Source organism: Schistocerca serialis, chromosome 3 (genome assembly GCF_023864345.2).
Source record: "Schistocerca serialis cubense isolate TAMUIC-IGC-003099 chromosome 3, iqSchSeri2.2, whole genome shotgun sequence".
Lineage (NCBI taxonomy): Eukaryota > Metazoa > Arthropoda > Insecta > Orthoptera > Acrididae > Schistocerca > Schistocerca serialis.
Window position 1 is genome coordinate 863,394,665 of NC_064640.1, and position 576,716 is coordinate 863,971,380.

At 42.2% G+C, this 576,716-nt stretch overlaps 1 protein-coding gene and 1 pseudogene across 1 annotated transcript; both read right to left on the reverse strand.

Annotated features, from left to right (window-relative positions):
• Positions 1-172,823: 172,823 nt before the first annotated feature.
• Positions 172,824-404,639, reverse strand: LOC126471275 (Down syndrome cell adhesion molecule-like protein Dscam2). Its single transcript, XM_050099393.1, has 24 exons — positions 404,602-404,639; positions 404,133-404,284; positions 374,824-374,934; positions 374,056-374,217; positions 368,730-369,008; positions 350,372-350,491; positions 329,366-329,542; positions 321,266-321,413; positions 314,489-314,637; positions 310,133-310,264; positions 308,821-309,118; positions 303,171-303,349; positions 302,901-303,050; positions 281,238-281,393; positions 269,016-269,312; positions 254,342-254,608; positions 243,956-244,390; positions 229,355-229,498; positions 199,294-199,437; positions 198,739-198,873; positions 182,126-182,256; positions 180,666-180,837; positions 178,637-178,745; positions 172,824-173,726 (listed from the first exon to the last, which is right to left on the reverse strand). The coding sequence occupies exons 1-24, from the start codon at positions 404,637-404,639 to the stop codon at positions 173,501-173,503; spliced, it is 4,311 nt and encodes a 1,436-aa protein (XP_049955350.1). The 3' UTR covers positions 172,824-173,500.
• An 89,765-nt stretch (positions 404,640-494,404) lies between these two features.
• Positions 494,405-494,522, reverse strand: LOC126471825 (5S ribosomal RNA; annotated as a pseudogene).
• Between the last annotated feature and the right edge of the window lie 82,194 nt (positions 494,523-576,716).

Below are 576,716 nucleotides of genomic sequence, written 5' to 3' on the forward strand. Positions count from 1 at the left end.
AGCAATTCAGCACTGCAACTGATGAGAGGGGTGGAACGTTAGGTAAAGCAAGAAAACGTACATTGCATTAGTTCTTTTGGAGAAGACCTTTGATAATGTGTAGTGGGACAAAATGGTTTCCATTCTCAAGCAGTGTAGTATCAACCATAGGCATAGAGTGATAATTCATTCATTCACACGAAGCAGACTGAAGCAGTTTTTATTTTGAAGAGAAAATGAGGGAAGTAATGGACTGTCTCGATTTGGGTGTTGTTTGTCACGGACAGAAAATAAGCATCGTAGTGGTAGTATACAGGGTGGTCCTTTGATCATCACCGGGCCAAATATCTCACGAAATAAGCGTCAAACGAAAAAACTACAAAGAACGAAACTCGTCTAGCTTGAAGGGGGAAACCAGATGGCGCTATGTTTGGCCCGCTAGATGGCGCTGCCATAGGTCAAACGGATATCAACTGCAATTTTTTAAAAATAGGAACCCCAATTTTTATTACATATTCGTGTAGTACGTAAAGAAGTATGAATGTTTTAGTTGGACCACTTTTTTCGCTTTGTGATAGAATCTGAGCTGATGCTTTGAGATGAGCTTGCTGTCCTCCGGGAAATGTTCGAGCTTATAATATGCTCGAAGACTGTGCAACAATCGAACGACAGGAAGGTTAGGCTGTAATTCTGTGCACCTATTACTTTGCCCTTTTTATTAACGGATGTTATATGCACTGTTTACTGCTTAAAAATGTTATTCCCTGTAAGTCACATTAAGTCAAGAATTTCTTGAAATCCAGATACCTCGTTCGCTTTGAGCAGTGTAACTGTTAATCAGTGCAAGAAGTGCTTCCTTGATTTTCATCCATCTGTGAATTTCTGTGGTGATCAAACAGAGGTACGACAGTAGAATTCTCACACGTGAATGTGTTTTCAGTATATGAATTTAGTATTGCGTCTTTTTGTCTCTTCAGTTTTAAAACCATGCGATCCACTAGTGGATTGCTGGAAACTTTCAATCCGTTCATAGAATTTACATACTATTGCATAGCATGGTTTTTAGCTGGTTTAAGTAGATCGGATACAAGATTTCTGTTTCAGTACATGGAGAGATATAATTAAAACGAAGGATTACAGTTTTAAATTATGTCGTACTGCGTTATGTCAGTTCAAAGAGAGAGAGTAAAACAGAGACAAAACCGTAATGTAAGGTACACACTGCACAACTAGATAATTAATCTATTGAGTTTTCTAACAGATTTACTATACATACACAATCCGCCAGAAAGATGTATACACACTTTAGTATTACTTATGTGTTTATTTTAGATTTAATAATAGATCACACATATTGTACCACCTTCAGTTTAGCAAGTGGTTACTTTAAATGTTCAAAATGTTCACCGTTGGCGGCTATACACATAACAGAACGGCGAGCTGTCGCCGTAACTACGTCAGTCAGTGTTACAGTGGAGATCCCTGCACATGTCGCTGTAATCTGCTGGCGAAGTTCCTTCAGCGTGCATGGCTTACGTCGCTAGACATTATCTTTCACAGTTCCCCACAAGTAAAAGTCCAAAGGTGTCTGATCTGGCGACCGTGGAGGGAACTCAACCGGCCCTCTTCGTCCAATCCAATGCTCCGGAAAATTGTCATCCAGAAAAGCTCGTATGGCTAGGTGATAGTGTGGTGGCACACTGTCCTGTTGGTAGAAGAACTCTTCATCGGCTCCAAGAAGCGCATCTATACCTGGCAAAACTGATATGCGTAACATATCTAGGTACACTTCTCCCGTGACAGTGTCATCAAAGAAAAAGGGTCCTACTAAACCCCTAGAATTAGATGATAGTCCACCCAACACATGAACCCCTGGTAGACTGACCGCATTATCTACATCCACTCTACATGGATACTCTGCAAATCACATTTAAGTGCCTGGCGGACGGTTCATCGAACCACCTTCACAATTCTCTATTATTCCAATCTCGTATAGCGCACGGAAAGAATGAACACCTATATCTTTCTGTACGAGCTCTGCTTTCGCTTATTTTATCGTGGTGGTCGTTTCTCCTTATGTAGGTCGATGTCAACAAAATATTTTCGCATTCGAAGGAGAAAGTTGATGATTGGAATTTCGTGAGAAGATTCCGTCGCAACGAAAAACGCCTTTCTTTTAATGATGCCCAGCCCAAATCCTGTATCATTTCTGTGACACTCTCTCCCATATTTCGCGATAATACAAAAGGTGCTGCCTTCTTTGAACTTTTTCGATGTACTCCGTCAGGTCTATCTGGTAAGGATCCCACACCGCGCAGCAGTATTCTAACAGAGGATGGACAAGCTTAGTGTAGGCAGTCTCCTTAGTAGATCTGTTAATTTTTCAAGTGTCCTGCCAATAAAACGCAATCTTTGGTTATCCTTCCCCACAACATTTTCTATGTGTTCCTTCCAATTTAAGTTGTTCGTAATTGTAATACCTAGGTATTTAGTTGAATTTTCGACTTTTAGATTAGACTGCTTTATCGTGTAACCCAAGTTTAGCGAATTCATTTTAGCACTCTTGTGAGTGACCTCATACTATTCGTTATTTTGGGTCAACTGCCAATTTTCGCACCATTCAGATATCTTTCCTAAATCGTTTTGCAATTTGTTTTGATCTTCTGATGACTTTATTAGTCGTTAAACGGCAGCGTCATCTGCAAACAACCTAAGACGGCTGCTCACATTGTCTCCCAAATCGTTTATTTTGACAAGCAACAGCAAAGGGCCTATAACACTACCTTCGGGAATGCAAGAAATCACTTCTGTTTTACTCGATGACTTTCCGTCAATTACAACGAACTGTGACCTCTCTGACAGGAAATCACAAATCCAGTCACATAACTGAGACGATATTCCATATGCACGCAATTTCACTACAAGCCGCTTGTGTGGTACAGTGTCAAAAGCCTTCCAGAAATCCGGAAATACGGAATCGATCTGAAATCCCTTGTCAATAGCACTCAACACTTCATGTGAATAAAGAGCTAGTTGTGTTGCACAAGAACGATGTTTTCTAAACCCATGTTGACTGTGTGTCAAGAGACAGTTTTCTTCGAGATAATTCATAATGTTTGAACACAATATATGTTCCAAAATCCTGCTGCATATCCACGTTAACGATATGGGCCTGTAATTTAGTGGATTACTTCTACCATATTCCTTGAATATCTTGAATATTGTTGTGACCTGTGCAACTTTTCAGTGTTTGGGTACGGACCTTTCGTCGAGCGAACGTTTGTATATGATTGTTAAGTATGGAGCTAATGCAGTAGCATACTCCGAAAGGAACCTAATTGGTATACAGTCTGGAGCAGAAGACTTGCTTTTATTAAGTGATTTAAGTTAAGTTGCTTCACTACTCCGAGGATATTTACTTCTACGTTACTAATGTTGGCAGCTGTTCTCGATTCGAATTCTGGAATATTTACTTCGTCTTCTTTTGTGAAGGCATTTCGGAAGGCTGTGTTTAATAACTCTGCTTTGACAGCACTGTCTTCGATAGCATCTCCATTGCTATCGCGCAGAGAAGGCACTGATTGTTTATTGCCGCTAACATACTTCACATATGACCAGACTCTCTTTGGATTTTCTGCCAGGTGTCGAGACAAAGTTTCGTTGTGGAAACTGTTATAAGCGTCTCGCATCGAAGTCCGCGCTAAATTTCGAGCTTATGTAAAAGATCACCAATTTTGGGGATTTTGCGTCTGTTCAAATTTGGCATGTTTGTTTTGTTGTTTCTGCAAGAGTGTTCTAACCCGTTTTGTGTACCAAGGAGGATCAGCCCCGTCGTTTGTTAATTTATTTCGTATAAATCTCTCAATTGCTGCCGATACTATTTATTTGAATTCAAGCCACATCTGGTCTACACTTATATTATCAATTTGGAATGAGTGGAGACTTTCTCTCAGGAAGTCGTCGAGTGAATTTTTATCTGCTTTTTTGTATAGGTATATTTTTCGCTGATTTTTGGAATATTTGAGGATTACAATATTCAGTCTCGCTGCGACAACCCTGTGTTCACTAATTTCTGTATCGGTTTTGATGCTCGTTATTAGCTGCGGATTATTTGTTGCTAAGAGGTCAAGTGTGTTTTCACAACCGTTTACTATTCGCATGGGCTCATGAACTAACTGCTCGAAATAATTTTCAGAGAATGCGTTTAGCACAATTTTGGTTGATATTTTATGCGTTCTCCGGAATTAACATCTATTTTCGCCAACATATCGAGGGTAACATAAAGTCACCACCAACTATTATCGTATGAGTCGGGTTCGTGTTTGAAATCAAATTCAAGTTTTCTTTGAACCTTTCAGCAACTGCATCATCTGAATTGGGAGGTCGGTAAAAGGATCCTATAATTATTTTATTCCGGTTGTCAACAATGACCCCTGCCCATACTAACTCACAGGAAGTATCTACTTCAATTTCACGGCAAGTTAAACTACTTCTAACAGCAACAAACACGCCACCGCCAATCGTGTTTAGCCTATCCTTTCGGAACACCATTTAGTACTTCGCAAAAATTTCGGCTGAAAATTTCGGCTGACGTTATATCCGGATTTAGCCAGCTTTCAGTGCCTATAACGATTTGAGCATCAGTGCTTTCTGTTAGCGCTTGGAGCTCTGGTACTTTCCCAACACATCTACGACAATTTACAACTGTTATACCAATGGTTCCCGTATCTGCGTTCTTCCTGTGTTCGGCCTGCACCCTATGTGGCTGAAGCCCTTCTTGTGTTTTCCCGAGACCCTCTAACCTAAAAAACCGCCCAGTTCACTCCACACAGCCCCTGCTACCCGTGTAGCCGCCTCCTGCGTATAGTGGACACCTGACCTATTCAGCGGAACCCGAAGCCCAACCACCCTTTGGCGCAAGACGAAGAATCTGCAGTCTACACGGTCGCAGAACCGTCTGAGCCTGTGATTCAGACCCTCCACTCGGCTCTATACCAGATGTCCGCAATCGGTCCTGTCGACTATGCTGCAAATGGTCAGCTCTACTTTCATCTTGCAAGCAAGACTGGCAGCCTTTACCACTTCTGTTAGCCGCTCAAAACCAGAGAGAATCTCTTCTGATCCAAAGTGACACACATCATTGGTACCGACGTGAGCAACCACTTGCAGTTGGCTGCACCCTGTGCTCTTCATGGCATCCAGGAGGACCCTTTCCACCCAGTATGTACACGGAGTGCACATTGGTTTTCTTTCCCTTCTTGTCAGCCAAGTCCCTAAGGGGCCCCATAACGTGCCTAACGTTGGATTTTCCGGTGCCCATACACACTGTTATGCCGATTCACGGTTCCAATAAGTTTAAGTTGTGCCTCGTCACTCCACACTACTTTCAAAAAAATAGCTCTGAGCACTATGGGACTTAACATCTCAGGTCATCAGTCCCCTAGAACTTAGAACTACTTAAACCTAACTAACCTAAGGACATCACACACATCCATGCCCGAGGCAGGATTCGAACCTGCGACGAAGCGGTCGCGCGGTTCCAGACTGAAGCGCCCAGAACCGTTCGGCCACCAGCGGCCGGCACACTACTTTCGTCAGAAATTATTCGTCATCAGTACCGTTTGCTGATACCATTAGCAGAATTGCATTTGGCGCTCAGGACTGTCATCATTAACCGCGTGCAGTAGTCGTGGAATGTAAACTATCCACTTTGCAGATTTCAGAATTCTTCGTACACTTGTGCTGCTAACCCCCACTTCACGCGCACATTGCGTGGCAGACTTCTGTGGAGAATTGACAAATGAAACGTTTCCAACACGAAAACCGACGAAGCAGGACTTGTGGCTGATCTTCGTTCGGGATATCACAAATCGTTCCATGCAATTCAAACTTGTCAACGATGCATTTAATTGTTAGATGGGGGTGGCGGTTCTGTTTCAAACTCCCGCCTCCACTGACATTGCACCTCAACGGCAGTATCAAACTTGGAAAACCACTTCACAATACATTTTCGTTGCTCGAATATCAAGTATTCTACAGCCATCTTGTTTTCTCAGTACCGAGATAAAAGTACTAACATCTGTTGAGCCAAAGACCATACTTCAACAATTCGTAACTCAAATCGAACGACAATAGCGATATCTCGATAGAGCCCGACAAAAGTGTATACATTTTTCTGGCGAACTCTGTATACACTGAGGTGACAGAAGTCATGCAATAGCGATATACACACATACAGATGGCGGTAGTATCGTGTACACAGGGTATAGAAGGGCAGTGCATGGGCGGGGCTGTCAATCGTTCGAGCGTCTTTACGTCGAACTTGGTTTCCACTACTAGTTTATTTCCTTATCGCGTCTTTCCGTCTGTCTCGGAGCGAACTTCTTTCCTCAATTTGTCTATCATTTACCTAATTGTTTCCACCTCAACACCACGTGAGGGTGGTCAGTCCGCGGTCCCAAGGCAGGCCAGGACTACTACGGCAAAGCCAGGCAGTGCGCCCAAAAAGAGCGCTGTTAAACCGCTTAAGGTTGCACACTACTCACCGTTCAAGTAGGCGAAGTCTAAGCCCCCACGACGGAAATAGAAATTACGACTCACTGCTTCGCAGTCTGCTGCACAGGTCAGCCCATAAGAATCTGATCGTGACGATATTGACAGTCAACCGGGTCTCTATTTTCGACATGAGGCAACGTCGCCGAAACCGTTGTCCAACAACTACCAACCAGACAGTATACGATACCACGTGAAACATACCACCACCGGGAACAGGAACGCCCCTTCGACGTCGATGCCGTCCCTGATGACAACAATGAACTCAGGCTGATTGAAAATTTGGAACATGAAGATGCTGATATCACGAGTGACGCGCCGGCGCAGGAAACCGCCGACGTCGAAAGTTTCATTACGCTGCAACATAAGTGCCACATGATTCGAACCCTCGTAAAAGGCGAGTAGAGACACTAGAAACATCCAATCGCTTCCAGGCTTTCATGCAGCCGAGGGCCCAAGATATACAGAAAGATCAACAGGAGACCGCACCATCGCAACAGTAACCTGCGATGGCCGATGCCCCAAGACCATTGAAAAAAATGGTTCAAATGGCTCCGAGCACTATGGGACTTAACATCTATGGTCATCAGTCCCCTAGAACTTAGAACTACTTACACCTAACTAACCTAAGGACATCACACAACACCCAGTCATCACGAGGCAGAGAAAATCCCTGACCCCGCCGGGAATCGAACCCGGGAACCCGGGCGCGGGAAGCGAGAACGCTACCGCACGACCACGAGCTGCGGACAAGACCACTGAAGAAGGTACCACCTGTTACAATTCATTACATGGAAGAAAGTACCAATTTATTACACAGAAGAGTACCTCGAACTAAACGTGGCGCAAAAACGCAGAAAGCACAGTGAAGGTTTTATATCAAGGAAACAGGGTCAAGTACCACCTTGAAACTTACTCTGGCCAACAGAAACCCATCGCTTTCCTCCAACAGCATCAACTTTGCTTTTTAACACATCAGCTCCCTGAAGAAGAGCGGTTGAAAGTTTTTTTGAAGGGTCTTCCAGCTTAAGTCCCAGCGGACGAACTGACGAAGGAAAAGCTCCTTGAGCACACAGGGAATTACTGCCACCTCGGGCTGAGGTGGATTTGATGTGCAGGCTGCTATCACTATCGGGAATGGACACTGCCAAGAACGGAAAAAAGCTAAGTGCCGTAATTGTGAACAAGAGCACCCTCTCTCATAAAGGAGCTGCCCAAAGTACCAAAAGTTGCTCCAAGCCTACCAACGACGAGCTGTTGCCAGACCATAACCTCCTCGGCGCACAGCAGTCATCAGGCCGACCTCTCAGGACGTATACCAGTTTTCTGCTGACAGCCTGCAGCCACTTCATCCACTGCACCGGCCTCAACAACAACAACAACAACCTCAGCAACATCGACAACATCGACAACTGCTACGAATTACCTCTCCGACTCGACGACAGACTTATTCTCAAGCGGCCAGCCCTGAACGTCACCAGCAACAACCAGACGACTAGTTTACCTCCTCCATGGGACCTATCACGTCAGCCCTCACAGATATTAGGAAGTTGTTGACCATGCTGCAACAAAAACTCACGCGTATATAGTCCTTAAAGAAGGGTCTTATTAAAGCGTTGGTCTTGCCTTAAATTGGCCCCCAGGCAACAAACTACTCACCTCCGTTTTAGCATGAGGAACGCTAATGGCTTGAAGAACCGTGAGGTGGAACTTGAAGATATCATCACCACTCATCGACAAGACGTCGTCCTTATCTCAGAGACGCATTTAACAGCAACGACGCTGTTCAAACTTCGTAACATGCAAGGCTGTAGGACGGACATAGTAGGCTGCAGAGTAGTCTTCATCAAGAACGCCTTGGCTCACTCTGTGGAAGTTTTACCGCCCATGATGTCTTTGGAAGCGACGGCTGTCACAGTCAACAGGGCGGTTGGGAAAATGACTCTTGTCGTGGCATATCTCCCCCCAAACAAGGATCTTATCCCAGATGATCTCCGCCACATATTCCATACCTACGACAAGGTACTACTAGGGGCGATTTGAATGCCATGAATACGGCCTGGCATTCGCTTACCACCAACCCCAGGGGCAGCATCCTGTATGACCTGGAACTATAGTTGGATGCAGCTCTCTATGGTCCACTGCAGCCGATCAGGATACCCTATTTTCAGCACACAACGGCCGATGTACTGGATATCGCTATAGTCGAGAATCTTCATCCTTACTTACAGCTTGACACTACAAATGATCTTTCCTCATACCATCTGCATGTCGCAGGCGTCACTGAATGAGCAGGACTTCCTTCCCGACCTCTCATAACGAGAACACTCAACTGGGACCAGTTCAGTTTTTACCTTAACAATAACGTCCGGCCGACGATGACTCTGGACAACAAGGAACGCCTTGACAGCGCTATTCAAATGATAACCAATAATTCGGACGGCAACTCTTATATTAAAGAACTTCAGACTCTCCAGAACAAATGCCTTAAGTGGTGTTTGGGTATCCCATGGTGAACGAGTACACGAGAGATTCACACGACTCTTCACGAAAACCACCTTAGCGAAAAGATATGCGACCACGCAACTAACATCTTCCAACGGATAGACGCCTTGCGACATGTAGTCCGGCAACTTGAACACGTAGTCACGATCGAACCCCATCTGTGCCATAGATACAATGTCCCCCGACAACTGATGGACCGTTAACATAAGAATCTACCCTACGTTCACCAAGATATTCAGCTATGTTCAGCTTTAGTAGAGTTCAGTGTTCAACCCTTATACATTTACGATTCCCAAGGTGGAAAGGACCCACTTGAGTGCCCTCCCCCCTCTCAAAGTGTCAAATAAAGAGAAAATTTTCTTCTACCAACAACTCAAGAAGCAGAGACCGCAGACGGCGGTAAGACTTCAGTACTACCACACACAACAAAAAAAAAAAAAAAAAAACCGGAGCTGTTGTTTGTACTCCGATGATTCTTGTGAAACGTTTGAGAAGTGGTTATGGCTGCACGATGGGTATTAACAGACTTTGAACGCGGAATAACAGTTGGAACTAGATGCATGAGATATTCCATTTCGGAAATTGTAAGGGAATTTCATATTCCGAGATCCAAAGTGCCAAGAGTTTGTCGAGAATACCTAATTTCATACGTAACCTCTCACCACAAACAACGCGGTTGCCAACAGCCTCCACTTAACGACCGAGAGCAGCAGCGTTTGCATAGATTTTTCAGTACTAAGAGACAAGCAACACTGTGTGAAATTACCGCAAGAATCAATGTGGGACGTTTGTTAGGACAGTGCTACGAAATATGGCATTAACGGCCTATGGCAACAGACGACCAACGGTCGAAGCCGCCACTCTTGCGCACGTGGCCATATCGGTTCGACGCTAAACGACTGGAAAACCGTACCTGGTCTGATGAGTCCCGATTTCAGCTGGTAAGAGCTGACAGTGTTGGCGCAGACCCCACGAAGCCATGGACCTAGGTTGTCATCATGGCACTGTGCAAGCTGATGGTGGCTCCGTAGCGGTGTGGGCTGTGTTTACATAGAATCGAATGAGTCCTCTGGTCAAAACGAAACTACCATTGACTAGAAATGATTATGTTTGGCTACTTGGAGACCATTTGCAGGCATTCAAGGACTTCACGTTCCCGAACAGTGATGAAATTTTTACAAAGCTGTCACCGGGCCACGGTTGTTCGCGATTGGTTTGAAGAACATTCTGCACAGTCCGAGCGAGTGATTTGGCCACCCACATCGATATAACCGAAAGGTAAGTTCGTGCACAAAATCCTGTGCTGACAATACTTTCGCAATTATGGGCGGCTATACAGGCGGCATGGCTCAATATTTCTGAAGGGGTCTTCTAACGACTTGTTGAGTTAATGCCACGTCGAGATGCTGCACTACACTGAGAGGAAGGAGGTCCACACGACCTTAGGAGATATCCCATGACTTTTTTGACCACGCTGTACATGCATGGTGCATGGGTCCTAGATGAATCAGTTAAAATTACTGGATTAATTCGTGTAAATTAACGGACACATTAAAATTTGCAAGTTTCTTTTATCTCATTTTAACAGTCAAACATATTATTGCATATACCTATATTATATACCAGGTGGTTATAATTAAACTTTCCCTATTTAACACGTTATAACACGGGAGCTAATTACCGTACGAGTATCAAACTTGGTTGCATTAATGTCTAGAGTATGGGGTGCATGATGTTCATGTGTCACAGCGCCACCGTCCAGTTCCAACTATGACCACTAGGTGCCGTGATGAGTCATCGTGATTCATAGTCTCAAACACTTGACCAGTCGCAGTGCACTTGTTGACGTGTCAACATGAGCTTGGACAAAAGGAGCAGGGCATTACTGGTTAAGCTCTGTTATCAAAACAACATTAATGCTGCAGCTGCATTTCGAAAATATCACCGGTTGAAAGGATTACGGAAGGGTCCTCTTTCACCACCTGCCGTGCGGAGCACGATGAAGAAGTTCAAATGTACTGGAGATCTCGGCGTCGCTCGAGGAAGAGCCCGACGACCGGTTGCACCACAGGTGGTTGATGAAACCGCTTTTGCTATGGCAGACAACGCTGCGCGCAATTCCCGATCGTCAGGCAGTGCGCATGCTGTGTCACGGCAGTTGAACATACTGTGGTCCACTGTACGGAAGGTGCTTTGAATCATTCTCAAAGGGCATCCTACAAGATCCATATCGTACAGCAGCTTGCATCACAGGACGCACAACGACGTGTCGACTTCGCTCTCCACTTTCTCGCAAGGATTGAAGTTGACGAGGGCTGGCCCTGGACCATCCTATGGACAGACGAAGCTCATTTTTCTATGACGGGTGAAGTGAACACACAGAATTGCCGAGCGTGCGTTCTTCATCTCCAGTCACTGGGCATGAAGTTCCTCTGTATGATGAACGTGTCACCGTACGGTGTGGCTTCACGGCTACATTCATATTGACCAATTCTTTTTTTAACAGATTGGCGCTCAAGGGCCAAAGACGTGCAGCGTGACTGGCCAGAGTTACTGCGATATACTACGCCAGCATGTCATACCCGCCCTACAGGAGAGAGACGCACTGAACTCAACAGCCGGCCGGAGTGATCGCGCGGTTCTAGGCGCTACAGTCTGGAACCGCGCGACCGCTACTGCCGCAGGTTCAATCCTGCTTCGGGCATGGATGTGTGTGATGTCCTTAGGTTAGCTAGGTTAAAGTAGTTCTAAGTTCCAGGGGACTGATGACCTCAGAAGTTAAGTCCCATAGTGCTCAGAGTCATTTGAACCATTTGAACTCAACAGTTTTCATGCAAGATGGGGCCCCACTGCAGATCGCTCGTGAAGTTCACCTGCTGCTCCGAAACACATCGTTTCCAAACTCTTGGCGGGCACGGTAATCTGGTCTCACTCCCTGTGATGTCTGGTTGTGGGGCTACCTGAAGGGCAGGGTTTACCAGAGGAAGGCGGCCGGTGTGGCCGAGCGGTTCTAGACGCTTCAGCCTGGAACAGCGCGATAACTACGGTCGCAGGTTCGAATCCTGCCTCGGTCATGGATGTGTGTGATGTCCTTAGGTTAGTTAGGTTTAAGTAGTTCTAAGTTCTAGGGGACTGATGACCTCAGATGTTAAGTCCCATAGTGCTCAGAGCTATTTGAACCGTTTTACCAGGGGAACATTCACACATATGCTGATCTGAAGCGCAGCATATCAAGAGAGGTAGCCAGCACATCTACAGACATGCTTCGTTCTACTGTGCAGAATAAAATTCCGCTCTTTCAGACTCTTCTGGACACTGATGGCGACATATTGAGTCCCATTTGTAGCGATAATGGTACCGGTATGTAATTGTACGATGTACGGTAGCAGCACCTAAAAATGTGTTTCAATTGAACTGATTCTGCATTGTTTCTCTTCCCCATGTCCTTGACATTAATGCTACCAAGTTTGGTACTCGTACGGTAATTATTTTCCGTGTTACAACGTGTTAAATATGGAAAGTTTAATTATAACCACCCGGTATTTAATTTTTCAGTTCACAGGAACAGAAAGAGTTCCTTGTATAATCTGCAGACTCTTGTTCCAGAAGTTTTAGCGCAGATGTTATAAGCGAACATTTTAACGCCACCAGACCAAAGATCAATGTTACAGATTGTTGTCTTCGATTGTCGCAGCCAAAGAACAAGTGATTCACATCCGCAATGATTCGACATTCACAAAGCGGTGACTCAACAGCACAAATGCGGTGTAGGTGCCATGAGAAGCATGCATGAATGAATAATCCCTGTCATGCTGTGGTGGATACAAACTTTCTACGGTAACAGCTCTTCGTGCGCCATTGTTTGCATGGTATTACGGTTTCCCTCCTACCGATTGGCCGTTGGTTAAAAACCATGTGTGCGGGTTACCTATGTTGTTACTTTCGAAGAAATCTCGTCTTGAAACTTCCTGGCAGATTAAAACTGTGTGCCCGACCGAGACTCAAACTCGGGACCTTTGCCTTTCGCGGGCAAGTGCTCTACCAACTGAGCTACCGAAGCACGACTTACGCCCGGTACTCACAGCTTTACTTCTGCCAGTACCTCGTCTCCTACCTTCCAAACTTTACAGAAGCAGGAGAGCTTCTGTAAAGTTTGGAAGGTAGGAGACGAGGTACTGGCAGAAGTAAAGCTGTGAGTACCGGGCGTGAGTCGTGCTTCGGTAGCTCAGTTGGTAGAGCACTTGCCCGCGAAAGGCAAAGGTCCCGAGTTTGAGTCTCGGTCGGGCACACAGTTTTAATCTGCCAGGAAGTTTCATATCAGCGCACACTCCGCTGCAGAGTGAAAATCTCATTCTGGAAATCTCGTCTTGATTGATTGCGTCTCTCCGAGGAAGCGGAATGGGAACATTCTGCTATATGCACTGAACAAAAGGGGAGTAATTTAATATTCCGTGATCGTCACGTCAATTGTCTTAGCTGACGAATTTTTGTGGGGTCATTGCAGAGGGAGTCCGGGTGAACCGTTGAAGCTTCACCAAAATGTTTGTGCATCGCAATGGAAGATTCGCGTACTCTCTTCGCCCATTCGTCTTCCACATCTACAAGAAAACATTCATTTTTTTCTGTACCATCTTAATAGTGTAGCGAGAGCTCTCACAATATGTCGGTAGGTTTACATTTGAAATGAAGATGCTAATTAGGAACATGTTGACATGTTGCCTGTAAACTGGCTACAAATTAATTAATTTCTAAGTACTTCAAAGTATTGTATTTAGAAAAAATGACGTTGAGAAAATACATATTTTTCCGTTTGATTATATTTCCGAAGAGCGTTTTTCTTGCTGCAAACGTTGTTTGAGACGTAAAGGTTTGCAATAAAGCAATATAAACAAGTAACTCCGTTTTTTTACTGGCTCGTACTTCAGTCAGAGCGCTGAGTCACTTGGAAATAAATACTGCAGTCTCACTATTAAGGCTGCAGCCTTTACCTTGCGATGTTCCGTCGACGCTCTTACTTCTCTTTGAGATAGGACGTCATATTCTTCTTCTCTATTGAAAAGAAATGGAAGCTACGCGCTGAAAAGATAGCTACCTTGGAAAGCTATACTGATCAAAAAACATGTTACGTAAATGTAAACTTTGAATCAATTGTAATGTCATGCAACCTTGTGCGGACAAAAGTCAGGAATATGCATTCCCATATATTCCAAAGATGACACTCAGATAACTAGTGGCATCTAGCACTTCCTTTTACTACTGTTGCACCCTATCACTGTTGGAGAAAACCTTCCACTATGTTCTGTCACAACAGTAGCAGATTCATTATGGTGTACGTCTGGGTTTTCGGCACACTTGACTGCCACTTAGGTCTGGGCTTAAAGCATGTCAACACAAGGGATTCATTTGGTATTAATCGAAGGTATAATGGGTAGGTGAATTTAGGGTGATCTCTCAATACAGAAGAAATGTGCTGCCACTGTGAGGAGGCATATGACTGTCCAGTATGTTTTCATAAGTAATTATGTATACACTGATGAGCCAAAACATTATGACCAGTGCCCACCGCGACAATGGCTGCCGCCTGGTGGCGTTGCAGGCACGTGACATGGTAACAAAAGTACACTACTGACCATCAAAATTGCTACACCAAGAAGAAATGCAGATAAACGGGTATTCATTGGACAAATATATTATACTAGAAATGACAGGTGATTACATTTTCACGCAATTTGGGTGCATAGATCCTGAGAAATCGGTACCCAGAACAACCACCTCTAGCTGTAATAACGGCCTTGATACGCAAGGGCATTGACTCAAACAGAGCATGGATGGCGTGTACAGGTCCAGCTGCCCATGCAGCTTCAACACATACCACAGTTCATCAAGAGTAGTGATTGGCGTATTGTGACGAGCCAGTTGCTCGGCCACAATTGACCAGACGTTTTCAATTGGTGAGAGATCTAGGGAATGGGCTGGCCAGGGCAGCACTCGACATTTTCTGTACCCAGAAAGGCCCGTACAGGACCTGCAACATGCGGTCGTGCATTATCCTACCGAAATGTAGGGTTTCGCAGGGATCGAATCAAGGGTAGAGCCTCGGCTCGTAACACATCTGAAATGTAACGTCCACTGTTGAAAGTGCCGGCAATGCGAACAAGAGGTGACCAAGACGTGTAACCAATGGCACCCCATACCATTACGCCGGGTGATACACCAGTATGGCGATGACGAATACACGCTTCCAATGTGCGTTCACCGCCATGTCGCCAAACACAGATGCAACCATCATGATGCTGTAAACAGAACCTGGATTCATCCGAAAAAATGGCGTTTTGCCATTCGTTCACCCAGGTTCGTCGTTGAGTGCACCATCGCAGACGCTCCTGTCTGTGATGCAGCGTCAAGGGTAACCGCAGCCATGGTCTCCGAGCTGATAGTCCATGCTGCTGCAAACGTCATCGGACTGTTCGTGCAGATGGTTGTTGTCTTGCAAACGTCCCCATATGTTGACTCAAGGATCGAGACGTGGCTGCACGATCCGTTACAGCCATGCGAATAAGATGCCTGTCATCTCGACTGCTAGTGATACGAGGCCGTTGGGATCCAGCACGGCGTTCCGTATTACCCTCCTGAACCCACCGATTCCATATTCTGCTAACAGTCATTGGATCTCGACCAACGCGAGCAGCAATGTCGCGATACGATAAACCGCAATCGCGATAGGCTACAATCCGACCTTTATCAAAGTCTGAAACGTGATGGTACGCATTTCTCCTCTTTACAAGAGGCATCACAACAACTTTTCACCAGGCAACGTCGGTCAACTGCTGTTTGTGTACGAGAAATCGGTTGGAAACTTCCCTCATGTCAGCACGTTGTATGTGTCACCACCGGCGCCATCCTTGTGTAAATGCTCTGAAAAGCTAATCATTTGCATATCACAGCATGTTCTTCCTGTCGGTTAAATTTCGCATATGTAGGACGTCACCTTCGTGGTGTAGCAATTTTAATGGCCAGTAGTGTATGTAAGCGAAGCATACAGGGACTGGGGATCATTATAGCGAAGATACGGGTTGCAACTGAGGAAATCCGTTGAGATAAGCGACTTTGACAAAGGGCGGATTATTATTACGCAGAGCCTGTGACCGAGTATCTCGAAAACGGTGAAGCTGGTCGAATGTCACGTGCTACTGTGTGAGCATCTACGGAAAGAGGTAGAAGGACAGCGGAACGACCACTAGGCGCTAAATGTTTGGAAGTCAACGGCTCTCCACAGAACGTGGGTTCAAATGGTTCAATTGGCTCTAAACACTGTGGGACTTAACATCTGAGGTCATCAGTCCCCTAGACTTAGAACTACTTAAACCCAACTAACATAAGGACAGCACACACACCCATTCCCGAGGCAGGATTCGAACCTGCGACCGGAGCAGCAGCGCTGTTCCGGACTGAAGCACCTTGAACCACTCGGCCACATTCAGAACGTGGGGTGCAAAGGCTTGTCTGCTCGTAAAGTAGGATAGATGGTGATCTGTGGCATCTCTGTCGAAAGAGCACAATGCTGGTGCACGCACAAGTGTTTCGGAGCACACCGTTCATTGAACATGGAGCTCCGCGGCAGACCACTCCTATGTGTCACATGTCGATCCAACGCCATCGTCAATTACGATTGCAGTCGACACGAGACCATCGGGATTCGACTATCGATCAAAGGTAACGTGTCGGCTCTTTGAGTTAATCACATTTTTGCTACAGTAGGTCGATGGTCGTCTCCACAAACAGCGTCATCGAAGTGAACGGCGACTCGAAACGCGCAGCGGGCCAAGGACGCAGGCTGTTGGGAGCCGTATTATGCTATGGGAGACATTCTTCTTTCCTTGCATGGGATGCACGGGACCTGTGGTAGTAATCGAAGACACGCTGACAGCTGCGAATCACCTGCATCCATTCATGCTTAATGTCTTCCCCAACTGCGATGTCATCTTTCAGCTGTATAATTGACCGCTTCTCGGAGCCAGAACTGTGCTACTGTGGTTTGAGGAGCATTATAGTGAACTCACGTTGATGTCGAAATTCACCTTATGTAAATCCTATGGAACGCATCTAGTTCACTTTCGAGCGCCAACACCGCGTACAAAAATCGGCGGCCCGTTATTTACGCGAATCACATGACCTGTGCGTAGACATTTAATCCTACATACCTCCAAAAACCTACCAACAAGCCGTCGGATCGCTGATACGCAAAATCAGTGATGTATCTCGTTCCAGAGACGGACACACAAGCTATTAAGCAGGTCAGGTTACCTTTTATTAGGTACGTGGCTGCACTCAACGACTGTTTTATAACTTTCAAATGATAGAGCACAAAAATCAGTCATCCTTTTCTTGCAGGTTTTATTGGGCAAATCTAGATTTCGGCTAGTGCGTGGGCGTTGTCAATGCACCATTTCATAGTATCAATGCATGCTCTAGTACGTCAGTCCCAAACAACAGGGGACTGTTGTTGGCTCATCAATATATATTGTTCTATAATATACAAACATATCAACCAAAACTAATAGTACCGAGCGAGGTGGCGCAGTGGTTAGACACTGGACTCGCATTCGGGAGGACGACGGTTCAATCCCGCGTCTGGCCATCCTGATTGTGGTGTCACCGCCAGACACCACACTTGCTAGGTGGTAGATTAAATTGGCCGCGGTCCATTTAGTACATGTCGGACCCGCGTGTCGCCACTGTGTAATCGCAGACCTAGCGCCACCACAAGGCAGGTCTCATGATACGAACAAGCACTCGCCCCAGTTGGACGGACGACCTAGCTAGCGACTAGATGTACGAAGCCTTTCTCTCTCATTAGCCGAGAGACAGAATAGCCTTCAGCTAAGTTAATGGCTACGAACTAGCAAGGCGCCAGTAGCCTTACAGTGATTGTAATTAAAGTCTCCTGTGTATAGTCAAGAGCGATGTACCACAATGATTGATTAAAGATAAGTATTAATCCAGCTACGTACTTTTCTTGCTACCATTCAATAGTTATCCTGTTCCAGTACTTGACGCCCGTCGGCGCGTGTGTGTACGCGTGCCTTTCTTTCGGCTACCCGTCACTGTGGACTGGCTGCCTTGTCAGTCCACTTCATTGGCGACGAGTTAAAGTATTCTTTCTGATTGCTTACATTTACTTGTGTCATGGCTTCGCCAGATGTACTGTCCGAATTTTATCGCTTGCAGAATCAGCGTACGCAGGCGTTATTGGATGCCCTTGGACAGCTCGTCCAGGGTCAACGTGCCATTCAAACCGATGCGGCCGCCGCTTCACCGGTACCGCAGCCACAACCTGCCGTTGCACCACCATTTCGAAGTTTTGATGAAACCCAAGAGACTTGGCGGGAATGGTCCCGCCAGTTTCCCTTCCACCTTGCTGCCTACAGAATTCAAGGTAATGAGCGGCAGCCGTTTTTGCTTTCTTGTGTCGGTGTGTCCACCTACCGTGTGATAGTGAAATTGTTTCCCCGACGCGACGTAGCAACAGTGCAAGGACTTACTAGAGACTGTGCCTTTGACTGTGCCTGTGGCCTTTCTTATTCAGATACGGTGGTACGTGATGCAATTGCACAGAACGTTTCTGATGTTCGCATACGGGAGCACATTTTGAAACTCGTTAATCCCTCCCTTCAACAAGTGATAGACATATTGGATAGACAAGACACACTTGACTGTGCTCAGGAATCTTTTGAACCTTCGCCAGCAGTGTGTAACATTAACCGGCCCGCCGGGCGAGCTGCGCGGCCCGGTCAACTGCCCTCGCGCAAACAAACGCAGCTGCCGCCGCGCTTTAAGCCACGTGTGCCGTGCCAGCACACAAATGTAGTGAAATCATGCCCGCGGTGTGCTACTAGACATTCGAGTGAACATTGCCCGTCACGCCAAGCTATTTGCTTTTTCTGTAATAGGAAAGGACATGTTCAAAGTGTTTGCCAGAAAAAGCTCCGATCAGACAATCACAATCATTCCAGGGCCTTTGCTTCGCGCCGGAATCGAACCACGGACACTCAGGCTCGTGGACCTTCGCCCATGGACATTCATGTCGTTAATTCCGCTTCGTCCAGTGCCACTCTTTCTAACAGTGACTGTGTTCGTCCCACAAAAAGTGTGCGTCGACGTCGCCGGAAATCACGTCAATTAGCAAGTGCTTCTGTACCAGTGTCTGTTCAAATTGCATGAGACAGTCGCTCTTGTCGTCAGCAGGACAATAAACTTTTTGTAGATTTGGCCTTTAATGGCAAGGTCATACCATTCCAGCTCGAAAATTCCTGTGTTCGGACAGTGCAGCCTTCTTGCAACATACAAGGGACAAACAAAACTTGTGTCATTTTACGTTCTTCGTTCTTCTTCTGCAGTGAACTTGTTTGGCTTAGATTTATTTCAGTTGTTTAACATGTCTATTGTAAATCAGATCCTATCAGTCAATCAGACTGTGCCTTCAGACAGTGTTTCTCGCTTATGTGACGAATTTGCAGACATTTTTGCACCGGGCTTAGGTTGCGCTAAAAACTATGAAGCACATTTGGAACTGAGAGTCAACGCGCAACCGAAATTTTTCAGAGCGCGCAATGTTCCCCACGCATTGCGTGATGAGGTCGCAAGAACATTAAACGATCCAGAATCACAGGGTGTAATTGAACGTGTGCAAGCTTCTCTCTGGGCCTCACCCTTAGTAATTTTGCCAAAACCTTCCGGAAAATTGAGACTTTGCGTGGACTTCAAGGCCACAGTGAATCCACAACTAGTTACTGCTACTTTTCCTTTGCCCCGCCCGGAAGATCTTTTTGCTAAACTGTGCCCGGGAAAATATTTTTCAAAGTTGGATCTCGCCGATGCATACTTGCAAATACCGGTGGACGACGAATCCTGGCGCGTGTTGGTGGTTAACACGCATCTTGGATTGTACAGGTTCAAAAGACTGCCGTTCGGGTGTGCATCCGCCCCTGCCTTGTTTCAGCAGTATTTAGAAACTATTTGTGCGTCGGTCCCTACTGCAGCAAACTATCTGGGCGATATAGTGATCTCCGGACAGACAGAAGAAGATCATCTTGCGAACCTACGAACGTTATTCAGGTCTTGCGACACAATGGTCTTCGCTTGAGGAAGGACAAATGTGTATTTTTTGCTCGTGACTTACCATACCTGGGCCATGTCATCAATGCCCAAGGCATACATCCGAGACCAGAGCACCTCCGTGCCATACAAGATTTACCTTGCCCTCGCAATGTGAACCAGCTACAGAGTGTGTTGGGTAAAATTAACTATTATCACAAATATATGCGCAATGCCTCTTCCATTTCAGCTCCGCTTCATCGCTTACGCCGTAAAGGTGTTCCGTTCGTCTGGACGACGGAATGCGAACGCGCCTTTCGCCGGTTGAAATCGGCGTTGCTTTCTAATACTTGCCTCACGCCTTTCGATCCCCAGAAACCCCTTTTGTTGATGGTAGATGCATCGGATTTCGGGATCGGTGCTGTGCTTGCGCACAAAGTTGGCTCCCATGATCGCCCTATTGCCTTTGCGTCCAAATTGCTCTCGTCTGCGCAAAGAAATTACTCGCAGATAGAGAAAGAAGCTTTGGCTCTCGTGTTTGGTGTTACTAAGTTCCATGATTTCTTGTATGGTCGTCACTTCACCATCATCACAGACCACAAACCTTTGACATCGCTGTTTCATCCGAACAAGCCTGTCCCTCCGCGTACAGCGCAGAAATTCATTCGCTGGTCTATTTTCCTCTCGCAGTAGCGCTACGATATCTTGTATCGGTCCACTGCTAAGCACGGAAACGCCGATGCGTTGTCCCGTTTGCCGGTTGCTGAGGATACAGCATTCGATTCTTCCGAACTTGCTTGCCTGTTCATTGATTCGGAAACCGATGAAGTGGTCGAATCGTTTCCGATTGATTTTCGTCGTGTAGCTACAGCCACAGCTGCTGACCCTGTCCTTGCTACTGTTTTGCGTTTTGTTGCTACGCAATGGCCTTTGTCAAAGTCTCGGATCGAGGATCCGTTGGTTCGCCGATTTTTTGCTCACAGGGAGAGACTTTTTGTTCGACGTGGTGTTTTGTTGTTGCGTTCTGATAATGATCAGTCCCGAGTCGTGGTCCCACGTTCGTTACAGTCCTCTGTCTTACGGCTTCTTCACCAAGGACATTGGGGTATAGTGCGAACGAAACAACTTGCTCGTCAGCACTGTACTTGGTTTGGAATCGATGCTGCGATTACGAATATGTGTTCTTCTTGCATGGCGTGTGCCGAACAACAATGCGCACCGCCGCGGAAAGTCTTTGCATGGCCAAAAGCCACTTCCCCTTGGCAACGCTTGCACATTGATTTTGCTGGTCCATTCTGGAATGCTCGATGGTTGGTTCTGGTCGACGCCTTCAGTAATTTTCCTTTTGTTGTCCGGATGTCTTCCACGACGTCCTCCGCCACCATCCAAGCGTTGTCTGCTATCTTTTGTATTGAAGGTCTTCCGCAGACTATTGTTTCCGACAATGGCCCACAATTCATGTCCGCAGAATTTCAGTCATTCTGCCAGGCCAATGGTATTCAACATCTGACATCCGCGCCGTTTTCGCCTCAGTCAAACGGTGCCGCTGAACGATTGGTCCGGACTTTCAAGTCACAGATGTTGAAATTGAAAGAGTCGCATTCTCGGGAGGACGCATTGTTGCTCTTTTTGTCTTCGTATCGCTCTCAGCCCCGAGATGGTCGCTCACCGGCTGAGTTGCTCCATGGTCGTCCTCATCGCACCTTGCTGTCTTTGCTGCATCCGCCGCATCAGGTTCCTGTGCAGCGGCAGACTCCTGCTTTTGCTCCAGGCGACGTTGTATTTTATCGCCACTATCGAGGTTCACGGCGTTGGCTCGCAGGGCGCATTCTTCGCTGCCTCGGCCGCGCGATGTATTTGGTTTTGGGGGCCTCTGGTGAGGTGCGTCGGCATCTCAATCAGCTGCGCCTCTGTCGTCGCACGCGTTCTGCCGCTCCCCATCTGCTTTCAGCGACGGTGCCGTCCGGTCAGCGCCCTGGGGACCCATCTACTGGCTCGCCTCATCCCCAGGTGTTACCGACGATGCCTTCTATTTTGCCCCATGGCGACGCGCCGCCGCAGCCGCAGCCGCCGCCGCCGCCGCCGCCGCCGCCGCCTGTTCTCCCGCCGGCGCCGCCCGCATTAGACGCTTCGCTGCAGCCGCCACGCGCCTACCCGGGTCACGCGCCGCCGATCGCTTCCCGTGACCAGCTGTCATCCGCCATGGAACTCCCGCCCGCTCCGGACCACATGACGTCATCGCGCGTCGGCTACCCCGACGCAATGGAGGTCGACCCTTCGGCCCCTCCTGTTTCTTTACGGGCGCATACCCCGCATGTTGACGTGCACCCTGGACTAGGTTTTCAGGCGTTTCCTAGCTCCCCTCGGACCGAATGGCCGGGTGCGGGTGGCACAGCCTCGCCTGTTGTTAGGCTCCCCACCTCATCGCATACGTCACCATGGGGTCCTCCCCACGGCGGGCGGAAGCCTTATCACACGACCGTTCGCCGATTTGCGGGGGAGGAATGTGGTGTCACCGCCAGACACCACACTTGCTAGGTGGTAGATTAAATCGGCCGCGGTCCATTTAGTACATGTCGGACCCGCGTGTCGCCACTGTGTAATCGCAGACCTAGTGCCACCACAAGGCAGGTCTCGTGATACGAACAAGCACTCGCCCCAGTTGGACGGACGACCTAGCTAGCGACTAGATGTCTCTCATTAGCCGAGAGACAGAATAGCCTTCAGCTAAGTTAATGGCTATGAACTAGCAAGGCGCCAGTAGCCTTACAGTGATTGTAATTAAAGTCTCCTGTGTATAGTCAAGAGCGATGTACCACAATGATTGATTAAAGATAAGTATTAATCCAGCTACGTACTTTTCTTGCTACCATTCAATAGTTATCCTGTTCCAGTACTTGACGCCCGTCGGTGTGTGTGTGTACGCATGCCTTTCTTTCGGCTACCCGTCACTGTGGACTGGCTGCCTTGTCAGTCCACTTCACTGATTTAGGTTTTTCGTGATTTCCCTAAATCACTCCAGGCAAATGCCGGGATGGTTCCTCTGAAAGGGCACGGCCGACTTCCTTCCCCATCCTTCCCTAATCCGATGAGACCGATGACCTCGCTGTCTGGTCTCGCTGTCCCAACCCCCCAAAACTAATAGCCTGAGCCGAAACCATCAAAAACGGTTCTCAGACCATCACATCATCTACACGGACTTTTACTGTCAGCACAACATTCAGTCTGGGAAAACAGAGCGAGATGGTGCAGTGGTCAACTAACTGAACTCTCATTTGTGAGGCTGGAGATGAAGCTTGTAATCACCCACTGGCTCTTCGGATGTAGGTTTTCATGTTTTACATGAATCGCTTAAGGCAGATACCGGGATGGTTCCTTCGAGAGGAACACCGACGATTTTCCTCCCAATCAGAGCTTATGCTCCGTTTTTATTACCTCGTTGCCGACGAGGCCTTACATCCCAATCTTCCCTCTTCAAATAAGAAAATTCTGTTCGCCGAGTAGTCGTCAGCTTCACACACGCCGATCTGAGTGCCAGTGTACCTTGCTAGTTCATAAAATCTAATGTACATGACCAAAAGTAGTGTCGTTTGCACCAGTATAACCAACATCATACATTGGTTATTGTATTGTGGCTTCTTGTGAGAAGCATGGTAGCTAAAAGCCCTGTCGCCTCTTAGCGAATAGCTCTGTCACTGATCTCTTCACCTGGGCTGGAATAGAAGTACTCTGGAGTAGTTCACAAGAATAGCTGGCGACCGACTAGTAAAGAGCTCTTTAGAAGTCACGGATCTCCTAGTGGGCTGCTGGAGCTTAATGCCTGCCTAAAGTTTCTAGTTTGCTCTTGCATGGCCGACAGCTAACTGTTGCCAAGTCTGCAACAGATTGCCCGAACCTGTAGGGCCCTATGATAGTGCCTGCTTCTAGCTCATACAAAAGCCTGTGTCGACTCATTCTGACATAAAATACGTGTATGATACTGACACAGCCGATCGCTGTGGCCGAGCGGCTCTATTCACTTCAGTCCGGAACCGCGATGGTGCTACGGCCACAGGTTCGAATCCTGCCTCGGGCATGGGTGTGTGTGCTGCCCTTAGGTTAGTTAGGTTTAAGTAGTTCTAAGTCTAGGGGACTGATGACCTCAGATGTTAAGTCCCATAGTGCTTCGAGCCATTTGAACCATTTGATACTGACACATTTGTCTGTATTTGTACTGGATTCGTTCGGTTTCTTAGCCTCATGTCACACACAAAGATTTCAGCGAGTTACTTGAAGACGTTGGACTATGCATTTATTAGTCATTTCTTAAATATAGTAGAAAGCATAGGGACAAACAGTACAGGAACAAAATCGCAACAGTATGTTGAAAATGTAAGTTTCACAAAATTCAATCACATGAATGTATCACCGACTTCTCCTTCTGAAATGTAGAATTTTATACATTCTCCCAAAAATAAAGTCTCCCGGGTTTTCATGGTGTTTCCAATGGAGTGCTATAAATTTTTTCCCATGTAATAAGCCCAGTCTTATGTGAAACATGTAACGCATCATTAAGTCAAGACTTTTTCCAGAGAAAATGAAATACGCCATTGTTAAACTCCCCTTTAAGAAAGGTAACAAGAGAGATGTCAATAACTATCGACCTGTTTCACTGCTGTCATTCTCAAAAATTTTCGAGAAGATGATATAGTCTAGAATAATATCTCATCTTAGCAGCTATAGTATCCTTAGCGAATCACAGTTTGGGTTTCACTAGAGTTGCTCCACTGAGAATGCAATTTACATGGTCACTCATCAGATTTTACAAGCATTAAATAATAAAACAGCAGCGGCTGGTGTTTTCTGCGACCTCTCCAATGCATTTGACTATGTGACTCTCAGTTTTCTCCTAGACAAATCGACGTTTTATGGGACTGACGGTATATCCAACCAATGGATAATGTCATATCTAACCAAAATAATGTAGAAAGTTGTACTTAGTAATTCCAGCAATATAATCCACAGACGTAGTTCTGACTGGGGAGAAATGGCGTTCCCCAAGGTTCAATCTTAGGTCCACAACTGTTCCCATATATGTAAATGGTCATCCGTCTAGTATCCAACAAGCAGAATTAGTTCTTTTTGCAGATGACACCAGTATTGTAATCAGTCCAAGCATATGTACGGAAGCAGAAGAAATGGTAAACAAAGTTCTTAAAAGTATCATTGACTTGTTTTCTACAAATGGTCTCTCCCTCAATTTGAAAAAGGCATAACATATTCAGTTTTGCACATCTATATCTACTACACCAACGATAAGTGTAACACTTGGTGAGGAAATAACAAATAGACCGGAAACTTTAAAATTCTTAGGGGATCATATACATGATAATTTAAATTGGAAAAATATTTTGGAACTCAAAAAACAACTTAGTGCGGCCACGTTTGCCCTTGGAATCATTGCAAATCTTCAGGGGAGACAAAGCAGTAAGTTGACATATTTTGCATATTTCCATTCAATAATGTCATATGGAATAATGGTCTGGGGTAACTCATCTTCAAGAAAGTCTTCATTGCGCAGAAAGGTGCTGTAAGAATAATATGTGGTGCTCACCCACGATCATCTTATAGGCATCTCTTTAAGTAGTTTCGCATCCTGACTAGTGCTTCACAGTATATTTATTCCCTCATGGAGTTTGTTGCACATAAGCCTCTACAGGTCAAACGGAACAATGAAGTACATAATTACAATACCAGAAGGAAAATGACAATCATTATTCCACATTAAGGGTGTCTTTAGCACAAAAAGGACTGCATAGCGCTGCAAAAAAATTTTTTGGTCACTTACCCAGTGATATAAAATGTCTGACAGACAGCAAAGTAAAACTTGATGACAAAATAAGAAAGGAGAAAGTTTTTTATTTGACAGCTCCTTCTATTCCGTAAAAGAATTTTTATTACTGCAATGTGCAAAAGGCAGGCGGTGGATAGGGATTACTAACTCACATCTGTATATATTTTTCTCTTTTTGAAAAAAAAAACTTAAATATAGAATGTAACCGTATTAACAAATTATTTTGCGACGTGGATGTAAAATGACTAGTTTCACATCATTACAGTCTATCGTACAAAATTATCCGTAGAACATGTAACTAACTTCGATGTACAGGATAATGTACTGGAATACACAGTTACGGGTTTCCTGTAGTTCTTGATTACATGAATCGCTACAGGACGAAATAACTCTTTCACTGAATGAAGTATCTCAGGAACAAGAGGGAAAAATATAATTACTGCCCCATAATACAATACATGCGCTACAAGAACGCCTAACATTGCTTCGTATGTCAGTGGCACATATACAGTTGCGTTATTAATCAATTACAGATTGACATTTCTCCACAACTCAAGAACACCAACTTATGGAAGAGTCGTGAGAGATGCCGGTTTGTCTGTAATTCTGCAATTCGACTTTCAAGCGAATTCAAGAGAATTCATGTGCGAGGAGCGTTTGCTCGTTACATTTTACAGAACGACGGGAAAAAAACTGACATCGCACGCCACAGAGGAGTTGTACGCATATACGGATGTGTGTGTGTCTGTGTGTTTTTTTTTGTCGATTTAAACCTAAGTTCATACTGATCTAAATACAAATAATATCAGCGGTTTAAAGAGTCTGGATGTAGCCACCTAAATACGAAATACATTTCTTGACTGAGTAAGTTATTTGATGCGTTCCATATCGTTCTGAAATACAGTAAACAATGTGCATGTAACGCGCAAACGACAAAGTAACTAACTGTCGCCAACCAGTTCAGCTCTATGGAGTCGAGCGCTGATGTCCACAAGAAAAAAGCATTTTCAGTGTAAGCATAATTGCAGCAAGGAGAAATGACGGAAGATCTTGCTCCTATTTCTTCAGGCCATCATAAAATTTGTTTTCGTTAACGTAGAGAGCCACGACTCTGTTGGCTTCTGCCTGTACTAGTAGTCTATTACATTAATACTGGCATATTTCGTTCATATATTCTGTCTAATTTCGAGTTCCACACTCTCCAGTTTTTAAAATCATCAGTTATCGGACTCGAAATAAATCGTGAGCCGAAAGGTAGATGACTCCAGTCAGTGTAATTCCCTCCCTTCATCTTTAACATCACCACCACCTCCGCCATACCCACTCCAAGAAAATGTTCTACCTAATGACTTCGGACAGTACGGTGTCGTGACGTTGAAAGCGACAAAAGCAATACCCCTGCATTAGAGGCCGCATACGTGAAGATGTTTGCGAGAAATTGGGCTACTCTCTCCTGCGCAAGCTTCTTCATCTCCAAGTAACTACTGCAACCTACATCGTTCTGTATCTGCTTAGTATATTCATCTATTGGTCCCTCTCTACGCTTTTTACCCTCCACGCTGCCCTCCAATATTAAATTGATGATCCCTTGATGCCTCAGATCATGTCCTACCAACCAATCCCTTCCTCTAGTCAAGTTGTGCCACAAATTCGTCTTCTCGACAATTCTATTCAGTACCTTCGCATTAGTTACGAGATCTACCAATCTAATCTTCAGCATTCTTCTGTAGCACCACATTTCGAAAGCTTCTATTCTCTTCTTGTCTAAACTAGTTATTGTCCGTGTTTCACTTCCATACATGGCTACACTCCATACAAATACTTTCAGAAAAGACTTCCTGACACTTTAATCTATAATCGATGGTAACAAATTTCTCTTCTTCAAAAACGCTTTCCTTGACATTGCCAGTCTACATTTTGTATCCACTCTACTTCGATCATTATCAGTTATTTTGCTCCCCTAATAGCAAACTCATCTACTACTTTAAATGTCTAATTTCCTAGTGTAATTCCCTCAGCATCACCTGATTTTTAATTCGACTACATTCCTTTATCCTCGTTTTGCTTTTGTTGATGTTCATCTTATATCCTCCTTTCAAGACACTGGCCATCTCGTTCAACTGCTCTTCCAGGACCTTTGCTGTCCCTGACAGAATTTCAATTTCATCGGCAAACCGCAATTTTTATTATTCTTCATGGGTTTTAATTCCTACCCCTAATTTTCCTTTTGTTTTCTTAACTGTTTGCTCAATATACAGAGTGAATAACATTGGGGTTAGGCTACAACCCCCTTTCACTCCCTTCCCAACCACTGCTTCCCTTTCATGCCCCTCGTATCTTATAACTGCCATCTGGTTTCTGTACAAATTTTAATTAGCCTTTCGTTCCTTGTATTTGACCGCTGCCACCTTCAGAATTTGAAAGAGAGTATTCCAATCAACATTTCAAAAGCTTTCTCTAAGTCTACAAATGCTAGAAACGTAGGTTTGCCTTTCCTTAATCTTTCTTCTAAGATAAGTCGTAGGGTCAGTATTGCCTCACGTGTTGCAGCATTTCTACGGAATCCAAACTGATCCTCCCCGAGGTCGGCTTCTACCAGTTTTTCCATTCGTCTGTAAAGAATTCGTGTTAGTATTTTGCAACCCTGACTTATTAAACTGATACTTCGGTAATTTTCACACCTGTCAACATTTGCTTGCTTCTTCTTGAAGTCTGAGGGTATTTCGCCTGTCTCATACATCTTGCTCACCAAATGGTAGAGTTTTGTCAGAGCTGGCTCTCCCAAGGTTATCAGTAGTTCTAATGGAATGTTGTCTACTCCCGGGGTCTTGTTTCGACTTCGATCTTTCAGTGCTCTGTCAAACTCTTCTCGCAGTATCATATCTCCTATTTCATCTTCATCTACATTCTCTTCCATTTCTATAATATTGTCTTCAAGAACATCGCCCTTGTATAGATCCTCTATATACTCCTTCCACCTTTCTGTTTTCCCTTCTTTGCTTATAACTGGCTTTCCATCTGAGCTCTTGATATTCTTACAAGTGGTTCTCTTTTCTCCAAAGGTCTCTTTAATTTTCCTGTAGGCAGTATCTATCTTACCCCTAGTGACATATGCCTCTATATCCTTACGTTTGTCCTCTAGCCACCCCTACTTAGCCATTCTGCACTTCCTGTCAATCTCATTTTTGAGACGTTTGCATGCCTTTTTGCCTACTTCATTTACTGAATTTATATATTTTCTCCTTTCATCAATTAAGTTCAATATTTCTTCTGTTACCCAAGGATTTCTACTAGCCCCCGTCTTTTTACCTACTTGATCCTCTGCTGCCTTTAGCATTACATCTCTCAAAGCTACCCATTTTTCTTCTACTGTATTTCTTTCCCCCGTTCTTGTCAATCGTTGCCTAATGCTCTCTCTGAAACTCTCTACAAGTTCTGGTTCTTTCTGTTTATCCACATGCCATCTCCTTAATTTCCCAACTTTCCGCAGTTTCTTCAATTTTAGTCTACAGTTCGTAACCAATAGATTGTGCTTCGAGTCCACATCTGCCCCTGAAAATGTATAATATAATCTATTTGAAACATTCCTGTGTCTCGAGGCCTCTTCCACGTATACAGCCTTCTTTCATGATTTTTAAACCAAGTGTTAGCTATGGTTAAGTTATTCTTTGTGCAAAATTCTACCAGGCGGCTCCCTCTTTCATTCTTTACCCCCATTCCTTATTCACCTACAACTTTTCCTTCTCTTCCTTTTCCTACTGTCGAATTCCAGTTCCCCATGACTATAAAATCTTTGTCTCCCTTCACTATCTGAATAATTTCATTTATCTCATCATACATTTCTTCAATCTCTTCGTCGTCTGCAGAGCTAGTTGGCACATAAACTTGTACTACTGTGGTAGGCGTGGGCTTCGTGTCTGTCTTGGCTACATTAATGCGTTCACTATGCCGTTCGTAGTAGCTTACCCGCGCTCTTACTTCTTTATTCATTACTAAACCTACTCCTGCATTACCCATATTTGATTTTGTGTTTATAACCCTGTATTCACCTGACCAGAAGATAGGTTCCTCCTGCCACCAAAATTCACTAATTCCCACTATATCTAACTTTAACTATCCATTTCCCTTTTTAAATTTTCTATCCTACCTACCCGATTAAGGGATCTGACATTCCAAGCTCTGATCCGTAGAACGTCAGTTTTCTTTCTTCTGATAACGTCGCCCTCCTGAGTAGTCCGCGACCGGAGATCCGAATGCGGGAGTATTTTACCCAAGAGGATGTCATCATCATTTAACCACACAGTAAAGCTATATGCCCTCAGGAAAAATTACGGCTGTAGTTTCCACTTGCTTTCATCGGTTCGCAGTACGAGCACAGCAAGGCCGTTTTTGTTAATGTTGCAAGGCCAGATCAGTCAACCATCCTGACTGTTGCCCCTGCAACTGCTGAAAAGGCTGCTGCCCCTCTTCAGGAACCACACGTTTGTCTGGCCTCTCAACAGATACCCCTCCATTGTAGTTGCACCTACGGTGCGGCTTTCTGTATCGCTGAGGCACGCAACCCTCCCCACCAGCGGCAAGGTCCATTCCATGGTTCATGGGGGAGACTGGTGCCTTGATACTCTTCGAATACCTCAGATTGTCTGATATCAAATCTACAGATGTGAAATTACAGTTGAGGACATTTCAAATCTCTGTGACTAACCAACTTCCCTCCTGCTATTGCTAGTCATGCCACAGATGTGGGGGAACCAAACTCCCGAGACACTGTAACATGTATTGCCAGTCGCCGAACACACACGAATCATGTAGCTTATATAATTTTAGAGTATCCGAATTTTGACTTGTACGCACTCTAAGAAAAAAAAAACTCACCACGAATTATCTGAATGGGATGGAAATCGATAGATGTGATGTACACGTACGGGCAAACAAATAACTACAATTTCAGAAAAACTGGTAGATTTATTCAAGAGAAAACGTTTCACAAAGTGAGGAAGCCAACAATGCATTGGTCCAAATTCAAATAGCTCCAATCGCTATGGGACTTAACATCGGAGGTCATCAGTCCCCTAGACGAAGAACTACTTAAACCTAACTAACCTAAGCACATCACACACATCCATGCCCGAGCCAGGATTCGAACCTGCGACCGTAGCAGCAGCGCGGTTTCGGAATGAAGCGCCTAGAACCGCTCGGCCACAGCGGCTGGCTTCGTTGGTCCACCTCTTACTCTTGTGATAGCAGCTATTCGGCATGGCATTGATTGACAGAGTGTTTGGATATCCTCCTGAGAGATATCGTGCCAAATTCTGTCAGATTGGTGCAAAATCCCAAGATGGTTGGAGGGCCTGGTCTTTAATACTCCAAACGTTATCTGTTCAGGAGAGATCCGGTGACCTTACTGGCCAAGGTAGGGTTTGGCAAACGTAAACACAAACAATAAAAATTCTCGCCTTTTACAGGCGGGCATTATCTTGCTACAATGTAAGCCCAGGATGGCTTCCATGAGCCGGCCGGTGTGGCCGAGCGGTTCTAGGCGCTTCAGTCTGGAACCGCGCGACCGCTACGGTCGCAACTTCGAATCCTGCCTCGGGCATGGATGTGTGTGATGTCCTTAAGTTAGTTAGGTTTAAGTAGTTCTAAGTTCTAGGGGACTGATGACCTCATATGTTAAATCCCATAGTGCTCAGAGCCATTTGAACCATTTTTTTTTTTTTTTTGCTTCCATGAATGGCAACAAAACGGCGCGTGGAATATCGTCGATGTAGCGCTGTACTATCAGGGTGCCGCGGATGACAACTAAAGGGTTCTGTTGTGAAAATAAATGGCACCTCAAACCATCACTCCTGGTTGTCGAGCCGTATGGCGGGCGACAGACATGTTGGTACACAACTGCTGTCTGGGGCATCTCCAGACACGTCTTAGGCCTGGAACCTCATTGTCTTCAGTGATGAGTCTCGTTCAGAGCTGAGCCCCGATGACCAACGAAGAAATGTCAGGAGATCTCCCAGACAGCGGTGGGATACCAACCTGACACCCACAATACGGCCCGACGACCAGGAGTGATGGTCTGGGTTGCCTGGGCTGCTATTTCGTGTCGGCCGAAGTGGCCGTGCGGTTAAAGGCGCTGCAGTCTGGAACCGCAAGACCGTTACGGTCGCAGGTTCGAATCCTGCCTCGGGCATGGATGTTTGTGATGTCCTTAGGTTAGTTAGGTTTAACTAGTTCTAAGTTCTAGGGGACTAATGACCTCACAAGTTGAGTCCCATAGTGCTCAGAGCCATTTGAACCATTTTGCTATTTCGTTACATAACAGGACCCCTTCGGTTTTCATCTCCGGCACCTTTACAGCAGAGCGATACGTGACGATATTCTATTCTCCGTTTTGTTGCCCTTCATGGCATGCCATCGTAGAGTTACATTTCTACATCTACATTTATACTCCGCAAGCCACCCTTTCCTGTTCCAGCCGCGTATGGTTCGCGGGAAAAACGACTGCCGGAAACCCTACGTGCGCGTTCGAATCTCTCTAATTTTACATTCGTGATCTCCTCGGGAGGTATAAGTAGGGGGAAGCAATATATTCGATACCTCATCCAGAGACGTACCCTCTCGAAACCTGGACAGCAAGCTACACCACGATGCAGAGCGCCTCTCTTGCAGAGTCTACCACTTGAGTTTGCTAAACATCTCCGTAACGCTATCACGCGTACCAAATAACCCTGTGACAAAACGCGCCGCTCTTCTTTGGATCTTCTCTATCTCCTCCGTCAACCCGACCTGGTACGGATCCCACACTGGTAAGCAATACTCAAGTATAGGTCGAACGAGTGTTTTGTAAGCCACCTCCTTTGTTGATGGACTACATTTTCTAAGGACTCTCCCAATGAATCTTAACCTGGCACCCGCCTTACCAACAATTAATTTTATATGATCATTCCACTTCAGATCGTTCCGTACGCATACTCCCAGATATTTTACAGAAGTAACTGCTACCAGTGTTTGTTCCGCTATCATATAATCATACAATAAAGGTTCCTTCTTTCTATGTATTCGCAATACATTACATTTGTCTATGTTAAGGGTCAGTTGCCACTCCTGCGCCAAGTGCCTATCCGCTGCAGATCTTCCTGCATTTCGCTGCAATCCTCTAATGCTGCAACTTCTATGTATACTACAGCATCATCCGCGAAAAGTCGGATCGAACTTCCGACACTATCTACTAGGTCATTTATACATATTGTGAAAAGCAATGGTCCCATAACACACCCCTGTGGCACGCCAGAGGTTACAGCAAAATAATGCCCGCCCGCATACGGCGAGGGTTTCTGCCGCGTGTCTTCGTGTTTGCAGAACTGTACCTTGGCCAGCAAGGTCACCGGATCTCTCGCCATTTGAGAACGTTTGAGCATACAGTCAGGACCCTCCAACTAGATACGGATTTTGACGATCTAACGCGCAAGTTACACAGAATCCGGCACAATATCCCTCAAGAGGACATGCAACAACTTTACCACTCAACGTCAAGCCGAATAAGTGCATAAGGGCCAGAGGTGGACCAAAGCATTATTGACTTACTCAATTTTTGAAGCTCTTCTCTTTAATTAATCATACTATTTTTGTGAAATTGTAATCATTTGTTTGTCTGCACATGTGCATCACATATGCCGATTCCCGTCCCATTTGAATAATTCCTTCATCTGTGTCTTTTTTTTGTCTTAGAGTGTATTTAGTAGACATGTCTACAAAAGCCGTAGATTGCTGTTGGCTGTCTTAGCTGTCACGCCGTTTGAGGCATGACTTTTTTTTCCTTCTAGTACGGACCGACTTTAATGTCAGTGAGAAGAATTGTTTAGTCTGTATGGTTCCTATGAAAAAGACCCGTTCGATTTCCTTCCTCATCAATCCTCAGTTCCAACTTGCACTCCGTCTCTAATCACGTTTTCATCGCCTTGCCGTAATGGTAAAATGGCGGATCACCTTGCAACTATACCTTCAAACTAACAGAGAGTGGAGAGCCTTTCTAGTTGCTTTCATAAAACATGTTTGCGGCTTACCTGTTAACCAGTTCAAATCTATAACACTGTCTATTATACAGGGTGTACCAGCTATCTTGTCCACCCAAAATATCTCTGGAACAATAACAGCTATTGGAAGACGACTTTCACCGGTATCAATGTAGGGCTGGGGCCCATGAATGTACATATTTGGAAACATTCTAAATCGAAAGCATATGTGTTTTTAACACAAACTTACGTTTTTTTTTAAATGGACCTCCTATATTTTTTCTTCAGCAATCCATAGCATGACAAAGCACATACACAATGGCGTCGATTGAAACACTTCAAGCGTCAACTTCGCGTCTCAATATCTCGGGATGTAATGGGAATATTGCGATGCAATCAACGCCATTGTGTATGTGCTTTGTCATGCCATGGATTGCTGAAGAAAAAACATATGAGGTCGATTTAAAAAAACATAAGTTTTTGTGTTAAAAAACACATATGCTTTCGTTTTAGAATGTTTCCAAACATGTACATTCATGGGCCCCAGCTCTACATTGATACCGGTGAAAGTCGTTTTCCAATAGCTGTTATTGTTCCAGAGATATTTTGGGTGGACAAGATAGCTGATAGCTGGGACACCCTGTATAAGTGCCTGGTGACCACGAGAAAAAAAAAAAAAAACCTCCTGTGCACAAAGAGCTTCGGTACACTCCCAGCTCTGTGTGTTATGTCGCACTTTGATTGCCATTCATAGTCAATGAAACTGATAACGCTTTAGTGACTGCTGTTATTTTATGTGTGCTTTCTAATTTGCCACACTTTTTCCTTCAACCACTTTACAAAATATATTTATCTTGCTTTCAGATCAATAGAAATTCCGTCACTGGAATTGTTTTGTATACTGCTGCGAGACTCAGCAACACACGGCGTTACGTCCGTAGTAATTTCACTGCCACTGTCATGAGTCTCAGTCTATGCGCCCATATACTTGCCCCATTGCCACTTCTGATAAGAAGGTACTTAAAAATACTGGCAGTTTGGACTTGCTCCATTACCGCTTCTGATAAGAAGGTACTTAAGTATACTAGCAGTTTGAACCTGTTTATCAGTATACGTGTTATCTTATCCTTCGACCCGAAAATGAGATGTGTGAGAATTCCTAAGGGGCCAAACTGCTAAGGTCATCGGTCTCTAGACTAACACACTACTTAAACTAACTTATTGTAAGAACAACACACACTCCCATCCCCAAGAGAGGACTCGAACACCCGGCGGGAGGGGCTGTGCAATCCGTGACGTGGCGCCTTAAACCGCACGGCCACACCGCGCGACCCTCGCACCGAATACCTTCTTGCTGATGTGCTGTTTTCCGACACTGTTGTTTCTTTTCTCTTCGGGAAGTATGCCCAATGATCTTGCGATCTCGATCCACACCATCATCTTATTAACTACACTCCTGGAAATGGAAAAAAGAACACATTCACACCGGTGTGTCAGACCCACCATACTTGCTCCGGACATTGCGAGAGGGCTGTACAAGCAATGATCACACGCACGGCACAGCGGACACACCAGGAACCGCGGTGTTGGCCGTCGAATGGCGCTAGCTGCGTAGCATTTGTGCACCGCCGCCGTCAGTGTCAGCCAGTTTGCCGTGGCATACGGAGCTCCATCGCAGTCTTTAACACTGGTAGCATGCCGCGACAGCGTGGACGTGAACCGTATGTGCAGTTGACGGACTTTGAGCGAGGGCGTATAGTGGGCATGCGGGAGGCCGGGTGGACGTACCGCCGAATTGCTCAACACGTGGGACGTGAGGTCTCCACAGTACTTCGATGTTGTCGCCAGTGGTCGGCGGAAGGTGCACGTGCCCGTCGACCTGGGACCGGACCGCAGCGACGCACGGATGCACGCCAAGACCGTAGGATCCTACGCAGTGCCGTAGGGGACCGCACCGCCACTTCCCAGCAAATTAGGGACACTGTTGCTCCTGTGGTATCGGCGAGGACCATTCGCAACCGTCTCCATGAAGCTGGGCTACGGTCCCGCACACCGTTAGGCCGTCTTCGGCTCACGCCCCAACATCGTGCAGCCCGCCTCCAGTGGTGTCGCGACAGGCGTGAATGGAGGGACGAATGGAGACGTGTCGTCTTCAGCGATGAGAGTCGTTTCTGCCTTGGTGCCAATGATGGTCGTATGCGTGTTTGGCGCCGTGCAGGTGAGCGCCACAATCAGGACTGCATACGACCGAGGCACACAGGGCCAACACCCGGCATCATGGTGTGGGGAGCGATCTCCTACACTGGCCGTACACCACTGGTGATCGTCGAGGGGACACTGAATAGTGCACGGTACATCGAACCCATCGTTCTACCATTCCTAGAACGGCAAGGGAACTTGCTGTTCCAACAGGACAATGCACGTCCGCATGTATCCCGTGCCACCCAACGTGCTCTAGAAGGTGTAAGTCAACTACCCTGGCCAGCAAGATCTCCGGATCTGTCCCCCATTGAGCATGTTTGGGACTGGATGAAGCGTCGTCTCACGCGGTCTGCACGTCCAGCACGAACGCTGGTCCAACTGAGGCGCCAGGTGGAAATGGCATGGCAAGCCGTTCCACAGGACTACATCCAGCATCTCTACGATCGTTTCCATGGGAGAATAGCAGCCTGCATTGCTGCGAAAGGTGGATATACACTGTACTAGTGCCGACATTGTGCATGCTCTGTTGCCTGTGTCTATGTGCCTGTGGTTCTGTCAGTGTGATCATGTGATGTATCTGACCCCAGGAATGTGTCAATAAAGTTTCCCCTTCCTGGGACAATGAATTCACGGTGTTCTTATTTCAATTTCCAGGAGTGTATTTGAATGCTGGGCCTTCTTGTACAATTTAGAAACGTTTCGAGACGGCGAACGTTAATTTTTTTGTCTTTATTGTTACTGGGCCGGCAACGGTATGTTGCTGGTCTTTAGCCGAGTGCATTAATGAAAAATACACACATGCGTTATAAACAAATAAAAATATAAAATATGCAAATGTTTTTAAATTATTTAAACAGGTGACTATATGTTGAAGATTTTAAGTAAAATGTTGTTGTGTTCTTAAAATACAGTTACTAGGTGATAACCTTTATAAAAAACGGAGCGTTTCAGTTAACTGGAGTTAAAGGAAACGAGCTGCAGACGAGAGCGTAGTTGGAGGGTGAATATTTTCGAAAGGATGCAGGTTAGAAGATTTGGGGAAGACCGCGGAAGGAAGGATGGAAGATCAGGGTTTAATGTCCTGTCGACATCGAAGTCACTAAGGAAAGAGCACACCCTCGGAGTGTTTCAAGAATGAGGAAGGAAATCGACCAGGCCCTTTCAAAGGAACCATCCCGGCATTTTCATTCAGCGATTTAGGGAAATCGCGGAAAATATAAATCAGTATGGTCGGACGTGGATATTAACCGTCGTCATCCCAAATGTGACTCCATAGTGCTAATCACTGAGTGGAGAGGACTTCAAACCAAGCATTTTGGAAAGGAAAGGAAGAAACTGGGGAGGAGAAGGAATGTCGAGGGTAAGGGGGGGGGGGGGGGGCAGAGGAACCCTGACATCGAAAGGAACAGGAGCATAAACTTAAATCTGAAAGACTGAGTGCATCTCCGGATGGATTTCGTAGCCATGTAAGTGGAGGAAAGCGGTTAAAACTTCGTTGGGATAAGATGTGAAGAGTATGTAGGTGTAAATTGTAGGGATGAGCTGGTGCAAGCGCGACAGAGTAAGAGGTGTTAATAATTAGTGATGAAACGATAAGGCGGTTAGTGACAAGCTTGCATGAAGTGTAGGAAATCCGAAGGTGTCCGGAGAGGAAGAGGAGATAGGCGAAATCCGTAGCTTCATATGGGATCTGTGGTGTCACCGCCAGACACCACACTTGCTAGGTGGTAGCCTTTAAATCGGCCGCGGTCCGGTAGTATACGTCGGACCCGCGTGTCGCCACTATCGGTGATTGCAGACCGAGCTCCGCCACACGGCAGGTCTAGAGAGACGTCCTAGCACTCGCCCCAGTTGTACAGCCGACTTTGCTAGCGATGGTTCACTGACAAATTACGCTCTCATTTGCCGAGACGATAGTTAGCATAGCCTTCAGCTACGTCATTTGCTACGACCTAGCAAGGCGCCATTATCATTTGCTATTTATCTTGTGATGCATGTACCGTCAGACCGATGTTCACTAATTATGGATTAAAGTTAAGTATTCCAGCAGCTATGTACCTTTTTTGCTAGACTCAATTCCTTTACCTGTTCCAGACCTCACGCCAGCCTGCGTGAGCTTAAACGCGTGCCTTTCGGCTTCCTCTCCTAGTGGCTTGGCTGTCTTGCCAAGTCACAACAGGATCTTACTCAAGGATCGTGGACGGATACGGAAGGTGGGGCGGAGTGTACGGCGTTTGAAGATTTGGAGAAACTAATAAAGTTTTTGTGGAGGTGAAATTTTGGCGATATTGGCACACGAGATGTGTAGTCATCTGAAGCCTGTGTAAGTTTGGAGCATCGTGGAGGGACGCAATCTATGTGTTTAGTCGGGTAGTAACTTTGTAGCTTTAATCTACTGTGGACTTTTTGTTGAATAGTTAGTCGTGCGGTATCAGAATCTGGATGACAGACTAAAGGAAAACAGTGAATAAATACAACTGAGAGGTCTTCTGACAGAACGAGACGGTTTTTGTGGGATAGTGAGCGGTAGTCAGTCGGTGTTAATATGAACATTACCAGAAGCCTGTAATGATGGCAACGTCCGTTCATTGGAGGAATAGTAGTATATGTAGCTGGAGCATATGATGGTGTTGGTATAAGGTTCGTTCGAGTAATGGGGTTTCACGACCGAAAATGACCGTTTGCAAATTATCTCTACTGCACATGTGCAGTGTCCTGATCGTCATGACACATATGCTTTCTTTGCGTTACACTAACGCATATCTGTGTGTTTCGTTGTTTTGTCACCTGTAGTGCTAGCTGACAACGCAATGCAAAACCTGCTCGAACGCCATGTCGGATTTCATCGTTTCGTAGCTAAGGTATCGTATTTGGTAGTTAACGTATTATAATTTGCATGATAAGAAAATACCATGCTTAGCTGGACTGACATATAAAAGGTATATCAAACTCACGTCGTTTTTGGTGCAGCATGATGTAATAAAAACCGGGAAATGTCGCGTCGATGTACATAGCCCGCCAAAAAGACGTTCCGTATTTGGAGAGGCTGCAGTGTGAGTCATGGTTAGGTTGCTAATGTGGAGGACGTATTGGTCGACAGCAATGTACCTGCCATTTTCAGTAGGCGCAATGGCTTGGCTAAGTGAGTATCGTGCGTTTGTTGTGGAGGAACATGTTCGTAATGGTGGTTCTGTGATTATTGCTCAGCGAGCATTTTGCATCCGGGTCGAACTGGATCGACAAGATTTAGTTCCTGATAGAAAACTTATTGGAGTTTAGGTATCAAACTTCAGAGCATCACATTCTGTACTGGGAAGAAAATCAACTCGGACTGTAACAACACCGACGGAAGTCGCGCATGTGATAGCGTCCGTCCAGCAATCACCTAAGCGTCCAGCAATTAAACGTGCAGCGGCTCTGGGCTTGTCTGATAGGAGTGTAAGAAGAATCCTGCACAGAGATCTTCACATTCATCACTACAAAATGATGGTTACCCAATACTTGAGGGAGAGAGATTCTGAAAGTCGCAGAGCTGTATGTGTGAAGAGTTATTTAGAACATTCCCCCTGGCGCTGTTCTGATTTCTTCTGATGAGGATAACTTCCACTGCAAATAAACAAAATTTCCGCTGATGGGCAGCAGGGAACCCTCAGGAACATCACCAACGGCTACTTCACAGTCATCGTGTCAAATTGCTTCTGTCACATGAGAGAGACATAAATTAAACCAATTTGCTGGGGACTATGAAGAAGGAGAAGTCCGATTACAACAATACGGTACCACAGCTCACACTCCTCGGCGTTTTCTAGAAATTTTGAGAGGACTGTTTCCTGAGCGTTTTCTCTCTTCGTGAGGAGACGTCGCCTAGCCACTAAGATCACCCGATTTATCACCTTGTTACTCTTTTTTTCTTTGGGGACACTTAAAGGCTCAACTGGACAAACATCACCCCATAATCCTGAAAGCACGCGAGGATGCAATTATCCAGGAACAGGCTACTATTCTACCGGAAATGACCCAAGGAACTATGGACAACTTCCAGAAAAGGCTCCGTCAATGTGTTAACAATGGAGGATGCCATTTGCCTGACATAATTCTTACAGCCAACTAAAGTAAAACGGTATAGTTTTTGTTGTTCACAAATAAAATTATTGTCTACCATTCTTTGTTTGTTTGTAACTACATTTTCAAATAAGAGAGGTATTCTTGCCGGACCTTGTACAAACGTGTTACCGTCAATCTGTCTCTGTTTTCAGTTCCAAATTAAGATATTTTTAAGGTTGTAAGGCACAAATCCGATTTTTGATGTATATAATACCCATAAAATAGCTACAGAAAGTACGAACAACTATAACTCATTTTTAACTGGGCGGAAGAATGTTCAAATCACATGTTCCCTGTGTTGTTATTTCTCTTTTGGTTCTCCCAATCATTTTCCGAATAGATGTGCAGACTAGTGACCTCGTTGTCGACGGGTCATTAGATCCTAACCCGACAAAGGTATGTAGTTCTTGATGTACACAACTGGTGCATTAAGATATGACACATTGCATGGTAGATGGCAATGACTTGATGTTGGATAATAAATTCATATATACAGGGTACAGACAATATTTGACATATTGCGTAAAAGAGTTATCGATTGTACACATAAAAACACATTCAGTCACTTGAATTATCTTACTTAATTTATTCTTGGATTTGCTAATCACATATATCTTTCATTTTATATCCGAATGAAGATACGTTTTAAAAACAATTACCCAGCAAAAATGTATTAAGATTCCCACCAAAAAAGGAAAAGACAATATATCTGATTTATGTTCACAGCTTGTATTTCTGAGTTTGTTGTTAAAAATGGCTTTTTTTATTAAGGGCCGGCTGGAGTGGCCGAGCGGTTCTAGGCGCTACAGTCTGGAACCGCGCGACCGCTACGGTCGCAGGTTCGAATCCTGCCTCGGGCATAGATGTGTGTAACGTCCTTAGGTTAGTTAGGTTTAAGTAGTTCTACGTTATAGGGGACTGATGACCTCAGAAATTAAGTCCTATAGTGCTCAGGGCCATTATTAAGGTAAAGGTTTCTGTTGTATAAACATAAATATATATTTTATGTTTTTTACTGAACCATGGACATTCAATTTATTGCTATTATTTCTACAGATTTACGCTATCACAATGTGTAGACACTGCCAAGATGTGAAATACGTGATTATTGGAAGACAGGCCTTGTGTATATGTCTCTTGGCTTTTTACTGATCATTCCTCCCGTGGTGCTTCCCTAAGTGTGGTGCTGATTTCGATGACGAAACACTGTATGGTGCCAGTCCATAATTTACCAAAGAATGACATTTTGTAAATTTAAGACATAAACTCTGTAATTAAGCAGTAAAGTGTTGTCTGGAGAAGGGAACTCACAGATGTCGAAATATGGCTTGTGTTATCCGTGCCAAAAGTGGAAGTACTGGCTATTATGTAGGTGTCATAATGTTCTGGTTGATCAGTGTATATGTAACTCAATTGCAAACATATTGCTACCTACGCCACCTCCTCACTAAAGTGAACCAATTTAATGTGTGTATGTCATTTATAGCAATGGTTATTGCATGTGACCCACAATTGTCAACCCCTGTATAGGAGAGAAAAAAATTATTCATTTCGAAAGTGAAGTTAACAGAGGAGATTGAGATACTTTTGCTTTACATACTTCACGATTCATATACAAAATACATTTCTACTGAAAAATCCCTTAAGGGAACACAATTACACCAGTATGTATTAAATTCTCGTGAGGTTAGGTTGTACCTTCCCTTTAAAAGGCTAGCAGGAACTTAGTAGTTGTTTTCTTCGATGAGAAGGCTACAAGACAGAACACAGAAAGCTATGTGCAGACGTAGGCTTATCTGTTTGAAGGAAGGTTATTAAACGCTTTGGAATCGCCAAAAGAAAATCGTGTGACCAGTCATGACAATCCATTGACCAGTACTCGAACAGCTTTGGGCCTGTCGTGACCCACTGGAACTGGGAGACTGTCTCAACCGAACGCATTCACGTGGTCACGATTGCTTGTGATCGTTACTCGAATGAATATTGTGCAGATGCTCTCAGTGGTGTTAAAGAGAGCGTTGCTATGGTGGTGATAATGTTGGATGTCCATATGATGGTGAAAAAGGTGATGATGCACAATAATGCGAGATTTTAATGAGTGAAATTATGCAGGGGAAAACCAAAAAGGAAATGAGATTATAAGGAAAAGGATCATAAACTAGCTGTGTGAGCAGGAGATGAGATGGTGGTGTAGATAATGGTGGTTGTTTTGGGTTTTACTCCAGCACGACGTCTGAGCCCACAGGTGGTGCTTCCTGCCTTGGGTTGTGCCGTCTGCAGCACAGGTAGCAGAGTCAGTAACAGAAAGCAAAAAGCCGGTCTTCTTCGGCGATGACAGTGATAAGTTCTTGTACTCTCAGTCCGACAGTGGTGCAGATGGCGGTCATTGATAGTGGCTTCAACGGTGACCAGAGCAGGGAAGCTGACATCTTCGATGAAGATGCAGAAAAGAGAGCACCCCAGACGAATTTACTGGTAAGCAAGGGTCATCAACTCATACTTCTCAGGTTAACACATGCCTCAATACGCTTTAACTATGGTGGCTAACGAATACACCATCAGTGAAGATCGAGCCATTGGCCTGCAGCTCACCATGATACGTTTCTTTATTTCTTCTTCTACTACCTACGGAGTGACTGGCTCCGTCACTGCACTCACAAGGGAACATCCCCATCACACCCCCCTCAGATTTAGTTATAAGTTGGCACAGTGGATAGGCCTTGAAAAACTGAACACAGATCAATCGAGAACACAGGAAGAAGTTGTGTGGAACTATGAAAAAATAAGCAAAATATACAAACTGGGTCGTCCATGTGTAAGATAGGCAATATTAAGGGGAATGTGAGGCGAGGAGCGCCGTGGTCCCGTGGTTAGCGTGGACAGCTGCGGAACGAGAGGTCCTTGGTTGAAATCTGCCCTCGCCTGAAAATTCTGCTTTCTTTATTTTCGCAAAGTTATGATCTGTCCGTTCGTTCATTGACGTCTCTGTTCACTGTAATAAGTTTAGTGTCTGTGTTTTGCGACCGCACCGCAAAACCGTGTGATTAGTTGACGAAAGGACGTGCCTCTCCGATGGGAACCGAAAACATTTGATCGCAAGGTCATAGGTCAACCGATTCCTCCACAGGAAAACACGTCTGATATTTTGTATACGACACTGGTGACAGCATGTGCGTCACATGACAGGAATATGTTGTCGACCCACCTAACTAGTACACTTGGCGAATGGGTGAAAAGATTCTTCTACCTTGCCCGATTTAGGTTTTCTTGTGGATGTAATAATCACTCCAAAAAAAGTGATGAAAACATAAGAGTTTTTCACATAAACTGAAAATAAAAAGTTAAAATTTTCTGTCGAGGGAAGATTCGAACTGAAGTCCTCTCGTTCTGCAACTGTTCACGCTAACCACGGGACCACGGCGCTCCTAGTCTCATACTGCCCTTAATAGTGCCTATATTACACATGGACGACCCAGTTTGTATATTTTGCTTATTTTTTCATAGTTCCACATAACTTCTCCCTGTTTTCTCGATCGATCTGTGTTCAGTTTTTCAAGGCCTATCCACTGTGCCAACTTATAACTAAATCTGAGGGGGGTGCGATGGGGATGTTCCCTTGTCAGTTATTCATTGCTAATGCAGTGAAATTATAAGGTCGAGCATCAGATGATGATACTGTGTCTCGAAACTTCTGGAAAAAACAGATATAATTCCTAAGGAAATACATGCTTATGCAATATCAAACAAACACCCACCCACCAAGTGCAATGTGTGTGGAACAACAACAGTACATTTCTGAACTGCATTAGGTAAAATATGTACAGGATGAATCTTGTTCTTATTCCTCTGAATTCCCTTACTGAAATGTTCAAATGGCTCTGTGCACTATAGGACTTAACTTCTGAGGTCATCAGTCCCCTAGAACTTAGAACTAACTAACCTAAGGACATCACACACACACATGCCCGAGGCAGGATTCGAACCTGCGGCCGTAGCGGTCGCGCAGTTCCAGACTGTAGCGCCTAGAACCCTTCGGCCACCCCGGCCGGCTTACTGGAAAGGAAATAATGTTGTATTATTTATTTTGTAGAAGCGTATATGTTGTGTACCAACCAAGAGGTACACAACAAATACCACAGGAGGCAACCATCACACAGGCACCAGCAGTTGCCTGGTACCCCCTCCACTATATGCAGTAGCCTTCAGATAGTGCTCACAATCCCAGACTTCTTCCTGCTTTTGCGCCATTTCCTCGAGTCTGTCATATGCGTCCGCCAATAGTGTGGACATCCGCCATAGGGAGCGCTGTCGACCTCGAACTTCATTTATTCTACCTCTAACTGGCAGACATGGAAAGTCTTCTCCTGACAGGTACCAATACATGACATGTCACAGACTTTCACAGAGTTATGAACTATCAGATGGACAGCTAAGTTCAGTGCCTGCATCCCAGCCAGTTCAGTATCCTGAGGACTATCTTCCAACTTAGCAGTCAGTATTTATGGAGAACTAGGGCCAGTAACAGAGTGTCTGCGTAATTACTATCACTTGTAGGATTGTCAAGCGACAGCAAAGCTATTTATATATCTTGGTATTAGGTTAGGACATCAAGTATCGAAGTTAAGTACCATGCTCATAATGAAGGTTATTTCTTACTACGTTGCCAAATTTCTCTTATAGCGTGCCTTGTCATATAAGTGTAGAGTTATCAAGTGTCCAATTGATAACCATTGAGGAAATACAGCCACTGTGGACGTTTCACACGATGGCAAGGTCGTCACACCTCCTCTTATCCATCGGTTAACAACAGGACGACATTCTTGACAATCTTGGACATTGCTGATACCCACCAAATGATGCAACCCTGCTCTAAGAACATCGTTAGCCAGCAACCCCACTGAAGGTGATCGCAGCCCTTTGGAGTGCAGTGTGACCTCGGGTGTATAGGGTGGAACTATTAGGGACTACTCAAAACCATTCCATAAAATTTGAACGCAATCTGAAGCACTAAAGGATGCTTTTGCTTTTTCAGCTCCTCTGTTTTGTGCCTTCATGTGGCTTGATCATAGGGGGTGCGGCATTGACACATACGTCAATAAAACAGCAAAGGGGTCCCCATTCGGCAACATACTTTAAAAGTGTACCTGTACAGTGACAAATTGTGACAGGATGATAATTAAATCAAGACCTTAAGCTGTCGACAGGCGTTGATATAATGGTTGATCAAAAAGTCAGTATAAATTTGAAAACTGAATAAATGACGGAATAATGTAGATAGGGAGCTACAAATTGACACACATGCTTGGAATGACATGGGGTTTTATTAGAACCAAAAAATACAAAAGTTCACAAATTGTCCGACGGATGGCACTTCATCTGATCAGAATAGTAATAACTTAAAAGCAACAAAGCAAGACAAAGCAAAGATGATGTTCTTTACAGGAAATGCTCAATATGTCCACCATCATTCCTCAACAATAGCTGTAGTCGAGGAATAATGTTGCGAACAGCACTGTAAAGCATGTCCAGAGTTATGGTGAGCCATTGGCGTCGGATGTTATCTTTCAGCATCCCTAGAGATGTCTGTCGATCACGATACACTTGCGACTTCAGGTAACGCCAAAGCCAATAATCGCACGGACTGAGGTCTGGGGACCTGGGAGGCCAAGCATGACGAAAGTGGCGGTTGAGCACACCATCATCACCAAACGACGCGCGCATGAGATCTTTCACGCGTCTAGCAATACTTTTTTTTTTGGTTCTAATAAAACCCCATATCATTTCAAGCATGTGTGTCAATTTTTACCTCTCTATCTACATTATTCCGTGGTTTATTAAGTTTTCAAATTTATACTGACTTTTTGATCACCCGGTACATCAACGGGGACAGTTGAAAATGTTTAGCCCTACCACGACTCGAACCCAGACCCTCTATCCATCTGAGCCACTGACAGCACAGAGGACAGAGCGACTGCAGGGATTTATCCTTTGCACGCTCCCAGTGAGACCCACATTCCCAGCTTAATGTCCACACACTACATTCGTAGTGCCCCTGACCATTACACTCATTATTCGCGGCAGACAATCTTACCGAGTCCTGTAAGAGTTCGGGCAAAGCGTGTACATCTGCACAGAAGAAGGAGGTCAATGGCTGGTTATCCTTAACTATATTCATATAATTGTGACAGGAGTCCTAGACGCCTGCCGGCAGACTACACTGCTGCTCTTGCACCTGCTAGCAGGCTTGCAGAACCGCAGAGGTCTCAAGGGATTGCCTGCCTACAGGTACCAAGGACTCTCATCGCTGTTGGTCTCTGTACAGGTAAATTTTTAAAGTGCTCAACAAAGGTGGGCAGGCGGCACCAAGGGTGTTGCTGAAATGGTATATCTTAGAGGGATCGTTTTCCATTTTATTCATACATATGTCAGTGTCGTAACATCCACGATTACGTCACAGGAAGGTGCAAAACAGGAGGGCAGAAAAAGCATAAGCACAATTTGCTGCTTCATATCACATTCAAATTTCGTCGAATGGTTTTGAACAGTCTCAAGTGCTTCAATCCTGTACACCAGAGCAAAATCGATGATTGCACTCCACTCCAAAGGGATGCGATCACATTCAATGGGATAGCTAGCCCACGATGTCCTTGCAGAACAGATGCATCATCTGGGGTGTATCAACTGTGTCAACTGTTGTCGAGAACTGTGAACAGTCATTTTCGAAGGCGAAATATGTGGCAATCAACACCGCCCGGAAAAAGGGTGGGTTTATTGACGTCATTTATGCTATTCCATAAAGGCCTTTTCGTATCTGTTGTCAGATGCAGTGTGTGAAAAATGTTTTCCTCGGCCACCCATAAGAAAACCGCGCGATTTCAATGCTGGGCGTTGCGCTTTTGACCTCAATTGAGAAGTCAAAAGGAGGGGTGAAATTTGGGTAAGAAGCGGTGTGACACGTCCACAGTGGCGTTGGTCAGAATTGTGGTGAAATCTGGTGCTAATGTGGCATCATTAACCCACCTTACACCTTACCTGAACATCTGAGCTGTGGCCTTTTTTCGCATGTGTCGACACTTTGCTGTTTGAAGCGTCATTGAGGCGTAGGGTGACATCGCCGGGCGCCAAGCTTTTGCACCAGTACAGAGGAAGTTTGTAGGCGCCTTTGAGCCACGTTTCCAGCTTCTACACTGCAACTGAAGACAATTACGGAGTTTCGAAAAAGTGATCCAGTTTCTTGTGCACTGTAGAACAGCCTTTCCCATGAGAGGGTGGTAACTTCCAAAAGGAAAGGACAGGATTTCTTCCTCAAGTGTTTAGAATAACAGCATGATTACATAGTAAGGATTACTACATAATCGTACTGTCCTTCGAAATACGCCTACATGCAGCAGAGAGAAAATGATTCATATCTGAATCGAAATCGAATGTGCATAGCCTATGGTATGTTTCTATACGCAACGTTGTTTCATCTTGTAATACTGGCGACATCATCAATGGCTATTAAGACCAAACATATGGACATGATGAGTTTGCTAGGGTTTGAAACTACCATCTAACTCTTTATAGCTTCTGATGATTCCTCCAGCGTAGGAGAAGGAACAACGTTGGGCAGGAAAACGCGCCATAGAGCTTCAAACACCGCCTAATACGTATATAACAGTACCCACCAAGGATTTTATCATCAAATAAATTACAGTTAAATTAGCAATTGGAGCGTTTGTGTTTCAACAAAGAACGTGGTACATCCTTCTTAGCGGGAATACGTCGCCAGAAAAGAAAATGTTATTGAATCAGCCTCATGGGCGTGTGAATGGATCTTACTGTCCACGTTGTACAGACACAGATGACTTGTACTGAAAAACAAAACCGTCTGAACAGGCCTACAAGTTTTGAAGGCCCAACGGTACCGACTAGCCACCTTGTCATCCTCAGCCCTAAGACGTCGCCGGCCGTTGTGGCCGAGAGGTTCTAGGCGCTTCAGTCCAGAACCACGCGACTGCTGTGGTCGCAGGTTCGAATCCTCCCTCGGGCATGGACGTGTGTGATGTCCTTAGGTTAGTTGGGTTTACGTAGTACTAAGTCTAGGGGACTGATGACCTCAGATAATTAAATCCCATAGTGCTTAGAGCCATTTGAACCGTAAGACGTCACAGGATGTGGATATGCGGGAGCATGTGGTCAGAACACCACTCTCCTGGCCGTTGTCAGTTTTCTTGACCGGTGTCGCTATTTCTCAGTCAAGTAGCTCCTCAGTTGGTCTCACAAGAGCTGAGTGCACACCGATTGCCAACAGAACTCGGCAGACCCAGACGGTGACCCATCCAAATGCCACCCAAGACCTACAGCTCTTATCTCCGGTGATCTGACGGGAACCGGTCTTACCACTAAGGCAAGGCCGTAGGCGGTACTGGAAAAAGTAATACAAAAATCGCGCCAGAAATTAAAACTTAGAAATTTCTTTAAATATTTAACGGTTGGGTTGAGAAGTATGGTGCGGGTCTATTCTGCAGATGACATAGCGACAATGATAGAAGATTTTGAAACAGTAACCAAACAAATTAATGTACTGCAGAAAGTACACTATGTGATCAAAAGTTGCAGTACACCGCCAAAAACATGCGTCTTTCGTATTAGGTGCATTGTGCTGCCACCTACTGCCAGGTACTCCATATCAGCGACCTCAGTAGTCATTCAACATCGTGAGAGCAGGATGGGGCGCTCCGCTGAATTCACGGACATCGAACGTGATCAGCTGATTGGATGTCACTTGCGTCATACGTCTGTACGCGAGATTTCCACACTCCCTGAAATGGAAACGTGAAGGGACACGTACAGCACAAAAGCGTACAGGCCGACCTCGTCTGTTGACCGACAGAGACCGCCGACATTTGAAGAGGGTCGCAATGTGTAATAGGCAGACATCTATCCAGACCATCACATAGAATCCACTGCAAGTACTATGACAGTTAGGCGGGAGATAAGGAAACTTGGATTTCATGGTCGAGCGGCTGCTCATAAGCCACACATCACGCCAGTAAATGCCAAACGAAGGCTTGCTTGGTGAAAGAAGCATAAACTTTGGACGATTGAACAGTGGTAAAACGTTGTGTGGAGTGGCGAATCACGGTACACAATGTGGCGATCCGATAGCAAGGTGTGGCTATAGCGAATGCCCGGTTAACGTCATCTGCCAGCGTGTGTAGTGCTTACAGTAAAATTCAGAGACGGTGGTGTTGTGGTGGGGTCGTGTTTCTCATGGACGGGGCTTGTACACCTTGCTGTTTTGCGTGGCACTATCACAGCACAGGCCTACATCGATGTTTTAAGCACCTTCTTGCTTCCCACTGTTGAAGAGCAATTCGGGGATGGCGAGTGTATCTTCCAACACGATCGAGCATCTGTTCATAATGTAGGGCCTGTGGCGGAGTGGTTACACGACAGTAACATCCCTGTAATGAACTGGTCTGCACAGAGTCCTAACTTGAATCCTAGAGAACACCTTTAGCATGTTTTGGAACGCCGACTTCGTGCCGGGCCTCATCGACCGACATCGATATCTCTCCTCAGTGCAGCACTGCGTGAATAATGGGCTGCCACTCCCCAATAAATTTTCCAGCACCTAACTGAACTTTTTTATGCCTGCGAGAGTGGAAGCTGTCCTCAAGGCTAAGGGTGTGCCAACACCTTATTTCCAGCATTACCGATGGAGGACGCCACGAACTTGTAAGTCATTTTCAGCCAGGTGTCCGGAAACTTTTGATGACATATTGTTGCAGAACAAACTGTCTTGGAAATGTGTTTTCGAAACAAAAAACGAGAGAAACAGAAGTAATGTCAAAAATCAAAGACATTACAACTCAGTTAAACACCAGATACGGAGCAATAAAACCCGTGAATAACTTTAAATTCCTGCGCAAATGGTTTAAAGCCAACGGGCTAGATAAAGAAGGCTTAAAACCAAGAGCCACAAAAATGGAAATAGCTTCTCAAATTTCACAAAACATTTACAAAGAAAGTGCTTTTCCATAACTACCAAAATTCATCAAACTCAGTCGTACACTGAAGTTCCAAAAAAACTGGTATAGGCATGCGTGTTCAAATACAGAAATACTATATGTAAACAGAAAGAATACAACGCTGCGGTCGGCAACGCCTACACAATACAAGTGTCTGGCGCAGTTGTTAGATCGATAACTGCTACTATAATGGTAGCTTATCACTACTGAAATGAGTTTGAACGTGGTGTTATATTCAGCGCACGAGCGATGGGACACAGCATCTCCGAGGTAGTGATTAAGCGGGCATTTTCCTGTACGACCGTTTCACGAGCTTACCGTGAATATCAGGAATCCGGTAAAACACCAAATCTCCAACATCGCTATGGCCATAAAAAGATCCTGCAAGAACGGAACCAACGACGACTGAAGAGAATCGTTCAACGTCACATATGTGCAACCATTCCGAAAATTGCTGCAGATGTCAATGCCAGGCCATCAACAAGTATCAGCGTGGGAACCATTCAACGAAACTTAATCGATATGGGCTTTCAAAGACGAAGGCCCAAACGTGTACCCTTGATGACTGCACGACACAAAGCTTTACGCCTCATCTGGACCCGTCAACATCAGCATTGGTCTGTTGATGACTGGTAACATGTTGTCTGGTCGGAGGAATCTCGTTTCAAATTGTATCGAATGGATAGACGTGTACGGGTATGGAGACAACCTCATGAATCCATGGACCCAGCATGTCAGCAGGGGACTGTTCAAGCTGGTAGAGGCTCTGTAATAGTGTGGGGCGTGTGAAGTTGGAGTGATACGTCTAGATACGACTCTGACAAGTGACACGTACGTAAGCATCCTGTCTGATCACCTCCATCCATTCATGTCCATTGTGCATTCCGACGGACTTGGGCAGTTCCAGCAGGACAATGAGATACCACACACGTACAGAATTGCTACAGAGTGGCTCCAGGAATACTCTTCTGAGTTTAAACACTTCCGCTGTCCACCAAATTCCCCCGACGTGAACATTATTGAGCATATCTGGGATGCCTTGCAACGTATTGTTCAGAAGAGATCTCCACCCACTCGTACTATTAGGTATTTGTGGACAGCTCTGCAGGATTCATGGAGTCAGTTCCCTCCAGCACTTCTTCAGACATTAGTCAAGTCCATGCCACGTCGTACTGCGGCACTTCTGCGTGCTCTCGGGTGTACCAGTTTCATTGGCTCTTCAGTTTAAAAAAATGGCTCTGACCACTATGGGACTTAACATCTGAGGTCATCAATCCCGTAGAACTTAGAACTACTTAAACCTAACTAACCTAAGGACGACACACACATCCATGCCCGAGGTAGGATTCGAATCTGCGACCGTAGCGGTCGCGCGGTTCCAGACTGAAGCGCCTAGAACCGCACGGTCACCCCGGCCGGCTTCAGTTTAAAACCACTGTTTCTATACGGGGTGCAACAGAACGACGATTTACAAAACTTGGGAGGTTGTAGATGATGAAATTCGGAACGTCTTGATTTCTGGAACCTTTAGCCTGAAACGTGAAATACAGTTTCTACAGCCAACACTGGGCTGTTGAAAATCCACGCACTGCCGTTCGAGGAGTTACTAGGTGAAATTCTCAGTGAACTTTTGGGATGGAATTCTTCGAGATCGTCTTATTGGACCATACATCTTACCAGATCGTTTGAATGGTATGTGGTATTTGAACTTTCTGGAGAACTCCTTGCCTGAACTTCTGGAGGATGTTCCCTTGCAATTCCACGCTAGTTTGTGACCTTAGGACGATGGTGCCCCAGCGTACTTTGATCGTTGAGCCAGGGCATATCTCACAGACAACTTTGGACAGAGTGTAGCGGTAACTGGAAGGATGCCTTGTACCTTAGCTTGCTCGCTAATCTGACATGACCCCTCTTCAATTTGTCCTCTTGGGTGACGTAAAGTCCCTTTTGTACTCAACATCGGGACGAACAGTACCTGAGCTTACTGAGCACATTTTTTAGCATTTGATATCATCACCGGGGAATGCGGAATCTTACAGAGAATCAGGAGAAAAATTTATGTCAACAAGTGTTCGAAATGCACACCGTCTACAGCACAACATATGTCTGCAGTCGCTGTTGTAAGGATTTCTCGACAGATAGGAGAGATTCCTCCGACATCGTTGCATATGCGGCAACAATGAATTGTTTTAATTCCTGTTGGATCTTCAAAACTTGTGCTAAGCCTTCATCTTTGAGTTTACCGCAGAGAAAAAGGTCCAGTGACGTCAAATCAGGTGAACGTTCAGGCCAACTGATAACACCTTCAATTCCTATCCACAAACCGGGAAAGAGCTGGGTGAGGCAGTAGTGACCCGGGCACCCATGGTGCTGGTACCACACACATCTACGTACACCATGTGATCAAAAGTATCCGGACACCACCAAAAACATACGTTTTTCATATTAGGTGCATTGTGCTGCCACCTACTGCCAGGTACTCCATATCAGCGACCTCACTAGTTATTAGACATCGTGAGAGAGCAGAGTGGGGCGTTCCGTGTAACTCACGGACTTCGAGCGTGGTCAGGTGATTGGTTGTCATTTGTGTCACACGTATGTACGCGAGATTTCCACACTCCTGAACATCCCTGGGTCCCTTGTTTCCGATGTGATAGTGAAGAGGAAACGTGAAGGGGCATCTACAGCACAACAGCGTACAGGCCGACCTCGTCTGTTGACTGACAGAGACCGCCGACAGTTGAAGAGGGTCGTAATGTGTGATTCTGCTGTCTCACTATGTCTAATGACTACTGAGGTCGCTGATATGGAGTACCTGGCAGTAGGTGGCAGCACAATGCATCTAATACGAAAAATGTATGTTTTTGGAGGTGTCCGGATACTTTTGATCACAAAGTGTATAACTTCTCTCATTTAAATATCACTTCAGCGCATTTCATTAACTAAATCATTTAAACTCTTCAAGGCGCGTTTGTGCATTTTACAAATTACCAATAAACATTAAGTGCAACACTACTGCACTGTACAGTAAATGTATCTTGTTAGAGTACAGTACCGTATTACAGAACTTATGACACTGAGGAAGTAACACGGCTCTTTGTAGTAGCTTTTAATGTGATACTACCGTTTCTAGGCGCTACAGTCTGGAACCGAGTGATCGCTACGGTCGCAGGTTCGAATCCTTCCTCGGGCATGGATGTGTGTGATGTCCTTAGGTTAGTTAGGTTTAAGTAGTTCTAAGTTCTAGGCGACTGATGACCTCAGCAGTTGAGTCCCATAGTGCTCAGAGCCATTTGAACCATTTTTGAAGAGCGTTTACATGTTGTTGTTGTTGAGGTCTTCAGTCCTGAGACTGATTTGATGCAGCTCTCCATGCTACTCTATCCTGTGCAAGCTGCTTCATCTCCCAGTACCTACTGCAGCCTACATCCTTCTGAATCTGCTTTGTGTATTCATCTCTTGGTCTCCCTCTACGATTTTTACCCTCCACGCTGCCCTCCAATACTAAATTGGTCCTACCAACCGATCCCTTTCTCTAGTTAAGTTGTGCCGCAAACTCCTCTTCTCCCCAATTCTATTCAGTACCTCCTCATTAGTTATGTGATCCACCCATCTAATCTTCAGCATTCTTCTGTAGCAACACATTTCGAAAGCTTCTATTCTCTTCTTGTCAAAACTATTTATAGTCCATGTTTCACTTCCATACATACACTCCATACAAGTCCTTTCAGAAATGACTTCCTGAAACTTAAATCTATACTCGATGTTAACAAATTTCTCTTCTTCAGAAATGCTTTCCTTGTCATTGCCAGTCTACATTTTATATTCTCTCTACTTCGACCATCATCAGTTATTTTGCTCCCCAAATAGCAAAACTCCTTCACTACTTTAAGTGTATCATTTCCCAATCTAATTCCTTCAGCATCACTCGACTTAATTCGACTACATTCCATTATCCTCGTTTTGCTTTTGTTGATGTTCATCTTACATCCTCCTTTCAAGACACTGTCCATTCCGTTCAACTGCTCTTCCAAGTCCTTTGAAGTCTCTGACAGAATTACAATGTCATCGGCGAACCTCAAAGTTTTTATTTCTTCTCCATGGATTTTAATACCTACTCCGAATTTTTCTTTTGTTTCCTTTACTGCTTGCTCAATATACACATTGAATAACATCAGGGAGTGGCTACAACCCTATCTCACTCCCTTCCCAACCACTGCTTCCCTTTTATGCCCCTTGACTCATATAACTGCCATCTGGTTTCTGTAGAAATTGTAAATAGCCTTTCGCTCTCTGTATTTTATCCCTGCCGCCTTCAGAATTTGAAAGAGAGTATTCCAGTCAACATTGTCAAAAGCTTTCTCTAAGTCTACAAATGATAGAGACGTAGATTTGCCTTTTCTTAATCTATCTTCTAAGATAAGTCGTAGGGTCAGTATTGCCTCACGTGTTCCAATATTTCTACAGAATCCAAACTGGTCTTCCCCGAGGTCGGCTTCTACCAGTTTTTCCATTCGTCGGTAAAGAATTCGCGTTAGTACTTTGCAACCGTGACTTATTAAACTGATGGTTCGATAATTTTCACACCTGTCAACATTTGCTTTCTTTGGGATTGGAATAATTATATTCTTTTTGAAGTCTGAGGGTATTTCTCCTGTCTCATACATTTTGCCCACCAGACGGTAGAGTTTTGTCAGGACTGGCTCTCCCAAGGCTGTCAGTAGTTCTAATGGAATGTTGTCTACTCCCGGGGCCTTGTTTCGACTTAGGTCTTTCAGTGCTCTGTCAAACTCTTCACGCAGTATCATATCTCCCATTTCATCTTCATCTGCATCTTCTCCCATTTCCATAATATTGTCCTCAAGTACATCACCTTTGTATTGACCCTCTATATACTCCTTCCAGTTTTCTGCTTTCCCTTCTTTGCTTAGAACTGTGTTTCCATCTGAGCTCTTGATATTCATACAAGTGGTTCTCTTTTCTCCAAAGGTCTCTTTAATTTTCCTGTAGGCAGTATCTATCTTACCCCTAGTGAGATGAGCCTCTACATCCTTATATCTGTCCTCTAGCGATCCCTGCTTAGCTATTTTGCACTTCCTGTCGATTTCATTTTTGAGGCGCTTGTATTCCTTTTTGCCTGCTTCATTTACTGCATTTTTATATTTTCTCCTTTCATCAGTTGAATTCAATATTTCTTCTGTTACCCAAGGATTTCTAGTAGCCCTCATCTTTTTACCTACTTGATCCTCTGCTGCCTTCACTACTTCACCCCTAAAGGCTACCCATTCTTGTTCTACTGTATTTCTTTCCCCCATTCTTGTCAATTGTTCCCTTGTGCTCTCCCTGATACTCTGTACAACCTCTGGTTTAGTCAGTTTATCCAGGTCCCATCTCCTTAAATTCCCACCTTTTTGCAATTTCTTCAGTTTTAATCTACAGTTCATAACCAATAGATTGTGGTCAGAGTCCACATCTGCCCCTGGAAATGTCTTACAATTTAAAACCTGGTTCCTAAATCTCTGACTTCCCATTATATAATCTATCTGATACCTTCTAGTATCTCCAGGATTCTTCCATGTATACAACCTTCTTTCATGATTCTTGAACCAAGTGTTAGCTATGATTAAGTTATGTTCTGTGCAAAATTCTACCAGGCGGCTTCCACTTTCCTTTCTTACCCTCAGTCCATATTCACCTACTACGTTTCCTTCTGGCGTGGCTGTGATTGCATGAATCGAAAATCATAAACAAAGCCCACACATCTACAGCAGCACTACATTGGGTACGTATAAGTTATGTGAGTCATTTAGATAGTAAATTATAACATTCATCTTCAAGCATAAATTAGTTGGTAAAATTCTCCTATCGCTAACGTCCCCATGGAGACGAGTTTTTTTGTAGCAGTAAATGTTGTTGAGATATGGCAGTGAACATTTGCGCATACATGGTGGTATAGTTTCAAACAACAGTGAGTTACTGAGCGAGGGTAGCAGCCGTCACGAAGAGAGGAGGAGCACATAGAAAAGAATTTCCATCTTTCTCAAAGCTGACAACACATGCACGTTTGCCCCTTCGTAGGCCAATCCAAAAACTGCTAAGAGAGAAGTAACGAAGTAAGTTCAGTTTTTATGTCCCTTCGACAGCTAAGGTCATTATAGACTGAGTTTTGCTCGGATTTTTTATTATTGAAGGGGAAGGAAGCAGCGTGGCCTTTTCAAGAAACCATCTCGACATTCGCCTTGAGTTAACTGGCAAAACACGGACGACGGTAAACCCAAATCTGGAAGTCTAAATCTGGGGTTGAAACCGGAACTCCCAAATGTGAGCCTCTAGGCACTACGCCAACCCTCTCAGTGCTATGTAGAAATGACAGACGAAAATTGTAAGGTTTCGTGAAAGTGCAGAACAGTAACACTTAGATTCAAATGTGGCAATGTTAGACCGCTAACATTCACAGTGGCCGACTACTGCATTAAATCAACTATAGCTTGTAAAAGTTTTCTTGTCAGTCCTTCACCACCGCCCCCCTTTCTTTTCTCATCGGCACTCGTCCAAAAAAGTCGCCGTGGCGTTTGTGTTCTGTTTGAGGCTCGGCAAACGTTAGCAATTAGCTGAATAATTGTGTTAGAACAGGATTCATTTAATTACATCTTCATAACTTCAAATACGCACCACATTTGAATGTGAATGTATCTATAATGCGCTTACACGTAATACTGTTACTTCCTCGTCTTCCACGTTCCTTATTTCGTCGCCACAAAATGTGCAATATCTAGAATTGATGGAGAATTGTGGGAGAAAATTTGTGGAGCATTAAATGCGTTTTCAAAAAGTCAAAGAAAGTGTCAAAAAACCTAGTTGGTTATTAAATATCGTCGTTTATCAGTTTTACGGAAATCGTGTGGTTAATGACCTTCAACTTTTGCTTTGCATTCAATGTTCTTTTTCCCAACATTCACGATTGTTGTTTCATTCAATTACCAGTTAAGTCATCCACTTGATTTTGTTGTTCCGCTGTCGAAAACGTGTGCTTTCTGCCTTCTGCCTGGTCTGTTGTTGACCACTGCCAAACCTGTTAGTGAAGGAAGCATCAGTAGTCAACTAACTATTGTGTAGTTACGCTTGTCACTGGAGGTCATTGTGACATCTGAATATTTTATTTATGGTGAAAGGGCCATGGACGGGGTAAATCTCACACACTGAAGGAAGAAGACTTTCAAACGTCTGTTGAGAGGATTAAGGCGAGAATGGACGGTAAACATGTTGTTTTGGTGAACTGTACCGCTGTTTTTGTACAGGAAAAGTGCAGGGAATCTTACTGGAAGGGTCGTTATACTAGAACGGCTACAGTGGAAAATGAGTTGTACATATATCGATCATTTGCTCAAAATTTACTTTAAAACGTTGTTTATTTTGTGGGGAAGACATCACAGGATTAATTGAAAAACTAAGTAAAGTAACCGATAAATAAAAATATTTGTTCCTGACGTACGCAAGTAAAATTTCGAATAGCACACATCGAGGATCTTTATGTTGCTGAAGGTAGATATCACTGTAATTGTGCAAAAAGATTTTTCAAATCTGATTTTGCAATTCACTGCAGCGTTGGGCGATCAAAAGATGATGAGGAATCTGCTTGGCTGAATTTCACTTGTTAGCATTTGGAAGCAAATGAAGATGAATGACAAGTCGCAGTCTAAGACATTCTGAAGAATTATAATTGATACTACCCAAAAATCTGTAGGATACTGAAACAGCTCTTCTAAGAGTTCTTTGAAGATATATTATTCATCGGGAAAATAAATCAGCAGAAAACCATTATATGCTTTCGAGTTTACTTTACATCTTATTAGACATGACGTATGAGGTCTGACGCAAAGACTACCGGAAGGAACTCTTGTGAATTGTTGAAACTGCTGCTGTAATCCTGGAGGACATTAGATCACGAGTTTATGAAGTGGAGACGTATCTCCCTTCAAAAACATTCTTGAATAAGCGGAATCGCTGAAGTTACTGCTTAGAATATTCATTTGTCCAAAAATTAAAGGAATTGTTGAAATCTAAAGACGATAATCAAGTGCCTTTCACGTTCTGTTATTTCAGCTACAACACCGGGATCGTTGGTATCTAATACAGAACTAGGCTTTGAGAAAATAGAATATGAAAAAAAATGGATCAAGAGATCTTGCAGATGGCCTAGTAGCTTTATTATTAACCCTATAATGATATGAGACAGTTTGAAGTATCCATATGCCAAAAGCAGTAGAAATCTCAAAAGAGAATTCCTTTATCCAGTTTGTGTTCAACAAACTGAACCGTTTCCAAAGACTGGGAGGTCAGTACCTGCATTCAACATTATGCCTCCACACACCATTACAACTCATCATGGACCCTCTCTATTATGATGTAAAGTTATTTCCATAAGGACACCGTTACGGTGTAGCTAATTGATGTAAAGTAATCTGTAGAGATGATCATGAAGTCACGTATCTTGATTCTGCTGAATATCCGTTGTAGATGTGTCTTCGTTGTCTAGGCGATGATTGATTCCTTTGCTGCTGTGGATGAAAAAGGTGCGGGTTTTGACTATTACCAGACTACCGAAATCATGAAGCAGGATTCCACGATTTTTTGTGTAGAAAAAACACGTATTTATTGTCAGAACTTTGAACTCGAAAGTAATTTAGTAAATTTCACAATCTCGCACCACAAAAATAAAGTACCATGTGCATTGTGGACATCGCACTTCTATCAAGAAACACACATAAAACAACAAGTCTCGACCGCGGCCACAACACAAGTGGCCGAAATCAAGTTGCTGACCAAAGATCACAAAGTCATATCGACAATGAACTTACGATTTCTGTGTCGCTTATTGATACTGCTTTTTTAAGTTACATGAAATACCAAATAGCATAAAGGACAATTCAGTGACAATACTAATATGAGTGACAGAATTGTACATATAAATAATACAAGTCAAACTTTTAGAAATAATGTGTTGTTGTTGTGGTCTTCAGTCCTGAGACTGGTTTGATGCAGCTCTTCATGCTACTCTATCCTGTGCAAGCTTCTTCATCTCCCAGTACCTACTGCAACCTACATCCTTTTGAATCTGCTTAGTGTATTCATCTCTTGGTCTCCCTCTACGATTTCTACCCTCCACGCTGCCCTCCAATACTAAATTGGTGATCCCTTGATGCCTCAAAACATGTCCTACCAACCGATCCCTTCTTCTAGTCAAGTTGTGCCACAAACTTCTCTTCTCCCCAGTTCTATTCAATACCTCCTCATTAGTTATGTGATCTACCCATCTAATCTTCAGCATTCTTTTGTAGCACCACATTTCGAAAGCTTCTATTCTCTTCTTGTCCAAACTATTTATAGTCCATGTTTCACTTCCATACATGGCTACACTCCATATAAATACTTTCAGAAATGACGTCCTGACACTTAAATCTATAATCGATGTTAACAAATTTCTCTTCCTCAGAAACGCTTTCCTTGCCATTGCCAGTCTACATTTTATATCCTCTCTACTTCGACCATCATCAGTTATTTTGCTCCCCAAATAGCAGAACTCCTTTACTACTTTAAGTGTCTCATTTCCTAATCTAATTCCCTCAGCATCACCCGACTTAATTCGACTGCATTCCACTATCCTCGTTTTGCTTTTGTTGATGTTCATCTTACATCCTCCTTTCAAGACACTATCCGTTCCGTTCAACTGCTCTTCCAAGTCCTTTGCTGTCTCTGGCAGAATTACAATGTCATCAGCAAACCTCAAAGTTTTATTACTTCTCCAGGAAAGAATAAAAGTCGTAGTTTAAATATACATACTTCCAAATTTGCATTGATCGCAACACCTACCCTAACATCATACTAATCGAATACTTTTTCGAAAACAGTTTTCATTAGTGTGTAATATCTCATAACAAAATGGGCTCTATTGTCAGTTCCGTTACAAACTGGACCACCAAAACGATTATGTTCGTTAATGTTCCTGGGTGTATTACGTGTTCCCACCTCTCGCTGCATAAGGTTACCTCCAGCATTGCCGAACATGATCGTTTTGCTGGTCGAGATGTTCTGGTGTGGGGAAGCATAATTTCGCATTGGCGTACTTAACGCCAAATCTGCGATACTCATAGATCAATGTTATTGTGACATTGTACTTATTTCCGAAGTGTGTCTTTTCGGGCGTGTATTAGGCCCAAATTTCATTTTTATGGATGACAATGGGCGACTGCATCAAACAGCACAGGTGGAGCTCTTGGAACTAGAGAGTGTTCGGTGAATGGGATGGCCTGCCCATTCCTCTGATTTAAATCCCATCCAGCATGTATGGAATGCATTGGGGAGACGTGTCACAGCATGTCCACATGCACCGAAGACCTACCAGCAAACGTCAAACGCGCTGCTGGAGGAATGGAATACGCTACCACAAGAACTGATTTAGCGACCATGTGGCCAACACGAGATCACGTTGCACAGCATGCACTGCCGTCCGTGGTTATAAAACATCGTATTAGGAACCATGTTCCGCCTTTTGCAATGACCAGTGGACCATAATGAATCGCGGGTCACTTCGGTGTAATTATTGCGTTTGAATAAAATGGTTTGGTTCAAATGGCTCTGAGCACTATGGGACTTAACATCTGAAGTCATCAGTCCCTTAGAACTTAGAACTACTTAAACCTAACTAACCTAAGGACATCACACACATCCATGCCCGAGGCAGGATTCGAACCTGCGACCGTAGCAGCGGCGTGGTTCCGGACTGACGTGCCTAGAACCGCTCGATCACACCGGCAGGCTGCATTTGAATAAAAGGTGTCATTTATGTTCGCCTCATTGTGTATTTCTTTCAGTTACCTTCTGTACTATTCTGTTACAGTTCTTTTCTTATGATCCAAGTTTCATCCAGTTGTGTTACCTGGCAGTCACGCACCATGCGATAGTTACTTTCGTCCTTAAGTTTTGCACATCGGTGTATTATCTTGATGCACGCGAGTTCTATTAAACTGATAATTGGAGATATTCAATTGCAAACTAGTTTCTCATCACTTCCTTACACGTTTTGAAAACCCACATTGATTCTCTACAAGCTTCCTTGTATACAATTTTGCGTCAAATTAGTCAGTGCTCAGATATTCCACATGCACTATGTGATCAAAAGTATCCGGACACCCCCCAAAACATACGTTTTTCATATTAGGTGCATTGTGCTGCCATCTACTGCCAGGTACTCCATATCAGTGACCTCAGTAGTCATTAGACTTTTTGAGAGAGCGGAATGGGACGTTCCGCGGAACTCACGGATTTCGAACGCTGTCAGGTGATTGGGTGTCAGTTCTGTCATACGTCTGTACGCGAGGTTTCCACACTCCTAAACATCCCTAGGTCGCCTGTTTCTGATGTGATAGTGAAGCGGAAACGTGAAGGGACACGTACAGCACAAAAGCGTACAGGCCGACCTCGTCTGTTGACCGACAGAGACCTCCGACAGTTGAAAAGGGCCGTACTGTGTAATAGGCAGACTTCTATTCAGACCATCACACAGGAATTCCAACCTGCATCAGGATACACTGCAAGTATTATGACAGTTAGGTGGGAAGTGAGAAAACTTGGATTTCTTGGTCAAGTGGCTGCTCATAAGCCACACATCACGCCGGTAAATGCTGCCAAACGACGTCTCGCTTGGTGTAAGGAGCGTAAACATTGGACGATTGAACAGTGGAAAAACGTTGTGTGGAGTGACGAATCACGGTACACAATGTGGCGATCCGATAGCAGGGTGTGGGTATCGCGAATGCCCGGTGAACGTCATCTGCCAGCGTGTGTAGTGCCATCAGTAAAATTCGGAGGCGGTGGTGTTGTGGTGCGGTCGAGTTTTTCATGGAGGGGGCTTGCATGCCTTGTTGGTTTGCGTGGCACTATCACAACGCAGGCCTACATTGATGTTTTAAGCACCTTATTGCTTCCCACTGTTAAAGAGCAATTCGGGGATGGCGACTGCATCTTCCAACACGATCGAGCACCTGTTCATAATGCATGGCCTCTGGCGGAGTGGTTACACCACAGTAACATCCCTGTAATGGACTGGCCAGTACAGAGTCCTCATCTGAATCCTATATAACACCTTTGGGATGTTTTGGAACGCCGACTTCGTGCCAGGCGTCACCGGCCGACATCGATACCTTTCCTCAGTGCAGCACTCCGTGAAGAATGGGTTGCCATTCCCCAAGAAGCCTTCCAGCACCTGATTGAACGTATGCCTGCGAAAGTGGAAGCTGTCACCAAGGCCAAGGGTGGGCTAACACCATACGAGACTGCACTCCAGCATTACAGATGGAGGACCCACTAACTTGTAAGTCATTTTCGGCCAGGTGTCCGGATACTTTTGATCACATAGTGTATCATATAAATGCAGGAAACTAGACCCAAAAAACAGAGATTATCACATAAATACTTACGCCTAAAGTATTTACATTCTATCAGCACTGTCTTGTTAATTATACCGCCTAGAAATACACAGTGCGCAGTAACCGCTTCTCTCTCCTCCATGGCACTACTTAAAACAAACATTTAAAGAAATTACACGATATTAACAACAATTTTGTCAGTGTCTAGGAAGCACGACGACGACGGTAGTCCTAAGCTGCTGCCATGTGAAAGAATGTCGTCTCCCTGTGTCCAGTCTCAGTAACTGCTGCAATTAGGGTAGCCCTCACGCAGGGACAGCGTTACCTGGACTTTCCAGAACTCCAGCCAAACCAGATTCCTTTGAGGCTCAGTGCACACGTTGGTGTCAATTTGGTGGTCAACATTAGCTCGTCGCTGCCGTATTCCCCTCGCGCAATACACAATGTTGGTAATAGCCGCAGTTTGAAAATGCGGTACTTTTGAAATATAGATTACATTACAATCAATGTGAACATTTCGGTTGGGGGCGGGGGGTTCTACCGCCAAATCCTCCCTTTGTCTTCGTCTATAGTTCTATACATTGTAATTTCTCCGAAACTAGTAATCGAATTTTGTACAGTGGAACACCATTGCAATACTACCAGCAGAAATTACTCTAGTTTCACTTGAAAAAGTGAAGTTGTTTCTGATATCTCTGTAGTAAATCTACACACATCAGAAAAAGTTTTGCATCACCGCGGTTCCCACAACTCCTGAAAATAGACGGGATATTGTATCACAGACACACTCCGTTTGACTGTTCAGAAATGTCAATAAACCCGCCAAAAGATGTAAACAATCATGCATGAGCAGCGCCTATTTGACGGAGGGGGTCCGACAGCCGATCAGTTCCACTCATTCCACCAGGAAGGAGGTAACGGCTCGTGTTGTCTGTAGTTCAGCTTTGCCTAGACGCTCAATATCGCGCTTCTATCGCGTCCGCATTGTTACTTTGTACCAGGAAGGGCTCTCAACAAGGGAAGTGTCCAGGTGTCTCGGAGTGAACCAAAGCGATGTTGTTCGGACATCGGGGAGATACAGAGAGACAGGAACTGTCGATGACATGCCTAGCTCAAGCCGCCCAAGGGCACTACTGCAATGGATGACCGCTACCTACGGATTATGGCTCGGAGGAATCCTGACAGCAACGCCACCATGTCGAATAATGCTTTTCGTGCAGCCACAGGACATCGTGTTACGACTCAAACTGTGCGAAATAGGCTTCATGATGCGCAACTTCACTCCAGACAGCCATGGTGATGTCCATCTTTGCAACCACGACACCATGCAGCGCGGTACAGGTAGGCCCAACAACATGCCGAATGGATCGCTCAGGACTGGCATCACGGTCTCTTCAGCGATGAGTGTCGCATATGCTTTCAACCAGACAATCGTCGGAAACGTGTTTGAAGGCAACGCGGTCAGGCTGAACGCCTTAGACACACTGTCCAGCGAGTGCAGCAAGGTGGAGACTCCCTGATGTTATGGGGTGGCATTATGTGGAGTCGACGTACGCCGCTGGTGGTCATGGAAAGCGCCGTAACGGCTGTACGATACGTGTATGCCATTTTCCAACCAGTAGTGCAACCATATCGGCAGCATATTGGCGAGGCATTCGTCTTTATGGACGACAATTCGCGCCCCCATCGTGCACATCTTGTGAATGACTTCTTCAGGGTAACGACATCGCTCGACTAGAGTGGTCAGCATGTTCTCCAGACATGAACCCTATCGAACATGCCTGGGATAGACTGAAAAGGGCTGTTTATGGACGACGTGACCCACAAACCACTCTGAGGGATCTACGCCGTTGAGGAGTGGGACAATCTGGATCAACAATGCCTTGATGAACTTGTGGATAGTATGCCACGACGAAAATAGGCATGCATCAATGCATGAGAACGTGCTACTAGGTATTAGAGGTACCGGTGTGTACAGCAACCTGGACCACCACCTCTGAATGTCTCGCTGTTTGGTGGTACAACATGCAATGTGTAATTTTCATGAGCAATAATAAGGGCGGAAATGATGTTTATGTTGATCTCTATTCCAATTTTCTGTACAGGTTCCGGAACTCTCGGAACCAAGGTGATGCAAAACATTTTTGGATGTGTGTACATAAACACGCGGGGGCGTTCAATAAGTAATGCAACACTTTTTTTTCTCGGCCAATTTCGGTTGAAAATTTGCGGAATTTATTGCGGGACATCGTGGAATATTTCCGCTTCAGCCCCTATAGTTTGATAAAGTTGTGATAGGTGGTGGATCTATACGTAGCCTTCAAAATCGCATCTGCAACCGAGGTGCGTTCCAGGCACAGAGCTTTCATTGAGTTTCTTTTGGCGGAAAACCAGAACATTGCAGATATGCAAAGGCACTTGCAGAAGGGCTACGGAGACTTGTCAGAGAACAGAAACACAGTGAATCGTTGCGCAAGACGGTGTGTCATCATTGCAGCAAGGTCGCTCAAACCTGTCCGATCTCCCGCATACCGGCGGGCCACATACATCCGTGACTTGAATAGGGATGTAGAAATGGATTAATAATTGCTTGAACAATTGGAAAAATTGATTGGAAAGAATAGTTGTGAAAATTTTGAAGGTAATTTATGAATCTGTGCACAATCTTGGCTAAACTTTAACTGATACCAATATCAACAGACATTGAATATCACTTCATTCAAGATCAATAAACATAATTTACATTGCGTACTGCTGCTTCCAGTAGTGTGCGGTACCAAATAATCACTGCAACCATTGAAATTGTCGATCTGTCTATACGTTCCTAAACACACGAAGCAAAATATTTTTAGTTCAAGTAAACTAAGTTGAATAGGTTCCTATCAAGTCTGAGCCATTACCTTAACATTAATTCTATTGTGTTTAGTCTTGAGTGTGACAATGTCGATGCAGGAACGCTCCTCCAGATACGGCGTTAATTATTCTTGTCTGCACCGAACCTCTTAATGCAGGATCTCAGTGGCTAGTGAAATGATGAACAGATAGGAGTTGAACTTATAACCGTGCGAATAAATATTTCTTTTTAATAACTTTTATAATACTTTTAATGAACGGTTAAAGTACACATTTTTAACAATGCTGGTACGACAGGTCCAAGCATATGTCCGTACGCTACCACGTCCCGAAACAAGAGGATGAAGATACATGAATTAATAAACTGAAGAGCATATTTCTTATTTTGTTTCATATAGATATCTAACGAGGTATCAAAACGTTATCCTTGCCACAAAACAACTCGTTAATTTACTTTTGGCGGTGTCTTTGGTTTATAGCTAATTCGGTTTACATATACGAGCGTTGGAACTTTAATAATGGCAACTATTTACTTACAGATCGTACAAAATAGATACGTGTTTCATGGAAAAAACAAAACAAGGCATTCTTGTGTACACATTTTTTTTTTAAATGTAGGGTGTCTCAAAAGGTACCCTACAACTTCAGTGTGATACAGCATCCAAGTTAATTAATATATTCACACCATGTTGATAAAAGCTCTCAGGTTTCCAACAGCGACGTTTTGGTGAGTGACATACTCATCATCTTCTGGCGCCAGAAGATGATGATTATGTCACTCGTCGAAAGGTCGTGGTTTTATAATACTGCCACCCGGCCGGAAACCCGAGAGCTTTTCATCAGTTGTATATGCCGGGAAAGTCTACATTGATATATTCACACCATGTTTGGCTTATGTGACAGTCAAACTCACAAAGTTTTGTTTTTGTGTGTCCCAGGTTGTAGTGAGTGAAGCATAATGACAACGTCTCAAGAGAAGTCTCAGTGTGTGGAGTTTATTCAGACCAAATCGGACACCATGGTTCAAAGGAACTTCCAAACACAACTGGCTGACCTGTCGTCTCACAAGATGTTGCGCCGCCACAGTGAGTTCAGACGGTGCGACAAATTCTAGACCAGGTGTTTCCAGATCGCTGAATTGACAGGCATGGTCCAGTTTCGTGGCTTCCTCGTTCGCCTGAAGTTACAACGATTGACTTCTATTTAGTAAACGTCTGTCAACCCCATCAGTAACTTGAGTAACCGAATCGGAGATGTCATCGCCACAGTTGATGCGGATATGTTGCGCCGAGTCTGATTAGACCTTGAATACAGGCTGAATGTTGTACGTGCCACAAAAACCACACATATTGAAAATCATTGAATGGCATAAAAACTTTGAGAGATAGTGTGCCATATAATCCAAACATGGTGTGAATATCTTAGTTTCAATGCTATAACACGTTTAAGTTGTACCGTACCTTTTGACACATCCTGCATACGTAATGAGAAAGAATACGCATCAGAAAAATCATTTTTCTAATGGTTTTAATGCCCTACTTCGTAGTTAAAGACTGACTGCACCAAAGAAAACAAAACCGCGCGTATTCACAGCAGACGAAATACTGTTCATTATCGTTTACAAAAATATACAGGCTAAGTCCATATGAATGTTTTTTGTGTGTTCTATAACAATTTGAAGAAAATTTGTCAAGAGCTTTTTGAGATTATTGCTAACGACGTTTCCCTATTACATACTATGTATATATTTGTGTATTACATGTATTAAAAATATACATAGGCTATGTCCATCCGAACATTTATTAGAATAACGTGTAAAAATTTATGTTAATCGGTCAAGAACTTAACGACATTTTTGGCAACAACGTTTCCTCTTTCTGCATAAAACACAAGGTCTTATATAACGACCCTCCGGTAGGTCTATAAAAACACACTCCTATTCGAATGCAACATTGTGTCAAAATTTCAAAGCAATCGGTGAGAAACTTTCGGATATTTAAAATTTTGAACAAATGAACGTTTCCATTTTTACGAGGGGCGTTCAGTAAGTAATACAACACATTTTTTTGAAAGCAGGTTGATTTTATTCAGGACTCCAATACACCATATTATTCCTCACTTTTTTGGCTACAAAACCCTGTTTTTCAACATAATTTCCATTCAATGACACCACCTTACGCCACCTTACTATGAGGGCTTGTATACCCGCACAGTACCACTCTGCTACACTACTGGCCATTAAAATTGCTACACTACGAAAATGACGTGACTCAGACGAGAAATTTAACCGACAAGAATAAGATGCTGTGATATGCAAATGATTAGCTTTTCAGAGCATTCACACAAGGTTGCCGCCGGTGGCGACACCTACAACTTGCTGACATGAGGAAAGTTTCAAACCGATTCCTCATACACAAACAGTAGTTGACCGGTGTTGCCTGGTGAAACGCTGGGATGCCTCGTGTAAGGAGTAGAAATGCGTACCATCACGTTTCCGACTTTGATAAAGGTCGGATACTAAACTATCGCGATTGCGGTTTATCGTATCGCGACATTGCTGCTCGCTTTGGTCGAGATCCAATGACTGTTAGCAGAATATGGAATCGGTGGGTTCAGGAGGGTAATACGGAACGCCGTGCTGGATCCCAACGGCCTCGTATCACTAGCAGTCGAGATAACAGGCATCTTATCCGCATGGCTGTAACGGATCGTGCAGCCACGTCTCCATCCCTGAGTCAACAGATGGGGACGTTTGTATGACAACAACCATCTGCACGAACAGTTTGACGACGTTTGTAGCAGCATGGACTATCAGCTCGGAGACCATGGCTGCGGTTACCCTTGAGGCTGCATCACAGACAGGAGCGTCTGCGATGGTGTACTCAACTACGAACCTGGGTGCACGAATGGCAAAACGTCATTTTTTCGGATGACTCCAGGTTCTGTGTACAGCATCATGATGATTGCATCCGTGTTTGGCGACATCGCGGTGAACGCACGTTGGAAGCGTGTATGCGTCATCGCCATACTGACGTATCACCCGGCGTGATGGTATGGGGGGCCATTGGTTACACGTCTCTGTCACCTCTTGTTCGCATTGTGTTACGACCCGTGGCTCTACCCGTCATTCGATCCCTGCGGAACCCTACATTTCAGCAGGATAATGCGCGACCGCGTCTTGCAGGTCCTGTACCGGCCTTTCTGGATACAGAAAATGTTCGACTGCTGCCCTGGCCAGCACATCTCCCACCAATTGAAAACGTCTGGTCAATGGTGGCCGAGCAACTGGCTCGTCATAATACACCAGTCACTACTCTTGATGAACTGTGGTATCGTGTTGGAGCTGCATGGGCAGCTGCCCCTGTACACGCCATCCAAGCTCCGTTTGACTCAATGCCCAAGTGTATCAAGGCCGTTATTACGGCCAGAGATGGTTGTTCTGGGTACTAATTTCTCAGGATCTACGCACCCAAATTGCGTGAAAATGTAATCACATATCAGTTCTAGTATAATATATTTGTCCAATGAATACTCTTTTATCATCTGCATTTCTTCTTGATGTAGCAATTTTAATGGCCAGTAGTATAGTAGACGTTGGAGCCAAAGTAGTGCTGCATCAATAACCTCCCCATCAACCACGTATTGCTGCCGCGGAGTGCATCCTTCATTGTTCCAAACACATGGAAGTTTGAAGGTGCGAGATTCTGGCTGTAGGGTGGATGAGGAACGGTAGTGCAATGACGTATTGTGAGCTCCTGTCGGGTGCGCAACATTGTCAGACGTCCAGTTGAACAGCGATGACCTAGATTGAGAGCATCCTAAAGTTTCAACGTGGAAGTCTGTATTGAATCATATTATTTTTCTTTGTTTTCTTTTCCTTTCTTATGTATAAGGTACGAGGGTTGGAACATTAATAGTGGCAACTATTTATTTACAGCTCGTACAAAATAGATACGTGTTTCAAAGTTTTACTGACCTTCAAAGTAGTCACCAGCATTGTGTATACGCCGTTGCCTGCGATGTGGAAATCGTAGGATACTCTTATCAGTGCCAGTTGTGTTGACAGTTCTAGCGGCGCGGTCTATTGCCCGATGAATTTTTAACAGTTCTGAAGCGAATGCCTTGAAGTGTTTCCTTCAGTTTAGAAATCGAGTTGAACTCACGAGGGCTTAAGTCAGGGGAGCGCAGTAGGTGGTATAGCACTTAGCAACCCCATCAGTCAAAAAAATCAGTAACAGGTTGTGCTGTACATGCTTGAGCATTGTCCTGCAAAATGATGGTCAGGTACTGCAGAAGTGTCATCACTTCTGTCTCTAAGCTGGTCGTATGTTGTGTGTTCGTATATATATATGTATACACGTTATATATATATATATCCAAAAAATGAAAAGTTTCAAAAACAAAAAAGTTGTATTTAAGATTTAGCAGCTTATGGGTAGAATGTTATTACGGAATCTGAATATACAATGGCAATAACAAGGCTCAAGATCAGAGAAAGTGGCACGAGTAGATGGACGGAGAAGTGGAGAGGAAATGGTAATAGAGAGAGAGAGAGAGAAGGATGATATCGACAGATACAGGTAGAAGAGAGGACAGAGAGAGAGGAGAGAATGTGATGGACAAAGTGAGGGGGGAGGATGAGGAAATGGACAAAGAGATGAGGAGGAGGAGTCTGAAAGAAAGAGGGGGAGAAGGAGATTGGGACATATATCCAGTTCCCGTATATAGGGTGTTTCACAATTCATGTTACATTCTTCTAGAGATTGTAGAGGGGACTTAGCAGATCAAGTTTTACATAGGAACCCATGTCCGTAAACGTCATCCAACGATGTCTAAGTTATGGATCCCGGCGCCTGTAAATTTATGTATGTACAGGGTGATTCCGTGATGATGTTACAAACTTTCTAGGACGCTGGAGAAGGAGCATAAGAGCTATGAGCACTTGTTCAACAGGCAAGATGTGTTTCACATTACCGAAGATGAACAAGCGCTCATAGCTTCTCAGGTATGCATTTTAGAACCCATGTTTACTGGATTTCTTTCCTTGTTTTTGTCAATTCCACTGAAAGTTGTCTACCTTACATTCTTAGAAATAACAGTACCAAGACCTGTACTCGACTGTCAGAGGTATCAGAAAGGTTTTCGCTTACAACTTTCGACTCGTTCGTTTCCGGTGCAGGACCCTTACCTCAAGTTGATATGTTTAATCTTCTCCATCGTCCTAGAAAGCTTGTAACATCATCAAAGAATCAGCAGTTATATATACGAACATTACAGGCGCCGGCGCTTACAGCTTCGACGCTCTGTAGTGTCGTTGGCTGACATTTCCATACATGAGTGAGTACCTAAAACATGACCCAAGTCCCGTCTACAAACTTTATAAGTGTGCAACATGAACTGTGAAACAACCTGTGTATTTAACAACTGTGGGGCATTGTCGGGTTCGCTAGCACACCTATAAAAAGTAACTATACGTCGTTTAGTGTGGACTTCCTAAAACTTCACCTGGTTTAAAACAATATTACGATATTTCTAAAGGTTCAGGACATACCTGAGGTGAAAATCTTAGCTAACCACCTTCAAAACTCCGCAATTTTCTGTATAGTGTTTAGCGGAGGGTACATCACACTAATATTATTGATTCCTTCCCCATAATAATCACGCACTGAGTGAGGGAAAAATAATTGTGTGTATGTCTCTGTCAGTGCCCTAATCTTTCTTATCTTGTTATCATCCCTACGCGAGATATACGATGATGACAGCACAATGGTCACACGGTCTTCTACATCTCAATACATACTCTATACGCCGCCGTACGATGCGTGGCGAAGGGATAACCTATACTACTACTACTAATTTCCTTTCCTGTTCCACTCGCAAACAGAGCGAAAGAAAAACAACTGTCTAGATGCCTCCGTATGAACCGTAATATCTCGTATCTTGTCTTCGTGGTCCTTACGCAAAATGTACATTGGCGGCAGTATAATCGTTATTCAGTCAGCTTCGAATGCCGGTTCTCGTAATTTTTATTCCTCGAAACAAACGTAACCTAACCTCTAGGGATTCCCATTTGAGTTCCTGAAGCATCTCCGTAATACTTGCGCGTTGTTCGAAACCACCTGTAACAACTCTAGCAGGCTCGCCTCTGAATTGCTTCAATTTCTTCCCTTAATCCGACTTGGTGCAGATCGCAAACGCTCGAGCAATACTCAAGAATGGGTCACACTAGTATCCTATACGCGATCTCCTTTATAGATGAACCACATCTTGCTAAAATTCTCCCAACAAATCGAAGTCGACAATTCACCTTCCCAATTACATTCCTTACATATTCTTTCCATTTCATATGGCTTTGCAACGTTACGATTAGATAGTTAATCGAGGTGCCTGTGTCAAGCAGCACACTGCCAATGCTATATTCGATCATTACGGGTTTGTTTTTCATAAGTATCTACATTAACTTACATTTTTCTTCATTTGGAGCTAGCTGCTATTCACTGCACAAACTAGAAAATTTGACTAATTCATCTTGTATCCTCCTACAGTCACTCAATGACGACACCTTCCCGTACACCACAGCACGATCAGCAAACGGCCGCAGATTACTGCTCACCCTCTCCACCACATCATAAAAATAGCGTTGGTCCTATCACACTTTCCTGGGACACTCCTGAAGATACCCTTGTCTCTGATGTACACTGGCTGTCGAGGATAATGTACTTCTTCTTCGAGCCACTCATACATCTAGGAACTTATTCCTATGCTCGTACCTTCGGTAATAGTTTGCAGTGGGGCACCCTGTCATATGCTTTTCAGCAGTCCATGAATATGGAATCTACCTGTTGCTCTTCACCCATAGTTCGCTGTTTCGTGGACAGAAGTTTTTCCGTCTCATGAAAATCTATTTCATTCTAAGTGAATATATTTTCAAGAATTCTGCAGCAAAGCGATATTAAGGATACTGGTCTGTAATTTTGCGTGTACTTTCTTTTACCATTCTTATATACAGGAGTAACCTACGCCTTTTTCGAGCCCCTTAGGGTTTTGCACTGGGCGAGAGATTCGTTATAAATGCAAGCTACATAAAGCACCAGTGTTGTAGAGTACTCTCTGTAAAACCGAATTGAAATTCAATTCGACCATGTCGACTTATTTGTTTTTAACTCTTTCAGTTGTTTATTACTATGTCCTCCACACAGGAGTCTGTGCTACGGTGAATGGACGGTATTTTTCGAATGCATGTTATGTAAACTCACGCAACCGGTTTTCGCAAGAACTACGTCGCCTTTCTTTCAAGGTTTCCCCATTTAAGTTGTCCAAGCATTTCTGTTACACTTTAGTATCGGCTGTATGGACCTATTACGATACTAGCCACGTGTCTCCGTACGTGCTCGCCGTCTGTTCAAAATAAATGTGTGTGAATTCCTAAGGGACCAAACTGCTAAGGTCATCGGTCCCTAGACTTACACACTACTTAAACTAACTTAAACTAACTTGCGCTAAGAACAACACACACACCCATGCTCGAGGGAGGACTCGAACCTCTGGCGGGAGATCGCCGTCTGTTGTCATACCTACTTGATAAGGACTGCAAGCACTGAAACAGTAATCTAGAATTGTCACACAAGCGACCTGTAAGTGATTTCCTTTGCAGTTACCCCTGTCACCTACTTCATGCGCTGAAGTGAAACGCACGCAGCTGAGGACGAGGATTTATTTTCGAAGCGCATTGTGCTGAGGCGTCAAAACAGATTTGCCACAGATTTGGTACATGCCGGAGGCGCTGGGAAGAGCAAAGCAGGCCACAGCACTCAGCCGCGGCGGCTGATGACCTCTGGGACGTCGCACACGGGTTTCCCGGCGGATACGCGCACAGCCTCTACTTCCACACAAACCGGTTCTCGTACGCCATCTCAAATTGTCCGACCGTAGGATTCCACTGTCGTCGATACGAAGTAACATCTTCTGTAGCCTACACAACACACAAACAGCAGTATTTTCGACCTTATTAACTCTGCTCTATTTCAGTTTAGTCCGTCCAACGTTGTATTATGCCTAATACTACCAACACGGCAAACTATAGCTTCAGACAGAGTGACCGTCGATCCGCCCGTTAAAACGAGCGACAGAGATAGCGCTACGCAACAAAAAAAATTTGTTCCCTGCTACTAGGTTGAAAATACGTTCCTTATAGCAGTTCATGGAAACAACTTTTCTTCTTTTGGGTTTATTGTCTTCATCTTCTCCTGAGCTGTCAGTGATCTCCTGTTCATCGAGGGTTATTTCTTTGGAGAGTTGTGAGGACCCTCTAACAGGAGCACCCTTTATCAGTACATTGGCCACATTCAGTCTGAAGTTTATTAGGGACAGTCTGTTACACTTTGGTACTTCTTCTTTCACACAGGTTCTTTTGTACATAATCCAGCAATTAATGATAGCTAAATCAATAAAATGGTTAAATAGTCTGATTGTCCATTTTCTTGTTCTGGTATTTGACCTGCAGTAGGCCATGAATCTGTCACATAGGTCAATACCACCCATGTTACAATTGTAACTCTTCGCAATAGCTGGTTGTGGTACATCAATACTTCTGTTCTGTGCCTTTGACCATCGCTTACAAGTAACTTGCGGCTCACTCCCAACACAAGATGATACCAAAATGACAGCCTTGTTATCTTTTCATTTAAGTGCACACACCTTTTTGTCTTCCCTCACATATTCATCCCATTCACCTCTGTTTAGATCACAATCAGTTTTGAATTTTGAAGCCACATCAGAAATTCTGTTTTTCATTACAGTCCGTAGCTCGTGGTCTTCCTGCACACGGGGTCCCGGGTTCGATTCCCAGCGGGGTCAGGGATTTTTCCTGCCTCGAGATGACTGGGTGTTGTTGTGTCGTCATCATCATCATCATTCATCCCCATTACGGTTGGAGGAAGGCAATGGCAAACCACCTCCGCTGGGACCTTGCCTAGTACAGCGGTGCGGGTCTCCCTACGCTCTCCGGAGTATGGGACCTCATCATCATCATCATCATCATCAGTAGTTCATATGCGCTGAATACAGAACTGCAGTCGGATTTGCTCTGGCACGTAAGGAAAAAAGTTACGTACGTGTAAAGTTTATCAAGGATAATGCTGTTAACTATGTTGAACTACGAATGTGAGAAATTTTAGGGAAATTAATGTGCGTACTTTGGGATGAAATGGCTCAAATGGCTCTAAGCATTATGGGACTTAACATCTGAGGTCATCAGTCCCCTAGAACTTAGAACTACTTAAACCTAACTAACCTAAGGACAGCACACACAACCATGTCCGAGGCAGGATTAAGACCTGCGACCGCAGCAGCAGCACGGTTCCGGCCTGAAGAGCCTAGAACCGCTCGGCCACAGCGGCCGCCTTTGGGATGAAAACACTAAATATTATTCTATTTTGTCAAAAACTGACATATTGAGCCCGTAGCTGTCTACAAAATATACACTCCTGGAAATGGAAAAAAGAACACATTGACACCGGTGTGTCAGACCCACCATACTTGCTCCGGACACTGTGAGAGGGCTGTACAAGCAATGATCACACGCACGGCACAGCGGACACACCAGGAACCGCGTTGTTGGCCGTCGAATGGCGCTAGCTGCGCAGCATTTGTGCACCGCCGCCGTCAGTGTCAGCCAGTTTGCCGTGGCATACGGAGCTCCATCGCAGTCTTTAACACTGGTAGCATGCCGCGACAGCGTGGACGTGAACCGTATGTGCAGTTGACGGACTTTGAGCGAGGGCGTATAGTGGGCATGCGGGAGGCCGGGTGGACGTACCGCCGAATTGCTCAACATGTGGGGCGTGAGGTCTCCACAGTACATCGATGTTGTCGCCAGTGGTCGGCGGAAGGTGCACGTGCCCGTCGACCTGGGACCGGACCGCAGCGACGCACGGATGCACGCCAAGACCGTAGGATCCTACGCAGTGCCGTAGGGGACCGCACCGCCACTTCCCAGCAAATTAGGGACACGGTTGCTCCTGGGGTATCGGCGAGGACCATTCGCAACCGTCTCCATGAAGCTGGGCTACGGTCCCGCACACCGTTAGGCCGTCTTCCGCTCACGCCCCAACATCGTGCAGCCCGCCTCCAGTGGTGTCGCGACAGGCGTGAATGGAGGGACGAATGGAGACGTGTCGTCTTCAGCGATGAGAGTCGCTTCTGCCTTGGTGCCAATGATGGTCGTATGCGTGTTTGGCGCCGTGCAGGTGAGCGCCACAATCAGGACTGCATACGACCGAGGCACACAGGGCCAACACCCGGCATCATGGTGTGGGGAGCGATCTCCTACACTGGCCGTACACCACTGGTGATCGTCGAGGGGACACTGAATAGTGCACGGTACATCCAAACCGTCATCGAACCCATCGTTCTACCATTCCTAGACCGGCAAGGGAACTTGCTGTTCCAACAGGACAATGCACGTCCGCATGTATCCCGTGCCACCCAACGTGCTCTAGAAGGTGTAAGTCAACTACCCTGGCCAGCAAGATCTCCGGATCTGCCCCCCATTGAGCATGTTTGGGACTGGATGAAGCGTTGTCTCACGTGGTCTGCACGTCCAGCACGAACGCTGGTCCAACTGAGGCGCCAGGTGGAAATGGCATGGCAAGCCGTTCCACAGGACTACATCCAGCATCTCTACGATCGTCTCCATGGGAGAATAGCAGCCTGCATTGCTGCGAAAGGTGGATATACACTGTACTAGTGCCGACATTGTGCATGCTCTGTTGCCTGTGTCTATGTGTCTGTGGTTCTGTCAGTGTGATCATGTGATGTATCTGACCCCAGGAATGTGTCAATAAAGTTTCCCCTTCCTAGGACAATGAATTCACGGTGTTCTTATTTCAATTTCCAGGAGTGTAGATTGACTTTTATACAGAAGATTACAGCAACCAGCCACGTGGCTGAGCTTCTTGCTTTTCGTCTGTGAACATGTGTTGCTCTTTGCAAAATCCAGTGGTAATCCCCCATCATGATCGGTCTGAAGTGGCCTTGATATCTTGCTTCCGTGGCGAAGATCTCCTCGTGGTATCTCTCACAGTGCTCGTCTCTCGCGGCTCCCATATTTGACGGAAAGAAGGTGAGATGGGAATGCAAGAAATGCATCTTTAGTGTCACTCGGCAACCAAGGTACTGGAAACTGTTAGTAAGTTGCCCACAAAATCTGCATAGTTGTCTGCTCAGTGGTTCCCAAGAAAATCGTGCACTACAAGCCCAGATGCATCTCAAGTTGCTAGTTCTCGTTCCGTGAGCTCCAATCTGGATTGTGGATCTCGAATCAACTTCCGTATTTCTGGTCCAACGAAGATTCCCGCTTTCAGTTTTGTATTAGTTTTCATCTTTTCAAATTTGCGTTTTAGGTACTGAAAACCACGATTTGTCTTATGCATTACTGCAAGAAACTGTTTTCAAAAGACCCCGTTTAATATGGAGTGGAGGTAGGCAAATCTTATTACGATCCACAAAGGGTACATTTCGAGCGTTGTGCTGGCCGACAACAGGAAAAATTCCGGGTGGCCAATTTTTCACTATGTAGTGATTCTTGCCACCGCGACTATTCCACAGACAAAGAAAACACATTCTACCCAGTCTGCATTCCTAATAGAAGGGCTACAACCATCAAATCACCGCAAATATTCCAATTACGGTCAAAATACTTAATCAGCATCAAGAGAGTGTCCATTCTACATCTACATCTACATCTACATGGATACTCTGCAAATCATGTTTAAGTGCCTGATCGAGGGTTCATCGGACCACCTTCACAATTCTCTATTATTTCAATCTTGTATAGCGCACGGAAAGGACGAACACCTATATCTTTCCGTACGAGCTCTGATTTCCCTTATTTTATCGAGGTGATCGTTCCTCCCTATGTAGGTCGGTGTCAGCAAAATATTTTCGCATTCGGAGAAGAAAGTTTCGCCTTTCTTTTAATGATTTACAGCCCAAATCCTGTATCATTTCTGTGACACTCTCTTCCATATTTCGCGATAATACAAAACGTACTGCCCTTCTTTGAACTTTTTCGATGTACTCCGTCAGTTCGATCTGGTAAGGATCCCACACCGCGCAGCAGTATTCTAAAAGAGAACGGACAAGCGTAGAGTAGGCAGTCTCCTACCTTAACATTTTCTAAGTGTCCTGCCAGTAAAACGCAGTATTTGGTTAGCCTTCGCCACAACATTTTCTATGTTTTCTTTTCAATTTAAGTTGTTCGTAATTGTAATTCCTAGGTATTTAGTGGAATTTACGGCCTTCAGATTTGACTGATTTATCGTGTAACGAAGTTTAACGAATTCATTTCAGCACTCATGTGGATTACCTCATACTTTTCGTTATTTAGGGTCAACTGCCAATTTTCGCACCATTCAGATATCTTTTCTAAATCGTTTTGCAATTTGTTTTGATCTTCTGATGATTTTATTAGTCGATAAACGACAGCGTCATCTGCAAACAACCTAAAGTGGCTGCTCAAATTGTCTCCCAAATCGTTTATATAGATAAGGAACAGCAAAGGGACTATAACAATACCTTGGGGAACACCAGAAATCACTTCTGTTTTATTCGATGACTTTCCGTCAATTACTACGAACTGTGATCTCTCTGATAGGAAATCACAAATCCAGTCACATAACTGAGACGATATTCCATAAGCACGCAATGTCACTACAAGCCATTTGTGTCGTACAGTGTCAAAAGCCTTCCGGAAATCCAGAAATACATAATCCATCTGAAATCCCTTGTCAATAGCACTCAACACTTCATGCGATTAAAGAGCTAGTTGTGTTTCACAAGAATGATGTTTTCTAAATCCATGTTGACTGTGTGTCAATAGACCGTTTTCTTCGACGTAATTCATTATGTTTGAACACAATATATTGTCCAAAATCATGCTGCATATCGACGTTAACGATATGGGCCTGTGATTAAGTGGATTGTTCAAAAAATGGTTCAAATGGCTCTGAGCACTATGGGACTTAACTTCTGAGGTCATCAGTCCCCTAGAACTTAGAACTACTTAAACCTAACTAACCTAAGGACATCACACACATCCATGCCCGAGGCAGGATTCGAACCTGCGACCGTAGCAGTCGCGCGGTTCCCGACTGCGCGCCTAGAGCCGCTAGAAGTGGATTGTTCCTACTACCTTTCTTGAATATTGGGGTGACCTGCGCAACTTTCCAGTCTTTGGATAAGGATCTTCCGTCGAGCGAAAGGTTGTATATGGTTTTTGGAGCTAATGCATCAGTATACTCTGAAAGGAACTAACTAGTATATAGTCTGGACCAGAAGACTTGCTTTTATTAAGTGATTTAAGTGACTACTCCGAGGATATTTACTTGTACGTTACTCATGTTGGCAGCTGTTCTTGATCCGAATTCTGTAATATTTACTTCGTCTTCTTTTGTGAAGGTTTTTCGGAAGGCTGTGTTTAGTAACTCTGCTTTGACAGCACTGTCTTCGATAGTATTTCCATGGCTGTCGCGCAGAGACGTCATAGATTGTTTCTTGCCGTTAACATACGACCAGAATCTCTTTGGATTTTCTGCCGGTTTTGAGACAAAGTTTCGTTGTGGAAACTGTTATAAGCATCGTTTCGTAGGTTTCCTTCATTCCCACGGCATGATCAATAGGAATTGATAGTTTGTGGTTTCCACTGTGTAATAGTGCAGCTTTTAGACTGCTTGAGATGGGTCAATAAAAAGTCTCCACTCTTCTGCTATGTATTTGTTACCTAGTTCTTTTATGAGTCCTGTCATGACAGAAGCAAACACCGAGTTAAACATTATAGTATGCTATGAATTTCATGTGGCGATCTCGAAAATGCGAAACTGTAGCGCCTCTCTCGAGTAAGTTCCACTCCTTCAATTTGGAACTCAACAGTTCATATCTTTCTTTCGACAGGGACAAATCGCGAACCAGGTCGTCCAGTTCGGCTTGGCTTATCAAACGTGGCTTTTTAACATCATTGTTGGGATCATTCGTGTATTCCATAGCTCCAGCGTCACTGTCATTACGTTCAGTATTACTTTCTTCTTTGTTCATTGCATCGGATGAAGGAGGATTTGTTACTGGGTAATCTGTACCATGCACCACAGGCCTTAGAACAGACTGACAATCCGGATACACGATTTTTGACTTGCTCTTCTTGCTGTATCCGGATATGTTGATCAAGGAGGAATAGCAATCCGAATTTTGATCCTTCTGCTCCCGCCAAATCATGGGAACAGCAAAAGGGATTCGATTTCGCTTACTGTTTAACCACTGGGTTAGGGCGGCGTAACAGACGGTGCAACAGAGATGAGGAGCCCAGAATTTTCTTTCAGCTTCGATTTCACAGCCGAAGTAATGTTTATAAGCTATAGGTAGCTTTCTCGTCACGTTCTTGCGCTGGTCGGACGTTGTATACTAGCCAAAAATGTAGCAAAAGCAGTCCGGACATTTCACACAGCTGTGCCTATTCATCTTTCGTTTACTGAATCACCATATACCGAATTGCCAAATCGTCTTATACGAAATCACTTAAATGCATGTTACAGCGACTGTTCATTGATAAAACACAGAACCACACTAGCACGAACTTGTCTCTAGTCACCTCCGAATGAGACTGATGGACGAACAAGAGAAATTGCACGGGAACTAATTTTATAGAACATGTTGAAACTTGCCTGCATGCTGTAGTTCGCGGACAAGCTAGAACTTGTCCCAGACTAATTAGAAGTTATCCAAGTCTGCCTGTTTGTTTTTACTACTGCACACTTATCTTTCCACAGACGCAAAAGCCGAGTAACCTTGAGGACAAACACTCATACCCACACACTCACACAATCGTACATGAAACACGATTCATTGGTGCAGCTATAGGCTTTTAATATAATATGACTATTATGACTATTAATATAGCATGACTTTTAATATAAGATGACTTTCATCTATAACTTTAAATCCAGACGGCCTACAACATTTCTGATTGCAAAATCGGTATCAGCGCACCCTATTACATAACACTCCCGTTAACTTCACCCTGTAGCAAATTCATTGTTGCGTAGTGTAGTAGCTGAGTACACGCTGACATTTTTACATGTGGTAAGCAATCAACCCTGTAATATATAACAAAATTAAGCTTTTGTTCTACTGGCACACTGTGATTTTAATAGCAGTTATTCACAGTCTGAAACACATAAATCCATGTTTCAAAATGGTTCAAATGGCTCTGAGCACTATGGGACTTAACATCGGAGGTCATCAGTCCCCTAGACTTAGAAATACTTGAACCTAACTAACCTAAGGACATCACACACATCCATGCCCGAGGCAGGATTCGAACCTGCGACCGTAGCAGCCGCGTGGTTCCGGACTGAAGCGCCTAGAACCGCTCGGCTACAGCTGCCGACTCCTAAATCCATGTACCGCATACATAACCATCTCTTTGTTTGATTCCGAAGTCTTTATCACTTTGAAAAATTTAATATTGGACGTCCTCTTCCTACCGATGTTTTATCGTTCATACAGTCCGCTCCATTACCTGAGTGGCCAGCACGTCTGATGGCCATGCAGCGGGCGCGATTTCGATTCCCGCCCGGGTCGGAAATGTTCTCTGCTCGTAGATTGAGTGTTGCGTTGTTTTCTCATCATCTACATGCAAGTCGCCCAGTGTGGCACCAACTGAAAAGACTTGCAACATACAGTCCGCTCCATTACCTGAGTGGCCAGCACGTCTGATGGCCATGCAGCGGGCGCAGTTTCGATTCCCGCCCGGGTCGGAAATGTTCTCTGCTCGTAGATTGAGTGTTGCGTTGTTTTCTCATCATCTACATGCAAGTCGCCCAGTGTGGCACCAACTGAAAAGACTTGCAATTTGGCGGCCGAAATTCCGCAGGTACTGTGTAATCTGTATCATGCACCACAGGCTTTAGAACAGACTGATAATCCAGATACACGGCCGTCGCCGGCCAGGGTGGCCGAGCTGTTCTAGGCGCTACAGTCTGGAACCGCGCGACCGCTACTGTCGCAGGTTCGAATCCTGCCTCGGACGTGGATGTGTGTGATGTCCTTAGGTTAGTTAGGTTTAAGTAGTTTTAAGTTCTAGGGGACTGATGACCTCAGAAGTTAAGTCCCATAGTGCTCAGAGCCATTTGAACCATTTGAAACTCCCGGCCATCAATAACATTCGATCATTTCATTTTATCGTTCATATGTGATGAATCGTTTTGTTCGATACTGTAACTAACACACATCCCTGACTACTAACAAGGGAACCTCCCCATCGCACCCCCCTCAGATTTAGTTATAAGTTGGCACATTGGATAGGCCTTGAAAAAGTGAACACAGATCAATCGAGAAAACAGGAAGAAGTTGTGTGGAACTATGAAAAAAATTAGTAAAATATACAAACTCAGTAGTCCATGCGCAAGATAGGCAACATCAAGAAGTGTTGGAGTCAAGGAGCGCCGTGGTCCCGTGGTTAGCGTGCGTAGCTGCGGAACGAGAGGTCCTTGGTTCAAGTCTTACCCCCAAGTGAAAATTTTACTTTCTTTATTTTCTCAAAGCTATGATCTGTCCGTTCGTTCATTGACGTCTCTGTTCACTGCAGTAAGTTTAGTGTCTGTGTTTTGCGACCGCACCGCAAAACCGTGCGATTAGTAGACGAAAGGACGTGCCTCTCCAATGGGAACCGAAAACATTTGATCGCAAGGTCATAGGTCAACCGATTCCTCCACAGGAAAACACGTCTGATATATTCTATACGACACTGGTGTCGACCCACCTAACTTGTACATGGGTAAAAAGATTCTTCTACCTTGCCCGATTTAGATTTTCTTGTGGATGTGATAATCACTCGCAAAAAAGTGATGAAAACATAAGAGTTTGTAACATAAACTGAAAATAAAAAATTAAACTTTTCACTCGAGGGAAGACTTGAACCTAGCACCTTTCGTTCCGTAGCTGCTCTCGCTAACCACAGGACCACGGCGCTCCTAGACTCTCATTTTCCTTGATGTTGCATATCTTCGCATGGACTACTCAGTTTGTATATTTTACTTTTAATTTTTTTCATAGTTCCACACAACTTCTTCCTGTTTTCTCGATTGATCTGTGTTCAGTTTTTCAAGGCCTATCCACTGTGCCAACTTATAACTAAATCTGAGGGGGGTGCGATGGGGAGGTTCCCTTGTAAGCAAGATACAACCATACGGAGTATCTTCACAAATACGCGACTGGTTCTGGGAATATTTGTCTAATACACTCGTGTTCAGAAAAAAAACAGAAGACCTTGAACGACTACAGATAGGACGTTCATTATTCACAGGACATGTACATGCAGAAATGATTAGCATTTGAACCATGTAGGCCCTTGGGTTCAAGGTCAACATAGATATCGCGGCTCAACTCCACCTACCGGTAAAATGTTCCTGCGGCTCTCGTTGTCGATATAAATCGAAGGTGATGGATCAGTGTGACTAGACTGGACATGCAGGACGCCTCCCAGGTATATGCACGAACAGTACCGTCAAATGAATTAGTTCGCAAGAGGGCACATTACTGGCGTGAGAGAATGTGATGCATCCATCCGGGAAATTTCTGCTCGTGTCGGACGAAGTGTTTTGGCAGTGCAACGGGTTTGTGCAGAATGGTTCACGGAAGGACGTAGAACATGACGAGATGGGTCAGATCCCACCACACAGGCTACCCCCCCCCCCCCCCTCTCGCTCCTAAAAGATCAACACAGCATCCGAATGGCATTGCAGGAGAGATCTGCGTCCTCCTCGGCTCTGGCACAAAGGTGGAACAGTGTAACACATCGTACACTATCAAGAGTGACAGTCAGTTGCCGTTTATTACAGCGTGGGTTACGTGTGCGTCGTCCACTTCTCCGCCTACATTTGATGAATGTGCAGAAACATGCTACACGGCAGTGGCGTATGGAACGACAACATTGGGCACAGGAATGGCATCAGATAGTATTTTCGGACGAATCAAGGTTCTGGTTGTTTGAAAATGATGGCCGCATTTTAGTTCGCCACAGACAGGGTAGCGGCATCACACAAGACATACAGCGCCAACTCGAGGCCTTGTGTTGTGGAGCGCTATTGGGTACAATCACAGATGGTGTGTGTCCAGGGCACTGTGATGAGCGAGACCTACGTGAGTGACATCCTGCGACCCGTAGCCACATCCATTCTGCACAACACCCCAGGCGCCATTTTTCGCCAAGACAGTGCTCGGCCACATGTTGCTGCACGAACACGTGCGTTCTTGGTGTCACACGATTCAGCCTTTTGCCGTGACCCTTCAGATCACCAGACTTGTCACAATGGAAAATGTGTTGGATATGATGAAATGATGGGTGCAGCACTATGACCCAATGCCAACCACCACAGATGAACTTTGGAACCAGGAAAATGCAGCATGGATGGCTATATCACAGGACGCCATTCACGCCTTATATGGGTCGACGCCATCACACATGGAACAAGTTATTAGGGCCCATGGCGGACCCTGCGCCTACTAGGCAACAGGGCACATGCTGAACCGAGGGGACTTAAATGCTAATCATTTCTGCAGAGCACATTAATGTACATGCCCTATGAATATGAATGGCCTGTTCAATGTGCTCTGTTTTTTTCTGAATATGAGTGTAGAACACAGTACAAAGAATGTTCCGCTGAACCCAAGGGAGGGTAATAGGCTCTGTAACGTTGTCAATATACAGGGTGTTTCCGTGATGATGTTACAGACTCTCAGGGTTGATCGAGAAGGGTAAATGTATCAATTTGACGTAATGCGACCCTGGTCCAGAAAAGTCCGAGTTTAAGTTAGAAGCGAAAATCGTCCTGATACCTCTGACAGTGGAATATATGTACCGATACTGTTGTTGCTAAGATTGTAGGGAAGGTAATTTTCAGAGATAGTCGTATGGACCAAACGAAGAAAGAAATGTTCAGTAAACACGGGCTCTAAAGCGCATACTTTAAGAACTTTGAGCACTTGTTCATCTTCACTACTGTGAAACACGTCTCTGATGCTAAACAAGTGCCCATATTTAATGGACTTTTTTTGTTTTGGTCCATCCTACCTCCTTCAAAAATATGGAAACTAAGGAGCTTGCAGTAGAAGAGAATAATGTTGCAGTAAGGTTGTTCTGCCGTGTTTGCATTCTGCGTTCTCTACTCGAGTGTTGCGTGGCAAAGTTCCAGTTGTGTGCTTCGCTATTTGCAGCACCGGCTTTGCTTATGGGTTTGCATTCGGATTAAGACACTGCATTCCACCCTGTCTTTGGTTCGGCCCTGTGCTTGCTGGGGAAAAATTTTAAAAAAAATTTTCTTTTATCCATAATTCCATACTGTGATACAACATTCCCCTCCTCTTCAAAAAAATTCACCGCGCATTTTTCTCAGGCTATTATTAAAACAATCTCATTACACATATATTACATTGACTATTATACACTATAACGGTGTTATTATTTGGATGCTCAAGAGATCTGAAATACAAGTTTCTTGTTTTGTTTCTTAATCAAATGGTTCAAATGGCTCTGAGCACTATGGGACTCAACTGCAGTGGTCATAAGTCCCCTAGAACTTAGAACTACTTAAACCTAACTAACCTAAGGACATCACACAAATCCATGCCCGAGGCAGGATTCGAACCTGCGACCGTAGCGGTCGTGCGGTTCCAGACTATAGCGCCTTTAACCGCTCGGCCACTCCGGCCGGCGTTCCTTAATCCTGTGACACTACTTTCTATGTTTAGTTCATGGAACTCGTCTGGTTTAATCCTACGCTCTCTCTGTTTACTGATTATATGCTAATACAAATTCACAATTTCATCGCGTTACACTTTCTGATCCTTATTTATGCTAATAAGTCACCCCGAGGTATCTGCTGTACCGGTAACTCCTGGGGATGGACAGTTTTACGTTTAATGCAAAAGTAAACGAACTGCTATTAGAATCACAGCAATACTGGTAGTCGTAATACTTAGAGTCGTGATGTTATAATGTCGTTTATCTCGGTTTTGCTGGATATGCTGGAGCATTTATTCCGCGTAATTCGTCCTCTCTGCGATGCTATAAGTTCTTCCAATGAGTGTAAAACGTCGGGGTCAAACATGTTGTTTAGAAAGTTAGATTTTGCTCTGTTAACACTTTTAACGGTTTTTCCAGCGAATACAACACAAGGTGTGGTAACTTTATTGTAGTAGTATGAGTGATTGTAGCTGGAAGGCAAAAATGTGCTCCCGCTATATCACAAGTTGCACCATTTATCAATATACCACTGTTCTGCAACACTATTTTCGTCGTGCCCTTTAGTTTTCAGTTGTCGTAACATATCATGATTACTAGAGGGTTATTACAAATGATTGAAGCGATTTCACAGCTCTACAATAACTTTATTATTTGAGATATTTTCACAATGCTTTGCACACACATACAAAAACTCAAAAAGTCTTTTAGGCATTCACAAATGTTCGATATGTGACCCTTTAGTGATTCGGCAGACATCAAGCCGATAATCAAGTTCCTCCCACACTCGGCGCAGCATGTCCCCATCAATGAGTTCGAAAGCATCGTTGATGCGAGCTCGCAGTTCTGGCACGTTTCTTGGTAGAGGAGGTTTAAACACTGAATCTTTCACATAACCCCACAGAAAGGAATCGCATGGGGTTAAGTCGGGAGAGCGTGGAGGCCATGACATGAATCTCATGATCTCCACCACGACCGATCCATCGGTTTTCCAATCTCCTGTTTAAGAAATGCCGAACATCATGATGGAAGTGCGGTGGAGCACCATCCTGTTGAAAGATGAAGTCGGCGCTGTCGGCCTCCAGTTGTGGCATGAGCCAATTTTCCAGCATGTCCAGATACACGTGTGCTGTAACGTTTTTTTCGCAGAAAAAAAAGGGGCCTTAAACTTTAAACCGTGAGATTGCACAAAACATGTTAACTTTTGGTGAATTGCGAATCTGCTGCACGAATGCGTGAGGATTCTCTACCGCGCAGATTCGCACATTGTGTCTGTTCACTTCACCATTAAGAAAAAATGTTGCTTCATCACTGAAAACAAGTTTCGCACTGAACGCATCCTCTTCCATGAGCTGTTGCAACCGCGCCGAAAATTCAAAGCGTTTGACGTTGTCATCGGGTGTCAGGGCTTGTAGCAATTGTAAACGGTAAGGCTTCTGCTTTAGCCTTTTCCGTAAGATTTTCCAAACCGTCGGCTGTGGTACGTTTAGCTCCCTGCTTGCTTTATTCGTTGACTTCCGCGGGCTACGCGTGAAACTTGCCCGCACGCGTTCAACCGTTTCTTCGCTCACTGCAGGCCGACCCGTTGATTCCCCCTTACAGAGGTATCCAGAAGCTTTAAACTGCGCATACCATCGGCGAATGGAGTTAGCAGTTGGTGTATCTTTGTTGAACTTCGTCTTGAAGTGTCGTTGCACTGTTATGACTGACTGATGTGAGTGCATTTCAAGCACGACATACGCTTTCTCGGCTCCTGTCGCCATTTTGTCTCACTGCGCTCTCGAGCGCTCTGGCGGCAGAAACCTGAAGTGCGGCTTCAGCCGAACAAAACTTTATGAGTTTTTCTACGTATCTGTAGTGTGCCGTGACCATATGTCAATGAATGGAGCTACAGTGAATTTATGAAATCGCTTCAATCATTTGTAATAGCCCTGTATTTCTGGCGAGAAAACTGAATACATCCAGTGCGTTCCTACTCTCAGGAAGAGAGGTTGTGATGCTATTACTTCCCTTTGGTATTCTATCTCTTCCGTTTCTCCTAAGAACAATTGTACTTTACACACCTGTACCTTAGTCTGTCCCATTCTGGCTGTCTGGAGAACAATATTCCAGAATTTAGAGGTTGCTTCTGAACTGTATTCAGTACCCCTCCGCCGGCCGGAGTGGCCGAGCGGTTCTAGGCGCTACAGTCTGGAGCCAGGCGACCGCTACGGTCGCAGGTTCGAATCCTGCCTCGGGCATGGATGTGTGTGATGTCCTTAGGTTAGTTAGGTTTAATTAGTTCTAAGTTCTAGGCGACTGATGACCTCAGAAGCTAAGTCGCATAGTGCTCAGAGCCATTTGAACCATTTGAAGTACCCTTCCCCCACTTCATCGAAAAAAAAAATTTGAAAGAACAAAGTTCTAAAACCTATGATACATAGACAAAAATAAATCCATACTAATAGTTAACAAAATAAAGACAACGAATGTACGCAGTAACCCTAGAACAATAGCAAAACCTGATCACAAACTGTATATCCCGTGATCTGAGTGTGTGGCGGAATGGAAAGACCCTGGGTTCGCATTCGGGAAAGTGGTGGTTCAAATCTCAGGACAACCAATCAAACTTAAATCTTCCGCGGTTTCAAAAAATGTTCAAATGTGTGTGAATTCCTAAGGGACCAAACTGCTTAGGTCATCGGTCCCTAGACTTACACACTATGTAAACTAACTTAAAGTAACTTATGCTAAGAACAACACAAACACCCATGCTCGATGGAGGACACGAACCTCGGGCGGGAAGGACTGCACAGTCCGTGACATGATGCCTCTAACCGCGCGGCCACTCCGCGCGGCACCCAAGTCATGGTGAACATGGCAGACAACCTGTGGTGGCCCTCACTCTTCTTTCAGTTGAGGTACACTGTTTTCAGCATTACTAACAAGGGAACCTCCCCATCGCACCCCCCTCAGATTTAGTTATAACTTGGCACAGTGGATAGGCCTTGATAAACCGAACACAGATCAATTGAGAAAACAGGAAGAAGTTGTGTGAAACTGTGAAAAAATAAGTAAAATATACAAACTGAGTAGTCCATGGGCCACACAGGCAACATCAAGGAGCACGTGAGTTCAGGAACGCCGTGGTCTCGTGGTAACGTGAGCAGCTGCAGAAGGAGAGGTCCTTGTTTCAAGTATTCGCACAAGTGAAAATTTTACATTCTTTATTTTTGCATAGTTATTATCTGTCCGTTCGTTCATTGACGTCTCTGTTCACTGTAATAAGTTTAGTGTCTGTGTTTTGCGACCGCATCGCAAAACCGTGCGATTAGTAGACGAAAGGACGTGCCTCTCCAATCGGAACCGAAAACATTTGATCGAAAGGTCATAGGTCAACCGATTCCTCCACAGGAAAACACGTCTGATATATTCTATACGACACTGGTGACGGCATGTGCGTCACATGACAGGAATATGTTGTCGACCCACCTAACTAGTACACTTGGCGAATGGGTGAAAAGATTCTTCTACCTTGCCCGATTTAGGTTTTCTTGTGGATGTAATAATCACTCCAAAAAAAGCGATGAAAACATAAGAGTTTTTCACATAAACTGAAAATAAAAAATTAAAGTTTTTACTCGATGGAAGATTTGAACCAAGGACTTTTCGTTCCGCAGCTGCTCACGTTACCACGAGACCACGGCGCTCCTGCAATCCCAGTGTCCTTCATGTTGCCTATCTTCCCATAAACTACTCAGTTTGTGTATTTTGCTTATTTTTTCACAGTTCCACACAACTTCTTTCTGTTTTCTCAATTGATCTGTGTTCAGTTTTTCAAGGCCTATCCAATGTGCCAACTTATAACTAAATCTGAGGGGGGTGCGATGGGGAGGTTCCCTTGTAAGTGCAGTGGATGGTCGATGCGTGCACGTGCTCACTCTGTCGTCAAATGGTTGCGCACTCGTGTCCCTCTAGCGGCTCATTCCCGCTCACGCCGCGGAGAGTTACGCATAAGCTGATTGTCGCTGTTGCCACTCGAGATGTCGGGACGCGGAAGGGGACGCAAAGCTGCTGCCTTGGCGGAGTTGCTGCTCACGCTAGCAGGAACATCCGGCAAGAAGAAGACTACAGCGCAGTGCTTTCGCTGCCAAAAGCTTGGCCACGTCGCCAAGCACTGCAGCGGAGCAGTTGCGTGCTTGAAGTGTGCGCAAGCACACGACACACGTGACTACAAGAAGCAGAAGGACGCCCCTTGTACCTGCGCCAGCTGCGGCGGCGCACACGCGGCCAACGCCCGTTCCTGCGCCTACAGAAGAAATTGGCGCGGACTGGAGAAGAAGACGCAGAAGCAAGTGACCACACACGAAGAGGTGGTCACTTGCACCGAAGACGTCGTCACTAGGCGCCTTAACAACGCCGTCCAAGAAGCCATGTCCGCCTTCAAATCCGCCATGGTGGAAGAGAGGGCAGCCATGCTGGCGGAACTGGGCGAGGCTCGGCGTCAGATTGCTGAGCTGACGCAAGAGCTTCGCTCAGCCAAAGCAGCTTCCGCCACAACAGTCGACGCAGCCAACCAGGCGACTCCTCCTCGTGAGGAGCTCGCGACGGTGGCCACGCAGACCGACGTGCCTACCGAAGGGGAGGCAACACAGCTCATGACGGACACCGAAGCAGCAGCGCAAGAAGAAGAGTGGGAAGAAGTCACATTCCTCCCGCTTCCGGACATGTACAGCGCAAGCGCTGTAACAAAGAAGATTGCTGGCTCGCTTCGCGATGGTACATTCCCCCACCACGACAACCCTTATCCCTTCGTTCCACCTAACCATCCTAAACCCCAACTCCCTCATCACCCACATGGGTATCCAGAAGGCCTTATTGGTCTTTCTAGGGAGGAATTCAATCTAATTGATTCCTACCCTATCTTCAAACAGTTGCAAATGCGCTGCATCATCATCTCTCTGGTCAACGGAGAATATGATAAAGCAGGAATCCTTATGCACGGTATCCCAACCGAGGAAGAGCCCTCAGCAACAGCCAAGAAGAAGAAGAAAAATCGTCATACCGACAAGTACAGGAAATAGGTCATCGGCACTCCTTGCCAGTCCAGAAAAACCTACCAGTACAGACATGGCTCTGAGCACTATGGGACTTAACATCTATGGTCATCAGTCCCCTAGAGCGTAGAACTACCTAAACCGAACTAACCTAAGGACAGCACACAACACCCAGCCATCACGAGGCAGAGAAAATCCCTGACCCCGCAGGGAATCGAACCCGGGAACCCGGGCGTGGGAAGCGAGAACGCTACCGCACGACCACGAGATGCGGGCCCAGTACAGACAGAAGATTCGACAAGATTCCCAGGGGAGTGAAGGCCAAACGGCCACAAACTTCCAATAGAACATCCTCACAGTGAGGAAGTCACAAAAGGAGAGCAGGCAGGCTCTAGCGGCGAGTTTGGGGCCTCGGTCCTCTTGCAAGGACAACACCTTCTTCAGTTAAGCGCGCGATGCCGATGAGTGCGGACAACGGAACGCGCGCGTCCGAGCCAGCCGGCTGGGTCGCGCCGGGGCCGGTCGGTGGGGCCTGCCCCGCCGGCCGTCCCGGCGGCCGCTCCCTACAGGACGGATACAACGGCGACGACCCCTGCAACGACAACGGATTCTGACAGGCAACATAATGAGGACAGGACCACGACGAGCGCTATGCGAATGCAGAGCGGAGGACAACATACGTCAAACCCTATGACGAGCGACATCAGCTCACACAGAACGATCGGCAACAACGGGATCTAAGACGTGAAATAAAACACATGATTCTGCAAAGTCAGGAAGTATACGACAACCGCACTAGTACATTTCCTACTTCACAGCCTGAAGAACAAGTAGACGACGTGGAACAATTTTCTCCTCCAGAAGACGACGACGAAATGGAGGGAGTCTCCTCTGAAGAAGTTTGGACCATGCAGCCCACCGACGGAGAGGGCGATTTTACACTAGTTCGCCAAAGAAAACGACTCAACGCTTCTCCTAAGCAGAACAACTCTCGGAAGCGGCAACGTCCAGAAGAACTGAAAACTTCCAACCGTTATGCGGCTATTGCGACGGAAGATAATACGGATGCTCCAGAACGTATGGACCGGACGAGTGATGTCAATCTCGAAGCAGATAAAGAGGGGACAGATGGCTCTGGCCGGAACTTAGTTTGCAAAGTCCCGCCCGTTACTATTTACCATACCAAGAACTACATGGAACTCAACAAGGCGCTGAAAGAGAATACTGACGGCAGTCTTAAGGCCATCTACCAACGAGACAGGATCAAATATCACTTTGACTCCTATGATGATCAACGGCGGGCCATCAATTTCTTTGTGTCGAATGACATCCACATTTTTACACATCAGGCCGCAGAGGACAAGGACCTCAAAGTGGTTGTCAAACGTCTACCTGCCGAAGTTACGGAGGAAGTACTGAAAGCCACTCTGATAGAGAAGGGTTTCCCTGTCATCAACGTCAACCAGTTTAAAAATCGAGACGACCACACGAAGGAATTACGACCTCAAGATGCTTACTGTGTCACGTTGCCAGCCCAAAAGGAAAACTACAAGATTTACGACATCAAATACCTTCTATATACTAAAGTCGTTATTGAAACCTACAACAGACAAGAAGGACCTGTTCAATGTCGCCACTGCCAGCGATTCGAACACACGGCTAATTATTGCAGCTTGCCTGCTCGCTGCGTTCGATGTGGAGGGCAACACCGATCTTCAGCATGTCCTTATCCCCGAGGGGCTCCGCCGAAATGTGCTAATTGTGAAAAGGACCATCCTGCCACATGGCGTGGTTGCCAGAAATACCAGGAACTTCTCAGGAAATACACACAACGGTCTTCCCCGCAGCCCTCTCAACGGAGGACTCGTGTAATACGGAACTCCAACCTGACGCCACACCCTCCGCCCCACCGTCAGCAAACGCCACAAGAACAGCCGGCGGCGACACGGCAGCCAGTCACACAGCCTCCTCCCGAAGCACTTCCACCTCGATAGCACCGCCAGCATTATTCATACGCCCACGCAGCATCACCACGCCGACCGGAACCGAAACCTACGGCTCACCAGCTCATTTGATGGAATCTATAGCTCCAGCGCTCTCTGATGTCGCCAAACTTCTCACCGCCGTGCAGTAACAACTAGTGGGGATACTTTCTTTAATCGAAAGTGTATTGAAGGCCTTTGGAACACCTTAAGCTGGATCGCCCTGGGACCACGAGAAACCTGAAAATCTGTATATAGAACGCCAACGGAATGAAACACAAGAAACCAGAATTCACTGAATTCTTACAACGTCACAAAATCGACATCGCACTTGTATCGGAGACGCACCTTCGTCCAACAACTGAGCTCAGATTTCGTAACATGTACGTCTATAGAACGGACAGACAAGGCCAACGAGGTGGAAGGACCGCAGTTCTGCTTAAAAGGGAACTGCGGCACCATCATGAAACGCTACCACACCTCCAAAATCTGGAGGCAACAGCAGTAACGGTTCGATCGGCGGCAGGCAACATCACTTTCATTGCGGCGTACAACAGCCCCGGTAAAAACCTGGTGCCAGACGTCTTAAGGGGTATCTTCACCAATTTTGACAAAATCTTCCTAGGAGGTGACCTTAACAGCAAGCACGTCGCGTGGAATTCCCGGCGTACGAACCCTCGTGGACGAACTTTGATTGCCATGGAAGAAGAACTGGGCATCACAGTCCATGGCCCACGAGAGCCCACACGGATTCCTTACGTCGATCGGCAAGAATCAGGCGTCCTAGATATTGCTATCATCAAAAATATCGAGACGAACCTCCAGCTCCGCACCGTCGACGATCTTTCGTCTGACCACCGACCTGTTATCAGCATAGTGGAAAACGCAACGGCCAACCTTCCGCCCCCAATCTCACAAACTCTGAACTGGGGTTAATTTCGGACATATCTTGACAACAATATCTGCCCGACGCAGGACGTTTCCACACCAGAAGCCATCGACATCGCGGTAAACACTTTGACGCAGAAGATAAAGATAGCCAAACGGAGGGCAACTACTCACACGGTCTACCCTGTAGTAGCTTTCGACGAGTTCCCGCCTCTACTCCAAGAACTGAAGACACAGAGAAACAGGAGCAGGCGACGTTGGCTCCGCTATAGAAACCCGATCGATCGACGAGAAACACACGTCTTAACACGAGAACAGCACAGGAGAGTAGCCGAGTGGCGACAGCAGGTCTGGGAAGGTAAGATGGATGAATTCTTACTTCGAACCAAGAGCGAATGGCAGGTAGTCAAGAACATACGACACCAGCGGCCACCTAAACGAGCCATCAGAGGACCAGATGGCCTCCTCTATGACGAACTCGCCCAGGCGGAGCTGTATGCTACGACTTACCAAGAACAGATGTCTACACCAGCGGCACCCGTGAACGACGTTCGCCTGCAAGAACAGGAAGCCGTCGTTACAGCAGAATGGACTGCTTTTCGTACTGCGCCTGTGCAGATCCGCCCACAACTAACCACACCAGCAGAGATCCGTAAAATTATCCGGAAGACTCGGAATAATGCGCCGGGCAACGACTCCATAAGCAACATCGATTTGAAACAGTTGCCCAGGAAGCCAACTGTGCTCCTTACCCGAATTCTCAACAGCTGTCTTCTGCTGGGATATTTTCCTACGGCATGGAAGACGGCTCGAGTAGTTCCAATACCCAAGCCAAGTAAAGACCCAGCAGAACCCGACAGTTACCGGCCAATTAGCCTCTTGCCGACCCTTGGCAAGGTGCTCGGGAGAGTGCTGTTGAAGAGGCTCCATGACACGCTTACAGCGCATGATGTTATACGACCCGAACAATTCGGTTTCAAGGACAAGTTATCTGCCGAACTTCAACTTCTACGGATCACCGAACGGATACAAGACGGATACAACATGCAGCACTTCACGATTGGTGTCTTCCTTGACATCGCAAAAGCTTACGATAAGGTGTGGCGGCCCAATCTTATCGTCAAAATGCATCGCACTACCCCTATTGCGGATTGTTGTTTTAGACTCATAGACAGCTTTCTGCAGGACAGGAAACTGTATGTCCGAGTCGACGACAAAAACTCCGAAATGAAACTGATCTCCGCTGGAATTCCGCAGGGCTCTGTCATGTCGCCTCTGCTTTTCAACTTATATATAAATGACATCCCAACAGTCCCCCTTGTTACGGCGAGTTTTTATGCGGACGATACGGCCTTTCTGACAACTGGACGACACTTGGACCAGTTAATCGCTAGGATGCAACGGCAACTTGCTGTAATGGAACGCTGGGCGCTGCAAAATAAGATAACCATCAACCCGACGAAGACGGCAGCCGTTCTATTCACACGGAGGAAACCAGTTCTTAACGACAGACTCCAAATAGCTGACCAATTTATCCCATGGTCGCCGGGAGTGAAGTATCTCGGTGTTTACCTTGACGAACAATTACTCTTTACGCAGCATATTGACGACAAGAAGACGGCAGCCCAGAAGATGGCCAGGTCATTGATTCCGTTCCTGAAGAGTAAGGATCTCAACCCTAAGACTAAACTCCAATTGTATAAGGCAACGGTGGAACCCACAATGTTGTATGGCTCCACCTCGTGGGGAACTACGTGCGTCTCCAACTACAACAAACTCCAAGCGCTGCAAAACATTTGCTATCGATGGATCACAGGAGCTCCATGGTGGACAAGAAACGTCGACATCCGCACCGCACTCCACGAGACCACTATGCAAGAGAAGGTCCATGACAACGCTCTACGAGGTTTTGACAAAATCGGTGCCCTTAGCGACGAAGTTCGACAATTAGAATCGGTAGGAACGGTAAACCCTGCAAGATGGCACAAGTATAGAGTACCGAAGACAATAACGTTTCACCCCCCATAGGCAATCTGTCATAACACGAGGAAGCAGTCACAAATAACAGCCTTGACACATTTCACCCCCCACAGGAGATAGACATCACCAAAGACAACAGGCTAAAGGACTCATTGCGTGCCCAAGCCTAACTGAATGTGTAATAAATAAAGTGTTTTCCTTTTATCCTTACATCCCATCCTAGAAGAATAAGTCATCAAGGATGATCTCTTCAGTCCACACCACACACAAATAAAAAAAAAATTAAAAAAAATTCCACCTTCTTAAGGAGGAAATGGCATTACGCTCTCTTCAGCGGTTTACATTTTACCATCTCTGGCTCGTTTCTTTTTAAATGCACCTTATACTACTGTCCTACTACTGCCTCTGTGGGATCACTAGTCATCGCCAGAACCTGCCATCTGCCTGTCAGTCTCCAGTCTTCGGTACAGTTGATTCCCGGCGGGGTCAGGAATTTTCTCTGCCTCGTGATGACTGGGCGTTGTGTGCTGTCCTTAGGTTAGTTAGGTTTAAGTAGTTCTAAGTTCTAGGGGACCGACGACCATAGATGTTAAGTACCATAGTGCTCAGAGCCATTTTTCTTCGGTACAGTTGGACTCTAAGCAACGCTGCTATCTGCTATGTGTGATAAGATGTCACAGCTTCGTCCCATACCGCAGTGTGGCCGTCTGCACTGCTTTGACACTGCTGTCGACTCACATCCTGGCACGCCTGCGGAGCGCGCCGCCGTCTCTGCAGTGCATGACAGTGAAATGAACACCCTTACCTGCTTACAGGCGTTGGCATACGTCAACGGGGACAGATGAAAATGTGTGCCCCGACCGTGAATCGAACCCGGGATCTCCTGATTACATGGCAGTCGCTCTATCCATCTGAGCCACCGAGGACACAGAGCATAGCGCGACTGCAGGAATTTATCTCTGGCACGCCTCCCGCGAAACCCACATTCTCAACGTATTGTGCCACACTACATTCGTACTGCCCCCGCCCATTATACTCACTACTCGCGGCGCGTTGCCGATTCTCGTAAGAGTTCGGGCACTGCTTGTGCATTCGCACAGAAGAAGAAGATGGTCAAGTCGCCGGTGAGCCTTAACTATATATATATAGATATATTAAGATGGTATCGGACATGTCCGAAAGAACAGATACCATCTTAGTATAGCTGCAGTGCATGTTCACTGGGCACTGAGTCTACCACGCCTGCTGCTAAAACTTGGAACGATAAACCATGTCAGAGACAAGGGCGCACTCGGGTGATTGTTCAAATTGAATTAATTACACTACTGGCCATTAAAATTGCTACACCAAGAAGAAATGCAGATGATAAACGGGTATTCATTGGACAAATATATTATACTAGAACTGACATGTGATTACATTTTCAAGCAATTTGGGTGCATACATACTGAGAAATCAGTACCCAGAACAACCACCACTGGGCGTAATAACGGCCTTGATACGCCTGGGCATTGAGTCAAACAGAGCTTGGATGGCGTGTGCAGGTACAGCCGCCCATGCAGCTTCAACACGATACCACAGCTCATCAAGAGTAGTGAGAGATCTGGAGAATTTGCTGGCCAGGGCAGCAGTCGAACGTTTTCTGTATCCAGAAAGGCCCGTACAGAACCTGCAACATGCGGTCGTGCATTATCCTGCTGAAATGTAGGGTTTCGCAGGGATCGAATGAAGGGTAGAGACACGAGTCGTAACACATCTGAAATGTAAAGTCCACTGTTCAAAGTGCCGTCAATGCGAACAAGAGGTGACCGAGACGTGTAACCAGTGGCACCCCATACCATCACGCCGGGTGATATGCCAGATGGCTATGACAAATACACGCTTCCAACGTGCGATCACCGCGATGTCGCCAAACACGGATGCGATCATCATGGTGCTGTAAACAGAACCTGGTTTTATCCGAAAAAAATGACGTTTTGCCATTCATACACCCAGGTTCGTCGTTGAGCACACCATCGCAGGCGCTTCTGTCTGTGATGCAGCGTCAAGGGTAACCGCAGCCATGGTCTCCGAGCTGATAGTCCATGATGCTGCAAAAGTCGTCGAGCTGTTCGTGCAGATGGTTGTTGTCTTGCAAACGTCCCCATCTGTTGACTCAGGGATCGAGACGTGGCTGCACGATCCGTTACAGCCATGCGGATAAGATGCTGTCATCTCGTCTGCTAGTGATATGAGGCCGTTGGAATCCAGAACGGCGTTCCGTATTACGCTCCAGAACCCACCGATTCCATATTCTGCTAACAGTCATTGGATCTCGACCAACGCGAGCAGTAATGTCGCGATACGATAAACCGCAATCGCGATAGGCTACAATCCGACCTTTATCAAAGTCGGAAACGTGATGGTACGCATTTCTCTTCTTACACGAGACATCATAACAACGTTTCACCAGGCAACGCCGGTCATCTGCTGTTTGTGTATGAGAAATCGGTTGGAAACTTTCGTCATGTCAGCACGTTGTAGGTGTCGCCACCGGCGCGAACCTTGTGTGAATGCTCTGAAAAGCTAATCATTTGCATATCACAGCATCTTCTTCCTGTCGGTTTAATTTCGCGTCTGTAGCACGTCATCTTCGTGATGTAGCAATTTTAATGGCCAGTAGTGTAATAAACAACTGTTTATGTACACTGTTTGTTTCTCTGCAGATATGCTTCCCTTCAAGTCATGACGTAGGCTATTGCAATTCCCTGGCCACTTTATGAAGGAAGCAGCTGTCAGTCTCACACATAAAACATATTTTATAACTGGAATATTTCCAGCAGTGAGGCGTTATACTTAACATGCCGTCACCCTGGCATACAAACCCTAGCAAGGTTTTGCTGGAAATGGAGCAAAAAATTATTTCTTGTTCCAAACATGGATTAAATTCTTGCTAGTTAACGACCTGTTGCTTTGAGCCCCTAGGTTATTTTTAACCATTTGCCGTTTACTTTAGAAACAAATCAATTGCTTATATCTCATTCCAAAGATAGGACAAAGTCTCATTAATACACAAAGGAATTCCATACCTTGGCTGCGAGTTGGCATTGATTGAAATCAATAGGGAAAATTGAAAATTTGGCTGGGCTGGGATTCGAACCCACATCTCCTGCCTACTAGGCAGACGCTCTGACCGCTGAACTATCCACACACAGCAGCGATTGCAACTGCGTGGACTACCCTAGTATGTCTCCCGTCAAGGCAAAATTCTCAACTTACCCACACACTACAAATGTACTGACCCTTTCCCATAATCCTCATTAATCGCAGCGTTTTGCCGATTCCCGTAAGAGTTCCAGCTTGGTGTACATTTGCACTGAAGAGACCATTGGCCATCTAGCCTTAATTATACGCTATGTGATCAAAACTATCCTGATACCTGGCTGAAAATGACTTATAAGTTCGTGGCGCTCTCCATCGGTAATGCCGGCCGGGGTGGGCGAGCGGTTCTAGGCGCTACAGTCTGGAACCGCGCGACCGCTACGGTCGCAGGTTCGAATTCTGCCTCGGGCATGGCTGTGTGTGATGTCCTTAGGTTAGTTAGGTCTAAGTAGTTCTAAATTCTAGAGGACTGATGACCTCAGAAGTTGAGTCCCATAGTGCTCAGAGCCATTTGAACCATCGGTAATGCTGGAATTCGATATGGTGTTGGCCCACCCTTAGCCTCGAAGACAGCTTCCACTCTCGAAGGCATACCTTCAAACAGGTGCTGGAAGGTTTCTTGGGGAATGGCAGCCCATTCTTCACGAAGTGCTGCACTGAGGAGAGGTATCGGTGTCGGTTGGTGAGGCCTGGTGCGAAGTCGGCGTTCCAAAACACCCCAAAGGTGTTCTATAGGATCCAGGATTCAGGCCAGGACTCTGTGCAGGCCAGTCCAATACAGGGATGTTATTGTCGTGTAACCACTCCGCCACAGGCTGTGCATTATGAACAGGTGGTCGGTCGTGTTGAAAGATGCAATCGCCATCCACGAATTGCTCTTCAACAGGGGGGAGCAAGAAGGTGCTTAAAACAACAATGTATGCCTGTGCTGTGATAGTGCCACACAAAGCACCAAGGGGTGCAAGCCCCCTCCACGAAAAACACGACCACACCGTAACACCACCGCCTCTGAACTTTACTGTTGTCACTACACACACTGATAGATGCCATTCACCGAGCATTCGCCATACCCACACCCTCCCATCGGATCGCCATATTGTGTGCCGTGATTCGTCACTCCACACGACGTTTTTCCACTGGTGAATCATCCAATGTTTACGCTCCTTACACCAAGCGAGGCGTCGTTTGGCATTTACCAGCGTGATGTATGGCTTATGATCAGCAGTTCGACCATGAAATCCAAATTTTATCACCTCCCGCCTAACTGTCATAGTACTTGCAGTGGATCCTGATGCAGTTTTGAATCCTGTGTGATGGTCTGCATAGATGTCTGTCTATTACACATTACGATCCTCTTCAACTGTCAGCGGTTTCTGTCAGTCAACAGACGAGGTCGCCCTGTAGGCTTTTGTGATGTGCGTGTCCCTTCACGTTTCCACATCACTATCACATCGGAAACAGTGGACGCATGGATGTTTAGCAGTCTTTACATCTCACGTACGGATGTAAACTACTGGCCATTAAAATTGCTACACCAAGAAGAAATGCAGATGATTAACGGGTATTCATTGAACAAATATATTATACTAGAACTGACATGTGATTACATTTTCAAGCAATTTGGGTGCATAGATCCTGAGAAATCAGTACCCAGAACAACCACCTCTGGCCGTAATAACGGCCTTGATACGCCTGGGCATTGAGTCAAACAGAGCTTGGATGGCGTGTACAGGTACAGCTGCCCATGCAGCTAAACTCGATACCACAGTTCATCAAGAGTAGTGACTGGCGTATTGTGACGAACCAGTTACTCGGCCACCATTGACCAGACGTTTTCAATTGGTAGAAGCCTGAAGAATTTGGTGGCCAGGGCAGCACTCGAACATTTTCTGTATCCAGAAAGGCCCGTACAGGACCTGCAACATGCGGTCGTGCATTATCCTGCTGAAATGTAGGGTTTCGCAGGGATCGAATGAAGGGTAGAGCCACGGGTCGTAACACATCTGGAATGTAACGTCCATTGCCAAGTGCCGTCAATGCGAACAAGAGGTGACCGAGACATGTAACCAATGGCACCCCATACCATCACGCCGGGTGATACGCCAGTATGGCGATGACGAATACACGCTTCCAATGTGCGTTAACCGCGATGTCGCCAAACACGGATGAGACCATCATGATGCTGTAAACAGAATCTGGATTCATCCGAAAAAATGACATTTTGCCATTCGTGCACCCAGGTTCGTCGTTGAGTACACCATCGCAGGCGCTCCTGTCTGTGATGCAGTCTCAAGGGTAACCGCAGCCATGGTCTCCGAGCTGATAGTCCATGATGCTGCCAACGTCGTCGAACTGTTCGTGCAGATGGTTGTTGTCTTGCAAACGTTCCCATCTGTTGACTAAGGGATCGAGACGTGGCTGCACGATCCGTTATAGCCATGCGGATAAGATGCCTGTCATCTCGACTGCCACTGATACGATGCCGTTGATATCCAGCACGGCGTTCCGCATTACGCTCCAGAACCCACCGATTCCATATTCTGCTAACAGTCATTGGATCTCAACCAACGCGAGCAGCAATGTCGCGATACGATAAACCGAAATCGCGATAGGCTACAGTCCGACCTTTATCAATGTAGGAAACGTGATGGTACGCATTTCTCCCCCTTACACGAGGCATCACAAAAACGTTTTACCAGGCAACGCCGGTCAACTGCTGCTTGTGTATGAGAAATCGGTTGGAAACTTTCGTCATGTCAGCACGTTGTAGGTGTCGCCACCGGCGCGAACCTTGTGTGAATGCTCTGAAAAGCTAATCATTTGCATATCACAGCATCTTCTCCCTGTCGGTTAAATTTCCCGTCAGTAGCACATCATCTTCGTGGTGTAGCAATTTTAATAGCCAGTAGTGTAAATTTTTATACCATTTGTTGTCCGTCTGTTAAGCTCCCTTTTTTTCAGGAATGTGTAGAAATATCTCTTTGAAATTTATGTCAAATACTGAGCTCTACCGCTCCATGGCGGTGTAAAAAATTTGAACTTTTAAGTCAATTCAATTAAAAGTTATTCATACATATTACGCAAATGGAATGCCTAAGTCTGTAAGTTCCACATCTCCTAAACCAGTGGACCGAGTTGAACCAAACTTGGTACATGTATCACTTAACTGCCTGGAAAGAATCGCTGTGGGGTAGGAACCACATATACATCAAACGTGTGGCAGTCAAAAAGAAGTGAAGCTCATGTCACGTGAATGCCCAGATTTTATTCATCCAGTACTTTAATGAGTAGACATAGTAACTTCCAACAAAATTTACTCATACTTTAAAACCTTTTCGAAACTTTTTTTCGCTTAAACCCCCACAAAACGACGAAATGAAAAAGTGCTTTGCTTACTACATTTTAGCTGTTAATGCAGTAAAACTACTGCATCAGGCATAACTTCTAATTTATTACTTCTTTGCTACTAACTCTATTTGCAACACCTTTCGCAGATAGTATTCACGTATAGTACTGAACGTATCTACTAACTTACACTCAAGAGGCGAAGAAACTGGTACACCTGCGTAATATTGTGTAGCACCCTCGAGAGCACGCAGACGTCCCGCAACATGACGTGGCATTGAGTCGACTAATGTTTGAAGTAGTGCTGCAGGGAAATGACACCCTGAATCCTGCAGGGCTGTCCATAAATCCGTAACAGTACGAGGGGGTGGAGCTCTCTTCTGAACAGCACGATGCAAGGCATGCCAGATATGCTCAATAATGTTCTTGTCTGGGGACTGTAGTGGCCAGCGGAATTGTTTAAACTCAGAAGAGTGTTCCTAGAGCCATTTTGTAGCAATTCTGTATATTCACTACTGGCCATTAAAACTGCTACACCAAGAAGAAATGCAGATGATAAACGGGTATTCATTGGACAAATATATTATACCAGAACTGACATGTGATTACATTTTTCAAGCAATTTGGGTGTATACATCCTGAGAAATCAGTACCAAGAACAACCACATCTGGCCATAACAACGGCCTTGATACGCCTGGGCATTGAGTCAAACAGAGCTTGGATGGCGTGTACAGGTACAGCTGCCCATGGAGCTTCAACAAGATACCACAGTTCATCAAGAGTAGTGCCTGGCGTATTGTGACGAGCCAGTTGCTCGGCCACCATTGACCAGACGTTTTCAATTGGTAGAGGTCTGGAGAATTTGCTGGCCAGGCCAGCAGTCGAACATTTTCTGTATCTAGAAATGCCCGTATAGGTCCTGCAACATGTGGTCGTGCATTATCACGCTCAAATGTAGGGTTTCGCAGGGAGCGAATGAAGGGCAGAGCCACGGGTCGTAACACATCTGAAATGTAACGTCCACTGTTCAAAGTGCCGTCAATGCGAACAAGAGGTGACCGAGACGTGTAACCAGTGGCACCCCATACCATCACGCCGGGTGATACACCAGTATGGCGACGACGAATACACACTTCCAATGTGCGTTCACCGCGATGTCGCCAAACACGGATGCGACCATCAAATGGTTCAAATGGCTCTGAGCTTCTATGGGACTTAACTTCTGAGGTCATCGGTTCCCAAGAACTTAGAACTACTTAAACCTAATTAACCTAAGGATATCACACACATCCATGCCCGAGGCAGGATTCGAACCTGCGACCGTAGCGGTCGCGTGCATCCAGACTGTAGCGCCCAGAACCGCTCGGTCATTCCGGCCGGCGATGCGACCATCATGATGCTGTAAACAGAACCTGGATTCATCCGAACAAATGACGTTTTGCCATTCGTACACCCAGGTTCGTCGTTGAGTACACCATCGCAGGCGCTCCTGTCTGTGATGCAGCGTCAAGGATAACCGCAGCCATGATCTCCGAGCTGATAGTCCATGCTGCTGCAAACGTCGTCGAACTGTTCTTGCAGATGGTTGTTGTCTTGCAAACGTCCCCATCTGTTGACTCATGGATCCAGACGTGGCCGCACGATCCTTTACAGCCATGCGAATAAGATGCCTGTCATCTCGACTGCTAGTGATACGAGGCCGTTGGGATCCAGCACGGCGTTCCGTATTACCCTCCTGAACTCACCGATTCCATATTCTGATAACAGTCATTGGATCCCGACCAACGCGAGCAGCAATGTCATGATACGATAAACCGCAATCGCGATGGGCTACAATTCGACCTTTATCAAAGTCGGAAACGTGATGGTAAGCGTTTTTGCTCCTTACACGAGGCATCGCAACAACGTTTCACCAGGCAACGCCGGTCAACTGCTGTTTGTGTATGAGAAATCGGTTGGAAACTTTCGTCATGTCAGCACGTTGTAGGTGTCGCCACCGGCTCCAACCTTGTGTGAATGCTCTGAAAAGCTAATCATTTGCATATCACAGTATCTTCTTCCTGTCGGTTAAATTTCGCGTCTGTAGCACGTCATCTTCGTTGTAGTAGCAATTTTAATGGCCAGTAGTGTATGTTAGCGGCAGTATGATGGATATGCAGTCGGTCTCAAACGCTGGTTCTCTAAATTTCCCCAATAGCTGCTCGCGAAAAGAGCTTCGCCTTTCCTGCGGGGATCCCCATTTGAGTTCACAAATCATCGCCGTATTACTTGCGTGCTGATCGAGCCTACCGGTAACAAATTTAGCAGCATGCATCTGAATTGCTTCGATGTCTTTCTGTAATCCCTTAGCGAAGTTCCTGCGGATTCTCTAAGTCGGATAAGTGTTGCGTACTGTGGGCTGGATAGCTAGGCTGGTGTGTGTCGGCAACTGTTGCTCCAGCCGTGAACCGACTAACCGGCAGCGCCGATCAGCGAGAAGTTGCAGCAGAGAGTCAGAGGTGTGTGAAATCTTATGGGACTTAACTGCTAAGGGCATCAGTCCCTAAGCTTACACACTACATAACCTAAATTATCCTAAGGACAAACACACACACCCATGCCCGAGGGAGGACTCGAACCTCCGCCGGGACCAGCCGCACAGTCCATTACTGCAGTGCCTCAGACCGCTCGGCTAATCCCGCGCGGCAGAGAGTCAGAGGGCCGCCGCAGCCACATACTTCAGCTGTTCCCAAAAGCATACGACTCCGTCTAAAGGCTAAAGGAGAGCCCAGGTTCCTAAGATTGAAGCGCCAACATAACGAGCTAATGGAGAGTACCATAAACTAATTGTGAGGGATGGGCCGTAAAACAAAATCATTTAAGACGACATAGTCTCTTATGATCAACTAGAGACTGACCAGTGTATCTAAATAGGAGTTTAGTACGACAATCAATCGCAGAAATGTAATAATATTGAATAGAACCATTGGAGGAATGCCGTCTTGTGATAGACTGGTGCATCGTACGATGTGCTAGCCAAGATGGACACTCTGCAGTCGTACACGTTCACTTCCATGTTCGCAGCTAAATTCAGCGGAAGGACTTGCCGTGTAAGACGTGAATATTTCTATTGTCTATTGTCAAAGCACAATTTATGAAAGATGTTTATATTTTATTAATAGGATTAAGTAGGAATAATTAATATTTGTCATGTTGGAAATAATTGTGGTAGCAGGGAATGTCTGCACCAAAGTATTGTTGGCAGGAGAGACCGCACATTTATATAATTTTAAAAAGGGCGGGAGAGACCGCGTATGGATACATTTTAAGAAAAGAGCGGGAAAGACCGCGGATTGATACATTTTGTAATAGTATCACGGATTGTCTGCACCAGAAAGCATTGTTGGCGGGAGAGACCGCACTTTAGCGTTCGTCGGAAGTCAGTAGTAGTAAGCGAGATGTGAAGCGAGTCGGTAGCAGATCTGAAGCGAGAGGTTGAGAGGAGCGGTGTGCCTGCCAGCCACCAGCCATGATTTACAAGAGATTATAAACGGATGTACAGAGACATCAGCTAACTATTATCATAAGAGGAACTAATATTATTGAATTATTTTTTTGAGAAACTCAAGACTGCTGAAGGTATGTTTGCGCAATGCTAGTTGTAAGGTTATTGTAAAAAGTAAGTCCCATTTGAACGTTTGTAAAATCATTTCATTCAGAATATAATTAATTTTTGCCAGCAGTAATGCATTACTGTTTATAATCCATCAACGTAAAACTTTGCAAAATTTTATTGTTGTCAAGAATAAGTTTAACTATGAATTACGTAACTTCAGTCAAATTATTTAAAGAATAACGTCAGCTTTGCTATTAAACAATAACGTCAGCTTTGGTAATAAATACAGCCACTTATTATGACACCCCACCAGCAGCTAATAGAGTATAGTAAAACAGAGTAAGCATATAATGTCGCAGTTCGATGTACCAGTCAGATGGCGATCCTGCAACAGTAAAAAAGGTAAGGAACAATTCTGGGTTATTGCAGGTAACGACTGAGGGCCACGACGACGACACATTCTATATTTCGTCGAAATAATCAGAAAATCACTTTTAATAAGCAGCATTTAAATTTGTATGCGAAGATTAAGAAAGAGAATTAATTTCAAAGGGAAGATTTAATTTGTTATCATTAAGCAATAGATAAAAATCCTAAGGGAAGGTTTCATAGGTTATTGTAGAAGGGAAGGTTGCATAACAGAAGAGATATACAGGGTGTTACAAAAAGGTACGGCCAAACTTTCAGGAAACATTCCTCACACACAAAGAAAGAAAATATGTTATGTGCACATGTGTCCGGAAACGCTTACTTTCCATGTTAGAGCTCATTTTATTACTTCTCTTCAAATCACATTAATCATGGAATGGAAACACACAGCAACAGAACGTACCAGCGCGACTTGAAACACTTTGTTACAGGAAATGTTCAAAATGTCCTCCGTTAGCGAGGATATATGCATCCACCCTCCGTCGCATGGAACCCCTGATGCGCTGATGCAGCCCTGGAGAATGGCGTATTGTATCACAGCCGTCAACAATACGAGCACGAAGAGTCTCTACATTTGGCACCGGGGTAGCGTAGACAAGAGCTTTCAAATGCCCCCATAAATGAAAGTCAAGAGGGTTGAGGTCAGGAGAGCGTTGAGGCCACGGAATTGGTCCGCCTCTACCAATCCATCGGCCACCGAATCTGTTGTTGAGAAGCGTACGAACACTTCGACTGAAATGTGCAGGAGCTCCATCGTGCATGAACCACATGTTGTGTCGTACTTGTAAAGGCACATGTTCTAGCAGCTCAGGTAGAGTATCCCGTATGAAATCATGATAACGTGCCCCATTCAGCGTAGGTGGAAGAACGAAACTAAAATGAGCTCTGACATGGAAATTAAGCGTTTCCGGACACGTGTCCACATAACATCTTTTCGTTATTTGTGTGTGAGGAATGTTTCCTGAAAGTTTGGCCGTACCTTTTTGTAACACCCTGTAGAGGAGACGGGAAGGTTTCAGCCGGCACGGGTAAACTGGTCTCGATGTTAGAATTTCGTTCCAAGAGTACTGCATAATATTATATATCGTTCGGTCATTGGCATATAACTTACGTGCAATGATCAGCCACAACGTCATGACCACTTACCTAATAGCCGGTATGTCAATCTTTAGCACGGATAACAGCGACGACTCGTCGAGGCATGGAAACAATGACGCCATAGTAGGTCGCTGGAGGGAACTGATATCACATCTAAATTCCGGGGAGGGGGGCGTTGAGCTATAACGCCAAGTTCAATCACATCCCAGATGTCTTCGATCGGGTTCAGATCTGCCGAGTTGGGGGGCCAGCACATCAATTGGACCTCGCAACTGTGTTCCTCGAGCAACTTCCTCACACTCCTGACCTTGTGACATGGCGCATTTTCTTGTTGAAAAATGCCACTGCCGTAGGAAACATGATAGTCATGAAGGGATGTACGTTTTCTATAACCAGTGTACGATACGGCTTGGCCATCGTGGTGCCTTGCACGAGCTACACTGGACCCATGGATGTACACGTGAATGTTCCCCACAGCATAATGGAGACGCCGCCAGCTTGTCTCCGTTGTACAATACAAGTGTCAAGGACATATTCCCCTGGAATAGTCGTAGTTGCCGATGTATTGTTAACATTGGCACATGCACGGGCCGTCGACTGTACTCTACCCAGCATTAAAGTCTGCGCCACAGTTCCCCGCCTGCCATGTTTTACCATCTGCCCAGCCTACGACGTCCGACATTTTTAATGTCCGGAAATGGTTTCATTTTGGTTTCACCACGTGCTGAAGACACTCACCACAACTCTCCTCGAACACCCGAAAAGTTGTGCAATTTCCGAAATGCTCGTGCCGAGCTCCGGGACATCACAATCTGCCCTCGGTCAAACTCCGATAGATCGCGCGCCTTGCCCATTCTACACACGGACAGCACGCTCACTGATAGTGTAAGTAGGCTGTTTAGGTTTTTATGTTGGTAACGCCACGTAGCGCTCTGTATGAAATCACTGACTGTGCTGTGTGCAGTCTGTGGCTGGTTGGACTCATTGTTGGAATATTCGCTTGTGCAGTTTTGGGCAGCTGGATGTGAACAGCGCGTAGCGTTGTGAAGTTGAAGGTGAGCCGCCAGCGGTGGTGGATGTGGAGAGAGAGGTGCCAGAGTTTTGAGCGTCAGAAAAAGGAAATTTGTTTAATTGGATGTCACAAAATTATATATATGACTTTTGAACGCTATTAAGGTAAATACATTGTTTGTTCTTTATCAAAATCTTTCATTTGCTAACTATGCCTATCAGTAGTTAGCGCCTACAGTAGTTAGAATCTTTTATTTAGCTGGCAGTATTGGCGCTCGCTGTATTGCAGTAGTTCGAGTAACGAAGATTTTTGTGAGGTAAGTGATTCATGAAAGGTATAGGTTACTGTTAGTCAGGGCCATTCTTTTGTAGGGATTATTGAAAGTCAGATTGCGTTGCGCTTAAAAAAATATTGTGTGTCAGTTTAGTGATGATTAGAATAAGTAAAGAGAGAAATGTCTGAGTACGTTCAGTTTTGCTCAGCTGTTTGAAAATCAAATTACGTAGAAGTTTATCAGTACAATAATTCATAATTTGTTCTAAGGGGACGTTTCAATAATACAGGCACCGTGCCTGTGACTGACAAGCAGTCATTTCTCGCCAGTTGACGCTCCTGTCGCCTGGACGGGTTTATATCGGTAGTAGATCGGTGGTCATAATGTTCTAACTGATCAGTGTTTAGTGCAGGTCCGAACTCTGTTGCAGAGGCAACGGAAAAAGCATGCGAAGTTCAGAAGAACGCGAAATCCCGAAGATTGGCTAAAATTTACAGACGCGCGAAATTTGGCACGGACTTCAATGCGAGATGCCTTTAATAGGTTCCACAACGAAACATTGTCTCGAAATTTGGTAGAAAATCCGAAGAAATTCTGGTCGTATGTAAAGTACACAAGCGGCAAGACGCAGTCAATACCTTTGCTGCGCAGTGCCGATGGTACTGTTACCGACGACTGTGCCGCTAAAGCGGAGTTATTGAACGCAGGTTTCCGAAATTCCTTCACCAGGGAAGATGAATGGAATATTCCAGAATTTGAAACACGAACAGCTGCTAGCATGAGTTTCTTAGAAGTAGATACTTTAGGGGTTACGAAGCAACTCAAATCGCTTGATACGGGCAAGTCTTCAGGTCCAGATTGTATACCGATTAGGTTCCTTTCAGATTACGCTGATACAATAGCTCCCTACTTAGCAATCATATACAACCGCTCGCTCACCGATAGATCTGTACCTACAGATTGGAAAATTGCGCAGGTCGCACCAGTGTTTAAGAAGGGTAGTAGGAGTAATCCATCGAAGTACAGACCTATATCATTGACGTCTGTTTGCAGTAGGGTTTTGGAGCATATACTGTATTCAAACATTATGAATCACCTCTAAGGGAACGATCTATTGATACGTAATCAGCATGGTTTCAGAAAACATTGTTCTTGTGCAACGCAGCTAGCTCTTAATTCGCACGAAGTAATGGCCGCTATCGACAGGGGATCTCAAGTTGATTCGGTATTTCTAGATTTCCGGAAAGCTTTTGACACCGTTCCTCACAAGCGACTTGTAATCAAGCTGCGGGCCTATGGGATATCGTCTCAGTTGTGCGACTGGATTCGTGATTTCCTGTCAGGAAGGTCGCAGTTCGTAGTAATAGACGGCAAATCATCGAGTAAAACTGAAGTGATATCAGGTGTTCCCCAGGGAAGCGTCCTGGAACCTCTGCTGTTCCTGATCTATATAAATGACCTGGGTGACAATCTGAGCAGTTCTCTTAGGTTGTTCGCAAATGATGCTGTAATTTACCGTCTAGTAAGGTCATCCGAAGACCAGTGTCAGTTGCAAAGCGATTTAGAAAAGATTGCTGTATGATGTGGCAGGTGGCAGTTGACGCTAAATAATGAAAAGTGTGAGGTGATCCACATGAGTTCCAAAAGAAATCCGTTGGAATTCGATTACTCGATAAATAGTACAATTCTCAAGGCTGTCAATTCAACTAAGTACCTGGCTGTTAAAATTACGAACAACTTCAGTTGGAAAGACCACACAGATAATATTGTGGGGAAGGCGAGCCAAAGGTTGCGTTTCATTGGCAGGACACTTAGAAGATGCAACAAGTCCACTAAAGAGACAGCTTACACTACACTCGTTCGTCCTCTGTTGGAATATTGCTGCGTCGTGTGGGATCCTTACCAGGTGGGATTGACGGAGGACATCGAAAGGGTGCAAAAAAGGGCAGCTCGTTTTGTATTATCACGTAGTAGGGGAGAGAGTGTGGCAGATATGATACGCGAATTGGGATGGAAGTCATTACAGCAAAGACGTTTTTCGTCGTGGCGAGATCTATTTACGAAATTTCAGTCACCAACTTTCTCTTCCGAATGCGAAAATATTTTGTTGAGCCCAACCTACATAGGTAGGAATGATCATCAAAATAAAATAATAGAAATCAGAGCTCGAACAGAAAGGTTTAGGTGTTCGTTTTTCCCGCGCGCTGTTCGGGAGTGGAATGGTAGAGACATAGTATGATTGTGGTTCGACGAACCCTCTGCCAAGCACTTAAATGTGAATTGCACAGTAGTCATGTAGATGTAGATGTAGATGAAGTGTAATTATGTACTCATCTCGCTTCACCGATAGGGTTTTAACACCTTGAGTGACAAAATGTTTATCCAACATAACAATGAAATACATGTCAGTATGTGCTCTTTGGGAACATATATAAATAAAACTGCTCATTTTATTACATATTTCTAAGCCCACCATGAGTTGCAGGGTGGTAAATTCATACCAATGAGTCAGGAGCACAAAATCTGTGCTGAGAAAGTTTGAACGAATCTGCAGGTCATTAGCAATGTCAGCTTCAGTTAGTTCACATATGCCCTCAGGAGGCAGACATTTTCACAAAGGACTCGCGTTCACAATCAACTTTAGGCTATCCATACAAATCCACTTTGGCAGCCACTTCAGTATCAGAGCCAGTTTCACGACTTTCATAAACTATGTCTCTAAGTGTATCTGCTGCACCTGTACTGGACGTTTCGCCTACAAGTCCACGCAGACTGTCATCAGTTACCGGCCGGCCTATGTGGCCGACCGGTTCTAGCCGCTTCAGTCTGGAACCTCGCGACCGCTACGGTCGAAGGTTCGAATCCCGTCTCGGGCATGGATGTGTGTGATGTCCTAAGGTTAGTTAGGTTTAAGTAGTTCTAAGTTCTAGGGGACTGATGACCTCAGATGTTAAGTCCCATAGTGCTCAGAGCCATTTGAACCATCAGTTACTGCTGTAGAGTTTTAAACTGTAGCGGTGACTATGAAGAGAAGTAACTGCAAGGTGTAGCAAACTATTGCAAATAAAACATTTTTGATTTTCGCTGTGGTTTTCAATTTGCGACCGATCTGGCCTTACTTTCCGAATAGTCCTCATATTTGTTTGAGCTGTGACACTAAATGTTAACCCTTTAGTTGTTATTTATTTGAAGGTTAATGTTGCTGTGTTTGTAACTCCCTCTTCTCGGTATGGACCGTGAGAGAATGTGCATTGGCAAGACCTGGATTCGCATTCTAGAAGACAGCTGTTCAAGTCCCTGTCAGAGCAACCAGATTCGGTTTTCCGTGGTTTCCCCAAATCGCTTACTGTAGATGCCGGGATGGTTCCTTCGAAAGCGGATATGGCCGAATTCCTTCCTCAACCTTCTCCGATTGAAGTTCGCTCTCTTCTCTTATGACCTCGTTGTCAACGAGAGGTTAAACATTAATCTTTTTCTATCGTTCCTCCGTTGCTAAGCAAAAACCGTTGCATCAAGACCACGATCGATTTGTTCTCCGCCCCTGTCGAATAAGAGTCTATCAGCCATCTCTAATAACACAGACGTCGACGGAACAATCTCTAACTCACCTTCCTTCCTTCCACTGTTCCACGTAACCAATGTTCCCATGTAGGGCAGGGACAGAGAGAACTATGTTGTCAGAATGCACGAATGCAAGGTAACAAGTTCCCACCCTCTCACGAACCGATTTTGTGTTTTAGGTTGAATATGCACATAGTTTTCGACATTTAAGGTCAGGAGAATAAGCACAATGCTATAACACCAAATAGATTCAATTTGAAGGCTGATTCTCGAAGGTATGCAAATTCTTAAGTGAACTGAAAACGTTTTAGAGCCACGGATTTCTTTACATGTGAGGATAATTGGAAGTCATAGGGTGAAAACTCTGGTGAATAGCATGATTGTTCCATTATGCCAGACTTCAAATCCATCAGTTTCCCTATATCCAAAGCATATTTGAATTCAGGTGCAGTGCACTGAAACAGGATGGCTCCTTTTCTTTCGCAACGTAAGACTCATCTAGCGTATTTTCTCATCAATATGTTCCAAAAAACTTATCTAGTACGAAATGAATGTTTCAGTTCCCAAACTTTTTGTTTCACTGCCATTGCAAAATGTGAGTTTCACCACATGCAAAATTGGAAGTACATCTCATTATAGCAGAAGCAATTTCAGTACGAATAACGACTCTTAAATATTACGTCGGTGGTCCTCGTATTTTGTAACTGATAAACCAAACTCTTGTGTTTTCATACACCTGCTTTATTTGACGATATCCATCCAATCATAACTCTGACAAAGATCTTCATACGGAACCATAAAGACATTGTGTTGCAAAACTGAGCTGAAACTGGGACATGTGGCCACTGCCATGATACATTTTGTAATTTCCAGCAATTCATACATTTTACCTCTTTGCTGTACAGTCAGTTAGAATTAACTTTAGCTTTCAGATACAATTTTACACAAGTCTTCGTGAGACAATTGATTTAATATTTTCGCCTAAAGTTACGAACATTATAATTTTTGGTGAAACTTTCTCGTTTCTTAGGCAAAACAAGATATTTTTTATTCTTCGCTTTTTTTATGTATGACATGACAATTTGTTAACTTTTAAAAGAGCTCACATGTATTCATCAGTTTTTCAGTACAATCAGTCATGTTCAGTTTTTTCTACAAAAAGTCTAAATTTTATAGAGAAATTGATTATTTACGGTGTATATGCAATGAAGTATCCCAGCTCTGCATGTATTTTTCATTGGGTTGTTAACTTTCACATTTACAATAAATAATTTAGGAACAAAGCAAAAACCTCTATAGAGTATCCAAATATATAATCCCATTCCACAAAAGCTAATAAAAATACCAAAATCTTAAAAAAACAAGCTTTTGATCGAGAAATGTGCAGGGATCGTGTGCTTCACTAATCTATGGTATCGTATATTTTATTAATCTCTTGCCCAGTTACTTACGTTAAAAGTATTCATCAGTTTTTTTTTTTGTTACTTGATTTTAAAACGGGAGAACATGTTTAGAAATTTGATTTTGCACTTGTTTTCAGCCTCGCTCTGTTCCTTCTGGTATCAGTTATTTCATAAACCTTTAATCATTAATCATCTAATACCTTCCTGTACTCAGTCTCAATATTTTCATGCGTGTTTGCAGTGTTCGAAAGTCTTTCAAGTGGATCATCTACAAGATTAGTATGACCTCTTCTGAATTCAGTTAACCATTTTTTAAGTGTTGCAAATGAGTTAGTCTCCTTGCAAAGCTTCACTAGCGTAGGAATATTTTTTCATTGGTGATAAATGAACGAAATAATTTTATAACGGAACGATATTTCATTTAATCAGTTTCAAAGAAGCATATGCAAGACAATTACTTCGACAAAACTGTCTGAACAAAGGTGTTCCGCTGATGAAGTTGACAATTACCTTACATTATTGCGCGACATATATCACTATAACGGAAATAGAGTTTCATTGATGTGAACGAAATCTCGTGCCAGGCCAAGAATAATTCATCCTGCATAGTAATGCGGCCTGTGTATTTTCCCCTGTAGCTTCCATCTCTAGCACGTCGAACATTAACTGTGATATCTACCTATCTCTGTAAATGAAATATTTGTTTATCAACTACAGATAATGAAAATTCGCATTTGAAGCTAATGTCCTATCAACATATAACGACATATAATGGGACTCAAAATGGCTCTGAACACTATGGGACTTAAAATATGAGGTCCTCAGTCCCCTAGAACTTCGAACTACTTAAACCTAACTAATCTAACGACATCACACGCATCCATGCCCGAGGCAGGATTCGAACCTGCGGCCGAAGCGGTCACGCGGTTCCAGACTGAAGCGCCTAGAACCGCTCGGTCACAGCGGCCGGCTATAATGGAACTATCAGCAGAAGAGTGAAACAGTGGCGTGTCTATGGCTTCCCCTCTGTGTACCGGGAATTAACATTCATGAGCTGTAGTCGTCTTCTCTGAAGACGTTGGCTCATTACATGCACAATTTATTTTCAAATGAGGCATGAATTTGGAGATCCGAGATGTGAATCTGAAAATGGGACTCTGACGACCACAAGGATTTAGAAATATTGTTTGAATTATATGTAGGAATGCTTTGAGTGAGAAATGAAAGCCATAGCCTGGCCGTGTCTGACATCCTACATAAATCTGCAGAACTCCTCCGTCTTCGATAAAAACTGAAGCCTTTTGATAGCCCAAAGAAAGGTGCAAATAAGATTCGCAAGAAATAACACGAAATTGCGATTGTTGACTCATTGAAACTAGATAGTGCTCACTCGCATAGAAGACTGGGGATATCGTGGTCCTGTTTTGTTACTGTCAGAGCCAACGCGTCGCACAGAAGCGGAGAAACTCGTTTCTTCTAACACGGCAGCTTTCCATTGTCATTGCGGTAGCTCGTACTTGCTTATGTAACGTTACAGCCGGAGCCGCGAATAATTAAGGGAAGTGAAATGCCCTCTGCTGACCAAGGCTGCGTCACATCCGTATATAAATTGCACGAAGACGGTGCATGCCACGGTAGAAAACACCGGCACATTCCTATGTTTCGTGTTGTCTTACATACCACGTTGTCTAGTGGTAAAGCATGTGCCTGGAAACCGAGAGGTCGCGTGATCGAATCCTGATCGGGCCACGGAAATATTCAGTCGGCCTTTAATCCAGCCTTCCCCTTCTAATTACCTAAGGAGTCACTGGGAACGACACATGATTCGGATTCCACGATAAACTATAGCTCCCCTACCCCCAGTTGTATAACTGGGGAAGATTATATTAGGGACAGCCGGACGCCGAACTGGAGTCCAATTGAAAGACTTGCACTCGGCCATTGGGCCACATAAATTATTATACACCACGTTTATGTGGACACAGAAATATAGTTTTTCGTAAACTGATTTCCTAATACTGTTGTGGTTGGTCATGTAAACACTCCAGTATCAGGTTGGGCTGACGGAAATCAACATTTGTTATTCTCTCCATGTAAACACTCTGCCAGTTTGGTTCGCTATTTGGTCATCAGTCTTTTTAAACTGTTGATCAATGTGAATTAAATTATTTTGCGCAGAATTAAGGACAACAGAAGTAAGAAACGACAGTTCGGATTTGACGTCCCATCCTACATCGAGGTCATTAGAGACAGAGCACAAGATTGGAATGTTTCAAGGACAGGGAAGGGAATCGGCCGTGCCCTTTCAAATGAACCAGCCCCGCATTTGCCAGAAGCGACTTAAGGGAATCATGGAAAACCTAAATCTGGATGGACGGACGCGGATTCGAACCGTCGTCCTCTCGAAAGCGAGCCCAGTATTTTAACCAGTGCGCATGAAACGTCCCCTTTGAACAATTATACATGACTGTGCTTAAACTGACATAAAATATTTTTAGCGCAACGCAATCTGACTATCAAAGATCCCTGCAAAAGAATGGCCCTGACTAACATTAAACTATACCTTTCACAAATCACTTACCTCACAAAAATCTTCGCTGCTCAAGCTACTGCAATACAGCGAGCGCCACTACTGCCAGCTAAATAAAAGATTCAAACTATGGAAGGCACTAACTACTGATAGGGATAGTTAGCAAATGACAGATATTAATAGAGAACAAACAATGTATTTACCTTAATATCATCACAAGTCATAATATATATATCAGTTCATGACAAATTACAAACCTCCGCCATCTCTCTCCTCACATCCACCACTGCTGGCGGCTCACCTCCAACTGTGCAACGCTACGCGCTGTTAACAGCCCAGCTGCCGCTGCCCAACACTACAATGGCAGACAACAATGCAAACTAGCCACAGACTGCACACAGCACAGCCAGTGATTTTCATATTGAGCGCTACATAACGTTGCCAATAAGAAATCCTAAACAGCCTACTTACATAAGAACCTAAACAGCCTACTTACATAAAGAAAACATAAACAGCCTACTTACATAGCCCCCATGCTCCCCACAAAAAAATTTTTACAAATGGTGTTGGGCACTGGCCAATACAGATTTGACAAAAATTTTTCACAATTACAGTAACAAAGATATAAAATGCACACACTTATTGATACAATGTTGGTCAAAAGCTAAAAATTTCTCACAGTCCATAAAGACAGTCCACATCATTCATCACAGTGAAACTGCCGTTTCTTTTCTCAAAGTCTGAGCAGTAAAAGACAATGCACACAGAAGTAGTGGATTTCCATGCAGTCTTGAAGAAGTAGTGTTGTCCTTCCAACGGAAAGACAGTGCTGACTCTTGACATGCATACAGGTAATGGGCCACAATGGAGCAAACCCACAGCAGTGTCATTCGAAGTTTTGAAGAATATTGGTAGGTAGGTCATCACAGAGCAGACCCACTGGAGTCCTGGTAGAGATTGTGGTATTGGTGGGCCACCAGAGGTGCAGAACCACTGCAGTCCTTGTAGAGATAATGGTACTGGTGAGTCAGCAAAGGTGTAGACCCACTGTAGTCCTTGTAGAAATGGCCAGCAGCCATCTGTTGCGACTGTGCAGGTGCACAATCACCATCGAAGAGTCTTGCAGAGAATATAGCAAGTCCATAAACCATCACTTGTGCACTCACAAAGTTTTTGGAATTGTCCTCAGAACCAGCAATGCTGTTATCCAGTCCTTTGCTGAATTAGTAACACACGTGCAAACACGAACAGTCCCAACTTCTCACATATTGTCCATATACTATGACCAACAGAAATGTGTGCAGTGAAATGTAACTAACAAGTTAATAATATCATGAACTGGTGACAATTACAAATTTATAACATAAGAATACAATAACAAAGGTACAAAATACATCATTAAAGAACATAACAATACAGATAACATTTGTAGTACAGGCTTTACAACAGAATAGAAATAAACATATACATCAGTGGAATTATGACATGAGTACATACATAAAAGATCAGAATAACTTTTGAAACATCAACTTCACACATGAGCATTAACACAAAACAGAATAAATAATGTCTAAACATCTTTACAAAGTAAATAACATATTATTAATGCCAATTATATTCGAGGATAACAGTATTCCTCATCATAGTGAATGTAGCTTAATATTAAAAGAGAAAAAAGTTCTATGAAACAGTACACAGAGACAGGAAGAAAACAAATACACAAGGGTACACAAACATATAGTGGGATAACACCAATAGGAAAGGACAGGGTTCGTTTTCAGTGTAACATGTGGTACTGCAGTCCAACCCAAAACTTCATATATCTTTCCTCTTATTTCATCCTTTGTTTCCACCAAAAAATTCTATCTAAGCATGCTTTCTGTATTTATATGTTCACACATTTCTTACCTCAACATTTATTTCAAAGAAAATCCTACCTAAACCTGTTTTCTCAATGCATTTCTTCCAATTCATCGCAACTCATTCTCTTAGAGGCTACCCCCTCTTAAGCTAACTTAAATCTACTGAGCTCAGATGCTAAACTAAGGGACGAGGCAATGCAGCAGCACAAAATAAGTAACACAAACAGCAATGATAAAAAATACAAAAGGCAAAGCAAGCAGCATAAATTACAACTGATATAATGCAATGAGCAGCAAAAATAAAAATAAATCAATAGTAAAACTAGCTTAACAGAGTAATACAAAGTGAAATTTAGTAGCACTATGCCTGGCAAATAGCAGCAGAAATAACTTATATCTAAACATGACATAGCTCAAGCAGAAAAGATATTACAGTAAAAACAACAATGCAGATAAGGGAAGTGTATACTCACATCTTAATGTCTATGTAATTAAAGTGGTGCACCACAACAACTGATTGTAAAAGGAAATATTACCATGTACTTGAAAAGAAAATTATGTGTTACTGTTACTAGTTCCTTCTTATTGTTCTTTCCTTTCCAAGTGCTCCTTTTTTAAAGAATGTGGATCATAAAATAATTATTTAATAGATCTGTTGACAGAAAGTGTTCACATTAGCAAATGCATTTCATTTTATAAAAGCAATGCTGCAACACAGCTGGAAACCAGATATCAAATGAAATAAGCAATTACGCAAACCAAAGCATAAAAACATCATTCAATAGCTATGTGGCATTTCGTAAGTCAGTAGCTCTCAATTCTCGTAGAAAGACACTTGTCATTATCAGGTTTGCAGATGTAAGAATATTTCCGAGGATAATGGCCTCCCCTTTTTTTTTGTTCTACCTGTGCCGCTGAAAAGGGCTCGCAATAATGGCTTTTTCTCCAGGCGTCTGGCACAGCTGGGTGCCCGCGACGCATTACGTGCAGGTGGTCACTTAACTTTCGTACGGAAATATTTACGACAGCAGTTTCTGCTACCGTGGCAGTCTCATATAAAAATATTTCACAGGTCAAGAATTAGCGTTGCAAATCTGTAGAAACAAAATCCTATAAATATAAGTGTCCAAAAAAATATTCGTCAGCATTGTGATACAGTCACACATTTCATAACTCTTAAAGTACGTTTCTTGGTTTCCAACATCCTTTTCATAAATCAGAGTCCCTAAACACTACTCATTATTCCTTACCTCATTATACATATACATATTCGTCGACACTTCTTCAATATTTCATCATGAGAAATACATAGCATAATAAACATTCCTCAACAACATAATACACATCGTCGTCGTAATAATAACATCATAACACTTCAGTCAAATCTCAAAATCGTCGTAACTTCCTCCAATAATTTCTAAGCCTAAAAAAATTCTCTGCTCATGTCAAAAGTGTCAGCTGCCTCAAACGTACTTTAAAAATCATGATCTCATACCAAATACATCATTCAAAGCTCTCATAGTATCACAATGATTCCGAAAAAATATGAACAGTTTACAAAGTACAGACAAAATACAGTTTCATAAGTGTGAAGTTATCCAACTGTGTAATTGCGTAAACATGTGTCACTGATGTAGTAAAATAAATGTTTGTCTCTCTCAGTTAAATGATCAGATAGCTGTGTAATTTGTGTGTTAGAGAAATATGGTACCGATGTGTAAAGTTGTATAAGCAAATACCATATTAGCTAGGGTTCCTTGTGCTTGCCAAACACATGGTACACAAAGTAGGCGTGTACCCCCCTGAGGATTAATGTAATTATACCCTCAGGTGTTACAGATTACAGCAATGGAATGAAATGTATCACGGAAAACTTTCTTTGTAATTCAAAAATCTTTAAAAATAAATGTTTTAAGTACACAATTAATCACTCAAATACGTGTACTGTAGCGCTAAATGTGCGTCTTGTTGCAACATAATCTGTGTGGAGGTGTCGTAGTTATCGTCCTCCGAAAGCTAAGTTCTGCAGAAGTCAATGTACTTACCTCATAATACACAAAAGTGAAATGCTTTGCGTATAAATGTCTTAGTTATTACGCTTATTGCCGTGATGAGGAAAGTACTGTGCTGTAATGTATTGTTGTGCTACGGAAAAGGCAGTCTCATTGTAGCTATACCACAAAAGTTACTACTAAAACCTGTTTTACTTTCCAGAATAAAACAGAAAACTGTTCAGATATAAAACAGAAACACTGCAAAAGCAACATTGTAAATTGTCACTCATTAGTAGCGTCGTGATAAAATCGTGTAGCTGTCACATAAACTAACCTCTGTGTCATCTGGTATCTCTCAGAAAGTACTTTAAATCCAGAATGTATTTTCAAGTAAACCAAAATGTTGCATTAAAACCTCATTAGCAATACCAGTATGTGTCCTAAGTATGTAAGCCTAATAGTCGTTACGTAATCGTGCAACTAACAAGCAAGAATGTACAAATACAACACTGTGTCGTCTGTTCACTATAACAATGCATTCGTAATTTCTGTTTAAAAATGTTCCCTAGGTTCTAGACTGGATATTTAACTTCAAACATTGTTGCATGTTAACAGATTCTAAGTCTGACAAAGCATACTAGCAATGTAAAGTGAAAAGTTACATGGCAAAGACAAAGTTAAAAAGCAGATTATCTTTCAATAAACGGTTTTACATGTGAAATGTGGTACAATCTTTTACTCTTCAAAGTACTCAGAGTTTCAGCTTGAACGCAATTATCATGCAGTATACGTCGGTAAAGAATACTGGAATTTTTCTCAAGGTTAGCTTCTATGTTATTTTTCTCTGAGCCAGCCGGCGCACGTGGGTGCCTGCGGCGCGAGTCATTGTCTGTCTCTTTGTTGGCGCGCGTCGTTATTGGGATTAGAAGGCCTAACTTCCACAAATTCGCCTTGCCGAGAGGACCCAGCTCTGTTTAAAGCTCGCCAGTTCTGATGGAATTCAGGTCTGTCGTTTTGTCGGTAGTTTACACAGTTTCTTTCGTGTCGGTCATGTGGTGGAGAATTTCTCCCTGAATCGTAACTGCGCGCTGAACTGTTGCGTCTGAAATTATTCTGTCTCCCTTGATAATAATAGTTCTGATTACCATATTGTCTGTTTCTATGGTTATCTCTGTCATATTCATTACTACGGAAATGCGATCTTTCTCTGTAACTATTACTCTGCCAATGGTTGTCATATGGGTGTTGTCTGTTTTGGTCACGATTTGCGTTGTAAGAATAGACTTGTCGTGTCCAGTTATTGTTTCTGTCGTCACGGAATTGTGACGGATGTGACCTGTAGTGATTGTTTTCCTGTTTTCGCATCCTGCGACTGTCTGTGTCAATTTCTAATTCTTGTAACAGTCCCTGAAATGCTTCAATGTCGTCTTTGCAACGTCCTGCTAAAATAATATGTCATAAATGTTCAGGCAATTTGAGTAAGCAAATGCGGATGAGTTCTGAGGGGCTGTATGGGTTTGAAAGATATTGATTCTTATGCAACATGTCTTCAAAATATTTGACAAGACTGGAAAATTCAGATTGTTCGAAATGTTTCATCATTATTATACCATGTTTTACACGGTCTTGTGTGGCTTGAGACCAATATGCTGAGAGGAAGGCATGGTAAAACTCTCCTTCACTGTGGCAATCGTGAATTACCGATCGCATTCTTACAGCTGGTTCATTCTCCAAGTAGCCACACATAAATTCTAATCTGTGTTCTAACGACCAGTTGGGAGGAAAACAATGCGAGAATTGATGGAGCCATGCTTGTAGATGAATGTCGTTGCCAGAATTCTTAAATGTTTTGAATTTACGTGTAGTAATGAACAGCTTATAGTCAAAATCGTCATGTCGGCGAGTCGCATATCGGTCATTGTTAGGTCGTGTCGGCCGTTCCATCTCAAAATTCGGTGCACATTGCCAATTTCTTTCATAATTTCCGAAATGCCCTGTGTTATTATTTTGCGGCTTTTCCGTGTTTCTAAGTCCCTCTTCCCGTGTTGGAGCGCGAGTGTCCTCTGAAATACGTAATTCTTGTATTACCTGTGTCAGCTGATCTTGTACTTCCCGGATTTCTCTTTGGTGTTGTGTATTAATTTGATTCTGATTTTGTTTGAATTTTCTTATTTGTTCATACTCTTCTGTGTCAGTGAAGGCTACGGGTCTTGTGTCATTCAGATCATCATCTACCTTTGTAGATAAGTTAGTGACCTGATCCGAAAGTTCGGCTACTTTCTCCGATAGTGAACACATTTCCTCAGTGTGTTTTTCTGAACCAAGTTTCAGAGTGTCCATTTGTGCTGAAATCGAATCTACTGTGTCCTTTAAGTTTCCCTGAGTTTTTGCAAGTTGCGTAACCGAATCGGTAGATGCAACTGAGTCAATTTTAGCCCACAAGGTCTCATGATTTTCATGAACAATGGTTTGCAGTTCTTTTATGGCTGCTTCGTGATTCTGTAATGCATTTTCATGCCGCGAAAAAATAGGTTGAAAATGCTCACAAATTTGTGTTTTTACGTCATTACAGACTTTTTGACATTTCGATTCAATGTTATGTAACTCAGTAGTTAAATCTTCACGTGTTTGTTCAAGTGTGGTGTCTAACTTTTGAAGATTTTGTTCCATTGTGTCTAACTTCTTCAGATTTTGTTCCACTGTGTCTAACTTTTTAAGATTTTGTTCCACTGTATCTAACTTTCGAAGATTTTGTTCCATTGTGTCTAACTTTTGAAGCTTTTGCTGTGTTTGTCCCATTTGCTGTATTAATTGTAATAACAATGCACTGGTGTCTGGAACATGTTCCTCAGTGCTTTTCAGCAGTGAATTTGCACCGGAAACATTCACATTTTGACAAGCAGAAAATGTGTCTTGCCTTATTTGAGAAAACGGTGAGGATCCAAAACCTGAATCTACAGTATTTGCGAGATTGTTTCCGGTCATTTCGGATTCCTGAGGCGAGCTGTTGCCGACCGATCGATTGATAATGCTTCCCTGTTCTCTACATGTTTCAATGTCTACACCATTATTTGACGCCCGTTCCATTTCCCTATGCACAGTTACCAAATTACTACTTTGAATATTTGTTAATTCATTACATGGTGGCGTTAACACACTGCTTTCGTCTTCACTGTCATTTCTCAGTTTACTTTGGAGCCTAGTATTACGTTTTTCACACGCCATTATTGTCACAGTATTTCACACGACAACACAGAAAAACACAATTTGAAGATCAAAAATAAGAGAACACATTAACATAGCACTGAAAATAATATCTAGTTAATTACCAGCGCAGCTGCGAAATACTTGGTGCAAATCTACATGCATGCCACAACTGTTTTACAGTACAACAATGAAAGACTGCAACTACAAAGGAGATTCTCTCTACAATTACGCGCTAGCAATAAACAAAAGCTACACTAAATACACAAACTACAAGAAAAAATCAGAAGATTCCAGTGAGGTATCCTAGGCTAAGGGTCGACATATGCAACGTCCCCTTTGAACAATTTATATAAGACTGTGCTTAAACTGAGACACAATATTTTGTTAGCGCAACGCAATCTGACTTTCAAAATTCCCTACAAAAGAATGGCCCTGACTAACATTAAACTATACCTTTCACAAATCACTTACCTCACAAAAATCTTCGCTGCTCAAGCTACTGCAATACAGCGAGCGCCACTACTGCCAGCTAAATAAAAGATTCAAACTATGGAAGGCACTAACTACTGATAGGGATAGTTAGCAAATGAAAGATATTAATAGAGAACAAACAATGTATTTACCTTAATATCATCACAAGTCATAATATATATATCAGTTCATGACAAATTACAAACCTCCGCCATCTCTCTCCCCACATCCACCACTGCTGGCGGCTCACCTCCAACTGTGCAACGCTACGCGCTGTTAACAGCCCAGCTGCCGCTGCCCAACACTACAATGGCAGACAACAATGCAAACTAGCCACAGACTGCACACAGCACAGCCAGTGATTTTTATATTGAGCGCTACGTAACGTTGCCAATAAGAAATCCTAAACAGCCTACTTACATAAGAACCTAAACAGCCTACTTACATAAAGAAAACATAAACAGCCTACTTACACGCAAACTCGCTCGATCACAACAGAAGAGAGGTGTTTCACTTACCAGCAGTTTACCTCTTTCCCTCATGTAATTGAAGAGAAGTACATTTTATGTTTGTTAGATGAAAACAGAAGCAAAAGTACTGATATATTTGTCGATTTAAAAAAATATCAAACTGATTGGTAACAACCATATAATCTGCACAGCTGATTAATTTGTAAACTGCTATATTCACTAGCTTTTTTAGTGACGAAGCCTCTCGTTCACAATAAATTGCAGGTTACAAAACATTCGGCAATTGTGAGCACAGGTGCAGGATTGCGAGTCTACTCATTCTGAAGTTTTCTAGCCATTACGAGTCTAAAATTTTTGAGCGTAATAATGTTCGATAAGTAATCATTTTGTCCTTTTTCTACACTGTGCGTGATCTAGTTATAATAAAACTTTCGTACACATTAATGGGGTAGGATAAAACGTTTAATCTTTTTTTCTGCCCTACCTCCTCCTCCATACGAGTCCACTTATACCCATATGGAAATTTACTAAAAATTATTAGGAAGGTACTGAATAGCTCACATCGTCGTCCTGACAAAACTGAAACAGTTGATTTACGACCGGCTTTCATGGAAAGAAAGCAACTGACGTTCTGAAAACTGTTTGTTTGATCTAGGTAGCACGGTCTTTTCATATCTAACATATAAACACGATAGTGAAAATGTTTCCGAAGTACGATTTTCGTCTTAAGGGGTTTTTAGTGCCTATAAACGTAGAGATACTTGCCCTGACAGGTACTTATAAGGCCTCGAAACAGTTCTCGTACTAAAGGTGTAAGAGTGTGTTTTCGAGCCGAAAGCATATTTCGATGTAGTCCACTTTTAGGTCAATGCACATTCTACAAAGTTTTTGCAGCGAGAACATTCTGGCCGAGAAATTAGAATTTCGAAGTTCTTCAAAATATCCCTCTATGGTTACTAAAACCTCTTCACTGAAGCGAAAAAAATTCTTCAGCGAAAATTTTGCTTTAGAGGTGGCAATACATTGAAGTCGCAGAGTACCAAGACTGATGAACAGAGGATGTATTCCAACAGTTCGAACTTACAATCGCTCAGTTTTCACATTGGCGAGGCAACGGTGTCTGTAGGTACATAGACGAGTTTTTTCTCTTTTTTTTTTAATTTCATGCCTCTTCTCACGCGCTTTTCATCCAGCTGGACCAGAAGACATACGAAGAATACACCAGTTATTGTCCTTCTCTTTGCAATGTAATCAGTAATAAGGATTTCTTTTGTATTCCCAGAAAAGAACTGGGATAACTTTTCCAGTACATTAAATCGATTTTGCCTTTTAGGGTCAAGGATACCGATTTAGACTCAATGATTTGACTGATATTTCGTTTTTGGCGTGAAGTAGTCGACTCTCACTTTTTTCCAAAGTTTCGTTTTCACATTTGATTTTATTCATCATTCAGCAAATGCGGCACCCATGTTTCATAAAATCTATCAGAGTTAATTCGACATGCAAAATGTACCGTGAGATATCTTGGTATGTTTATCGCGTCAGTTATGTCATACAGTTTCAATCGCCGTTAGCCCAATACCTTATTGTAGATATCTTCGTTCGTTTTATCTGTGCTTGCAGTGTTTGGACGTCCTTCACGTGGATAATCTTCGTGAATAGAGCGGGCACGTTTCAGTCCAATCACCCATTTATTAATTATTCAAAATGAAGCCTCATACTCGTGATATACGATACAATTACTCTAAAAGAATCATATAAATAAAATAAATCCATCGATCACGCTGACACTTGGTTTACGTTGTTGCCCAACATGTACCAAAATAAGAGAACAAAATTTTATGGATACCAATGGCATAAATGTGCCTAGCCGACTTCTTTGCACAATGTCCTGATATTAAGAGTAGAGTAAGCAAAATAAGATATCGTATCGCTCCTGTTGATTTAGGAGCACGTTAACACCCACACAACATGATACAGCTATATTCAGGAGGTTTCGAATGATAGTTGACCTTCCTTGTGTTTTACATGGCTTTTCTGACTAGCTTCAGGCGATCAGAGGAATGGCCCTTCCACCAAGGCTATGGCCAGTTCATCCCCCACCTCAAAAGAAGTTAAAACTTTGTGTAAGACGGAAAATCGAATTTGGATTTTTAATTTTTACATGGTGTGCATAAGATGTTAAAATGGCTCTGAGCACAATGGGACTTAGCTTCTGCGGTCATCAGTCACCTAGAACTTAGAACTACTTAAACCTAGCTAACCTAAGGATATCACACACATCCATGCCCGAGGCAGGATTCGAACCTGCGACCGTAGCGGTCACGCGGTTCCAGACTGTAGCGCCTAGAACCGTTCGGCCACCACGGCCGGCGCAGAAGATGTTCCGTAGAGTCTTGAAGAGCAGTAAAACGATCTGAATCATTGATTCGTGGTGTGAGAACGCTAGGCACTGAGTTACAAAAAGGGATAAAAATGTAATTAAAAATTGGTTCAAATGGCTCTGAGAACTATGCGACTTAACATCTGAGGTCATCAGTCCCCTAGACTTAGAACTACTTTAACCTAACTAACCTAAGGACATCACACACATCCATGCCCGAGGCAGGATTCGAAGCTGCGACCGCAGCAGCGGCGCGGCTCCGGACTGAAGCGCCTAGAACCGCTCGGCCACAGCGGTCGGCTAAAAATGTAATATTTGCCAGTAATTTGTTGATTTTCGGGGACATAATTGGACATTGCCAGTAGTATGTACATGGGAATTCTGGCTCACTTTGCTCTTAAATGTAGTATTGAACCTTGCGACACCACTGACTTACAAGTGCAAATGATAGTGCGGGTTGCCTACATACAGGGGCAGTGAAATCACAATCCAAGATGGCGCCAAGCCCACCATCCATACCAATGACACCATTGTCACTACCACCACCACAGGGTAAGTCACACCCCCTCCCCTCCCCTTCTCTTCCCTCCCTCCACTTTTCTCACCTCCAGTCAGCACCAGTATTTTAACCATTATTAAAAAGAAACAGCCAGTCACAGAGTAGTATTTAAATGAGGCAGCCAATCATCATGTAGCTGTGAAATTGTGTAATCTTCCTTTCAGTTGGCATGAGATCCCAAGATATACAGTATTTCCGAAAAATTACGTACCCTTCACTTGCATAGATGCCAAGGTCAAAGATATTTGATCAAAACAGCATCATGTTTAAAGATATTTACCTGTAAATTGTGTACACACATATGCATACATACCTCTGTACTTCACCAGCGTAGTGTTAAAATGAGATATTCAGTCTGCATAAAATAATGTTAGGGCAATGATGGTCAATTGGTTGGATAATATTGAGTGGATTAATAACAGTTTATAGGGCATCCATCATTATCCGGCATGCTATTGGATGGGACAATGATAAGCAGTTTACACGTGACTGCCAACGATGATGATGGTATCTCTAGTGGTGCAGTAAAAATGACAAGCTACTGTAGTGAATCATCCCTGTAAGTGATACATTTATAAATACAGAATCTAATGTCATATTTCCAGTATAATTACTCGTAACAGCAGCGGGTAGAGGAGATGTTCTTGGTAGGCTAGCGTCACTCACTCTCAATGACATTTTGTTTAATCAGGCTGCCATTGTATAGAGTCACGATATGCATTGGTTGGACTGATGACAGTCAGAGCCCATATGCATTAATGAAACTGTAGCGCAAAGATAGATTATAGGACAGTGGCGGTCCTAGGAAACATGAGTCACGCATGTTGCAGCTCACGAAAGATAATAAACAGGAGGATCATCTAAGTATGAAATGAAGCACAGATGCACATGAACCCCTATTTGTTATAAAGTTCCCTGCTAAGATAAACATAAACAAGAAATAACCGCAGGGTTTATTTGATGTTGAAAAATCCAGAGGACACCAAAGCACTTAGATGACCTGGCAACCGTACTAATGAGTTATGGAAAAACAAACCTACTGTGGATGCACAGTAACTCCTGATTGTGCCAGTAGAATGAAAACCTACAACATGCAGATAATATCTCTGATCGAGTCATGAAACAGCCTTCAGGATAAGATTCACAGAACCTACGTGATCCTAAAAATGTGCCTACAAATGTTTCACGAGTCTCATACCCTGGTCGCCTGAACTGCAGTTTCTCACCATATTCTGCATTCAGAAGTGTAGAGAGTTGCAAGCCCGTGATCTGCTGCAGTCTGTAACACGCCAGCTGCCGATTATGGACACATCTCTCTTCAGAATACCGAGACCAAGTGCTCTATTTAGAATCTGCAGCCAAAATGTTCTCTCGAGAATCCGCAGATCTAGGGCTCTCTACAGAATCTGCAGCCAAAGTGTCCTCTCACAAAACAGATCTCTCCTGTCTACCAACCAGTCCATGCAGATCCCATGTGCCACTGAATAAGATCTATAAATGCTGGCCTGTGGTACAGTTGTTTAACCACATAACTAATTACCCACCAATCATAAGTTCTACAGTGTTAACCAACTGCCGAGCTCCCACAATTACAATTGTAAAACAATCGCGTGTTGTACTCCCAATCTGCATTTAAGTTGTTCCTTCTAGCCAATAGGCTAGTCACCATATCCGAATTTCTTGGAAACTGGTGCCCTGACTTCCCCTTCTCTGCTATTTTTTTTAAGATTAACCAATGAGGAACCCTCTTTCTACTCTTGAGACAAAAGGACGTTCGCCTCACGTAAAGCATCGTCAGAAAGTTGGCCCAACGCTTTACAAAGACAGAAAAGAATTCATGAATACAGTGCAGCTGTGTCGCTTCTCACAGGATGCAGAGATCGGTTTTTGTGGCATATTCCATCTCCAGAGCGTTCCAAGAAGGTGACCTGTCAGGGTTAAACAAAGTTCTTTCGAAATGCGTTTTGACCAGATGACATACTGTAAAAACCAAGATTCTGCACTAGCACAGGCGCTCGTCATGGTTTGTTGCACAGGGAATCCCACTCGAAAGAGGCCCCACAAACAAATATTTGCTTAAATTACTCTTAAGAGGCTCCGGAACGCCCTATACTTGCAATGTTAAAATAACGCTTATAAATTACATCTTTCCTCACAAAGTATTTGAGGTAGGAAGTTGAACTTTTTACAGATTAATTATTGGAATATGGGCTACAACTTAACACAGGGATTTTACAAAATTTTAGTTCAGTTATTAAAGATGATTTTTTTTCAATTGTAATGAAAATTCACAACATTTTTTTGCAATTTTTTATTTATATATTCAAAAATATACAGTTTTTTGGAAAAAGGCTGTGTTAAATTATGCAGAAGGTACTGTGTAACATTTACTGAAAGTTTGAAACAAATATGTTTGGAAGATCCTTAGAAAACATGTAATTAGGATGAGAAAATAAAAGTTTTGGGAATCGAGCGACAAAGATTGGATTAACTTTTTAGTGCATTCCAGGTCCATAGGATGGATTATCTTCAACCTCTGCAAACTCCTCCTCCAGCTTCCTCTTGTTCCTCCTCCTGTTTACTCTTGCTTGTATTTCTAGACTCTTTACAGCCCTGTCTGCAGCCCGAAGGCGTTCCTTGTCTAAAGCAAGCATCGCTCGTTGTTGTGTTCGTAGATTTTGCTACCATTTTCTTCAGTTGCAGTTACTGCAACACTGTTCCAAAAGGTGGTCGTGTATGAACACTTATCACATTTCAGTTGTATTTCACTAGCAAGTCCTACGTGCTTTATTATGGAGAGTTCCAGACCCACTTCACTACAATGAATACATCTTACACAGTTTGAAAAAATTCCTTTGAGAACCGACATATCAAATATTTCATTCACATCCGATTCGCCCATAAAACATTCATAGTTTTCACTCATTGAACCAAGCTTCTTCTGTGAAGTATTTTCTTTCCCACTTTGACTCCTATGGGCAGGTGTACTTGAGAGGTTAGGTTCACTCACTTGGTTATCGTCTTTATTGTTTACAGTAATAACACATACCTTTGGCTTTCCAACATTTCTCCTTTTCTTAAAGGCCTTCAGAGGATTTCTAATAACTTTACTTTTACTCATTATTATACTTCAACAAAGCAGAGACTCAAGAAACAGAATTAATTACGAATATTTTCGAGATAACGACAGAGTAAATAAATATGAAAGAATCGACAATCACACCAGCGATATATATTGAACCATCACAGGTTAGCCACAACACATACTTTATCTCACATCACTAAAATGTACCTGATGAACACGGACGTTAATAATAACACCATATGACAGCAGTTTAACAGCGCCACAGTGGGTCACGCCCATGTAGAACACATTTAAAAAAAAAATTAAAAATAGTTGTAGTCTTCGGAACTGAATAAATTGTATATCTATTAAAAGGTAATAGTCTGCAGATTCAGAAAACGCAAAAAAGTAAAAATTGAACTTTTCATGATTTTGAGCCTTTCCGGAGCCCCTTAAACGCTTTGTATAAAAATCAAGAAATGAAAGGAATATGTCATACCTTCTTCACGGGGAAATAAAAATAAATGAAGGTGAATTACAAGAGGTGCTGGAAGTAACGATCCTCGACTTGTAATCACAGTTGAACCGAATGCTGCAGATTCTCGAATGTTGCTGCCAGTAACCTGTGGTGTCACTGCCTGGATTTCACGGATGATATTTTCTCGTAAATCTTCCAAGTTGTGTGGATTGTTCCTGCAGACCTTGCCTTTTAGGCCACCCCAGAACAAAGTCAGGTAATGTTAAATCATGTGACCTTGGAAGCCGAAGTCCTTCTGAAATCACTCCATCAGGGAAAATGATTCGACCTTCTAACAACCCTGCCACAACAAAGGTAAAATTTAATTATGATTGTAATGTTGCTCACGCTGCTAAATATTGCATTTTCAGGCAACAACAAAGTTACGTTATGTGGCAGGTGCAATTAGAGCACAGTTAATAAAGTCATTTCATGAAATAATCGATAAACTAGGCACTCATCTTTTCGTGTTTCCCACGCTGGTCTCGTTGTGAACTCATGACTCAATCGTCGAAAATCTAGGTGATGATGATTCCAAGCTCGGATGCAAAGAGGCCTAGGTGTTATTCTGCGGCATTCAAAACTTTTATGGATGTGTTTCATAAACCATTCTTGAAGATTAAACTTTTGCAAGTTAGCACAATGGTGATGTAAAAAAGTAATCAGCACTCCGAATTTAAGTTACACTTCTTTTTTATTACTTTTGTTGCAATATCACGTAACTCACAAAACATCACTTCACAATATAAAACATACGTGAAAATATCTCCCTCACTGTTAAAGTTCACATTTTATAAACTGATTACAATTTGCGTCTTTTCAACATGACGACCAAGACTTGACTCTCCAATAACCGCTTACGCCCCCAAAATTCAGAGTTACAAGTACGACAAAGATCTTAGTGACAAAAGAAAGAATACACATAAGAATAATATCATTGCAGCATAAACATATCGATGTATCAAAGTACCTCTACATTGATTAAATCAAATCTGAATGTTGTCTCAGAAATATGTTAACTATTCTACAGAAACATAGTAGAATATTGCTGGTATCGAGAGGTTGAGGTGAGGTGCCGTAATGGTTACGTAATTCAAGTACCATTACAACCTCAGCCATCGTCAGTTGAGACGTGTGGCATTTGGCGCCATCCTGTTGGTACCAGCCGAGGGTAAGTTCTTCATCGTCCAGCTGGTTCATAAATTCCCGAAGCATTTCGATTTAAACTGCACTTGTCTTAGTAGACTCGTAAAAGCAAATTTGGTCTGATGATGCGACACTGTAATATTGCACCGACCACTCCAATCTTTTGTGAATGCAGGGGTTGCTCGACCAATACATGTGGATTTTCTTTACGCCACAAACATGTATTCTGAGAGTTTGCATAGCCAGAGAGGTGGAACCTAGCCTCATCACTGAACCATGTGTACAGCAATATTTCTTGCCTCTAAACAATAAATTTCTAAACCCAAGGTAAAATATAATGCGTTTGTCTTTGTCATGGACATTCAGTTCCTGAACAACTGACAACAGTAAATCTGTAAGGATACATGCCGGCTTTCTTCGCAGCTCTGTGAAATGTGCTCCATGATATTCTACATTCCTGAGATCAACGTTGAATAGACTATGCAGGAGAGTACAACAATCGTTGTTTCACGCCAGTCACTTTTTTCTGATGATGGCGTCTGTCCTCCGGCGTGAAGATCCAACACCGTTCCACTGCTCTCCATCTTGTTCACTAACTTTTGTATGCAGCATTTAGACAGTATATGCTGCTCACCAAATCGTTCAACAAACATTCGCTGAAATGTCTTAATGGAACCAGTAATCCAATATTGTTTCACAAGAAACACGTGCTCTTCGATACAGTAGCTATCCATTGCCACTAAACACTGAACACTGAGCTCCAGACACAGCGACGCACGGAAACACAGTTCCGTCAAACGATGTTGCACAGTGCAGTGTTGCCACGTCAAACGTCACAAATTACACTACTGGCCATTAAAATTGCTACACCTCGAAGATGACGTGCCACAGACGAGAAATTTAACCGACAGGAAGAAGATGCTGTGATATGCAAATGATTAGCTTTTCAGAGCATTCACACAAGGTTCGCGCCGGTGGCGACACCTACAACGTGCTGACATGAGGAAAGTTTCCAACCGATTTCTCATACACATACAGCAGTTGACCGGCGTTGCCTGGTGAAACGTTGTTGTGATGTCTCGTGTAAGAAGAGAAATGCGTACCATCACGTTTCCGACTTTGATAATGGTCGGATTGTAACCTATCGCGATTGCGGTTTATCGTATCGCGACATTACTGCTCGCGTTGGTCGAGATCCAATGACTGTTAGCAGAATATGGAATCGGTGGGTTCAGGAGGGTAATACGGAACGCCGTGCTGGATCCCAACGGTCCCGTATCACTAGCAGTCGAGATGAAAGGCATCTTATCCGCATGGCTGTAACGGATCGTGCAGCCACGTCTCGATCCCTGAGTCCACAGATGGGGACGTTTGCAAGACAACAACCATCTGCACGAACAGTTCGACGACGTTGGCAGCAGCATGGACTACCAGTTCGAAGACCACGGCTGCGGTTACCCTTGACGCTGCATCACAGACAGGAACGCCTGCGATGGTGTACTCAATGACGAACCTGGGTCCACGAATGGAAAAGCGTCATTTTTTCGGATGAAACCAGGTTCTGTTTACAGCATCATGATGGTCGCATCCATGTTTGGCGACATGGCGCTGAACGCACATTGGAAGCGTGTATTCGTCATCGCCATACTGGCATATCACCCGACGTGATGGTATGGGGTGCCATTGGTTACACGTCTCGGTCACCTCTTGTTCGCGTTGACGGCACTTTTAACAGTGGACGTTACATTTCAGATGTGTTACGACCCGCGGCTTTACCCTTCATTCGATCCCTGCAAAACCCTACATTTCAGCAGCATAATGCACGACCGCATGTTGCAGGTCTTGTACGAGCCTTTCTGAATATAGAAAATGTTCGACTGCTGCCCAGGCCAGCACATTCTCCAGATCTCTCACCAATTGAAAACGTCTGGTCAATGGTGGCTGAACAACTGGCTCGTCACAATATGCCAGTCACCAACGTTGATGAACTGTGGTATCGTGTTGAAGCTGCATGGGCGGCTGTACCTGTACACGCCATCCAAGCTCTCTGTCCGACTGAATTCCCAGGCGTATCAAGGCCGTTATTACTACCACAGGTGGTTGTTCTGGGTACTGATTTTTCAGGATCTATGCACCCAAATTGCGTGAAAATGTAATCACATGTCAGTTCTAGTATAATATATTTGTCCAATGAATACCCGTTTATCATCTGCATTTCTTCTTGGTGTAGCAATTTTAATGGCCAGTAGTGTATATGGTGCAAGTTCAGCGGAATTGCTACACATGTCTGTGGGGCCTCTTTCGAGTGGGACACCCTGTACAACTTCTTTGATTGGAGGCCTGGACACCATATTGCACAGGGCGCATTATGCGAAGAACTGCTGGAGTGTGACTACTAGTTGCCCAGGCCTAACAGTGTTTCGGCTGTTGCTGTGTACCTGCCGTGTAGACACTTTGCCTCATCCCCCTGATTTCTCCTCTGAAGGGCGAGCCACAACTCCCAGGGGGATCGACCAGACATCGAGTCCTGCCCTGGCCTTCTCTGCCCACTCTGGTTCATCGTGGAAGTAACTAAACTACAGAAAGTACCACATGCAAAAACTGACACCAATCTGTCAATAACTCAAGTTATCCAAAAAATGGTTCAAATGGCTCTGAGCACTATGGGACTTACCATCTGAAGTCATCAGTCCCCTAGACTTAGAACTACTTAAACCCAACTAACCTAAGGACATCACACACATCCATGACCGAGGCAGGATTCGGACCTGCGACCGTAGCAGTCGCGGCATTCCGGACTGAAGCGCCTAGAACCGCTTGGCTACCGCGGCCGGCGCAAGTTATTCGTTACACGCATTAGATATTTATTTACTGACAGGGATAGAAATCAGATTGTGATGAATTTGAATCACTTGTGAATGAAACATGAGATGTGCCTAGCCAGCAATGGACTGATGCGTATCACCATAACCAACAAGCCACAAGTTTCGAAGTATGTGCAGGAAGAATTGACACAAGAATGAAGGCTTCACTATTGTTGAGGGACAGTTATTGAAGGAAATCCTTCGAACTATAATTCCACCGACACTAGGACTGAAATTCACTATAAGTGGTTTCAGAACCAGTCACATGGTCCGAGGGGTCATCGCTGACCAATTAGAATGAGAGAGACAACTATGTAATTAAGGGACGAAGAAAACATATGAGGGCATGCTGAAAATTAATGCCTCCGAATTTTTTTATGTTTCAACTCTTAAAACATTTTAAATGAGACGAACTTCATTGACATTCTACATTTTTATTCTTTATTTCGACATACCTATTTCTCAGCCAAGTCACCCAAGCAACAAACACATTGCTCCCAATGAGTGATCAGTTTGTTCGTACCATCGGTGAGAATGTTGATGGAGCCACAACGTCACCTGTGCTTGTTCCACTTCAGCACTATCAAAGTGAAGTCCTCCAACGCGTGCATTAAACTATGGAAACAGATGAAATTCCGATGGCACTGAGTAGGGATTGTGTGGATGATGATTGATGACAGTGAACTCAAAGCGCTGTATTGTTCCAGATGTTCCATAACTCATGTGCGGTTTGGTTCAAATGGCTCTAAGCACTATGGGACTTAACATCTGAGGTCATCAGTCCCCTAGACGTAGAATTACTTAAACCTAACTAACCTAAGGACATCACACACTTCCATGCCCGAGGCAGGATTCGAATCTGCGACTGCAGCAGCAGCGCGGTTCCGGACTGAAGCGCCTAGAACCGCTCGGCCACAGCGGCCGGCTGTGGCGTTTGGCATTGGCATGCTGAAGGAGAGGGTGCTCCACGTGTGGACGAACAATTCGAATTCGTGCTTTCAGAAACTCGATTAAAGCACGCTGTTTCTCACTCACCGACATAGTTAAATTACATATTGCCATGTTACACACAAAAATTCGAAGCCTTCTAGCGGCAGAGGGTTGTAACTTGCACCAGCGAAGCGGGAGAGTCGACCTTGTAGTATGCCTGACACGTAAAACCACAAACGAAATTGAGAAGGGAGTAAAAGATACGGAGGCCTTACATTTCTCGTACTTCTGAATTACGAAAAAACGCGGATCGATCCTTCACGCTAATCGCATTCAGCAATAGATACAGAAATTGCGTCAATCATCTTGGCCCTAAAGATGCAGTGAAAAGTGCTAAAAGATACACTAGGGACCGATTGCTTGCCTATATTATTTACGCTATTGCCACAGAAATAGTTCCTACAATAATCTATCCCGTATATCGATGGAACATAAGGAAGCAAGACTGGAAAGCTTGTAATCTGATATCTGGATGAAAATACACTGCCTGACCAAAAAAGGTGAAACACCCAGAAGGGGAGGAGAAATAGAATGAAGCTTCATACATTTCGAGGGTAAATGAGTGCAAAATAGAGTCAAATTTACAAAGAACTTGACTGTGTGAGCCCACCTATCATTATGACGTTGCATCCCCTCTGGCGTGGGTGCATGCACTGATTCGGTTGAGAAGGACGTAATAAGGCCATTTTATTCTCTTTTGAGTCAAGCTGTCTCACAACTGCTGCAACTGGTTCATGATATCCTTGAATCTGACACTGGGATGGAGAAGACGTTCGAGGTTGTCTGACACAGGGACTGTTGGGGAGAAGTCTGGGGATATTGGTGGCCACGAGAGTATCTCATCATCACGCAGAGAGTTCATAGACACATGTGTCATGTGTGAAAAGGCATTGTCCCGTTGAAAAATGGCAACACAATACTGTCACGTGGGAGGTAACAGATGAGCTTCAGATGGTTCAAATTGCTCTGAGCACCATGGGACTCAACATCTGAGGTCATTAGTCCCCTAGAGCTTAGAACTACTTAAACCTAACTAACCTAAGGACATCACACACATCCATGCCCGAGGCAGGATTCGAACCTGCGACCATAGTGGTCACGCGGTTCCAGACTCAAGCGCCTAGAACTGCTCTGTCACAGCGGCCGGCAACAGATGAGGAAGTAGGATGTATGTGACATACTGGTGTGCCATCAGAGTCCCTCAACGACTATCAGTCGTGACCTGAGGTCATACTCAATGGCTCCCCGCATGATGATGCCAGGAGTAACAACACTGTGACTCTCCAAAATTTTGGAACAATGGGACATCTCCCCTGGTCGCCACCGCAGTCGCCGACGATGGCCATCCCGGGTAGTGCAGAACCGCGATTCATCGCTGAACTCAATGCGACGCCATTCATCAGCACTCCACGCTTCCCGGTCACGGAACCACTCCAAATGCAGCCTTTCGTGTTGTGGTGTTAACGGCAACCCACGCATGGGACGTTAATTCCCAAGGATGTCTGCTGCTGGTCTCTGTTCAAATATGCGGGATGACAAAAAATGTTGCAGGCTATCCATTACTTGTTCTCGAATGGCAGCCACAGATGTGAAAAGGTTACAATGTGCTTGGTACACAATATGGCGATCCTCCCTTGTGATGGTCTGACGTGATCGACTGGAACGTAAACGACGACTATGCCTGTTCTCACGTTCCTGTGCAGTCCTACATTGGGCCATGGTCACATCCGAATGCCCCAAAATCCTGGATATTGCACTATTTGACCAGCCTGCCAAATAAAACTTCCGTCCGAATAGGCCATGAAGGCCCAACGGTACCGACCGGCAGCCGTGTCATACTCAGCCTACAGGCGTCACTGGATGCAGATATGGAGGGTCGTGTGGTCAGCACACCGCTCTACCAGCCGTCAGTTTATGAGACCAGAGCCGTTACTTCTCAGTGAAGTAGCTGCTGCGTTTGTCTCACAAGTGCTGAGTGCACCCAGCTTGTCAACAGCACTCGGTAGACCGGATGGTCACCCATCCAAGTGCTAGCCCAGCCCGAAAGCGCTTAACTTTGGTAATCTGACGGGAACTGGTGTCACGACTGCAGAAAGGCCATTGGTCCCAACTAGCCAAATGGAGACTCACAATGAGGCTTCTTTCAAACTCTGTCAGGTGCTGGTACCACTGTCACAAGCGAATATGTGGCGTACCGTGTCCTGCACAGTGACCTCTAAACGTCTGACGCTGTTCACACCCTTTATATGCCCTACCAGGCCTGGTAACAGCACTAAACACGAATAACACTAATGTACCCCGATGATCTTTCTATATGTCACAGAGAATTGCAACTCTAATCATTTGCATATCCGCCGATGGTGAGTATGTCTTCTGGATACTTCAAACTTTTTTTGTCAGGCAACGTATATCACTGGCTGGAAATAGTGGTGACACAGAAGAAGACTATCACTTTCAGCTCAAAACCATCGGAAAAAGTTACTGAGACAGCAGTGACACAACAGAGAGCGCATGAGTTCAAAGGCGATAACCCCATATGTGGTGAGATATGAAACTTCAGCTGTTTGTTACGAGGCGCGAAAAAACTCACGGTAAATTTGCAAATTTGTGGTAAGGTCTTATGGGACCAAACTACTGAGGGCATCGGTCCCTAAGCCTATACGCTACTTAATCTAACTTAAACTAACTTACGCTATGGACAACACACACCCATGCCCGCGGGAGGACTCGAACCTTCGACTGGGGGGAGCCGCACGGACCGTGGCAAAACTCATGGAGCTATGAAGCTACGCAGGGTACACTTCTGCTCGAAATGAAACAATCTTGTGTTGCTGAATGAATATGGTTGAATATTAAATGATTCCACAATTTTTTTTTTAAGAAAAGCGAATAAAGTAGAGTGAGCAAAGTCACTACGTGAAGACCTGATTATCTTACAGGAACTAGTTCCACCTGCAGTAGAGCCAGGGCTACCGCATAGTCAAAGGAGTGACACCCAGAAAATACTGCGAACGCTCACTATGCCAGAGATGAAGAAGTCATCAGTACTGGGAAACCAAATGGGGCGACGAGAACGTGTATTGCAACATCTGCAAGCAAAGACTGTTTGACCTTTAATTTGCCAGTGGTTGCTTTATGAAATCACCTTTTTCAGGTCGACTACCTAGCTAACCAGTGGTGTGGTAAAGAAACCACCACTCGCCGTTGAACAGCAAACATTCCCGATTCTTCTGGGTTTTGGATTGCGTTGTAGCTCATGCTTCGAGTCTGCTTCCATGTCCAAGTCTTTTTTTCTTTTTTAAAGACAATAAAGAAGGGGCTCTGGAAACCCCTATCTTTCCAATAATAAAATAGCGCTTATAAATTACATGTTTTCTCAGAAAGTATTTGAGCTAAGAAGCTGGTATTTTTACAGGTTATTTATCGAAGTATTATTTACAACTTAACACAGGGATTTTTAAAAATTTGAATTCAGTTGTTCGTGATTAATTTTTTCTATTGTAATGAAAATCCACTACTTTTTGTGCCATTTTTTGTTTATAAATTCAACAATATAAATGTTTCTGGAAAAAGGCTGTGTTAAGTTACGCAGAAGAGACTGTGTAACATTACTTGAAAAATTGAAGCAAATTGGTTTGGTAGATCCCGAGAAAACATGTAATTTGTATGAAAAAATGAAACTTTTGGGAATCGAGCGACAAAGTTTGGATTACCTTTTTAGTGCATTCCACGTCCATGGGACGGATTTTCTTCGTATTCTGCACACTCCTTCTCCAGCTTCCTCTTCGTCCTCCTGTTTACTCTGGCTTGTACTTCTAGTCTATTTGCAGCCCTGTCAGCAGCCCAAAGACTTTCCTTGTGTAAAGCAAGCATCGTTCGTACCATGTCGAAACCTATCTTCATTCCCATATTTCAAAATACACTCCTGGAAATTGAAATAAGAACACCGTGAATTCATTATCCCAGGAAGGGGAAACTTTATTGACACATTCCTGGGGTCAGATACATCACATGATCACACTGACAGAACCACAGGCACATAGACACAGGCAACAGAGCATGCACAATGTCGGCACTAGTACAGTGTATATCCACCTTTCGCAGCAATGCAGGCTGCTATTCTCCCATGGAGACGATCGTAGAGATGCTGGATGTAGTCCTGTGGAACGGCTTGCCATGCCATTTCCACCTGGCGCCTCAGTTGGACCAGCGTTCGTGCTGGACGTGCAGACCGCGTGAGACGACGCTTCATCCAGTCCCAAACATGCTCAATGGGGGACAGATCCGGAGATCTTGCTGGCCAGGGTAGTTGACTTACACCTTCTAGAGCACGTTGGGTGGCACGGGATACACGCGGACGTGCATTGTCCTGTTGGAACAGCAAGTTCCCTTGCCGGTCTAGGAATGGTAGAACGATGGGTTCGATGACGGTTTGGATGTACCGTGCACTATTCAGTGTCCCCTCGACGATCACCAGTGGTGTACGGCCAGTGTAGGAGATCGCTCCCCACACCATGATGCCGGGTGTTGGCCCTGTGTGCCTCGGTCGTATGCAGTCCTGATTGTGGCGCTCACCTGCACGGCGCCAAACACGCATACGACCATCATTGGCACCAAGGCAGAAGCGACTCTCATCGCTGAAGACGACACGTCTCCATTCGTCCCTCCATTCACGTCTGTCGCGACACCACTGGAGGCGGGCTGCACGATGTTGGGGCGTGAGCGGAAGACGGCCTAACGGTGTGCTGGACCGTAGCCCAGCTTCATGGAGACGGTTGCGAATGGTCCTCGCCGATACCCCAGGAGCAACAGTGTCCCTAATTTGCTGGGAAGTGGCGGTGCGGTCCCCTGCGGCACTGCGTAGGATCCTACGGTCTTGGCGTGCATCCGTGCGTCGCTGCAGTCCGGTCCCAGGTCGACGGGCACGTGCACCTTCCGCCGACCACTGGCGACAACATCGATGTACTGTGGAGACCTTACGCCCCACGTGTTGAGCAATTCGGCGGTACGTCCACCCGGCCTCCCGCATGCCCACTATACGCCCTCGCTCAAAGTCCGTCAACTGCACATACGGTTCACGTCCACGCTGTCGCGGCATGCTACCAGTGTTAAAAGACTGCGATGGAGCTCCGTTTGCCACGGCAAACTGGCTGACACTGACGGCGGCGGTGCACAAATGCTGCGCAGCTAGCGCCATTCGACGGCCAACACCGCGGTTCCTGGTGTGTCCGCTGTGCCGTGCGTGTGATCATTGCTTGTACAGCCTTCTCGCAGTGTCCGGAGCAAGTATGGTGGGTCTGACACACCGGTGTCAATGTGTTCTTTTTTCCATTTCCAGGAGTGTATTTCGCGTCTTACAACGTTGCCATCATTGAAAGTAGCAACAGCATCATACATACGAAACTGAAGTGTTTCTATTCCAGCAAACATAGTCTTGGGGATTCTTGACCATATAACACTATTTACACTTTCATTGAGGTTTTGAGTTTTTCCATTAACACATTTTTTCAGCAGTTCAGATGATGCCAAGTCTCCGAAAATAGGTTTTATCACTTCCTTTGCCGCATCAGGCAGACTATGTTTATGATGTACACTTCACCAGTTAGTAATCCCTTGTTGTACTTACACCAACTCTTTTCTCCTTTTGGACACAAGTAATGATGGGGACTTCCAACGACTGAAAAAGTATGAAAAATAAGAGCCCAATAAGCCTTCTTCATTTCATCGACACTGTGTGTTTTGACTACTAGCCATTCCATAGCAGTTCTGTTTTTTTGTCAATTACACTGTCAGTTAATCTTCCCTTCCCATCTAACCCTTTGCCATCACTGAGTTTTTGTTTTTTTGTACGAAGTTTTCAGTCGCTGAAGTCTTGATCCCATTCGTCCAATACACTCTAATTTCTGAACTACAACATTGTTCTTGAATATGTTTGAAACTTTTGGAATCACTGTCACCAGTGTAATTCACATGTCGCACTTTATCACACGCAACAGAACGTTAAAATATACTAGCAACACTAGCCAATTCCATTCCTCCACTACTGCCACTATAGTTAGCTGTGCAATTATTTTCACATGTAGCTTTATTTTTGTGTGGACACCTGCAATATTTAGGTATTACTGCTAAATCTAAACTGTTAATTTGTGCCAGGAAGTACACAAGTACCCTAATCCTGTATCATTTCTGTGACACTCTCTCCCATATTTCGCGATAATACAAAATGTGCTGCATTTCTTTGAACCTTTTCGATGTACTCCGTCAGTCCTATCTGGTAAGGATCTCACACCGCGCAACAATATTCTAAAAGAGGACGGACAAGCGTAATTTAGGCAGTCTCCTTAGTAGATGTGTTACATTTTCTCAGTGTCCTGTCAATAAAACGCAGTCGGTTCGCCTTCCCCTCAACATTTTCTGTGTGTTCCTTCCAATTTAAGTTGTTCGTAATTGTAATACCTAGGTATTTAGTTGAATTTAAGGCTTTTAGATTAGACTGATTTATCGTGTAACCGAAGTTTAACGAATTCCTTTTAGCACTTATGTGGATGACCTCACACTTTTCGTTATTTAGGGCCAACTGCCGATTATCGCACCATTCAGATATCTTTTCTAAATCGTTTTGCAATTTGTTTTGATCTTCTGATGATTTAATTTGTCGATAAACGACAACATCGTCTGCAAACAACCTAAGACGGCTGCTCAGATTGTCTGCCAAATTTTTTATGTAGATAAGGAACAGCAGAGGGCCTATAACACTACCTTGAGGAACGCCAGAAACCACTTCTGTTTTACTCGATGACTTTCAGTCAATTACTACCAGCTGTGACCTCTCTGACAGGAAATCACAAATCCACTGACATAACTGAGACGACATTCCATAAGCACGCAATTTCACTACAAGCCGCTTGTGTGGTACTGTGTCAAAAGCCTTCCGGAAATTTAGAAATACGGAATCGATCTGAAATCCCTTATGAATAGCATTCAACACTTCATGTAAATAAAGAGCTAATTGTGTTTCACAGGAACGATGTTTTCTAAACCCCCGTTCATTGTGTGTCAATAGACAGTTTTCTTCGAGGTAATTGATAATGTTTGAATACAAGATGTGTTCCAAAATCCTGCTGCATATCGACGTTAGCGATATGGGCCTGTAATTTAGTGGGTCACTCCTACTACCTCTCTTAAATGTTGGTGTGACCTGTACGACTTTCCAGTCTTTGGGTACGGAGATTTCTTCGAGCGAACGATTGTATATGATTGTTAAGTATGGAGCTAATGCATCAGCATACTCCGAAAGGAACCTAATTGGTATACAGTCTGGACCAGAAGACTTCCTTTTATTAAGTGATTTAAGTTAAGCTGCTTTACTACTCCGAGGATATTTACTTCTACATTACTCATGTTGGAAGCTGTTCTCGATTCGAATTCTGGAATATTTACTTCGTCTTCTTTTGTGAAGGCATTTCGGAAGGCTGTGTTTAGTAACTATGCTTTGACAGCACTGTCTTTGATAGTATCTCCATTACTATCGCGCATTGATTGTTTCTTGCTGCTGACATACTTCACATACGACCAGAATCTCTTTGGATTTTCTGCCAGGTTTCGAGACAAAGTTTCGTTGTGGAAACTATTATAAGCATCTCGCATTGAAGTCCGCACTAAATTTCGAGGTTCTGTAAAAGATCGCCAGTCTTGGGGATTTTGCGTCTGTTTAAATTTGGTATATTTGTTTCGTTGTTTCTGCAACCGTGTCCTCGCCCGTTTTGCGTACCACACACAGGCATGTAGATCAAAGAAACAGGGCAACTAACATGGGAAAAAGGTCGTCTAATGACAACTGGAATCTTCCTTCCATCGAGAAGTGTTCCCATGAAATAAAAGTGCACTAAAAACGCATGCAGACCTGGATTGTCCACTGTTGGCTTGGTTAAACGGGAAACACTATATGAATTTTTTGGTGGATACAGGGGAACATTTATTAGTTGTCAGTCTGGATGTAGTGAGTTTGGTAGAAAAATTAGCAAGCAATGACATGTTGTATGAGCAACATTGTTTTTGACATAGGTGTGTAGCACGTACAAGGGAAATTAAGGGTCAAGTTATGGTGCCAGTGAGCCTGGATAATTTTAGGGAAGATGAAATTGGTCTTCCAGAGGGATTACTGATAGCCACATTAGAGATTATCAAAGAGGAAGATTCTGAGAGTTCTAGGGTACGAAACAGGACTGTGTGAACCGTCAACATATCTGCATAGCGAGAAAAAGTGAAGCATAATAAGGGTGAAGATAGATTGTTAATGGAATCACTTTTGATACGTTAAAAGGATTTGTTCAGTCCGCAAGGAGTGTTACCTGTTATACTGATCACACAGCACAGAATACCAATAGGCAACCATCTGCCAGTATTTAGAAGATAGTATCGGTTAACTAAGCATTTACAGCCTTTAATAGCGCAATTTGTAGACCAGCAGTTATCAGATAGTATTATAGAACGTAGTGACAATCCATGGTCAGGCGAAACAGTCACCAAATGGAACAAAGAAATATCCGTTTTGTTGTGAAAAATTGGTAACAGATGTGTACCGGATCGCTAATATTATTGACATATTAGATAATTTAGGTCTGTACAAGTTCTTTTCAACTTTAGATTTAAGAAGTGAATATCAACAAATTGAGGTACACCCTAAGACTTGACCTAAAACAACATTTGCCACACCTATGGGTCACTACCAATATTATACGATACCTTTTGGGTTGAAAGACGTGCCAGCTAGATTTCAGTGTTTATTAGATGGAGTCCTCAGAGGTTTAAAACGAAACAAATCCATGGTCTATTTAGATGACATAATTGTATTCACAAAAAATCTAAAAGAGTATGTTCAGCATTTGGAGATGGTTGAAAAAGGCTCGACTTATATTTAATATTGATGTGTCACAAGGAAACTATCTGGGGCATATAATTAGCCAAGATGAAATAAGGACAGATTCAAAACTCACATCAGCAGTACATGACTTTCTGGTCTCTCAGACAATTAAACAATTACCGTCTTTCCCTGGATTAGCAACTTATTACAGGAAACTAGTGAAGGAGTTTGCCAAAGTAGGACAACGACTAACAAAATTATTGCGAAAAGTTATTATGTTTAGTTAGACAACTGAGTGCCAGAGAGCATTTCATAATTTAAACATATGTATCTCAACTTCGGATCCAGTTTTGATTTTTCCAGGTTTCACAAAAGAACTCATATTGTCATGTGACACCAGTGTTACATCTCTCGGAACAGTTTTCAGCAAATCATTTCTGAGAAAGAACATCCGATCGTATATGCTTATAATCAACTTAATAAGTCCGAGCAAAATTATTGTACCACTGAAAAGGAGATGTTGGTATTAGTATACGGTATTTCTCATTTCAGATGTTATCTACGTGGGAATAAGTTCACAATGATTGCTGATCGTGCAGCTTTAAAATAGCTATTACGGTCGAAAGATCCTTCAAGATGTCTGCCAAGATGGACTTTGCAAGTAAGTGAGTTTCAATACGATATAATCCACAAACCAGATCTTAAACACGTACATGCTGACACACTTCGTCGGAAGATTGAGGTATTGTAAGTTTCTGGGTTTGATATCAAAGACCTGAAGAGAGTGCAAGTAAGTGATGAAGATCGTCAGGTGTATTTCAGTCACAGTCACAGTTTGGAACTTCCTGTCATACAAGATGGGATATTGTGTAGATCAACCAAGTGTCGACCACATGTCATAATTCAGTCATCTCTGCTTATAGAAGCATTATGGCAAGAATATGACCATATGTTATTGGGGCATGGAGGGTAAGAGAGCAACAGACAGAAGAGTAGCAGAAAAGTTCTGATGGATAACAAGATGTGCTGATGTTCAACAGAATGTCAAGAACTGTATTCCCTGTTCACAATGTGCTGATTTATGTCATCAAAAGATGCAATTACAAAGACTGCTGTAGTCTGCTTACCCGCTGTAAATGGCATGAGCTGATATTTGGGAGCGTTTCTCAGGAGTCAGTTGGGTAACACGTATATATTGACAATTATCAATTACATCTCAAGGTATTTAGTATTGGTAGCAGTACCTCAGCAGAAAGCAAGCACAGTAGGTCACACTACAGTAAATCATTGGATATTTAAATCTGCATACTGCAAAGAATTATTACGAACTACGGGACAAATTTCATGTCTGATCTCATTAACCAATTGTGTTTCTTACTTAAAGTTAAGAAATAAATTACATGCAATCCATTCCACCCACAGAAAAATGGTCATACAATGGAGTTCATGGGACTATATCGTAGAACTAAGCCATTATGGGAATTTTAACACCTAGATTGAGATGCATATTCAGATTTTGTGGTTAGTGCCTACAGTTCAAAAACACATAGGAGGTGCATTTGAAAAGTCCGTGCAAAAATCAAAACTAATTTCGTGTTTGGGGTAAACCTTTTATATTTTTCGACATAGTCTCCTTTTAGACTTACACACTTCGTTCAACGCTGTTCTAATTTGTTGATCCCTTCCGAATAATAGGAATTGTCCAAGTCTGCAAAATAGCTATTAGTTGCTGCAATCACCTCCTCGTTTGAATAAAATCTTTGTACTGCCAGCCATTTCTGCAAACTGGGGAACAAATAGTAGTCCGAGGGAGCCAAATCTGGAGAGTAGGGGGGATGTGAAACGATCTGGTATCCTATTTCCATTAATTCTGCGACCACAACTGCTGAGTTGTGTGCTGGTGCATTATCGTGATGGTAAACGACTTTTTTCCAGTCCAATCGCCGGCGTTTTTCTTGCAGTTCGGTTTTCAAACGGACCAATAACAATGAATAATATGCAACTGTAATAGTTTTAACTGTTTCCAGATAGTGAATGAGGATTATCCCTTGCGAATCCCAAAGGGCAGTCCCCATAACCTTTCTGGCCGAAGGATTGGTCTTCGCCATTTTTGTTGCAGATTCTCCCTTGGTAACCCATTGTTTAGATTTTTGTTTGGTCTCAGGAGTATAGTAATGTATCCATGTTTCATCCACAGTGACGAAACGACGCTTAAAGTCCTGCGGATTCTTCCTGAACAGCTGCAAGCCATCCTTGCAACACTTCACACAATTCCGTTTTTGGTCAAGTGTGAGCAATCAAGGAACCCATCTTGCGGAAAACTTTCTCACGTCCAAATGTTTATGCAAAATATTATGTACCCATTCATTCGAGATGCCCACAGCGCAAGAAATCTCAAGCAGCTTAACTCTTCTGTCATCCATCACCATATCGTGGATTTTATCAATGATTTCTGGAGTCTTAAACTCCACAGGGCATCCAGAACGTTCAGCATCACTTGTACCCATATGGCGGCTCTGAAAATTTTGAAACCACTCATAAACTGTTCTAATCGAAGGTGCAGAGTCACTGTAATGTTTATCAAGCTTCTCTTTAGTCTCCTGAGGCGTTTTGCCTTTCATAAAGTAATTTTTAATCACCACACGAAATTCTTCTTCGTCCATTTTTTGACAATCACTCGACTTCCTTGATTCACACAAATGCCAAACACAAAGAAATAGGCCAATATGGCTGAAACTTGGTGTGCGTTCTTTCCAACGATGCTAATAACTAAACATGACCTTGATACGCGTCGGTGGTGCCATCTCTCGGACTTTGGACGGACTTTTCAAACGCCCCTCGTACAGTAACAGGGTTATCACGTTACGAGGTTGTATATGGACACAAAACTCCATCTCCATTTGATAAGATGCAACCAAAGTTGGGAGAAGAAGGTGAACACGTTGAGGTATTTGCAAAAACTCTAATGGAAGTCTGACAAAAGGTAAAACAGGCCAACACAAAGCCACTAGAACATAAAGAGCATGTAGGGTTAAGTAAGAGGAATTGACCACAGTATCAGATAGATCACCTGGTATTACTACCAAACACTTACACTCCATAGGGTAAGACAAAAAAGCTTTTGATGACGTTGCAGGGTTCTTATCAGGTGGCTGAAGTAATGTCGCCTGTAAATGTAAAGTTGCAGTTACCAGGACGAACTTTAGTAGTTCATATCAGTAGAATTAAACCTTTTCAAGGGGCCATAGGATCCTTTCCTCAAGTGCAAGTGGAATTCCCATCTACTGAAATTAAGAAACGAAAGAGTAAAGAAATATGGTTTGAGGCCAAGGAATATGTACTCAGAGATGTAGAGAAACGTGGTTAATGGTAGGATTTTTTCTTCGTTTTTATCGGTTCATGTAATGTACTTAGGAATATAGTTATTTTTCTGTTATATTCCCGCCGGCCGGTGTGGCCAAGCGGTTCTAGGCGCTTCAGTCTGGAACGGCGCAAACGCTACGGTCGCAGGTTCGAATCCTGCCTCGGGCATGGATGTGTGTGATGTCCTTAGGTTAGTTAGGTTTAAGTAGTTCTAAGTTCTAGGGGACTGATGACCTCAGATGTTAAGTCCCATAGTACTCAGAGCCATCTGTTATATTCCAACTTTTTTCTAAGGAGAGAGGGAGTAGATGTAAACCATTTCCTCTAGGTGATGACGCTTAGATGGAGTTTATACAGGGTGTTACAAAAAGGTACGGCCAAACTTTCAGGAAACATTCCTCGCACACAAATAAAGAAAAGATGTTATGTGGACATGTGCCCAGAAACGGTTAATTTCCATGTTAGAGCTCATTTTAGTTTCGTCGTCCACCTACGCTCAATGGAGTATGTTATCATGATTTCATACGGGATACTCTACCTGTGCTGCTAGAACATGTGCCTTTACAAGTACGACACAACGTGTGGCTTATGCACGATGGAGCTCCTGCACATTTCAGACGAAGTGTTCGTACGCTTCTCAACAACAGATTCGGTGACCGATGGATTGGTAGAGGCGGACCAATTCCATGGCCTCCACGATCTCCTGACCTCAACCCTCTTGACTTTCATTTATGAGGGCATTTGAAAGCTCTTGTCTACGCAACCCCGGTACCAAATGTAGAGACTCTTCGTGCTCGTATTGTTGACGGCTGTGATACAATACGCCATTCTCCAGGGCTGCATCAGCGCATCAGGGATTCCATGCGACGGAGAGTGGATGCATGTATCCTCGCTAACGGAGGACATTTTGAACATTTCCTGTAACAAAGTGTTTGAAGTCACGCTGCTACGTTCTGTTGCTGTGTGTTTCCATTCCATGGTTAATGTGAGTTGAAGAGAAGTAATAAAATGAGCTCTAACATGGAAAGTAAGCGTTTCCAGACACATGTGCACATAACATATTTTCTTTCTTTGTGTGTGAGGAATGTTTCCTGAAAGTTTGGCCGTACCTTTTTGTAACACCCTGTAGAGTATTATGATCTTGTTCATCTTTGGAGTAGAGAGAATTGTCAGGTAGCCTTTGCGGAGTGGGATCTTGTTTGTGCAGCAACCGGATGTGGTCCTCATGAATCGCAGATGGGCATTGAGACTGACCTTCGACATATAGGAGCTAAGGAACGAAGTGGGAAGGTTGCAAGATATGTTGTTAGAAGTTCTAAAGGAAGCAAAACAAGGCAATACAACAGGGGATATACGGAGTGAATATTATGAACCTAAGTTTTCCTATAACAAACTGACAGAGCAGTTGCAGCAAGAAGGATGTACAATCCCATATTCTCTAGCACAGAGGAAGAAAGGATGGCTGAATGTGGATGGTAAACTACAAAAAAACATGTTTGGCACTGCAGATAATAATGATATTTCAAGTTTGAACGGTACAATAGGCCATGTGGAAGAAGTGGCATGATGTACCGAAACAATAGTGGATTGACATATGACGCAAATTATGCATATGGAGCAGGGATTCTTAAATATAACTAAAATGACGAATAAAATAACATTTCATTTACAGCAATATGCTAATGATACAATGATTAACATCAATAAGAATTGAGGGAAAATACAAAATCATCTGAAAACATTAGACAGCAATAGGCTAATGAGAGATTCAGCAGTTTAAGCAACCGACAACCATAGCACTGTCCGCCAACCGACAAACGGCAACAGGGCAATCCCACGGCCAATCGGAGCGCGTGGCGCCAAGTTTCCATAGTTCACAAATGGTGCGTTGTCGACCTACACAACATTAGTAATTTCGGTTGGCCAAAAAATACCTTCACCATTTTACCTATTCAGAATATTTCCTCCCTAAATTATATAGTAGATGCTACAGTGCTACAGTGCATACATAAATTAATTGATGCCAAAAATGGGCAAACTGTTGTCGATCAAATGTTAAGACATGTTAAAGTATGTTACTATGAATGACAGCGGAAAACGATTATCATTAGTCTAACAGACATAGTATAATCGTAGTACTAGCAGTCATTTGTGCAGTTTATCTTTTCCTAAGACGTAAAATAATGCAAGTCAAGTTCAAACCCACACACAAGATCCCTCTGGAACGTGGTGCACCAGAAAGAAAAACAGAAACTGTAACGTAGGCTTATGTGGTAAAGAATTTTGTAATTAGAGTAAGATTTTTATATTAAAGGTTAAGATTTTTTGTTTTTCCGAAAATTTGGGATCAATCTTTTTAGAGTAGAGGGCATCCGAACCTTGTACAATGCAACAAGTGGTTAAAATTTTCAAATGTCCAGAGCAACGCTACCTTGCTTACATTGCAGCAGTGTCAGCACGGGGGGAGGTATGAAGAATAACATTTCACCACCCAGAGTGGGTTAGGGGAAAACACAAAACTGGTGCTTGTGGCGAGACAAGCAGCGGGCCTCAGCAGAAATGTAGTGGGCAGAGTAGCTAGACAGTATCACATCACTATTGTTAATGCAATTACATGTTCCAAGAGCTTTTGCAAACCAATCCTATACTATAACACTCTCGTTAAGCAAGCAGATCAGAATGAGAACCGTTGATACCTTTATAACAGCAAGATGTATGCGGTCACGATAAGTGATGTCAGATAAACATTAACCATTACTTGGCTCCATAAATACCCCAGAATTTTAGCTTGTAAGGTAGTCGGTCAGACAGATCGATGGTGTACACAATGTCCACTCTTGATTCCCTAATTAAAGTAAAGTGATGTCTCGCACAAGTTTGTTGTAAATTTCTTGCATGCTACTCAGCAATGACAACCGCTACAGGGAGAGATGGCTACTACACCGTAATCACCAGTCGCAGAGTTTACCATCAGAGCCTGCTGCTTTCACAGTTGGGTGAACCCGGGGGTCTTCCCTGTCGTCCTAGGTCAGGACACCAGCGTTCCTCATACTTCGGCAGACAGACCACGGCCTACCTGCATGGTAGTCCAGGATTTTCATACTACTCTACTGACCATTAAAATTGCTCCACCACGAAGATGACGTGCCACAGACGCGAAATTTAACCGACAGGAAGAAGATGCTGTGATATGCAAATGATTAGCTTTTCAGAGCATTCACACAAGGTTGGCGCCGGTGGCGACACTTACAACGTGCTGATGTGAGCAAAGTTTCCAGCCGATTTCTCATACACGAACAGCAGTTGACCGGCGTTGCCTGGTGAAACGTTGTTGTGATGCCTCGTGTAAGGAGGAGAAATGCGTAGCATCACGTTTCCGACTTTGATAAAGGGCGGATTGTAGCCTATCGCGATTGTGGTTTATCGTATCGCGATATTGCTGCTCGTGTTGGTCGAGATCCGATGACTGTTAGCAGAATATGGAATCGGTGGGTTCAGGATGGTAATACGGAACGCCGTGCTGGATCCCAACGGCCTCGTATCACTAGCAGTCGTGATGACAGGCATCTTATCCGCATGGCTGTAACGGATCGTGCAGCCAGGTCTCGATCCCTGAGTCAAAAGATGGGGACGTTTGCAAGACAACAACCATCATCTGTCGACGACGTTTGCAGCAGCATGGACTATCAGCTCGGAGACCGAGGCTGCGGTTAACCTTGACGCTGCATCACAGACAGGAGCGCCTGCGATGGTGTACTCAACGACGAACCTGGGTGCACGAATGGCTAAACGTCATTTTTTCGGATGAATCCAGATTCTGTTTACAGCATCATGATGGTCGCATTCGCGATGGCGACATCGCGGTGAACGCACATTGGAAGCGTGTATTCGTCATCGCCATACTGGCGTATCACCCGGCGTGATGGTATGGGGTGCCACTGGTTACATGTCTCGGTCACCTCTTGTTCGCATTGACGGCACTTTGAACAGTGGACGCTACATTTCAGATGTGTTACGACCCGCGGCTCTACCCTCCATTCGATCCCTGCGAAACCCTACATTTCAGCAGGATAATGCACGACAGCATGTTGCAGGTCCTGTATGGGCCTTTCTGGATACAGAAAATGTTCGACTGCTGCCCTGGCCAGCACATTCTCCAGATCTCACACCAATTGAAAACGTCTGGTCAGTGGTGGCCGAGCAACTGGCTTGTCACAATACGCCAGTCACTACTCTTGATGAACTGTGGTATCGTGTTGAAGCTGCATGGACAGCTGTACCTGTACACGCCAACCCAGCTCTGTTTGATTCAATGCCCAGGCATATCAAGGCCGTTATTACGGCCAGAGGTGGTTGTTCTGGGTACTGATTTCTCAGGATCTATGCGCCCAAATTGCGTGAAAATGTAATCAAATGGTTCAAGTGGCTCTGAGCACTATGCGACATAACTTCTGAGGTCATCAGTCGCCTAGAACATAGAACTAATTAAACCTAACTAACCTAAGGACATCACACACATCCATGCTCGAGGCAGGGTTCGAACCTGCTACCGTAGCGATCGGTCGGTTCCAGACTGAAGCGCCTAGAACCGCACGGCCACTCCGGCCGGCCAAATGTAATCACATGTCAGTTATAGTATAATATATTTGTCCAATGAATACCCGTTTATCATCTGCATTTCTTCTTGGTGTAGCAGTTTTAATGGCCAATTTTAATGACATCCATCATCGCGGTTCGGCACATGAAGAAGAACAGTAGTGACTGGGAGGGAACCAGAGCACCTCTCAAATCAGAAAGTGTAAGTCCAACAAACACGCCATCTTCACTCAGTCCACAGCATCACGGTATGGCCTGCACCAGAGCCACCGGGTAAGGAGGAGACTGGGAGAGCGCCTCGTGACACAGAACCACCTCTACTTCTGCCCTCCCAAGAGTTTCCTCTTGCAGGCTACTGGGCGCTCAATGTACTCTATTTCTTGAGACAACACACAGCGAAATGCATGGCTAGACACATCACATGACAGAATGAATTTCTTACCGAAATCTGGGAACCCTAAGACTGGGCTTGGCGTTGGAGGTTCTTCCAGTCTCTTAAAAGCAAGATGACCAAACAAATTTTGAACCTTTCTTCAGTAATTGCGTCAGTGGTCTGGCAACATCCGCAGATCCCTTTAAGAATCTTCGGTAATAGTTTGCGACTCGTACGAATGATTGTAGTTCCTTCTAGAGGTCTGCATCTGACCTTTACACTCCCTCGAATTGCTCGCTGCATGCACTTTCGCGTAAGTCCGTCAGATGTCAATACAGGCGCTTTGGACTGAGGGGGCAACCGCACTTGACTTTCAGGATGCTCGTTCGAGCATCGCACACTCGAATTGCCCGGCCGGCTTCTATAGTCACCCGAGCGCCGCTCAGCCACCCACTGTAGGATCACGATGCATGAACTTGAGAGTGTGAAAGCGAAACGTTATTCTAAATGTTGTTGTTGTTGTGGTCTTCAGTCCTGAGACTGGTTTGATGCAGCTCTCCATGCTACTCTATCCTGTGCAAGCTTCTTCATCTCCCAGTACCTACTGCAGCCTACATCCTTCTGAATCTGATTAGTGTATTCATCTCTTGGTCTCCCTCTACGATTTTTACCCACCACCCTGCCCTCCAGTACTAAATTGGTGATCCCTTGATGCCTCAGAACATGTCCTACCAACCGATCCCTTCTTCTAGTCAAGTTGTGCAACAAGCCCCACTTCTCCCCAATTCTCTTCAATACCTCCTCATTAGTTATGTGATCCACCCATCTAATCTTCAGCATTCTTCTGTAGCACCACATTTCGAAAGCTTCTATTCTGTTCTTGTCTAAACCATTTATCGTCCATGTTTCATTGCCATACATGGCTACACTCCATACAAATACTTTCAGAAAAGACTTCTTGACACTTAAATCTATACTCGATGTTAACAAATTTCTCTTCTTCAGAAACGCTTTCCTTGCCATTGCCAGTCTACATTTTATATCCTCTCTACTTCAACCATTATCAGTTATTTTGCTCCCCAAACAGCAAAACTCCTTTACTACTTTAAGTGTCTCATTTCCCAATCTAATTCCGTCAGCATCACCCGACTTAATTCGACTACATTCCATTATCCTCGTTTTGCTTTTGTTGATGTTCATCTTATACCCTCCTTTCAAGACACTGTCCATTCCGTTCAACTGCTCTTCCAAGTCCTTTGCTGTCTCTGACAGAATTACAATGTCATCGGCGAACCTCAAAGTTTTTATTTCTTCTCCATGGATTTTAATACCTACTCCGAACTTTTCTTTTGTTTCCTTTAGTGCTTGCCCAATATACAGATTGAATAGCATCGGGGAGAGGCTACAACTCTGTCTCACTCCCTTCCCAACCACCTTCAGAATTTGAAAGAGAGTATTCCAGTCAACATTGTCAAAAGCTTTCTCTAAGTCTACAAATGCTAGAAACGTAGGTTTGCCTTTCCTTAATCTTACTTCTAAGATAAGTCGTATGGTCAGTATTGCCTCACATGTTCCAACATTTCTACGGAATCCAAACCGATCTTCCCCAAGATCGGCTTCTACCAGTTTTTCCATTCGTCTGTAAAGAATTCGTGTTAGTATTTTGCAGCTGTGACTTATTAAACTGATAGTTCGGTAATTTTCACATCTGTCAACATCTGCTTTCTTTGGGATTGTAATTATTATATTCTTCTTGAAGTCTGAGGGAATTTCGCCTGTCTCATACATCTTGCTCACCAGATGGTAGAGTTTTGTCATGACTGGCTCTCCCAAGGCTATCAGTAGTTCTAATGCAGGGCTTCACAACATACGTGCTCGCGTAGCAAGCTGTGAGCAGCAAGGCGCGAGCACGGAGCAGCACGAGCACGCTACCCCCACTACCGGACCAGAGCGGAGAGTGGGGAAAGTCACGTGGGACACACAACAGCTGCGGCCAGTCAATGTAAATCCGCGGCCAACTGCGGGGATATCACTCACGAATTATTACTGCAACAAATGAAACAAATAAAGGAGAATGCCTCTACATTCGCATTAATTTGTGAACTGTTACACAATAAAAGGTGTCACTGAAGTGTGGGATTCTCGGTTATCTTGTACTTTCTGCCCTTTACAATTGCGTCTATGTTCAGAGTAATTGTTCTTGTGTATTTTAGGCGCAGCATGCAGTTTAAATTTCGATCAGACAATGCGTTTCTCAGGCGCGTCTTGTTACATTTCATTGCAGAGAACAGTTGTTCACAAACATACGTGGAACTGAACATTGATATTATTGTAGCCGCCAGTTTGTGCAAACGAGGAAATCTATCCTGAGGGAAGTGTCTGTAGAATTCCAAAATGTTTTTCTTGTTCTGAAATTTGTCTCTGTATTCTCTGTCACACTGCAGGTCAATAATTTCTTGCTGCAGCTCAGGACGAATCTCTTAAATATTCGCTGAATATGGAGAGAACAGATCAAAATCACTGTCTAGTGCTGTCAGATCTTGAAAGTGCTGATCAACTAAACTGTGTGAATAACGTTCACAGTCTTTGTGAACATCTTGCATGGATGATAATTTAGGAAAATGAGCTAGGTTTCCTGTTTCCAGCTGACTCACCCAAAGTGTCAATTTCATTTTAAAAGCTCGTATTCGATCTATGAAATGAGTAATTAGCAGATCTTTACCTTGTAGTGAAATGTTCAAAGCATTCAGATGGCTAGTTAAATCTGCTAAGAACGCGAGATCACATTCAAACGTGCGCACGCATTTCCCCTCCCTCCCTGCTCCGCGACCTTGCCCCTGCTCGCGAGCACGTGCCTGAGCAGACGCGAGTACTCGCGCTCAAAACCGGCCAGTTGTTAAGGCCGGTATTACACTATCAAATTTCTTTGTCCAATATCTTTGTCGAAGATATTTGATAATGTAATAGGGATCTTTGACAAATGTCGTCCAATATTTGATCAAATCTAGGCCGAGGCCGTATATTTGATCAAAGAAATCGCTTGTCTTCTGTTCACTGCAATGCGATATGTTACCACGCGGAGCGTTCTGTCGTCTGTAGTGTTTTTATAACCATTGCCGGTAAATACAATTGGTGTGTGCCGACAACTACAGAATTAATAGAGATGTCTGAAGCTGATAAGGCGCTTTACAACGTGAGGCACCCTGAATACAAAAATAGATTAAGAAGATTGGAGACCTAACCTGACCTGACCTAACCTAACATAACCCTCTCCTGTTGCAAGGAATCGGAGTGTTATAGTGAGCCTGTCTTCTGAAGATGTAGCAGTTCTTAAGTGAAAATTGTGCTTTGTGATATGAGGATACACTTCATTGAGCACATACAGAAATGTATGCTCATCCATTCTTAAGTAATTGATGTACGACTTGACGTCGTCCACTGTAAGCTCACGTAACAAGTTTTGTTGAATGCTTTTATCGCGTCGTCGTAAAACCCACGGCTCCACCCAGATTAGATTAGTTTTTCGTTCCATAGATCCGTGCTGAGGAGATCCTCGTGGATGTGGAACATGTCGATTTTTTTAAGCTGAAATAAAAATGCTAATAGTATGAATAAATACAATACATCATTTGTTTCTTTAAAAATTTCGCCACTGGAGTAGGAGTTGGCCAGTAGTAAGTCTTTCAGGCTCCTTTTAAACTGATAAACTGATCTTTATTTCTAACTAAATTTTTTATGTTTCCTGGCAAATTATTGAAGATGAGTGTTCCTGAGTAGTGGACCCCTTTTTGAACTAAAGTAAGTGCTTTTAAGTCCTTGTGCAGATCATTTTTGTTCCTGGTATTGTATGTATCAACTGAGTTGTTTGTTGGAAAAAGAGATATATTATTTACGACAAATTTTATTAAGAAGTAAATATACTGAGAGGCAGTAGTTAGTATACCCAGTTCTTTGAAGAGGTTTCTGCAGGAGGTCCGTGAATTTACTCCGCAAATAATACGTATTACACGCTTTTGGACCTTGAAAACTTTTGTTTGACTTCAAGATTTACCCCAAAATATTATCCCATATGACATTATGGAATGAAAGTACGCAAGCTTTTTCATTTTTATGTTGCCTATGTCTGCTAACACTCGAATTGCAAATACAGATTTGTTAAGGCGTTTCTGCAGTTCTGTGGTGTGCTCCTCCCAACTGAATTTATTATCAAGTTGTAATCCCAGGACTTTTAAGACTGTCAACCTCGTATGTATGGTTCCATTTTCTCCCCCCACTTCTTTTCCGCATGTGCACACAATGCAATTGGAGTACGTAGAACTGCTGCGGCAAGTTGTTGTCAGCCATGTTGAACTTTGACGAAAAATTTGATGACAGTGTAATACCCCTTGTAGCGCTACGTCAAAGATCTTTGTCAAATATATTGGACGGAATATTGGATCACATCTTTGATCAAATCTTTGACAAAGAAATTTGATAGTGTAATACCGGCCTAAGCCCTGTTCTAATGGAATGTTGTCTACTCCCGGGGCCTTATTCCGACTTAGGTCTTTTAGTGCTCTGTCAAACTCTTCACGCAGTATCGTATCTCCCATTTCATCTTCATCTACGTCCTCTTCCATTTCCACAATATTGTCCTCTAGAACATCGCCCCTGTATAGACCCTCTATATACTCCTTCCACCTTTCTGTTTTCCCTTCTTTGCTTAGAACTGGGTTTCCATCTGAGCTCTTGATATTCATGCAAGTGGTTCTCTTTTCTCCAATGGCCTCTTTAATTTTCCTGTAGGCAGTATCTGTCTTGCACCTCGTGAGATAAGCCTCTACATCCTTACATTTGTCCTCTAGCCATGCCTGCTTAGCCATTTTGCACTTCCTGTCGATCTCATTATTGTGACATTTGTATTCCTTTTTGCCTGCTTCATTTACTGCATTTTTGTATTTTCTCCTTTCATCAATTAAATTCAGTATCCATTGATTTCTACTAGCCCTCGTCGTTTTACCTACTTGATCCTCTGCTGCCTTCACTGTTTCACCCCTCAAAGCTACCCATTCTTCTTCTACTGTATTTCTTTCCCCCATTCCTGTCAATTGTTCCCTTATGCTCTCCCTGAAACTCTGTACAACCTCCTGTTCTTTCAGTTTATCCAGGTCCCATCTCCTTGAATTCCCACCTTTTTGCAGTTTCTTCAGTTTTAATCTACAGTTCATAACCAATAGATTGTGGTCAGCGTCCACATCCGCCCCTGGAAATGTCTTAAAATTTAAAACCTGGTTCCTAAATCTCTGTCTTACCATTATATAATCTATCTGAAACCTTCTAGTATCTCCAGGGTTCTTCCATGTACACAACCTTCTTTCATGATTCTTGAACCAAGTGTTAGCTATGATTAAGTTACACTCTGTGCAAATTTCTACCAGGTGGCTTCCTCTTTCATTTCTTAGCCCCAATCCATATTCACCTACTACTTTTCCTTCTCTTCATTTTCCTACAGTCGAATTCCAGTCACCCATGACTATTAAATTTTCATCTCCCTTCGCTACCAGAATAAATTCTTTTATCTCATCATACGTTTCATCAATTTCTTCATCATCTGCAGAGCTAGTAGCCATATAAATTTGTACTACTGTAGTAGGTGTGGGCTTCGTGTCTATCTTGGCCACAATAATGCGTTAACTATGCTGTTTGTAGTAGCTTACCCGCACTCCTATTTTCCTATTCATTATTAAACCTACTCCTGCATTACCCCTATTTGATTTTGTATTTATAACCCTGTATTCATCTGACCGAAAGTCTTGTTCCTCCTGCCACCGAACTCCACTCATAATTCCCTCTATATCTAACTTTAACCTATCCATTTCCCTTTTTAAATTTTCTAACCTAGCTGCCCGATTAATGGATCTGACATTCCACTCTCCGATCCGTAGAACGCCAGTTTTCTTTCTCCTGATAATGACGTCCTCTTGAGTAGTCCCTGCTCGGAGATCCGAATGGGGGACTATACATTCCAAATGCGAAAGACGATGGTTGTAACAATGTTTGGGCGAGATTTTCATTAGTGACTGTGAGGATTTCGGCTACATGTACTGTAGTAAGTGCTCTGCTCTCCTGTCTTAAGGATCCGCCACCAAACATCTGAAGACACATGTCTGTAGAACATGAAGCCTTAACAGTTTTAGTGAAAGCAACAGTAATTGACAAGGTGAGTAGAAATGTGTGCCAGAGACGTTCATCCATTTGCAGTAACGTTAGGTGTAGAATTTCTGGCTTCATGTCAGGGGGCTGTAAATGTCGGTTCAGAACTAGGACATACACTCCTGGAAATTGAAATAAGAACACCGTGAATTCATTGTCCCAGGAAGGGGAAACTTTATTGACACATTCCTGGGGTCAGATACATCACATGATCACACTGACAGAACCACAGGCACATAGACACAGGCAACAGAGCATGCACAATGTCGGCACTAGTACAGTGTATATCCACCTTTCGCAGCAATGCAGGCTGCTATTCTCCCATGGAGACGATCGTAGAGATGCTGGATGTAGTCCTGTGGAACGGCTTGCCATGCCATTTCCACCTGGCGCCTCAGTTGGACCAGCGTTCGTGCTGGACGTGCAGACCGCGTGAGACGACGCTTCATCCAGTCCCAAACATGCTCAATGGGGGACAGATCCGGAGATCTTGCTGGCCAGGGTAGTTGACTTACACCTTCTAGAGCACGTTGGGTGGCACGGGATACATGCGGGCGTGCATTGTCCAGTTGGAACAGCAAGTTCCCTTGCCGGTCTAGGAATGGTAGAACGATGGGTTCGATGACGGTTTGGATGTACCGTGCACTATTCAGTGTCCCCTCGACGATCACCAGTGGTGTACGGCCAGTGTAGGAGATCGCTCCCCACACCATGATGCCGGGTGTTGGCCCTGTGTGCCTCGGTCGTATGCAGTCCTGATTGTGGCGCTCACCTGCACGGCGCCAAACACGCATACGACCATCATTGGCACCAAGGCAGAAGCGACTCTCATCGCTGAAGACGACACGTCTCCATTCATGCCTGTCGCGACACCACTGGAGGCGGGCTGCACGATGTTGGGGCGTGAGCGGAAGACGGCCTAACGGTGTGCGGGACCGTAGCCCAGCTTCATGGAGACGGTTGCGAATGGTCCTCGCCGATACCCCAGGAGCAACCGTGTCCCTAATTTGCTGGGAAGTGGCGGTGCGGTCCCCTACGGCACTGCGTAGGATCCTACGGTCTTGGCGTGCATCCGTGCGTCGCTGCAGTCCGGTCCCAGGTCGACGGGCACGTGCACCTTCCGCCGACCACTGGCGACAACATCGATGTACTGTGGAGACCTCACGCACCACGTGTTGAGCAATTCGGCGGTACGTCCACCCGGCCTCCCGCATGCCCATTATACGCCCTCGCTCAAAGTCCGTCAACTGCACATACGGTTCACGTCCACGCTGTCGCGGCATGCTACCAGTGTTAAAGACTGCGATGGAGCTCCGTATGCCACGGCAAACTGGCTGACACTGATGGCGGCGGTGCACAAATGCTGCGCAGCTAGCGCCATTCGACGGCCAACACCGCGGTTCCTGGTGTGTCCGCTGTGCCGTGCGTGTGATCATTGCTTGTACAGCCCTCTCGCAGTGTCCGGAGCAAGTATGGTGGGTCTTACACACCGGTGTCAATGTGTTCTTTTTTCCATTTCCAGGAGTGTATAGACGTTTCTAACATTGCCTCGTCCTATGCTGGTAGCACGAAACACTGAAGTACAAGCCGGTGAATTACGAGTGAGTATGATGCTCAGAATTATCCAGGTCATAGGCGTGAATGCATGAGGATGTACAGCAGATATATGGACACATTAGAAAATGTGTTATCTATCTAGTACTGCACACTTTGCTTAGGCAATGCAAAATATGGTAATGGTGACAACTCACTTTTCTGAGAAGAAAAAAATGGCGAATCTATTAACAAATACACCAAAGAAACATTATTCAAATTGTTGGGAGTAAATCCCCAGAATTTTAATAAGAATTCATTTGCCACTGACCAGGGCGTCAGTATACGGAAGGCACTGCAATCCTTTCAGCGTTATGCATGCATTACATATGTATGAAGATATTCCCGAAACATATGTTGGATGACAATTATTTGATAAATGGGCTTGGAGTAATTTATTCCACATATTATACTGCTAAAGATAGTGTCCGTTTCGTGAAGAAAGCTGGTGACATGAATTCGATGTAGACAAGCTTGAAGCAAGAAATGGAGAGTAAGTGGAACAGTTTGTTTAGAATGCTGTAGTATGTAACATTCGCGGAAACAAAGTTGACACTCGGCGCGATGGCTGATGGGAGCGACTGTAAATGGGAAATGCCTTTACGGTCGCTCCCATCAGCCACCGCGCCCAGTGTCAACTTTATTTGCACGCGTAGCAGTAAGGCAGTACGACAAAATCATGGAATTGCTTCCAGAGAGAGGTGTGTCTGGAAAACTTACTGGTTACGACAACAACAGTGCAAAAGAACTCGTGACATTTTTAGAGTCATTCAAACGGGCAATAAGAATGATTGTTATGGCGCACAAACTGAAAAGTCAGTAATACAGGACCTGAAGATACAGAGGTACATACGTTTAAATTAATGTAGACGCACCGCGTATCCAGCAAATGAAAACTGCACTTAAATGAAAAACTCCAGTTGCAGTGTCACCGGTATTTTGCCAGTACAGTGCAATGGTTGTATTATCATCTATTAACTGTAGATACTACGAGTGCTGAAACATCGCTGTCTCCGCCTCACAAATGAAGAAGTCGAAATTCCGACGTTGCACAGAACAGTAACAATTCTGTGGTCGCCCTTTCGATTACTGTAAATGATTTCTGTTTCTGACAGAGATGAGACATTAAATACCGTGCGTAAAATGTGTCGAAATATCAGTTTCTATTAAGGTAGAACAAAATTATAGCATGGACGTAATTATATCAGTAAATATTTATTTATGACCGTTGAGAGAATGTCAGCCACACTCAGTAGCCAAAATTGGAGACTCTGTTTTCGGGGTTACTAGATTGTGAGCCACGTCATACTCAATCTACTAACAATGTTGACTTGCATTTAACCAGAATAGGTTCTCGTGATGACGAAGATCCACTTGAGAGGTGAAAGCGTAACCGAATTTAGCGAGAATTTTTTGTGTTACAGCCTAAAATGTGAATAGCGAAATAAATTTTAGTGCGATTTGGAACATTATCTGACAGACGAAGCAAACTTGATTTGAAACGAGTCGATTCATTGTAATTACGCCAACAGAGAATAATTTCGAAACAATTTTGTTCTTGTTAGATTTCTAATTTGTTAGGTAGTCAAGTTCACACGTGTACATTTGAATCAACGAAGCAGATGGTGTTATAAAAAGCAGCAATGTGATTTTTCGTTATGAGACTGATGAAAGTTGGTAGCTACATAGTTTTCCTGTGAAATACCAAATGGATAAAGCACACTATTTTCTCTTATGGATCATAATGATGTCGCTATTAGACACTACCCCCTAGAAATATAGTCTACAGCATAACTAAAGTGATGTGAGTGAAGTTCCATCACCTGGTGGGAGTAGTCAGAAGCGACACACAGAGCTGCTACTGAAATGGTTGCTACAGCAGCACAATGAGGCCTGCCCTCCCCATGGTGCCCCGTTCAACCACAGCCTGCATGCTTCGAGCGTTCATACTCAGGCAAGCCATGACCGAGCACGGTGGGCTTCAGCAAGTATGAGTGATCGAAACGCCCTATTTTCAGACTTCTAGTTGCTTCACAGAATCAGGCACAGAAAACTCACGTATACCTTTAATCAATCCTGGGGTCTGTCTTAACCCCATCCTTACTGATTAGGTGACCAAGATAACGCCACCTCTTCCAACATAAAATTGCCCTTTTCCGTAATCATTGTCAAATTTGTTGCCCTCAATATTAAAATACTTGCCTTAAGCGTTAAATGTGCTCACATAGACACTTATATCATTAACATACAACAAGCATTGACGTGGTTTCAGTCATCTGAAAGCTCCACGCCTCCACCTAACAACCTCTGAAATGACGCAGGTATGTTCTTTAATCTGAAAGGCATCCTCCTGAACTGATAATGACCACACGATGTAGAAAATATTGTTTTTGGTAGATATTCTAGAGTGACGTCTAACTGGTGGTAGCCACTCCTTATGTCCATCATTCAAAAATACTTGCACTGACCCAAATAGCCTATAGTTTTGGTAATGTTTGACAGGGGGTAGGTGTCTGTTAAATGATTAAACGATGATGATGATGATGATGATGATGTTTGGTATGTGGGGCGCTCAACTGCGCGGTTATCAGTGCCCGTACAAATCCCCAACCATTGCTCAGCCCAATTTCGTCACTTTCACGAATGATTATGAAATGATGAGGACAACACAAACACCCAGTCATCTCGAGGCAAGGGCAATTCCTGACCCCACCCCCCCCCCTGGGAATCGAACCCGGGACCTCGTGCTCGGGAAGCGAGAACGCGACCATGAGACCACAAGCTGTGGACTCGTCTGTTATAGGCTTAGCATTCAGACGCCAATAAACGCAACAAAGCCCATAATTCTGTGTTATATTTGCTGATTTTTTGGGTACAACAGTTCCTGCCCCCCCCCCCCACCCTGCCCACCACAGGCTATTACTCTCCTCAATAACACCATCCTTCAGTTGCTGATCGATAAATTCTTCCAGAATCGCATGCAAGTACTTCAGAACTCTGTATAGTTTGTGGTAAATCAGTGACTGATTTCCTGTTGGTATCCAGCGCTGCATGATAGGCGTAGCTGGCAGTGGACCTTTCAGGAAAAACAAATCCCTAAACTACATAAGTAACTCTCCCATTTGTTCCGTATTACTTCACTTTAGGTGCTTTAACTTTCCCTGTAATGCAATGTCAGTGGCATTTGGCGAATGCCTGTGGTTGACACCCCTTGTGTCCCACTCCTTCTCCTTCAGGATATCCAAATTAGTGACCAGCAACCCCTTTGTTAACCATAAAACGTTGATGCTAAAATTATCCACAAATACAGGTACCATTTCCTCACCATTTACCTCCTGTATGTTTACAACACTTCTCTTTACTAAGTAACCTAACTGATAAGATGGCCTGCCGGTGTGGCCGAGCGGTTCTAGGGTTCTAGATGCTACAGTCTGGAACCATGCGACCGCTACGGTCGCAAGTTCGATTTCTTCCTCAGGCATGGATGTGTGTGATGTCCTTAGGTTAGTTAGGTTTAAGAAGTTCAAAGTTCTAGGGGACTGATGACCTCAGAAGTCCCATAGTTCTCAGAGCCCTTTGAACCAACCATTTGATAAGATACTTCATTTACTACCCGTGGTTCCAACACACAAAATTCCTACCGGTAAGCTAGACTCAACATTAACATGGACCAATTTCCCAGTGCCCTTGGGTACATAGTCATGTGAATCGAGTCTTAGTGTGACTGTTCATGGTTTAAATGGTTTGTCATTCACGATAGCCCTACATTGCAACATTGTTACACCAGCAGTGATTTCACTCAGCTGAAACATTTTCCCATCAAGCTCCATCATTTGCTGCAAAAAGATTGATTTCGGCACAATATGTCCACAGATCGAATCGGTGTGACATCTTTACCCCCCCCCCCCCAATCAATGTAATCTATACTGTGGTGCGTTCCATTGCTTATGTTCCACCAGGTCACCACTGGCAACCAGCATGTGCACTGCTGTGTCCAACAATATCCTGTAGTTCCTCTTTCCTACTATTCCTCTGTTGTGTCTAGGAATCCTGCATACTCAGTTCGCTAGACAAACAATCAAACAACTGGTATTAAAGAGTTTTATTACAGCAAGACAAGTACAAATACTTTGATCTGAGAATTCTTGTAGTCCTTTATTAATGATCATCCACAAGTGCAATTACACAGATGTGTTGTAAGCAAAGGGCGAAATACAAAATAATCAGTCTTCCTCAGAATAGACAAACACAAGTAACACTTCTGGTCTTAGTGACCACAACTAACAACAGTGTATCAACTGTACTGCAGTGACTGCTGATCTCTAACTGTGCTACATAGAGATTGCTAATGAAGAGGCTACAATGTGTCAGCTAATGAAGTGGCTAACGTTGAAGCTGCTATTGAAGTGGACTGCCATCAGTCGGGTGCGGCGCTTATGTCGTCTTCACGTAGGGGCCGCTGCTGTCGCGTTGTCGTCCTGGAGGGAGGTCAGTCAGCGTGCAATTGGCTGACCTCTTCTCACAGCCTTCTGATCTCTGTCACCCCCCACTGGCGTGCTGGCGCTGACTTTATGCCATAGCATCCTCTGACTGCACAATCCATCTCTGCATATGTTTTCGTAGCATCTAATCTTATTGGGAATGACCATAGGTCAACCTCAGGTTCCCTTTGGTGATTAACGTCTGGTTCTTCCCCAGTCCTCTACCTCTGAAAGTACTATGAATTCAACCTCCACTCCCATTGTCCCAAGGCCACCAACATTGACTTCCCAAATGTCCCATTTGCCATCCCCCACCCTTAACACCTTACATTGGATGAGAATGCTACTCATCCAACCTACACTCCAGTTGACATTTTAATTTCTTCACATTCTATTGCCAATCTGACAGCTGTGTACATATCAATCAGACCCCTCGTCTGTGCTTGCCTTCACATCTCTGAAGGTAATCGTCTCAAAAATGCATCAAGCACCCTCGGCTCAGCTTCTCAATAAATTGTCTCATTTACCACAATATTCTGCCCCAACTTGTAAGTACAGACATTGATCTTCCTTATTCTGTCTGCAAATTCTTCTACCGAATCTGCATGGTTCTTTGTTACCGTGCCCAACTGATCTCTAAAATATCTGGCACTAGTCTGCTTTGTATACCACTGGACTAACCCCTTCTTAAAAACTCCAAAAGCGTTCTGGCTGCCTTGAGAGCCTCTGTATACCCTGCGTAAGTTTTTGCTTCTTCTGTTAATCTCAGTTTTGCTACCCTTGTAAGTTCTGCATTTGACCATTCTTCCATCTCTGCCAAATTATTAAGATCTTCCACATAAGCTTGCACATCCTCAGTTGATTTCCCAGAGAAAAAAAATGCAAGTAAACTTGTGCCGGACAGATTTATATGTAAACTGAAGGTGGACGCGAGGGGGGAGAAGGAAAAGAAGGGGAACAGAAGGGACTACTGATGTCAACTGCATCGAGACATTACACAGACTCTACAGCAACGAGTGAAAATGTGTACCACAATGCGATTTGAAGCCGGGATCTTCTGTTTGCTAGGTAGGTGTGTTAACCACTACGCCATCCGGGACACACTGTTATCACAACTGTGTGGACTATCTCAGCACGCCTCACGGCCAACTCACATTCCCACAGAGCCCACCTACCTGCAGTCCTGTCCATGTCCTCCATGTTCACTACTCAGATTCCCACAGAAGGCCAGATGTACTTGTGAATGCACAATGAAGAAGGTGAATCCATTGTCCATCTAGGCAAATCAATCATATGAATGAATGGTGTCTGTTCTTTTGAACATGTCTGAAAGTACAGGCACCACACGGAATCCACAGCTGTGATACGTTATATGTAAACTGAAGGTGGAGTGGGAGAGAGTGGAAAGTATCAACTGTATCAACTGTACTGCAGTGACTGCTGATCTCTAACTGTGCTACATAGAGATTGCTAATGAAGAGGCTACAATGTGTCAGCTAATGAAGCGGCTAACGTTGAAGCTGCTATTGAGGTGGACTGCCATCAGTCGGGTGCGCCAGTTGTATCTGGGTCCCTGAGAACCTTGGCTGTTGTCTGATGACTCCAGCATAGTACAATGGTGTCAGCTGCATTGAGACATTACTTGGAATCAGCAGCTAAGAGTCCAAATGTGTACTGGACTGAGCTTCGAACTCAGGATCCCCAGCTAACTGGACAGGTGCATTAACAGCTGCACCATCTGGAACACAGTGTTATCACAATAGTGAGGACTATTTCAGCATCCCTCACGGCTGACCCACATTCTCACCGAGTGCTTCCTATCTGTAGTCCCTGTCCATTTCCTCCATGCTCGTTACTCTGAGTTTCCCGCATGAGGTCTGATGTACTTGTGCATCTGCACTGAAGAAGGTGGATCGACTGCCCATCTAGAGGCATCAGTTATATGAATGTGTGGTGTCTGTTCTTTCAATCATGCCCAAAAGAACAGACACCACCCAGAAACCACAGCTGTGACACATTATTTGTAACTTGAAGGTGGAGGAGGGGGAGAAAGGAAAGGAAAGGAAAGGGAAGGGAAGGGATTACTGACGTCAGCTGCATCAGGGCATTATGCAGACATGTCCTGAAGAACAGACACCATGCATTCATGTACAGGGTGTCCAGAAAAGGACTCCCTGATTTCAAAATTAAATATCTTGAAAACAAAGATTGATAGAGGAATGCAGTAAATGGTATGTTTATTGTGAAAGCTTTAAGAAGTTTATACAGCAGTTTGAAATAATAGTTACAAAAGCTGCTAACAGATGGCACTGTAATCGCCATACATAAAGCCTAGTATAAATAGTGATCCGAAGCCCAGAGCGATCAGTTCCACTATTGAAAATTGATAATCGTCAAACACTCTTGTTCTTTCTTTAGAGTTGAGTATGATGTGGTCAGGGCATCCACAGTGGAAACATACTGACATTTGTACTTTTCTTTAAGTGCGCCAGTTGTATCTGGGTCCCTGAGAGCCTTGGCTGTTGTCTGATGACTCCAGCATAGTACAATGGTTTCTGACTGCACTCCTCAATGGAGTTGGGTTGTCTTTCACAGATCTCTTACTATTAGCTGTGAAAGGTCCTGATGGGCTTCAGTGACTGCCATTGGTATTACATTTGGAAATTTGTCAAATGATTCATGGTGCACTCTTTTTTGGTGATTGCACTGATATGCTGGCACCCCTTGAAGTCCTTTATCGTGCAAACATCCTTCACAAGAAGCACCTGACTGACATTTTCTGCAATTCCATTCATTATGTGTGGAACATCATAAACTTCCATCATTAGGTTTACTGTGCAACAAAGAGCAAAAACACTCTGTGTATATTGACAATGTCATCTCTCTATGGCATTAGACTGTTTCAGTTATTTGGCTACAATGACCTGCAACTTGTTGCCAAATTGTTTCTGCTTGAAATTCGCATTTAGTGACATGGTCAAATACTTTTAGCCATTTTGTCAGGTTCTGTCCAACATACAAAAACCACTGCTGGATACTTTATGTACATCACACTTAGGCTAGTATTACACTATCATATTTCTTTGACAAAGAAATATGATCAAATATTCGTAAAATTTCTTTGACAAAGATCTTTGACGCGGCGCTAAAAAGGGGTATTACACAGTCGTCATATTTTTCATCAGATTTCAAGATGGGCAGACAACTTATTATATGGTGCAGTTGCTACTACCACAATTGCACCTTGTGTGTATTTGGAAGAAAAGCAGCTAAGAAAAATTACTTGGATGAAGCCATAGATATTACATCGAGATAGTAAAAGTATTCAGAAAAATTTGTGGAAAGAGCTGCTAGTGGAGAACGTCAAGGGTGTTTTTTTTTTTTTTTTTTTTTTTTTTGTTTAATGAATTTGGCCAGCTATGGACCGCATACAACTTAAGACTTATGGTGTTTCTTTTTCTTCCATTCTTCCCAGTACTACTTCATTTTCTCGCCAACTGCTCATCGGTCCACACGCTCTTGGGTTGAAGTTTTGGCTCTTCTTCATAGATTGCGTTTTCTATCAGTAGCCTGAAGTGATCCCCGTCACGTATTATTTCTTCTGTAACACGTTTTGTTTGTTTTGTTGGCGTCTTTCTTTCCTGCTTCTGTCCACATTACAGTTTATTTCAGCTTACTAACATAATTAAAAATTTTCTTTGTAATCCATGTTTCTTCCATTCTTTTTAAATGTCCATAATATTTTAGCCGTCTCTTCCTCATTGTATCTGTGATCTTTTCTGTATTTTTGTATAAGTCTTCATTTCTCCTTTTAATCCACCTATTTTCCTTGTTTTTCTCAGGACCTAGAATTTTTCTTTGTATTTTTCTCTCTCATTTTTTCTAGTTCTCTTAATTCGCCTTTCTTATTCAATGTTAGGCACTCTGATCCATAGGTTGCTTGTGTCCTAATAACTGAATTATAATGTTTAATCTTTGCTTGTATGGATACTGATTTCTTATTGTAGTAGTTTTGTTGATTTATATGCAAATTCTAACTTTTTTATTCTTTATTTGTTGTGTTGTCCAGTCCATTGGCTTGGATCCACTCCTCCAGGTATTTGAATCTATCAACTCTCTTAATTTTTCCATACTTTGTTTTTATAAACTTTTCTGTATTATGTTTGTGTTCTATATACTCAATTTTTTCATAGGATATTTTTAGCCCAGTCTTTTCAGCAGTCTCGTGTAACAGATCAAGCATAACTGTTTTCAGTTATCAATACCATATCATCCACAAAGGCTAAACATTTCACTTCAAATTTATTCTTTCCTTGGCCCATGCTTATACCCTTTGTGCCTCTGTTTTTTAATGTGCTTGCCCATGTTTTTACTATTTTATCTAAAACCAAGTTAAAGAGAACTGGGGACAGTGTCTCCTTGTCAAACTCCTGTTTTGATTTTGAATGGTTCAGAAATTTCACCTTGAAACTTAATTCTTGATATTGTATCTGAGTGTTTGTTCAACAAGTCTTCTGGTGTTTTCATCTATCCCCGATTCATAAAGTATCTGGAATAGTGTTTGTCAACTGAGTCGTAGGCCTTCTTGAAATCTATGAAAGTAACTACTGTATTTTTATTTTGTATAGCTCTCTCTCAAAATTGTTTTTAAATTAAGAATCTGTTCTGCACATGATCTACCTTTTCTAAATCCTGCTTGATAATATATATTAGGTCCTGCTTTTCCTCTGTTCTATTTAAAAGTGCTTTAGACAGTATTTTGTATGTCACTGGTAACAAGGATATGCCCTGTAGTAGTTGGTGTCTGTTTTATCTCTTTTTTTTAATGGAGGATGGATCAATGCTTGATTCCAGTCACTGGGTATGATTCCTTTTGTCCAAATGTCTAATTACTTTGTGAATTTTCTGCCACGCGGAGAAGTCCCCTAGTTTCCACATTTCTGCTACTATCCCGTCCTCTCCTGGTGTTTTGTTATTCTTCAATGCTTAAGTCTTCAAGTCTATAAATTACTTACTAATGGATGAGAGTGTATTTCAGTATTTGCTCAGTAAAGTGGCTTCTCACATTACAAAACAATACTCTTGAGAAATGCTATGTGTGCACAAGACAGCCAAACTGTGACACTGGGATTTCTTGATACAGGAGAGCTACTCTAGTTTACAACACAGCACTGGAATATTGTATTAACCACAATCATTCCAGAAATGTGTGAAGCAATTTATAACGCACTGACAGGGAATATGTGAAGGTAAGTAAATGTTTAGTACACTATAGGGCAATAAGAACTATTTATTTCAAAATAATTTAATTAATGGACTTAGTGTACCAACAACTACAAAATTAATAAAAGTACGAAACAGATGAAGGGCTTTTTAAATTGTGGCATCCAGCATTCAAAAATAAAGTAGAATGGGAAGCTAAGAAAGAATTTTTATTTTAGTGTGTGACCACATCCTCTATTCCAGCTAGCTGAAAAGCACCTGGATGTTTCCAGATGTAACATGACATGAAGTCACCTGCAGTATATTCCACCTGCCCATCAACACACAATTAATAGCATGCACACTGTGCCCCTTGCTCACCCCCCCCCCCTCCCCGCCCTCCTCCACTCTAGGCGAAGCAAGTTTTTTTTTTTTTTTTGTTTTTTTTAAAGTCTAAGGAACACACCAACTTTGAAGCCATGTATACAAACATTACGTCAAATAGCTGTAGCGACACGTTTTCCAAGCGGGTACATCTCATATTGCAGTGAACAGAAGAAGAATGACTTAGTATCAAATCTATGGAGAGGCCTTAGATATGATATTTATTTGACAACAGGCGATATTTGACAAAGTTCCCTATTACACCATCAAATTTCTTTGACATATCATCTTTGACAAAGAAAGATGATGGTTAGTGTTTAACGTCCCGTCGACAACGAGGTCATTAGAGACGGAGCGCAAGCTCGGGTTAGGGAAGGATTGGGAAGGAAAGCGGCCGTGCCCTTTCAAAGGAACCATCCCGGCATTTGCCTGAAACGATTTAGGGAAATCACGGAAAACCTAAATCAGGATGGCCGGAGACGGGATTGAACCGTCGTCCTCCCGAATGCGAGTCCAGTGTGCTAACCACTGCGCCACCTCGCTCGGTAAAGAAAGATGAGAGTGCAATACTAGTCTTACCAATAATTACCTAGTACCTTGGCAGTTGAGACCATAGTAGGAATGTACTGTTTGTATTTGTGTTCCTGTGTGAGGGTGACGACTTTTCCATAGCCTTACTGGAGCCATGGTGGTGATGACAGTTACCCAATCTCTGCACCAAAATATGTCATGTAGAGTCTGGAATCAAGCAACATTTACACCACCAGGCTCGTCAACAAAAACTGATGCTTCACACTGAAAGCATCTTATTACTTACACATGAAAGTAGAGGTGCAGCTGAACTGTCTGCATCAGCAGAGTGTGCTCCTATTTACACATACATAGTATGTTCTATAAAATTCCAATATTTCATAAATAAGCTGGACTCTGAATCTTCCAGAAATTACAAATCTTAAATGATATAACTGCAGGATACAGATATCAAACAGGTGACATACACATCACCTGCTTTTGACTATAACCACACCACCATGGCTGATAACACACAACATGCAGAAATAGAATGTAGCCGTTACACTTGTTTCTACAGAATTATCTCAAGGGTATTTGAAAAACACCATCTATTATTCTAACATTTCTGTGGACCAAAATGACTTACTACTATTAAGGTGGTAGGACACTATGGAGTGATACCAGTGAAATCCTCTACTTCATTCAGAGGATGATCTTTGTTACATGAAATAACAATCACCCATTATTACCGCAGTATCATATGAACTTTGCAGCTCTTGTTTGACATGGTGAATCACCTCAGATCGATGCGAACAGATGTTTACTGTAATAACCCAACTGTTCACTACACCTACAGTGGCCATAAGTTGGGCTTCTAGAAAGTCAATTAATAAGGAAGATACTTGAATCAAGCACGAGCTTTAATAGTTTCTAACTTTCAAGGATATGTGCACATTCCTCGAAAACAAGTGTAAGACTATAGAAAGTATCAAATCGCTGAGATATTTGCTCACCAAAGTAAAACCCTCAATGAACGCCATGATGATTTCAAACCTGAAAACTTATGTAGATGTGGCAGAGTTACTTTGTGACAACTTCAGACTGTCTTATGTGCTCCCAAATATACACTAAGTATGGGAGTTCAAGCACACTCAAACACAGGAGCATTAAAGCTTTTTAGTTATCAACAGCTTATTATTTAGGACTCTGGAGGTTGACCACAGAGACCCAAACTGTTAAACACATGTTTACAGAAAAAGACATCACACATTTTTGTACACTGAGTCACAACATATGTATGTGCCCTTTCTCGAAAGTTGAAGTAGTGAATCAATGTTCCATTTGGTCATCTCATGTAGAGGCATGAACTCTGTTGGTGTGAAATGTTTTGGCACACTGGTTGTATTTTAGATGTGCTAAAAACAAGAAAATGGATTTTGTACCAAAATTGATAGATGAATGAGCTGTGTATCATTCTTTACAGTCACCTGGAGAAAATGTCTTCTCTTTCAAAATTTCTCTTCACTTAAAACAGCTTATACAAAATGCAACAGTTTACAATTTGCAAAAATAATAGATTGCATAAAATTTGAATTTAATCCTACAGTAATTGTGATATTTTGATAGATGCAAAGGATACCACAAATACTGGTGACAAAGTGATCAGATAAATACAAAAATGTGGATTTATCAAGTCATAGATATTGCACGATTTGGGGCATTTTTATGTAGCCGAAGCGTGTGGCGAAATTAATTTCATTGCAGCTGGTGAGAAAGCTGATTTTCAACACTGGTAAAAATATATTAAAACAGGCTTTGAATGGCAAATTATATATGTATATATATATTACAATCCTTTAATACATATAAAAATGTATATAATATTCTTCTGACATGTTAAAGTACTTTGATATGTAGAGAAAATTATTTTTGAAAGTAATATTATATGCAATAGTTTTGGTTCATTTCTTGAGCGTGGAAGAGTCATTCCAATATATGACCGAATATTGAGGTATTAATGTGTATCATGTTATATCAATGTTATTTTACCTGTCATTTGCACCCATTCCTACAAATTCTTGTATAATTCCATCCATGTTAACCATTGTTTGTATTTATTATCAAATACACTAGTAAACCGAACAGCACAGTCATGTCTTTCCCTTGTCCACTTATCACTAGCACATATAGAAAACATACCTCAATAGGACACAATGCAATGTGAATGTTCACATATCAACTGTTCATGGTTCAAGTCTATAGAAATAAATTAATAAAATATTTAACACAGTTGTTTAACAACAAAATAATTTATCTCACTCATTGTGTGTTTTTACACTTTAAAAAGTCACCAAACAATACGAGAATATGTCAAAATATATATCACAATTGTGGATTGAGGTAAAGCTCATTGTTCCTCGTGAAGCAATTGACAATAAATACAGTAAGACACTGCAACATTTTTTGAATCTGTTGGATGAGTCATGAGTTCCACACATCACACCGACAATGAAAACAAGAATGATAATTCTAACAATAATTAAAATTATTATCAGTTAACACCAACATACATTTACATGTAACAATTTTACAGTACATCTCTCTTCAAATATTAGACAAATTATTGAAATCAGTAACATATTTCAGTTTTGAAACAATGATTTCATAATGTCAGCTACTTCATCTTCATTTAATACAGCTGAAAGAAGTTGAATTACTGATCACAATTCATTTCCTGTTTGTGATGTGAGAATATTTGAGGAATACAAAGGCAGTCACACAGCTATTGTGAAATTGTTATATGACTGTCCATGTTGAGAGTTATCCCTGCTTGAACTGCCTTTATATGCCCATTTGTAATGTCTTATTGTGTCCATGTCACACTCTGCTTCACTCAGTTCATGGCCATCAGAGAAACTTGTTGGAGGATCCACATGTGACTCCCTTGATCCTTCACTTCTTCTATGGACAGACTTAGCTCTCGTTCTTCTAGACCTTAAACTAAAGAAAAATGGAAACAAATCACAAAAGACAGCTAAATAAAGAATGATATATTGATCAGATTTCAACAAACTGACATACTAGTAGTGTACTATGATGTTTGTGTTATGTAATGCACATGAACAGAATTTATGTTCTGCTGATGCATTATTGTCAGTTAAATCTTCCACTAAACATTTAGTGTTGTTGATGCTGATGTGAGAAGAAATCTGATGCACATGATACATTACATGGCTTCTTGTGAGAAAACACATCTGAAGTTTGTCATAAGTGTTCGTAACTGCCACATTATATGAACAAATTAGATAACCATGTTCTTTAAGGCATGACAACAACCTAATGTACTGGGCTGGTTATCACTAGTTACATATATCATATATGTGGTATGTTATTGAGAGTGAGTGTGTGTGTGTGTGTGTGTGTGTGTGTGTGTGTGTGTGTGTGTGTTCTGAGTAAACATGTTTTTGCAAAGTTGTCCTGTCGCAATGTGAGGCGACAGTGTATACCACAGATTTGTTGACACATTGTTGCAGGGATGGCCAAGTTAGTTGTTCTAGTTACTTGTAAGAGCAAGCTAAGATACAGCTACAGATGTTACATTACTGTATGTGGTGTGGTAACTGCACAAGGCATGCATAATATCGTCTTACATTCATGTCCTCTTATACGCTGTTTTCATGCCCACAGACTTTTTCATTTTAGTGCATATGAAGGATGGTAGGAATAGGTACACTAGTCTCCTTTCTGTGTATTTTTCATACATTGTCAAATACAGGTATCACTCCTCATTAGTACCAGACAATGTTATATTCATTTTAAGTATTAGCTGGCTGCATTAGCTGTCTAATGCTGGATTAGTTTTATTATGTGTGACCTAAAGGTGCTATGAGGATATTTCATTTCTCTCACCCACCAGAACTAGTGTATTATTGTCATTGTGTCATCCAGTTACGGATATCAAGATGTGATTAGATTTACATGCTTTCTTACAATATTCGTCTATGTCTAGGCAGCTGGAGTGATTATTTGTTTTTGTGTGTTACAATGCATTTGCCACATAAATCATCATCATTAGGCTTGGCATTAAGTGCATGTTATATAGGTACCAGTGGTATCTTGTTTAGTTAGATAACAACGATTCAGGTCAGGACTCAAGTCTATCTTTCTTATAGATAATGCATCACTGGTCATTTCTGAGCAATTGTATTCTAATGGTTTTCATGGAGCGGTTTTGTCTTAGATCTGACTTTACAGTAACGGCAAGCTTCACTTTAATTTTATCAGAGAATAATTGTGTTTTTGCTATGGCAAGAGGATAGCTTCTAAGAGTGTTTTACATACTCTTTTGTTGGGATCATATTTTAACATTTAGTGTTACTTAAGAGCCATTTTTCACGTTTTATCTGTATGATCTACTTTGTACACGTTTGTGACATTGACTAAAGAACTTAAGAATATGCGACTGGCTACTCCCACTAAGCTGCAGGGTTGTTTTGTAGCCATTTGGAATTTACTATATTTTTATTACATACTCAATGGTTAACTAACTTCCTAAATATGTACAACTGGCTACTCTAATTAAGCAACAGACCTGTTTCGTAGCCATTTGGGATTTACAGTTACTTTTGTAACTGAACAGAATAAATTACGATTAATGGAGGGTTTCATTCATCTAACTAATAATTTTATTTGCTTAAGTGATTTGTCATACTGTTTATTACCATAAGAGTATTTGGTAGCATTTATTTTGACATTATGTTTTTATTTCTTGGATGACTAATGCTGCTGTTACATTTGATGTACAAAGGGGCCCTATGAGGGTCCAGCATGTCACTGAAATCAGTTGCACAATACAGCAATCTCCCCTTGTGGTGTTCAGACATGGTCAGCCAGAACCTTGAAGACGAGTATGCCTATCCTCATGTTCCCATGCATTCGGGTGCTCTCACATCTAAATGCCCCAAAAATCTGGATACTGGACAATTTTACCACCAGGTCAAATGGAGACCCACAATGAGGCCCTTTGCAAACTCTGCTAGGTGCTGATAACACTGTCTATCACAAGTATGTGATGTCTCCATGTCCACGGTGATCACTCAACATCTGGATCGGTTCACAGTTGTTATATGCCCTACCAGGACTGGTAACAACACTAAACACGAACAACAATACAGCACTCTGGTGGCCATTCCCCATGTCACATATCTTTTACATATCCACATTTTATGAAGGTACTTAGACACCTGACCCATGTATGTAATATGAGCAGTAATGTTCCTCTCATACTGCCATGGGACACACACACACACACACACACACACACACACACACACACACACACACACACACAAAATCACTTCTGTAGATATGGATGATTCTACTCCCTGTGTTGTGTATCAACAAGTCCTGAATCCACATAAAAGCAAGCTAGTATGTCAGACTGTCAGTCTCATACATGACTTCTACTGGGTTGGGGTTCGGTTGTTTTGGGGGAGGAGACTAGACAGCAAGGTCATTGGTCTCATTGGATTAGGGAAGGATGGGGAAGGAAATCGGCCATGTCCTTTCAAAGGAAGCATCCCGGCATTTGCCTGGAGGGATTTAGGGTAATCACAGAAAACCTAAATCAGGATGGCCGGATGCGGGATTGAACTGTCATCATCCTGAATGCAAGTCCAGTGTGCTAACCACTGCGCCACCTCGCTCGGTATGACTTCTGTCTGTGTTCTCAGACTCCAGTTACAGGAACAAACATGTGGATTGCTGTACCATATGAGTGGGTACTGTTAAATGACAGCCATAATTGGTGTTTAATTTGCTGTTAGATTGAACAGTAGCTTTTTTTTATATCAGATGCTTCATGTTCTTATTGAACAGTCTGCATTGAAATTTAAAAACAGGCTGCAAATTATCTGAAATGCTAATGACTGTATCTCATTAACCTCATTAGGATCATTTGGCATGTATGTACATTTCAGAGAGAGAGAGAGAGAGAGAGAGAGAGAGAGAGAGAGAGAGAGAGAGAGAGAGAGAGAGGGGGGGGGGGGGGGGTATTTTAGTCAGTAATATCACATATCTATGTACATAGAACAGATTGTCTGCTGTGTATATTTCAATACATAACCCGGTTCTCGATTTTTAATACGACAATTTGAATTATAGAGCAAATAAGTTCTTTTTTTGTGGCTTTCTATGATTCAGTTGCATAGCAGTGTTACACCTGGCATCACAGTGTGGGGAGCCATCGTGTATGACTACAGGTCACAGCTGGTAGTAGCTGAGGGAACTGACAGCACAACAGTATGTCATGGATACCCTGCATCATTAGTTGTTACCTGTCACGTTACAGTATTGTGATGCCATTTTCAACAGGACAATGCTTGTTAAAACAGGGCGTGTGTGCATGAACTCACTCTGAAGTTGAGGTACTACTGTGGCCAACAAGATCCTCAGATATGTCCCCTATAGAACATATGTGGGTCCAGCTCAGACCAACTCTGTGCCAGTACCCATATCCAGGATACAAAGGACACGTTACAGCACTTGGGGGCTAGCTTGCCTCACGAGATGTTACAATGACTATGACAGCCTTCCCCAACCAAATTAGTGCACGCCTCCGGGCCTGAGGGAGTGCAATTCAAGTTTGCTCATAATGCCAAGTTCTTTCAATTTTGTAATAACTGGAATAACATAACATACCCTCTCACCCATTAAGTTTCAAACTGTTTTCTCTTACTCTTCTGGGTGTTTCATTTTTTTGTCAGACAGTGCAGGAGATACTGTTAGAATCTCAAATTTTGTTGATGCAGTTACATATGAGGAAGAATTATCTAATAAAGATTACTGTAATATCAAGATACAATCTGACCAAATATCTGCACAGAGCAAAGTTTCACTGCTAAAGGAATGAAGGAAGATTGGAGATGAGTGTACCTTCACTAATGAGGCCATTAGAGATGGAGGACACGAACATACAGAACAAAGATAGGAAAAGAAATTACCCATGTCACTTTAAAACAATCAATGGACTATTTCCTTTAAAAAAATTTAGGAAACCTAAATGTGATGGCCAGATGGGGAATTTAACCCTGCTTTTGCAAGTTCTGTGCCTTAACCAGTGGTAACTTTGTCTACAGCTTAACTGAAAAGTTGTTCATTTCATGAAATGTATAGACATATTAGCTTTGTACTGTGAAATTAATGACTGACACGTATCAGTTACATCATGTAAATACAAGGGAATAATAATGAATGGGAAGATGTAGTGAAATGATCACACAAATTTTACTTTAAGAAAATATAGGGTTAACTTTACTGGCAGATTTCTGGGAAACTGCATTTTGCTTACAAAAGAGTGGGACCTTGGTACTAATGGTACTACTGTCAAAGTAATCCACATGATTACAAGTACATAATTGTCACTTTCTGGTTGTCAATTGTCAAAGCAAACAGGACAAATAAACTGATCAGCAACATCTGATACTTTTTTATTACAGTTGCATTACATGGAACAATTAGAATCTGCAAATGATGTATGTTGTGGTTTCAGTATATTATTTCATTAGCAATGATGATTTATTTTCTGCTACTAAGAAGCATTCATAAAATGTTCTCAATAAACCCAGTTTAAAATGGCATTCTTCCTGATAATGAAAATGAAAGTGATGATGTAATTTGGAGGCTAGATGAATGGTATATCAGATTAAACCTTTTTCTTTAATCTGAGCACATGCAAGTTTTCTTTCCCTACACAAAGGAAAAAAGAAATTTTACTCAAAATCAAACACTATCCAACACTTTTTTTATTATTAACACTAAAAAGTTGTCATATATGGAATATTTGTCATGTAATGACAAATTTTCATGGACCTGATGGATGGTCGAGATATGGGATGGGGCTTACATTTTACCTGACGTTGTGCCTTTGTCTTCGAGTGACATTCCTCCTGTCTGGCAGAGGAGATGGTTCTGGGGATGTGCTTGACTCTGGTCCTATTCCTCCTCCTTGATATAAAATGGCTGGCAAGAAAATAATAAATTATTAATGAAAGCAATGAAAACAGTCTTTATGAAAAATTGAAATTGTGTGACAAAGTGTTCTTCACCACTAAAACTTAAGCATGCTCTCTAATCTGGTGTTATTATCAAATTAAATGCTCTGAACAACCACTATACTCTTGCCTGAAAACTACGAAAATTCTAAATTTTTCATCCTTTCAATACCAGTAATGTTGCAGCATTTTTCATCAATTTGTGTTGCACTGTCTCCTTCCATAAAAGGAAAGCTGACCATAATTCAGAGGACAAACAGCTTAAACTCATTTATTTTCCAGGTAAAATGTAATTTATTCACAGTCTGGTTATTAATAAATTGAATTGATAATTGTTAAGAGTAGTATAGAATTGCCACAGATATTTGTGTTTAGAACTTCAGAGACACAAATGCAAGAACTTTGCTGGCATATTTATACCTTTATATCTGAAGAACATAATATTTTATTAGATCCTGCCATTATGAACCTGAGACACGCATTTGCTTGTTACAATGTTACAAGAACATTTAGGTGGTACGGCAGTGAGAAATTGCAAATTATTTGTAGGCACTGGGTGGATGTATGTATTTCAGTAAGAACTACACAGGAACACGACAGTCTCACATCAGGAATGACAAGTCATGAAAGAAAGGATGAAATACTCATTCATGCAACCACGGCTATAGAAACTATGGAAGTCTAGGTTTCTGGCAGCAGATATACTTCAAACTACTGGGCTTGTCAGCACAAAAAAAAAAAAAATTCGTGCACATAAATGAACTTTTTGGGAAATCTAAATCCCAGTTACAAAATGCACTGATTGAAAGATTCACTCCATCTGCCATTTGAGATATTCTAAAAAGGAAAAAGTAAGGTGAAACAAAAAAATAATTATTTTCTTTTATGATAAAATTGTTTTGTGTCTAAGAAATGTCAATCTAAATAATTACACTCTGAATGATTGGATCACACACAAGTACACTATTTATGTGATTTATATTTAATTGTGGATTCACTTCTTGACAGTCCCAAAGATTTATTTCACTGCATTTGAAAACAATCTAAAATTGGTAGGGTTCCTGTATCATTGTAAAGAATAATACTGAAGAGAGAAAGAACAGCTATACAAGAGTCTTGAGACAATGAAAATGTAGTTACCCTTCCAGTAGGGAAAAGAGATTGTCATGTTCCTGCAGTGAGAACAAGCAAAACATTTACAAGCAATGAAGCTACATTCAGGATAAAAGGGAGGGGACAGTGAACCACAGAAAAAGGAAAGCCACTGAATATATTCTCATCTGAACACAAAATCATGAAGAAACTGCAAAACTTCATTGCAAGAGTGCTTTGGTTATACAATCTCTCAAAAATTTAGAAAGAAAATCAAATAATATGACCTACTCCCAGCAGCACTGGAGTGATAAAACCAGGAAACTTTGCTTAGCCAAGCCATGAGGAAACTACTACCAAATCTCAAAATTTTCAACATTTTGTGTAATTTCTGCAAAATCAGAGAAGTCAGGTTTGAACCAGTGCCTCATTTCACTAGAGTACTAGATGAAACTCATCCACATTGGACTGAAAGATAGATTATAAGTGTGTATGAGCTAGTTTTAACATCACCATGAATTCTGTTTCTATGAGACTTATGAACAAATGAAATACGAAGTTGTGGATAATTTGTTTTGTGAATTTGTTTGAGACCCTGGAGCAGGCTGTTTATTTCTACAGATATGTAGATGGCAGTGAAGCAAAGAAAATACATGATGGTTTCTACAAAGACTGTTCAGTTGAAATAAATACTTATTTCAGTACAAATGGTCAAGTTCTACCTTACATACTGGGCAATTGCACCTGTAACATAACACTGGCAAGTAATTTAGAGTACACTGTATAATATACTTACTTTGTAATGACAGACCGTCTATGTCATTTCTAGTGCTTGTGTGGATGGGAATGGCAACTGGCCCTGCATCAGACCTGTGTGCTGTTGAACTTGAATAATCAGAACTTTCTGATCGTGCACATTTACTTTTTTGACTCCCTCTGAGTTTTGTGTAGTCATCTTGTGGATTTGACTGAAAGATAAAACTTAATCAGGTTGTTTATAAAGGAAAATATAAGACACTACTATGAAAAGAAAACCTTTAAAAATGATCTGTTACAAATTAACTTAATTCACATATAATTCAGACTATACATTTTATATGATCACAATCACTGGGCCATTCATCCATTGAGAGAGAATCTTGGACAAAAATTCAAACATCTTTTATAGCATTTTCTCATTTTGAGGAAACAGAAGGAATGATTTGTTTTACTTGTTACATAGTTTCTACAGCCAAGATCACATAAATATTACTTTATTTAAAACAATGAGTTTTGACAGACTTTGCTGTCATCTTCAGGTCTCAAAAAGTCTTTGTTATGAAACACATTCACTTTAAGTTGGACCTCATGCCAAGTTGTCATGTGGATAAAAAAAAAAAGCACATTATTAAAGGTTTGTCATAACTAAAATATTTGGAAACATACAGCACCTTATGCAAATAGTAACATCATATGTGAGCAGTATATATACGGACATGGCCATTTGCACAAGGTTCTTTGTTTTTAAATATTTTAGTTATGTTGCAATCATAAATTATATTAGACAGTATAGTTATAGTTTGCTGTTACTTCAGTGCATAAATTAAATCTTTACCAATTACTTCACTTTCATTATTTTAAGCTATATCTGGACTTATTTAAGTTTCTGAAGATTCTCCTTAATGGAATGTACAGTAAGGTAAATTTTATGTTGGTGACAAGGATATTAACTGATATACTGATATTTGGAGTACTATAGCTTCTTGTCATCATTGACATCTACTAATGTACTGAGTGCGACATTCTCCACGATGTAATCCAGTAAACTTTTGTTTCTCAAGCAATTTGGAAGATACATCTCATCAAAATGTTTTCCTCACAATTAAAATACTTTATCAGTACACACAAGATGGATTTCAATGAGTCAAATACCTGATACATTTTATTAAAAGAAGCAAAAAATGTAAGCCTATGATTGTATGTTAACATTCTACCAACAGACTTATTTGAGCATCTTTTGATACTATAAGAAATTCTGTCATTACTGCAGCAGAATCTGAACAATATCTCCAAGAAAAAGTCGAAGAATATAACATCCAAGCAGTGTTCAAAATTAGAGAGAGAGCGGAGGGGAGGGGAGGCGGGGGGTTGGTAGGTAGGCAGGCAGGTAGGTAGATAGAGAGCACTATACATACTGTTACAAAGATGGCTGTAGTTTTATATTAATTAATAGATATACGTTAATGATGTTTCACAGCAAAATAGTCATTAACTTACGCTTTTAAGTTTCATTGTTTCCATTGCTGCTAAGTGATGATCATGGTATACGAATGTCTGTATATGTGCTGGAGAAGATGGCTGGTTTGGCACATGAAATGTGGCATATGGAGATATGTCCTCTGCAAATTCTATGAAGTAATTCACATTAGCATTTGAATAAGAAGGAAATAAGGAAACACATAACTGAATTCATTAAAGAGTACACAAATAAGCACAAAACAGCAAAAACTGCAATTTTAACACGAGTAATTACTACCAACATACTTTGAAAAACACAGTTTGCAATGATAAAGTGGAACCACTCACAAATATATCCTCACATTTATTTATTTACTTATTTTTTAATTTATTTATTATTCTAGTGACCTATGTTATGAATTTATCACACGATACGGAGCAAGTGAGTTTTATAAGTTGTTCTTTCATGCTATGGTATTATACAAAGTGTCCTAGCAGGAATGGTCAGTATTCAAGGATATGACAATCATTCAAAGCAAAAATGTCAAGAGAATGTGGGCTCTAAAATGCATACTTCAAAGGCAATAAGCACTTCTTCAGCTTAGATACTGTGAGAGTCTTTACTGGAAAGTGATTATCATATTTTGAGAGGTGGTAGTATGAACAAAAAACAAGAAAAATGTCCAGTAAACATAGACTCTTGAGTGTGTATCTTAAAGTGTTCACAGCTCTTAAGGCATTCATTTTAGAGACTACGTTTACTACACCTTTTTGCTTTACTTCAAATCATCATTCCAGTCTTATCCCTGAATACTGACCACCCCTCCAGTACCACCCTGTATAAACAGTAATCAATTTCATGTTAAGATATAAGTAACTTAGATATTTAAATATGCTTACAAAAATAAACAAACATGCACACAAATGAGATCTGGGAATGTATCTGAGTGTTACAGATACATGAAAGCTATACAGTATGGTTACAGAACTATTGTATAGTGTAAAATGACTCAACAGGAACTCCCTTGAGTATTTTTTAAACTCTAGTTCACCATACACTTATCACTTAATTTGTGAAGTGAATGACAACCATCTTACCACCACTGGAATGAATCCCCTTTGAGCAATATTCAGGTTTGCATACTCATCATGGATTCTTTTCTCCTAGTACATTATTGGGTTTATAAAGGGGCCTGTTTTCCCCTTATGAAACACAGCAAACAAGTTCCTTGTCTAGGCTGTGAAGGCCCAATGGATGTCAATCAGCTGGTGTGTCATCCTCTGCCTCATGGTGTCATGCAGATACAATACAGATAGGCATGTGGTCAGCACACTGCACGCTCCACCATTTTACTGACTTTCCAAACCGTGGAGCTCTACTTTTCATTCAAGTATGAAATGCATCAGTGATAATATATATTGTGCACTAGATGAGGATTTCAAGTTCCTTTAAAATACCTCTATGCATGGTTCAAGGGTGGACTACAATCAATTCTTACGACTCATTTCTGTGCACATAGCAATTTTCTAACCAGTGACCAATTTCAAAAAAGGATAATTCCATGTGCTCTATGGTGTAAAAAATAACCATCATAAGTTGATTTAAGAGCATACACATTTCAATAAGTGCAAACAATGAGTGACAAGTTGCAGAACACAATCCCTTGCGCTGATCCAACATGGGATCTGACCAGTATAGTTAGCTATCAGTGTGTCCACCCAAGTGTTTTGAAGTATTCATCCTAGTTTTCTGCAGATCACTCAGTTCTCCTCCCCCCCCCCCCCCCACACACACACACACATTTCTTTGTGTTTGGCTGTTGTCCAAAACAGAACACCACTTGGCTTGCAGATATTATGTAAACAACTAATGAACCTGGCAATGCAATTGCTAAATATGCATGGGAATTGAATATATGGCTCAATATCCTGCTACCCCCCCCCTCTGTCCATCTCATCTCCCCCCTCTCCCTCCCCCCGCCCCCCCTCTGCCCATTTCCTCCTTGACCCTCTGTTCATTTCCTCCGCCCCCCCCCCCTTCTCTGACCACGAGTCTTGTTTATTGTTATTGTAAACAAAACCTTGATTGGGAAATGAAGTCACTTAAAATGAGTGGGTGAATTGGTTGGTATACAGGGTATGAGAGACCTCTCCAGCTGCTGGATCTATGACAATACTACCTTCACACACAGTATGTTGCATGGTTTTAATCTTTTGATGGGTGGGACTTCAAAGTTTCATTTGATTCACATTCCGTAGCAGCATTCTAATCATAAGCCAATAAGGTGTAAATACAACTCTCCTCTATCTGTTGCAACTGACCGTAAGGAAGAAAAACCTTACTTTTTGTGCCTAAAATTTTTTTAAAAGCGTAGATAAAGACTATACATGGGAGAAATTTTGTCTAATTGCTTAAGTGGCCTGCTATCTTTAAAAACTGGCTGCAAGAAAGAAAATTAAACCATACATTTTCACACCACACCACAGCATTTTCTTAATCACGGATCATTTTAACACAAAATCTATACACTGTTGTTTCAAAAAATATACAGAGGGGTCCAAAAAAATGTACACACTATTTAAAAGTCCAAAACTTGTAAACTAATTGACGGAGTTGTCTCGTTTTTGGTGAAAGTATAGCTTAAAGTCCAACTTAAAGATATCACTGTAGGTGTTCAAAATGGTCACCATTAACATCCACACACAAATGATGCCACCGAAATGCAGCACAAACTACTGACTGCAACGTGTTCAGTTGGATATTTGCACATTAATGTACAATGGATTCTTGAAGTTCATCCAATGTGCATGGCTTTTGTCGATAAACAACGTCCTTTAGTGTTCCCCACAGGTAAAAGTCCAGAGGAGTTAGGTCTGGGGAATGTGGTGGATACTCCACAGCACTTCTACGGCCTACCCATCTTCCTGGTAGATTTTCATCGAGATACGCCCTAACATGATTTTGGTAGTGGTCTGGGGCACCATCTTGTTGAAAGTAAACTCTTCCGTCTGCATACAAGTCTCGGATGGCAAGTAAAATGGACGTCTGAAGCTTCTGAAGGTACACCTCACCGGTTACTGTGTTGTCAAAGAAGAATGGCCCAATAAAGCCCCAATAAGACAATCCACACCACACATTTACTCCTGGAAAATTCACGGCTTTGTCTACGTGTACGTTCAGATTTTCGGTGGCCCAGTAGATGCAATTGCGGCGATTTACTGTACCATTGAGTTTGAACTGTGCCTCATCAGACCACACAATCATCTCTGCAAACTCTTCATCATTGCGCACCATGTTAGTAAACCACTCGCAGAACTCCATTCTACGATCTGGGTCGTCCTCTTTCATTGCTTGTAACAATCGTGGAATGTAGCACTTCCACTTTGCTGTCTTCAAAATTCACCAAACACTGACTTCTTTTCATCGAATGTAAGCCTTGTGCCAGCCATGTTTACTTGAGTAACTAGGTGCAACTAAGAACTAAACACTGACTATCTGGTGACTGTCATCTGACAAAACAAAACACAATACAACGCTTGTGTGGCAATTGCCGAAACTACAAAGTATTACATTAGCAAAAGTGAGACAACTCCATCAATTAGTTTGCCAGTTATGGACTTTTAAACAGTGGATACATTTTTTTGGATCCTTCTGTATAGCATATGTCTGGAGGCTTAGTCGAGTGTCATGAATATTTGAAGTAAACTGGTTCCGTGCTAAAGCTGTTTGAAAACATGTTTGCTAGGTAGGTATACAACAGGATAGTCATGATGGAGATTGGTTACGCTGGATCAGATATCATTTGATGTCTACCCTAACTCTTTCACTTGGTTCGAGCCTCATTCACATGTCTGAATGTTACAGCAACATGGTTGCAGAATACGACATGATCCTTCCGCACGACAAAGCTCACAGTAATGGAAGAGCTGCTCACTGTCAGTACCGAGATCGTTCTCCGCAATGTCCAACTTGGTGCTCCAAAGAGATGCCGCACACCCGACTTTGAAGAGGTGTTACTGCATCACTTTTAAGACAACCCAGTTAATGAGTACATGAGCAATTTCTTAGGCTATTAATGAGTGGAACTGTGAAACAAGTGATGCACTGGGTCATGCCTAGTCAATTACTTGTAAAAGTGGTCGCATTACCAATAAGTTTTCAAATGGTGGTAGTATGAAAATGGTACGTTTAGGGACATGGGTTCCAGTTCAAAATATTGTCTACTCACTTGCCTTCACAAGTCCTAGAAGTCTGTACCAGGAATTTCTGAATACTCTGTTTAGTAGTATGGATCTGGGTTGTAATTCTTTGTGGCAGATAGAATGTCAACCAGAGAGCATTAATGTTCATGATCAATACTGTTACCACATCTGGTAGGGTATATAAGGGGTGTGAACAGAGTCAGATGCAGAGTAACTACTGTAAAGAACAGATGTTCCAATGTTTTGGCAAGGCACAGTGGCATTACTCATGGCACCATCGGTATGGGGGCACCATCGAGTACGACTGCAGGTCACAGTTGGTTCAGGTAACTACGATGGCACAATTTTATGTCACAGACTTCGTATGTCCCCACATGTTACCTCTCATGTGATAGTATCATGGTGCCATTTTTTAGAAGGACAATGCAAGATTTGGCCTGCAAGACGTTCAGATATGTCCCTGATTGAACATGATCGACCAACTCACATATAACCTCCATCCCATCACCAGTATCCAGGATGTCATGGACAAGTTACATCACTTGTGGGCCAGCTTACCTCTGGAGGGGATACAACGGCTTTATGATGCCATTCCCAAATAAATCTGAATCTATTCAGGTCAGAAAGGGTGCAACATCATACTGGTAAGTGGGCTCATACTGCTTTTGTAATCACTGAAATAACATCACATACCTTCTCAACCTGTGACATTTCATTTTGTTTCCTCTTCCTGTTCTGGATGTTCACTTTTTTTGTCAGGCAGTGTATATAACAGAAAGACATTTATGTTAAACCAGTTCACAAAAATCCTTAATGGCTTTATTGACTGACACCTTTAGTTTGGCTAATGAGTTTTAAGTACTATTGTGTTATCAGCAAAGATGGTAAATTCACAATTTTCTGTATTCAGAGGTAGATCATTAATAAAAGGCATAGGATCCAGAACTGCACTGAGACATACCACAAGTGATGGAATCACATTCTGATGATACTGAAACACATTCTGCACGATCCAATGTGACTTTCTGCTTTCTGCTAGAAAGGTACGATTTAAGTCACTTTCCTGCTGTACCACTTACACCTAGGTACTTAGCTTTGTGTAGAAAGTATTTTGTCACTGACAATCAAATGTGAGTCAGAAAAACAATCTTCAATTTTTTATTGATGGAATTCAAAACACTAGCAGCAAATGCAAATATTTAGTCATCTGTTGAGAACCCTGTCTGAAAGCCACTAACTTTTGCTGATATTAATTATGGTCACTAAGGTGCATTAGTTTCTCTACAACCTTAGAAAACAGAGTAGTGAGGTTGGCTAATAGTTAACACCATTTTACAATCACATACTTAAGCATTTCAGGAACTATTCCTTGTTTAAGTGATACATCAAAAATTTGGTAAAGTATTTTACTTACATGGTTGCAACTTAATACTACAGTATTTCTTAATAAATAAATATAAAGGTCTCTGAATTTTTTGGAGAATTAATGCATATTTCTGTCTCTTTTAACCCTTAGGTCACCTTTAAATTGTATGCCCAAGTGTCTTCTCTCAAATTTATGTAGACAGTTCTTGGAAAATTTGTAAAAATATTCTTTGGCAGACAGCCTTCGTGTGAAGATATTATTTTTCATTGCTTTCAAACAGAAAAATGTTAGTTAAATTTATGCTCTAAAGTGAATGCAAAAGCATATCCATGTCAGTTTTGGCCACCCTGTTGTGCTGTTTTGATGAAACGAAGACCTGGGCAGACCAACCTTTCCCACTTAAATTTTACTCGCATTCTTCCAAAAAATTAGGAATGCATATTCCAGCATACCTATCTGGCTACTGTCCTATAGCTCTGGAATGTGGCTGTAGCAAAGAAAGTTGTCATTCTATTTACTTTTATTGGGTGAGCCTCACCACTGAAGAGGATTTCATATGACTGTCTTCATCAGTTAAAACAGTGAATGTAAATTTTGTCCTGCTCCATTTGAACCAATCAAGCATCCATTGCCATATGTCCAAACACTAGGCCCTCTTTTTACTGTCACTGGATGCACAGAAATATCATTCATACTTACAGTTACAGGTGAAAAGAGTGCATCTACAGGACTATACTGTCATAAGTTGCAAACATAAAACCTGGAATCAGAATCACTGTTAAATGCAACATAGCTGTGATGTAGCCCAAGTGCTGAATGGCACTGAACTGAAAGAGCTTGCCACGTGTGTGTCCACTTTGGAAGCCATCCACCCCCACCCACAAAGCAGAAGTCATCTTGTGCTAAGCCAAACCAGTTCAAAATGTAACCTAAACAAAATCAGTAGGAACATCAGAGTTGTTATCCACTGACAAGTATGTATTATTGACAGCTTCATAAGGACAGCAAAATGAAGACTTATTCCTGTGCAGCTGTAATTCTGTCACCTACCATACCAGTAGGTCTGCCCATTTCAGTTAGCAACAGTGAGCTCTGCAAGCCACTCAGCTAGAATGCCTGTGAGCCTGAACCTTAGTGTATTGTATAAAACACTCCTTGATATATTTTAGCTGGGACAGAGAACTGCTTCCCCCTTTAATCTGCACATATGCCAGAAAATTTGCTGTCTTATGGTCTGATATTTGCTATAGGAGGGTGACACTGGAAACCCACCAAAAGGTCAAACAACACTTCTGTATCAGGATAAGCTGCCTTATAGCATAGCAGACGTCGAAGTTAGTCGACTGAACTGATGATTACTGACTGATATTTGCTTAAATAGTTACATGTGTTGGGTACAATATTGGAGGTATGTGTTCCACCTCCATTGGCACCCACTTGCGTTGCGCAAGGACTGTCACAGTTATGAGCAGTGAACAGATCACTGCTCATAACTGTGACATGGACAGAGATGCAAGGGCAGGGGAGGGGACTGGAACCCATACCTGTTGATTGGACAGAAAGTGATTGAGTAATAGATTTGGTTGCCAGGGACCTGAGTCAGTATTGCTGAGGATGCATGCTGTCCTCAGTATGGTCTGAACTAGTTCCAGTTGCACACCAGTTAGTATTACACAGTCACAACTTTAAATAACTTAAAGCCTACATTGCCTCTGCTTTGGGTGGTGTTGACTTGAAGTGTGGCAGTCCCTTGCAGGATTCTTCCTCCGACGTGGACCTCCAGCACTCGACTCGAAAGAGCTACCTGTTGGTAATACTAATGTCGCAACTGGATGATTAGCTCTTCCGGGCTGGGTGCTGGAGGTTTGTTGTTGGAGGAATTTTCTGGGGATTTGTTGTGCTTCGGGCTCATCTTGTGTCTGGAGGTACTTGTGGCATTATTTGTGTCCGTGGTGAAGTTCGCCTCATTCTGATGGTACGGACGGACCATGTGCCTATTCCAGTATGCATAGCTGCTGTCTAACGTTGTTAATCAGGTCGGTGATCGTCGCATGGCGGCAGTCACTGCTTGCTCAGGAGGAATAGCTGTTGATGATGCTGATGCTGTAGTATCACCTGCTGATTTTGTAGCCTCTGCTGCTGCTCTTGCTGCTTGTGCTGTAGAACTTTCAGAATAACATTCCCTATGACATAGTTACTAATGTATTGCTATTCTAATTTATGGGTGAACTGTGTTATATATCATCAACATTATTATATTCACAGCAAAAAGTCATACAAGTTAATAGTAAATCTGTTTTACTGACAAAACAACACTGACAGCACATCTAAACAAGCAAAACAGGCCTGTGTGACAAACTGAATTATCTACTTATGTAGGAGTCATGCGGAAGAAAAACAGATTTTGTAATCATAGCATTTTCCATTATCTACAACGTAGAGGACATCCAATCAGCGAGGTCTTGATAGATGGAGGAGGTGGGAGGGGGAAGGGGCACAGGTATAGAGCGAATTAGCCTAGCAAAGTCAGCAAGTGATGGAGTCCTCCATTTCATCGTCACATAGGGCCGGAATGGAAGCCCAACCAAAGATTCAAATCTTAGCAGGGTTCCAGCACTTTCAATGAACCTCCCAGTGGATCTTTGGGTTCTGCGGTGCAGCTTTGTTGTCTCTGCAGGGGAGGGTATGCTGACTGTGTTTGAGATAGAGACAACAGTTGACTATTTGCAATTGGAACACAAAAGGAAATACCTAGTAGTGGTACAGGGTATCCTATGCCATGCACCATACAGTGGCTGACAATGTATGTTGATGTAGATACCTCGGGTCTAGCCCGGGAGTGGCCAAAAGCAAGCCCAGATGTGCACGGATGCAGGATAGTATGGGCTCTTTCATGGACTCTCCGAGCTCACTGAGCGGCAAGAAGAGATTGAGCAGCGTGCTGCACATGTATATGGGCAGCAGCTCTGCCTGGCTGAACTTATAAGTGGGAGCAGATTTATAACTTGTTGGGAAGCTGTTCAAGGTATCTTCATATGTCGTCAGTAAAAACTCGATAGAACAAGGTCGTAATCAGGTATCGGATTCCATTATGTTGGTAAAATTGTTCAAACTCATATGTGATACAAAATTGTGTTTCCTGATTAACTGATATGGCGTTAACCAACTGCAAAACTTCGTGAAAAGACACTCACAAGAGTACAATGAATATGCTGGTACGTGCAGCACAAAGAGGACAGTCATTCTCTGAACAGAAGAAATTTTTTTCTTTCTGGCCTAAAGTCATTATTCAAGGAAATTCATTTAACTTCCAAATCCATAGAATCAATGAAGGATCACCAATCTCAAAGTTTCAATTTGACAGTACTTTTATCCTTTACTTCATACTTCTCAAAGTTGCAAAAAGCACTGCCCGTGAAATGAAAAGGTCTAGGCTCAAGTTATAGCCAAACAGTTGTCGGGAAATTTCAATGCTTATGATAATCACAGATATTATAAAATTAAATATTATTTAAATATTAAAGGAAACAGAATGAAACTACATGGATTTTAACCCAACTGATTACCAATAATACCACACCCCTTCAATTTGGAGTCCCTGGTATTGCATGGGAAGATCTGCACGACACTGTAATGTAGTATACATGAATATGTGATTACAAGCTTTCTCGGTGTATTCTAGTGATAAAAAATCTTCTTGGGTGATCAGACAAGCGGTAGCTTCAGCTTTTCACAACGTTTCAATGAGTTTTGTACCCATCATCTCCAGGAAAAATGCCCAGGTGCTGTGTTCTGTGTAGCCACTTGACCGCTGACCTCTTCTGTGGACAGGCCAGTCATTCACCTCCACAACTGGGTACCACACCAATGGAGGGGGAGCACAGTGCACCGATATGTGGGCATTGAGCCCCAGTGTCTGTCCATTCTGTCTGTGGACGCCGCTGGCATCTGAACTGATCATCCCTGTCATTTTCATAATTGCAGAATCCCACACTCAGTACTGTAAATGCCTGGTGCTTGCAGTCTTTTGTGGAACCAAGCATGTCCTCAATTTTTCTTCATTGTATGGAAAATTGTATTTCATGTTTCTCCATTATTCACATGATCTTGGCTGTCAGCAGCTCTGCATTATGGGTCTCCCTTTAAGGCGCATCTTATTCGCATCTCTCTGTAACCACTATCAGAGAAGGTTTCCGACAGATGCTTTAACTCATTCAGCAAGCTCTTCCTGTCACAATTGTACCTGGCTCTATGTACTATGGTGGTTAATACCAAGTTGTGTCACTCTGGATGGTGGCAACCATGAGTACTCAGGTAAAGGTCCATGTGTATCATCATTCTGTAGACCGAGTGTCCCAACATGTGATCCAGACTTCTTTTCATTAAAATGTCCAAGAAGGGTAGCCTTCCACACTCTTGTATCTTCATGGTGAACTTTATACTAACATGAATGCCACTGGGACAACTTAAGAAATCTGTATGTTTTCTCTGTCATGTGGCCACCTCACAAACACATTGTCATCTTGTCTGTAAAAGACATTCGGGTTTAGGCAGGCAGTATTCAATGCTACATCTTTAAAGTGCTCCATTTATAGATTAGCCATACCCAGAGCTGAGGGGCACTATTGGCAATTCATCTATTTACACATAAAGCTTCCCACCACATTTGAAATACGTGGTGGTTAGTAAATGTCTAAAGAGTTTGTTTCCTCAGTGAAGGGTCCCTTGAGTTAGAGCTAAGGAATCTTCCAGTGGCACCCCAGTTACCTTATGCATGGAGCTGCCATGATTAAGCACAGCACCAATCAGAAATAAACACCTCAGTTCATAGAGCCAGGTACATCTGCGACAGGAAGAGCTTGCCGAATTAGTTACAGTATCTGTGGGAAACTTCTGCATGAATGACAACACCTTAAATGCAGGTAAGAGGAGGGAGAGCAAACAACGTAGTAGTAGTAGTAGTAGTAGTAGTAGTAGTAGAAGAAGCCAAATGTATGACATTTCTGCCATATACAAGGCCACCAACAGCCATGATCGTAAAAATAATGAAGAAACTTCAAACAAAGACTGTTTTCCATGCAATGTGGAGAATTAAGGACATGCTTGACTCAACCAAAGATCAGCTAGGACTGCACATGCCAAGCATTTACAGAATTGAGTGCGAATAAGACGCAGTACATTGGACAAACACAGCGACGCATCTCAGTGCCATACGCAAAACATCAGAAACATTCAACTAGGGCAGACAGACAAGCCTGGGGTGGCAGAGTAGAGCATCAATGAGGAACACACCTTGGATTTTGAACAAATGAACAAGCTATGCTGTGCCAGTGGGTTCTGGGACTTATCAAAGACGTGGTAGAAATACGTCTGCACAACAACCTAATAAACCGAGATAGCAAGTCAACTCACCACAGCATGGAATTCCGTAATTACGAAAATATGACATGAAGAATGGACACACACACAGGGACTTGACACTTTCACAGAGGCCTTGCCACATCCCCCACCACCAAAATGGTACCGCTTCCAAAGGCATGCGATTGACCAATCTACGAAAGAGATTAGCAGTCCAGCAGATATACATATATAAACAGAACACAGCATCCTCGTCACTTAACCTGAAAATGATGGGCATGAAACACACTGAAACGTTGCAACAACTTAACTTAATTGTAAAGGCGACCTGTTAATTTATGTCCGTAGCTTTACAACTTTAAGAGAAGTCAAGGGATCTGCATAAAATAAAAATTAATGCTGTTGGATGCAAGAGTGGAGACTTATTTCTAAGAGACCTTCAATGTCTGGGATTTATGCATACCAGAATCAAATGAAATTGAAATCACCCACAATCTTACTAACTACCTATACAAGTACTACCACAAAGAGATCAGGAATCATGACTTCCATCTGCATATTTAACACCAAAGATTAGGACCAGAATTTGATGATCAAAACTGCAAAGGCTGAACAATGAGATGTACATAAAAAGGAATGTTGCTGGCACTGGACACATCAGCAGAAACTATGCACAGAATATTTACCTCAAACAGAATATTTATGCCTCATTGCAATTCACGTAAGTAGTGGATGGATACCTTCAGGTATAAAAGGAGAAAACTCCTGCCTCCTTCCACAAGCCTATCAATTGGTTTGAAGGTGACAATTTCATCTTCTGACAGTATTGTACACAGTACATTATGCTTGATGATCAATCAGTTTGCCCAGGTACTTTTTGTATGTCATATACACCAGAAAAATGAAAAATTATGAAAAAAGGGAAAAATTACAACAAGAAATGATTATAAACTTACAGCCATATAAGTGACCATCCTGTGAAGTATATGGTTAAAGAGGAAAAGCATAACAATAGAATCACCCTAAAAGCAGCACTGATAGCAGAAAATAGTATATGCCAGACAAGAAGAGAGATGAAAACTCAAGAATAAAAGTAAACTGTCCTTTAGAAAGTGTGTCGACAGTAAGATGAGTGATTGTACAAAATGGTACAGATTAGAGATAAAGGAAAAGGTGAGAGTTTGATGGTGGGGAATGAAATGCAAGGAGAAATACTCTGGGATGAAACAGAAGGGAAAGTGTGTGAAAAAAAAGAGGAGAAAAGGGGGCAAGAAAGAAGGAAAGAAGGGAATAAGAGGTGTATGAATAAACTGAGGAGGCCTGCACTGTGTAGGGTGGTGACTAAATACTGTGAAGTATGCACAAGTGGAGGGAAACAATAGCACTTGGAATTAACAATGCTTCAGCTATTATAGGTGGCAGAAGAATGTACATGTTTAAGAAGATTCCCAACCCTTCAATTTGGAACCACTGGAATTGCATGGGAAGATTTCTATGACACTAATTTAGGTTTTGTTAGCAGAGGTTTATGGTAATTCTTTCAATAAGCTAGGGACATCTTTAATCGTTCTTTCCCTTCCCCTTATCTCTCTTTTCTTGCAGAACTTAATTCTAAATGCAACCTATTAATTTTTGTCTGCAAATTTATGAGTTTTCAGATGTTTCCAGTGAATTGCATACAATAATAGCCAGTAATGCTGTGGGAAATAAAAGTGGAAGTTTATTTCTAAGAGACATCAACACAATGCACAAAAAGTAGTGACATAGTCAAGTGCATGGTGTGGTGTTCTTATTACCAGTTATGAATATATAAAGAAAGCTGCCGAACATTTTTCTAATAATCGACTTCTGAAATTCCATTCACAAAAGCTCCGTTTACTATTATGATATTGATCCTCAAGTTGTTTTAGAAGGTACATAGTACACAGTTTTTGTTACACAAAGTTTCTATTGCCTCCTTAGAGCCTATTTGTAGAGTATTACACATATTTAATTTAATTAAATTCTAAGGATTGTTGTTGGAGGGAAGGCAGAAATAAAAGAAAAGTAAGAATTCCCAGCTACCTGCATCTTAAGTGTGATATGACATTGGTGTTTCAAGTTGTCTGCTATTTTATATATGGCAATTTCTTTCATATGTAGTGCACTGACTACAATGATATTACAAACCAATCTGCAACTAATTAAGTAATTCAGAATGTACACACAGACAAAACAATAAAAAGTCATAGTATCCTTAATTACTGAACACACTTTGAACTGTGGTGTTAACATCCCTGTAACTGTGAAAACTGGGAAAATATTACAAATTGTGTTATGAATTTTTTCCTTTACTTGTCATAGGTCCCATTTTCACTACCTGATCAAAAAATCCAGACACCCCTCAAAGTGGAATTGACCACTATATGTACTGAGAGGCAGACCACCAGTATTAAAGGAGTCGGAGTATACTGCCCGGCATCATGTGCAGTGCCAACAGCAAAGAATGAAGATGGTTTTGTGGTGAGGATGTGGTCTACTTATTGCACTTAAGGCAACACTAAATGAGGAATGATATTAACATTTTACAGCATTGTGTGCTACATATAGTAGAGAAACAGTTTGGAGACAACAATTTTTTGTATCAGCATAACAATGCACCCTGTCAAAGTGGTAGCTGTGAGGCAGTAGTTTGTGGACAATAACATTCCTGAATGGACTGGCCATACAGAGGCCCAACCAGAACCCAAAAAAATATTTACAATGAATTAGAAAGTTGACATTGCTCCAGACTCAGCATCCAACAATGCTACCTTCTCTGCTTTTGGCTCTTGAGGAAGAATGGGTAGCCCCTCCTCCACAAATACACACTTCATTGAAAGCATGCCTTGCAGAATTGAAGCCATCATAAGGTGGACACACTCCATATTAATATCCACTAATAGGTGTCAGGATAGTTTTGATCAAACAGTGTTTACATCAGAACAGAAATATTGAAATTTTTCAATTACTCATGTAGATATTCCCATGCATTGAGATTAAACAGTAATATTGTTGCCCAAAGTAAAGCAGTGTTTGATGATTTTCAGGACTTAGGTGTCATTCCTACTTAATGAAATGATACCTAATGTCTTTATATATTGGTAAATTCTGACTCAACCAAGAGAAAGAACATGATAATATCCAATTACATTATTACTGGTGCACCTCTGGAGCCTGTCCCACTGTTTAAGTACATAGGGGAGGATACTATTAAGAGATACAAAATTGAATCAACAAGTGAAATTAGTAGCAGGGTAGTGAAATTAGTAGTAGGAGAGATGAATAGAAGAATCAGATTGGTTGGAAGGACATAAGGAAAGTGTAGTGCATCTTAAAACTGAAATTGCCTGCCAAATACTAGTGTACCAAATTCTGGAATACTGCTGTAGGATTTGGATTCCATATCAGGTAGGCATAATGGCAAACATCAAATGAACTCAAGAGATATTTTTCTACGATCATAGCAGTTTAGTTAGACCATATGAAAATATAAAGGACATGCACAGGGAATTTATATTACAATCTGTGGAGAAAATATAACAATACTTTTGTCCAGTGCAAACATTCTACTTCCTCCATCATATATCACATGTAACATTCAGTGAATTTCCTCAGGGAAATCACTTTGCTGCGTAGGATGCTTTACTTTGAAATACACACTTTATTTCATAGTTTACTGATTAGCTCCTTGGGCAATTTGAAGCTACATCCAGCAAAAATACTATTGGGGAAAAAATGCAGCCGTCAAGCAGGTTTTGTCATTGTGCCAACATACAAGACAATGATCACACCATACGTGTCTTCATTTTACTAGTTACACTAATGTATTTCAATGAGTTTATATTGCAATTTATCTTGATAATAGCCAAGCAGGATAAATTATCTAAACAATAAATTATGAAAAATGTCTATTTCAAAGTAAAACAACAGCCTTCACAGGAAAATGACTTCCTTAAGAAAAGGGAGATTACATTTGAGGAAGCATGCAGAAAGGCATTTTTCTCTTAATCCATACTTACACTGAATAGGACTATTAGTGTCACTGGAACACAGCCTCCCCAGCCATGTACTATAAAGTGACTTTTAGACGATCTCTACAAATACATATCTTGTTAAAATATAAAGGGTGTTTATAGAAACTAGTGCTGGTCAAAGCTAGAAAAACAAGTACAATAAACATACACCCAGAAAAAAAGATTTGAGATATTAGCCATTCTCTCCTACGATAACTCCCTGTCGAAGCTACAGGAGATGCTCACTGTGGTTACCATTCATTCTTACACACCCTTCACCTCCTCCTCCTCAAAGAATCACAAACTCCTGCAAACATATGTGGCTGCCCTAAGATTTGGTCACATACATGGAAAATATGTCCCTGTAACATATGGGTCTGGAATTTACAGACACCTTTAAACGTTCCCACAGCCAGTAATTTAAGGGATAATGGTCAGGTGAATGGGGAGGCCATGCTACTGGAACTCATCAGGCAATCTAATACTCAAAAACATTTGTGTTTAATATTATAGTACAAAGCATAGGGTGTGGGGCAGTGCCCAACACATATAAGCCATTTCCAGTGTGTTTCTGGAAGGGCAATATTCTTAAATGGCACGCACAGATTTTCACTTCTGTGCATACATGAGTATTGTGGTAATTTCTTATCCCACTTTGTTTGAATCCTGTCTCTCTCACATAAATAAAAAGTAACATGTGAACTTTAGATTTTCAGCACTCCATTTCAAAACTCATTGGCTGAATTGTATTCTGGCATGTTGGCCTTATAGCCTAAGAGATTTTATATGCTGTAAATGAGATGGTTAAAATAACTGCTCATGCAGAATTTTACATCAGCAGTATGGGTTATAACTACAGCTCTAATTTTTTTGCACACTTGTTTCAGGATCATCATCATCTACTTGCCACAGCATTTGCTCTTCCGTATCTAGTGTGTGAACTGTACGATATCTACCATGATCCACTGCCCTTATTGCAAATGATCTCTCATCTGCAATTCCCTGGCATGACCTGATAAACCCTTCTCAGATAGAATTGAAGTCTGGGATGTCATTCACCATACATGACATACACCAATCAATTAATGCCATTAGCTAAACTGTAGCAGAAGACCATACTTGCCATTTTCCATAATGGGACTTATTTCACGGTTTTTTCCTTGTTCGCCCTTCACAAATTCACTTATCTTGTTATGATGTCAGCAAAACCTCAAAATATGTTCACATGGCTGATGAGACAGTTTTAGTGGTATGTCTGACAACAGCATTAAAGTCAGAGGATTAAGTACAGAGACAAACAACAGTAAGAGATGAGGAATGAATGTCAATATGAAAACAGGTTACTGTAATGAGAATCTATTGTTCTTGACAAGTTTAAGTTGCCTACATCTCAACAGGTACTCATTTCAGGTAATATGTTTGTGCGACTTCTTTTTTTTTGCTTTAGACAAGTACTATATCTCCTGAAAATATGGAACAGCCTGTTTAAACACCCAGTATAACTTTTCAGTAGGTGTATGGGTCTGTCACAATTGAGATATCATTTCAATAAAATTGTTTGGTTCTGAGAAAAAAAAATTCTACAAATGACATATCAATTACAATGACAAATTTAATTAATTTGTGAAGGTAGTTGTGCTCTTCTATAATTAAGGTAGAATACAAAAAGATTTGATAACAAATGAAGCTACCTGGAATTCTTTCTGAAGAGTGTGAAGTTGCACCTTTCTGTACTGCTGCATAATACTGCTCCCTCTGTGCAATGTTGTGCTTGTTGTCCAAAGTCACCATAGGCTGTGACTGCCCTTCTGCTTGTGCACCTGGTTCTGTCAGAGAGTAAAATTTGGTAAATGCATTTCATGATGCAGACTATACCAAAAACAATCTTACTATTATATAGCAGCATTTTCAAAAAACATTAAAATGCCTATAATGTAAGGAAAATTTGTGTCAGCAACTGAAATAATTTACAATATACTTGGGTATTTCCCTGATTTGTGTGTATTATGTCTTACATCTGTTTGCTATAGCACCTTTACAGCCTGTCTTACACTTATAACAATACACTGAACAATAAAAGAGAATGAAACTGTATAAATAAATGAAGTACTAACAAGATTTACAGATAAACATGTTCAAACCTATTTTAGTTCCAGGTTTTACTGTTACACAGACTGACACTAGCAAATTATTTTCAAGAATTATGGTAAATTGAGAGAGAAAAATCTGTATTTATGCTAACTCACTCCTATGAAAGAAGATGCAAACACCCACAAATACTGCTATGAGTGTTATTATGGAGATAAGGACTGGCAGAATAACAGCTACATCCATATAGAATGGAACAGCATCATTAACGTGTATGTTGCTTTGGTCTGGCACCAGGTTCCCTGAAAAATGAGAACAATGTGAGCGAAACTGCTGAGTACACTTATCAGGGAGAAAAATATTACAACATACAAGGGCAGGCTGAAAACTAATGCCTTCCAATTTTTTTTATCTGAAAATTCTTAAAGCTTTTTAAATAAGACTAATGTTTTCAAGATTCTACATCTTTAATCTCCATGTCTACATATTTCCCCAACAGTCACCCTGGTGACAAACATTTCTCCTAATGAGAAACCAGTTTGTCGATGCTGTCACTGTGGAACATTTGACTTTGTTGACAGAGCCACAACCTCACCTCTGCCTACACCACTTCATCACGAAGAGAGGCCCTCGAAGGTGTCCTTTTTGTTTTTGAAACAGTTTAAAATCAGATAGGGCCACGTCACGACAGCATGGACAATGATTGATGACAGTTAACCCAAGATGTCTGGTTGTTGGAGATGTCACAGTGCTTGTGTGTGGTCTGGTATAATGCTGAAGGAGGGGAAGCCCCATGTGTGGACAAACTGACTTTAAACTCTATTATAGCACACTGTTTCTCATTAACTGCCATGTTACACATTACAATTCTGAGACCTCTAGCAGCAGGGGGAGGGGGGGGGGCTGCAAATATGCAGACATGTAGAACAAAAATATAAAATGTTTAACAACATTTGTTTTATTTAAAAAGTTTGAAGAGTTTTTGCATTAAAAAATCTGCGGCATTACTTCTCAGCATGCCCTCCTATTTTAACAGAAAGGTGTCATGCACTAAAGTAATACCCATCAGTTATTTCCACGTTATACAAAATAGAAGAAATGAATCTGGACAAAAATGGTAAGCTTACTACATGAAAAAAATTACTACATTTATTCAAGTCAGTAGCTCTCAAGAACAGAATAAAACTGATAAAAAAGCAAATTCTGTAGCAAAATAAATTCTGAAAGTTGCACTCATTCCTTTCCATAGTCCTATGTGTCATTAATCAATACACAGTCGCTGGGGTGATGTTTACAATAAGTCTAATGATGGCTCTACATTCAACATGTTTCTTACTGAGTTTGTATCCATTCTTGATAGTAGTTTTCATAAAAAGAATTACGAGGGGTGTTTGAAAAGTCTATGCAAAGTCCGAGGGATGGCACCACCGGCACATATAGACGCCATATTTAGTTAGTAGCATCTTTGGAAAGAACAGACACCAAGTTTCTGCCATATTGGTCTATTTCTTTGTGTTTGGCATCCGTGTGAATCAAGGAAGTCGAGTGATTGTCAAAAAATGGATGAAGAATTTCATGTAAACATTACTTTACGAAAGGCAAAACGCCTCAGGAGACTAAAGAGAATCTTGATAAACATTACAGTGACTCTGCCCCTTCGATTAGAACCGTTTAAAAGTGGTTTCAAAATTTTCGAAGTGGCCATATGGGCACAAGTGATGCTGAACATTCTGAACACCCTGTGGAAGTTACGACTCCATAAATCATTGATAAAATCCATGATGTGATGGATGACAGAATAGCTAAGGTGCGGGAGATTGCTAGTGCTGTGAGCATCTCTAATGAATGGGTACATAATATTCTGTGTAAACATTTAGACATGTGAAGCTATCTGCAAAATAGGTTCTGTGATTGCTCACGCTTGAGCAAAAATGGAATCATGTGAAGTGTTGCAAGAATGGTTTGCAGCTGTTCAGGAAGAATCCGCAGGATTTTAAGCATTGTTTCGTCACTCTGGATGAAACATGGCTACATTACTATGCTCCAGAGACCAAACAACAATCTAAACAATGGGTTACCAAGGGAGAATCTGCAAAAAAAAAAAAAAAAAAAAAAAAAAAAAAAAAAAAAAAAAAAAAAAAAAAAAAAAAAGGCGAAGACCAGTCCTTCGGCCAGAAAGGTTATGGGGACTGTGTTTTGGGATTTTCAAGGGATAATCCTCATCGACTATCTGGAAAAGGGTGAAACTATTACAGGTTCATATTATTCATAGTTATTGGACTGTTTGAAAACCGAGCTGGAAGAAAAACTCCGGCAATTGGACCGCAAAACAGTCCTTTTCCATGACAACATTGCACCAGCACAAACCTTAGCAGTTGTGGTCGCAAAATTAATGGAAACAGGATTCCAACTCGTTTCACATCCCCCCTATTCTCCAGACTTTGCTCCCTTGGACTACTACTTGTTCCCCAATTTGAAGAAATGGCTGGCAGGACAAAAGATTTTATTCAAACGAGGAGGTGATTGCAGCAACTAATAGCTATTTTGCAGACTTGGACAATACCTATTATTTGGAAGGGATCAACAAATTAGAACAGCGTTGGATGAGGTGTATAAGTCTAAAAGGAGACTATGTCAAAAAATAATAAAGGTTTACCACAAACATGTAAGTAGTTTTTATTTTTGCACAGACTTTTCAAACACCCCTCGTAAATGCAGTATTGGGAAGTCCTTAAGGAAGGCATGGTTCACCACAGGCATAAGAGTGCCATCACAGCAATAAAGGGTTATGTACACAATAGTCAGAACAAGTAATGCTCCAGAAATACTTTCTTGTTACAAAAAGTGCTATGAAATATTTTTAAAAATTATAAAATAATATAGGAGTACACAAATTTTGTCAGATCAGATAATACAAAAATCAATAGAGAATACTGTTGAAAGAGAGACAGGGAAGCAACCAAAGAAGACATTATTTCTGTTAAAGAAAGTGGGAGCATTGTAAAAGACATTTCATATGTTAGCATCCTACTTAGACAATGAGCAGTCACAATTTAGTTCCAATATGATGAACATAGATAATTTTGGGCAAAGTTTAAATTGACTGTAAATCACGCTCTGGAACAGTATGGCTTAAGGATGGGAAAGACCCTCTGTGGGTTACACACAAAATTTGGAAAATACTGAGGAGGCCGCTCAAAAGAGAATGGAGGTTTTATGTAGTAGCGTAAGGACATATGGACAAGCGAATAGGCTAAGAACTGTAGAAGGAATATGGGGCTTTGTTCCTTAGTATAAGAAGAAAAATTGTAAATAATCTATGTTGTAATTATGTATGTGAAGTCTTCTGTTGCAAATCGGTCACCGGTTCATACGAGGGGTTCAGGCCTTCCTAAAGAACAGAGATAGGTAACACCATGGTTATTACTCGCTACAAAGTAGCTCCAGTGCATCTGCATGTGAGGCAGGTCGGCAGGTGTGGAGGCAGAGATACATAATTTCACTAGTGACCCTTTTTGTACACCCCAAGGTAGTTGAGCCAAGCTGTGCAACTGTGGTGACACTGCAGAAAGGGCGTGCAACTATGAACTGGCCTGCAGAGTATTTCCAAACCATTGAGATTCAAAGGTGTTGATTTGTAAGTGCCTGGAAGCAATGTATCAGCACAACAAGCATGCTATTAATCACTCACTATAAATACCCTCCGATTCTAACAAAGTCACGCACAGTCTGACGTCAGGTCCACACGTCATGTTATGGGCCAGCTAGCAACTAATGCCAGTCTGTGCAGCCTTATCCAACTCACCAGCTCAGAGTTATATGTCCACACCTGTGTTCTATGTCCTCTTAGAATGACACGATGGATGAGCTGTCACCAAGCTCCATAATAGCAACCAAACTCTTGACTTGGGAGGACAGTGGTTCACAACCAGGGCAATATTGCTGCCATCCATCTGAACCAGCATGAGCTAACCCCATAGCAGTGGATGCGTACAATTCAGCAGTCATTCGCATTGCTGGCACTGATCACTCAGGGCCACATAGTTCTAACTCAGGCACATGCTACCAAATGGGGCAACAGCATCAGCAAAGCAGGACATTGACATCAAACAGCCATTCTGCCACCATAATTTCCAACATCAATGGTACCACCACATCAATGGCACCACCAGTAGACCATTTGCCTGCAGAAAGCATATCTGGGGGTGTTGCAGCCCTTCAGCATTGTAGTTCAAGACTACGTAAAAGATGTCTTACAGCAGAGTTTTCCTAGCCACCTCTGCCCAGCACCACTGCCTCCACAACCCGCCACTACCACCTCTACACTATCATGGTGTATATGCGGATAAGAAAAAACTTCCAAATTTTTCTGGATTTCCCAGTCAAAAATACTTTTTCCCCCCAGATGAAAATACACTTTTTCTTGGGTGAAAATACACTTTTTACTCGTCAAGTTACACTTTCCCTTGAAGCTGTAAAACTTACGAATTCTTCGAATGGTGAAAGGATATATGCCAGTGCAGAACTTCCAAACACTTTAGGAAATGAAACCCAGCAATAAACAATGCATTTTGGAAAGATCTCTGATGTGCAACAACATGCACACTGCATATTTTTGGATTACAAAATCATGGCTCATGTTACATGATTCGCCAGCCAATGACAGCAGATATTCAAGAGTATATGACTTATTATGTAGTCAGCCAATAGCAACATCAATGTTAAGTAGTATGAACACACAAATAAGAGAAGTAAATGGTTTAAATTAATAGACATTCAATACAGCTTCATGACAAGCTTTCACTTACAATACTGGTCATCAAGTTTTTTGCCATTTTTTTAAGAGGGCATCATTAGGCAGGATCCTAAGAACACAGCTTAGATTGCAGCAGCTGAATATTTCTGACAAGCACAAATATAAATTTCACTGCTGTGCATTGAACATTTTGTGGGTTATCCAACTGAATAAATGTTCTGACAAGCACTTCGACTTTTCCATAGAAAAGGCAGTTACATGTGAAATTCCTCAAGAATTTACCTTGCACTTTTTTCAGGATAATTTATTTTTCACCATTGCTATTGCATAATTTGTAATATATAAAAGAACTAAAATAAATATGAAAGACATCGAAGCTTAGTCTTTTTTTAGTGTGTTACTCTAAGATATATCAAACACAAATATTCCGGTAAGTTTTAAATAATGGCATGAATCGCTGGTCTTCTAGGGCTGAAACTTTTCTAAGCACCTGGTCCTCAAAGTACTAAGTTTCGAAAGAGCCAAATGCTCTGCGATTTAAGAAATTAATCGCACATTCTCACATGTAACTTAATTCATCTTGCATAAAAAGAAATTTACCCTGAAAGTAACACTCCTCAAACCACCATCACAGTATTTTCACGCGACCTGATATAAATGTAAACAGTTGTGGCATCACACTCATCTAAAGCAGTTTGTTATGAGGTACTGCACAGTATTCATCTTTAAGCCTTTGACATTTCGCTATCAGCAGACACTTGAGCACGCAGTTTGTTTTGTTGGAAAGGGTGCATTTTCTTTGCAATTAAAATTTTATTTTGGTGTTATTCTCTCTTATGTTTTCTTGCTGCAGTATTATTCTGCAGTAGTGGGCCAACAAAGAAGTCTTTCTTTGTGTATCAGTTTTTATCAGCCAAAATTACAAAAATTCAACTAGAAATTAAAACAACAAAAATTTCTGGAGTTCTAAAAATCCCTGAATTTTCCCCAGATTATTTGCAGATTTTCCAGTTGTCACAGGGTGTATACACCCTTTGACTATAGGGGCCACATTCACCCTGGGTCACAACAGACCCCTCAAATAAAAACTGTGTCCATTTGGCTGCAGTTACAATGGAGGACTGGGGCACAATCAAAGTGGCGTGGCAAGCAGAGCAGCACTGGCGAAACAAACCAATACCGCTCAATGCACGTGATTACAGTGGCGCTGCAAGCAGAGAGGCGTGGAGTAGAGCAGCACAGAGCGGTGCTGAGCGAATCGAACATGTTTGTTTCCGAAAGCAGTGACCAGAGCATTGGAGTGACTCCAGTTGCATTCAGGCAATGTTGGCAGTATTTGGCTGTTGCTGCAGGTAGCAGGGTCACTAATGTTGCTGGCCTTGTGTTGTACCGTTGAGACAATGGCATCAGCTGGAGCCTTGACAGCAGTTGTTTTTACTTGGCATCCTTTATGGAACCAGCAAAGCAAGTATCATCACAACTGATTAATTTTGTGATAAGCTGTGATTATGTGGCAGCAGTATTACCAACTGAAAGGACAGAATAAATTTTCTTAATCTCTTATTTCTTAAGTCTTTCTTTGCGTATCAGTTCTTATCAGCCAAAATTACAAAAATTCAACTAGAAACTAAAACAACAAAAATTTCTGGAGTTCTAAAAATCCCTGGATTTTCCCCAGATTATTTGCAGATTTTCTTAAAAAAAAAAAAAAAAAAAAAAAAAAAAAAAGATAATGAAGCAGCACAGCTGACAAACACATGAAAATTGAGTTTTATTATGTAAAAAAGCTTTCAAAACCATCTCATCGGGACAGCTTAATTTGAAGCTCTGTTAAAGTTTCATCCAGTCTTAAATGCCTTGTATAAAACTCCAGATTTCTAATGCATGTCACTCATCAACATTCGGGGATCCTTCTGTAAATGACAGTGTTGTGGAGAACATGTACATTTTACAATGCCACCAGCAAAATCTGGTGAAGTTTGTATTGCCTTCCAAAATATGCTCCACTTATTCCTTAAGCACATTCAATCATCATCGTGGTCTGTACAAGTGTTTGTCGAAATATTCTTTCCCTGGATCTAAAACCCATTGATTGTGAGAGTTCATAAAATGCCTCAAGAATGAACATGCTCATTTACAATGAACAGAAAAAGCAACACCTGATGTGTTTGATAATGAAGTATATTAAGCTCCACTTCCTGTATCAAGAGCAATACACTAGAAGAATGAAATGTACCACCTTTTCTCTTTCCTTGCCATATCTCCAAACATCAATTATAATTTAATTTTCTGTGAGGACCAAACTGTGTGCAGGATGATTGAATGAAAATGTTTTATAGTTATAAACATTGGACCAGAATTTTCTGAGCATTTTAATGAATGTCTTTCTGTCAGCATCACCGACTGCATAGGGAAAGTTTTGTATCTTTTATAAACCATTTACAGCATTTAGAAAATCATCTTCAGGAGGCACCCATGTTGTGGTTGGAGGCAATCCCACAGCACTTTGGTAGTTTATTCCACAGTTCTTACAATGGCTATGAATTCTACTGTGAATGTCAGAGGCATGTCTCAAAAAACTACTGGTTTCTAGGAACCTGTAACAATTCTCATTTCACCACCTACTGATCACATTTTAACTACATTATTTCATTGAATAAATCTGTAGTTGCTTGCATACCGCTCTAGATAAGGATGTTACACACAGTAACTATATGGCAACCTACTCTCTTCTTTGTACACTATTTACCAAGATCTTGTTTCGATATCTCAAACCATTTACGTTATACAAGGGTGTTATGAATATTTCATTCTCGCTTTATCGTCTCTGCATGGGAGTGGAACAGGGTTTACTATATACAATCCATTTTCTTGAGACTGGAGTGAGTTATAGATCCCATCCCAAGTTTAATGAATAGTTCAATATGTTAACTACATTTGGTAAGCAGCAACATATAACTTAATGTGCACCTAAAGCAAATTCATAGCTCAATTTTCAGCATTGCACTCAGAGTCAGTTGAGGTCTTTTGGTTCAGAACCGAGTGGAGGGTCTCAACCAAAGGTTCTGTCAGTTGTGTGATGGTCATGACTGCTGATTTATAGACCTGTGTTACAGGGTGCGGTTTTAGGGCTACCCAGTAGTTTTGAGGTTGGTTCATTGGTTTGTGGGATTAAAGGGACCAGACTGCTACAGTCATCAGTCCCAGTTTGAGGTCCCCTGACCAACACTCACCAGTTGATATGCAGAGGGTGAAACCACATCATGCACAATGTACACACACTTCAACTGTCAAAATTTTTTACACTAAATTTTCAAGGTATTCACAACAAAGTTCCCAAATTTACTGTCATTCAGGGAATTTCTCACACTCATTCTTGGGGCCAAGAGCGACGTGAAACCTGAAGTAAAATGCTCAGAGGTATTTCCTGATTCATGGAAAATATATTGGAAAGACAGATTAGATGCCATAGGAGGGGGAGTGTTCATTGCAGTTGCAAAAAATACTGTTTCTATTGAGGTTAAATTTGAGTGCAGCAGTGAAGTTATCTGGTTGCATATAACATGTCTAAGTGAAACCAAGTTAATCATTGGATGTTTTTACTGGCCACATGGTTCCGCTGTGCAGTTTTAGTCACTCGATGAATGTCTACAGTCAGTATCCCAGAAATACCCAGATCATGCAATATTACTTGGCAATCAGTTTAACCTACTAAGTATCGACTGGAACATCTATGGATTCACTGTAGATGGTGTGGACAGACAGTCTTGCGAAGTACTTCTGAACACGTTTCCAGAGAACCGCCTGTGACAACTAGTTAGGCAACCCACGCAGAATGGACATACACACTGAAGAGCCAAAGAAACTGGTACGCCTGCCTAATACCGTATAGGGTCCCCACAAGCAAGCAGAAAAGCTGCAACATGATGTGGCATGGACTCTAAAAATGCCTGAAGTAATGCTGGAGGGAACTGACACCATGAATCCCGCAGGGCTGTCCATAAATCCATGATTACAAGGGGGCTCTTCTGAACAGCACATTGCAAAGCATCCCAGATATGCTCAATAATTTGCATGCCTGGGGAGTTTGGTGGCCAGCAGAAGTGTTTAAACTCAGCAGAGTGTTCCTGGTGCCACTCTAGCAATTTTGGATGTGTGGGGCACCACATTGTCCTGCTGGAATTGACCAAGTCCATCACAATGCACAATGGACATTAATGGATGCATGTGATCAGACATGATGCTTACGTACGTGTCACCTGTTACAGTCGTATTTAGATGTATCACAGGTCCCATATCAGTCCAACCTCACCCCATTACAGAGCTTCCACAAGCTTTAATACTTCCCTGCTCACCTGCAGGGTCCATGGATTCATGATGTCTTCATACCCATACATGTCAGTCTGCTCGATACAATTTGAAATGAGACTCATCTGACCAGGCAACATGTTTCCTGTCATCAACAGACCAATGTCTGTGTTGATGGGCCCAGGTGAGGTGCAAAGCTTTGGTTGTGCAGTCATCAAGGGTACACGAGTGGGCCTTCGGCTCCTAAAGTCCATATCAATGTTTTGTTGAATGGTTCGCATGCTGACACTTGTTGATGGCCCAGCACCAAAATTTGTGGCAATTTGCAGAAGAGTCGCACTTCTGTCATGTTCATGTTCAACGATTCCCTTCAGTCATCGTCAGTCCCATTCTTGCAGGATCTTTTTCCAGCCGCAGCGATATCAAGGATTTGCTGTTTTACCGGATTTCTGATATTCATGGTACACTTGTGAAATAGTTGTACCACAAAATCCCCACTTCATCACTACCTCAGAGATGCTGTGTCCCATCACTCATGCGCCGACTATAATTCCACATTCAAACCCACTTAAATCTTATTAACCTGATGTTATAGCAGCAGTAACCGATCTAACAACTGTGCCAGACACTTGTTGTCTTATATAGGCATTGCCAACCGCAGCGTCATATTATGCCCATTTATGTATCTCTGTATTTGAATACGCATACCTAAACCAGTTTCTTTGGCGCTTTCAGTGTATTAGACCTTGTAGGCCCAACCTTATCAATACTGTCAGTGTAAAAATAGTTATTAGTGACCATGATATCATAGCAATGACGGTTACTATAGTTAACAAATCTGCCAAGGTAGCCAGGAGAGTGTTTATGCTACAAACAGCAGATGAGCAGTTGTTAGCATCGCACTAAGACAGTGAATGGACATAATTCAGCTCCAAAATGATGGACATAGGAGGAATTATGGGCAAAGTTTAAACCAAGTGGATCAAGGATGGGATGGACCTTCCATGGTTTAATAGTCAAATTTGGAAAATGCTCAGGAAACAAATTGTTGCAGTCTCACAAGGGGAGGCCGCCAATTGTGAAATTCAGATTCGATTCATACCGCGCATAATAAAAGCTCATGGCCAGAGGTGTAATGTGGCAAAGCACCAAGATGCACTTCTCAGCCGTTGTCCAGAAAATCGACAGTTAAAAGAAACCGTTGCGGTGAAATACTCTCTACGATTTATGATTTTCTACAGCGTCGTGGCGCAGCAGTAAGCGCTCGGGTTCGTAATCCGAAGGTCGCCGGATCGAATCTCGCGCCATGGAACATTTTTTTATTATTAGTTTTTTGTATTTAATATATATATATATATATATATATATATATATATATATATATATATATATATATATATATATATATATATATATATATACTATTAATGAATTGCTTATGCATGTTGGTGAAGGCGGATCGCTCTCCAATTGTACCACCTCCATTTTTCCGTTTTGTTTAACAGGGTGTACCAAAGCTCTCACGTCCGCACTGATTTTCGACGATGTTATAACTTGCGCTAGGGACCGCATCTACCTTCGTTCGAAGTCAGCAGGCAACTACGCTGTTATGCGGCGGCTCGTCTCGGCCCATTCAACATCTGTCCAAGTGCGACGAGCGAGTAACGGAGTTTATATTTCATACCTGCCACAGCAAATTTGTGTTTGTGGGGTCTCTATTCTAATTCAAACGTTTGACTTACGCTATACGTATTCGTTTCGGAATATCGTTTCTACGTCTTCCGTTAACTATACGTGGTTAACATTATGAAAACAATTAATAACATTTTATATGCATAATTGTTGCAACTGATTGCCGGGAATATATATATATATATATATATATATATATATATATAGTTATAATAGAGGGAAACATTCCACGTAGGATATATATATATATATATATATATATATATATATATATATATGTGTGTGTGTGTGTGTGTGGTGTGTGTGTGTGTGTGTGTGTGTGTGTACAGACATTTGAATTACAAAAAACAAATAAAAAAAAAGGTTGCATGGCGCGAGATTCGACCCGGTGACCTTCGGATTACGAACCCGAGCGCTTACCGCTGTGCCACGACGCTGTAGAAAATCATTAATCGTAGAGAGTATTTCACGTAACGGTTTCTTTTAACTGTCGATTTTCTCGACAACGGCGGAGAAGTGCATCTTGATGCTTTGCCACATTACACCTCTGGCCATGAGCTTTTATTATGCACAGTATGAATCGAATCTGAATTTCACAATTGGCGGCCTCCCCTTGTCAGTTAAAAAAAAAAGTGCAAATATTGGCAGGCAATGTTAGTGGAAATTCATGCAACTGAAAGAATTTCAATTCCTGAAGCATACAACTTCATTTATGATACATTAGCAAAAAGATCTTGCTGAGAACCCAAGAAAATTCTAGTCATATGTAAAATCACTAATTAGGGAGGCAATAGAAGACAGCAAAAGGAAAGCAGAAGTTTTCAACTTCACATTCAAGAAATCATTCACACAGGAGGATCATACACGCATACCATTGACTGTTGTATAGAGTCCCACATGGAGGGCACACAAACTGGCATCCACAGCATAGGGAAGCAACTGAAAGAGTTGAAAAAATTAAGTCACTAGGTCCAGATGTAATCCCAGTTTGGTTTTAGAGAGATTACTTTGTAGCCTCTTACTTAGCCTGCATTTATCATGAACATCTCACACAGCGAAACGTCCCTAGCAAATGGTAAAAAGTGCAAGTGACTTCTGTATATAAGAAAGGTAAAGTAACTGACCCACATAATTACAGATCAATACCCTTAACACTGGTTTGCTGCAGAATTCTTAAACATATTCTAAGTTTGACTACAATAAATTTGCATGAGACAAAAGCTTCTGCCCACAAGTCAGCATGGATTTAGAAAGCATCCCTCATGCTAAACCAGCTTGCCCTTTTCTCACACGATATCCTACAAACTCTGGATGGAGGGCAACAGGCGAATTCCATATTCCTACATTTCAGGAAAGCATTTGACAAAGTGTCCCACTCAGACTGTTGAAGGTCCCAGCATATGGTTTAGGTTCCCAGGTACATGAGTGGCTCCAAGACCAAGTAATAGAACCCAGTAAGTAGTCCTCAACACCAAGCGTTCAGCAGACACGAGAATGTTGTCAGGAGTGCCCTTGGGACATGTGCTAGAACTGCTTTTATTCTTTAAATATGGAAATGACAATGGACAGGGTGAGCAGCAATTTATGGTTGTTTGCTGACGAGGCTGAATACAAGACGGCATTAGGAATGTATGTTGATGATGAGTAGGAAAAAGAGACTTGTACTGTTCAAACACAATATTAGTACGGTGCAGCCTGACAGTCACTTTGGTTAAATAGTGAGGTGTAACATTGCAAAAAGATATGAAATGGAATGAGCATGTTAGGTTGGTAGTACAGAAGGCGAACACTTTATTTTATTGAGAGAATTTTGGAGAAGTATAGCTCGTCCATAAAGGAGATAATATACGGAATGCTAGTGCAGCCTATTCTTGGACAGTGTTGGAGTGTATGGAATCCCCATCTGGTCGGGCTAATGAAAGACATCAAAGCAGTTAAGAGACCTGCTGCTAGACTTTATACAGGTAGGTTCAATCAGCCCTCAAGTATTACAGAGATGCTTTGTGAACTCAAATGGGAATTCCTGGTGGGAAGACCATGCTCCTTCCACAAGGCACTACTGTGCAGATTTAGAGAACTGGTGCTCTAGGTCGATTGCAGAATCAATCTACTGCCATCAACACACATTTCGTTTAAGTACCATGAAGATATGATGCAAGAAATTAGGGCCCATATGGAGGCTTCTAGACATTTGTTTTTCCCTTACTCTATTTGAGAGTGGGACAGGAAATGAGTTGACTAGTAATGGTACAAGGTACATTCTACCATACATCGTATGGTGGCATGTGGATATCAATGTAGATGAAGAAAATTAGCAAGTGGTGTTTACTTTACCACACAATCTTAAAGAAGCACATTTGCAAATCCCTTTGGACAATAACAGATTTATAGTAATAAATAATCCATTTGGTCTCTTCTGTTACCCTTCAGAATAGGCAGTGCACCATGTTTGTTCCAGCAATGTTTAGATCAATTAATTCACAAAGCTCCAAATGCTGTGAACTACCTTGATCACACAACTGTGTCAGGCACAACTCCACAGAAACTCTTACAGAATTTCGAATCTGTTTTCAAAATCTTACAGGTGGCAAATTTGAAATGTAACCAAAGACAAGTGCACCTTCTTTCAACATCAAGTGCAGTACTTAGGACATGTCTGCTCATGGCACCAAGCCAATGACAACATTTTGATGCCTTAAAAAAAAACCATCTGGCTCCCAAAGACCTTAAGCAATATATTCAGTACTGGGACAAAAATTACTATTGGAAATTTCTTCCTTATGCAGCTTCCATCAGTGAAGCACTGCTCAAGTTATGTAGAAGCACCAAATGGAACTGGAACAGTGAATGCCAATGTGCATTAACAAATTTAAACAATATCTGATTGACACCAATGTCTCACAGCATTTGATCTGAGCAAAATGTTCGGATTTGTTGCAGATACTTCAGATTATGGCATAGGCACCATTCTGTCACACAGACATGGTTTTGAATGATCACTTTGATTTGCTTCAAAGACTGACAGTGGCTCAAAGAAATTACCGTCAGATCAAGGAGGCAGCTCTCTCAATTATATTTGCAGTCAAGAAATTTCATGATTACATTTGTGAATGTAAATCTTCAGTAGCTATATTTGGAATGAGCAATACAATTACTACACATACAATGTTTGCAGCACTGGGTGTTATGTCTGTTGAATTACAACTATGTAATTATATTCAGGCCCACATTAAAACATTCAAATAGAGATTTGCTTTCACATATGCCAATGACTCATCAGTTGATGTTTGTTTTGCAAAAACTGTCAGTAGTCAACACAATGAGGAAAATTTCCAAATAAACTCATATTTAATTGACAAAGGTATGCCCAAAGATCCTATTTTGTCTAAAACCAAACAGTATATTCACACAGGGTGGCTTAATGATAAGTTACTTACTCAGCCAGCAATTATATCTTATTGGAATCTGAGGCATGTACTTTACAGTGTACAAATGTGTCATACTGGTACTCCAGAATTGGGCAATAAACTAGTGGTTACTCTTGCAGTGCTTACATCTAAAGTACTACAGGTGCTACATCAATGCCATTGGAGCATAGTTTGCACCAAGCCCATCACCAGAGAGGATTGCTACTGGAAAAATGTTGACTAAGACATACAGGCTCATCACCATCGATGCTTTCTCCAAATTTCCAGTCATGGCACAGATGTGACAACATTTTCAGGCTCCATAAAAGGTATTTGCTATTGAAGGACTGCCGAAATATATTGTCACTGACAACAGCAAACAATTTTCTTCTCAGGAATCCAAACTATTTTTTAAAACTAATGGCATTTCACACTTCCAGACGGCACCCTTTCATCCTGAGACCAATAGACTCACTGAAAGATTTGTATGAACTGTCAAGCCACACATCATGAAGCTGGTTCAGCAACACAATAAAGACAATGCTTTATTGATCTTCCTATCTTAGTGCATCATGTGGAGTGGCTTTGTACTATCTCTAATCGATAAACTCCACATAAAAAGGCATCCAACATTAATGACAATTTTAAAGCCACTTGTGCATCCACATGCCAAGCCTCAACAATAGCAGAAACATTTTTTAAACTGAATGTTCTGATACTCATTTTGATGTAGGAGCATGGGAAAGAGAGATGAGTGCCAGGCATAGTCACAGAGCAGCTTGGCAATGCTATGTTTAACACTGAATTTCATGTGGAATCACAATGTGTCAAAAATCAAACCAGCCCACACTGCACTCACATGCACATAGGCAGAACTCCTAGTCTGTTTTCTTTACAAAGTACTGTGTGCAGCAAGCCAGGCAAGGGACCTTCAAATGCTGCAAGCAGCCACCCACAACAGCATCTCCAGCCCATGACAAACCAATACAAGTGGATGTCACACCTCCCACCTACAGTCATCAAAATAGCAAACACTTGACTGGCCATCCCCTCACTGTTGTTTCATGTGGGTTTCCCGCAGTATTGCGGGTGAATGCCAGGGGAGCAACATATGTGCATCCACAAAATACACACATGACAGCAAGGAATCAGGACACTAAAGAAGCCAGCTGGCATCATCAGCTTCCCCTTCAGGTGAGGGATGTTGTGCACTAAACAAGATGAACACAACAAATACCACGAGAGGCTGTCACCACAAAGGCACCAATTCAGCTGGTGTGTGTCAGCTCCCTGCAGCAGCCTCCAGATGTCACTCACAAACATGTACTTCTTATTGCTTTTGTGACACTTACTCCAGCGAATCTTACTAGTCTGCTGACAGAAAGGACAGATGCCAATAGGGGATGCTTTGAACCATGGACTACTTTACTGCTGCCTTGCATTGGCAGACCTCTAAATCCTTCCACATACAAGCACCACAACATGACACACCAGCAATTGGACAGTTCTGTTCAGTGCCAGCAGTCAGCTCAGTAAAGTACTCTGAAGAAAACCTTCTGACACAGCAGTCAGTCATTTACAGAGTACTTTGACCAGCAAATGTGATCCGTCGTGTGTAGTGACAATTACACACTGCCAAGAGATAGCAAAGTTATTTACATTTAATTGCATTAGGTTTAGTACAAAAAGGGCAACACATCAAACTGTACTAAAGTACCATTTTGTAACATACTCTTAATAAATGTTCAGTGTTTCTTATTGTGCTCTCCTATCTTTATATAGTGCTGCCCTATAAAACAAGTGTCTCTCTGCAAGTGTGCAAATCAGCTACGGTTAAGGAATCATAGCAGGGAAACAGTTTCTGCTACAGTGGACATTTGGGTTAAATTGCTAGCAGCATTCAGTTACTACATTCACTACAACAATGTAGTATGGATGGAGAGTCACTGACAGATGTAGAAGTAACTTCTGATGGGTCCAAGGGAGATGTGTTGGGATTCTTGCTGTTCGTGCTGTATATTAATGACCTTGCAGATAGTTGCATCATCAGACTTTTGTAGATGACACAGTTATCTATAATGAAGTACTGTCTGAAAAAAGCTGCACAGATATTCAGTCAGATCTTGATAAGATTTTGAAGTCGGACAAAGAATGATATCTTGTTTTAGGGGTTCAAAAATGTAGAGTTGCGCACTTCACAAAACAGAAAAAAATATGGTATCTTACAACTGCAGTATCAACAAGTCACAATTAGAATCAGTTAACTCATACAAATATTGTGTGTAACATTTTGTAAGAAGGTCACACTGGCAATCATATGTGAAGCAGGTGACACTTTGGTTCATTGGTAGAATACTAGGGAAGTGCAATTTCTTACACCACTTGTGCAGCCTATCCATCCCCCCATCCCCCCCCCCCCCCCACCACACACACAAAAAAGCCACTGCACAGTGCATGTTGGAGGGTACCCAGTACCACGACTAGTCACTTCCTTTTCTGTCCCACTCACAAAGAGACCGCGGGAAAAACCAACTCTGTGTGTCTCCGTATGAGCCGAAATTTCTCTTATCTTCCTGGTCATTATGGGAAATATATGTTGGCAGCAATAGAATTGGTCTGCAGTCAGCTTTAAATGCCAGTCCTCTAAATTTCCTCAGTAGTCCAGAACGAGATTTTCATCCTGCAGCAGAACGTGCGCTGATATGAAGCTTCCTGGCAGATTAAAACTGTGTGCTGGACCACGACTCGAACTCAGGACATTTGCCTGGTCCTGAGTTCAAGCCTTGGTCCAGCACACAGTTTTAATCTGCCCCGAAGTTTCCTCAATAGTTTTCCTTGAAAAGAATGTCACCTTACCGCCAGGGATCCTATTTGAGTTCCAGATGCGTCTCTGTAATATTTGCATGTTGTTCTAACCTACTGGTAAGAAAGCCCATGTCCAATTGAAATGCTTCGATGTCTTCCTTTAATCTGACCTGGTGCAGATACCAAACACCCTAGTAGTACTCATGAATGGGTCACACTATTGTGGTCTCCTTTACAAACAACACTTTCCTAAAATTCTCCAAATAAACAGAGTTACCACTCACCTTCACTACAATAATCCTTATCTGCTCATTCCATTTCAAGCAATTTGGCAACATTATGCCTAGATATTTAATTAAAGTGACTTGTTTTTCCTACTCATCTGCATTATCTTACATTTTCCTACATTTCATTTCAAGAACTGCCATTCTTCGCACCAACTAGAAATTTTGTCTATGTCATCTACTATCCTCCTAGTCACTCAATGATGACACCTTCCTGTATAACACAGGATCATCAGCAAACAGCCACAGATTGCCACTAAAACTGTCTGCTAGATCACTTTGTATATAGAAAATAACACTAGTCCTATCACACTTCCCTGGGGCACTCATCATGATATCCTTTTTTCTGATGAACACTTACCATCGAGGACAACATACTGGGTTCTGTTACTTAAGTAGTCTGAGCCACTCACATACCTGGGAATGTATTCCGTATGCTCATACTTTCTTTAACAGTCTGCAGTGGGCCAGTGTCATACACTTTTCAGAAATCTAGAGATATGAAATCTGCCAGTTGCCCTTCATCCACAGTTCGCATGATATCATGTGAGAAAAGGGGAAGCTCAGTCTCTCATAAGTGATGCTTACTAAAACCATGCTTATTTATGGACAGAAGCTTTTCCATCTTGAGGGAATTTATTATATTCGAACTGAGAATATGTTCAAGAACTCTGCCACAAATCAATGTTAGGGAGCAGTATCCCTTATTCTGTAAATCCATTTCTTTCTACCTTTCTTACATACAGGAATCACCTGCACTTTTTTCCAGTCGCTTGGGACTTAACACTGGGCAATAGATTCACAATAAATGCAAGCTAAGTAAGAGGCCAATGCCATAAAATACTCTTTGTAAAGAGTAATTTTGATTCCATCTGGACCTGGCAACTTATTCGCTTTCAACTCTTTCAGCTGTTTCTCTATGCCAGGGTTGCTTATTACTATGTCCTCAACACAGGAGTCTGTTCAACATACAAACAACGCTATGTTTATACAATTCTCCTGACTGAACGCTTTCTTAAATGCAAAACTTAAAATTTCAGCATTCCTTTTGCTATCTGCGGCTACCACACCAGACTGGTCAATGTGTGCTCAGATAGAATCCTTAGACCCACAAAGAGATTTTATACATGACCAGAATTTTCTTGGGTTCTCAGCAAAATCTTTTGTTATCCCATAATGGTGGTAGTAGTCATATGCTTCACGCACTGATCTTTCACACATGCATGAATTTCTACTAACTTTTGCCTGCAATCATCTGTGTGTTCTCTTTTGAATATACAGTGCAACAGCATTTGCTTCCTTAGCATTTTCCAAATTTTACTGTTAAAGCATGGCAGGTCTGTTCCACTCTTAATCCACTTAATCAGCGCATATTTCTCCAGAACACAATTTACATCTGTTTACACTTTTCCTATAAATACTCCACATCTGTCGTACCAGAACTAAATGTCAATTCATTTTCTAATTGAGATCCTAACAACTGCTTATCTGCTCCATATATCAGAAATACTCTCTCCTAGCTTCTTGATTAATTTATTAACTTTAGTAATCACAGTCACTTTGATGACATATTCACTAATCCCTGTCTCTATACTGGTGCCGTCAACAAAGTCAGGTCTATTTGTAGCTGCAAGGTCCAAATATTTCCACTGTGTGGAGGCTGTCGAACTAGATGCTCAAGAGTTTTCAGAAAACTGTGTTCAAAATTATTTTGCAAGACTGACCGACTGTACCCCCTGCAGTGAATCTACAGATATCCCAGTCTATATTCAGTAGGTTAAAGTCACCTTGATCCAGATATTTCCATGCCACTGACTGTAGACTCACTCTGAATGACAAAGTGTCACAGCAGAATCAGGTGACTGGTAAACACATCCAACAATTAACTTTGTTTCACCTAGATCTGTTATATTCAACAAGGTAACTTCACTGTCATATTCAAATTTGACCTCAGCACAGAATAAATTCTTGTCATCTGCAAGGAATTCTTCCCCTCCCATGATGCCTAATCTGTCTCTTCAATACACAGTCCACAAATAGCTAAATACCTCAGAGCTTTTTACATTGGGTTTCAGCCAGTTCTCGGTCCCAAGAACAACTTTCCCGGGAGGTAGTAAATTTGGGGACTTTCTTATAAACTCTGACAATTTACTGATATAATTTTGACAGTCAAAGTGTCATTACTCTGAATGTGGTCTGATCTCACTATCTGCATGTCTGGCGAGTGTCCATTGGAGTACCTCAAACTACCACCTAGCCTAAAAGAAATCCATGTGCACTCCACAAGCACTCTGCTATCTGTGTAGCTGGTTCCTTTGTGTAGTGCATCCATGACCTATCAAGGTGAGTTATTCTTTACCCAACAACACAAGTCCAGAAATCTGCAGCCAAGATCACCACAGAGAACCTCCCCTCAGGTCCAAACCAAAGGACCCTTAACTCTAAACAACACTGCAAATTGTGAGCTCTGGTTGTTGAGGATAGCAGCCTTCACCACCTCAGCCAGTCACTTGTACAAACTGGGGACTGCCCCAGAACGAAAGCAATAGGTGTGATTGGTGCCGATGTGAGCCATGCAAACAACTACACCCTAAATGCCCCGATAGCTGCAGAGGCAATGCCTCCTTCATATCTTGGATGAGGCCCCTCCAGCAGACATACCAAGTGCACACTGGCTTTCTTTCCAGCCATAAAAGCTATCAAACAAACAATAACACACACACACACACACACACACACACACACACACACACACACACACACACACACACACACACACTGCAGGGGGGGGGGGGGGGCTATGGCCTAGCGAAATTTGGCACTAACGAACTATAAAAGCAGATGACCAACACAAGTGTGTGTGCCAACAGCATGAAATTGCCTACAGGCCTTCTCCTGGGCTCATGACCATATCAGTTGGACCCTAGATGACAGTAAAACCATGGCCTGGCCAGATGCATCCCGATTTCAGTTGGTAAGGGCTAATGGTAGGTTTCAAATGTGGTGCAGACCCCATGAAGCCTTGGACCTAAGCTGTCAAGGCACTGTACAAGCTTGTGGCGGCTCCATAATGGTGAGGCCCGTATTTACAAGGAATGGAAAGGGCCCTCTGGTTTAACGGAACCAATCATTGAATGGAAATGGCTATATTCAGCTACTTTGATATCATTTGCTGCCATTCATTGACTTCATGTTCCCAAACAACGATGGAATTGTTACTGATAACAATACGCCATGTCACTGGACCGCAGAAGTTCACAACTGGTTTGAAGAACATTCTGGACAATTTGAGCGAACGATTTGGCCACTCAGGTCATCCGACATGCAAACATTTATGGAACATAATCTAGAGGTCAGTTCATGCACAAAATCCTGCTCCAGAACATTTTCACAAGTATTGATGGCTATAGAGGAGGCAGGGGCCAACATTTCTGCAGGGGACTTCCAATGACTTGTTTAGTCCATGCCATGTTGAGTTGCTGCACTATGCCTGGCAAATGGAGGCCTCACACGGTATTAGGAGGTGCCCATGACATGTCACCTCAGTGTAGTAATCATAATTAAGAGTAGCAGCTTCTAGAAACAAACTAAACATTTGTGAAATGTACATTACATCTGTCAATATGAATGAGTATAAATATTGAATCACAAAACACCTTTAAAAAAAATAAAAAAATAAAAAAATTGTAGCAGCAATAACCCCAACAGTTATGCATTTAATACTATTTAAAAGGAAAAGGATAGAAAAGGTTGCTCAGTCTTCTGTTTGGAGTTTATGAAAACTGGAAACATTTCCAAGTTTCAAGAAACAAAGCACTTACGATACTTACCAAGTATTGATAAACATACAGTGAGAGAACTCACTGATTCTGTTTATCATGTCTCAAAATTGACAGTATAAAACAAAATTACAATAAAATAACTGAAGACAATAGGTTTGGACTTACAAAATGTGAAAGGGTATGAGAAGCAACTCTATCCTGATGTGGAATAATAAAATAACCAAGCAGAAGTGAATCAAGACCCAGTTACTGAACTTTAAGAGTCACAGAAAACACTGGGTGTGTAAAATAAAGACTTCAGATAATATGTCAAAATAAAACAATTTACATGAGTCACATTACATCAAATGTTAAAAAAAAACACATCTGTGTTTCAAATCAGTTTATCCTGCAAACAACATAATGACAAAAGTGTAGGGAAACAAACAGGAAATGAAAATTACGTGGTCTGCTTTGCACTGAGAGTTATCACAATGTTTGCACTTTATAAGGCATCAGAATGGCATACTTTGGAAAATTTCATTCTGTTGCCACTTTAGGTACTCAACTCTACAATGCATTGCCTCAATACATTAAAGACTAGAAGGATGATATAGATTTTAAATTAGAGCTTGGAAAATTTTGCACCCAGTGAATAAATATCTTGAAGATAAAGAAAATGATTTTATAAACTAATCCCTAATATATGTAAATGCAGATGTGTGATACATTCCCTGAGAAGTTTATCTTAGTATGTTTCAGCTTATACTATACTACTATAGTGTCTATATTACTATTCAGTCTATACTGGGAAACAAATTATGCAACACTCACATACAAAAAAAAACTGTAAATGTACTGGTACATGTAGCAGAAAATTTCATTTTGTACATTCCATATTTTTTATTTCTGTGTATGACAAGTCCAATAACGTATGTACAGAGACATGTGCTAAATATATAAATTCTCATCATGAACCAATGGAAAGCAAAGTATTACATACCAGTAAGTCAAAGCTCAAATATAGTTTTTGACTGCAGCAACAGTAATTGAAATTCTAAAACTACGAACTTTTAACTGTGAAATGGCTATAGATATGCATTATGTTTTGTTCTGTCACTATTAATTGATATGAAATGTTTGAGAAATGTTTGTTTTGGAAAGATAAATATATAGCCTACCCAAAATTTATCCCAATGGATTGAGGTGCGGCGGTACTGCAACCTTCTATTGTAATTAATATTAAAAGACAGTCAAACATTGCAGAACGCTCTTTATTGGTTCAAAAACGACGTGTTTCACCCGGTTAGGGCACCATCAGGTTATCTGGAAGTACAATACAAAATGGATATAATAACTGGGCGTGGTCATAACTTAGTTACTATACTCAAATGCGAAAAACCAAGAAACTTAAATATGTAGGGCGTAAATGATTTAAATAAGTAAAAAATGTTATTACTGACAAAAATCATTCGTAAAATATTGTATGCCTGAAATATCCGGCAAACGAACGTGGAAAACAACGTAAGAGACAGTATCCAAAACCACCAGGAATAAGAATAGTTAAAACGTGTTTACCGTCTGTTTACCTCGTGCATTGTTAGTCGCCAGCCACAGCAGCTCAGAGTAACACCGCCCGCATCTACTCCAAACATGGCCCCAGAACACAGCACCGGTGGCCGCTCGGCGTTCACGCAGTGTATTCAGAGTATTGATTGAATCAGAAGCGACGGATGGCGTTAGTGAAGATAACCGTCACTAGGTGGCACCAAATGCGGGCACAAAACATCAAAAATCAATACAGCAGAGCCAGAGAGAAAGAAATCCTCATAAGCAAGATATAAACACGTGAAAATGAAATGCAGCAAAAGTACTTAATCCAGTAAGCAGACTTGGAAAGTGACTAACGATGAGAAGATAGAGTGAAAAGAACTGTACTATACAACACCCAAACGGAAATCTTCGTAATTAAAAAATTTAGCAAAACTTTGCACCAGGGAACTAGTTAGAAGTTAAAAAAAATTAATATTTATTTTTTGCAGAATGACTAAAACTAAAAGGGTAATTGGCCAGTAATCATGAAGTCTCGGAGAAGGAACCTTCAGTATAAAACCAGACAAAACTGAAACTTCAAATATTCCATAAGATATAACGCAATTCCGAAACTAGAATTTGTAAGGTAAAGCCATAACAGAAACCTACACGTCCATAAATTAAAAACAGTACCTTCGTAGTAAAATATAACGCACAGGGGACGCGTTGGGAGGCACATATTATCACTAAAAATTAATCAAATTACTAAAGCATAAACTTGACCTGTGATTTTGACGAACATTTAGGACTGTGCGATTAGGCTATCAGCCAAAATTACGATAAGACTCTGCTGTGAACAGCAGAAATCTTCAAAATAAGACAAACTACAAAATCCCACGTTTACTAAACAGAGAATTATGTAATTACGTAACCAGGATTTTTAAGGTCAAAACATGAAGGGGTATAAACATAAAGCAAGCCTTATTGATTAAACATCACTATAGGAACCTAAAAATTCCTTAAAAATAGGGAACACAGAGTCATAAGGAAGTTTGTTTTTACTGGCTAATTGATCGTAGAGTAAGATATCCTTCCTAGTACAGTATATGGATGCTTGTTGATTTCAATTTCTTCAAGAAGGTTTTGCAGTGCAATATGAAATCATAGAGTTCCTGAACATGAGTGGCCACTATAGATTTGAGATGGTCAGCAAAGGGGGACTTATGTTTACCTGCGCCCTCCTTGTGAGTAAATGTTCTTGGAATCTAGTTTTCCCGTATACAGCACACTACAGAAGCGGCATAGGCCTACATATCTTTATGGGGTCGCTAATTATGGATATACTGATACTGAATTATGTTACAGTTGGTGAACAACACCTTTTCTTTAAGATCAAGAGAGAGTCTGGCGATTCTATACGACACGTTACCTAGAAACGAGAATTTAGCACACCTTTAATCCTGCAGTGAAGGTTGTGGACATCTCCATGGTACAGCTTGTCTTCATCAACGTGATTACTCAGCTATTCACAATAAAGTGCCTGGCAGAGAGTTCAATGAACCACCTTCAAGCTGTCTCTCTACCGTTCCACTCTCGAACGGCACGCGGGAAAAACGAGCACTTAAATTTTTCTGTGCGAGCCCTGATTTCCCTTATTTTATCGTGATGATCATTTCTCCCTATGTAGGTGGGTGCCAACAGAATGTTTTCTCAATCGGAGGAGAAAACTGCTGATTGAAGTTTCATGAGAAGATCCCGTCGCAATGAAAAACGCCTTTGTTTTAATGATTGCCACTCCAATTCACGTATCATGCCTGTGACACTATCTCACCTAGTTCGCGATAATACAAAACGAGCTGCCCTTCTTTGTACTTTTTCGATGTCATCCGTCAGTCCCACCTGATGCGGATCCCAAACCGCACAGCAACACTCCAGAATGATGGAAGGACTGTAGGCATTATTAAAACCCACAACTTTTAAATTTTCCAATTTCCTATGAATTGATCCAGCCGTAAGAGTAATTTCAGTAACACGATATATTGGGCTCTGAAGAAGCCCATTTTATATTTATGGGGATGACATATTTACGGTAAATATTGAATTTAATGACGCTGTGAACAAGGTAAAGTTTGAAATCGAGCAAGTTTACGACTCCCTCGGTATTCATAACTTCATGCGTAACGATCATTTTACTATGGAGCCCATTAGACTCATCTACCAGATGTGCAGTGTCGCGCTATCACCGTCAAACAGCACGCAAATGTCATCCAACGGTTGCAGGGCTTCTCGTTAACATAGTTGTCAACTATCTGGAATGTAATTATTTTGCCTAAGCTTCCGCTACTTCCACCTTTGTTTTTACAGACGTTATGTGGATGACATTTGCTTGGTGTCTGATGGCGATGAGCGCGACATAGCGCGTCTGGTTGCAGAATATTGTTGTCAGGCGTTTTTTATTCCGGAGATCGACCAGTGCCCTAGTAAAATAGTGCCTGAAATAAAAACCCAAGGTCCCATAATATCTCACAGTAGAGATGATAGTTATATGCCCATAGTTTTAGCAGTTGTTAATATACAGTGTTTAAGAACCAAGGTGGACCTTCTATCATTCTTTGTAGAAGAAGTCAAACCAGATGTTTTATGTATCTGTGAACACTGGTTAGATGAAGCAGAAGGTAACTATTACAGAGCCATTGAATACATTCATGCTATCGAACTACTACAATTCATGGTGGTGTATCTGTATATGCAAGCAAGAATCTTAGTGTAAAGGAAATAGACTTAAAAAACTTTTCCACAGACCTAGATCTAGAATTAGCTTCACTAGTGTTAACAGATATTGACCTTGTTATTGCCTCTGTGTACCACTCACCAGATGGTAATTTTTGAAAACTTTATAGCACAAATGGAAACCTGTTTGTCCTACCTAACACGTCTTAAATCTAAAATTGTACTGTGTGTAGATTTCAACATACATATAGGTGATGGAAGCACTAAAGAGAGAGTCTTCATGACTTTGATAAATAGCTACGCGCTGTTTGTTGCAAACTGACTGCCAACAGGAGGTGATGCCTGCCTAGACACAGTTATCACTAGCCTCAATATCTGGGACTATATAATATCAGTGTAGTTGAACCAATGATTGCTGACCATAGTGCATTAGTAATGGAAATAAGTATGAAAAGCTCGAGTCAACTGCAACCAAGCTCATGGCACTCCAGTTACACATTTAGTAAAAGTATAATAAAAGAAGAAAGATTAAATGATCTTAAAATAGCCCTGCCAAGTGTAAACTGGCAACAAAAAATTGCAGGAATGGGGGCCAGTGCCTCATTCGAACGTCTGTTCCAATCATTAAAAGCTAAATTTGATGATTTATTTCCAGAAATCCACAAGAAGTATCCTACAGGCAAAGCTAAAGGAAGGGACAAACCTACTACAGGGAAGACATGGTATACCCCTGAGCTAAACAAATTAAAATGCATTGTGCTAATTTTCAGGGACCGTATGAAAGCAGCTAGAGATCACCCATCTAGAGACCTGCTTCATTGTAACTATGTAAGAGCCAAGCGAATTTACAGAAAGATAGTGGAAGAGGCAAAAAAGAGATACAATGACAGGTTCATTAAAGAGGCTCACAATCCATGCAAATCAGCTAAGAATCTGGTAAACAAAGTGCAGAAAAAAGCCCACCTCAGCCTTAAATTCCAGTAGCCCTGATGCCTTCAATCAGTACTTTGTTAGGATAGTGAAAGATACTATTAATGAAATACCTGACTCAGGCTTAGTCCCCACAAGTCACATGAGAAACATAACCAGTAGCACTTTTGAAAACTTGAAGGAAGTGCACCCTAAGGATATCGTAAAAATAGTTACGTCATACAAGAACTCAGAGAGCGAAGATATCTACGGTATGTCTTGCACAACGCTGAAGAAAATTATTCTAGAGCTTGCTCAACCATTATCTATAGCAATTAACAAATGCTTATCCTCTGGTGTCTTCCCAAAATTTCTTAAACTAGCATGGACAGTACCAATCTACAAAAAAGGTGACCCGTGTGAAGTGTCCAGCTACAGACCAGTTTCTATCACTCCTATTCTAGCCAAAGTTATGGAGTCTGTTATGAAACTTCAGTTACAGAATTATTTTGAAGTAAATAAGCTCTTCCAGGACACACAGCACGGTTTTCGCAAGGGAAAGTCAATGTTTACGACAGCACTGGACTTAACCAGAAAAATAAGGCAAGGATTCGAAGACAGAGAAAGTGTGGCACTAACACTCTTAGCAAGGCATCTGACTGCATTTCCCACAAGATACTGCACAATAAATTGAAGTGTTACGGTGTTGGAGGTGTGGTTCTGGCAACTTTTCAGTCTTATCTGGAAAACCGGAGACAAGTGGTATCAATTCATGGATCAACATCACAAGAACAAAAGCTGGAACATGGAGTACCCCGAGGGTCCGTCATAGGGCCTCTCCTGTTCCTTATTTATGTCAATGATGTGGGTTATAACAACAATATTTTACAGTTTGCTGATGACACCACCCTTTTTGCCAAAGGAAGAACTGCTGCAGAATCACTCCAAGTGACAGATGTACTCTTCCACAACATTAAAGAATGGTTCATCAAAAATAAAATGAAGATGAATGAAGAAAATACACATCTGATATGCACCCTTAACAACATCGGATGCCACAATAATATGGAGGCTGTCAAACTGTTGGGCTTCGTGATAGATAGGAAATAACAATGAATGAACACACAGTGTACGTGTGCTGTAAGCTCTCCCGTGTAATATACCTTCTGAGGAGGTTAAAAGGTGTATTGAGTCATTAGTATCTAATAACAGCATATTATGCTCTATTCCACAGCCACATCAATTATGGCCTACTGCTATGGGGACATTCTGCAGGTTGTAAGGATGCGCTAATTCTACAGACAAAAGCTCTCAGAATAATCACATCAAGCAAAAGACAGGAGCACTGCAGACCTATATTCAAGCAGTTATGAATTATTACAGTCTTCAGCCAGTATGTGTTTTTATTTCTCATCAGCCTGAAAGAAAACCAGGGAGTCTTCAGCATGAGGCAAGATATACACAATCACAATACCTGTAACAAGAGGAGCATCGAAATACCCTCTGCCTCTAGGAACATTCAGAAGGAGAGTAGCACAGGACCTGAAAGAACGCCCATTGTACTCCCTTGGTGAATTCTTTAATAGTGACCAAAGTGAATGGACAAACAAATATTGCTTCTATTAAGTATAAATGTCTTAATTTTGTGAATATTTTTTTAAATGTATATATGTAATCAATCTTGATGCAATCTGTCCAGTCGTGGTTAGTAAATGACACAGATCTAGTAATAAAGTAATAAGGATCTTTACGTATGAAGTTATGAATAGCGAGGGAGTCCTAATTACCTCGATTTGAATGTTTGGCCTATACGCAATATTATCAAATTCGATATTTACCTTAAACCCTCGACAAGCAATTCTGTCATACATGACACGTCCTGTCATCCCCATAAACATAGGACTGGTTTCTTCAGAGCCACGATATTTGTATTACTGAAATTACATTTACGGCAGACTCTATTAACAGGAAATTGGGACATTTAAAATTTGTGGCTTTTAATAATGGCTACAGTCCTTTGATCATTGACAAGCTGTACGTACAGACTAAAGACAGTGCCAAGTAACAATGGTGATGCCCACAACCCTTCACTGCAGTATTGAAGTTAGAATAGAATAGCTATGCTAAGTTCCCGTTTCTGTGATTTCATATCACACTCTCAAAGGGAGGAGACTTAACCTTCTGGAAGAAATTGAAATTGTCAAGTGTTCACATGATGCATCAGAAAGGATATCTTACTCTGTGATCAAGTGGCCAGTAAAAACAAAGTTTCTTATGACTCTATGCTCCTGATATTCAAAGAATTCTTGGCTTCCTACAAGGATTTTTAATCAATAAGGCTTGTTTTATTTTTATATCTCTTCACATTTTTAACATTAAAAATCCAGGTTATGTAATTACATAATTCTCTTTATAGAATTCTTGTTTTTTTTTTTTTTTTTTGCTTGTTTTGTTTTATCTTGAAGGTTCCTGCTATTCATAGAACAGTTTTATGGTAATTTTAGCTTATAAACTAGTCGTGCAGCCCTATATATGCTTTACAATCACAGGTTCCATTTTTGCTTTAGTCATTTTATTTAATTTTACTGATAATATACTCTCCCCTACATGTCTCCCAACCCATCCTCTGTGCATACTATTTTATTATGCAGGTGCCAGAAATGTAATTTATAAAGCTTGTTGTAGGTTTCTGTTATGGTTTCACCTTAAAAAAAATTATAGTTTTGGTACTGAATTATATTTTGTGGAATATTTGAGGTTTGCAGTTTTGTTTTGTTTTACACTGAAGGTTCCTGTTCATGTGAACAGCAGTGTACACCAGTTTTAGGATTATAATGTATGTGTTTTGATCTACAGCCTCTTCAAAATTGCTGGCCCATTACTCTTTCAGTTTTATGCATTCTGCATAAAAAATTTTAAATTTTTTTACTGGTAAGTGTTTCCACTTATGAACATTCTAACTAGTGCCCTGGTGCACAGTTTTGCTAAGTTTTGAATGAGGAAGGTTTCTGTTTAGATGTTGTGTAGTATAATTCTTTGTACTTTATCTTCTCATCGTTTGTCGGCTTGCCGATTCCGTTTATTGTATTACGGTCATCTGCCATATATCTTCTTAACGTGTTTGTAGGTTGCCTATGAGAATTTCTTTCTCCCTACTATATTGATTTTTTGTTGATGGCTTTGTACCTGCACCTGATGCCACCTAGTGGTGGTTATTTTTCTAACACCATCTGGCAATTCTGATTCAAAGACTACTCAGTATACAATGTGTGAGGGCAGATTGGCCACTGGCACATTGTTCCAGCGCCACATTTACAGTCTATGAGCATGGCTTTACTCTGCACTGCTATGACTGATGACCCACATCACACAAAGTAATCTGACAGTTACACATTTTAAGTATTCTTCTGTAGGTTTATTGTTGGTGGTTTTTGTACCATCTCTTACGGTGTTTTCCACATTCATGTACTGGGTATTTTGGACATATTTGACAAATGCTTTTTGGCAATAATTATAACATTTTTTAAAGTGCTTTCCTGTGCTTTACATCTTACATATTTACGTTTCTGGTTTTCAATTCTGAGTATAGTATCTCAGGATGGGACCACACCTGGTTATTTATTACATCCAATTTTCTTTGTACTTCCAGATAATCTGATGATGCCCTGACCAGGTGAAATGCATTGTTTTGAACCAAGGCAGAGCATTCTGCAATGTAGCACTGTCTTTCAATATTAATAAATAAACCAGTTTTATTGATTTTTTTTTCATTGTAAATGTAACTCTTGATTATCTACTATTACTTACAAATGAAAATGGTTTGAAACACCAAAACAGTGCTTGTAATTGTACCACTACAGCCAAGACATGACACACGCTGCAAGATTCATGCAAAAGAAAAAATTTTAACACAAAAGAATAAAATGCCATTCCCTGTCTATAAATTAACACTTAAGCTAGTAGGAAAACTTTCTAGAAATTATACTAAATTACTGTACAGTTGATAGCTGTATGGATTAATATACTTCTCTTACCACTTACTGCACTTTGTGTTACTATTCTATACTCTCCGCTAGTAGTTCCAGCACTGTTTGTAGATGTAATACGAAAAATGTATGTTGTTCCTGGCCAAAGACCCATAACTGGGAAGTGTTCCCTCACTGCTAAATTATTACCTGCTGCATTAACAATACATAGGAATCAGTTGTATTATATATATTTTTTAAACTTACAGTATTTAACAGAAAAATTGTCATCCTGTGTTACTGTCTCAGTCATACATATTCATAAAGTTTCACCAAACAGTAATTGAGCAATGGGCAGATATATTTTTGAGGGCACAAAATTATACAGTTCTGGAAAGGGATAGCTTATCATAACACAGACAGAATGTGAAATTAGTTGCTGAAGCTGTAGTATGTTTTCTCATGTTGTAGAGAGAGAGAGAGAGAGAGAGAGAGAGAGAGAGAGAGAGAGAAGAGTGGGGGTGGGAGTGGGAGTGTGAGACAGAGAAAGATATTTTTTTGGGGTGTTGGAGCGAGTAGAAATGGAGGACAGGATCATTGAAAAGCTAAAATCCAATTTCAAGTTTAAATGGTTTTAAAGAAAGCACTGGTAGAGTAATGAAGTAAAGTTCAGTGCTTTAATGTAAAGAATTGTTGAACCCATCAACAATATGAAAAGGGATACATTTTAAAAATACTCAGTACTATCTCTACAATCAAAGCTAAAGGGAACCAGAAGGGGCAGTAGAGACAAAGCCTCTAGATCACAATGGTTCATATGTATGCTGACATGTAAATTACACAGAAACTGGATTGGAGGTAGGCAGAGACTGATATATTTTACTCTCATCCACAGGAGTCTTCCAATTTCTACCAAGCAATTTGCAGAGAACACTTATGTACACCGCCATGTGCAATGATGGTATGGAATGGGTAGGTGAGAAGGCTACAATAACTTAATGACTCATTGACAGTAAGGTTATTGGAGTTGATACACTAATTCAGAAGAAAAATCTAGGAATATTTTAAGGCATAACCCATTCAAAGAAATCATATAGGTATTTTAATGAAAATATTTACAGATAATACAGAAAATCTAAATTTGAATGGCCACACTGGGCTGAACACCACTTACATTGAATAAAAGTTTAATGCCTTAACCACTGTACTATTTGCTTAAGAGAAAAGATAAGTTGAGACCAAGACAATATAATCACAGACCAAGACAATATAACTAGTAACTGACAGAATAGATTACTGGTGATAAAGCAGCTTTCCAAATGCATTTCTATTTTTTCTTTTTGTTACAGTTTTGGATATTAGTTACATTCTAGTTACTAGAAATGAGCTCCCACTCAGATTCATGTAGAACCACATAATACATGCCCATTTATTGACTGAAAAACAGTGTTGCCATTCACACAGAGTAATATTTCCATTATTTTTAATCAAAACCTACATTGCCAATCAGAAGGACTAATTTAGTAAAATATTCAAATTTTAACTCTATAGTGATGGATGAGACATCAGATATCCTTCAATGCAAACCTGAATCTAGTATGGTACCGATACCATTGTGTCACTGTACTTTGCGCCATGATTTCAAAATACTACTGCACATAAAATTTTTACTGCATTACAACACTACAACTATACCAGAAATTATTCATCTGGAAAACCATACATAGAGACATCTGTTTATGAATGGCAGATTCAGCAGCTAACTTTTATAAAATGGATTTTTTGGTATGTTTTCCCTCCTCAGGAAAGATAGCTACTGAAATGAGCTTAATCAAAGGCAAAAAAAAAATTTTAGAATTAGATGTTTGTTGTGAAAGTAATCAGTACACTTGTGTCATTTTCTACAAAAATATTGTTCAGGTGGGTGGGAAGAATAAATGATGAGTATTAGAAAACTTTGTAAGTTCCTGTGATTTACAGAAGTTATCAGTGATGTGTACATTAGAAGAAAATTTTTAAAAATTTCACATCATGAGACATAATGCTAAGATTAGAGTAGATTTCATTTATTATACCAATGTTTATAGGTAAAAAGCATCTAGCTTTCATAAATTCTGTGTTTAAGTTTTCATTATGCTCACACACCTATGAAAGAAGCAACCGGGCTTCTGTAATTCAGATTAATCACAATATCGCTATATGATAACCACTGTACTTTTCATGGTGGATTTGGTCAGCAGAAAACTACAACAATCTAGATGTGACTCCATGTAAAACTGCTGTAATGTGAAAGTAACATAACTGAGAAAAACCATCCATGTTGTGCAATATATACATTTAGAATGTTAATTTTCTTCATGCTCTGATCCTCATAATATTGCTGAGTGGAGTGATTCCATGCATGTGTAATATACAGCAAATTAGTGGCTCAGTTGCAAAACAATGCTCAGAATGTCTTTCATCAATATAATCATTATGTAAATAACTTAGGATTTAATCACTATGGTTTTCATGGTGGATATTGCACATCAGAAATACTATTCAGCAAAAGTATGTTTTTTATGGCTGGTACAATTTTACTTGTGCTGTGTGCAAACCATGTTGTGCTTGTAGTCTGAATTTAATATTACTGTTTTGATTTCTAGTCCAGCAAATGTGTGATTTGTGCTATGATTCATTTACTAAAGGCAAATGTAACTAGTTAAAAACCATTGTAAAAACCCATTCTTTTTATACTTTTTATAAGGCACATGTTATCAGCACTTAAGATATGGGATACAGGTTGTAATGGACTTTGATTCATTCATTCATTTTTAGGAGGAGAAAATGACATTCATGGTGATAAGAGGTGCCAACAAGTTTCCCAATACACTGAAATAAGACATGTGCTAACTGGTATTAAGTATTGAATTTTTTGAATGGTATGCAAAAGGATCAAAAACTATCCCTCAAGAAATTGTTACAGAGATATTTAGCTATTGCAAGTGTGCATGATCAATATGAAAACTAAGTGACTGCAAAGGAGGTATTTCCAATACATTACAAAGATTAAAAAATGATTTTATGGCCCCATTGTGATAAGTGCAAAAAATCCAAGAAACTACATCAAATAGCCACAAATGACAATAGGACAGTGACACTGAATGCAATTTCAATACACACTCCCAGTTACAGTAACAAGTTACAAGTCTTCATCATCAACCAAAAAGACATAAATAAATTCATAGACCAGAAATGTCAATTATCCCAGTTTATAATGTTAATGAAAAGCTATCAGAAAGCATTTAAAAACCCAGTACTTCACTAGGGAATGATGAATATGACATTCATGAAAACATTGTGGTGTTTTAAAACTGCCACTTAGCTTGAAACCTGAGAGCTTTTCACCAGACATTATTAATGTTGGTACTTAAGAGTGAGATAGTCAGAGAACTGAGCCACAAAGGAATGTTGGTACTGTTGTGACAACTACATACAGTTTCTGGCACACATGCATTTTGCCATCCAGAGTGTAGTTTTGGTTTTTCCATTGCACAATATTTATCTTGGACTAAATGAATTTCACTATTGACAATACAATTATCCAAAAATGTTATTAACAGTTTATGATGTTAATTTCAAGAGAAGCCTTATATGACACATGACTACCCAGGTAACACAATTAAGTAAGAATTCAAGTGCACCTTAGACCATGTAAGAGTACAGATATAGATATGTTGACTGGAACTTTGTCATGCTAAGCTATGGAGTTATTGAAATTCTGCCAATATTGACTGATTTTTGTTAAATGAAGGATGCCATAAACTAGGGAACTAATAAATGCCTTACTGTTCACCTGGCCATATGGAAGATATATTATTGTTGTTACTTTACTAGGCGGTGTATGCTGTAGTCCATGTGATACAGGAAATGCCCAGTTTATGGAACAATGGAACAGTCATTTTGCAGTCCCACAATTCATTAAAACAATTTGGATGTTATTTTAATTTCACACATTTTCACTACTGATGTTACAATATATCATTAAAATTTTCTGCGAGTCATCTCCCCAAAGAAATACCCTTTCTTTTCCTGTATGCCCCATCATAACCAAGTTTTCCCACACCTTAAGCTGTACCATGCTATGCAAAAATAATTTACTTTCTAGGAGACATAAGTACAAGCATATCAAGATACAAACGTGAGACTATTTTGAATGGTCAATCAAGAAGCTTTTCTACTAATTTTTTCATGAGGAGACTCGAAGAAAGGCCTGTACTGTTCAGAGTATCTCATTATCTGTTAAGTTCACTAATGGGAGACTTATTATATAAACTCATAGTGAAACTGAATGCCACAGTTTACTCCAGTTAATCAGGCCACTGTAAAAAAGTGGAAGTCATGTGGGTCATTTTACAGTCTCAGATTGTAGTGACGCATGCACATACTTTCGAAAGGCCACACGTGTGGCAATGCTATGTCATCCGCAGATGGTGCCTCAGACTTGCGTGATATATCACTATCAGAGCCCACTGTGGGAGCCAGTCTATTTAAAGCATCTGTTCGGCCTCAGTTTTCTATGTGTACATAATTGGTTCCTGCTGAATGTTATTTAAATACTGTGTTCAAGTTGTTAATGCTACCATGGAATAAAGTTGCATTCAGTCTGTTGGTCATGTTGTGCTTACACCTAATTAGAACACAGACAACTATTGATAGTTTGACTTAGAATGTACTTGGCCAACTTCCAACCTTTGTATGTAGAAAATGTGGAAAGCAAAAACTTACTTATGTTGCTGTAGTGGCCATCCTTTCCTCAGCAAATACTCTTTTCCATGAGATATGTTTAATTTATAACAAGCTGACTATAATTCATTAACTTTACCTGTGCCTTTGTATCCCTCAATTATCCCATTAATATTGTCTGCAAACACATTTCCTGAGCTGTATTCATGTTCTGTAAAATTGAGAAAATGTTACTTCAAAGATGTAGGAACATTCACATACAGTCCCCTGTGCTATATGTAGTTGCAAACTGTTAAACAATGATTCCTTTAAGGCAATTACTGCCTGAAGCCAATGGTGGATATGAGGCCATCATTGTCCTAAATGGTTTATGCAGTACATTTTTTCCAGACCACTGTACCTAACTTCTTGTTCCTCTGAAGGACTCTCAGCAGAGAATAAAAGCATGTATTGAAAACTACACATAGTAACACCCCACTAGCAAAATTAATTATAATGTATTTGTTCCTCCACACAACTTTTGCATTTTTTCATGATATTAGTATTGTTGCATTTAACACAGAGTAAAGATAATGCATTAATAACACAACTTTGATAGCTTTTCAATTGCGTAATCTCTTTCCTAACAATTGTTCATTTTTTAGCTTTCCAATAAACTCATGCCTATGTCTATCATGTTCTGTAAAATTGAGTAAATGTTACTTCAAAGATGTAGGAACATTCACATACAGTCCCCTGTGCTATCCGTAGTTGCAAACTTTTAAACAATGATTCCTTCAAGGCAATGACTGCCTGAAGCCCATGGTGGATATGAAGCCATCCTTGTCCTAAATGCTTTATGCAGTACATTTTTTCCAGAGCACTGTACCTAACCTTGAGCAAGCAGTAAAGGAAACAAAAGAAAAATTCGGAGTAGGAATTAAAATCCATGGAGAAGAAATTAAAACCTTGAGGTTCACCGATGACATTGTAATTCTGTCAGAGACAGCAAAGGACCTGGAAGAGCAGCTGAACAGAATGGACATTGTCTTGAAAGGAGGATATAAGATGAACATCAACAAAAGCAAAATGTGGATAATGGAATGTAGTCGAATTAAATCGGGTGATGCTGCGGAAATTAGATTAGGAAATGAGACACTTAAAGTAGTAAATGAGTTTTGCTATTTGGGGAGCAAAATAACTGATAATGGTTGAAGTAGAGAGGATATAAAATGTAGATTGGCAATGGCAAGGAAAGTGTTTCTGAAGAAGAGAAATTTGTTAACATTGAGTATAGATTTAAGTTTCAGGAAGTCTTTTCTGAAAGTATTTGTATGGAGTGTATCCATATATGGAAGTGAAATGTGGACAATAAATAGTTTAGACAAAAAGAGAATAGAAACTTTCGGAATGTGGTGCTACAGAAGAATGCTGAAGATTAGATGGGTAGATCACATAACTAATGAGAAGGTATTGAATAGAATTGGGGAGAAGAGAAATTTGTAGCACAACTTGACTTGAAGAAGAGATCGGTTGGTAGGACATATTCTGAGGCATCAAGGGATCACCAATTTAGTATTGGAGGGCAGCATGGAGGGTAAAAATCGAAGAGGGAGACCAAGAGATGAATATGCTAAACAGATTCAGAAGGATGTAGGTTGCAGTAGGTACTGGGAGATGAAGAGGCTTGCACAGGATAGAGAAGCATGGAGAGCTGCATCAAACCAGTCTTTGGACTGAAGACCACAACAACAATGTCTATCACATCCTGAGGAATCTGATGTAAAATTTTTTCCCTTTTTCATCTATGCTGCAGTCAAGTTCTCTTTAATTTTTCATTGTTCTGGAGTAATTAATTCAGTTTTAAGTTTAAATGAAGAAAAAGGTGATTACAGTTAAATGTCTAGTTCGTTACAATGTGCAGCTAGTTATCTCATTTACCGTACTTTTTGACTATGGACAGTGCATCTCATTATACTTCAAAACAACTCATGAAAGCATTGTTCCAAGCTTCTTCTGACAATCGTGTACATTGTTAATTCCATACAAACAGTGGAAACTGTCATCCTTTTAGCTGTCATCAGTTATGTAAGCAAGGGAAAGTTATAGTATGTGAAACAAAATGAGGTGCAAAGGAAGATACTGAAGAGCTCTCCAGCTAAATTTACCAGTAGCAATGTCTAATGAATATGAGTGAGAAATTCCATAATGAAATAACCGGTTTTTGGGTCTAAATCTTGTAAGATTGTTTAAAAGTGCCTCTACAAATTTAAGCAGCTGCTATTCTACCAACCATCCCTAGAGAGATTTTTAAGAGTTGAGGAACACTTCTAGTACACTTAAGAAAACATTGTCTTCACAGCAGAATGGAATTTTTGGACTATGCAATGTGCATCCAGATCTTAAAGCACTTATTTCTTGTTTTCTGGTTTGGTTGGCATGTAGGTACATAGGAAGATACTGAAGAGCTATGCAGCTAAGTTGCTAGTACTGATTTCCAAAGAATATGTTGAAGAACTCCACACATCAAAACCATTTCCTTCAGGAATGGTTGACTGCAGTATTACTCATAAATTTTATTTTCCACTGTGCTTTATCTTGAAGCTAACAATTAACAACTATGGCAAACCTGACAGTATGATCTCAAGTTCTTGGCTACAATGCAAATATGAACATCTCTAAACATGCACAGAAGCAGACTGTGACTTTTATTTATAGAGTATTGTGTGGTAGAACCTTGTTTCAATTTAATGTAGGTGCAATATCTGATTGAAAGTATCCCGACTCTATTGGTGGACATTTATACAGGATGTGTCCACACTTAGGCTGTATGATGGCTTCATATTTGCAGGGAACACTTTCATTGAGGTGTCTGGATGTCTCTGGAGGAATGGTGGCATATTCTTCCTCAAGAGCTAAAACCAGGAAGCTAGTGATGTTGGACACTAAGGACTGGGGCGACGTCGACATTCTAATGCATCCCAAAAGTATTCCACTGAGTTCAGGATGGGACTCTGGGTAGGCCAGGCCATTTCAGAAATATTATCATCTACAAGCCATTATCTTACAGATGCCACATTATCAGAGAATGCATTGTCATACTGATAGAAACAATCATTATCCGAAACTGTACCACTACAGTATGCAGTACACAAAGCCATAAAATATGTTCATATCAATCCACATTTAGTGTTTTCTTAAATGCAATAGGGATCTGTACTGGGCCCCTTCCTGTTTCTGATAATGATCAATGACCTCCCCTCGTTTATTAGATCCACCACTGTATTGTATGCAGATGATACGACTTTTCTTCATAACAGTAACAATCTTAATGATCTTAAAACCTGTGCTGAAAATACACTCACTCATGCAGCATATTGGTTCAGAACAAATGGTTTCCTGCTTAATGAAAATAAAACTCAGCAGATAATCTTCACTCTAAGAGACAAGCCACTATCTGATGACCCTAGTTCTGTTAAATTCCTGGGAGTTTATTTAGATGAAAAGTTATCCTGGGGCCAACATGTAAACTATATTAGTAGTAAGCCATCTAGAGTAATTTATTTATTAAGACAACTCAGAAATTGTGTACCTGAAACATACATTGGATCATCTTATTTTGCATTTTTCCAAAGTATAATATCCTATGGCATTATCTTGTGGGGTAACTGTAGTCATATACATGACATCCTATTATTGCAGAAGAAAACCATTAGGATAATTAAAAATTCTTCACATAAGGCTCACTGCAAACCCTTATTTCCTAAACAAAAAATTATGACAGTAATAAACCTCTATATATACAATGTCTTAATCTTTATGAAGAAGAACCTACAAGATGCGAAACGTAGAGAAAATGTACATTGTTACAATACAAGAAGCATCAAACACATCTACACGCCTTACCACAGATTATCAAAATCAATAAATAGCTATGAAGTCACAGGGCACAAACTATTTAATAAGCTTCCACATGCTATACAGGATCTTTCTGAACATACATTCAAAGAAAGACTGCATGAATGGTTTATTGCCCACCCGTTCTATGATATCAATGAATTCTTCAACTGTAAAATGCAGTAATCCAACAGATGACCCACTGTACATTTATTGTAATATAAGCTAAAGTATTTCAGTAGTCAATACCTTATCACACTGTATTATAAATTGTAACTTCATTTGACATTGTCAATTGCTGTAATGGCCTAAAGACAATAAAATCTTTATTATTATTATTATTATTATTATTATTATTATTATCATAGTATGATGCTCTTTACATAACTTCAAGCATTGCTTAACATTATCTACAGAAATGTGTGGCTTATAATAGGCTGCTTCACCATTGTACGCCATTCTTTTTAACTCTCTATGCACAGTCATTATGTTACATGGGCTGGTGGTAGCACTTTGGGACTCACGAGAGTGATTCCTTCTACTGATTTTGTGCGATTTTTTACAATTACCTTCCACAATGCTTGACAGTCCCTGACCAGTACGTTGCATCTACCAGGTCTTGGTTGAGCTGTGGTTGTTTCTTCGAATTTCTACTTCACAGTCATATCACCAAGAGTCAACTTGAGAAGTTTTAGAAGGGCTGAAATGTCCCTGATGGATTTTTTGCTCTGGTCACATCCAACAGCTAGTCCACGTTCAAAGTCACTGAGCTCTCCTGAGTGAACCATTCTGTTGTTACTGCTTCCCTACTGACAACACATTACGCACCACCCTTCCCTACTGGCAACACATTACACACCACCTCCTTTTGTACTGGTGAGTCCACCTCTTATAACATCTAGAATTCACTTTTGCATTACGCAGGGGTGTCCAAATACTTTTGTTCAGGTACTGTATTCTCTGCTCTTTGTGTCCAGTTCTACAGGTCCACATTATTTTGCAAATATTCCTGACTACAGTAGGTACTGGGGTAAACAGTGCTTGTATATGTTCTCTATGGAAATGGCATATTTGATTCTACTTGCAACATCCTGATTTACATGATTAGCTCCCTGGAACAGAATGCCAATGATGCGAAGACTGTTTGGAAAGAAACCTTACAGTTCATGTAACATGGAAAGCAGTGAGAGGATACAACAGTTGCTACACTGATCCATGCAGAAGATCAGTGTGCCTACAAAATGCCTGAAAAACACTTGAATTGTTGCATCAATTCAAACGAGACATTTTTGAACATATGCTCTATTGCCTACTTTTGGTTCCAAGTTTTGTCATGTCCACCTTTTCATGTGCATGAAAAAGTAGTTTTGCTCCTAATGTTTTGACTCCAATGAACAAATACAAGATGGTATCACTACAATCTCAAGTTAATTATGCATAGGGAATTTGTCAACTAGAAGGTATATGATGAATGGTTAAATTTGAATGGTGATTAAGCAGAGGAGTAATACAAAGATGTAGTTTTAAAATTTTTCTAATAAATTAGCTTTAACTATTCCAGTATTTAATTCATAGCCTAACTGAAGTTACTTTTTATATTGGCACTTTATATAAGCACTTACAATTAGCTTTCAATGATATATAACACAATGTACCCTATTTCACAAATCTGTGAATAAAGTACTATGACTGACCTAAGCATTTCTTGCAGTGCCTGTGTCATTTAGGTTGTTTCCAAAGATTTCAGTGTTCTGGAGCCCCATAGTTGCACACATTCATGAGCAATTCAGTATTCTGGATCCCCATAGCTACACACATTCCTGAGCAACTAACTTATAGACAGTTACCTTGTAATGTGCAGCACCTCTTTCTACTCTTGATGGCATCCAAAATACGCTAAACAGGACTGAGCTCAGTTGACCTGGTAGGATCATACACACACCCTCATGCACATGGCCTGTTCCGTAAACCATTCTGACACAATTAAAGTGTGATGGGAGAAACAGCTGGCCTGCAGGATGCTGTAGGAAGTTGCTCATGAGGAGACAGTTGGTTCCTCTATACTTCAATTATAAAAGACACTGACATCCATATTAAAGATGCTATTTCATCCTGGGTGAACATTCACTACAACAGAATATTTCCTCCACATGCCTGAACATTGTCCTGTTGACAAGTAGGAGGCATCCCCTCAGCTGGTTTCATATGCTTCTGTTGGTGTATGCCGGCATATAGTGTGACTCATCAGTCCAGGCACCCTTTCTTCAACCTTCGAGCATTAAATGATGGTGTTCCTACATCTGTGATATTCTCTGTACCCAGTGATTTATGGTGATCAGAGCTATACATGTGAGGCAGTGGCATCTGTATCCCATGGTGTGATGGTAGTTCCGGACGGTATGATTGATTACTAGTTGTTGTACGGCACTGAAATGGTGAGTGATACGCTGTAGTGTGATCCATATATTTACATTTGTAATCTAGGACACTCTACAAGAACCCTTGTCATCAATATGTTGCCCATGACTGTTGAGTATGGTACTGCCAAATTGAAGTACTCATGGTACATCTTTGACATAGTGGTAAGTGGAAAGCCCAGTGCCTACATTACCTTGGAGACAGACTGTGCTATGCACAGATTACCTGTTATTTGGCCATGATGAACTGTGCTGATCTTGCACATCTTGGTCATTTGTCATCATCATTTTTCCTATCTTTCTCATTTACTCTCTTTTTAACTTGTTTGCCTTTATTGTTCCTCCTTGACATTATTTAAATTCTTACTTATGATTTTGTTGATTTTTGAAACATTTTTCTTGGACAGGAATTTTTTTATTTTCTATTTTTTTATTTTTATTTTAAGGCTACCAGTTAAATTCTGTGAAACTTCCTGGCAGATTAAAACTGTGTGCCGGACTGAGACTTGAACTCGGGACCTTTGCCTTTCACGGGCAAGTGCTCAGCCAACTGAGCTACCCAAGCACGACTCATGCCCCGTCCTCACAGCTTCACTTCTGCCAGTACCTCGTCTCCTAACTTCCAAACTTAACAGAAGCTCTCCTGCGAACCTTGCAGAACTAGCACTCCTGAAAGAAAGGATATTGCGGAGACATGACTTAGCCACAGCCTGGGGGGTGTTTCCAGAATGAGATCTTCACTCTGCAGCAGTGTGTGCACTGATATGAAACTTCCTGGCAGATTAAAGCTGTGTGCCAGACCGAGTTTCATATCAGCGCACACTCCGCTGCAGAATGAAAATCTCATTCTGGAAACATCCCCCAGGCTGTGGCTAAGCCATGTCTCCGAAATATCCTTTCTTTCAGGAGTGCTAGTTCTGCAAGGTTCGCAGGAGAGCTTCTGTGAAGTTTGGAAGGTAGGAGACGAGGTACTGGCAGAAGTGAAGCTGTGAGGACAGGGCGTGAGTCGTGTTTGGGTAGCTCAGTTGGTAGAGCACTTGCCCGCGAAAGGCAAAGGTCCCGAGTTCGAGTCTCGGTCTGGCACACAGTTTTAATCTGCCAGGAAGTTTCATATCAGCGCACACTCCGCTGCAGAGTGAAAATCTCATTCAGTTAAATTCTGTGTTTAGTCCTTTACTGTGGTTCCATATAGTTTACCTCAAAAAGTTTTAACCTTATATTTTTATTCTTTAATATCACAATATTCACTTGTATATCTTTCAGTTACCACATTTCCTTCTTACCTTCTCAGTTTTCCTTGATCTCTTAATTTTTTTTTTTCCAGCATTCGGGAGGACGACGGTTCAATCCCGTCTCCGGCCATCCTGATTTAGGTTTTCCGTGATTTCCCTAAATCGCTTCAGGCAAATGCCAGGATGGTTCCTTTGAAAGGGCACGGCCGATTTCCTTCCCCATCCTTCCCTCGCCCGAGCTTGCGCTCCGTCTCTAATGACCTCGCTGTCGACGGGACGTTAAACACTAATATCCTCCTCCTCCTCCTCCTCTTAATTTTTATTGCGGTCTTACTTTTTTCCTCTATCTAGTTTGTCTGAGATTGAGACTACTGTTAGTATTGGGTTGATTTTACTACCTTAAAATCATCATTTATACCAAGGTGTTATAATGCACATCATATCTCTGCCTCTATCCACTTCCTCACACTAATTTATTGTTTTATTGATATTTAACAGTCTTTAAAAATTAATACTTAAGGATTCAGCATACTTCAAATAGCCTCCTTTCTTTTTTTATATCAATTCCTACCTCTCTGGCACAATGTAAACTTCCTTGACTGTGATTCTATGTAATGTGCCCCTTCCTTCCACAATCCACAGGTTCTTGCATCTTCTTTTTCTCACAAAACTTGATACTCATTTGAAGATTCATTGTTTATGAGGGTGAATCAAATATAAACAGGATTTTTTTCCTGAGCATCAACAGTTGGTAGGACTGGTCCTACACTTCTAGTATTGTTGGATGAAGCTGTTAGAACCGGGAGGAGCCGGTCATTACATACTTCCAACAGCTTCATTTGTAATGCTCATCATATCAAAGCAACAATTTCCATTTTTTTGGGTAATTTAAAGAAGCTGTAGGAGGGCACCCTTTGAAGATGATGAAGGTGTGGAGGAATTTGTGGGCAATTGACTCTTGATGCAACCAGCTTCATTTTACAAAGCTGCAATGAAAAACTTTCCTTCTCACTGGGAAAAATGTATTTATAAAGCAGGAAACTATGTGGAAAAATATATTATAACTGCCTTTTGTTTTTCAATAAATGATTTTTCAAAAATAAAACCCCATTTATACTTGATTCACACTCGTAATATTAAGTTTCAGTAGCACATTTATCAACTTTCATCTCTTTGTAAGGAAAACAACTTTTATATACTGTTATACAGAGTTCTTCAGTATTTCTAATTTATGCATTAATTACATTAGCTGCAGCACTTTCATAATTATAGCTGCACTAGATGTAACAATACAACTGAAGCTATCTGTTCATTTTTGCCATTCTAAAATAATAAGGTACATCTAGATTTAGCATTCAATTAAGTATTTTCAGATAGCCTATGGCTGACATATAAGGTGACCACTGGGTCATATCAAGTGCTACTTTAGTGTTTTGCAATAATATTTTTAATCATACTGTTTCCAAGGTGTGATTGTATGTTAAATTTCAGGCCTTTGTTTAGTGTGCTTATTTCTGAGGGAGTGAATCCAATGTTGGTCAGATTTTCAACATTCTGGAAGAATTTGAAGTTACTCTGCCTGTGATACTTATTTTCATTGAGTGTATTTACATCTTTTTCTTGTATGAGCCTATGTATCTTATTTTTATGTCTTAGTCGAACGTTTGAACCCATGTAGCTTATAAATTTACCAGTTGCTCAGAAAATGTGATTTTTTTTTTTGTAAGGGTGATAGGACACTAGCAAGATCTAAATGAGCTACATACACTTTAACATTTAAATTAGTCTTACATTTATATTTATCGTGGATTTCACTGGTCACCCAATTGTGTTCCTACTGTTTTCTTATGCAGTGTGCCACACTAGATTTGCTTCTACTTTACAGACTATGAGATTGCAGTGTTAAAGAAGTATAAAATATTGTAGTCTTATGTGAAGAATTCTGTATGACACAATCTTGGCTGTAATTACTGTACCATAAGTAAATTGATTAAATTTTCTGTTGAAACTAGAAGGTCACTCACATGTCAACATTATATGACTGTGAAGCTTAGTACGTAATAAGTCAGCTTGCAAATGATAACAGTGTCATGAAGATTCAAAAGACACACTTTAAAACTGTGTCATCAAGTAAATGCTACAATTTCCCTTACAACATTATTCTTCCAAATCTCCTCAACATATAGGTTAGCAAATGTTAGGCAATTTTAATTTACATTACATAATAATTTGTGGAAAAAGGCAATTCAGGTTTCAAAAATGCTCACCAGGTGTTGGCAGTGAATTGTTGCACATTATCACCAAGCCAACATATCCCTGTAAAGATGTCAGTGCAGTCACCAAGTCTGACTTTGATATGCTTCAGGTTTGAATACTTGTGAAACAATCTTTTGTAATGGAAAACTATTGTTTGTACCTACCAGTTATCCAGTCCTGCTGTGAGCTCTCCCTGTATTCAACTCCAAATGAAATAATTGGACATCCATTATCCCTCCAGGATTTGAAGTTTAATATAACTGTCGTGATATTCACAGAGATAAATTCAGAGAAGTTTGGTTTCACTGGACGGGACCCATTTGTTCTAACAACTAAAAGTTCACTTGGAGCACCACTTCCAATGGAGTTGAATGCAAACAACTGCAGATGATACTCAGTTCCACAAGTGAGGCCTTGCAGTTGGTACAATGTTGCATCTCTTGGTAGGAGTCTTTCTTCCCATTCACCACCTCCTTCTTTTCGAAAATTAAGCAAGTATCCTCTCACAGCACTACCGCCATTTTTCACTGGATTCCACTTCAGTTGAATCCATGAGGTGCTAGTACCAGAGACTTGCAATAGTGGAGCAGAAGGAGCAACTGGAATGTTTAAAATTAGATATGAGATGAAAGTTTGAAATGAGAAGTGATTAATATTTGCCTATTGCAATGAGCATCAATATAATAAATTTAAGAAAAAATACACTAAACCTGTGAAATACTGCATAAATTATATTTTCTGCTTTATTGACTATGAAATCTGTTGAATGTTACTTGGACTAACCCATCTTCATTACAGATGTTAGGATGAAAAGCCTAATTGAAATAACAGCACATGTTTCTTAGTAATGAACTTCATAAATGGAAAATTAAAGTTTGGTTTTGTTTAAATGATTCCACCCCTTCTGCAATCATCGATTTTTGTTTCATTTTAAAACCAAATACTGACAGTTACAGGTGGAAATCATTTAAAAATTCTTACCAACTGTGGACTCAGGTATAAAGCAAATCATAAAAATTTAAGTAGATATTTAACAATTGCTCTAATAACTCAGAAGATAATTTATACAAGTATAAGTATTCATAAACATTCTTAGCTTCCACAGAGTATGACTGTAATTAATACAAGTTGTTAGAAACAGTCTTTCACTCTGCTCAGAGTACATGATGTAGTCAAACTCCTGATACATTAAAACTTAAACCTGGCCATTTACCTTTCATGGACAGTACTAATCCACCTGAGCACATCTTACATCCCAACCAAAAACTTTAGTAATTTCCTACATCCTACTCTTGTGAACTCCACAACACCTTTCCACATACCTTGCTAATTAAACTCTTGGGAAAAAGGAGATGACAGAATATAGCTAAGTAATAGCCAGAGGGTTGTTTTTGGACCCAGTCTTTTACTCCACAGTTATGTGACATGATAAGGAACTTGTTTTCCAAACATATTTACCATTTATGGGCTAAGTCCCATAGTGCTTAGAGCCATTTGAACCATTTATGGGTACCGAGCGAGGTGGCGCAGTGGTTAGCACACTGGACTCACATTCGGGAGGACGACGGTTCAATCCCACGTCCGGCCATCCTGATTTAGGTCTTCCATGATTTCCCTAAATCGCTCCAGGCAAATGCCGGGATGGTTCCTTTGAAAGGGCACGGCCGACTTCCTTCCCTGTCCTTCCCTATTCGATGAGACCGATGACCTCGCTCCAATCCAAACCATTTATGGGCAGTACTATAATAACCAGTTTATTATACTGCATACAACTGAACAAGCTAAATAAATATATTAACTGAATGAAACTTTGAGCTGAGTAATGGCAAATGTTTGAATGGCTCAGGTTGGAACAGTGTTGGCCATGAAAGGCAAAGCTTTGAGTCCTGGTCAGGCACAGTAATTGACCTTGTGTGTCACTGTGTAAGAAAATAAACTATTCTCAAAACAGGCATACTTTTAATGTATCAGGAAGTTATGTTTCAGCTTTCATATGATAGTACTTTTCATATGATGTTTCTTTATTTGTTTCTACATGTAATGTGCAACTAAGATTCATATCATTCTTAATTGTCTTTTGGAAGTAAAAATGCTTACAGTAAATAAATTTGAAAATGAGATATATTTCAGCCTATTTGACATAAATTTTTGTTGTAATTTAAGGAAGAGGCTAATAACGGGAATGGTGCATCTGATTACAAGAAATAAGATGTAATAGGCTACTATTACATACAGTATATATTAAGCATCTTGACAGTGATGTGGCCTTAAAAAATGCTATACTCTGAGGAGAAAAAGGAGACTGAATAAACTTTAACTATAAGCATTATCAGTCAATGCAAACACAAACGCTGTTTACTGTGTGAATAGGTTTCAACAATTTAATCATTTTCAGTAGCCCATAATGCCTCTTAGCTGACGGCTGCATCAAAATGCAGTAAGATTGACCACATTCTGAAGGCTCCTACTAGATGTTGGAGCCCTCTGATAGGAATCTTGAAGATTGCTCACTCTTGCTATGTTTTGACGCAGCCATTAGCCAAGAAGCATTTTGGGCTACTGAAAATGGCTAAAGAGTTGAAACCACTACAGCCAATAAAAAAATGTGTATAAACATTGACTGATAACATTTATAGTCAAATTTAATGACTTCAAAGACACACATTGCCAACATCTCAAATATGAATGAATAATCTTTAGTTTAATCATAGAACATTTGATTTGTTAATGTTGCTGTCTTGCTTTAACTGAAGAACAAAATGAGTATCTCTATAAATCATGAACAACAACCAATAACAATAAAAGTATATAGTATTGGGCTATACGAAAATGCTAAAGGATCATGTAAACAAGCTGGCATAAAAATGCATAACAGTAGTAATATGATAAAAAATGTAGCATATTTGGAGGAGATTATAAAAATAGAACCTAAAACTGAAATATGTAAAATATATACAGTACCTAACCCCTTGAATTGTGGTAAAGTAAGAAACATAAAATTGTACCAAGTTAAACATAGCAAATATTTACTGCAGTTGGAAAAACAACCTCTATTATTGCAATGGAAAGCTCAATTAAGAACATGTAACTGAAAATTGGGTGCATAACTAGCAGTATCACACACACAATGCTGAACATAGCAAGAAAGTAAAAAAAAAAAAAAAAAAAAAAAACCCTAACAAAATCAGAACATTGGTGCTCAGTCAGATGTTAAAGGAATTAAGGTCTAAAGTAATAGTTTAGCTGAAGATGAACAGATAGTTATAGTGGGTGTGGCAGGGAATAACTTGGAGTGCTACTATGTTGCAGTACCTGTGTTATTCTGATGACAATGCACTGCAGCGACCGCAGCGATTACAAAACTCATCAGATGAATTGGCAATTGCGAATAATGACTACCATCAGCTGTAGAACAGAATGACGACAACAAAAATTTGGGCCGGACTGGGACACAAACCCAGATTTCCTGCTTATCGCAAACAGTTGCCTTACCATTTGGCTATCCATGCACAACTCACGGCCAGACCCAAACTTCCATATGTCGTCAACCAAACATCTACAATCTGTACTCACACATGCACTATGTGTATTCCCGTACAGATCAGACATTGTGCTTGAAAAGTCGCAGGCCTGGTATCGGCAGATAAATACGATATTGCAATGCCTGTGTTATTCTGATGACGATGCACTGCAGTGACCACAGCCATTACGAAACTCATCAGATGAATTTGCAATTGGGAGTAATGATTGCCATCAGCTATAGAATGGAATGATAACAATGAAAATGTCTGCCAGACTGGGACAAATTTTCATTATTGTCATTCCATTCTACAGGTGATGGTGGTCATTATTCGCAATTGCAAATTCATCTGATAACTTGGATTGACACAGGATGTATGACTGGTGAGTTGAACAAGATATCCTTTTCAACTGCAAGCACAAATGTGTGCAAGGATGGGCTGTTCCAGTTCCATGACTGGCTTCACCTTGGCACTGCTGTTTATGGAGCCAGAAATGGTGCTGATGATTGCTGATCTCATGCACATTGCACCGGTGCTGGTTGGAACCATTGGGAGATGGTGATTCACTAAACATCATATGCCCTGCAGTACGGTTTGGAAAATATAGTTGGTGGAGCTAATTAGTGAGAACATTGAGTGTGAAAATGGGGGCACATACTGTCAAATCCCTGCTGTCATGGATAGGTCATGCTTTAGAAGCGCTCGCCACCACTGATTGCGAAGTAGCCTGATCAACTTCCATAGGAGCTGCAGGTCAAGCAACATCTAGCTCCTGAGTTGATGCTAGATGCTCCACATCATCTTCAGGTGCAGTGGTGAACTCCTTTTCTGTCTCTATGTCCTTCTCCTTTTGCTTTTTCTTCTTTTTGGTAGGGTCCCATTTGTCCTTTGGTTTATCAGGCTGGGTGGGCTTTTCCGACCCAGCCTCATGGACCGAGGAAGACCTGAAAGCCCTATGGCCCTCAGGTGGTGGCTTTTTCAGCCACTGGCTAACATTTTGAGGGGCAGTAACCATGGAAGGGAGGAAATGAAGCGATCCCTTCCACGCGAGGGGAGCCGGAGGAGGCAGGCACTTCTCCAGCGCAGAGGTGGGGACTGAAGTCCCCAAAGAAGGAGGGGTTGTTACTCCCGATGTTGAAATCAGGGGAGCAACGGAAGAGGGTGTTCCCCCAACTACCAGGGGGCCAGGAAGGAATAGACAGCTGGGCTGGAGGGCCCACAAAAAGCGGTTGAGTTTGGGGGCTCATCACCAGGGATGGTGACATTGAAGTTGCTGCAGCATACGTCGATGAAATGTGCACAGGGTAAAGTTGATCGTACTTGTGTTTAGCCTCTGTGTAAGTGAGCCTGTCCAAGGTCTTATACTCCATAAACTTCCATTCTTTTTGATAAACCATGCAGTCTGATGAGCAAGGTGAATGTTTCCATCTGCAGTTGACACAAACAGGGGGCGGCAAACACGGGACGTTGGGGTGGGAGGCACGTCCACAATCCCGACAGGTAGGGTTGGTGTCACATCTCGATGACATATGCCCAAACCTCCAGCACTTAAAGCAGCGCATGGGAGGAGTGACGTAAGGCTTAAATCACATTGATATATCATCACCTTGACCTTCTCGGGCAGGTGTCACCCTCGAAAGCCAAGATGAAGGTGCCAGTGTCGACCCTACTATCTTTAGGTCCCCTGAAGACACATCGTACAAAGTGGACACTGTGGCATTCCAGATTTGCACAGAGCTCATTGTCAGACTGCAACAACAGGTCACGATGAAAAATAATTCCCTGAACCATATTGAGGCTCTTATGAGGCGTAATGGAGATTGCAACTTCACCAAACTTGTCACAAGCAAGCAATGCCTGTGACTGTGCTGGAGATGCCGTTTGTATAAGGACTGCTCCAGACCTCATTTTAGACATGCCCTCAACTTCTCCAAACTTGTCCTCTAAATTTACCGCAAAAAACTGAGGCTTTGTGGCTTTGTTCAGCTGCAAACCAGAAATCGAGGAGAATACATGTCACCAGGTAATTTAAACCGCCGTTCCTCCCCTGGTGTGGGCGGGGAAGGGAACGATTGGGGGTCATACTTTAAAGCATTGAACTTTCCATTCTTAGAGACTTGTGCTTGAGCACTATTCATATTTCTTTTCATGGTGATACTACAAGCAGCTAGGGAAAGGAATGTCCACCCAGACAGAGCCCCGCTTGCCTGGGTAAGCCTAATACAACCGGAGGGCAGCAGGTTCCCCAGAGGTCGCCCGCTAGCAACTGTTCTACCTCAACAGCCATGCATCTCCTTGGCGCACAGCACACCTTGAGATTGAGGGATGTTTTATAGAGGTTTATACCATCCTCATGACCCAGGCAGTTAAGCAAGATCACTGGGTTCTGTACTGTACAACATTCCACCGTCACACCTTACGGTGGTCGTTGAAGCACGCTCAGAGCTTACGGTATTGAAGACTGGTGGTGCTTCTCAGTCCCCAGCTCAGGGACCCCGGGGTCGCCAAGCCTGTACCCAGAAACTAAATGCTGAGCCCCCTGAGGGGAGACCTCAGCAAGGCTTTTGTCTTGCACAGTGGGTGACATAATTTCTTTTCTTTCTTTCTTGCAGCCTTTGTCCTGTGTCACATGGGGCCGGCTGTGTTGCTATTGATTTTGCAGTATTAGTTGCAGAGGGTGGCCAGATGCCCTTCCTGCCGCCATCCCGAACCCCTCCCCCCCCCCCCCCCCCCCCCACCTCCCCTCCCTCCGGGATGGAATGAGGGAATGAGTGTACCCCGGCTGTCTGCATCTAGTGTAAGCCACGGAATAGTGCAAATGTTTTCAAATGTCTGCAAGTCATGTAACTGAGGCGGAACGTGGGGACGAGCCCGGTATTCACCTAGTGGGATGTGGAAAGCTGCCTAAAATGGATTCGATCCAGGGCCGGCGCACCTACCCGAATCCAGGAAGCAGCATATTACCGCTCTCGGCTACCCTGGTGGGTCACAGTGGGTGTTATATCTCTCTCTGTGTGTGTGTGTGTGTGTGTGTGTGTGTGTGTGTGTGTGTGTGTGTGTGTGTGTGGATCCAGAGCAGTCTCCCAATTTTCATCAGTGTGTTAGCAATGTACATGATACATGTCATCACAAACCGGTTTCCCTTCTCAGCTGCATGTTGTAGCCTTGATTCCTTTGGTTTTATAGGATGCTGGGTCTGGTGCTGACTGTAATCATTCTTCTGGAAAACTATCTCTAGGTGCTGCAACTCAGCTGTCTTGGTCTGATATTTTGTGAGGGATGTGCACTAGTGTACTGAGGCATGACAGCAAAAGAGAAACCTGGTGCAATGCAATTTTAACATAAAATGTTGTGCAGAAGTACCAGCAGAGATGGTATATGATATTACTGCTTTCAAGGTGGATTGCCTCTGATATGACAGAATATGAGATATTTAATGAGTCATGGAACATTTATTGGAAAGACAGATTAGAGGCCACAGGAGGGGGGAGAGTTCATTGCAGCTGACAAAAATATTGTCTCTATTGAGGTCGAAGTTGAGTGTGACAGTGAAGTCATCTGGCCATGTATAACAGGTGTAGGTTTTTACCGGCCACGTGAATCCGCTATGACAGTTCTAGAGTCATTCAAAGAAAGTCTATCGTCAATAGTGCTTAAATACCCATATCACGCAACACTAATTGGAGGCGACTTTAGCCTGCTGAGTATAGACAGGGATGTCCAAAAATTCATTGTGGCGGGTGGGGGATACAGACAGACAGTCATGCAAAACACTTTTGAACATTTTCTGAAAATTCTCTTGAGCAGCTACCTCAGCAGCCTACATGTAATGGAAATATCTTAGACCTTATAGCTAAAAGTAGGCTAGACCATGTCAACAATGCCAGTGGAGAAATGGGGATTGACGATCACGAAGGCATTATTATAGCAACTATGATTACGAAAGTTCATAAATCAGTCAAAATGGCTAGGAGAGTGTTCCTGTTAGATATAGCAGATAACCAGTTATTAACATTTCACTTGGACAGTGAATTGGCATCACTTGGTTCCAGTAAAGTGGATGTAGAGGAATTATGGTCAAAGTTTAAGCAGACTGTAAATTGTGGTCTGGAGAGTTATGTGCTTAGTAAGTGGATAAAGGCTGGAAAAGACCCATCATGGTTTAAAAATGAAATTCGGTGGATGCTGAGGAAGCAGAGGCTGTTGCAATCTAGGTTCGAAAGGAGATGTGCAAATGACAATAAGCAAAGGTTAGTAGAGATTCCTGCATCTGTGAAAAGATCTATGCACGAAGCATATAACAATTACCTCTGTTACACCTTAGCAAAAGATCTGGAAGAAGACCTGAGAAAATTCTGGTTGTATGTAAAATCACTAAGCAGGTCTAAGGCTCCTCCAGTCCCTGGTTGTCCGGCTGGTGAGGCAGTTGAAGATAGCAAAATGAAAGCCAAAGTTTTAAATTACACATTCAAGAAATTGTTCACACAGGAGAACTGAGCAAACATACCATCATTTGACCTTCAGACAGACTCCTGCATGGATGACAAAGAAATAAGCATACCTAGCATACAGAAACAGCTGAAAGATTTGAAAACAAATAAATCACCAGGCCCGGATGGAATCCCAGTTCGATTTTACAGAGTACTCTGCGGCATTGGTCCCTTACCTAGCTTGCATTTATCATGAATCTCTCACCCAGCACAAAGTCCCAAGCAACTGGAAAAAAGTGCAGGTGACTCTAGTATATACGAAAGGTAAAAGAACGGACCCGCAAAATTACAGACCTATATCTCTAACTTCTGTTTGCTGCAGAATCGTTAAACATATTCTCAGTTCAAATATAATAAACTATATTAAGGCTATGAAGCTTATGTCCAAGAATCAGCATGGTTTTAGAAAGCTCTGCTTGTGTGAAACTCAGCTTGCCATTTTCTCACATGACATACTGGAAACTATGGATGAAGGGCAACAGGCAGATACCATATTTCCAGATTTCTGGAAAACATTTGACACGGTGACCCATTGCAGGCTGTTAACGAAGTTACGAGCATATGGAAAAAGTACATAGATATGTGAGTGGCTCAAAAACTTCATATACAGTAGAACTCAATATGTTATCCTCAATGGCGAGTGTTCATCAGAGACAAGGGTATCGTCAGAAGTGCCCCAGGGAAGTGTGATAGGGCCGCTGTTGTTCTCTATATACATAAATTATTTGGCAGACAGGTTGGACAGCAATCTGTGGTCTCATGACACCATGGTGTATGGTAAGGTGTTGTAGTTGAGTGACTGTATTAAGATACAAGACAAGTTAGACAAAAGTTCCAACTGGTGTGATGAATGGCAGATAGCCCTAAATGTGGAAAAGTGTAAGTTAATGTGGATGATTAGGTCATTTAAATATCTAAGCTTAACATTGCAAAGTGAAATAGGTGGAACGATCATGCAAAAACTGTGGTAAGGAGGCAAATGGTTGACTTCAGTTTATTGGGAGAATTTTAGGAAAGAGTGATTCACCTGTAAAGGAGATCATAATTAGGACGCTGGTGTGACCTATTCTTGAGTACTGCTCAAGTGTTTGGGATCTGTACCAGGGCAGATTGAAGGAAGAGATTAAAACAATTCAGAGGTGGGCTGCTAGATTTGTGACCGGTAGGTCAGAACAACATGTAAGTATTACAGAGATGCTTCAGGAACTCAAATTGGAATCCCTGAATGAAGGCAACTTTCTTTTTGAGAAACACTATTGAGAAAATTTTGAGAACCAGCATTTTAAGCTGACTACTGAATGATTCTACTGCCACCAACATACATCATGCATAAGGACCATGAAGATAAGATATGAGAAAATAGGGCTCATACAGAACCGTAAAGACAGTTGTTTTTCCCTCACTCTATATGCAAATGGAACCGGAGGCAAAATGACAAGTTGTGCTACAGGATACCCTCCACCAAACACCATATGGTGGCTTGTGGAGTACCTGTGTAGATGTAGATGTAGATGTAGAATATGCTTATGACAGGACTGCAGTAGGATGTGTTGGGTGAGTGCACTGGACAGGTCTTGCACTTTGGCCTTTCACAGGTATATGCACCATGTGGCAAGTGGTTGGCAGTGGGTGTGGTTCAAGGATGGACTAGGATATTTTGTAAATTAAGTGGATAGTGGAATACCACTTTGAGGGTAATGGAAAGGATTTTGGGTAGGATGTTCCTCATTTACAGATGTGGTAAGTAGTCTAACCCTAGGCAAAGGATACAGCTAAGGTGGTCCACTCAAAGGCATTTTGAGTAGACATAGATCATCAAATAAGAGCCCTTTACAACTGTGTTGGTACTTAGGCACTGCTAAGGATATTAATAACTGTGATATGTTTTACTACTAAAAAGAAACTAATTTAATAGCTTTATTTCAACAAAATTTTCTCAGTATTTTCTGACAGCACACATAATGGAATGTGACAGTACCAGAATTAATAACAGTTTATTGTTCAATTTATTAAACTGCATCCAATTCAGTCCAGGTTTAATGAACACTTTATAGATTAACTTTTATTGCAAACACCATTTAAATCAGCTTTTTAGTCTTCCTCATCCTCATATTTATGCATAAACTCCTGTTCTGTTAATTTACACACAAGAAGGTTGATCAGTTCTTGAGTTACTTTCCATATTTCTTGTATCATATAAACAAATTAGAAAGTTACAGACAAATAAGTACACAAGCAAAATTTTAAATATAAATGATCATCTAATAGATACTAGTTTCATTACAAATGTCTGAGGATACTACAACAATAAATTGTAGATACAATATGTCATAATTTGAAATATTTATTTAAGTTTTGATTGTTACATTTGTAACATTTATCAAGTTCTTTTCAGTGATTTCTTTCTTTCAGGATACCTACCTTCAATTTGTACTTTAAGTAAGACCTCATTGAAAAACTGTATTGATATTCTGTGTTAGCAAAATAAGGTTAAAATGTACCTAAAAACTGCTATAGCTTTTGAATTTTTATTATTTACCTAAAACCTGAAGGAAATAGGAAATATGATCTTCTCCCTCAGAATTGGATACAGTGCAAGTGTAATTCTCCTCATGATGCTTCTGCACATCACTTATATGCAAAGTGCCATCATGCTGAACGGAGAATGCATTTCCCATGACAGGATTTTCATGAGCTGTCCAAGATCGCTCAGGTGATGGTATTCCAACTGCTACGCAAGGTAATTGAACGGATCCTCTCCTCCGAACCGATACAGTGTCACCAAATGACACAATTGCAGCAGGTACTGAAAATAATAACCTTAAAATTACTAACAGCTGCTGGAAAAAAAAACCTTTAAAATTAAGATTTGGGGTTATGTTATTACTTAATATACACAGCAAACAGCAATAATTTCTTAGGCAATATTTTCTTGGTAGCTAAGGTGTTTAAATCAATTCAGAAAATCCCGAAATTACATTACATAATGGATGAAAAAGAATTTTTGACAATAACGTTGAAAAGAATTGACTCAAAAATTTGCAAAGGAACCATCCCGGTATCTGCCTTAAGCAATTTCAGGAAATCATGGAAAACCTAATCCAGGATGGCCGGAAGTGGATTTGTACCATCCTCCTACCAAATGCAAGTCTAGTGTGCTAATGACTGTGCTCCTCTGCTTAGAGTTATAAATACATGCATGAGATAGATTTCTACGTGTCAAACAAAGAACTCTCTCTCCCTCTCCCTCTCCCTCTCCCTCTCCCTCTCCCTCTCCCTCTCCCTCTCCCTCTCCCTCTCTCTCTCTTATGTTTCACTTTCTTAGTGCTGTGGATCAACTGGGGATCGCATCACTGTCTTGAATAGGGTGGATAGATATCTGGGCAATGCTAAGGAAGTATTATAGGAGATAGTCGGAGAATCCTGAGAGAGAGAGAAAGTCATAAAGAAAGATATGAGTGGTTTATAGTGGAATAGAAAACTACCAGGAAAGTGTGAAGATGTGGATGGCAAGAAGGTGGAATGGAGAGGGAACAACAGCAAGAGTCAAGGCAGATGGATCACAGAGAATGGCGAAGATTGAGACCAGGGCTGCTACAGAAACAAGGAATGGTATATTGGAGGCACAATTTCCAGCTGCATAATTAAAGAAGTTTCGAAGAGATTGTGTTAGGCAAGAAGATCTAGATGATGTGTGTTATGGAGGAGCCATTAAAGTCAACCACATTAACCTGATTGATGTGATGTACAACTGGGCAGTCCAGATGGCCCACAGTTTGGCAATGTTTGTTTATCTGTGTGAATAACTAGTTGATAACCATACCCACATAGAGTACTGTGCAGTTGTTGTTGCAAAGTTGGTGATGATGTGGCTGCTTCTACATTTTGTCTACTTTTTTTGGTGTAGGAAATGTCAGTAAGAGGAATGAATTGGTGGTAGTGGGCAGATGTATAGAACAAATCTTCCACCTGAGTCTTCTGTATAGGTGTAACATACGAAGCAGGTGAGGTGATGGGTAAAGGAGTAGCATATACTTGAGGCATTCTGAGGGTTATGTAAATTATGGTGAGAATAGAACTGTCAAGAATGTATTTTATTTTAGGGCACAATTAGGGATAATCATAGCCTTGCCATAATGTTGGTCAATTGTTCTAAACCTGATGGAATTGTGTGGCAGAAAGGGGTGTTCCTCCCCCATGGTTGCTACACAAATGTCTGAGAAGTATTGAGTGTATGTGAGGATAAGAGATGGGAGTTCTGTTAGGGGACAAGGTCAGGGCTTGAGGATGTGAGTCAGTTTGTGAAAGCCTTAGGCACACCTTCAGCATACTGGTCATTACAGATGAAACATCCATGTATCACCAAGAGGGAATCTGGGATGTGTAGTGTGTAGCAGCTTTTGAACTTCTGATACTATTGAAAAACAGTTCGTTTAAAGTAAACCTAAGTTTTTATAGAGCCATGTGGTCAAGAAAATATTAAAGAAGGTGGCTTACTGAGGTGAGGAAGATAAAGTGAAAACATGAGACAAAGTTTTGTGATTCTGGAGGAGTAATTATATGTCGTCTTCATCTTGAATTGAGAGCATAAAGATGTCATCATACAAAAATGCCATACAAGTCCTAATTGTAGTACTATGGATGTTTTTGTATTATGTCTTCAAAGGAGAAGTAATGATGAATGAAAGTGTAGTTACTCATGGTTATCAGGAAGTAGGTGGCAGGTTTGGAATCAGCTAACCACTGAGAGCTTTAGGGTTCAATAGCAGCAAGAGCAAGGGGATTGAAGATATTAGCACAGAGAGAGGTGGCACCAACACTGACAAGCATTGTGCAGGTGATAAAGGGTAAGAAGTGCTGAGAGCTGTTGGCTAAACTGTCTTCTGCCTTCAGTTTAGGAGCGTGTCCTATAGCAATACGCTGAAGATGGCCCACAAACGCAAAGGCTCTTGCAGTGGTACTACAGTAACACTATAATGTGGCATCCCATGAGGTTGTGTTTATGGCTGCTGTGAAGCAGCAAATTCTAATAGTAACAAGAGAAACAGATTCAGAAGAGAGACTTTTGGACTAATATAGGGATCTGAGAAGGCTTTGGCTATCATGTTGGGCAGGAGTTACTGCTGCGGGGCTTGTAGATGGATATTAATATGGCAGAAATCCTTTGTCATACAATCACTATGGTTTATGAAAACAGTGCTGCTACCTACACGCATGAGGACTAGGTCAGAATCTGCTGAACAGCAACATGAAGTGCCCCAATATCAGTTAACATAGGAGAACAACTGAACCAGTTTGACAGAATCTTTTCAACTGCCTCTAGTGTCATTGTGCTGCTCAATTGGCAACCTCATCCTCACTACCGTTTCCATACCTTCTGAAGATTTTTTCTGCTTGTCAGCAAAACTGTACGACATTTTGTCTGTCTGCATCTCACTCCTATTCCTAACTACCTGCTCCATGTGCCATACTCAAGTTCGGCCGGCCAGTGTGGCTGAGCGGTTCTAGGCGCTTCAGTCCGGAACCGCACGACCACTACGGTTGCAGGTTTGAATCCTGCCTCGGGTATGGCTGTGTGTGATGTCCTTAGGTTAGTTAGGTTTAAGTAGTTCTAAGTTCTATGGGACTGATGACCTCAGATGTTAAGTCCCACCATGCGACCGCCACGGTCGCAGGCTCGAATCCTGCCTCGGGCATGGATGTGTGTGATGTCCTTAGGTTAGTTAGGTTTAAGTAGTTCTAAGTTCTAGGGGACTGATGACCTCAGAAGTTAAGTCCCATAGTGCTCAGAGCCATTTTTTTTTGTTAAGTCCCATAGTGCTCAGAGCCATTTTTTTACTCAAGTTCAAGAGCTGACCCTCTATTACTTTCTTTGCATTTTTCTTAGTGGTCCCTATCTTGCCATATGTTAGTATTTAGATGATTTAGATGCAAGTCTCTATCATCTTTCCTGATCCCATCCTCTAGAATTTCTCCCTTCTCTGTCTCCTCACTGCTTTCTTTGCCCCACTAGTCTCTCAAACCAGTTGGGCCACAATACTGAAACAGTGAGCAGCTCAATGTGTATGAGATTTGTTTGTTTCTTTGTTTATTTGCTCTATGATGGAAGATTTTGTACTAAATCTCAGCTGCTAAATGGCTTTTCAGTGTAACTATTTCCTGCTCAATGACCCCTCTGTTTTGTAAATACTGATCTATACTCACATTGATATTTACACTTGAAAGAAAGCTAGGACACACCTCATGTTATGGGAATAATGCTATAAATTTGCTACATAAGTGGCAGAAAAATTCAAAACTTTTACTTTCAAGGGTTTTAATACAGTATGCCAAGTATTATAGTTATTCTGAGGACAACACTATTGTATATTAACAGCTGTACACATATTCCTCCAGTAACTTCTTTGAACCTTAGTAGAAAACTAATCACATTCTCAAATACAAAGATCTCATTCTGCACAGTGAGTGTAGCTTGGTTATTGCCTGTTCCATGGATCATTCTAGAATATACCAATAACAAAATTTCAAGAATCTTCCAGAAACAATGCATACTAAATAACAAATAACTGCTAGCAGTCAGGTTTGAACTGGCAACCATAACACGCCAGCCAGTGATGCCAACTGATATGCACACTCCATGCAACACAACTCACAGCAACATAAACATTCCAGTTTCACTACGATAGTGTAAGTAAGATGGTATATAACACAGGATTTTAAATCAGTTTTCTTCAAATGGCATGAGTAAATGTATCTTGACAAAAAATCGAATGTTGATGTAGGCTAGCATGTGTACAACATCGGTGGTGAACGTTTTGTGCATTATCAGTTCATTGTTACCTTTCTTACCAATCTAGTCACAATATTCTTTGACACCTAATACTCACTCAAGGCTGATGTAAACAAATTGAACACTATTTCTAAATTTAGGCACATAAAAGATAGTTCCTGAGTTAATGATTCAAGAGGAAGTGATAGTCAGTAGAGCTACAGCAAACATGTACATGTAATGTACAATACAGGCCTGATGCTGCAGAGTTTTCACTCTCACATCCCTTACCTGCCTTTCGACACTTACCAACTCCACTCACAACATACAAACTTGCTTTTGGCAGCTCTTATTTGAAAATCACCTTTTCTCACCACGTGAGAAAGCTAAGGTCACAGGATCTTCTTCTGTCTTATTTGAGTAACTTAGCTAACAGAAATTTTTGCATTGATTTGTGGTTCTCTAAATCTAATCTTTCTTTTTCCATTGACCAACAAAGATTTGTAGATGTGTGCAGTTTTCTGCAAATACACCTACGTCTACATATATATACTCTACAAGTCACTTTATTATGCTGGAATGGAGATACTTCATACCAGGAGCCTATTATTTGTTTCCTATTCTGCTCCATTTATGCATATGTTAGTTACCATAAGCTATGTACCCTAATCTATCTTACTTTATTCCTATGGTGTGTGCACGAAATAAATGATGAAATTGGAAGATATGTTCCAATATATTTCAAATAGTGGTTCCCTAAACTTAGTCAAAAAGGTTTTGTGAGAAGAAAATAACCTTTCTGCTGATGAATCTCATTTAAGTCCCCTGACAACCATTATTACATGTGTTTATGAGCTATAGGGCAACCTGTTATAACTCTAACAGCACACAGTCAAAGTCCTTCACTGTTTGCTGCCAGGCTTACTGATACAGACCTAAAATGCTGTATCGCAACAAATAAGAGTTATACTAATGTATTGTATGACATCTCCTTAGCAGATACTCTCCACATTTTTAAACTCCTTGCAACTTATATTTTTCCATTTGCTTTTGCCACTAATGATTTCTCATGTTTGTTCCATTCAACATTACTTCATACTATTATTTCTCAAGGAACATAATTATGTTTAAGTTAAACAAGTGTTCTAGAATTTTGTGACAGACCGTCACTAGAGATATTGATTTTTAATACTGATTTGTAAGTCTGTGCATTTTCTCATCCTTCGTATTTAGCTTTCAATCATCTGAATGATTATTTCTCTATGATGTGAGTGTTTGTCTCAAAATCAGCCATTTGTAAACTTGTGCAGTGTTTAAACATTAGTAGTATGCCCCTGTGACAATGTATTTTTAAATGAAGAATTCAAAATTTTAATTGCCAACAATTATCTTCTGCAAGATGTGCACTGAGAACATTACTCACAAAAACTAACTCCTTGACCTTAAATATCCCTTTTTATGTTCTTTACTGAGGTAATGAATTGTGTTTCATCTTGTTTTATAATCTTTTTGTGCTGAGTTAACAAAAAAAAAAAAATATTTTCAAAATTTCTCACATAGGTTCTAACTACAAATTCATACATCACATTTACCTCATCATTGTACAGTATTTTTAAATGAGCTTGTCGATCAGTTACAATGACTCACTGTCTTACAAACACAGTTACCTGAAGTGATCATGTATTTGCAGTATACTTCACCACATGGTTGGGAACTTCTTGGGGACAGGGTTCCTTGACACATATGAGCTTCCCCCTGTCAATTTGGGTGCACTGAAATACTTTTTGTCTAGAAAACTGTTTTCCATTGTTGTGGGATGATTTATTATTATTATTATTTTCATAAACTCCAGAACCTTATGCTTTGTGCTGTCACAGTGATGAGAACCAGCAGCTCATTTTACCATGTAATTCTGAAAAGACTAGCAATTGTCACATGTTATTATTTAGCTTGTGTGTGCCTATAACTCAAAAGATTCTTGTAAATAATGTGTTGCATTGGTCTCATATCTGGTCAAATCCACTGCAAAATACATTGCTGGAAATTAAATTGCAGCATCACAAGGTGGTACGCAATAGATATTAATCTGTGATGAAGTGTATTACATGCCTGGATATGCAAATTATTAGCATTTCAGTGCAATCCCAGATATTAGGTAGAGGCAATGGTATCTACATTCTGGATATAAAGAAAGGATGAATGTTAGTTGTTTGCAAGAAGATGGTTTTGAACCACAATTGTAGAGCAAATATGGAATTAGTGGATTCAGGAAGACCATACTCAACACCATGCAGGACCTCAACGGTTCCACACAAATAGCACCTGGAAGAACAGATATATTGTTCACTTGGCCATGTAGGATTGTACAACCATGTCACATACTTTAGAGTTGGGGAATGGCCGATTATGCAACAAGGAAAGTTACTGACAGATGGCGTTATGAGTTCTGGAGCAGCATGTGCTGTCATAACAAAAATCACCATTGCAGGTTCCTTTGACATGGCAGCAGAGAACAGAATGCCAACAGTGGTGCATCCAACAGCAATACTGGATACAGGAGTGGCATCATATCAACTTTTCAGATGTGTCCTCATTCTGGGTATAGGGTTGCCATAAGTTTCCACAAGTGTAATTTTCTGATATTTCCCTGATTTCCACACAAGTTTTACCATTTTTCCCTGACAAATTTTGAGATCTCAAGGGTAAGTAAAGACATAAGTTGACAAAAAATGTAAGGACTTCTGTATTTCTAAACATGTGAGCAAAATTCTTAAGTACCAACATCAACATCTTATTTAATGAACTATTTTTAGATAAAGAAAGCAAGCCAAATTGTATATATGTTTCATTAAGACCAATGATGTTATTTTATTTCAATAAAATGAAAGACATTTGGTGAGAAATGTGGTGTCACCGCCAGACACCACACTTGCTAGGTGGTAGATTAAATCGTCCGCGGTCCATTTAGTACATGTCGGACCCGCGTGTCGCCACTGAGTGATCGCAGACCTAGCGCCACCACAAGGCAGGTCTCGTGATACGAACAAGCACTCGCCCCAGTTGTACGACGAGATTGCTAGCGACAATACGGACGAAGCTTTCCTCTCATTTGCCGAGAGACAGTTAGAATAGCCTTCTGCTAAGTCCATGGCTACGACCTAGCAAGGCGCCATTAGCCTTACCTACTTTGAGAGTTATAGTATAAATGTCTCAAGAAGAACGCTGTATTCATCACATAATAAAAGTTAAGTATAAAGCAGCTACGTACTTTTCTTGCTACCATTCAATAGTTATCCTGTTCCAGAATTGACGCCCGTCGGCGTGTGTGTACGCGTGCCTTTCTTTCTTGCAGCTACCTCAAGTGGCGTAACAGTCTTGTTACGTCACTACAAGAAAAACACACATTTCATTGGATTTGCAAGACGGATTTAAAATACCTCCACTGATTTCAGAAATAACCTCAGAAAAAGTCAGCCTCTTGAAAGAGGTGTATAATGTGGTGAAGAGTTGTGTAAAACATCACTATAGGTGACCACCAATAAAATGTTGTTTCTACTATGTTACTGTCAGTTATTACCCACTGTGTTATGTCTATTATTTTACAGGCATTGTGTAATTTTTCTTTCAAGAAATAGATGAGTACATGGCGTACAAACTGCCAGTGACTACCACAATTTTCTTCTTCTTCTTGTCCATGCTTTCTACTATATAAACTACTTTTGAAGTGCCAAAATGTACTACAATAAATAAAATGTGTATAAAATGCCACGCTGTAGAATGTACTTGTGGTGAGACAGTCTCTATTCCTGAAATCCATCACCCGTGGCCTCTAGCCCGCCGAGGAGCACAACAGTTCTGAATCCATGGATAAACCACAAAAATTCACTGCATTACACCACACACAAACAGGCCCTGCCTGTGGGCAGATCAGTGAGACTAGACCAATGGGCAGGGCCCACACATTAGTGGGAAACTATGGGCTTCAGATTGGCAGGCCCGATCTGTTAGAGATACCCACAGAATTGGACTACAGTGATGATAGATAGCAACTCATCGTAGAAATGATCACTGAGCCCCAGACAGGCACACAGAAAAGACAATCACACTCTCACAACTAAATTTTTGGCCACAGCATTTGTCAGAAAATGAAAGCACACATACATTCACGCAATCACTCAGACACAGCTCAAGCACACATGACTGCCATGTCAACAGTCTCTGAGAATCAGATCAAACAGACCACTTCTCATGGCTGCCTGCCTCTCATTGGCAGCTGCCAGGCTAGTGGCATGACGTGGTGGCAGCACTGACTGCAAGCTGAGGGGAATGGTAGAAAAGGGAGAAGCAGTAAGAATGAGACTGAGACAAAACATGAGATTTTACCACTGTTTCTTTTTTTTTAATTTCCCTGATTTCCCTGATATGTTTGAAATTCCCTGATGTATATAACTTGTGGCAACCCTGGTGTACAACACATCCATGTGTGGAGGCCCCAATCAGAAAAAAATGTTGCAGATTATCATACAGCAGCAGCAGCTGCCGTGATGGTATGGGGTGTCACTGGGTACACAACATGATTACCTCTGGTTTATATAACTGGCAATTTTGGTAGGAGGTGTTACATTCCTAGTGTGTTAAGGGTAGTGAATATACTCTACCTCTGAGATCTCTGTGATGTTATCTTTCAACAAGATAACACAAAGCCACATGCTGCATGTTCTATCCTGACCTATTCTGGTACAGATGGCATTGGACTTTAACACTGTTGCCTTGGCCAACACATTTTCCAGATGTCTCAACAACTTAAAACAGCCGGTTATGTGTTTATGTGTTTATGAGACAGTCTTTCATTGGCTTGTGACCTGGCAATGCATTCTCTTCTGTTGTTATAAGAGTAAGCTTTGGCATCTTTTTTCAGAACAGACCCATCTCATCACAATTACAAACCTGTTGTGGCAGATAATGCTCAGAATCTATGACCATCTTGAAGTCACTGGTGAAGTTCTCTACTGTCTTTTGTTGGAGCTGGCTGCTTTGACATACCTCACAATGCTGTGAGTGCCAATTCTTCTCTCAAACTTCTCAAACCACCCATGGCTTCTCCTGATCAATTCTTTGGCAACTGATGATCCTGGCATTTTCTTAATGCGGTCAGCGAAAATCATTCTCGCCTTCTTACAAATGATGGTCTTGTTAATATTGTCACCTTTCAATTGCTTTTCATTCATTCACATAAGGAGCAACCTCTCTACATTGACCGGAATAGGAAACCATTGTTTACGTACTCTTGTCACTCCCTTTGAAGCATCTATCTCCTTAATCTTGTCCTTGCTCTTGAGGATAGTGCAAATAGTTGATTAGAATAATTGTATGTGCACGCTAAATCATCAGCGCTCGCACCCTGTTCACATTTTTAAATGATATTACATTTCATTTCTAAGGTCATTTTCTTTCTCTTACAGTCATCTTCTTGTGGCTTTATCTTTGGGGACATTCCTATGAAAGTCATTAAAATTTGCACACACAAAACACTGTGTGAACACAGGTTTAGATAAATGTGTGATAACAAGCTGCACTAAGATGGTAGCAGAAAGACCACTAAAACCAGACTGCAGTACACAGTAGAGACATTGTTCATATGCCACTGCCGACAATGAAAGGTGTTCAGAATGTTGTACATTTCTCCTGCCCTGCACAAACGGCTGGTGACATCACACTAAATCATCATCACTCATTATGCAAAACATTGCTCACTAAGCAAATCATTTTTTACAATTTGTTTTGCTTGTTATGCGAATTATGCATTATGGGAGGTGCTCGTTAAGCGAGGTTCCATTGTACTTTGTGGGGCATGAAAACAGGGCTTGCACAAACACCCTGAGTTTGCAGTACTTGCAACATAAGATTGTGTCTTACACGAGATGATGGCTGTTTTCAGAAGTTTAAAATTAAAACAAAACACTTTTTTAATACCTTACACAGTTTACTTTATCACCCTTGTGGTCAACTGTTAGAATTACAGATCAGTGATTTGCAGGTCTTGGGTTAAGTTCTGCTGCACACTATGGAATTTTTCTGTGGGTCATGTGTCTACACTGGTGTCCACTCAGCCTTGCAGGGAAAATGAGAGGCTGCTTGAATAAATGTGTTACGAAATTGCCATGTGAGCTTCGAACTTGGCATTAAATCAAAATGTTGACTGAGGCAGATAGCTACCTGACTTTTTATTTAGTTTTGCAGTTTACTTTGAATGTATTTGCTTAATAAAGTATTTTCCTTAACCACCTAAAAAAGAAACTTACTTACACAGTGATACATGATGACTGCTAATCAATTCATGTTGATAATAGTGGGATTTATTTCTAGATTATTTTTATATATAAAAAGAAAAGCAGATACTTTGATATGTCCTCTTCTCCCCTTCTTACATTACTCAGCTACTTTTTATGTCATACTTCAAACAAAGTATTTATGTTATTTTATGAAGGACACTATCAGTGATCTAAATATCTGAAATATTAGTTCTTACTAACTAAAAAGTACAAAACATAAAAAATATAAATAATTTAGTTTCTGGAACAGTCACAAATTCCACACTTGAAGGGAACGAAAGACTATACTTGATGCATGCAATACATAATTAATTATATCCACCACTTTGCTACTATTTATTTGAGCTCTAATGTTTTAGTTCCAAATACTGCAGCTGGGCTGGTTATCTCATTTAAATATGTCTGACTTCTATGTGTCACAAAGAGCATGGGAAAAATGCAAGAATCCCAAATCAAGGTAACAGAAATACAATTTCAACCGACAGCAACAATAGAGCTTAACAGATAACAGTTCAGTTCACAGAAAACTCTTATGGACAACTAGTAAAAGATGCTTTACACTGTAAACACTGTTAAAGTACAAATAATTGTTATCAGATTTTTATGTGACGTATTTCTCTATAGCACATAATTGTGAATATCATAATCATAAATAATTAGGCAATTACATATGACTATGACAGTCACAGAAACAAAAATTAATGAAAAATAGGCTGATCAAGCAGTGTCTTCTACATGATTTCATGTTGCATTTGCTGATGTAATTAAAGGGAAAAAAAGCTGCAGTGGCCAACAATGAAAATGTTTTGGGCTTAAAAATAGCTGAGTCTTATGTATCTCCACCTGCTGAAGTCATTAATAACCATTAAAATGACCAATTAGCTCTCATTCTGGCAATAAACTAACAAATAAATTTTAGTAGTTTACATTTTCTGTTTGGATAAAATTTTATTTTTGGAAGTGGAACATCAATCAACTGACAAAACACAATGTTCTTCAGCTGTTTGTAGATTATAAACATACATATTGTTGCTGTGAGTGTAAGTTTAATATTGTTTATGTTGTAATTAGTGCAGAATTTTTGGTGTTTTGAGTCTTTTAAGGTGTAAACTTACTGCCAATTGGCATTATTTTGGTGTGAGGCTGGGGAACCAATGTAAGTTATGGACTCCACATATATGTTACAACTATTATTCTGTTATATTACAAGAACAGGTGAAAAATAAAAAGCAATTTATGGCTTGCCTAAAAGATAAAAAATGATTTATGGCTTTTGCTGTGGGTGCTCAATAAATCAAATCAAATCAAATCAAACCAGCAGTTTGGTGAGAGCCTACAAGCCATATTTCTGCTTGACTCCTACAATCTGGAAAGATTTATAGGATGAATCAATAAATCAATAAAATATAAAGGCAGGATTGCCAATGCAAAAAGAAGAACAGTTGACTACCCGAATATTCCACTGCTATTTGACCCATTCCACATTCAGTTCCTACTCCACCTGCAGACTTTGAGGTGGAAATAGAAATCAGAACTCTTGGAACTCAAGGAGCTTTATGCATTCCCCTGAGGAAAAGGATAATAAACCACACTGATTGTGTCAATCAGAATTGAGTAACCTCATTTGAGACCTTGCTTTGTCAAAGGAGAAAGCAGAGCTTTTAGGGTCTCAAATTACATACAACACCAAAGGAATGTGCTTCCTTATTTTGAGAATGAAAACAATCTTGTTGTTTGCTGTGATATTAATGATCTGATGAAATCTTTGAATTTGATCCAAGATCACTTGGAACTGAAGCTATTCATACACTCTGCAACTGTATTCCTTCTGCTCCTGTTGGCACTGCAGTTCACATGAAGGGGACATATGCAGACATGGAGGCCCTCCTCGACTCAATCAAATATGCTGAACACAAATGGAAAATATGTTGTGATCTAAAAGTCATCGCTGTTCTCTTAGGAATGCAACTAGGTTACACTAAGTACTGCTGCTTTTTATACATGTGGGATAGTAGGGATAGAAAATGACATTATATTCAATCTTACTGGCCTGCAAGAAATCTTAACCATAATGAGATAAATGCCATCGCTGTCCCTCTTGTGGACCCAACAGATGTTATTCTTCAATCCCTACATAAAAAGCTGGGGTTGATGTAAAATTTTGTCAGTGCAATGAACCAAGAAGCACAGGCCTTTATGTATTTTAAGAGGCAAATCTCCTACATTACGTAATGCAAAGGTTAACATACGTATTTTTGTTGGTCCACGATTTCATCAAATTGTAAAGGATCCAGCATTTGAGCGAGTTTTCGGGGGGAAGGAAAAAGGAAGCTTGGGAGGCGATCAAGGGAGCCTTTCATGGATTTTTAGGCAGCAAAAGAGATAATATCTATTATCAGTTGGTGGCAGTATTCCTGCAAAAATGCCATCAACTTGTATACAACATGTCCCTTAAGGTGCATTTTCTTCACACCCACCTAGACATTTTCCCTACTTCTTGTGGAGCTGTCAGTAAGAATGCTGAGGACATTCTTTAATAGAACAGGGACATCATTACCATTGGAATGAAGCCATACTTGTAGATTATTGCTGGTCTCTGATTAAAGATGTTCCAGAACTAACTAACAAGAGGAGAGCCATAACACAATGAGCTCATGAAGCCACCACATGATTCTTGCACATCCAACCATCTGCCAGGGATTCTTCCATCGATTTAGAACTCCAGGTATGTCATGTTCATTAAAAAGAATTCAACTGAACTCTCAATATTGTTGACACATTTAATTAAAATTTATTGTTTTCACTTAATCTGCTAAAATAAATTATTCCCACTTATTGTGAATCACAGAAACTAGAGCTAATAAAATTTCATTTACGTTTTTAATTAGTAAGATCTGACTTATGAACTGAAGGAAATATTCAAAAATATTTATTTTGTTGGCCAGTGCTATCATCAGATTTCAATCAAAAAATCATTTGTACATTTCTTTTAAATAAATTAACTGTATACACAAGAAATATTTCATCAGGTACCGTTTTATAATCAACAGTTCATTGAGGACAATAGCATGTAAACAGAAAATGGAGCCCTAGATAACTGAAAATCAAATAATGCATTTCGAAGTCTGTGAAAGACTATATCCTAAATGATATTCACCATAAAGCGGAGATGCTGAGTTGCAGATAGGCACAACAAAAATGCTCTCACAATTAAAGCTTTTGGCCATTAAGACCTTTGTGAACATTAGACACTTACACAAATACAACTCACACACACAACTGCAGTCTCAGGCAGCTGAAACCACAAACCACAATATTGTTACTTTTCATCCTGGATTTTTCCATTGTTTGATATATCCTAAATGAGAAATTTGACTGCTAGCAAAGAAACTGAGTTTCTGTATAATATTATTTTGTCACTTTAAAATTTCAACCTATTGATTAAAAATATTTTCAGAACACAGTCAAGGTATCACTTCTGTTTATTGTTATAGATGAAATTACTATTTTATCATTTGGAAAAACAGTATATTAATGGAAAATGACTCCTACGCAATGCATTTAAAAGAATCACCAAGGGAAAAAATATTGCAATATGATCATTATATACTGAAGAATGGAAACTTCAGGTCGGAATATCAACAATATGAAGAAAACACAGATTGCTGCTTACCATAAACATGGCACATTAAGTTGAAGAGAGGCACAAAGAAAGCCAAGCTAACTGCATTCTAGTCTGAGCTTCCAGAGATGATGGTCATTTGTGTCTGAGATGTGCTTGCTTGTGTGAATGAATATGTGTGTGTTTCCTTTTCTGATGAAGGTTGTGGCTGAAGTTGATGTGTAGAGCCTTTTTGTTGAGTCTGTCTGCAACTTAATATGTTATCTTCATGGTATGTAGCAATATATCTTTTCCATATATTATTAATCATTACATACTGCTATTCCAAAAATTAATATTCCTCATCATAAAAATTTTTATATCTCACTTTTGGCACACATGTTGCCTTGTTTAACTGACAGAGAAAATCTAATATGATTAGTGCTCATACTGAACTAAAATTCATTAAATAATTATGTGTACATATTTTTTTACGCATCTTATGCATTACCTCTGGAAGAAATGGTTGCATATACTACTCGTGTGCTCTGGCCCTCTCCAACTTTTGTAAAAGCTGTAACCCAAAATTCATATTCTTCCTCTTTTCTCAAATCATGCAGTTCATAGTGTGTATGAGCTGGAGAAAGCCGTCGCTTTGATGAGTCCTTTTCACGTCCTCCTTCAAGAATTCTTGAGTATAATGTATAGCTAACAAGATGTCCATTTGGATGCACAGGCTTCATCCAGCTTACCACAAGAGATGTTGGGGAACTTGACAATACCTTAATATTCGCAGGTGATCCTGGAACTAAAGAATAAATCAATTAATTAATAAAAATGGGTGTTTAAGTATCCCGTTTGTTGCTAAATTTCAGCAGTCCTGTTAAAGGGGTGAAATTACTATAAATGACAACATAAAAAGGCGTAGATTTTGTTAAACATTGGGGCTGAAGTAGAAGTTTTATAAAAGTGTATGAAGACAAATGATGAACACCAATTAACAATGCATTATGGAAACTACAATTGTTAGGATACAGCTACCAGAGTCTCTGTTTTACTAAGGGAAAGAGAAAGCAGATGAGATAAGCAGTAGAAAATTGACAAAAACAGAAAAAGGTATTCAGAACTGCAGGCAAACACAGAAATAGTGAATGAAATATTTGGCCACAACATGTCAGCAGCTTAGCTTGTAAGGTTAACATTTCAAATTTTACATCATATGTACCATTTCACATCTACATGTATTCCATCTATTTTCCAATGCAAAGGCCTTTATTATATTGCTTAGATTTGTCACCTGTAAAACTTCACTGTGCTTTGGCACAATACAAAACTGATTAATAATATACTGATGTGGGATCAAACAAAATGACATGCTTCCACAAAGCAGTGCATAACATTAAATTATATACAGCAATAAGAACACAAATGCATCACATGTATATGCACACAGACTAACAACAACAATTTTTTCAAAGAATTTTCCTATAGTCAGGGATTACTCTTGACCAAGCCTGTCCAGAACATCCTCAGTGAGGTTCTCTGTGTGATTCAATGATTAATTCATCTAACTGAGCATGAAAATAAGATGAATACAGTTCACCATGATTTCTACACAACATTATTGGCTGGTATTAATGAAACATAGGATGTCCGTGTTAAACATATGATAATACAAAATGTAATAAATTGAGCCATAATTGAGATTTTTATTGGTGGTTTGCTTCTCCATGTATGGTAACTCAAAATGTTTTCTGTGTTTATTTGTTCCTTTTCCTGTTAGTGAATATGTGGTGTGGGTTGCTAAAGGACATTCTTCTTTGTGGAACCTACACTTAATGCAACAATGTATGTAGACATGCTGGAGATGTACGCTGTGTCAAAACTTTCTCAAGATGTGATCTTTCAGCAAGGTGGCACACTATGCCATTTTGTGAACATTTTGAGGGATTTCTTGAATCATAAATTCCCAGAGTGCATGATTGTGAGAGGTAGTCCATTGATTATATGGCTTACTAGAAGCCCAGACATAATGCCACTTGATTTTATTCTGTGGAAGCTTATCAAGAATCAAATGTACCAGACACCAGTTCGGGATGTACCTGAACTGCACCACTGCATTCATGCTGCTATCACAAATGTTACACCTGCTAAGCAGCAAAACACTTGTAGAGAAGTGGAATGCAGTTTAGATGTCTGTTGTGCAACTAATGGTGTGAACATTGAGGTATAGCAGGTGTTTAAAAAAACATTTTGAGTTAGCACACTTGTAGACAGATACTGTCAATAAATATCTCAATTGCTTATTACATTTTGTATTATTATGTTTTTAACCTTGGCACCCTACAAAATAAACCTAAGCAACAATTTCTCTTTTCAAATATTTCTGAAGGAGAAGTAAGAAACTTTATTTTTATTTTTTAAAGTATATATTAAGCAGCACATACAATGGACTGGAATTTTCAGTAACCATAGTGCTCACAACAGGTCATTCTATTGCAACAGTAGTGGGCTGGTCTGTTGATTAGTTCAGTTGTATGAATCTGGCCAAACATGCTGTGGTGAGATAGGTCAGTTCATCACAGACAGGTTAATAAGTTGAGCCAACTGCAGTGTATGACTAATTTACATGTTAAATGCCACACAATTCGTACACTGTATGGCTGAAATTAATTAACAAGGGTCTCTTACATTCTATACTATTACAATGCATTAAAAATAAAATAAAATAATTAAAAGAAAAATACAATACCTTAAAACAGTGATAACTTGGATGCCATTGCACAGTGCTACTAGTCTCTGTACTGAAGGCTTCCAGAGGCTCCCACATGGGGGACAAAAAATGTATAATACAGGCAGTGTCTGTGATGAGCCAGTGACAATGAGAAGGTTGCCCCAGCACTCCAGCATGCAATGCACTGTTGTGTATGAAGTCTTCAGTAAATGATGTTCCAGTAAGCATGATATGACTTTTCCTCTTTACATTTTGTATTTTACTCTCGGATTATCAATTTGACCTATGACTATTTGGCTTCTATATTTGGTAGCCGCTTGGTTCTCAAGTCACTTTGTGAATATTTCAATAGAAACTATTGCTTGTGTTTGAAGTCTGTTCCCTGCAACTCCCAAATGAACTTGTGCTTTTAAAATCTGGTTTTTAAGAAGAATAACAGAAAAGAAGAAGATTGCAATCTTTGTAGTTTTTGTTATAGTAGTTGCAATTATTGAAAAGCAAAATCTGTGTAATTTTGAAATTCAACATTAAATTACTAGATTTATACAAATGGAATTTCTGAAAGATTAATTACCTACAAGTAAAATGGCCTTCACATCTGACTTGCACACTAGACTCAATGATCCACATGAACATATCAGCAGCTTTTACTTCACATGCAGTATTCATTTACATCTACATACATTCTCTGCAAGCAACCATATGGTGTAAGATGGAGGGTACCATGTGCTACTACCAGTACTTTCCTTTCCTATTCCACTTGCAAATGGAGCTAGGGAAAAAATGGCTATCTATGTGTCTCCATATGAACTCTAATTTGTTTTCTCTTGTCTTTGTGGTCCTTACACAAAATATGCATTGCCACAGTGGAATCATTCTGCAGTTAGCTGCAAATGGCTGTTCTCCAAACACCCTCAAGAGTGTTTCATGAAAAGAATATTGTCCTCTCCAGCGATTTCTAATTTGAGTTCACAAAGAATCTTCATAACACCCACTTGTTGATCAGACCTACTGGTAACAAATCTAGCAGCACATTTCTGAATTACTTTCATTTATTTATTTAGCATATGGCAGTATAAACTGAAGTGCATCTTACATACATGAATTGCATAATTTTACAAAATAAATAGAACTAAATGACTAAATCTACAAATTAATATCCAAATTTTCTTTCCAGGATAAGCTTGTCTGCTACATTCTGCACACATGCCTGTACAAATCTTGTTAATTGTTTTCCAAGCACATCATGGTAACTCCATGCCAACTGTCTTGTGCCAGGTCTTATGAGGGTCTGATATTCATCATGGACAATATTTATCAATGTTTCTGAGCACTTCATGCTCATGCTGAAATCCACTGCTTGTAGTGGTCCTGCAATGTGATATGTGACTGTCTGGATTTTAATCGCCTCAGGTTAGGTGCAGGTATGTTAGGGTGGATTGGGAGCTGAAGAATTTTAGTTAATTTTTCATATTCCTTGAGAAGGGCATTATGTCTTTGAAGATCTGGTGGCACATTGTGGCTTACAGTTGGTAACCAGTGAAGAGGGGTAGATCCGATGCAACCTGTTATTGTCCTCATTGCTGGATTAGCTGAGTATCGATTTTTCTCATGTGTGAACTATCAAGCCACACTGGAGCACAGTATTCAGCAGCAGAGTAGATGAGGCCTAAGGAAGAACACTGTTGTGTTGTAGCTCTTGCAGGCAATGAGGAACCACTCACCATCTATATGGTGTTATTGTAAGATCGCAACTTTTCTATGTGTTTCTTCCACAAGAAGGTTCTCTCAAGAGTTACTCCTAGGTATTTTGAGAAGTCTTGGTGGTGGAAGACTTGATTATTAAAGGTGACATGTAGCTTTGCATTGGCCTTTTTGTTGTTAAGATGAAAGCAGCTAGCTTCAGTCTTCACTGGTTTTGCTGCATTTCTTTTTTTTTATTTATTTATTGTTCCGTGGTACCAAATTAAGGAGAAGTCGCCACGGTCATGGAACAAGTCAATATATGAAATTATAACACGATAGTAGAAACAGATAAAATGAAATATAAGAAACATATTCAGGGGACAAGTCGTAAGTTTAAATAAAGAAAATGTAACACTGTAATTTGCTTAATTTTTTATCTCTTCCAGGAGCTCCTCGACAGAATAGAAGGAGTGAGCCATGAGGAAACTCTTCAGTTTGGACTTAAAAGAGTTTGGGCTACTGCTTAGATTTTTGAGTTCTTGTGGTAGCTTATTGAAAATGGATGCAGCAGAATACTGCACTCCTTTCTGCACAAGAGTCAAGGAAGTGCATTCCACATGCAGATTTGATTTCTGCCTAGTATTAACTGAGTGAAAGCTGCTAACTCTTGGGAATAAGCTAATATTGCTAAAAACAAATGACATTAAAGAAAATATATACTGTGAGGACAATGTCAGAATTCCCAGACTATTGAATAGGGGTCAACAAGAGGTCCTCGAACTTACACCACATATAGCTCTAACAGCCCGTTTTTGAGCCAAAAATACCCTTTTTGAATCAGAAGAACTACCCCAAAAGATAATACCATATGACATAAGCATATGAAAATATGTGAAGTAGACTACTCTTCGTGTTGAACTGTGACTTATTTCAGATACTGTTCTAATGGTAAATAAAGCAGCATTTAGTTTCTGAACAAAATTGTGAACATGGGCTTTCCACGACAGCTTACTATCCATCTGAATGCCTAGGAACTTGAACTGTTCTGTCTCGCTTATAATATGCCCATTCTGTCTGATCAAAATATCAGTTCTTGTTGAATTGTGAGTTAGAAACTGTAAAAACTGAGTCTTACTGTGATTTAGCATCAAATTATATTCAACAAGCCACGAACTTATTTCATGAACTACATTATTTGGTACTGTTTCAATATTACACACAAGGTCCTTAACTACCAAGCTGGTTTCATCAGCAAACAGAAATATTTTTGAATCACCTGTAATACTAGAAGGCATATCATTTATATAAATAAGAAACAGCAGTGGTCCCAGCACCGACCCTTGGGGAACGCCCGACTTAACAGTGCCCCATTGGGACTGAACGTCACTACCACTCTCAATATTGCAGAGAATTACCTTCTGCTTTCTGTTTTTAATGTAAGCGGCGAACTAATTGTAAGCTACTGCCCTTATTCCATAATGGTCCAACTTCTGCAGTAATATTTTGTGGTCAACACAGTCAAAAGTGTTCGTTAAATCAAAGAAAACACCTAGTGTTCACAACCTTTTATTTAATCCATCCAAAACCTCACAGAGAAAAGAGAATATAGCATTTTCAGTTGTTAGACCATTTCTAAAACCAAACTGTACTTCGACAGCAAATTATGTGAATTTAAATGCTCCAGTAACCTTGTATATACAACCTTCTCGATAACTTTAGCAAACACCGATGGCATATAAATAGGTCTAAAATTATCAACATTATCCCTGTCTCCCTTTTTATAAAATGGCTTCACTACCGAGTACTTTAATTGGTCAGGAAACTGACCACTCCTAAAGGAAAAGTTACAGACATGGCTAAATACTGGGATAACATGCATAGAACAATACTTCAGTATTCTGCTAGATACCCCATCATATCCATGAGAGTTCTTGGTCTTTGGTGATTTAATTATTAACTCAATCTCCCTCTTGTCATTATCATGGAGGAGCGCATTCAAGTAACAGTCTCGGAACACTTTTTTCTAAGAGCGCTATATGATTCCCTGTTGGGACTAGGTTTCTATTTAGTTCGCCTGCTATATTCAGAAAGTGATTATTAAATACTGTACATATATGCAACTTATCAGTAACACGGACATTCCCACTACGCAGTGATTCTATATCCTCGACCTGTCTCTGCAGACCAGCCACTTCCTTTATGACTGACCATATGGTTTTCATTTTAGCCTGAGACTTAGTTATTCTATTTGCATACCACATACTTTTTGCCTTCCTAATAACATTTTTAAGCACCTTACAATACTGTTTGTAATGGGCTGCTGCATTTAGATTTTGACTGTTTCTAATGTTTTGATATAATTGCCACTTTGTTCTACAGGATATTCTTCTCCCTCTAGTCAGCCACCCAGGCTGCCTGTTTGTGCTAGTACCCTGTTTTGAACGTTCTAATGGAAAGGAACGTTCAAAGACCACGAGAAAATTCTTGAGAAAAGCATTATATTTATCATCTACTGTATCAGCACTATAAACATCTTGCCACTCTTGTTCCTTGATAAGGTTTACAAAGGTCTCTACAGCAGCTGGATCAGCTTTCCTAAACAGTTGATAACTACATTTAACATGTGTTGCAGCACAAAAATCTTTCAGAGTTAAAATTTGTGCTTCATGATCTGTAAGGCCATTCACCTTTTATTAACAGAATTCCCTTCTAGTAATGAGTAATGAACAAAAATGTTGTCTATGGTTGTTCTACTGTTCCCTTGCACTCTCGTTGGAAAGAATACAGTTTGCATAAGATTATATGAATTAAGACGGTCTACCAGCATCCTTTTCCTTGCACAATCACTTATACAATTAATATTGAAGTCACCACATATAACTAACTTTTTGTATTTCCTATAAAGTGAACCAAGAACCTCCTCTAGCTTTAGCAAAAATGTTGTGAAATCGGAGTCTGGGGATCTATAAATAACAACAATTAGAAGTTTAGCTCCACTAAATTTAACCACACCTGCACAACATTCAAACACCTTTTCAGTACAGTACTTTGAAACATCAATTGACTCAAATGGGATGCCGTTTTTCACATACATGGCAACTCCCCCACACCGCAAAGAGCTCCTAGAAAAGCTGCTAGCCAACCTGTATCCTGGTAAAGGAAGCCTCTGAATTATCTCCTTATTTAAGAAGTGTTCAGATATACCAATAATTTCAGAGTCAACATCTATAAGCAGTTCACTAACTTTATCTCTAATACCTTGTATATTTTGATGAAATATACTAATTCCCTCATTACTCAGATACCTAAGCTTTGTCAAAAGCGGTTCCTTTGTTAGAGAGACTTGCCTTAAGCAGGAATACTTATCAGCTGACTTCAGTCTAAAAAAGGTGCAGCTCTAACACCCACTACTGCAGGAATTTTCCTGTGAGTGATCCCACCACCCCCACCTATGCTATCACCTATAAGCTTTGCCAACCTCCCCTTCCCATACCTGTTGAGGTGCAGGCCATATCTAGTGAAACCCGTCCTGCTGATAGACTCCACCGACACCACTGAAATGTGACCCATGCTTTCCGTCATCAGTGCACTCCTAAGTCTCATGTTATTACACCTGACGGCTGTATTAAGATGAGGCCGATTGTAATGCTGAAACAGTTCCACGAAATGCACATTTGTGTTGCCAGTCTGAGTGGCTATCTTTTCCAGGTCACCATCTATGTCATACTCCCCATCCCTATCAATACTATTACCAGCCCCACCCACAATCACTACCTGATCCTCTTTAGCAAAATCCCTACATAGCCCCCCCCCCCTATGTTAACAGTCACCTGAGCCAATCCTGCATTAGGCTTCACAATGCTGGTGACCTGGTCTCCACTTTTTGAACTACTCATGCACTGTACATACATCTGCAGACAGTATCTCTTCGCCAGCTACAAGACTTCTCTTTTGAGTGGCCAAAGCCAAATCATATGCATAAATGAACTTCCTTGACTCTGTTTCAGGGGGACCAGGTGTATATAAGCTGAACAGAACTGGTGCCAAACTGAACCCTGGAGGAAGACTGTTACTATGTTTCTTCTATCTGCTTAACTGATTGCAGAGGACCACTTGGAAGTATCCCTCAGATACCATGAGGTTTTTGAGCCTAATTATGGTTTGGCATTGTATAACACTTGTGAGTTTGTACAGGAATCCTTGTTTCTATACTGTATCATAGACAGCTATAAGATCAACAAAAGCCACTGATGTCTTAAGTCATTGGGTGTTTAAGCTAAAAACTTGATCTATACAGCTAGTTCAATGGGAGAAATTTCATGGATTTTTTGACCGATTCTGTTAAGGATGAGTTTTTCCAAAAACTTGTAGCAGCAGCTCAGGAGGGTGATTGGACAATAGCTAACAGCTTTGTTCACTGGGTTACCAGGCTTCAGTATAGCAATAATTTTTGTTCTTTTAAATGCTTTTGGAATGATCTCATGAAGAAGTTCAAAAGTTGTTTCCACAACTGATGAGAAACTCTGGGTGTATCCCATCAAATCCTGGAGCTTTGCCTTTTTTCATTTCTTTGAGTGCAGCACTGATATCAGCTAAGGTCAAGTCTCCGGAGTACTCTGATTTGCTGCACAATTTCTGCTTCAGGTTGCTGGATTCTTACTTGACCATTCTTGTATGTGGTTTGTATGAGGGCAGTCTGGAGAGGTAAGCTATTCTATTTGCTATCTGGTTTTGTATTACTTCAGGATCTTTGCTGTTAGGGAGTCAACTACCTCCTAATTTTCTTCAGAGACTATGCATCTCGCTTGAGCTCTTAAAACACAGACTCTGTTTTTTGCTCCCAGCATTTTTTATGTGCTTTATAAAGATGTTTTAGTATTTTCTTAGCAGTTTTGCAGTCACTGTTGGTTAAATAGGGCTGATATAGTCCTCAACAGTAATTACTCCAGCCTCGAATATATTCTTTACGAAATTCTCTAGGCATGTACTTTTTTCTGTTTATAGAACTGCTCCAAGGAAACTGTAATAATTTTCACTTAATAGGACAATCCATCTGGTCACTTTGTCATGTTATTTGGAGAATTTAGACCAGTCAGCTCTCTTGAAGTTCCATATTGGTCTAGAGAATGATTTAATTCCAGGTACACAAAATGTATTCACATTTGTGAATATGGACACCCATCATGTGTATAATGGAATGATGACAATGAAAATTTGTGCCAGAACGGGACTTGAAATTAGGTTTCTTGCTTACCACTAGCGGTCACCTTACCATTAGGCTATCTGAGCAGAACTCACAGCCAGATCCAAACTTTCTGTATCATCAACCATATGTCTACAACCTGCACCAAAATATTCATTATGTATATTCCTCTACAGGGAAGACATTTTAAATGAAAGTCACTTGCCCCATATTGGTGGATAAATATGATATTGCAGTACCTGTGGTGTTCAGAAGTGTGATGCAAAGTTCCTCTGGAAATGTATGCCTATCTGATGGAATTTTGCATCATACTTTTGAACAACACAGGCACCACAATATCATAATTACAGGTATTTGAGTTCCTAAGTCAAGAATTTCTCGCCAGTGTTGGTTATTTGAGAAGCCTGCGGTGACCATCCTTACTGCACTGAGAGGTATAGCATTGAAATCCTTCTTCCAAGCTGCAGATTTAAATGTTCCTTTACCATTTGAGTCAAAAATTATGCTAAGGTTGTTATGTTCAGCCCAATTTACAAGGTTTTCACCCATTTCATCATTATCACTGTAGTTCCTGTAACTGTGATGACTACTGAAATTACCAATATATATACTTGGATGTGAGGAAATGAGAAGAAACCAAGATGGCCAGTTATCTTCTGGAGGCTTGTAGACATTTATTGCAGTAACATCCTCTATTTTGATTGAGATATTCTCAATATTTTGCATGACACAGATATTGGATGTGTATTTTCAAATTTATGGCATATATAAGCAGCACAGCCATAGATCTGCTGATGCATAACTCCTAGGACTTTATAACCAGCTACACATCCTCTTGAATAATGGCTCCCTTCAGTATATATGTGTGTCTCTTGAATCACAGACAAATCCACATTGTTTTCAAGCAGTATACAAGAGAGGTGTTGAGATTTAGATCGGCTAAGACCATCAACATTAAGCTTAAAAATTTGAATATTATGACCCAGATGTCTCATCCTGAGAAGAACTATTGTGTTATATTCATATTGGGTCTCCAGGTGGAACATATCCTCATCTGGACACAATATTTCGCCATCTTGAGGTGAGTAGGCCATCACACTATCTCGCTGGAACTGAAATCAAACACGGTGCAGCAGCTCTTTTGTACACCAACCATGGGTCCACAGTGCATGTGCAAACATAACTGTGCTCTAGCAAAAGAAACAACAGCACACCATTGGTGAAAGCTCATGGAAATGATACATTGATATCAGTTTTTGAAGATCGAAACAATGACTGTTTTTTCTTAATGTCAAACAGATCAGGGTTCCAATTCTAAATTAAAGGATACCCTTATCTCTATTTATAATATTGCCAGATAGCTGGATTTCAATTACTTCTTTTACTACACAGTTCCAATACTGCGACGCAGGGGCAACCACTCGTGTCTCATCATACAATATTTTATGGCCTTCAGTAAGACAATGTTCCATCACTGCAGATTTTTCTGGCTGAAATGAATGCATGTGGTGATGATGCTCCATGCAAGTATCCCAGGCCATACAATTTGTTTCTCCCTTGTAGACTTTCTTGCAATGGCAGGGAATCTTGTAGACCCTGGGCTTTCTCAAATCCAAATCATCCTTCACTGAGCCCAGCAGAGCTCTGGTCTTAGCTGGCGGACAGAATACACTTTTAATATAAAATTTCTTTAAAATTCTTCCTAGTTTTGAAGATGTGCTCCCCGTAAAAGAAAGGAATGCCACCGATTTGCTATGTGTACAAATTTTGCCCTAGGGGAACCTTGGTTTCGAAAGCTGCCACTTGCATTGCTTGGGCCTTAAAATTGCCCTGAATGCTGTATCAACTGAGCCTTTCAACCATTTCACTCAATTTGGTACAAAGTTCTGAATTGCCAGTACTTTTACCTGATCTTAAAACATCCTAGAATCTCTTCTGCGTATTCTTGAGAAGAAAATCTATTAAAATTTTATGAGAGTGGATGGCACAGTTTCAGAAAGTTGGAAGGTCATTATAGGAAATTAGCAGATGTACATGATCTAATTCAATTTCTACAAAAATTTTACATAGTACATAAAATTTATGTGATTTATCGAACATATTTTAATGAGTTACAAATCAGTCAGCATTAATAAAAGGATTCAGCTGCCAGAAATGTTGGCTAAATCAGCAAGGAAGATATCAATATCATTAATCCCAATGATAATACAACTGAAACATGGCTTTCTGCCCACTGCAGGCACTTCTATACCAACTGTGATATCCAAATAAACACTATCAGTTGCCAAAAAGCTCTCTTCTTGCCAATGTAAGCTACTGCTAATCCAAATAATTCTTTATCACTGAGCAAGACTCAAGAAAACAAATGAGCTCAAAGAAGCTCAGTTGAAATATCAGAAGGCCAGCAGTAAATGATAAAAACAAAAGCTAAAATCATAGAGCAATGTACACAATAAGTAAAAATTCTATTATAAATTATTCTGTATACAGCTAAACTACTTTAAAAATATAAAATAGGTGATAAAATTAAAGGGAAAAATTAGAAAACATTTTTATATTTCAGAATTATATTTGTGCAAATTAAATAAGAACCATTGGCACAGATTACAAAAAGCAAGAGAATGAGCCAATTTGTAGCCTTGCACAAACAGCTCATAATTCTCATGGTAATGTGACCCAGAAAAGCTACAAGCAAAATTAATTGGGATGTTTGTATTCACATAAAGTTGTGTCACAAAGCTGTAAGTGTATTTGTATCTATTGTTCAGTATATGAGTGTGGTTAATTAACAATATTCTAATTTTTTAAAATTATCCTTTCCTACAATCCATACAAATGTATGAAAAACTTGAGATACTAATTACAGAAAACATCTTTTGTATGAAGAAGTTTCATACATTTAAGTATGAAGAAGACACATTATTTATATTATGGAAAAAGTCTTAAATCAGAAATAAATGGGAGAATAAAAGTGGATAAATTTATTTGTTCATATCATGAAAGTACTATTCATTCTGTGTTTGATAATAATTTGAGTCAAAATTAGTTACTTAGCCAATTATCAGGTTTCTATGTATTTTTCTTATAATTATGAAAGAGTCTTATCTTACCATCTTCTTCAGTACGGCAATAGATGGAACTGCTCTTCACACCATCACCAGCACGAGTGTAAGCCCATATTTGTAAGCTGTAATTGGCAAATTTTTGTAAGCCATGAAGTTCTGTTGCAAGTTCATTTGTTACCACAGTTTCTGCTTCAATCTGACCTGCATCAGAGTGGGAAAAAAATGTAATTTACCCGAAATATAGGCAGAATAAAACATTATCATTAGAAGACACCCAGAAAAAAATTATTCCTGAAAACTGAGAAAAAATATCTAATTACTTTATTTGTTAGTAAAATTATTACTACTGATGTGTTTCTGTAGCAAAGAGGTAAAGAGGTTTAACTCCAGTTTCAACAATTTCAACGTAAGACCACATTTTCAATATCCACACACAGTTTCATTTGTAGAAGAAGGGTAGCAGTTCTCCTTCAGTTCATGACCAATTCAGGTGATGTGAAATGGATAAGCACCCTTCTCATGCTACCTAAATTAGCCAAAGGCTGGAACAGAACTACTGCCCTTCTTCCACAAATGAAGCTGTGTGTAGGTATTACAAATATGGTCTTATGTCAGAACTGTGGAAATGGGACTTACACCCCTTCACATCTCAGGTACAGATTTATATTTATTTATTTAGCACCCATTTTATCACATTCATGATATAATACTAAACAGTATAAAATATAAGGCAGCATAAAATTTTACATACAGGGTGGAGAAAAACTGTGTCACGAAATTTTAGGCCTGGACAGCTGATGCCAGTAGCAACCAAAATTACTAATGTTGTGTAGGTTGATAATGCACAATTTTTAAACTACAGAAACTTGGTGCCACTTGCTCCAATTGGCCATGAGATTGCCCTGTTGCCGTTCATCAGCTGATGGGCAGTGCTATGGTTGTCACTTCTTCAAACGAATACTATGCTGCCATGCTTACTGTATGACTAAATCACAGATGATGTGTGTTCCGAAGCGAAGCCTACGTGTGAATGCCTCTGATGTGAGGTGGAGACAAACAGCAAGACCTATTAGGCATGTGTGCGTATCACATTGGGGCAGTGACAGGGCGAGGGACGTTTATATGTGTGAACCGACAACCATAACACTGCCCGTCAACTGATGAATGGCAATGGAGCAATTACACAGCCAATCAGAGCATGTAGTTTAAAAATGGTGTGTTGTAAACCTACACAACATTAGTAATTTTGGTTCCTACTGGCATCAGCTATCCAGGGTTAAAACTCCGTGACACAATTTTTCTCCACCCTGTATAAGTGTATATACAATATAGGCACATAAAAGTAGTAATATTACATCTACACTGGTATCTTTCTTTTCACCACATCTTGATTGACTGTAATAAAATAAACAATATTCTGCTTAATCAGGTATAAGAAACTAGAAATTAATGTACATACATGTAGACACAAGACACAGAGCTGAAAAATTGTTAATACATCTCAACTGACTGTACTAGAGTAAGCAGTATTTCAGTTACAATATTATGAAAAGGGTAGTTGCTACTCACCACACAGCAGAAATGCTGAAATGCTGAGTCACACACACACACACACACACACACACACACACACACACACACACACACACACACACACACACCTCAACTCACACCATGCATTTGTGTGTGTGTGTGTGTGTGTGTGTGTGTGTGTGTGTGTGTGTGTGTGTGTGCTACCTATATAGTAAGTAGCAACTGCACTTTTCATAATATTGCTACTTTCCATCCTGGATTTTCCATTGTTTCAGTATTCTAATTAAATACGTGTAAGAAAATAAAATTTCATGCATATATGGACACAAAAGACAGATAACTATACACATTAATTAACACAGAGAAAAAGTTCTCTTCACCAATGACAGCAACATCATATTCAGTGACAATACATCAGAACTCTTATTAGAGAAAGCAAATGAAACCCTCAATGGTGTTTACAATTGGGCAGTATGCAATAAATTGATGTTGAACATAAAGAAAATGAACAGTATGCACTTTAGTGTAAGGAGAGGAAGCAGCTCTATCACTTTAAGAATGGATGATAAATTTATAGATAGTGTAGCAATCACAAAGTTGCCTACATATGCTGAATTCCCAGCTATGGGATTTGTTTCTGGAGATTGAATGCACAAAATATGGACACAGTTTAAGTGCCATACAAATGACTACTGTAGGTAGCTCTCAGGCTCATTGTAAAGAGCTATTTAAAAAACTGGCCATCCTTACTGCACCAAGTAAGTACATGTACCAATTTATGATGCATAAGAGGGAAAATATTACTAAATACTTCACTAACAGTTCTATGCATAATTATGGAACAGAGCCAATTTGGAGTTACATTTACCCATGAAAAACAAACAAAAACTCCATTCAGATTTTATATCAGGGGATAAAATTGTATAATATATTGCCAAAGTAAGAGAAAAAGATTAATGAAACACATTTGTTTAGAGAGGCAGTTAAAATATTCTTTATAAGCTATGCATGTTACATAATTAAACATTACATAGAGAATTTAGATTAGTGGACAGCAATAAAAGGGGATAACTACAGCAGCTTCATACATTTCAGTACATGATTACAGTTTACTGCTTTCACATGAATCATGCATCAAGATCTATAATGCATGATAGTAATGTCTATTGGCTTAGTTTTTCAGGTGGACAGTAGCCTATAGTTGAATATGGAACCCAGAATTGAGGCAAGGGGCACAGCTGCATCTTCTCAGTCCAGGAGTCATTTGCGGAAGTGTTAGTGTGATCAGCAGTGAAGAGTGGAATTATGTTTTACATTGCAAGTGACTGACAATAGTCCAGGGGGTCATCAATGGGTCTCCTCACTGTGTAGGCAGTGAAGAAAGAAACTATGCTTTATACTGCAATTTAGCTGGAACAATTTGTGTGTAAAAAAAGGAATATTATACAACAGAGAATATTACCAAGTGAGGCAGTGCAGTTGTCACGACATTGACCTCATATATGGAGGACAGAGCTGCTCTGTCCAGCCAAACTGATTTAGGTTTTCTGTGGTTTTCCAAGACTGATATGGCAAATATTGGGATGGTTCCTTAATCAAGGCCATGGCCAGCCATTTATCCTATCCCCGTAGGCTACCTGTTCCATCCTCTTAAAGAATGTTATGTCTGCTGTGTGTTATACTCTGGCCTATTGATTGGCACTGTATTACCTTGAGACATCCTATATCATAGTGCGATGATCCTTGGATGAATAAAGATAAATAAATAAATAAATAAACAGAAGGAGGTCTTCTGTTTTATCTAGAAATAATGTGATAGTTATAAATTGCCAGGTAGAGAGATTATGAGGCAGAGCTTACACATTTGAATAATATTCCACATATTCATTTGTGAGTAATTCCATGCAGATAATTAGGCATAATAACACTTACATACTGTTGTAACGAAATTAAACCACTTTATTAGCATAAATAACAGACACCAAAAGCCATATAACATGAACTACATAGCTTAAGACAAAGATATAAAAATACACATTGTTTTACATTTTCAGATGCTACATTGAGCTTTGGAGGTTGTCTCCACAGAACCCCCCCCCCCTCCCTTCCTCCCCCCCCCTCCAATACAGAGCAGCATTGGTAGGTTAGGTGTACGCAGTAGTATCACCATTATTCCAGCAGGTACTCATGGAAAGCAGGGCCGTAGCAAAAGTGAGGTGCATGGTTGGTATAACCTCAATGTGATGACGGTGCTGCATCCTCCCTTCCTACCAGGAGAGAAAAGCTGAGATGAAAATCACTAGGTAGTTTATTGATAGTAGATGTGAGACCCTCTTGTGCAACAGCTAGTCCATTGTCTCTCTCTTAGCTCTGGAGCACCTGTGCTGGCTTCAGCCACTGAACGAAAGCTGTTGAGTGATTGCCATTTAATAATATTGTGAAGGGTGATCATCATGATGTAGTATTTTATGAGTCCCAGAGTATGTCTGTTGTATGACTGCCTGGATAGTGTCATCATGCAGCATTATGTGCCCACAGTTCTTCAATGCCTTGTGGACAAATACTTTCTGCATGCCATGCGCCTGAGGAGGGATGTACAGACATGTGCAACACATTGTTTCCCCCTTGTTGCTAATACTGGTAACTCACTGTCAGCCAGAAAGAGAGACTGAAACAGAAAGTCCATGAACAGAAACGAGCATTCACTGTACAAAATTTTTGCTGGTGATGACTGCAAATCATCTTTGTAGGCAATACAGTTGCACAGAAATACTCATGGAAGGACTTATATCCACTGTATGATTTGGTACATAAGAGCAGCCTTAAGATTGTGATACTAATGTTTGATGAGGCTGTTACTTTGAAGGTGGTATCCAGTGCTTCAAAACTGTTGGACACCACACGATTTGCATAACTCCATGAACAGGGGGGCTCAAACTATTCTCCCTGGTCAGTAGTTACTGATGTGAGGTACCTGAAACATGTGATCCACATCTACAGGAAGGCAAGAACAGTCATTTCAGATGTCACATCCACAAGTGGCGCTGTTTCCACCCAATATGTCGTTTTCTATGACTGATAGTGTGTAGTGGAAACTGTTTGATTCTGGCAGTGGTCCCACTAGATCCTGGTGGATGTTCTGGAGTCTTCCTTTAGGAATTTGTACTTTCTGTGTTGTGGGACAGCATGCAATCTGATCTTGCTGCACTGGCAATTGGTAGTACCATAGAGCCTAATAGATGTTTCATTTACCATCCAGAGCTGTAGAAGGGAACCCCAGATATAAGACAGAGCAGCTGTCCCAGGATTGTTCTTATTTCAGAGCCTGAGTTGATGAGAAACTATTGATTTATATTTATGTAAAAATGTATAATCAGTCACCATCCTCGAAAAACTGAGGCAAACTGGATTTGCTCACATGCTCAAGATGTAGGCGTTCTTGCATCTTATTGTGACCCATGACACCTACCAGAGGTCATGATTGCTGTTTGGGTATCAGCATGGTGTAGTGTACTTGTAAGCCGATGCTGTAAAATGTGCAAGAAATTGATACCAGTGAGCCATTTGCCATCTTTGGTTGGAAACCTGAGTGACACCAGCCAGAAGCTGGTCTGCCTAGCACAGCTCCAGATGCATTCATCTCATTTTACCTGACGGTTGCTCTGAGAGGTCACAAAAGGTGTGACATTGGTGTTTTGTACTGTATATGGGCAGGAGCAGGGGATGGAGTGCCGAGCACTTAGTGTGGTGTATCATCAAGCACTGCTAAGGCCCTGCAGGTAACAGGTAGTGTTGCAGTCACAAGGGTCACATCTATTCACATGCTGGCTGGGACAAGATTCCCACTATGCTGAACGTGGGCCAGAGTGCCAGTGGGCCAGGGCAGAAACTTGCCGGTGTCACTCACCCACTGGTATGTGGCAAGCTTTGTGCATTCCATCTGCTGGTGGGTAGAGTGTCTTACAATGTAATGCAAAAGAGATTGTCTCTTCTCCTAGGAAGTGCTGGTCAATGCTTTTCAAGGCAAAGATGTTGGAAAGTGGCATTCACTATTAGTTACACAGCTGGTTCCACTGTAAGCATACTGTGAATTGTTAGACAATATGGGGTGGCAAGATGCTACAAAAGCATGTGTTTTTAAAAGGGTTTACAAAGGGATATTGTCTCTTCAAATATTCCAGATGGTTGCACGCTTTTTCAGCCCAAGAGTGGGAAGCTGCCACTGTGTATTTGTTACCTGTATTGTTGTGTATTTGTTAAGCCCCCAGAAGGGATTGTCACCAGGGGTTCAATCTGTCTTGTATCACTTTCAGAAGATCCACTGTATATATTGTTGTCTTTGGTTGAGATTGACCACCATCATAAGATAAAAATGTTGGTGCAAACAGCATTAGACTGACTGTTCCTCTTTTGCTTTTTCAATCAATTATCATATCAAATCACACATGAATGGCAGTGTCTATAGGAGAAATGTGGAAAACATTTATTTACTTGATCCTATGGCACAAGTAAGAAACGGTAATGGAATAATTCAAATTAATAGATTAGGCCTAGGAAATACGTTGTGTCTGGTGTCATTAAAATCTGTATTTAAATATTTATAATATAACTTTTGTTTGATTATAGTTGTTAATGTTGGTCAATTGGTTCACAGTTGCACACATTTGTATATTATTGCATGCATGGTACTATGATGAAATTACATGGTGGGAGACACACAGAAGCAGTCTGCCAATAGCAGATATTCTGAAATGTGTGGCAGGTTATCAAAAGTTATAAGCTGGGCATTGATGCTGACAGGATTAGGGGTCTTCAGTTGGGGGCTGTAGCGAGATCTAGATGTCGCTGTTTCAGATTATTAGTGGACTTCAGTCTGGGACTTGAGAGAGTCCAGACAGCTTTTCATGTCTATTTCCATACAAGTGAACTGGGAATTCTGGTCAGCGACTCAAGAGTTCAGATATATTTGTTTGTAAAAAGCTGTGTTTCTCAACTGTGTTAATTCTGAACTTTGATTTTACAAGAGCATATTGTCATTATGATGATTTCCATGTGGATGAACAGTTAGCCCTTTGAGCATTCACTGTGTTTATCTCAGCTCAGAATACTTATGAAAGTGGCATTATATCCATGCCATAAAGTTGTGTTGTAAAGTGTCGTCAGACTAATAAACCAATACAGCAGTTTTTTTCCAAACTATGAGCAAGACTTACAAGTTTGTCTGGTAACTGGCTGCTGCTGAGGTAACAGAGATAATCAGTGCCACTGATAACCTATTGTTATTAAGTAAACAAGAGCAATTTACACAAGTTTTTTGTGTCACCTATTTTTATTGGTGAAATCCAACTCCAGGTACTTTAATTTAATTATAACACAGATAGTAGGTCTACTTGTACATTACAAACTCAAGATCATCATGAAGGTAACTGTTTTGCAGTGGTGTGTGTTTGGCCTCTAGAATAAATCTGATGATCCCAATTTTACATAAAATGCAATCAGACATTTAAGTTCCCCTCCAAGAAAGAAGTGTGGTTCTTGACAAGATGTCATAGCCTGAAAATGGGGACTCTGAACTGGGATATGGTGAAATTTTAGTAAGCAGTCCTGTGGGTAGTAGCTTGGAGAGCTGGGATGACAGTAAATAAAAGTTTAGTGAGAGACAGCAGACACTGATTAACCTCCAGAGACGCTGAAATGCTGCAGGCAAAATATCAGTTGTTTGAGACATCACATAGCTGCCTGCAGTCATCATGTCAGCACCACGAGACAATGCATCACTGCAGTCAGTGCTGCTATAAGTCCATTCTGGGTATGAGTCTGCAGCATAGGAGACATTGTGTCTTACTGACACAGTGCCCAGACCTCTTCAACGTGCGAGACCGGAGGGTTGCATCTGTGCACACAGTAGGTGACCTCAAGAACTTCTTAACATTGCTAAGTACAGGCAGAAACTGAAAATTTTGTGTATTATGAGACTATGATTGTACTGTCAACTATGGAAGACCAGAATAAAAAATTGACAGGTGGCTGTGGACCAGAGCAGGAAGCTCGTGAGCCTGCAGGCCCTTTTGAGTGTAGAGGCTCCAATAGAGACCAATCTGTGGCAGCTGATTTCAAATAAATTGGGATAGTCAGATTCACAATTTGAAGTTAAGTTTGGGGAAATTGTAATAAAAATTGAAAATACTGAAGGCAATATGAACACAAAATTCGATGGATTGGAACTTAGATTTGCAAAGGTTGAAAAGAAGTTTTCTGACTGGTTCGTGATAGTCTAAAGGAATTTGGGGGAGGATATGAAGGAGAACAGGTTGTAGTGTGACAACAACTGAAGAAGAGAAGTCAAATTTTTCCTTGACGGCCTTAGCAGCAATGTTATGTATGTGAAATCTGAATTCGAACATGCTGTGGAAGCTCAAACTAATGGTTTTGACTGCAAACTATAAATTGTGTCAAGGCCATGGAAACTAGTAAGTTTTGTATATATCATGTCCAACCTACCCTGCCAGGACAAGTTTCTAAACTATTTTCAGGTGACAACAGGTATCAAACTGTTGATATATATATATATATATATATATATATATATATATATATATATATATATATATATAAAAAAAACAAAGATGAGGTGACTTACCGAACAAAAGCGCTGGCAGGTCGATAGACACACAAACAAACACAAACATACACACAAAATTCAAGCTTTCGCAACAAACTGTTGCCTCATCAGGAAAGAGGGAAGGAGAGGGGAAGACGAAAGGAAGTGGGTTTTAAGGGAGAGGGTAAGGAGTCATTCCAATCCCGGGAGCGGAAAGACTTACCTTAGTGGGAAAAAAGGACAGGTATACACTCGCACACACGCACATATCCATCCACACATACAGACACATTTGGTCTGTATTACAGACTTTACTGATTGTATCCCCCCCCCCCTTTATTTTATGCTGTTCAATTAATCATTGAAGACTTGTGTATGCCTACAATAGTGACATCTGGTGAACTTACAACACAAAGATTTTATGGCTACTGTATGGTAGTTTGTTTTGTTTTGAACAGTAGTGCTGCTGACAACATGACTTGTGCATATGTTGTTATTTATATACCAGTAAATTTTATGATGCTGGTGGTGATTTTGCATTAAACATTTGATGATGCCACTATGGTTGCAGTACATTAGGACATTGTTTTTATAAAACAGGTATGCCTCTTCATACTTAAAATACACAAATGTACATGTATGTCAGTAGTACTTTTCATTATAGTCTATTTTATTATTTTAAGCTGTTGACAATCTGATATTGTATTTATGTTTTTCCCATATCTTGCTACAGGTCTGAAGATGGTCATTATGGACTGAAACTGGTAATCTGTTAACAAAAAGTTTGTGACCATAGACGTAAAGTAAAGGAAATTTATTTTATATATGAGTCACTGTTTTATTCGTGACAATGTCGCAGCTTGTGAAACTTGCATAAATGAACATGTGTGTTGTAATAATGATGACCATATCAGTAGCACCAAAAGGTTAATGATGCAGGTATGGAAACAAGCAGGGCCATTTTTGAGGGTTATAGTGATGATGTGAAGGTCGGCAATAATTAATACTGAGAGATGTGAAGTATCAGAGCTCCCTGCAATGTTAATGGTTTAGAGGCATAAGAGAAAGCACAAAGTGGTATTGCAGATTTTGTGGAGCCCAATACAGGTGCGGAATTGTCAATTGTTGTTGGTGATGAAATATGTGAGAGGAGTGACATGCAGAATCATTTGTTTATGGAAGATGAAAGCCAACTTGTACTGGACAATGAATTGTGTAATGACTGGATGGGGAAGGCTGAATGACTGGAATGATAAAGGAAAATTTTATGGGTGCATAAATGCTAAAGAGTGGGAGAAGGTGGAGAAATTTAGGTTTGCCAGGGGTCTATTAAAGATAAAGGTACCTAAGGAATATAATGATGCATTTATGGAAATTTTTGAGGATCACAAAGATGTAGAACCTTTATGTTACATGAATTTTAACACTATGCAGAGTAAATGTTTAAAGGATGTGGAGAATGATTTGCTGGATGAAAGACAATGAAAAAGTTTAGATAAAATGAAACCAGTTATTGATGTGAATGTATATGTTGAATGTGTGGAAGCCTTCGTTGATAGTGGGTTGAGTGACAGTAGCTACAACTATCTTAAGGGATTGCATGATAACAAACTGGAGGAGTTTCCTGTAACAAGTGTAAAATTTGACAATGCTATGGGTCAGCTCAGTAAGCCAATCAAAAGAGAGGTTGTGCTTGAATTTCTTATAAATGGGAAATTATTTGTGGAGAATTTTATAGTGATCACAGGTTTGACAACAAATGTAGTGCTTGGTATGTAGTTCTTGACCAAAGAAAGTGTGACTAAAATGGCTGGAAAAATTAATATAGTTCAACAATGGGTTGAACAGGAAGTATGTGCAATTTAAGGGTATATTGTCTGGAAATAATGTAATGTCTAGTCTGTGAGCAATAAGGGAGGCATATTATATATAACACATAGAACAAGCAAATTTAGAGATAAAATTAACATTAGAGTGTGAAGTTGAGTATATAGTGCTTTTTGTTTTGTTTCAGGTGAGATATTGCATTTATTATGTATGTGTGTATTTTCTGTCATGTGTAGGGATAATATATCAATGATGGTAATTGTTTTAGTTTTTAGGTACTTTACTATAGCTGTACCAAAGAGTGTACATGTGTGTGGTAAGTGATGTACAAACGGTGAAGGGTTGTACATAATAACAGTCTCATTTGCATGTAAACGTATTTGTAAAAGGCATACCAATGTCTTGGCATGAAAGGGGTGGTGATGGCACTGTCTGATTAAAAATTGGTAGCACTGAAACATTTATAATTAACAGAGCAAATCCGGAAGTTATTTGTGAGTTAGTTCGGTCCGTCACTTGCATATATTTATGTTACTGTTATTTCAGAGCAGTGAACACTGTAGTATACACAGTCCAGTATACTTGCTTTTTCTCAACTCAAGGTCACAAGTACACTGTAGTTAAAAGAAAATTCTGTGTGCTTATTCTTAACTGAAGTATTGCAACCTTATTGTCTTTTATTGATTTCTTTGAGTTGTTTTAATGATGTACTGCTTGGGGAGTGAGGAAAAGGTAGGAATACCTTAACCATTTGTCATCAGGGGATTAGTCATATAAATTCTCAATCTGAATATTTGTTTTTGTCTGCTGTAAGTGTCTTGGGAGCTTGGCTGGCAAGACAAAAAACACAATATTGCAATACAGTGCAGTCTGGCTGAATGGGAGTGCATCTAGATGGTATGTTGCATCCCAGTACTGAGCAACAGGGTTCAGGACACAAGAGTGAACTGGATTACATCTGGTCCACCAAAAAAGAATCATTTTTATTGTGAAGTGTGATTTCTTTTTGCATTGTCATTTACAAATGCAATGGTGGATTTATGAGCAATCTGGCAAACAAAACAAAACATGATTCAGTAAGGCACTGTTACTAAACATATTTGCAAATTAAAAGACGTATTACTTTATGCTTGCTGATGAAACAACTCACATTTAGTGTAATTTTAATGTTTGCTGTATGTAATACACTTTTGGTTCATTTCAAACTTGTACAGGGAGAAATGACAGAATTAATATTATTTTACTCATAGTTTGTCAACTGTTAAAAAATCAGATCTTTTAAATTTATTATTGATGCACACAGTAGCTTTTGGAGGGTCATGATTTATGTACTTTAATTTTAAATGAAGACTAATAACCCTCTATTATGTATAATCTTAGTTACACAATTGCGACACAGTGATGGACAAATACTACACAGACAAAGAATAGTGGTTAAGTTTTTAAGTGTATAAATTAGTTATAGCAAAATACCACAGGACTGTTTAACATAAGGCGAGCAACTTAGTTTGAATAGTCTTCTCATCAACACTTCATGGCGTGTGTCGAGTGCTTAGCAACATACATCGTCAGGCATTGCTAAGGCCCTGTCAAAGCGACATTGTCTCCTCAAATGCTCCTGATGGTCGTACACTTTCTCAGCTGGAGAGTAGAAATCTGTCACTGTGTGTTAGTTACCTAGGCAATTGTTCGCATGTTTGTTAAATGCCACAGATGGGATGATCGTCAGTGTGGGTTCTAAAGTTCATTAGTGGTGTCTGGCATTGGGTCACAGTGCTGCCCCCGTCATTTCACCATGTCTCATATATTTTCAATTGGTGACAAGTCTGATCATCTGGCAGGTCAGGGCAAAAGGCTGACATTCTGTGACACCAGGAAGGTATGTGTTCATGCAGCAACATGTGATCATACATTGTCTTGCTGAAAAGCAAACCAAAATGTGGCTATTATTTTCAAACAAACAAAACCTGGATTGATCTGAAAACACTATCTGATGCCATTCCTGTCCCCAGTGGCATTATTCCATACACCATTTCCATCTAGAATATTTCTGCACATTCGTCAAAGGTAGGCAGAAAAGTGGATGATGCACACATAACCCATACTGTAATAAAAGGTGATGGACTGTCACTCCTGATAGTGTACGATGTGTTCCACTGTTGCACCAGAGCCAAGGAGGATGCAGATCTGTCCTGCAATGCCACTCGGATGAGGTGTCGATCTCCTTGGGCGGTGGATGGGTAGTGCAAACTGACACATCTTACCATGTTCTACAGCCTTCCATGAACCATTCTGCACACACCCGTTGCATTTCTGAAACATTTCATCCCACACAAGCAGAAATTTCCCAAATGGATGCATCACATTCTCACATGCCAATAATGCGCCCTCTTTCAAATTCACATATTTGATGGTATGGTCCATGCATACATCTGCGAGGCATGCTGCATGTCTGCTCAAGTAACACTGATCCATTACCTTCAGTTTATGGTAACAACGAGAGTCACAGGCACATTTTACCAGTATGTTGTGTTGTGCTGCGATACTGATGTTGATCTTGAACCTGCAGGCCAACATGGTTCAAATGCTAATCGTTTCTGGAGAACATACTCATGTACAAGTCCTGTGAATGTGAATGTCCTATCTCTAGTCATTCAAGGTGCCCTGTTTCTTCTATACATGAGCATAGTGGTTAATGTTGGCCAATTGGCTCACAGTTGTACAGATTTGTATCATACTGAATGGCACTAGGATGAAATTACATGACTGGAGACACACAGAAGCTGTAAGCCAACAGCAGACATTCCGAAAGGTATGGAAGGGATATCAAAAGTTTAGCAGGGAACTAATGTTGACAGGAATAGAGAATCCAGAGAGGCTAGACATTTCTGATTCAGATTATTAGTGGACTCTGGGCTGTGACCTGATAGAGTCCAGATGGTTTTTGATGTCTGTTTCCGTTTAAGTGAATTCCGTATTTTGGTTGGGAACTCGAGAGTCCAGGCATACCTGTTTGCAAAGAACTGTGTTTCCTGAACTGTGGTGGTTCCAAACTTTGCTTTTATTGAGAATATACTGCCATTACAAACATTTCCATGTGGTTGAATTGTTAGATCCATGAGAAATCACTGGGCTTATCTCAGCTTGGAATACTCATGCAAGTGCATTAAAATCAGGCCATAAAGTTGTGTTGGGAAGTATGTTCAGACTTAGGAACCATTACAACAGTTTTTGCAACTGGTTAGCAAAAATTTAAGTTTGTCTGGTAAACTGTTGCTGCTGAAGTGATAGTGATAATTAGTGGCACTATCAAACTATTGTTATTAAGTAAACAAGAGCAATTTAAACAAGTTTTATGTGTCACCTAGTGTTATTGGTGACATCCAACTCCAGCTACTTTAATTTAATTAGAATACAGCTAAAAGGTCTGCTAGTACATTACAAACTTGAGATCATCATAAAGGGACCTATTTTTCTGTAGTGTGTGTTTGGCCTCTAGACAAGATCTGATGAGCCAAATTGAACTTAAAACACAATCACACATTTAAGTTCTCTCCCAACAGGGAGTCACAACAGTGACAAGGTGTATACTGGCTGCTGCTGCTTTAGGTCAATGTTGGCTTCTATGTCGTGATGACATTGATCCAAAAGTGAAAAAATCTGGTTTGCGACTTGTAGTTTGTTCTCATGTGTTTCACCCTCATTTGAAATCAAAGAAACTTGGATTAGAGGAGGTAACTTGCTTTACCACATCATCTACAATGCATTGTCAGGCATAATTCCCACAGATGTCACCAAAACTAGGATAGTGTTCTGCCATTTATCTTTTCTGTACAAATCAGCTGATGAACTTCTTGCTCCAGCAATTTGGACAAGTGTTGCAGTAAAGCTGCGTTTGCCAATTCACACTTGTGAATGATCAGAGATGATTGGATGACATCACTGATGATAAACATGTAGTCACCAATACTGCATGACAAAGCAGAAAGTTGCAACATGTCAGTGACAATGTTGTGGGTAGTTAGAACAGTCTGCATGATGTCAAACTGAGGTTGAACTAATAACAGTTTAGATCATGAATGTTGTGGTGTAGGAACATCACTGAAATTATGTCTGTTTGGCACAAGGTTATGTTATCCAGGGATGTCATTATTTGGAACCCCATTGATCATGCACAGTGCAGGAGATAAAACCATAATTTTTCTCATGTAGCCCAGCTCGACGGGTTCCATGTGGAAGAAGAAACAGGTTTGTCTACATAATTTCTGGCCTGGAAGTGCAATGGAATGCATACGGGATGTACTCTTGGTGGTGAAATTTCACATGAAAATCTGGTTTGGGTACATGAACATGGATAGTTTGATCCATCTCAATGATGAAGACAATAAGATCAAAGGTTATTGGCACACTAATTCATTGTACATGTTCCATGTGGTTGTCCACCAGTGGGAGACAAGAAACATAATCACTTTCACTTTTCACCTCACAAATATTCTGCTTCATGTCATTCATCACACCTTTTAATCCACTAAAAACAGTATCTGGTTGGGTGAAAGGTTCCAGTAGCCTGGGACCTATAGCCTGTAGTATTTAATCTTGACGCAATTTCTGTGTTTCATGATCCATTGTTTGACAGGACTGTAATGATGTATGTTACTGAAGTTCTGAGAATTCAATTAGCTTGTTACACATTATCAGTGTGGGAAATTCCATGTGGATAAGTAGCCACAAACTGTTATAACACAATTAAATCACTTTATTAATATAAATATCAGACACCAAGTTTAAGGCACATTCCAAGAATGGACTGAACAAACAACTGAAAACAAAGATATAAAATTCCACCCTTTATTGCTCTGATTACAGATGCAACATCAACCATTGCAGGTCATTGTCCCCACACATTAGTGTTATAGAAGATGTGAATTATTAGTAGATCTTTTAGTTTGCTTTTAAATGTATTAAAGTTTGGTATTTTATTTCAGTCTTATCTGGCAATGCATTGATGAGAATCTTTGGTTTGTATGATATACTGTCCTGATATATTGCTTCTGTGTCTACATTCCTTATGAAAGTCATCCCTACTCTCTGTTCCATAATTTTGATTCTCCTTGAAGAATCTTAATGAAACAGGTATTCTTGTAAGAGTAAATGACTGTTTTGCAAAAGTGGTATTTCCCCAGAACAGTATACCATATGTTACCTTTGTAGACTATGCATGTAGGTATAATAATCACTTAACACTGCTTCAACATTGCAGCAATTTTTAAGGGTTCTTAATATGTAACAGTACTTGCTTAACTTTTTATTAAGCATTTCTACATATTTTTCCCATTTTAACTGTTCATCCACCCATAACCCTAAAAATTTTTTTTAATGATGCTTTGGCTGAATTTGGCTGCTCCCTAGCGTAACCTTTATGTTGATTCATGTTTTATTTCTCATATGGTTGAAGTTCATCCATACAGGTCAATTCTTTGCCACAACTCATAATTATCGTTTTGTTCAACAAAGAAGGTGGTATCATCTGCAATTGAAACAAAGAAGAACAATGGACCCAATACTGAATCCTGGGGCACCCCATAATTAACTTTTTTTGTAATCAGGATGGTACACTTTATTTTCTTGACAAATTTCCACCCTTTGCTTCCTATCAGATAAATATGACTTGAGCCACTCATAGAAACCACCACAGACACCATAGGTACGTATTTTTAAAAGTAGTAGATGACGAGTTGCAGGGCCAAAAGTTTTGGAAAGGCCCAAAAATAAACCACAGTTTAGTTCTTTATCATCTATGGCAATAAAACAACTTTTAGGAAATTGAAGAGAGCTCTTTGAAATTGATTTTCCTTTTCTGAAACAATTCTGTGCTGATTCCCCTTATTCTGCCTCAGTTACACTATGTCAGCGATTACTGTGCAACACTGTCTAATCATATGTGTACACCATAATTACTCTACCACTGAGGGCTACGGCAGGACAAAGCCTCTCTGTCGTTTCTGAGTCCCCAGTTTCAATACACACACAATACACACAATCTACCATATATTATTCTTCAAATTATTTTTGAAAATACAGACAACAGTGATAATATATACATGAAATACCATTTGGCTATCTGAGCACGACTGGTGCCAGACCCAAACTTCCATATGTTGTCAAACCATGTATGTACAACCAGTGTTCATACATTCATCTTTACATATTCCTGTTCAGGGTAGTGATTTTACTTGAAAGTCACTTGCCCGGTGTCAATGGCTAAATACTTATTCCAAATTATGATGCAATATTCCTTTGGACCTGCATGCATGTCTAAAAAAACAGGCACTGTGGTGACTATAGCCATTATAAAATACATGAAATGTATTTGCAGTTGCAAATATGGACAGCCATCAGCTGTATAATGAAATGACAACAATGAAAATTTATGATGGACCGGGACCCTAACCTGGATTTTCCGCTTAGCATGAGTGCTGCATGCATGTCCAAAAGAACACTGCATCATAATTCACGATAACACAGGCACTGCAATATCATATTGTATTGTATCATATGGTATCATAACAGCAATAATGGCCTGAAGTTTCTGATGTAAGACTTGTCTTTGCTTTTATAAACTATTAATACTGTTGATAGCTTAAATCTACTTGGAAACACTTCTGTTGCAAAGAAGACATTAGTTACATCAACAAGTTGTGAGACATATTACCAGCACTATATTTAATAATTTTTTCTGGGCTGCCATCAAATCCTTATGTTAGATTATTCTTTAGTTTACTGATAGTGTATTTAATTCTTTGGGTTTTGCTGGACATAAGTATATTGTCCTTTAACTTATTGGAATTTCTACATTTATTATACGACTATCCAGGGTGTACAAACTCTAGAGATTGATCAATGAGAGGATATGGAACAAACAAGGACTAATGAAATTATGTCTGGAAATGCATGGTTTCCATGCTAAAGACCATTTATTCAGTCATACATTGCTACAAAGACTGTGGTCTAATACACGCTGTAACATGCAGCCACAGTTACGGCATGTGTTAAAAATAGTTTCCATGTGCCTCAACACGTGTGTACATGCCGTAGCATGTTCTGTCTCATGTTCACATCAGCCATACTCCATCTGAACAGTGCCAAAGGCAGTATGAATACACTGCTCCAGTGTCTCCACATGTGGAATGGGCTCTCCACACACGATACTTTTGAGATGGCCCCATAACCAGAAATCACATGGGTTGAGATCCAGTGAATGAGCAGGCCATGCAACTGGACCCCCTTGTCCAATTCACTGACCAGGGAAGACATGATTGAGACGTGTTCCGAACTGTTCGGTGATGTGGAAGGAAGACTGGTCCCGAAATACGGTCACCTATTATCCTGGCCCACACCTTCTGGCTATACCAACGCTGATGGTTAGCTGTCACCATACCACTAGGGTTCTGCATACTATCCCAGAGTGACTGTTATGAAAGATGAAGATACCACACTGCATAGAGGTGGCCCTCATCTGTGCATAGGATGGATGACACAAATCCCGGAATCATGGTTGCCTGGTGGACAAACCAGTGACAAAACTACTCCTGATGTGGATAGTCTGTTCCTAGTAAGCCCTGCACACGCTGGAAGTGATAAACTCAGTAACAGTTGTCATGGAGAATGTTCCACATGGTCATCTGGCTTACCCTGTACTGGCAGGCCAACTGCCTGGTACTGACATGGTGGATGCTTTCCACAATTTTAATCACATTTTCCTCCAAGACTTGTGTCAGAACATTTCAGGTATGTCTTTCATGCTTTCCTGCTTCCTGAAACTACCTTGTCTCAGACAAACAGTGATACACTGTTGTTGCAAACATTGAATGCTGTGGTTGTTGTTGGTGGGCTAGGTCTCCTGATACAACCTTGCTTCCAGTCGCCCATGGCCATTTGCCTTTCCATAAGTAAACACCATGTCAGCAAACTCTCGATTCAAATATGGAACAATTTTGTACAGCACTTTATCATATCGACTACAAGGTGAGTCAGCAAGAGAAGTGAATCGGACACAACATTACCAATTACTATGGCAGGAGAGGGCACTTGGGCATGACGTATGAGGAACAGAACCACCCTCTAAGAGGAAACCAAGAGCACATGTTAGACTGAAGCCTCTGTAATAAAGTATGACTGAATAAATGGACTCTAGCATGGAAACCATGCATTTCTGGATGTAAGTTCATTAGATCTTTCTTGTTCTGTATCCTATCATTGATTAGTACCTAGAGTTTGTACATGGTGGAAAAAATCACCATGTATTTACTTTTGATTAGGTTTTGAGCTGCATTAATATAATGACCATTAAATATATCAGCTATTAGAAGCAGATCATTATTTCTCATTTCTGTGTTTTATGGCGAAATTATTACTTGCTTTGTTATGTTTGCCTCTTTCTGAATCATTGTATTGTGTCTTTGTTGCTACAATAACTTCCCTTTATTTTTGTCTACAGCATTTCACATATTGTTTCAAAGCAGTTTTCTGCTTTGCATATTTGTGTAGCATTCAGAGACTTTCTGATGACTTTTTGATTCCATTTGTTTCTCATACATTTGATTTTTTGTAAATTTTAACTTTCAGAAGGAATGAGATACCATAATAGTATTTATAATTAGACAAGAATGTGTTGAATTTTATGCCTACAGAAATATTTGTTTCCCCAAATTTACATTTTTTAATGTGAAATTAAAGATCTTAATGCTGTCTTCATTAATCAGTCTTCCTTTATATATTTGTCATTGTTATATTTCTTGAGAGATTTCTTTAAAATCACTTTAAATACCAACGCCTGAAACAGCAGTAGGAAAGCCTATCAGTCCAGCATAAATATTTTATGAAGTGCATCATTATTCACCACATAGCTGCCTGCATCTGTTTGTCTACAAGTTACAGAATGGAAATTATTAGAAGATACTGATAAATACTCTGTCTCTTCCTAGTCAGTGGGCACAGCAGGCTTTTCTGTACAGAATTACAACAAAATATAATTTATCTAGTGCCTTGATTAAGAACAATAGGTGGTTGCAAAACTGCTTAACCTCTGCCAGTACACTAGTTACTACAAATAGCAGAGTCAAGTGAAAGAAAACTATAAATGTTACAGCTAGATGCAAAGCCACACAATCACATCTAAGCACATCAGTAATTGCAAATAGTAAATAAAATACATGAGAATGTAATAATAAAGAACTATATCAGGTGTCAATAATAATACAGGGTGTATATAAAGTCCGGGAACACTTTCAATTATTTATTGCACGAGAACTAAACATTGTACCAGAAACACCAAGAAATTAAGAATTCTGCAGCATAACACAACTCGATGTAGAGAAGCAGTGGTTACATGGCAGTAAAGTTGTAAAACTCTTTACCACCACACATCACTAATGCCAAATCAAAGGATAAGTTTAAACAGTCAATCAAACAACTGCTATTAGAAACCCCTTGATATTCAATCAGAGAATTTCTTTCAAATGAAAATAACTGAAGCAAACAGACATAGTACACTAAAAGAAAAATTTACACAAGTATAGAGAAAAAGAAAAAGGTAAAATGTGTTAACTTCTTAACAGCATTGTTTTATCTAAAGATTTTGCTTTTCTATGGTATTATTGCTGTTAAATTTTTTTATGAATGTAAACAAAATGGGATCTAGAATATGTATGTGTTACATGAATGTATTATACTGTATATATAAAATGATGGACCCATAGCATACAATTATTGCAATTAAATGTTCTGTAATTTAGGTACATAGATTATGAATGCTTCATAAAATCTGTTCGGTTTACAGTATCTAAAATTTTGTAACTATGATGTTAATTTCCAGAAATGTTGTGGTTAAAATTTATTAGTTATCTTAGCAAAACTATAGTTAGAATCAGTAAAAGTAATGTATTTTATTGGAAAACTGACAAAGCAAATATGTACTTGGACTTACTCCATAGATGTACATCATAAGCTGCTAAATAAATAAATAAACAGATGTCATACATACTGTAATTTGAAGAGAAACTCTGGAAGTTTTTTTACAAACATTCGATATGCAAACCCTGAGTGACCCAGCAGATGTCAATACAGTAATTGAATTCTTGCCATACCCATCCCAGCATGGCATCATCGACTGTGACAGTTGCTTCCCATATTCTCTCCTGCAGATCTGCTACATCACATGGTAGAGGCGGTACATACACAAGATCTTTAATGTGTCCTCACAGAAAAAAGTCAAATGCAGCGAGATCTGGTGATTGGGGAGGCCATTTCATGAAACAGCTGTCCCCTTCTGTAGCACGGCCAATCCATAGATGTGGCAGCTCCGTGTTCAAGTACCCACAAACTTCAGGATGAAAATGGGGTGGAGCCCCATCCTGCTGAAAGATGAACAGAGAGTCCAATTGCATTTGAGGCATCAGCCATTGCTGCAACATGTCCAAGTAGGAATATCCCATGATAGTGCCATCAATGAAGAAGAATGGCTCATACGATTTTTGACGTGACAAGACACAAAAAACATTCACCTTTGGGGAATCATGGTCAAATTCAATGCATTGGCTCAAATGGCTCTGAGCACTATGGGACTCAACTGCTGAGGTCATTAGTCCCCTAGAACTTAGAACTAGTTAAACCGAACTAACCTAAGGACATCACAAACATCCATGCCCGAGGCAGGATTCGAACCTGCGACCGTAGCGGTCTTGCGGTTCCAGACTGCAGCGCCTTTAACCGCACAGCCACTTCGGCCGGCTCAATGCATTCATGTGGATCCTTTGTACCCCAGATTCATCAGTTATGGCTGTTCACTTTCGCATTAGTGTGAAAAGTGGCTTTGTCATTAAAAATTAAACAATCAACAATGTCATCATTCAATTGTTGCAACTGCGAACAAAACTCAAAACATTTGTCTTTGTTGTCGTCATTGACAGCAGAAGAACTAGCCCCCAATTTGAATGTTTTCATAGATAGCTCCTGTTGCAGGACTTTCCACACTGTCATTGGAGCCATTTTGAGTTCATGGGAGGCATGATGCACCAGTTTCTTTGGACTCCTTATGAATGTCTCTCGTACGCACTCCACATTTACTTCACTCACACTGGTACGTCTGCTTCTCTTTGCCAGGCATAAGCAACCCGTCATAATGAACTTGTTGTGCCAGTGATAAATAGCCTTCCCTGTTGGTGGCTTCTTACTGTACTTGGTTCTAAACATCCGTTGAACAGCTGCAGCACACTTGTTTTTGTGAAACTCCAAAACACAGAAAGCTTGCTCTATACCTGAAATTTCCAAGTTTGTGACTGGCACTGACTATTGGCAAATTACCAAACTACACTGTGGAAGTATACATGAAAAAAACTTTCAGGGTTTCTCTTCAAAACGTCATATGTATGATATCTGTACAATGTTTGGTTCTTGTGCAATAAATAACTGAAAGTGTTCCTGGACTTTATGAACACCCTGTATTTATCACTAAGAGCACTGACAGAGTGCTATGCTTTCAATTGAAGATGAAAAGGAAGTGCAGAAATTTTATAACAGGCATCTTGCCCTGAATTCCTGTGAGGTGTAATTTGGCATTAAACATATGTTTGGTCGCTTAGCTTATAGCATAAATACAAAATCACATGAGAAGGAAATAGTATAGAGTTTAATAAATAACTTGGACTACCATTTCCAAAACAAAGGTATTTTTTTCTTGCTAAGCTTACCTGGGGGCCATTCATTCATATTTTCATAATATACTTTATATCCTTGTATTAGCCCATTTTGTGAGAAGAGGGGTGGTGGCTGCCAAGTAAGGAATATTACTTGTGGTCCTTTAGCTGCACATTTAATGTCCAGAGGAGCAGCACTTGGTACTGAAAAAATGTCAGGCTCATGAACATATTAATAATAAGGAACCAAAGTACTGCAGAAATGTGACATTCTTTGCTTCCATATCTGTCTTGAAATATTGTTAAAATACTATGTTTACTCACCATCTTCTAGAGTCTGTGCTATTATCTCTGGTGACATTGGACCCGGGCCTTTTTCATTAAATGCTTGGACAACAACACCATATTTTCTGTACTTCTTAAGGCCACTAAGTACTGTGCTATATGGCCCAGATCCCTTTTCACTGACAGTTGTGTAAGTGTAACTTGTCTGTCTGCTTGAACTGAAATACAAATGCACCAGATATAGATGTTGTAGTCTGTCATGAAAACATTACTGTGCATTTTAAAATCTACCATGGAAAATTAATCTTCAAAATCTGCAAATTCAGTAACTGAAAGGTCCAGTACCTGGCTACTTCTGACAGTTACTGTAGACTGCAACTAAAAATATTAAATTTCTAGTGACTTCTTACTGACATCCGAAATTAGTTTTGAAATGCTAAGATATAATTCCAGTGTTACTGAGTAGAAGTATATCAAATTATATTTAATACTTTTAGCATGTTATTGAAATGGGTCTTCAGAGCATTCCAGTAATAAATGAAACACTATAAACTGTCTCTCTTTGTGCAGTGAAACAAACAAAGGAGGAAAATTAGTATTTAACATCCTGTTAATAAGGAAATCGTTACAGATGTAGCACAAGCTTAGATTGGAGAGGAAAGAGGAATCACATAAACTGTGTATTTTTCAAAATAACAATCATGTAATTTGTCTTAAGAAATTTTAGGAAACCAGAAGAAACATAAATATGGATGTCCAAATGAGTATTTGAGCCTTGGTCCTCCTGAATGTGACTGCAGTCTCCTAACAACTGAGCCATCTCACTCTGTTTTGTGCCATGGAATCACTTTAAGCTATATATGGTTGTGAACACAATAAAGTTTCCCGCAGCAACAGTCCATATTATTTGGAATAACCACCATTCACTCTGTCTGCTATACAGAACCATTTGGAGTTATTTTTACAATAGTCTATGTATGTATGAGAACTAATATCTTGGATGTGAGTATCTGCTTCTGGTTATTTCATTACAGTAATAAGCAATCCTGATGATCAGGAACTACAACATAATGTAAATGTAAAGTGATCATAACATACTTCATATGCAGAAATGTTTTCTACACCAAGAGTAAATTGACAAAAAAAGTGAAGAGCTCATAAGTGTCTTTATTGCATGTAAATATCAGTATCAGTATTAAGTTATGTTTTTGAAACTGGAAGTATAGTGATGGAATGGACAGAAGAGTGAAAAAAATTGCTTAAGTTAACTCTGATTTGACACACACACACACACACACACACGCACACACACACACACACACACACACACACACACACACACACACACACACACACACGCGTCCTGTCTGGGGAAAGTCAGTTCAATGATCAGAGGAAGGCAATGGCATAGCACCTCTAACAGGACCATACCTAGTAAGGCACTATGGATTGATCCCAACTTCACCTTTTTTATGAATAAATGTTGCACATTTATAGATTCCTAAATACTTCAAATTTAATTTAAAAATGAATTTATTAGTCTTTGAAATTATCCATGTTTCTAATGACCATACTTCATATTTCATAACAAAAGTAAAACTCTACATCTTTTGTGTTAAAAGTGCTATCAGTTTTTAATTACAAATCATTTACCACACACTGAATCTTTTGTGACAAGAAATGAAGGTAATTTTTCTTTTAGTACAGATATTCCTATTCTTTTAAAATTGTTAAAGATTATTTAGAAAAAGATCCACTTGCAATAAACAATGGAAAATCAGGGATGGAATAACAATATGAATTAGAATAGACTGCTACTCATTACATAGAGGAGCCATTCAGCAGAGGACAAGCACATATAAAAGTAAGCAATTGGGTGTTTTTTAGCTGTCGGACAAAGTCCTTCATCAGATGAAGCAATACACACACACTTTCATACTTGCTCTTGCACACACGACCACTGTTGTCTCTGGTGCCGTGGCCCCACTAGGGTGAGCAGTGATCTCAGCTGGGATGGGTAGTGGGGGTACTGAAAATGGATGAGGTGGAGAAGGGAAGGGGAGGGACAGCACAGCAGGATTGACGGAAGATGCTGTAACGCTGCTGTGGAAGTGTGACGGGATGCAATGGGGACAAGACTCTGCTGGGCATAATATCAGGAGGCTGTGCTATGGAGCAGAGGGAGGGAGAGGGAGAGAAGCAGAGAGGAGGAAATAGGACTATGCACGTGTGCTGGTGGGGCGGGGGGGGGGGGGGAGGGGGGGGGTAGAAGACATGCGTGAGGTTGAAGTGTGAGCAGTAAAGAGGATAGAAGCAGGTGGAGAACAGGGACCAGCAAAGTTTGATGCCAGAAGGATTATGGCAGTAAAGGATATGTTGCACAGGGAGTTCCCACCTACACATTGCAGGGACACTATTGTCAGTAGCAAGAATACAGATGGCACAGCCTGTGAAGCAGTTTTGGAAGTCCAGCACATCATGTTGTGCATCATGCCTGGCAAGTGGATGTTCCAGCTCTCTTGGCCACAGCTTGGTGGTGGCCATTCATGTGGACAGACAGCTTGTTTGTGATCATGCGCACATAGAATGGCATACAGTAGTTGCAACTAAGTTGTTAGACTTCATGGTTGTTTTCAAAGGTAGCCCTGCATTCAGCATCCACCCCAAGCACTTGACCTGGCAGGGCACCAGTAGATCTGCTGTGTGGCCCACTTGGAATAACATTTCACTATTTATGGACCTTATGATGATGTAACAAAGTATGCATTTTTCTTGTCCACCATTGGTTCTCCTGTGTCTGAACCTGTAAAGGAACTTTTTCCAGATAAGCAACCAAATGAATTGCTTTATACAGATGTAATGCATAAACTAGGTACACATTTTCAGGATAACCTTCCTGTGGTGGTAGCATGCCACTTATAAACATACTTTTACACAATCTGGACAATCATATACTGAAAGAATTTCCTCCTTGCAAGACTTAGCCCACAACTGTCAGTTTACACATGGAAATACAAACTGTGCCCTGCCTTATGCAGATTCAACGGTCAAAGACATGCTGCTTGTTCACGCTCTGGACTCAGGGCTCTAGAATGACCTCCTCAGCCTGAGCAACTACTCATTAAATGGATGGTTATCAGTGGTGCATGCATTTGCACAAGCTCAAAACTCCGCACAGGCATTTTCATGTGATGATCTGACATGTTTCGCATGAGTTTCCAGCAATCTTCCATAGCTGACAGTCATTGGTTGGGTCATCAAAGCCAGACACCGAGACTTTGGACCATATCTCAGGATGCCCCCCCCCCACCACCTTCTGCTGGTTGTCCACCATCTAGACATCACGCTACACCTTGGGACCCAGGTTCCACTTCATCGGCTGGTCACTCACCACCATTACCTTAGGCGATGCCACAGAACCAGGACTCGCCTCCTTCTGGTGATCTGTCACTGCCCATCAAATCTTGCATCCAGTGCGTCATCCACAATGACAGGCTGTCTTATCATTTTTGATGCCTATTTTGCTACAAACAGGATAACAAAGCTGAAGCATGTTCACAAAAGCTGTGCCCCACCAATCCTTCCAGTGTTACAGGCAACCTGATGTTTCTATGTGACTCAGCCCCTCAGGCTTGGGAAACTGGTTCTTATACTGATGACCTTGAAAATAAGGTGTATCGTATTCAGTTATGGAGTTCTAATGGTGATACCACTCTCAGTGTTTGTTCTGCTATATATTCTCTTACACATACTGTGGCTGACGGTAAAACTATTTGTTCTCCTGTTCTCAAATATTTTGGCAATGCACTGTTCACAGATTTGAACATTGATGGACATATTGTTAAATTTCAAATAGATGTTGTGTCTTTCAAGTCTATTTATAACGTAGATGCTTAGGCTTTAATCACTTCCCCACAACTGTTTTCTTGTGGCACTCTCAAGAACTATGATAACCATGAAGTGGCACTTTGTGGTAGTTGTCATATTCACACACATTAGAGTTCAGTCAGCTTGATAGCACAGTTTCTTGTCATTCACTCACTTATGTCACTTAATATTTTGGGCCTTGATCTTTTCCAGTGTCTGAATTTCTGTGTCCACAATTCAAGTGCCCACATCCAGATCTCAGAGGTGGCTGATGGTGGTGCCCCACCATCTCCTTCCCCACCTGGACATAAGCCGCTGGCACCAGGGTATCAGCTCCTCTTCCACTTCAGTGAGCCCCTTCAGGATACAAATTGGATGGTTATTATGGATGCTTCCATAAGGTATATGTACATCATGTGACAGGACAAATGACAGATGCTCCCTAGCATCCAGGCACTTTGATGACTCTCCTCAGTGGTCAGCTCTCCTTGTCTTGTCACTTTGCACAGCAGGATCCTGCATTGTCCAATGTAGCCAACTGCATAGACCTTCACCATGACACCTCAAATGGATGCAACTACAGCTTTCTCTGTCTGCCTCCAGCTCCCACAAAGGGTCCTTCTCCTGTTGCTCTTCGAGCAGACACCTCTCTCCAACTCCACTCTCCTTCCAGGCTCCCTTCTTCATTCATTATGCAGTCATGGACATGTTCAAATATGATGGCTCTTCCTGCCATTCTGTCTTACATCCACACTGACCATCTTACTGTAATGATTTGTACAACTGATTGGCACATACACACAACTTCACTGCCACGATATATGTCAGTGGTGGAGCCTGGTAATAGTTTTACACCAACTACAGTCCTCCATATAAACCGGTGTACTCTTTTAATGGAATGGCTAACATTTTGCCCATTGAACTTGTTATGTAAATTTTTGTTGAATGGATGTAACATAGTACCTACAATGAGTGTATACTCCTGTTCTTTTATTGTTGGAACACTGAAATTTGGAGGATGTACCCATTTATTTTGTTGTTTTAGAACTTCAGGGGGATGTGATCTTCCAGTAGGGTAATTCCCATTGGCACACTTCTTACTGTATCCAATGGATTCATCAGATACATCTCTCAATTAGTGCTTGTTACATATGACAGAATGGAATTTGGTCCCATCTGCATTACCAGCAACACCCCTCAACCAACTGTGACAAGAGGTGGAAATAATGAGAAAGATTATCTACAAAGATGAAATCCAACATCTCCACAGGTATCTCTATGCACAATTGCAGGTCTACATTGCAGATATGTCCACACTGTAGCTACATATGTTTGTGTAAGATACTGAAACAATTTGGACAAGCTGTTCACTGATGTCTGAATCTGTGAGTATGAAGCTACATAACCTGCACAGCAACAGTTACATGGATAATACATGCTGCTATTGTTCACAGTATGAAATCAAAGAACAAAACTGGCAATTGTGAAATTCAGATACTTTTTAGTCAGAGGCTGGGTTAATAAGAGGCGTTGAAATTCAGTAACACTGTGTATTTTCAGAATTCAGAATCAATGTTCAGGGAATGTTCATCACTATCATATGAAAATGCTTTCAGCATCTGGTGCACTACAGTTGGCAGTAGAAAATTTGTTAGAAGGTGGTCAGTCAGCTGAAACTATTTTGTAAATCTAATTTTATCTTATAACGGCAGCCTGAGGTGGTTTTGTGCCAAGGGTTCATTTATTATATGATATTAGTGTAAGTTACATATTATTGCATATAAATAAATTTACAATTCTAATAGCACACACTACACTTCACCTATGTTCTCTGTATCCAATGTAGTAGCCCAAAATGTTTCCATTCCACATGTGTTGCAGAGGAGGTGACCAGGCAACTCTTAGCTGGTCAGAGGCTACAGCTGTCACTGAGAGCCCTTGAGGCTCTCCAGCAGGTGCTTCTCCATCTGTTTGTAGCAAGACAGGCTCACTGTGCTCTCCCAGTCCCAGGTCATTCTCTGCCACTACCCTGAATTGGTACAGTGTTGCTGGCAAGAGCCCACTGACCTCTGCTGTCAGTTCTGAACCTGCTGCTACACTGTGCCAGTTGTCACCTGGTGCTGTGAACAAAAATAAAATGCTAAATTGGATTATGTTATATTATAGTGAAAGTGACTTTAAAAGTAAGTTTAACTGATAAAAATGTGAGAAAGTACAATACACTGGAGCATCTATCAAGCTGTGGAGTTAAACATGAAAATATGGCAAACATTCTGTAACACACTAGAATCCTAACTTTCAAAAGCTGGATAAAATATTTCGTAATTTAACACATATTTTAAATGTACTCCAAATGTCATGAAATCAAATAGTTGATATTTTTATCTGTTTAACACATCATGTATCAATAACTGTCAACAAAAGATCTGACAAAGAAACTACAGTGTCTGCACCAAGAAGAGTATCTGCTATCAAACACATGCTCTTAACCTAAGCAGAATACTATTATGCCCAATAGAAGGCAGTGAAAGGAAAATGCTGGTACTAAACAGCAGCTGCTTTCAACTGCATACACCTTTTGAAATCAACTAAGAACATAAATGCATACATCTAACTCAATTATGTAGGAAGAGATTTTACAGCATGTCTTACAACACATGAATGAGTATGTGTCAAGAGCATGCTTATATTATTCATTTTGATGCTAATATATATAACTAAATTCCAACTTTTTTGAGAAATAATGAAAGTAATATTATTCTTCCTTTTTGCTAGTCTAATGCTAGTAGAGAAAAGTTTACTCTGAACCTGTTTGCTCCTTTCTTGAAATAAAAAATGAAATGATTGTATGGTGTTATAGGCTGGGAGACCCCATCTGGGGTTGTTTGGCTGCCTCATATCTGTCGTTTTTATTTGACACCACATTGGCAACTTGTGTGTCAATGATGATGGACTGATAATGCAAGCTCAAGATGTTTTCTGCAATAATTTACCTAAACATAATATTTACTATGCAAAACTGATTTCATACAATTTTCCATGCCGATTCTTGCCTATATGTTAACTACTCTAGATAAAAAAAGCACACGAAAAAATCATTTTATGTAGACTAATATAATATTTCAGTGGCTTACATGTATTTGGTTTATACTGAGCTATGTACTTCAGAACAGGACTTCTATCATCACTAGGAGCCAACCACGCAATCTTGACTGAGCGACTAGTTGTGTCAACCACGCGCACATCCTGTGGTTTACCTGGAGCATCTAATACAAGATAAATCACTTTATGACAGAAGTTATAAATAAGTAAATTAAAATAAATCAAAGTAGCACAATGCTGTGTATACAATAAAATAAATCACTAAAAGCACATTTTGTTCATATTAGCAGGAATATGTGAGATAAAAATTATATATTGTCAAACTTTGCTAACATAATAAATATTGGTAAATGATTTCTTCCACCTTTCTTCTACCAAATTGTAATGGAGTATAGGATATGATAACATAAATGAGTCTGATAAACATATAATAATCCAGCATTTTACCAGTTTTGCAACAGAAATCCAAACCTGAGCAAGTTGCTTTCAGGGTATCAAAACATACTTTTACCCTCATCACCAGAGGACACATTTTCTTTGGTGTCACATTCTTCTGTATAATATATCATGATAATCTATTGCTTGCAGCCATGTAATATCTCAAATAACTAAGTAAATAGCCATTGTTATCTACCAGTGCTGCAGCCAGAGAGACAACAGTGAGTCTGTATGGCATTCCCTCCCACCACCACACAGAGTCCAGAACCTAAACAGACTCAAAACACAGTCATGAACCTTTCCTCCAATAGCCTTAGCCCTGCATAAGTATCAGTCCTTTCCAAGGGCCTCACCTTTTGCCTCACCCCCAAATTCAATCATGAAGGACTTGTTAAAGACTTTCTCTTCTTCTCACAGTCCCTACAGTGGGAACACTTTTATTGACACCACCCATACCAATCACACTCAAACAAAGACCAAAGTTGAACCCTGATTGACAAAGCTCACTCTTCCATCAAACCATATCCACCTTCACTGTCCTCAAATCATTCTATTAACTTTCCAGAATTTCTTAACCTCAAACCTTGCCTCACCATCATTCCTCAAATCCCTCAACATGCAAACCACCCTTACATCCACAGAAAGATCTGCAATCCACCACCTAAAAACTGATTCCAGCCTTATAATCCTATCTGCTGACAAACGTTCCACAACTGTTGTTCTGAACCACAAGGATTACCTGGCTGAAGGACTCCTCCAGCTGTCAGATTCATCCACCTACAAACCCTGACACAATGACCCCATTCCAGAAATCTAGCAGAATCTCCAGCCTCTACTTCAATCCTTAGTCTCATCCCAGAGCCTCTCCCCAGAGCCCATCTCTCTCCTCACCCCTACCATTTTCCACACTCCTACCTTCTACATTCTTCCTAAAGTCCATTAACCCAATCACCCAGGATACCCCACTGTGGTCGGTTACTGTGCCCCCACTGAGAGAATCTCTGAGCTCGTAGACCAATACTTTCAGCCTATTACCCACAAAAAACCTTCCTACACAAAACATACCAACCATTTCCTCCACTGACTCTCCACAGTTCCTGTCCCTTTACCACACAGGGACCTACTCATCACTAATGATGCCACCTCTCTTTACACTAACATCCCTAATGTCCATGGCCTTACTGCTACTGAACACTACCTTTCCCAATGCCAGTGGATTCCAGATCAACCACCTCCTTCCTAGTCACCATTACCAATTATATCCTCACTCACAATTACTTCTCCTTTGAAGGCATTACCTACAAACAAATCTGGTTTACAGCTGTGTGCACCCACATGGCACCATCCTATGCCAACCTATTCATGAGCCATCTACAGGAATTTTTCCTAAACACGTAGAATCCCAAAGCCCTCACCTGGTTTAGATTCATTAATGACATCTTCATGATCTGGATCAAGGGTGAGGATACCCTATCCATATTCCTTTAGAATATCAACATCTTCTCCCTCATTTGCTTTGCCTGGTCCTTCTCAATCCATCAAGTCATCTTCATCAATGTTGACCTCCACCTCACAGAAGGCTATATCAGTACCTCTGTCCATAACAAACCAACCAACCAACCAACCAACCACCAGCAATACCTCCACTTTGACAGCTGCCACTAATTCCATACCAAGAATTCCCATCCATACAGCCTAGCCACCCATGGCCATCACATCTGTAGTGGAGCAATCTCTCTCAAAATAAACCAAGGGTCTCACTGAGGTCTTTATGGATCATAATCCCCCTCCCCCCAACTTTGTACAAAAACAGATCTCCTGTGTCTTATCTTTCCAGTCACCCAACACCTCCCAAAGCCCCCCCCCCCCCCAAAAAAAAAAAAATCCAGCCACAGAGGAGCATTCCCCTCGTGACTCACTACCACCCGGGACTGGAGCAACTGAATTATATTTTCTGCCAGGGCTTTGACTATCTCTCATCATGGCCTGAAAAGAGAAATGTCCTGTCCACTGTCCTTCCTACTCCTCCCACAGTGGTATTCCACTGCCCACCGAATCTATCCAATATTCTTGTCCATTCCTACACAACTCCTGCTCCCAACCCCTTGCCTCATGGCTCACATACCTGTAATAGAACTAGATGCAAGACCTGTGCCATACATCCTCCCACAACCACCTACTCCAGTCCTGTCACAAACATCACCTATCCCATGAAAGGCAGGGTTATCTGTGAAACCAGTCATGTGATCTACAAGCTAAGCTGCAACCACTGTGGTGCAATCTATGTGGACATGACAGCTAACAAGCTGTCTGTCAGCATGAATGGCCACCAACAAATTGTGGCCAAGAAACAACTGCAATACCCTGTTGCTGAGCACGCCACCCAACACAACGTCCTTCATTTCAATGGCAGCTTCACAAGCTGTGCCATGTGGATCCTTCCCACTCCCACCAGCTTTTACGAATTGTGCAGGTGGGAACACTCCCAGCAATATATCCTATGTTCCCGTAACCATCCTGGTCTCAACCTTCATTAGTCATTGTCCTTACCCATCTAGCCCCTTCCCTGTTCCCATCCAGCACTACAGCACTACTCTACCAACACACCCAGTCTTTTTACTTCTTTCTTTTTCTGCTAACCCTGCTCCCTATCCCCCACTCTCCACCTAACCTCCCGACTGCACCTAGCTGCCCCACTCTCCACCTCATCCCTGCATGCTCCCAGCAGCACTTCACCGTCCCCCACTGCTTCCTTGCTACTCCTCCCCCTCCCCGCCTCAGCCTCCTCCTTACTTAAACCCTGCGTCCCCCATAATGTCCTGCTACTCGCAGTCTGGCTCCAGATGCCAGAGACTGTGGCCATGTGTGTGTGCACTGCATTTCTGTGAGTGCTTGTGTGTATGTTGTCTAACTTTGACAAAGGGCTTGTTGGCCAAAAGCAATTGTGTGACAGTCTTTTTGTTATGCCTTTTTGTGACTTTGCATTTTCACTATATGGTGCGTAGCAACTATCCTTTTCATCATATTGTTACATTCCATCCTGGATTTTCCATTGTTTGAACTGATAGTTGCATCCATTACATATCTATTCCATTATTACCGCTCACCTTCACCTGAAAGTGTAGACTCAAGTGAGGGTCCTATAGATTTCTTATGTATATATACATTTAATGTGTACACCCCTGTAGCATGGAAACTCTGCACCCCTTTATATGTTTAGGGATGATTATTGTACCTCATTTTCTTTTTAGAGATGTAAATTCTATGTAAATGTGACCTCCACCTAATAATGCTGGGATCAAAATCTTTTACTTCATGTTCTCTGTGTATGGATATAAATTGTATGTAGCTGTCTCATGTAACATATGGATTATATTTGCCTATCCTGAGAGAGTGAACTCTTTATGAATGCCCATTTCAGCTTTGTTAGTGGGGAGAGGTATCTGGCCCAGACACAATAGCTAGATGATCACGTACATTTGTCCAACTCTGTATATTTGTGTTATCTCCCCTTGAAATATTGCTTTCAGCATACTAGTATGTTAATTTGTTGTTAAACTCCCTGTAGTAGGTAAATTTCATTCCAGTAAATGAACCATTTGTTTGCCAATGAATTAAAATTGTTTTCTCTCCTTCCATACCCAAAGTGCCTACCTCCTAACAGTCAGCTAATATGAAATTTGCTAGCAGTAGAGGTGAGGAGTGAGCTATTTCCCATTGTGGCATACATATTAACACATATATGTGTTACATATACCTATGAATGAATTACTACAACAATTTCTTATTAATATTTAAAATATATACCAATTAACATTAGGTAATATGTTCTGCAGCTGTTTGACTTAAAACTTTAATAATAGACCCACATTAATGTTAACACTAAAGATTTAAAAAAAAAAAAAAAAAAAAAAAAAAAAAAAAAAAAAAAAAAAAAAATTAAATCTCACCCTGTACTTGAAGGTGAACTGTGCGCTCAGCCCTTCCATATTTATTCTGAGCAATACAGATAAATATTCCACTGTCGCCTTTATCTGTACTTGAGATGTGAAGTTCAGATAGAAACCCTCCTTTCACCACACTTTCCTTCACTTCATACCTGCAGAAATATTCTATATGAATGCTAGGTCCAGTAAAAGATAAGTCATGAATAAGAAAAACCAGTGCACTAACACTGACTAGAAATCTGAAACATGGACAACTGTCAACAGTAAAAGACATGTATTGTAAGATATTACAAAATAATCAATGTTTGTAGGTAGTAAGTTTAAACAATTCAATTTCACTTTGAGTAAAAACAATTTCAAGTACTAGTCTTGAAGCAACGAATATTGGTAGCTTATATATTGACGCTACAAAGATCCTCAAGTTTTGACTCTTATATGCAAGTAATGAATATGTAGTGATAATTTGATGTTTGAGCCAGACTGGAACTCCAATATGGATTTCCTGCTTACAACAAGCAACATGGATTTCCTGCTTATCATAAGTAGTCACTTCCAGGTCTGACTCAAACTTTCACTGGTATTGATATTTCTGCCAATGATCTTTGAACACTGCTCAGCGTATGTAGGAATACACCACTGGGGGAATGGAGTTGGTGGAGGACCATGGCTAATCCTGCCATGAGGAAAAAGTATTAAATGAAGTAAATATACTGAAATGAAATGATTCGAGTGATGGGAATGAAAATCAGTGGAATGTTTCCAGAATGAGATTTTCACTCTGCAGTGGAGTGTGTGCTGATCAAAATCAGTGGAATCTTGTCATACAGCTATGCTGAACCTGCAATGTAAGGAATGTACCATAAAAGAACCTCTAGTGTTTGGAAATCAAAAGTGGAAATATCAGTAACAATGAAACTTTGAGTCAATATTGCTTGCAATATGCAGGAAAATCCAGATTAGATTCCCAGTCTGGCACAAAATTTCAAATTGTCACTACATATTCGTTACATCATTAGTTCACCTCATTTCAACAGTGTGAACTGATATCATATCATATCATATCACTGTATCTTCCTTGATTTAACCCCACTGATATCTGCTCAGCAAAGAAAATTTTAAAGCTATGATAAAAATTGAACTGAAGCACATTCATAACAATTTAAAACGTTTTACTGTTCTATTTTTCTAACAAAGTGCAAGGCAAGATATAACAGGTACTGCTCTTAGGAATGACGTGTACCAAATCTTATGTGCCAAAGTGTTGTGATTGGTATGCCACTTTTTCAGTGTGCAAACAGATAACATTACCACATGAAACTTATATAGGGTGTTCCTGTGATGATGATATAATCTTTTAGGAATACTAGATAAGAGAAAGTCTATCAGTTTGTGATGGGGAAATGGGGAACAACTGAGTCAAAAGCTCTAACTGAAAATGAGAACATTTTAAATTTACCATTGGCCTGGTGATGATCATAAAAATCCCAATAAAATTATTTTGTAATACTTTTATTTATCAACTTGCACTACATGCTACATTCACAACATTTTTTCCACATCATCAAAATTCTGTCACACTCAGCTGAACAACATCAGTGTTGTTCAAAGTATGTCACAGGCAGTGAGAATGCTTGCAGCTCCTCTACAGTTTAGGCAAGCATATTATATACAAGACTTTTCACATGACCCCACATGAAGAAATCAGGTACGGTCAGGTTAGGTGAAAGAGCCGGCCACAAAACAGCATCTCACCCTCCAATTCACTTTTTCAAGGAACATCAATGGATATTCATGACAAACATGTGCAAAGTACACTTGGGCTCCATCACATTGGAGCCATCAAGATCAAGTGGAATACTGTTACTGTACACACTAGTCTCACATTTGTTGACTAATACACAGAAAGCTTGCTAAGTTCCACAAATCATCTCTCTGATCTAAGGTGATAAAAAATATAACTGAGCTGTGCTTACATACTGAAAATTCACAAACATGGCCACCAAGCCCATGCTAAACAATAAATACATTTCTGATAAACAGTTCTTGGTGCAAATGTTAATGTTTATTAATTTTTCTTTTACTATTCAGTTCACCCAAACTATACACTCCCTCTAACAGCCAGCATCCATATTAAACCAATGACCTACTGGCAGAAGTTTGAAAAAATCAGTCTGTTCACAGTTACAGCTGGTTACATGGTATTCAATGCTAAATCTTTTGGTCATCAAAATATGACATAGTTCCTTACTTCACAATGAGCAGTTCACCCCAAGCATAGGCTGTGCAATATGCCACTTGGTGTTACAACTAGTGGGAAGAACTGCAATTTTCAGTTTAGTAAATAAAATCCCCCAGTAAAAACATCTGAACTGGATATTCATGATTATGCCCACTTTATACCATCTGCAGTCATACTGTTCTTCGTTTAGCTACATGACTGAGCACTTTCTATAATTTTCAGAGCAATGGGGGACACAGTCTCCCTGCATGAAAGCTAGATTTCTACTCCTGAAGAATTAGTCCAGGCAATAAACCTGCTGTATACAGAACATGGGACCACACTCTTTCCTCATTGGTTGAGACAAACTACAGCCAATAAGTGTTGTTGCTACCCTTGCATACCTATGTACTTCTCCTGCTTAACCACTGATAAGCTTACAATTAATTTTAACTTTCTGCCAAACTATGCCCTCTAAGAAAGTTATAAAAACTTTAAACAGCAATATCTTTATGTTTCTGAAGAGCTAAAGTAAAGATGTTACTTCCTAGATATAAATATCAACTGTATTACAAAAGGCCTTTCATAGAAATAGTGTAATCTACTATCTAATTACATAACGTAAGGCACTCTCTCATACATATTCAATTATCTACAATTTAAAGATTCATTCTTCATGTACACTATTCATTAACTTCAACATCCATTCTGACAAAATAACAAATGTTTATTATTAACAAAACTAACTTTAAATGTTCCAAAATATTTGCAATAGCATATGATGTAGTTTGTTGTTATAAGCTGTTTTATGAATAACTGACAATAAATTGTTTAGCTATCTCACTTTCACCATAAGTATACAATGTCATATTAGTTTACAAAGAAGCTATTCTTCATGCAAGAATGAAAATTTTGAATCTTAAGTAAAGACATATATCTCAGCACCCATTAAAATTATCAACTTAAGAACTGAATGGGGACCTATTATGATTTGAAAGCATTGGATAAAGTTTTGTCGGAATCCATTTACTGGAATGGACAAAAGTAATTAACAGGTCAGTACATATGTGCATGGCAAGGGAATTAATTTTCTCCCAAGCCACATTTCCAATTCACCTACAGAAATGTGATTAATACTGCCTGTTAACAAATGATTAATATCACTATCCTACACCATGTAGTGGTCTGTGGCAAGACACAAGTATTTAATGAAAACAATGCACTTGAGCCCAAGTCCACAGTAAGTATTCTGTGAATAGTCTCTGATTTATTTGCAGGTTATCAAAGAAGATAACACTCTGAGGGGATGCTGAGAACAGTAGTTTCACATTAAGCACAACTAACTGCAAATGCTACTTTGTGGTGAGCGATTTTTGGGTTGAGGTGGAGGAGGGGCTCTGCCACATGATTGGCATCCGAGGTACTCACCTCACTGCGCTGCCCCTGGGGTGAGAATGACTCTTGCAGCATAAGCATCTCGAACCTTGGATGCTGCTCATACCAGATCCCTAACCCTTGGGTTTGGAACACAGGGTATGTGACTGCTACGGTTCTGGCTGATGTGATGGAATAAGGTTATCTGGCAGCAAGGCATCAGCTGCTCCATTGGTAGCATTAACATCATTGTACTCTTGGGAAAGCATCTCTGTGTTATGGATATTAGGTGTGGCTGTAGACGGAGAGGCCCCCACTTTGGTCCTTGTGCTTGACACAGTGTCCTCAAAGCACCCCAGAGAATGTACGATCCCCTTTTCCATTGAGGCTTTAGGCTAAGTGGCAATTGCATCAGTTGAGTGTTTATCCTTGCCTGAAGTGCTATCTGAGGTGCAAATGTCTGCTCTCCCCACTATCTAGACTAAGTGGTGGTTGGTGAGTTTAGTGATGCTGTACCAACTGGCACCTACACTATCAGTGGGGGCAGTTACCTCAGAAATGACCTATGGTCCTGTGATATAAATATGTTCGCCTGTTGGTATGGCAGGGGCAGTGGCATATTTGACAACTTCAGCCACAATTGATTTTGTTGCCATAGATGAATGCCATCATGGGTCGCAGCTATGAATATCTGGTGCTGCGGGAGGCTTCTGGAGTGCAAACATTGAAGGAATGGTATTTCCAAAAACTCATATTCAAACCAGAGTGCCACAGTAAAACAGGTAGTGGAAATAGAGTGGAATTGCTTTAATTCCAGATGCAGATGATGGAGCAGCATCTTGCATTAATGCCTGTGAAATACTTCTTGTATTCACTGGATTGGTACACACACAGTTTCATGAAGTTAATAGACTGGGGAAGGGTGTAAAATATGGCAAGATGCTACTCTGTAGGCACAATGCTGAATGCATTCACCATATGCCCTACGTACTTTACTTCTTCTTCAAATAATTTGCAGCATTAAGGCTAATTCAATAGATGACTCATACATTGCCTTGATCATCTCCTGCTTGAATGTCTGGATCTTTCACTCTGTCCTGACGAATTTTTTTTTTTTTTTTTTTTTTTTTTTTTTTGTAGCAGAAAGGTGGAAACATGACGTGCTGAATGCCATTTCTTCTGTAAAGTCCTCAGTGATGGTAGAATGCACATTAATAAGATAGGTGTATAGGTAAAACTGGATGATTAATCTATCCTCACCAACCACATGGATCTCAGAAAAGTGTTAGTGAAATCTAAATCAAGTCATTCCCACAGTTCTGTAGGGCTGATCATAGTGAGAATATGGCTCATGGTACAGGTTGATTTTCTGTGCACATGGTGCAGCTGTGGACTAGCAGTTTGCTTTCTGCTGTTATGCCTTGTCAGTCCACATGTTGTCAGGCAAGGTTTTTGATCGAGGTAATTCCCCTGTGACTTCTGTGCAGCAACATGAGAACCTGGGGTATCAGGTCTTTGGGAATGACTACACTGAGTTGATCACAACTGATGCTGAGGAGAATGACTCCACCCACTGCTGAGAGCTGGTTCTGTTGTCTTAAAAATGTCCATAACCGAGTATGTTTTGGTGCTCTTCCTGACCAATCCTTCTGGTCATGTTTGATGATGACCTGCAATAGCAGGCTGCTGGTGCAGGTGTCACAGACTGTGTATTTATTGAAAAACTGTCTATAGTGTCTTGCAGGTGCTTATCCAACTGACAAAATTGGTAAATGTGACAGGACATCTGTGTTAGCAAGATCCTAGTGAGCTTATAGTAGATGTCATATTGATAAGAATTTACAAATAAGCTCAAATGTTGTAGCCTCTGAGCTATCTTTTTGAAGTAGCTTGAAAAAGGACAGAACACATTTATTAGCAATATATTAGTGTCACCATGCGCGTGGCCTTAAAGCAACCGCTAACTGTAACAGTGCAGGCTGGCCCTAGAATCCGCCTGTAGGAAGTGTGCACGCAGCACAATTTCTTCCTTGCTATCTACTGGTGGCTTGTACCTATATATGAGTGAAGCAGCGCTGACTCACTCTCGCTATGTTCTTTAGTTTTTACTGCCCATATCAGTTGTTCTGTGTATCACTTATGTTGTACCTTCTATATGATTCTTTTGCCTTGTTATGTGTGGAGTTATGAGAGGCTTATTTCTATTATTGTTCAGAGGTTTAGGAACACCCTTCACCATTTGTTGTCATTGATGTTGAGAAGGAGTCAGATATAATCAAAGGATGGACAGCACATCTGGATATCTCAAAGTACATGAAGAAACTCCCTGTCCAATCCAGCCAATAAAGGAACTGGAAGTCACACCACGTAATGCAGCATTGCTTCAGTTTAGAAGCAGCTACAATGGAGCATTTGAGCAAGTTTTGTTACTTCTTACAGCAAATAAAAGGTGAGTTAACAACTTGAGAGAAGGTGAATTCAATCTCCTGTCTGCTTGATATGAAGGCACAGTAATTCCTTTACAACAGTATGTCTTGAAGTTTTTTTATTCATTAAAGTAAGTTTTTTAGTATTAGGCATATAACTATTTGAATTTAAGTGTTCTGATTACTTTACAGGCAATCTTAAAATACCTACTGAGAAGTACAGGACTTGAAAAGATTTTGCCATAGTGAAGTGCAAGCGTATTTCGATCATTTGCGGCGTTAGTCCCAACCATTGAAAAAGAACGGAATATTTCACAATGTATTGTTAGTAGATTACATTAGATAATTTGTTATAATTAGAATTTAAATAAGTGTAAAGTCCTTGTAATCTTGTAGCTATATGGAATATGTTATGGACTTCTCATATTTTTCCTCTGTATGAGCTGTATTCATGATAAAAATGCATTTTATAGTTAAACTTTAATCAGATATGTATAACTTCAGCAGTACTGTTCCTCTGGTACACATGTTATGACCTAAAACAAAAATAAAGAATATAACTTGCAAAACTAAAATTTTATGAGTCTTGAAACTTTAAATTTTGTCCCCTGAAAAAAATGAGAATTGTGACTTACCAGGTTTTTCACCTGGACTCTTCATATTTTTGTCTAGCGCCTGTATATGCACATTTCATTACAATAAGAACTTATAGTTATGTCCTAAATCTAGTTCAGTGCTATATTATAACTACTAATTTTTCACCTTGGATTTAAATGAGCTGGCAGCCTAATTCCTTCCCGTAGCCACTCAATAGTCATAGGGGTGTCACCTCTGGCTTCACATTGCAGTATCTGGGAGGCACCTTTTCGTATACTTGCTTGAGCAGATCTTACTTCAAATTGAGGTGGAACTGCATAGAGTAAAAAGAAATTACCTTTCATGACAAAATCTAATTAAGTCTAATGTCATTTATTCTCATCTGAAAACTCAGAAATAAACTGAAGCACATAAACAATGAGTACAAAAATATAGACAGTCTATGAACTGATGACTTTGTTTGTTACAATATTAAATTTATCACATGTATACTTTGAACTTCCTTAGACTACAAATAGGAGTGATTTTCATAGAGGAGGTCAAAGCAAGAACCTACAAGAGTGTGCTGAAATGTAATGCCTCTGAATTTCTTATGTGAAACCTCTTAAAGCTTTTTAAATGACACAAACGTTATTCACAATCTACATCTTTATTCTTCATGTCAACATGTTTATTTCTCATCATAGGCACCCTAGTGATGAACACATTTCTGAATGTTTGACTTTGTTAGTGGAGCCACAACCTCACCTCTGCTTGTACCACTTCATCACTGTGAAAGAAAAGTCCACCAAGGTCTTCTTTGAGTTTTGAAAAAAGATGAATATTTGGTTGGGCCAAGTAGGGACTGTATGGAGGATGATATATGACAGTGAACCCAAGGAGTCAGATTATTGCAGATTTCACAGGACTCGTGTTTGTTCTGGTATTAACAAGCAGAAGGTGACGGTGCTCCAAGAGTGGACTTGGAATCTGAAACTCAATTACAGCACACAGTTTCTCATGCACTGATGTAGTTATGTTACACACCGCCAAGTTAAATGCTACAATTCAGAGCCCTCTAGCTGCAGAGGGCTGCAAATGTGTGGACATGAAGAATAAAGACATAGAATGTTAATAACGTATGTTTTATGTAAAAAAATTTAAGAGTTTTCATATAAAATATTTGGAGGCATTACTTTTAGCATGTGCTTGTGCATCAAACAAGTGCACCAAACTAACATAATCACCAGTATAACAGTCAAATAAATATAGAAATCATTTACAACTGAACCGAAAGAAGAAATGCTAAAATTTTATATTTTCTACAGCACTGAGGGGCACAATCAATTGTTGACAGTATCATCACTGAGTGACTGTAGTAGGACACGGGATGATTTGGACAGAACTTCTATTTGGGGTGATGAATGATAGCTTGCTATAAATATTGAAAAATATAAGTTAATGTAGGTGAGAAGAAAAAACAATACTGCAGTGTTCAAATACAGTATTCATGGTGTGATGCTTAACAGCCACATCAATTAAATGTCTAGGCGTAATGTTGCAAAGAAGTATGAAATGGAAGGGCATGTAAAGATGATAGTAGGGAAGGTGAATTGTCAACATTGGTTTGTTGGGAGATTTCAGGAAAGTGTAGCTCATCTAAAGAGGAGTCTGAATACAGAACACTTTTGCAGCCCATTCTTTAGCGCTGCTCATATGTTTGGGATCCTCACCAGCCCAGATTAAAGGAAGACACTGAAGAAATTTGGAAGTATGCTGTTAGATATGTTACCAGTAGATTCGAATAACACATGAGTGTTACAGAGATGCTTTGTGAACTCAAATGGGAATCCCTTTAGGGAAGGAAACCTTCTTTTTCTGAAAAACTGTTGAGAAAGCTAACAGAACAGGCAACTGGAGATGACTTCAGAATGATTCTACTGCTGCCAATGTACATTTTGCATAAGGACCATGAAGGTGAGGTAAGCAAAATCTGGGGTCATTTTTCCCTCACTCCATTTCTGAGTGGAACTGGAATGGATGATATATTAATGATACACAGTACCCTCCACCATTCATCATATGGTCGCATGCAGAGTATGTATGTACATATAGAACACAGTTCCACAAATTTGTTAACCATAGGTGTGGTGTGTACAACATTTCTTAAATGAACAGTGTATCTTCTGTTGTTTTACTATTTTTATTATTTCAGTACAGTTAGATTTCCAGAACCTCAACATCTTCCCCAGGCCCACTGTAGCTGGTTCTGTATACATGCATGAATGGTCACCACCAAACTCTGGCAACTGTCAAACTTGACCAGAACATGCTGTACACACCATCACTGACTACTTCAAACACTTGTTGCAATACTTAAGTGATTTGAATATTTCCCCCAAGAAATAGATTTGCTGAACTGACGATGTGGAATATACGGCACTAACACTTTCTGTGTTCCTGTTATTCCTCTAGCCCAGAACTCTACAATTCACATCCTCAGTTGCTCTCTTCCACTTCCCTTACCCTCACCTTACTTCATTCTCTTTTTCTACCCTATTTCTTTCCTGTACTGATACTGTACTTTCCTTACGCTTTCATTTTGCCTTTAATACTCTCTGACATCGTAATTTTATGACTGTTGTCAACAATAACCTTCAGATTGTCACTGAGTGAGGTGGCACAATGGTTAAGAGAATGAACATGTATTCAACTCTCCCAGTTGTTGTTGGGTTTTTTGACCTTGAAATCACTACTAATCGATTGAGTGGCTCCTCAGTCAGCCTTATGAGGCTGAGTGCGCCCCATACCAGTCCTCTCACCAAGAAAAGAATCCCTGGCAGTACCAGGAATTGAACCTGGATCCCCCATAGGGCAGTCAGACACCCCCAAATCCTTTAGCAATAATGAACTACTTCAATCAGTTACTAAGCAGTGCGATACTACAGACTCATATTTAGGAGGAACTCAATGGTTTAATCTGCAGTTATGGATTTGTGACAGCCTTAGAGTCAGTCACCTTCAAGAGACATATTAACACTTTTGAGTTTGGCAGCTCATTGGAAAATGAAGAAGCAGACTCACTATAAACCTTAATCAATTTTGGATGAGCTCCTTTAACAATAAGATGTCAAAAACAAAGTATTTTATGGTGACAGAATATTCTATTTTGCCCATCCAAATGAAACACACATAACACGACTCCTTTAAAAAAGTTATGTGAACAAAATAATTACACAGTTCAGTCTGACAATTGGCATGTTACTGCATGACAAGTGACAAATACTTCATTCAAAGCAATACCAAATTGCATCAAGGAAGTTTCATATTTATTGTTTAATGGTACAGAGATGAATGATGCTCCAGAAGCATCTGAATAATATGTGATAACTGTATTTAAAACGTGTATGGTAAGCTTCAGCTCTACTGTCCCATATATATAAAAAAGCTGTTTTCTTCAGATATTCTGGAACATTGTTCAGTTTGGTACACTTTTCTCCTTACTGATAACAACTTATAGATTTCCTGTTGCCTTTCCCTACTGGAAACTTATTCACATGATTTGACAACAAGGAGATAGGAAATACCATAAGATGCTATGTGATATGGAACAGGGAATATTTTGTGACTTAGGCTTTTGATTATGTTAACCATGACAGCTTCCTTAGCAGATAGCCTGCAGTTCCTAAGAAAAGCCTCCCAAAGAAGTTTGACAAAATTCAACTATATCTAACAAGTTTTCAATTCCCTAAACCCTTTTAAATATAAATGTTTGAAATCAATAGTCAAATAATGAAATGTTGTTCTGCTCAACTTAGTAAAAGTTTAAATATTACAAAATAATCTGAATCACATAATGATAGGCACTCAGAATTTAAAGCAATCTGACATAGTGCAGCAAAAGGTTTAATTTATGGTCTTATGTAATTTTTGATGTCCATAAATAGCTTCCATTTGAAGTTTCAAAAGATGCAAGTTGTTGCTTTTTTTTTTTTTTTTTTTTTTTTTTTTTTTTTTTTTTTTTTTTTTTCAGATAGTACAAGTAGAGGTATAGCCTGATTTGTGATGGTACACAGCAGTATGCTATACCAGTTGCCTCTGATGAAAAAAAATCAGAACTACAGATTTTGAGATGTGATACAACAGAACTTTTACTGTGGTTGAAGTGATGTAAAGCAAATGCTGTATTAACACTTTTAAAACACTCAGAAAAGCATTAAAATAACGTTTTAAGAAGTCTAAATTTCAAAACGGTCCCTGGATCCCATAGTACCAGAATCTCTATTTTTACAAATCAAGCACTGCACTGAGTGTAGGAATAAAAGACAATTCCAGTCCCATACTGAAAAGGCAGCTAATGAAATATTCAAACACATCAATGGATGGTTTAAGGCAAATGGATTATCACTGAATTTTGACAAGACTCAGTACACACTGTTCAGAGCTTCTCACAGAACTTCACAACCTATAAAAATGTATCTCAAATAATAAAATATATGCAGTACAAAGTGTTAAGATCATAACATCAAATGGAAAACCAACTGCCTCAAATTAATGAAACATTTTGGTTTAGCTTTGTTTGCAGTATGAATGGTTCCTGTTATAGGTGATTTAAAGACAAAGAAACTAGTTTGTTCTGCAAATGTCCATTCACTAATAAATTACGGGATCATTTTCTGGGGAAATTCAAGTTACAGGGATAGTATTTTTAGAATACAAAAGCATTTTATAAGAATTATATCTGCTATTAATTCAGGACACTCTACAGAGATCTCTTCAAAAAACTGAGTATCTGACAACTACTTCACAGTACATACATTTTGAGAGAGAGAGAGAGAGAGAGAGAGAGAAAGAGAGAGAGAGAGAGAGAGAGAGAGAAGTATGAATATAACACTAGAACCAAAAACAACCTCTACAAAGACATTAAGGGGGTTAACATTAGTAAACAAACGAGCTCGAAACATGTGTGAACATGTATTAAAGAATCTACCAGAACACATTAAACATCATGTACCATAATGTAGCGGAGTTCAAAACTTAGTTAAAGAACCATAAACTGGGCAACTCTATCAATCCCATTGAAGAGTACCTTCACAGACACTCTTAAATTTACTGTTTTACGTTAATGTATACTTATAATTAGCACTGTAATACAATACTGTAATGTCATTTCACTCTACTGCACAAATGGAATGTGACTCATGTAATGTAATGTAACAAAGTTGCAACAAAATAACTATGACATTAATGTATGCCCACTACTGTCTGGTGAATAGAAACTATCTCTATCTTTATGAATTAAACTCAGTTATATTAATAATGAACTGATTTCCCCAATATTCTGGTAAACAATGTATAAGTAGCTGTATAGCACAGATTCTTTAAAACATAGATATAGTTAAAGTATTGTTATTCTGTAGATTTTTTTAAGTGCCTCAGGCATAAAATTCCTGTATGGTTCCATTGTGACATTGTAGAATGTGTACACGATGAGCTGGAAGGTGAACTCAATTGAAGGCAAAAGTGGGCCTCCACAAAACTTCTGCCGTTTCTGCTAATACTACATTTCTATTGTGAATGGGATTACATTCAAGTTATATTGTGTGTGTGTGTGTGTGTGTGTGTGTGTGTGTGTGTGTGTGTGTGTGTGTGTGTGTGTGTGTGTGTGCGCGCAAAGCAGATGATGTGTGTGTGCGAAGCAGATGACGATGAGAGCTGGCTTGGTAGAATAGTGTGGATAACTACCACATGGCATGTGGTATGGGCTGACCCACTGACAGAGGCATTTTTACCTGCTGGTGGCACTAAGCCAGGCGAGGCAGTTCTAATGCCGAGTTCAACCACCATGGACCTTGGTTTGCACTTTGTGCTGTGCATTGTTATTGTGTGCCCAGTTGTCGACCATCTGTGTGCTATATTTATTCCTGTTATTGTCTCTATGCAGTTTCAGACTTTTTTGCTTCCTGTAGCTTGACTTGCATGGTGAGTTTTTATTTTCTCTTATGGTCTTCAGCTCCCTGGCTGTTGTCAAGCCACCGTCGCCCAGTTAGTACCTTGTGTCGACAGTGGCACTGTCAATTCTGGGAGGACACTAAAGCGGCAATGAAAGATAGTCTTACATGTCTGATGACCCTATTTTTCTCCCTTTTCATAGCATTAACTTTGGGCCACCATGGAGTTGGCCTATCTGCAACATTGGCAGGAACAGTTGCACCTGCAGAAGGAGCAGCAGCAGCAGGAGGAGGAGGAGGAGGAGGAGGAGGAGCAGATGCAGATACTGATAAACCAGAATGCAGAATTGCTTCACACCCATTCCACACATGTTGTGGGCTAGGTGCACATTGTGTAGCGTGCAGCAAAACTGGTTGGACTTTCCACTGATAACACAAGAGGTCATGACTGCCATTGCCACTGACCCACTAACTTGGAAAATTGTTGCAGCTGTCCAGGAGGGTTGGATGAAGCATGTCTCTTTGGGTGTGCATCCAGTGTAGCATACGTTTTTTATCCTCCATGTATCGACTCAACATTGTTCAAGAGGTCCTGTTGCTTGCCATGGAGGAGCCAAGCTGACTGGTGGCACTGCATCCTCACATACTCCAGCTGCTGCATGGATCACACTGTGGTATGTAGGCATTGGTTCTATGTCACGTCTACTGGCTGAGGATCAGTTGCAACATTGGATGCCTGGTGTGGGCTTTCAGTGCCTGTGCACAGAACCAGGCTGTACTTTTGCTCCTGTTTTCTCCTTGGCCAGTCCCAGAACTTCCTTGAGGCAGGGTGCACGTCAGTTTCGCAGGTCCAGTTTCAGGCAGCCTGTCATTGTTGGTAGTCAAACCCTCATCAAATATCCCATACAATGCTGTGCTCCATTTTGTTGACTGCCACTATTCACACATCGTCAGTAATTTTTGCCATCAAGGGATCTCCCAGAAGCCTCATGTCTGATAACTGTCAGCAATTTGTGTCAAAGGAGTTTGAAGGCTTTTACATTTGCAACGGTATCCAGCATCTGGCTACTGCCCCATTGCACCTAACTTCCAAGCTCGGAGGTGGAGAGCTTCACGAGCACATTCAAGACCCAAATGAAGAAGTCTGTGCCTACCTCTTCCTATTGTTGAGCTTTCTGGCTATGTACTGGGCAATGCCAGTCAACAGGTGCAGTCTGGCGGAATGTTTGCCTGGACACCAGCCATGGAGTTTCCTGGATTTGTTGCACCCTGAGTCGTGTGACCCAGACCACTGTAATGCATCACGTTTTCCCCCTAGGACTGTCTTTTAGACCTGATCTTTGAACTGGCAGCAGGGGTGACTGCCAGGTGTTGCGGTGAATGTCAGTTGGGAGCAGCTGACCAGTTATACCTGTGCCCCATTGGTCCTCACCACCATGTTCTTCTAGTCAGCTGGGGGCAAGGTCAGTCACAACATTATTCCAGGCTTCCACTTGCAGCAGTGTGCTTCCCCATACCAGCTCCTTCATGCCCTCCTGTCACCTGTGGTCTCAAGCCCAAGCAAGGCTTGCTCCCACACCTACTGATGTGGAGCCCATGGATTCTGATGGATTCTGACCCACCTTCCTCTGCCTCCTCCTGGACAATACCTTTTGCTGACACTGCTGATAAGTGCTGTTGTCATGCCTGGGTGGAGACTAAAATTACTCATGGCCCATCGTTGATGCTTGAGAAGTTTTGGTTTTGAAAATGATTTGTTTAATTATAGTTTGTGTAATTTTACACATTCACATAAGGTGAACTTAAAGAGAGGGACACTAAAATCAATCTGTGAGAAAACAAATGTCTTTCCGTGTTGGATTTTGGTGGGATATAACTTCAGGAGATGCAGAATACAGTTATATATACTTTGATAAATAATTTTTGAGCTTCCCATATTTGTCATTATATAATTTTGTATCAATATTTGCTCATACTGCAGCTATGGTTCTTTCTATCTGGTTCCTCTACTTTATTTTATTTTTCATTAGCTCCAATATATGAAAAAAGTATTTGGTTCTTCCTTTTTGTTAAGTTTTACATCCTTAAGTTATGTTTCCTTAGGTCACACAATTGTAAAGCATGCAGTAGTTGACTTCAATTGAAAAAAGACTAGACTTGACAGCTAAGCAATTTATTATCATTTAAAAGCCCTTGTATGCTAGTCACGCCTATTTTGTGAGTGGTAAATCACATATAAAAATTTACGTTTTTGGATTATAGTTTCCAGAATTACCAGTAATGATAAACAGAGACAGATACATGAGCTCTGATTGTTGAGCAGTCTCATACTCACTATGAACAGTAAGCACCACAACAGCACTAAGTCCAGCTCCTATGCCATTTGTTGCTTCACACATATACTGTCCTGCATGTTCTGATAGTGCATGCTGTATCAAGAGGGATCCATTTGAAAATATCTGAACTCCATGATTTCGTGCAGAAAGATCTTGATACTCAGTTGGCTGTCTTCCTGGATCAAAGCACTATAGTTATTGAAGTTATTTAACTTTTAAGAAACAGGATTATATACTAATAACCACAAATATTTTTTTAAATTTTATACTACAATCTCTGAATGGATATTGACATAAGATGAGCTAATATGTGGTAACTCATTCTTTTTATTCCACTGAATTCAGCTGTGATTTTAACAGAAACTAGTTTCTTTGTGTTAATTCAAGTAAATTAACATTTAGTCTGGTTAAAACTACAGAAAATAAAAAGCTATTGGAACAAAGCATAAACATTCTGATAAGCATCAATGCAATTCAGTTCAGCCATAGTTATTGTACTATTTTCAGAATAATTAATTGAATTGTGCATAACACCCAGCATTTAAATTGAATTGGCTCCTTATTTGATATACATTACATCCAGAACAAATAATCGCATTCGTACATAGATGAAATATTAAGCAACTGGTTAGTCATATAAATCCATGTTTAAAAAAAACTCAGCCGACAAAACTTTCCTTTTACATACAACTGCCAAAAGAGAGAAGACAGTTAATGCCTTTCAGATATCAGTCACATAAAATATTAATTTATTTCAAAGGTGTAATAATTAAGGGCAAATTAACTATAATAAACAAATAATTTTTCAGGACCACACAGATGAAAACAAACTGTAGAAATATGCTTAGTGTCAATTAGTTTCATAATTCAGGTATATTTCATGACAACCTTCTCACAAAAGTTATTCACAATGCTAATGCAGAACAGTGTGAGTAATATGTGTGTGGAACACCAGAAATTGAAACTGGAATTAAGTGCCAAAATGAGGTTAACTTACATTTGACTACATGTGTTCAACATTTTCCATATAATGCAGGCAGTTGAATGAGCTACACACATGCTTTCAAAACAAGACAAGCACAGACTGCAGTACAGGAAATGCAGATATTGGATGAATGAATGTTGTTCCAGCAATATGGGCCCCCCTCCTCAACATTGGGAATTTTCAGTTCCTTTATAATCATAAGTTTTCATTTTCTAATCCAATGAGGCAGTACAGGAATGTTGTGTTACTGAGCACTATGCTATAAATTGAAACTGTTTTGGATTCTCATAAATTGTTTTTGTATAACCAAAGAAGCATTAAAAATTGATTTTTTAGGATTACAGTCAAACATAAAGACTAGAGACTGACAGCTAGATAAGGAACATTATAACATTCCAGATAAACAACAGCTAATTCAATGAAAATTTTTGAGTACAATCTCTATCAACAGTAGTGACAAAATATTTAGGTGGTAGACATTCCACATAAGAACTATTAACTCCTTATTAATACGTTACTGACACATTCAAATTAGTTTTGCCCCAAGACAATGAAAACAATCAGTGTAAACTGAAATTGGAGATGTGTTCATAATGTGTAGCAATGGAACTTTGTTTCAGAAAAAGAGGACTGTAATCAAATAATTGGTCTTGGCTGAAACTGTCAAATTAAGATGTAAAACAAAAAAATTATGAAATATAGAAAAAAAAACAATTGTCCATGTACTGCAAATAAATACCCTGCCAAGTTAATTTAAACCTCAATAGTTTTGTTATAAGCAGACACAACTACTGATTCTAATATAGTTGACCTGTTCCATTCTTCTTTCAAAAGTATAACCATGAAGAGACTAAGAATATCTTTTGAGTGACAGCTCAAAAAAAAGTTATAACACATGTACTGAAATAGTTTTTATGGGTACAATAATATGAACTAATTTTCAAAAAAAGGGTTCATACAGAAATTATAATAGGCTCACCAATTTTTCATATAAACAATCTCATAGGAGGGCAATTCTGAAAATAACTTCTGTTTGTGAACTGCACAAACAGAAGGTTTGTGGCATTATAGTATCAACATGTATCTTGCATTAACACACATCTGGTAGCTTACTACGCAAGATCATAGTGATGTTATGTTTTGCGTTGAAATGTATAATATTAAGCAAGAAGTGGAAAAACACCTGTAGTTGCAGTTCAGCTTGTACAAGAAGTGAACCTAAAACTTAAAGACAATAGATCATAGAGTTATCCTCAAGTTTCACAAACAGATTTGTGCAAAGTGGCAACTGAAATACTAAACTACTGCAAATATCATGCTTATGGGGTAACCAAATTTCCTTCAGACAATAATAAAGAGGACAGTGTTATCATTATCTCAATCTCATTGTTACCAGCAAGGAGACAGGGATTCCACATGTGACTGTTGAGATGAAACAGCATACTATGGAGAGGGCCTGCACCAGTTCATCATGGAAAATTATTTAATGCCACTAGACATTTTCATCAAAGAAAATTTTGGTAACTATCTTTTCACATAGGAAATGCATACTGCTGGTTCAGTTTATGGGTCAACAGACAAAAATTCAATAGTAAATGCAGAAATATTAATTAAAACTATGAAGAGCAGTTCAAAATAAATGATGTAACAAATTGACTTCTGGCATAGGTTTACCTCATGAAATCTCTTGTCCACACTCTGCACTGAGAATTTGAAAACGTGGCAGGTTTGAGAAATCTACATCTACATCCTTACTTATCAAACTAATGTGAGGTGCACTGGAAAGGGGCCTTCCCACTCAATCACAAATTAGGATTTCTTCGTTTATTGTTTGCTTATGAAGTACATGAAGAATGCCTGTTTAAATGCACTGTGCAAGCTGTATTTAGTCTAATCTTGTTTTAGCAGTCCCTACAAGAGTAACACTGAGGAGACTCTACTATATTCCTAGATTCCTGATTCAGTACTGGTTGTTAAAACATTATAAGTAGGCTTAGATAGGGTAATAGGCATTATCTTAAAGTCTGTCAGTTGATGTTTTTCACTACTACCAGAACAGTCTCTTGTGGGTCAAACAAACCAGTAACCACTTGTGCAACTCCTCTCTGCATATGCTCAATATCCCCTGTCAGTCCTATTTGGCATGGGTCCCCACACATATGAGCACCAATCTATGATGGATCATGCGTATGCTATGTAGACTACATTTTCCCAGTATTCTACCAATGAACCAAAGTCTGTTACATAATTTACCTACAGCTGACCATATGCTATAAATCCATTTCATATCCCCATAAACTGTTACACACAGCTATTGTATGAGTTTTCTAAGTCTACACGTGACTTACTGGCATTGCAATCACAGTATACTAAGTTTCTACATTTTGTGAAATGTATAATTTTACATTTTTCAACATTTAAAGTCAGTTCTTGGCCTTTATTCCACTTGGAAATCTTATCAAGATCTGACTGGATATTTGTGCAGTTTTTTTTTCCAGATAGTGCTTCATTATACACTCCTGGAAATGGAAAAAAGAACACATTGACACCGGTGTGTCAGACACACCATACTTGCTCCGGACACTGCGAGAGGGCTGTACAAGCAATGATCACACGCACGGCACAGCGGACACACCAGGAACCGCGGTGTTGGCCGTCGAATGGCGCTAGCTGCGCAGCATTTCTGCACCGCCGCCGTCAGTGTCAGCCAGTTTGCCGTGGCATACGGAGCTCCATCGCAGTCTTTAACACTGGTAGCATGCCGCGACAGCGTGGACGTGAACCGTATGTGCAGTTGACGGACTTTGAGCGATGGCGTATAGTGGGCATGCGGGAGGCCGGGTGGACGTACCGCCGAATTGCTCAACACGTGGGGCGTGAGGTCTCCACAGTACATCGATGTTGTCGCCAGTGGTCGGCGGAAGGTGCACGTACCCGTCGACCTGGGACCGGACCGCAGCGATGCACGGATGCACGCCAAGACCGTAGGATCCTACACAGTGCCGTAGGGGACCGCACCGCCACTTCCCTGCAAATTAGGGACACTGTTGCTCCTGGGGTATCGGCGAGGACCATTCGCAACCGTCTCCATGAAGCTGGGCTACGGTCCTGCACACCGTTAGGCCGTCTTCCGCTCACGCCCCAACATCGAGCAGCCCGCCTCCAGTGGTGTCGCGACAGGCGTGAATGGAGGGACGAATGGAGACGTGTCGTCTTCAGCGATGAGAGTCGCTTCTGCCTTGGTGCCAATGATGGTCGTATGCGTGTTTGGCGCCGTGCAGGTGAGCGCCACAATCAGGACTGCATACGACCGAGGCACACAGGGCCAACACCCGGCATCATGGTGTGGGGAGCGATCTCCTACACTGGCCGTACACCACTGGTGATCGTCGAGGGGACACTGAATAGTGCACGGTACATCCAAACCGTCATCGAACCCATCGTTCTACCATTCCTAGACCGGCAAGGGAACTTGCTGTTCCAACAGGACAATGCACGTCCGCATTTATCCCGTGCCACCCAACGTGCTCTAGAAGGTGTACGCCAACTACCCTGGCCAGCAAGATCTCCGGATCTGTCCCCCATTGAGCATGTTTGGGACTGGATGAAGCGTCGTCTCACGCGGTCTGCACGTCCAACACGAACGCTGGTCCAACTGAGGCGCCAGGTGGAAATGGCATGGCAAGCCGTTCCACAGGACTACATCCAGCATCTCTACGATCGTCTCCATGGGAGAATAGCAGCCTGCATTGCTGCGAAAGGTGGATATACACTGTACTAGTGCCGACATTGTGCATGCTCTGTTGCCTGTGTCTATGTGCCTGTGGTTCTGTCAGTGTGATCATGTGATGTATCTGAACCCAGGAATGTGTCAATAAAGTTTCCCCTTCCTTTGACAATGAATTCACGGTGTTCTTATTTCAATTTCCAGGAGTGTAGATAACCATTTCATCTGTAAACAATTTAAGGTTTGTCTACAAGGTTATTAATACACACCATTTTAGTATCACAATATACTGACCTCAACAGTGAGTCAGTGACCAGCTTGCTCTCAGAAAGATGTATACCCTTTCAGCACTGAAACAGCACTGAAAGCAGGTGGTGTGGACACAGTAGATATTCACCAGCTATAAATCCTGTGACTGTTGGAAAACAAGCCCTATTTCTGTTATCTTATGGAGCTTTTCCTCTCGTGCCATATGATTTCCAGTATAATGACCCTGTTCATCTATGGATTTCTCTGGTAAAGTGTTTTGGAGCTGGGTGTTTATGGCTCTTGATGAATATTGCTATTAAAGGCTTTTTGTGTCACAACAGCTGTATCAACCATTTTAACAGACTTTGGTATCGTACTCTGATATAAAAATACAAAATCTGGTAACTAGGAACCTACTCATCAGTACAATGAGTGCCCATTAGTCATGGATCAGATTTCATGGACCTTTGAAATCAGTAGCTCATGTTACAGCAACAACAACAAATGCAACAAAAGCAGCTGATGTGACTACTACAGCAGCAGCAGCAGCAGCAAAAGTCCCTAACAGTCACATTGTTGCAGCCATTATATTGTCCTAGTTTGAGAAATCTGAGTAGTCAGAGCAAATAAAATGTAACATTTTCTGTTACACTGGGAGGCAAAGATTTATGGATTCAGTCTGTCAAAGGAAGTTATATGAAGAACTTATGTCCTTTCATGGACAAAATATCTTGTGATTTTCTATAATCTCTGATTTTTTTAACTAATCATTACTGTCCATACAGGTTGCACATCTGCGACAGCATTGTCAACATGCCCTAATTTGTCACATCTATGTAACTCAAGCCAAAGCTCTGTGATAAATATGTACAATGTCACTGCTTCCACTGTGACATCAAGCGTTTTTTCTCAAGAAATCCAGCATCTAGCTTCTGACAGAACTCCAAAGCAGCTGATAGCAGCATTAATTATCAACAATCAAGAAATCAACACTGGATCCATTGTGTCAATGATAAATCTAGAAACACAGGTCACCACCACTTCAGGGGCCACAAAAGGAAATAGCAGCTTATGGTGGCCATAAAATTACACCTAGGGGCTACCTAAGTGTGTATTTAAAGTATCTTACAGTAGAGCATACACTAATGTTTAAGGTTGTGAACTCATCAGCAGGCATTAGCAGTTTTAGAGTATTTGCTTTCACTGTACTTGGTTTCAGAGTAGATGAATAAATTAACCAGATATCCTCTACTATTACATTTAAAGACCTGGATAAACTGCATAAACAGTACAAGCAATTTTTGAACCATCACTTGGCTCTGCCACAAATTTTCAGGCACATGTCACTAAAACACTCTGTTTGCACTTAGCTAACACTTGCAGTGCCATGCCCATAATATTTACATTGTCTTCAGTGTTGGGAAGAATGGCATACCTGTGATATTATGGGCTCAGCATTTTAGTGAAGACTGCCCTGCCCATAATATTATGGGCATGGCAGTCATCACTAAAACACTGTATCCTTAATATTATGAGCATGGCATTCTTTTTAACATTTAAGACAATGTAATATTACAGGAATGGCATTCTAAGTGTTAAATGCAGTTAAAGAAACAGATATATTGAATTAATTAGATGAAATTACTCATATGTAAGTGAGCTGGTGGGCAAATATCATGGTTGTGGTCAAAAAAATTAATGGTAGTGTCTGAATATGTGGTGATTTTTAGACAGGATGCATCTGTATGCGATCTCAGGCCTGAAAACAGTACTGGTAAAATTGGTTGGCAGCCTGTATATTATTAAAATTGATCTTCCAGACACATTCTTACAGTTGCTGTTAGTCAAGCAAACACAACAGATCTTTGTGCTCAGTACACCTTTTGACACATACCACTATAATAATTTATTACTTAGCTCAGTTCATACAAGATATTGTTAGTTGAAAAAACTACCTGGATTACATTAGCATAATGGGGGCACATGGGGACACAAACCTTTCAAATGCTGTTCATCCATTTACAGGAAAACGGATCATATTGCTTCTCTCTCTCTCTCTCTCTCTCTCTCTCTCTCTCTCTCTCTCTCTCTCTCTCTCTCTCTTTTTGGGCCAGTGTTATGAACACATTTTCCATAACAGCAATCTGAAATATATCTAGGATTGCATAGAAACTATAATTAAACTATCTGTCTCCAAAAAACTAAGAAAGAGCATCAATCTATTTTGGGTAAAGTAAACTGCCACGGAAAATTTGTAGCTAAAGCAGCTCAAGTTGCATATCCCTTGAACAGACTCTACAAAAGAGCAAAAAATCTGAATGGTACAAAGCCTGTCAACAGGCTTTCTTGAACTAAAGAGAAAGTCTTAAATATGTTCTCTGTCTGGCAACTTTCGAGCCATGTATGTACCTAGCTGTACATATTGGTGAGTCTCAACATAGTGATGTAATATTACAGGAATGGCATTCTAAGTGTTAAATGCAGTTAAAGAAACAGATACTTCACATGCTGTGAAGTACCAGAAGCTTTCCAATGGCACAGAATGTCTGATCTTAGATTTAAAAAAAAGGGTTAGCAATAATCTACAGTATACAAATTTCATGTATTCCTCTACAGCAGAAAATTACATCTGCTATTCGAAACTAAGCTGCTGATCTCACTTTTCATCTCTATTTCAAGCTCCTGCATAAAACAGTGTAACAGCTGCAGTGATAGGCACTATTTAAAAGCAACTGTAATTACGAAACACATTATCATACCACTGCTGAAAATAAGAACACCAATGCTCTATCTCGATTGCACACGAGGAAAGATGCCAACTTTGATGCATAAAAAGCATTGTGTTTTGCCCTGGATGATACCATGGAGAGTGCACTGGATGAACTTCACACAACCATTCGTGAAGTAGCTGCAGACAAAGTGTGGGCACCACTACTTCACTGGGTATTAGTGGCCATACAGCACTGCAGCCTCAGTAATTGCCTAAAGGGACTGAAATGGTATTTAAAACATTCCTCTCCTTGAATCGTCAATTGAATGCCACCAAGGGCATTCTGCCACTGGCTACAGAGGAGGAAGAATGGCAGGTCATTGTTCCATGCATGCTCCAGCCCACATCCTCCAGTTGCTACACAGATTACACTGAGAGACGTCTCATTACATTTACTGGCCCAGACTAGACAAAGATATTGAACATGTGGTCTACGTATATCACTGTTGTGGTCAGACAAATTTGAATGAACCACCATAGGAACCAATTTTGGTTTCAACATAATACATGACCCACACTCCCATTCAGGCTTCAGGGGGATTTCAGCACTGTGACCTGGGAGCTGATGTGATCCCAGCCACAGGCAGGCACCACCCATGTCCATGTACCTGTTGCACCTCAAGTATGTCCTTGGGCCTTGAGACAGGCCCCAGAAGCCTGCAGCATCATCCACACACTGCTATTGGAGGCTGAGCTAAATCCACTTACTTACTTGGCCACTCCTGTCACTCACTTAAGGTTTTAGTTTTCATACGTATATAGGAAATGCCATAACATACTAAGCCCAATTAAGGGAAAATGCTTGTCTGCACCCCCAAGTGGTAAAGGACAGAAAACTCATCAAGGTGGCCAACACAGAGCTGGACTGAATGAATTCTGGGATAAACATCCTCCCAAAACTCCTATTTGAGTAGGGCACTCTCTTGTTGTTGGTTGGAGAAATTGGTTACAAAAATGGAAGAACTTGCCATGCAATCAATGACACAGGATTGAACAAAGCCAATTGGAAATTATCTTCACTACTTTTTGCAAGAGAACCATATGCATTCGTGGAGCACTTTGATACAAAAGTCTTGAATTTCTAGTTGCCTGACCAGATGTCTAGAGGAACTACCTTAAATGTAGCGGTGCCAAGAAGGAATATATGAAAGAAAATAAGAATATGCACTAGGAATGTACAAAGATTGTTTCAAGCAGGGAAATTACAAAATTAAATGCAAGAAATGAAAAGACTTAATGTGGGTGCAATGTGTGTGCAGAAACATGGTGGACTGATTCTGGAGAAAGTTATGTATTAGGTGGCACTGTATTCTATTTAGAAAAGTGTTATAACCTTTAATCACCAACAATTGCGTGGATATTCAAACACACTCACTTAGAAACAATAGCTCGTTACATGATATCAACTCAGTATCTCTTATTCGACTGCCGTGCTGTGCCATGCGGCCGGCGCCGTTCATAGCTAGGTGGTGCTCCCGTGCTCAGCCGAGTTGCGGAGCGCCTCTATCGCCGTTTGCGCGTACTGTCACGGCAGCACTGTTAAATGTCGTGGCACTGTCACAACACTTTTCCCCCATTGAAAAAAAAAAAAAAAAAAAAAAACACTCACTTCCTTGGAGACATGGACTGTGCGGAGACATCCATGGCCTCTTGTGAGGCCCCGAGAAGATCCTGCGGGGGGGACACGAGAGTATGGTCGAAAATGTCCAGGACGGAAGCTCGTGCATAGAACATGCCTTCTGGATGAGATGATGGGTGAAAACTCCAGAGCATCCACAGGTGTCGTGGACCTGGGGGTGTGCTCTAGCGAGATGGGTCACGGAGAAGGCGGTGTCGCGACTGGGCGTACTTGGAAGTTGTAGCGATGTCGGCTGCATCAACACGTATGGTAGATTGGCAGCAGCGACAGGACTGGCTTCTCGGGCTGGTGGAGGTGAAGGAAGGGGCGGTGGCACCGGCGTGGCCACCACTCGTGGGCGCATCTGGTCGTAATGGCGAACAACCATGCCATCGTCCGTACGTATTTCACAATGCCGGCGGCCGCGAAGAGCCTTGACTACCCCTGGAATCCATTTAGGGCGAGATCCATACCCTCGTGCCTACACGTCGGCGCCCACTGAGTATTTTTCCGCACTAGGGGACACAGCACAAGGCCTGACAGAGTGAAGCAGGTGCAGTAGAGTGCGCGGTTGGCGGCCATGCAAGAGTTCAGCAGGGCTGCGATCACCCAGAGGCATGAAGCGATAAGAACTCGGAAATTGCAGCATAGCGTCATCTGTGGAAAAATCACTAAGGAATTTTTTCATCTGGCTTTTGAAAGTGCGGACAAGGCGCTCAACCTCCCCATTCGATTGCGGATGGAAGGGCGGTGCTGTAACATGATGAATCCCTTGTCCAGTACAAAATACATGGAAGGCCTGTGAAGAGAACTGAGGGCCATTGTCCGTGACGATCGTGGATGGAAGACCTTCTAGCGCAAAGATTTTGGACAAAGCCAGCGTCGTCGCCGCAGTGGTGGGCGACGGACATCGAACAACAAACGGAAACTTCGAAAAGGTGTCAATCAACAGTAGCCAATAAGTACCGAGGAAGGGCCCGGCAAAGTCAGCGTGCACCCGTTCCCATGGCTGCGCTGGATCAGGCCACGGAGAGGGAGTTGTACGAGTTACAGCCAGTTGTTGAGCACACTGACCACACGCAGCAACCATGTGGGCGATGTCCGAATCAATACCGGGCCAATAAATGTGCCTGTGGGCCAGGGACTTAGTCCGAGAAATACCCCAATGGCCTTCATGCAACAGTTTGAGAACATCTTTGCGAAGAGAGGCTGGCACCACGACCTGTGGAGATGCGCCATCCATGGCCAGAAGAACAACACCATCACGAACAGATAGACGAAGGTGCAAGGCATGGTAGTTGCAAAGGGGATCCGATGCCCAGCCCTTGGTCCTGTCCGGCCAACCCCGTTGAACAAAACTGATCACCTGATGCAGGACCGGGTCCCGCCCAGTAGCCGACGCGACCTGCAAACCTGTAAGTGGAAAACCCTCGACCGCACGACGTTCTTCCTCATCAATGTGGAAACAGAGTAGATCATCACGATCGAAAACCGGGTCGGGGCCCATCGGCAATCGCGACAATGTGTCAGCGTTGGCGTGCTGGGCCGTGGGGCGATAGTGAATCTCATAGTGAAAACGAGACAAGTATAAGGCCCAACGTTGCAGGCGGTGAGCCACCTTATCCGGAAGCAACGCTGATGGGCTGAACAGAGAGACCAGCGGCTTGTGGTTGGTGATGAGGTGAAACTTAGAACCATACAAAAAAACGCTGAACTTTTTTAGAGCATAAATGATAGCGAGCGCCTCCTTTTCAATTTGAGAGTAACGCCGTTGCGCATCGTTGAGGGTCTTGGAAGCATAGGCGATGGGTCGTTCCGACCCATTCTCATACCGATGGGCGAGAACAGCCCCTAGGGCAGGCTGTTCCAACTCGTCGGCTGCGTCTTACAAGATAGACAACCTCATACTCTTAGCTGCTAAGTCTGGTGACATGCTACACCGGGAAATACGATGTTCAGGAAATAAATAAGAAAGAACTGTTTTGCAAGAACTTGCATACCAAATTTATTGGGCCTCTGTAGCTTGACATTTTCTTTTCATTACAAGATCGGAAATATCAGGCGTCAAAGTAATCGCAGCGTTATTGCGAAGGATGGCCTTCATTGTTGCATTCTGAACAAACGATCGTTCCTTACTTTTTACTCTTTTCATTGCTGAGAAAAGCTGCTCACAACAATACGTAGATCCAAACATGCACATGATCTAAGCGGCATTGCTGTGAAGCTTTGGAAATGTTTTTTGCTGTAATGAACGATACCATCGTGACAAATCCAACGAGTTGTAGTACCTCTCTTTCAACAAAGTTGAATTTTGCAAATCAATAATCTCCAATTGAAGTGACGATGACAAGTCATCGGGGGGAAACTGAAAAAGGAGTGCTGAACACCTGAAGTTCCATTTCCAAACTAGTGAGGTCTCGGAAGCGTGTTTCAAACGACGTGGTGAGCTGCTTTAACTTTGCTTGATAATCGCCGAAAGTACTACCTTCAGTTAGTTTTAAAGAAGCGAGACGATTGAAGAACGTTAAATGTCCATTACTCATCTGCCTATCAAATAAATGTAACTTTTCCATGAACGCTTTGATCTGGTCGTGCATGTCAACGATTAGCTGCCCTTTGCCCTGCAATGACAGATTTAAATTATTCAGTTGCATAGTTATGTCAGCTAGGAACACCAGGTCTGATGTCCATTTTATATCTTTCAGACAATGCATTTCTTCCCCTTTCATTTCGAGGAAAAGGGATATTTCTTCACGAAAGGCAAAGAAAACTTCAACAACTTTTCCCAGACTCAGCCAACGAACAGTACTGTGGTAAGGTATATCGCCATACTTCGCTTCCATATCTTTCAGGAATCCTTTGAATTGGCGATGATTCATACCGTGACGCCGCACAAAATTCACACACTTCACGACATCTTTCATTACGCCACCTAGCTCTACTATTTCAGCACACAGTGCCTCTTGGTGAATAAATCAATGAAGAGTCAAAATGTCTTTCCCGAATTCGTCCCCAAGTTTATTTTTCAAACGAGAAGCAAAACCTTGGTTACGCCCGATCATTTCTGTCTTTACAGAATGGAGCTTATCCCACAGCAAATTTATATTGTCCACTGATTCACAAACAGCTTCAAAAATGTCACGTCCTGTTGCGGTGTAATCAAGTGGTACCACATCCAAGAGTTCTTCAGTTACTTGCAGCTCCATGTCGACAGCACGCACAAAGACTGCAAGCTGAGCACAGTCCGATATGTCAGTTCTTTCGTCAAGCGCTAGAGAAAATGCAACAAACCTCTCTGCCTTATTCCTGAGCTGTCTCTAAATCCGCAGCCATGTCCAGATTCGACGAGACATTGTTTGCTTCGACAGGCAGACCTCTTCAATTGCCTGCACCTGCCTTGGAAACAAATATTCTGCAACAGGTACCATGCACGATTTTACGAGTGGTCCCACCGAAAACGGCTTGCCACTCGTCGCAATGATGTGAGCGACCCTGTAGCTTGCTGGAATTGCAGATTCAGTAGTGTTTCTCCGCTCTCATTCACCCGAAAATTATAAACGCATTACAGAACACGAACTATGTTGCATGTTTTGATACCCTCCGTATTACGAAGCCATTTTTAAACTTACGTCTCCTGGCTACCAGTTCTCTGCGTTCAACAGTTTCTACCTGATCGTAGTGCGCTGCGTGAAGACGTGTATAATGTCGCTGTATATTGTACCTCTTCACAGAATTAAATACTGTATGACATACAATACACTGCGGACGACCATCCCTCTCAATGAATAGAGAGGTATCCTCCAATAGAGGTACAGGGCTCCCGCGGCTAGTCATAGCCGTCATTGAACACGGATTATTGCGTCAGTTGCGGCTGCATGCGGCCAGGGGGCAGTGAGTTCGCTTTCCCCCTCCACGCGGGCTCCGAGCTGCCGCAGTGAGCGCTCCGGAGCGCTCTGGCTCCCTGGAGCTCGGTTGGAACAGCCTGCCCTAGGGCATACTGTGACGCATCAGTCGCCAGAACCAAGTGCTGACCCGGACGGAATGTTGCAAGACAAGGCGCCGACTGCAAATGAGCCTTCAGGCGGACAAAAGCCTGCTCACACTTGTCGGACCAACAGAAAGGAACGTTTTTGCGTAACAGCTGATGCAGAGGATGAGCTACCGCCGCCGGGATGGAATGAATTTGTGATAATAAGCAATCTTGCCTAGAAACGCCTGAAGTTCTTTGACCTTAGACGGCCGGGGTAGAGTGTTAATGGCCGCAACGTGCTGACGTAGAGGACGTATACCCTCACAGGACAAGTGGAAACCAAGATGCACAATGGAGGGTTGGAAGAACTGTGACTTGTCCAGATTGCACCTCAACCCAGCCGAATGCAAAACCCGAAACAGTGAACGCAAATTGCGAAGGTGCTCCTCAGTGGAGGCCTCTGTGACAACAATGTCATCCAGATAGTTTAAGCAGCCGGGAACGGAAGCCGTGAGCTGTTCCAAAAACCGCTGAAAAATGGCCGGCGCGCTAGCGACGCCAAATGGTAACCGCTGGTACTGATACAACCCACAAGGAGTGTTGATGACGAGAAATTCCTTGGAAGAAGCATCCAATGGCAACTGATGGTACGCCTCTGATAAGTCAAGTTTGGAAAAGAACTGGCCCCCAGCGAGCTTGGTAAATAACTCCTCAGGATCGGGGAAGAGGATAAGTGTCAATGAGGCTCTGAGCGTTGACAGTGGCTTTAAAATCACCACACAATCGCAGACTCCCATTTGGTTTAGAAACCAACATGATCGGCGATGCTCATTCGCTGGAGGTAACAGGAAGGAGAATCCCTGAAGCTGTTAACCTGTCTATCTCAGCCTTGACAGGTGCACGCAACGCCACTGGAATAGGGTGTGCCCGGAAAAACTTAGGGCGAGCTGTAGGTTTAAGAGTAATGTGGGCTTCAAAATCCTTGGCACGACCCAGACCAGCAGAGAACACGGACGAAAATTCAGAACACAATCAATCCAGCTGTTGATACGGAGTATCCTCAGATATGAGGTTCACATCATCATCAATGGAGAACCCGAACAACTGGAAAGCATCATAACCGAACAGGTTTTCAGTGCCTGCATGATCCACCACATAAAACGTGAGGGGCCTAACAACAGACTTGTAGGCAGTGGAAGCATCAAACTGGCCAATGACAGGAATGTTCTGTTTATAATAAGTTCTCAGATTTCGCGTAACTGGAGACAAGGGAAGGGAGCCCAACTCCAAATACGTGCGAGAATTAATGAGAGTTACTGCAGAGCCAGTGTCCACTTGCATGCGAATGTCTTTATCCAGAACACGAACAGTAACAAACAACTTATTTGTTTGAGAAAGCACACAGTTAACATCCATGTCCGATGCCTCGTCCTCGTCGACAGGAACTTTAGAGGACTGACACACAGAAGCAATGTGGCCTTTTTTCCTAGATGAATTACACGTGGCCCAATGTTTTGGACACACGGCCCTGTCATGTTGTACGAAACAACATGGCAACATGGACAAGAAGGAAGTGCGAAACGAATCTGCTTCTGTGGTTGCTGTTTTCTCTGCGAGCGTTGTGGCCCAACGCGACGTTGTTTACACGAGTGAACTGCTGCCACATCTTCGTTCTCCTGTGAAACAGGCACATTGTCCATGTCGAAAGTTGACTGTACAGCGCCTACATCACACCACGCGTCTATTTGCGCGCCAGCAGCGTGAGACACTTCAAAGGATTGAGCAATGCTTAGAACTTCCGACAACGACGGGTTTGGCAGTTGTAGGGCACGTTGCCAAACTTCTTTATCAGGAGCAAGCCGTAGAATAGCATCCCTAACCACTGAATCAGCATAAGACTCATAATGAGTGTCCGTGACAAACTGACATTTCCTACTCAGACCGTGTAGTTCCGCCGCCCAAGCCCGGTAAGATTGATGGGGCTGTTTACGACACCGGTAGAACGCCACGTGGGCGGCAATGACGTGGGTGTTTTTTCTGTAATAGTTAGACAATAAGTCACACATTTCTTGGAAGGACAGAGAGGCAGGTTCCTGCAGAGGGGCTAACTGAGATAGCAGCTGATAGATCCGTGGGGAAATCCAAGATAGAAATAACGACTTACACATAGGAGCGTCGACAACACCAAAAGCCAAGTGTTGCCGCAAACGCTTCTCATAATCCTCCCAATCTTCAGCGGCCTCGTCGTAAGGAGGGAATGGAGGCAGAGAAGAGGAAGACAGACGATGAGTAAGCGACGCTGACAACGCCTGAATAGCAGCCGACAGCTGTGTTTGTTGTGCCTGAATTGCAGCCGTCAGCTGTGTTTGTTGTTCAATGAGCGCTTGCATAAGCTGTTCCATGTCTGCCCCATCAAGAACACACAAATCCACAACGCAGTGAAAATATCCCATCCTCGTCGCCAAAAAGTGTTATAACCTTTAATCACCAATAATTGCGTGGATATTCAAACACACTCACTTAGAAACAATAGCTCGTTACATGATAACAACTCAGTATCTCTTATTCGACTGCCGGGCCATGCCATGCGGCCGGCGCCGTTCGAAGCTAGGTGGCGCTCCCGCGCTCAGCCGAGTTGCGGAGCACCTCTATCGCTGTTTGCGCATACTGTCGTGGCGGCACTGTTAAATGTCGTGGCACTGTCACAACAGAAATCATGACTGAAACCACAGGAAAGAAGTAGGAAACATCATAACAGAGCAGCTGCGTAATGTATTTGATCCCATGGTCTGACAAAATAATGTTTATAAGACTAAATGGTAAACCTTCAAATCTTAACATTATACAAGTGTACAAACTGATTGTGGAATTGAGTAACAATGAATTTAACTCATTGATAAATTAAAGAAGTCCTAAAACAAAGAGACAGGATGCTAATATAATTTGCCCATTTAGGATCAGACAGACGTAACTACATTTTTGCCATTTTTGAGTTGTTAGTACCACAAGGTACACGAAATTGAGACCTAAGTTACAATCAAACAAGTGTAACTCTATCTTATGTGGTTCCCATTTTAGTCGTCAACGTATCTACATTTTACGAAAAATGGTAAGAATCAGACAGATGGAAGAACTGATCTGTTTTTAGACCACTGGATGCAGTGTTAATTTGTGAAACGGAACAGCTCTTACATTTCTGTGATCCTAACAGAACTGTTAGAAGTTGCTTTTCCCACTACTTCTCTTTAGGAGCATTGTCGCCATCGCTCTGTGACAACAATGAAATGCTACTGATAAGGAAGATAAATATTGTCTCAGTTGTGAATGGGTTTACAAGCATGTAGGAGCACTATGGAGTCCAGAGCAAGATGGATGGCCCAAATGTGCCTGGAGAAGGAACAGAGTTTAATGGAATGTATTAGAATCTGTTTCTTAGTGTACATACTTCAGTAGTAAGTACTAAAATTACTATTATTGTTATTACCGCTGTTGCCATTATTATTATTGCTATTACTGCCATTGTCATTATTATTATTATTATTATTATTATTATTGTTTATATTCATGGCTGAGGAAGAACGTGATGTGGAGATGGTGAGGACATTCATTGGTTCAGATACAGATGATGATCCTTCCTATGAACTGGACAACACTACAGATTCTGGTGAGTAGCCAAACAATTACTAGACACTATAGCAGTTCCAGTTAATTTTCTTTTCTCTGCCTCTGAATACTTGTCACGTTATTGTTACAGATAGCAGTATTGAACATGGAACGTCCCATGTAAAGAATGTCACAAAAACTGTTGACAATGCAACTAGTGCACAAGTAAATCATCTCCATCAGGAAGGGGAAATTGCAGGTGACAATGCTGGTACTGAGAATAGTAACAAAACAAGAAAATGAAAAAAGGTAGTGATTAAAGAGGAATGGAAAAGAAATAAAAGAAAAGACAATCGACAGCATGGTAGGGCATATATTTCTATGAAGAATTCCAAAGTTCCTGCAAGAAACGTGAAGCCAAAAGATTGCTCTAAATGTCCATGACAGTGCACCAGTTAAGTTTACTGAGCAAGATGGACAAAATATCCGTAGAGCCTACTGGGATCTTGGGTTAATTGAGTTACAAAGGCAGCACCTAAATAAGTTAGTGGAAGAAGAAGAGAAACGAAGTGTGAGGACAAAATCGGATAACTCATGAAGGAAGAGGACCAAGAAATTCTATGTAGTAAAGGGATCTGATAAGATTTAAGTGTGTATGCAGTTTTTTCTCAAGACATTTGACATTTCTGAAACCTTTGTAGGAAATACTGTTAAAAAAAGAGATGAACATCATGTAATTGAGAAAGAGTGAAGAGGACATCATGAGCTAAGTATAAAGAGATCCGAAGAAAGTAAAGAGGCTATAAGGAAACACATTAAGAGTTTTCTTACCCTTTCTTCTCATTACAAGAGGAAAGAGTGTACAGCAGATTATTTACCTGCTGATATGAGTATTAAGATAATGTATGAGTTATATATGAGGAAGGTAAGATAGTCAAGAAATTATGGCTGTATAAGGAGATATTCACAAAGGAATTTAATCTGAAATTCCAGAGGCCACTACAGGGAGATATTCACAAAGGAATTTAATCTGAAATTCCACAGGCCACGAAAAGATATCTGTGATAAATGTTTAAAGTTTTCACATCTTTCGGCAGAGGAAAAGGAAGACAAAGATTTTAAAAGGGAACAGGAAGAGCATCTGAAAAGGAAAGAAATGGCAAGGGAATTTAAGAACATTAAGAAAGAATGTGTAAGAAAGGGCGAATATTTGCTAGCTGAATTTGACTTACAAGCTGTGCTTTACTGCCCTAAAGTGAATGAAAAGGCAGTATTCTATAAAAGAAGGCTCTCTGTGTACAATCTCACAGTTCTTAGTGTAGGAGAAAACAAAAATGATTGCTACATGTAGGATGAGACAACAGCAAAATGGGGGTCCATAGAGATGGCTTCATGTCTGTGGGACTTTTTGAAAAATCAAGCACAAACAAAACCGATAACCTTGTTTTCTGATACATGTGGGGGCCAGAACAGGAATGTCAGCATGAGCACTATGTATTTGCATTCAGTGAATGCACTGGACATTCCAACTATCGAGCAATGCTTTTTTGAGCCTGGACATTCACAAATGGAAGTAGACTCAGTGCATGCGAGCATCGAAAGATAAAGTAAACATGTGGATGTTTTTGATCCCATTGGCTGGTATACAATTGTAAGAATGAGTTCCTACAAGTACAAGAGTGACAGAAATGGATAACGCTCAAATTTTAGATTTCAATCAGCTTCAGAAGAAAATAATTCAGAATAGGAAAACTGCTGAGAATGAAGAATCTGTGAAATGGCTTAAGATTGTCTGGATGCAATACAGGAAAGATCAGTCTGACATGATGTTTTTCAAGTATTCCTATGATGATTGTGAAGTTTTGCACACCAAGGAAAGACCTGGCCTACGAAAATCTTCGAATTCAGGACCTGAAGACAATACTCTTTGCCCAGCATATGAGAGTCCTCTCTGCAAAATTAAAGAAAAGAAAAGAGATCTTATAGATATATGTAATAAGGGTATTATACCTCTTAGGTATCACACATCATATCAATGACTCAGTACTGCTAACGATTTAGAAAATGAGGAAAACGTGGAAGAATCACAGGAATAGGCTTCATGTTTATTTTCTGGTTTTGTCTCCTTTATCATTGTTGCTAGTTCATCATCTTAGCTATTTCATGTAAGCCACTAATTTTGGCTCATTTAAATGCCTGTGTTGTACCATTTTTGAAACAGTAATCCAGGAACAGAAAAACAGGTGTGTGGAGGCACTGTGTTTCGTTAAAATGATTTTTCTTATGTTTGTTATGTTATTTCTGTTACCTGTAAATTATTTATTGTATGTTCAATGATACTGCAGACAAATAATGCAATGAAAATAATAATGGATTTTATGTATTCTCCATCATAGACTGATAATAAACTTCCTGAAAAATAATTCTCTTGCTTATAGTACTCATTGAAAGCACTGACACACATTCCCATAGCTTGTTCCGTGTAATCTGTATTTATAAAGACATTATTAACACAACTGCAGTAATCTTTAATATGATAATATTGCTTAAAGCTGCACATTATTTGTTTGACGTTCATATGTTATACAGCAGCAGCCATTACGTTCAGGATCAGACAAACGTAACTGCGTGCATAATTTTATTAAATATTTCATTAGTGTCCATCGAGTAACAAAAATATGTAACACCTAGTAGAAAACAACAGTCAATGAAGTAAACTTTTTATTCACCACAGAAAGGCTTGTGAAAAACTATTAGAAAGTACTCAGTTTTTTGGACAAAACCTTTAAATGGAATTATCTCAAAACACTGTTTTTGTAGTTACGTTCCTTTGATCCTAAATGGGTGAATTATGGGTGGGCAGTGTGAAAATGAGTCATGTGGATGCAGACATACAGTAATGGATATGCATCCAAAGGGAGGAGTTGGTTAGCATTATCTGAATATATTGAGGGGAAGTTACTTTCTGAATTTTTCTCATACAACATATTTTTCTTACCAAAACTAAATTTTTAGTATCATATCCATTCTCTTTATCAGCAACAAAGCTGAGAACTGTTACAACTGTGTATACATCCTTGAGTAAACATTAGGTCTATTGTCTATAGTTGCGGATGATAGTATTTCACTTGGAGAAAGCAGACTTGTCATTAACTGAAGACAGGACAGGAAAAAGTAGAAACACATTCCTCTGCCTCCCTCATCCCCCCCCCCCCACCACCACCAAGCCTGGATCATGCAAGGTGAGAGTGAGGATTACCATCCACATTACCAACTCCATTAAATCTTGATTTGTAAAACTTTTTCAGCTTACTGAATTCAAAATTCAGTGCCCATTTGAAACGAATGATCAGCACCCATCACCATGTTTTCAAATGGGCACAGTATTACACTTAATTACTATTTCAAGCAGTTTCCTGTGTCCTGCTAGGAAAAATTAGTAACTGTATTGTTCACCATGCCATTATGATGATAAATGAGACCAATGAAGATATCTTCTGTTTAACAAATCCTGTTTATGACTGACTGAAGCATACATTATACTGCGTGCTGGAAATTATGCTTCATTACAAGAAACATTTATGAATGCTTTTCATTATAATATACGATAAGACAAAATGCATGCCAACATTATGTGGGACATAAGAAGATGTCTATCTTACAGTTACTGTCATTGGTAACGCAGTGCAAAGTGTTGAGTCTAAAATTTTTGGAATTTTAAGAACTGTTTCTTTGTTGAGTAGATAAATTAGGCAGCTAAAAATGTGGTATAAACAAGTAATTGTGAAGCAGGAAATGATACATTATTCTTTGCCTTTCCTTATTCCCTATTATCCCATAACTCTCAATGTAAGTACTATTCTTATAGTTCTAAGAACTTTTTCACTGTCTGAAAACCTGTTGGCCTAGCTTTAGTAGGTCCTGTTCCTGCTATTAACAGGGGGATTTTTTTCTTCATGGATATCTTCTCTCATGAAATTTTGTATAAGTTAATTTTAAGAGATATGGGAAAAACATTTGTAATTAGGTACACAAAATACAAAACATTTACTGCAAAGCAAAGAGTTCTTCATGTTTTCTCACCAATGGCCTTCCTCCATACTACAGTGGGTACTGGAAAGCCTTCAGCTTGACAGTCAAACATAACTGTTTCATCTCTGGTAACATTGCGATCCACAGGTTCTTGTATCCAGCGTGGAGGAACTGAAAAGTATAATTTTTATTACCCCTTGTGTCCTGAGAGATATTATTTACATGTAATTATTTGCACTACAGACACATGAATTAGCAGTAAAAAAATCAAAGGGAATTAAAGCCATAAGTCTGAATGAAAAGGGATAAGAATGCCATACTCGCTAGGAACAAAATAAAATAAAGTAAGTTTCATCAACACGAATAAAGTTTAAAAGAAAAAGCTTGTTCCCAAGGTCTAACACCTAAGTTCCCTTTCTCACAATCAAAAGGAGAAGATAGGAATAAAGTAACTAATAATGATATTAATAATGTGTACAAAGTAAAGAAATTAACTGAAAATGAGGGATTATTCTGCACTAGAGGGAGAGAATAAAATACATAGCAAGTGAAGTGCATTATCCTTTTCTTCTTGAATATCATGGCCATCTCTATCTGTGATCTACTACACCATTTCGTCACGTCCACTTTTCTTCTTCTTTATTTCCAACTTTTAAGAAAACAGGGAATATCAGTACTGAAAAAAAAACATTGAACAGTCTATCCACTCAGCCACAGAATGCACAACTTTTCCAGCGAGTACAGTGCCTTTATCAGTCTTCATTCAGGTGTGAAGCACTGCAATTTTGGCAGTGATTTCTCACATGAATATCTCAAAAATTAACAAAACAGTTCAGTAGCTGACAAGATGTCTCTGATACAGAAATAAGCATTTTAAATAACTTTTGCAACTAGGTTTCAATTACATTTACGCAAAACATAAATTAAATCATCAAAAAATGAAAATAAATTTATGTTAAAAGAGCACACAATAAATTTGCACAATTGCGACATCAACAACAATAAGAGCAATAACAACAACAAAACTGATCTAAGTTGTTTAGTCTACTTCTGTCACACTAGAAAATCCTCATAACATCTAATCTACAACAACAAATGCAATGAAGCAACACAGATAACAGGGTTCAGAAGATATGTCAACCTGTGCTTTAAACTCCTACTGTGCAGTAAATAAGTCACTGGTAGACGAATGCAGAACCATCAATTAGCAGAAACAGACACAATGTTCACCTTCCCACCTAGGCAATGCAACCTATCACAATTAAGAATTGCAAACATCCATCACAACCATTTGAAGTGTTAGGCACTTGCATGTTGTTCTCATCTAATTCATGCAGCATTTAACAGAACTTTATGTGCTGAAGAGAGCCAAAATTTGTGCTTTAATGATACAAATAAATAGATAAATAAAATAACTAATTTATTCACTGCTGTAAAACGATAGTGTTCTCAATTCTTAAATTATGTACAGAGACTGATTCATGAAGGATGGTACACACTTGATTAAAGAGTAATATATTATTTAATTTTTGCACTGTGTGAATGTTTTGCTCTTCAGAGACAAGGGATAAAATGATACTGCTGTGATATACAAGATATTAGCACTATACTTGTAACTTTCCTTACAGTGACAGAGGGAAGTTACTACTATCCAGCAGTTTTCAAGCTATTCTTCTTTCAAACTAAATAAATATTCATTCCAAGAGAAATAATTACTGAAGTTTTATCAGATACTTGTTTCTTAAGAAATGACATATTTAAAATTTTCTTATTCTGAATGGTGGACACTGTACTCGAATTCTCTTAAGATAGTCAGTATAAAATGTTCTTACAGCCACAACAAAATGTACTGGTATTTGTCCAAAGGGCATAATACTGACAAGATATAATTAAAATTTTCATGTATTTATATCTATTTCATCAAGTTATTATGCAGTGTAGAAATACAGAAACTCAGATGAGCTTGCAATGGCTGTATTATCCAAATGTCATTACAAAATGGATGTACTTTTATACTATAAAATGTATGTAACCCAGTTACATATGTGACTGAAAGTAGACTACATTCCACCATAATTCAAGAGTTCAACAAAAGTGTATGGGAATGTAGTAACTGAAGTCAAATCATTTTATATTTCAGGGACACTCTTTATTCTCAGAGGTAAATAATTGAAAGTGATCATTCATGCTAAATGCAACAAAAGCTTTAGAGAGAAATGAGTTGTGAAATATGTGCAGAAATTTTGTATTCAATATTAGTACAGTGAGTAGCAAAATTATAAGTTGCAATTTCATACAAAATGCTTTCTTTAATTCAGTCTTTTTATTCATGTTGTTTCTCTTTAATAGTGATGTTAGGTTCATTAGTTAAAATCATTCTGTCAAGATTATTGAGAATAATTTCAGCTTTATCTTTATTAGAGAACCCTTTCAACATACTTGACATGATGCAATCAAATATTTAAATTAGAGTAACTGAACTCATTGAGGAATTCAAGTTACAATATTTCCCAAATAAAACTGTAAAATATTAGTAATAGCACCATACTGCCTGGGCATATTCATCATATTTGTGTATGAGTCACTACAATGCTTCCATTTGTTATCGAGACCCCACCTCTGTAGATGAGATTCCTACTGCACAACAGAGTGATGCAACTCAACTCAGAGGTAACCAGTTTGAATCCTCTGGCAGAGAAAATGTTCATCACTAGTATTTGTCTCACAGAGTGGAGGGGTGAGGGAGGGCGCATAAAGCTTCTGATCACTGAATTTAATGTCAATTTTCCATGTTAAATATCAAACTTCTACGCAGTTTCTCATGAAAAGAGGGCATGTGACAGCCAATAATGATCTCTCCACTTGGTGGGGTTGCTAAGTCAGCACAGCTTTTTCTGCTGTTTGAGAATAGTAGGGTATGTGCTAGCATTGCGTTTCAGACTCTCTGTTCTCTTTCACCATTGTCAGTCTTGTATCCCAGCCTAACGATGACTCAGACTCCAACTTGGATGTTGATGTGGAGACCACGCAATTGCTGAAACACACCATGAGCAGAACTAGGAGGTGCTCTCAAGATACTACAGCCAGCAGCAAGAGGTACTGAAAAGACATTGCAGCCCATACTAGAAGGTGTTTGTAACATGCTCAAATGCACCCAAACAAGGTACTTGATGATTATTTAGGGACCAGCATCGGCCATAGAGCTTCACTTTGAAGTAGCTTGTGACAATGTCTGACTGAATGAGAAAACCTGCTGCTGGCCTGTGGCCAACCTTAGCAGGTTGCTACTTTGTAAGACATTGTAACCGTGTACAATGGTTTCATTTTGGATTCCTGGACTTTCTGGTTAAAATATTTAGTCCTGTTTTGGGTTCTAGCAGACTTGGTGCAGACAAGTTACAAACCATTTCACTTACTGTACTGTAACTGTGTTTCAGTTTGTGACAAGTATTTCAGTGACTATGAGGATTTTACTTTGTCTGTCAACTAGACTTGAACCTTGCACACCGTCTGCAGCACTCAGTGCCACCATGGACCCAGAATTGTTGAAATAATGTGAACAACAACTGCAGCAACAGGCTCAAGAGCTGCAGCAACAAAATGAGCAACTCACATGGCAACAAGCCATACAACAGCTATCATGGTGCAGCTAACACAGAGTTGCATCTCCTGACTATATCTACATCTATATCCAACTCTGAAAACCACTGTGAAGAGCATGACAGAGGACATTTCCCATTGCACCAGTTACTAGGGCTTCTTCCCATTCCATTCACAACAGAAAATTAGAAGAGTGATTGGTTAAAGGCCTCACTGCATGCTATAATTAATTTAATCTTGTACTTACAATTCCTATGGAAGTGATACATAGAGGTTTGCAGTACAGTATATTCTTATTGAAACTTTGTAAGTAAGCTTTCAAAGCATTTTTTCATCTATCTTCGAGAATCTCCCAGTTCAGCTTCTTCAGCATCTCTGTGACGCTCTCCCACACGTCAAACACACATGTGACCATTTGTGCTGCCCTTCTCTGTATATGTGGAATATCCTCAATCAGTCCAATTTGGTAAGGATGTCATACAATTGAACAATATTCTAGGACATATTGTATGAGTGACTTGAAAGCAAATCTTCTTTGTAACCTGATTGCATTTGCCTTGTATTTTACCGATAAACCAAAGTCTGCCACCTGCTTTACCTACAACTGAGCCTGTGTAACTGTTCCATTTCATATCCTTGCAAAATGTTACACCCAGGCAGTCGTAGAGTTGGCCCATGAAACTATGACTGGTTGATATTGTAGACATAGTGACTACATTTTGTATTGTTTTGTGAAATGCACAATTTTACCTTTTTAAACATTTAAAGTAAGTGGCCAATATTTGTACCACTTTGAAACCTTATCAAGTTGTAACTGAATATTTGTGCAGCTTTTATCAGACAGTACTTCATTAAAGATAAATCTATCATTCACAAAAAGTCTGAGTTTATTATTAATATTGTCTACAAGGCCATTAATGTACAAACTGAACAGCAAGGGTCACAACACGCTTTCCTGCAGCACGCACGAAGTTACTTCTCCATCTATCGATGACTCTCCAGCCAAGATAACATGCTGCATCTTCCCTATTAAGAAATCCTGAATCCAGTCACAAATTTTGCTTGACATCCCTTACGCCTGTGCTTTTGATAACAAGCATAGGTTGTTACTAAGTCAAATGCTTTTGACAAATCAGGAAATACTACATCAACCAGACAGCCTCAATCCATAGCTTTCAGTATGTCATTCGAGAAAAGTGAGAGTTGGGTTTTACATGATCAATGATTTCAGAATCCATACTGGTTGGTATGGAGAAGGTAATTCTTTTTGAGATACCTCACTAAGTTTGACCTCAGAATAAGTTCTAAGATTCTACAACAAAGAGGTGTCAAGGATATTGGATAGTAATTTTTTGGATCACTTCTGCTACCCTTCCAGTAGCCAGGTGTGATCTGTGCATTCTTCCAATTACTGGGAACAGATTTTGTGTGAGGGATCAACAACATATCTAGTTAAAAAGAGGGTATAACTCGGCTTCAAATCTGGAATAGAATCTGATAAAGACTCCTTCAGATCCTGGAGGTTTGCTGAGTTTTAGCAATTTCAGCTGTTTCTTAACTCTACTGACATTAATACTTTGATTTTCAGTGGTACAGGAATTAAATTAAGGCAATACTCATGGGTTTTCCTTTGTAAATGAATGTTTGAAAATTGAGTGAAGCATTTCTCCTGTTGCTTTGCTACCTTAGTTTTGGTTCCTATTTCATTTGAACATGGCTGGAGACTAACTTTGGGGCCATTAAAGCTTTTACGTATAACTGGAATTGCTTTAGGGTTTGTGAGAGATCTTTTCACAATATTCTGCTACAGTATTTATGGAAGGCTTCATGCATTTGCCCTGTTGACAACTGAACATGATTGGTTTATCATTTGTCTATCTATAGCCCTATGCTTTGTTTTACATCTATTATGCAGTAGTCTCTTTTCCTTTGAAGTTTCTATGGAGTGACTGTATAGGTGGAGTAAAGTTCCCACTGTAATGAAAACTGCATTTTCACCACACCATGGTTCTTGATAGAAGCTTACCACTTAGATTCTCTGAATCAACATGTTATAAGGTACCACATCAAAAATTTTTAAGTGAAAAGGAAAAGGATACATTGGAACTTTCTGTATTCTGGGGCTTATGCACTTCCATGGTACTCTGGTCTGGCAGTCATCAACAGCACAGTAACAACAGATTAAGGTCAGGCTTACAGAAGGTGCCATTCCAACAGTCTGCATAATTGTCAGCACAGGCAGTGATAAAGTTACAGCACTAATTCTTTATGCCAGTCACATGTATCAAAAGAGAGAGGGACGAGTAACCTTCCTTTTGTTTGGTATCTAGGATGCTTCATGGCTCCAAGCCAGCTGGTTGTGGTTGCAGAGCCAGTTTAATTATGACCCCAGGTAAGTGATCAGCAGTTACCTCTGAGTTCTATCAGTGGTTATCCATCAGTTGCCTAACAGTGGTCATTGAGTCATGTTTAAGTAACCTTATAGCTTTCTACTCTGGTTTACAAATATTTACAGATTGGACTATGCCCAGCATGTCAGATAGTTTGGATTGGACTTTGAATCAGGAATGTATAACTTATCCTGTCTGGACTTTGCTTCTAAGTGATCTTTAGTGGACTTGTGTATTTTATCCAGAGTCTTCTCATACAAACTGAACTGTATATATTGTGCCTTGAATAAATGTGATGATGCCCTTGTACCTGAAACAATACTAAGCAGCTGCAGCCCACCATTTTCAATTGGATTTTTGTATTTAAAAGAACAGAAATGGTTTTAAACAATATAAATTAATTAATTCACAAAAGGGTAGAATGACAGATGATAGCTCTGTGAATAAAACGATTTAGAAGTCAATTTCCTCTGTAGTGTTTTGTGTATGATATGGAAGTAAATAACTCTTACTGGGTATGCACCTTGGCCACTTTTCCCGATGAGTAGTGTGGCCACTTTTCCTGATTGGATGCTATGTTAGCAATGCTGTTTCACAAAAGAAACAACAAGAACTACATTTTTAGGCCAAAAAGACATTGTTTAAACAGTGATACTGTGAAAAAGTATTAATCTATGTATAAGTGAGGTACACTATGTGATTAAAAGTATCTGGATACCCCCAAAAACATATGTTTTTCATATTAGATGCATTGTGCAGCCACCCACTGCCAGGTACTCCATATCAGTGACCTCAGTAGTCATTAGACATAGTGAGAGAGCAGAATGGGGGGCTCCATGGAACTCACGGACTTTGAATGTGGTCTGATGATTGGGTGTCACTTGTGTCATACCTCTGTACACAAGATTTCTTCACTCCTAAACAGTCCTAGGTCCACTGTTTCCAATGTGACAGTGAAGTGGAAACATGAAGGGACACGTACAACACAAAATCATACAGGCCGACCTTGTCTGTTGACTGACACAGACCGCTGACAGTTGAAGAGGGTCATAAAGTGTAATAGGCAGACATCTATCCAGACCATCACACAGGAACTCCAGACTGATCATGATCCTCTGCAAGTACTATGACAGTTAGGCGGGAGATGAGAAAACTTGGATTTCACGGTCATGTGGCTGTTCATAAGTGACACATCACGCCGGTAAATGTCAATCGATGCCTCGCTTGTTGTAAAGAGCATAAACATAAGACAGTTGATCAGTGGAAAAACATTGTGTGGAGTGATGAATCATGGTACACAATGTGGCGATCCAATGGAAGGGTGTGGGTATAGCGAATGCCTGGTGAATGTCATCTGCCAGCATGTGTAGTGCCAACAGTAAGATTCCAAGGTGGTGGTGTTATGGTGTGGTCGTGTTTTTCATGGAGGGGGCTTGCACCCCTTGTTGTTTTGCATGACACTATCACAGCACAGGCCTACATTTATGTTTTAAGCACCTTTTTGCTTCCCACTACTGAAGAGTAATTCGAGAATGGCGACTGCATCTTTCACATGATCGAGCCACTGTTCATAGTGCACAGCCTATGGCGGAGTCATTGCATGACAATAACATCACTGTAATGGACTGGACTGCACAGAGAGCTGACCTGAATCCTATAGAACACCTTTGGGATGTTTTGGAACACCGACTTCATGCCAGGCTTACTGATTGAAATCGATACCTCTCCTCAGTGCAGCACTCCATGAAGAATGGGCTGCCATTCCCCAAGAAATCTTCCAGTGCCTGACTGAATGTATGCCTGTGAGAATGGAAGCTGTCATCAAGGCTAAGGGTGGACCAACACCATATTCCAGCATTACCGATGGAGGGCACCATGAACTTGTAAGTCATTTTCAACCAGGTGTCCGGATACTTTTGATCACATAGTGTAACAAAAATAATATAAATAAATTCTTTACCTCACATCACACAACTGAAGAAAAATTTCAACTAAAATAAATAAGGAAATATGTTTCCTTTGTAAAAAACACTAACAACAATGATGGTGAATATTAAAACTACTCTGACCACTTATCAATGGGCAGCAGCACCGATCAGGGCAAAAAATAAGCAATGGCCACTTTTCCCACACTGGCAGCTTCACCCCATCTTTCCCTGTATATGTATCATGTGCATGGTGAACCGTTCTTCTATACCTGAGCCACAGTTCTTCTATAAAGCTGGTCCATAAGTTTGTAGTACTTTTGCATAAGTTTAATAAACATGACATACACACATAACAGAGGCTTTAGTCATCAAGAATATATTCTCCTTCACTATTTACAACAGCCTGGCCAAAGCAGGGGTATCTTTTCAAATCCACGACCCTAGAAATCATGCAGTTTTGAGGTGAAGAACTCCTTGAGCCATGTTTGGAGCGCATTTTCTTAATGTCTTAATGCACATCCCTTCTTCTTGTTAAGGGTTTGCCGGCCGATGTGGCCATGCGGTTCTAAGCGCTTCAGTCTGGAACAGCGCATTTTCAATTAGAAAGGAATTTCCTTGAAGGTTGTGTGACAGGGAGCAGATAAGGAGAAAATCTGAGGGCACAACATTACCTGAATAAGGTGGGTGCAGAATGAATTCCCAATCCAACTCCTGTATAGCATTTTTTGTCAGTCTAGCAGAATGTAGGTGAGTGTTATCATGGATTGCATGTTCTTGGATTATGTCAGCAAGACCTCTCAGTTGTTGACAATAAACTTCAGCAAAGATGGTTACACTTCATGGAAGGAATTTGTAGTTTGCTGTTCCACTAGATGCATAACATTATCTTTTGTGCGTGCACGCAGGTCTTTGTACAGAGAGTTGCTGGTTTGTTTGGGCTCAACCATCCCTTTCTTTTCCTTATTTTAGCATAAAGATACCATTTCTTGTGACCAGTAATGACACAGGATAGGAATGGTTGGTATTGTTCACAAGCCAACTGATGATGAGCAAGCAGAGGTGCACATATGGCCAATCACTGATTTTTGTGATTTTGGCTTAGCATATGTAGTACCCATACTCCCAATTTTTGAACCTTCCCCATTGCATGCAAACATCACATGATGGTTGAATGATGACAGTTCATCACGTTTATCAGTTCTCAAATACAATGATTTGAACATTGTGGATTAATGCATTTAAACAATCTTCATCAAACCCTGAACATTTTCCTGAATGTGGAGAGTCATTAATGTCAAAATGATCCTTCTTAAAACAAGAAAACAACTTTCTTGCTATGCTCTGTCCAATTAGTTTACCCCATATATGGTACAAATGTTTCTCTGCTCACTATCTCTAGATGACAAAATGGCAATACATAAATTGATTAACAAACCTATAGGAACAGGAGTATCAACATGTAAAACAAAAATGCTACAAACATGTGCATCAAGCTAATACATCCTCCTCCCCAGAGCTAAATTATCCAAAAAAGGTAAAGAAATGTTAGAGTTCAACATACCATCAACAACAAGGTCATTAGAGATGGACCACAAGCTCAGATAGCTTCAAGGAAGGGGAAGGAAATTGGCCATGTCTCTTCAAAGGGATCATCCTGGCATTTGCCTGAAGAGACCTATGGAAAATCACTAGAATGGATGGACACAGATCTCAACCATTGTCTTCCTGAACGAGAGTCCAGCATACTAACCAATGTGCCAGCATTCTTGGTTTAAATGTTCCGAGTTCCTTATTGGGAAATGACACGACTGCCTCTTTATCTAGTTTGCTGAAAATATAAATCTTTACCCTTTGTACTACCATTTCAGAATTCAAACCTGAGCAAGAAGGCTGGAACAGCTTCCATTGCAGATTTATCAAGCACTTTCAGGCATGTAATACCACAGATTTTATTATTCAATTTCGTTGTCTTCTAGCTAATAATCTCAAGTTGCTCTTTATTCTTTAAATTACATCCTCTTTTAGAGTCAGAGATGCTAGCATATGCAACATTTGTAACATATTGTCTTCCTACTATGAGCAAAAGCATCATATAGTCACTGCTAGGCTTGAATTTTGTCAGTGTCACAAGCAATTCTCATCAACCTATGCAGCTTTGGTGGAAGATTTGAAAGGTCACTTTTGAAAGTGTCACTTTACTTGAGAAAATCCTGCCTGTAAACACTGGTATGCAGAATCCTTAATATATGATAACAGAATTTGTTATGTTCCTGATCAGGAAGTAGTGTTGCAAGTCTTGAAATTATGCAAACCCATAATAGACTAAGTTCCTCCAATTGTGAAAGGTTATGAAATCTCCATGTCAGCACACCATTTGGTATGAGTGTAGGGTAAGGAATTTCACACTAGCTTTGTGACTGAATTGAAAAGCTCCTATCAAAGCATTTTATTCTTTGAGTACTTAAGGAATTTGCTAAGGAAGGAAACATGAATTGAAGTGTACAGATGTGGAAGAAGAGATGAAAAGTTCAACATATTTATGGATGTCTTGAAACATTATTTTAACATGTAATTTCCATTTAAAAACAGAAGATCAAATCTTGTAAGCTTAACAGAAAAACCTGCCAACTGACAACATGTGCTGAAAAGTAAAGATTGTACGAAATCTCAAAGTCTTCCATAGTATCCAATGAATACATGTGTATTTCACAAAATATGAAATAATACTTAAAAAGTAATCTAAGAAGCCAAAGTAATGACAAATGACTGCGGTGTAAATATTTCCAATAACATAATGAAAACTGTATGGAATGTAGTGAAACAGCAAACTGATAATGATTCTCCATATAACTCCAGAGTTAAAATGAACCATAATGGTAAAGAAATTGCTAATAGCAAAGGTTTTCAAGGTTTATTTTAGTAATGTAAGTGAGCAGTATCATCTGCAAATACCAATATAAATCTTGTTTCGCCCCCTCTCTTTCAAATAACCTAGAAAGAAGTCCTGTCTATTACCAGAACTTTAAAAATGAACAACTCCACCAGAATTCATGGCACCCCACAGTTTATTATTAAAAAATGTGGAAATGTCATTGCTGAAACATTAGCTCAACTTTGCACCCTTGTAATGGTTCTTTTCAAACTGACATTCTCCCATAATGCCAAAAAGTGTCAAGCTCAGGCCACTATTCAAAAAAGGTAAAAATGATGAAGTGACTAACTTCAAGTCCATTGATCTGCTATATGTAGTCGGCCTGTAAGCTGACACAACAAATTTTGAAGTTTTAAGTGAAGAACTTAAAAAACTGAATAATGGTGAAAATGGCATTGGAATTTGTCTAGATCTGTCTAAAGCTTTTGATATTATAGATAACACTAAACTATTGCTTAAGCTTGACAACATGGGGATTAGAGGAACACCTAACAACTGGACAAAATCACATTTAATCAGATGAAAGTGAGTGGTTGAAATGCAACACCATCGTTTCAAAAAATTAGCTCTACAATAATCAAACTATGAAGTCACTTAATATGGAGTGCCACAAGGCTCAGTACAAGGATCTCTTCTATTTCTATTATATGTGAATGATATGAATGACCTAAACAAATTCTGTGGGAACAGCATTTAGTTTGCAGATGACACTAGTATCCTAGTTAGTGGGAAAGAAATGAAAATGCTTCAGAAGTGTACAATATTGAAAACTGGTTCAGTCACAACAAGTTGGTAAAAAATGGACGTTAGACATTGGCACCAAATATCTATGATGTGAAAAAAAAAAAGGTGAACAAACTGTTCATATTCAGATATAACGGCCTTCAGAGTGTAGCCAACTTAAAGTTCTTGAGTTTATGGCTCCAAAATAATCTTAAATGGGGGATACATATCGAAAACGTCTATGGGAAATTAAGCATTAATGTTACTTAATGAGAATATTAGAAGGATGCTGCAACAAATCTCGTCTGAAAACTGTATAATTTACCTCTATATACACTCACAACTGAAATACGGACAAATTTTCTGAGATAATGCTTCTCTCGGCCAAAAACATCTTTAGGCTACAAAAAAGGATTGTAAGAATTAATGCCTGGCCTGTTCATGGAAAGGCCTAAGCAGCTTTCCGCTAATAAGACCCTGATTAAATTTCAGCTCAAAACAGGTGCCACTGGCTTAGAGGATTTTCAAACCTTTGGTTTTCCATTCAATGAGAAAATCCATAATACTTCATAAGACAAACCCTCCACCACTTCAGAGGGATTGTGTGATGATTATTTATCTCTCTTTGATGCCAGCCTGCACTGTGAAAGAGGCTATACAGCACGTATCACTCCCAAATCCATGGCAACGATTATACCCCACCATTCTTGCCTTACTCCTGTCACAATCCATAACACCCTCAAACTAGATTTTTGTCATCTCAAGTGGCAGCAGTTTCTGCCATTAGTCTCATCCAGTCTATGAGCTACACCATTATTTTTAGTAAAGAGACCTAATAGCAGACTTCACCTTTGTGGTGATTTCAAATCCACTATCAGTGTTCAATCTATGGTAGATTCAGACACTACCATAGGTGACCTTCTGACCAATGTCACAGGTGCGTCCTATCCAAAAATTGATCTGGCCAATGCACAGCTGCAGTATTCATTTGACAAACAGTCCCACTCGTTTACAGTCGCTAACATGCCATTCAGTTTGTTTTGCTACAATTGCTTGCCTTTTGGCATCACTAGTGATCTGATGATTATCCAGCACCACCCCTAACTACTTAACTGAGACATTCCCAGTTGTTGCAGATACTTGAATGACATAACTGTCACAGGCCAAACAGAAGATGAAGAATTTCACAATCAATTTATATAAATATGAATTCTTCAATCATTGGGTGGAATACCTAGGCCATATCTTAGAAATAGAACCTAATAACTGACACAAACATGTGTGGAAGTCATTACTCTAGAACTCGCACTAACAAATCTAAAGGAACTACAAGTTTTCTTTGAGAAAGTAAACTATTACTCTAAATTCATATCACAACCCTCTCAGATTTCTAAACTTTAAACAATTAGCCCTAAAATGGCACACAATTTGTTTGGAGAGCTGTCTGTCAGGCAGTATTAGAAGCCTTAAAAAGAACCCTAAGAGAGGCTTGCTGTCTATCTACTTTTGACCCCACCATTCCCCTCAAGTAGTCACTGATAATTCCCAAAATGGCTTTACAGTGGTCCTGTACCACAAAAAATCTGATGCAACCAAATAACTCATTGCTTCTGCCTCTAAAACTCTGTCCCCAGCTAAGGTTCATTGTAGCCCTATTGAGCAAGAAGAGCTCGCCATTACTTTTGGGGTTCAAAAATTTCTCATCTTCTTATAAGGAACCAAATTCAGTTAATCACTGTTCACAAAAAATTTTTTGCTCTTTTTGGACCTAATCCAATCTGCCTGATAATACAGCCAAATGCCTTCAACACTGGGCCCTCTTTTTAAACAAGTACCACTAAGACATTCATTATTGCCCAACATCTCAACAAGCAAAAACAAAGACTCCCTCCCATTTCCCCATGGGCCTTGGCACCACATTTTATTCTCTGGAGCACATGTGGTTTCAGATCAACTACATCATGAGCAAAACAATTAAGGATTTTCTGATCAATGCAGAGGTCGTCACCATGCCAATTGCCAGTAACCTCCAATTTTGCCAAGTACAGGACTTTATTACCAACAGTTTTTTCACACATCTTCCTCCCAAACCAGCTCCGGAACTGTGCATATATCAGTCCCTCAAGAATTAGGTGCAGGTCATCAATGGGATCAAAGTTCGCCTCCTAGAAAATGAAGACTCCACACAACTCTATGCTGCCTGACCCACTACACAAGGTCCAGGGGACCACATTCATGTGGACTTCGCTTGGCCTCCCCCCCCCCCCCCCCCCCCGCCCCCCACCCCACCCCACCCCAATACACCTGCCACCTCAGTCAGCTCGTCCATGCTAATCTGTGGCCTTCCTAAAGTGCACACTGACACCTATTTCTGAGTGATAGGTTGCATTCCAGACAGTTACTACCATCCACAGTAAATTGATCTTTGAAATAGGTGCCAAAAGGGCAAATGTCTGACACCACGCCAATCAACTTCACACCTGTTATACACTGTATCTTCTGGATTGGGACCACCCTCCATCTCCGCCCCACAGTATAACCTCCAATCTTGCTCTGTGCCATCACCTACATGCGTCAGCCACTCTCGTTTTCAACAGGTGTCAGAGAGCCAATGGAGGTGGGACCACCTTCTGCTGCCGCTGGTCGATGCTCATTTCCCAGTGTAACTGGTCACTCCCACAGCAAGTGAACAGGACAATGCTGATGCTGACATCACCGACACATTTCGTGACACCAAGAGGGGTTCACCCTTGCATTCAGAGCCTTTGGCCAGGCTGCCCATCACCACCTCCCCCTTCTGTTGTGCTGCCACTACTACTGGCCACAACATTTTCAGTGGTACTAGCTGAAAATGGAGGGGATCTTGTATCCCTGCCTATTGGCGACTCATACTCCAATGCAGATGTTGGCAGGGACACAGCACAAGCACTTGAATACATTGTGGCCAGCATTAATGGGTGTTCACAAGATACTGCAGCTAATACTAGGAAGTGATGACAAGACACCACGGCCTAAACCGAAGGTGCTGGCAACACATGTAGTGGTGTTCTCAAATACAGTGCTCACCCAATTTTAAGGGAGCAGCACTGACCATGCAGCTTCACATCAAATGATCTTATAGCTTGTGTCATTGCTTGGCTGACTAAGAAAACCTGCTGCTGGACTGACTTGGATTATTATCAGATTGCTCCTTTTAAAGACTTTTTTCTTGTGTATGATGATTTGGCTTTGGATTTCTGGAGTTTACGGTTACACTATCTTGTTCTGTTTTGATCTTCAGTGCACTTCAGCTCCGCACAGACAGGTTACACACATTTCCACTCATTGTACTATGACTGGGTTTCACTTCATGAAAAAAATTAAAATATTTGTCAAGTCAGTGTTGTATACTTTGGTTAGCAACATAAACATGATGTTAAACTCTATATGCTCTCATCAGTCACCTACTTTTAACAGATGCACTTAAGGCACAGCAATCATAATTCATAGAGAAAAGCTGCCAATGGTCATGAAGAATTAGGCAGCTGCACATACCCTCAGGCTGTCCCTGCCAATAATGAATTATGAGTTTAATTTTTTTTTCAGTTGTCAAGAGGTGAAAGGGTTGTCAGTTTTCATAAGTCAGTTTTAAAGCAAAAATAATTACAATTAGTGAAAATAGATATTTGTAGAATGATAGTGTTCAGCATTGTAAGCCAAAATAGTCATATTTTTTAGGGTTTTATTCCAAAAAAATTACTGATAAATTCTAATGGTAACAAAAAAGGAACATCTATAACATGAAATTTGACAGAGAAAGAAAATACTGAGTGTAGAGATGCTGTCAGTCAAGTAAAAATTTTGCTGGTGACATTGATGAAAGTAACTAACACTATCTGACATGGGTACAAAAGCCACTAATGGAGACAATGATATTTAAAAAAGTCTAGTATGTCCCTTTTTTTGTACTACCAGTAAAAGTGTTGCCAATTAATTCAAACAGCCCTTATTTACTATCTTTTATGTTGTAATTCATGAATAGTGCACGTTTTATGTTAAAAATGAAATATTTTGCTAACTATGATCAAAAAGACTTTTGACTCCTTGAGTTCCGCCAATAAGACAAAGCAATATTTTGGAATATTATCAACTGGGAACTGTCATTTAGGTACCACTGCACGAGTTTACAGTTCAAAATAGTAATATTATCTTTAGGTATTGTAATTAAAGGTCATCTCAACAGAATAGTGGATGCATGGTGCCAACACTTCAAAGTGAACGTGAGAAGAGAGCAAGCAGTGCAATGGTGATCCCAGGTGCAATGTGGTCTCAGCAGCAGAAAATCCAAGAGTGCAGTGGCAGGCATTGTGTACACAACATAGAACAGTGCAGCAAAGCCAGTCATATGTGTTTATCCTTGGGCATCAACGTCTGGTAACAAAGTATTCATAATCTATTTAAACAGGTAATAATGTTACAGTAATACTGGACTACAGTTGTCCAAAATATTGTGAATTTATATTAAACTGTTGTTTCAGATCTATAAAAATCTATCACTTACTGAATTTGTAGGGCATAAATAATTTGATTTGGGTATTTAATGAAATCTATTTACAGTTATGTAATTAAATTTATTTGTAATGTTTATCTCCCACATTATGCTGTTATTTCATTAAGCAATTGTGCAGAAGGCCCATAGCATTATTATATTCTATTTGTGTCCATTTCCAGTAGCTCAAGGAGGAAAAGTTTCTGGTAATCAATGCAGACTAAAAGCTATTCGCTGACATTGTCATGGAAGTTTGATTCTATTTCTCTTATGTAAAGCAAACATTAATGTGTAGCTAATGTTATTAAGATAATATTAAATTTACCAATAGCATTTATTTCAAAGCAATGTTTTGATAATGGAACTGAAAAGACAGAACATTATGCTACATTGTGATCTTGCGATCACTGAGCTCATAACTCCTAATATAAACTTTAGTTTCAGAAAATGGCTGATGTTCCAAGGATTAACACATATGACATTTTGTGGCTGAACATGTGCAAAGGTGGCCAAAGTCCCCATCTGTTAAGCCACATTGACAGCAGCAACTGTGTCCTTTGTGGGAGTGTATAACTCTTGGATCAAAGATGGTGTTCAGTTTATTCACTGTGTATATATGTCTTTTGTATGAAGACAAATTGATAAAGAAGAACAAATTGGTAAATTTCTGTGAAAATAAATAGATTTTGAATCTTAATTTGTTGGAGTATAATCATTAGTCACTTATTCTATGGATAAACTCTCAAAATTTATGAGAGTGTTTCACCAATAATTCAGTCATGGAATTGGGCAAAGTTTCCATAATGTTTTGTTCAACAGAATTTTTAAGTCTTTGTCTCCTCCTTAGAAAAGCATAATTTGTGCCTTTGCTTGATAGCTGTTTCTGTATTGATGATCTGTGACAGAAAATTTGTTCATCGAAGATGTTGAATCGATGGTCAAAATTATTGCGTGTTATCAGTAACAGTAGGGGAGTTATCTCCATTTTCTTGTATCTTGAGGATGGTGGTCGGTGTTCAAGTGATGCAGTGTTGCTCCTGAGTGTAGGTTTGGATGATATGTGGAATCTCTTTGTCACTTTGGCCACCATCTGGTGCAGGTGCAGAAGTACTTTACCGCTGACTGTTAGTTGCGCTGAGGCCTGCGCAGACTTTGCTGCGTTGCTTGCAACACAGGTGTAGTTGCCGGCGTGAGATCTGTGGACAGCTGCGATGGCCAGCGTGCTTGAATGTGTATCCTGTGTCAAGTTGATGCCATCCTGAGAATGCAGAATGGCTCCATCTTTGAGCCAGCGCAGTGTTAATGGTGGATCCCCAGCTTGGATGACGCACTGTACTTGTGCACGTTCTCCCTCAATTAGATCCCCAAAACTGAATGGCCCTATTCGTGGAGGAACTGCAAGAGATATGGTAGTCATCACAGAAAATGTAGTGATGACAGAACAACAGTCCATAGCAGAACTAATGAAGTTAGGTGAAAACACAAAACGGACACACATGTGAATCAGCAGCTGAAACAAAGTAAAATCCAGCAAGCTCCTGAAAAAAAAAAGAAAAAGAAATAATCATGTGACATGAACTACTCCATGGTAGTCTTTGGGATAAGCCTTACTTTCAAATGTGAGGAAGCCAGTGATACAAGAAAACTGAACAAACCTGACTCAATAGCAAATGGGAATTTTGCAACTGGAACATCAGGAAGAAGACTCTTCTATACTCCCTCTATAAAGAAGCCAATTTCTGCTACCACTCAGCACCACAGGGCCAGTTTAGGCGACAGAATGATGACTGTGCCAAATATCCTCAATGCATGTAATCAGAAAGAGCTTTCAAAGAACAGGTTTCTGTAAGAGATAAATGTACACAAATGCCTGCAGAAAAGCAGCAAGCAATTTGAAGCAATCACTTCTGAAGATTTCAATTAACTGAAAGCATAAAACATAAATAATTTATTAACTACTCTAAGTTCAGCATCTATTATATCATTTCGGTGAAGAATTTAATTTTCTTTACAGACACTGCTAAATTAGTATTAAAGAAAAATCTGTCAGATTGCTTCATCACTAGTTAGTAAGTTGAAATACCTGCTCTGTGACACTTCAAAGTCCATAGTGTAAAAACTGGCTCTTTCTGCAGAAAAAAATATAGCAGACAAATGCTGATCAGGTACAGTCTGAAGATTTAGGCATATTACAAAATTTTAATAAAATATCCCACAGCAAGATAAACTGTGTCAAATGAAAATCTAATTTGCAGATATGGAGATTGTGAAATGATACAGAATAAGATGCAGGCAACAGGAGGGTTACCATTGACAAGAAGCTGAGCGGAGTGTGAGGCTGTAGCAGCAGCATTACTGGCAACACAAGTGTATGTTCCAGCATGGTCAGGCTTCAGACTTTCAATGCTCAAAGCACTTATGTGGCCTCCAAGCTCACGAACTCCAACATCTGATGCCAAACCACCGCCATCTTTCATCCACTTGATTGTAAGTGGGGGATCACCCTTGTTGATAACACACTGAACTCCTGTGCGTTCTCCAATATGCAGGTCCGTTTGGAAAGAGAAGGGTGCTATCTTGGGTGGCACTGCAACACATTTATCCTGCAACACTGGCTTTTCAGCAGGCTTAAAAAAATTCTTTGTTACGAATGATACAGTCTTAAAAACTATACATAAATATGTCTTTGGCTGCTTCTTCTTGCTTTTTTTTTCTAAACTTTTTGTTTGATAATAATATTTAATATCCATCCACCACTGAGGAAACAGTAATTACATAACACACATGCAACCTGTAATTGACGTTTCTACTGTAAATTTAAATTATGAAAGAAATCAGACAGCCACTCACCTGTGATCGAACAGGTACAATTATTCAATCAGGATTTTCTTTGTCCAGTGCTGCATACTTAAATCCTATGCAAGTGTAATTATAGGCATTTGACAATAGAAAATGGCAATATTAATTTAAATTTGCAAGAAATAGTGATACACGATCAGTCGTTTAAATAAGCAATAAATACAGTTACTTTTTATTGCTGTAACTATTTCTTTGGGGAATTGTGTACTACACAGCAAATTCTAAACTAGTTTCACTTCTTAATAGTTAGATCATATACAGTGAAGCTTTATTAATCAGCAGAAGTTTTTGTCTTGTTAGTCCAGCACCATGATCAGAAACTGCTTTAATAACCCTTTCTCTCTTTCTGGTCATTTACTTGAGCTTTAATGATTTCTTGTGAAAGATATTGAAACAATCGATATCATTACTCACATATACTATGTGAATCAACTAAGCATTTTACTTATTATCCATTATTATTAATGTACTTGGTTTTTAAAGGAACAGAAAACAGTTTGAAAAAATATCTCCTCAGCATTTTCACTAATATTTCTGAAAACAGAACATAACATCAACAGCAAGTTATTCTATGAAATCAATGAGGTGAAAAACTTGTTCTCATAATCAATATTGTCTTGTGTTGGAAGAATGTCCATTGAATGTGAAGTTAAAAGTAATGAATATGGCACAGTCAAAACAGCTGAAGGGTAGGTAGTCTGTACCCTTTGGAGGCTAGGTGAGAAGGCACTCACCTGCACAGACCCTGTCTTTTAAAATTAATTACTTTGTATTAAAGATCTTGGAGAATATTGCAGATAATTTCCATTTGGGAAATGAAATTAATTAAGCAATGAAGATGTAAACAATAACTAAAGGCTGCAAAACATCTTTTAGTGTTACCATTTACATTGCGAAAGTACTCCAACCAGTTCATGTGTGATGTAAATTCATTCCACAATTTTCCAAGTGATTTGAGAATTTATGATCATGCTGCAGGCAATACTAAAAATGTTCTGAAATAATCAGTAATGTAGATATCCTAAGTTACACTGCACAGTGGATGTTTGTTGATAATAGGCAAATGAAAAAGCTAAACAGTATAAATCTAGCACTAAACATTGTACAGTGTGAGGGAAAAAGTGCCAAACTTGGAGGCCAGCATGCGATTCCTCATTGAGATTGAAGACAAAAGTTTATCTAGCAAAATCAGACCAGGTGTATTTTGAAAACACGTGTTTGAAAACGAGGAGATGGGAACACTTATATCATGCAGCGCATCAGAATGTACAGAGGAACGTCTAGCACACTGCGCTACTGTACCGGCCATGGTAACTCACTGAGTAGACTGCCAGGACATCAGACCCACATGCACCCTGACAAGAACGTTTTTCATTGCTTGGAGCAATTCCTTTGGGAAACTGATAATCTTCATCCCCAAGTAATGGACAGATGTCACTCAAGCACTAGACATACTCCACAAACAGCAGATGGGATTCTTAAAACCATTCACTAGTCACCTTGGTGAAGTACTCATGATATTGCGACATAGTTCCAGATATCTCAAAGACAGGTTGTTGAAGTGTTGCACAATGAAGAACTGTATTTATATCATAACATGTTAACTCAACACCAGTGACCGGAGGACAGCATTCGATGAGTACATTTTTTGTGAAAGCTATTTTCAACCTCAACAACAGACAGAACACAACCCATATGTCATCTGTGAATGTAGCTTTCAGCATGCTTGTCATAAACCTCTGGGCTGGAATTGTGGAGGGAGTCCTTTTGGACCCTTACCTATTGCCATACAAGTTGAATGAATCCCTGTACTGTATGTCCCTTTGCAATACTACATTAGAAAATGTTCCACTTGGTCTTCAACTACAGCTATGGCTTCAGCATGATGAGGCCCCGCCACGCTTTGGAATGAATCCATGTACTATTTAAATGAAGTGTTTCCAGGGAATTGGATTGGTCATGGAGGTCCAATGTTCTGGTGTCCAACCTTAATCCACTAGATTTTTATTTATGGAGACACTTAAAGGAACAAGTTTGTAGCACTCCACCCACAGATGTACATGACCTAATAGGTTGTGTGCATGCCGCTTTGGCAATGGTGGGTGCAAATGCTTTGCGTAGAGTCCAACAAAGTATGATACAGTGAGTGGTGAAGTGTTTGCAAATGCAAGGTTGCTACTTTGAACATCTTCTCTAAAGTGAACATTAGCCATACATGTATGTACCAGCTCTGTGAAGATAAGCCCAGATGTCAAACACACAGAATGGAATTATTATGTGTAGGACAATCTGCAATCTAGTGTAGCCCACCTATTGTGGTTTTTGTACCTCATTGGTTACTGTAACAACTATTATTTTCTATTGGCTCCTCTTGTGTCATGGACAAAACAAACTGGTCGTTTACATCTGTAAAAAGTTCATGGCATGTCTTAATGTTTAAATAAATGTAACAGTAACATAAAGAAATACATAAGATACTGCATGGTGGAGGTGTAAATTGGATACAATTTGATGCTTTAACTGGTAAAAAAAGGTGTGAATGTGACTCAGACATTGGCAAATCTGCATATCCATTCCCCATAGCATTGCTTCATCTCACTGAGCTAACAGGACACAGTGCACAGTTCATGATAGACGTTCCTGGCCATGCTGTATGCAGTTACAGCATTGCCAGGGTCTTGTTTTTTAAATCACATTTGTTTTAAACCTTTTAGCAGGAATTGGTTTTGCTAGACATGCTTTTGTCTTGAATAGGGATGAGGAATTGCATGCTGATTGACAAGTATGGCATTTTTCTTCACCCTGTATATTTAACACAGGTTAACATACAGTATACTTGAGCTTATTTCAGTACAAGAGCAAGAATTATCCCTACATTATTCCTGGAGCCACTGGATCCCCAGCTGATAAATGGTAGAAGGCTTTGGCCTGGTAGGGTGTTTGCTCCATCTGCTCTCATCCTCTGCGATCTATCAATACTGTAGTGCAGCGGCAGTCGTGGTTGGATGATGTGTTTTATCTTTTTGTGCTTTATTGTACATGTCAATGTCCAAGGCAATTTCAGTTTTGATTGTACAAAAGATTTGACTGTAAATTTTTATGCATTTCAATTTTAAATTAGTTAATTATTGGTATGAATTGTAAGTCCTATTTATCTTATGGATGCCCCACATAAGGCAGAGGTTCAGTGTGCAGAACTGAAAATTGTTTATTCTTCCTCTACAACTTACAATTAGCATCATCTGCACCCCCCTCCTCCCCATGCTCCCCCCTCCTCCCCCGCCCTTTCCTACAATAGCTATATAGTGCTCAAGAAAAAGTGAACGCACAAGATTTAATTGTATATATGTAACTGAAACAGTCACTGCACACACTATTGATTGCATTAGTGAATTGTTTACATTTACTGTGTTGTATAACTGTTACCTGCATACCTGAGAACTATACTGCCAGACAAAAAGAAGTGAAGCCTGTAGAAGACATGGCATGATTAGGTGTCAATGTAACTTTGTACACATACACACCATCAGTTGGTATGAAAATTTGATAGAGTATAAAAGGGACACGAACAGTATCACATGATGGACTTCGAGATGCCCCATATTTGTGTGAGGCAGTGTTATCAGCACTTGACACAGTTTCAAAGGGGCCTCACTGTGGGTCTCCATTTGACTGGCTGATCAAATCATGCGATATACAGATCTGAGACACTCCCTGCAATATTCTGTGTCAACTCGTACCATTGGTGAGAGTGTATTAGCATCAAGACTAGTGAATTACCATCCAATCCACAGGATGTCACTAACACGCAACATAAGCATCTGCTTTTGGAGTGGTACTGTGATTGGGAAGCATGAACTGCTGATGAATGAATCACAGTTCTGCACTACCCAAGGTGACCAGAGTCACTGAGTATGGTGGTGACCTGGAGAAAGATTCCATTCTTACAGAGTTTTGGGGAGGCACCGGGTATTACTCCTGGCAGCATGGTGCTGTGACCCATCGGGTGTGATGTCAGGCTGAAGAACATGTGTGGTACCAGCTCAGACATCAGCTCCACCCCACTACCAGTAAAGGAACAGTTACAACAGCTACAAACTGGCTTGCCTAAGAGAGGATACAATGGCTTCATGACACCCTTCCCAACCAAATCAGAGCACACATCCTGGTCAGAGGAGTTGAAACATCATACTGATAAGAGGGCTCATACTGCCAAGTTCTTTGTAAATCTGACTCGATTTTGTAATCTCTGAATTAACATCACACACCCTCTGAACCCTTGAAGTTTCATTTCATTTCACCTCACCTTCTGGATGCTTCACTTTTTTTGTCACACAGTGCTGGTGTATGTTTTAAAAAAAGAACATTCATCTGAAACTGTAAATAAACACAATGAGAGCTAATTTAAACTAAATTTGAAGTATTGTGTTTTCCATTTACTCATGCAGCAAGAAACTTTCAGAATATAGTTGGATTACATATTTAGTGTAATAACCTTCATTTAATTACGAGGTTCAATTGGCAGCACAATAATGTGGACTGAACATCAAAAGATAACTAATTCCCACAAAAGTAAATCCGAACAAAAGGAAACAAAAATTGGTATGCGCGTAGTTATATTATGATGCATGGAATATTAAGCTATTTGTACAACATTATATGTACTTCACAGTGAATAATTATTTTAGATGATTATGATGAGCACCCAAAAACCTCTCCACTAAAAAACTGGAAATGTAAAAGTTGTGGATCTCAGTAACAGTACTGTAACATACCAGTGACAGTAAGTGGCAGTGTCTGAGATGAGGAATGTCCTTGTTTATTCATAGCCGTACAGCGGTACAGTCCTCTGTCTGTATCCTTCTGCACATTTTCAAGTAACAAGGTACCATTTGAAAAGACTTTCTGCCGTCGGGTTACCGGTAACCGTCTTCTGTCTGAAACAATAATGTCAATAGCATGAATTTTAATGTACTTTATCTAAGAGATTACATGGTGAAACCAGATTACTTCTTTTTAACATCTTGTGGAATGGATAATAGGTTATAGTGAGGCAATGTTTCAGTAAAATCAAGGCCAGTAACAACAGATCAGACAGACTTAGCACAATGTATTCACCAGTATACAAATAACTTATGTTAGTACCAGAAAGCACAAATAAAATCATACATTGTGATGCACAGTCCACCATCTGGCTTATAGGTGAAATCATTATACACACACAGTGCAAAAGATAAAAAAAAAGCACACTCAAAAAAGAAAAATAACACACAGTCCAAACAATCTCTTTATTAGAAAATACAGATAACTAAAAGAGTTTGTTTAAGTGTGGAAATACTAGAGAATGTGTAGTATGCACCTTGGCACATGTTTCCATCACAATTTTATTGGTGTAGAAACTTGTTGCTGATTGTTTTTCATCACGGTCAGATTCTTGTGAAGTCAGGTGAAAAAATTTTAGGTGTCAGTTTCAGAAGTGCATATTATTTACAGATTTCGAAACAGCTTAATTTATTTAATTAGTATTGCACAGTGTGTCTTACCTTTCTCCCACGTTATGGATTCTATAGGATACCCAGACACAGGGCAGGCTATATAAAGGGGTTCCCCTGCCACCGCTGACACGTTAGGCATTGGTCGCACAAATGGCAATCCTGCAAAATATTTTCCAAGAAATTTTATATAAGGATACAAATGCATAAATATCTTCATTTTATAATTTTGACATTCCTAGTAGTAGATTACATTCAGTGCAGGTATTATAACAGATTATCATTTGAACCATTTATTGCATAGTCTCTAATTGATCTGGTCCTCTTGTTGCATATTTCTATATGGTATCTCTCACAAGACTGTCCACATAGTGTACACTTGCAAAGGTTTCACAGTTCATGGTATGTTGTATTTGCACAAATTTCATGGTGGAATCCGTGTACTGCGAGTCTTGTAATTACATAGCTCATCTCAAAATTTGCTGCTGCCCAAGTGCAGTCGATCATGGCCCCGGATTCATAGAATTCCGTTGGTACTTCCTCTCTTTTCTTGAGTACTGATCTTAGTAGGTTCTCCGATGCTGATGTGTTTGGAAGTAAGAACCTTGTCCTTAGATACTATATGAGGAAAGATTCTCGAGCGAGAAGGTAGACTAATTTTGATCTTGTGGTTTTTGCTACCCCTAATGCTCTTTTGATATAGGTTGCTTTTACTCTTTCCAATATTTCTAAGTTCTTTTCATTTAGATGTATCCATATGATTTCTATCCCATAAGCCAGTATCAGTATTATTTTTGATTTGAAGAGTGCCATAGCTGTGTCTAGATTTAGTGTTCTGATGGAACTTATTTCGTATATCGTTCTGACGGCTTGTGTCGCTTTCTCTGTTGTGTGTTTAGTGAAGCACTTTGCGGATGGCTGGAGTGTTATTCCTAGATATTTGTAATCTTTTGTGATAGATAATTGCTTTCCTTGTAGTGCAATTCTTGTCTTTTTGGGATTTGCCCGCCTGGTCTGAATACCATCATTTCCGTCATGTCGGTGTTGATTACGAACTTGTGTTTTGTGCACCATTTTTCCACGTCTTCTATAGTCTCCTGTAGTTTCTTTAAATTTTTTGAGCCTATCACAATGTCGTCCGCGTAGGCATATGCTTCAACATCTTCGTCTTGAGCGATTTCCATAATGTCCTTTGCTGCCAGAATGAACAGGAGCGGGCTTAGTGGGTCTCCTTGGAGTTCTCCGTTTGTTTGCCTTATTGGTTCAGACAGGTCGAGGTTGTCCGAGATCCTTATCTCATTCCATTCATTTATGGAGTTTATGATCCTCGTCCAGACGCTGTCTCTTCCCAGGGATTCATCGAGCATCCTTTTTACTAATGATCGATCGAGGAGGTCGAAGGCCCTTGTGAAGTCTATGAATACAGCATAATATTTTTGCTTCTTATAGATGGTTTCCCATATGTTTTTTAAAAGCAGCTCCACTGCTGTGATAGAGGATCTTTTTTCCCTGAACCTGAACTGAGATTCTGGGAGGTGGTCTTCCAAAGTGCGTCTTATTCTTCCTGTGATTAGTTTTGTGAATACCTTAAAAGGGTTGTTTTCCAAGGCTATTCCTCTGTATTCGTTTGTGTCCTTTGGGTTGCCCTTCCCTTTGTACATTACCCTTACTACTGAATTTCTCCACTGGCCTGGGATTTTTGCTGTTTCAATGCATTTGTTATAAAGTTTTGTCCAGGTTGGTGCTAGCAGATGGGCTGTGTCTTTAAGTTATTCATTGTAAAGCATGTCTGGTCCCACTGCTTTTTTCATTTTTGTTGATTCAATGATGTTTTGGACCTCATTTGGAGTGAGTGGGGACCAGGCTGGCATCTCTTGCAGTGTGAGCTCTTGACTTGCTACCTGTGCTCCTTCTCTACCATCTTTGTTGAGAAAGACTTTGAAATGTCTCGTCCATTCGTCCATGCTTATATAGTGTGACTGTGCCTGCTTTCGGGGGGGGGGGGGGGGGGGGATTGCAACGAATGGGTCTCTCCTGGCTTCTTCAGCTAGTCTTCTTCCCTGTGTGCCATTATCTTCTCCTTTGTTAGTGTTTTGTAGGATAAATGGTTCAAATGATAATCTGTTATAATACCTGCACTGAATGTAATCTACTACTAAGAATTATGCAGACACTCAATACATCCTTATAATTCACTCTCAAATGATTGTAATCTAATGTATAACTAGAATGGCTATTTTGCTGCAATAAATCGTTTACATAATTTTACATTCTTGATGATAGCAATAATCAAAGTTAAATTAAGTTAATTTAAATCTAATTCCAATATATTATGGATGACAGCTGATAAGTTAAAAAATCTACAGTTTTTAATAACTGAGGTTTTAGGGACTTTTTCTTGTTTGTGGCCAACATATAAAGAAGGGGTGACTTTGATTCAAACAGTACATCTATAATGTAAATTTGAACTGAACTATATTTATGGAACACTCAAAGACATTTTGATGCTGAGCCTCTTGTTGTTTATGGAAGTCAGAGTTACTTCTTTTACAGTATAGAGATCCCATCGTAGCGTAAAAAAGACGTTAGGTCCCAGGTGAATATTGTATTATTACAGTACTACCCTCGCGCGCGCGCGTGTGTGTGTGTGTGTGTGTGTGTGTGTGTGTATATGTGTGTTTTATTAAGCAATCTGCAGCATTCCACGAAAACGTGCTGTGAAATAAATGTACCGGTACATCACAGGTCTCCGGCAAGTGGGAAACAGTCCTTCCCAAACGATCTAATGTCGTTAAATATGTAACAACAACATGATTCCTCAGAGCAAGAGAGGGTGCATACGATTTTAATACCGTATCGAAAATTTGAAAGTCTAGAGATTTTCGACGTTCTGCAGTAAAGCAAAAGAGCTTCATAGGCTACTACATTCCTCGTAAATGGCTGGAGAAAAGATAAGAATGGATAAACAGAGAAGGGGAATACGTATGACGGTCCTATATACTACATTTTTTTATAAGCAATTCCTAACACTTCCACAATCTTTTTACCATATCCAATCATTTCTGTCCTTCCTGACGCGGGAAATAGCAAATTCTTAATACATTTTTGGGCTGAAACCTGCCGTTACACATACGGGGTAAAAGAAGTGATTTGTTAAACACGAAAGCAGCAATTCGGTTGGTGGGCTACGAACATCTGCCTCGTGTCGCGCTTTCATGTAATTTAATAGAGTGCTCGGGACTTACGAGCATGGAAAAAGTATTATACAGAAATCAAAAACAATCGTAGAACAGGATTTCTATGTTACAAGAACCCCTTGAAGTGGCACTTGGACATATCCACAATTCCATAAAAAGTCTTCTTGAAACTGAATGGCAAGCTGTACCAGAAGTTGTTAAAATTTTAAGGGTATACGGAACGCCCTATGCTTACAATGTTAAGGGGCTCCGGAAAGGCTCAAAATCATGAAAAGTTCAATTTTTACTTTTTTGCGTTTTCTGGATCTGCAGATCTTTTAATATATATATATATATATATATATATATATATATATATATATAATTTATTCAATTCCGAAGACTACAACAGTTTTTAAATTTTTCTTGAAATGTGTTCTACATGGGCGTGACCCACTGTGGCGCTGTCAAATGGTGTTATTATTAACGTCTGTGTTCATCAGGTACATTTTAGTGATGTGAGATAAAGTATGTGTTGTGGCTAACCTGTGATGGTTCAATATATATCGCTGGTGTGACTGTCGATTGTTTCATGTTTATTTACTCTGTCGTTATCTCGAAAATATTCGTAATTAATTCTGTTTCTTGAGTCTCTGTTTTGTTGAAGTATAATAATGAGTAAAAGTAAAGTTATTAGAAATCCTCTGAAGGCTTTTAAGAAAAGGAGAAATGTTGGAAAGCCAAAGGTATGTGTTATTACTGTAAACAATAAAGACGATAACCAAGTGAGTGAACCTAACCTCTCAAGTACACCTGCCCATAGCAGTCAAAGTGGAAAAGAAAATACTTCACAGAAGAAGCTTGGTTCAATGAGTGACAACTATGAATGTTTCATGGGCGAATCGGATGTGAATGAAATATTTGATATGTCGGTTCTCAAAGGAATTTTTTCAAACTGTGTAAGATGTATTCATTGTAGTGAATTTGGTCTGGAACTCTCCATAATAAAGCACGTAGGACTTGCTAGTGAAATACAACTGAAATGTGATAAGTGTTCATACATGACCACCTTTTGGAACAGTGTTGCAGTAACTGCAACTGAAGAAAATGGTAGCAAAATCTACGAACACAACAACGAGCGATGCTTGCTTTAGACAAGGAACGCCTTCGGGCTGCAGACAGGGCTGTAAAGAGTCTAGAAATACAAACAAGAGTAAACAGGAGGAGGAACAAGAGGAAGTTGGAGGAGGAGTTTGCAGAGGATGAAGATAATCCATCCTATGGACCTGGAATGCACTAAAAAGTTAATCCAATCTTTGTCGCTCGATTCCCAAAACTTTTATTTTCTCATACTAATTACATGTTTTCTAAGGATCTTCCAAACATATTTGTTTCAAACTTTCAGTAAATGTTACACAGTACCTTCTGCATAATTTAACACAGCCTTTTTCCAAAAAACTATATTTTTGAATATATAAATAAAAAATTGCAAAAAATGTTGTGAATTTTCATTACAATTGAAAAAAAATCATCTTTAATAACTGAACTAAAATTTTGTAAGATCCCTGTGTTAAGTTGTAGCCCATATTCTAATAAATAATCTGTAAAAAGTTCAACTTCCTACCTCAAATACTTTGTGAGGAAAGATGTAATTTATAAGCGTTATTTTAACATTGCAAGTATAGGGCGTTCCAGAGCCCCTTAAATTGAGCTAAAAGTTAGGACATTTGCTCATTTGTTATTTGGACGATACTCTTGATTTTTTCACAGAATGCAGAGATATGTTCTGCTTTTATGCTGAATTATTGATTTTGAAAAAATAATGTATAGCTTTTCAGATATTTTATTTTTTGTAAATGTTAAAAAAACTTATATATTTTAACAAGTATTTTAAAATTTACATCCATTAATACAACATAATTCCACATATCTTTTAATTCAGATATATTAGAAGGTCTTAAGGAACAACTACAGAAAATTTCATCTTTCTACTATAAATAGGCCCTGAGAAAATGGACCTTATACACAAAAAAACTAAAGTTACGGGAAATTAGCTTCGAAGTTTTTACTTCAGAACAAACCTGCTCCATAGTTTGTATCATCAGAATTGTCCAACAGCTTCCTCTTGATGGCTCTACTATGCTGTCTAGCCATCTTTGAATATACTTTTATGGCATTATCTGAAGACCTGAGCCGTTCCTTATCCAAACAAAGCATAGCTGCGGCAGTTCATAGTCCTACACAGAGCCCGAACTTCTGCAGAACTTTGCACTTTGTTATATTGCCCTGATTGAATGATAAAACAGCATCATAAACGCCAAAGTGAAGTGTGTTTATACCCACAAACACAGTTTTAGGTATGAAACTTCCTGGCAGATTAAAACTGTGTGCCCGACCGAGACTCGAACTCGGGACCTTTGCCTTTCGCGGGCAAGTGCTCTACCAACTGAGCTACCGAAGCACGACTCACGGCCGGTACTCACAGCTTTACTTCTGCCAGTACCTCGTCTCCTACCTTCCAAACTTTACAGAAGCTCTCCTGCGAACCTTGCAGAACTAGCACTCCTGAAAGAAAGGATATTGCAGAGACATGGCTTAGCCACAGCCTGGGGGATGTTTCCAGAATGAGATTTTCACTCTGCAGCGGAGTGTGCGCTGATATGAAACTTCCTGGCAGATTAAAACTTTCTTTCAGGAGTGCTAGTTCTGCAAGGTTCGCAGGAGAGCTTCTGTAAAGTTTGGAAGGTAGGAGACGAGGTACTGGCAGAAGTAAAGCTGTGAGTACCGGCCGTGAGTCGTGCTTCGGTAGCTCAGTTGGTAGAGCACTTGCCCGCGAAAGGCAAAGGTCCCGAGTTCGAGTCTCGGTCGGGCACACAGTTTTAATCTGCCAGGAAGTTTCATATCAGCGCACACTCCGCTGCAGAGTGAAAATCTCATTCTGGAAACATCCCCCAGGCTGTGGCTAAGCCATGTCTCCGCAATATCCTTTCTTTCAGGAGTGCTAGTTCTGCAAGGTTCGCAGGAGAGCTTCTGTAAAGTTTGGAAGGTAGGAGACGAGGTACTGGCAGAAGTAAAGCTGTGAGTACCGGCCGTGAGTCGTGCTTCGGTAGCTCAGTTGGTAGAGCACTTGCCCGCGAAAGGCAAAGGTCCCGAGTTCGAGTCTCGGTCGGGCACACAGTTTTAATCTGCCAGGAAGTTTCATATCAGCGCACACTCCGCTGCAGAGTGAAAATCTCATTCTGGAAACATCCCCCAGGCTGTGGCTAAGCCATGTCTCCGCAATATCCTTTCTTTCAGGAGTGCTAGTTCTGCAAGGTTCGCAGGAGAGCTTCTGTAAAGTTTGGAAGGTAGGAGACGAGGTACTGGCAGAAGTAAAGCTGTGAGTACCGGCCGTGAGTCGTGCTTCGGTAGCTCAGTTGGTAGAGCACTTGCCCGCGAAAGGCAAAGGTCCCGAGTTCGAGTCTCGGTCGGGCACACAGTTTTAATCTGCCAGGAAGTTTCATATCAGCGCACACTCCGCTGCAGAGTGAAAATCTCATTCTGGAAACATCCCCCAGGCTTTGGCTAAGCCATGTCTCCGCAATATCCTTTCTTTCAGGAGTGCTAGTTCTGCAAGGTTCGCAGGAGAGCTTCTGTAAAGTTTGGAAGGTAGGAGACGAGGTACTGGCAGAAGTAAAGCTGTGAGTACCGGCCGTGAGTCGTGCTTCGGTAGCTCAGTTGGTAGAGCACTTGCCCGCGAAAGGCAAAGGTCCCGAGTTCGAGTCTCGGTCGGGCACACAGTTTTAATCTGCCAGGAAGTTTCATATCAGCGCACACTCCGCTGCAGAGTGAAAATCTCATTCTGGAAACATCCCCCAGGCTGTGGCTAAGCCATGTCTCCGCAATATCCTTTCTTTCAGGAGTGCTAGTTCTGCAAGGTTCGCAGGAGAGCTTCTGTAAAGTTTGGAAGGTAGGAGACGAGGTACTGGCAGAAGTAAAGCTGTGAGTACCGGCCGTGAGTCGTGCTTCGGTAGCTCAGTTGGTAGAGCACTTGCCCGCGAAAGGCAAAGGTCCCGAGTTCGAGTCTCGGTCGGGCACACAGTTTTAATCTGCCAGGAAGTTTCATATCAGCGCACACTCCGCTGCAGAGTGAAAATCTCATTCTGGAAACATCCCCCAGGCTGTGGCTAAGCCATGTCTCCGCAATATCCTTTCTTTCAGGAGTGCTAGTTCTGCAAGGTTCGCAGGAGAGCTTCTGTAAAGTTTGGAAGGTAGGAGACGAGGTACTGGCAGAAGTAAAGCTGTGAGTACCGGCCGTGAGTCGTGCTTCGGTAGCTCAGTTGGTAGAGCACTTGCCCGCGAAAGGCAAAGGTCCCGAGTTCGAGTCTCGGTCGGGCACACAGTTTTAATCTGCCAGGAAGTTTCATATCAGCGCACACTCCGCTGCAGAGTGAAAATCTCATTCTGGAAACATCCCCCAGGCTGTGGCTAAGCCATGTCTCCGCAATATCCTTTCTTTCAGGAGTGCTAGTTCTGCAAGGTTCGCAGGAGAGCTTCTGTAAAGTTTGGAAGGTAGGAGACGAGGTACTGGCAGAAGTAAAGCTGTGAGTACCGGCCGTGAGTCGTGCTTCGGTAGCTCAGTTGGTAGAGCACTTGCCCGCGAAAGGCAAAGGTCCCGAGTTCGAGTCTCGGTCGGGCACACAGTTTTAATCTGCCAGGAAGTTTCATATCAGCGCACACTCCGCTGCAGAGTGAAAATCTCATTCTGGAAACATCCCCCAGGCTGTGGCTAAGCCATGTCTCCGCAATATCCTTTCTTTCAGGAGTGCTAGTTCTGCAAGGTTCGCAGGAGAGCTTCTGTAAAGTTTGGAAGGTAGGAGACGAGGTACTGGCAGAAGTAAAGCTGTGAGTACCGGCCGTGAGTCGTGCTTCAGTAGCTCAGTTGGTAGAGCACTTGCCCGCGAAAGGCAAAGGTCCCAAGTTCGAGTCTCGGTCGGGCACACAGTTTTAATCTGCCAGGAAGTTTCATATCAGCGCACACTCCGCTGCAGAGTGAAAATCTCATTCTGGAAACATCCCCCAGGCTTTGGCTAAGCCATGTCTCCGCAATATCCTTTCTTTCAGGAGTGCTAGTTCTGCAAGGTTCGCAGGAGAGCTTCTGTAAAGTTTGGAAGGTAGGAGACGAGGTACTGGCAGAAGTAAAGCTGTGAGTACCGGCCGTGAGTCGTGCTTCGGTAGCTCAGTTGGTAGAGCACTTGCCCGCGAAAGGCAAAGGTCCCGAGTTCGAGTCTCGGTCGGGCACACAGTTTTAATCTGCCAGGAAGTTTCATATCAGCGCACACTCCGCTGCAGAGTGAAAATCTCATTCTGGAAACATCCCCCAGGCTGTGGCTAAGCCATGTCTCCGCAATATCCTTTCTTTCAGGAGTGCTAGTTCTGCAAGGTTCGCAGGAGAGCTTCTGTAAAGTTTGGAAGGTAGGAGACGAGGTACTGGCAGAAGTAAAGCTGTGAGTACCGGCCGTGAGTCGTGCTTCGGTAGCTCAGTTGGTAGAGCACTTGCCCGCGAAAGGCAAAGGTCCAGAGTTCGAGTCTCGGTCGGGCACACAGTTTTAATCTGCCAGGAAGTTTCATATCAGCGCACACTCCGCTGCAGAGTGAAAATCTCATTCTGGAAACATCCCCCAGGCTGTGGCTAAGCCATGTCTCCGCAATATCCTTTCTTTCAGGAGTGCTAGTTCTGCAAGGTTCGCAGGAGAGCTTCTGTAAAGTTTGGAAGGTAGGAGACGAGGTACTGGCAGAAGTAAAGCTGTGAGTACCGGCCGTGAGTCGTGCTTCGGTAGCTCAGTTGGTAGAGCACTTGCCCGCGAAAGGCAAAGGTCCCGAGTTCGAATCTTGGTCGGGCACACAGTTTTAATCTGCCAGGAAGTTTCATATCCACGCACACTCCGCTGCAGAGTGAAAATCTCATTCTGGAAACATCCCCCAGGCTGTGGCTAAGCCATGTCTCCGCAATATCCTTTCTTTCAGGAGTGCTAGTTCTGCAAGGTTCGCAGGAGAGCTTCTGTAAAGTTTGGAAGGTAGGAGACGAGGTACTGGCAGAAGTAAAGCTGTGAGTACCGGCCGTGAGTCGTGCTTCAGTAGCTCAGTTGGTAGAGCACTTGCCCGCGAAAGGCAAAGGTCCCAAGTTCGAGTCTCGGTCGGGCACACAGTTTTAATCTGCCAGGAAGTTTCATATCAGCGCACACTCCGCTGCAGAGTGAAAATCTCATTCTGGAAACATCCCCCAGGCTTTGGCTAAGCCATGTCTCCGCAATATCCTTTCTTTCAGGAGTGCTAGTTCTGCAAGGTTCGCAGGAGAGCTTCTGTAAAGTTTGGAAGGTAGGAGACGAGGTACTGGCAGAAGTAAAGCTGTGAGTACCGGCCGTGAGTCGTGCTTCGGTAGCTCAGTTGGTAGAGCACTTGCCCGCGAAAGGCAAAGGTCCCGAGTTCGAGTCTCGGTCGGGCACACAGTTTTAATCTGCCAGGAAGTTTCATATCAGCGCACACTCCGCTGCAGAGTGAAAATCTCATTCTGGAAACATCCCCCAGGCTGTGGCTAAGCCATGTCTCCGCAATATCCTTTCTTTCAGGAGTGCTAGTTCTGCAAGGTTCGCAGGAGAGCTTCTGTAAAGTTTGGAAGGTAGGAGACGAGGTACTGGCAGAAGTAAAGCTGTGAGTACCGGCCGTGAGTCGTGCTTCGGTAGCTCAGTTGGTAGAGCACTTGCCCGCGAAAGGCAAAGGTCCAGAGTTCGAGTCTCGGTCGGGCACACAGTTTTAATCTGCCAGGAAGTTTCATATCAGCGCACACTCCGCTGCAGAGTGAAAATCTCATTCTGGAAACATCCCCCAGGCTGTGGCTAAGCCATGTCTCCGCAATATCCTTTCTTTCAGGAGTGCTAGTTCTGCAAGGTTCGCAGGAGAGCTTCTGTAAAGTTTGGAAGGTAGGAGACGAGGTACTGGCAGAAGTAAAGCTGTGAGTACCGGCCGTGAGTCGTGCTTCGGTAGCTCAGTTGGTAGAGCACTTGCCCGCGAAAGGCAAAGGTCCCGAGTTCGAATCTTGGTCGGGCACACAGTTTTAATCTGCCAGGAAGTTTCATATCCACGCACACTCCGCTGCAGAGTGAAAATCTCATTCTGGAAACATCCCCCAGGCTGTGGCTAAGCCATGTCTCCGCAATATCCTTTCTTTCAGGAGTGCTAGTTCTGCAAGGTTCGCAGGAGAGCTTCTGTAAAGTTTGGAAGGTAGGAGACGAGGTACTGGCAGAAGTAAAGCTGTGAGTACCGGCCGTGAGTCGTGCTTCGGTAGCTCAGTTGGTAGAGCACTTGCCCGCGAAAGGCAAAGGTCCCGAGTTCGAGTCTCGGTCGGGCACACAGTTTTAATCTGCCAGGAAGTTTCATATCAGCGCACACTCCGCTGCAGAGTGAAAATCTCATTCTGGAAACATCCCCCAGGCTGTGGCTAAGCCATGTCTCCGCAATATCCTTTCTTTCAGGAGTGCTAGTTCTGCAAGGTTCGCAGGAGAGCTTCTGTAAAGTTTGGAAGGTAGGAGACGAGGTACTGGCAGAAGTAAAGCTGTGAGTACCGGCCGTGAGTCGTGCTTCGGTAGCTCAGTTGGTAGAGCACTTGCCCGCGAAAGGCAAAGGTCCCGAGTTCGAGTCTCGGTCGGGCACACAGTTTTAATCTGCCAGGAAGTTTCATATCAGCGCACACTCCGCTGCAGAGTGAAAATCTCATTCTGGAAACATCCCCCAGGCTGTGGCTAAGCCATGTCTCCGCAATATCCTTTCTTCCAGGAGTGCTAGTTCTGCAAGGTTCGCAGGAGAGCTTCTGTAAAGTTTGGAAGGTAGGAGACGAGGTACTGGCAGAAGTAAAGCTGTGAGTACCGGCCGTGAGTCGTGCTTCGGTAGCTCAGTTGGTAGAGCACTTGCCCGCGAAAGGCAAAGGTCCCGAGTTCGAGTCTCGGTCGGGCACACAGTTTTAATCTGCCAGGAAGTTTCATATCAGCGCACACTCCGCTGCAGAGTGAAAATCTCATTCTGGAAACATCCCCCAGGCTGTGGCTAAGCCATGTCTCCGCAATATCCTTTCTTTCAGGAGTGCTAGTTCTGCAAGGTTCGCAGGAGAGCTTCTGTAAAGTTTGGAAGGTAGGAGACGAGGTACTGGCAGAAGTAAAGCTGTGAGTACCGGCCGTGAGTCGTGCTTCGGTAGCTCAGTTGGTAGAGCACTTGCCCGCGAAAGGCAAAGGTCCCGAGTTCGAGTCTCGGTCGGGCACACAGTTTTAATCTGCCAGGAAGTTTCATATCAGCGCACACTCCGCTGCAGAGTGAAAATCTCATTCTGGAAACATCCCCCAGGCTGTGGCTAAGCCATGTCTCCGCAATATCCTTTCTTTCAGGAGTGCTAGTTCTGCAAGGTTCGCAGGAGAGCTTCTGTAAAGTTTGGAAGGTAGGAGACGAGGTACTGGCAGAAGTAAAGCTGTGAGTACCGGCCGTGAGTCGTGCTTCGGTAGCTCAGTTGGTAGAGCACTTGCCCGCGAAAGGCAAAGGTCCCGAGTTCGAGTCTCGGTCGGGCACACAGTTTTAATCTGCCAGGAAGTTTCATATCAGCGCACACTCCGCTGCAGAGTGAAAATCTCATTCTGGAAACATCCCCCAGGCTGTGGCTAAGCCATGTCTCCGCAATATCCTTTCTTTCAGGAGTGCTAGTTCTGCAAGGTTCGCAGGAGAGCTTCTGTAAAGTTTGGAAGGTAGGAGACGAGGTACTGGCAGAAGTAAAGCTGTGAGTACCGGCCGTGAGTAGTGCTTCGGTAGCTCAGTTGGTAGAGCACTTGCCCGCGAAAGGCAAAGGTCCCGAGTTCGAGTCTCGGTCGGGCACACAGTTTTAATCTGCCAGGAAGTTTCATATCAGCGCACACTCCGCTGCAGAGTGAAAATCTCATTCTGGAAACATCCCCCAGGCTGTGGCTAAGCCATGTCTCCGCAATATCCTTTCTTTCAGGAGTGCTAGTTCTGCAAGGTTCGCAGGAGAGCTTCTGTAAAGTTTGGAAGGTAGGAGACGAGGTACTGGCAGAAGTAAAGCTGTGAGTACCGGCCGTGAGTCGTGCTTCGGTAGCTCAGTTGGTAGAGCACTTGCCCGCGAAAGGCAAAGGTCCCGAGTTCGAGTCTCGGTCGGGCACACAGTTTTAATCTGCCAGGAAGTTTCATATCAGCGCACACTCCGCTGCAGAGTGAAAATCTCATTCTGGAAACATCCCCCAGGCTGTGGCTAAGCCATGTCTCCGCAATATCCTTTCTTTCAGGAGTGCTAGTTCTGCAAGGTTCGCAGGAGAGCTTCTGTAAAGTTTGGAAGGTAGGAGACGAGGTACTGGCAGAAGTAAAGCTGTGAGTACCGGCCGTGAGTCGTGCTTCGGTAGCTCAGTTGGTAGAGCACTTGCCCGCGAAAGGCAAAGGTCCCGAGTTCGAGTCTCGGTCGGGCACACAGTTTTAATCTGCCAGGAAGTTTCATATCAGCGCACACTCCGCTGCAGAGTGAAAATCTCATTCTGGAAACATCACCCAGGCTGTGGCTAAGCCATGTCTCCGCAATATCCTTTCTTTCAGGAGTGCTAGTTCTGCAAGGTTCGCAGGAGAGCTTCTGTAAAGTTTGGAAGGTAGGAGACGAGGTACTGGCAGAAGTAAAGCTGTGAGTACCGGCCGTGAGTCGTGCTTCGGTAGCTCAGTTGGTAGAGCACTTGCCCGCGAAAGGCAAAGGTCCCGAGTTCGAGTCTCGGTCAGGCACACAGTTTTAATCTGCCAGGAAGTTTCATATCAGCGCACACTCCGCTGCAGAGTGAAAATCTCATTCTGGAAACATCCCCCAGGCTTTGGCTAAGCCATGTCTCCGCAATATCCTTTCTTTCAGGAGTGCTAGTTCTGCAAGGTTCGCAGGAGAGCATCTGTAAAGTTTGGAAGGTAGGAGACGAGGTACTGGCAGAAGTAAAGCTGTGAGTACCGGCCGTGAGTCGTGCTTCGGTAGCTCAGTTGGTAGAGCACTTGCCCGCGAAAGGCAAAGGTCCCGAGTTCGAGTCTCGGTCGGGCACACAGTTTTAATCTGCCAGGAAGTTTCATTTCAGCGCACACTCCGCTGCAGAGTGAAAATCTCATTCTGGAAACATCCCCCAGGCTGTGGCTAAGCCATGTCTCCGCAATATCCTTTCTTTCAGGAGTGCTAGTTCTGCAAGGTTCGCAGGAGAGCTTCTGTAAAGTTTGGAAGGTAGGAGACGAGGTACTGGCAGAAGTAAAGCTGTGAGTACCGGCCGTGAGTCGTGCTTCGGTAGCTCAGTTGGTAGAGCACTTGCCCGCGAAAGGCAAAGGTCCCGAGTTCGAGTCTCGGTCGGGCACACAGTTTTAATCTGCCAGGAAGTTTCATATCAGCGCACACTCCGCTGCAGAGTGAAAATCTCATTCTGGAAACATCCCCCAGGCTGTGGCTAAGCCATGTCTCCGCAATATCCTTTCTTTCAGGAGTGCTAGTTCTGCAAGGTTCGCAGGAGAGCTTCTGTAAAGTTTGGAAGGTAGGAGACGAGGTACTGGCAGAAGTAAAGCTGTGAGTACCGGCCGTGAGTCGTGCTTCGGTAGCTCAGTTGGTAGAGCACTTGCCCGCGAAAGGCAAAGGTCCCGAGTTCGAGTCTCGGTCGGGCACACAGTTTTAATCTGCCAGGAAGTTTCATATCAGCGCACACTCCGCTGCAGAGTGAAAATCTCATTCTGGAAACATCCCCCAGGCTGTGGCTAAGCCATGTCTCCGCAATATCCTTTCTTTCAGGAGTGCTAGTTCTGCAAGGTTCGCAGGAGAGCTTCTGTAAAGTTTGGAAGGTAGGAGACGAGGTACTGGCAGAAGTAAAGCTGTGAGTACCGGCCGTGAGTCGTGCTTCGGTAGCTCAGTTGGTAGAGCACTTGCCCGCGAAAGGCAAAGGTCCCGAGTTCGAGTCTCGGTCGGGCACACAGTTTTAATCTGCCAGGAAGTTTCATATCAGCGCACACTCCGCTGCAGAGTGAAAATCTCATTCTGGAAACATCCCCCAGGCTGTGGCTAAGTCATGTCTCCGCAATATCCTTTCTTTCAGGAGTGCTAGTTCTGCAAGGTTCGCAGGAGAGCTTCTGTAAAGTTTGGAAGGTAGGAGACGAGGTACTGGCAGAAGTAAAGCTGTGAGTAGCGGCCGTGAGTCGTGCTTCAGTAGCTCAGTTGGTAGAGCACTTGCCCGCGAAAGGCAAAGGTCCCGAGTTCGAGTCTCGGTCGGGCACACAGTTTTAATCTGCCAGGAAGTTTCATATCAGCGCACACTCCGCTGCAGAGTGAAAATCTCATTCTGGAAACATCCCCCAGGCTTTGGCTAAGCCATGTCTCCGCAATATCCTTTCTTTCAGGAGTGCTAGTTCTGCAAGGTTCGCAGGAGAGCTTCTGTAAAGTTTGGAAGGTAGGAGACGAGGTACTGGCAGAAGTAAAGCTGTGAGTACCGGCCGTGAGTCGTGCTTCGGTAGCTCAGTTGGTAGAGCACTTGCCCGCGAAAGGCAAAGGTCCCGAGTTCGAGTCTCGGTCGGGCACACAGTTTTAATCTGCCAGGAAGTTTCATATCAGCGCACACTCCGCTGCAGAGTGAAAATCTCATTCTGGAAACATCCCCCAGGCTGTGGCTAAGCCATGTCTCCGCAATATCCTTTCTTTCAGGAGTGCTAGTTCTGCAAGGTTCGCAGGAGAGCTTCTGTAAAGTTTGGAAGGTAGGAGACGAGGTACTGGCAGAAGTAAAGCTGTGAGTACCGGCCGTGAGTCGTGCTTCGGTAGCTCAGTTGGTAGAGCACTTGCCCGCGAAAGGCAAAGGTCCCGAGTTCGAGTCTCGGTCGGGCACACAGTTTTAATCTGCCAGGAAGTTTCATATCAGCGCACACTCCGCTGCAGAGTGAAAATCTCATTCTGGAAACATCCCCCAGGCTGTGGCTAAGCCATGTCTCCGCAATATCCTTTCTTTCAGGAGTGCTAGTTCTGCAAGGTTCGCAGGAGAGCTTCTGTAAAGTTTGGAAGGTAGGAGACGAGGTACTGGCAGAAGTAAAGCTGTGAGTACCGGCCGTGAGTCGTGCTTCGGTAGCTCAGTTGGTAGAGCACTTGCCCGCGAAAGGCAAAGGTCCCGAGTTCGAGTCTCGGTCGGGCACACAGTTTTAATCTGCCAGGAAGTTTCATATCAGCGCACACTCCGCTGCAGAGTGAAAATCTCATTCTGGAAACATCCCCCAGGCTGTGGCTAAGCCATGTCTCCGCAATATCCTTTCTTCCAGGAGTGCTAGTTCTGCAAGGTTCGCAGGAGAGCTTCTGTAAAGTTTGGAAGGTAGGAGACGAGGTACTGGCAGAAGTAAAGCTGTGAGTACCGGCCGTGAGTCGTGCTTCGGTAGCTCAGTTGGTAGAGCACTTGCCCGCGAAAGGCAAAGGTCCCGAGTTCGAGTCTCGGTCGGGCACACAGTTTTAATCTGCCAGGAAGTTTCATATCAGCGCACACTCCGCTGCAGAGTGAAAATCTCATTCTGGAAACATCCCCCAGGCTGTGGCTAAGCCATGTCTCCGCAATATCCTTTCTTTCAGGAGTGCTAGTTCTGCAAGGTTCGCAGGAGAGCTTCTGTAAAGTTTGGAAGGTAGGAGACGAGGTACTGGCAGAAGTAAAGCTGTGAGTACCGGCCGTGAGTCGTGCTTCGGTAGCTCAGTTGGTAGAGCACTTGCCCGCGAAAGGCAAAGGTCCCGAGTTCGAGTCTCGGTCGGGCACACAGTTTTAATCTGCCAGGAAGTTTCATATCAGCGCACACTCCGCTGCAGAGTGAAAATCTCATTCTGGAAACATCCCCCAGGCTGTGGCTAAGCCATGTCTCCGCAATATCCTTTCTTTCAGGAGTGCTAGTTCTGCAAGGTTCGCAGGAGAGCTTCTGTAAAGTTTGGAAGGTAGGAGACGAGGTACTGGCAGAAGTAAAGCTGTGAGTACCGGCCGTGAGTCGTGCTTCGGTAGCTCAGTTGGTAGAGCACTTGCCCGCGAAAGGCAAAGGTCCCGAGTTCGAGTCTCGGTCGGGCACACAGTTTTAATCTGCCAGGAAGTTTCATATCAGCGCACACTCCGCTGCAGAGTGAAAATCTCATTCTGGAAACATCCCCCAGGCTGTGGCTAAGCCATGTCTCCGCAATATCCTTTCTTTCAGGAGTGCTAGTTCTGCAAGGTTCGCAGGAGAGCTTCTGTAAAGTTTGGAAGGTAGGAGACGAGGTACTGGCAGAAGTAAAGCTGTGAGTACCGGCCGTGAGTCGTGCTTCGGTAGCTCAGTTGGTAGAGCACTTGCCCGCGAAAGGCAAAGGTCCCGAGTTCGAGTCTCGGTCGGGCACACAGTTTTAATCTGCCAGGAAGTTTCATATCAGCGCACACTCCGCTGCAGAGTGAAAATCTCATTCTGGAAACATCCCCCAGGCTGTGGCTAAGCCATGTCTCCGCAATATCCTTTCTTTCAGGAGTGCTAGTTCTGCAAGGTTCGCAGGAGAGCTTCTGTAAAGTTTGGAAGGTAGGAGACGAGGTACTGGCAGAAGTAAAGCTGTGAGTACCGGCCGTGAGTCGTGCTTCGGTAGCTCAGTTGGTAGAGCACTTGCCCGCGAAAGGCAAAGGTCCCGAGTTCGAGTCTCGGTCGGGCACACAGTTTTAATCTGCCAGGAAGTTTCATATCAGCGCACACTCCGCTGCAGAGTGAAAATCTCATTCTGGAAACATCCCCCAGGCTGTAGCTAAGCCATGTCTCCGCAATATCCTTTCTTTCAGGAGTGCTAGTTCTGCAAGGTTCGCAGGAGAGCTTCTGTAAAGTTTGGAAGGTAGGAGACGAGGTACTGGCAGAAGTAAAGCTGTGAGTACTGGCCGTGAGTCGTGCTTCGGTAGCTCAGTTGGTAGAGCACTTGCCCGCGAAAGGCAAAGGTCCCGAGTTCGAGTCTCGGTCGGGCACACAGTTTTAATCTGCCAGGAAGTTTCATATCAGCGCACACTCCGCTGCAGAGTGAAAATCTCATTCTGGAAACATCCCCCAGGCTGTGGCTAAGCCATGTCTCCGCAATATCCTTTCTTTCAGGAGTGCTAGTTCTGCAAGGTTCGCAGGAGAGCTTCTGTAAAGTTAGGAAGGTAGGAGACGAGGTACTGGCAGAAGTAAAGCTGTGAGTACCGGCCGTGAGTCGTGCTTCGGTAGCTCAGTTGGTAGAGCACTTGCCCGCGAAAGGCAAAGGTCCCGAGTTCGAGTCTCAGTCGGGCACACAGTTTTAATCTGCCAGGAAGTTTCATATCAGCGCACACTCCGCTGCAGAGTGAAAATCTCATTCTGGAAACATCCCCCAGGCTGTGGCTAAGCCATGTCTCCGCAATATCCTTTCTTTCAGGAGTGCTAGTTCTGCAAGGTTCGCAGGAGAGCTTCTGTAAAGTTTGGAAGGTAGGAGACGAGGTACTGGCAGAAGTAAAGCTGTGAGTACCGGCCGTGAGTCGTGCTTCGGTAGCTCAGTTGGTAGAGCACTTGCCCGCGAAAGGCAAAGGTCCCGAGTTCGAGTCTCGGTCGGGCACACAGTTTTAATCTGCCAGGAAGTTTCATATCAGCGCACACTCCGCTGCAGAGTGAAAATCTCATTCTACAGTTTTAGGTAGTCTATTCCATATCACGTGGTTCACACACTCATTTGGATTTTGAGTCCGGCCATGAAGGCATTTCTTTAGTAGACTAATATCTGCGAAGTCTCGGAATATTGGTTTTATTTCATCCATTATGTCAGGTGGCAGGTGATGAGGGTGATTGTATTGTTTCTTAGTTACCTTGCCTCTGTTGTACTTGCACCAACTATCGTCTCCTTTTGGACATAGCCCATGTTGAGGATTCTCATTGTTTGAAGCTGTATGAAAAAACAGAGCCCAGACTGCTTTTCCCATTAATTCTGCATCTGTTGTATTCTGTCTTATTGCTAGACCATAGCACTTCTGAATATGATCTATTGTAGCATCTGTCAGTCTATTTTTCCCATCTAAAGTTTTTCCATCGCTCAATTTCTTGCCTTTCATGCTATCCTTGAGCCGTCGAAGTCTTGATCCCATCCTTTTCTGAACATGGCCAACACACTCCTGTTTGGAAATTTTCACATCGTTACCATAGGGTCTCAGTCCCTCAATTTCTTTGAAAGCCTTTGAGTCACCATCTCCAAGATAATTTATGTATCTAACGTTGTACCATTTTACTGACTGTTGATGCATCTTTCATGTTTTCCTGTGCCACATCTTCTACAACAGAGCCTACTGCAATTATGTGTTTGTTAAATTTTGAAGGTGGAGGAGGGAGGTTCATCACACCACACAACATGACACATGCAGCCCTGCCCTTTCCTATACACCATAATCCATAAACCAGTCTAATGTTTATATCATATAGTTTACCTGTATCTGCAGTAACATGTGAGGAATTGAAGAAAGTAACACTGTGTTTGCAATAACTGCACATCAACTCTAATTCACAAGCAAGTCCTACATGTAAGTTTGTTTTCAATGAAACACCACATTTTCCACATTGTTTGCAGCATACATTGTTCTCCAAAACGTCTGATAATAAAGAGACGTTAATTACCTCATATTTTGTAGTCCCAGCATTTAGTTTCTTGTATTCTTCTTCAATTCCAGCTAGTTTTCTTCTTGAAGCACTTTCTGGTGTAGTGGCAACAGCATCACTCAATGTATCACTACCAGTGTTGAGGTTAGTCGCTACTGGGACATCAGATACTGATGAAGATGAATCAGACGAATTTTTAGTACACTTTACTTTCTTGCGCCAATGTACACGCTTTCTAAATACCTTCAGACTAGGTCTTGGCATGTTGAAGGAAAGAAAACTCAATGACTTCTCCACATACGACTTTCACAACAATGATATGGATGTACTCACAAAGGAAACAATACAAATGGTGCAGAATCTATTGTCAACTGTCTAGCAGTGTAGCCAACAGAAAAGCTAACTCTCTTGTGCTCAGTTATATCTCTGGCAAGGCTGTCTATATCAGGTATATTTCGCGTCTCATATACAAGGTGCGGAACATCGTGTGTCGAAATTATTTTGAAAAATTATTTAAAATAGTTCTATTCACGTCATCCAAATATTTTATACATGGTATTAAACGGGAGAGTCTAAATTTTTCGAAAATGCATTTACCCAAAAATCGATTTTTTCATCGAAAAACTCATTCCGTATACCCTCAAAGCCTTTTAAAGCAGTTCATAGAAGAAATGTCCCCGCAAACGCAAGGGTCTGTTTCAAAGGTGCTAGCAGCCACCGATAGTATAGAGGGGATATTTGCGAATTTATACATCAATTTAAGTACAGAAATACCAAAAAACTTACTGCTTTAAGTTAAATACGAAATTTAATTACCGATTTAAAAACCGGGCTAGACACTCAGTCCTCTCGAAAGCAGCCCTATTAGATCCAGGCTTTAAGAGGCTTGCTTTTAAAGACGAATCTGCTTTCAACTACACCAAAATTTCATTAAAAACTGCATTAGAAAAAATATTCATTGAACGTCACCACTTGAAATAGAGTTGACTTTGAGATAGTATCGCCCATTCCTTTTGATGAAGAGGACTCAGACTGGGAAGAAAAAAAATGGCTCTGAGCACTATGGGACTTAACATCTATGGTCATCAGTCCCCTAGAACTTAGAACTACTTAAACCTAACTAACCTAAAGACATCACACAACACCCAGCCATCACGAGGCAGAGAAAATCCCTGATCCCACCGGGAATCGAACCCGGGCGTGGGAAGCGAGAACGCTACCGCACGACCACGAGATGCGGGCAGACTGGGAATAATCTCATTTGAAGGTAACGTCTGTCTCTGTGACATCACCTGTTACCAGCATAATATCGATGAGGCAGTATATGGAAGAAAAGTTATCAAATAAGTACGAGTGTCCTTTACACTCCTTACACTGAACTGCATGCTAAGAAGGAAAACAAATTCTGCCATGGCTACTTCAGTGATGACAGAAAGGGCATTGTAAAAAAATCATGTCAGACATTGTCACATAGGCGAAGTTTCCTGAATCCGAAATGCTTCGAAATATTTTTATTTTTAAACCTCAACCAAAGGTTTCTGTAAGAAACAATTCTGACACTATGTACATTTTCTGATTGACTGTTGTTATATAGATTACATATGTTGATTATTGAAAAATGACTTCCCACTGAAGTAACAGTCGTGGACACGCAGTTCGCCATACCGAGATTGATGTGTATTGCTTTGACTGACTTCTTCCAAGGTTCCAAAGTCTGAGTTAAAGTATAATGAAATTTTTTTTATATAAGGTCATAATTTGGATCCTACTTTGAAATGAAGCAGAGAATTTTTTTTTTAGTTTATTTAGTTGACTGAAGAATTGAGAACATTTTTTACATTTCCCCTTAACAGCTACTTAAAATATATATGTAGTAGCTTACCTTTGTAAAAATTTGTCTTTAACTTCCACATTAAATAATTTACAACTTACTGTTTTTCGTTATTACTATTATCAAACCCGGTAAACGTATTCAAGTATAAAAAATACACCAAAATACCAAGATGTAAGCGTATGAAAACGACTGGACTCCATAAAAGTTTTACGATACCGTCGATGACGAAAGCAACGAGTAAAACGATACGTTTGTAGCGAATACTGTTAGTTTTAGTAACAAATACATAGGGATACATTTGTTCGTTACTTTCACAGTTCCACGAAACCAAGTACGTAGGGCATCCATTCGTAAGTTTACTATACCTGCTTCCGATAACAAATCTGACACGAACAAATTTTTGATAGAAGATTTATGGTTTCTACATAGTCTACGAGGTGATTAAAAAAAACAGATTTTTTAAAGAATTTTGATTTTTTCGTGTGTATTAATGTCATTCCCTTCAATATAGTCCTCATTATATATTATACACATGTGCCATCGTTTTTTCTAATCCCTGAAACGCTTTTGTATCTCGATCTCCATGATAGTTTTTAGGTCTTCCTGCGATACGTTTTTAATATGTGAAACGACGGCCCTTAACGTTTTCTTTATTTTTGGGCAAGTACAGCATTGAAGTGGTGTTTCTTATTGTGCAGCAAGAACTATGTCATTATCGAAGAACACAGTGAGCGTAATGTTCACGATTCACCGCAATTGTCGAGCTATTCCTCTGGGACGATTGATTCTTATAGTTTCGAAGTCATATCCGTCAATTCAAGTTTCATTACCTGATATATGACACGTTTCAGAAGTTCTGCATCGTTGTTTACATGGCATGAGCGAATTGATATAGCAATATCATCAGAAACTTCTGTGATTGTGACTCGGCAATTCTTCTTAATCATTTTTTTCCCTTTTCTCCAGTTCCACGGTTGATGATATGCAGGGGCGGCCAGGTCGCTCCTTCTCGATATCTTCAAAATCTTCTCAGCCTTCCGCAAAGCTTATGTAGCACTCGATAACTCTTGTTTTACTCATAGCTGACTCACCAGAAGCAATATTTAAAACTTCTAAAACTTTGCTGCACTTTATTCCGTTTCTACAGGGTGAAAAGTATTTAAACTGACAAACTCTGGGAGGTTGTAGGGGACTACAAAACAAATATTTTTCCCTAATGTCATTTTTTCCTATGAGGATTATTTAAACCGGTGGAGGCCGTATTACGCTCTTTAGTTGTTAGAGGCCGTATTACGATCTTCAGTTGTAGGCAACTGCTGTCCACCAGTGTAGTAGTGCATTGTCTCTGTTTACTAATGGAGCGATACACTTGGAGTGAGTACACTGATATGGTTGGTGCGTACTACGTAGCGCCTCACAACGGACAAGTTTCACAGCGGGTTTATCAACAACCATATCCTAATCGCCGCACCCGCATCATACGACCTTTGCTGCTGTGTACCTGGTCATTTAGCAGATTACCTGGACAGGGATGCCGTCGCACGGTAAGAACGCTGCAATTTGAGGAAGCTGTCTTGCAGCATGTGGAGCGGGATCCTTCAATCAGCACTCGTACAATTGCACGTAACATGGGGACCAATCAGACGAATGTAAGAACAGTCCTTCGAGAGCAATTGTTACGTCCATTTCACTTACAGCGTGTCCACAACCTGGAACCAGTTGATTATCCACCCAGAGCACAGTTTTCGCAGTGATACCTGAAACAGTGTGAAATGCATCCTACATTTCCATCCTCTGTTGCTTACCGATGAAACAAGGTTCGGGCATGATGGTGTCTTCAACATGCACAATTCACATGTCTGGAGTGAGTATAACCCACATGCCACAGTTACTAGCGCTCATCAAGTGCGAGTCTTCCTTAATGCGTGGGTCGGTGTTGTTGGGGACTGTTTAATTGGGCCGTATCTGCTACCTAGGCCATTAAATGGCAGGCACTATTACAATTTTCTCGCCAGAGCATTGACAGAATTGCTGGAAGACGTCCCGCTCCCTACAAGACAACGCATGTGGTTCCAACATGACAGGGCGCCGGCACATTTCAGTCGTCGTATGGGTCGATTCCTGGACCGACGGTTCCCAGAAACGTGGATTGGTAGAAGTGGTCCTGTACCATGGCCTGGTCGATCCCCAGATATGTCTCCTCTGGACTTTTTTGCGTGTGGAGAGATGCGCAACCTTGTTTACGCAACTTCTATTGCATCAGAAGAGGATCTGGTCGCCCGGATAGTAGCAGCAGCAGGAACAATTCAGGATACTCCTGGGGTTTTTGCCCGTGTCAGACAGAACACGATCCGACGGTGTAACCTTTGTTTACGTGTCAATGGAGGCATTTTTGAAAATCTACTGTAATTGAAACCGGGTTGTGTTAATGTGTTGTCTCTTCGTCATAAAAAGAATGGAAGAGTGTTTGTTGGTTTAATTAATTTGCCGCCAGGCAAATCTTCCTCTACTGGTTTAAATACTCCTCATAGGAAAAAATGACATTAGGGAAAAATATTTGCTTTGATGTCCCCTATAACCTCCCAGAGTTTGTCGGTTTAAATACTTTTCACCCTGTATAGCAAAATTTTTCCCCCATCCCCACAAACCATGAACCTTGCCGACCTGAAGAGGTGCGCGTGCTTCCGTTTTCTGACATGTTCTACATCCTGGAGGACCTCCTCACTACGGATCAATTGGAATGAAAGTAAATCTAATCTAATCTAATCTATCACTATGGTTACATGCGACACAAATTCAGAAAGGCGAAAACCGAATTTCAGATACCGTTTTCCGCTGTCGCGTTTACATGTTAAGGTTTGAAACGGATTTTGTAGCCCAGTTAAATATGGCGTTTGGAAAACAGCTGCAATTTCTGATTTAGTCAGTACAATCACCGTTTCTCTTCACTTAAATATTACAATCGAAAATCGACTGTAGAAGTGGAAAACCGGCAGCTAGGTACGGATTTCCAGGGTCGATTTTGGAGTGTTTACGTGACCAACCAGAAACAGTATTGTGAAATCGGTTTACGAAATCCAGTTTTGGATGCCTCATGTAAACATAGTGGATGTTTGCATGCTCTCGCAAAACCAGATTACACAAACCGATTTACTAATAGCGCTTCTCGTTAGTCATGTAAGCACTTCAAAATCGATTCTCCAAATCCGTTTCCAGCTGCCGATTTCCCACTTCCAAATCGATCTTCGCTCCCATGTAAACGCACAACCGTTTTTGAAACATGGAAATTTTTGGAAATTTGTGGTAAGGTCTTATGGGACAGAGGAGGAGGTGGAGATTAGTGTTTAACGTCCCGTCGACAACGAGGTCATTAGAGACGGAGCGCAAGCTCGGGTGAGGGAAGGATGGTGAAGGAAATCGGCCGTGCCCTTTCAAAGGAACCATCCCGGCATTTGCCTGAAGCGATTTAGGGAAATCACAGAAAACCTAAATCAGGATGGCCGGAGACTAGATTGAACCGTCGTCCTCCCGAATGCGAGTGCAGTGTGCTAACCACTGCGCCACCGCGCTCGGTCTTATGGGACCACACTGCTGATGTCAGCGGTCTCCAAGCATACACACTAGTTAATCTAAATTTAACTTACGCTAAGGACGACACACACGTCCATGCCCGAGGGAGGACTCGAACCTCCCGGCCGGAGCGGCCGAGCGGTTCTAGGCGCTACAGTCTGGAACCGCGCGACCGCTACGGTCGCAGGTTCGAATCCTGCCTCGGGGATTGATGTGTGTGATGTCCTTAGGTTAGTTAGGTTTAAGTAGTTCTAAGTTCTAGGGGATTGATGACCCCAGAAGTTAAGTTCCATAGTGCTCAGAGCCATTTGAACCATTTTTTCGGACCTCCGACCGGGGGAGCAGCGCGGACCGTGACAAGACGCCTCATACCGCGCGGCTATCCCGTGCGGATTTTGAAACCTGCTTGGGCTGTCAGACTACGTCTTGTTTTTAAAACATTCGACTAATATGGACGAAGTGACATATTGTGCAATGAAGCAAAAGGAGAAACATTAGACTGAGCATGCAGCTGTCTACCTCTAATATATAAGTGAAGAGATGTTGCGGCGGTTCTCTCTAAATCAGAAACTGGAACATCTGTTTTCCAGACGCCATATTTAACTGGGCTTGCAAATCCGCTTCAGATCTTAATATGTAAACACGACAGCGAAAAACGGTTTCCGAAATTTGGTTTTCGTCTTTCGAAAGATGTGACTAATGTAAACGTAGTGACAAGTTTATGTTGGACAGTTGTCGTTGGAGGTGTGGTGAGTAGAGATGGACAAACTCGTTCATTCTTGGGAACTAGTTCACTAGTGATCGCTCTTTTTTGGGAACCGTTCATTTTTACTCGTTCACCGTTCATTTGTGCATGGTATATGGTTCTTATGAAAAATTGAAAATTAGTAGCATAGGTGACTGAAGATCGAACGCTCCAAGAGGGGGCACTTGCCTCACCCCTGGAGTACAGAGTTTTTATTCATTACAGAATTCTCACACACTTGTAGAAGTAATTTTCGTGATTCTACAAAACCTCTCGTTTAGCCAACTGAAGCGTTATGTGGCTAATCGCAGTGAAATACGAGTAATATAAGGTGCCGCACGAAAAACCGGCCCCTAGTACATACTGCTCACCAATTAAGCACGATTTGTTGACCGTTGTGGCTGAGCGGTTCTAGGCGCTACAGTCTGGAACCGCGCCACCGCTACGGTCGCAGGTTCGAATCCCACCTGGGGCATGGATGTGTGTGATGTCCTTAGGTTTAAGTTTAAGTAGTTCTAAGTCTAGGCGACTGATGACCTCAGATGTTAAGTCCCATAGCGCTCAGAGCCATTTGAACCATTTGAATTTGGATATGGCGCTGCGGTCGGCAAGGCCTATATAAGACAAAAAGTGCCTGACGCAGTTGTTAGATAGGTAGATGCTGCTACTATGGCAAGTTATCAAGACTTAAGTGAGTTTTAACGTGGTGCTATAGTCGGCGCACGAGCGAGGTAGCGATGATCTGGGGATTTTCTCGTATGATCATTTCACGAGTGTACAGTGAATATCAGGAATCTGGAGAAACATCAAATCTCCGACATCGCTGCGGCCGGAAAAAAAAAATCCTGCAAGAACGGGACCAACGACGACTGAAGGGAATCGTTGAACGTGACAGAAGTGCAACCCTTCCGCAAATTTCTGCAGATTTCAGTGATGGGCCATCAACAAGTGTCAGCTTGCGAACCATTCAACGAAACATCATCGATATGGGCTTCCGGAGCCGAAGGCCCGTTTCAAATTGTATCGAGCGGATGGACGTGTACGGGTATAGAGACAACTTCGTGAATGCAGGGGGCTCTTCAAGCTCGAGGAGGCTCTGTGGTGGTGTGGGGCGTCTGTAGTTGGAGTGTTATGGGACCCCTGAAACGTCTAGATACGACTCTGACAGATAATACACTACTGGCCATTAAAATTGCTACACCACGAAGATGACGTGCTACCGACGCGAAATTTAACCGACAGGAAGAAAATTCTATGATATGCAAATGATTAGCTTTTCAGAGCATTCACACAAGGTTGGCGCCGGTGGCGATACCTACAACGTGCTGACATGAGGAACGTTTCCAACCGATTTCTCATACACAAACAGCAGTTGACCGGCCTTGCCTGATGAAACGTTGTGATGCCTCGTTTAAGAGGAGAAATGCGTACCATCACGCTTACGACTTTGATAAAGGTCGATTTGTAGCCTGTAGCGATTTCGGTTTATCGTATCGCGACATTGCTACTCGAGTTGGTCGAGATCCAATGACTGTTAGCAGAATATGGAATCGGTGGGTTCAGGAGGGTAATACGGAACGCCGTGCTGGATCCCAACGGTCTCGTATCACTAGCAGTCGAGATGAAAGGCATCTTATCCGCATGGCTGTAACGGATCGTGCAGCCACGTCTCGATCCCTGAGTCAACAGATGGGGACGTTTGCAAGACAACAACCATCTGCACGAACAGTTCGACGACGTTTGCAGCAGCATGGACTACCAGCTCGGAGACCGTGGCTGCGGTTACCCTTGACGCTGCATCACAGACAGGAGCGCCTTCGATGGTGTACTCAACGACGAACCTGGGTGCACGAATGGCAAAACGTCATTTTATCGGATGAATCCGTTCTGTTTACAGCATCATGATGGTCGCATCCGTGTCTGGCGACATCGCGGTGAAAGCACATTGGAAGCGTGTATTCGTCATCGCCACTCTGGCGTATCACCCGGCGTAATGGTATGGGGTGCCATTGGTTACACGTCTCGGTCACCTCTTGTTCCCACTGACGGCACTTCGAACAGTGGACGTTACATTCAGATGTGTTACGACCCGTGGCTCTACCCTTCATTCGATCCCTGCGAAACCCTACATTTCAGCAGAATAATGCACGACCGCATGTTGCAGGTCCTGTTCGGGCCTTTCTGGATACAGAAAATGTTCGACTGCTGCCCTGGCCAGCACATTCTACAGATCTCTCACCAACTTAAAACGTCTGGTCAATGGTGGCCGAGCTACTGACTCGTCACAATACGCTAGTCACTACTCTTGATGAACTGTGGTATCGTGTTGAAGCTGCATGAGCAGCTGTACCTGTACACGCCATCCAAGCTCTGTTTGACTCAATGCCCAGGCGTGTCAAGGACGTTATTAAGACCAGAGGTGGTTGTTCTGGGTACTAATTTCTCAGGATCTATGCACCCAAGCTGCGTGAAATGTAATCACATGTCAGTTCCAGTATAATATATTTGTCCAATGAATACCCGTTTATCATCTGCATTTCTTCTTAGTGTAGCAATTTTAATGTCCAGTAGTGTACGTACGTAAGCATACTGTTTGTGTTCAAATGTGTGTGAAATCTTATGGGACTTAACTGCTAACATCATCAGTCCGTAAGCTTACACACTACTTAACCTAAATTACCCTAAGGACAAACACACACACCCATGCCCGAGGGAGGACTCGAACCTCCGCCGGGACCAGCCGCACAGTCCAATGACTGCAGCATCCTGTTTGATCATCTGCATCCATTCATGTCCATTGTGCATTCCAGAGGACTTGAAAAATTCCCGCAGGACAATGTGACACCCCACACGCCCAGAATTGCTACAGAGTGGCTCCAGCAACACTCTTCTGAGATTAAACACTTCCGTTGGCCACCAAACTCCCCAGACATGAACATTATTGAGCAGATCTGGGATGCCTTGGAACGTGCTTTCAGAAAAGATCTCCACCCCTTGTACTCGTACGGGTCTATGTACAGCTGTGCAGTATTCATGGTGTGAATTTCCTCCAGCACTACTTCAGACATTAGTCGAGTCCATGCCACGTCGTGTTGCGGCGCTTCTGTGTGCAGGCACGTGTACCAGTTTCTTCGGCTGTTTAGTGTATGAAAACAGGAGTGCGTAACACAGTTGCTGCAACACAACTAACTGAACTGAGATTATTCTCCTGACCCTAACTTCTGAAAGGAACGTCAACAATACACCGCAGTCTTGTTTCCAGAGAACCAATAAATAATTAATAGGCCTATCATTATTTTATGCAGGACTGCGCAGGAGCACACACCGCCAGTGCGTCAATGACAGTATTATACTATGCTATGCTATGATAGGAACCAGCAATTTACGAGGGACCTTCAATAAGTAAAGCAACTCATATTTTCTGAAAGCAGGTTGGTTTTATTTAGGATTCCTGTACACCATATTATTCCCCACTCTTTTGGCTACAAAACCCTATTTTTCAACATAACTTCCGTTCAATGCGACGGCCGTGCGCCACATTACTGAGAAGGCCCGTATGCCCGCATGGTACCACTCAACTAGTCGACGTCAGAGCCAACGTCTTGCAGCATCAACAACGTCTCCATCATCCACCTACTCCTTCCCACGCAGTGCATCGTGTAGGGGCCAAACGGACAGAAGTCGGAAGGTACGTGATCCGGGCATACACGTTTCAGTACCCTAACTGGTGTATGAGTGTGTCTGAGTCAGCACTATCAACATTGACGTCCAGTTGAGTAGTGTTTGTGATCCGTCAATGACCTCGATTGAGTGTCCGCACATTCCAACTCGGGAGATCTGACAGGTTTGTGCGACCTTGCTGCAATGATGACAGAAGGCCCGCTCAACGACTCACCATGCTTTTGTTCAGTGTCTGGTCTCCGTAGACATTCTACAACCGCCTATGAATATCAGCGATGTTCTGGCTTTCCACAAAAGAAACTCAATGACAATTCTCTGCTTGGAACGCATCTCCGTTGGAGACGCCATTTTCAAGCCTACGTATAGTGCTGTCACCAATCGGAACTTCATGAAACTATAGGGGTTGAAGCGGGAATAACCAACGAGGTTCTACAACAAATTCCACAGTTTGTAATGGAAATTTTCTAAGAAAAAAATGTGTTGCATTACTTATTAACGCCCCAACGTTTTAGTTCTCTACCAGAAAATTAAATCAGCACGTGGCAGCATCTCAATAAAGAGCAGAAAATGCCAAATAAATTTTAATTTCCGCTCAAGAAAGAAATTAAAAAGAATAAAATAAAGGAACACTGCAGCGTTCTTCTAGCGTCAAACGTTATACATTTTAATTGGTAACGAAACACGTCTTTCAGTACAATGGTTTTCTTTGACTTACCATAAACTCTCATGTCGGCAGAATGGGTCACTTCGCCCACTCTGTTGCTCGCTGTGCAACTGTATATGCCTCCGTCTTCCACAGCCACGTTGCTTATGTTCACGTGGCTGATAACGTCGCCATGTAACGTCACGTACTGTCCAATGACGAACCTTCAACAAAGACAAAACAGAATTAGTATGTAACCAAATACAGCAAGAAAACTGCATCGTTTATAGTTTCATCATTACTATCTCTCTTTCTCTCTCTCTCTCTCTCTCTCTCTCTCTCTTGATATGGGAAATTCCATGAAATTATGGGGCCAAGAATTTGAAACACACAGTTACTCAGAATGTAGAGTCCCCTAGTGGGGTATGCAGGGCCACTGAAATTCGGTGTCCAGTCAGTATATTGGGCAGGAGATCTGATCCGAGATGTGAGATATTGAGCGAGTGGGGTGCATCCGGCAAGTAGCAACGAAGTCTGCCACCTAGATACATGAAATATCCCCAGTTCTTTGCAAAGCATGACTAATGTGACTAATACTGCCTTCCTTGTAGATGGAAACGCAACTCACGAGCTCAATTAAGGTCTCTATTAAGGTCTGGGACGCAGATTTCTGAATCCATTGTCCGACTGAGATCTGGAGACCTGCCTTGAACAAATCATGTGTTCTCTATGCGGAGAAAGCTGCTACTAGGTTAAAAGAGTATGACTGGTGAGAAGATGTGGTTTTTTTCTCTTTGATTTAGAGCAAGTTCACTATACACTCAGCCGCGCGGGGTAGCCGCGTGGTTTAAGGCGCCTTGTCACGGACAGCGCGACTCTGTACCCTCCCCTCCCCCCCTCCCCCCTCCCACCCCCGTCGGCTGTTCGAGTCCTCCCTCGGAGATGGGTGTGCTTGTTGTCCTTAGCGTAAGTTAATTTAAGTAGTAGTAGCGATCCAGAAAGGTTCCATGAAATTTATATCAGGCGAATTTGGTCACCGAGACATCAACGTGAGTTCACTATAATGCTCCTTAAGCCACTGTAGCACGGTTCTGGCTCCGATACATGGACATAGCCGTCGTGGAAGACATCAAACAGGTGGTTCGCCGCTGTCAGCGTGTCTTCGATTCTACCACAGGTTCCATGCAAGCGCAAGAGAATGTCTCCTATAGCAAAACACTGCTCCCACCAGCCTGCATCAGAGGCCCGCTGCACATTTGTGGCCGCCGTTCACCTCGATGACGGCTTCTCTGGTGACGACCATCGACTCAGTGTAGCAAAAATGTGATTCACCAGAAGAGCCGACAGGTTTCCATTGATCTACTGTCGAATCCAGATAGTCCCGTGCCCACTGCAGTCATAACTGAGGATGTGTTTGGGTCATCGCGTGAACACGTAAGAGGTGGTCGGCTACGGAGCTCAATGTTCAACAACATACGATGAATGGCGTGCTCCGAAACACTTGTGCGTGCAACAGCACTGTGCTCTTTCGGCAGAGATGCCACAGATCACCACAATCATACACTCCTGGAAATTGAAATAAGAACACCGTGAATTCATTGTCCCAGGAAGGGGAAACTTTATTGACACATTCCTGGGGTCAGATACATCACATGATCACACTAACAGAACCACAGCCACATAGACACAGGCAACAGAGCATGCACAATGTCGGCACTAGTACAGTGTATATCCACCTTTCGCAGCAATGCAGGCTGCTATTCTCCCATGGAGACGATCGTAGAGATGCTGGATTTAGTCCTGTGGAACGGCTTGCCATGCCATTTCCACCTGGCGCCTCAGTTGGACCAGCGTTCGTGCTGGACGTGCAGACCGCGTGAGACGACGCTTCATCCAGTCCCAAACATGCTCAATGGGGGACAGATCCGGAGATCTTGCTGGCCAGGGTAGTTGACTTACACCTTCTAGAGCACGTTGGGTGGCACGGGATACATGCGGACGTGCATTGTCCTGTTGGAACAGCAAATTCCCTTGCCGGTCCAGGAATGGTAGAACGATGGGTTCGATGACGGTTTGGATGTACCGTGCACTATTCAGTGTCCCCTCGACGATCACCAGTGGTGTACGGCCAGTGTAGGAGATCGCTCCCCACACCATGATGCCGGGTGTTGGCCCTGTGTGCCTCGGTCGTATGCAGTCCTGATTGTGGCGCTCACCTGCACGGTGCCAAACACGCATACGACCATCATTGGCACCAAGGCAGAAGCGACTCTCATCGCTGAAGACGACACGTCTCCATTCGTCCCTCCATTCACGCCTGTCGCGACACCACTGGAGGCGGGCTGCACGATGTTGGGGCGTGAGCGGAAGACGGCCTAACGGTGTGCGGGACCGTAGCCCAGCTTCATGGAGACGGTTGCGAATGGTCCTCGCCGATACCCCAGGAGCAACAGTGTCCCTAATTTGCTGGGAAGTGGCGGTGCGGTCCCCTACGGCACTGCGTAGGATCCTACGGTCTTGGCGTGCATCCGTGCGTCGCTGCGGTCCGGTCCCAGGTCGACGGGCACGTGCACCTTCCGCCGACCACTGGCGACAACATCGATGTACTGTGGAGACCTCACGCCCCACGTGTTGAGCAATTCGGCGGTACGTCCACCCGGCCTCCCGCATGCCCACTATACGCCCTCGCTCAAAGTCCGTCAACTGCACATACGGTTCACGTCCACGCTGTCGCGGCATGCTACCAGTGTTAAAGACTGCGATGGAGCTCCGTATGCCACGGCAAACTGGCTGACACTGACGGCGGCGGTGCACAAATGCTGCGCAGCTAGCGCCATTCGACGGCCAACACCGCGGTTCCTGGTGTGTCCGCTGTGCCGTGCGTGTGATCATTGCTTGTACAACCCTCTCGCAGTGTCCGGAGCAAGTATGGTGGGTCTGACACACCGGTGTCAATGTGTTCTTTTTTCCATTTCCAGGAGTGTACTTTACAGAGCAGACAAGCTTCAAAAGCCCACGTTCTGTGAAGAGTCTTGGACGTCCGACCATTTAGCGCCTAGTGGTAGTTTCACTGTCCTTCTACCTCCTTCCGCAGGTGCTCACGACAGTAACACGCGAATATTCAACCAGCCTCACCGTTTTCGAGATACTCGTTCACAGGCTCTGCATAATAATTATCTGCCCTTTGTCAAAGTCTCTTATCTCAGTGGATCTACCCGTTTGCAGCCCACATCTTCCCTAGGGTGACCCGCTATCCCTGTCTGCTCCGCCTACATGCTTTTGTTACAGTGTCACTTGCTCGCTATGCCGTCAGGCGGCAACCAGTGTCGCGGTAGGTGTTTTGGCTGGTCAGTGTACACGTCACAGACGGAAGTCATAATCCTAAATCAGCTGCGGGAAACAAGAAAATACCTCGTTGCAGGTCGTGGGAGCCAGAACCCATTACGTTTTTCGAACCAAAAAATGGTTCAAATGGCTCTGAGCACTACGGGACTTAACATCTGAGGTCATCAGTCCCCTAGAACTTAGAACTACTTAAACCTAACTAACCTAAGGACATCACACACATCCTTGCCCGAGGCAGGATTCGAACCTGCGACCGTAGCGGTCGCGCAGTTCCAGACTGTAGCACCTAGAACCGCTCGGCCACTCGGCTGGCTTCGAACCAGAAGTCGCAGTCAGTAGCGAAATCGACGCACACAGGGTGTTTCAGGAGAAATAGTTAATATTTTATTAGATGATAGTATGGGCTAATTCGAATAAAATTTCCCACATAAATTTCTATTGGTTACATAGATACTGCTGTTAGAGTGTAACCCAAATAAATACTCACAGAAGGTGTTGAGCAAAGGCAAATGATTAAGTGCAAAGTTGATTTTCGTAATTTTCGCCTCCGACTTCAACTTACTTTCGAATTCCCTTGAGAACACCATGTGTAGCTCCCCTGAGATTGTCTTAGAGTTCTTTTATGAGAGACAGCTCATAATTTAACGTCTAACTCGTCTCTTACGATTACTTTTTCTTTGTACATTTCGCCTTTCAAACATCCCAACAGTCAAAAATTTAAGGGACTTGGTGACCAAGAAACGTGACCATTTCTACCGTTCCATCTTCCAGGACGCTTGTTACGTGAAATGTATTCGAATTAGTCCATAGTACCCCCCTCCTAAACTATTTCTATTCCTTCTTAAACGCTCTTTGTATACAGACTGGAACACCTGAAATTTGTACCTCTTTTATTTCGTAAACGGTTGAAGATATCGAAAAAAAAATGTTTTCAGCAAATAATAGTAGATTGAAGAGCGACTCGTCATTTAGTTGTGTTAGTAATACCCTTTCTTAACTCTTGCAACAACATAGAGATTTAAGACAGGACGTTTTTTTTTATTTATTTTTTTTATTTTTATTTTTTTTTATGGAACGATGTACGAGGGTTGCCCAGAAAGTAATGTACCTCATTGTTTTTCTCAGCCGAAAACAATGCTACGAATGCGAAATGTTATGTACGTATAATTTGAAGTCTTCTGAGTGAGCGTGCCAATTTCCGTCACTTCCGACAGATAGTGTAGCTGCAGGACAGTTTCAAAATGGCTTCTGTAGGTGATGTACGTACGTTACAAGCAACGTACCGTCATTGAATTTCTCACTGCAGAAACAGAAACTATGGGGAATACTCACAAACGCTAGTGCGAAGTCTATGGAGTATCTGCTGTCGACAGAAGCACATTTAGTCGCTGGACACTGGACACGGAGGGAGAAGTCATCAGAAGGCGGTTCGACGGAGCTCCACGATTTGCAGCAGTCGGGGAGACCATCCACGGCTGTCACACCTGACAGCCCTGACCTTGCACCCTCGAATTTCCACTTGTTTGGGCCATTAAAGGAAGCCATTTGTGGAAGACATTTTGAGGACGATGAGGATGTGATTCACACAGTGAAGCGCTGGCTCCGCCACCAGAACAAGGATTGGTACCGACAGTGCATACACGCTTCAGGAAGGCCATAGAACGAGATGGAGATTACGTGGAAAAATAGGTTGTATAGATAAAGCACCATTCTTTCGTGTGTGTGTGATTCTCAATAAAGAAGCGTTGAAGAAAAAAGATGCGGTGCAGTACTTTCTGTGCAAGCCTTGTACCTTTTTTAATGGCATTCGAAAGCTCTTGAAATGACGAGTACAGTGTTATAACGCTCATTAAGGTAAGGCTCCTACGATACGGCTTTCGCCTCCCACCATCGCAGTGCACATTATTAACAGCGGGTCCTACTAAGCGGTTGTGGCTTGCAGCTGATGCAGTATATGAGGAAAAAGCATTTTTCGAATATCTTGTCGTAAAAAATATTGTATGTAAATAAAGCAAAGCTACATTAAATCCTAAATTCAGTTTTTTGGATAGGTTGCTCCTTTAAAAATTTAAAAACCACTTCTTTCGGATTTGTGTGTTTTCTTCACAACATAATATTTCTTATTCGATTCCGAGGAAATTAATTTGTTTTTTTCATATCTTATATTTTTATATCATAACTTGATGTTGAAGTGTATATTTTTTCCATATTGGCAATAGTTGTTTTGATACATAATTTCCAAAAACATTTCACATGAAAGTTGATGTGTTTGCACTGAAAAATGTGGTCGCTGGCTACTTTACGTTTGAAACTTCCTGGCAGATTAAAACTGTGTGCCCGACCGAGACTCGAACTCGGGACCTTTGCCTCTCGCGGGCAAGTGCTCTAGGCAAAGGTCCCGAGTTCGAGTCTCGGTCGGGCACACAGTTTCAATCTGCCAGGAAGTTTCATATCAGCGCACACTCCGCTGCAGAGTGAAAATCTCATTCTGGAATACTTTACGTTTGTTTCATTTTAGGTGACATGTAGCTGCGTACTAAATGTAACTAACGCAACGGAATTGTTTTTAACCCTGGAACGAAAGCCGTATGCTGCACTACGGGCGAAATATGAGTTGAGGTATCTTTTTTGAGGACGCCAGCGCCGAGCGCGCTGCCTGAGGACACCACGTGCAAGTAGCCGGGCTGCTCAGTCGTGAGCAGTTCGTGGCAGCAGACGCACGCTTCTCAAAATGAGAGATCACGATTTCTTGTTGTGCTTGCTGCTGGAAGAAAATTATGATGAAGATGACATTCTACTCCAACAGCTACACAATGGGAAATATGGAACCCATCCCATTTTCAGGACGAGGATTGATGACGGTTGCTTTACATAACATTAATACGTGTTCCATAAACCATAAAATCAACACAACGTCTCGTAATAATGTGGCACCTATCAGTTTAACATAAGGTTCCTTTACATGATATAATTAGTCTTTTTTATTATTCTTTTTTTTTACAATTACTACTTCATGTATAAAAAATCCATCTATCGAGTAGAAGGAGTTACCATTCAGAAATTCTTTTATTTGTTTTTATGTGCTGGTTGGTTATCTGACAGACTTTTAATGCTGTTAGGTGAATGACCAAAGACTTTTGTGGCACCATAGTTCACACCTTTCTGTGGCAAAGACAGATTTGACCCAGAATGATGAAGATCATCCTTTCTTCTAGTGTTGTAGCTATGCACTTTGCTATTATGTTTGAACTGAGATGTGAATATTAATAACAAATTTCATAAGTGGACGTATGTATTGTGAAGGTACTGTGAATATCCGCAGTTAAATAGATATCTGGGAGGTGATCTTGGGTGGGCTCCAGCTATTATTCCGGTTACACACTTTTGTGCAATGAATACTTTTTGTCTTAATGACGAATTACGCCGAAATATGATGTCATATGAGACCAGTGAATGAAAACAGGCATAGTAGGCTAATTTACTGATATGTTTATCACCAAAATTTGCTATAACCCTAATAGCATAAGTAGCAGATCATCAATGTGTTACTTCCAGTTCAATTTCTTCTCAGTGCACACACCCAGAAATTTTGAATATTCTGCTTTAGCAACGGACTACTGTTCAGACACTATATTTATCAATGGTGTTATGCCATTTACTGTACAGAACTGTATATACTGTGTTTTCTCAAAATTTAGTGAGAGTCCATTTGCAGAGAACCACTTAATAATTTTCTAGAAGCAGTACTTACAAATTCCTCAGCTAATTCTTGTTTGTTGGGTGTGATTACTATACTTGCATCATCAGCAAAAGGACTAGCTTTTCATCTTCATGGCATTACTAACTGTATATTAAGAACAGTAATGGATCCAAGACTGAACTCTGTGGGACACCATTCTAGGTACTTCCCCACTTAGAGGACTCTGCTGATTTTGCAGACTATCTATATTGTTAATTTTAACCTTCTGCATTCTTCCAGTTAAATGTAAGACACTTATCAATCGTCATTTATTAAATAAAGACAAAAAGTTTGGTGAGTTCTACAAGCTGGACATTGCCCAATTTAATTACGTCCTAGACCTGGTCAAAGACGATCTCCGGAAGAGTTGATCAAACAGATATTCGCATCCAATGACACCTGACAAAAATTAGCGAAAAAACTAAGGTAAAAGAAGTAAAAACACTTTTAAGATTACAGCGGTTTATTTAACATTTCAGTGAACTGAAATTTGAATATCAGCTTGTGAATAATCAGTTACGTTCAGTGGTGTGCCTGTTAGTAAAATCAACATTTTGTGTTGATTAAAAACGTTACATTATTAATTGTTGGGGATGCTGAACATTGTTCATTACAATTATCTAGATCGAAAACCATCTGCAATGGCATGATTCTTGCCTCTTTGATTAGGTCTCCATTTAGTTTTTTGATGCATATCGCAATACTTCCGAAAAATAAATCGATGTCGTCGTTGGACATCTCTTTAAAGTTCTTAATAATATTTTGTCTTTTGATGCGCCTAGATACGAAAAATTCCAAAATTTGAGCATTTCGTTTCTGCCTTTTACTAGTGATTGACGCCAATCAACAACTGCAACTTCATTCTCTGTCGAGGGATGCTCCATTGTACTGATTTTATCATCTTCATCTTCCTGAGCACTGACAGCAGAATGCTGAATGTCCGATATACTTCTGTGAAGTAAAATGAAATCAACTGTTTAGTTCCTAATAAAGTGAATCACAATTTTATGTTATGGACACAGACAATGGTGAACAATAAATTACTCTCTCTTTTATGGTCCACTCTTCCAAGAAAGGTCAACATATCAACCAGAGGCCATTTCTTACATTGACTAGAAGTAAAAGATCCACTTACTTGTCCTTATTTAGTCTGTTTTGATACGTATCTTCACTATTTCTCCGTCTACTCTTACTACATTCACTTGAATTGTGTAAGTTTTATATTAACGAATCATTACGTCGCATCCTGTTCTAAATTATACAGTGCACTTATGTATAACTTTCAATCTCATGTGTATGTCGATCTTATTTTATGAATTTTAATTTAATTTTGTTTCGTTTCTAGGTTCATGGCGACAGTAGAGTCATTTAGATCGTTAGCCTTTTCATTCAGAATACCGCACAGTTACATCAGCAGAATAGTAGAAATCTCACTGTCAGTACTCCGAAAGAAATCAGTGCCTATGTTTCTGCAGCCACCAACATCAGATGATTTGACAGCAAAGTCTCAGGAATTTGAACGTAAATGGTATTTTCCAAATCGTGTTGGAGCTATTGGTGGAAAGCGTGTGCGAATTTTTTCCCCTGCCAATAGTGGACCCCTGTTCTTTAATTACAAACATTTTTTCTCCTTTGTGCTGCTTGCTACCGTCGATGCTCTAGCTACAAATTCATGTTTACTGATGTTGCCTCCTTCTGAAAGGAAGGTGACAGCGGAATTTTTGACGAGAGTAATATAGGGCAACATTTCAGAAATGATACTTTTTCAACCTCCTTGTAAACTGACCAATTCTGACATCGTTGTGCCACATGTTGTAAGGGATGAGGCATTACGATTGCTTGCAAAGATGATGAAACCCTATTCTCGGCCAGCTGCAAGTATCCACAACAAGAACACAATTTTTGATTACCGTCTCTGCCAAGCTCGTAGAGTGTCTGAAAACTCCTTTGCGTTATTAAGTAAAATATTTCGCGTTTTTATTTGCCGTTGGCTGTAAAGCCTGATACAACACTGGATTTAATCATTGTAAGTTGTTGTCTGCACAGTCTACTTCGGGATGCTTTTCTGAAGAACAGCAACAAACCATAATGACATAGATCAAATTGAATCACAACAATCTAAAAATCTTGTACCATTTGCCAGGGGTGGTGGATTTGCCAATGTGGAAGATTTCTTTGTGCGAGATTCGTACATGAACTATTTCAACAGTCTCTCAGGGGCAAAATAATCGGGTTACTGCTGACCGTTAGAAAAGCTATTTCAGGTTGTACGAAATTTGATGTAATTGTAGTACACATTACTAATAAACCACACAAATAGAATGAATGCAGTATTATTCTTACTTGATCTCTGAACAAATTGTTCAGTCTCCTTCCAAGCACTGTCTCTGACGTGTAGATCTTTATACTAGGGTTGCTATATCTGTGTCTTCGTGGGGCTACTCTGAGATGGGGGTATAGAACCGACGTAAACAATTTATTTAATATAATTACTTTTTATTTATAATACAATTACATGGAACTTGTTGCGGCAGAAGTAGTTGATACACCACATTTTTCGGAAGATTCCACCTTTTTCAACAAGTCTTTTTCCCTTTTATGTATTTATAAAACTCCAGGCAAGTCAGCTTGAAGCTAAAATGGCACTGTAAGATTGAAGCGACAGTCCCTGGAAGCGGTCGATTTCTTTCATCAGTCCACTGGGCCGATATCAGCGAAATTACTCTTTCCACAGTGGTGTTGTGTGCGGGAACAGGAAACAAATACTCGCATAGTTTTAGCAGTTGGCATTTGCGTTCAGGATTTTCGGTTTTCTTAAGAAAGCAAATCCACCTTTCTTCCACGGAGAGTTTAAACTTCTGTTCTTCCGAGTAACACTTATTTTCTAAAAAGCTCTTCAGATACATATATTCCTGAAAACAACTGTCGCCTGAAATCTTCACACTATTTTTAGTCAGGTATATAATAGTCTATAACAATAATCATAACCCACTCTGAGCTTCAGATAGTCTCATCCAATCAAATACTTGATATTTATTAAAAGAAATAACCCTTTCTCTAATATCTGGAACAGTGGTTCTCAAAGTGTGCGCCAGGGAGCCCCAGTGCGCTCTAAAACATTTACGGGTGCGCCCTGTAATATTTTAGGAAAAAAAATGACCAGATATAAAAGAACATGTAGCTACTCAATTTTATCCATTTCACGACAGGTATAATACGGAACGAGTCCTGAAGTTTTGTCGAATAGTTCAGTTTGGTTACGGAAATAAGATGGCAAGGAGTTGAAGAAAATGGCGTTCGAGGCATTTATTAATTATGAGTGACCATGAAGCATTATGTTGTAAGAAATGGCAGTCCATGGTAGCACTCTTGGACTGCAAGTTTTTTTACAACGTATCAAAAAAGTTACTGTGTTGGCCACACCAAACTTTACCATGGATAAAGTGTTACATTTATAAATACAGTTACATCCATTATTAAATGAATTAATCACTCCCACCTCGCCCCACTGCGAATTACACTTTCCGTAGAATTCCTTACACTTCTCGGTGGTTAAGGAATGACCTCGATGGGCCAGCAATGGCTTTATCATCAAGTATTGCTTGGAAATATCTTTCCCCACTTCCCAAACAGCCGGTACTGCTGTTAGATAGCTAAGATTAGCAGCAACGGAAGAGAGAAGACAGTCGGCATGAAACGTTCCGAATACTTTCGACACTACAATAAGTTTTTTTAAATTCTAAAAAAACAATTTCATGTAATGTGTTAATTGTCGAAAATGATTGCTGAAACTAATTTTTTATTATCATATAAAATTCAGCACTCTAAAGACCACACGAATAAGCTACTTTCATTAGAAAAGTTTTTTATTGATTCTTTGTAGTATATACAAGTTGTTCGGAAATTCCCATTATAAAATTCTACAACTTGTACAGGGGAGTGAGTACATCATGTTTTGAACATGAACCCATGTCCGGAAACGTACGAAACAGCCGTTTGAAAAAATGTTTGCTCGGTAGGTATGCAACATGGCAGACGGGGGGGGGGGGGGGGGGGGAGGGGGTGGTTACGTCGGATCGGCTGATGCCATTTGACGTCTGCTCAACCACTCTGACCTGTTTCAAGCCTCATTCACGTGTCTGTGAGTATTAGAGCTGTTATGGCGCAATGTCAAGCCTCGGCACTCCAGTCGGGAACGATAGAGAAGAGATGGCTGTGAGAAGACGTCAGCCAATCGCACGCTGACCGGTCTCCCCTCCAGGACAACAACGCGACAGCTCGGCCCATATGTGAAGAGGTCACAAGCACCGCAACCGACTGGCGACGGCCCAGTACAATAGTAGCTTCAAGACTAGCGACTTGAATAGAAGCGTCAACGCTCGTTACTTCGCTTGTACACTCTATATAGCTCAGACTTGGAAATGTTATACTGAAGAAATTTCATTATTTCGTCTGTCGCCCTTTGCTTGCGACACATCTGTGTACTTGTCAAAGTTAAGTATTGTCATTTACTTTTTATAATAAAACTTATTAATACAACTTGTTTGATTTGATTGTCTAGCGAACCGAGTACGAAGGATTCCTAGGCAGCCCATATTTGACAAGTTTGGAGACATAATAAGAGCAACATAGTTGACTACATGTTTGCATAATACGCCGATATGATCCTTCTGAATGGGAAGTTCACGGTAATCGAAGAGCTGTTCGTCGTCTCTATCAAGATCGTTCTCCACACTGTCCACTTCATCGCATACCCTTTTGGCCACAATTACGCAATGACTTCGAGAAAGGGTACCATCACCGTCAGCATGTGTGACTGTGGAGCTCCAAGGAGACGGCGCGCACCCGAAGTGGAAGAGGTCGTACTGCATCACGTTGAAGAGAACCCGTCAACGAGTACACAAGCAATGTCTTAATCTATTAACGAGTGAAACTGTAAAACAAGTAATGTACTGTGTCACGACTGATCAGTTAGTTGTAAAAGTGGTCACGTCACCAACATGTTTTCAGATGACTGTAGCACGGAAACGGTACGTTTCCGGACGTGGTTTCCAATTCATATTATCTACTCATCACCTCTAGAAGTTTGTAACGGTAATTTCCGAACACCCTGTATTTTAAATGTGTTGTAATGTTTATACGTAAATTGATTGTTTAGATGCTCTGAAGTTATAAGAACTTGTAGTTTTTTGTGAAATTGATAATTTTGAAGATGTTTTATCCAGAACTTGTAGCTCTGACCGAAACGTCGGACTGTTTATTTTGTATCATATAATGATAGGTTCTTCGAGTCGGACATCGTTTTAATAACATTCTTTGGGGTATGTGATGGCGTCATGATGTATGTATAACATGCAGCGAAGAAACAGCGTATCAGCTACTTTTGCTGGCAGACAGCATCGGGTGCAGCTGTGTATGCCAATCTGTTCCCTATCTCATCAGTTTTCACATGGCAGGGGCATCTTGGTATCCGGTGACTTGGTTGGTTAGGAACATCAAGGTGGAAATGTTAATCTTTAATCCTTATTAGTTAGATGAGATATATGAAGTCGGGGAAAAGTGGCAGCAAGAAAATTCCAGAGTTTCTGTGTTGGTCTAAAGATACCGTGAACAAGTTTATTTGCCAGGATTTCACGATCTGGGCTGCGATTATAGACTGAGCTACAAGACCAGTAAAATACGGGTGTTATACACAGCTCAGTCAATTTCACAAACGGCGGTGGTATAAATGAAGATAAGAGCGGCTGCTCGATGCATCCCAGCCACGCAGCCACTTACCATTAAGATGAAGATCAGAGGGGCCATCATGATAGCAGAATGGCCTGTCAGCACGAACTACTAATTTGATTGTTAACTATCGCCGTCCTGGCTGTCAACGATTTCGGTACGTCACGGTTTCTGCGGCAGAATGGTTCACGTGATTCGTTTATCATAGCCAATTACATTGAAATCAGATACGTCCAACAAAAAAGTATATATAAAGTACCAACAAAATGTAGGAGCGACGACCAGCAACTTAGATTACTAAATTATATTTTTCCAGCTTTCATTACAGTTGCAATCAAAATTTTTTATTTGTCATGATTAATTTCAGACTACATTGTCGTTTCTAAATTCATGGTCTTCGTTGTAAACTTAAACATACCGGGTGGTTATAATTAAACTTTCCCTATTTAACATGTTATAACATGAAAGCTAATTACCGTACGAGTACCAAACTTTGTAGTACTAATGTCCAGAGCATGGGGTGCATGCTTTCCATGCGTCACAGCGCCGCCGTCCATTTCAAACTATGGCCACCAGGTGCCGTGATCAGTCTTCGTGATTCATAGTCTCACACACCTGACCAGTCGCAGTGCACTTGTTGAAGTGTCAACAAGAACTTGGGCAAAAGGAGCAGGGCATTATTGGTGAAGCTCTGTTATCAAAACAACAGTAATGCTGCAGTTGCACTTCGAGAATATCGCCGGCTGAAATGATCACGGAAGGGTCCTCTTTCTCCACCTGCCGTGTTCGAATCAACTGGAGAACTGGGCGTCGCTCCGGGAAGACGCCGAGGATTGGTTGCACCACAGGTGGTTGATGAAACCACTTTTGCTATGGCAGACAACGCTGTGGGCAATTCCCGATCGTCAGGCAGTGCACGTGCTGTGTCACGGCAGTTGAACATCCAGTGGTCCACTGTAAGGAAGGTGCTTCGATCCACTCTCGAATGGTATCCGTTGGGTTGGGTTGTTTGGGGGAGGAGACCAGACAGCGAGGTCATCGGTCTCATCGGATTAGCGAAGGAAGTCGGCCGTGCCCTTTCAAAGGAACCATCCCGGCATTTGCCTCGAGCGATTTAGCGAAATCACGGAAAACCTTAATCAGGATTGCCAGACGCGGGATTGAACCGACGTCTCCCGAATGCGAGTCCAGTGTAATGGTATCCGTACAAGATCCATATCGTACAGCAGCTTGCACCACAGGACATACAACGACGTGTTGACTTCGCTCTCCACTTTCTCGCAAGGATTGAAGTTGACGAGGGCTGGCCGTGGACAGGAAAAGCTCATTTTTCTCTGACGGGTGAGGTGAACACACAGAATTTCCGAGTGTGGGGATCTTCACCTCCGGTCACTGTGAATGAACTTTCTCTGTCCGTATGGTATGGTTTCACGGCTACATTCATCACTGGCCCATTCTTTCTTGAACAGGTTGACGCTCAAAGACCAAAGACGTGCAGTGTGACTGGCCAGCGTTACTGCGATATGCTTCACCAGCATGTCGTACCCGCCCCACGTGAGAGAGACGCATTGAACTCCGCCGTTTTCATGCAAGATGGGACCCCACAGCACATCGCTCGTGAGGTTCACCCGCTCCTCAGAAACACATTTGGAAAAGATCGAATTATGAGCCGATCGTTTCGTAATTCTTGAGGCACGATCACCTCAGCTCACCCTCCGATGGGACCGATGACCTCGCTGTCTGGTATCCTCCCTCAAAACAACCCAACCCCTCTGGTTGTGAGTCTACCCGAAGGACATGGTTTACTAGGGGAACATTCACACATGTGCTGATCTGAAGCGCAGCATATCAAGAGAGGTAGCCAACATACCTACGGGCATGTTTCGTTCTGCTGTGCAGAATGCAATCCTGCGCTTTCAGACTCTTCTGGACACTGATGGGCGCCATATTGCGACCCTTTTGTAGCAGTAATGGTACAGGTATGTAATGGTATCATGTACCGTAGCTGCACATTAAAAGTTTTTCAACTGAATTGATTCTGCGTTATTTCTCTTCCTCATGTCCTTGACAATAATGCTACCAAGTTTGGTATTCGTTCGGTCATTAATTTCCGTGTTAAAACGTGTTCAATAGGGAATGTTTAATTATAATCACCCAGTGCGTTTCCACCAGTGCAGAAATACGCGATAGCTGTAGCTGATACTTTTATATATGTATAAAACAGTAATGCTTATACTAGATCCAATGACTTCACAAAGATAAGAAATGACAGCTCGCTCCAATCTTATACCAAGTATGGTTGGAGCGAGCTGCATTTCTTATCTTTGTGAAGTCACTGCATCTTGTATTAGCATTTCTATTTTATACATGTATAAAAGTACCGGTTATGGCTATGCGTATGCGTGCACGGGTGGAAATGTATGTTAACGTTTATGACGAAGACTTTGGTTTGAGAAAGGACAACATAGTCCGAAACTAGGCACCATAAATAAAAATTTTTCGCTGGAGCTGTGACTGAAACTGAAAAAGAAGTACGAGGGCTATCCACAAAGTACATTACGTTTTCGTTTGTGTCCGTTAGGGGCGGGTCTAGCGCGGGCATCTTGGTGTCATGGCATTCCGCCGCTCAGTCGGCATCCTGCCGTGCTAGTGAGAGGTTCGTGGTTTTTTGTGTTTGTGGTTTTAGGGCGCAATGAGAGGTTCGTGTTGTACTCCGTTGAGTTACTGTGACAGTTTGTAATGTCTGCGTTAATTGAAAATGCCGCGAAGTGTGAAGTGTGTGCTGTAATAAGGTTTCTGACTGCAAAAACCTGTACACCGATAGATATCTATCGGCAGCTTTGTGAAGTGTATGGGGACAACATAATCACTTAAGGTGGAGTGCGTCAATGGGTCATAAAATTTAAAAATGGCCGAACTAACGTTCACGACGAAGAGCGAAGTGGAAGACCCAGCATAGTGACTGCCGAACTTGTCGAAAAAGTCGATGCCGCGGTCCGTGAAAACCGTAATTTCACAATAACGGAACTCTATATGAGTTTTCCACAGATTTCAAGAAGTTTATTGCACGAAATCATTACCGAAAAGCTTGGTTACCACAAGTTTTGTGCAAGATGGATACCAAAAATCTTGACAGAGATTCACAAAAAGCAGCGAATGGCTGCAGCGTTAACGTTTTTGGATGCTTACGAGAAAGATGGCGACTCATTACTCGATCGCATCGTTACTGGTGACGAAACATGGGCCGGCCGCGGTGGTCTAGCGGTTCTAGGCGCGCAGTCCGGAACCGCGCGGCTGCTACGGTCGCAGGTTCGAATCCTGCCTCGGGCATGGATGTGTGTGATGTCCTTAGGTTAGTTAGGTTTAAGTAGTTCTAAGTTCTAGGGGACTGATGACCACAGATGTTAAGTCCCATAGTGCTCAGAGCCATTTGAACCATTTTTTTTTGACGAAACATGGGTTAAGCATGTGAACTGCGAGACAAAATTGCAGTCAATGCAGTGGCGGCACACAAATTCCTCCCAAAAACCCAAGAAATGCATGCAGACAGTGTCGGCAAGGAAGGTGATGGCGACTGTCTTTTGGGACAGAAAAGGTGTGATTTTTGTGGATTTCCTGGAAAGAGGCACTACAATAAACTCTGAAAGGTATTTCCAAAATCTGCACAACTTTAGAAGAGCAATACAAATCAAGCGCAGGGGAAAGTTGGGCTCAAAGATCTTGCCGATTCACGACAACGCCCGGGCCCACACGGCAAATGCCACTCGTGAAGTTCTCGAATCTTTTAAGTGGGAGTTGTTTCCTCATCCGCCGTACAGTCCCGACCTGGCACCGAGCGACTTCCACTTATTCCCAGCAATGAAGAAGTGGTTGGCTATTCAGCGTTTTGATGACGACGCACAGCTTCAAGAAGAGGTAACCACGTGGTTGAAGGCGCAGGCGGCCGAATTTTACGACGAAGGAATTTCCAAGCTCGTCCATCGCTACGATAAGTGCCTTAATTTAAATGGCAACTATGTAGAAAAGTAGCATTTAAGTGTGGCTTTCATCTGTATATAATAAAAAATTTTCCAATACTTTATTTATTTTTAATTCCAAAACGTAATGTACTTTGTGGATAGCCCTCGTATATGATTTACATCTTCCTCTGTCCTCTCATCCAGTCAACCCACGGGATATCTAACCACCACTGACATGAGACAGACAGCACATGTGACGATATTTTCGAAATGAAGTACCATTTGATTATTATAAAGACGACACCACATGAAACGGCAGGGATGCAGGAGGTTCGCACTTGTCAGCTTGTCTTCGATTACTCCACAGGCTCCATGCAAGCGCAGGAGAATATCTCCCATAGCATAACACTGCCCCCACCAGCCTGCGACCGTGGCACGCTGTACGTTTGGAGCCGCTGTTCACCACGATGACGGCTTTTGTGGAGACTACCATCGACCTCGTGTAGAAAAAATGTGATTCACCTGAAGATCCGACATGTTTCCATTGATCAGCCAGTCGTTGTGGACGAGCGGTTTTAGGCGCTTCAGTACGGAACCGCGCTGCTGCTACGGTCGCAGGTTCCAATCCTTCCTCGGACATGGACGTGTGTGATGTCCTTAGGTTAGTTAAGTTTTAGTACTTCTAAGTCTGGGGGACTGATGACCTCAGATGTTAAGTCCCATGGTGCTAAGAGCCATTGGAACCATTTTTCCATTGATCGGTTATCGAATCGCGATGGCTCCGTGGCCACTGCAATCATTGGGTCAATATGTGAACACATAGGGGTGGTCTCCCGCAGAGCTCAATGTTCAACAATACGATTAATGGTATGCTCCGAAGCACTTGTGCGTGCTCTTTCGGCAGAGATGCCACAGACCACTATCCATCGTACTGCACAGAGCAGACAAGCCTCCGAACCCCACGGTCTGTGAAGAGTCGTGAACGTCCAACCATTTAGCAGCTAGTGGTAGTTTCACTGTTCATCTACCTCTTTCCGTAGATACTCACGAGAGTAGCACATGAACATTCGACCAGTTTTGCCGTTTCCGAAATACTCGTTCACAGGCTCTGCGAAATAATAATCTGTCCTTTGTCAAAGTCGCTTATCTCAGTGGATTTCCCCATTTGCAGCCCATATGTTCGCTGGGGTGATTCATGGTCCGTGTCTGCTCCGCTTGCATACTTTCGTTAGCGCGTGACGTGCCCCCCGCGTCGTTGTATCCAACGTCGCGGTGGGCAGTGGTCATAATGTTTTGGCTTATCAGTGTAAGCGGCACTATGAGCAATGGCCCTTTGCGAGGTACTCGACTCCAAATCTCCGTTGAATGCAGTTCCCTTCACAATATTCGCTCGAAACTGATTGAATTGGACCTGCATTCACTAACAGCAGCAGTTCCTGTCGAGCTTGGATCCGATTGTCATTGGCAAGGCGTGACACTCGTCTGCCATCTCTGTCGGTTACGAATTTTTTACGAGCATCGTACTTACATAGTGCTACACGGTTGCGAGTGATACACCATTCCCTTTAGACAAATTAGATCAGTGGTTCCCAACTGGTGGTCCGCGGACCCCCAGCGGTCCGCGAGCTATGCCAGAGGGGTCCGCAAGGTGCTATTAGAATAAAAAAATATATTAAATATATTTCGTATGGTAACAGATTTTTGTTTTGACCGCTTCCTGCATGAGCAGAGCTTTAGCGAACGCTAACTTCTGCGTGTAGCGCCTTCCTGACACTAGCACACTCTAGCGCAAAACTAGAATTAGATAGAGGCAAATAGTTCTGCTGTATGCCATTAGACTGCGCGTTGGCTCTTTGCAGCTGACAACTGACAGTCACTTTACACAGAAACGTGCATTTCAGACAACAATCGGCCATTTTTAACTATTTGCCAGTGCTTTCACAGACCGTGTTGTTTGCATATTCAATATTCTGTATTAAAACAGTAGTGTTTGTAAAGCGTTGTTTTTCGCGGGAGTTACAGTTCGCGTAGTTAAAAATGGACCGTTCGTTAAAAAGTGGTTCATTAAAACGAGAAAGGCCTACAGATGAAGAGGAAGGTAATGCATTTGATGTTCAAGCAAGTAAGTCAGTGACTCTCGAACCGAAGCTGTCAGTGTCCATTGAACCTACATCATCAGTGTCCCTTGAACCTAACCCTTCCAATATAAGTGTTAAGCTTACTGGAAAAATTAGAAAATATAACTCTGATTACTTGGAAATGCAATCTCAAGTGTAGTATACTTGAAAAACCAATACACTCAGTTTTAATTTTTTCCTACCATTTTCAGTTCATACTCAATTTTTATTTTTTTTATGGAGTTTGTTATACTAAACACCCAGATTTAAAGACAAAGACTTTGAGCAATAATCAAAAATTTAACACTAATAATGATGGCTAAATTGAAAAAGTTTTAAGCCCAATAATTTTCAATAATGAATATGTCAATGTTTTTTCTAAGTACCAAAAATAGAAAATGTATAAAGAGACTCTTAATTTAGTTTTTTTAGGTACTTGACTCTGTGATATGACAAGGTACCAATCATGGTCGATGAGGAGGTTCTCGAGAAAATTTTGTTGGGAACCCCTGCAATAGACAATCTGCGTTGACACAAGAACAAATCGGGCACCTTCATTCACCTTGTGGGCACGAGATCGTCCAAACACAATAGTTCCTTTCTGTTATTTTGGCACTTCTCCGCGTAGACCTGTCTTTGTGCGCTGATTCGATACAATCGACAGGCACATACAGGGGCTGGGCAAATACAGTCATGGAAGAAAGTATTCATACACCGTTGTTTATGCAGAGCATCTTCACTTTTTAGAACTAAAGAGCACAACCAGAGATGTTATTTGGTAAACTAACAGTATGGTGTTTCCTTCCTAATTTGTACATATAAAAGGATTAACCGAATTAGACTTCTGCAAGAAGTAAATAAAAATTTTGTACCGGATGCTTTCACACAGGGGAAGAAAGTATTCATACGCTACTAGAAATGTAAACATAGAAACGACTAACAAACTGCTCGCAGCAACGACCACCTTCAGTGACATGCTGTACCTCATGCATATCGTTTATGTGCAACGACCAAATGGGCCTCAAAGGCAAGGATACAACTGTAGAGGGAAGGCAAACAGTTATCTCCCAACATGAAAAGGGAAAATCATTTTCAAAATAGCTGACAATATTGGAAGAAGCCGGGCAACTGTGCAGTCCATAATATCGCGGTTTAGAGAAAGAAATACTCTCATTAGTAGCGAAAGATGTTGTCGACCACGGAAGCTAACGCAAAGAGAACAAAGTATGTTAATAAGGGATGGCGAAAAAGGATCGTAATAAATAGCTTCTGCATCGTCTGCGTACGTTAATGATCAATTCGGGAAGGAAATCATACCAAGGGATGTACGCTATATTTTGCGTGGAGCAGGTTATGGAGCTAGGGTGCCGAGAAGAAAACTATACATCAGCAAGAAGAACAAGAAGTTAAGACTTGAATTTGCTTGAGAACATTTAAGCACGAGCACAAGTTTCTGTGACAAGGTACTGTTCACAGATGAAAGTAAATTTACCATATTTGTAAATGATGGCAGAATTTTGGTGTGGAGACGATTAAATACTAAGCTGTATCCCAAACAGATTCAACTCATAGTAAAGCACGGTGGTGGAGGGATTATGGTATGGGGATGTGTGGCTACATCTGGCGTTGGGCAGCTTGTTTTTGTTGAAGGTAACATGGATAAATTTCATTATTTAAAAAAAACGATAGTGAAAATCAGCAAAAATATTGGGTTTAGCCACAGATTACTACTTTCTAGGCCGCGCGGGGTAGCCGTGCAGTCTCGGGCGCCTTGCCACGGTTCGCGCGGCTCTCGGTCGGAGGTTCGAGTCCTCCCTTGGGCGTGGGTGTGCGTGTGTTGTCTTTAGCAAGTTATTTTAAGTTAGATTAAGTAGTGTGTAATCCTAGGGACCGATGACCTCAGCAGTTTGGTGGCTGGCTCTGAGCACTATGCGACTTAACTTCTGAGGTCATCAGTCGCCTAGAACTTAGAACTAATTAAACCTAACTAACCTAAGGACATCACACACATCCATGCCCGAGGCAGTATTCGAACCTGCGACTGTAGCGGTCGCTCGATTCCAGTCTGTAGCGCCTAGAACCGCACGGCCACTCCGGCCGGCAGCAGTTTGGTCCCATAGAACTTACCACTACTTTCTACATGACAGTGACCCTAAGCATACAGCTGAAAGTGTTCCTCTATAGTTGTTGTTCCATATTTCCTATGTTCTCAAGTTTCCAGCACAGACCGCAGACTGTAATACGAAGTAAGACTGGTCTCAAACAATGTCTACAACAAAAAAATGGCAAAATGTTACCTCAGAGACTACCAAAAAACTGATTCATTTCATGCCCAAGAGGTCAAAAGAAGTGATACATAGAAGAGGAATGCCTACAAAAGTATTAACATTGTTATTATATTTATGTACATTGTAATTTTCTTCGTATGTATGAATACCGTTTTCCCCTTTGTGTGAAGCCAGGTATACAGAATTTTTATTTACTTTTTGCGGAAGGCCAATTTAGTCAATCGTTTCGTATGTAGAGATTAGGAAGGAAATTCCCATATGTTAGTTTGACAAATAAAATCTCTGCTTGTGATCGTCAGATTTAATAACTAAAGTTATTTTACATGAACAATGGTGTATGAACACTTTTTCCGTAATTGTACATGGAAACACCGCTAGCAATGAATGCTTGAACATCAATGTAGATGCCGGCCGGAGTGGCCGAGCGGTTCTAGGCGCTACGGTCGCAGGTTCGAATCCTGCCTCGGGCATGGATGTGTGTGATGTCCGTAGGTTAGTTAGGTTTAAGCAGTTCTAAGTTCTAGGGAACTGATGACCTCAGAAGTTAAGTCCCATAGTCCTCAGAGCCATTTGAACCATCAATGCAGATACTAGCCAAGCCTGCAGGTTGCTGACCACGAACGGCACCTGTGCAATGCTCTCAATACGCCGCAAGGGCCAATCGTGGTCAAAACAGTGTTCTTTATGGTTGTCAGTGTATTATCTCGGAACTAGGCGAATTAGAAAATAGGAAAATTGTCGGTGCCGGTACGGTGGGTGCTTCCATAACCAAGGCAGACGAAGTGTTTGGTGTTTCAAGTGACACCATACCGAAGATTTATATCGCATATAGGGAAAACGGAAAAACATCAGCGTTTAAGTCACAACGCGGACGAAAGTGTGTATTGAATGATAGCGATAGACAATCACTGAAGAGTCTTGTGTGTGGCGAAATATATGAGCACGACAGCTGCAAAAGTCGCTGCAGAATTGAACGTCGCACTCGCGAACCTTGCCAGCACCAAAAAAACTCGGAGAGAGCTCCGTAAGCAGGGAATTTCAGGGCGAGATGCAGTTTCAAAACCACTCATCAGTAATACAAATGTCCGTAACAGGAAAACGTGGTGCCGAAGCCATAAAACCTGGACTATAGAGCTATGGAAGAAAGCCACCTGGTCGGATAAGTTTTGTTTCATACTGTTTCTAACACTGGCCGAGCTTACGACCCAAGATTGAAACACAGCGGTAGTCCAGTGATGATTTGAGGAGCCATATGGTGATATTCCATGGGCGTATTGGTTATTCTGTAAGGTCACATTATTCCAAAGGATTGCGTGCCATTCTGTCTGATCAGGTTCATCCCATAGTACAATGTTTGTTCTCTATTGGCGATGCTGTGTTCCAAAGCGACAGGGCACCTGTTCATACACCACGCACCGTCCAGGACTGGTTTTGTGAGCACGAGGATGATTTGTCGCATCTCGCCTGGCCAGCTCAGTCACCAGCTCTCAATGTTATGGAGCCTTTGTGATCTACTTTGGAGAGAAGGGTACGCGATCGCTATACACCTCCACCATCTTTAGCTGAATTTTTCACTATTTTGCAGGGATAATCGTATAAGATTCCCTTGAAAACCGTACAGGAAATGCAGTTAGTCATTCCGAGACGACTGGTAGCTGTTTTGAAAGCCAACGGGTTTCCTGCCTCGTATTGGGCATGGTAATGTGTTTTCGGCGTTGTCATACTGTTGTTCTCCGCCCCCCCCCCCCCCCCCTGTAACACCATTTCATTGTCGTGACGTGCGTCGGAGATGGAGGATGACACGTCTGTCTGGTTTCAGTTCTACACCATCTAGCCGCGCGGTTTTCGGCGCCATGTAACGGATTGCGTGGCCCCTCCCGCTGGAGGTTCGACTCTTCCCTGGGTGTGTGTGTGTGTGTTGTTCTTAGCATAAGTTAGTTTAAGTAGTGTGTAAGTCTAGGGTCCGATGACCTCAGCAGTTTGCTCCCTTAGGATTCAAATAGCTCCAAGCACTATGGGACTTAACATCTGAGGTTATCAGTCCCCTAGACTTAGAACTACTTAAACGTAACTAAACTAAGGATATCACACACATCTATGCCCGAGGCAGGATTAGAACCTGCGACCGTAGCAGCAGCGCGGTTCCGGACTGAAGCGTCTAGAACCGCTCGGCCACAGCGGCCCGTCTCCCTTAGGAATTCACACCCCACACCATCTAGAGCCTTCCAAAGCAGCCAGTCTGCTGTTTTAAGCAGATGGCTAATATTATTTTCGATATTGTATTGTCTGTGTTATTCCGAGTTACGATGCAAGTTCCTTTGGACATGCACGTATGTCCAAAGGAACAGTCCTGCGACGACTACAGCTATTATGAAATACATGACATGTATTCGAAATTGTGAATGTGTAAAACCATCAGCTGTATAATAGAATGTCGACTATGAAAATTTGTGCCGGACCGGGCCTCGAACCCAGACAACACGCTTATCGCATGCATGCATGCCTAGAGGAACACTGCCTCGTAATTTGGAATAACACTGGCAATGCAGTACCGTATCCGCTGACACCGGCCAAGCGACTTTCAAGTAAAATGTCTCGCCTGTATGGAAATACACGTAATGGATGTACGAGAACAGATTGTAGACACATAGTTGACGACATATGGAAGTTTGGGTTTGGCCGTGGGTCGTTTTCGGATAGCCTAATGGTAGCGCAGCCGCTTGTGATAAGCGGGAAACTGAGATTCGAGCCCAGGTCCGGCACAATTTTTCATTGTCGTCATACCATTATATAGCTGATGGTTGTCGGTAACCGCAATTGCGTAAACATTTCGTGAATATTTTTTTCGCTGAGCTTACTGAAACTACATGCTTAAGATTATGAACACAGTTTACTCCACCGTTAAGGCACTTATCGAATCGATGGACGAAAATATGTGAACCAGCGTTCTGTACAGTACTAATGTTGGCACATCGTACAGAATTTGCTCTTCGACGCTAAGGCACTGCACAGCTCCGACAAGAGCCGGGGGTACCCCCATACTAGCCAGGCAGTGCCACAGACACTGTTGTGCGACCGGGTAGAAACTCCCTTGCACTTTCAGGTTCAGATAAGGCACCAGTAGTTACTGCCGCATATACTGGTTTTATTATTTTTCACTTGAGAACTTCAAGCGGCCTTAATTCTAGCATGTAGAATTCGACGGAAGCGTTCTAAATTCTTCTGGTTGTTTCTGATATGTGGTGAAACACCGACAGGTAATAAAAAAGCACTTATGACACAAACTGCAAGATTTTTAAGCTTTACACATAGATATATTCCTTGAGGACGCTATAAAATATGATATTACTCTGTAATTCTGCTGCTACTGTTCCCACCTGCACTTTTGTATCTGTCCTTAACCACATGTTTTATATCGTGTGGAGCACCTAATTAAGTAGGCATTTGCAAGACCTCACGAATCCTGCACATACCAATGTCTTTATCAAAAACAGTACAGTAGAGCGTCGATTATCCGAACATCGGTCAACCGAACGACCGCGTAACCGAACTGTGTACTCGCTCGCACCTGTTAGTCTCCCACCCTACGGTCCATCATCCCCCTCACTCCCAAACCAAGTTTCCCACAGTAGTCGCCGCACTGGGCCACCGCTGGCGGAACATTGCTTCTAATGGGGCCCTCACAAGGCGCTGTTGACCGGCCGAGCCGCCAGTCGCTGTGTTTCAACAATCAGCACACTTCTGTCGGCTTGGCTCTGGCAGTAGAAGTAGCGGCAGTATCAAAGCTGTTCACAGCAACAGCTGCGCCAACTTAGAGTTGAGGCGTGCCTCTCCGCGCAGTTTGAAGGATTGCGCGCCCCCAAGAAGAGCTTCTCACGGTGCAGTCACCTTCTGTTCTCTGTTACGACGACTTGTGTGCTGCTGCGTGAAGAAGTGAACTTGACGATACAAAATGCTTAAACGTAAACGTGTTGTCCTTTCTATGAGGGACAAGTACGAGATTATTAAAAGGTTACAAGAAGGTGAGTCTGCAACCACTTTATCCAATGAGTACAAGTTGGGGAAGTCGACAATTACGGATATAAAAAAAAAAAACGGTTTGAAGCCCAAGATGAAAGTGGCCAGTTTCAGATAACTGTAATGAAAAAAGCACGTGACTTAGCTGTTCGTAAGCGTGTAGGCTTGCTTAGACAGACCAAAATAAAGGATTTTCTTAAACGTTAATTTTGTATACTGTGTGTATTGTTCATGCAAAATGCGTATGTAATATGTATATATTTTTGTTTAATAAACTGTGCCACGTACTATATATTCCTACTGAAGTTGCCTTTGTATGTTACTTTGTAATACTAAAAGAGATACCTGTTTAGCCGGACGGTGTGGCCGTGCGGTTCTAGGCGCTTCGACATCGAAATGGCGTTGTCGAGTGCCGATATTTTTAATTTATATTATATTTATTTGCAATTTCCGGTAAATACTTGAAATTGTTCGTTTGAAATTGTAGTAGAACGTAATTTTACTTTCACTGTCTGAAGGATTCTCACTACTTTAGCTTTCATCACATCCAGTCTTTCTCTTTGACTGTGTGAAGCAAATATAGGTGGCACAAAGAAGTAGTCCGATTGCACTGGGGTGGCGGTGTGAATGGAATAACAGGATTCAAAGAATGGTTCAAATGGCTCTGAGCACTATGGGACTTAACAGCTGTGGTCATCAGTCCCCTAGAACTTAGAACTACTTAAACCTAACTAACCTAAGGACATCACACACATCCATGCCCGAGGCAGGATTCGAACCTGCGACCGTAGCAGTCGCGCGGTTCCGGACTGCGCGCCTAGAACCGCGAGACCACCGCGGCCGGCTAATAACAGGATTTACGATGTCAAGAATTAGCACACCAGTTGTGTTAAAAAAAAAAAAACAATTTCTTAACGCAGCTAGTGTGCTACTTCTTCACATCAGGGTTCTTCAAGAACAGTTGCTCGAAATGATGGACAGAAATCTAAATGACACGACTGGTCTTTGTAGTTGGCGAAGATGTGTGAGGGGAAATGCTGACACGTAATCGGGAACTCTAAGGTTACCAACAGAAACTGCAATGTTTAATTTCACCACCCAATTTTGACACTACAACTGCTAGTTCTCTGGCGTTTGAAAAAAAAAATGCAAACAAACAGGGAAGTCGACATGAAGCGGTCCGGCCGGATGCGATATGTGACGAAATCAAGGGCTGGACCCATCGGATGCCCTTTATTGTGCCTCTTATATGCAGTTACCATTGTTAGCATAATGGTTATCATCAAGAGTGAACGTGCACCGTTTTCCTTTCAATTTTTGCTCTAAGGGGGATAAGCAGGCTGCTGGCTTGTTGATGTACAGAATATCTAATAATAAATCAACACCTCAATATACAGCTCTAAAACCGGCAGTTTATTTACAATGCCCAGCCGAAATTTTTATACACCGGTACGTCGATACCTTATTCGTCGGTCCATCGATACCTTTCTGCGGTATGTCGATGGTCATTGATGACAATTTTTAAATATCGATATATCGGATTCTCGATGTTTTCCGCCATTACGTGATACATTTGTTGGCTTCCATCATCTAGATAGCAACCACGTATAAATTCAGTCAGTTTTAGTCAATACGTTTCGCAGTAGAATGCTTGTGGCAACTTCGCCTGTCATTATGGTGAAAACACCCGATTTGTACAGCAAGCAACAATCATTACTGTTACACCGATGTCAAACCGGTAGGCTTTGTCGCGCTGCCCCTGCCTGTGCCCTCGTATTACGTGATTCCTCATAGTTAACTTCCGTTCGTGGTTCTCAATCCCGAAGATTCGCCTCTGTTTTCCAGATAATCACTCTCTCTAGGCCAGTGGTTCCCAAACTTTCCCTGAGTGCAATCAGACGTTCGCTAGCATCCGGCCCTCTCCCCGCCATCCACCTCCCCCCACATTATCACCAACTTTAGCACTAACGTAAACTGTTGAATGAAAGGCTTTTCTTGGAACGATTTTATTATTTTTTAAACGGTGGAAGATAAATGATATTAAGTTTCTGTGCGTGTTTGTGTGTGGGGAGGTGGGGGGGGGGGGGAGGTGGGGTGTTAGTGTTAGAATGAATGACGGAATGACGAAGGAATTCCTGCTGGCCCATCGCAAGTGCTACCCAGAATTCTTTTCTCAAATCATAAAGCTATCTGCTATCTATCTACAGTGAGTGTAGACAGTTCTTACAAAACATACTTCCCCCGCATTACTTCTCTCCATTACAATAGTCTGCAGCTCGCGGTCTAGTGGCTAGCGCTGCTACCTTGGATCACGGGGTCCCAAGTTCGAATCCCGGCCGGATTGGGGATTTTTCTCTGCCTGGGGACTGTGTGTTTGTGTTGGCCTCATCACTGCATCATCATTCTCATCATTCGTGACAGTGGCTAGAATGGACTGTGAAAAAATTGGACTGTGAAAAAATTGGACTGTGACAAAATTGGGACTTTATACGGGTGCCGATGACCGCGTAGTTGAGCGCCCCACAAACCAAACATCATCATCCATTTCAATACTTGCTTGATTTGTACATTACAATCTCATTTAAAATCAACCAATTTAAAACATGTACACTATACTAACTATTCGTAAATCAATTGATTGCTGCACTCCTTACTTCTGAACTGGCAGAAATTGGAAGACTTCAGGCTGTTAATGCTTTGTATCTGACCTCAGTCAATAACAGTAGTAGCAATAATAATAATAATAATAATAATAATAATAATAATAATAATGCTGTGTGCAGCACTACAGGGTGTTACAAAAACGTGCGGCCAAACTTTCAGGAAACATTCCTCACACACAAATAAAGAAAAGATGTTATGTGGACATGTGTCCGGAAACGCTTAATTTCCATGTCAGAGCTCATTTTTGTTTCGTCACTATGTACTGCACTTCCTCGACTTTCACAATCAATATGTGTGGGCTGACGAGAATCCGCACGCAATTGTGCAATCACGTCATCAACACAGATTTTCTGTGAACGTTTGGGCAGGCATTGTTGGCGATGTCTTGATTGGGCCCCATGTTCTTCCACCTACGCTCAATGGAGCACGTTATCGTGATTTCATACGGGATACTCTACCTGTGCTGCTAGAACATGTGCCTTTACAAGTACGACACAACATGTGGTTCATGCACGATGGAGCTCCTGCACATTTCAGTCGAAGTGTTCGTACGCTTCTCAACAACAGATTCGGTGACCGATGGATTGGTAGAGGCGGACCAATTCCATGGCCTCCACGCTCTCCTGACCTCAACCCTCTTGACTTTCATTTATGGGGGCATTTTAAAGCTCTTGTCTACGAACCCCGGTACCAAATGTAGAGACTCTTCGTGCTCGTATTGTGGACGGCTGTGATACAATACGCCATTCTCCAGGGCTGCATCAGCACATCAGGGATTCCATGCGACGGAGGGTGGATGCATGTATCCTCGCTAACGGAGGACATTTTGAACATTTCCTGTAACAAAGTGTTTGAAGTCACGCTGGTACGTTCTTTTGCTGTGTGTTTCCATTCCATGATTAATGTGATTTGAAGAAAAGTAATAAAATGAGCTCTAACATGGAAAGTAAGCGTTTCCGGTCACATGTCCACATAACATATTTTCTTTCTTTGTGCGTGAGGAATGTTTCCTGAAAGTTTGGCCGTACCTTTTTGTAACACCCTGTATAGTAGCCTTATGTAGTTACCGCTGTGTCCTGCAGTCAATTAATCCATCAACCTGTTTCGAAGCGAGTAATGAAGCAATTTCTGGACGACTGCAGGTACTATCTGCAAGTTGGAGGCCGGCCGCTGTGGCCGAGCGGTTCTCGGCGCTTCAGTCTGTAACCGCACTAGCGCTACGGTCGCAGGTTCGAATACTGTATCTTTTTTTTTTTTTTTTGATCGTAGTGTTTGGTTGTTGCGGACCTCACATGACATCCGTGCAAGTTCGTTTTGTTGACCCTTCCAATCAGTTTTTTTATTACAGAGGCGAACCAGATCTCTGACCGAACACGCTGAGCTTCCGAGCCGGCGACCTCGGTTATGGATGTGTGTGATGTCCTTAGGTTAGTTAGGTTTAAGTAGTTCTAAGTTCTAGGGAACTGATGACCTCAGATGTTAAGCACCATAGTGCTCAGAGCCATTTGAACCATTTTTGCAAGTTGGAGAAGACATTTTCTTAACATATTTAGCATTTGTTACGTATATGTCTCACTTTTGTCATCAGTGATGTACGGTACAAAGCACAACATACACTCCTGGAAATTGAAATAAGAACACCGTGAATTCATTGTCCCAGGAAGGGGAAACTTTATTGACACATTCCTGGGGTCAGATACATCACATGATCACACTGACAGAACCACAGGCACATAGTCACAGGCAACAGAGCATGCACAATGTCGGCACTAGTACAGTGTACATCCACCTTTCGCAGCAATGCAGGCTGCTATTTTCCCATGGAGACGATCGTAGAGATGCTGGATGTAGTCCTGTGGAACGGCTTGCCATGCCATTTCCACCTGGCGCCTCAGTTGGACCAGCGTTCGTGCTGGACGTGCAGACCGCGTGAGACGATGCTTCATCCAGTCCCAAACATGCTCAATGGGGGACAGATCCGGAGATCTTGCTGGCCAGGGTAGTTGACTTACACCTTCTAGAGCACGTTGGGTGGCACGGGATACATGCGGACGTGCATTGTCCTGTTGGAACAGCAAGTTCCCTTGCCGGTCTAGGAATGGTAGAACGATGGGTTCGATGACGGTTTGGATGTACCGTGCACTATTCAGTGTCCCCTCGACGATCACCAGTGGTGTACGGCCAGTGTAGGAGATCGCTCCCCACACCATGATGCCGGGTGTTGGCCCTGTGTGCCTCGGTCGTATGCAGTCCTGATTGTGGCGCTCACCTGCACGGCGCCAAACACGCATACGACCATCATTGGCACCAAGGCAGAAGCGACTCTCATCGCTGAAGATGACACATCTCCATTCGTCCCTCCATTCACGCCTGTCGCGACACCACTGGAGGCGGGCTGCACGATGTTGGGGCGTTAGCGGAAGACGGCCTAACGGTGTGCGGGACCGTAGCCCAGCTTCATGGAGACGGTTGCGAATGGTCCTCGCCGATACCCCAGGAGCAACAGTGTCCCTAATTTGCTGGGAAGTGGCGGTGCGGTCCCCTACGGCACTGCGTAGGATCCTACAGTCTTGGCGTGCATCCGTGCGTCGCTGCGGTCCGGTCCCAGGTCGACGGGCACGTGCACCTTCCGCCGACCACTGGCGACAACATCGATGTACTGTGGAGACCTCACGCCCCACGTGTTGAGCAATTCGGCGGTACGTCCACCCGGCCTCCCGCAAGCCCACTATACGCCCTCGCTCAAAGTCCGTCAACTGCACATACGGTTCACGTCCACGCTGTCGCGGCATGCTACCAGTGTTAAAGACTGCGATGGAGCTCCGTACGCCACGGCAAACTGGCTGACACTGACGGCGGCGGTGCACAAATGCTGCGCAGCTAGCGCCATTCGACGGCCAACACCGCGGTTCCTGGTGTGTCCGCTGTGCCGTGCGTGTGATCATTGCTTGTACAGCCCTCTCGCAGTGTCCGGAGCAAGTATGGTGGGTCTGACACACCGGTGTCAATGTGTTCTTTTTTCCATTTCCAGGAGTGTATGTGTGTAGTGGGTGAACTACGTGAGGAACCTGTAACCTCCACCGCATGAATGTTACCAATTGAGAAGAAGTACTTGTACAACTTTTATTAGTCTTACAAAACTGTGGTAATAGTAATGGTCTTTCGAAAATAATTTAGTTTCGTGACCGATACAGAATCGAATAGTTTAGCTATTATCCGTCAGAGAGTTTCATTTTACCCCTCAGGAGGTAATTACACCCAGGTTGGGAACCATTGCTCCAGGCGCTGGACGAGTAATCGTTGTTTCTCGTTTGATTCTTGATATTTTTATGCACATTTAACTTTCCTGCAGCAAGCCGGCGGCTCGCTCTATAGCCCAGAACTGTGGGTTGGCTAAATCGCTTTCTTTGTCACAAGGCTGCATCTCATTTGTGTGTTTTTATCAAGAACAGACGTGCTTTAATTTCAGTTCACAACTGGTCTGTAGTTTCCCCCCCTTCCCTTCATTATTTAAGTTGTTCATCTATCCCATATAATCACCTGCAGTAGGTGGTGAAGACTGAGGTTTCCGCTGTCCAGGGAACAGAAGATTAAGAGATGATACTGTTTTTTCTGCTTAAAGGGAATCAGCGACAAGCAGTTCCTCTTATTTACATTCCATAAAGCAACACCGTCGTCAGCGAATTTTATGGCGATGTCTTGACGCTAGTTATCATTTTCGAAACACTGTGAAGAGACCATTTTTAACGTGGCTATTCAAGTGGTGAACATTGGAAGCTAAATCAGGGCTGTATGGAGCAGAGAACCAACTCTCATTTGGCAGTTGTCAAGAGTCATCGAATTTTCGTGATAATGTGTGGAGTGTTGCCGCGCCTTAAAATCATGCTGGAACGTAACATACCACGTCGTTTGAACCGAATAATTCTTCACAGCCTTTTCAGAGTTCCCCTTTACACTGTTGAACTGATTGTTATGCTTCGCTCGACAAACTGAACGATCAGAGGTCACAAGACACATTGAACATTGCGTTCTTGAAAGAAATCATGTGACGTTATTCCAATAACTGGTGTCTCAGTCTATTGATTCCAGATTTGGTTTAAGGTTCACGTTCGGAACACATGTCTCGTCGACTGTAGCAGCGTGATTCGTCTGGTTGCTGTAGCAATATTTTTTTTAATATAATGTTTGTTTATATGATATTTTTCTATAAAGAGTATGTGTTATCTTGTCTGTACGACATGTCATGAGGCTGGCTAATGTTGTTCAAATACGTCTTGCCAGATTAGTCACGCATATTTGTGAATGAAATAAGCGTGTGACTTGAATATGTGATGCTGTGGTTGTGTGAGTAAGAAAGAGCATTTTTCATGTATCGGTGATGGCTGTATGATTGTAAAAATCAATGCCAATAATATAAGAAAATAGCCTTGAAGACAACCTGCAACAACAGTCGAAACGTTGACTGTTTTTTTGTTGCATCATGACGTGAGAAACACTGAGAACAACTCTCTGTCTACTTCAGAGCGTGATGTAGCGCAAGCAACAGCAATAACTTTAGAGAATTGGTTGCAGTAAAGGCACAACATTAATGATGACATAGCCGTATAGAGCAAAGGCTGAGGGGAACGCGGTGTGCTTCTGGAAGCGGTGCATCAAAACAATTGCGCCGCGGAGCGCTTCGCTGCTTCGCTACGGCGCGGTAAATTTTCGTTAGCCGTGCAGCAATTTCCGGCGGTACTCGGAAAGGAGCTTAATGGCTTTCTGTCAGGGCTGTGAGGCCTCTGAGAGTCCCAAGGCTTTAAGAATGTCATTTTATTCAGTCGTTTCATTCGGAGTCCTGACGTCTTGCAATGCCTAAGGGACGGTGTCACTCAGAAACGTTCCAAACCAGTTCTGTAGAAGACGGTTCAATATTTTGTTCTGAAATACTTCATGATTAGCTGGAAGACAGCAATAACAGAAAGAAACATACCTAAATGCTCTCGTCTTGGTTAGCAGTCCGCGCTATGCAGTTCTGGTGGAAACTAAGTTGTCTCGGCTGCTAATACTGTAAGTAGGCTGTTTAGGTTTTTATGTTGGTAACGCCACGTAGCGCTCCGTATGAAAATCACTGACTGTGCTGTGTGCAGTCTGTGGCTGGATGGCATTGTTGGAATATTCACTATTGTAGTGTTGGACAGGTGAATGTAAACAGCGCGTAGCGTTGCACAGTTGTAGGTGAGCTGTCAGCAGTGGTGGATGTGGGGAGAGAGATGGCAGAGTTTTGAGAGCGAACGATCTGGACGTGGGTCTGTCAGAAAAAGGAAATTTGTAAGACTGGATGTCATGAACTGATTTTTTATATATATATATATATATATATATATATATATATATATATATATATATAAAGACTTTTGAACACTGTTAAGGTAAATACATTGTTTGTTTTCTATCAAAATCTTTTATTTGCTAACTATGCCTATCAGTAGTTAGTGCCTTCAGTAGTTAGAATCTTTTATTTAGCCGGCAGTATTGGCGCTCGCTGTATTGCAGTAGTTTGAGTAACGAAGATTTTTGTGAGGTAAGTGATTCATGATAGGTATAGGTTATTGTTAGTCAAGGCCATTCTTTTGTAGGGATTATTGAAAGTCAGATTGCGTTGCGCTAAACAAAAATTTGGTGTGTCAGTTTAGTGTTGATCAGAGTAAGTAAAGAGATAAATGTCTGAGTACGTTCAGTTTTGCTCAGCTGTTTGAAAATCAAATAACGCAGAGGTTTTCCAGCACTGTCATTTATAAAGTTTTCTAAGGTGATGTTTCACTACTGCAATACAGAGAGCGCCAATACTGCCAGCTAAATAAAAGATTCTAACTACTGAAGGTACTAACTACTGATAGGCATAGTTAGCAAATGAAAGATTTTGATAGAGAACAAACAATGTATTTACCTTAATAGTGTTCAAGAATCAGTTCATGACATCCAGTGTTACAAATTTACTTTTTCTGACGGACACACGTCCAGACCGTCCGCTCTCAAAACTCTGCCATCTCTCTCCTTCCCACATCGCACCACTGCTGGCGGCTCACCTCCAACTGCACAACGCTACCCAAGCGAATATTCCAACAATGCCAACCAGCCACAGACCGCACACAGCACAGTCAGTGATTTTCATACAGACCGATACGTAGCGTTACCACCTAAAAACCTAAACAGCCTACTTACAATACTACAGTACAAATATTTCAGTTGTCAAGATCGCAAAAATTCGTCTTTATTTTTGACAAACGGTTTCGACTGATATGACTATCATCTTCGGGTCTTTAAAAAATTTTCGATGTTAAACGTGTTCATTTTGAGTTGGAACCTCATTCCATGTTGTCGTTACGGAAATAAAATATAGCATATTATACAAATTTTTGTCAGAAATTGTTAATTGTTAAAAATCACAATACAGTACAGAAGCGCTACGTATACAGACATGACCATGTGCACAAAGTGCTTTTTTACTGCAAATGTTTTATTTACTAAGAACGTATGTACAATATGCTATGTCGTATCTACCATAATGACAACATGGCATGAGATTCCAACTCACAATGAACACGATCCGCAACAAAAAATTTTTGAAGACTAGAAGATGTCAGTCATATCTGTCGAAACCGGTTATTGAAAATAAAGACGAATTTATGTGATCTTGGCTACTGGAAGCTTCGTATCAAGTAAAACATAGACCGCTCCTTCTAATTTATCAACGGGAGAGAATTCAGTCTAAATCTACAGTCTTATTGCGAGAAGGAGAATCTTTGCCTGTTCTACCTCATCGAGAGCCTTCAGATCCTTCCACTAAAAAATAGTGGAAAGGAAAGAAAACACTGTCGATCCCACCGCACCACCTATTTGCGAGCGAAAAATATTTTTATTATTTTATTTTCATTATCTAATTTGGAATTTGGCTTCTAGGCAATACAGTCAAGTCGATCAATTTGGGGACAACTTTTTTCGTGTTTACGTGCGAGACATTTCATTTAAAATCAGCAAATATACACGGACAGAAATGGAAATTGTTACATCAAGAACATCTTGATCCAGTGCTACTAAATCGGTACGCCAGTATTTCCACGCCTGTGGAACACATTTATTAAAATGTCATCCTTATGCGAGCTTATTTTGAGTACAGAAAAAAGCTATTCCAACAGATAGGCAAACGGGGCTAAGGAATGAAATGAAATTTAATTACTCTGAAACGACCCACTGGAGACCGCGGACTCTTTATGCCAGGTATTTATAATTAAAGTGCAGCTACTCACGCAGGTCCACTGTTGACTGTAATTATCGTATGGCAGCGAAACTTAGTAGATATGCTAATGCGTTAATGCGGAATCGATTTACGCTGGAAAAAATTAGTTCTAATTTTGGCCACCAAGTGCAAATCTGGCGCTGTACAGCATCTCGTCGGTGTCGCCCGTGCTGATATTGAACAAACTGTTTAAGTGGCGGTTTTTTATTAAATTAACATTATTACTTTCACCTTTGTTTGACCATTGACATTTTCTGTCCACGTCCCGTTCCTAATCCATTAATATGGAAACATTTCTATATGTCACTCTTGCACCCACAAGGCCAGATTTGCAGCTGATGGCAAAAAAATGGAACTATTTTTTTTCGGCGCAGATCGGTTCCGCATTAGAATATCCAGCAAGTTTCACTGCCATACGATAATTACAGCCCACAGTGGACCTCTATGTGCAGCCTCACTTTCATTGTAACCACCCAGTGCGAGAATATCCCTGAAGAACCTAAAAAATTTTGTCGGAGGAGTTGGGGTTCACTTGGTGTAACTGTTCCGTGTATGTTTTATTTTTACAGATGGCTGTATGGGGCGTTCTCAAAGGCCAATAAAATATTTCAAAAATAGAGCTTCTTCTTAGTATCAAATGAGCTCAGTAGGATAATAAAATTTTGGGCCAGCCTTATAAAATTCGAGATAACATCACAAGCCACACTTTGCATTTCGAGAACGTGTTATTATCTTAATATAAGATATGCACAAATTCTGAAAAGAGTTAGCAGTTCGACAATGTAACAAACAGTAAATGGTCAGATTAAGCAATTTGCATCTTACTGTACATGCAGTCTTCTTCATATTCTGCCGGCACCATTGAGCCCACACACGTGTTTCCATATGCACTTCGTCTTCTTCCAGCACCTTCTATTGCGTGTTCTGCAGAGTGTTAGCTGGAAAACGTCGATCGTCGTCCTGACGCATCCGTGCCACGAGTCAGCAGCGCACTGGGCTGTTTGCTGTTATGGCGGCAGCGAAGCAAAACCGTGCCACCGATATTCATGTGCATTTCCCAGGATCGTTGGATTCAAATGGCTCTGAGCACTATGGGACTTAACATCTATGGTCATCAGTCCCCTAGAACTTAGAACTACTTAAACCTAAGTAACCTAAGGACATCACACAACACCCAGTCATCACGAGGCAGAGAAAATCCCTGACCCCGCCGGGAATCGAACCCGGGAACCCGGGCGCGGGAAGCGAGAACGCTACCACACGACCACGAGCTGCGGACCCAGGATCGTTGGATATACCAGTTCTGTCTGCAGATGGCGATTGTACAATCAGTTTAAATAACAGCCTACTTTACCTGGTCCTGGACTGCTCTTAATCTAATAATGTTTTACGAGGCGTGAGGAAGTTTATTGCAGTATCTTCACAAAGCTTCCACGGAAAATACTTGAGCCACACTCACGGCTTGATCATTTAAAATTTTCTCGCCGTTACAGTTATGAAGGAATATTTCCAGTTCTTCAAGTAAGACCAGTTTCTTCCCTTTCTGAAGGGTAGGTAATACTACAAGATCTTGATTTATTCGGTTATGGATGTCCAGTATCGCGAACACGGGTGGCTACTGCTGATTTATCATGAATTTTATCTGGCTGAAACAAAATGTTAATATTTTACTATTTTTTGCAGTTAGGACCTCGCCTGCAACTAAAATGGAAAATTCTGAATCTAATGACCTCGTTGTGAACGGGACGCCAAATTCGAATCATCTTCCTTCCTTCTTAAGGCAGACGTGTGCAACAAACATTATGGGCACAGTTCCAGACAGTTCATGATTCCCAAACCTGTTGATGACGCTCCGCGGGCGCGGATCTACATCTACATCCATACTCCGCAAGCCACCTGACGGTGTGTGGCGGAGGGTACCTTGAGTACCTCTATGGGTTCTCCCTTCTATTCCAGTCTCGTATTGTTCGTGGAAAGAAGGATTGTCGGTATGCTTCTGTGTGGGCTCTAATCTCTCTGATTTTATCCTCATGGTCTGTTCGCGAGATATACGTAGGAGAGAGCAATATACTGCTTGACTCTTCGGTGAAGGTATGTTCTCGAAACTTCAACAAAAGCCCGTACCGAGCTACTGAGCGTCTCTCCTGCAGAGTCTTCCACTGGAGTTTATCTATCATTTCCGTAACGCTTTCGCGATTACTAAATGATCCTGTAACGAAGCGCGCTGCTCTCCGTTGAATCTTCTCTATCTCTTCTATCAACCCTATCTGGTACGGATCCCACACTGCTGAGCATTATTCAAGCAGTGGGCGAACAAGCGTTCTGTAACCTACTTTCTTTGTTTTCGGATTGCATTTACTTAGGATTCTTCCAATGAATCTCAGTCTAGCCTCTGCTTTACCAACCATCAACTTTATATGATCATTCCATTTTAAATCACTCCTAATGCGTACTCCCAGATAATTTATGGAATTAACTGCTTCCAGTTGCTGACCTGCTATTTTGTAGCTAAATGATGATGGATCTATCTTTCTATGTATTCGCAGCACATTACACTTGTCTACATTGAGATTCAATTGCCATTCCCTGCACCATGCGTCAATTCGCTGCAGATCCTCCTGCATTTCAGTACAATTTTCCATTGTTACAGCCTCTCGATATACTACAGCATCATCCGCAAAAGGTCTCAGTGAACTTCCGACGTCATCCAAAAGGTCATTATGTATATTGTGAATAGCAACGGTCCTACGACACTCCCCTGCGGCACACCTGAAATCACTCTTACTTCGGAAGACTTCTCTCCATTGGCTATGATATTAACAGTAACCACAATTAAAGGTAAAAGTAAAGTCTACGGCGCGAGAATGCGACTGGCCTGTTGGTCTGACTGGAGGTAGAGACACGTCTTTCGTTGCCGCCCCCTAGGAGGGGGAGAGTGGTGGGCCCATGGGTAAGACTGACTTTTCCCCCGGCAAAAATCTCCGGCACTCATTTCATAGCAGGTTGAGGGACTTATGGCCGTCCTGGAGAGACTGCAATGAGGAAAATTCCCTACTACTATCCTAGGCTCGGTGTCTAGTGCTCTATATGTTACGTCTTCAAAAGTGGCTCTGAGCACTATGGGACTTAACATCTGTGGTCATCAGTCCCCTAGAACTTAGAACTACTTAAACCTAACTAATCTAAAGACATCACACACATCCATGCCCGATGCAGGATTCGAACCTGCGACCGTAGCGGTCGCGCGGTTCCAGACTGAAGCGCCTAGAGCCGCTCGGCCACACCGGCCGGCTGTTACATCAACATCTACATCTACATGGATACTCTGTGAACTACATTTAAGTGCCTAGTAGAGGGTTCATCGAACCATTTTCACAATAATTCTCTATTATTCCAATCTCGAACAGCGCGCGGAAAAAACGAACCTTTCTGTCTTTCCATGCGAGCTCTGACTGCCCTTATTTTGTTATGACGATTGTTTATCCCTGTGTTGGTAGGCGTCTACGAAATATTTTCGCAGTCGGAGAAGAAAGTTGGTGATTGAAATTTCGTAAGAAGGTTCCGTCGCAACGAAAAACGCCTTTGTTTGAATGATGTCCACCCCAAATTCTGTATTATGTCCGTGACACTCTCTCCCCTATTTCGGGGTAATACAAAACGTGCTGCTCTTCTTTGAACTTTCTCGATATACTCCGTTGAATCTATCTGGTAAGGATCCCACACCGCGCAGCAGTACTCCAAAAGAAGACGGACAAGCATAGTGTAGGCAGTCTCTTTAGTAGATCTGTAACATTTTCTAAGTGTTCTGCCAATAATACGAAGTCTTTGCTTTGCCTTCCCCACAACATTTTCTGTGTGTTCTTTCCAGTTTAAGTTGTTCGTAATTTTAATTCCTACGTATTTAGTTGAATTTACGGCCATTAGATTAGACTGATTTATCGTGTAATAGAAGTTTAACGGATTCTTTTTAGCACTCATGTAGATGACCTCACACTTTTCGTTATTTAGGGTCAACTGCCAATTTTCGCAGCATTCAGATATCTTTTCTAAATCGTTTTGCAGTTTGTTTTGATCTTCTGATGACTTTATTAGTCGATAAACGACAGCGTCATCTGCAAACAACCTAAGACGGCTGCTCAGATTCTCTCCCAAATCGTTTATATAGATAAGGAACAGCAAAGGGCCTATAACACTACCTTGGGGAACGCCAGAAATCACTTCTGTTTTACTCGATGACTTTCTGTCAATTACTACGAACTGTGATCTCTCTGACAGGAAATCACGAAATCCAGTCACATAACTGAGACGATATTACATAAGCACGCCATTTCACTGCAAGCAGCTTGTGTGGTACAGTGTCAAAAGCCTTATGGAGATCTAGAAATACGAAATCAACACAGGTGTAAGAATATCATAACATGCATAAAATGATTTACTGTAATCGTAGTAAATTATTTACATCAGTACATCGTACGCCGACGACCTTTCCGCTGTGGTAACAGCGGTTCCCGTCAGAGATAAGAGCTGTCGGGCTTGGCTAACTTGGATGAGTGACCGTTCAGCTCTGCCTAGCGCTGGAGTGCACTCAGTCACTGTGGGGCCGATTGAGCAGCTACTTGTCTGAGAAGTAGTGGCTCCGGTCACGAAAGCTAACAACGGCCGGGAGAGTGGTGCGCTGACCGCATGCTCCTCCATATCCGCATCCAATGACGCCTTCGACTGGGGATGACACGGCAATCGGTCTGTACCTTTAGGCCTTCCGAGGCTTGTCCGGAGAGAGAATACTTAGTACACTGCTTTAGAATAACAACCTAGAAGCTGCAATTCAGAAAATTATAGCATCTGAAAACAATTTGGCCGAAGCTTTACCGACAATACACTATATGATCAAAAGTATCCGGACACCTGTTGCTGAATATTCTCGGGGAACGGTAAGATGACGAACGAAAATATTGCTCAAATTCAGGATTTTTTTTCTCATACTGGAATGTAGTAGACAAATGGGGTTTGCTGCAATGAATAAAGCATACACTGAAGTTTTCACTGGTATTTTTGATTGAAAAATGTTAATATCTTCACTGTATGACAGGTATTTTCACGAGGAAGCCCTGAAAGGAGGTACACTACTGGCCATTGAAATTGCTACACTAAGAAGAAATGCAGATGATAAACGGGTATTCATTGGACAAATACACTATACTAGAACTGACATGTGATTATATTTTCACGCAATTTGGGTGCATAGAACCTAAGACATCAGTACCCAGAACAACCACCTCTGGCCGTAATAACGGCCTTGATACGCCTGGGCATTGAGTCAAACAGAGCTTGGATGGTGTGTAAGGGTACAGCTGCCCACGCAGCTTCAACACGATACCACAGTTTATCAAGAGTAGTGACTGGCGTATTGTGACGAGCCAGTTGCTCGGCCGCCATTGACCAGACGTTTTCAATTGGTGAGAGATATGGAGAATGTGCTGGCCAGGGCAGCAGTCGAACATTTTCTGTATCCAGAAAGGCCCGTACAGGACCTGCAACATATGGTCGTGCGTTATCCTGCTGAAATGTAGGGTTTCGCAGGGATCGAATGAAGGGTAGAGCTACGGGTCGTAACACACTGTTCAAAGTGCCGTCATTGCGAACAAGAGGTGACAAGGCGTGTAACCAATGGAACCCCATACCATCACGCCGGGTGATACGCCAGTATGGCGATGACGAATACACGATTCCAATGTGCGTTCACCGCGATGTCGCCAAACACGGATGCGACCATCATGATGCTGTAAACAGAACCTGGATTCATCCGAATAAATGACGTTTTGCCATTCGTGCACCCAGGTTCGTCGTTGAGTACACCATCGCAGTCGCTCCTGTCTGTGATGCAGCGTCAAGGGTAACCGCAGCCACGGTCTCCGAGCTGATAGTCCATGCTGCTGCAAACGTCGTCGAACTGTTCGTGCAGATGGTTGTTGTCTTGCAAACGTCCCCATCTGTTGACTCAGGAATCGAGACGTGGCTGCACGATCCGTTACAGCCATGCAGATAAGATGCGTGTCATCTCGAATGATAGTGATACGAGGCCGTTGAGATCCAGCACGGCGTTCCGTATTACCCACCTGAACCCGCCGATTCCATATTCTGCTAACAGTCATTGGATCTCGACCAACGCGAGCAGCAATGTCGCGATACTATAAACCGCAATCGCGATAGGCTACACTCTGACCTTTATCGAAGTCGGAAACGTGATGGTACGCATTTCTCCTCCTTACACGAAACATCACAACAACGTTTCACCAGGCAATGCCGGTCAACTGCTGTTTGTGTATGAGAAATCGGTTGGAAACTTTCCTCATGTCAGCACGTTGTAGGTGTCGCCACCGGCGCCAACCTTGTGTGACTGCTCTGAAAAGCTAATCATTTGCATATGACAGCATCTTCTTCCTGTCGGTTAAATTTCGCTACTGTAGCACGTCACCTACGTGGTGTAGCAATTTTAATGGCTAGTAGTGTATATCGACGGTTGTCGCTGTAGCTCTAGTTGTTGTTATCTGAAACATGAAATTAACACATCGCACCGATCCTTACAGATGTAATTTTAGTTCATCGTAGGGATTTGCAAAAAAATTTTTTTTGCGAAATTATAGATAATTGAAAAAATGGCCGTTGTTTGGACCCCTCACTTCTGGCCGATAAAGATAATAAATATCAACATAAAAAAATCGCGTACGATGAACCTAAGTGAATTCCGTTTGCTTCAAGGGAGAGCAGAAATAATTAAAAACGGATAAAATTGTAGCGTGGGCCACGACAACCATGCGGAGAAACATGGTTTTGAGAAAAACGCGTTTAAAGTTTGACAAGTATTTATCTTATAAAAAAGGGACGATGCTTGAAACTAACGGGATATCCATAACAACGGCTAGTGGATGGCCGCTTTCTGCTACGTTGACCTGATAAACCTTCATTTTCGTTCTCAAAGCCCTTTTCGTCGCCGAACGCATCGCCGCTGGCGTCTGTATCTCCACAAGATTGGCGCATTTCATCACCGATTTTGATTTGAAGGACATTTACCACGTGCATTAATGTAGTATAGCCTACACTGAATAGACATACGACCAAATCTGAATCAATGTTGACAATTTCGCTTCGGTTGGATGCTATTTTTGGAGCGTATCTCCAAATGACAAAATTGAAAGTCTTCTATGTGTTTGAGACATTAGTAAACATTTGTACTGCTAGAATCAGCCCTAAACATATCAAGGACGCAACGAAGCTTCAAACGCTCAAAGAATCGTTACTTTTTGGAGTTCGCGCATAATATTTTGGGGTATAATCCTTTAATATATATACATTCGAATTCCTTAATTTAAAAAAATCGAGTTTTTTCGACCGTCACCCTGTCGTACCCCCTTAATATGGGGTGTGTCCACCCATCGCCCTTAATGCGGCTTGAACTCTGCTGGGGATACCTTCAGTGATGTGCTGAATGTCTATGGAGGGATGGCAGACCATTATTCCTCAAGGGTCGAAACCGTAGTAGGTAGCGATGTTGGGCGCTGGGATCTGTAGCGAAGTCGACTATCTAACCCATCCCAAAGGTGCTTCATTTGGTACAGGACGGTACTGAAGACCGGGCCATTTCAGAAATTGCTGAACGCCGTACACAATTTGAATTCAACACAGCCGGCCGAGGTGGTCGAGCGGTTCTAGGCGCTTCAGTCTGGAACCGCGCGACCGCTACGGTTGCAGATTCGAATCCTGCCTCGGGCATTGATGCGTGGGATGTGCTTAGGTTAGTTAGGTTTAAGTAGTTCTGAGTTCTAGGGGACTGATGACCTCAGATGTTAAGTCCCATAGTGCTCAGAGCCATTTGAATTCAATACACCGTGCGAGATCTAAGGATTTCTATTACACCTTTACCTATTTGATCTTCTACTGCCTTCACTATTTCATCTCTTAAAGCTATCCATTCGTCTTCTAATGTATTCATTTCCCCTGTTTCAGTCAACCGTTGCTTAAATCTTCCTCTGAATCTCTGAACAGTCTCTGGATCTTTCAACACATTCTGTTCGCATTTCCTTAATTTCCACCTTTTTGCTACTTTTGCAGATTCATTACAGAGTTCTTAATCAATAAATTATGCTCAGAGGCCACAGCTGTCTCTGGAAACATCTTTCAGGTTAAAATATGGTTCCGAAATGTCTGTCTTATTCTTATATAGGGCGATTTTTGCCACTGTGTACAAACTCTAGAGACTGATCGATGAGACGCTACGGAACAAAAAAGGTCTAATGGACTTATGTGGGGAAATGCATAGTTTCCATGCTAAAGACAATTTATTCAGTTATCCATTGTTACAGAGACTGCGGTCTGACACGCACTGTGCCATGCAGCCAGTTACAGTGTGCATGGTTTCCTCCTAGAGCAGGCTGTTCCAGCTCGTGGGCTCCGCTGTGAGCCGCGGAGCGCTCCCTGCTCCAGGGAGCCGCGTCGCTCGCTGTGACCAGTCAAGTGGGCCGGCACGCCGGCACGTGGCACGGCTGGCTGAGGCAGGCGGCAAGGCAAGGTTTTGATGTGCCAGCTGCGACTTACAAGATCGAAAACCTCACACTCTTAGCTGCTACACCAGGAAATACGATCTTCAGGAAATAAATAAGAAACAAATGTTTTACAAGAAATTGCATACTAAATTTATTGGGCCTCTGTAGTTTGAAATTTTCTTTTCATTGCAAGATCGGAAATATCAGGCGTCAAAGTGTTCGCAGCGTTAATGCGGAGGATGGCCTTCTTTGTTGCATCCTGAAGAAGCGATCGTTCCTTACTTTATAACTGTTTTCATTGCTCAGAAAAGCTGCACACATCAAAACGTAAATCCAAACATGCACATGATCTGAGCGGCATTGTTGTGAAGTTTGGGAAATGTTTTTTCTGTAATGAACACTACCATCGTGACAAATACAACGTGATGTAGTACCTCTCTTTAACATAGTTGAATTTTGCAAATCAATAATCTCCAATTGAAGCGACGATGACAAGTCATCGGTGGAAACTGAAAAAGGAGTGCTGAATACCTTAAGTTCCATTTCCAAACTAGTGAGGTCTCGGAATCGCGTTTCAAACGACGTGATGAGCTGCTTTAACTTTGCTCGGTAATCGCCGAAAGTAGTACCATCAGGTAGTTTTAAAGAAGCAAGATGATTGAAGAACGTTAGATGTCCATTACTCATCCGTCTCTCAAATAAACGTAACTTTTCCATGAACACTTTGATCTGGTCGTGCATGTCAACGATTAGCTGCCCTTTGCCCTGCAATGACAGATTTAAATTATTCAGATGCATAGTTATGTCAGCTAGGAACGCCAGGTCTGATATCCATTTTATATCTTTCAGACAACGCATTTCTTCCCCTTTCATTTCGAGAAAATGGGTATTTCCTCACTAATGGCAAAGAAAACATCAAGAACTTTTCCCCGGCTCAGCCAACGAACTGTACTGTGGTAAGATATATCCCCATACTCCGCTTCCACATCTTTCAGGAATCCTTTGACGACGCACAAAATTCACACAGTTCACGACACCTTTCATTACGCCACCTAGCTCTACTGTTTCAGCACACAGTGCCTCTTGGTGCATTACAGAACACGAACTATGTTGCATGTTTTGATACCCTCCGTATTACGAATCCGTTTTTAAACATACGTCTACTGGTATGTCGTTCTTAAGCCTGGCTACCAGGTCTCTGCGTGCAACGCCTTCTACCTGACTGTATTTAATTCTGTATATTGTACCTCTTCGCAGAATTAAATACTTTATGACATACAAAACACTGCGGTCGACCATCCCTCTCAATGAATAGAAAGGTATCCTTCAATAGAGGTACAGAGCTCCCGCGGCTAGTCATAGCTGTCATTGAGCACGGATTATTACGGCTGCATGCGGCCAGGGGGCAGTGAGTTCGCTTTCCCCCTCCACGCGGGCTCCGAGCTGCTGCAGTGAGCGCTCCGGAGCGCTCCGGCTCCCTGGAGCTCGGTTGGAACAGCCTGTCCTAGAGGGTGCTTCTGTCCCCATACGTAACGCCCTAGCGTCCTCTCCTGCCATAGTAATTGGTAATGTTGTGTCCGATTCACTTCTCTTGCTGACTCTCCTCCTTTATTTATCATAGGGCCATATTTTTTCGAAGAGACAGGTGCTTCCGGTCCTGTTACCTGTACCATCACTGATAAGCGCTATCAGTGTCTTTTCCGTAGCTACGTCATTCCAACTCTCCAACAGTGTACATGTGTGAATGGGATAATTTTCATGCAAGATGGCGCACCTCCGCACGTTGCGAATCCAGTTAAGCAGCTGCTAAAGCGCCATTTCGGAAATGTTAGAATTATCAGCCGCCATTTCCCTACAGCCTGGCCGTCCCGATCACCTGTTCTTAATACGTGTGACTTCTGGCAGTAGGACTATATGAAAGATGTTGTGTTCAGTGTTCTGATTGCAAACTTAGCTGCACTGAAGGCACATATTGTGCAACACGTTCTGAACGTGACCCCGGAAACATTTCAATCAGTTGTGGAACATGCTGTTTCTCGATTTCAACTTGTTCACAAAACGGTGGACAGCATAGCCTGTTGAACATGTTTTGCGCCAGTCACACGAAAATTAATAATCCGATTTGATTATGGTTGATGCTTTTATGCAGTTTTTGGCCTCAGTACAACTAAAAACCGATTTTTCCCATCCCTTGCCGTGGATGGCCTTATGTAACTAACAGTATCACACCTGCACACCCACGCACACTGAGTAGGAAAGTTTGTTTAACGCCAAACGTACACCTTAGGCATTGTTGTATGATTCATTTGTCACCACTATTAAATTATGATGCTTACAGCACCATCTATTGCTACATTTTGTAACTATTTATTTTTCTTCTGGCATACGTTTCCTCCCTTTCCGATAACATTTCGTTGCCATTTGACGTCATTCTGACCAGTGGTGTTATTTGTACACCGGTTTCAAAGCTTAAGTTTAATTATGATCACCCTGTATATACAGGGTGAGTCGTATAAGATGTAACATCCAATTTGCCGGTCGGAGTGGCCGTGCGGTTCTAGGCGCTTCAGTCCGGAACCGCGTGACCGCTACGGTCGCAGGTTCGAATCCTGCCTCGGGCATGGATGTGTGTCATGTCCTTAGGTTAGTTAGGTTTAAGTAGTTCTAAGTTCTAGGGGACTTATGACCTCAGCAGTTGAGTCCCATAATGCTCAGAGCCGTTTGAACCATTTGAAAATCCAATTTATTTCCTGACTTGTCCCAGATATCGAAACGAGGTTTACCTCAATTCATAGTATGATGAGGGGCACATAATACAGGGGTTGCCCGGAAAGTAATGTACCTCATTTTTTTTTCTCTCAGGCGGAAACAGTGTTACGAATGCGAAACGTTACGTATGTAATATTTGAAGTCTCGTGAGTGAGCGCACCAAGTTTCCGTCACTTCCGACAGATAGCGTAGCTGTAGGACAGTTTCAAAATGGCGTCTGTAGGTGATGCACATTACAAGCAACGTGCCATCATTGAATTTCTCACTGCACACAAAGAAACTGTGGAGAATATCCACAAACGCTTGTGCAAAGTCTATGGAGTATCTGCTGTCGATAGAAGTACATTTAGTCGCTGGGCACAGAGGATGAGGGCATCAGAAGGCCGTTCGGCGGAGCAACGCAATTCGCAGCGGTCGGGGAGATCATCCACCGCGGTCACACCTGACACACCTGACCTAGCCCCTCGGATTTCCACTTGTTTGGGCCGTTAAAGGATGCCATTCGTGGAAGAAATTGTGAGGACGACGAGGATGTGATTCACACGGTGAAGCTCTGGCTACGCCACCAGGACAAGGATTCGTACCGAGCCGTACACGCCCTTGTTTCGCGCTGGAGGAAGACCATAGAATGGGATGGAGATTACCTGGAAAAACAGGGTGTAGATAAAACACCATTCTTTCGTTTGTGTAATTCTCATTATTTTCAATAAAGAATTGTCGAAGAAAAAATGCAGTCCATTACTATCTGGGCAGCCCTTGTACACTCCTGGAAATGGAAAAAAGAACACATTGACACCGGTGTGTCAGACCCACCATACTTGCTCCGGACACTGCAAGAGGGCTGTACAAGCAATGATCACACGCACGGCACAGCGGACACACCAGGAACCGCGGTGTTGGCCGTCGAATGGCGCTAGCTGCGCAGCATTTGTGCACCGCCGCCGTCAGTGTCAGCCAGTTTGCCGTGGCATACGGAGCTCCATCGCAGTCTTTAACACTGGTAGCATGCCGCGACAGCGTGGACGTGAACCGTATGTGCAGTTGACGGACTTTGAGCGAGGGCGTATAGTGGGCATGCGGGAGGCCGGGTGGACGTACCGCCGAATTGCTCAACACGTGGGGCGTGAGGTCTCCACAGTACATCGATGTTGTCGCCAGTGGTCGGCGGAAGGTGCACGTGCCCGTCGACCTGGGACCGGACCGCAGCGACGCACGGATGCACGCCAAGACCGTAGGATCCTACGCAGTGCCGTAGGGGACCGCACCGCCACTTCCCAGCAAATTAGGGACACTGTTGCTCCTGGGGTATCGGCGAGGACCATTCGCAACCGTCTCCATGAAGCTGGGCTACGGTCCCGCACACCGTTAGGCCGTCTTCCGCTCACGCCCCAACATCGTGCAGCCCGCCTCCAGTGGTGTCGCGACAGGCGTGAATGGAGGGACGAATGGAGACGTGTCGTCTTCAGCGATGAGATTCGCTTCTGCCTTGGTGCCAATGATGGTCGTATGCGTGTTTGGCGCCGTGCAGGTGAGCGCCACAATCAGGACTGCATACGACCGAGGCACACAGGGCCAACACCCGGCATCATGGTGTGGGGAGCGATCTCCTACACTGGCCGTACACCACTGGTGATCGTCGAGGGGACACTGAATAGTGCACGGTACATCCAAACCGTCATCGAACCCATCGTTCTACCATTCCTAGACCGGCAAGGGAACTTGCTGTTCCAACAGGACAATGCACGTCCGCATGTATCCCGTGCCACCCAACGTGCTCTAGAAGGTGTAAGTCAACTACCCTGGCCAGCAAGATCTCCGGATCTGTCCCCCATTGAACATGTTTGGGACTGGATGAAGCGTCGTCTCACGCGGTCTGCGCGTCCAGCACGAACGCTGGTCCAACTGAGGCGCCAGGTGGAAATGGCATGGCAAGGCGTTCCACAGGACTACATCCAGCATCTCTACGATCGTCTCCATGGGAGAATAGCAGCCTGCATTGCTGCGAAAGGTGGATATACACTGTACTAGTGCCGACATTGTGCATGCTCTGTTGCCTGTGTCTATGTGCCTGTGGTTCTGTCAGTGTGATCATGTGATGTATCTGACCCCAGGAATGTGTCAATAAAGTTTCCCCTTCCTGGGACAATGAATTCACGGTGTTCTTATTTCAATTTCTAGGAGTGTATTTTAAATGGATGATTTTCTGAACTCTGGTATGAACCGAGATATTGAAAGAAGTATGTTTTTTTTTTTTTTTCAATGAAACCGTATACTTTTCGTAACTGCATTCAGTATCTCTTGGAAAGACAATTACAGTGATACAGCGCTTACTAATATTAGAAGATTTCGCGAAGGAGTCCGCAAAATGCACTAAATTTCGGTCAGAGTCGGCTATTGCGGTGTAAACACAGCCACTCAGAGTGCTCATGCCAGGCTTCGACGTTATATGCAACTAGTCAGGCCTATGCTACGAAGATAAAACCTCATTTCCCATAAAACATAGATAGATGGTCAGCTACGATTTCTGTATACGTAGCGACGGTACATGCTGTCTTCTGGCGCATCAGATGGGGCTTAGGAAAACTATTTCAAATGTGTGTAGGTTTCCAGGTTTGTGCGGAAACAGCTACAGTTCCGTCAGACAGTTTTGAATTACCATTTCGACAGCATTTGTTTGACACTTGCAGTATAAAAGCAGCATGTATAAGTTCTCCTCATTTGTGTACATGGCTGCATGCAAGAAATGCTGAATCAGAAATGACCTGCCGATAGGCAACACAGTTTCTGCTAGTTCTACGGTGCCGACAAGTAAACTGTCTACAAGTACAACGACGTAGCCTGGCATGAGCGTGATTACAACGCAATAGCCGATTTCGGCCGATTTGTGTTTCAACTTTACAATACTTCTCGGATTCTTTTGCGAAGAGTTTGAACCTCAAAATTAACAAGCATTATATCATTGTTCTCACTTTCGGATACCATTAAAGAACGTTTATAACTCTATTTAAGAAAAGCATACTTTCTTCAATATCTCGATCGATACAATAGTCAAGATTCTACACTGGAAAATTAAAGCAACAAACGGAAGTTCTGCAAGGTTGCGTTTATTTTGCTCAAAACAGGATAAACAGGTTTTTTATTTATTCGTATGGCTAGCCCCCCCCCCCCCCCCCCCCCCCCCGGTCGTGCAGAGCGTTCGCAGGTGCCGGTCTATCAATTTAACGCCACTTCGGCGACCTGCAGTCAATGAGGATGATGATGATGGCAGCACAATACCCAATCACTGGGATGAGAAAATTCCCCGACCCAACCAGGAATCGAACCTGGGCCCAGATGATTGACAATCCGTAACGCTGACCATTCAGCTACTGGGGGCGGACAGGATAAACAGGTGATATTATAGTAGAAACAATGTAAAGAATGCAGAACGTAAACAACTGAAACATACATAACAGCAGACAAAAATATTCTTCGTTTTTTCCACTTTAACCAGTTTGCACACACATTCCGACAACTGGTTAATGTGCTCAGTATGGGGGTATGACCAACTCTGCTAGCAATACTGTGAATGATGTCGTCAACCTCACATTGAGGCAATAACGCTCATTCTTGTTGCAGAGCTGCTCGCAAGTCTTGGAGAGTGGTTGGTGAATGCTAACGTGATCCAGCCCGTCTCCCTAGTGCATCCCAGATATCCTCTGTGGGACTCAAATATTTCCAAGAAAACATCAAGAACCCGTGCTCTAAGAGGTCGAGCATTGTCGACCATCACTACGAAGTCTGTGCTCATAGCGTATCGCAACAACGCACATGAGATTCCACGGTCTTGAGCCAGGCCTTGCCGATTCACCGTACATTTTCCTGAAGAGTTATTCGAGCGTTCAACGTAATCTCTGCCCACTCCATTACGAATCCTCCTAGATATCAGTCTTTTCCACAATGTCTGGGTCTCGAAATCGTGTTCCACATTCACTCCTACTGCGAAGCCGTCGAGAGTCACTCTCCAGACCAAATTAGGATTAATCTGTGAAAAGAGCATTGGGTCTGTTCGACCGTGCAGGTGACACGTTGACGACTGCACTGTAGACGTTGCCTTCTGTGAAAATGCGTCAGAGGTACACAACGATAACAGCCGCTCTGCCGAAGCCATCTGTACAATGTTAGTCTCTATACAACACGTCCAGTGAATGGCGTGAGGTCAGGTGCCAGTTGCTGTGCGGTACTAAGGCGGTAGCGACCTTTCAGCCAAAGAACGGTCCTCTCTCTCTGATGTCACACATGGTCGGGACTGCCTTGGTCTTCGGGTTACAGTTTCGGTCTCTGTATACGGTCGCTACATCCGAGAAACAACAGAACGATTCACATTAAGCCATCGGGCCACATCAGCTTGCGACTGTCCTGCTTCCATTCTTCCTATGGTCCTCCACCGCAGAGAGTCTGGTAGGCGTTTTCTCTGTGCAGTAGTGACTGTACAAAGCGATTGTGGATGTTGGACTATCCGGCAAATACTATCCCGTTTGGTAGGTGTCCTGACGTCATCGTTGGCGTGGTTGTCCGTTGACCGGAATGCCATCGTCCGTGCAGAACACGATCATATGGACATCTGTTGACATTTTGTATGATTATATCGTGAATTAGACACGGACCGGAGAAATATCGGTTTGTTGCTTTAATTTTGGATACCAATGTATATTACATACCAAAGTACGTGCCCTTTAGCGTACTATCATTTTCCGAAAACCTCGTTTCGATGTATGGAACCGTCCTCGAAATAAAAGAGGTTAATAATTGGCTCCTTTTACCGACCTCCCGACTCAGCAGCATTAGTGGCAGAACAACTGAGAGAAAATTTGGAATACATTTCACATAAATTTTCTCAGCATGTTATAGTCTTAGGTGGAGATTTCAATTTACCAGATATAGACTGGGACACTCAGATGTTTGGGACGGGTGGTAGGGACAGAGCATCGAGTGACATTATACTGAGTGCACTATCCGAAAATTACCTCGAGCAATTAAACAGAGAACCGACTCGTAGAGATAACATCTTGGACCTACTGGATACAAACAGACCCAAACTTTTCGACTCAGTATGTACAGATCAGGGAATCAGTGATCATAAGGCCGTTGCAGCATCCCTGAATATGGAAGTTAATAGGAATATAAAAACAGGGAGGAAGATTTATCTGTTTAGCAAGAGTAATAGAAGGCAGATTTCAGACTACCTAACAGATCAAGACGAAAATTTCTGTTCCGACACTGACAAAGTTGAGTGTTTATGGAAAAAGTTCAAGGCAATCGTAAAATGCGTTTTAGACAGGTACGTGCCGAGTAAAACTGTGAGGGACGGGAAAAACCCACCGTGGTACAACAACAAAGTTAGGAAACTACTGCGAAAGCAAAGAGAGCTCCACTCCAAGTTTAAACGCAGCCAAAACCTCTCAGACAAACAGAAGCTAAACGATGTCAAAGTTAGCGTAAGGAGGGCTATGCGTGAAGCGTTCATTGAATTCGAAAGTAAAATTCTATGTACCGACTTGACAGAAAATCCTAGGAAGTTCTGGTCTTACATTAAATCAGTAAGTGGCTCGAAACAGCATATCCAGACACTACGGGATGATGATGGCATTGAAACAGAGGATGACACGCGTAAAGCTGAAATACTAAACACCTTTTTCCAAAGCTGTTTCACAGAGGAAGACCGCACTGCAGTTCCTTCTCTAAATCCTCGCACAAACGAAAAAATGGCTGACATCGAAATAAGTGTCCAAGGAATAGAAAAGCAACTGGAATCACTCAATAGAGGAAAGTTCACTGGACCTGACGGGATACCAATTCGATTCTACACAGAGTACGCGAAAGAACTTGCCCCCCTTCTAACAGCCGTGTACCGCAAGTCTCTAGAGGAACGGAGGGTTCCAAATGATTGGAAAAGAGCACAGATAGTCCCAGTCTTCAAGAAGGGTCGTCGAGCAGATGCGCAAAACTATAGACCTATATCTCTTACGTCGATCTCTTGTAGAATTTTAGAACATGTTTTTTGCTCGCGTATCATGTCATTTCTGGAAACCCAGAATCTACTATGTAGGAATCAACATGGATTCCGGAAACAGCGATCGTGTGAGACCCAACTCGCCTTATTTGTTCATGAGACCCCGAAAATATTAGATACAGGCTCCCAGGTAGATGCTATTTTTCTTGACTTCCGGAAGGCATTCGATACAGTTCCGCACTGTCGCCTGATAAACAAAGTAAGAGCCTACGGAATATCAGACCAGCTGTGTGGCTGGATTGAAGAGTTTTTAGCAAACAGAACACAGCATGTTGTTATCAATGGAGAGACGTCTACAGACGTTAAAGTAACCTCTGGCGTGCCACAGGGGAGTGTTATGGGACCATTGCTTTTCACAATATATATAAATGGCTTAGTAGATAGTGTCGGATGTTCCATGCGGCTTTTCGCGGATGATGCTGTAGTATACAGAGAAGTTGCAGCATTAGAAAATTGTAGCGAAATGCAGGAAGATCTGCAGCGGATAGGCACTTGGTGCAGGGAGTGGCAACTGACCCTTAACATAGACAAATGTAATGTATTGCGAATACATAGAAAGAAGGATCCTTTATTGTATGATTATATGATAGCGGAACAAACACTGGTAGCAGTTACGTCTGTAAAATATCTGGGAGTATGCGTGCGGAACTATTTGAAGTGGAATGATCATATAAAATTAATTGTTGGTAAGGCGGGTACCAGGTTGAGATACATTGGGAGAGTGCTTAGAAAATGTAGTCCATCAACAAAGGAGGTGGCTTACAAAACACTCGTTCGACCTATACTTGAGTATTGCTCATCAGTGTGGGATCCGTACCAGATCGGTCTGACGGAGGAGATAGAGAAGATCCAAAGAAGAGCGGCGCGTTTCGTCACAGGGTTATTTGGTAACCGTGATAGCGTTACGGAGATGTTTAAAGTGGCAGGCTCTGCAAGAGAGGCGCTCTGCATCGCGGTGTAGCTTGCTCGCCAGGTTTCGAGAGGGTGCGTTTCTGGATGAGGTATCGAATATATTGCTTCCCCCTACTTATACCTCCCGAGGAGATCACGAATGTAAAATTAGAGAGATTAGAGCGCGCACGGAGGCTTTCAGACAGTCGTTCTTCCGCGAACCATACGCGACTGGAACAGGAAAGGGAGGTAATGACAGTGGCACGTAAAGTGCCCTCCGCCACACACCGTTGGGTGGCTTGCGGAGTATCAATGTAGATGTAGATGTAGATGTAGACATGTTTTACGTGACTCACCCTTTATAGTGCCGTTTTGTGTTCTAGATGGACAGAAAAAAATTGCAACACCAAAAAATAATCAGTGTAGGGTAATGAAATTTTGGGGATACATTTGTCTAGGTAACGTATGTAAATGATTAACACTGCGAGGTCACAGGTTAATGTCAGCGCGAGATGTGCCATTGCAAGTACGAAATGCGGTACTTAATAATCGGTGTAGCCGCCAGCATGTGCAACGCAAGCATGCAAACGTGCATGCATTGTGCTGTACAGGTGCCAGATGTCAGTTTGTTGGATGGTATACATGCCTATTGCACTTTGTCGGACAGTTAATGCTGTTTGTGGACGACGCAAGAGTTTTTGTCCGATGATATCCCATATGTGCTGGATTGGAGACAGATCTGGTGATCGAGCAGGCCAAGGCAACCTGTCGACACACTGTAGAGCACGTTGGGTTGCAACAGCGGTATGTGGGTGAGCGTTATCCAGTTGAAAAACACCCCCTGGAATGCGGTTTATGAATGGTCGAATAATCAGATTGACGTACTAATCTGGTGTCAAGGTGTGTGGGAAAATCTCGAGAGTGCCCTGCTGTCATACGAAATCACACCTCAGATGATAACTGCAGGTGTAGGTCCAGTGTGTGCAAACAGGTTGGTTGCAGGCCCTCAACTGACCTCCTTCTGACCAACACACGGCCGTCACTGGTAACGAGCCAGATCCAGCTTTTATCAAAAAACACAGCAGACCTCCTCCCTGCCATCCAATGAGCTCTCGCTTGACACAATTGAAGTTGCAAATGGCGGTGGTTTGGGGACAGTGGAATGCACTCTACAGGGCGTCTGCCTCGGATTTGTCCTTGAAGCAACCGATTTGTAACAGTTCATTGCGGCAGATGCAATACGATGCACCAAAGCCATGCAGCGCACCCAATGGTCTTCCCTCTCGGTAGTGAAAAGTGGCCGTCCGGAGCGTACATTCTCGTCACCGCAGGTGCCAGCAGTCATGTTCAGGGCTACATTTCTGCCACGTCTTCCTGCAGTATCGCAGAAGGAACATCCAGCTCCTCGTAGCCCTATTGCACGATCTCGTTCAAACTCAGTGAGGCGTTGATAATGACCGCTTTGTCGCCTTAAAGGCATTCTAGAGTAACAGGAAATGACCACGTCCAATCTTAAAAGCAACTAACGCTAGAGGTCGTTACAGCTTGTAAAAAAATGGTTCAAATGGCTCTGAGCACTATGGGACTCAACTGCTGTGGTCATAAGTCCCCTAGAACTTAGAACTACTTAAACCTAACTAACCTAAGGACAGCACACAACACCCAGCCATCACGAGGCAGAGAAAATCCCTGGCCCCGCCGGGAATCGAACCCGGGAACCCGGGCGTGGGAAGCGAGAACGCTACCGCACGACCACGAGATGCGGGCTTACAGCTTGTATTTAAAGCAAAACTGATAGCGTCTCGCTTATGCGACTGGCACGAAAGTTTAATAGACGTCATCTTTCAGATCTAGAAACACTCATACCAACTTTCGCTTATGTCGCACAACTCCTTGGCGATGAGATTTTTTTTTCCCGTCAGTGTATTACAAGTCCAATTTACCCCGCCACTCGTCCCGAAATGAAATCCTAGCTAAGCCTTGGGCTGGTGACGATAAACTAGTAGGGCACGGGAGAGAGCATTGCAAGGAGAAAGACGGGAGGGAGTTGGTGGAGGTTTGTGCTGCAGTCGCGCTTGGAGAGCTGTAGCACAATGGGCCGGCGCTCAAGCGACAGCGGCGAGAAGCCAGCGGTTCTCCCAGGGGAACAGTCAACAGCGGCCGCACCTCACTCTCCTGCTCTCACTTGGCATCGCATGGCGCACAGCCACCCACAGCCATAGCCACCCGTGGCTCGCCTGGGAGTATAGAGCCAGCTCTTCAAATAAGCTCTCTCTGCTCCCAGAAAGAATGCCTCCATGTCGTGTTTGAATGTTCAAGAGTGTTGTGGCTACAGTTTCAGGCAGCGGATACCAGGCAGATTTTTTATACTTTACTCTGTTTATCATATGAATAAAGCTGATGTGAACAAGCACAAACGCGATGATTGGTCAGAAGCCGTAGCACAAGAACACAGATGTTGTTACGCTCTTGGAAGTAGGTCCTACTTATATATTAGATATCTTATTACTATGTTACGTTAAATGAAATTTTAAGATATTCCAATGTATTAACAGCCATCACCGTTTATATTAAACACGCTGTAGCTATGTAGTTTTTGTTGTTGTCAAAACTCGTGTACAGTCACAGTCTCTGCATTGTTGTGCTCTGATTGTCTCGCTGCTAATACGCAGTATGAAACTGGCTGCGGCTGCTTTTTGCTCCGTAGTGAAACATGATTAGATTAGATTAGTACTTGTTCCATAGATCACGAATACGACACTTTGTAATGATGTGGAACGTGTCAGGTTAATAAAAGGTATCTATACAAGATATTACATTACACAAAATATTACATGACACTTAATATTTTTAATTTTTTTGTGGGGGTTGGGGAAATTACCCACTTACTATATCCAAAAATTCACCTAATGAGTAGAAGGAGTCGCCATTAAGAAATTCTTTTAATTTCCTTTTAAATGCTATATGGCTATCTGTCAGACTTTTGATGCTATTAGGTAAGTGACCAAAGACTTTTGTGGCAGCATAATTTACCCCCTTCTGATCCAAAGTTAGATTTAACCTTGAGTAGTGAAGATCATCCTATCTCCTAATATTGTAACCATGTACACTGCTATTACTTTTGAATTCGTACGGATTGTTAATAACAAATTTCATAACTGAATATATACAGGGTGAGTCACCTAACATTACCGCTACATATATTTCGTAAACCACATCAAATACCGACGAACCGATTCCACAGACCGAACGTGAGGAAAGGGGCTAGTGTAATTGGTTAATACAAACCATAAAACAATGCACGGAAGTATGTTTTTTGACACAAACTTACGTTTTTTTAAATGGAACGCCGTTAGTTTTGTTAGCACATCTGAACATATAAACAAATACGTAATCAGTGCCGTTTGTTGCATTGTAAAATGTTAATTACATCCGAAGATATTGTAACCTAAAGTTGACGCTTGAGTACCACTCCTCCGCTGTTCGATCGTGTGTATCGGAGAGCACCGAATTACGTAGGGATCCAAAGGGAACGGTGATGGACCGTAGGTACAGAAGAGACTGGAACAGCACATTACGTCCACATGCTAACACCTTTTTATTGGTCTTTTTCACTGACGCACATGTACATTACCATGAGGAGTGAGGTACACGTACACACGCGGTTTCCGTTTTCAATTACGGAGTGGAATAGAGTGTGTCCCGACATGTCAGGCCAATAGATGTTCAATGTGGTGGCCATCATTTGCTGCACACAATTGCAATCTCTGGCGTAATGAATGTCGTACACACCGCAGTACATCTGGTGTAATGTCGCCGCAGGCTGCCACAATACGTTGTTTCATATCCCCTGGGGTTGTAGTCACATCACGCTACACATTCTCCTTTAACGTACCCCACAGAAAGAAGTCCAGAGGTGTAAGATCAGGAGAACGGCCTGCCAATTTATGCGTCCTCCACGTCCTATGAAACGCCCGTCGAACATCCTGTCAAGGGTCAGCCTAGTGTTAATTGCGGAATGTGCAGGTACACCATGCTGATACCACATACGTCGACGCGTTTCCAGTGGGGCATTTTCGAGCAACGTTGGCAGATCATTCTGTAGAAACGCGATGTATGTTGCAGCTGTTTGGGCCCCTGCAATGAAGTGAGGACCAATGAGGTGGTCGCCAATGATTCCGCACCATACATTTACAGTCCACGGTCGCTGTCGCTCTACCTGTCTGAGACAGCGAGGATTGTCCACGGACCAGTAATGCATGTTCCGTAGATTCACTGCCCCGTGGTTTGTGAAACCCGCTTCATCGGTAAACAGGTAGAACTGCAACGCATTCTCTGTTAATGCCCATTGACAGAATTGCACTCGATGATCAAAGTCATCACCATGTAATTGCTGATGTAGCGACACATGAAACGGGTGAAATCGGTGACGATGCAGTATGTGCATGACACTACTTTGACTCAGTCCACCGGCTCTCGCAATGTCCCGTGTATTCATGTGTGGGTTCATGGCAACAGCAGCTAACACACCAACTGCACCCGCTTCTCCTGTGACAGGCCTGTTACGGACCCGTTTGCGTGCTACGACCATACCTGCTGCATACAGTTGGCGGTAGATGTTTTGCAATGTGCGGCACGTTGGATGCTCTCTGTCCGGGTACCGTTCTGCATACACCCTGCAGGCTTCAGCTGCATTTCGTCGACACTCGCCATAGATGAGTATCATCTCCGCCTTTTCAGAGTTCGAATACACCATGGTCACAGTTCCTACAACACTACACTATCACAGACGTCTGGTAACACGGTGGTTGGTCTGCGTGCGGAGACGAATGCAGAATAACAATAGCAGCAAGCGCTACATGCGGACACTGCGACAGCTTGACCAAACCACAACAGTGCACTACAGCCACACTCGTAAACACGGTCGTCATCGTAAACATGTCCCTGCAGATGCTGCTCGCCGACCGTGGCCCGTGTTTGTTAGAACACGCAACTGAACGTCGGAGGTTTCAAGCGTCAACTTTAGGTTACAATATCTCCGGATGTAATTAACATTTTACAATGCAACAAATGGCACTGATTACGTATTTGTTTATATGTTCAGATGTGCTAACAAAACTAACGTGGTTCCATTTAAAAAAACGTAGGTTTGTGTTAAAAAACATACTTCCGTGCATTTTTTTATGGTTTGTATTAACCAATTACACTAGCCCCTCTCCTCACGTTCGGTCTGTGGAATCGGTTCGTCAGTATTTGATGTGGTTTACGAAATATATTCAGCGGTAACGTTAGGTGACTCACCCTGTATATTGTGAGGCTACAGTGAAGATCTCTAGCTCTTTAAATAAGTGTCTGCAGGACGATCTTGGATGACCTCCAGCAATTATTCTGATTACACGCTTCTGTGCAATGAACACTCTTTTACTCAAATTATGAGTTACCCCAGAATATGATGCCATACGTATGCAGAGAATGAAAATAGGCGTGGTAAGCTAATTTACTCAGATGTATATCGCCAACATTTGCAATGACCCTAATAGCGTAAGTAGCTGAACTCAAACGTTTCAGCAGATCCTCTGTGTGGAATACGCTTAGAAAGTGCCGAGGAATAGGTTGTTCCACAAATTTACAGAAAAAATCGTCTTGAAGTTATCCGAGGGACTGTATCTATTACAGTCGAGCTAGAAACGCCAATCGGATGTATAGCAGAGTCGATAGCGTAGTAGAGTGATAATCTGCTGTACTTCGTGGATCGCTGTTACAAACCTCACCTCGGCTATCCTTTTTTCGTTTAATTTGAAATACCTACATCTCGTAATTGTGTAATTCATCATCACTTGTTTCTAATTACATATTGCACTCGAAATTTATGTTTTCGTTTCAAATACAAATTCGTTATTATCGAGATTTTATGAAAGATTCACAATAAAATTTGCTTAAATTGAGAAAACGTAACAGTTTAATTTTTAGGACGAAAATGGAAAATCAAATACTCTTTATTTGAACTATGTCCATTGTTTTATACCACAGATGTAGTCACACACGAATCAGAGTGATAATTTTCACAGCATCGAGCACACCATACAAATGCTGAATTTTTACATTTGCCACTGTAGCATTACAATGTGAACCCAACACAACTGATCTGGAGCAAAGTTAAGGGGTCTGTCGCGAGGAATAACAAGACTGTTAAAGCTGCAAGACGTACTGGAGCTAACGCATGCAGCTTTTTCACGTGTCACTGCCGAACTCTGGCGGGATATAGAACGGTATGTCATAAAAGAAGAGGAGAAAATGCGGCGCCTCGGTGGCTTCGTGGATTATGTTGTTGATCGACTCGTTATCACCGTAGCAGATGACAGTTCCATAACTGAAATGTATTTGTGATTTGAGGTTTTCCCGGCGTACAGAAATCTTGAAAATTTCTCGGGTATTCAGCCAGGTAGCGTCGTCCAAAAGGCGCCTTTTGGACGACGCTACCTGGCTAAATACCCGAGAAGTTTTCAAGGTTCATGAAATGTATTTCTCAGATTCGGATAAGGAGGGAGGCAAGAGATTACCAGACGACTGACTAATAAATTCCTTCGTTGGCTTCAGTATTCAACAATACGGTGAATTCCCTGCAGTATGCTTTTGCGTCACACATAGCTCGCTCAGAAAAATTACCCTGTGTTTAAGTTAGGATTTTTCATCACTCTTGTTTGTAATTAGAATACTATGTTAGGTGAAAACGAGAGTATTTTACGCTTCCTGTCTACTCACCTAAAAAGCGTGCGGTAGTGCCTGAGTTTTGCCGAATATTGTTTCATTCCCTTTAAAAATTAAATGACATTCGAAGCCATATTGTTTCTCTGCTCGTCTTTTTACGTCTGAACTGTAACTGCTCACATCATTGCAGGTTAGTTGGACTATCCGGCTGGCCAGTGCTGTCCAAGTTACGTGCGCCAGTAAAGCTGTTGTTCCACATTATCGTTCAGCATAAGCACAACATAAAACGTATCCTTATGATCGTACTTGACTCTACTAGATATAGCTTGGCATTCGCTCCACGTGAAACGAAATCCAATGAGAGTCAAGCAACGCGGATGAATACATGGTGTAATGTTTACATCAGGTTTATTCTTATGATGAACAGAGTGTATACAAACACTAAACCGTCAATAATATTTTACAGTATTTCATATTGTGAAAAATTATGACCGTCTGTAAGTAAGATAGAAGGTTGTGCAATGCATTGTGCTGTATACTGACGGTTCTGCGTAAGTCGGATATTCATTGTGCACCTTTGTCTGCTCAACCTTGTCTTCTAAACTCTTTATTTTCCGCAGTTTGTTGTGTCATGAAGTTGAAATAGGGTCGAAATCAGTGGAACGGAGGGTTATTGAAAGTATTTAGTGGTTGACCAGTCTCATGGCCTGTTATATGGAAGAAATGTTGTTATCGCTAAAAGAGAACCGTGCAATAGGATCAGTTGTCGAAATATAGGGAACTCTACGCTGAAGCAGATAAACTTCAGTTAATACAGAAATTAAATGCATTGTGGACAAATTATATGAAAGACCTGAAAAGAATTACGAGTGCATCGAAAAGCAGAGGTAGTGCTCGCGAGCTACTGCACCCAAAACTTTGGTACACTAATGACGTGAACTTTTAGCAAGTATGTATACTTTTTGTTTTCAGAGCTGGGTATAAATAAATAAATATTACGAAGATTCTATCGATTCTTGGTGTACCAATTTGCAAACGTACATCAAATGAGAGGAAGTTCATCGTCAGAAAGTTCAAAATGGCTCTGAGCACTATGCGACTTAACTTCTAAGGTCATCAGTCGCCTAGAACTTAGAACTAATTAAACCTAACCAACCTAAGGACACCACACACATCCATGCCCGAGGCAGGATGCGAACCTGCGACTGTAGCGGTCGCTCTGCTCCAGACTGTAGCGCCTAGAACCGCACGGCCACTCCGGCCGGCTCAGAAAGTTCCGGTCATCCTCAAGTCACTTAGTAAATTTTTATGCTTCAATCTTCCTCTCTACTTGACCATTCCTTAACACATCTACGATTCCTCTTTTCCTTACATGAGCACAAAGCTACCCAAGAGACAAGTAACAGTTGGTGGCTGTACAGTCCACCTGCTTGCAGGTCGGAGAGCTGACACCAATACCGTACAATATACACTACTGGCCATTAAAATTACTACACAACGAAGATGACGTGCTACAGACACGAAATTTAACCGACAGGAAGAAGATGCTGTGATATGCAAATGATTAGCTTTTAGGAGCATTTACACAACGTTACCGCCAGTGGCGACACCTACAACGGGCTGACATGAGGAAAGTTTCCAACCGATTTCTTATACACAAACAGCAGTTGACCGGCGTTGCCTGGTGAAACGTTGTTGTGATGCCTCGTGTAAGGAGGAGAAATGCGTACCATCACGTTTCCGACTTTGATAAAGGTCGGATTGTAGCCTATCGCGATTGCGGTTTATCGTATCGCGACATTGCTCCTCGCGTTGGTCGAGATCCAATGACTGTTAGCAGAATATGGAATCGGTGGGTTCAGGAGGGTAATACGGAACGCCGTGGTCGCATCCCTGTTTGGCGACATCGCGGTGAACGCACATTGGAGGCGTGTATTCGTCATCGCCATACTGGTGTATCGCCCGGCGTGAAGATATGGGGTGCCATTGGTTACACGTCTCTGTCACCTCTTGTTCGCATTGGCGGAAATTTGAACAGTTGACGTTACATTTCAGATGTGTTACGACCCGTGGCTCTACCCTTCATTCGACCCCTGCAAAACCCTATATTTCAGCAGGATAATGCACGACCGCATGTTGCAGGTCCTGTACGGGCCTTTCTGGATACAGAAAATGTTCGACTGCTGCCCTGGCCAGCACATTCTCCAAACCTTTCACGAATTGAAAACGTCTGGTGAATGGTGGCCGAGCAACTGGCTCGTCACAATACGCCAGTCACTACTCTTGATGAACTGTGGTATAGTGTTGAAGCTGCATGGGCAGCTGTACCTGTACACGCCATCGAAGTTCTGTTTGACTTAATGCCCAGGCGTATCAAGGCCGTTATTACGGCCAGAGGTGGTTGTTCTGGGTACTGATTTCTCAGTATCTATGTACCCAAATTGCGTGGAAATGTAATCACATGTCAGTTCTAGTATAATATATTTGTCCAATGAATACCCGTTTATCATCTGCATTTCTTCTTGGTGTAGCAATTTTAATGGCCAGTAGTGTATTTTAAAGCCAACAGGCATACTGGAACTTCCATGCATATTTCCATTTCATTGGACCTGGCATCATTGACTCAGCTTATCGTAACACTGTCCTTTCTAGAGCGGACGCTGAGGTACCTGCGTGGAAACTATTCCTCTACAACATTAATAATTAATTGCTGGCGCAATGTTCTAAGCACACACCATGTTTGAATTCGCTGAGGTCCATTATTTCTGCGTGTGGCAACAAGGGAACCTCCCCATCGCAGCCCCTCAGATTTAGTTATAAGTTGGCACAGTGGATAGGCCTTGATAAACTGAACACAGATCAATTGAGAAAACAGGAAGAAGTTGTGTGGAACTGTGAAAAAATAAGCAAAATATACAAACTGAGTAGTCCATGGGTCACATAAGCATCATAATGGACAGTGTAAGCATAGGAGAGCCGTAGTCCCGTGGTAGCGTGAGCAGGTGTAGAACGAGAGGTCCTTGGTTCAAGTCGTCCCTCGACTGAAAATTTTACTTCCTTTATTTTTGCATAGTTATTATCTGTCCGTTCGTTCATTGACATCTCTGTTCACTGTAATAAGTTTAGTGTCTGTGTTTTGCGACCGCATCGCAAAACCGTGCGATTAGTAGACGAAAAGACGTGCCTCTCCAATGGGAACAGAAAACATTTGATCGCAAGGTCATAGGTCAACCGATTCCTCCACAGGAAAACACATCTGATGTATTCTATACGACACTGGTGACGGCATGTGCGTCACATGACAGGAATATGTTGTCGACCCACCTAACTTGTACACTTGGCGAATGGGTAAAAAGATTCTTCTACCTTGCCCGATTTAGGTTTTCTTGTGGATGTGATAATCACTCCTAAAAAAGTGATGAAAACATAAGAGTTTGTCACATAAACTGAAAATAACAAATTAAACTTTTCACTCGATGGAAGATTTGAACTAAGGACCTTTCGTTCCGCAGCTGCTCACGTTACCACGAGACCACGGCGCTCCTGGTTTCCCATCGTCCTTTATGTCGCCTATGTTCCTTTGAACTACTCAGTTTGTATATTTTGCTTATTTTTTCACAGTCCCACACAACTTCTTCCTGTTTTCGCAATTGATCTGTGTTCAGTTTTTCAAGGCCTATCCACTGTGCCAACTTATAACTAAATCTGAGGGGGGTGCGATGGGGAGGTTCCCTTGTGAGCACTATGGGACTCAATATCTGAGGTCATAAGTCCCCTAGAACTTAGAACTACTTAAACATAACTAACTTAAGGACACCACACGCATCCATGCCCGAGGCAGGATTCGAACCTGCGACCGTAGCGGTCACGCGGTTTTCTCAAAAGTTATTGTACAAACAGATCGCATAAAATTCAATAGGAAATATTATTTAAATAGTGTAATAAACCATTTTTAATCAAAGCAGTCCATTTTGCGACTTTTTCCTCTGGAGCGTGCATGTGTGTTCAGCAGGAGAATTACAAAGCCAATCTTGGCTCTGTCCCAGCGGTTAAGGCTGCAGCCTTTCTTATTCCGTGTATTGTGCGGAAGCTGTTGAGCTGAGTCGGCGTCTTTCTTGCCTGCAAGTTCCTGGCGATGCGTCACCGAGTTTCAGCAATTCGGTGCCTTCTTCGCTGATCCGCCTTCTTGCTCAGCAAGGCGGTGTCTTACAAGCTGGTGTTTCAAGACAGTTAAGTCACACGCACAGAAAACAAGTACGGAGGAGTCTCAGTTAATTATTAAATAAGTGAATTTTAAAGACTCTTACACGTACAGCGAAACGCGCCTCCATGGCCGAGATCGCTGGCTCACGCATGTAAGGTGGTGCTCGGCCAGAGTTAAGGGGGAACGGCACGATAATGGTCGAAAAAATACGAAATTTTTTTATTATTGAATTCGAATGTATACACATTGAAGAATTATCCCCCAAAATATTATGCGCGAACTTCAAAAAGTAACGATTCTGTGAGCGGTTGAAACCGAGCGTGCGCGGAACGCCTTGGCGTTAGATAACTGATTGCCACAAATCGTTATTGATGCCATCACCCCTATTTATACCGATATGAATAAACCTGATTTGCTGGAGCGTTGTTTGGGTGGTTTTACTCAAAATGTGATCGAATGTTTCAATAGTCTCATTTGGAGATACGCTCGAAAAATAACATCCAGCCGAAGTGCAATTGTCAACATTGCTTCAAATCTGGTGGTATGTCTATTCAATGTAGGCCTTACTGAATTAGTGCACGTGGAAAATGCGCTTCAAATCAAAATCGGCGATAAAATGCGCCGCTTCTGTGAAGGTAGAGACGCCAGCTCAGCGACGAAAAGGAGTTTGAGGAAGAAAATGAGGGCTTACCAGGTCAAAGTAGCAGAAATCTGCCATTCACTAGCCGGGGCGATAGATATTATGGACCAGGCATCGATGATATCCCGCAGGTTTCAAGCTTTGGCCCTTTTTTTTGTATGATAAATATTTGTCAAACTTTAAACGCGTTTTTCTCAAAACCATGTTTTTCGGCATGGCTGTCATCATCCACGCTACAGTTTTTATCCGATTTTAATGATTTATGGTTTCCCTTCAGGCAAACTGAATTCTCTTCAGTTCATCGTAGTCGATTTTTTATGTTGATGTTTAGTATTTTTTCGGTCAAAAAATGAACATTTTTTTAAAAATATCTATAAAGTCGCTATTGTTATTTTATTTTACTTTTTTTTTTTGCAGATCCCTAAGATGAATTCAGATTACACCTGTAAGGATCAGCGTGATATGTTAATTACGTGTTTCAGATAAACACAACCGGAGTTATAGCATCAACCGTCGATCTATCCGCTTTCAGAGTTGCCACCAGAAAATACCAATTACAGAGTGAAGATATTAATATTTTTCAATAAAAAATACCAATAAAAACTTCAAAGTATGCTTTATTCATTGCAGCAAACCCCATCTTTTAAAAAATATTCAAATGAGTGTCTACTCCTAAGGGACCAAACTGCTGCGGTCATCGGTTCGTAGGCTTGCACACTACTTAAGCTAACGGTAATGGAATGTAGTCTAATTAAGTCGGGTGATGCTGAGGGAATTAGATTAGGAAATGAGGCACTTAAAGTAGTAAAGGAGTTTTGCTATTTGGGGAGCAAAATAACTGATAATGGTCGAAGTAGAGAGGATATAAAATGTAGGCTGGCAATGGCAAGGAAAGCGTTTCTGAAGAAGAGAAATTTGTTAACATCCAGTATTGATTTAAGTGTCAGGAAGTCATTACTGAAAGTATTCGTATGGAGTGTAGCCATGTATGGAAGTGAAACATGGACGATAAATAGTTTGGACAAGAAGAGAATAGAAGCTTTCGAAATGTGGTGCTACAGAAGAATGCTGAAGATTAGATGGGTAGATCACATAACTAATGAGGAAGTATTGAATAGGATTGGGGAGAAGAGAAGTTTGTGGCACAACTTGACCAGAAGAAGGGATCGGTTGGTAGGACATGTTCTGAGGCATCAAGGGCTCACCAATTTAGTATTGGAGGGCAGCGTGGAGGGTAAAAATCGTAGAGGGAGACCAAGAGATGAATACACTAAGCAGATTCAGAAGGATGTAGGTTGCAGTAGGTACTGGGAGATGAAAAAGCTTGCACAGGATAGAGTAGCATGGAGAGCTGCATCAAACCAGTCTCAGGACTGAAGACCACAACAACAACAATGCTAAGAGCAACACACACACCCATGCCCGAGGGAGGACTCGAACCTCCGGCGTGAGGGGACCGTGCAATCCGTGACAGGGCGCCTCAAACCGCGCGGCCACACCGCGCGGCTACTCATCTTGTACTACGTTCCAGCTCGGAGAAGAAAATCCTGAATTTGAGCAGTCTTTTCGTCCGTCACCCTGCCATTCCCCCTTAAACTCGGCGGCCCCTTTGGTGTTTCTCGATAGGAATAGACAGTACGCCGCAGTGGGTTTCACCCTTAACGTTCTCTAATAATCAAAACATGTCGCCATAACATACCTACATCCATTACAGCAACATACACTTAGCTCGCATACATGGCGAGGTAAAGGGCCGTAACACACGTAGGAAGAAAACCATTTCCGATTAGGGGACTGAACCTAACTCTCTGGGACACCGACCATACGACGCTTTCTTTTGGGTATGATGAAACTCCAAGGTCTTAGGAAGACTAGTACATCATAAATTAGTGTTGTACACTACCAGAAATGTAATCAGTTTTTCAAATTGTAGTCAGTTTCCTGAAGGATTATAATCCTCGTTAGGAACACCACTTTTTAAATGACAGAATGATGTAATGTCGACGATTACAGGTGAATTTCCGCACTACCAGCGTTCTAGAAGGATTCTGAGAAAGCTATTAATAAAAGAGGAGGAAAACATCTCAGTAAACATAATTGGTTGTCAGAATCGCATTTTGACTTCAGTAAAGAAGCAGCTGAAATGTACTTTTTTCTTTTGACCGTGAGGCATTTGCCTGGTCGGCTGTTAAGTAGATGATCTTTGATTTTACAGAGCCATTTAATTGTGTGGACTGTGCTATAGTGTTATGACTAGAGTCCTGCATGACCGAGTAAGCGAGCACAAAATACGAGGTGGGGCGAGCACTCCCTAACTGGATAGGCTACCCGCACTAGTTCTTGTGACCGAGCATAGAAGCCGTGACCGAATACGTAGCACATAACTTCAAACACATTACACGTGTTATTATCCGTGTGACACTGCAGCCAGTACGGGCTTCTTATTTGTGGTGTGTCTCTCTCTGTAATCATGCAGCGCGAGGAAGCCAGTGTAGTAAGACGTAAGATTGAAACCAATGTTTACACATTAAAGAAACGGGAAGGTCTAACAAGGGAACCTCCCCATCGCACTCCCCTCAGATTTAGATATAAGTTGGCACACTGGATACTCCTTGAAAAACTGAACACAGATCAATCGAAAAAACAGGAAGAAGTTGTGTGGAACTATGAAAAAATAAGCAAAATATACAAACTGAGTAGTCCATGCGCAAGATAGGCAACATCAAGGTTAACTGAGCTCAGGAGCGCCGTGGTCCCGTGGTTAGCGTGGGCAGCTGCGGAGCGAGAGGTCCTTGGTTCGAGTCTTCCCTCCAGTAAAAAGTTTAATTTCTCTATTTTCGCAAAGTTATGATCTGTCCGTTCGTTCATTGACGTCTCTGTTCACTGTAATAAGTTTAGTGTCTGCGTTTTGCGACCGCACCGGTAAACCGTGCGATTCGTAGACGAAGGGACGTGCCTCTCCAATGGGAACCGAAAACATTTGATCGCAAGGTCATAGGTAAACCAATTCCTCCACAGCAAAACGCGTCTGATATATTCTATACGACAATGGTGACGGCATGTGCGCCACATGACAGGAATATGTTACTGACCCACGTAACTTGTACACTTGGCGAATGGGTAAAAAGTTCTTCTACCTTACCCGATTTCGGTTTTCTTGTGGATGTGATAATCACTCCCAAAAAAGTGTTGAAAACATAAGAGTTTGTCACATAAACTGAAAAAAAATTAAAGTTTTCACTGGAGGGAAGACTTGAACCGTGGACCTCTCGGTCCGCAGCTGCTCGCGCTAACCACGGCACCATGGCACTTCTGAGCTCAAAGTAGCCATGATATTGCCTATGTTGCACATGGACTACTCAGTTTGTATATTTTGCTTATTTTTTCGTAGTTGCACACAACTTCTTCCTGTTTTCTCGATCGATCTGTGTTCAGTTTTTCAAGGCCTATCCACTGTGCCAACTTATAACTAAATCTGAGGGGCGTGCGATGGGGAGGTTCCCTTGTAAGAAGCCAAGTATGGAGTACATTTCTGTTTGTTGTAGATGAAAACATTGCGTCTACTGGGTACGTATCGTGCATAAACTGCTCCACTTTATTGTTTTTCCAGTCGGGAACCACTCATTTCAAGAAACACAGTTGCAAGAAACCTCACAAAGATCGTTTCTTTGGCCGTCCTTCCGTTATCTTAATATGCTTGAAATAAGTGAAAAGCAGGAAATTCTTAACAATGTGCGACAAATGTGTGCTACTTACGCAGGTACAACATTCAATCATTAACATAATCGTTTTTGCACAGTTAGTGGAATGTGTATTATAGAGAAACGGGAATGTTGTGACTCGTATAATATTTCATTAACGTAAAACATCTCGTTTTTATGGGAACGGGGGTCGGGTTGTTTGGGGGGAGAGACCAAACAGCGAGGTCATCGGTCTCTTACGGGAATGTTTCGATGATTTCCATATCAGTTCTGTATTACTTGTCTCTTTTGTTTATTATCATAGATCCTTCAAGTACTGTGTCATCACCACCCAGAAAGAGAGCTCGTTTCAAGGAATGGAGGAACAACAGATCATCCGCAGCAGATGAAGTAGATCTGTACATTTTAATGCACCCCGGAGATGATGATGACATCTTAAAGTGGTGGAGCTGACATGAAACAGATCTGCCAGGTTTGGCTGCAGTTGCAAGACGTATTTTATGTATCCCAGCAACAAGCGCACCTAGTGAAAGGTGCTTTAGTAAAGCCGGCATGTTACTAACAAATTGCCGCAGCCAATTAAATCCGGAACGCGTTAGTGATTTCCTGCTGATCAACAATAACTATAATTTTATGTTGCAAGCAATTGAACGTATGACAAGTTACGTCTGTAAATGTTTAATGTTCTTTGTATGCTTTCTTTATGAAGATGGTTGTCTTCTAGATTACAGGGAAAGCACTTATTTACTGTTTCCTATAAATGGAAGGAAAAATATCTTTTTTGTTTGGAAATGAGACTCGTCTTCTATCCGCGATTGTATTGAAATATCATTTTACTTTCCAGGTGCTTTATGAATTTAGCTGTGTCACGTACCCGTTCTTGGAAATGTTACTTTTGTATTAAAAGAGAGAGAGAGAGAAAGAGAGGCGTTGGATTTGTACAGTAAAGTACAATGCAGCGAGCCGGGGCGAAGCGAGATGAGACGTCAGCGCTGACCGGTCATGCTCGGTTATCCGCGTATCCGGAATCCGGACATCAGACATGGGGCGAGTACGTGACCGAGCCGAGTCGTGTGGGACCGGACACGAGCTGCTCGGTCCCCCCGTCAACAGGCGAGCCGTGACCGGTCAAACACGGAGCGCTGCAGCACTCTAGTTATGACCCGCCAGGTTAGCCGAGCGCACTAACGCGCTGCTTCCTGGACTCGGGTAGGCGCGCCGGCCCCGAATAGAATCCGCCCAGCGGATTAACAACGAGGGCCGGTGTGCCGGCCAGCCTGGATTTGGTTTTTAGGCGGTTTCCCACATCCCCCTAGGTGAATACAGGGCTGGTCCCCACGTCCCGCCTCAGTCACACGGCTCACAGACATCTCAACACTTTCGCCCTATTCCATGGATTACACTAGTCCCAGACAGTCGGGGTACACTACTTCCTTCCCGGGGGGTACGGGATGGTGGCAGGAAGGGCATCCGACCGCCCCTTTAACTAACATTGCCACATCCGATTAACCATGCCGACCCTGCGTATCCGCGGGCAAAACGGCACAAGCAAAAGAAAAGCAAAGAAGAAAAGAAAGACTGTGCTATACTGTTATGTAAGATGGAAGATTGATAAATTAGTTTTGAATCTTATGAACAGTTCCTTTCGTGTCTCGTAGACAGAAGTCATCAGGCTATTCTGCAGTGTAACAGACGGGCATCAAAACTGATTCTGAATTGTGTGTGTGTGTGTGTGTGTGTGTGTGTGTGTGTAGTCGCTCGTTGGGGAAGGTGAGGGGCAGTAGTACAGGAGGTAGGTGTTTCCGTGATGTTTTGGGAGTGTTTTTCGTATCATGACTTGGGCTCACTCGTTCACGCTACTGTGAACGTGAAACAGGTTGTTTATTTCAATATTCTGGGTGACCAAGTGATGCTCTTTGTTCTAAATCTTCGTGATGAGTAATCTGAGGACACTACCATCTTACAAGATGACGACAGCTTTATTTACAAGATAGCACACGTAAATATCTGGTTTACTGAACACTCAAGCATGTTGTCATACCTTGACTGGCCACCTAATTTACCTGATCTTAATCTCTTATAAAACGTCGGGGACTATTTAGAACAGTGGTTGAAACGTGGCACTCAAAATCACAGTTATTTCGTAACTGTAGAGGATCTAAGGATCTAATCTTCAATGAGTGGCTTCAGCAGGCTATGTCATACCTGAAGAAACATGCAGACCCTCGTCCTGGTCAATTGAGACCATTACAAAGGGTTGTGGTGGATGTATGGATGGTCTGATCCGTTAAAGGGACCAAACTACGAGGTCGTCGGTCCCTCCATGCCTAGTGTGCCAAGCTGGGGATAGTCCCCAGCGAGGAAAGACACAAAAGACAAACTCTCATGAACTGGGTTGTATTCGAGAATCAAGAAAGTTCAGAGATAGAAGTAAGCAGAAGAGGGAGATGGGTGCCCCACCCAGAATGCTGTTGGAGGCGCCTGGAACGCATTATGCAGCAGGAGACGCACCCTTTGCATCCGACTGGTGCTTCCACAACCCCTTTACTGCAAGAAAACTAGCAACAAGGACAAGTTGATAAAATCTCAGGATATTTAAAAGAATAAAATTTGATAGAATAAGAAGGAAGAAAAAGGTGGGAAGGGGCAGGAGCCAGGCCGGACCACCGAGCAAGGGCCGGACGGTTTGGCCGAGCGGTTCTAGGCGCTTCAGTCTGGAACCGCGCGACCGCTACGATCGCAGGTTCGAATCCTGCCTGGGGCATGGATGTGTGTGGTGTCCTTAGGTTAGTTAGGTTTAAGTAGTTCTAAGTTCTAGGGGACTGATGTCCTCAGATGTTGAGTACCATAGTGCTCAGAGCCATTTGAACCACCGAGCAAGGCCAGCCATGGGCCCCGTGGGTCGGAGCAGGTGATGGGGCACCATTCCAATCCTTTAAACGGCCCACGAGGAATAATATCCTATGGTGAAGGTATTTTCGTGAGGAGGATATTTAAATGGGTGGTTCATACGTCTGCCACTGTTTTTCACCGGCACAGTCCCACGACGTGGCATCTTGCAGTCGACCTCTGTGTTCAGTAAAACAAATTACACCCCATCACTCCCAAATTGTGTCAAAATGTCTCGGAGAACACTCCATGCACGTGAGGTTTCTTGCATGGCCGACCAGGCCTCCCCCATTCGGCCCAATGAACCACATCTGAGAGGTCATAGAGCGAGATTTGCATGCCGTCCACATAGCTCCGACCAGTCTCTGAACTGTTAAGCCGGATGGATGGTCACGTATCGGAATGGCTATCTACAACATTAGATTCATTGTGCAATGCATATTACAACTTGTCAGGATCATTATCTGTCTGAAAGAAGGAGCTACATTGTATTAGGTGGGTATTGTTAACTCAAATTCTTCAGAGCTTACATCGAGAGCTTCTTTCTGGAAAGTGGCTTCAAATGTCATCTTAAAACACCCGGAAATCTTGTAAATACATACAAGAATCGAAGTCACAGAAAACAATTTACATTTAAATCTACATACATTCTCTACAAGCCATCGTATGGTGCGTGGCAAAGGGTACCCTGTACCGGTACAAGTCATTTCCTTTCCCGTTCCACTCGACAATTGAGCGACGGGAAAACGACTGTCTGTATGCCTCTGTACGGGCGCTAATCTCTCTAATATTATCATCATGGTCCTTACGCAGTCAGCCTCATATGCCGGTTCTCTAAATTTTCTGAATAGTGCACCTCGGAAAGAACGTCACCTTCCCTCCAATGATTCCCATTTGAGTTTCCAAAGCATCTCCATAATACTTGTGTGTTATTCGAACCTACTGGCAACACATCTAGCAGTACAACGAAAAACCGGTCCAAAGTGGCAAATTTAACTTTTTTTTTTATTTACTCGAGGACTAGTTTCGGGCGGAGACTCATTTTCAAATTATCGTAAGAGTCAAAAACGGTATTTTCGAAAGTGCAAAAAACATGTCAAAAATGTGTAAACGAACAGTTAACTGTACCGGCCGGCGTGGCCGAGCGGTTCTAGGCGCTACAGTCTGGAAACGCGCGGCCACTACGGTCGCAGGTTCGAATCCTGCCTCGGACATGGATGTGTGTTGTCCTTACGTCAGTTAGGTTTAAGTAGTTCTAAGTTCTAGTGGACTGATGACCTCAGAAGTAAAGTCCCATAGGGCTCAGAGACATTTGGTTTGAACAGTTATCTGTATGTGCTGCAACTGTTCATTTGCACATTTTTGGCATGTTTTTGCTTTTTCGGAAATATTATTTTTGGCTATGTTATGATGATTTGAAAATGGGTCCCGGCCAGAAACTAGCCATCGAGTGAATAGAAAAAAAGTGAAATTTTCTACTTTGGACCAGTTTTTCGTTGTACTGATTAACTGAAGTTGCTGACCCACAGCTATTCCAGTATGCTGGATGTTCACAAATCTAGCAGCCCGCTTCTGAATTGCTTCGAGGAGGAGGAGGAGGAGATTAGTGTTTAACATTCCGTCGACAACGAGATCATTAGAGACGGAGCGCAAGCTCGGCTTAGGGAAGGATGGAGAAGGAAATTAGGCCGTACCCTTTGAAAGGAACCATCCAATTGCTTCGATGTCTTCCTTTAATCCGATCTGCTGCGGATTCCAAACACTCGAAGAGAACTCACAAGTGGCTCGCACAAGTGTTCTGTATGTGGTCTTCTACACTCCTGGAAATGGAAAAAAGAACACATTGACACCGGTGTGTCAGACCCACCATACTTGCTCCGGACACTGCAAGAGGGCTGTACAAGCAATGATCACACGCACGGCACAGCGGACACACCAGGAACCGCGGTGTTGGCCGTCGAATGGCGCTAGCTGCGCAGCATTTGTGCACCGCCGCCGTCAGTGTCAGCCAGTTTGCCGTGGCATACGGAGCTCCATCGCAGTCTTTAACACTGGTAGCATGCCGCGACAGCGTGGACGTGAACCGTATGTGCAGTTGACGGACTTTGAGCGAGGGCGTATAGTGGGCATGCGGGAGGCCGGGTGGACGTACCGCCGAATTGCTCAACACGTGGGGCGTGAGGTCTCCACAGTACATCGATGTTGTCGCCGGTGGTCGGCGGAAGGTGCACGTGCCCGTCGACCTGGGACCGGACCGCAGCGACGCACGGATGCACGCCAAGACCGTAGGATCCTACGCAGTGCCGTAGGGGACCGCACCGCCACTTCCCAGCAAATTAGGGACACTGTTGCTCCTGGGGTATCGGCGAGGACCATTCGCAACCGTCTCCATGAAGCTGGGCTACGGTCCCGCACACCGTTAGGCCGTCTTCCGCTCACGCCCCAACATCGTGCAGCCCGCCTCCAGTGGTGTCGCGACAGGCGTGAATGGAGGGACGAATGGAGACGTGTCGTCTTCAGCGATGAGAGTCGCTTCTGCCTTGGTGCCAATGATGGTCGTATGCGTGTTTGGCGCCGTGCAGGTGAGCGCCACAATCAGGACTGCATACGACCGAGGCACACAGGGCCAACACCCGGCATCATGGTGTGGGGAGCGATCTCCTACACTGGCCGTACACCACTGGTGATCGTCGAGGGGACACTGAATAGTGCACGGTACATCCAAACCGTCATCGAACCCATCGTTCTACCATTCCTAGACCGGCAAGGGAACTTGCTGTTCCAACAGGACAATGCACGTCCGCATGTATCCCGTGCCACCCAAGGTGCTCTAGAAGGTGTAAGTCAACTACCCTGGCCAGCAAGATCTCCGGATCTGTCCCCCATTGAACATGTTTGGGACTGGATGAAGCGTCGTCTCACGCGGTCTGCACGTCCAGCACGAACGCTGGTCCAACTGAGGCGCCAGGTGGAAATGGCATGGCAAGCCGTTCCACAGGACTACATCCAGCATCTCTACGATCGTCTCCATGGGAGAATAGCAGCCTGCATTGCTGCGAAAGGTGGATATACACTGTACTAGTGCCGACATTGTGCATGCTCTGTTGCCTGTGTCTATGTGCCTGTGGTTCTGTCAGTGTGATCATGTGATGTATCTGACCCCAGGAATGTGTCAATAAAGTTTCCCCTTCCTGGGACAATGAATTCACGGTGTTCTTATTTCAATTTCCAGGAGTGTATATACGGATGAGCCACACTTTCCTAAAATTCTCCCAGTAAACCGAAGTCGACCATTCTACAATCTTTACATGCTAATTCCTTTTCATACTGCTGTGCAACGTTACGTCCAGATATTTAGTCGATTTCACTTTGTCAAGCAGTACATACTAATACTGTACTCGAATATGAGAGGTTTGTTTTCCCAGCCAATCTGCATTTCCTTACATTTTTCTACATTGAGAGCTAAATACCATTCATCACACCAACTAGAAATTTTCTCTCAGTCATCCTGTATCTTCCTTCAGTGACTCAACAACGATACTTTCCCACACACCACACATCAGCAAACAAGCGTAGACTGTTGCCTCCTATTACACTTCCCTAGGGAACTCCTAACGATACCCTTGTCTCTGATGAATGTTAGCCCTCGTGAACAACATACTGGGTTCTTTTGCATATGAACTCTTCGAGGCAGTCACATACCTGGGAACCTTCTCCGTATGCTTGTTCCTTCGTTAATAGTCGGCAGTGTGGCACAGTGTCGACTGCTTTACGGAAGTCTATGAATAGGGAATCCGCCTGTTGCCCTTCACCCATGTTTTGCAGGATCTGATGTGAGAAGAGGGCAAGCTGAATTTCGCACGAGCGATGCTTTCTAAAACCGCTTTGATTTGTGGACAGAAGCTTTTTCCTCTCAAGGAATTTTGTTATATTCGAAGTAAGAATACATTCTAGGATTCTGAAGCAAACCGATCTTAAAGATATTGCTCTGTAATTCTGCAGGTCCGTTCTTTTACCCTTCTTATATACAGGAGTCATCTTCGCTTTTTTGCAGTCGCTTGGGACTTCTGTCTGGGCGAGAGATTCGCGACAAATGCAAGCTAAGTAATGGACCAATGCTCTAGAGTACTCTTTGTAAGATCGAGTTGGGATCCCATTAGGACATAACAGCTTATTTGCTTTCAACTCTTTCAGTTGTTTCTCTACACCAGGGATGGTTATTACTATGTGCTCCATACGGGAGTCTGTGCATGGGTCAAACGACGGTAAGTTTGTACGATTCGTCTAGGTGAACGATTTCTTAAATGTGGAATTTAAAACTTGGGCTTCACTTCTGCTGCCACGCCAGACTGGTCAATGAGTGATTGGATAGAAGCCTTAGACCTAATGAGCAATTTTACGTAACACCAGAATTTTCATGGGTACTGGCCAAGATCTATTGCTGAGGTATGACTGTCTTACTAGCTGTAAGCTCTTCGATCTTTTTACAGACGCACGGATTTCTATTAAGTTTTGACTGTCGTCATTTGCGCGTTCTCTTTTGAACCTGAACTGCAATAGCCTTTGCTTACTCGACATTTTTCGAATTTCGTTGTTACACAACGGTGGGTGTTTTTCATCCTTAATCCACTCCACAGCAGGTTCGTGTACGAGATGCATCAGATAATTTGCGAGAAACGTTAACAGCAGCGAAAGCTCTTAAACAACCGAGTGTGCCTGTTCAGAGTACCATTGTTCTGACGACATCGATATTGTACGCGTCATAAGACTTGCATAACACGAACGAAAGAGTTAAAAGTAGCTAGGAGAACTGCACGAATCTTATGTGCAGTCAGTGTTTCCCGGAATGTGAAATGTAACACTCCGTGGATGAAAGCTTGTGATGACAGCTGTACTTTTCTTTTAGTTCGCAAAAAGTGTTTAGGCATCAACAGCCGCAACCAAATTCTTCCAGACAGAGCAGAACTATCTGTATTCAGGGGATGAAGTTTTAATCATATTAAGAAGCTGTTAGGTTTTGTCAATAAAGGAGTCCTATCCATTTCGAATCCAACGGAAGGTGTTTAAGTAGGCCAACAGAAAAATATGTACTAGGCTACTACGTTCGTTGTGCAAATTTGAGGTAAGGTACAACAGAGATAATGAAATAAAAATTAACATCTAGTGAATGCATAGATAGACAGCGTAAAGAAGAGAGAATAAACAAATGACGGCTGAGAAAACCTCTTATGTTTGAATGCCAATGACGGTAGTATATTTTTCGAAAAATTTCAAGATTATTCGTCTCTGATTACAAAGTTCATTGCCATCAGTGAAAGCAATAGAAAATTACAAAGAAGCGAGGTCAGTGGGATTCCTTGCGAATCGTGCTTTGTCACAGCTTAAACCAAATATGGAAGGGTATCAGGTAACCTGCAGGGAACAGAAAAATCCATTCCTATACCGTTCACATACCTGAAAAATTCATGAGAGTGCTCGCCACTGTGAATAAAATCCTGCGAAGAAACAAAGAACGTCTTTTTGGAAATTCTATCTTTTACTGAGTTCGATAAATAAAAGAGAGAAACGGAAAGCTGACTGCACAGATCTGCTACGTGAAATACTGAAATGGCAGAAGAGCAGTTTTTCCACATTTCAGGACTCGCATCATTTGCAGCTGGCGGAACCCTTACGATCGATATCAGATCTTCTGATATGGATGTATTTCAAATTTCAATGATGTGTCAATTTTTATTTGAAATCAGCATGCTTCATTGTGTAATAAGTTATGGATATACTTGGCGTTATAACATGTCATACAACCTAATCTTATTAGTCTCTAGTACTAACAGACAAAGTAACTTTTACCATTTAGCGTGGAGGAGGAAAATATCTTCGTATTATGAAATTTACGGATAAGAGGGAAGTATGAATTAGTTCTGTATTGATGTTCGGGTAGTACGTGTACAAATTTTCGGCGGAAAGAAGCATTTAACAACAGTCTGTAACAATTTCTTATTGGTTTCACACAGTATAGTGGTAAATGGATGTTGTCAAAGACGTCACTAAGGCAGATGAAGCTCTGGTCCAGAGGTGAATGGCACACTGAAGCTGCAACAAGTACGAGAGGTGATTAGAAATTAAGGTTACAGAGCCTGCAGTGAAACGCGTAAATTTTATTTCATACAACCACTACTGCCAAATGAAAGTACAGAAGAGGGCGCGATGAAAAGTAATGCCTCCGAATTTTTTATTTTGTTCTTAATGTAGATATATATCACGAAATAGGGGAGATAGTGCCACAGACATGATACGTGAATTGGAGTGGCAATCATTAAAACAAAGGCGTTTTTCGTTGCGAAGGGATCTTATCATGAAATTTCAATCACCAGTTTTCTCCTCCGATTGCGAAAACATACTGTTGGCACCCTCCTACATAGGGAGAAATGATCATTAGGATAAAATAAGAGAAATCACGGCTCGCACAGAAAAATTTAAGTGCTCGTTTCTCTTGCGCGTCGTTCGAGAGTGGAACGATAGAGAGACAGCTTGAAGGTGGTTCACTGAACCCTGTGCCAGACGCTTGATTGTGAATAGCAGAGTAATAACGTAGATGTAGATGTAAACGAATATCGGTTGAGTTATTACATGTTATGCATATTACTGTGTCGACTTTCCCGCTTCGCTGACTTAAGTTGCAACCCTTTGCCGTTTGAGGGCTCCAAATTGTAGCGTGTAACATGGCGGTGTGTTACCTACACTGATTATCCCAAACCTTATGACCACTGCGCACCGCGACGTTGAATGCCTTCTGATGGCGTTGCAGGCACGTGACGCGGTAACAAAAGTATGTAATCGGAGTAGACACGGACGAGGGATCACCCTAGTGAAGATGTGGGCTGCAAACAGATAAAGCCATCGAAATAAACGACTTTGACAAAGGACAGATTATTATTACGCTGAGCCTATGGAAAAGTATCTCAAAAACGGCGAAATGGTCGAATGCTCACGTGCTACTGTCGTGAGCTCTACGGAAAGAGGTGGAAGGACAGGGAAACGACCACTAGAATGCTAAACGGTTGGATATCCACGACTCTTCACAGAACATGCGGTTCAGAGGCTTGTCTGCTCTGTAAAGGAGGACAGATAACCACTCCAATTTCATCCTTGTATCAGCCAACAAATACATATTTGACGTCTTAAAATAGGCATGAATGTGTGTTTTTTCACCTGACGCAAATTCCTCCTCACAAACGCAATACTCGAGAACGTCAACGTCTGTTAATAAAGACTGGCCAAAGAGTACCTTATGGCCAATAGATTCAGAATCAACTGTCTCTGCCGAAACAGTAAAATACTGGCGTGTGCACAAGTGTTTCGGAGCACACTGTTTATTGTACATTGTTGAACATGGAGCTTCGCAGCACACCACACCCACGGGTTCGCATGTTTACGGTTGCAGTGGACAAAGGACCATCGGAAGTCGACCGTCGATCAATGGACACATGTTGGCTCTTCTGGTTAATCACATTTTTACTGCACTCGATGGTGTTCATCGCATACCCCGTCATCGAGGTGAATTGTGGCTCGAAACGTGCAGTGCGACACGGGCGTGGGCTAACGGGAGCAGTATTATGCTATGAGAGACATTCTTCTCCGCTTGCAGGGGACGTATGGTAGTAATCGAAGACTCGCTGACAGCTTTCGAACCACCTGTATCCCCTCATGCTTGATGTCATCTTTTAGCAGTATAATTGTCCGTGTCTCGGAGCCAGAACCGTGCTACAGTGGTTTGAGGAGCATTTTACTGAACTCACGTTGATGTCTCGGTTACCAATTAACCTGATGTAAATCCTATGGAAACCAATTGGGTCGGTATCGGGCGTCATCACCGCGTATGCATATCCATGGCTTGTTAGTTACGCGAATTACATGTCCTTTGTGTATACAGCTAATGCCACATACCTCCACAAACCTACCAACAAACTGTCGGATCTCTGATACGCAGAATCAGTGATGTGTTTCAATTCAAAGACGGACAAACAAGCTATTAAACAGGTGCTCATAATGTTTTGGCTCATCAGTGTACGTCGGTGCGGGAGAAACAGCGTGCTCCAATCGAGTTCTTAACCACATAAAGCGTACCTCCAAGTGAAATCTATAGAAGAATGAAACCTGTGTACGGTGATGACTGTATCGCAATTGGGTTGTTCGTTCTCGTAATGGAAGAATTGGTAATGATAACATTAACGTGTGTGTCAGAGCTTAGTGTGTTTCCAAAACTTAAGGGATATTTCGAGGAATTCGCTTTGATAGTCATGAAGTGGTGCAAGCAGAGGTGAGGTTCTCAACAAAGACAAACATTCTACAAGTGACAGCATCAACAAACTGGTCTCTCGCTGGGAGAAATGTGTTCGTCGCCAGGGTGACTCTGTTGAATATGTAGATATGAAGAGTAAAGATGTAGACTGTTACTAAAGTTCTTTTAATTTAAAAAGCTTTAAGGGTTTTCACATAAAAAATTCAGTGGCATTATTTTTCAGCACGCCCTTGTACATTAGCTTTTTCTTCGACATAATCTCCCTATCGGTCTTGGCACTTGTCGCGTCATGGAATGAGTCTGAATATATCCTCGGGGTAAAAATCCTGTCCTTGGGTTATCAGTCACGTTGCCGGGAAGTGTTTCACCTCCTCGTCTGAAGCGAGCCTCCTGTGTGCTCCTTCAACTGAGAAAAAAGGTGAAAGTCGTTTGGAGCGAGATCCGGGCTTTAGGGCGGATGGTAGATGATGTCCCAGAGAAACTGTGTCAACAGCGTGGTGATCATCTTTGCTGTTTGAGGTAGCGCGTTGTCATGAAGGAAGATGATGTCCTCTTGAAGGAACACCTAGGAGGCCGACGACTCGATTCATACGAGGAGCTGAAATACTTCGCGACAACTTGGCTTAGCACGCAAAGATAGGATTTTTACCAGGAGGGTATATTCAAACTCATCCCACGAAGCGGCAAGCGCCTAAACCGATATGGAGACTACGTTGCAAAATAACTTAATGTACGTACTATCAGTTACCTGTACCGGCTGTATGAAATAAAATAAACAGTTTTCACTGCAGGCTTTATAACTTAGTTTCTCATCGCCTGTCATACGTGTTTATGGGAAGAGGAGCGACATCAGAACCTCCAGACCATGCAAACACGTTTAACTTACTACTCGATATTTTCCTTCTCTCCTGAATACGACTTCATTGTCTTAACCACTATAATACCGCTCACTTTATGGATACGAATAATCTCCAAGTTCCAAAAATTTTGGAAAAATGTTGGAGACACGGAAAAATTCTAGTTGGTTTACATCATGGTCAAATAGATATTCCTAAATCAGATATCGGACTGCAAACTGCACTTTAAGAAAATCACCCGCAAGAATTAAGCGAAAAGAAGTCAGATTAACAGAGGAATGATGAAGTACGTTTGAAGTACTCTAAGGCTGTAGGTGATACGATAAAGAATACTACAGTACGCAGTTCAGTTGAAGAGCAATTGATAATTCTAAAAAGGGAAATCACGGAAGTTGGGCGGAGAAATATAACTACAAGGAAAGTAACTGTGAATTTGGGCATTATAAGAAGTACTTCAACTGATAGACGAAAGAAGGAAGTACTACAATGTTCAAAAATGACAGGAATAAGGCCATATAAGTGACTTAGAAATGAAATAGGAAGAAAGTGCAGGGAGGCCAAGGCGAAATGGCTACATGAAAAGTGCGAGGAAATCTAAACAGGAATGAATGTCAGAAGGACTGATTCAACACGTAGAAAAATCAAAACAACCTTGGGTAAAATCGAAAACAAAGGTGTCAACATTAAGAGTACAAGAGGAAATCTACTTTTTTTTGTGGCGGTGTTCGTAGCGACAAGCAATTCGCTGTAGAAACGGCTTACGAAGTCACCGCCACACTTTTAATAGCGGGCCGACCGGTCCGCTGGAACAGTGAACAGAAAGATGAAAACCCAAACACTCTGATTAAATAAAAGTCGGTACTTATCTTTATTACGAAGATACAGCAACACAATAGTAACTCCGTGTCTACAGAAATCTGTCTAGTTCGAGTCGGAGCGGCTAGGTCAGCGTCGGCTGACGACAAACAACAACTCTGCTGCGATGAACACACAACTGACTAGCAAGTACACAAATCGGTGGCGAGTATACAACTGAGCGGCGAATACAGAACTGTCCTAGCGCTCGCGACTCCAGCGCTTAAGAAGCCAGAAGCCAGCGGTGGCGCGCGCAGACTTGCGGCGATTTCCTGTATCGCTGGCGCTGCTTATGCGGACGGGGTCCGGACTTTGATGCTGCCAACCTTTTGGCAGCGGGCTCGGTTGGCATTACTGGCTAGGATATAACACTTTTAAATGCTGAAGGCAGAGTGAATAGATGGAAAGAGTACATCAAAGTATTCTTCGAGGTGAAAGAACTGTCTGATGACGTGATAGAAGAAAAAATGTGAGTTTAAATGGAAGAAATAGGGGATCCAGTATTGGAATCAAAGTTTAACATAGATTTGAAGACTTGCAGTCAAATATGACGGAAAGCCTAGATAAAATACCTTTGGGATTTCTAAAAGCAATGGGGAGAAGTGTCAAATAAACTAGTATTCAAATTGGTGTGTAGAATCCATGAGTTCGGAGAAAACCATCCCAAATTCGGAAAAATATCATCCACACAATTTCTAAGATAGAAAGGACAGATAAGTGTGAAAACTATAGCACCATCAGCGTAACAACTCAGGCATCCAGGTCACTGACAAGAAAAATATACAGAAGAATGGAAAAGAAAGGCATCTGTTTGATGCCGACCATTTTGGCTTTCGGAAAGGTAAAGGTATCAGAGAGGCAGTTCTGACGTGGCACTTTATAGTGTACACACGATATAAGAGAAATCAAGACATATTCGACCTACAAAAAGGCTTCGACAGTGAAAGATGGTGCAAAATGTTCTAAGATCTCAGGAAAATAAGTTTAATATGTGGGGAAAAACGGAAAGAGGGAAAAATAATAAAGGAAGACCAAGAAAGAAGTGACAGATTAGAAAGAGTGTAAAGCATGGATGTAGTGTTTCGCCCCTAGTGTTCAATCAATATATCGAAGAAACAATGACGGATATAAAAAAAAGTAGATGCAGAGGGATTAAACTTCAAGCTGAACGGATATCAATGATAATATTCGCTGATGACATTGCTACTTTCTGCGAAAGTGAATTCACAGGACTGCAGGGCCTGTTAAGTGGAATGATCAGAAATGAGTACATATTGTGTATAAAGAATAAACCGAAGAAAGACGAAAGTAATGAGAAGTAGCGGAAATGAGATAAGCACTAAACTTATCGTCAAAACTGAGGACCACGAAGTAGACGAAGCGAAGGAAATCTGCTACTTTGGAAGCAAAAGACCAGATGACGGACGAAACATGGAGGACATAAAAAACATACCAGCACAGGCAAAGAGGTCATTCCTAACCAAAACAAGCTGACCAGTATCAACCATCGACCTTAATGTGAGGATGAAATATCTAAGAACGTACATTAGGAGCACACCACTATATTGAAGTGGGTCACGGACTGTAGATAAAGCGGAAAAGAAGAGAATCGAAGCATTTGAGATATGATGTATAGAAGGATGTTGTCAAATAGATTGACTCATAAGATACGAAATGAGGAGGTCCTCTGCAGAATAGGCAATGAGAGGAGCGTGTGGGTTCAAAAATGGTTCAAATGGCTCTGAGCACTATGCGACTCAACTTCTGAGGTCATCAGTCGCCTAGAACTTAGAACTAATTAAACCGAACTAACCTAAGGACATCACACACATCCATGCCCGAGGCACGATTCGAACCTGCGACCGTAGCGGTCACGCGGTTCCAGACTGAAGCGCCTTTAACCGCACGGCCACACCGGCCGGCCGAGCGTGTGGGAAACTGATAGTATGTCAATTAGGTTCCTTTCAGAGAATGCTGTTGCAGTAACTCCTTACCTAACAATCATTTACAACCGATCGCTCAACGAAAGATCGGTGTCAAAAGAGTGGAAAGTTGAACAGGTCACACCAATATTCAAGAAAGACAGTAGGAGTAATCCACTAAATTACAGGCCCATATCATTAATATCGATATGCGGCAGGATTTTGGAACATACAGGGTGTAATTAGTCTGGGAACACTTTCAACTATTTATTGCAAAAGAACTAAACGTTGTACAGGTGTCATACATATTGCATTTTGAAGAGCAACTCTGAATTTTTTTTTACAAACATTCAATATGCGAACCATGAGTGACCCGGCAGACGTCAATACGGTAATCGAATTCTTGCCATACCCGTCCCAGCATGGCATCGTCGAATGTACTAGTCGCTTGTCGTATTCTCTCCCGGAGCTCTGCTACATCACGTGGTACAGGCAGTACATACAACACATCTTTAATGTATCCCCACAGAGAAAAGTCCACGGAGTGAGATCTGGTGATCGGGGAGGCCATTTCATGAGCTTCAACACACAAAAGCTCACTCTGCACCTGAACTCGCCAAGTTTGTGACTAGCGCTGACTATCGGCAAATTACCAAACTACAATGTGGCGGTATATATGAAAAAAAAACCTTCAGGATTTCTCTTCAAAATGACATATGTATGATATCTGCACAATGTTTGGTTCTTGTGCAATAAATAACTGAAAGTGTTCCTGGATTTTATGTACATGCTGTATATTGTGATGGAACATGACGAATTACCTCGAAGAGAACGCTCTATTGACACACAGTAAAAACGGATTCAGAAAGTAATCGAGTAAAACAGAAGTAACTTCTCTCGTTCCCCAAGATAATGTTATAGGTCCTCTGCTGTTCCTTATCTATATAAACGATTTAAGAGACAATCTGTGTAGCCGTCTTAGGTTGTTTGCAGATGGTGCTGTCGTTTATCGTCTAGTAAAGCATCAGAAGTTCAAAACCAATTTCAAAACGATTTAGGTAAGATATATGTATGGCGCAAAAATTGGCAGCTGGCCCTGAATAATGAAAAGTGTGAGGTCGTCTACACGAGTGCTGAGAGGAATCCACTAAACTTCGGGTTGCACGATAAATCAATCAAATATAAAGGCCCTAAATTCAACTAAATACCTATGAATTACAATTGCGAACAACTTATACTGTGAAAATGCTGTGGGGACAGCCAGCGAAATACTGCGTTTTATTGGCAGAACTCTTAGAAAGTGCAACAGGTCTACTAAAGAGACTGTCTACACTACACTTTCCCGTCCTCATTTGGAGTACCGAACTGCTGTGCGGTCTGGGATCCTTGCCAGATAGGATTTATACTACCGTGAAATAGGGGAAAGTGTGTCACGGACGTGATACAGGAATTGGGGCCGAAATCATTAAAACAAAGGCGTTTTTCGTTGGGGCGGGATCTTATCACGAAATTTAAATCACCAAGTTTCTCCTGCGAATGCGAAAATATTTTGTTTACGCCGACCTACACAGGAAGAAACGATTATCCTAATAAAATAAGCGAAATCACGGCTCGCACGGAAAGATATAAATGGTCTCTTTCTCTGCGCGCTGTTCGAGAGTGGAATAATGGAGAATTAGTGTGAAGGTGATTCCATGAATCCTCTGCCAGGTGCTTAACTGTGATTTGCAGAGTCGCCATGCAGATGTAGATAAGAAGAAGCGAGATGATGATAGAGCATTTGTTAAGACATCAAGGAATAACTTCCATGGTACTTGACGGAGTTTTAGAGGTTAAAAACTGTAGGGGAAAACAGAGATGGGAATATATCCAACAAGTAGTGGAGGACGCTGCGTGCAAGTGCTACTCTGAGATTAAGAGACTGAAACTTGAGAGGAATTCGGGGCGACCGCATCAAATCACATAGGGTTGATAGAAGAGATAGAGAAGATCCAACTGAGAGCAACGCGCTTCGTTACAGGATCATTTAGTAATCGCGAAAGCGTTACGGAGATGATAGACAAACTCCAGTGGAAGACTCTGCAGGAGAGACGCTCATTAGCTCGGTACGGGCATTTGTTGAAGTTTTGAGAACATACCTTCACCGAGCAGTCAAGCAGTATATTGCTCCCTCCTACGTATATCTCTCGAAGAGACCACGAGGATAAAATCAGAGAGATTAGAGCCCACACAGAGGCATACCGACAATCTTGCTTTCCACGAACAATACGAGACTGGAATAGAAGGGAGAACCGATAGAGGTACTCAAGGTACCCTCCGCCACACACCGTCAGGTGGCTTGCGGAGTATAGATGTAGATGTAGAAACCAGCCATAGGGGAAAGAAACTGAATTGCTTCTGTTTAAAACTCTTTGGTAGTGCTAATCTTCATTCTGCAACAAGTGAAAAATCTCCTCCACTTTCACTGGCGAGAAAAGTGTTTACACATGCTCGAGCTCTGCTTATGTCTTCTCACAAGGGGTGGGGGGGGGGGGGGGGGGAGGGAGGCACCACATTGGGATTACGGATTTGCTTCAAACTTTGCACACCGATAGTGGGCCATTAAAACAATATAATTTCCAAGTAGTGAAGTGCAATACTCTGGCAATTCCGAGAAATTTTACGAATATAATATCAATTATGTGCTGGCCGGAGTAGCCGTGCGGTTCTAGGCGCTACAGTCTGGAGCCGAGCGACCTCTACGGTCGCAGGTTCGAATCCTGCCTCGGGCATGGATGTGTGTGATTTCCTTAGGTTAGTTAGGTTTAATAAGTTCTAAGTTCTACGTGACTGATGACCTCAGAAGTAAAGTCGCCTAGTGTTCCGAGCCATTTGAACTATTTGAGCCAAGAAGCGGTCAGCAATAATGCTTAGGAAGCGCAATCCTGTTACCAATTCCTTTTTACTCTATATATTTTTCATTTTATCTACATATATTTTCATTATTGAATTTAGATTACATTTGAGAGGTAATATAATGGAAAGAAACCACTTCCTTTTTCATAAAGTTGTAGTGAATTTTATATGTTATTTGGCTGTCTACTATTTCTAATTAAATTTTCAAGGACAAGGGACAGGCTTGGAAAGCCCAAGTTAAACCTCCATAAATAACGATGCGAATGATGTTATTCACAATCAGTAATATAGTAAGTCATAATGTGCTAGACCGCAAGAGTAATATACAATTATTGGTCGGATGTGCTCTCGACATCACACGGTGGAGGATTGTATTCGTATTTAATACATAAATTGTAGCTTCATGAAAATACAAGTATTCTTTTTCATTATATTACCTCACAAGTGTCATATAAAATAAATAATATGACCAGCTATGAAAAAAAGTAGATTAATGATTAAGTCTCAGAGGGAGTCGAACCGTCGCCTCATGTACGTTCGTCGTACAAAGCTCGGCCTCAAATCACTAAACCCCCATAAACTCTAACGGTTTCGGCGGGCACCTACGCACAGATACATAAGACACATAACAGATACGTAAACTTCTCTTGCAATTTTCTCGAAACTGCCAGAGTAGTGCATCTTACTAGTTGCACGCTATGTTGTTTTAATGGCGTACTAAAGGCGTACAAAGTTTGAAGCAAATCTGTGGTCCCGACGTCGTGGCCACCACCTGTCAGTTACTTCGTTAACACGGAGCTGGCAGTCATTAGAAGAAGTTCGGGGACTAAATTGTGTGTCCCATGAGTGTAATGGTAGATTTTCATTACTTGTTTAGCGAAGGCAATTGTAAAAGTCGGTGGTACGACCCTCCTCCCCCCTTCATCTGACCGCAGCAGCCATTGTGCGCAAAGAGAGGGTGATGAATGCATGCAAGTTAACGCTTAGCGTTCCACGCGGAATTTCTCCTGGGATATTAGGCTGAGGCTGCAGTATGGCGAGGTAGAGTGAAAACCTGCCTCCAACATACATCAACGGCTCTCGTGAAATACCCGCCAAACTGGCGTTTTCTCTTACACTGCTGAGAAACTGGGTACCGATTCCTATTTGTTAGAATTTGTGTGATTAAGAAAATGACAAGAGCGTGAACTATACGGGTATTTATGACCAGCGATAAACTCACTTTTCTCATTGACGAAAGCGTCCCTAATTCCCTTGGTGTTTCGTTTTAAATGTTGCAGACTTCATCAAAAGAATCATTAAGTGCTGTAAATAAGGCGTTAAATAATGTGCGTAGTTGGAGTAATGTAGTGCCTGTTCTCTCGGACAAGAAAAATCTCTTACAGGAATCAGGAACTGGAAGTAAGGGGTTCATAGGTTGGTGACGCTACGTCAGTAGTGTGTAACAGGCTGATAATTTTGGTCGGAGTCGGCCGGTGTGACCGAGCGGTTCTAGGTGCTACAGTCTGGAACCGCGTGACCGCTACGGTCACAGGTTCGAATCCTGCCTCAGGCATGGGTGTGTTTTGTCCTTAGGATAGTGAGGTTTAAGTAGTTCTAAGTTCTAGGGGACTGATGACCTCAGATCTTAAGTCCTATAGTGCTCAGAGCCATTTGAACCATTTGAAACGTGTCATTTCTTTCAGTTATTTTCTGTACTACATTGTATCACTTCTTTCTAAGTATGGTCCAAGTGACGCCTCATGCGAAAATTAATTTCGTCCTTAAGCTGGAATATTTTACGAGGACAGCATGTGACAGTGCAGCTCATCGTGAGAAAAAATCTCCTAGCTTATTTTGAGTCTCGTCCCGCAAAAAATAATATTAAATCAAAAAGGCTGCCCTATAATAATAAGGGCGAAATCAAAATGATAGACAGGGTATCCGACCAATAGCAGACGTTTATGGTTACACACGGTCTAGTAACATAATGTGACCACCTCCTGTCGTAAACATCAACGTGCAATAACCACTCACAGGCGGTAGATGGCAGCACTAGAAGTGAAGGGTATATAAAGCGTGTCGGGGTTATGCGGAAAACAGTGCGGTCGTAGTCGTAATAAAGAAACGGAGCAATGCCTCTGACGTCCAAAAGGGCATGATAATTGGCTTTCGGCCCAACAGTGCAAGCATTTCCCAACTGCTAAGTTTGTAAACTGTTCACGCAGTGCCATGGTTAAAGTATACCGTACACGGAAAAATGGCGCTATCCAAAGCCGACGTCGACGCAGCCGTGGTGCACCATGGGCCATAACTGACAGGAGTGAACGACAGACGTGGGCATGTGTACGGGAGAATAGCTGTACAACTGTTGAGCAACTGAAAGCCCAGATGAACCAAGGGGCTACCAACAGCGTCTCCTCAACGGCAGTTCAGAGAACGTTTCTGCGTATGAACCTCCTCAGCGGGTCCCTGGTACACGCACCGTTGATAACATGCTGTTCATCGGGGAATTTGCACGCCAGTACTGCAACTGGACTTCCACTGTGCGGCAAGAGGTGGTGTTTTCAGATGAATGCTCCACCATACAGAAAGCAAACACACTGCAACAATCGTTGGAAGGGCCCAGGCCGGAGGAAGGAGCATTATGGTCTAAGGAATGTTTTTGTGGCATTCCCTGGGTGATATTGTCATTCTAGAAGGCACAATGGCTCAACTCAGGTATGTATCTATCCTTGGGGACCAAATCCACCCCGACGTGGAAGGATCCTTTATTGTATGATTATATGATAGCGGAACAAACACTGGTACCAGTTACTTCTGTAAAATATCTGGGAGTATACGTACGGAACGATTTGAAGTGGAATGACCATATAAAATTAATTGTTGGTAAGGCGGGTGCCGGGTTGAGATTCATTGGGAGAGTCCTTAGAAAATGTAGTCCATCATCAAAGGAGGTGGCTTACAAAACACTCGTTCGACCTATACTTGAGTATTGCTCATCAGTGTAGGATCCGTACCAGGTCGGGTTGACAGACGAGATAGAGAAGATCCAAAGAAGAGCGGCGCGTTTCGTCACAGGGTTATTTGGTAACCGTGATAGCGTTACAGAGATGTTTAGGAAACTCTAGTGGCAGACCCTGCAAGAGAGGCGCCCTGCATCGCGGTGTAGCTTGCTGTCCAGGTTTCGAGAGGGTGCGTTTCTGGATGAGGTATCGAGTATATTGCTTCCCCCTACTTATACCTCCCGAGGAGATCACGAATGTAAAATTAGAGAGATTCGAGCGCGCACGGAGGCTTTCCGGCAGTCGTTCTTCCCGTGAACCATACGCGACTGGAACAGGAGAGGGAGGTAATGACAGTGGCACGTAAAGTGCCCTCCGCCACACACCGTTGGGTGGCTTGCGGAGTATAAATGTAGATGTAGATTTAGACGTGTCTTCATATCCAAACGAGTATCAGACACATTCAGTTACGAATATTAACCATACTGACAAACAAGTTAATCTAACTTCTCCAGAATTTCTTTCTCCCCTTCCTGTTCCATTCGCAGAGTCCGCCTGCTTAGCTGAGTGGTAACGTGTTTGTCTACCATGCACCGGCCCAGGGTTCGATTCCCGGCCAGGTTGAAGATTTTCTCCTCTCGAGGACTGTGTGTTGTGTTGTTCTCATCATCATCTCATCATCACCGACGTGCAAGTAGCCCAATGTAGCGTGACCTGAAAAAAGACTTGCATCTGGCGGCCGAACTTCCCCGTATGGAGCCTCCCAGCCAACAGTACAACTAAACTAAAACTAAACTCCTCCCGAGCAGGCCATGAAGGCCCAATGGAACCGACCGGCCGCCGTGTCATACTCAGCCCACAGGCGTCACTGGATGCGGATATGGAGGGGCATGTGGTCAGCACACCGCTCTCCCGGCCGTATGTCAGTTTCCGAGTCCGGAGCCGCTACTTCTCAATCAAATAGCTCCTCAGTTTGCCTCACAGGGGCTGAGTGTATCCCGCTTGCCAACAGCGCTCGGCAGACCGGATGGTCACCAATCCAAGTGCTAGCCCAGCCCGACAGTGCTTAACTTCGGTGATCTGACGGGAACCGGTGTTACCACTGCGGCAAGGCCGTTGGCCAACAATACTACACGATCATTTAATTTCATTTTCATTCGCAGATAGGAAGTGTGAAGAGAAATTGCTCAGTTCGTTTAGAGATGTGTGAGGCATATGTACTTCTTACTCAGCCACTGCTAGTGGAGTGGAAACAACGATCGTTTGCGTATTGTTGATAAATACGTAACAGTCAATTCAGTTTGATTAAAAATTCTATGAGACCGTGTACGGTGGCGATTGGTGCACAAACTTTGCACGACAAGCCATACAGTTTAACAGTCGATAACGAAATTTCACCTGAATCTCTCAGTGAAGTGATTCTTTACGCATATAGGATTCCACATAATGGAGAGATGCTACAGCGTATGATTATGATATCAACAGACCTGCAGAGTAGAAGCAAAAACGAGACAACACGCTAGAAGACGAATCGAGCAATCAGCGAGATAAAACAGAGGCAGTTTAACTTCAATGACTCCCGAGAAGTTACCGCAACGTATCAACGACATGTAAATGTTTGCACTGGCAGTTTTTTTGCAGCTACCGACGAGGTCCTTCTGTTCTTTTTGTTGAGATAAAAGACAAGAACTTAGGAAGGACCGCCTGGCTCCTGGCAAGCTTATCAGGCGAAGTAGCGCATGATGTTCATATTGTGTAGTACTACTAAACATGATTTTACAAGTAAATTAGAAAGCTCAGTAACAGAGGACAAATTTTTGCGAATCTCAGTCTCATTTAGGGAATTTATTTCCGTTATTAGTAAGAAGAAGAAGAATAGGTATCCGACATGTTGCTGCAAAGGTATTGCAGTTAATTTTATATTGATGGACTTTGCTGTCCTGTGGAAACTATATACTATCCGTTTCATAATTCTATAACCGTTTGAGGTATGGGCACGGCAGCAGATGATGTTCATATTGTGTAGTACGTCAAAGGAGTGATATGTGTAGGTAAATGAAACACGCTCTATGCATTGCTCCTTTAATTATATGGGGCGATCAAAAAATTTCCGTTCGAAGACCGTACCATCCAGAATCAGTATGCTAATCGGGCAAAATCGCCGTGAGCATTGAGGCAATAATCACACCGGCACACACGCCGTGTCCTGCTGCGTGAAGTCCGTAGCTGCCTGGTGCTCATCGTCGTCCGAAAGGAATTGTCGACCCGTCAAGGTCTTTTTCTAAGCGACTGAAGGCGTGATAATCGCATGGGGAGAGACAATAGGACGGATGCTCGTAGCCTCCCACTTGAATTGGCGTAGCTTCCGCGTTCCGATTCACGATATGGGGACGTGTGTTATCATGGAGCAGCAGTACCCCTTGTCGCAGTTTTCCTGGTCGTTTCGCCGTAATTGCACGCCGTAATTTCTCCAGAATTGTGCAGAAATGTTCCCTAGTGATAGAGACACCAGATTCCTTGAAATGTGGATGGCGTCCCAGATCGACAGGTGTCTTGTGTCGAATTTCGACCAGCACGGAAATTGGCTCACCGTTCCACAACGGTGGTTTTCGAGAGATATGGTGCGCCATACACAGTATTCATTCTCCAGTGGATTTCTACTGGTTTTTGTCCTTTGGAAGCCGAAAAAAGAATAATAGCACCAGTACTGCTTGGACGCATTTGGCAATAACGAAGCCATAGTTCACGTTTCCACATTTACCACACGCACGTGGTAAATGCACGAATGCCACACTGCTCCCTTGCCTACATGTCGATGCATATATACCCGCACTGAAGTCGCGCTACGTTGCATATACGCTGCAGAAACAACCTCAAACGGAAACTTTTTGATCGCCCCCTTATACTATGTCACCATCCGAATATGTGCAATATATCTCAAACACAAGCAATTTAACAGACTTTACCTCATAATAATTTAATCTTTTGATAAGCAGTTACTGTGGCTGGAAATAGAACTTAGCTGAATGTTGTTACTCCTCTACTAACGTACCGAAGCAGGATAAAGAACTTACGATCCACTAATCCAAATCACCTCAGTGTGAACTCCAGTATTTTAACCTATAGTTCATAGTTCGTTCATGCCATGACGCTTATGGCACAGATGCTAGGCATGGAAACTGTGGGAGCCAAACCGTTGGAACGACCTTCCTTTCTCCTACCATCGGTCATTGGGCAGGCTATGGTGCTGTGCTCTGAAGCTGAACGGCTAGTCACAGTTAAATTTTGATTTCACTTGGGAATCGGGCTTCTGTAAGTTAACGTTTGACTCGAACGCTTCATGTTAGAGCACTTATTTGCTTGGTAGAAGTTTTCGATGAATTCTAGCTTGCCATGCTTAGGGTCATAATCGTTTTTGCTGGGAAGTACTACCGACTCTATGCGGCATCACCGAGGGCATTCGGAGACGGACAGCATTAACGAACGATTTCCGCATGTTGCCCCCTGATCAGCCACGGGCGCAGTTCGCAGTTGAAGCACGCCATCTGCTGCCGAAGCAGCAGATACAGCTATGGTAATAACGCTGTGTTGTGCGAAGCATTCAGAGTAGGTTTGGCAGAGAGAGGTGAATTTCAGAATATTTAACGCGGGGTTCAGTAAGCAGTAAGGTGCCTTTAGTTGGAAACATAACTTGAGCCTGTATTGGTAAACTCTCTCATGAGTTTTCTTAAGCTGTTTTGCGTCAAATGCTCACTCATTGCTCAGTTATAATTAATATAATTTTCGTTATCACATTATGAGAGAAGTTATGACACTCGATTTTGTTTAAAATCTACCAAAGTCTTATCTCCTCATTTTAAATTAGGTGTATATTGGAGTTTTCCTCAGATTAAAGTTTGCACTCACGTAATATTATTCTATCTTTCACCGTAGCTTGTCCAAGACAGAATACTTTTCAAGTGCGTAAGCTGCTTGTGGCGACCCGAATTTTGTGTTTGTTTCTTAATCAATAAAATGTTACTCACTGGATCATATATTTCATTTAATACTTCGCCAAGTTATTATGGCTATTGACTTCAGTATGATCCTGCAAATACAACGTAACGTTGGGGCCACTAATAATTGCAAATTAAATTCCAATTCTTCTCTTGGAAAACATGTTCCTAATGCGTACGTCTTACGCAGCGGTTAAGTTCGTGGGAGCCCCTGCATCACGGGATCAGTCGTCTCAGGGATTAGTACGAACCTTACTAGTGCAGCTTGAGCAGGCAAACTGACGAGAGATACCTCCCGAACTCGTACAAGATTATCAAAGATGGAAGATGTCTACCAAGATTTCATCCTCATCCAAAACGGAAGCTACTCGATCATTCTTCCAAACTCTGCTGACATACCTCTCACTGAAACATTTCTTCAGGAGACCATCCCCGTAGTGACATACATCCACACCGTAACCCGGCCAAATTTATCTTCACCAGTCCACACTCCCACGAGAGAATGTTGTCAGGTTTACCGAGCCTTCCTGGACACCAGAAAATGAGACATATCAGAAACACCGCTAGTAACTACAGCGACACATCTGTAACGCGTTACACAGAAGGAAGTAGTGGTACAAGCGGCAGATAGGCACCAAACTCAGGAATACACTGATGAGGCAAAACATTATGAGCACCTGTTTAATAGGTTGTTTGTCCGTCTTTGGAACGAAATGTATCACTGATTCTGCGTATCAGGGATCCGAGGGTCGGCCGCGGTGGCCGAGCGGTTCTAGGCGCTTCAGTCCGGAATCGCGCGACTGCTACGGTTGCTGGTTCGACTCCTACCTCGGGCATGGATGTGTGTGATGTCCTTAGGTTAGTTAGGTTTAAGTAGTTCTAAGTTCTAGGGGACTGATGACCTCATATTAAGTCCCATAATGCTCAGACCCATTTGAACCATTTGGGGGTTCGATAGTTTGTTGGTTGGTTAGTGGAGGTATGTGGCATTAGATGTCTACGCACACGTTATGTAACACGCGTAAAAAACGGGCCGCTGATTTCCTTACGTGGTGATGACACCCAATAGCGACCCAGAGGGGTTCCATACGATTTACATCAGGTTAATTGGTAACCGAGACATCAACATGAGTTCACTATAATGCTCCTCAAACCACTGTAGCACGGTTTTGGCTCCGGGACGTGGACAATTATACTGCCAAAAGATGACATCGCGTAAGACATCAAGCATGAGGAGATACAGGTGTTTCGAAGCTGTCGGCGTGTCTTCGACTATTACCACAGGTCCCATGGAAGTGCAGGGGAATGTCTCCCAAAGTATAATGCTCCTCTCACCAGACTGTGTCCGTGGCGCGCTGCGCATTTCGAGCCACCGTTCACGCCGATGACGGCGTTTGTGGAGAAGACCATCGACATAGTGGAGCAAAAATGTGATTCACCGGAAGAGCCGACACGTTTGCATTGGTCGACGTCTTATGCCGATGATCCTGTGCCCACTGCAATCGTAACTGACAGTGCTGTTGGGTTAACACGTGAACACGTAGGGGTGGTCTGCTGCGGACCTCAACAACGTACGATGAACGGTTTGCTCCGAAACACTTTTGCGGGCTCCAGCATTGTAGAGTTTCGGCAGAGATGTCATAATTTACAGAGCAGACAAGCCTCCGAAACCCTCGTTCTGTGAAGAGTCGCAGACGTCCAACCATTTAGCTCCTAGTGGTCGTTTCACTCTCCTTCTACCGCTTCCCGCAGGTGCTCACGACAGTAGCTTGTGAACATTCGACCAGCTTCGCCGTTTTTGAGATTCTCGTTCACAGGCTCTACATAATAATAATCTGCCCCTGTCAAAGTCGCTTACGGATTTCCCCATTTGCGGCGCATATCTTCGCTAGGGTGATTCCCTGTTTCTGTCTGCTCCGTTTACATACTTTAGTTACCATGTCACGTGCTTGCAACGCCACAAGGCGGCATCCAGCGTCCCTGTGGGCCGTGGTCATAATGTTTTGGCTGATAAGTGGATACCTTCCATAAACTCAGCAATGCGTTCTTAAGCATTTCATCGTCTAACTAGTATCACACCATCTCCAATTTATGCACTCCTTCATAAAACAAATTACTACTAGGCAAATTCTGTATAGATATCCTCTTTGTCTCCTATCTAAGTATTCTTACTGTACCCAGTGTTCCACATTTTGACTAATACATTGCGCCCTGCACCCACCTACATACCATTCTTCCTCTCGCTGCCAGCTTTAAATACTTACATACCACACCACAAATGTAATTAAACTAACCCATTAAGGTATCTGTCATATACACATATAAAAATGTGTGTGTGTGTGTGTGTGTGTGTGTGTGTGTGTGTGTGTGTGTATGTTTTCCACATATCGTCCTAAAGCTGTGGGTCGATTCAAACCAAATTTGGCACACACAGTACCTGTTGTCTGGAATGACGGACTTTTGGTATAAGAAACAACTAGCTGCCATAGCAGTGGGGGTGCAGATGGGGACAGCTGAGCAGAAAGAGTGGAGGGGGAGACTGATTGTGAGAGGGTGGGATTAGGTTGACAGAGAGAGGAGGGAGGAGGCGAGACGCCGAGAGAGGGGAAGGAGGCGATGGACCGAGACAGGGGAGGAGGAGATGTTCAAAGAGAGATGGGAGGAAGAGATAGAGAGGTGTGGGAGGTAAGTGGAAGACGGAAAGGGCTGTTAGGTACATGGAAATGGAAGTGAGGGGAGGAGATAGACAGAGAAGGTTAGAGGAGGAGATAGATGGAGAGAGAGGAAAGGAGAAGATGGACTAACAGAAGACTGGAATACATAAATACCACTGGATAGATTTCACCCAAAATTTGGTACACATACTATTTATTGTCTGTAAAGAAGTACTGTGGGAGTAGGAACCACCTAGTTCCCATAGGGGTGGGGGTTGGAGTGAAAAGGTTTCAATCCCACAGCATTTAGGCTGCCCTGCACAACATGCATATAGTTCACATTGTATCTGAATGCATTCCAGTGACTATACGTGTGAATGTGCACAGATGAACAGAGACAGGGGTATGGGGAGATGGCTATTGAGTGGAGGAAGGATGAGATGGAGAGAAAAAGGGGAGATGTGATGAACTGGGTAGCTGGGGATGGACAGAGAGATGGGGAGGTGTAGTTGTACAAGGAGAGAGGAGACGAGGGCATGGTCAAACAGAGAGGAGGAGGAGATAGATAGAGAGAGAGGGGGATAAAGGAGAGGTTTAGGAGGTGGGTGGAAGAGAGAGAGCGGTAGTAGGCAGATGGAAAATGAAGAGGGAGAGGAGATGAACAGGGAGAGGTTGTAGGGAGAGGTGAGGAGGATATGGACAGAGAGAGGGGGCCGAGGAGGTGGATATATAGAGGGAGGGGCAGGACGAGACGAAAAGCCAGAGAGAGGGAGAAGGAGCTGGACAGGGAGATGTGTAGGAGGAGATGGGCAGAGAGAGGGGTAGGAGGAGATATCAAGATGAGGAGGAGGAGGAGGAATGTATGTGACATACCTGTGCATGGGTAATGCTGGAGGTAAAAAGGCTAGTAAGATATAGAATCTCTCCACAAAAAAATAAAACTGCAGTGCGTGATGGGACTTAATTGTGTATCAGAAAAAAGAAAAAAAAAAAAACATTGGCTCCTAGTCACACTTCACTGTACCCTCCTTTATTCCGAATTCCACTCTAGGCCGTGATAGTCCATTTCCTTCACCAGACACGTTAAGACTACCTAGTGCTCCCTCGATAACTTAATCTCCTGGTGTAAACTCTGATACCTTAAAACCAGCCCTGCCAAAACCCAGGGAAAATTCACAGGGCACACCACATTCCTTTTGTGTCTTCCTAATGGTTAACTCACCACCCATATCTATCCCATCTATCTTACCAATACATTAAAATGTCTTGGAATAATTACTGTCTTTGCGACTCCCTCTAAAAACCTTCCAACGAACGGCCTATGAAGACTTAATGTGTGTGTGAATTTCTAAGGGACCAAACTGCTTAGGTCATCGGTCCCTAGATTTACACACTACTTAAACTAAGTTATGCTAAGAACAACACGCACACCTATGCCCGAGGGAGGACTCGAACCGGTGGGAGGGGGGGGGGGGGGGCGGTCAGTGATATGGCGCCTCTAACCGGGCGGCGACCCCGCGCGGCTATAATGACTTAAATCTGCTAACAGGCAGCCTGCAAAGTTGCTTCCCTCCAAATGACAGTACCCTCATTTGACCTACTCCTGTCGTCATCAATGTTGTTTTGGTTCTCTGCACCTTCAAAATTTTACTGTAACACCCTCCACCTATCTGACACTGACATCTGCACACAACCAACTATTTCCTGCCCTGTGCTCCCCTGCCCCGCCTCCCCTCCTCCATCGCCGGCCGAAGTGGCCGTGCGGTTAAAGGCGCTGCAGTCTGGAACCGCAAGACCGCTACGGTCGCAGGTTCGAATCCTGCCTCGGGCATGGATGTTTGTGATGTCCTTAGGTTAGTTAGGTTTAACTAGTTCTAAGTTCTAGGGGACTAATGACCTCAGCAGTTGAGTCTCATAGTGCTCAGAGTCATTTGAACCCTCTTCCATCAGTATGGTTCTATCTTAAAGGGGCGAACAACGGGTTGAAAATGACCACAGTGGCAAATGTGGACCTTCGCTCACAACTGATATCCAAAGTGAACATTGGCTACGACTGTGTGTGCAGGATAATCGACTAGTGACAGTGTAACAGTTCACTGTCATATGGTCATTATAATTTTACACAACTGTGCTGTCCCTCCTCGTCAGTATACAGGGTGTTACAAAAAGGTACGGCCAAACTTTCAGGAAACATTCCTCACACACAAAGAAAAAAAAAATGTTATATGGACATGTGTCCGGAAACGCTTACTTTACATGTTAGAGCTCATTTTATTACTTCTCTTCAAATCACATTAATCATGGAATGGAAACACACAACAACAGAACGTACCAGCGTGACTTCAAGCACTTTGTTACAGGAAATGTTCAAAATGTCCTCCGTTAGCGAGGATACATGCATCCACCCTCCGTCGCATGGAATCCCTGATGCGCTGATGCAGCCCGTGAGAATGTCGTATTGTATCACAGCCGTCCACAATACGAGCACGAAGAGTCTCTACAATTGGTACCGGGGTTGCGTAGACAAGAGCTTTCAAATGCCCCCATAAATGAAAGTCGAGAGGGTTGAGATCAGGAGAGCGTGGAGGCCATGGAATTGGTCCGCCTCTACCAATCCATCGGTCACCGAATCTGTTGTTGAGAAGCGTACGAACACTTCGACTGAAATGTGCAGGAGCTCCATCGTGCATGAACCACATGTTGTGTCGTACTTGTAAAGGCACATGTTCTAGCAGCACAGGTAGAGTATCCCCTATGAAATCATGATAACGTGCTCCTTTGAGCGTAGGTGGAAGAACATGTGGCCCAATCAAAACATCACCAACGATGCCTGCCCAAACGTTCACAGAAAATCTGTGTTGATGACGTGATTGCACAATTGCGTGCGGATACTTGTCAGCCCACACATGCTGACTGTGAAAATTTACAATTTGATCACGTTGGAATGAAGCCTCATCCGTAAAGAGAACATTTGCACTGAAATGAGGATTGACACCTTGTTGGATGAACCATTCGCAGAAGTGTACCCGTGGAGGCCAATCAGCTGCTGATAGTGCCTGCACACGCTGTACATGGTACGGAAACAACTGGTTCTCCCGTAACACTCTGCATACAGTGACGTGGTCAACGTTACCTTGTACAGCAGCAACTTCTCAGACGCTGACATTAGGGCTATCGTCAACTGCGCGAAGAATTGCCTCGTCCATTGCGGGTGTCCTCGCCGTTCTAGGTCTTCCCCAGTCGCGAGTCATAGGCTGGAATGTTCCGTGCTCCCTAAGACGCCGATCAATTGCTTCAAACGTCTTCCTGTCGGGACACCTTCGTTCTGGAAATCTGTCTCGATACAAACGTACCGAGCCACGGCTATTGCCCCGTATTAATCCATACATCAAATGGGCATCTGCCAACTCCGCATTTGTAAACATTGCACTGACTGCAAAACCACGTTCGTGATGAACACTAACCTGTTGATGCTACGTACTGATGTGCTTGATGCTAGTACTGCAGAGCAATGAGTCGCATGTCAACACAAGCACCGAAGTCAACATTACCTTCCTTCAGTTGGGGCAACTGGCGGTGAATCGCGGAAGTACAGTACATACTGACGAAACTAATATGAGCTCTAACATGGAAATTAAGCATTTCCGGACACATGTCCACATAACATCTTTTCTTTATTTGTGTGTGAGGAATGTTTCCTGAAAGTTTGGCCGTACCTTTTTGTAACACTCTGTATACTGAAACAATGACAGGTTTCGCTGGAACTTCTGTCAGACAAAGCAAGATAATTAATACTACACATGCAGTTTCACGCTCTAGGGTAGTGGTTTCCAACCTTTCTTTGACCATTACCCCTGAATGCAATCAGTCATTAGGTAGTACACCCTCCCTCCCCCCCCCCCCCCCCTGCCATCTGTTGCGCCCTCCCTGATGTGTCGACAGAAGTGCCGACACAGTGTGATTTGAGGGGACCGCAATGCACGCTATAAACACACGAAGGATGGCGTGAGGTCCGAAACAGGATACGTAATGAATGCTATAAAGAAAAGTACGTAGCTTTTGGAATACTTAACTTTAATCCATCCTTGTTGTATACATCGTTCTTGATGAGACATGCTTTATACGATAAGTATCAATTGCTATGTAAGGCTAATGGCGCCTTGCTAGGTCGTAGCCATGGACTTAGCTGAAGGCTATTCTAACTATCTGCTCGGCAAAGGAGCGAGGCTTCGTCAGTGTAGTCGCTAGCAAAGTCGTCCGTACAACTGGGGCGAGTGCTAGTCCGTATCTCGAGACCTGCCTTGTGGTGGCGCTCGGTCTGCGATCACACAGTGGCGACACGCGGGTCCGACATGTACTAATGGACCGCGCCCGATTTAAAACTACCACCTAGCAAGTGTGGTGTCTGGCGGTGACACCACACTCCCCCTTCCCCACATTATGACCAACTTTAGCACCTAACTAAACTGTAGAAGAATGGCGTTCCCTCGGAACACTTTTATTTTTAAAATGATGAAACATGTGAAGGAGAACGATATTTAGTGTGTGCGTGCGTGCGTGCGTGCGTGCGTGCGTGCGTGTGTGTGTGTGTTAGAGAGAATGGCTTCAAATGGCTCTGAGCACTATGGGACTCAACTTCTGAGGTCATTAGCCCCCGTGAACTTAGAACTAGTTAAACCTAACTAACCTAAGGAGATCACAAACATCCATGCCCGAGGCAGGATTCGAACCTGCGATCGTAGCGGTCTTGCGGTTCCAGACTGCAGCGCCTTTAACCGCACGGCCACTTCGGCCGGCTAGAGAGAATGATGAAGCAATTTGCATCGTTAGTGCTACCCACAACCCCTTCTCACAGTAAGAAAAGACAAGCTACAAAACATACTTCCCCTGCATTACTCCTCTCCATTGTGACACTTACTCGACCTGCACACGACAACACCATTTAAAATGAAACAAGTTCAGATGGGTGCATTATACTTACTGTTTGTGAATCACCTGATTGCTGTGCCCCTTACCTCTGAACTGGCACAAACTGGACGACTTTCGGCTGTTAATGCTTTGTGTCTAACCTGTATAATAATAATAATAATAATAATAATGCGTACAGCCTTGTGTAATTACTGCTGTGTCGTGCTGTCAATTAATTTATTTTTCTGTTTCGAAGCGAGTAATGAAGAAATTGTTCAAATGTTCAAATGTGTATGAAATCTTATGGGACTTAACTGCTAAGGTCATCAGTCCCTAAGCTTACACACTACTTAACCTAAATTATCCTAAGGACAAACACACACACCCATGCCCGAGGGAGGATTCGAACCTCCGCCGGGACCAGCCGCACAGTCCATGACTGCAGCGCCTAAGACCTCTCGGCTAATCCCGAGCGGCAATGAAGAAATTTCTGGACGACTGAAGCCATTATGTACAACTTGGAGAAGACATTTTCTTGAGATATTTAGCATTTGTTACGAATATGCTCTATTTTTATCGTCAACATAGTACAAAGCGCAGCATCTGTGTGTAGTGGGTGGACTACGTGAGGAACCTGTAACCTCCACCTGATTAATACTACTATTTGAGAAAAAATGTAATTATTGATAACTTATATAAACAATATTAGAGTCTTACAAAATTGTGATATTAGTAATGATCTTTTGAAAATAATTTAGTGTCGTGACTGAAACAGAATCGAATAGTTTAGTTTTGCCCTTCAGAAAATTCCATTTTACCCCTGAGCTAGGAACCCCTGCTTTAGGGGATCATAAATACCGAATTGTCGTTTACAGCTCAACGATTGCTTTCAGCGCCGTATCCTTAGGGACCCGATATTATTGTTAGAGCAGAACAAGAAAAAGCTCTCAGTTTTCGACAGGTTCTGCGTTACTGCAGATCGCCATTAGCTGAGTGTGGCTCCTGAGATGCGACGCCGCACAGTTACTTAAGACAACAAGGTATTGTACTTCGCAGTTGCTGCAAGCACTGAAACTTCTCCATTTCCAAAGACGTAAGAACAGTTCCACGATATAAAAGACTTCGTAAAACTCTGCACCTGTTCTTTTCACCTCTGTTTATTGCCTAGTGATGTTAAGTCTGTAGCTTCTTCTAAAAGCCAACCGGACACCAGCGCAATTAGTTACTTTAAATTTCACAGCACTTTAATGTAATATTTATAGCTATTCTGGTAAACCAGCCAGCTCTGTCAGTACGACACATATGTTAATAATAAAACTGTAAAACCGTCGACCCTGTCTGTCTGAGCACGCTTATTTCCAAAACTAGTATACGAGTTTTCATGGAGCTTTCACAGGTAACTTGAGCGTTGCATTGGGGCAACCTATGGGCTATGTTTCGTCAGAATTGAATCACGGAAAAAATATATCGTAATTTGAAGATTTATAAATGTGGAAGTGTGTTTGCCTGTTACGTCTTTACGACTAAACCGTTGAACCAATATCGATGAAATTTGGTATGGAGATAGCATGAACCCTGAAGAAGAACAAAGGCTACTTTAGAAAGTATAAATAAGAGATGTCTACAGGGTGAAAAGTATTTAAACCGACAAACTCTGGGAAGTTGTAGGGGACATCAAAACAAATATTTTTCCCTAATGTCATTTTTTCCTATGAGGAGTATTTAAACCGGTAGAGGAAGATTTCTCTAGCGACAATTAATTAAACCAAGAAACACTTTTCCATTTTTTTATGACCAAGAGACAACACATTAACACAACCCAATTTCAGTTACAGTAGATTTTCAAAAATGCCTCCATTGACACGTAAACAAAGGTTAGACCGTCAGATCATGTTCTGTCTGACACGGGCAAAAACCTCAGGAGTATCCTGAATTGTTCCTGTTGCTGCTACTATTCGGGCAACCAGATCCTCTTCTGATGCAACAGGGGTTGCGTAAACAAGGTTGCGCATCTCTCCCCACACAAAAAAGTCCAGAGGGGACATATCTGGGTATCGAGCAGGCCATGGTACAGGACCACCTCTGCCAATCCACGTTTCTGGGAACCGTCGGTCCAGGAATCGACCCACACGACGACTGAAATGTGCCGGCGCCCCGTCATGTTAAAACCACATGCGTTGTCTTGTAGGGAGCGGGACGTCTTCCAGCAATTCTGGCAATGCTCTGGCGTGAAAATTGTAATAGTGCCTGCCATTTTATGGCCTAGGTAGCAGATACGGCCCAATGAAACAGTCCCCAACAACACCGACCCACACATTAACGAAGAACCGCACTTGATGAGCTCTAGTAACTGTGGCATCTGTCCACAGCTCGTGGTCGTGCGGTAGCGTTCTCGCTTCCCTCGCCCGGGTTCCCGGGTTCGATTCACGGCGGGGTCAGGGATTTTCTCTGCCTCGTGATGACTGGGTGTTGTGTGATGTCCTAAGGTTAGTTAGGTTTAAGTAGTTCTAAGTTCTAGGGGACTGATGACCATAGATGTTAAGTCCCATAGTGCTCAGAGCCATTTGAACCAACTGTGGCATGTGGGTTATCCACACTCCAAACATGCGAATTGTGCATATAGAAGACTCCATCACGCCCAAACGTTGCTTCATCGGTAAGCAACAGAGGATGGAAATGTAGGATGCATTTCACACTGTTTCAGGTATCACTGCGAGAACTGTGCTCTGGGTGGATAATCAACTGGTTCCAGGTTGTGGACAAGCTGTAAGTGAAATGGACCTAACAACTGCTCTCGAAGGACTGTTCTTACATTCGTATGATTCGTCCTCATGTGGAATTGTACGAGTGCTGATTGAAGGACCCGCTCCACATGCTGCAAGACAGCTTTCTCAAATTGCAGCGTTCTTACAGTGCGACGGCGCCCCTGTCCGGGTAATCTGCTGTGCAGCTCGTCTGTTGTGGTGCGCTACGTAGTACGCACCAACCATATCAGTGTACTCACTCCATGTGTATCGCTCCATTAGTAAACAGAGACAATGCGCTACTACATTGGCGGACAGCAGTTGCCTACAACTGAAGAGCGTAATACGCCCTCTAACAACTGAAGAGCGTAATACGACCTCCACCGGTTTAAATAATCCTCATAGGAAAAAATGACATTAGGGAAAAGTATTTGTTTTGATGTCCCCTACAACCTCCCAGAGTTTGTCGGTTTAAATACTTTTCACCCTGTAGAGCTAAAAGTGTGGAGGATGGAACACTTTTTTTTTCACCAGTGAAGATTAACTATGTAAAATAGTTATTAAATTTGTTGCACAATGTACACATTTTATAATGTACAGCTACTTCAATGGCTCGATTCATAGATGTGCGCTCCTGCCGACGGCCGACCGCATGCACTACTCAGCAAAGCTGTGTGTGCTGAGCTGTGGTAACTGAAAGGGATGGCGGGGGGTGGGGAGGGGGTGCACATCACGAGCTATTCTTACTCAAACAACAACTTATTACTCACCACCACTCATCATGAAAAAACTACCAGTATGCATGTGCAGCTGCAGGTAACAGCTAGTTTCAAAATAAGCAGCTTGTGATCGTAATTATCTTGGATATAAATTATATTCTGTTTAATATCTGAGTGAACTAATACTTAGCTTAAAGGTAGATGATGGGGCTTCTTGCTGAAAACTGCCCAAGATCTTTACAACTGAACTTGAATATTCGGCTGCTTCATCAGATGGTTTCTTTCAAATATTGTTTTTTGCATGATCTTACATCTCCTTGTGTAGTGGTATTGGCCACATGAGATGAATTTTTAAACGTTTAATGCATTATAAAATAAATTCTGCGATGGTGTTTAACGCCTTATTGAATTATAAGTAATTGAAATGAGTGTATGGTTTTGATTCTGGATACTCCATTGTCTGTATTAACTTCTGATCGTAAGACGGAATACAAAAGGGAGTAAAGCCAGATGCAGATCCAAGGGAGCAGAGAGGGTGTTATGGGTTCAAAATGGTTCAAATGGCTCTGAGAACTATGGGACTTAACATCTGAGGTCATCAGTGCCCTAGAACTTAGAGCTACTTAAACCTAAGTAACCTAAGGACATCACACACATCGATGCCAGAGGCAGGATTCGAACCTGCGACCGTAGCGGTCGCGCGGCTCCAGGCTGAAGCGCCTAGAACGGCTCGGCCACCCCGGCCGGCGGTGTCATGGGGGCAAGAACATTTTAGTAAAGGCGTTTACACTTTTCCATATATCAATTTCCAAGTTTATGACCCAATTTCCAAAAAATAAAAGCAATTCTTGAAAATTACACACTATGTTTAACGCAGTACACTTTTTACTTGCTTAGTTGAGGGCTGCAGCCTGGCCGCCTTCAAAGAAGGTGCCAGACAGGTAAAGGCGGCCATTCACAGCCTGACCGTACCTGCTGCAAACAACAAATCTGGCATAGCTCATTAGTCCACAGGTAGAAACGGCAACCCACAGGAAGTTGAGTTAGGCAAGACAGAAAGGGAGACGTCCACCACCAAGGGAAAAAATTAAAAATTAGAAAAACCCAGAAAGGCTGCCCTTCGTGATTCTACGTGGAAACGACTAAAGGAGACAGTAGTCCTCTAATTTACATGCTCGCATAGTATCTCTAGCCTGCAGACCTATGTTGACAACAGTACTCATTAAGTGAAATACCGAAAATGGGGAGTGCTCTCTTCGATTTTATATCTCATGTTATTCTTTTTGGAAGTTATTTTGGAAAAATTTACCAAGCATAAATTTAAGCAGGTTTATATATATATATATATATATATATATATATATATATATAGGGTGGTCCAAAAGTCTGGAAACACCCTGATAATATCCAAATGGAGTAGCAAACAAGGAAACAGAGTCCCTACACATGAGGAACGGGAAGGGGGAACTTTATAGGCTATTCCACCAACATGGCGGCCATATTGAAAGCCGAGATCTTGGATTCAACTCCAAAATATCAAATGGGAATGTGGTCATGTGACATATCAAACAGATAGAGAATTTCACCAGAAAAACAATGCCGTTGTTATTTTAAACATAGCTTCATTCATACTCGGGTTACAGCCAATTACTTGCGGCAGCAGTGGGACACTCGGCAGCGTGAGTATTACGTACTGAGAAGTCATAAAATGGAGTCTGAAACGGTGCAAAGTGACTATCCCATGCCTCATATGTTACATTTGTTTAACTGTTAGATATCATTTACTCATGCTAACGTTTTAATCATTGCTTCCTTATTTACAGGTTACAAAATGTCCTTAACACATGAAGAACACATTGAAATCATCTTGATATCAGGAGAAAGAAGCACATAGGTCATTGCTGAGGATTTCAACAGTCGTTACCCAACCAGACAGCCCATCAAATGGCTCTGAGCACTATGCGACTTAACTTCTGAGGTCATCAGTCGCCTAGAACTTAGAACTACTTAAACCTAACTAACCTAAGCATATCATACACATCCATGCCCGAGGCAGGATTCGAACCTGCGACCGTAGCGGTCACGCGGTTCCAGACTGAAGCGCCTAGAACCACACGGCCACACCGGCCGGCCTACAGCCCATCACTCACAGCGCAGTTGCTAAGCTTTTGGTCAAATTCCGAGCAACAGGTTCTGTCGCAGATAGACCTAAGGCTGGAAGACCAAAATCCGCCACCGATGAAGCAAAAACAGTGAGCGTGTTGGCATCATTTAGCAAGAGTCCGCAACGGAGTACTCGTCGCCTGTCACAAGAATGTGCGGTTAGCCGTACCTCCATACTGAGAATTTTATCGCAGCAAAAATGGCACCCGTACAAAATTCAGCTGCTCCAACACCTGAACGAGTATGACCCAGAGCGTCAGGTACAGTTCGCAGAATGGGTGACACAGCAGCTGCAGATAAACCCAGGTTTTCCCTATCAGGTGCTCTTCAGCGATGAAGCCAATTTCTTTATCAATGGTGAAGTGAACAAGCAGAATCACAGATACTGGTCCAACACAAAACCGCACTGGGTCGATGCTTCCAAAACGGTCGACTCAGAAAAAGTGATGGTCTGGTGTGGTGTGTGGGATACTAAAGATGTTGGGCCTTTTTTATTGATGGTACGTTAACAGCCAACGGTTATCTGAGGTTATTGGATGAAGAAGTGTGTTCGTCGTTGTTAATGGAGGACGGGACATTTCCGGAATTCTTCCAGCATGAAGGAGCCCCACCACATTGTGGGCACAATGTGCGAGCATACCTGGATGTGCAGTTCCCTCAAAAGTGGATTGGTCATAGGGGTGCTGTGGAATGGCCACCACGTTCACCAGATTTAACACCTTTGGATTTTTATCTTTGGGGTCATGTCAAAGCACTGGTTTATTCTGTGAAAATACGGGGAATTTGCATCATCTAAAGCAGCGCATTGTTGATGCGTGCGGTCAAATTCAGCCAGATGTGTTGGTCAAAGCTCATCAGGACTGGGTTCGGAGGATAGCATTAACAATCCAACATAATGGACAACATATTGAGCCATTCCTATGACTGTTGGTGGTCTCTCAGGACTGTGTAACATCAGCGTAATGTCTCTTCGACACATAACACACTTGCTGCTGAGTGTCCCACCGCTGCCACATGTAACTGGCTATAACCCGAGAATGAATAATGCTATGTATAAAATAACAACGGCATTGTTTTTCTGGTGAAATTCTCTAGCTGTTTGATATGTCACATGACCACATTCCCATTTGAAATTTTGGAGTTGAATCCAAGATGGCGGCTTTCAAGATGGGTGCCATGTTGGTGGTATAGCCTATAAAGTTTCCCCCTTCCCGTTCCTCGTGTGTAGGGACTCTGTTTCCTTGTTTGCTACTCCACTTGAATATTATGAGGGCGTTTCCGGACTTTTGGACCACCCTGTATATATGTATATAAAATTTTATCTAAGTGGTCAGCATGGATGACTGTGTGGTGCGTTAACGTGAGAGGCAGCGAATTGTACACTCCTGGAAATTGAAATAAGAACACCGTGAATTCATTGTCCCAGGAAGGGGAAACTTTATTGACACATTCCTGGGGTCAGATACATCACATGATCACACTGACAGAACCACAGGCACATAGAGCCAGGCAACAGAGCATGCACAATGTCGGCACTAGTACAGTGTATATCCACCTTTCGCAGCAATGCAGGCTGATATTCTCCCATGGAGACGATCGTAGAGATGCTGGATGTAGTCCTGTGGAACGGCTTGCCATGCCATTTCCACCTGGCGCCTCAGTTGGACCAGCGTTCGTGCTGGACGTGCAGACCGCGTGAGACGACGCTTCATCCAGTCCCAAACATGCTCAATGGGGGACAGATCCGGAGATCTTGCTGGCCAGGGTAGTTGACTTACACCTTCTAGAGCACGTTGGGTGGCACGAGATACATGCAGACGTGCATTGTCCTGTTGGAACAGCAAGTTCCCTTGCCGGTCTAGGAATGGTAGAACGATGGGTTCGATGACGGTTTGGATGTACCGTGCACTATTCAGTGTCCCCTCGACGATCACCAGTGGTGTACGGCCAGTGTAGGAGATCGCTCCCCACAGCATGATGCCGGGTGTTGGCCCTGTGTGCCTCGGTCGTATGCAGTCCTGATTGTGGCGCTCACCTGCACGGCGCCAAACACGCAAACGACCATCATTGGCACCAAGGCAGAAGCGACTCTCATCGCTGAAGACGACACGTCTCCATTCGTCCCTCCATTCACGCCTGTCGCGACACCACTGGAGGCGGGCTGCACGATGTTGGGGCGTGAGCGGAAGACGGCCTAACGGTGTGCGGGACTGTCGCCCAGCTTCATGGAGACGGTTGCGAATGGTCCTCGCCGATACCCCAGGAGCAACAGTGTCCCTAATTTGCTGGGAAGTGGCGGTGCGGTCCCCTACGGCACTGCGTAGGATCCTACGGTCTTGGCGTGCATCCGTGCGTCGCTGCGGTCCGGTCCCAGGTCGACGGGCACGTGCACCTTCCGCCGACCACTGGCGACAACATCGATGTACTGTGGAGACCTCACGCCCCACGTGTTGAGCAATTCGGCGGTACGTCCACCCGGCCTCCCGTATGCCCACTATACGCCCTCGCTCAAAGTCCGTCAACTGCACATACGGTTCACGTCCACGCTGTCGCGGCATGCTACCAGTGTTAAAGACTGCGATGGAGCTCCGTATGCCACGGCAAACTGGCTGACACTGACGGCGGCGGTGCACAAATGCTGCGCAGCTAGCGCCATTCGACGGCCAACACCGCGGTTCCTGGTGTGTCCGCTGTGCCGTGCGTGTGATCATTGCTTGTACAGCCCTCTCGCAGTGTCCGGAGCAAGTATGGTGGGTCTGACACACCGGTGTCAATGTGTTCTTTTTTCCATTTCCAGTAGTGTATTTGAGGGAGTAAGAAACTGAGACACCCCACCACCCCGTGGATCTGTCCCTGAGTAAAGCGAAACTGACGGGAGTAATAAGGGCGTTTTTTCAAGATGTTACATCTCATTTTCCGCCAATAGATCTGTTAGAAAGTCTAAGACAGATGGCTTTGTTGGCTAGGATATTCAATGGCGATTCAGCGTCTAATACTGATAGGTTTTCCATCATCACATCTTACTAGCTCTCTGGGTACTTTTCCCTTGAGAAATGTTAGTGTTGTGTCTAGTCCGTTGCTACTTCGTATCGATGCCTATTTTAAGTGAGTGGGGAATATGAGGTCATGTTTGTGCTGCGATAAGAGAGAGAGGGAAAACATAGCACCGGCACAGCATCTACTGTTCCCGAACGGCATCAAGGTAGTCGTCGAGCTTAAAGCCCATCCCAGCGACGGTGTTACATGCCCATGCTCACCGAAAAACTGAAAAGAGATTTGCGCTTAACTCAGTACGTTGGTGTACACTCTGTGAATGAGTAACTTTACGTCAGCATCTCTTGTCTCATTCCCGGGAAAATACTCAGAATGAAAGTTTTTCGACAGCAAAATTCGAACCAGCAAACTCCAAACCAAGTTCCGCCACCCTGGGATCCGCTATCTCGACCGCGGCCACAGTAATGACCTTGAGCTCTAGGTCCAGCGAAAGGTAATGCCGGTAATTATACGAGGGGCGTTCAGAAAGTAAGCTCCGATCGGTCGCGAAATGGAAACGACTATGAAAATCCGATAAAGCTTTGCACAGATGTGTTGGGTAGTGTCTCTAGTATAACCCCAGTTAGCATCAAGTCGCTCTTCTCATTTCTGAGCTCGCAGTGAGTGCGTAAAGATGTCTAGAAAATAGTGTCTGCCGCCAAGTACGAGGGCCTGGTGAGAAATTTCGCCTGAAGCTATGCAGCTAACATTACATAACTGTCGTGCTGTTTCTTCTTCAAGACAATTCTCAGCCGCATTCTGCAGGGGCAATGACGATGCTCCTGCATCGTTTTCAAATGGAAATGTGAGATTACTCACAATACAGTCCGCAATTGTCTCCCCCTGAGTTTCATCTCTGGTCACATGAACCGCTGTCTTTGAAGACAACATTTTGACACAGACAACGAGGTGTAGGCCAGCGTGGAGAATTGGCGGAAAGCACTGGCGGCTGCCTTCTATGATGAGGCTATTGAAAAGTTGGTACAACGCTATGACAAAAGTCTAAGTCAGAACGGCGACTACGTAGAGAAGTAGCTGAAAGGTGTAGCTAATTGTTACAAGTAAAACATTTCTGAAGTTCACTGTGGTTTCAATTTGGCAATCAATCGGAGCTTACTTTCTGAACAGGCCTCGTATTAACTGTTATCTATCAACACTCTCACTTTTATGTCTGCTACCATCAGGAATTCTGACCTAGTAATAGTAAATGTCCTATTTTATTCGTCCGATTGAAAGACCTCCATGGTTTGCCTGACAAACAGGTTTCAGGAGTTGCCTGTGGCTGACAACGACCCTCGGCCATCTGCAGTCACTTGTTTTGTTTCAGAGGAAGCATTACAGCCTGCAAGGTCCGGGCATCGGCAGAAGCTGAGATTATTGATGGTTGGGAGCTCCAGTGTTAGGCGCGTGATGGAGCACGTCAGGGATATGGCTGCGAAGAACGGGAAGAACACCACTGTACGCTAGTCGTCTCAGATGGGCCAATGGTCCATCTGGCTACTATGAAGAGCACAGGGTGCAGCCAACCGCAGGTGGTGGCTCATTTCGGTACCAACGATGTGTGTCGCTGTGGATTAGAAGAGACTATCTTTGGTCTCCAGCTGCTATCTGAAGTGTTGTCAGTAGAGAAATCGTTCAGGATAGCTCAGTGGTTTTTAACGTGGATCAGTCACTGGATGTCACTTGAGTAGCAGCTCCATCAGGGACATTTCAAGCTTTGTAAAGCTGCCAAAGTTGACTGTTGGTGGTTTGGTAGTGAAGTGGAAACGCAAAGGAAAAGCCACAGCTAATCCAAAATCAGGCAGACCTCACGTACTGGCGAGCATTGCGGAGGGTGATTAAAAATTGCACGAAATCAGCAGGAGGAATCACTAGGGAGTTTCTGAAAGACGCGACTGCTACGGTCGCAGGTTCGAATCCTGCCTCGGGCATGGATGTATATGATTGTATTCCTAGCCCTCTATCCAACACTCCAGAAATTCTAACGATCCCTGGCTCAAATGGCTCTGAGCACTATGGAACTTAACATCTATGGTCATCAGTCCTCTAGAACTTAGAACTACTTAAACCTAACTAACCTAAGGACATCACACAACACCCAGTCATCACGAGGCAGAGAAAATCCCTGACCCCGCCGGGAATCGAACCCGGGAATCCGGCCGTGGGAAGCGAGAACGCTACCGCACGACCACGAGCTGCGGACTCTAACTATCCCTCCAACTCCATTTTAATTAATTTTTCCTCCTGGTGTAACCCGTGACTCCTGAAGGTAAACCCCTCCAAAACACAGGCGATAATTATAGGACAAACCATCTCATCATTTAAAACCGTCCTATCCAATCAACTAATACACTAAAATATACTATCCGATTAAAACTAAATTAGTGGACATTAATATGAGGCGTGTCAGTCTTCCGCCTTTATCACGTCTTGAAGTCTGCTCCAGACGCTTTCAATGAGGTGTCTAAAAGTTTATGGAAGAACTCAAGAGCCAAAACCACAGGAGCTAGGGACGTGGAGCGAAATCGATGTTCTGAATCATCTCAAAGACGTTCCATTGCGTTCTGGTCGGGACTATGGCGAGGCCAGTCCATTTCAGGAATGTTATTTCTCATAAACCATTGACTCACAGACGCTGCTTTGAGATAGTGCACAGTCTTGTTGATACAATCAGTCATCGTCTCTGAACTGTTCCTTTAAACAAAGCTGTAAAGTGTGTTCATATTCCTCTTCATTTCGCTTATTCTTAAGCGCAATAAGAGACCATATCCGAACCACGAAAAACACCGCTGTACAGTAACACCACGTTCTCTATAGTTCACTTTTGGCATCACACATGAGGGCAGGCAGTGTTCTTTAGGCGCTGTCCAAATCTAAAGTCTTCCATCGGATTGCCTCAGGGTATAGCGTGATTCATTACTCCAGATCACTCGTTATCAATAGTCCACTGTTCAGTAGCGCACTCTTCACCGTACCTCAAGTGTTGCTTAGCACTCACCACAGAAATGTACGGCGTATCAGGAGCTGCTTTACAACCGTAAGCCATTGTTTTCAACTCAGTCCTCTGCTAGCTGGAGTAAGCTAAACCCCTCCAAAACACAGGCGATAATTATAGGACAAACCATCTCATCACTTAAAACCGTCCCATCCAGTTAACTAATACACTAAAATATACTATCCGATTAAAACTAAATTAGTGGACATTTATATGAAGTGTGTTAGTCCTATAGAAAAAAATGGTTCAAATGGCTCTGAGCACTATGGGACTCAACATCTGAGGTCATCAGTCACCTAGAATTTAGAACTACGTAAACCTAACTAACCTAAGGACATCACACACATCCTTGCCCGAGGCAGGATTCGAACCTGCGACCGTAGCAGCACCCTTCGTTAGGACCTCGCACCTTTCATCTGTTTGCTCCATCGAAGGATGCTCTCCACGGGAAGCCATACGTGGATGATGGGGAGGTTATTGATACAGCAACAACTTTTTCTCCGACGCCAACCAGTGGAGCGGTACCGTTATGGCATACAGGCCCTCCCAGTCAATTAAAACCAAACAGCGCTCAGGAAAAAAAAGTGTTGCATTACTTATTGAATGCCTCCTGTAAATGAATAGAGCTGCGGTTCTCTGTGTCAGGTGGAACGGCGACCAAGTGCATTAGTGTTTCTGATGTTTAGCGTTGTCACAAAGCTGGTAGGATATATAACGACGTAGGCAGTGTGAGATGTTAAGTAAACACTGAAGGGCACAGAGATGCACATACTCATCTGAGGCTGCGTTATCAGCATTTATCGGCGTTTGAAATGGGTTTCATTGTGGGTCTCCATTTGGTTGACTTGTCGAATCGTGCAATATCCAGATTTGTGGGGCATTCGAAGATAGCAGTAGCCCCATGTTGAAGTGCATGGGAATTTGATGGTTCGCATACTCGTCATCAAGGTTCTAGACGACCACAAGGGAGGATCGCCAAGCACATCGTAACCTCTTCACATCTGCTCCTGACATCCAAGAACCAGAAATGGACTCGCTGTAACATTCTGTGTCATCCCACATCATCAGTGCATGCACACATCATAGTGATAACTTGGCTCATTACTGCGACGCTCTTTATGAATTTGCCTCGATTTTGTATTCGCTGAAATGACGTAACACACCCTCTCAAACCGTGAAGTTTCATTTCGTTTCCTCCTTCACTTCAGGGTGCTTCACTCTATTTTAAGTAGTGTGTTTTATATTTATGTAATTATCAAGTCACTAAAAAGAAGTGTTACCAGTCCTGTGAATGTTTGTGCAGAAACAAAGAGCAATTTCAGTGAGAGAGAAAGAGGAAGAGAAAGAGAGAGAGAGAGAGAGAGAGAGAGTTGCTAGCAACAACGCCACAGGAACGACCAATAAAATCGTAATCGTTGTAGAACTGTAGACCAATGCCGAGTTTTATGGGAAGCGAAATATCAAACCAGACTCTGAATATGAATTTGCTCTTGTTTCGTGCTTCTACGACTCCCACTCTCAAAAATATGGGTGGGGTGACAAGCAGCGAGATGTATTTGTTGGAGAACATCTACAATTACCCTTTGTAAGAGGGAAGCAATTACACGGGACACAAGAGATGCACTTGCTGCAATACCACGGCTGTGGTGCAGTGTATGAAGTACACGCCACTGTGATGTGAATATACACTGCAAGTAGTGAGCACGTGAAAAAGATACGGCTTTTATTCAAATCCAAGTGCAGGTATACCACATTTTATTTCTTTTTGAAGAAATTAATGCCACAAAATATTCGATGTGTGATAATTTTTCGTAGAACTGATGATCCTCACTACAATTTTAACCCGAGTGCTTTGTTCTTTTCTCTTTCGTCGTTTATCTCTGTTATCGTGCTGGGTTACTTTATAGTTTGTGCCATTTTGGTCGGGTTTGAATTGTTTACCTTCTGTGTCCTATCAATACATTTGCTGATTACTGCATATATAATGTGACATTAGCTCTTATGAGAAAAGAAAACTCGGAAGTCAGATGGCAAAAACGTCTCGCCTACTGTAATAATACTAAGATTATTACTGATGAAGAAACTGCAGATTTCTTCAACATTTGACGACTGATATCCTTCCCTTTTTTCAGTATGTAATCTCTAATGGGCTGGATGTCTACTGAAAGTTGAACTTTGTCCTTCTTTCAGGGAGAGAAGAGCCGCAACGGTAAGATTAGACACAGGACTCATATTGAGAGGACGGCGGCTTAACTCTACGACTGACAACCGTGATGTACGAGAGCTGTTCGGAAAGTAAGGTCTGATCGTTCGCAAATTGAAAACCACAATAAAAATCAAAAAATTTTTATTCGCAACAGTTGGCCCCACCTTCCAGATACCTCTCAAAATAGTTGCCGCTCCGACTTAGACATGTGGCAAAATGTCTTTGTAGCCAGCGGTTCATGTGAGCAGAAATGAACAACGGAGGGAGCCAATTAAGGGCTGTATTGTGGGTGATCAAACATTTCCCATCGAAAACGCTGCAGGAGTGTCTTCATTGCCCCTGCAGAATGCGACTGAAAATTGTCTTGAAGAAAGAAATGCATGACATTTACGTCCTGTAGGCTGCATAGCTTCAGGCGACATGTCTCAACAGATTCACATACTTGGTGGGAGCCACTGTTGTTTTAGGCATTTCTACGCGTTCACTTTGCGCTCTGAACAGAAAAGAGCGACGTGAAGCGATAGAAAGGCACACTAAAGACACTGCCCAACACATTTCTGCAAAGTTCCATTGGATTTTCACAGTGGTTTCCATTTCGTGCATAATCAGACCTTACTTTCAGAATACGCCCTGTAGGTTTTCCATGATTTCACTAAATCACTGAAGACAATTGTCGGTAAGGTGCTTTTTACAGACCACATCCGATACCCCTCCCTTTGTTTTCCCAGTCAGAGCTTGTATGAGGGTCACTCCAAAAGAAATGCACACTATTTTTTTAAAATCCATCTATTATTCCACATGTTCGAAAGTTTTACAGTGTGTAGATACATCCTTTAGGAACAATATTTTCATTTCTCCACATAATTTCCATCCCTCTCAACTGCCTGTATACCCGCAAGGTAAAATTCTGAACCAACCTGTTGGAGCCACTGTTTGGCAGCGTGCACAAAGGAGTCATCATCTTCAAACCTTGTTCCACGAAGAGTCTTTCAGTTTCCCAAAGAGATGATAGTCACATGGAGCCAGATGAGGACGGTATGGCGGGTGTTTCAGTGTTGTCCATCCGAGTTTTGTGATCGCTTCCATGGTTTTTTGACTGATATGTGGCCGTGCATTGTCGTGGAACAGCGAAACATCCTGCTTTTGCCGATGTGGTCGAACACGACTCAGTCGAGCTTGAAGTTTCTTCAGTGTTATCACATATGCATCAGAATTTATGGTGGTTCCACTTGACATGATGTCCACAAGCAAGAGGCCTTGGGAATCGAAAACCACCATAGCCATTACTTTTCCAGCAGAAGATGTGGTTTTGAATTTTTTTTCTTCCGCCACACACTGTCAGGTGGCTTGCGGAGTATGGATGTAGATGTAGATGTAGAATTTGCATGATGCCACTCCATTGATTGCCTCTTCGTCTCTGGTGAAAAATGATGGAGCCATGTTTCTTCACCTGTCGCAATTCTTCCAAGAAATTCATCTCGGCCACTCTCGTACTGTTCCAAAAGTTCGCTGCATACCGTTTTTCTTGTTTCTTTGTGAGCCACTGTCAACATCCTGGGAACCCACCTGGCACAAGCCTTTTTTAACGCCAATACTTTCAGTATTCTGCAGACACTTCCTTCCCCTATCCCAACGTAGCGTGACAATTCGTTCACTGTGATGCGTCTGTCAGCAGTCACCATTTCGTTAACTCTCTGCACATTGTCTGGAGTGTATACAGTACGAGGCCTGCCACTGCGAGGACAATCTTCAATATCGCCGTGCCCGCTTTCATCACGTAACCTGCTTGCCCGCCGACTAACTGTACTGCGATCGACAGCAGCATCTCCATACATCTTTTTCAACCTCTTGTGGATGTTTCCCACTGTCTCGTTTTCACAGCACAGGAATTATATGACAGCACGTTGCTTCTGACGAACGTCAAGTGTAGCAGCCATCTTGAAGACACGCTGTGACGGCGCCACTCACGGGAACAGGTTGAACTAAGATTGAAAACAGGCGGGAAGGATGTATCTACACACTGTAAAACTTTCGCACATGCAGAATGAAAACTGTATTTTTACAAAAATAGTGTGCATTTCTTTTGGAGTGACCCTCGCACTTCATCTGTGATGATGCCGTCAATGACGGGAAATTGAATCCTAATTTATTTTGTTCGTTTATTCTTTTTTTCACTTGTGTAAAACAGCAGTGGCAGTAAGACTGGTTTACCAAGTAACCCAGAATTCGAATTAAAAACCACCAGCAAGAAAGTTGCAACAGAGTGATACTGTATGTAGGTAACACGAGGGGGCGTTCACTACAGTAATGCAACACATTTTTTTCTGAAAGCAAGTTGGTTTTATTCAGGATTCCAATACACCATGTTATTCCCCAGACTTTCGGGTAAAAAACAATGTTTTTCAACATAATCTCCGTTCAATGCGACGGCCTTACGCCACCTTACTGGGAGTGCCTGTATGCTGCCATGGTACCACAACACTGCGGTGCTCTAGTTTTCCGCCAAAAGAAACTCAACGACAGCTCTCTGCCTGGTACGTACCTCTGTTACAGCTGGCATTTTGAAGGCAGCCTATAGCGCCGCCACCTATCGGAGTACCATGAAATTACAAGGGATGACGGTGGAATTTTCCACGACGTCCCACAAAAACATCCACATATTTCCAACCGAAATTGGCCGAGAAAAGAAATATGTTGCATTAATTATTGAACGCTCTTCGTACATCCATCAAGAAATATTTAATGTAACTCGAAAACACTAATCAACACCACGAAATATAAACGGCTCACGTAAGGATATGTGAAACTCACGCAGAAAAAAAGCAACTGAAGCAATATTTACGTACGTGAATGTTTATAGAGCGACACTCTGCCTAACGGAGCTTTAAATTCGTAAATGGAAAGAGTTTGGCTGAAAATTTAACTAGCAAAAGTTTATAATTTACTGTTATGCGTTAGTACGGCTATTTTTGCTACATGCTGGTTTCATAAAACGTACGCTGAGCGAGCAACGTTTCAGTAACACAATTCGGCGAACCCGCACCACACAAGTTTCCACTACTTGCTTTGCGGTTTTAATAACGCTGCCGTTGTTAATTCACACTTGGCAGATTCTGTGGGTTTTCTGGCAAATCTGGCGTAGGGACTCTAGAGCTTTAAAGAGATCTAATTTTATTTGCTTAATGATCGAATACCTGCAGTTTCATCATTTAGTTTCACCCAAATTTTAAAAAGGGGCTACTCAGAGAGAGCCTGGACTATATACTTACTAACCCCGAACTGCCTGAGATTTTAGTGCTTGTAACAGGAAACTACCGATGCAAGTCTAAAGAACATCTATTTATATTTTACTGGTACCAAATGGAAGAAGAACCTCTGTCACTCAGTTTGTAAGCAAAGACGATTGTTCCGACAATGTCCGCAATGAAAAAATTATTCAACGGTGGTGATAATCGTCCTGTCAAAAAATGAAGACAAATGCATTTTTGACATCCTCTATTTATCAGATGAAGCAAATTTATATATTTAGAGTATATGAACAAACAACCCCTTTACACAGATATAAAGTGAACATATAGTGTACAGTTTGGTCAAATGGGGTCATCCGACCTTATTTTTTCGACAACGAAGAGCTAATATCCGTGACTGTTGCTTAAAATCGGTAGATTGCATGTCACAATTTTCAAAAATTAATAGAAGACTGGTTTCAAGTGGGTGAGGAGGTGTCACATTCTACTATGCAACAGATGGCAGGTGTTACAGAATTGACGGGTAAACGTGTCGTTTCAAGATTCCATATGCATAGCTCACCGATTTTGTCAGCAAAGGAACTACAGAAGGAATTCAAGGAAAAAAAAAATCAGATTTCAGATCGTGCCTCTTAAACAGCTTACTGTAGTTGAAGTGTTGGCAGAAGAGCCAACACTGTGTTGCTAGAGGAGGCCGAAATGCACGCGTTTAATTACACGCTGACTGGCGCGAGGTCTGGAACAGTTAAGGGAATTAATAGTAGCAAATAAAGTACGTAGTTGATATAATACTTAACTTTAATCCACAATTGGTGTACATTGCTCTTGACGGTACATGTTATAATCTCAATATCAAATGCTATGGCGCCTTGCTAGGTCGTAGCAAATGACGTAGCTGAAGGCTATGCTAACTATCGTCTCGGCAAATGAGAGCGTAGTTGTCAGTGATCCATCTCTGGCTAAGTCGGCTGTACAACTGGGGCGAGTGCCAGGACGTCTCTCTAGACCTGCCGTGTGGTGGCGCTCGGTCTGCTATCACTGACAGTGGCGACACGCGGGTCCGACGTATACTACCGGACCGCGGCCGATTTAAAGGCTACCACCTAGCAAGTGTGGTGTCTGGCGGTGACACCACAGTAGTGATACAGCTTACGTCAGTCAAATGTGTTGTTGGATTTATTGTAGTTTTGACGAGATTTTAAAGAGCTTCCCCCTATTTTCGACTCCATGTAAATCGAGCTATTAGGAAAACAAATTATTTATCAATATATGTGAACTAAACAAATTTTCAAGAAAAAAATTTGTCGTCCTTAAGCAATAGACTGATGAATCAAAGACAGCTGCAACAACGTTGAAGGTAGAACAATGTTGTCACATGAGCAAATCAGGAGTTTCAGCATACTTTGTGAAAGTGAATTTGTGTTGGCCTCTCAGAAGCAGTCAGCCGTCGGATGAAAAATCCATATAATCTTACGAGCCAGCCTCTAAGCTACGGATACTTAATGAATACCTCTGTTCTTGTGAAGGTGTTAACAACACTGTTGGCTGCCGTCATCAATTTGACATGTCTGTACATCCACTACGGCTAATTTCAAAACATATTTCTGTACTTGGCGATCCAGTTGTCTAGTGGACGTTTCTGATGTAGCATTTTGCACTCTTTAAGACAAAGGATTCGCATTCATGAATAGCGGCTGTCTAATACCCATGGCCCATCCAGACTTAGGTTTTCTGTGGTGTACTTTATTAGCTTAACGCGAAGGATATTAGGTGTGACCAGAAAGTAAGGTTACAAGGCCGATATTCCTGGACTTTTTCCTGTTGTAGAGAAATTGGCAGTGTGCGGCAATTCTGATACATGCGCACGGCAACTGTGTAGAAACCCAGTAACGCGCCATTTACAGCGCTAGTTGTAGGTAAACGCAAATGGCGGCTCGTTTCGAAAACTAGCCTCCCGGAGAAATCCGCTCACTTCTTTGATTTCTGTGGGCGAAAAATGTAACCACGGAAGAAATTCACCGGAAACTGGTAGGAGTTTGCAGAGAGACTGTAATGTCCCGTCAGCACGTCACAGAATGATGTCGAAAATTTGCGTAGAGGAAACGTCACCGACGAGGATCCAATGGCCGACCAGAACGGCATCAACAGATTTGGACACAGGAGGTATCTGGAACTCACTCCAAGCGACTTATAGCTTTTTCCTCATTTGGATATGCACTCAGGAGGCCGACGATTCGCTTCAGAGAGGATATGAAACACTTCGCTACAAAGTGGATGAACACGCAAGAACTAGATTTTTGCTAGAAGGGTACATTCAAAGTCATTCCAGGCAACAAGTGCCTACACACGTATACAAACTACACTACTGGCCGTTAAAATTACTACACCAAGGAGAAATGCAGATGATAACCGGGTATTCGTTGGACAAGTATATTATACTAGAACTGACATGTGATTACATTTTCACGTAATTTGGGTGCATAGAACCTGAGAAATCAGAATCCAGAACAACCACCTCTGGCCGTAATAACGGCCTTGATACGCCTGGGCATCGAGTCAAACACAGCTTGGATAGCGTGTACAGGTACAGCTGCCCATGCAGCTTCAACACGATACCACAGTTCATCAAGAGTAGTGACTGGCGTATTGTGACGAGCCAGTTGCTCGGCCCCCATTGACCAGACGTTTTCAATTGGTGAAAGATCTGGAGAATGTGCTGGCCAGGGCAGCAGTCGAACATTTTCTGTATCACAAAGGCCCGTACAGGACCTGCAACATGCGGTCGTGCATTATTCTGCTGAAATGTAGGGTTTCGCAGGGATCGAATGAAGGGTAGAGCCACGGGTCGTAACACATCTGAAATGTAACGTCCACTGTTGAAAGTGCCATCAATGCGAACAAGAGGTGACCGAGACGTGTAACCAATAATACCCCATACAATCACGCCGGATGATACGCCAGTATGGCGATGACGAGTACACGCTTCCAATGTGCGTTCCCCCCGATGTCGCCAAACACGGATGCGACCATCATGATGTTCTAAACAGAACCTGGATTCATCCGAAAAAGTGACGTTTTGCCATTCGTGCACCCAGGTTCGTCGTTGAGTACACCATCGCAGGCGCTCCTGTCTGTGATGCAGCGTCAAGGGTAAACGCAGCCATGGTCTCCGAGCTGATAGTCCATGCTACTGCAAACGTCGTCGAACTGTTCGTGCAGATGGTTGTTGTCTTGCAAACGTCCCCATCTGTTGACTCAGGGATCGAGACGTGGCTGCACGATCCGTTACAGTCACGCGGATAAGATGCCTGTAATCTCGACTGCTAGTGATACGAGGCCGTTGGGATCCAGCACAGCGTTCCGTATTACCCTCCTGAACTCACTGATTCCATATTCTGCTAACACTCATTGGGTCTCGACCAATGCGAGCAGCAGTGTCGCGATACGATAAACCACAATCGCGATCGGCTGCAATCCGACATTTATCAAAGTCGGAAACGTGATGGTACGCATTTCTCCTACTTACACGAGGCATCACAAGAACGTTTCACCAGGCAACGCCGGTCAACTGCTGTTTGTGTAAGAGAAATCGGTTGGAAACTTTCCTCATGTCAGCACGTTGTAGGTGTCGCCACCGGCGCCGACCTTCTGTGAATGTTCAGAAAAGCTAATCATTTGCATATCACAGCATCTTCTTCCTGTCGGTTAAAAAAATGGTTCAAATGGCTCTGAGCACTATGAGGTCATCAGTCCCCTAGAACTTAGAACTACTTAAACCTAACTAACCTAAGGACATTACACACATCCATGCCCGAGGCGGGATTCGAACTTGCAACCGTAGCGGTGGAGCGGTTCCAGACTGTAGCGCCTAGAACCGCTCGACCACACCGGCCGGCGTCTGTAGCATGTCATCTTCGTGGTGTAGCAATTTTAATGGCCAATAGTGTATATTGAGAAATAACCTAATAAACATGGTGTTCGGTAAGTCCCGTTAAGGACTTGTAGGACTTGTAGAGGGGAGTGAGTACATAATATTTTGAGTAGGAATGCATGTCCGGGAACGTCATCCAACAGCGGTACAGCGCGTCATAGTTATGGGCGCCGGTATCTGTAAATGTATGTATATACAGGGTGATTCCGTGGTGATGTTATAACTGTGTTGTTGGATTTATTGTAGTTTTGGATGGCGGAGAAGGATAAATATATCAATTAGAGGCGATGGTCACTGTACTTCCAACTCGTTCGTTTGCGAACTAGTGACCATCGCCTCTAATTGATACATTTATCTTTCTCCGCCATCCAAAACTACAATAAATCCAACAACACAGTTATAACATCACCACGGAATCACCCTGTATATACATACATTTACAGATACCGGCGCCCATAACTATGACGCGCTGTACCGCTGTTGGATGACGTTCCCGGACATGCATTCCTACTCAAAATATTATGTACTCACTCCCCTCTACAAGTCCTACAAGTCCTTAACGGGACTTACCGAACACCATGTTTATTAGGTTATTTCTCAACATACACTATTGGCCATTAAAATTGCTACACCACGAAGATGACATGCTACAGACGCCGGCCGGTGTGGTCGAGCGGTCCTAGGCGCTACAGTCTGGAACCGCGCCACCGCTACGGTTGCAAGTTCGAATCGTGCCTCGGGCATGGATGTGTGTAATGTCCTTAGGTTAGTTAGGTTTAAGTAGTTCTAAGTTCTAGGGGACTGATGACCTCATAGTGCTCAGAGCCATTTGAACCATTTTTTTTTGGAAGTACAAGGGAAAATCATTCTGATACCTCTGACAGTGGAATACAAGTATCGGTACTGTTGTTGCTAAGAATATAAGGTAGGCAACTTCCAGATATGGTAGCATGGACTAAAACAGGAAGAAATGTCTAGTAAACATGGGATCTAAAGTACGTACTTGAAGAGCTACGAGCACTTCATTTTCCCTAGTGTGGAACCCATCTCCTCTATTAAACAAGTGCTCATAGCTCTTTAAGTATGCATTTTAGAGCCCATTATTGTTTTGGTCCATTCTACCACCTCTCAAAGTTGCCTACCCTACGATATTAGCAACAACAGTATCGGTAAATGTATTCCACTGTCAGAGATATAAGAACGGTTCTCGCTTATAACTTTCGACTCGTTCGTTTTCGGTAGAGGGACCCTTATCTCAAATTGATTCCTTTAACCATTTCCAGCATCCTTGAAAGTTTTTATCATCATCACGGAATCACCCTGTATATACATACATTTACAGGCGCCGTCGCCTCTAACTTTGAAGCTCTGTAGGGTCGCTGGATGACGTTTCCGGAAATCGGTTCCTATTCAGAATATTAGGTACTCACTCCCTCTACAAGTGCTAGAAGTCTGTCACGGGAATTTCTGAATACCCTATATGTACCATCAGTTGGCTGTTTTAGTTGTGTGAAATACAATGAGGTGCCAAACAAACTGGAATAGGCATGGGTATTCAAATATAGAGATATGTAAACAGGCAGAATACGGTGCTGCAGTCGGCAACGCCTATACGGGGTGTTACAAAAAGGTACGGCCAAACTTTCAGGAAACATTCCTCACACACAAGTAAAGAAAAGATGTTATGTGGACATGCGACCGGAAACGCTTAATTTCCATGTTAGAGCTCATTTTAGTTTCGTCAGTATGTACTGTACTTCCGCGATTCACCGCCAGTTGCCCCAACTGAAGGAAGGTAATATTGACTTCGGTGCTTGTGTTGACATGCGACTCATTGCTCTACAGTGCTAGCATCAAGCACATCAGTACGTAGCATCAACAGGTTAGTGTTCATCACGAACGTGGTTTTGCAGTCAGTGCAATGATTACAAATGCGGAGTTGGCAGATGCCCATTTGATGTATGGATTAGCACGGGGCAATAGCCGTGGCGCGGTACGTTTGTATCGAGACAGATTTCCAGAACGAAGGTGTCCCGACAGGAAGACGTTCGAAGCAATTGAACGGCGTCTTAGGGAGCACGGAACATTCCAGCTTATGACTCGCGACTGGGGAAGACCTAGAACGACGAGGACACCTGCAATGGACGAGGCCATTCTTCGTGCAGTTGACAATAACCCTAATGTCAGCGTCAGAGAAGTTGCTGCTGTACGAGGTAACGTCGACCACGTCACTGTATAAAGAGTCCTACGGGAGAACCAGTTGTTTCCGTACCATGTAGAGCGTGTGCAGGAACTATCAGCAGCTGATTGGCCTCCACGGGTACACTTATGCGAATGGTTCATCCAACGGGCTGACGAGAATCCGCACGCAATTGTGCAATCACGTCATCAACACAGATTTTCTGTGTACATTTGGGCAGGCATTGTTGGTGATGTCTTGATTGGGCCCCATGTTGTTCCACCTACGCTCAATGGAGCACGTTATCATGATTTCATACGGGATATTCTACCTGTGCTGCTAGAACATTTGGCTTTACAAGTACGACACAACATGTGGCTCATGCACCATGGAGCTCCTGCACATTTCAGTCGAAGTGTTCGTACGCTTCTCAACAACAGATTCGGTGACCGATGGACTGGTAGAGGCGGACCAATTCCATGGCCTCCACGCTCTCCTGACCTCAAACCTCTCGACTTTCATTTATGGGGGCATTTGAAAGCTCTTGTCTACGCAACCCCGGTACCAAATGTAGAGACTCTTCGTGCTCGTATTGTGGACGGCTGTGATACAATACGCCATTCTCCAGGGCTGCATCAGCGCATCAGGGATTCTATGCGACGGAGTATGGATGCATGTATCCTCGCTAACGGAGGACATTTTGAACATTTCCTGTAACAAAGTGTTTGAAGTCACGCTGGTACGTTCTGTTGCTGTGTGTTTCCATTCCATGATTAATGTGATTTGAAGAGAAGAAATAAAATGAGCTCTAACATGGAAAGTAAGCGTTTCCGGACACATGTCCACATAACATCTTTTCTTTATTTGTGTATGAGGAATGTTTCCTGAAAGTTTGGCCGTACCTTTTTGTAACACCCTGTATAAGACAACATGTGTCTGGTGCTATTGTTAGATCGGTTACTGCTGCTGCAAGGGCAGGTTATCAATATTTACATGAGTTTGAACGTGGTGTTATAGTCGGCGCACGAGCGGCAGGCCACAGCATCTCCGAGGTAGCGATGAAGTGGGGGTGTTTCCGTATGACTATTTCACGAGTGTACCGTCAATATCAGGAATCCGGTAAAGCATCAGATCTCCGACATCGCTGCGCCTAGAAAGAGACCCTGCAAGAACGGGTGCAACGACCAACGACGACTGAAGAGAATCATTCAACTTGACAGAAGTGCAACCCTTCCGCAAATTGCTGCAGCTTTCAGTGCTGCGCCATCAACAAGCGTCAGCGCGCGAACCATTCAACGAAACATCACCGATATGGTCTTTCGGAGCCGAAGGCCCACTCGTGTACTCTAGATGACTGCACGACGCAAAGCTTTAGGCCTCACCTGGGCCCATCTACATCGACATTGCACTGTTGATGAATGGAATCATGTTGCCTCGTCGGACGAGTCTCGTTTCAAATTGTACCGAGCAGATGGACGTGTACGGGTATGGAGACAACCTCATGAGTCCACATACCGTGCATGTCAGCAGGGGATTGTTGAAGCTGGTGGAGGATCTGTAATGGTGTAGTGCGTGTGCGTATGGAATGATATGGGACCCCTGAGACGTCTAGATACGACTGTGACAGGTGACGTGTACGTAAGCATCCTGTCTGATCACCTGCATCCATTCATGTCCATTGTGCATCCCGACGAACTTGAGCAATTCTAGCAGGACAATGCGACACCCTACACGTCCAGAATTGCTACATAGTGGCTCCAGGAACACTCTTGTGAGTTTAGACACTTCCGTTGGTCACCAAACTTGCCAGACATGAACATTGTTGAGCATATCTGGGATGCTTTACAACGTGCTGCTGAGAAGATATCTCCACCCGCTCGTACTCTTACGGATTTACGTACAGCCGTGCAGGATTCGTGGTGTCAGTTCCCTCCATCACTCCGTCAGACATTAGTCGAGTCCATACCACCTCGTGTTGGGCACTTCTGCGGGCTCACAGGGGCCCTAGACGATATTAGGTAGGTGTACCAGTTTTTTTGGCTCTTCAGTGTAAAATATACAGGGTGAGTCACCTAACGTTACCGCTGGATATATTTCGTAAACCACATCAAATACTGACGAACCGATTTCACAGACCGAACGTGAGGAGAGGGCTAGTGTAATTGTTTAATACAAACCATACAAAAATGCACGGAAGTATGTTTTTTAACACAAACCTACGTTTTTTTAAATGGAACCCCCTTAGTTTTGTTAGCACATCTGAACACATAAAAAAATACGTAATCAGTGCCGTTTGTTGTATTGTAAAATGTTAATTACATCCGGAGATATTGTAACCTAAAGTTGACGCTTGCGTACCACTCCTCCGCTGTTCGATCGTGTGTATCGGAGAGCACTGCAACATACATCGCGTTTCTACAGAAAGATCTGCCAACATACTTCCGTGCATTTTTGTATGGTTTGTATTAAACAATTACACTAGCCCTTCTCCTCACGTTCGGTCTGTGGAATCGGTTCATCAGTATTTGATGTGGTTTACGAAATATATCCAGCGGTAACGTTAGGTGACTCACCCTGTATATGTGTCATGCAGGTTTTGTAACCTTAGTTTCTGATCACCCATTGTATTACTATTTAAAAAATCCGTTTTCACAACTAGTAAAATGCCTATTTATTTTGGAATACGTATTTCATTTTAGTGATTTAAAACATCGTCAGTGGTTGCATTTTTGTCTTAATATCCGCAGCTCGTGGTCTAGTGTTTAACGTCGTCATCTCTAGATTTAACGATTCCGGGTTTGATTCGTGGCAGGGTCGGAGATTATCTTCGCTCGGGGATTCTGTGTTTGTGTTGTGTTGCAGATTGAAAGACTTGCATCAGGGTACAGGTAGCGACAGGAAGGGCATCCAGCTACCTTCTACCATTAACACTGCCAAATCCGAAAATTTCCACGTCGATCTCTTGAAGATACGTGCTGAAGGTCCGGAATTAGAAGAAGACCGCTTGTGCCTCATTATGGCAGTTCATCTTTTCAGATCGTTTCGTTAGTAGTTCTGAAATCAGAAATACGGTTGCAATATCCGAAATGTAAAGAATTAAGGAAAGTGGGAAAGACTGATGCTGGTGCATATGTTTTGAAGAAAAGTGTAAATAAGGGAGTAAATTACAACTTCTGGAAATCGAAGGGCATTATTTGTTATAAGGGCACTGTTTTATGTGTCGGCCGCATGAGGTGCTCTAAATACTTGAAGATACATTCCTTCAGTGACATTTGGTAAAGCACATATATGAAAGTATGGACAACAGTAGCGATAGTAGCATGATCTAAGATTACACTTCATGACGTTTTAAAGGAGCACGTCTATCATTAAACGCAAATAACTTTCAATCGGTACAACAACTATCCTTTATCTAGCCTACAGTGTTTCTACACTACTGGCCATTAAAATTGCGACACCAAGAAGATGACGTGCTACAGACGCGAAATTTAACCGACAGGAAGAAGATGCTGTGATATGCAAATGATTAGCTTTTCAAAGCATTCACGCAAGGTTGGCGCCGGTGGCGACACCTACAACGTGCTGACATGAGGAAAGTTTCCAACCGATTTCTCATACACAAACAGCAGTTGACCGGTGTTGCCTGGTGAAACGTTGTTGTGATGCCTCGTGTAAGGAGGAGAAATGCGTACCATCACTTTTCCGACTTTGATAAAGGTAGGATTGTAGCCTATCGCGATTGCGGTTTATCGTATCGCGACATTGTTGCTCGCGTTGGTCGAGATCCAATGACTGTTAGCAGAATATGGAATCGGTGGCTTCAGGAGGGTAATACGGAAAGCCGTGCTGGATCCCAACGGCCTCGTATCACTAGCAGTCGAGATTACAGGCATCTTATCCGCATGGCTGTAACTGATCTTGCAGCCACGTCTCGATCCCTGAGTCAACAAATGTGGACGTTTGCAAGACAACAACCATCTGCATGAACAGTTCGACGACGTTTGCAGCAGCATGGACTATCAGCTCGGAGACCATGGCTGCGGTTACCCTTGACGCTGCATCACAGACATGAGCGCCTGCGATGGTGTACTCAACGACGAGCCTGGGTGCACGAATGGCAAAACGTCACTTTTTCGGATGAATCCAAGTTCTGTTTAGAGCATCATGATGGTCGCATCCGTGTTTGGCGACATCTTGGGGAACGCACATTGGAAGCGTGTACTCGTCATCGCCATACTGGCGTATCATCCGGCGTGATGGTATGGGGTGCCATTGGTTACACGTCTCGGTCACCTCTTGTTCGCATTGACGGCGCTTTGAACAGTGGACGTTAAATTTCAGATGTGTTACGACCCGTGGCTCTACCCTTCATTCGATCCCTGCGAAACCCTACATTTCAGCAGGATAATGCACGACCGCATGTTGCAGGTCCTGTACGGGCCTTTCTGGATACAGAAAATGTTCGACTGCTGCCCTGGCCAGCACATTCTCCAGATCTCTCACCAATTGAAAACGTCTGGTCAATGGTGGCCGAGCAACTGGCTCGTCACAATACGCCAGTCACTACTCTTGATGAACTGTGGTATCGTGTTGAAGTTACAAGGGCAGCTGTACCTGTACACGCCATCCAAGCTCTGTTTGATTCAATGGCCAGGCGTTCAAGGCCGTTACTACGGCCAGAGGTGGTTGTTCTGTGTACTGATTTCTCAGGATCTATGCACCCAAATTGCTTCAAAATGTAATCACATGTCATTTCTAGTATAATATATTTGTCAAATGAATACCCGTTTATCATCTGCATTTCTTCTTGGTGTAGCAATTTTAATGACCAGTAGTATATAATCTCATCCTAAATGGAAACAAAGAATCACCACGAAGCACTCGAGATAAGAGAACTGATAAAGTTGTAGCAAGCAGCAGTCGATATTGGTGTCTCTTCTGGCCTGTCAGTACAAACGAAATGTTACCGCAAGGCACGACAGCGTCTTAGTCACTGCCATAAATACTGCAAGTTTGGTGCGTCTTCTGCCCTTTCAGTGCAGAGTCGTAGCTACACCACCTTACAACAACGACAAGGTCTCTGCCTCAGGTGCTGAAGATTTGCCCGAAATACATTCATCACTGCAGGAATGGCACCATTACACAGGGCGCTTCAAAAAAGTCATCTTATTTCACAAGCCTACATCTTTTACATGAATGAATGTAGAAAATTGGGGTGAATTTTATTTACACGTAGGAAAGAACCATCAGATTTCAGAAGGACGTATTTTTATGTACATGTACATAAATCCTTGGGGAACTTTCTACACTTGCTCTTAGGTTCAGTGTTTTTATCTGCCTTTCACAAATGTTCAGTGTGCATCCATTAAGAGCACGACTAAATTCTGGACGATAATCAGACTCATCCCACGCTTTTGCTAGCTTGTCTGTAGTTACTGCATCCATTGCTGTTATACGACGCTGACGTTCACAAGTTGTTGTAGAAAGTGAAGGCACGTAGACGGAGATTTCATTAACACCAACAGAAAACAACACATCTCACCTAGAGCGTCTCAGGGAACTACAGAAAAGGCGTCCGTCTACAAGGGGGCAGGTAAAACACAGTAAGGTAGTTGTAGAAACGATCGGTATTGTAGTTGTAAAATTTCGTAGCTGTGTTGGGAAAGAACCAGAGCTTCATGCCCTAATAGAAAGCACTGAAGCTCAAATAGTTATAGGTACAGAAAGCTGGCTAAAGCCGGAAATAAGTTCAGCCGAAATTTTTTCAAACGATCAAGGTTATACCTGACAATCGGACTAAACTATTAATTGGATCGTTTTACCGACCCCCCCCCCCCCCCCCCGACTCATAAGAGTCTCATTTCAAATAGGTACCCCACTGATACAATTATAGCCTCTGGTGACTTCAGTCTACCCTCGATATGCTGGAAAAATTATACGTTCAAAGCCGGCGGCAGGAATAAAACGTCATCCGAAATTGAACTGAATGCTTTCTCAGAAAATTATTTTGAACAATTGGTTTATGAGCCCACTCGAAGCGTAAATGGTTGTGAAAGCATACTTGACCTCTTAGCAACAAATAATCCTGGACAAATAATGAGTATCATCAAGAATACAGGGATTAACGACCACAAGCCAGTTGCTGCTAGGCTGAATACCGTAACACCTACAACCATCAAAAAGAAACGCTAAGTATATCTATTTAAAAAAGCTGATAAAAATGCTCTCAACGTCTTTTTAAGAGACAGTCTTCACTCCTTCCGACCAGATCATGTAAGCGTAGAAATGTGGATTTGTTTCAGAGAGATAGTATCGACAGCAATTGAGAGATATATACCTTAAAATTTAATAAGTGATGGTACTGATCCCAAATGGTACACAAAACGGGTCAGATCGCTGTTGCAGAAGAAGCGAAAAAGAATGCCAAATTTAAAAGAACGAAAAATCCCCAAGACTGGCAAAGTTTTGCAGAAGTTCGAAATATAGCGCGTACTTCAGTACGAGATGTTTTCAATAATTTCCACAACGAAATTCTGTCTGGAAATGTGGCAGAAAACCCAAAGAGATTCTGGTCATACATAAAGCACACCAGTGGCAAGACGCAGTCAATATCTTCACTGCGCGATAAGCGACAACAACGGTTAAGACACTGATGACAGTTCCACTAAAGCAGAGTTATTGAATACGGTTTTCCGAAACTCCTTCACCAAAGAAGACGAAGTAAATATTCCTGAATTCCAATCAAGAACAACTGCCAAGATGAGAAACATAGAATCAGATATCCTCGGTGTAACAAAGCAGCTTAAATCACTTAATAAAGCCGAGACCTCCGGTCCAGATTGTATACCGGTCAGGTTCCTCTCAGAATATGCTGATACAACAGCTCCATATTTAGCATTTGTATACAACCGCTCGCTCACAGAAAGATCCGTACCTAAAGACTGTCTGGAACCGAGCGATCGCTACGGTCGCAGGTTCGAATCCTGCCTCGGGCATGGATGTGTGTGATGTCCTTAGGTTAGTTAGGTTTAATTAGTTCTAAGTTCTAGGTGACTGATGACCTCAGAAGTTAAGTCGCATAGTGCTCAGAGCCATTTGAACTTAAAGACTGGAAAATTTCTCAAGTCACACCAACACCTAAAAAGGGAAATAGGAGTAATCCGCTGAATTACAGGCCCATATCACTAACATCTATTTGCAGTAGGGTTTTGGAACATATACTGTATTCGAACATTATGAAGTACCTCGAAGAAAACGATTTATTGACACATAGCCAGTACGGATTCAGAAAATATCGTTCTTGCGAAACGCAACCAGCTCTTTATAGTCATGAAGTAATTAGTGCTATCGACAGGGGATGTCAAATTGATTCCATATTTTTAGATTTACAGAAGGCTTTCGACACCGTTCCTCACAAGCGTCTTCTAGCCAATCTGCGTGGCTATGGAATATCGCCTTAGTTGTGCAACTGGATTTGTGATTTCCTGTCAGAAAGGTCACGGTTCGTAGTAACAGGAAGTGTTATAGGCCCTCTATTGTTCCTGATCTATATTAACGACATAGGAGACAATCTGAGTAGCCGTCTTAGATTGTTTGCAAATGATGCTGTTATTTACCGTCTTGTAAAGTCATCAGATGTCCAAAACGAACTGCAAAATGTCTTAGATAAGATATCTATATGGTGAGAAAAGTGTCAATTGACCCGGAATAAAGAAAAGTGTGTAGTTATTCACATGAGTACTAAAAGAAATCCGCTAAATTTCGATTACGCGATAAGTCACACAAATCTGAAGGCTGTAAATTGAACTAAATACTTAGGGATTACAATTACAAATAACCTAAATTTGAACGATCACATAGATAATGTTGTTGATAGAGCAGACCAAAGACTGCGATTCATTGGCAGAACACTTAGATAGAAGGTGCAACAGGTCTACTAAAGAGACTGCTTACACCACGCTTTTCCGCCCTATTCTGGAGTATTGCTGTGCGGTGTGGGTTCCGCATCATATGGGACTCACGGATGACATCGAAAAAGTACGAAGAAGGGCAGCTCATTTTGTATTATTACAAAGAAGGGGAGATAGTGCCACAGACATGATACGTTTTAAGTTGCAACGGGATCTTCTTATGAAATTTCAATCACCAGTTTTTTCCCCCGATTACGAGAACATTCTGTTGGCACCCACCTACATAGGGAGAAATGATCATCACGATAAAATAAGAGAAATCAAGGCTCGCACAGAATAATTTAAGTTCGTTTTTCCCGGGCGCTTTCGAGAGTGGAACGGTAGAGGCAGCTTGAAGGTGGTTCATTGAACCCTTTGCGATTGTGAATAGCAGAGTAATCACGTAGATGTAGACGTAGATATAAACAACCAGTGTCTTGAAACTACTGCTTTCTGTTGTAGGAGGTATTGTGCTGTCGTCGAAAAATCACGCTACTGATTTTTAACTGAATTGCACCTTTTGAAATGGAGAACGCAGAACGGCTTTTGTTGCTGTTATCGCGCTGTGCTATATTGCCTTTCGACTCGACGCACATCGCGTAATGAACGCTCGGGCGAGAAAGCGAGCTAGCTGCACGAGGGACTCCTATCGGCAGGCGCAGGAACCGGCAACTTATAACTGGCGCCAAGGTAAATGTTTGGTTTCGATGCGCAAGTTAAAAGGTACCTCAAGTTTCTGTACTCTAATTCTCGGAAAATAGGATTAAGCGTTCTGAACTACACACTATTACACTCTCTACTCATTTATAAATGGGAACGGCAATGTTAGTTTTTTTTTCATTAATAAATACCCAGGAGTTGAAGCTCATATAGGCAAGAATATTCGCGATGCCATCGTTAGTAGAGCTGCAGGTGCCGTCATCGAAACCCATGTATTAAAACAGAGTCATTTCCTCACGGATGAGAAAGCAAATGAAAAACATGGCTCTAGTAGATTTAAGTCATCAGGTCTCACCAGCTGCCTTTTCACTATCCCTTGCTATTTGTTTTACTGTAGTTACTGGGAGTAGGTTGCTAAAGAATCAATAGTGTGTCATCTTCTGAGTGTATACATGGCGAAGTAGTGTGTAACAACAACTGTACATATAATGATTTTTTCTTCTGATTTCCGATGAATTAATGTAAGCAATGTTTTGATTTCATTTCTTTTTATTTTCATGTCATGGTGTTAAAGAAATTGTAAGCAACTTTCGAGGTGAATATTAATATTTATGTCAAATTTCAAGCAATGCTCTAACAGAATTGAAGTGTAACCTATGTCGAATCTATTGTAACATGTTTAAAATTGTAATTGTGCGCCTGGTCCATACGTAGTCAATGTATTAGGATATGTGGAATGTAAAGCCTTTGGTGAATACCCTATCTGTAGGGGAGCGGTAAAAGGTGGATGGCAGGCGAGCGCGGGAAAATGCACACGGGCGCGGCACGGCATAACGGGCTCAGTAATACAGTCGGAGTTGGGCATCGGTCTGAGGAAAACGTTCCGGATCGAGGAGGCTATCCTGGAAAAAGTGGTTTCATTGAGCCTCGGATGTGCCGTTTCCGACGACTATACAGCATGGCTATATTCTATAGGCACTGAATTGAAAAGGATTGCGACGCTAAGAAGAAACAAAGTGCCGATACAGCTAGAGCCATAGCTGTAATTGTATGTGTGCTGTACGCCTCGCCATCTCGCCGCCCGCCAACCGCCGCATCGACACGAACAGGTTGAATCTTTAGAATTGTATTCGTGTGGACCAGTGTTAATTTTGTTCCTGAGTGTTCAATAATAACTTAACTTTTACCAGAATTGTCCTAGCAATTAATTATCCTTATCACTAACCTAGACAGGGTCCTTTCCCTATGTTGTGCAACCCAAGTGTCCCGAAATGAAGATTTAAAGTTTGTGTTAAAAGAATTACCTGCAGAACTATCTATGCTAGAAAGATGTTTAAGGAGCTTTATTGTTAATGAAAATATAAGCAAAGAACAAAGATCTGACAAAGTTGGAAGATAATTTTGGAATTGGTTTAGTAATGAAGCTTAAATAATTTGAGACAAAAATAATGGTAGTTAAATGAGGAAGTAATAAGACTAAAAGAGTAGTAACTCATAATTTGTAAATCTTGAGTGCTTAATGTTTCCAATAGTTAATAGTTTCAACACAGTGATCATAACAGTTTCAGGGCCCCCCCCCCCTTCCACTCTTTTCTTTTCTATTCATTTAAATTCTGTAGTGTACTGAACTGATTTGACCTGCAAAGTTAAAGTCAATATAAAACCTAAATTTATCAGTGTTTTACCCTTATGAAAATTGACATTGTTTGTGTGTTTCAAAAGTGCTATTTCTAGGGTAACCTATGCCCGATTTCAGTCAGATCAATAGACAAAACGCAGTTTGTAGTAATCATTATAGTGTAATGTTGTGTATTTATAGCTTGTCCAAATTAGTACAAAAAGGGAAAATACTAGTTCAGTAGATTTTTCTGGTTCTAAAATTTACCATATAATGCAGTATTACGACGTGTTGTTATGCTTGTACGTACACCCACTTGTACAAGGAAAAAACTCACTTAATGCCTAATTAGGCTGGCGACCGTATTATTAACAATTGGTAGCCTCTGCTGTGCATATTCCTTGCCCGTCCTAAAGTGTAGTTGCACTTTATACTTGCTTGACGTATCATTGTTGTTACTGACTGGGTACAAGTCCGATTTTGCTTCCATTCAGGTACACGCGGTCAACATATGTACTAAAATCCTTTCTTAAAAAGGTGAAGCCCGTCAACTTATCATAGTACAGGCTTTAAAAAGTTAACGTACGCCAGAGCGTGAAGAGCGTTACAAGTGTAACGCTGTCCTACTCCAGAAACAATCAGGCAAGAATGTCAATTTCACTGGGACACTAATATACACAAATCAAAAAAAGATTTGGATCACCCCAGTTCCCAGAACTCCTGCAGATAGACGTTGACTGTGGATATTGTATCACACACACAGTCCCTTTGACTGTTCAGAGATGTCACTAAACCCGCCCAAAGACGTAAACAACCATGCATGAGCAGCGCCTGTTAGACGGAGGGTGTCACACAGCCGACCAGTTCCAGTCATTCCACCAGGAAGGAGGTACACGGCTCCTGTTGTCTGTAGTTCAATCAAGCCTAGGCGGTCAATACCGCGGTTCGATCGCGTCCGAATTGTTACTTTGTGCCACGAAGGGCTCTCAACAAGGGCGTCTCGGAGTAAACCAAAGCGTTGTTATTCGGACATGGAGGAGATACAGAGAGACAGGAACTGTCGATGACAGGCCTCGCTCAGGTCGCCCAAGGGCTACTACTGCACTGGATGACCGCTACCTACGGATTATGGCTCGGAGGAACCCTGGCAGCAACGCCACCATGTTGAATAATGCTTTTCGTGCAGCCACAGGACGTCGTATTACGACTCAAACTGTGCGTAATAGGGTGCATGATGCGCAACTTCAATCCAGACATCCATGGCGAGGTCCATCTTTGCAACCACGACACCATGCAGCGCGGTACAGTTGGGCCCAACAACATGTTGGATGGACCGCTTAGGATTGGCATCATGTTCTCTTCACCACAGAGTGTCGCATATGCCTTCAACCAGACAATCGTTGGATACATGTTTGGAGGCAACCCGGTCAGGCTGAACGCCTAAGACACACTGTCCAGCGAGTGCAGCAAGGTGGACGTTCCCTGCTGCTTTGGGGTGGCATTATGTGGGGGCCGATGTACGCCATTGGTGGTCATGGAAGGCGCCGTAACGGCTGTACGATACGTGAATGCCATCCTCCGACCAATAGTGCAACCATCCTTCAGGATAACGACATCGCTCGACTAAAGTGGCCAGCATGTTCTCCAGACATGAACCCCATCGAACATGCCTGGGCTGGATTGAAAAGGCCTGTTTATGGACGACATGACCCACCAACCAAGCTGAGGGATCTACGCCGAATCACCATTGAGGAGTGGTACAGTCTGGACCAACAGTGCCTTGGTTAATTTGTGGATAGTATGCCACGACGAATACAGGCATGCATCAATGGAAGAGGAAGTGCTGCTGGGTATTAGAGGTACAGGTATGTACAGCAATCTGGATCACCACCTCTGAAGGTCTCGCTGTATGGTGGTACAATATGTAATGTGTGGGTTTCATGAGCAGTAAAAAGGGCGGATATGGTGTTTATATAGATCTCTATTCAAATTTTCTGTACAGGTTCAGGAACTCTCGGAAGCGAGGTGATGCAAAACTTTTTTTGATGTGTGTAATTACGCTGATGAGCGAAAACGTTGCCACCTCTGCCCACAGCGACTTTGTATGGCACCTGATGCTGCATGCACATGATGTGGTCCGAGACGTAAACAAGCAGATCAGAGACGAACGGGCGAATCATTCTAGCGACTATACGGACAGCATGTGGGCAAATCCACTGACATAAGCGACTGTGGCAAAGGGCAGATCGTTGTGGTCCGACGCCTGGGAACGAGTACCTCGGAAATGGCAAAGGTGGTAGGCTGTAGGCGTGCTGCTGTCGTGAGCATCTATGGTAAATGGTTGAAGGACGGTGGAACCACTAGCAGGCGACGAGATGCTGGAAGCATACTCCTCATCACGAAACGTGGAGGACGAATGACTACCAGCTCCGTAAAGCAGGGCAGGCGACGATATGTGGCAGATCTGGCGCCAGAGTGCAACGCTGATGCAGGCTGAAGTGTTTCGGAACCCACAGTTCAGCGCACATTATTGAACACTGGGCTCCGCAACGGACGATCCCTACGGATTTACGAGATGACCCAAAGGCATCGTCAATTGACAACTGAAGTGGGCACGGGATCATATAGTTTGATACGTTGATCAGTGGAAACGAGTCGACTTGTCGGATGAATCCCGTTTCTTGTTACACAAGGTCAATGATCATGTCAGGATACGCCATTATCCAGCCGAAAGACTGCTCGAAACATGCACTATGCCACAGACGCAGAAGAGTGGTGGCATTATTATGCTTTGAAGGAAGTTCGCCTGGATTATCATGGGACCCGTGCTAGTAATGCAAGGCATCATGACAACTGTGCACTATGTGAAGATTGTGTCAGACCACCAGCATGCCTTCAAGTTTAATGCATTTCCCGACGATGGTGACATCTTCCAGCATTATAACTGCCCGTGTCACAAGGCCAGAATAATGCCCCAGTGTGACTACAGTATTAGTGAACTCAAGTCGGTATCCTGGCCACCAAATTCGACAGATCTGAAACCGACGGAACACATAGGAGTAGAAATGCTGTTCATGTCCTGGCCCAGTTTGTACTGAAATGCAATATAGAATCTTGTGATACGTTGACGTCAAGTGCATAGCCAGTACGGTTTGCCTACATGCATGGGAAATTATATTACAACAAAAGATGGCGGCAAGCTCCATCCCTTGTTCAATATCATCATCATCAAGAGACACATCACTCCCCCCTCCCCTTCTCCTGCCCTTACCCTGCACATCCGCTCCCAAGCCAGTACCAGCATGGTATTAAAATGATAAAGCCAATGATTTTAACGGACACTGAAATGAAATCTTGTAAAAACTAAAGGTGATGTCAGTTCATTCTATTCAAAAATGGTTCAAATGGCTCCAAGCACTACGGGACTTAATATCTGAGGTCATCAGTCCTCTAGACTTAGAACTAATTAAACCTAACTAACCTAAGGACATCATACACAACCATGCCTGAGGCAGGATTCGAACCTGCGACCGTAGCAGCAACGCCGTTTGGGACTGAAGCGCCTAGAACCGCTAGGCCACCGGCAGTTCATTCTATGAACCATGTATATTGAGGTGACAAAAATCGTGGGCTACCGATATGCACGTATACAGAAGGCGATAGTATCGCGTACGCAAGGTATAAAATGGCAGTGCATCGGCAGAGGTGTCAATTGTACTCAGGTGATTCATGAGAAAATGTTTCTGACGTAATTATTACGAGAATTAACAGATTAATTGAACGTGGAATGGTAGTTGGAGTTAGACCCATTTCCATTTCGAAAATCCTCAGGGAATTCAGCAAGAGTGTGCCGATAATGCCTTATGTCAGGTATTACCTGTCACCACGGACAACGCAGTGGCCGACAGCCTTCACTTAACGACCAAGAGCAGCGGCGTTTGCGGAGAGTTGTCAGTGCTAACAGGCAAGCAGCGATGCTAAAGTAATCGCAGAAACCAATGTGGGACGTACGACGCACATATCTGCTAGGACAGTGCAGCGAAACTAGGCGTTAATGAGCTATGACAGCAGACAACCGACGCGAGTTTCTTTGCTAACAACATGACATCGCCTGCAGCGCCTCTCCTGGGCTCGTGACCGTGTCGGATAGACTCTACACGACTGAAAAACCGTGGCCTGGTCAGATGAGTCCCTGTTTCAGTTGGTAAGAGCTGATGGTAGGGTTAGAGTGTGGCGTGGACCCCACGAAGCCATGGGCCTAACTTGTCAAGAAGGCACCGTGCAAGGTGGTGGCGGCTCCATAATGGTGCGGGCTGTGTTTACATGGAACGGATTGGATACTGTGTTCCATCAGAACCGACCATTGACTGGAAATGGGTGTGTTCGGCTACTTGGAGACCATATGCATCCATTCATAGACACATGTTCCCAAGCAACGATGGAATTCTGATGGATGACAATGCGCCAGGTTACCGGGTCACAAATGTATGCGATTTGCTTGAAAAACAATCTTGACAATTTGGACGAATGATTTGGCCATCCAGCTCGCCCAACATGAATCCAATTGAACATTTATAGGACATAATCGAGAGGTCAATTCGTGCATAAAATCCTGCGCCGGCAATACTTTCGCTATTATGGACGGCTATAGAGGCAGCAAGGTTCAATATTTCTGCAGAGGACTTCTAACGATTTGTTGAATCCATGCCACGCCGAGTTTCTGCAGTATGCTGGGCAAAAGGAGGTCCGACACGATATAGGAGGTATCCCACGACTTTTGTTACCCCAATGTGTAAATAGCCTAGACTGAATACCAAGAGCCTTTACGTACTTTGGACGTGAAAATACCATTTTAATACTTGACAAGCATCTTAGAACAATGTAGTTGCGGAAATATTTAATTTGAGGCTTCAGTCTGCCTTACACAAAATGTAGATCCAAGAAATGGGATTATTTAATTCTTCCACTTGTTGGCGGTAATTCAGCTATCGGTTTTTGTGCTTGCTTAGCGAAGTATTTCAGCCGACGTGTGTTTCTTGCAGTTATATTGCTTGATCCGGCTAGTTTTACTATGTCGCGCCCAGTCTGAAGTGCTGTCTACCTGTTTAGCAAGTTATTTTTTAGGCGCATGCATTTCCGCAGTTAAGTAGCGTAGGGGCATTTAATTTGTGAGTTAACAATCTTGTTTTAGGAGCCAATTTTCTTGATGTGTGTATATTTGAAAAATAACATTGCCACAAGTGACGCAGACATTTAATTTCCTATGCTGCAGACGTATTTTTATAGAAATTTAAGTGGTAGAAAGAACATTGTGATATTTGACAACCGTCATACAATAATTTATATGTGGAAAATAGTTACTTTGACAGTCCAATGTACCTTACACCATGTGTGGCAGAGAGCTCGAACTTGACACGTTCATTAGTACAGCTTAACCTGTAACGTCATGCCATAAACATTGTGTGTGTGTATGTGTGTGTGTATTTTGATGACGTATTTTATATGTGCAAAAACTGCATGTTACAAATTTTACGATTTTTTTTGGATAAATACTTTTGAGCATGACATAAAAAAGTGAGATAGTTCAGATACTCACGAGCACAGCCAAGATGACAGCCTTGAGGCTACATTGTGATACAATTTTAACACGTGCTAAAATATAACACTGTAACTGGCTGTTTCATTATAATACTGAGCAGGAGAGGCAAGTGGGGGGGGGGGGGGAGGGGGGGCGGTAGGGAAACAGGGAAAGTGAAAGTGGTGGAGGCGGGGAGGGCTGTGGTGGGTCACATGAGGATGATGACTTCACTGACAAGGGTTTGGACCTTGCCACGATCTTGAATTATGACGTCATTGTCCCTGCATGTAGGCAACCGCACAACCACTTGCACAGTGGTACTTCAAGGTTCAATACCGAATTTAAGAGCAAATTGGACTAAGATTGGCATAGTGTCTAATCATGTGGGACGCTACTGGGCATTAAATCCGCGCTCACAAACCACCCGCCCGTAATTTGCGGGAATTGCGTGACCTGTGCGCAGACATCTGGTGCCAGCAAAGACTTGTGGAATCCACGCCACGCAAAATCACTGCTGTATTGCGTTCCAAGTGTGGATGAGCATACTGTTAAGTAGCTGATCATAATGTTTTGTCTCATCAGTGTATCGTGAAGTCTATAGTAGTTCAGTGAAACTAAGTAGGGGAACTGTTAGAGAAGAAAGAACAAATTAACAAATATTGAATGCTCCCCATATTGTCCTGACATGCCACCCAATAACTTTTTCCTTTTTTCTCGGATGAAGAAACCATTGCGTGACAGGCATTCCCAGAATGACGACGAAGTGATTTTCGAGGTGGTATGTTTCGTGAGCAGACAAACTGCAGACTTCTACAGTTAAGATCTCCACCAAGTAATCCATAGCTGGTGGTGGCGGTGTTGGTGGTAAATTCCTATGGGACCAAACTGTAGAGGTCTCTGCTTAATCTAACTTAAAATAACTTACGCTAATGACAACACGCACACCCATGCCCGAGGGAGGACTCGAACCTCCGACGGGGCGAGCCGCTCGAACCGTGACAAGGCACCCTAGACCACGCGGCTACCCAGCGCGGCCCATAGCTGGTAAAAATGTGTGAAACCGAAAGCTGAATCAGAGGCTCAGACGGTTATACGACCATGTAGGCTGCAGATTCCTCGATTTGCGCCATAGGGTGGTTCGATTTCGGGTTCCGCTGAATAGGTCAGGAGTCTGGTACATGCAGGAGGCGGCTACACGGGTAGCAGGGGCTGTGTGTCGTGGACTGGGCGGTTTTTTAGGTTAGAGGGCCTCGAGGGAACACAAAAAGGGCTTCAGTCTCAAAGGGCCTAGGTAGAACACAGGCAGAACGTAAATCCAGGAACCATCGGTACAGCAGTAGTAAATAGTCGTAGCTGTGTTGGGAAAATATCAGAGTTCCAACACTGTTGGCGGTGGCGTATTTGCTGCTTTAGAAGAAGTAAATTTTGTAGCGAAATTGATGTAGATAGTTTCTGTGAGTTAGTTTGGGCAGAGGTTATTCTTGGCAACCGGAATAAAATAAAAAATGAATCCTTTTGCCGACCTCCCAACTCATATGGTACAATTCCTGAAAGGTTGAAAGAAAACTTGAGCTTAATTTCGAACACATAACCGACTCATACAGATATAGTTGGTGGTGACCTTTACTCAACCTCGATATGGTGGCGAAAATATATGTTTAAATTCGGGGATAAAATATCATCCGAAATTGTACTAAACGGATTCTTTGAGAACTATTTCGAGCAGTTAGCTCATGAGCCCATGCGAATAGAAACAGTTGTGAAAACACACTTGTGCTTTTAGCAACAAATAATCCTGAGCTAACAACAAGCATCAAAACGGATACAGGAATTAGTGAACACAGGGTAGTAGCAACGAGACTGAAAATTGTAATTCCAAGTCTTCCAAAAATAAACGAAAAATTTACCTATTAAAAAAATAGATAAAAATTCACTCGACGCCTTCCTGAAAGACAATCTGCACTCCTTCCATATTACCAATGGAAGTGTAGACCAGATATGACTTGAATTCATAGAAATATGGCTCTGAGCACTATGGGACTCAACTGCTGTGGTCATAAGTCCCCTAGAACTTAGAACTACTTAAACCTAACTAACCTAAGGACAGCACACAACACCCAGACATCACGCGGCAGAGAAAATCCCTGACCCCGCCGGGAATCGAACCCGGGAACCCGGGCGTGGGAAGCGAGAACGCTACCGCACGACCACGAGATGCGGGCTGACATAGAAATATGTACCGACAACAATTTAGAGATATATACCAAAGAAATTAACAAACGATGGACTTGATTCCCCTTGGTGCACAAAACGCGTGAAAACAATGTTGCAAAAACAACGAATGTCAAATTCAAACGAACGCAAAATCTCCAAAGATCGGAGATTTAGCGCGGAATTCAATGCTAGATGCTTATAATAGTTTCCACAACGAAACTTTGGCTCAAAACATGGCAGAAAATCCAAAGAGATTCTGTTCGTATGTGAAGTATGCTAGCGGCAAGACACAATCAATGCTTTCTCTGCGCGATAGCAATGGAAATACTATCGACGACAGTGCTGCGAAACCAGAGTTACTAAACACAGCCTTCCGAAATGCCTTCGCCAAAGAAAACGAAGTAAATATTCCAGAATTCGAATCAAGAACAGCTGCAAACATGAGTAACGTAGAAACAAATATCCTCGAAGTAGTGAAGCAACTTCACAAAAGCAAGTCTTCCGGTCTAGACTCTATACCAATTAGGTTCCTTTCAGAGAATGCTGATGCAATAGCTCTACACTTAACAATCATATACAACGGTTCGTTCGACGAAAGATCTGTACGTAAAGACTCGAAAGTTGCACAGGTCACAACAATATTCAAGAAAGATAGTAGGAATAATCCACTAAATTATAGGTCCATATCATTAACGTCGATATACAACAGGATTTTGGAACATATATTGTGTTCGAACATTATGAATTACCTCGAAGAGACCAGTCAACACGGATTTAGAACACATCGTTCTTGTGAAACACAACTGGCTCTTTACTCACACGAAGTGCAGAGTGCTATTGACAAGGGATATCAAATTGATTCCGTATTTCTAGATTTCCTCGAGTCTTTTGACACTGTACCACACAAGCGGCTTGTAGGGAAATTGAGTGCTTGTGGAATATCGTCTGAGTTATGTTACTGGTTTCGTAATTTCCTATCAAAGAGGTCACAGATCGTAGTAACTGACGGAAACTAATCGAGTAAAACGGCGTTCCCAAAGGTAGTGTTATAGGCCCTCTGCTGTTCCTTATCTATATCAGCGATTTAGTAGACAATCTGAGCACCCGTCTTAGCCTGTTTGCCGATTATGCTGCCATTTATCGTCCAACATAGTCATCAGAAGATCAAAGCAAATTGCAAAACGATTTAGAAAAATATCTGCATGGTGCGAAAATTGGCAATTGCCCCTAAGTAAAGAAAAGTGTGAAGTCATTCACATGAGTGCTAAAAAGAATCCATTAAACCTCGGTTACACGATAAATCAGTCAAATCTAAAGGACGTAAATTTAACTAAATATCTAGAAATTACAATTACGAGCAACTTAAACCGAAAAAAAAACAAAGAAAATGTTGTTAGGAAGGCAAAGCAAGACTGGGTTTTATTGGCAGAACATTCAGAAAACGTAACAGATCTACTAAGAGATTGCCAACACTACGCTTACCGGTCATCCATTGGACTGTTGCTGTATGGTCTGGGGTCTTTACTAGATGTATTAACGGAGTACATCGAGAAAGTTCTAAGAAAAGCAGCACGTTTTGTGTTATAGCGTAAAAGGGGAGACAGTGTCACTGACTTGGTACAGGATTTGGGGTAGCCGTCATTAAAATAAAGGCGTTTATCGTTGCGGTGGAATCTTCTCACCAAATTTCAATCACCAACTTTATCCTCCAAATGCGATAATATTTTTTGGACGCCGACCTACGTACGGAGATACGATGATCACAATAAAATAAGGGAAATCGGAGCTCGCACGGAAAAATATAGCTGTTTATTTTTTCTGTGCGCAGTTCGAGATTGGAATAATAGAGAATTATTGTGAAGGTTGTTCGATGAACCTTCTACCAGGCATTTAAGAGTGATTTGTAGAGTATCGACGTGGATGTAGATGTGGAAGAAGACACACCATCACCAAGTTTGAGGGCGCTAGCTTTATTTATTCCAAAGAAAATTAAAACTGTATGACTACCCCTCGCTAAGTTACAACACAGCTTAAGCTTCACAGAGGATTACACAGGCACAAGAATGCTGCTACTGGAGACACTAAGCGTTGGGAAATTTATCGATGGATAATGAAGCGCGGTACATATTCATGCATTTCTATCGTCCAGCAAATTACAGGTCTATAGCACTTGCTGTCAAAATACAGCTATGACTGATACTGATAATCTCGTACGGGGAATTTTTACGTTGGGTTAGTTGGGGCCCCTGCCACATCCGCAATCTTCCCTCAGATGCAGGTAGTACGTGGATTTCCTTCGAGTGATTTCACACATTTATTTATTAACTTATAGTAGCTCACTGGTGACCAGTGCATTCAGTGAGAGAATGCACCATTCCGTAGCTTCCGAGCTGTATCTGATTGGTTCTATGAACGGACATGAGAGCTGTTTGATTTCGAGCAAATGGCACTTAACCCCTGCACACTTAACGTATCAGTGATGAGCTCTTAATGAATAGGTGCCGAGGACACAGTTCGGCACATAGCTTCGTTGTTAGAACGTCTGTTGGTCTACGTTCTCCATTACAGTGTAAAAGCTTCATTTGTATTATGCAACGAGACGGAAGGAGCAATATCTATACAAGGAAGTGTTCATGGTACCATTCACATACAACTGAAAATGGGCTATTTGAGCCGGCCGGTGTGGCCGAGCGGTTCTAGGCGCTTCAGTCTGGAACCGCTCGACCGCTACGGTCGCAGGTTCGAATCCTGTCTTGGACATGGATGCGTATGATGTCCTTAGGTTACTTAGGTTTAAGTAGTTCTAAGTTCTAGGGGACTGATGACCTCGGATGTTAAGTCCCATAGTGCTTAGAGACATTTGAACAATTTTTTTGGGCTATTTGAAATTGCAACAAAATTAAATTCTAAATCGTATGTTATTTCTGGGTGTTGTGTTGTCCTCATCATCATTTCATCCTCATCACTGGGGTGCAAGTCGCCCAGTGCGGCGTCGACTGAAATAAGACTTGCACTTGGTGGCCGAACTTCCCCGAATAGGGGCCTCCCGGCCAAATATGCCATACGCTCATTTCATTTCAATAGTAAAATAATTCATTTTTTTTTTTTTTGTATTTCAACTTATTACTGTACGACGACATTGTAATTCTGTCAGAGACAGCAAAGGACTTGGAAGAGCAGTTGAACGGAATGGATGGTGTCTTGAAGGGAGGATATAAGATGAACATCAACAAAAGCAAAACGAGGATAATGGAATGTAGTCGAGTTAAGTCGGGTGATGCTGAGGGTATTAGATTAGGAAATGAGACACTTAAAGTAGTAAATGAGTTTTGCTATTTGGGGAGCAAAATAAGTGATGATGGTCGAAGTAGAGAGGATATAAAATGTATACTGGCAATGGCAAGGAAAGCGTTTCAGAAGAAGAGAAATTTGTTAACATCGAGTATAGATTTAAGTGTCAGGAAGTTATTTCTGAAAGTATTTGTATGGAGTGTAGCCATGTATGGAAGTGAAACATGGACGGTAAATAGTTTGGACAAGAAGAGAATAGAAGCTTTTGAAATGTGGTGCTACAGAAGAATGCTGAAGATTAGATGGGTAGATCACATAACTAATGAAGTATTGAATAGGATTGGGGAGAAGAGAAGTTTGTGACACAACTTGACCAGAAGAAGGGATCGGTTGGTAGGACATGTTCTGAGGCATCAAGGGATCACCAATTTAGTATTGGAGGGCAGCGTGGAGGGTAAAAATCATAGGGGGAGACCAAGAGATGAATACACTAAGCAGATTCAGAAGGATGTAGGTTGCAGTAGGTACTGGGAGATGAAGAAGCTTGCGCAGGATAGAGTAGCATGGAGAGCTGCATCAAACCAGTCTCAGGACTGAAGACCACAACAACAACAACTGCACGAACTTGCAACACATTTCAACTCCAGAGTAGTTTTTATCTAATTGTAACTTTTTTACATAATTATTGTCGTACATACACGTCTGTCAAATATGTGTACGGTAGCGACACCTGACGAGTTTGCATCACAAACTTTTATTCTGTGTTTCAGCTTTGCTGTGAATGGTTGTTCCGTTCACGTAAAGTTTCTTCCGGCACTGTGGTCTAGTGGGAACTACATTATTATACCATCCCATTCGACGATGCTAACTAATTTTGCTTCTATCTACTGATGATGCCAAATGGCTCAAATGGTTCAAATGGCTCTGAGCACTATGGGACTTAACATCTGAGGTCATCAGTATACGGGTGAGTCATGAAGAAAGGTACATGCTTTGAGGGGTGATTCTGAACAAAAACCTCATAATAAACATATGCCCTTTTCTTAACCGTTTCCGGGTAAACCAATGAAAATAACTAGGCACGGGAAACGTGTAGCGTCGTCCTTACTAACCTTGTCAGTACGCAGTTCACTTCCGCATGGGGCAGTTGTTTACCTCAAGTCTCAGTCCGACAGTGTTTGTCGTAGTGAACGGCACTGCAGTGTTGTTACGTAAACAGCGAATACAATTTTGTGTAGTGAAAATGCCACGGATTTTCGCACATGCAGAATATGCTGACATGGTGTTTGTCTATGGTTTGTCCAATGGGAATTCCAGAGCTACTGTACGAGAATACCAACAACGATTTCCGAATCGCAGAGTGCCAGATAGCAGGGTGTATAGCAGGGTTTTCACGGATGGCGTGAGCGTGTTACGCTTCCCAGCTTTAATGTTGTCTCTGAATGTTCCGTACCACAAAGTTTTAATGAACTTAAGGATTTTCTTCAAGTAGTGAAACGCAACACTACTACTAGCTCTAGAAGAATTGCTGCCCAACTTGGTATTCCACAAACATGAGTGATACAAACAATACACGAGCACGATCTGTGTCCCTTTCATCGGAAGAGTGTACATCTACATCTACATCTACATCCATACTCCGCAAGCCACCTGACGGTGTGTGGCAGAGGGTACCTTGAGTACCTCTATCGGTTCTCCCTTCTATTCCAGTCTCGTATTGTTCGTGGAAAGAAGGATTGTCGGTATGCCTCTGTGTGGGCTCTAATTTCTCTGATTTTATCCTCGTGGTCTCTTCGCGAGATATACGTAGGAGGGAGCAATATACTGCTTGACTCCTCGGTGAAGGTATGTTCTCGAAACTTCAACAAAAACCCGTACCGAGCCACTGAGCGTCTCTCCTGCAGAGTCTTCCACTGGAGTTTATCTATCATCTCCGCAACGCTTTTGCGATTACTAAATGATCCTGTAACGAAGCGCGCTGCTCTCCGTTGAATCTTCTCTATCTCATCTATCAACCCTATCTGGTACGGATACCCCACTGCTGAGCAGTATTCAAGCAGCGGGCGAACAAGCGTACTGTAACCTACTTCCTTTGTACCGGATTGCATTTCCTTAGGATTCTTCCAATGAATCTCAGTCTGGCATCTGCTTTACCGACGATCAACTTTATATGGTCATTCCATTTTAGGTCACTCGTAATGCGTACTCCCAGATAATTTATGGCATTAACTACTTCCAGTTGCTGACCTGCTGTATTGTAGCTAAATGATAAGGGATCTTTCTTTCTATGTACTCGCAGCACATTACTCTTGTCTACATTGAGATTCATTTACCATTCCCTGCACCATGCGTCAATTCGCTGCAGATCCTCCTGCATTTCAGTACAATTTTCCATTGTTACAAAAAATGGTTCAAATGGCTCTGAGCACTATGGGACTTAACATCTGTGGTCATCAGTCCCCTAGAACTTAGAACTAATTACACCTAACTAACCTAAGGACATCACACACATCCATGCCCGAGGCAGGATTCGAACCTGCGACCGTAGCGGTCGCGCGGTTCCTCACTGAGCGCCTAGAACCGCGAGACCACCGCGGCCGGCTCCACTGTTACAACCTCTTGATATACCACAGCATCATCCGCAAAAAGCCTCAGTGAACTTTCGATGTCATCCACAAGGTTATTTATGTATATTGTGGATAGCAACGGTCCTACGACACTCCCCTGCGGCACACCTGAAATCAATCTTACTTCGGAAGACTTCTCTCCATTGAGAATGACATGCTGCGTTCTGTTATCGAGGAACTCTTCAATCCAATCACACAATTGGTTTGATAGTCCATATGCTCTTACTTTGTTCATTAAACGACTGTGGGGAACTGTATCGAACGCCTTGCGGAAGTCAAGAAGCACGGCATCTACCGGTGAACCCGTGTCTATGGCCCTCTGAGTCTCGTGGACGAATAGCGCGGCCTGGGTTTCACACGACCGTCTTTTTCGAAACCCATGCTGATTCCTACAGAGTAGATTTCTAGTCTCCAGAAAAGTCATTATACTCGAACATAATACGTTCTCCAAAATTCTACAACTGATCGACGTTAGAGATATAGGTCTATAGTTCTGCACATCTGTTCGACGTCCCTTCTTGAAAACGGGGATGACCTGTGCCCTTTTCCAATCCTTTGGAACGCTACGCTCTTCTAGAGACCTACGGTACACCGCAAGAAGGGGGGCAAGTTCCTTCGCGTAGTCTGTGTAAAATCGAACTGGTATCCCATCAGGTCCAGCGGTCTTTCCTCTTTTGAGCGATTTTAATTGTTTCTCTAGCCTTCTGTCATCTATTTCGATATCTACCATTTTGTCATCTGTGCGACAATCTAGAGAAGGAACTACAGTGCAGTCTTCCTCTGTGAAACAGCTTCGGAAAAATACATTTAGTATTTCGGCCATCTGCATGAAGAAGATGTTACCGCCTGGCAAGAATTCTGTCAATGGATCATTGCCAATGAGCGATTAATCCCACGTATTCTGTTCACTGATGAGTCAACATTTACCCACAACCGAATCAACAACACGCGCAACTCTCATGTATGGGCAAATGAAAATGTGCACGCTACTGTGGAAACGAATTGTCAACGACGTTTCTCAGTCAACGTGTGGTCCTGTATTATTGATGACGAACTCATCAGTCCAGTTGTTTTAGATGACCGTCTTAATGGGACACGGCATCTTGAGTTTCTTCAAAATGTGTTACCAGAATACGTGGAGGATGTCCCATCGGCAACACGAGTTCGTGTGTACTTTCAGCATGACGGAGCTCCTAGACATTCTGTACGGCCAGGGACAAGGTATCTCAACACAACGTATCCTAGTCGTTGGATCGGTCGCCGTGGAGTCATTGCTTGTTCACCGAGGTCACCCGATCTTACCCCACTGGATTACTGTTTGTGGCGTTGGCTGAAGCGCATAGTGGACACAAGAGAGGAACTTCTCGCTAATATTTTACATGCTTGTGCGCAGGCAAAGGGATGCAACACTGAGCTCCGATCGGCGACACAACACCTATCTACAAGAGCAGCAACATGCATTGAAGTTGACAGTGGACTGTTTGAACGTCTTCTTTGAGGAAACGTACGCAATTAAACAAACCATAACATAACAGTATCTTAATTTACCGTCACCTGTATCTTTCCCATTCCTAACTGTTTTCATTGTTTTACCCGGAGATGGTTACGAAAAGAGCATATGTTTATTAGAAGTTTTTTGTTCAGAATCACTAGTATTACCACCTGTCAAAGCATGTACCTTTCCTCCTGACGCATCCTGTATATATATATATATATATATATATATATATATATATATATATATATATATATATATATATATATATATATATATTTGTATGTGGGACGTTAAAATGTACGCATATCAGGGTGCTGGTTGTTTTTTCTCTGTATAGAACAGCCTTCCCACAAACACGTCACAAGCTTTACGACCTCATGGCCATACCTGGACTACGAAGTGGAATACGCCTGTAAGTACAGACTAACCGTTTTGCACCCACGAGTCCACATTTCAACACCCGACCTGCTGCCCAGGGGAAAAATAAACACTGAAGGCTTGCTTTTGCCTCGTATACTTGGAGGTACTGATAAACCTAAAAACGCACGACTCGTAAAAGCTATAGTCATTTGTGTGTCTATATATCAGAAATTAAATTAGTGCCTCTCCATTATTTTATAATTTTCTATTTACAAGATGAAGGTTGCCTAGAAGTTATATTTGGTTTCACCTTTCTCCTGAAATTTCTGAAGATGGTCATTGTCGGCCAAAATCAATAGGCTGTCGACATTTTTCTGAGATTAGAAACTGGAATTAAAGGGACAAATTCTGTTCTTCCTGGACTACTGTTTTTATTCGTGACTATATCGCAGCTTGTAATAAAAGGAATAATCGCGTCAGAGACTCTACAGAATGCTTGTATCATCAGTTGACATTCAGAAGTAGTTTCGGTTAAAAACTATAATACGGGTTCGGGGACTAACTGTATCAATTTCTGTGCCGCACGCTCTTCCTCTCTCGGTTAGGGCGTGTCCATTATTCATCCTTTCAGCGCAGGAAAGCTTGTTTTCCCTAGCAGCTTGCCAGGAGTTATAAGTCAGAGAATCTCCGCCTCATTCTGTACTGCTCCGCGGAACTTGTCTGCATTAGTTATCTCCTGCATGAATATTCCCGAGCTAGAAGCTCGCAAGTGGTGTATTTAGACTTAAGTGCTTCATTCTGCTGGTTCCAGCGTCGTCGCACGTTTAACATCGTGCGTAATGCGATGTTTGTTTCCCGCCTCTTCCTGTTATTTGTGCGTTGCTTCATGAGACGAAGAAACTTGCTCATTTCATATTTGCCTTTTAAATTTGCATATGTGTCAAAAGCTAATGCTGGCTGAATTCTTTTCATGTATTCTTGTATTTCTTAACTTGACTCCTATAAAAAATTGACAGGAAACCTATCAAAAATCATTAATATTTTACATAAATAATTCGATGTCGGGCCTGTTGGTGTAGCAGTAAAGCGCCGTGCACAATCCGAGTAGTCGCCTGGTCGATCCGTGGACGGGCCACGGAAATTTTCAGTTTGTAGGAAAGAAACGTGGTTCGAGGTTCCATGTTAAACTGTAAGTTTCCTTTTCTCGGTTGGATAACTGTAATAGATTAGGAACTGGCAAAGTCTGCGAGATGGTGTGCATTAGAAAGACTAGCACCAGGCCACTGAACCACACGCGATTATTGCTATCCGTTGCCCCTCGTTTGTGGACAACCTTGTTCTTGCAGACCAGTTTAGTGATTTGAATGTCTCGCTGTTAACGCAGTTACCTTTAACCACAGTGAAAACAGTTGTTTTTTTTATTTGAAAACCAATAAAACAGCGACTGAATTGGATGGGAAACAACACGAAAATATCTGAGTGTAACCTGGAGCCGTTACAGCAACATGAAGGCAGAACTGTCATCTTGCAACTCCGTGTTTCCAAAACTGATGGTACTGGGCTCGGGTGCACACACCCAAACAGCCAGGAAATCCTGTTCTCTGTTGGAGAAAACGTCAGTGGCGTGAATACCCAAATCATTTATTTATTTATTTATTTATTTATTGATTTATTTAACCTGGCAAGATTAGGGCCATCAGGCCCTCTCTTACATCTAACCAGGCATTCTACTTATTTTACATTCATATGTTTTAGTAGCCATGTTAAACTACATCTAGTATAAAAAGTGAAATAAACAATTTGAAAGGTACACCTGGAAAAATACATACATATAGAGTTTATATCCTTAGGTCACAAGTACTGTTATAATTAGACATTATTGAAGAGACAGATTTTAGATAGGAGTACCGGCAGCAGGGAGTATGAGGGAGACTCATGGTGAAGGGAGGAGAAGAATAGAGACATGACGAAACATAATTAAGGAAATATAAAGGAAAAGAAGATTGCGTGGCTAATAGAGAAAGATGAAGAGGAAGGCATCTCAGGAGCAAGATAGGAGACGCTAGCTTTGCTATTTGACAGATGAGGGGATTGTCCTTGTACATTAATTTTGTGGAGAACTTTGTGAGGATGATAGTAGGAAATGCTTCAACTTCTTCTTAAAAGCAGCAGGAGATCGAATTTTGCGCAAGGTAAGGGGCAGTTTGTTCCAGAGGCGGACAGCGGCAACTGAGAAGGAGTTTGCAAAAGTTTTTGTTTTGTGAGTGGGCACAGTTAGGCTACCAAATAAGAGTGACCTCGTGTTTCGATTATGATGACATGACAGGTTTTTAATCTCTGAAGCAAGGTACTGGGGTGCTTGCGCGATGAGGAGTCGGTGGAGTAGACATAGAGTGTGGTAGTCCCGCAATTTGTCCGGCCGCAGCCACCCTAGCTCGGAGTATGAAGCAGTAACATGATCATATCGGCGAATGTTGCAGGTGTAACGCACACAGGCATTCATGGTTAGCTCTAGCCGTCTTTTGTTTTCAAATCATCTCACGCCGTGATGATCGATATTGCCGAAATTAAACCTTCAGACTAACAACAGGGAAATTTGGAACTAATCGCGAAACACACTCTATGTTTCCTCGCATGCACAGATCAATCCGACAGCAGACGTGAGACTAATGAAAGTGCGGAAGGGGTAAGGCCTCCATCCCACCCGATTATTCCTCTCACGGACGCTGTACTCCACCACTTCGATTGAGACAGAACCATTTCCAATACACCACAATAACATCTGCAATAGACATAAAAAATAATTCTAGGAGGTACAGGGTGAGTCAGGAGGAAACGGACATGCTTTGGGGTTTGATAGTGTTGGTGATACTGAAAAAAGCCTCAAATGAACATATGCCGTTTTCTTAACCGCATCCGAAATAGAGCTGTTTGAAAATCACGGACGTCCTTAATCACCGGCACTCACACTCAAATACAACCAAAGCGACATCAGGCTACGTTGTGTTGTCTTTAATGAGCTCATTCGTACGGTCCTTTATGTGAAAACGCGCATGTAAATTACTGGACTTTGTGAACATCTTTCGTGAGGAAAGGTACACAATTGACGAAAAATTAGATCACAATGTTTCATTTACTATCACCTGGGCTTATCCTGTCCCCCACTGTTTTCATTAATTTCCTCTGGAACTGTTAAGAACAGGACATATGTTCAGATGAGTTTTTTCCTCAGTAGCACTAATACTGTCACCCCTCAAAGCAAGTATCTTTCTTCCTGACTCACCCCGTACAGATTTCCCAACCATCCGGAACGTGTAATCCTTTAAGAGCGACTCTTCCAGGTCAATAAGAGTCGTGCACTGTATGTCAATTGCTTAAGAGGTTGCTAACAGCAATCGTACAAGTCGTACAGTTGTACCAGTTTATTGCCAAATAGGTCCGTATATGATGAAGAGACTGAAGAAATGTATGATAAGATAAAAGAAATTATTCAGATAGTTAAGGGAGACGAAAATTTAATGGTGATGGGGGACTGGGAAGGGAAGGAAAAATAGTAGGTGAATATGGCGGGGGAAAAGGAATGAAACAGGAAGCCCCCTGGTAGAATTTTGCACAGAGCGTAATTTAATCATCGTTAACACTTGAACCGTGAAAGAAGTTTGTAAGCGTGGAAGAGACCTGGAGACACCGGCAAGTTTCACATTGATTATATAATGGTAAGACAGAGATTTTGGAACCAAATTTGATGTGTAAGATATTTCCATGGGAAGATGTGGGCTCTGACCACAATTTATTGGTTATGAACTGTAGATTAAAACTGAAGAAACTGCAGAAAGGTAAGATATTAAGGAGATGGGAGCTGGGTAAGCTGAAAGAACCAGAGCTTGTTGGGAGTTTGAGAGTGAGCATTAGGCAACGATTGTCGAGAACAGGATAAACGAATACAGTAGAAGATTAATGGCTAGCTTTTAGAGATAAAATAGTGAAGGCAGCAGGAGAGCACGTAGGTAAAAAGATAAGGCCTAGTAGAAATTCTTGGACAGCACAAGAAATATTGATTTTAAATGATGAAAGGAGAATATTTAAAAATGCAGTAAATGAAGCAGGCAAAAGGGAATATAAACGTCTAAAAAATGAGATCTGCAGGAAATGCAAAATGGCTAAGCAAGAATGGCTAGAGGACAAATATAAGGATTTAGAAGAACCTGTCAGTAAGGGGAAGACTAATACCGCGTACAGGAAAAGTAAAGAGGCCTTTGCAGAAAAGAAAAGCAGCTGTATGAATATCAAGAGCTCTGATGGAAAACCAGTCGCAAGCACAGAAGGAAGAGCTGAAAGACGGAAGGAATATGTAGAGGATCTCTACAAGGGAAATGTGCTTGAAGGCAGTATTATAGAAATGGGAGAGGACATAGATGAAGATGAGATTTGAGATATGATATTACGAGACGAATCTGACAGCACTGAAAGACCTAAACCGAAAGAAAGCCTTGGGAGTAGACGATATTCCTTCAAAAGTACTGATAGCCTTGGGCGAGCCAACCATGACACAACTCTTCCATCTGATGTGTAAGGTGTATCAGACGGATGATGTACCCTTAGGCTTCAAGAAGAATATAGCAATTGCAATTACAAAGAAAGCAGGTTCTGAAGACGTGAATATTGTCGAAATATCAGTTTAATAAGTTGTGGTTGCAAAATACTAACACGAATTCCTTACAGAAGAATGGAAAACTGGTAGAAGCCGACCTTGAGATAGATCAGCTTGGATTCAAGAGAAAAGTAGGAACACGCGGGGCAATATTGATCATACGACTTTTCTTAGTAGGTAGGTTAAAAAAAGACAAACCTAAGTTTATAGCAAGTGTAGACTTAGAGAAAGCTTTTGACAATGTTGGCTAGAATAATCTCTTTAAAACTCTCAAAGTAGCAGGTGTAAAATAAAGAGAGCGAAAGGCTATTTATAACTATTATAGAAACCAGACGGCAGTTGTAACAGTCGAGGGGTTTTAAAGCGTAGCAGTGGTTGAGAAGGGAGTGAGACAGGGTTGTGACCTATAAATTAGGAAGCGAAACACTTAAAGTAGTAGATAAGGTTTGCTATTTGGGTAGCACAATAACTGATGGTGGCCAAAGTAGAGATGATATAAAATGTTGAGTAGGAATGGCAAGAAAAGCATTTCTGAAGGAGAGGAATTTGTTAACTTCGGATGTAGATATATGAGTTAGGAAGTCTTTTCCGAAAGTATTTGTATGGAGTGTAGCCATGTATGGAAGTGACACTTGGACTATAAACAGTTTAGACATGAAAAGAATGCTTTTGAAATGTGGTGCTACAGAAGAATGCTGAAGATTAGATGGGTAGATTACGTAACTAATGAGGATGTACTGAACAGAACCTTGCTGACAGCACTGGAAGACCTAAACCGAAAGAAAGCCTTGGGAGTAGACGATAATCCTTGCTGGAAGATGAGATTATGAGACATCAAGAATGGACGTCGAACAGATGTGCAGAACTATAGACCTATATCTCTAACGTCGATCAGTTGTTGAATTTTGGTTCAAATGGTTCAAATGGCTCTGAGCACTATGGGACTTAACATCTATGGTCATCAGTCCCCTAGAACTTTTAACTACTTAAACCTAACTAACCTAAGGACAGCGCACAACACCCAGTCATAACGACGCAGAGAAAATCCCTGATCCCGCCGGGAATCGAACCCGGGAACCCGGGCGCGGGAAGCGAGAACGCTACCGCACGACCACGAGCTGCGGACTAGAATTTTGGAACACGTATTATGTTCGACTATAATGACTTTTCTGGAGACTAGAAATCTACTCTGTAGGAATTAGCATGGGTTTCGAAAAAGACGATCTTGTGAAACCCAGCTCGCGCTATTCGTCACCAGACTCAGAGGGCCATAGACACGGGCTCCCAGATAGATGCCGTGTTTCCTGACTTCCGCAAGGCGTTCGATACAGTTCCCCATAGTCGTTTAATGAACAAAGTAAGAACATATGGACCATCAGACCAATTGTGTGATTGGATTGAAGAGTTCCTCGATAACAGAACGCAGCATGTCATTCTCAATGGAGAGAAGTCTTCCGAAGTAAGATTCATTTCAGGTGTGCTGCAGGGGAGTGTCGTAGGACCGTTGCTATTGCCAATATACATAAATGACCTTGTGGATGACATCGGAAGTTCACTGAGGCTTTTTGCGGATGATGCTGTGGTATATCGAGAGGTTGTAACAATGGAAAATTGTACTGAAATGCAGTATGATCTGCAGCGAATTGACTCACGGTGCAGGTAATGGCAATTGAATCTCGATGTAGACAAATGTAACGTGCTGCGAATACATAGAAAGAAAGATCCCTAATCACTTAGCTACAATATAGCAGGTCAGCAACTGGAAGCAGTTAATTCCATAAATTATCTGGGAGCAGGCATTAGTAGTGATTTAAAATGGAATGATCATATAAAGTTGATAGTCGGTAAAGCAGATGCCAGACTGAGATTCATTGGCTCTGAGCACTATGCGACTTAACTTCTGAGGTCATCAGTCGCCTAGAACTTAGAACTAATTTAACCTAACTAGCCTACGGACATCACACATATCCATGCCCGAGGCAGGATTCGAACCTGCGACCGTAGCGGTCGCTCGGCTCCAGACTGTAGCGCCTAGAACCGCACGGCCTCACCGGCCGGCTGAGATTCATTGGAAGAATCCTAAGGAAATGCAATCCGAAAACAAAGGGATTAGTTTACAGTACGCTTGTTCGCCCACTGCTTGAATACTGCTCAGCAGTGTGGGATCCGTACCAGATAGGGTTGATAGAAGAGATAGAGAAGATCCAACGGAGAACAGCGTGCTTCGTTACAGGATCATTTAGTAATCGCGAAAGCGTTACGGAGATGATAGATAAACTCCGGTGGAAGACTCTGCAGGAGAGACGCTCAGTGGCTCGGTACGGGTTTTTGTTGAAGTTTCGAGAACATACCTTCACCGAGGAGTCAAGCAGTATATTGCTCCCTCCTACGTATATCTTGCGAAGAGACCACGAGGATAAAATCAGAGATATTAGAGCCCACACAGAGGCATACCGACAGTCCTTCTTTCCACGAACAATACGAGACTGGAGTAGAAGGGAGAACCGATAGAGGTACTCAAGGTACCCTCCGCCACACACCGTCAGGTGTCTTGCGGAGTATGGATTTAGATGTAGATGTAGATGTAGAAGGGGTCACCAATTTAGTATTGGAGGCGAAATGTGTGTGTGTGTGGGGGGGGGGGGGGGGGGGTGTTAAAATCATAGAGGGAGACCAAGAAGTGAATACAGTAAGCAGGTTCAAAGGGATATAGGTTGCAGTAGTTATTCGGAGTTGAAGAGGATTGATTGGACTAAATTGAGTAGGACGGAGAGTTGTATCAAACCAGTCTTCGGACTGAAGACCACCATAACAACAACAAGAGCAATCAGCAGATCAAAGGATAGCCTGAAAAGTAGCTGATCCTGGAAGAGAGTGGACGTGTCGAACCTTAGACGCCAACGCACATGATGAATAGCCCCCTATGCTGATATTTCTGAACACGTAGACATAGCAGAAGCTAATGCCTGTCCGAAACGTCTGGACTCTCAGTACGGCCACTATTATTGTGGCTTGCTGTGACGCGGCAACAAAGTGAGGTGCAACGACGGCACAGCGTCAAGCGGCAACACTTGCCGCAGAAGGGTCACCGTGTTTTCTTTCCAGTCGCGCCCCAGTTCAAATGGCTCTGAGCACTATGGGACTTAACATCTGCGGTCATCAGTCCCCTAGAACTTAGAACTACTTAAACCTAACTAACCTAAGGACATCACACACATCCATGCCCGAGGCAGGATTCGAACCTGAGACCGTAGCAGTCGCGCGGTTCCGGACTGAGCGCCTAGACCCGCTAGACCACCGCGGCCGGCGCGCCCCAGTTCTGCGTACAACATAACGGTGGGCGTATCCGGGTGTTGAAGTTCGGAGGAGAACGAAATTTTGCAGATTACATTCGTCATTATATGTTGCTATGTCCGTGTTTTGCGGTGTAATATGCAATGTCCTTCAGAAGGAAGCGACACTGCTACGACCTACAGCTGTATGACATAGGAGAAATGTATTCACAATTGCGAAAACGATTTGACTTCAACTGCACAATTTATTAGTCAGATGAAAATTTGTGCCGGATCGGGCCTCGTACCCGGATTTCCAGCTTTATGCGAGCGGTCACCTGAATTACTTCGGCTATCGGTGCACACTTCCCGGACAGACCCATAATTCCGTATGTCACCGTGTGTCCACTTCCTGCACTCGCTGTCTGAACGACAGTGCGTAGTACACCGCAAAACAAAGGCACAGCAGAATAGTATTAGATGCTTAGGCAGACCGCGACAATAAGTCTCTCCTTGTGCGGAAATCACTGCAAGTGTGCGAGTGCAGGATATGAAAACAAGCTAACATATGTATGTTTGGGTCGGCCTGGGTAGCGTGCACAGATAGGCGAAGAGGTAAATGTGACCGTTCGCGTAAAGTGGGAAATTCGGGTTCGAGTCCTAGTTAGGCACAAATTATCCTATGTCACTAATAAATTGTGCAGCTAAAGTCTAATTTTAGTCGGAATTGCGAATAAATTTCTTAAAAATTCGTCATACGGGACTGAGCACTATGGGACTTAACTTCTGAGGTCATCAGTCCCCTAGAGTTTAGAACTACTTAAACCTAACTAACCTAAGGCGTTCACACACATCCATTCCCGAGGCAGGATTCGAAACTGCGACCGTAGTGGTCGTGCGGTTCCAGACTGAAGCGCCTAGAACCGCTCGGCTACTACGGCCGGCCATCATGTCTCAGTTCCAACTGATACCCAGCAGAGTTAAAGCCACTGTTGCTTCTAGAGCTAGCAGGTCTGTCCACTGAATTTCATACCATGCACAGCCTCAAATTACTTCAAAGTTTAATCGTACATCCCTCCTACTATAATGTATACACACAATAAATAAAATTTCGAACTATGCTGGTATTTCTAGTTATGCTATTTTAATAGCCAGAAGCTTATTATATTTCTTTCTCCTGTGTCATTCAATACTTGACTGATGCTCCCTTTAAACCTAAAACAACCTCTGGTTCTTTCAGCTTATACAGGTCCTTTCTCTCTAATTTCCTACTTTTCTGAAATTTATTCAGTTTTAAACATTTTTGGAACCCGACTATCGACAGCCGTCAAGTAATGCATAAAATGCGTTTGACCGTCAGCTGTTTTTAATTAATTTGGGTTTAAAATAAAAGCAGCTGATGGACAAAAATACATTTTATACATTATTCAGGTTTAATCTCTAGTTCACATCCAATATATTATGGTCACCTTACACATCTGCTGTAGAAAACGTATTGCGGTTTAAAACCTGGTTTCTAAGTCCTTCTCTTAGCCTTATAAAATATACCTACGACCGTCCGATCCCTATAGGCTTCTTCCATGTATAGAACCTCATTTTTTGATTCTTAAAAGGGCTATTAACAATGATTAAATTGTGCTCTGCTCTGTGCTAAATTCTGCCTTTCCTTTCTTCCCTTTCCCCCTGTCCATTGTCACCAGCATTTATCCTTCTCTTCCTTTCACTAACATTAAATTTCCGGTACCAACTCAATTTTCGTTTCTCATAACGATCTGAATAATTTATTTCATCATACATTTTTCCAGTCCCTTCATCATTTGTAGAGGTATTAGGCATGTATACTTACACTATTGCTTCTAGTCTTGGCTTTGTGACTATCTTGGCGTCAATAATGAGTTCACTTTGTTGTTCATAATAGTTTGCACACATTTCTATCTTCTTATTCGCTATTAGTCCTACACCTACGTCACCCCTATTTGATTCTGTGTTGGTAATCCTGTACTCATCCGGCCGGAAATCATGTTCTTTCCGCCACCACACTTGACTAATTTCCACCACATCCCTTCCTTTTTTCAAATTCTGTAAATCCTCAGTCTGATTACGGGAGCTAAAATTCTACGATCTGTCTCGTAGAACGCCAGTTTTGTTTTTCCTGGTGATAAAAAAAAAATGGTTCAAATGGCTCTCAGCACTATGGAACTTAACATCTGAGGTCATCAGTCCCCTAGAACTTAGAACTACTTAAACCTAACTAACCTAAGGACATCACACACATCCATGCCCGAGGCAGGATTCGAACCTGCGACCGTAGCGGTCGTGCGGTTCCACATTGAAGCGCCTAGAACCGCTCGGCCACTTCGGCCGGCCTCCTGGTGATAACATCCTCCTTACCCCCGTCCGGATATCCGATTTGGGGACCATTTTACCCCCTAAATACGAGGCCTGTTCAGAAAGTAAGCTCCGATTGATTGCCAAATTGAAACCACAGTGAACATCAGAAATGTTTTACTTGTAACAATTAGCTACACCTTTCAGCTACTTCTCTACGTAGTCGCCGTTCTGACTTAGACTTTTGTCATAGCGTTGTACCAACTTTTCAATAGCCTCATCATAGAAGGCAGCCGCCGGTGCTTTCCGCCAATTCTCCACGCTGGCCTACACGTCGTTGTCTGTGTCAAAATGTTGTCTTCAAAGACAGCGGTTCATGTGTCCAGAGATGAAACTCAGGGGCAGACAATTGCGGACTGTATTGTGGATAATCTCACATTTCCATTTGAAAACGATGCAGGAGCATCTTCATTGCCCATGCAGAATGCGGCTGAGAATTGTCTTGAAGAAGAAACAGCACGACAGTTATGTAATGTTAGCTGCATAGCTTCAGGCGAAATTTCTCACCAGGCCCTCGTACTTGGCGGCAGACACTATTTTCTAGACATCTTTACGCACTCACTGCGAGCTCAGAAATGAGAAGAGCGAAGTGATGCTAACTGGGGTTATACTAGAGACACTACCCAACACATCTGTGCAAAGCTTTATCGGATTTTCATAGTCGTTTCCATTTCGCGACCGATCGGAGCTTACTTTCTGAACGCCCCTCGTATTTTACCCAAGATGACATCATGATGAAACGATATTGTACAGGTGCGTGTCCTTAAAAAATACAGTGTGTTAGAAAATAGTATTCCACACTTTGAGAGGCGATACTATGGAGCAACACAATAAAAAATGTCCACTAAACATGAGCTATAAAATAGGTATGCGCACATTTTCTGTAGAAGAGTTACGTTTCACAGTAGCGAAGATGAACACTTGCCCATACCTCTTAAGTTGTGCATTTGAGAGCCTATATTTAATGGGCTTTTTTGTCTTCATCTGGTCCATACTACTATCACTCAAAATATGGAATACCTTTTTTGATAACTTGTATAACGGCTATAGTTTCCCGTTACTTTTATCTGTTCGTAGTAAAACATAGCAAGGCCATTTTGGGTAGTGCTACCAGGACAGATCATTTAAAAATCCAAATTTCTGTTCCTGCAACTAATGAAAAGGCTGCTGTCGGACCTGAAGAAGCAATTGGTCTGGCCACTCCACAGAAACCCCTCCGTTGTAGTAATGCTTACGGTACGTGTATTTGTATAGTAGATGCTCGTTAGCCAACTCATCACACCAACGTGGATGACATCAAATTTGGTTTTCACCACAATTTTAGGTAGGCAGTATGGTACTTATGTCTCCATAAGATTCTTTCTTGACATCTTGGGTTGTCGGGTGTTCTGCCTGATATCAGCGTCGTATTGCACGATATTTCGGTCACGTAGCTCGAGACCCTCATCAGGTGCGACCTGAGACTGCTCCTCGAGTGGACCTGGTCCAGTATTTATGCCTATGGCCTTCCCCCTCCACCAACAGCTGCAAGCGCTTCCTCCGTGGTCCGCGCCCATTCCCTGTGACCTGCTGGAGCGTTGCTGCTCCGTTTTCCGTCCGCTGCGATTCTAGGTGTTCCCTCTGCGGTCCGCGCCCACCAAACCCGCTCCTGGGGGTTTCATCTACGGTCTGGGGTACCAGGCGTTCCCCCCTGCGGTCCGCGCCCGCTCACCACGACCTGTTGGAGCGTTGCCGTTCCGTTTTTCGTCTGCTGCGGCTCTGGATGTTCCCTCTGCGGTCCGCGCCCACCAGTCCCACTTCTGGGTGTTCCATCTTCGGTCTGGTGCTCCTGGCAGTCCGTCAGGGGCTCGTTTACCATCTCCATGTCTCTGGTTCTTCTGTTTGTGTAGTGTTGCAGCTGGCCCCGTTGCTCCTTTAACAATTCCAGAGCCGGATCCCATGCTCTGCTTAGCTGGTACCCTGTGTCACGATTCATAAGATCGTCAGCCATTTTAATCTCAATCGATTCTCTTATAACACTGTCCCAAAATCTGGGTGTTTGTGCTAGAATCTTGGTATCCTCATACTTCATGGCATGATCTAGTTCTAGACAGTGTTCAGCAATGGCTGACTTAGTCACCTGTCTTAATCTAGTGTGCCTCTGATGTTCTTTGCACCTGATCTCCACAGTTCTTGTCGTCTGGCCAATGTAGGACATGCCACATTGACAAGGTATATTGTAAATCCCTGGTTTTCGTAACCCCAGGTCGTCTTTGACACTCCACAGCAGTCCCCCGATCTTGTTGGATGGACAGAAAACACACTTGATATTGTGTTTACGCTGGATCCTACTGATTCTGGCAGAAATAGAGCCAGCATAGGGCAGATATGCCACCTTCCTTGCTTCATCTTGGTCTTCTTCAGGAACCTGTGGTATAGTGGCTGGTCGGAGTGCCCTCTCAATTTGTCTGTCCATGTATCCATTCTTGGAGAAAACTGTTTTGAGACGTTCTATCTCTATGGGTAGATTCTCTTGGTCTGATAGGGCACGTGCTCTGTGGACTAAAGTCTTCAGAACCCCATTCTTCTGTGCAGGGTGGTGACAACTGCTGGCCTGCAGATATAAATCAGTGTGTGTAGGTTTTCGGTACACACTGTGGCCAATTGATCCATCTGCTTTCCTCTGGACTAGTACATCCAGAAATGACAGCTGGCCATTCTTCTCCAGTTCCATGGTGAACTTGATATTAGGGTGGCATGAGTTAAGATGTTCAAGAAACTCATTGAGCTTGTCCATCCCATCTGGCCAGATCACGAAGGTGTCATCCACATACCGAAAGAAGCATGTGGGTTTAAATGTGGCTGTCTCCAATGCCCTCTCCTCAAAACTCTCCATAAACATGTTGGCAACCACAGGGGGCAGTGGGCTGCCCATAGCTACAGCTTCAGTTTGCAAACTGAACACCTAGACCGCAGAGGGAACACCTAGAATCGCAGCGGACGGAAAACGGAGCAGCAACGCTCCAGCAGGCCACAGGGAATGGGCGCAGACCACAGAGGAAGCGCCTGCAGCCGTTGGTGGAGGGGGAAGGCCATAGGCATAAATACTGGACCAGGTCCACTCGAGGAGCAGTCTCAGGTCGCACCTGATGAAGGTCTCGAGCTACGTGACCGAAATATCGTGCAAGTACGACGCTGATATCCGGCAGAACACCCGACAACCCAAGATGTCATTAGATCGCCTGGAATGCCTGAAGAGTTACAGCTTCTTTCTTCTCAAATTGAAGGTCATAAAGAGGAAAATCTTTCTATATTCTGTAGAATCAATCATGTAATTGTACACGTCTTAGAGTTTTTAAGGACATTCCGGAAAATGGAATCTAAAGAGGTGAAATCCTCAGGCGGAAAAACCTACATAAAGTTGGGCATACATTGTTACTTTCCTATGTGCGAGCCACGGGAGTTGGCCTTACATACAGTTGACGGTCGTCACCGTTGCGTTTTGAGAAATCACTAGATAAACCTGTTTTGATATATAATGCCACGTAGCATACCGCACCTTTCTATTGAGATTTAAATTTTAGTAAAAATGACTCTTAACATCTTTGCATTTAGGTATCCAAATCAGTCACAGAACTTCAGAATTTTCAAAAACATATATTCAAGTTTTTTCACGTGTTTCCAAATAGTTATAACCAAGTGGATTGTACGTTAACATTAGATACGAAATATCAGCGGCGACATGCTAAATTTACGCGGAGCAATTGTACTGCCAGTGCTTTGCCAGCAGTCCTTTGAATGTGAAATGGTTGTGCCCGTTTGACTTACGTTCGCTGTCAGTGAATTCCATTCGCTGTCGCCTGCCATAGACACAAAGGCACTGATAACCGCAGAGCACACGGTGTAATCGCTGGCGCTGAATCAGACAAAGCTTTAGTAAGCAACCGTAGTATTGGCGCCGAGGCAATGTTGTCTGTCTCTCGCTGGTGGTCCTATCATCCTCCTCTCAAATGCTCTTCTGTACAAAACAATATCCGTTCAGTCACTGTCTACTTCTTTTTAAGACACTGTAGCTATATCACGCGATACAAAGTTTTTCCTCTTAACGAATGTCGTTAGTCATTTACTACTGCAAGTAACTTTGAACTGAATACAGAGTGGCGCACGATATGTGTTACCATTTTGTTTTTGAATATAAACTTTATTGGCAATACAATCTGAAAGGAACATATACTACAATGAAGAGCCGTCCATGGAGATTTGTTCTAACTCAGCACATGCTCAATATGTCCACCATTTCGTTTCCTAACTTCCTTCAAACGAACACTGAAGTTAGTGATTACCCTATGGCACAAGTCTTTCGTAATTTCACTGCAAGCTCGAAGAATAAGTCTTCTGAGCTCCATTAAATGACGTGGACGTTGTGGGAAAATTTTTTCGTTTAGGTACCTCCAAAGAAAAAAGTCACATGGATTGAGGTCTGGACTATTGGGGGGCCAATTTTGTCCGTCATTGAAGCGACCTGGAAAACTGAGTGAAATGATCCGCATGTCGAAATGCTCGTGTAAAAACTCCAACACAGTGTTTGCAGTATGTGGCCTCGCTCCATCTTGCATGAACCACTGCGTGTTGAAGGGCAAGGCAGTAGCAAGAAGCTGTGGAATGAAGCTATTGCGAAGCATGCTCAAATAACGCTCGCTGTTCACAGTTTCTTCAAAGAAAAAGGGTCCAATAGGTCCGTGACTGGAAATTGCTGCCCACGCTGTAATCCTCGGAGCATAATGTTGTCGTTCATGAAGCACTTGTGGGTTTTGAGTGGCCCCAAAGCGTACATTTTGTTTGTTAACCACACCGTCTAAATGAAAATGCGCCTCGTCTGAAAACCAAACGTTGTTGAGAGTTTCTTCCCTATCCTCCGTCGCCCGCCGGTGTGGCCGAGCGGTTCTAGGCGCTTCAGTCTGGAACCGCGCGACCGCTACGGTCGCAGGTTCGAATCCTGCCTCGGGCATGGATGTGTGTGATGTCCTTAGGTTAGTTAGGTTTAAGTAGTTCTAAGTTCTATGGGACTGATGGACCTCAGATGTTAAGTCCCATAATGCTCAGAGCCATTTGAACCATTTGAGCCCTATCCTCCGTCCAGTGAGCAAACAGTAGTGTCTGCTGCTTGTGTTCTTCAGTGAGCTTCTGTGCTCAGGTCATTTTGTATGGGTACATATGGATGTCACTTTTAAGAATGCGTTTAACGGAGCGTCTGGATATTCCCAGTTGCACTGCTGCCTTTCTACACGATTTCCCGGAACTTCTCTGTACAGCTACTCGTCGTTGTTGTTGTGGTCTTCAGTCCTGAGACTGGTTTGATGCAGCTCTCCATGCTACTCTATCCTGTGCAAGCTTCTTCATGTCCCAGTACCTACTGCAACCTAAATCCTTCTGCATCTGCTTAGTGTATTCATCTCTTGGTCTCCCTCTACGATTTTTACCCTCCACGCTGCCCTCCAATACTAAATTGGTGATCCCTCGATGTCTCAGAACATGTCCTACCAACCGATCCCTTCTTCTAGTCAAGTTGTGCCACAAACTCCTCTTCTCCCCAATTCTATTCAATACCTCCTCATTAGTTATGTGATCTATCCATCTAATCTTCAGCATTCATCTGTAGTACCACATTTAGAAAGCTTCTATTCTCTTCTTGTCTAAACTATTTATCGTCTACGTTTCACTTCCATACATGGCTACACTCCATACAAATACTTTAAGAAACGACTTCCTGACATGTAAATCTATACTCGATGTTAACAAATTTCTCTTCTTAAGAAACGCTTTCCTTGCCATTGCCAGTCTCCATTTTATATCCGCTCTACTTCGACCATCAGTTATTTTGCTCCCCAAATAGCAAAACTCATTTACTACTTTAAGTGTCTCATTTCCAAATCTAATTCCCTCAGCATCACCCAACTTAATTCGACAGCTACTCTCACCGCTTCAATATTCTCCGGCGAACAAACACGCTTAGGCCGAAGTCGCTTCGCTTCCAATACTGTTTCTTCCTGTACAAATTTATCGTACAACCTGTGGATGGTGTTCTTGCAAGGGACCCATCGTGTGTTAAACTGTTGTCGAAAACGCCTCTGAGTCACAACAACGCTTTTCGTTCATGGAAAAGTAACACAATTGCCGATCGTTACTGTGTCTTCAGTCTTCCATTGTCAGCCATTGCTGCTTACTAGTCTCCTAGCGGCAGTATCGTGAATTACACGTCATTTCGTAACTCATTTGTTTTTCCAAGCTCTGCTGGTACTGCTGTAGAGATCCCAGCGGGATATCTAATGTGCGTCGAAAATTGTGAAAGAAACAATTGGTAACACATTTCGTGAGCCACCCTGTATATCACGTAGGTATGGTCATCTGTTGTAAAGACTTGGTAAGCTACCAATAAGCAACGCGGTAGATTATATTTATAAATAGTAAACAATTACTAGCGCCATTTATTAACTTAGTTTCAGTGCTTCGACCAATATTGTAAAGTGAGCTTTACCTTGTGTATGTATAAAAACGGAAGATCGTAACATTTGCATGAGCGGGAAGGCCAAGAATCGTTCGTACTCAGACACAGCAGACACATGCCAGACGCGAGAAGGTGCTCTGTTAACAGCCATGGAGGACAAACGTTCTGGAAGGGCTCGGGAAGAAAGATAGGATTGATGTGGGTGATATGACGGCACACAATGATATGAAACGCATAACACAGCCAGCCCGAAATATGACAGTACCAACAATATGAGCCATACCTTGCATCTCTGCAGCATAAAGTAATAGTGAAACATTGTCCCCGAGGCCTGTCAGTATTATTAACTAAAACAGGTAGCGGAATATTTTGAAGAAAACATACACTACTGGCCATTACAACTGCTACACCACGAAGATGACGTGCTACAGACGCGAAATTTAACCGACAGGAAGAAGATGCTGTGATATGCAAATGATTAGCTTTTCAGAGTATTCACGCAAGGTTGGCGCCGGTGGCGACACCTACAACGTGCTGACATGAGGAGAGTTTCCAACCGATTTCTCATACACAAACAGCAGTTGACCGGCGTTGCCTGGTGAAACGTTGTTGTGATGCCTCGTGTCGGTAGGAGAAATCACGTTTCCGACTTTGATAAAGGTCGGATTGTAGCCTATCGCGATTGCGGTTTATCGTATCGCGACATTGCTGCTAGCTTTGGTCGAGATCCAATGACTGTTAGCAGAATATGGAATCGGTGGGTTCAGGAGGGTAATACGGAACGCCGTGCTGGATCCCATCGGCCTCGTATCACTAGCAGTCGAGATGACAGGCATCTTATCAGCATGGCTGTAACGGTTCGTGCAGCCACGTCTCGATCTCTGAGTCAACAGATGGGGACGTTTGCAAGACAACAACCATTTGCACGTACAGGTCGACGACGTTTGCAGCAGCATGGACTATCAACTCGGACACCATGGCTGCGGTTACCCTTGACGCTGCATCACAGACACGAGCGCCTGGGATGGTGTACTCAACGACGAACTTGGGTGCACGAATGGCAAAATGTCATTTTTTCCGATGAATCCAGGTTCTGTTTACAGCATCATGATGGTCTCATCCGTGTTTGGCGACATCGCAGTGAACGCATATTGGAAGCGTGTATTCGTTATCGCCATACTGGCGTATCACTCGGCGTGATGGTATGGGGTGCCATTGGTTACACGACTCGGTCACCTCTTGTTCGCATTGACGGCATTTTGAACAGTGGACGTTACATTTCAGATGTGCTACGACCCGTGGCTCTACCCTTCATTCGATCCCTGCGAAAACCTACATTTCATCAGGATAATGCACGACCGCATGTTGCAGGTCCTGTACGGGCCTTTCTGGATACAGAAAATGTTCGACTGCTGCCCTGGCCAGCACATTCTCCAGATCTCTTACCAATTGGAAACGTCTGGTCAATGGTGGCCGAGCAACTGGCTCATCACAATACGCCAGTCATTACTCTTGATGAACTGTGGTATCGTGTTGAAGCTGCATGGGCAGCTGTACCTGTACACGCCATCCAAGCTCTATTTGACTCAACATCCAGGCGTATCAAGGCCGTTATTACGGCCAGAGGTGGTTGTTCTGGGTACTGATTTCGCAGGATCTATGCACCCAAATTGCGTAAAAATGTAATCACATGTCAGTTCTAGTATAATATATTTGTCCACTGAATACCCGTTTATCATCTGCATTTCTTCTTGGTGTAGAAATTTTAATGGCCAGTAGTGTTTTTAAATTTCAAGCGTCAGTGATGCATTAAACTCACTATCGGAGCACTCTGATTTTATTTGGTACAGTCATATGACATTATAATTCACTCGTTAGTATTTACTGGGAGAGCTGATATTATAAATACTGCTGGAACGGTAATAATTTTAGATCCTTGAACGTGTGTTTTGGAAGACTGTTAATACGACTGTGTGAGGGAATGATATAACACAGTTTCAGCTTTCAAAAGCCGAGTTGAAACAAGAGCCACCCATGATAAAAGTATTCCGTCTGGTGTGCAAGACATATGAGACTGCATTCGGGAGGACGACGGTTCAATCCCGCGTCCGGCCATCCTGATTTAGGTTTTCCGTGATTTCCCTAAATCGCTCCAGGCAAATGCCGGGATGGTTCCTCTGAAAGGGCACGGCCGACTTCCTTCCCCATCCTTCCCTAATCCGATGAGACCGATGACCACGCTGTCTGGTCTCCTTCCCCAAACCAACCAACCAACCAACCAACATATGAGACTGGCGAAATGGTTCAAATGGCTATGAGCACTATGGGACTTAACATCTGAGGTCAACAGTCCCCTAGAACTTAGAATTACTTAAACCTAACTAACCTAAGGACATCACACACATCCATGCCCGAGGCAGGATTGGAACCTCTGACCGTAGCGGTCGCGCGGTTCCTAACTGAAGCGCCTAGAACCGCTCGACCACTCCGGCCGGCGAGACTGGCGAAATACTCTCATACTTAAAGAAGAATGTGTTAAGTCCAGTTCCGAAAACATGCAGGTGCTAACTGGCGTGAATTCTAAAAAATGGCTCTGAGCACTATGGGACTTAACATCTTTGGTCATCAGTCCCCTAGAACTTAGAACTACTTAAACCTAACTAACCTAAGGACATCACACACAGCCATGTCCGAGGCAGGATTCGAACCTGCGACCGTAGCAGTCGCGCAGTTCCGGTCTGAGCGCCTAGAACCGCTAGACCACCGCGGCCGGCGCGTGAATTCTACCAAAGTATCACTTTGATAAGCCAAAGTATTGACACTATTTACAGAAGAATGAAAAACTGGTAGAGGCCAACCTCGAGAAAGGTCAGTTTGAGTTTGGTAGAAATGTAGGAACGCACAATGCAAAACTGACCATACGGGTATTGTTAGGAGAGAGGTTAAGCAAAGGCAAACCTACGTTTCTAGCATTTACAGATTTAGAGAAAGCTTTCGACAGTATTTATTGGATCGCACGCTTTTAAATTCTGAAGACGGCAGGGATAAAATATAAGGAGCGAAATCTACGACTTTTACACCAACAAGGCTGCAGTGATAAGAGCAGAAGGGTATTACAGGAAAAAAGTAGTTGAGAAAACAGTGAAACATTTCCAGTGTTATTCAGTCTGCGAATTAACAAAGCAGTAAAGGAAACCAAAGGGCAGTTTGTAAAGGGAACTAAAGTTCAAAGAGAAGAAATAAATATTTTGCGAACTGCCGGTGACAAAATTCGAGTAGGAACGGTAATGAACTCGGAAAAGCAGTTGAATCGAACGGTTAGCGTCTTGAAAACAGATTTTAAGATAACCATCAACAAAAGTGTAACAACAGTAATGGACTGTAGCCGAATTAAATCATGCGGTGTTGAAGAAAAGGGTCAGGAAATAGGACAATAAATGTAGTAAATGCGTTTTGTTATTTCGGCAGTAAAATAGCTGACGATGGCCAAAATATAGAAGGTACAAGAAAAGTGTTTTTGAAAAAGAGAAATTTGTTAAGATCGAACATAACTCTGAGTCTTTTCAGGAAGTATTTGTCTGGAGCGTAGCCTCGTAGGGGAAAGAACGAAGACGATAGAGAGTTCAGAGAAGAAAAGAGTAGCAGCTTTTGTGTGTGATTCTACTGAAGAATGCTGAAGATTCTATGAGTAGATGGTATAATCAATGAAGGGATGGGTTGATAGGACACATCCTGTGGTATCAATAAAATCGCCAGTTTGGTATTTTGTGTGTGTGTGTGTGTGTGTGTGTGTGTGTGTGTGTGTGTGTGTGTGTGTGTGTGTGTATAAGGGGGTGAGGTACAGTATAGTAAGCAAATTCAAATGGATGTCGGTTGTGATAACTATGCAGAGATGAAGAAGCTAACACAGGATGACCTAGCATGGGGAGCTTTTCTCAAATCAGTTTTCGGACAGAAGACCACGACAACAACGGATTTAGGTTGAAGCAAAATTCCAGTTATGTTAATGGCCAGCAGGTCATCATGTTTAGAACATGTATCTGACTTGTCAGTGTACTGACATCTTACACGTCATATCGCTCTGTCGCAGGTATCATATACAGAAAATGTCTCTAACTGACTACTGATGCCAAATAAATAAATAAAAAAAACTAACTGTTGAGGAACGTTAGCTAAAAGTATTGGCTTATAGCGCTGATCATATGTGCACCCAACTGCATTTGGCAATAAATTTGTTGTCATGCCACTCTTGTGAGTGCCACTGAGTCATCCACGAATAGTTTCAGGGACGTGTCAGTACTACCTACCATATTCTTTGGAAACATCCGGATTAGTGAGAGGCTTATTACACTTGAGTGAGATGAACGTACCCGTATGGCAAGTTCTCTGTATTAAGTTATAAAAGTTAACGAGCCCTCAGTACAGTAGTGTATCGGTAGTGAGACCCCAAAAAATTACATCACACTTAGTTTGCTTTCTACGGCGTTCTGTATCCCGTGAATGTAGCAGTTTATCGTAGTTTATTGGAGGAATGAAACACTCCAAGAGATTCGCAAAAAAGCGCGGACCACTCTCGGTTTCTAGAAGGGTCGTCTGACGTAGGCCCATCATTATAGCCTAATTTCGCTGTCGTCAACCTGTTGCAGAATTACAGAATATATTTTACGCTCGCGTGTTAAAACCAGTTTATAGACTCAATATCTCGTGTATAAGTGCCGATATGAACTATGCAAACAGCGATCGCGTGACCGTCAATTCGCTCTGTCCATCCACTGTTCCTATTTGCTGCCCATGGAAAAGAATTGTGTAGAAAATATCGGACTAGCTTCCTAATGGACTGGAGAAGAATAGCAGATAGTATTGAGCACGCCGTTCTTAGCGGTGAGAAATTATCAGACATGACAGCAGCATCGGACGTATTCTAAAGGAATATGTAGGGCCACCTGTTTACAAGACAACGACGAAGAATCCATGCTGCTGTTCGTGGGTGATTGTATAGTAAGCATGGAAATTCTATTGGCAGATAATTGTACCGAAGAACGAACATTTTAATAATTTGTGCTGAGGTTCGAGAACTAAATTTGTCTGTTAAAAATTGCATTTCTATTTCTGCTGACGGTGTTAGAAAGGTGGTGGTGCAGGAATTCAGTTCGGTTCGTACGAACTCTGGTAGCGGAACAAAATAATGATTATCGAGATTCTGCGCCCTTTTCGACGTGAGTACTGGAGTGAAAACGAGATTGGAGGAAACGTAATGCGGCCAGCAGCAACAAGCCGCTGTGGGCTGCGATAGGGTGGGGACAGTCAGAGTGAAACTTATTTCGCGCATTTTGCCGGGTAAAGTGAAACTGTACAAATCAATCGCAGACCCATATGCAATGCACAGTACCACTTCCTCTACATATGCTATTCTTATGCCTGTGTGATGGCCATAAATAGGAATTATAAGATTTATTTCCGTGAAAAATACATAGAAAACAAAATTCAGAAAATGATCTTTTATTTTATCATCTTCCAGATAATCAGTTGTACTGTCAGGAGAAGAATGGATAGATCAATTTGATGTGTCAAATGATTTTATGAAGGAAGAAAACTTGTACTGGACTTTATGGACGATTCCGCAAATAAGATTTAAAATTCTTTGAATATTTTGCTCAAATTTACTAACGCTCGTTTTGATTTCGTGCACCTTTGTATTTAATGTATGCGACGTTCTTCCCTTAAATCTGAAATGCTACTATCTCTATTTACATGACATTGTTAAAAGGTCGTTATTAAACTTACACTTACTGTATTGTATAGCATACAAATGTTAAATACTTGCCCTGCAATGAACTCTCTACATTTCGTGCTTAGAGACGAATATTTGCTCTATCGATTATCTTATTTCATTAAGGAAATATTTTTCTATCTTTCCTAATATGTCTCTTAACTACGGTAGTTCTTTACT

Coding starts and splice junctions, on each gene's coding strand:
- LOC126471275 (XM_050099393.1), bottom strand. CDS start 404,639: ATGCTTTGCAAAGAACTGGGGATATTTCATGTATCTAG. Junction 404,285..404,601: donor GGGATATTTCATGTATCTAG/GTGGCAGACTTC, acceptor TCTTTGTTGAAG/GTTCGTCATTGGACAGTACG. Junction 173,727..178,636: donor AGACAAAGGCACAACGTCAG/GTAAAATGTAAG, acceptor ATTTTTCTTTAG/TTTAAGGTCTAGAAGAACGA.